Genomic DNA, 515,468 nt, shown 5'->3' on the forward strand with positions numbered 1-515,468 from the left:
CCAGATCAGTTTTATGATTTCTGATCAAAACAGCAAAAATAAAACTCGATAGAAAGTTACTATTTATTGATTTTAAATAAAAGTTATTGTTGAACATCATTTTAAATATCTCTTTCACTACAAAAGTTGTTGAAATATTAAGAATCTCTTAATAATAAAAAAATTAGATACCGATTTTGTAGCACCCTGTAGTGTTTTTAATATGGGGCCACAAGATAAAGTGAATTATTAATTATTATATTTGCGAGCGAAGCGTGGGTAAAAGCTAGTAACTGATATTTTTTGTCTAGAATTCGTTTAATTATAATTAATTTTAATAATTATACAAATTATTGATTAATTATGGACCTAAAGTTCATTGTACATATAACGAACGGGCTTGCCGTTTTTCTTTTCTGAATGGCACGTTCCGAAATGCTTTGAAATTCAGCCCAGCTTTATGAACCGAAGGCGAATTTTAACTTTTCTAATTCACAGAACAGGGTAGAATCCTTAAATTTTAATTGTTTTTCCGTAGATGAATTTTTTAGCTGAAATCAAATTTTTGGATTTTTTAAAAACCGACAGAATTATTAAAATTTGCACTTAAAAAAGGTGCCTTAATCGTTAAATGTTACTCTTTAAATCCTTGAAATATTTGCTTTTTTAAATATAGTACCTTTAAAAAGAAGGTAAAAAACCATGAAATCAGTTAAGTGTGCTAAACAGGCCCACATAGTAGTATTTATTGCGTTTGCGGTACAATTGTTCAGTTGTAAGTGACCTTGGCCAAGAATGTGCGGATTTGAATGGGAGCTAGGACGATTTTTAAGTCGCTGACGTCGAGTGGGGCCTTGGGGGGGCTGCTGCCGGGCCACCGCAATCGAACATTTTCTTCGATAGGGATATTACCCGCTAGAGTCATCTCTTGGAGTTCGTCGATGGTGAATGCAGTGAACAAATCCTAGGCGAAAAGTTGTACTTCTCGTATATCAAAAAAAGTTTAAACTTACGGAGAGATCTACTGTAACTTCTTTAGACAAATTAGCATCTTCATCTTTTTCCAATACGTGTTCCAAGCGAAGCAGAAGAATACCGTCTTTCCAAGGTTCTAACGTCAAAATTTGTACATTACCTTCCAGAGGTGTCTTCATGTTACTAAATTGCAAATTTTGGAGTCGTCCAGATACATCTTGGTCGGTGATGAATACCCACGGAAGTAGCATTTTTCTTTGAGCGATATCCCTTTCGATCGCAGCTAACGACTTCTCACCTAAAAACATCTCCAGATCATCTCAATTTTACAAATTGAGCACTTTTACCATCTCCAGAGATCGGTCCCACCACTAGATAGTGTTTTCCCCTCACCACGATCCCATGATCGTACTCGATCTCGTCCAAGCCAAAACGATCATTGTCTCTAATCGCTCTGTGAATCATCAATTCTACTTGTCCGTCTTCAATACTGGAACCACCTTGAGCTCTGTCGTTCAAAACTGCCAATTCTAACCCCGCTTCTTCATCTCTAACGACGATTTTCGAAGTGATGGGGTAGTAGTTTCCGGCAACTGGTTGTTCGTTGGTGTAGTCGTAATCTGGACGGTAATTCCTTACTCTTTTGAGCATCTCGCGTCCATTTGAATCAGTATAGAAGGTACTGTTAGTCTTCAAAGGTGTGGTGAATCTCGTTATGACTTCTTTACCTCCATCGCTACAATCATACCATCAGATCAAGTCGACAAGAAATGCCACTTACGTAATATCTAGGGGTCCGATTATCCAATCAAATTCGATGTGGGTATTGTCATTGTTGTAAATTTTGATCAATTGACGAGCCCAGCTGCTGAACTCTTGCAACACTCCAACATAAACGTCTCCTTCTATGACTGTGGTCTTTACGTTTGAGGCAACCCTTTGGGCACCTTTGTCTGGGTCAGGGGTGAAAATGTAAGCTTGGGAACTTGAAGCGCTCGTATAGAAGAGGAAATCTTGGGACACATCCATAGTCACTCCGTTCATGGTCACAGATGTCAAAAGTCCAGTCTCGTCATCTATATCGAAAGAAGTTTCCTGGTTTCCGATGGTGGTTTTAGGTTTTTGGTCGCGCGAACTAGTTTTGGTGAAAGAATAAACCTTGAAACCTTGAGGCGGTAAGTCTTGGGCGACAAATTCCAAAGTGTACTGAGACACTGGTTCTTCGACAATCTGACTGAAGTCAGTGATGGTGTCCTCGACCTGATAAAGTACTTCGTCGCCTAGGATAAAAGTTGATGCAAGAGTGATTTATAAAAATCTGTAAATGTAGTACCATTAGGATCAACGATGTTCCAGGTTTGGGCCTCCACCGGAACACTTATGGGGCTCGAAACGACCCGACTCAGTGGATTGTAGACCGCGATGGTAAACTGATCAGACTGTGATTGTGGACAATAACTGACGTTAGTCAAGAGACACGATTTAAATTGGAAACTGTCGCCAGAAGTACCACTTATTAGATTTCTGGAACGAAAAGTTCACGATACTTGTCATAAACTTGGACAAGTCTTACGAAAGAATGAGATCGACAGCATCATTAGCGCTACTTAAACTTTTGTAGAGTAAACGATGGTAATCGTGAGCCACATCCATCAGTTCAGTACCAGTAATAGCATCGTGGTGTTGCATGACTCCCATCGCCTCCTTCAAAGAGTTGAGACCAGGATTATCGTATGATTCTTGACCTACTGCTGCTAGTTGTTTGGCGACCTTAAAGAGATTTGTAGACTGATTGGAACAAACGTTTCGGTTGTACCTGTAGTAAATTGTTGCCTTCACGGATAAAACGTTTAGAGGCGGGTCGGGATGTTAAGAAACCACCCCAGTAATTTACTGGACCGTCAGAAAGTAGAAAAAAGTCGTCGGTTTTGATCTCAAGGTTGTAATCGTTGGCTGTGACGTAATCGTTGACAGCCTTGGTGTAACATGAGGGAGTCGAGTAGAAGAGCTTGATGGGTTTTCCTTGGAAGGTTTGCGGGAACAAATCGAACCCTCTACAAGTTAAAAACGAGTCGAGCGTCTTTCTAATATCTTTGGTCTTACTTGATAAGCCTGTCGGTATTGATGTACGAGTTTAGAGCCGCTTGGTATCTGAAATCGTCCCCCATGACTACTATTATGTTATTTGTAGGATATTTCGAGGCTTGCTCTTTCACAAAGTTTGCAAAATTTTCGACTCTGCTTTGGTAGTTGTAATCCGGACTTTCTTCGTCGTCGATGATTGGATCGTCGTCGCAAACAATATCGAAACAGAAACCTGGAGGGGCGCTGTAATGATTGTACAACACTGAGGTGAAGATATCTGAATTGTTTCCCAAATTGCTGCTGCCTCTCCAGATCAAATCTCCCGTTTTCTTCCCCATCCTGTTGATCTTGTCCCTGTAGTCCAACCTAGCGAAGAAAATACTGTCGAAACCTAGTTGTGCCGAAATCGAGGCTTGCTCGCGACTGTGACCGAAAGGATCGATCTGCCAGCAGACTCGCGGCCTTGAACACGCTCCCAGTGTGTCCTCCAAATATCGTAAACCTATGGTATACTGGTCTATGGTGAACTGATACAGGACAGCAGCTTCGTCGTTCATGCTCCAACCCCCATTGATAATCTCGAATTGGCCGTTGTTTACCAGATTGATGACGTCTTGTTTGATCGAGTCTTTCTGCTGCTCCCACCATTTCTTGAAGAAGGCGGTTTCGACTTGTACGAAACGTCGCTCGGGGTTGAGTTTCAGGGCAACGATGACCGAACTGATCACGTTTTGGACGTCTTGAAAGTAGTACTGGTCGACGGTTTTGAGCCAGCCGACGTCATCATGGGAGTGAGGGACGAGGTGGACGTTGAGGGCGGAAGGGTCGGCCGCAGGACAAGCCTGTCCTCATTTTTAAACAAATGACAATGGAAATGAAAAAAAACATAGAAGGTAGGTACTCACGCCGTAGCCGCAAGAGGGTGCGTCTCCATCGTAGGGCTTTGGATTGACGCCCAGAAGAAGAAAACAAAACAAAAACGCAAAAAGTGACATTGCGATTTGATTTGTTACGAATGATGCACACTTGGTGACAGTAGAGTGTTTGTAAACAATGAGATTGTAAGAATTAAAGTGTTTTGATCTAAAATTAGATTTAATCATTCTGCTTGGTAACAACAAATTTGCTGAAACAATTGAGTGTTTTAATTAAGGAGGAAACGATTTCTGCTCTTAGATATCTTTATTGGTAAACATTACAGAGTCGGTGTAATTTTAGCTAAAAATGTTCTGATCTGCATCGGTGCCAGAGTTACTTTGAGTCCATCTACATCTTTCGTACCTTCGGTACTGCTAGATCCGGGCCACGATAATCTGACGTTTTCGTCCAAAGGAATGTTTCCTCCTAGAGTAGTTTCTTGCAGCTCGGTTATGGTAAATGTAGCGAACAAGTCCTGAAATGATCGTTTCAAGTTTGGAAATGAATCAGAATTTTTCTTACCGAAAGATCGACGGTAGTTTCTTTGGACAAATTCTCATCTTCATCCTTTTCCAATACGTGTTCCAAACGAAGAAGAAGAGTATCGTCCTTCCAAGGTTCCAAGGTTAAAATTTGTACATTATCATCTAAAACCCTATTCAGATTGCTAAATTGCAAATTTTGAAGTCGTCCAGATACGTCTTGATCGGTGATGAACACCCACGGAAGTAGTACTTTTCTTTGGGCGACATCTCTCTCGATTGCAGCTAATGACTTCTCACCTGAAACCACTCCCCATAGATTAATTCCACAATTTCAAGTTTTTACCATTTCCAGCAATTGGTCCCACTACTAAGTAATGTTTTCCTCGCACCACGATCCCGTGATCGTACTCTACTTCGTTCAAGCCAAAATCATCATTTGTTCTGATTGCTCTATGAACCATCAATTCTGCTTCTCCATCTTCAACACTGGAACCTCCTTGAGATCTGTCATTCAAAACTGCCAATTCTAATCCCGCTTCCTCATCTCTGATCACGATTTTGGACGTGATGGGGTAGTAGTTCCCGGAAACTGGTTGTTCGTTGGTGTAGTCGTAATCTGGACGGTAATTCCTCACTCTCTTGAGCATCTCGCGTCCATTAGAGTCGGTATAGAATGTACTGTTAGTCTTCAAAGGCGTGGTGAATCTCGTGATCACTTCTTTACCTCCATCGCTGCAATCATACCATCAGATCAAGTCGACAAGAAATGCCACTTACGTAATATCTAGGGGTCCGATTATCCAATCAAATTCGATGTGGGTATTGTCATTGTTGTAAACTTTGATCAGTTGACGAGCCCAGCTGCTGAACTCTTGCAACACTCCAACATAAACATCTCCTTCTATGACTGTGGTTTTTACCTCTGAGGCAACTCTTTGGGCGCCTTTGTCTCCGTCAGGTGTGAAAACGTAGGCCTGGGAACCACCACCGCTCGTATAGAAAAGAAAATCTTGGGTCACATCCATGGTCACTCCGTTCATGGTCACAGACGTCAAAAGACCAGTCTCGTCGTCTATATCGAAAGAAGTGTCTTGGTTTCCAATGGTGGTTTTAGGTTTTTGGTCCCGCGAACTAGTTTTGGTGAAAGAGTAAACTTTGAAACCTTGAGGCGGTAAGTCTTGGGCTACAAATTCCAAAGTGTACTGAGACACTGGTTCTTCGACAATCTGACTGAAATCAGTGATGGTGTCCTCGACCTGATAAAGTACTTCGTCGCCTAAGATAAAAGTTGATGCAAGAGTGATTTATAAAAATCTGTAAAAGCAGTACCATTAGGATCAACGATCTTCCAGGTTTGGGCATCCACCGGAACACTTATGGGGCTAGAAACGACTCGACTCAGTGGATTGTAGACCGCAATGGTAAACTGATCAGATTTTGATTGTGGGCAATAACTGACGTTAGCCAAGAGACACGATTTGAATTGGAAACTGTCACCAGAAGTACCGCTTATTAGATTTCTGAAAGCAAAAGGTCACAATTGTTGTCGAAAATCTGGACTACTCTTACGAGAGAATTGGATCAACGGCATCATTAGCGTTACTCAAACCTGCGTAGAGTATGCGATGATAATCGTGAGTGACCTCGATAAGTTCAGTGCCAGTGATGGCGTCATGGTGCTGCAGCACTCCCATCGCTTCTTTCAAAGAGTTGATACCAGGATTATCGTATGATTCTTGACCTACTACTGCTAGTTGTTTAGCGACCTGAAACAAGTTTACAGACTGATTGGGACAGGTACGTGGGCAGTACCTGTAGGAGATTGTTGCCTTCATAGACGAAGCGTTTAGAAGCGGGTCTTGATGTAAAGTATCCCACTACAAGGCTTCCAACTCCGTCGGCGTAAGGAAAGAAGTCGTCAGTTTTAATCTCAAGCTTGTAATCGTTGGCTGTGACGTAATCGTTGACAGCTTTGGTGTAACACGAGGGAGTAGAGTAGAAGACTTTGATTGGTTTTCCTTGGAAGTTTTGCGGGAACAAATCGAATCCTCTACAAATTAAAAACGAGTCGAGCGTCTTTCTAATATCTTTGTTCTTACTTGATAAGCCTGTCAGTATTGATGTACGAGTTTAGAGCCGCTTGGTATCTGAAATCATCCCCCATGACAACTATTATGTTATTTGTGGGAAATTTCGAGGCTTGCTCTTTCACAAAGTTTGCAAAATTTTCGACTCTGCTTTGGTAGTTGTAATCTGGACTGTCTTCGTCGTCGATGATCGGATCGTCGTCGCAGACAATATCGAAACAAAAACCTGGGGGGGCGCTGTAATGATTGTACAACACTGAGGTGAAGATATCTGAACTGTTCCCCAAATTGCTGCTGCCTCTCCAGATCAAGTCTCCCGTTTTCTTCCCCATCCTGTTGATCTTGTCCCTGTAGTCCAACCTAGCGAAGAAAATACTGTCGAAACCTAGTTGTGCCGAAATCGAGGCTTGCTCGCGACTGTGTCCGAAAGGGTCGATCTGCCAGCCGACTCGCGGCCTTGAACACGCTCCCAACGTGTCCTCCAAATACCGCAAACCTAGGGTGTACTGGTCAATGGTGAACTGATACAAGACAGCAGCTTCGTCGTTCATGCTCCAAGCTCCATTGATAATCTCGAATTGGCCGTTGTTGACCAGATCGATGACGTCTTGTTTGATCGAGTCTTTCTGCTGCTCCCACCATTTCTTGAAGAAGGCGGTTTCGACTTGTACGAAACGTCGCTCGGGGTTGAGTTTGAGGGCAACGATGACCGAACTAATCACGTTTTGGACGTCTTGGAAGTAGTACTGGTCGAGGGTTTTCAGCCAGCCGACGTCATCATGGGAGTGAGGGACGATGTGGACGTTGAGGGCGGAAGGATCGGCCACGGGACAAGCCTGTTTTTGATGCAAATAACAACTGCAAACTAAGGAAACAAGTGTACTCACGTCGTAGCCGCAAGAGGGTGCGTCTGCTTCGTAGGGCTTAGTGTTGACGCCCAGAAGAAGAGAAAAACAAAACAGGAACACTAGATGTGACATTGCGATTTGTTTTGTTACGAATGGTGTCCACTTAGTTACAGCTGGGTTTTTATCAATCAATCGGAAGTTCAAGTGTTTTGATTAAATTCACTTATAGATTTATTTTTTTCCATCGATCTCGCCTTGGTAACAACAATCCGTATCAAATAAGAAAGACAACTACTTTCAGATATCTGCTTTATTTTTATAACATTTACAAAGTCGATGTAATTTTGGCCAAAAATGTTCTGATCTGCATCGGCGCCAGAGTCACTTTGAGTCCATCCAGATTTTTCCCGTCTTCGGTGTCACCAGTTCCGGGCCACGACAACCTAACGCTGTCCTCCAAAGGAATGTTTGCCCCCAGGGTAGTTTCTTCCAACTCAGTTATGGTAAATGTAGCGAACAAGTCCTGAAATCCTCGGTTCACATTTGCAAATGAATCAGAATCTTTCTTACCGAAAGATCGACGGTAGTTTCTTGGGACAAATTCTCATCTTCATCCTTTTCCATGATGTGTTCCAGACGCAGAAGAAGAGTGTTTTCGTTCCAAGGTTCTAGAGTTAAAATGTGAACATTGTCACTCAAAGGTGTCTTCAAACTGCTGAATTCACGAGTGTCAAGCTGTTGGGTTATGTCTTGATCGGTGACGAACGCCCAAGGGGCTAACAATTTCTTTTGGGCCACATCTCTTTGGATCGCCGCCAAAGATTTCTCCCCTAGAAATTACCCTTAATAAATTCAACTAATCGTTGCAGCGAATTACCATTTCCAGAGCTGGGACCCAGAATGAGATAGTGCTTGCCCCTGATAATCACTCCTTGGCCGTACTCCTGATCGTTGATGCTATCCCTGACATTTCCTTGACTCCTGTCGTTATGGGTACAAGCTCTTTGTATCTGCAAGAAACTGTTAAATGATTATCACTTAATCTGACCCAACAACCATTATTTCCACTTGACCATCCTCCAGACTGGCCCCACCCTGTGCCCGGTCGTTCAAGATGGCCAGCTCCAACCCCTGTTCCTCGTCCTTCAGCACAATTCTGGACGTGATGGGGTGGTAATTTCCTGCGATAGGTTCTTCATTTGTGTAGTCGAATGTGGGGCGATAGTTTCTAGTTCTTTTGAGCATTTCACGACCATTAGAATCCGTGTAAAAGTTTCCGTCGGTCTGCAAAGGAGTCGTGAATACCGACACCACCTCCCTTCCTATCCCATCGCTGACGTCCACGGGTCCAATAATCCAGTCGATCTCGATGTAGTTGCTGTCGTCGTTGTAGACCTTGATGATTTGTTTGGCCCAACTGTTGAACTCTTGGAGCACTCCTTGGTATATGTCTCCAGAAATTGGAGTTGTTTTGACCTTGTCTTCGGTCACTCGGTGCTTCTCGTTCTCCAAGGGGACAAAAATGTACGCTCCGGAATAACTTCCACTCCTGTAGTAGGCCAGGTCTTGCGAGACATCCATCGTTACTCCGTTCATAGTGATAGATCTCAGCAACCCAGTGTCGTCGTCTATTTCGAAACTAGTGTCTTCATTGCCAACTGTGAGGTGTGGTTGTTCTTCTGGAACTGTCTCAGCTTTGGTGAAAGCGTACACTTTGAATCCCAGAGGTGGTAAATCTTCGGCGGTGAAGAGCAAAGTGTATGGAGAGATTGGGACGTCGTTCGCGTAACTGAAGTCGATGATGGTGGGGTCGGTTTGATAGATGACTTCATTTCCTGACAAAAATTGAAAGTGGTTGGTAATAAACCACCAATCGATAATTGTGCTAACCTTGAGGATCTTCAATCATCCAAGTTTGGGAATCCACGGGTAATTCAATTGGACCCGAAACTGGTCGACTGAGTGGATTGTAGACAGTCACAGTGAACTTGTCAGACTTGCTGGGGCCACAAGAACTGATGTTTGCCAACAGGCACGTATTAAATTTGAAACTGTCGTCAGAAGTACTGCCTATCAGGGTACTACAAAAGCACAAATCAGTTTCAATTGTAAGACACTTAAAATACTTGCGATAAAATGGGATCGACTGCCTGGTTCGCCTCTTCTAAAGCTGTATCAAGCATGCGGACGTAATCCTTCATGACGTCTTCTTTCTCGGTACCGGTGATGGCGTCGTGGTGTTGGATCACCGCCACGGCCTCCTTCAAACGTGTGATTCTGCTCTCGTAGGGTTGGTTGGTGATCGCTGACAGCTGTTTGGCAATCTGAAGGAAGTTGTTGCCTTGGCGTTCAAATCTCTTCTTGGAAGGCCTCGAGGTGTAGAAACCGCTCCAGTAGCCGTAACCGTCAGTCGCGTACGGAAGAAAATCGTCAGTTTTGATGTCTAAATTGTAATCATTGGCTGTGACAAACTCGTTGACTGCTTTGGCGTAGCACGAGGGAGTCGAGTACAAGAGTTTGATGGGTTTGTCGTCGAAAGTTTTGGGGAACAGTTCGAATCCTTTGATGAGTCTGTCGATGTTGAGGAAGTTAGTGAGGGAGGCTTGGTACCGCACGTCGTCCCCCATCACGACCAGAATGTTGTTGGTGGGGTACTGAGAGGCTTGTCCGCGGACGTACTCGGCGAATTCGTCCACCTGAAATCAACGTGACGCAAATCGGGTCGTACAGTGTCTTATTAGTACTAGTAGTACCCTTCTGTCGTAGTTGTAGTCTGGACTTTCCTCATCGTCTATGATCGGCTCGTCTTGGCAAACAATATCGAAGCAGAAACCTTCGGGGAAGCTGTAGGCGCCGTAAAAGATCGAAGTAAAAATGTACGAGTCGTTCAAGTTTTGACTCCCTTTCCACAACAAATCTCCAGTTTTGTCCGCGAGTCTTTTATTTTTGTCGCGGTAGTCCATACGCATGAAGAACAGACTGTCGAAGCCCAGTTTCGCCGAGATCGAAGCTTGCTCGCGACTGTGCCCGAAAGTGTCGATCTGCCAGCCAACCCTGGGGCGTCCGCAAGGACCCAAAGTGTCCTCCAAGAACCTCAAACCCAAAGTGTACTGATCGATTGTCGATTGATAGTTGGTGTTGGCCTCGTCGTTCATGCACCAACCCCCGTTGATAATCTCCAGTTGACCGTTGTTGACCAAATCGATCACGTCTTGTCTCACGATGTCGTTCTGTCTGTCCCACCACTCCTTGAAGTAGGCGGTTTCCACTTGGACGAACCTCCTGTCGGGGTTCTGTTTCAAAGCACCAACCACCGAGCCGATCACGTTCTGGACGTCTTGGAAGTAGTACTTGTCCATTGTTTTGAGCCAGCCGAGGTCGTCGTGCGAGTGTGGTATTAGATGGACGTTGAGGGTGTCGAGGCCGGCTTCAGGACACGACTAAAAAATCAACGAGTCACGGAGGTGATTGGCTCAAGTGGTACCTACCGAATAGCCACAAGATGGTTCGTCCTTCAACGGAGTGGAGTGAGTCAGCACCACGAGGGTACTTAAGAAGAGCAAGTAAAACATTGTGGTGTTGACAAGCGCACTTGTATCAATGAGAAAATAGCTTTGGTATCCAGTTAAATAAGGTAGGTACTTATCAGTATGATCGAAATCAGACTTTTGTTTACAAATCAATTCTAAATTATTGATTGTGATATTTTTAGGCTCGTTTCCAACAGGAGGAACTGGAATAGAAGATCTTGATGGGTCTACGAATCAAAAAGACCCAAATATCTTCTAGTTTCTTTATTTGTCTTCATTGGTACGAGCTTGGTACCTAAAGTGGTACCCCACAAGTACTATTATAATATTTTGAGGCTCCCTCTCTTACATTTGCAAAATTTTCAACTCTGCTTTCATAGATATGCGAACTTTCCTTGTCAGTGGTTGACATTGAGGAAAAAAAGTACTACACATGTTCTAGCTCCAATAGAGCGTGTCGGCTTCGAAGGGCTTGGTCTTGAAGATTTAAAAAAAATAAAAACCTAACGGAAATTGCCAAAGTGACATTGCAATTTGATTTGTTGTGATGATACAGGCTTGGTAACAGTTGATTGTTTATCAACAAGCTTAATCGCAAGTTCAATTGTTTTGATTCTAAACTCGATTCAATCGAACTCAGGTTGGCAACAGAGAATTGCTGAGAGAGTCATGATTAAGATCTGACACTTCAAACAAGGAAGAAAACAATCATATGTGGCAACGCTGTTGAATATTAATTTGTTGTGGAGCACATTTTATTTTGTATTGGCTCTTTGTTCGACAGTCATTGAGGTACTTAGTAGGCGTTGGAAAAAGTAAACCGTTTAGAACAGAACAGTGTAAAGTTTGAATTTCCCGCCGTTTGCCACGAATTATATTTGTTTATGTTTAATCGGGACACAATTGAACATGTTTGTTTTTAGCAAAGGGTGGCCTTAGATACTTGCTTCGAATATAGGAATCGTTAGGTTATTCAATTTTTAGTGTAAAACATTGCAAAGAAAGAAAAAAAGAAAAATCTTTTTGGCTCTAAATTTTAGGTTAGCTGTCAACATGCTCCAATTAATCTACGCTTTAAAAAAGCACAACAATTGAGGTTTCCAACGCCTTCCCAGCCCAGGATTTGTGTTTTGCGAGTCATGACAACAAACCAATTCCAAATCACTGATTATGATATTTTTTTTATCACTTTGTTGTTGTTGATAAGGAAAAACCTTTCGCAAATTGAATTATTTTATTTCAGTGAAGATACATAAACGTTTACATTTAATTGTACGAAACGGTAGCCAAAAATGTTCTGATCTGCATCGGTTGCAGAGTGACTGTCAAATCGTCGACATCTCTCTTCTCAGCTTGGTCGTCGGTAGTACTGCTTCCGGGCCACGACAATCGGACATTCTCTTCCAAGAGCATATTCGCCCCAAGCGTGGTTTCCTTGAGTTCAGTAATACTGAACAAGGTGAACAAATCCTGAAACATTACGGATTAGAACGAATACTGCGCGCTAACTCCTCGCGTACCGAAACGTCAACTGTCACTTCTTGGGACAAGTTGTCATCTTCGCCATTTTCCAGGACGTGCTCGAGCCTAAAGAGAAGAGTGTTTTCGCTCCACGGTTCCAGAGTCAAAATCTGCACGTTATCCGGAAGGCTGTTCTTCAACCCGCTGAACTGCAAATTGTTCAAGTTGTCGACTTGCTTGGTGACGAAGGTCCAAGGACTCAACAGTTTTCTCTGGGCAACGTCTCTTTCAACTGCAGCGATAGATTTGTCTCCTGAAACTGTGACATTTAGAGATTGCAAGCGCTGAATACCAATCTGAGTACCGTTTCCGCCCTTGGGTCCCAAAACTAGGAAGTGTTTGCCTCTGACTCTGATCCCGTCGCCAAACTCTTGCTCGTTCAAGTTCTCCCCCACTCCTCTACCGTCATCGTGTTGACACGCCCTGTGCACCATCAGCTCCACCTCTCCGTCGTTGATGCTCGAGCCACCTTGCGATCTATCTGTCAAGACGGCGAACTCGACGTCGTCGTCTTCGATGACGATTTTGCTCGTGACGGGGTAGTAATTCCCGGCGATTGGTTGTTCGTCGGTGTAGTCGTAGTCGGGTCGCGAGTTCCTGGTCCTCTGCAGTACTTCTCGTCCGTTGGAGTCTGTGTAAAACTGACCGTTCGTCTCCAAAGGTGTCGAGAACTTGCTGACCACTTCTTTGCCCACGCCGTCACTGATGTCGAGGGGACCAACGATCCAATCAAATTCGATGTAGCTCTTGTCGTCGTTGTACACTTTGATGAATTGTCTGGCCCAGCTGCCAAACTCTTGCAACACCCCTTGGGACACATCTCCGCTGACTAGGGTGGTAGTGATGGGACCTCCAGCGACCCTTGAGGGATCGGTTTCAACCGGGACGAAAATATAAGCCCCAGAACTGTTTTGACTCGTGTAATATTGAAAATCTTGAGTGACTTGCAGAGTGACTCCGTTCATGGTGATCGACTCCAACAACCCTGTTTGTTCGCTGATTTCGAAACTTGTCTCCTAAAACTGTCATCAAGACCTGAAGTACAACGAGTTGATGTAACTTACTTCGTAACCGACTGAGAGATTGGGTGTCTTTTTAAGCAGAGGATTAGATTTGGGTTGCTTGTCGGCTGCCGAGAAACGATAAACCTTGAAACCTAGCGGAGGAAGGTCTTTCGCGGCGAACTGCAGGGTGGTTTGGGAAGTCCTGGCGTTTTCGACGTAGCTGAAATCTGCCAAAGACGCGTCCAGTTGGTACGGAACGTCGTTGTCATCGGGATCGCGAATTTGGTAGTTTTGTTGGTCAAAAACTGGAAGAGTTACGATCGCGGTTTGGGTACGACTCAGAGGATTGTACACTGCTACTGTAAACGTGTCGGATTCGGTCTGGGTGCAAGCGCTGACGTTCGCGAGGAGGCAAGAATCGAACTCTAAGTTGGTATCATCGCCGGTGATCAGATTGCTGCGAGACAATTGAAATCAAAGCTGGGGCGACTTGCAGCCGGGTACTTACGAGAGTACTTGTCCTGCGGCATCGGCAGCGCTTTGCATCCCGCGCGACAGGCGCAAATAATAATTGTTGGCCACGTGTTGCTTCTCAGTACCGGTGATGGCGTCGTGGTGTTGCATCACTCCGACAGCTTCCTTCAAAGTGTTGATTTGCTCGTTATCGTAGGATCCTTGAGCGTTAGCTGCTAGTTGTTTGGAAACCTGAAAGCGCGAGCTTATCAATTGTACAGAGCAGTACCGAGTAGTACTTGTAGAAGGTTGTTGCCTTGACGTTCGAAGTGTTTGGAGGTGGCTCTGGACGTGAAGTACCCAGTCCAGTAGGTGTTTGTCCCGTCAGCGTACGGGAAAAAGTCGTCTGTTTTTAACTCCAGATTGTAATTGTTGCTGTTGACGTAATCGTTGACAGCCTTGGTGTAACAAGATGGCGTCGAATAGAACACTTTGATGCGCTTGTCGTTGTAGGTTTGCTCAAACAAATCGAATCCCCTTGATTTGGGTTAGTACCAGAAAGTACTGTAACACTCACTTGATCAGCAGATCTAGGTTCATGTAAGTCGTCATGGCGGCCTCGTACCGGAAGTCGTCTCCCATCGTTACCAGGATGTTGTTGGTGGGGTAATGCTCAGCTCGGTCTCGCATCTGATCAGCAAACTCTCCGACTCTTTTTTCAAGATTGTAGTCTGGGTCTTCTTCGTCGTCGATGATCACCTCGTCGTTGCACACGATGTCGAAACAGAAGCCCCCGGGGGCGCTGTAATGCTGGTACAAGACTGAAGTGAAGATGTCCGCGTTGTTGCCCAAGTTGGCGCTTCCTCTCCACAGAAGGTCCATGGTTTTGTCGTCCATTCTCCTGTTCTTGTCTCGATAATCCAACCGGGCGAAAAACATGCTGTCGAAACCTAGTTGCGCGGAAATCGAGGCTTGCTCGCGACTGTGGCCGAACGGGTCTATCTGCCAGCCGACCTTAGGCCTGGCGCATCGTCCCAGGTTGTCTTCTATGTAGCGCAAACCAAGAGTGAACTGGTCGATGGTTGACTGGTAGTGGACGGCGGCTTCGTCGTTCATGCTCCAGGCGCCGTTGATGAACTCGAGTTGGCCGTTATTGACCAGATTCTGCACGGCTTCCTTGATGATATCGTTCTGCCGGGACCACCAAAGCTTGAAGAAAGCGGTCTCGACCTGCACAAATCTAAAAAAAGGTGTGCAAAGCGACTTCGACCAGAACCGTTTGTTACCTTCTCTCCGGGTTCTGCTTCAACGCATCGACCACGGAGCTGATCACGTTTTGGACGTCTGCAAAGTGAGAGTTTGAGACATTTGTACACATTGACTATCGAAAGTGACCTTGGAAGAAGTACTGATCAACAGTTTTGAGCCATCCGACGTCGTCGTGGGAGTGCGGGATTATGTGGATGTTGAGAGTGTCGGGACTGGCTTCTGGACACGCCTGGAATCACAACGCTTAGAAGATTTTTCCACAAGGAAAAGTAGTACCTCGTAGCCACAAATCGGATCGTCTTCGACCACAGGTTTGCCGTCAACGCTTAAGGCGATAAACACGCAAAACAAAAGCGCCGCCAAAGACATTTGCAACACCAAACTGACTACACTCTTGATATTCTTCTCAATCGGAGTCGAGGGTAACTTCATAACTGCACCTCAATCAAACAACTTATTTGATTTATAATCTTTTATTACTGAAATACCTACACTTGGTAACAGAGTTTGATTGGTATCGGACCTTATCTACTAAACAATAACTTTTTTGATAGCCTTTCAAGTGTCTGAAGGATCTAAACACACAAACAATATTATTTTTTCTTAAACTCGATTACAAAAGTTCTGATCTGCATCGGGTTCAAAGTTATCTGATAGTCGTCAAGCGCCTGGACTAGTGTCGCCCTCTTCTCGTTCTTCTTCGTTGAGAACTGCAACCTGTTGTTCTGTTCCAACCACTGGTTCGCCCCCAAAGTGGTCTCTTGCACCGTGGTAATCTCGAAGGGAGTGAACAGATCGCGCAAGTTCACCACCGCAGGCTGCGACAGAACCTCGTCCTCGCCCTTTTCGAACACGTGTTCCAGTCTCAGCAGGAAACTGACACCCTTCCAAGGCTCCAAGGTCAAGATTTGGACGTTGTTGGGTAGGGCGCGCGGCAATCCGGAGTACTGCAACAAAACCGGGTTGTGTCTTAGGCTGGTGGGATGTCCGGGGCGTGGGCGGAGTTTGGCAATGGGTGGGGTTTGGCACAGTTAACCAACGAAGATTGTCGAGGTCAGTGGGCGGGGACTCGCCACGACCAAGAGCAAAAGCAGTGCTGGCCCTGTAAACCGAGCACGGTGGCCAAGCGCCTAGCGCGCCACTTTGCATTCGGGAGGTCCCGGGTTCTAACCCCGGTGCGGCCTGATCTAGTGTGGGTTTTTTCAGAGGTTTCCCCACACCATCACATCGTGGGATGTCTAATATCACAGATAAGGCGAATGCTGGGTCAGTATCAACTTCTCAGTACCTACCACCTTCCTTCCGCACCCATCCTCACCGTACCCATCCCGAATCTTCCCGTCAGTGTGGCTGAAAAGGCTCTGGAAAGCCTCAGCAGCCCGCCCCCCTTCGGGGGGGAATGAAAAATGTATTCCTTCCTTCCTGGTCCTGTAATAACGTCACAAATCTCACCTGCGAAAGGTAACTGCTGTCGTTATAAGCAGGCGAGATGAGGACCCAAGCGTCGAGAACTTTTCTTTGGGCGATGTCCCTTTCCTGGGCGGTGGTACTGATCTCTCCAGTCTTGTTCGTGTGCGGACCTACAACCAAGAAGTGCGACCCTCTGGCGACTAAACCCTTGTCGAAAGCAATCTCGTCGAGTGCTTCGCCGACTCCGAAAGCGTCGTCGTGGAGGCAGTTTCTGTGGATCATCATTTCGAGCTGGCCGTCTTTGAGACTGCTGCCACCTTGCGCCCGGTCTGTCAAAAGTGACAGTTGAAGGTCACGGCTGTCATCCACGATTGACAGTTTTGACGTGATGGGGTAGTAATTGCCCGCGACTGGTTCTTCGAGGGTCAGATTCCACGTGGGGCGGGAGTTTCTCACACGTTTCAGCATTTCTCGGCCGTTGGAGTCTGTGTAAAACGTGGATTTGGTTGCGAAGTCTGTGGTAAATCGAGTGATCACTTCTTTGCCGTTAGCGTCCCTGAAATTTATTAAATGCATTTTTTTTTGGGGGGCAACGTTTGAACTTACTGGTTGGGGATGGGTCCCACAAGCCACTCAAACTCTATCAGATTCTCTTGGTCGTAGATTCGAATCGTTTGACTGACCCACTCGTTGAAAATTTGTTGCGCTTCTGCCACTATCGTGCCTCTGAATATCTTTACCTGTGCCTTTTCGGCAACCACGACGGCGTCCTTGTCTGGAACCGGCCGAAAGATGTACGCCCCAGAAGACCTATTCTTCGGTTCTTCATTATCCCCCACGAAACCCTCGTAATAGAGAAATTCTTGGGCGACTTTGACCGTCTGACCGTTCAAGATGACCTCTTGCAAAAGCCCCGTATTGGGGTCTAGTACGACCCCGACCCCCCCAGACTTCAATTCAGTAACATCCTCTTCCTTAAGTATCTCGTTTCCACTCTTCTTTTTTACTGAGTAAGACTTGAACCCTAGTGGCGGTAGGTCCGCGGCTTTGAAAACCAACTCTACTTTAGCTTCACTTTGTCGTCCGGGAATCTTCAACACCGGTTCCGGAATCGGGATCAACTCCACCACAAGACTCGTTCCTGCGGGATCTTGTACCTCGTACGCCTGTCCCAACACCGGCAGACGTACATATTTAGTGACAGGTCGGCTCAAAGGATTGTAAACTGTGACGACAAACTCGTCCTGATTCTCGCTGAACGAGCAAGAACTGACGTTGGTCCACCAGCAGGAATTCAAAGGAAGTTTGGGGGTTGGATTGTCTCCTGTGTTGTTCTCTCCGGTGATTATCTCGCTCAGCGCTGAGTTCACGATGAACTGACACTCGTCGATTCCTCCTTGGAGGATTCTGGCGTAGTCCTCCGCCACATGTTGCTTTTCAGTACCGGTGATGGCGTCGTGGTGTTGCATCACACCCATGGCTTCGCGTAAGGCGTTCAGATCCACCCAATCCTCTGGTCCCAAATCGTCCAAAGCGTACAGTTGCTTGCACACTTGGAGGAAGTTGTTGCTTTGACGCTCGAAACGTTTGAGAGTGGGTCTGGAGGTGAAGTAGCCGGTCCAGAAGGAGTTACCGTCGGAGGAATACGGGAAGAAGTCGTCTGTCTTTGAAACAAGGTTCGGGTTGGCATCGTGGACGGCTTTGACGTAGCAAGATGGAGTAGAGTAGATAAGATTGTATTTGGAACCGTTCTCTTGTCTCTGATTGGCGTAGCTGCAAACAGATGATTATTTTGAGTGATGGCTCTTGGTTCAAGTACTGACTAGATGAGCTTGTCCAAATTTTTGAACCAAGTGTGGGCGTCCTGATAGTGGAAGTCTTCGCCCATGGTGAGGATCACGTTGGACGTGGTGTAGACTTTAGTCATGTTATCCAAATGGGCGAAGAAGTCGTCGATCTACCACAAGAAAATAAGAAAATTATTTACGATGGAAACAAGAGTACAGTCGTACTTTTCGGTCGATGTTGTAGAGGGGACTTCTCTTGTCGTCCACCAGAGGCTCGTCGTTGCACATGATGTCGAAACAGAAGCCGCTAGGTGGCGCGTACGTGTTGTACATGGCTCCGGTGAAGATCTCTGCGTCTATGTTGTCGCTCCCTTTCCAGACCATCTCCATTGTTTTGGTCGCAAACTTGTTGACTTTGTCTTCGTAGTCGATGCGGCCCAAGAGCAGACCGTCGAAGCCCAACTGGGCGAAGATCGACGCCATTTCGCGACTGTGCCCGAACGGGTCGATCTGCCAGCCGATTTTGGGGCGGCCGCACTCGCCAAAACTGTCATTCAGTTTCCTAAAATCCCCCAGATATTGCTTGTCCTTGCAGAGATTTTGTTTTACCTCAAGCCCCACGTCATCTGGTCGACTATCGAGTGGTAGTGAGTGGTGGCTTCGTCGTTCATGGTCCACCCCCCACCTATAAACTCCAGTTGGCCGCTGTTGACGAAAGCTTTGACTTGGTGCTTGACGAAGTCCTGCTGGTGGATCCACCACTTCCAGAAGAACGCCGTTTCCACGTAGATGAACCTTCTGTTGGGGTCTTTCTTCAGTTCATCCATCACCGAGTCGAGAATGTACTGCACCCCAGCGTTCTGGATGGTGTTGTTGGCACCGTAGTAGTACTGGTCTACCGTTTTCAACCAACCGACGTCGTCATGAGTGTGCGGGACGAGATGGACGTTGACGAAACCGTCCTTGAGCGGTTGACACGACTGGAAGCTTCAAATGAGAAAAGAACTGAATCTTTGACTGGTACTCACTTGGTAGCCGCATTGCGGGGCCTCAACAGGCGCACCCGCACACAAGTTGCTGTAAATTCCGGCCAAAATTAACGCCCAGATCGTCTTCATTTTCCACATGATTTGTACCGACGACGCGTTCGTTACTACTGTGCATGTGATTGATAATTCTTGCTAATCAGCTCGGACAACATGTGTTATCGCTCCAGTGAAAATATTATTGTTATGATACTGTGACAGGAATTTATTCTTATGAGTGTAGAGTTCAAAGGACAGCAGCAACTGACCAATTGTTGTCACTTAGAGTGCAGTCGTTGTCCCAATCAGTGCCATTTGGTTCGCACGAATCGGTGTAGGTGTCATCACCGTGCGCTAGTTCTGACATTCGCCGACTCTAATAAAAGATTAATGCGATATTGATGCCCATGACTGGCAGATTTCAGAGTGTTTTTTTTTGCTCTGTGTGGGTGATAAATCAGTAATTCGAAGCTGTCGCTGTCGTGTAATTATTTGCACAAATAGGAGAATTTTTCGGTTTGAAAGTAGAAAAAAAAAAGTCAGGATAAATCGCAATTTACGAGGTCTTTATTGATCTGCGCGAAAGGAAAAACGGTTCTGTCTTTGCTTGTACATTATTAATATTTGTTTTGTTTGTTTATTCTTTATTTATAGGACTATTTCCGTCAATTGACTTGTACTACTTTCTTCCACAACTTCCAAGTAAAAAAAGAAGTGGGTATTTGAGGAAAAAAAATCCAATACTTATCTTATTCTTATTAACTTCTGTAAATATGAGTCAGTACAAATGAGTAATAATTGATCAATCATCTTTATTGGAATGTACGGTAGTGGACATAAAGATTACATTTTAGAACTTTTATTATTAATTAATCATCATCATCATCATCATTATCATGTTGATATCTGTTTACTAAGAAATCTTTCATTTTGTCGACGAATTGATTAAAGTTGTTTTTAAACTATCAACATGATCCCACGTGCTTTCCGTTGGGTTCAAATCAGGACACCGTGAGGGACACCACTATTATTACTGGTTTCTGGTCTTATCTGAATCAACTTTGTACAGTTGCGGTCACGGAATTTTAGACGTCAAATTTATGTCAATTCAAAAAATGTCAATGTAAACCACGCTTTATTGTCATTATAATTGACGTTACTATTGACATTTGAAAGTTTATTTTTGGCATGTCAGGATGATAAAAATTACAAAAGTGAGGTTAGTTGTACCTGAAGCCAGTTTTACATTTTTATGTCAGTTTCCGTTTCAGGAAAATGGTGAATTGTATTCCATAAAAACTTGCGTTGAAGATTTTCGAAATGCATTCCGTAATTTTTCGATTGAATGTCCAAAAACTCTGTAACTGTTTAGATTTTGTAAAAGGCGTTTGAAAATACCGTGAGATCGAGGAAAAAAATAATTAGAGTTGGCTGTGACCAAAAATTTCAGTTGGCAATTCGTTAACATTTCAATTATCAGATGTCAGTCTTAAAAGTTAAGTTAGTGATTTTGAGCACGTTGAAATTTTGATTTTCATAAAGGGGTGCATTATGTGTGACCTGTCGATTCTAAAAGAATCATGAGGAGCTCCAATCACACTTACGAACTAGAGTAAAGGTTCGAAATGTCTGCCTTCAGCTTCCAAACACAATGCTGCTCTCTTCGCTTCATGTTTTCAAATGACCTTCGCAAAGTCGGGACATCAATTAAATTGCAGTTATCAGTAATTACTTGCATTAATTCGGGAATTGTGCCAGGCCTGTTTTTGAACACGTTGTTTTTCAGGTATGGAAAAATTGTTAATAAATTGTTAAAATTGCGTTATTCTCTAGCTCTTCATTTGCTGTAAATCACAGATTAAAACGAACGAGAGAATCCTAAAAGTCAACATGTTTACATAACCTCTTATTTATACAGCGAGTCAATTGACAGGATCTGCACAATCAACAGTCAATGTTGCCAATCTAATTTAAAAATCATAGCCTACTTTAATTATACATTTAAATGAAAGCTCCGTATAAATATTTTTTGCATATCGTAATGAAAGTGTCACTTTTTTACACGCAAAATCGTAGTGAAAGTAGTACTTTTTTTACAGAAAAAATCGTAGTGAAAGTAGTACTTTTTTGCATCATTTTATTCCATCTCTTTGGAGATGATTGTCAAAGCATACCTTTTTTTTGTAATTTTTCATAAATCCTTTAAACCAAATTTCTCAACTTTTTTCGATATGCAAAAAAAATAGTGTGTACAACACCTTATGAAAGTATCTTTTTTCATAACTAGTTGTACAAATAACTAATTCGAAACTGGTAGTCGAAGAAAAACAACTCCATAAATTTATTATTTACAATTTATTACCATAATCATCTCCAAGTGTTTATGTTTGATAACATTTATCATTTTCCGCTTTATTTATATCTTGCTTGGCCATTACATTTTTTGCAATATTGTTTTAAAGATGTACACTTTGTTATCTTCGTTCTTTTATCAGTTATTATTCATTCAAGGTTAATCAAGGAAAGATTAAAATTTTTATGTAGGTACACAAAGATTACATTTTCAAATCGCAAAATTTTAATAACGACACCCGCGAAAATGACTCAAAGGTGTAATTTATCCAGAAAATCTCTCCCTTAACTGATAACACTTCACCAATTCTAAAATCCTTTTAGTGTTTCCTGGAAAAATCGATGTCAAATTTTGGTACGCATCTGTCCAGCTCTCACCACAGTTTTTCTATAGATGTCAAATCCGACATCTGCCGTGGCCACTTCCTCGGTCTTATAAATTTAACAATTGAAATAATATTTGCATTCATCTCTCGTAAGTCTATTTAGTTGTCAAATGACAGTTTTGTTCAAATAAGCAGGGTTAACATATTTTTGCAAAGCTAGTGTTTTTTTTCAAATTTCTTTGTGTTTATAATATCAATTTTCGATTAAACAGAATTTACATGAATTAGATCAGATAAAATCTATAGATTGCAATTATTACATAAATTTTTAAATAATTGTTTATGTTGGGACAATCAAAAAGGTTGATAAAACCTGACTAATGCAGAGGATGAATCACGTAATAATCTTTTAATTTTAATTTGTTATAAACAAAATCAGAAATGACTCATTTGACTTTTGGAATCCTGGCACTTAGACCAACACTCAGATATGGTTTATAACAGTTAAATAACTGTTGTGCAAAAGTAATTTTCTTCATTGAAAAATATCCTAAATCGATTCTTTTCAGTATCTACCTACTTACAGACAGTTCTTCAACTGTATGGGTTAGATAACTTTTATCGTCAGCACGATTAACCCTATTAAAAAATTAGTAAAAATTAAGAAACTTTAGGGTTACATGCCCTTGATATAAGACTTCAAATGTATGTAACCAATTTTCACTTATCACTTAATTCAAAGCCATAAAATTTAAAAAATCGTTTTTAGTACACGCTCATAATTCACAATTAATTCAAAGAACACATTTACGAAACTTTGAATTATTTCAATTTTAACATTAAGGGGGAAAAATGACCAAGATTTACAACTGCAGTGTCATAAATAAATATCTCATTGTTGGGAAACATCTGTTGACCACTTTTCTAGTAATTCTTAAGTCCCTAACGGGTATCATAAATAACCTACGTCAATTTCTTTTGTGGATCTGACCGCCCAATTTAATAATAAATCATAGCTAAATTTTACGCTTTAATATCAAATTCCATTTATTTCAAAAACCGGTGATGTTTTCATGATTTCAATAACACCAAAATTTTCCTGAATGTTTGAAAGGACTCTCAGTGAAAAATTATGTAAATTAATGTAGCAGTTATTGAATTAAAACAAAATCTTTACCTGTTTTACTAAAAATTTTGAAATTTTTACAGACTGTTCTAATCTAGAGTGATACACAATCATTCCTGAATTTTTTGAGAATTTTAAATTGATTAGAAGTGGATGTTTTCGCACTGACGATAAAACTTATCTCACCCGGTACAGTGCTGGATGTTTTTTTTTTGGCGTCGAAGTTGGCGTTGAAAAATCGATTGTGAATGAACCACTCGTCTTAAAAACACTGATTTTTCAAATTGCAGATTAAAAACACAAACAACGCGAAAAGTGAGGTTAGATTTAAACAGCTGATTAACCACTCGTTTTAAAAAAGACTGCATTTAAGATTTTTCAAATCTGCATATTAAAAACACGCAAAAAGTCAGGTTAGATTTAAGCAGCTGATCACCATTAGTGTCATTAATAAAGGACAATTATTAAAAATCATTTTGAAGTTTTTATTGTGTCATTAAAAAAGCTGGGAAATGGCATTATCGAGTCAAAAGTTGGGGTATACTCGATAAAGGCCAGTTCACACATATTTGTCAGTTAAATGTCAGTTGTGGTCAAAATTCCGTGTCCGGAATAGTACTATAGTTGATTTCATATAAATGTTCATCAAGTGAGCTGTGCATGTGTAAAAGCACCTTTAATTTACTTACATTACAAAAGTCACATTTATGAAGGTCATGTCCAATAAATCTTTACTTGGTAAAAATACAAAGACAAAAACAAATAAGAATTACTTTAATTTAATCAGTAAAAAGACGTAACATTGCTTTTGAAATCAGCAATGTTAAAATGGACAAAAAATGAAAAATTAGTCAAATAGGGTTCGCGCAGAGCAAACAACTTTGAAAGTCAAAGTCACTAGCTTTAGCTTTAATACCAACAGAAAATCACATTTTCATGGCTTGCTTAGATGCACATTTATATGAAATTGAGTATAGTTCACGCGAGTCGTATCATCTACGTTTAAGAAACTTTTGTCTGCTAAAGACCTTGAGGTGTTTATTGATTTATTAAAAAACTTTGCAAAACTAAGAAATTATATAATCTGTTTCAAAATCAAAAATCCACCAACACTGCATTCTACCTCGAAAATACAACCGACAACGTCGTCAACTTTTGTTTTTAGTGTGTCTGCATGTGTCAGAAAAAAGTAGGGTTATGAAAGAAAACGGTTGACAGACGTTTTGGTCTAGTTCATCGTGTTTTTTTATACTCATTTTATTATTTTACTCAAAAGGTATGATATGGTAGCTACCACCTTTTTGCACATAATAATGATTTTGTGTTAGGTAAATAAACTCAACAGTTAAATGTCAAATTTTGGCAGGAGGTTGGGCCAACCCAAAAAATGAAACTTACTCTAGGGATTTCTTTTTTTCTGCCAACATAATTCAACATGTGGTGGATTTTTGATTTTGACACAGATTATAGAATGTTTTTTCCTTTTTGATAGTTTGACAAGGGTGTTGTTAATGTTAACTAATCGATGATTTTTTAATTGGATAATAACGCTGGTGTACGAAGAGATCCTTGCGGTACGTTTAAAATATCAGTGCAAACTTGACCTACGGGTCGGTCGTTGCTTTAGATCAATCGCCAACAAATTCGGAATGGTGAAATATTAAAAGATGAGCGTAAATTTCCCACATCAATAATAGAGGAATGAGCCGAAGTCGTCCTGAAACGCCATCAATTCCTCATGAATAATGAAACCTGAACGTGAATCGCAATCGATACGCGAGCAACAGGCAAATATCGCCATCAAATCCATCGAGCCACTCCAAACAACAACACCCGCCACGTCGTTTTATCTTATCTCGAGAACCCTTCCATATCCACACCTGATAAACTGATACCACACGTAAATCAATTTGGTTACGCAAACAGTGCACACAACTTTGCGTTTGTTCGGCGAACAGGTGTTAGACGTGCATGACTCACCTCGAGATCTAGGAGCCGTCGAAAATCCTCAGTGAAATATGCCATGTCGCAGGGTAAGGACAACCTATCGGTGCCGGGGATAGGGCAGGAGTCCCGCGACCACCCCTACCGCCACAGCTTGCAGCCCAAGTCGGTCCAGGAGGCGCAGATCTTCCGGCACACCAAGTCGCAGAACTACGGCGCCAAGAAGAAGAAGGTGAAGACGCAACTGCCGCCGACGTCGATCCCGGAGGTCGACGTGACGGATGGAGATTCGGTCAAGATCACCGTCGATGCCCACAATGACAACGTCAAGCTGTCGCTGTCGGACAAGAGCGAGAAGAAGAGGCACAGCAGCAGGCTGTCGAAGAAACACAGTCAGTCCAGCAGGGAAGGAATCGACAACGCTGCCTTCGAGGTGGACAACAGCCTGCCGAGGTCCCGCGCGAACAGCGCCGCCAGCAGTGTGAGGTCGTCGTTGAGGGATCCCAGCGTGCAGAGTCTTTCGTGAGTTCCACTTTACGTAAATTTACACGAAATTTTCCTTTTCACCTGTCATTTTCAAAATTATTTCTCAACTGTTTACGTAGTAAAGTTTGTATTTTTCGATGGAGATAATTTTGGCGCTTCAACTCTCTTATCTAAAACTAATCCTTGATATTTCACATTTATTGTTGATATTTACATTTTTTTTTTTATATTTAAATGCATTAAAAAAACAATTTCCACATTTTAGTCAAATAGCTGAAAGTCGTAGTAGATTAGATAAAAGACTGAACAAAACAATACACCAGACTGAAATAAGATTAAGATCTTTATCACCTAAAGAAAAAGAAAGAAATCTCACCAAGAACAAACTGGTTTGTTGTATATTATGTCACGCTGAAAGCTGATGTATTTATTATTATCGATACTTAATTCAGAGTTTTATCTCGCATTTTATTTTCTCCATGATAAGCCATACACATACCTATTAAATCTGACAATGAAAACTCATTTTAAGTCACATCCATTTTTCTTGCATTAACAAGATAAATATTTCGAAATATTTGGGGATCAAAATGATTAATAGATGTTTTGGAGTATCGCATGTATGACGTCAGAGAAAACCCATATCAAGAGTTGCAGAAAATATCAGCAAAGTACAAAGTAAAAAGAAAAAGAAAATGAATAACATAACAAATGATGAGTATTGCGAAGGAAAATGTTTCAACAAAAAGGAACAAAAACCATTGGCGTCTTTTTGAAAGTTTGCAACCACAAGATAATGGGTACGTATTATAATGAATATGGGGCGTGACAGGAAGATACAAAAAAGACTGTACCGAAGAAGAATAAAAGAAGAGTAAAAAAATGAACTGCGGATGCAAGAGAAAGTAAAAATTAAAAGTAAAATATAAGTACAGATGCAGCTTTGGGAGGCTTCCACGGTCGGAGTCAGTGAACAACTTCTCTTGTTTTATAGCAAGTTTCTTCAGGAATTATTGATCTTTCAATGTAGGAAAAAGGATCTCGACAATTTCTCTTCTGAGGGACTGTGGGGGTTGGTGGGATTTGTGTAAAAGAAATGGAGAGGAATCAGGAAATTTTTGAGGATGAGAGAAGAGTCCTGTAGATGCTTCTGGAGAATAGGGGATGGAGCTTACCTTTGGATATTTTTTTTACACTAAACTCTAAGATTTTTGCCGGTGCGATTGGTTGCTCCATAAACCACGAATAGAAAAATTATGAAACCTAGAGAACGATGGGAAAGGAATCGGAAAGAAAGTGGGAATATTAATTGGAGGAAGAGACGAAGATGAGACAAAATTTTTGATGAATCAACGGGGATTTAGACTCTGCAGTCACAGAAGTTTCCAGTCACGTGATTAAAATAAAGAGGATAATTACGCTGTCTGAAAATTTTTATTGGGTGGGATGAGAAAAATCGTAAAATAAAAATAAGATGGAATTGGGTTAAAACGGAAGAAACGAAAAGAGGAAAGAAACACGAAAAATACTTTTACATACTTTTATTTATTTATTTATTTTTGAAACAGACTATACAGGCTTATTCATATGAGGAGCCTGACCAGGTAAAAATGCAGCCCAAAATACAATTTATAAAACTATTTCGATTCCTATTACATTATCATAATGCACATAAAACATATGTAAATAGCTTTTAACGTCAGCCTAATGAAAGTCAACTTCTGACAGAAAAATACCTCTCTCAACAAAGTATGATTTAATAACAATAACTGAACATTTCTCAAATGATATTGGGATGAGTTTTGGTATTGATAAGTGTAAAATGCAATCAATATGTCGCGGTCATTACGAACATTTAGAATATATAACTCAAGAAGGAGAAATCATTAAAAATTTAAATAAAGGAGAATTTTATAAATATTTAGGTATTAATCAATCAAATCATATTCAACACTCAATTATAAAAGAAAATTTAGAAAAGCAATTTTATTTAAGAATTAAATCTATTTTAAAATCAAAATTAAACGGTAATAATTTAATTAAAGCAGTTAATACATATGCTGTTCCATTGTTGACCTATTCTTTTGGTGTTATAAAATGGTCCAAAACTAATTTACAGAATATAAATATTCAAACTAGAGTTCTTTTTACCAAATTTAGTAAACACCATCCTAAATCTGTTATTGAAAGATTTAATTTACCACGCGAAAACGGTGGTAGGGGTTTTTCAAATCTAGAAATACTGCTAAAAAATCAAATTGCTTTACTAAAAAATTATTTCCTCAATAGAGCTCGTGATAACACCTTTTTCAATGCTTTGGTTTCAGCCGATAAAGGCTACACACCTTTAAATTTAAGTCATAATATAATTTCAGACATTGTTAAGCCAAATATACCTGACACAATAGCAAATATAAAACAGAAGTCTTTACATGGGAGATACTTTAAAGAACTGGAACAACCAGAAGTTAATATTCAGGCCTCTCATGCATGGCTTAAGAAATCAAATATTCACCCTGAGACGGAGGGTTTTATATTTGCAATACAAGATCGTGTTATAAATACAAGAAATTATAAAAAACACATATGCGGTTTACAATCGATCATTGATAAATGTAGGATTTGCGGAACTGAAGGGGAAACCATTGACCACATCATTTCTTCTTGCACCGTTTTGGCTCAAAGCGAATATAAAAAACGTCATGATATATTCGCAAAAATTATACACATGAATTTAGCAGTTAAATTCAACTTATTAAAGGATACACAACCACATTATATTTATAAACCCGAAAGTTGTTTGGAAAATGACAATTACAAATTATATTTTGATCGTACAATTTTAACTGACATTCATATTAAGCATAACAGACCAGACATTATAATTTTAAATAAATAACAAAAGCAAGCATATCTTTTAGATATAGCTGTTCCAAATTCACATAATATAACACAGACATATAACACAAAAATTAATAAATATTTAGAGCTCTCCGTTGCTATGAGAAATCTTTGGTGTTTAGAAAAAATTTCGATTTTACCACTTGTAATTTCAGCAACGGGAATAGTACCGCAATCTCTTTTAAAAAATTTAAAAATTCTGGATTTAGATAACAAATTGGTAGTTGAAATTCAAAAAGGTATATTATTATACTCATGTCACATCGTGAGGAAGTTCCTTAACATTGACACAGAACATAATACACAACAAAGTCAAAATGCGGAGGCGAGACGCCGGTAATTATGTTGATAAGCACTGCACTATTACTTGATAGTATTATCCGTAATAGTGTATGTACTCCGGCAAAATTGCCGTGCCGCCGGGTGGAGGTGGGATAGTATAAATAATTTAAACCACAAAACTATTGGGTAAGTAGGATCATGTCGGTCCTGTTATCATTCGAAAACATTGTCTCTAAATATGAACGAAAAATGCAATGACAGAAAAATACCTCTCTCAACAAAGTATGATTTAATAACAATAACTGAAAATTTCTCAAATGATATTGGGATGATATACTATTCCGGACTTTTCTAAAAAAAATGATGTAAACCAAGCATTTGTGACATTAATAAATGACAATTATTAAAAATCACTTCAAAGTTTTCCTTGTGACATCAAAAAAGCAGAAAAATGGCATTATCGAGTCAAAAGTTGGGTTATATGCAATAAAGGCCAGTTCATACATATTTGTCAGTTAAATGTCAGTTGTGGCCAAGATTCCGTGTCCGAAATAGTACCTTTCAAACTAATACAACGTGATCAAGAATGACTGAATCTGTTGATAACAATGAAAATTTGAATGATTTTGGTACCACTGTAATCTAAACACATTTCCGGTTGTCAGGTTTGACAGAGTTGACAGGCGAATTTGACGTTTAGCATCAAAGGGTCATTTTGCTAATAGCATAAACATACCCGACATAAACTATTTTTTTTTTTTTAATGTCTTGTCAAGTTAAAACATCCGGTCAGTGCCAATTATGAAACAGAATATTGTTCAATTGTTTCATTGCCAAAACAGACTCAGTCATTGTTGATCACGTTGCAGGATACCTAAAATTATGACATTATTTGATTCAAAATAAAATTAAATTGCTTTGAATGTCGTTCAAATTGTTTTATTATTGCTCAGCACGTTTCATTTATTTATTAATTCTTATTATTTTTACTTAAACATGCCCAGATAAACAAGAAACTTAATACTTAACCTCAAAATTATAATTTTCACCAAATTTTACACTAGACAGCGTTGCCGATAGTAATTATCGAGGAAAATCGACGTTGGTGGTTTTTTGATTTTTGAATGAACTATACTTATTAATTAATATAAATTAATTTATAACCTAGTCATCCATGGATTTGAATCCGTATATTTTTTGCGATTGATACGCGTAATTGTAGGATCTAAAGTTACGTCATTTTAAAGACTTTTTAAAATTGAATTGGTTTTCAGAAATTTTACAAATGTAATTTGTGAATAGATCCGAAAAAACTGTAGACTCCACCTCTAGGTAATTTTGTTGTTAATTTAAATTTTTCGTCAGAGTCTAATCCTGGGTATTCGTTGTAACCTTAACCACCATTGCATGAAATGTCAACTGTCAAAACCTAACGCGTGTTTTCACGCTGCGATTATTGGAGTGTGGAGTTCAAGTAACGACATACGATTTCGAATTCATGGATGACTCGATCACAAATTAATTTGATCGCTCGATTTCCCAAAAATCGTAACCCCACTTTCGAAGTGAAAAGATGATTTTTTTCCAGTTTTTGGTTCGACTAACTTTTTTTTTTAATTTGTTACAGGGTTGTCCGCGAGCAATACTGCTGCTGCTCGAAGTGGTCCCCTTGCGAGAGAACCCTCTGCGCCGCCGTCGGTGTCCTATCTTTCATAATATTAATTCTAGTCATAACTGTAGCGTTACTAGCTGCAAGACACAACGGTAAAGACCCAACAGAAAAAGGACTTTTTTCCGTGTTCAAATTATAGTCGAAGGGTGGCCAACAACGTACAATCAAAGTCCCCGTCCATCCTCGACCGCAAGTGCCATAAATATACAAATACACTACCAATAATTGTTAACCCATTTAACGTTTACATTACATTTTTGAAAATTGTTGCGGCGCCTATCTTTTCGTCCCCACCCCGTGCGTCTTAATGAAGTGGCAACGAGGGTGGTCCCATGATCGTCCCAAAATCCCGGAGTGCATCCAGGATAAAGAAGCAAATATAGAAGCAATCCCGAATGCGTCGTTCGCCCTCGTCCGTGCACGCTTCCCGACACTCGAAACTGCTTTTCGTCGAGTTTTGATCGTCCAGGAGGCCGTATTGATCACGTCTGGACCGCGACACAATCTCGATATTTTGTTCCCTCTCTGGTGGCGGTGCCGAGATGGGGAAAACGCCACGACCACCAAGTCTTTTTGGTCCAGACTTTTCATCTGTACATTTTCCGTCGCGCTGAACGGTCGCATCTTCGCACCTCCATCGAGCTCTAAACACGAGAGTGTCATCATTGAAAGGGTAGTGTCCTGCTGGAGAGAAATTCCGGTGTCGTCGGTGCTTTTCCCTGGGTAAATGATAATTGTTTTTCATTGGTGTATCCATTGATGTTGTTCAAATAAAACCGAGTCTGTTCTGTTTTTCTTTTCTCTTTTCTTTTTCTTTTTTTTTCCTCTTGTCGATGGCAAGGGATAGTACGGGACCGCTCCGGAGACAGGTGGCGTTGAATCTAGGCTATTTTTAGTCGCCATGTTTGTTTTGACAGTTGTAAATACAAACGTAGATAGTAAATTTTGAACAATGTCAATAACATTTTCAACAAAAGAACAATATCTTTTCCAAAACAACAACCTTCATCTTCATCTTTTTTCATTACCTCTTCTTCAAAAAGACAAAAAAAATTTGCTGTAGTAACAAAACAATCGACCTATGCAGTGTGACGTAGTAATCAATAAAATGAGAGATATAACGTATCTACCAACAGTTCTTCCTGCAAAATTTTATTTCCCTGTTACTTTGTGCTAACGTCCACAAATTTGCGTTTTGTAAATTAGAGTCGAAACAGATGTCATTTCCCGAGAAACTATGTAGACGTAGAATAAATCATTTTAGGTAATTTTTTTTCCATGCATGATTGTAGAAATAACTTTTCTGAATAATCTCAAAAAACAACTCCTCTTCTAAGTCAATGTTTTCTCCTCTGACAGTTTGGGATGTACCCTAATTGCCCCCACCTGAACCCCACTTGAACCCCGAGATGGCTCAATTTGTGACGCACATCCAACCCACCCTGGTGGAAGCTTCCCACCACCATCTGCCTCACCACCACAAAGACTCCCACATCAAGGACCACCATCTCTTCCACGTGAAAGAGCCCCATCCCCATCACCACGAAATCAACGTGAACCACCACAAAGACCATCACAAAGAAAGCCACCACAAGGAGACTCACCACAAGGAGAGTCACCACGCTAGGGAATTCCCCGTTTTGCCTCACCCCCACATGGAGCAGTCGTCGCACAACGGCCACGAGGCCCACGACGCCGACTACAAGACCAAGCGGGACTCCGGACAGTACATGGACTCCCACGGGGTCAGCCACACGTTCCAGTTGCGCTTCGTGGACTCCCAGGGGATCCACAGGGACTGTCACGGGCACGGGATCAATCGGGAGGTCGAGAAGGAGAGGCACCAGAAGCAGAGGGACCACCACGAGGACAAGTCGCCTTACAAGAGCGTGGAAGAAGGGGCCAAGCCGGTGCCGCCGCAGTTTATAGATCTGCACGGTCCTTCGGACAACAAAAATGTAAGTTTGTCGGTGTCGTGCAGAGTACAATTAAAACAAAAAGAAAGTAAAGTTGACAAAGCAATAAAAGAAAACACTCAGTCTGGCAACGGATTTGGCAAAGTTTCCTAATTTGTGTTCGCGGATAAAAAGAGTTGCTGGCGCTATCGGAGCGAAGGTGGCGCCAGCTGAGCGTCGCGACGCTCCCGATCGATACGGAGGCGCCAGTCTGGACGGTGTTAAAGCCGGCCGTCTCGCCATCAAAATGCTTCCTCTTGCGTGTCTTTTTTGCAATTACTGCGTTATTAAAAGGCCATCAAAGCAGTCTGAACATATTTAAATGCGTCGTTAGTTCGCGTCACGGATTTTGGTTTTGTTTGTCGAGGAATTACGCCGAAAGCTGCTCAGATGAATGCAAAGCAGGTCGCGAGTGGGACGAGAAGATGCCGTTTGAAATAAAAAAGACAGTCGAGGGGGAGGAAAGCGGGAGGATTGTTGTTACGAAGGAGGCGATTGATCGCCGCATGAGCCTCGTATGAACCTAGATTCTGCTGAATTGTTCCGGATAATTGAGAAATGAATTTAATTACGTGAGAATGTATAAGTGTGAATAGAACGGCGTGATTATGTAACAACTGACGTAACAATACGTTTCCTGCGTAGGCAACCAACAATACATCATCGAATATAAATAACCGAACAATCACGCACGGCCTTGAAATGCATATTTGCGTTCCTCATTATCGACATGAATATTCAACAATATTTCGAACGATCCCTGGATACAAATTTAATTTAACAATAATTCCTATGCAAATGTAGGGAGGCATTTGCGATAATCGCCGAAAAATAAATATTTCCTGAAATAATATTTCGGAGCTTTGCAAAGGTCAAACAGTCACACGACCACGCTAAAATAAAAAAATAAATTGCTCCACCCTTTCAAAAAATCAAAGTAGACACTCTCGGTCTCGTCTCGCCAATAAATTTCCCCGAAACCTAATTTCCATCGTGAAACTTTGGCCCCCGGCATCCATCTTGGGCGCCATTAAACTCCGTCGAAAGTCTAATCGGATCACCCCTTTTAAAACGCCAATCTGTCCGTCACCCCCGATATCGTAATTTTTTATCCCGGAATCGTCGGCAACAGAACTTTCACAGCCATCACCATCGATTATCCTGGGAGCGTTTCCTGCTGACCTTGAGATGGGGCGTGGCCTACGGTCCGCTCGACCAATCAATCGCGTTCAAGTTTTACAGTAGCTTGAAAACGAGCAAATAACCGGAGTCGCAATGCGGCCAAACCGTGTCGATTTTTAGGTTAGGACTAGGACTGCGGATGGGTCCTTCTTTCAGTTTGTTCTTATCCGGCGAACCACCACATCCTCGAGACACAGTCCGAGTCGGTGCTCTTGTACATGATGACCGGTGGCCCTCCACTATTCGTTAGACACGCACATCTGACGGTTGTTAGGTAAACTGGAAGAATGGAGAGATGAGACGGCCAAGATGAACCACGTCGTGGCGATGAACGACACCAACAAAAGTCCCAGTTCTGTGAGTAGCTCCTCCTGTTTAAAATTCTTTTGACGGCTGTTTGGGACGTGCTTCAGCTATTCCGGACGATTATTGCGCAATAAAAATTTAAATACTGAATCGACACTGATAATGACTCGTCCTCTCATAATAAAACGCTTTCGCAGTTTCAAATTTCCTCGAGAGAAAAGCGAAGAGTCGCGGGTCAGGCTGCCGCAACCTTTTCCTCCGACTGTCGAAGGATGACAAGGTCTATTTTAGATGATCTGAGGTCGCGACGAGTCAATATTCTAAAAATAAGAGGTGAAATTTCATTACAAGAGAAGTTGATGCATGACGCCATCCCGCGTTCCATTCCGGACATCGCGTTTACCTAAATTGCTCCAAATTGGACAAATTTCTCCGGCTTGAATGTAAATGCGTGGGGAAAAATCCAGGACCCGGACTAAAATTAGCAACGACTCTTCGGGGATAATTTAATTGGATGTGGTTAAATGTCGCGGAAAAGCGATTTCAAATCGGGGGCCTCGACTGCAAAAGAGCCACGGGGCTCTCCGTGGGAGCGGAAATGTCTAAAATAGGTGCGCCATAAAGGGTGCAAATTTATCGGTGCTAAACCAAGGGATAGGCCGTAAACCTGAATACGATTGTCCAACATTTTACTAGAGAAGCTCTAAAAGAGCATTTACGAGGTTGTAAAAAATATAAAACTGGTCGGTCGTTTCATGTTTTGGTATTTAGCAAAATATGCACAATCCAATTAAAGTTTGTAGAGTCAGCGACCAAAACATTTCGAACAACTGGTGCCAACTCATTTTTCGAAATTCCTCGACACAAAGTGTGCGGGCCAGATTTTCCAAAATTTTTTCCACCAAGCGAAAAAAATGCGTGTATGTGCGGCTGTGATGTCAGAGGATCGTATACTATGGTCGAGTTTTCGTGTCGGTGTAGAAATAGACGAACTTAAACACCGCTAAAAATATATTATATTTGAGTTTTCGCCAGTCTTCCACGCTTCGCACTTGCGTCCCAACGCGATCCCGTCACCTCTTCGGGAGTAATCGAATTAAGTGCGTAAATCCAATTAAAATTAGTGGTGGTGAGCGTGTCAGATCCCGAAACAGTGTTACACTCATTTATCCAATTAGAAAATTAAATTTCGTCAAGTGTCCCAGTGGGACAAACCGCAACCAAACCCGAAAATATCCATATTCAGGTCAAATTATTTACCGCAACTGTCAAAAGATTTCCGAAAAAATAATATTATCATGTGGGGTTATTTCCGTCGATACGTTTGATGTGTACCTGCACCTGTTTAAATTTAGTGTTAAGTGTCTAGAAGAGTACTGAAATGTCACAGTTGATGAAGAAGAGATTCCCGTCTATTACCAGCATCGACGTGGGGGTAATGTTTGCACTTTTCTTGTTTCCTTTCTCATTCTTGTTGCTATTATTGTACGCACTTACGCAACACCCGCCGATTAGTTTTATTGTATCGATTGGAAAGCAGAAGGCGCGAATTAAAAATAAACCGGGGCGATCGCTGTTGTATTTGAAAACAAACAAGAAACAGGATTATGACGCTGCGGAGGAACTGACGCGGGCATAAACGCCCAGAGAAATATCTAAAAGGCGGATTCGACGGATTTGAGGAGCTTCAAGTGAAAGTGAAGGGAGAGCTTTGCGAGCTTTACTGATTCATTTAAAAAAATATAAATAGTTGTGACCGTTCGAACAAGTTGTTTTGGGATGACATCACGATGCAAAGTAAATGCGTTTCATCAACACAAAAAAAGACTGTGACTTGATTTGTTTCATTTTCAGCAGTCCAAGACAATTTTTTTTTATTAAAATGCTGCGGCTAGGTGATTCGAAAATGCGATTTTCAAAAACATTCAAATGGAGTTTCGGGGTTTCTTGTTTCAACAGACAATTGGAAACAGTTTTCTGCTCGGTGGGTCAAAAAGATGGATTCCTGTCGAATGTAGTAGATGTGGTGCAAAATCAGGTCGATGCGGTGGTTAAGCCAAGCAATAACAGATTTGCGACGCTTTTGGCAGCTTTTACAGAAGGTCTTCCAGAATCGAGAGCTTCTGGAACAAGACCCACTGCTTTAGAACAAGTGTTACAAAAGGTCGTGGCAGAAGTTCTCTGAGCTCCAGTTGATGTATTTCCATTTCATAGACCGATAACTCCACTCGATAGCGCCGTCCACGCTCCAGACGCACCTTCTAAATTTTCTCTGGTGCAATAAACGTCACAATAAATCCGTCTCTTCGGCTCGGTCAATTTTAGACCCCAACCACCACAAATCACGTGTTCGAATCGCGATTCTTTCAATCACCAAGTCACCGCGTACGCTAAAATATATTTAGATGTGACACAGTGTTTTGGTTTTGTAAATTTCTTGGTAATCTGCCAGCCATACAAAACGTGCTGCACCGACATACCGATTTGATCCAATCAAAACTAAAATCCAATCAGTCTCGGATTAACCCCGAATCGACCCAATTCTTCAGCGGATTATCCGCACGACCCCTCTCAAGATTCCCTCTGTATCGATTCCGTCTGCACGGTTGGCGGCGCTGGGTCTCAGCTGAGCGCCTCCTGGGCCACCCCAACATATTGATCCGGGGCTCATATTTTATGAATTGTGCCACTTTTGTTGCAATTTCTTTGATGCCTCCGCAGGACTTGTCAAAAGGATCAAGAACAAAGACCAAAATGAGGGTAGCACCAAATCACTTTCCAAATATATACAGGGCGGTCAAATGAAGAGAAACAGTTGTCCAAAAGACCGGTCCGTACTTCCTACGTAAAAAGTGTCTCTGGGGGGCAATTCTTCCAAATTTACAAAAATTTCTGTCCACGATGGTTGCGTTTTGATTGGTTTTCCCAAAAATTGAATCAAGTCTTCAAACCTTTTTTTAGTAAAAAAAAATTTTTAGTTTAAAAAAAAAATTTTAGTTTAAAAATTTTTTTTTGAAAAATTAAAATAAATGAGGATCATGTCTTTTTTCTGATTTTTGGCTTTAATATCAAAGATAGTAGACTAAAAGCCATCGTGGATTCAGTTATTATTATTTTCAAAATTTGAAATCAAGAGATTGTTGCAATATGTATAATGGGTTGCGGCAAAAAAAAATTCGTGAATAGCCTTGTAATGCATATGTATATCATGTTTTTTTTTGTAATTCCACCCCGTAGCGGCGTGTCTGGTGGTGCAAACGCGAGTCTGCCCCGGAGACACACTATCAAAACTTCTTTCCGGTCGATAACGGGGTTGCTCCGTGCCATTGGTTCAGTACCCGGAGTCGGCAGTGGCGAAGAAGTGGTCACACGACGAATATGAAGCCGCTTACTTAGCAGTGAGCGAAAAAAATTCGTGGTTCTGACTTTTGCTCAACGTAACAGTTCTGTGGTAAATCTTAGAGATCTAGAGGTAGAAGAAGCCCAGAGATGGTCACCGAGAATGGCCAGGTATGCCAAATTTATTAACATATTCGAATCAAATCTGGCCGATCCGATGGCCATCAATAATTTTACGGCGTGATCATCGTCAATATCGTCGTCCATTTACGGCCGCGTAAACGGCCACAGTTGCGCTTTTATTACTAATTAAGCGTTATCATCATATGGTGTCCCATTTTTCGGTGATGTCAGCCGTCATTATCGTGTCACCCTTCCTGGCACGCGACTAGAAAAAATTAACATATCACCCTGCGATGACGTCACCGTGTTATAATCGCGGTTGTCCTAGCCATCAAAAGTTGCCCTTCTTGGCGAGGCCAGATTGGAAGCGGACGCCACTGGATGCGCCGTCGCGACGCCCGTATTGACTGATGACGTCACAAGGCGTCGCCAAAATGCCCTCTTTCGCTTCTTTTTCGCTCCACCTCATTCCGCTCGTGCCGGGTCCATAGTGACACATTTGTAGGGGTGACTTTCGTCCCGTTCCGCAAAAATAGAACGCGCTTGAAACGAATTTATTCCGTGGACCCCACGTCCCTGCGGTGATTGTGCGATTTTTTTCTGTTATGCGGAGGAGTCGGGGTGCAAGGTGTGCGCTTTTAAAAGGGAACGTGTGTCACCTGTTGAATTATAAATGAGAGTGTGGCGGATGATGGGTGGTATGGTGGCCGAAGGGATTCCCTCGATTCGGCACCTGTTCGTCCTGTAAATATGGCTTCGTGTTTGAAGTTTTTACGGATGGTGAGTCGATCAATTAGGGGGTGATGTACAGAGGCGGCGATGGAAATGTGGGGATATCATCGGGGTTATTGATTTGTTGTTGGCGAGGTGATGGTTTCTTTAATTGGTTTGTTTGGCTCAAGTTTCCTGCTTTCATGGTCGCGGCCTTACGCTCTCCCAAAGCACGTCTTTTCATTTCTCCTCGTTTGCTTTTACGATATTCTTAAATCCTAGCCCACTTTCAGCTTCAGTATTAGTTTCTCTTAAATTGTCTTTACTTCGAAACTACTTTTTCTTATTTAACTTTCCAACTTTTATTACCACGGTTTTATCGTCAGTATTTTCGTAGAAAATTACTTCGTCTAAAAAAACTCACTATCTTTTCCTCCATTTTTTCCTCCAATCTTCGTTTCCTCTGAACTCCACACAATTCAATAAAAATTTTCTTTCTTTACTACCTTTTATTTGAAATGCTTTGCGTTTGATAATAAATAATAATAATAATATCTTTGCAAACTTCTAATAGTATATATTATTTGAAGAGCTAATAATGCCCATCATAATCCATGAGAGTGAAAGTTAAAAAACGAGCCGCAGGCGAGTTTTTTAATCATCAGAGTAGATTATAGGCATATACGACGTTTTATCTACGACCTACGACTTTTTTTCATAAAACACTTAGCTTACAAAATTTTTAAGATCTGTGACTTATGATAAATCACAAGCGACTTATAATAAGTCATGGGTGTAATTTATGACTAGCATAATGTATCTATAGTTACGTAAATAATAAACGTATTATTTAATGGTCGTAGATAAATAAATTATTTTCGAATTAGCAATGGAATATCGATTTATAATCAAAATGTTAAATCAACAGAGGCTATAAATAATCAAATTCTAATTTTTGATAGTTTTTAACAAACAGAAAAATAACGAATTTAATTTTAGGTCTGATAGGAAATGTAACGAGCGTTCAAAAAAAAAAAATTGTGTGGTCAAGTGTCCTGGTGTCTAATTGTGTTTCCGTTAACATGTGGCCCAGCTCCACCCATAGATGTCAAATGTCATTTATTCACACACCAAACATGGTGGTGTGAATTATTTCATTTGCAAAAACAAGACTTTTGCTGGTTTTCTGTATCAATTAATGATTTCATTTAGATTAAAATGACGGCCAAAGTGAGGTTAGGTATCTAAAGAAAATGTCAAAGCTTGGCAACTAAAACTTTGCGTTTGTAAAAGAACGAGAAAACCGTGGCCTACTAGAGCATAATTTTTTAGAAAGGTCGATACTTTCTCGATAAATGATTATTTAACAGGAGATTTTTTTCATTATGAAGTATAACATTGATTTGGAGGTTTGAAAGACACTCTAAAATTTAGTAACATCTATTTTCGCGAAAAATGAAAGAAAATTAAAACAGTTTAAAAAATATAAAATGTCGTCTCAAAAAATAAAGTTGGTTGTTCTTCTGGCAAAAGAATAAAATTTATCACTACTGAATTTATTCCAAAATTCATCTTAACTGATTGTCAATTATCATAATTATGATTACTATTATATTTTAATTATTATTATTCTTTCCTTCTTAGATATTTAAATAAATTTTTTTCTGCTGCCACATGTTTTTGTCTTCTTTTTTCTTCCTTCGTATTGAAGTACGCCCACATCACTTTTCCATTCACCTAACACGATTTGCATTTTCGATTTTTCTTTAATGGACAGATACCAATCTAGTTCCATGTTTCGTGTTTTCCTTTTTAATTGTTTTAATTTCCGGATTTTTGTTTGTTTGACATTCTTCACCTTTCGATATATTTAATAGGTATTTCTCCAGTTTTTTTCTTTCTATACAATTTCTAACATCTACAAACCTATTATTATTATTATTATTAAATAAATATTTTTGAAAATAAAATAAATATGTTGTCACGGAAAAATACAAATATTATCCTGCGTAGCGCCCTGCAGCCGAAAAAGCCGAGAAAACCGCGTGCACCAGCTGTGTTTGCGTCGATTATTTCCGGCTGACCGCCGCGCCGCCTTATCCGCAAAACCTCGAATTTATTATTCCCGTCACAACTGTCGTTACATAAGCGCGTTTAAAATTAACATTTCCAAATCGATGCCGCCCCCCGCCGCCGCCCTCCCGTGCATCCGTACAACGGTGCACTTTCGTGTGCGTTATGTATTCACACATCCGGGGGTGCATAATGGAGCACGTGGGGCCGAAATGTTTGAATTTCGTGCGGATTTGGCGGTAATTAACCCTCGCAGGACGAAGGCGGCGGTCACGACAATACACACACGCTCTCCTTGCGGTCGATAACGATGATTACTTTCAAATATTTATCTAACGTGGTGTTTAAATAGAAGCGTGTTTATGGAGTGGCGGCGACCTATTTTGTTCCAGTTAACGAGGAGAAATTCGCCGGAGCCCATCGGGAAAAATACGTTCGAGCCGAAATGAAAATTTAATCGCGAGTTAAAAATAGGGCGACGGCGTAAATAGATGGGAGTGGCACTGGTGTCTCGGATTCGTGGTGAATCATTTTTTGGAGACGAGAAGTGCGCCAGTGGGGGCGCCAGTGGCGAAACAGAGGAGGTGCCAAAAAAAAAATACATTTCAAAAGATATCTCACAATTTCATGGATTCATTGCAAAATCAAGCGAAAAAAATCACCACAAATATTAAAATAGAAATATGTCTTTTTTTGTTCGACACTGTCAGAATTTGAGAATTTTCTCCTGTGTGAACGGATTTTGATAAATTTGACAACTTGTCAAAATGACACGTCAAACTAATTTTAAACATTTTAAGCGATTTGGAACCTTTAAGGGGCTCGTCGAACAAAAAAACGTTGTATTTAACTCGTCGAATAAACTACTATTTTATTTTTGTTAGTTGGTAGCAACTTTTTGACAAGACAATTTTGTTTCAGACTGATGGAAATACGTCTTTTCTACGCGCGGCGCGCAACGGTCAGCTTGAAAAAGTCTTAGAACACTTAGAATCAAATATCGATATCAACACCAGCAACGCAGTGAGTATGATCGAAACCATAACTTTATGCTTCCATATTTGAATAAAAAAAAACTCTAAACGATGAGTCTGACCTGCACTCTTGAAATCAACATTTTTCCTCTCCTGGAGTGTTTCCAAATAAAAAGCAAAACAGCGCAAAAAACTGTAAAATGAATGGTGAAGAATAATTATTGCATCCCGACAATATGAAATTTATTTTGAATAATTATTTCTTGGTTTCAATTGAAAAGAAAATGATGAATAGTTTTGCAAATAAAAAATTGTGGAATTCCCTATTCATTTTTGCCTAGTTTATTTACGTTACATTTTAGTGAATACTGAGCAAATTTAAATATTCCCTAACTTGGTCACGTTGGGCGCCATTATGTTACCACTGGCCCTCTGGAGCAGCCTAACTGTCTAATCCACCTTCGGGGCCGGTGACGATTTGTGGACCGCCGAAGCGACGCTGGAAAAAGCCGGTTGGGTCCCGCCTCTCGATGTACCTTGTCTGGTTTTTACGGAGCCGCAGTCTTTTTTGCAGAGAGAGAGGGGAGGAGCGAACGAAACAAAAACGTTTAGAGCGTGAACGAAAGTGAAAAAATTTGACCTATCAGAAAGTTGGGACAAAACGCGGGACGAACGGAGCTCGCTCATTGGCTGACCAATGAGCGCGCAGAGTACCTCGAACAAAACCGGGACACAGCGCTGCCCGGTATCAAATATAAGCAGTGCCTTGATAAAAATAATTAAACTAAAAACGTTCACTCAACTTATTGTCAAAAGTAACAATAAATTAAGAACAGGAAGTTATGCAGAAATCGGTTTTGCTGAATTAAAATTTTCCAATTCTCTCTATCAGAATAGTTGAACAGAATAGAGAAAAACTGAATCGAAATAGTATTTATGAGTGGTTTTCGTTCAGGTCGGTTCAATCGGTTGATGATAATAAAGCAAAATTGTGTTTTTTAGTAGACCTATACAATGTGATCAAAAAGAAAACAAATCAGAACAGACAATATATCGATTATGTAGTAGCGGAATTCTATGCAAAGAAGCATTCAATGCAGGGGCGTAGACAATTTGCTTTATAATAAATGATACCTCATGAACTTTAGACAGATGTGCATTTTATTATTATTAACTGATAATGGAGACATTTTATAAAACAAACAAGAGCCACATTTTACATTCGTCCGTCAGAATGAGCAATTTACCTGCTTTATTGCCAAACGCGACGCCACTGGCAAACAGATTTTTCGCGGAAATGTCAAAGAAACGGCAACGATTTTTTCGATTTCGGTAAAATTTACAGTTTACTGTAATTGTAAGCAAGCATTTTCCCAGAATAAGTGGTAAAATGGATTTTACCATTGAAGATAAAGCATTAATTAATTTTTACTAGATTTTTTTGAGAGGTAGGCAACCAATAAAACGACTCTGCAAGTATACATAAGCGTATGAGCCAATCTAAGACGAACTTTTCGATAAAGCAAAGGATGAGGTAGCACTCTTGATTTGTTTTCTTTTTGATCACTCGGTATGTAATTGGTGTTAAAAACGGCCAAGGCTGCACTACATAAAATGAAACTTACGAATATGAAGAAATGTATAAAAGTAATACCCAGTTAGTTTAAAAATGCACAAACAACTCCAAACCGCTCGTTCTGTTGTGTTCAGAAATGTTACAAATGCCATTCTAGGCAAACTTTATCGCTGAAACTGTTAACTCTAAAAAGAAATTCTTAATTTAATCATCATCTACAGAAATAAATAGAAAGAAATATATTCTTTATATTTACATAATTGCTATTTATTCTTGTACAAAATAATTATTTTTTCAATAAGATAAACATATTTGAAATGTTTATCCAAGAAATAAACTTTGAATTCTGACTTGTATAATTTTATCTTTTTTATATTTACATACATATTATCATAATTCTTTTAATAAAATAAATATGTATTAAACAACAGACAATGCTTTATTATTTACAAAATGAAGACCATCAGCGAAAACCTACGTGCAAATGTTTTTTAAGTGAGTCTCGAATATAATACAAAAAGTAGAATGAAAAACGTCTACAAAGCTGTGTTCGCCTTGATTAGTTCTACCTACACGCCTTTTCTTTTTTCTTAACACATTTTAAAGAAATCGTTATCCAAAGGAAAAACCTCATATTTATGTAGATATTTATTATATTATTTATTTTGTATATAATAAACTTGAACAAAAATAAATAGAGCAGCATCATCAAGTTGTTGGGGAATTTTTAATGTCCTTGAAAGTACAGTAACGGACAAAAAAATTGTCGTCACTCACTTGACGGCACTGTCATTTTATTTAATATTTCATTAATGTAAATCATACTTCTAACTTTGAGGTTAACCAATGTCTGTCAAATGACGTGGCATTTTTAAATTATTTAAAAATATTTGTCACTTATGACATATTATTGTGAAGGGTCGCAAGCATGTTTTACATAATAAAAAAAATGAAACACATTTTGGAGACAATTTTTTTGTCCGTCAGTTTACAAACTCGCATTTAAAATTTTAACGTGTTATTAAATGCCTCCCAAAGTGAGACATTTATTAAACCCTCAAATTAGCTGTTATTAGTTGTTATTAACTTTATTAACATGCTGTGCTATAGTCTAATTTTTACCCTTTTGAGGTGACGTCACGATTTCCTTCCTCGATTTCTCTTTATTGAAACGACAGAAACAGAAAAAAACAAAAAAAGGCACATTTATTTATTGATGGTCACTTTGAGGTTATTTTATGCTCCTGTCAATTTGACAATTTTTAATTTATTTCACTTATTACATTGATTACAAACATAACCTTTCGAAGCAATTGTCAACAAATTTGAAACATTATACCGGGTGACTATAAATGATTGAAGGAAAATAGTGGATTGGCAACACTGATGCAGTTGGTAGTGCAAGTCTTCTCGTGCATCATTTGTCAATCATTTCTATTTAGGTTAGGTTAAGTCACGAAGTACATTGTCGATTTAGATTTTTTTGACGTTTGTTTCAATTTTAAAAATTAAGTGTGTCATGCCAACGATGTTGCCAACTAAAGATTTCAAATGTGTTACCAACATAACAAAATAATTTTCAATCATTTATAGTCACTCGGTAGTTATTTATGATCAATTAAAATTTGTTTCTGATTCTAGCTCAAACATACGTAAAGTTACTAGATAATGACGTCATCGCAAAAGGGTAAAAATTGGACTATACTAATACCGGGAGATTTTAAAAGATTGTGACTTTTTTTCTTAAGTTGGGAACATTTTTCATAAATGATTTTGGCAAACTTGATACCTTAATCAATACATTGGCGTACGTACGTCATTTGGACATTTTATGTATTAATGAATGGCGAACTCTATAACAAACCGTCAATCCGTCAAATAAGCGAGGACGCCTATGTCTTTGTCAACTATCACATTAAAAAGCAGAATAACCAACAATATATAATATTACCAACCTATGAAAAAAAGTCACATTCATTTAAAATCACCAGGTACCTCTAATAACCTCAATTTTTATATGATGAGATTTTTCATCCTACGTCAAAAGTGTACAATGTTGCCAGCTCTATTTTGGGTGTAAATTGCGGTGTTGTGGTTCTTTGATTAAAAAACAGATAATATTAACTTTAATACAACAAATACTTTTCGTATTTAATCTGTCGTAGACACCGAAAACAAACAAAACATTTTTCAATTAATGTCTGCAAAATGTTCGAAGAGAAAGTTTACTGAATTAATTTCATTGAGTTGAAAAATGTTTCTCAAATAAATTACTTATTGTAAATCATAAAAGTCAAAATCTATAACATGCAATAAAATATGTTCATTTTATTTATACCTAAGAAAAGGTAAAGCGTGTAAATTTTGAAGCAATGAAACTAAAATGTTGTCAAAAACATCATTTGTAGTTTTAAAATAGAAATTTCTGCAGGTCCATTTTCACACCGTCTCGTTTTTCCCGCTTTCCAGAATGGCCTGAACGCCCTACATTTAGCCTCCAAAGACGGCCATGTAGAAATAGTAAAAGAGCTCCTGAAACGCGGCGCCGTAATCGACGCCGCCACCAAAAAGGGCAACACCGCCCTCCACATAGCCTCTCTAGCCGGCCAAGAGGAAGTAGTGAAGCTTCTAGTCACCCATGGCGCTTCCGTCAACGTACAAAGCCAGAACGGCTTCACCCCCTTGTACATGGCCGCCCAAGAAAACCACGACAACGTCGTCAAGTACCTCCTGGCCAGCGGGGCGAACCAGAGCCTCTCCACCGAGGACGGTTTCACCCCGCTGGCGGTGGCCATGCAACAGGGTCACGACAAGGTGGTCACCGTCTTGTTGGAGAACGACACCAGGGGCAAGGTGCGTCTTCCCGCCCTCCACATCGCCGCCAAGAAGGACGACGTGAAGGCGGCCAAGCTCCTCCTAGAGAACGAACACAATCCGGACGTCACCTCCAAATCTGGGTTCACGCCTCTGCACATCGCCTCCCACTACGGCAACCAGTCCATCGCCAATCTCCTGGTGCAGAAAGGGGCGGACGTCAACTACGCCGCCAAGCACAACATCACTCCTTTGCACGTCGCCGCCAAGTGGGGCAAGACCAACATGGTGACGGTGCTGCTGGAACAGGGGGCCAACATCGAGTCCAAGACGCGGGACGGGCTGACGCCCCTCCATTGTGCCGCCAGGAGCGGGCACGAGCAAGTCGTGGACATGCTGCTGGAGAAGGGGGCGCCCATCAGCTCCAAAACCAAAGTGAGTGACTGTCTTTTCTTTGCAGCCGCGACCAGTCAATGACGGTCTTTTGTAGAACGGTCTAGCACCACTTCACATGGCCGCTCAAGGGGATCACGTTGACGCGGCCAGGAAACTCCTCTATCACAGAGCACCTGTAGACGAAGTCACCGTCGACTACTTGACAGCTCTTCACGTGGCGGCGCATTGTGGACACGTTCGAGTCGCCAAACTCCTCTTGGATCGACAAGCCGACGCCAACGCCCGAGCCCTCAACGGCTTTACACCCTTACACATCGCCTGCAAAAAGAATAGGATCAAAGTCGTTGAGCTGCTCTTGAAACACGACGCCAGTAAGTCACAATCGCGTTTCGATCGAGCAACCGCTACTGTCACTGTTGACAGGTATCGGCGCCACCACCGAGAGCGGCTTGACACCGCTACACGTTGCCAGTTTCATGGGCTGCATGAACATCGTCATCTACTTGCTCCAGCATGAAGCCAAACCCGACGTCCCGACGGTGCGAGGAGAGACTCCTCTCCACCTAGCCGCCAGAGCCAACCAGGTGAGCCGCCCCCACCACGCTCGGTACCAGAGGTGCAACCTACTGTTTCAGACCGACATCATCAGGATTCTTCTGCGCAACGGCGCCCAAGTGGACGCACGAGCCCGCGAGCAGCAGACCCCTCTTCACATAGCGTCGCGTCTCGGAAACGTCGACATCGTGATGCTCCTGGTCCAGCACGGGGCCAAAGTCGACAACATCACCAAAGACATGTACACCGCCCTCCACATAGCCGCCAAGGAGGGCCAGGACGAAGTCGCCGCCGCGCTCATCGACAACGGCGCGTCTCTCGACGCCACCACCAAGAAGGGCTTCACGCCTCTGCACTTGGCCGCGAAGTACGGCCACCTGAAAGTGGCGAAGCTCCTCCTCCAGAAGGAGGCACCCGTGGACGCCCAAGGCAAGAACGGAGTGACCCCTCTGCACGTGGCGTCCCACTACGACCACCAAAACGTGGCGCTCTTGTTGCTGGAAAAGGGCGCTTCGCCCTACGCCACGGCGAAGAACGGCCACACGCCTCTCCACATCGCGGCCAAGAAAAACCAAATGGACATCGCCAACACGCTACTGGAGTACGGCGCCAATCCCAACGCCGAGAGCAAAGCCGGGTTCACTCCTCTGCATTTGAGCGCCCAGGAGGGTCACTGCGACATGAGCGACCTCCTCATCGAGCACAAAGCCGACCCCAATCACACGGCGAGGAACGGTTTGACTCCTCTCCATCTCTGCGCCCAAGAAGACAAAGTCCCGGTGGCGGAGATCTTGGTCAAAAACGGCGGCGAAGTCGACGCCGCCACCAAAAGCGGATACACACCCCTCCACATCGCCTGCCACTACGGCCAAATCAACATGGTCCGGTTTCTGCTGTCGCACGGTGCCAACGTCAAAGCCACCACATCCTTGGGGTACACGCCGCTGCACCAAGCCGCCCAGCAGGGCCACACCAACATCGTCAACACTCTCTTGGAAAATTCTGCGCAGCCCAACGCAGTCACCAATGTGAGTTTGCAACGCCGTGACGAGATGCGATCGTAATTGCGTTTGGCGCGGTTTCAGAGCGGACAGACTCCTCTCCACATTGCCGAAAAACTGGGTTACATCACGGTGATCGATACGCTGAAGGTTGTGACGCAAGCAACGTCGCCGACGACCACCTCTCCCATCTCCAACGAGGAGAAGTATCGAGTGGTGGCGCCGGAAGCCATGCACGAGACCTTCATGTCCGACTCGGAGGAGGAAGGTGGTGAGTGCAGAAACTTTTTACTTGATGGAAAGGAGCTGCGATGTGTGCGGTGTTTGCTATCTCATCACTTAAGCAAAGCTGGTGGAGACGACGCGATTAAAAAAATACGAATAGGCATCTCAACCAGATTTGTAGCAGATCCAAGAAAAAACAGCGAGACAGCAACAGTCGCTAGATGTAAATCTTGTAGAACTGTGTTCATCCAACTTAGCACCATTGTGACCCAAGTACCGGATGTTTCCAGAAATACAAAATTCTGAAAATACAGGATGTTTTTGAAATGCGTGTACAAATTTTAACCACGACTACTGGCTTCATGCAGAACTCGGAAAAAATATTGAAAAAATTCTGTCAAAAAATAAAATCACATTTATTTTTTGAGCTACAATTTTTTAAAATTGATTTTAGTCTTCTTCTTTGTCCCACAATCTCGTAGGCAAAATTTCGGCACATTTTAAAAATACACCCTGTATATCATATTTTATAAAATGTACGGCAATGCTAAGTAACCTCTAGGAAATATGCTTTAAAACAAGGAAATCGCATTGGTATACATTTTATAAAATATGATAGATATACAGGGTGTATTTTTAAACTATGTCGAAATTTTACCTACGAGGTTGTGGAACAACGTAGAAGACTAAAAGCAATTGTAGCTCAAAAAATAAATGTCATTTTATTTTTTGACTTAGAATGAGGCCAGTAGCTCGTGGTTAAATTTTGTACACGCATTTCAAAAACACCCTGTATAATTATTTTGGAAAAATGTTCCTTAGAAACATCTGTTACAAATTTACTCTCCTTGTCTTATGTTATGGGCATGCGCTTCGCTCTTTTGCTTATTCATTTTAGTCGGACAGACTTAGTGCATGACTTTTAGTCATCACAGTCATCATTCATTTATTCATTCATTCATTCATTCATTCATTCATGATCATACAACTGTGTCGAATAGAAACAGATTTTGTCCAATTTTTGAAAAAAAAAAAACAGTTAGATGAGTACTAGTGGCCCATAGAACTAGACAACAGCAACAACAACATCGATTTTTCTTAGGCAGAATGTCCTATTTAGTCATAAAAAAGAAATCAGAACCCCTTCGACAGCTTTGATACAAAACCGCTTTCCATTTGCTTAACACTATCATTGAGATTTAACGAATTGTTTAATCGTGAAAGCAGGGGAGAATATTTTGGACGGATTCGGTACGGCCCCGCACCAACGACACGTGTACCTCCCCTATTTCAATGGTACAACTTTGCTCACCAGTAAGTCTTGACCAATATTGTTACACACAAACACAATTCATGATTGTATTGAAAAATTGGGTTTATTTGCAAGCTGACACGCTATTGTACTAACTTTTGTTCCGTTCCATCATTTTTTTAATTACCTGACACAGAAAATTGTACCGATTGGAGTCGATTCCTCGACTGACGGAGATCTTGTTCGCAGGAGAAGATACGGTCTTGGGCGACCAGACTTACAGGTATCTGACCGCCGACGAGATGAAGAGTCTGGGTGACGATTCGTTGCCCATCGACGTCACCAGAGACGAAAGGATAGATTCCAACAAGATGGCGGCCAGCACCGAAAACATGCTGCCACCGCGTCACATAGAAGACAACATCAGTCCGGAGCATGTACAACAGAACTATGTGGAGTACATCAAGAAGTACACCCCTGACAATGTGGACATTGACAAACATCCGATCAGTATAGGGTGAGTCGACTCTCTAGCGCCTAATCGTACAATGTTTTGTCATCATAATTTGGGTTTTTGCGAAACTAACTTGTCCTTAATGTGTTTGGTTTTGCTGCAGGAAGCTTCATTGGAAGAAGTAAGTTTATTGTCTCGTGTAGTTCTCTTTGTTCTTTCACATTTTCCTTCATTTTCCCCAATCCTCCACATCTCCCGCCGATGATGGGAACAACTCAAAACTCCTCCCCCTCAAATGCACAATATTCAATGTCTCGGTGGCGTCCCAGGCTCTAAACTAAACAAGTTTGTCTGTCTTCAGCTTCTTGGTGTCTTTCTTGGTCGATGCTCGGGGCGGCGCCATGCGTGGCTGCCGCCACTCCGGCGTCCGCGTCATAGTCCCCCCCAGATGCGCCTCCAGCCCCACCAGAATAACCTGCAGATACGTCCGCCCCCAGCGAACGCCCCATCCGCCCCCGCTGATGGAGGGCGAAGCCTTGGCCAGCAGAGTCCTCGAGCTGGGTCCGGTCGGAGCCAAATTCTTAGGGTAAATCGCCCCCACCGCCACCAACCCCCGCTGACAAAATTCTTGCAGCCCCGTGATCATCGAGGTCCCGCATTTCGCCGCTCTCCGTGGCAAAGAACGCGAGATCGTGATCCTCCGCTCGGACAACGGCGAGTCGTGGAAGGAGCACACGGTGGAGGCGACCGAGGAGGTCCTGAACGAGGTCCTCCACGACAGTTTCGAGGCGGAAGGTCGGTGTCAGAGTGGGACACGATTGTCGGTGCTGACGCAGGTCTTCCACTTTCAGATTTGAACCAGCTGGAAGACGTGTCGTTGGGCAGGATAACGAGGATCGTGACTCAGGACTTCCCGCAGTATTTCGCCGTGGTCTCCAGGATAAGGCAGGAGGTGCACGCGATCGGGCCGGAAGGCGGCATGGTCTCGAGCACGGTGGTGCCCCAGGTTCAGGCGGTGTTCCCCCAGGGGGCGCTCACCAAGAAGATTAAAGTCGGACTGCAGGTAAATCTCTTCAAACCACGCAAAGGGGTGCCCAAGGAAAAGTTGCGTAAAATCACGGTCAACCACATACCGAAAAAGAAAAGATGGTCGCTGATATGGTGATTGCGAAATGTAAATAAGTAGATCTTAGAGGTTAACATTGCCAAATGATTTGTACCTACCTGCGTTAAGAGTCAACTGCGATTCAAACAAAAGAGTGTAGCAAGTTTCATATTTTTATCATTATTATTATTGAAAAAAAATGCTAGTTCGAAATTTCTATTTTTCCAATTGAAGAGTACAACTAAACGTAAGATAGAAGAGAACAATTGGTTCTACTGTTAAAATGTTTGCGGTTTCGTTCTAGTCAGCTGTTTAATTTCTAGTCATCTTACATAATACATATACGTGTTTATTTGAGGGGGTTGCGACCCCCGATCGAGCGGCCTAATATCGCGCGTTCAAATGAAATCCGGGGCTGTGCAGGCGTTGGAAAAATTAAACCGTTTAGAACAGTGTAAAGTTTGAATTTCGCGCCGTTTGACACGAATGACATTTGTTTATGAATTATGATTAATCAGGGCATAATTGAACATGTTTGTTTTGAGCAAAGGGTGCCCTTAGATATTTGCTTCGAGAATAAGAATCGTTAAGTTTTTAATGTAAAACATCGCAAAGAAAGAAATAAAGAAAACAATTGTTAGCTCTAAATTTTAGGTTAGCTGTCAACATGCTTCAATACGCTTTAAAAAAGCACAACAATTGACGGTTTCCAACGCCTTTCCAGCCCAGGATTTCATTTGAACGTGCGATACTTACGTCAACACGAAAGTTGGAACAATTGGCAATTTAAAATTTGGCGACAAAGGCTTTATTCAAGAAATACTTACGCGGAGACGAAACTCGCCGTACGTTTAGAAAACAAACAAAATTATTGCCAGTATTATTGAAGAGTTTTTAACCGTCAGAAAACTAGTTCATCACTTGTCCGTCGGCGCTGCACGGGTTTCTAATGTCAATCACCGTGGAAGTGTCATGTGTCATTTTGAATGAGCGCCAATGACGAAATGATGAACTGCTCGAGTTGGAAGTGTTTCAAGTGTCATTATGAGTAATTATGATATGAGTTATCAATTAAAGTCCGTTTTTTTTTAGAATCAATTGTCAATGTCGAAATAGAGTACCTACTTATATTAAAAAATCACTGACATTCGGTCCAGTTCTATCTGTTTCACCCTAGATTTCCCCTAGAATCTAGATCATTATTGAGGTTATGTTGCATATGTTTATGAGTTTGAGACACGTGTTTAATTTAAATTTAAATTGTCAAATGTGACAATCGGTGACAATTACAAAATAGTTTATTCGACGAGTTCTTGTGTAAATTGGGTTTGGCCCAATTGACACACGAACGAACTGAATACAACGTTTTTTTGTTCGACGAGCCCCTTAAAGGCTCCAAATCGCTTAAACTCTTTAAAATTAACTTGACGTTTTGTTTTGACGAGTTGTGACATTTATCAAAATCCGTTCACACAGAAGAAAATTCCCAAATTCTGACAGTGTCGAATTTTCTGCCAACCTGACAACACTTTGACTTTTGATTAGATTGAAATAGATTATTTGATTATAAAAAAAAACAGACTTTAGTTTTCAACCGTCTGTTGGTGATTCGATCACATAAACCAATCAGAAAAAGGAACTGTTTGCGTCTATAGTCATGGTTATGTTATTCATCGTAAAATAAATTGCAAGTGATTAGAAACTTAAGCGGTGCATGAAAATTCGGTTAAGTCAACGAAGAATTTAAACGAAAATAAATATTTGTTAGATTTGTCTGCATTTGAAGAATTGCATGGTTATCAGCCAACTGTTATAATGTGCCTTTTTCCACTGCCAAAATCACGATTATTTCGACTTCGGTCGGTCCTTTGCAAAGACGAGAATCGTCAACGAACGGGTTTCGTCTCTCGACTGAGCCAAAAACGAGTAGAAATGTTGAAATTTTGAAAAATTTCGAAAATTTCTCGACGCCCTCTCATCAAAAATTGTCAAATCGACTTCGACTCTCACCGATTACGCCGTAATCGTGTTGGGAGTTCGTTTTGCGGTGAAAGTTGTCAACTCTCGTGGTGATCCGAGACGGAGGCTTTTGAAAAAAATACCGGTCCGGTGTTGTGGTCTCGTATTTTTTGAAACGGCGCTCCGTGTAGTTGTTAATTGTTTTTGGACACGATGAAGTATGCACCTGAAGATGTATTTAATTAGAGCTAAGCAAGTGTACCAGAATTAGGGACGGGGTCATTCGTATTTGGTTGATCTATTGTGAGCTTAAAGGAAAGAGAAAATTGGTTGTGCGAATGTCCCTAACACAACTGTTGTATCGCATCCTTGCCCGCATCTCTTGTTTCGTTTTTTTGACGCATTAATTTCGTGCTTAATTCTAAGTCATGTCATGTATGTTTTTCTCATTATTAATGTCAACGTTCATCCGCTGAACAAGTTGTATACAGTGTGAGTGCCCAATAAAGTTGAGTTAAAACTAACCGAAACTAACTTTTTCATTGATTTTTGGTCACAATCAGGTGTGTTCAAAAATTTCGCTCCGTACAAAGCACGGTTCGAAACAGTACCGTTATTGGGCTCTCAGCTCAACCGCTTAAGTCACTCTTTCATTTCTCTTCATTGTTGTCTGCACTCTTTGACATTATTGTTTGTGTTGGTTATGTTTGCTGTCGAACCTTGCTTTGTCGCATCACCCTTTCCCGTTTCCCCTCGTGGAGGTAAGTGAGCTTGTGCATTTCTTACCGACGCTGCCAACCGAGTCCTACGAGATATTCGTCACGATTCTCAATCTTAGGCCCAGCCGATAGATCCAGAACTAACGGCCAAACTGCTCGGACACGGAGTCGCCGTCTCTCCGGTGGTCACCATCGAGCCCAGGAGGAGGAAGTTCCACAAGCCCATCATGCTGAGCATGCCGGCTCCGAGGGCCCACTCCCAAGGCATGATCAATCAGTATTCAGGAAACGCCCCCACTTTGCGCCTTCTCTGCTCTATAACAGGTAAAAATTTGCCTATTCTTTTTTTTTTTTGAACAACGAAATAACGAAATCGACGTGACTTTGCTGCAAAGCTGAGCTTACAAAGCTGGCTTCAAATTAATCTGTTTTGTTTTTCGTTTTGTAAATTCTCGTGAGAGCTCGGGGTCCGATCGGACCCGTCCCCTCATCAGTTCGTCGTTATTTTTGCGTTTTTTCGTTACATTCAAATCTGATGTCTTATCGTTGTGTTGTGCCCTATGTATTTTTTGTAAATTGTTTTGTCGTTAAGGGGTTGGCAAGCTTATGTTTTACGGTAGCTATGACGTAGGTAGCTGTAAGTAGACTAAAATTTTTATAGAACTAGGTCCTGTATTTGATTAGATTAGTCCTTATCGAGCATGTACAATAAATGCTTAGAAGTATAACGATCATCCTGTAACATGTCAGTATCCAGTATTTCGACAGGAAAGGAGCTCAAATTTGGAACACCGAAAGAAAACTAAGTCCGAGACGGCACAACCGCACGGGTTCTGAACCTGAGCGGTGGCAACGAAAAAATTCTTTCAAATTTTTGTCACAATCTTCCGGTTCCAAATCTGGGGGCCGCTCGACCTGTTTGTGGTTTTTGAAGTAGGTGCGGAGCGTAATTAGGTAAATTACCACCTCTCGGAGGTAACATCAGACACGATTCCCAACGATGTTGAAAAGTTTGCCAGCCTCGTAATTTTTCCAGCTGACGTCATTGTGACGTCGTCACAACCCAGTTCCCACATGATCCTAACGAGCGCCATAAGTCACGTTTGTCACAAATATACAGTGTGTATTCGTCATGATGACGTCACAGGTGTCAATCGAACAGTCAAACTAATGCGCTAATTGTTGATATTTCACGCGCGTGTCCAGGGGTGTTTCGGAAAAGATCTCTCAAAGGTAACTAACTATATTGTGGGCTGCCCCCCTTTTAGAATGTATATCTATATCTATTTTTTTACAAGTTTTTCATTTTCGTTTCTGTTTTATAAATCGAAACGTTTTTCGTTAGGAATGTGAACGAGGCGAGGGACGTGTACGATTTGGCAACGTTGCGATCGAAAAAATTTTCCTCCCGAAAATGGACCCGTTGGGAAATCGTGCTCATCCACGTCTTTAAAATTTAAGAACTTATCATTACGAATTTTTTCTTTTGCCTTTTAGTGGTTAATACTGTTTTATTTTTTCAAATTTTTATTTTGAAAAATTCACAAAAACACGAATCGCAATTCTCACCTTATATAGATTTGCTGCATTTCATTTATTTGGTTACTTTACGACCGACGATTTTTCTCTTTATTATTATGAAATTTTTCGTTTCAATGACCCTATACATTTGATGCGTCAGATCAGTCGTAGAAAAAAAAATATAAGTACATGCCATAACCTCAAAACACTGTCCGATAAGTTTTATTTGAACCGGAAGTTAGTTGCCACGCGACTGGTCTTTTCTGAAACCGTTCGTATGAATGCTTTGCTTTTTGCCGCTTCAAACCACTGCATTTGCTTCCACTTTGCCAAGACAATGGTCATATACCAACAAGTGCCTGAATGTTAAACGCTTCCTGCTATTATTATTATTATTATTGTTGTTGTATTTTGTCCTGACGATGGTCAAATAGCGCGGACGAAACGTCGGCTGATGCATGCCCCTAGTATGTCTTTGTTTATTTGCTCTTGTCATGAGAGGGGGAGACCGATTCGAACCGGTGGCGCCAAAAACTCGACGACCCATTGGGTCGGAGCTTTTGGCGCGGGGATTTCAAATGTGACCGACACTCGAAACGGGGTATAAGCTTGTCTTTGGTTTTAAGGGGGCACGACGAGGGCCCAGTGGGAGGACGTGACGGGGTCTACGCCACTGAATTTCGTCAACGACTGTGTTACCTTTACCACCACCGTTTCGGCGAGGTTCTGGCTGATGGACTGCAGGAACGTGGGGGATGCCACGAAAATGGCTACCGAACTGTATAAGTAAGGTCATTTAATTTAACCGATTCCCAAAGCCCAAAATATCATCACAAAAGTGAAAACATAACCTCACATTTTTAAAGTCTGAATTTTCACCTTTCAAGGTGCAGACTACTTTTACCGATCACGCTAAATGTTCTCAAACGTACAAAATCGATTGTGTTTTGCAAAAATATTCATAAAACGTACTGAAACTGTCACACGAAAAATTTGAGAAGTCGCAACCTTAGGTACAAGATAATGGCGTAGGTCACAAGTTCAAGTCTTTAAATTTTCATTTAGTTTAGTAAAAATTAATTAAAAACCATTTAAAATCCAGATAGGAGACGTTTTTAACAAGCTCTACTGCACAACATAACCTCACTATTTAAATTTCACATTTTCATTATCAAATCAATGGAATTTTGCAAAAATGAATGTAAAACGTGAAGAAGTTGCAACATAGTTCCAAATTGGAGTCAAAAACACAAAGTACAAATGCTGTTTCTTTTAGGGAGGCCATCCACGTCCCGTTCATGGCGAAATTCGTGGTGTTCGCGAAGCGCGTCGACCCCCTGGAGGCCCGTCTGCGCGTCTTCTGTATGACGGACGACAAAGAAGACAAGACCCTCGAACATCAGGAGCACTTCACCGAAGTGGCGAAGAGCCGCGACGTGGAGGTCCTCGAGGGCAAGCCCCAGTACATCGAGTTCGCCGGCAACCTGGTGCCGATCACCAAGAGCGGCGAACAGCTCCAGTTCTCGTTTAGGGCGTTCAGGGAGAACCGTCTCCCGTTCTCGGTGCGAGTGAAGGACCAACACGCCGAGGCCGTGAGTCGGTGCCTGTTCATGCGCGAACCCAAGCTGCCGAAGGGTGAGCCGCCCCAGCAGCCGATCTGCATACTGAACATCGTCCTGCCCGACGACATCGTCGTCGATACCATCTCCTTGACTGACACCGACTCGTTGAAGAAGCTCGAGAACTTCGACTACTACAGGCCGGATCCGCGACTGGCCGACATGAGCAACCTCCTGGGCGAGGATTGGGTGCCGCTGGCGGCGCAGCTGGGTCTCACCACGTCGGAGATCAACGTGATCAAGAGCGAGTACCCGGACAGCGTGGCCAAACAAGCGCAGTCGATGCTGAGGATGTGGCTGTCGCAGTCCGGGAACAAGGCCCAGACGAATACCCTCGAAAGTGCTCTTAGGAGGATAGGAAGGGAGGACATCATACCTCAGTGCCTAAACGTCGATTATCCGGCTCAAGCGATCAAGGAGATAGGAAAACAGAGACTGATCAAGAAGGGTCTAGAGGAGGCCCTCTACGAAAAAGATATAATCAGAGAGACGGAGGCCGTGGAGCCTTCAAACAAGGTCGAAGAGGAGAAAAAGAAGGAAAACTTCGACAAGTACTCGGCCGAAGAGAAAGTCGTCGAAGAAACATCAGAAGACGAGGATGAGGACTTTAACAGAACGGTGACGGAAAGACGACATCTGATCGAGGAACGACTTTCTGTCGATAGGACAGTTCCGGCGTCTTCGCAACGTGTCGAAATTGTCCAGGAGATCAGTTCTATCAAACGACAGAGCTTGGTGGAGAACAAAAGGGCGGAGGTCGAACAAATGGCCGCCGGTGAAGTCGTCGACGACGTAAAAACCACAGTAACATCGAAAGAGTCGACGATTTCGCCGCCGGTTGACGTTGTCAAAATGGTGGATGGAGACAGGAGGGATTCAGCGTTGCTGGAAGGTGTGACGCAACGATTCGAACAGAAGATGATCACGAAAATAGTCTCAACAGAAGGTAATGATAATAATAATAATAATTAAAATGTGGTGGTCCAACTACTATGAAAGCACTATTATCATTCGATGAGTGAAGTTAAGCAACGTCGGGTGCGGTCCGAATTTGAATGGGAGGCTACTGTCTAATTCGTATATTGTAATTGTAAACAATGAATACATTTTGACCTCCATGTTGTGTAAAAGGTGGGCTTATACAGGGTGTTAGCAAATGGTTGGGAATAAATTTCAGGGTGAATTCCTTGCGAAAAATGTGGCTTAAAACCTAAATAAAGTTTTTCGTTAAAATGAATAGATTTCTCAAAAAAAAAAAAAATGTAGTCCACTGTTGGAGAATTTCTCTAATTAGTTCATTTGCCTGCCTAAAATCGCATTAGTTTTTTTTTTTTTTTAATTCAACCACGTTTAAATTTTTTCTTTAAACCATTATTAAAAACTTTATTTAGGTTTTAAGCCACATTTTTCGTAAGGAATTCACCCTGAAATTTATTCCCAACCATTTACTAATACCCTGTATAAAATACAGGGTGATTTACGAGGAATAATGAGCCCGACGGAATAGAAAATGCAACCCACAATACATTGCAACAAAAAGCCGGACATCGAAGCGGTAAATGTCCGGGTTTTTCTCCTGATGAATTGCGGGTTGCATTTTCTATTCCGTCGGGCTCATTATTCCTCGTAAATCACCCTGTATATGATAATATAAAAAAATAGCGCTCTGAAAACAATCATTATTACTTGATAGAAATATCCGTAATGATACATAAATGCGGCCTCGATGCCGTGGTTTATAAAAATTTTTTCTGGTTATAAATCGATATTAAAATTTTTAGGAACTGGACCAAATAATTTTTTGAACAAATAAAGCCAATTTTTTCCAATACATCGATTGATATTTCATCTTTCCTTTTTGTTTTAATTTTTTTGCTCATAGACATTTTACTTCCGCCTTGACTACGATCAACGAATGTTTAATTTTTTTGTGTATTATTAAGTCGTAATTAAATAATAATTATTATTCTATTGTTAAGTATAATAAAGGAGGATTCACAAGAGGAGGCAGATCAAAGAAGAAAAGCCAGAATAAATTAAATCAGAAATCATTTTTTTAGTCTTTTTTTGTTATGTCTATGGTAGTCGTATCTAGGTCATGTACCATTTCACCGCGGTTTCCGTTTTCTTTAAACTTTAAAGTGAAAAACTGATACAAAAAGAGAGGGTGGTGGTGGTTTTTAGTTTATTGGTGATAACAGTGTTTTTAAATTCCGGGAACTGTGATTATCAAAAGAAAGGTGCCGGTGGTGTAAAAAAATGGGATGCCGGTGGGTTACTTAACCTCACATTTTTAAATTTATATTTATGTTTATATTCGATATACAATAAAATGTCCGCATTGTTTCTAATATAAAACAGACATCAATGGGTCTACTCAGCGAAAATGAGAGAAAATGCCGTTTTCCATTCTAAAATAAAACGGAAAAACAAAAATTTAGAGGGAAGCCTAGAAAATCAGGTTATTAAGCAGCGTCATTTGTTTCAATTGTTTTAAAAAATGTCGGACGTGAGGGCAAGTAACCAACATTTGTACGTAATATGCAATTTGCTTTTTATACGGGAATATCACGTGTAATATTATAATTATAAATCGGGTGTTTATTTAAATTTATCCTCAAGTAATAGTGTTCTGACTGCACCGCCACCGGTAAGAAAATTAATTTGCAATTTTCCATCCGAGAACTACTCATTATTGACAACAATTTATTTTTACAGATTTGGTTGTTTATGACTTGCTAATGATCACCCAAAATTTTCCTCGTTAGTTTTAACACAAGTCGTTAATCTTGCAGTTCTTGGATTTACGCAAACTATTTGTCGGACAGAGTTGTTAAATAATTTTAATTAAATGTCTTTTTGAATAAACTCCCTTTTAAAGGCACCTTTATTCATATTTTAAGGGACAAGGTCTGGCCGTGAAGAATCTCCATCGCAGTTCACTGTTGTCCACTCTTTAGGACTTTTTAGCTCGTGACCTCCGAAAAGACGAATTCAAAGAATTGATTTTTAAATAAAGTTTTACGAAAGTTTTTATAACAGCCTATTGCTATTTTCTAACATACTTTTTTTATTGGAAAACCTAGGCGAGAGACTCGTTTGTAGTTAATGCAGCACCAATCTACGCTGGAGCGGTAATGCCTTTTTAAAATTATTTATGTTTTTGGACCTAAATGTTACCGTTTTGTTTATTAAATTATTGGTCTCTTCTTGTATGGATTATTAAAAATAACATCCTGTTTTCATCCATTCCCATCAAATTTTGCATCTTTTCACAAAGTTACAAACACAAAAAAAAAACAACAGAAAATACCGGTTGACAGGTTCAGGTGGGAATGGTAAAATTTCCGAATCAAGTGATATCTTTCTACAGTGTGATCAACAATGACTGAGTCTGTTGGTAATGAAACAATTGAAAAATATTGGTGTTTTTTTGTCTCGTATTGACACTGACTTGATACGACATTAAAAAAAATAAGGTTATGTCGGTTATGTTTATGTTAAGTGTTACAAAAATGAACCTTTGATGGTAAATTTCAAATTTGCCTGTCCATATTGCAAAGCTGGCAACCGGAAATGCGTTTAGATTACTGTGGTACCAAAATCATTCAAATTCAGATTCAGTCATTCTTGATCACCCGGTATAAAGTAGTCACAAAGAAATACAGTTTTCGTGAAAAATATATGATTATATCCTTGGATGTCTCTTTCAAAATTTACAAAGTTTCAATGCTTTCAGATCCCAAATCTCCGAAAGTGTCGAAGACTCCACCACCCAGCCCAGCCGACTTCATTACCAGAGAACAGGCAGCCTCAATCCAAGGTAGGAACTTGCAATTTTCACACAGACACCTAGCTTGAATTTTAAAGCAGCGCTTTATAGTAGAAAGTGTGCGAGAAATATTCAATGTGGGTTTTTCGAACCTGATCAATCTACACGAATCGAACAAACCGAGCGAAGAATATTTCCTGCACAAAATGTGGCATATCAATCATGAAGAAAGTAATCGCATTACGACCCAACGAGGTCGGACAGAAAACTTATCAATGCTCCCTAATCCCGACTATCGTTGAACAGAGAAAAATCGAGAAAAGTCGCAACCAAGATTTATTCATTTTGTCATCGGACTATGATAAATGCAATTTTTTTCCGATTGAAATTAGACGCTCCAGTTGGCTAATTGAATTGTGACTGACTAGAACTAAAGTATCGATATCGCGATAGATCGATCGCCGTGACTATTTTTTGATCCTTGGATATCGTACGGTTTCTAAGCCGGTTTAAGTCATAAACCGTGTCTTTCCCTGGAATGTATCCAGTTCGTCGCGACCATTCGTGCCGTTTGTTTGTGATTTGCTAATTTCTTTTTCAGGCGGGGTGAGTACAATTTTTTCTTTTATACTATCTTTCGACGAACTAACATCACCGTCCCATTGATATGCCACATTAATATGGAGTTTGCAGTTGGTTAAACAAGTTTAGAATTTTTATGTTGGTAGCAGCAAAAAAGATTGTTATGCTTGTTTATTTTCTTATGAGATTGTAAACGATTTTTACAAGTGAATCGAAAAATGTGATTTATTGCCCCCATCCGACATCCGACTTTCCTTCGGTGCCGCACCCACCCCGTTGACGAAAACGTGACGATTTCCCAAAATCGTCACCTTTTCGTTCACACACACCAGATTAACTAACAAAAATTAATATATACATTACTGAATGTGCAACAATGCTTTGGTGCAACAAGCTTTTGCCTACTATACTAAACAGTGATTAAACAGAAATTAATTAACAAGTACAGCCTTGGACGATTAACGATTGGCCCCTTCTTCTTGACGAATATTGCAGAAAATAAATCATCTGTGTGGGCGTCAGTGTCAGTTTTGTTTCTTCGATCATGTTTGTTTTTTCTTTTACTCTATAATTTAATTTAAACGCTTTTAATATACACACACACGAGCTTCCGTGCCAAGCCTTTGTAAATAGCAGTCTCAGCTTTTTTCAGTTCAGTTTTTATTAACCTTGATTTAGCAATTATTGTAGTGAGTGTTCTTCACACTTCATGCCGCATGGCTTTTGGGTTACAAGGACCAAAAAAAAACCTCTACTAATTTGTAACAATATCTCTATGGTCGTGTCGATGTGTGAATCTTTCGAGAGTTCATTCCAAGAACAGATATTATTCAAGCATCAGTTCCTGCACTGGCACTTCTCTTTCACTGAAGACTGTTTCAGTAATATCTGTACCTGAATCATTTAGTTGTATTCGATACGAACTTTGATTTCCGTTTCTACCTTTTGTAGATAAATGTACATGCTCTTAGTTTTGTACAATACAGCTAAGTGTTACTTGTTTACCATTTCATACACACAACATCCATATTTTTTGTTGAAAAAAAGACATTAAACAATCGATCTTTTCAAAATACTCAATTTTTCGACACAACGACTGTTGTACTATCAAAAACGGAGTATTTTGAACTGAAGCGTTAAGAATCGTCCATAGACATCCTCCTTCTTCTGTCACGCAGTCCGTCCAACTTTCTCCTGTACGTTGGCTTGGTGAACCATAATGCAAACTCCATGATGATAGGGACTAAAAATGATTTTGTACATATTGTGCATGTTCACCTTTGCCACTTCTCGCAGCCGTTTCTGTTCAGTTCATGTTATTATTATTTTTTAAAATTTCGAGTCGATTCGGTGACGAGAAATGGTCAGGGTGAAGGAGATTGTGTCATTTGGGTCTTTTCGCGGCCTCGGGCTTCGTGTAGCAAAGGCTATACAAAGGTTAGTGATTTTGGTTAGTTTCGTTTCCTTTTCATTTGGGAGTTGTCCGGACCAATTAAGTACAAAGAGACTGTCGTCGGTTTTTATTTAATTTGTCCCCAGCTCCCTTTTGCTAGTTTGGGCATTTAAAACTTGTTATTATTACCATTGTTGGCATCTCTGCTTCCGGAATTATGCTGTTTATACTATCGAGAGATTCTTTTTTGATATTATGACGACCAAAGTAGAAAGCTTATGGAAATGCGGAATGCCTTAGCCGGCTTATATTATTACTCGAATTTTTAGCTGTCGTCTCCCGATCTCCTCCTCCCTCCTGCTCCCGAAACTAACACATCTTCTCCACCACTCATCTCATAATTTATTGTATGGGAGTTGAGGCAGTGCCTCTTGCCATGATTTATTTTCTGAAATAAATTACCAAAAAAATGTGACAAAATTTGTGAGAATCCTGTTGCACTTGGGACAGATTAAACACTGTTTTTCCACCGACAACCTCCTTTTATGTTATTCCTTGCGACAGCAGCATCGGCATCGCCTCAAGACGACGACGACTCGCTGGACACGGACGGCTTCCGCGAAGACCAATGCCTGTTGGAGACGCCAACTCCCGGCGAGGACACCTCGATCGAGGGCAAAGACTACTTATCCAATTATCGTGCCGGTGATATAGAACTCGAAGAAGTGACCCCATACGACGACATCCGTCAGTACCACCAACACCAAGCGCGATTGTTTTCCGGTGCGCGCAAACGTTTAGCCTCGACCGAAGACTTGGAAGTCGACGGTTCTAATCCTTCCATTGACAATAATTTGCCTTCCAACCGTGATATTGCTCGTGTAAGTTTAGAAAGTTATAGAATTATCGAATCCGATCCCGTATTGCGACCGGGCGAGTTGAAAATCCTCAAGGGATTTCACTCGCCCGAGGAGAAAGGTGCTAAAGACTCGAAGAGACCGGAAGACTGGGAACGCAAAGAGAGGAAGACTGTCGAGAGATTGCACGGAGGCGGCGGCAAGGGAAAGATCCCGCCGTCGGAGGAAGAATTTCGAATCAAATCGACCCCCGACAAGAAAATCGCGGTAGCCTATACGGAAACCGCTGACAAGTACACCAACGAGGAGTACTTGAATCATGTGAGCAGAAGCACCTCACCGTTGACACACAAGGAGATCGCTCCCACGCCAGAAACCACACCCAACCTACCCAAAACCTATCCCACTCCCACTTTGGAACTCGTGATCGGTCGAAAAGAAGTGCGAACGAAAGAGGCGTCTGCGACCGCAGAAAGTCGCCTCACGTTATACGGTACTAATGACGTTGAAATCTCGATAAAGTCGCAATCGCATATTTCAGTTACTACGAAGAGGAGAGACGAATCGGGAGTGGAGACCTCGGAAACTGTCGACGTCGGAGTCTCGAATACGACGGAGAAACGAGGAAGACCTGTCGAAAAATCCGATTATATCATACCTCCGCCTGCCCTAGAGACTGCACAGAAAAAACGCGAAGAAACTGTCAATTTTAGCGGCACTAAATTAGTCTATACATATGATAATTTGAGCGAGAAAGACGAATCCCACGCTGGCTCTCTAGCCACGGACGACAGCTTTTCGCACCACGTCACGGACACTGGAATCTCTCTGACGAGGGGTACCACGGAGACCATAACGAGTCCTGTGGCGAAGGCGCCTGACGTCTTGCACGGCCTACAAACCACAGGCTTCGTGTCGGACACGGCTGTGGATGTCGAATTGGAGGAGTTCGAATGCACTGACGCCGGTTTGAGTCCGATCCAAGCCGACGAGAGCCTTCCTCAAGAGCCTTATTTCGAGGAAGAGGTCCATTTCGTCGACGCCAATACTAGTCCCATCGAATTCCCGGAATCCGCATCCATGGCCTTGTCGCAAGTCGACACATCAGAAGCTGCCACACTAACCGATCAAATAGACACCAAAGACGCCTCCAACAGTCCGATCAAACCCGAAGAAAGTCCGCCTTCCATATCCGACAAACTTAAAGACGAAGACATATTGCAAAGTCGTCGAGGTTCCGGTGATGTCAAAGCGAAAGTAAAGTTGTTGGAACAAACGATAAAATCGCCGTCACATGTGATGAAACGGAAAAAAGAAGTTCTGGATTCGGAGGATGAGATCAGCAGTATGAAAGAGGAAGATTATCGCGGTTCGAACGAGACTTTGGCTCAAATCGACGACGACTATGACAAAACTGAAACCGTTTCAGAAGAGATCGACTACAAGACTAAACATACAGTTTCGACTCATACCAAGCAAGTCGGACGCAAAATAGCAGAGTTGCAAAAAATTTTCTCGGGATCTAGCGATTTGGACGATAGTGAGGAAGAGCAAAAACGTTCTCCTCACAAAACTGTGAAAATTAAAGAAAAACGAGAGGTCATCGTGAAAGAAGAGAAGCCTAAAATTGAAACCCCTCCGGTGGTGGACGGGGAACTTGTCCCTAATGGTCTCGATACTTCTGATAAATCGGATGAAATCGAGATAAAATCCGTGAAAGACAAACGAGCCTTGTTTGAAGAATTAATATCGAAATCTCAGGAAGGCACGCCGAAGAAAACTGTCGTACAGCAGGAACGAGTTTATACGGAAAAGGAACTGAGCGAATGCATTCTAAAAATCGAGGAACAAGTAATAGTCGAGCCCAAAATAAGTCCGAGGAGAAGATCTGTTACGAAACTTGCAGAACCTTTAGAAGAAGAAAAGCCGTCAACGGTGCCGGTTTGCGAACCTCCTTGTGAAAAAGTAATTGTAGAGCACAAAACACCGTCACCGCTCGCTCAAGAATCTGAATCGAAAATTTCGACAGTAGAACCACAAGTAGAACATGAATCTAAAATGGCTGTGGAGATGGCGAAAATTTTTAAAGAACACACTGGTATCGTTGAAAGTATAAGCGGTCAAAGTTTGGAAGTGTGCGAAGAGCCTTGCGTTAGTGTTTCTGTGTGTAAAGTTAAGCCACAAACTCAAGAAAGTGTGCAGCTTGATAGTCGCATTATCAAAGAAGCTCTAGTTTCTAACGTTAAGTTGTTGACAACTATTGCTTTGCCTCCACAAGTGTTGGAGACGGAAACGGTTAAACTGGACGAGGTTATGTCTCAAGTTGATATCACCGAGGAACTGGAAAAGGAAATTTTGCAGCAACGGATGAAGGAGGAAATGGAATTGAGTAAAAGATCTCTCCAGTTGGATACCAGGGAAAAATCTCCAATAATTAGTGAAAGACAAGTTCAGAAGCTAATGTCTGAAGTTCTAGAGGCGACTATTCAAATTCGAGCTGAAGTCAAAGAGCTAAAACCGGATTTAACACCAACGCCTGAAGGACAATTGATATCGATTGTAAGTTCCACGTCGGCCGATCATATCAGAGATCTGGAGCAAATTGACGAAGAAGTTCCGAAAGATGATGTTACGAAGGCATTGCCTATTATGACCAATAGTTTTGTTGGTGAAAACGATATCGACTACTTACATGATGAAGGAGAAGAATACTTTTCTGAAGATGGAAAGGATGAAAGTTCTGATACTCGTCACGTTGAAGTATTGTCACCAATAAAGGAAAGAAAGGTATTTGCCAAGGTTCGTACTGAGTTTCCAATCAGAGATGACATTACTGCGGACGAAGATGTTTTCACCGCTAAAAAACGAATAATTAAAGAGGCATTGATTACACAAAAATTTTTAGAAACTTCAGAATCAGCACTATTGGAAAAAATTAAATCGAAAGAAAGGAGTGAATTAAAAGAGAAATTAATAACTGAAGCGATCTTCCAGGACGGAGATGAAGAACTAACCGATGAAGAGTACTATATAGCATCTAAATTACAATTTATGTCAAAAACATCCGATAAGGATGATCTTAAACTAGAGGACAAAGTGCCTGGTTCAGCTGAACTAGATGACAAGGAAAAAATCTGTAAAAAGAAAGATGTTCAACTCGATGAAAGTTCAATTATTTCTCAAGACAAAACATTTGAAATTTCTACTGAAATCAAAACTAAAGACGATGAAAACATAGAAAAGGATAAATATTTTGCAAAGAAAATTGTCGTGAAAGAGACGGAAATCATTACCAAAGGTAAAACCACGATTTCTCACATAGGTACCAGAATCGAACCTCGGGTCAAAGATTTTGGAGCAAAAGATAAATCATTTCAAAAGGAAACGGAAGAAGATGAGTCAATAAAAGTTGAAATAGAAAAATCGACAGTAAGGAAAATTTTTGACGAGGAGAAAGACAAAGACACCACACTTAAAGACAAATCTCCGATTACAGAAATTCCAGCGGAAATAAAACTCGAAGTGGAAGAAATTGTCGCAAAAGAGAAAACACCTGTAAAAGAAGTAGAGAAGAAAAGGACACCAGAAGCGGAAATTTCCGTTAAGGAGAAAAAAGTGTCGATTCCTAAAGACAAATCGTCCACTCCCGAAATTCCAACAGAAATAAAACTCAAAGCGGAAGAAATTGTCGTGAAAGAGAAAACAGTAAAGGTAGTAGAGAAGGAAAAGACACTGGAAGCGGAAATTTCCGCTAAGGAGGAAAAAGTGCTGACTTCTAAAGACAAATCTCCCACTCCCGAAATTCCAACAGAGATAAAACTCAAAACGGAAGAAATTGTCGTGAAAGAGAAAACAGTAAAAGAAGTAGAGAAGGAAAAGACACCGGAAGCGGAAATTTCCGATAAGGAGGAAAAAGTGCCGATTCCCAAAGACAAATCGCCCACTCCCGAAATTCCAACGGAAATTAAACTCAAAACTGAAGAAATTGTCGTGAAAGAGAAAACACCTGAAAAAGAAGTAAAGGGAAAATCTCCAGAAGCGGAAATTTCCGATAAGGAGGAAAAAGCGCCGACCCCCAAAGATAAATCTCCCACTCCCGAAATTGCAACAGGAATAAAACTCAAAGCCGAAGAAATTGTCGTCAAAGAGGAAACAGTAAAGGAGGTAGAGAAGGAAAAGATACCGGTAGCGGAAATTTCCGATAAGGAGGAAAAAGTGCCGACTCCCAAAGACAAATCTCCCACTCCAGAAATTCCAACGGAAATTAAACTCAAAGCGGAAGAAATTGTCGCGAAAGAGAAAACACCTGAAAAAGAAGTAAAGGAAAAATCTCCAGAAGCGGAAATTTCCGATAAGGAGGAAAAAGCGCCGACTCCCAAAGATAAATCTCCTACTCCAGACATTCCAACGGAAATTAAACGCAAAACTGAAGAAATTGTCGTAAAAGAGAAAACAATAAAGGAAGTAGAGAAGGAAAAGACACCGGAAGCGGACATTTCCGATAAGGAGGAAAAAGTGCCGACTCCCAAAGACAAATCTCCCACTCCCGAAATTGCAACAGGAATAAAACTCAAAGCGGAAGAAATTGTCGTGAAAGAGAAAACAGTAAAGGTAGTAGTGAAGGAAAAGACACCGGAAGCGGAAATTTCCGATAAGGAGGAAAAAGTGCCGACTCCCAAAGACAAATCTCCTACTCCCAAAATTCCAACGGAAATTAAACTCAAAACTGAACAAATTGTCGTAGAAGAGAAAACAATAAAGGAAGTAGAGAAGGAAAAGACACCGGAAGCGGAAATTTCCGATAAGGAGGAAAAAGTGCCGACTCCCAAAGACAAATCGCCCACTCCCGAAATTCCAAGGGAAATTAAACTCAAAACTGAAGAAATTGTCGTAAAAGAGAAAACACCTGAAAAAGAAGTAAAGGGAAAATCTCCAGAAGCGGAAATTTCCGATAAGGAGGAAAAAGCGCCGACTCCCAAAGATAAATCTCCTACTCCAGACATTCCAACGGAAATTAAACGCAAAACTGAAGAAATTGTCGTAAAAGAGAAAACAATAAAGGAAGTAGAGAAGGAAAAGACACCGGAAGCGGACATTTCCGATAAGGAGGAAAAAGTGCCGACTCCCAAAGACAAATCTCCCACTCCCGAAATTGCAACAGGAATAAAACTCAAAGCGGAAGAAATTGTCGTGAAAGAGAAAACAGTAAAGGTAGTAGTGAAGGAAAAGACACCGGAAGCGGAAATTTCCGATAAGGAGGAAAAAGTGCCGACTCCCAAAGACAAATCTCCTACTCCCAAAATTCCAACGGAAATTAAACTCAAAACTGAACAAATTGTCGTAGAAGAGAAAACAATAAAGGAAGTAGAGAAGGAAAAGACACCGGAAGCGGAAATTTCCGATAACGAGGAAAAAGTGCCGACTCCCAAAGACAAATCTCCTACTACCGAAATTCCAACAGACGTAAAACTCAAAGCGGAAGAAATTGTCGTGAAAGAGAAAACAATAGTGGAAGCGGAAATTTCCGTTACGGGGGAAAAAATTCCGACTCCCAAAGACAAATCTCCCACTCCCGAAATTCCAACAGAAGTAAAACTCAAAGCCGAAGAAATTGTCGTGAAAGAGGAAACAGTAAAGGAGGTAGAGAAGAAAAAGACACCGGAAGCGGAAATTTCCGATAAGGAGGAAAAAGTGCCGACTCCCAAAGACAAATCTCCCACTCCCGAAATTCCAACAGAAATAAAACTCAAAGCGGAAGAAATTGTCGTGAAAGAGAAAGCAGTAAAGGAAGTAGAGAAGGAAAAGACACCGGAAGCGGAAATTTCCGATAAGGAGGAAAAAGTGCCGACTGCCAAAGACAAATCTCCTACTACCGAAATTCCAACAGACGTAAAACTCAAAGCGGAAGAAATTGTCGTGAAAGAGAAAACAGTAGTGGAAGCGGAAATTTCCGATAAGGAGGAAAAAGTGCCGACTCCCAAAGACAAACCTCCCACTCCCGAAATTCCAACAGAAATAAAACTCAAAGCGGAAGAAATTGTCGCGAAAGAGAAAACACCTGAAAAAGAAGTAAAGGAAAAATCTCCGGAAGCGGAAATTTCCGATAAGGAGGAAAAAGTGCCGACTCCCAAAGACAAATCTCCTACTCCCGAAATTCCAACGGAAATTAAACTCAAAACTGAAGAAATTGTCGTAAAAGAGAAAACAATAAAGGAAGTAGAGAAGGAAAAGACACCGGATGCGGAAATTTCCGATAAGGAGGAAAAAGTGCCGACTCCCAAAGACAAATCTCCCATTCCCGAAATTCCAACGGAAATTAAACTCAAAACTGAAGAAATTGTCCTAAAAGAGAAAACAATAAAGGAAGTAGAGAAGGAAAAGACACCGGAAGCGAAAATTTCCGATAAGGAGGAAAAAGTGCCGACTCCCAAAGACAAACCTCCCACTCCCGAAATTCCAACGGAAATTAAACTCAAAACTGATGAAATTGTCGCGAAAGAGAAAACGCCTGAAAAGGAAGTAAAGGAAAAGACACCGGAAGCGGAAATTTCCGATAAGGAGGAAAAAGTGCCGACTCCCAAAGACAAACCTCCCATTCCCGAAATTCCAACGGAAATTAAACTCAAAGCGGAAGAAATTGTCGCGAAAGAGAAAACACCTGAAAAAGAAGTAAAGGAAAAATCTCCAGAAACGGAAATTTCCGATAAGGAGGAAAAAGTGCCGACTCCCAAAGACAAATCTCCCACTCCCGAAATTCCAACAGAAATAAAACTCAAAGCGGAAGAAATTGTCGTGAAAGAGAAAACAGTAAAGGAAATAGAGAAGGAAAAGACACCGGAAGCGGAAATTTCCGATAAGGAGAAAAAAGTGCCGACCCCCAAAGACAAATCTCCCACTCCCGAAATTCCAACGGAAATTAAACACAAAACTGACGAAATTGTCGTAAAAGAGAAAACAATAAAGGAAGTAGAGAAGGAAAAGACACCGGAAGGGGAAATTTCCGATAAGGAGGAAAAAGTGCCGACTCCCAAAGACAAATCTCCTACTCCCGAAATTCCAACGGAAATTAAACACAAAACTGAAGAAATTGTCGTAAAAGAGAAAACAATAAAGGAAGTAGAGAAGGAAAAGACACCGGAAGCGGAAATTTCCGATAAGGTGGAAAAAGTGCCGACTCCCAAAGACAAATCTCCTACTCCAGAAATTCCAACGGAAATTAAACTCAAAACTGAAGAAATTGTCGTAAAAGAGAAAACAATAAAGGAAGTACAGAAGGAAAAGACACCGGAAGCGGAAATTTCCGATAAGGAGGAAAAAGTGCCGACTCCCAAAGACAAAGCTCCCATTCCCGAAATTCCAACGGAAATTAAACTCAAAGCGGAAGAAATTGTCGCGAAAGAGAAAACAATAAAGGAAGTAGAGAAGGAAAAGACACCGGAAGGGGAAATTTCCGATAAGGAGGAAAAAGTGCCGACTCCCAAAGACAAACCTCCTACTCCCGAAATTCCAACGGAAATTAAACTCAAAGCGGAAGAAATTGTCGCGAAAGAGAAAACACCTGAAAAAGAAGTAAAGGAAAAATCTCCGGAAGCGGAAATTTCCGATAAGGAGGAAAAAGTGACGACTCCCAAAGACAAATCTCCTACTCCCGAAATTCCAACGGAAATTAAACTCAAAACTGAAGAAATTGTCGTAAAAGAGAAAACAATAAAGGAAGTAGAGAAGGAAAAGACACCAGATGCGGAAATTTCCGATAAGGAGGAAAAAGTGCCGTCTCCCAAAGACAAATCTCCTACTCCCGAAATTCCAACGGAAATTAAACTCAAAACTGAAGAAATTGTCGTAAAAGAGAAAACAATAAAGGAAGTACAGAAGGAAAAGACACCGGAAGCGGAAATTTCCGATAAGGAGGAAAAAGTGCCGACTCCCAAAGACAAAGCTCCCATTCCCGAAATTCCAACGGAAATTAAACTCAAAGCGGAAGAAATTGTCGCGAAAGAGAAAACAATAAAGGAAGTAGAGAAGGAAAAGACACCGGAAGGGGAAATTTCCGATAAGGAGGAAAAAGTGCCGACTCCCAAAGACAAACCTCCTACTCCCGAAATTCCAACGGAAATTAAACTCAAAGCGGAAGAAATTGTCGCGAAAGAGAAAACACCTGAAAAAGAAGTAAAGGAAAAATCTCCGGAAGCGGAAATTTCCGATAAGGAGGAAAAAGTGACGACTCCCAAAGACAAATCTCCTACTCCCGAAATTCCAACGGAAATTAAACTCAAAACTGAAGAAATTGTCGTAAAAGAGAAAACAATAAAGGAAGTAGAGGCGGAAAAGACACCAGATGCGGAAATTTCCGATAAGGAGGAAAAAGTGCCGTCTCCCAAAGACAAATCTCCTACTCCCGAAATTCCAACGGAAATTAAACTCAAAACTGAAGAAATTGTCGTAAAAGAGAAAACAATAAAGGAAGTAGAGAAGGAAAAGACACCGGAAGCGGAAATTTCCGATAAGGAGGAAAAAGTGCCGACTCCCAAAGACAAATCTCCTACTCCCGAAATTCCAACGGAAATTAAACTCAAAACTGAAGAAATTGTCGTAAAAGAGAAAACAATAAAGGAAGTAGAGAAGGAAAAGACACCAGATGCGGAAATTTCCGATAAGGAGGAAAAAGTGCCGTCTCCCAAAGACAAATCTCCTACTCCCGAAATTCCAACGGAAATTAAACTCAAAACTGAAGAAATTGTCGTAAAAGAGAAAACAATAAAGGAAGTAGAGAAGGAAAAGACACCGGAAGCGGAAATTTCCGATAAGGAGGAAAAAGTGCCGACTCCCAAAGACAAATCTCCTACTCCCGAAATTCCAACGGAAATTAAACTCAAAACTGAAGAAATTGTCGTAAAAGAGAAAACAATAAAGGAAGTAGAGAAGGAAAAGACACCAGATGCGGAAATTTCCGATAAGGAGGAAAAAGTGCCGTCTCCCAAAGACAAATCTCCTACTCCCGAAATTCCAACAGAAATAAAACTTAAAGCGGAAGAAATTGTCGTGAAAGAGAAAACAGTAAAGGAAATCGAGAAGGAAAAGACACCGGAAGCGGAAATTTCCGATAAGGAGGAAAAATTGCCGACTCCCAAAGACAAATCTCCTACTCCCGAAATTCCAACGGAAATTAAACTCAAAACTGAAGAAATTGTCGTAAAAGAGAAAACAATAAAGGAAGTAGAGAAGGAAAAGACACCGGAAGCGGAAATTTCCGATAAGGAGGAAAAAGTGCCGACTCCCGAAGACAAACCTCCTACTCCCGAAATTCCAACGGAAATTAAACTCAAAACTGAAGAAATTGTCGTAAAAGAGAAAACAATAAAGGAAGTAGAGAAGGAAAAGACACCGGAAGCGGAAATTTCCGATAAGGAGGAAAAAGTGCCGACTCCCAAAGACAAATCTCCTACTCCCGAAATTCCAACGGAAATTAAACACAAAACTGAAGAAATTGTCGTAAAAGAGAAAACAATAAAGGAAGTAGAGAAGGAAAAGACACCAGATGCGGAAATTTCCGATAAGGAGGAAAAAGTGCCGTCTCCCCAAGACAAATCTCCTACTCCCGAAATTCCAACAGAAATAAAACTTAAAGCGGAAGAAATTGTCGTGAAAGAGAAAACAGTAAAGGAAATCGAGAAGGAAAAGACACCGGAAGCGGAAATTTCCGATAAGGAGGAAAAATTGCCGACTCCCAAAGACAAATCTCCTACTCCCGAAATTCCAACGGAAATTAAACTCAAAGCGGAAGAAATTGTCGCGAAAGAGAAAACAATAAAGGAAGTAGAGAAGGAAAAGACACCGGAAGGGGAAATTTCCGATAAGGAGGAAAAAGTGCCGACTCCCAAAGACAAACCTCCTACTCCCGAAATTCCAACGGAAATTAAACTCAAAGCGGAAGAAATTGTCGCGAAAGAGAAAACACCTGAAAAAGAAGTAACGGAAAAATCTCCGGAAGCGGAAATTTCCGATAAGGAGGAAAAAGTGCCGACTCCCAAAGACAAATCTCCCACTCCCGAAATTCCAACAGAAATAAAACTCAAAGCGGAAGAAATTGTCGTGAAAGAGAAAACAGTAAAGGAAATAGAGAAGGAAAAGACACCGGAAGCGGAAATTTCCGATAAGGAGGAAAAAGTGCCGACCCCCAAAGACAAATCTCCTACTCCCGAAATTCCAACGGAAATTAAACTCAAAACTGAAGAAATTGTCGTAAAAGAGAAAACAATAAAGGAAGTAGAGAAGGAAAAGACACCGGATGCGGAAATTTCCGATAAGGAGGAAAAAGTGCCGACTCCCAAAGACAAATCTCCCATTCCCGAAATTCCAACGGAAATTAAACTCAAAACTGAAGAAATTGTCCTAAAAGAGAAAACAATAAAGGAAGTAGAGAAGGAAAAGACACCGGAAGCGAAAATTTCCGATAAGGAGGAAAAAGTGCCGACTCCCAAAGACAAACCTCCCACTCCCGAAATTCCAACGGAAATTAAACTCAAAACTGATGAAATTGTCGCGAAAGAGAAAACGCCTGAAAAGGAAGTAAAGGAAAAGACACCGGAAGCGGAAATTTCCGATAAGGAGGAAAAAGTGCCGACTCCCAAAGACAAACCTCCCATTCCCGAAATTCCAACGGAAATTAAACTCAAAGCGGAAGAAATTGTCGCGAAAGAGAAAACACCTGAAAAAGAAGTAAAGGAAAAATCTCCAGAAACGGAAATTTCCGATAAGGAGGAAAAAGTGCCGACTCCCAAAGACAAATCTCCCACTCCCGAAATTCCAACAGAAATAAAACTCAAAGCGGAAGAAATTGTCGTGAAAGAGAAAACAGTAAAGGAAATAGAGAAGGAAAAGACACCGGAAGCGGAAATTTCCGATAAGGAGAAAAAAGTGCCGACCCCCAAAGACAAATCTCCCACTCCCGAAATTCCAACGGAAATTAAACACAAAACTGACGAAATTGTCGTAAAAGAGAAAACAATAAAGGAAGTAGAGAAGGAAAAGACACCGGAAGGGGAAATTTCCGATAAGGAGGAAAAAGTGCCGACTCCCAAAGACAAATCTCCTACTCCCGAAATTCCAACGGAAATTAAACACAAAACTGAAGAAATTGTCGTAAAAGAGAAAACAATAAAGGAAGTAGAGAAGGAAAAGACACCGGAAGCGGAAATTTCCGATAAGGTGGAAAAAGTGCCGACTCCCAAAGACAAATCTCCTACTCCAGAAATTCCAACGGAAATTAAACTCAAAACTGAAGAAATTGTCGTAAAAGAGAAAACAATAAAGGAAGTACAGAAGGAAAAGACACCGGAAGCGGAAATTTCCGATAAGGAGGAAAAAGTGCCGACTCCCAAAGACAAAGCTCCCATTCCCGAAATTCCAACGGAAATTAAACTCAAAGCGGAAGAAATTGTCGCGAAAGAGAAAACAATAAAGGAAGTAGAGAAGGAAAAGACACCGGAAGGGGAAATTTCCGATAAGGAGGAAAAAGTGCCGACTCCCAAAGACAAACCTCCTACTCCCGAAATTCCAACGGAAATTAAACTCAAAGCGGAAGAAATTGTCGCGAAAGAGAAAACACCTGAAAAAGAAGTAAAGGAAAAATCTCCGGAAGCGGAAATTTCCGATAAGGAGGAAAAAGTGACGACTCCCAAAGACAAATCTCCTACTCCCGAAATTCCAACGGAAATTAAACTCAAAACTGAAGAAATTGTCGTAAAAGAGAAAACAATAAAGGAAGTAGAGGCGGAAAAGACACCAGATGCGGAAATTTCCGATAAGGAGGAAAAAGTGCCGTCTCCCAAAGACAAATCTCCTACTCCCGAAATTCCAACGGAAATTAAACTCAAAACTGAAGAAATTGTCGTAAAAGAGAAAACAATAAAGGAAGTAGAGAAGGAAAAGACACCGGAAGCGGAAATTTCCGATAAGGAGGAAAAAGTGCCGACTCCCAAAGACAAATCTCCTACTCCCGAAATTCCAACGGAAATTAAACTCAAAACTGAAGAAATTGTCGTAAAAGAGAAAACAATAAAGGAAGTAGAGAAGGAAAAGACACCAGATGCGGAAATTTCCGATAAGGAGGAAAAAGTGCCGTCTCCCAAAGACAAATCTCCTACTCCCGAAATTCCAACGGAAATTAAACTCAAAACTGAAGAAATTGTCGTAAAAGAGAAAACAATAAAGGAAGTAGAGAAGGAAAAGACACCGGAAGCGGAAATTTCCGATAAGGAGGAAAAAGTGCCGACTCCCAAAGACAAATCTCCTACTCCCGAAATTCCAACGGAAATTAAACTCAAAACTGAAGAAATTGTCGTAAAAGAGAAAACAATAAAGGAAGTAGAGAAGGAAAAGACACCAGATGCGGAAATTTCCGATAAGGAGGAAAAAGTGCCGTCTCCCAAAGACAAATCTCCTACTCCCGAAATTCCAACAGAAATAAAACTTAAAGCGGAAGAAATTGTCGTGAAAGAGAAAACAGTAAAGGAAATCGAGAAGGAAAAGACACCGGAAGCGGAAATTTCCGATAAGGAGGAAAAATTGCCGACTCCCAAAGACAAATCTCCTACTCCCGAAATTCCAACGGAAATTAAACTCAAAACTGAAGAAATTGTCGTAAAAGAGAAAACAATAAAGGAAGTAGAGAAGGAAAAGACACCGGAAGCGGAAATTTCCGATAAGGAGGAAAAAGTGCCGACTCCCGAAGACAAACCTCCTACTCCCGAAATTCCAACGGAAATTAAACTCAAAACTGAAGAAATTGTCGTAAAAGAGAAAACAATAAAGGAAGTAGAGAAGGAAAAGACACCGGAAGCGGAAATTTCCGATAAGGAGGAAAAAGTGCCGACTCCCAAAGACAAATCTCCTACTCCCGAAATTCCAACGGAAATTAAACACAAAACTGAAGAAATTGTCGTAAAAGAGAAAACAATAAAGGAAGTAGAGAAGGAAAAGACACCAGATGCGGAAATTTCCGATAAGGAGGAAAAAGTGCCGTCTCCCCAAGACAAATCTCCTACTCCCGAAATTCCAACAGAAATAAAACTTAAAGCGGAAGAAATTGTCGTGAAAGAGAAAACAGTAAAGGAAATCGAGAAGGAAAAGACACCGGAAGCGGAAATTTCCGATAAGGAGGAAAAATTGCCGACTCCCAAAGACAAATCTCCTACTCCCGAAATTCCAACGGAAATTAAACTCAAAGCGGAAGAAATTGTCGCGAAAGAGAAAACAATAAAGGAAGTAGAGAAGGAAAAGACACCGGAAGGGGAAATTTCCGATAAGGAGGAAAAAGTGCCGACTCCCAAAGACAAACCTCCTACTCCCGAAATTCCAACGGAAATTAAACTCAAAGCGGAAGAAATTGTCGCGAAAGAGAAAACACCTGAAAAAGAAATAACGGAAAAATCTCCGGAAGCGGAAATTTCCGATAAGGAGGAAAAAGTGCCGACTCCCAAAGACAAATCTCCCACTCCCGAAATTCCAACAGAAATAAAACTCAAAGCGGAAGAAATTGTCGTGAAAGAGAAAACAGTAAAGGAAATAGAGAAGGAAAAGACACCGGAAGCGGAAATTTCCGATAAGGAGGAAAAAGTGCCGACCCCCAAAGACAAATCTCCTACTCCCGAAATTCCAACGGAAATTAAACTCAAAACTGAAGAAATTGTCGTAAAAGAGAAAACAATAAAGGAAGTGGAGAAGGAAAAGACACCGGATGCGGAAATTTCCGATAAGGAGGAAAAAGTGCCGTCTCCCAAAGACAAATCTCCTACTCCCGAAATTCCAACAGAAATAAAACTCAAAACTGAAGAAATTGTCGTAGAAGAGAAAACAATAAAGGAAGTAGAGAAGGAAAAGACACCGGAAGCGGAAATTTCCGATAAGGAGGAAAAAGTGCCTACTCCCAAAGACAAACCTCCTACTTCCGAAATTCCAACGGAAATTAAACTCAAAGCGGAAGAAATTGTCGCGAAAGAGAAAACACCTGAAAAAGAAGTAAAGGAAAAATCTCCGGAAGCGGAAATTTCCGATAAGGAGGAAAAAGTGACGACTCCCAAAGACAAATCTCCTACTCCCGAAATTCCAACGGAAATTAAACTCAAAACTGAAGAAATTGTCGTAAAAGAGAAAACAATAAAGGAAGTAGAGAAGGAAAAGACACCAGATGCGGAAATTTCCGATAAGGAGGAAAAAGTGCCGTCTCCCAAAGACAAATCTCCTACTCCCGAAATTCCAACGGAAATTAAACTCAAAACTGAAGAAATTGTCGTAAAAGAGAAAACAATAAAGGAAGTAGAGAAGGAAAAGACACCGGAAGCGGAAATTTCCGATAAGGAGGAAAAAGTGCCGACTCCCAAAGACAAATCTCCCACTCCCGAAATTCCAACAGAAATAAAACTCAAAGCGGAAGAAATTGTCGTGAAAGAGAAAACAGTAAAGGAAATACAGAGGGAAAAGACACCGGAAGCGGAAATTTCCGATAAGGAGGAAAAAGTGCCGACCCCCAAAGACAAATCTCCTACTCCCGAAATTCCAACGGAAATTAAACTCAAAACTGAAGAAATTGTCGTAAAAGAGAAAACAATAAAGGAAGTAGAGAAGGAAAAGACACCGGATGCGGAAATTTCCGATAAGGAGGAAAAAGTGCCGTCTCCCAAAGACAAATCTCCTACTCCCGAAATTCCAACAGAAATAAAACTCAAAACTGAAGAAATTGTCGTAGAAGAGAAAACAATAAAGGAAGTAGAGAAGGAAAAGACACCGGAAGCGGAAATTTCCGATAAGGAGGAAAAAGTGCCTACTCCCAAAGACAAACCTCCCACTCCCGAAATTCCAACGGAAATTAAACTCAAAACTGATGAAATTGTCGCGAAAGAGAAAACGCCTGAAAAGGAAGTAAAGGAAAAGACACCGGAAGCGGAAATTTCCGATAAGGAGGAAAAAGTGCCGACTCCCAAAGACAAATCTCCCATTCCCGAAATTCCAACGGAAATTAAACTCAAAGCGGAAGAAATTGTCGCGAAAGAGAAAACACCTGAAAAAGAAGTAAAGGAAAAATCTCCAGAAACGGAAATTTCCGATAAGGAGGAAAAAGTGCCGACTCCCAAAGACAAATCTCCCACTCCCGAAATTCCAACAGAAATAAAACTCAAAGCGGAAGAAATTGTCGTGAAAGAGAAAACAGTAAAGGAAATAGAGAAGGAAAAGACACCGGAAGCGGAAATTTCCGATAAGGAGAAAAAAGTGCCGACTCCCAAAGACAAACCTCCCACTCCCGAAATTCCAACGGAAATTAAACTCAAAGCGGAAGAAATTGTCGCGAAAGAGAAAACAATAAAGGAAGTAGAGAAGGAAAAGACACCGGATGCGGAAATTTCCGATAAGGAGGAAAAAGTGCCGTCTCCCAAAGACAAATCTCCTACTCCCGAAATTCCAACAGAAATAAAACTCAAAACTGAAGAAATTGTCGTAGAAGAGAAAACAATAAAGGAAGTAGAGAAGGAAAAGACACCGGAAGCGGAAATTTCCGATAAGGAGGAAAAAGTGCCTACTCCCAAAGACAAACCTCCCACTCCCGAAATTCCAACGGAAATTAAACTCAAAACTGATGAAATTGTCGCGAAAGAGAAAACGCCTGAAAAGGAAGTAAAGGAAAAGACACCGGAAGCGGAAATTTCCGATAAGGAGGAAAAAGTGCCGACTCCCAAAGACAAATCTCCCATTCCCGAAATTCCAACGGAAATTAAACTCAAAGCGGAAGAAATTGTCGCGAAAGAGAAAACACCTGAAAAAGAAGTAAAGGAAAAATCTCCAGAAACGGAAATTTCCGATAAGGAGGAAAAAGTGCCGACTCCCAAAGACAAATCTCCCACTCCCGAAATTCCAACAGAAATAAAACTCAAAGCGGAAGAAATTGTCGTGAAAGAGAAAACAGTAAAGGAAATAGAGAAGGAAAAGACACCGGAAGCGGAAATTTCCGATAAGGAGAAAAAAGTGCCGACCCCCAAAGACAAATCTCCCACTCCCGAAATTCCAACGGAAATTAAACACAAAACTGACGAAATTGTCGTAAAAGAGAAAACAATAAAGAAAGTAGAGAAGGAAAAGACACCGGAAGGGGAAATTTCCGATAAGGAGGAAAAAGTGCCGACTCCCAAAGACAAATCTCCTACTCCAGAAATTCCAACGGAAATTAAACTCAAAACTGAAGAAATTGTCGTAAAAGAGAAAACAATAAAGGAAGTACAGAAGGAAAAGACACCGGAAGCGGAAATTTCCGATAAGGAGGAAAAAGTGCCGACTCCCAAAGACAAACCTCCTACTCCCGAAATTCCAACGGAAATTAAACTCAAAGCGGAAGAAATTGTCGCGAAAGAGAAAACACCTGAAAAAGAAGTAAAGGAAAAATCTCCGGAAGCGGAAATTTCCGATAAGGAGGAAAAAGTGACGACTCCCAAAGACAAATCTCCTACTCCCGAAATTCCAACGGAAATTAAACTCAAAACTGAAGAAATTGTCGTAAAAGAGAAAACAATAAAGGAAGTAGAGAAGGAAAAGACACCAGATGCGGAAATTTCCGATAAGGAGGAAAAAGTGCCGTCTCCCAAAGACAAATCTCCTACTCCCGAAATTCCAACGGAAATTAAACTCAAAACTGAAGAAATTGTCGTAAAAGAGAAAACAATAAAGGAAGTACAGAAGGAAAAGACACCGGAAGCGGAAATTTCCGATAAGGAGGAAAAAGTGCCGACTCCCAAAGACAAATCTCCCACTCCCGAAATTCCAACGGAAATTAAACTCAAAGCGGAAGAAATTGTCGCGAAAGAGAAAACACCTGAAAAAGAAGTAAAGGAAAAATCTCCGGAAGCGGAAATTTCCGATAAGGAGGAAAAAGTGACGACTCCCAAAGACAAATCTCCTACTCCCGAAATTCCAACGGAAATTAAACTCAAAACTGAAGAAATTGTCGTAAAAGAGAAAACAATAAAGGAAGTAGAGAAGGAAAAGACACCAGATGCGGAAATTTCCGATAAGGAGGAAAAAGTGCCGTCTCCCAAAGACAAATCTCCTACTCCCGAAATTCCAACGGAAATTAAACTCAAAACTGAAGAAATTGTCGTAAAAGAGAAAACAATAAAGGAAGTAGAGAAGGAAAAGACACCGGAAGCGGAAATTTCCGATAAGGAGGAAAAAGTGCCGTCTCCCAAAGACAAATCTCCTACTCCCGAAATTCCAACAGAAATAAAACTTAAAGCGGAAGAAATTGTCGTGAAAGAGAAAACAGTAAAGGAAATCGAGAAGGAAAAGACACCGGAAGCGGAAATTTCCGATAAGGAGGAAAAATTGCCGACTCCCAAAGACAAATCTCCCACTCCCGAAATTCCAACGGAAATTAAACTCAAAGCGGAAGAAATTGTCGCGAAAGAGAAAACACCTGAAAAAGAAGTAAAGGAAAAATCTCCGGAAGCGGAAATTTCCGATAAGGAGGAAAAAGTGACGACTCCCAAAGACAAATCTCCTACTCCCGAAATTCCAACGGAAATTAAACTCAAAACTGAAGAAATTGTCGTAAAAGAGAAAACAATAAAGGAAGTAGAGAAGGAAAAGACACCGGAAGCGGAAATTTCCGATAAGGAGGAAAAAGTGCCGACTCCCGAAGACAAACCTCCTACTCCCGAAATTCCAACGGAAATTAAACTCAAAACTGAAGAAATTGTCGTAAAAGAGAAAACAATAAAGGAAGTAGAGAAGGAAAAGACACCGGAAGCGGAAATTTCCGATAAGGAGGAAAAAGTGCCGACTCCCAAAGACAAATCTCCTACTCCCGAAATTCCAACGGAAATTAAACACAAAACTGAAGAAATTGTCGTAAAAGAGGAAACAATAAAGGAAGTAGAGAAGGAAAAGACACCAGATGCGGAAATTTCCGATAAGGAGGAAAAAGTGCCGACTCCCAAAGACAAAGCTCCCATTCCCGAAATTCCAACGGAAATTAAACTCAAAGCGGAAGAAATTGTCGCGAAAGAGAAAACAATAAAGGAAGTAGAGAAGGAAAAGACACCGGAAGGGGAAATTTCCGATAAGGAGGAAAAAGTGCCGACTCCCAAAGACAAACCTCCTACTCCCGAAATTCCAACGGAAATTAAACTCAAAGCGGAAGAAATTGTCGCGAAAGAGAAAACACCTGAAAAAGAAGTAACGGAAAAATCTCCGGAAGCGGAAATTTCCGATAAGGAGGAAAAAGTGCCGACTCCCAAAGACAAATCTCCTACTCCCGAAATTCCAACGGAAATTAAACTCAAAACTGAAGAAATTGTCATAAAAGAGAAAACAATAAAGGAAGTACAGAAGGAAAAGACACCGGAAGCGGAAATTTCCGATAAGGAGGAAAAAGTGCCGACTCCCAAAGACAAATCTCCTACTCCCGAAATTCCAACGGAAATTAAACTCAAAACTGACGAAATTGTCGTAAAAGAGAAAACAATAAAGGAAGTAGAGAAGGAAAAGACACCGGAAGGGGAAATTTCCGATAAGGAGGAAAAAGTGCCGACTCCCAAAGACAAATCTCCCACTCCCGAAATTCCAACAGAAATAAAACTCAAAGCGGAAGAAATTGTCGTGAAAGAGAAAACAGTAAAGGAAATAGAGAAGGAAAAGACACCGGAAGCGGAAATTTCCGATAAGGAGGAAAAAGTGCCGACCCCCAAAGACAAATCTCCTACTCCCGAAATTCCAACGGAAATTAAACTCAAAACTGAAGAAATTGTCGTAAAAGAGAAAACAATAAAGGAAGTAGAGAAGGAAAAGACACCGGATGCGGAAATTTCCGATAAGGAGGAAAAAGTGCCGTCTCCCAAAGACAAATCTCCTACTCCCGAAATTCCAACAGAAATAAAACTTAAAGCGGAAGAAATTGTCGTGAAAGAGAAAACAGTAAAGGAAATCGAGAAGGAAAAGACACCGGAAGCGGAAATTTCCGATAAGGAGGAAAAATTGCCGACTCCCAAAGACAAATCTCCTACTCCCGAAATTCCAACGGAAATTAAACTCAAAACTGAAGAAATTGTCATAGAAGAGAAAACAATAAAGGAAGTACAGAAGGAAAAGACACCGGAAGCGGAAATTTCCGATAAGGAGGAAAAAGTGACGACTCCCAAAGACAAATCTCCCACTCCCGAAATTCCAACAGAAATAAAACTCAAAGCGGAAGAAATTGTCGTGAAAGAGAAAACAGTAAAGGAAATAGAGAAGGAAAAGACACCGGAAGCGGAAATTTCCGATAAGGAGGAAAAAGTGCCGACCCCCAAAGACAAATGTCCCACTCCCGAAATTCCAACGGAAATTAAACTCAAAACTGACGAAATTGTCGTAAAAGAGAAAACAATAAAGGAAGTAGAGAAGGAAAAGACACCGGAAGCGGAAATTTCCGATAAAGTGGAAAAAGTGCCGACTCCCAAAGACAAACCTCCCATTCCCGAAATTCCAACGGAAATTAAACTCAAAGCGGAAGAAATTGTCGCGAAAGAGAAAACACCTGAAAAAGAAGTAAAGGAACAATCTCCGGAAGCGGAAATTTCCGATAAGGAGGAAAAAGTGACGACTCCCAAAGACAAATCTCCTACTCCCGAAATTCCAACGGAAATTAAACTCAAAACTGAAGAAATTGTCGTAAAAGAGAAAACAATAAAGGAGGTAGAGAAGGAAAAGACACCGGAAGCGGAAATTTCCGATAAGGAGGAAAAAGTGCCGACTCCCAAAGACAAACCTCCTACTCCCGAAATTCCAACGGAAATTAAACTCAAAACTGAAGAAATTGTCGTAAAAGAGAAAACAATAAAGAAAGTACAGAAGGAAAAGACACCGGAAGGGGAAATTTCCGATAAGGAGGAAAAAGTGCCGACTCCCAAAGACAAACCTCCCATTCCCGAAATTCCAACGGAAATTAAACTCAAAGCGGAAGAAATTGTCGCGAAAGAGAAAACACCTGAAAAAGAAGTAAAGGAAAAATCTCCGGAAGCGGAAATTTCCGATAAGGAGGAAAAAGTGCCGACTCCCAAAGACAAATCTCCCACTCCCGAAATTCCAACAGAAATAAAACTCAAAGCGGAAGAAACTGTCGTGAAAGAGAAAACAGTAAAGGAAATAGAGAAGGAAAAGACACCGGAAGCGGAAATTTCCGATAAGGAGGAAAAAGTGCCGACCCCCAAAGACAAATCTCCCACTCCCGAAATTCCAACGGAAATTAAACTCAAAACTGACGAAATTGTCGTAAAAGAGAAAACAATAAAGGAAGTAGAGAAGGAAAAGACACCGGAAGCGGAAATTTCCGATAAGGAGGAAAAAGTGCCGACCCCCAAAGACAAATCTCCCACTCCCGAAATTCCAACGGAAATTAAACCCAAAACTGACGAAATTGTCGTAAAAGAGAAAACAATAAAGGAAGTAGAGAAGGAAAAGACACCGGAAGCGGAAATTTCCGATAAGGTGGAAAAAGTGCCGACTCCCAAAGACAAACCTCCCACTCCCGAAATTCCAACGGAAATTAAACTCAAAGCGGAAGAAATTGTCGTGAAAGAGAAAACAGTAAAGGAAATAGAGAAGGAAAAGACACCGGAAGCGGAAATTTCCGATAAGGAGGAAAAAGTGCCGACTCCCAAAGACAAATCTCCCACTCCCGAAATTCCAACGGAAATTAAACCCAAAACTGACGAAATTGTCGTAAAAGAGAAAACAATAAAGGAAGTAGAGAAGGAAAAGACACCGGAAGCGGAAATTTCCGATAAGGTGGAAAAAGTGCCGACTCCCAAAGACAAACCTCCCACTCCCGAAATTCCAACGGAAATTAAACTCAAAGCGGAAGAAATTGTCGCGAAAGAGCAAACAATAAAGGAAGTAGAGAAGGAAAAGACACCGGAAGGGGAAATTTCCGATAAGGAGGAAAAAGTGCCGACTCCCAAAGACAAACCTCCTACTCCCGAAATTCCAACGGAAATTAAACTCAAAGCGGAAGAAATTGTCGCGAAAGAGAAAACACCTGAAAAAGAAGTAAAGGAAAAATCTCCGGAAGCGGAAATTTCCGATAAGGAGGAAAAAGTGCCGACTCCCAAAGACAAATCTCCCACTCCCGAAATTCCAACAGAAATAAAACTCAAAGCGGAAGAAACTGTCGTGAAAGAGAAAACAGTAAAGGAAATAGAGAAGGAAAAGACACCGGAAGCGGAAATTTCCGATAAGGAGGAAAAAGTGCCGACCCCCAAAGACAAATCTCCCACTCCCGAAATTCCAACGGAAATTAAACTCAAAACTGACGAAATTGTCGTAAAAGAGAAAACAATAAAGGAAGTAGAGAAGGAAAAGACACCGGAAGGGGAAATTTCCGATAAGGAGGAAAAAGTGCCGACTCCCAAAGACAAACCTCCCACTCCCGAAATTCCAACGGAAATTAAACTCAAAGCGGAAGAAATTGTCGTGAAAGAGAAAACAGTAAAGGAAATAGAGAAGGAAAAGACACCGGAAGCGGAAATTTCCGATAAGGAGGAAAAAGTGCCGACCCCCAAAGACAAATCTCCCACTCCCGAAATTCCAACGGAAATTAAACCCAAAACTGACGAAATTGTCGTAAAAGAGAAAACAATAAAGGAAGTAGAGAAGGAAAAGACACCGGAAGCGGAAATTTCCGATAAGGTGGAAAAAGTGCCGACTCCCAAAGACAAACCTCCCACTCCCGAAATTCCAACGGAAATTAAACTCAAAGCGGAAGAAATTGTCGTGAAAGAGAAAACAGTAAAGGAAATAGAGAAGGAAAAGACACCGGAAGCGGAAATTTCCGATAAGGAGGAAAAAGTGCCGACTCCCAAAGACAAACCTCCTACTCCCGAAATTCCAACGGAAATTAAACTCAAAGCGGAAGAAATTGTCGCGAAAGAGAAAACAATAAAGGAAGTAGAGAAGGAAAAGACACCGGAAGGGGAAATTTCCGATAAGGAGGAAAAAGTGCCGACTCCCAAAGACAAACCTCCTACTCCCGAAATTCCAACGGAAATTAAACTCAAAGCGGAAGAAATTGTCGCGAAAGAGAAAACACCTGAAAAAGAAGTAAAGGAAAAATCTCCGGAAGCGGAAATTTCCGATAAGGAGGAAAAAGTGACGACTCCCAAAGACAAATCTCCTACTCCCGAAATTCCAACAGAAATAAAACTTAAAGCGGAAGAAATTGTCGTGAAAGAGAAAACAGTAAAGGAAATAGAGAAGGAAAAGACACCGGAAGCGGAAATTTCCGATAAGGAGGAAAAAGTGCCGACCCCCAAAGACAAATCTCCCACTCCCGAAATTCCAACGGAAATTAAACTGAAAACTGACGAAATTGTCGTAAAAGAGAAAACAATAAAGGAAGTAGAGAAGGAAAAGACACCGGAAGGGGAAATTTCCGATAAGGAGGAAAAAGTGCCGACTCCCAAAGACAAACCTCCCACTCCCGAAATTCCAACGGAAATTAAACTCAAAGCGGAAGAAATTGTCGTGAAAGAGAAAACAGTAAAGGAAATAGAGAAGGAAAAGACACCGGAAGCGGAAATTTCCGATAAGGAGGAAAAAGTGCCGACCCCCAAAGACAAATCTCCCACTCCCGAAATTCCAACGGAAATTAAACTCAAAACTGAAGAAATTGTCGTAAAAGAGAAAACAATAAAGAAAGTACAGAAGGAAAAGACACCGGAAGCGGAAATTTCCGATAAGGAGGAAAAAGTGCCGACTCCCAAAGACAAACCTCCCATTCCCGAAATTCCAACGGAAATTAAACTCAAAGCGGAAGAAATTGTCGCGAAAGAGAAAACAATAAAGGAAGTAGAGAAGGAAAAGACACCGGAAGGGGAAATTTCCGATAAGGAGGAAAAAGTGCCGACTCCCAAAGACAAACCTCCTACTCCCGAAATTCCAACGGAAATTAAACTCAAAGCGGAAGAAATTGTCGCGAAAGAGAAAACACCTGAAAAAGAAGTAAAGGAAAAATCTCCAGAAACGGAAATTTGCGATAAGGAGGAAAAAGTGCCGACTCCCAAAGACAAATCTCCCACTCCCGAAATTCCAACAGAAATAAAACTCAAAGCGGAAGAAATTGTCGTGAAAGAGAAAACAGTAAAGGAAATAGAGAAGGAAAAGACACCGGAAGCGGAAATTTCCGATAAGGAGGAAAAAGTGCCGACCCCCAAAGACAAATCTCCCACTCCCGAAATTCCAACGGAAATTAAACTCAAAACTGACGAAATTGTCGTAAAAGAGAAAACAATAAAGGAAGTAGAGAAGGAAAAGACACCGGAAGGGGAAATTTCCGATAAGGAGGAAAAAGTGCCGACTCCCAAAGACAAACCTCCCACTCCCGAAATTCCAACGGAAATTAAACACAAAGCGGAAGAAATTGTCGTGAAAGAGAAAACAGTAAAGGGAATAGAGAAGGAAAAGACACCGGAAGCGGAAATTTCCGATAAAGAGGAAAAAGTGCCGACCCCCAAAGACAAATCTCCCACTCCCGAAATTCCAACGGAAATTAAACCCAAAACTGACGAAATTGTCGTAAAAGAGAAAACAATAAAGGAAGTAGAGAAGGAAAAGACACCGGAAGCGGAAATTTCCGATAAGGTGGAAAAAGTGCCGACTCCCAAAGACAAATCTCCCACTCCCGAAATTCCAACGGAAATTAAACTCAAAGCGGAAGAAATTGTCGTGAAAGAGAAAACAATAAAGGAAGTAGAGAAGGAAAAGACACCGGAAGCGGAAATTTCCGATAAGGTGGAAAAAGTGCCGACCCCCAAAGACAAATCTCCCACTCCCGAAATTCCAACGGAAATTAAACCCAAAACTGACGAAATTGTCGTAAAAGAGAATACAATAAAGGAAGTAGAGAAGGAAAAGACACCGGAAGCGGAAATTTCCGATAAGGTGGAAAAAGTGCCGACTCCCAAAGACAAATCTCCTACTCCAGAAATTCCAACGGAAATTAAACTCAAAACTGAAGAAATTGTCGTAAAAGAGAAAACAATAAAGGAAGTACAGAAGGAAAAGACACCGGAAGGGGAAATTTCCAATAAGGAGGAAAAAGTGCCGACTCCCAAAGACAAACCTCCCACTCCCGAAATTCCAACGGAAATTAAACTCAAAGCGGAAGAAATTGTCGCGAAAGAGAAAACAATAAAGGAAGTAGAGAAGGAAAAGACACCGGAAGGGGAAATTTCCGATAAGGAGGAAAAAGTGCCGACTCCCAAAGACAAACCTCCTACTCCCGAAATTCCAACGGAAATTAAACTCAAAGCGGAAGAAATTGTCGCGAAAGAGAAAACAATAAAGGAAGTAGAGAAGGAAAAGACACCGGAAGGGGAAATTTCCGATAAGGAGGAAAAAGTGCCGACTCCCAAAGACAAACCTCCTACTCCCGAAATTCCAACGGAAATTAAACTCAAAGCGGAAGAAATTGTCGCGAAAGAGAAAACAATAAAGGAAGTAGAGAAGGAAAAGACACCGGAAGGGGAAATTTCCGATAAGGAGGAAAAAGTGCCGACTCCCAAAGACAAACCTCCTACTCCCGAAATTCCAACGGAAATTAAACTCAAAGCGGAAGAAATTGTCGCGAAAGAGAAAACACCTGAAAAAGAAGTAAAGGAAAAATCTCCGGAAGCGGAAATTTCCGATAAGGAGGAAAAAGTGACGACTCCCAAAGACAAATCTCCTACTCCCGAAATTCCAACGGAAATTAAACTCAAAACTGAAGCAATTGTCGTAAAAGAGAAAACAATAAAGGAAGTAGAGAAGGAAAAGACACCGGAAGCGGAAATTTCCGATAAGGAGGAAAAAGTGCCGACTCCCAAAGACAAACCTCCCATTCCCGAAATTCCAACGGAAATTAAACTCAAAGCGGAAGAAATTGTCGTGAAAGAGAAAACAGTAAAGGAAATAGAGAAGGAAAAGACACCGGAAGCGGAAATTTCCGATAAGGAGGAAAAAGTGCCGACCCCCAAGGACAAATCTCCCACTCCCGAAATTCCAACGGAAATTAAACCCAAAACTGACGAAATTGTCGTAAAAGAGAAAACAATAAAGGAAGTAGAGAAGGAAAAGACACCGGAAGCGGAAATTTCCGATAAGGTGGAAAAAGTGCCGACTCCCAAAGACAAATCTCCTACTCCAGAAATTCCAACGGAAATTAAACTCAAAACTGAAGAAATTGTCGTAAAAGAGAAAACAATAAAGGAAGTACAGAAGGAAAAGACACCGGAAGCGGAAATTTCCGATAAGGAGGAAAAAGTGCCGACCCCCAAAGACAAATCTCCCACTCCCGAAATTCCAACGGAAATTAAACTCAAAACTGAAGAAATTGTCGTAAAAGAGAAAACAATAAAGAAAGTACAGAAGGAAAAGACACCGGATGCGGAAATTTCCGATAAGGAGGAAAAAGTGCCGACTCCCAAAGACAAATCTCCTACTCCCGAAATTCCAACGGAAATTAAACTCAAAACTGAAGAAATTGTCGTAAAAGAGAAAACAATAAAGGAAGTAGAGAAGGAAAAGACACCGGATGCGGAAATTTCCGATAAGGAGGAAAAAGTGCCGACTCCCAAAGACAAATCTCCCACTCCCGAAATTCCAACGGAAATTAAACTCAAAGCGGAAGAAATTGTCGCGAAAGAGAAAACACCTGAAAAAGAAGTAAAGGAAAAATCTCCGGAAGCGGAAATTTCCGATAAGGAGGAAAAAGTGCCGACTCCCAAAGACAAATCTCCCACTCCCGAAATTCCAACGGAAATTAAACTCAAAGCGGAAGAAATTGTCGCGAAAGAGAAAACACCTGAAAAAGAAGTAAAGGAAAAATCTCCGGAAGCGGAAATTTCCGATAAGGAGGAAAAAGTGCCGACTCCCAAAGACAAATCTCCTACTCCCGAAATTCCAACGGAAATTAAACTCAAAACTGAAGAAATTGTCGTAAAAGAGAAAACAATAAAGGAAGTAGAGAAGGAAAAGACACCGGATGCGGAAATTTCCGATAAGGAGGAAAAAGTGCCGACTCCCAAAGACAAATCTCCCACTCCCGAAATTCCAACGGAAATTAAACTCAAAGCGGAAGAAATTGTCGCGAAAGAGAAAACACCTGAAAAAGAAGTAAAGGAAAAATCTCCGGAAGCGGAAATTTCCGATAAGGAGGAAAAAGTGCCGACTCCCAAAGACAAATCTCCTACTCCCGAAATTCCAACGGAAATTAAACTCAAAACTGAAGAAATTGTCGTAAAAGAGAAAACAATAAAGGAAGTAGAGAAGGAAAAGACACCGGAAGGGGAAATTTCCGATAAGGAGGAAAAAGTGCCGACTCCCAAAGACAAATCTCCCACTCCCGAAATTCCAACGGAAATTAAACTCAAAACTGAAGAAATTGTCGTAAAAGAGAAAACAATAAAGGAAGTAGAGAAGGAAAAGACACCGGAAGCGGAAATTTCCGATAAGGAGGAAAAAGTGCCGACTCCCAAAGACAAACCTCCCACTCCCGAAATTCCAACGGAAATTAAACTCAAAGCGGAAGAAATTGTCGCGAAAGAGAAAACACCTGAAAAAGAAGTAAAGGAAAAATCTCCGGAAGCGGAAATTTCCGATAAGGAGGAAAAAGTGCCGACTCCCAAAGACAAATCTCCTACTCCCGAAATTCCAACGGAAATTAAACTCAAAACTGAAGAAATTGTCGTAAAAGAGAAAACAATAAAGGAAGTAGAGAAGGAAAAGACACCGGATGCGGAAATTTCCGATAAGGAGGAAAAAGTGCCGACTCCCAAAGAAAAATCTCCCACTCCCGAAATTCCAACGGAAATTAAACTCAAAGCGGAAGAAATTGTCGCGAAAGAGAAAACACCTGAAAAAGAAGTAAAGGAAAAATCTCCGGAAGCGGAAATTTCCGATAAGGAGGAAAAAGTGCCGACTCCCAAAGACAAATCTCCCACTCCCGAAATTCCAACGGAAATTAAACTCAAAGCGGAAGAAATTGTCGCGAAAGAGAAAACACCTGAAAAAGAAGTAAAGGAAAAATCTCCGGAAGCGGAAATTTCCGATAAGGAGGAAAAAGTGCCGACTCCCAAAGACAAATCGACCACTCCCGAAATTCCAACGGAAATTAAACTCAAAACTGAAGAAATTGTCGTAAAAGAGAAAACAATAAAAGAAGTAGAGAAGGAAAAGACACCGGAAGCGGAAATTTCCGATAAGGAGGAAATAGTGCCGACTCCCAAAGACAAACCTCCCACTCCCGAAATTCCAACGGAAATTAAACTCAAAGCGGAAGAAATTGTCGCGAAAGAGAAAACACCTGAAAAAGAAGTAAAGGAAAAATCTCCGGAAGCGGAAATTTCCGATAAGGAGGAAAAAGTGCCGACTCCCAAAGACAAATCTCCCACTCCCGAAATTCCAACGGAAATTAAACTCAAAGCGGAAGAAATTGTCGCGAAAGAGAAAACACCTGAAAAAGAAGTAAAGGAAAAATCTCCGGAAGCGGAAATTTCCGATAAGGAGGAAAAAGTGCCGACTCCCAAAGACAAATCTCCTACTCCCGAAATTCCAACGGAAATTAAACTCAAAACTGAAGAAATTGTCGTAAAAGAGAAAACAATAAAGGAAGTAGAGAAGGAAAAGACACCGGAAGCGGAAATTTCCGATAAGGAGGAAAAAGTGCCGACTCCCAAAGACAAACCTCCCACTCCCGAAATTCCAACGGAAATTAAACTCAAAGCGGAAGAAATTGTCGCGAAAGAGAAAACACCTGAAAAAGAAGTAAAGGAAAAATCTCCGGAAGCGGAAATTTCCGATAAGGAGGAAAAAGTGCCGACTCCCAAAGACAAATCTCCCACTCCCGAAATTCCAACGGAAATTAAACTCAAAGCGGAAGAAATTGTCGTGAAAGAGAAAACACCCGAAAAAGAAGTAAAGGAAAAATCTCCGGAAGCGGAAATTTCCGATAAGGAGGAAAAAGTGCCGACTCCCAAAGACAAATCTCCTACTCCCGAAATTCCAACGGAAATTAAACTCAAAACTGAAGAAATTGTCGTAAAAGAGAAAACAATAAAGGAAGTAGAGAAGGAAAAGACACCGGAAGGGGAAATTTCCGATAAGGAGGAAAAAGTGCCGACTCCCAAAGACAAATCTCCCACTCCCGAAATTCCAACGGAAATTAAACTCAAAACTGAAGAAATTGTCGTAAAAGAGAAAACAATAAAGGAAGTAGAGAAGGAAAAGACACCGGATGCGGAAATTTCCGATAAGGAGGAAAAAGTGCCGACTCCCAAAGACAAACCTCCCACTCCCGAAATTCCAACGGAAATTAAACTCAAAGCGGAAGAAATTGTCGCGAAAGAGAAAACACCTGAAAAAGAAGTAAAGGAAAAATCTCCGGAAGCGGAAATTTCCGATAAGGAGGAAAAAGTGCCGACTCCCAAAGACAAATCTCCCACTCCCGAAATTCCAACGGAAATTAAACTCAAAGCGGAAGAAATTGTCGCGAAAGAGAAAACACCTGAAAAAGAAGTAAAGGAAAAATCTCCGGAAGCGGAAATTTCCGATAAGGAGGAAAAAGTGCCGACTCCCAAAGACAAATCTCCTACTCCCGAAATTCCAACGGAAATTAAACTCAAAACTGAAGAAATTGTCGTAAAAGAGAAAACAATAAAAGAAGTAGAGAAGGAAAAGACACCGGAAGCGGAAATTTCCGATAAGGAGGAAAAAGTGCCGACTCCCAAAGACAAACCTCCCACTCCCGAAATTCCAACGGAAATTAAACTCAAAGCGGAAGAAATTGTCGCGAAAGAGAAAACACCTGAAAAAGAAGTAAAGGAAAAATCTCCGGAAGCGGAAATTTCCGATAAGGAGGAAAAAGTGCCGACTCCCAAAGACAAATCTCCCACTCCCGAAATTCCAACGGAAATTAAACTCAAAGCGGAAGAAATTGTCGCGAAAGAGAAAACACCTGAAAAAGAAGTAAAGGAAAAATCTCCGGAAGCGGAAATTTCCGATAAGGAGGAAAAAGTGCCGACTCCCAAAGACAAATCTCCCACTCCCGAAATTCCAACGGAAATTAAACTCAAAGCGGAAGAAATTGTCGCGAAAGAGAAAACACCTGAAAAAGAAGTAAAGGAAAAATCTCCGGAAGCGGAAATTTCCGATAAGGAGGAAAAAGTGCCGACTCCCAAAGACAAATCTCCTACTCCCGAAATTCCAACGGAAATTAAACTCAAAACTGAAGAAATTGTCGTAAAAGAGAAAACAATAAAAGAAGTAGAGAAGGAAAAGACACCGGAAGCGGAAATTTCCGATAAGGAGGAAAAAGTGCCGACTCCCAAAGACAAACCTCCCACTCCCGAAATTCCAACGGAAATTAAACTCAAAGAGGAAGAAATTGTCGCGAAAGAGAAAACACCTGAAAAAGAAGTAAAGGAAAAATCTCCGGAAGCGGAAATTTCCGATAAGGAGGAAAAAGTGCCGACTCCCAAAGACAAATCTCCTACTCCCGAAATTCCAACGGAAATTAAACTCAAAACTGAAGAAATTGTCGTAAAAGAGAAAACAATAAAGGAAGTAGAGAAGGAAAAGACACCGGAAGGGGAAATTTCCGATAAGGAGGAAAAAGTGCCGACTCCCAAAGACAAATCTCCCACTCCCGAAATTCCAACGGAAATTAAACTCAAAGCGGAAGAAATTGTCGCGAAAGAGAAAACACCTGAAAAAGAAGTAAAGGAAAAATCTCCGGAAGCGGAAATTTCCGATAAGGAGGAAAAAGTGCCGACTCCCAAAGACAAATCTCCTACTCCCGAAATTCCAACGGAAATTAAACTCAAAACTGAAGAAATTGTCGTAAAAGAGAAAACAATAAAGGAAGTAGAGAAGGAAAAGACACCGGAAGGGGAAATTTCCGATAAGGAGGAAAAAGTGCCGACTCCCAAAGACAAATCTCCCACTCCCGAAATTCCAACGGAAATTAAACTCAAAACTGAAGAAATTGTCGTAAAAGAGAAAACAATAAAGGAAGTAGAGAAGGAAAAGACACCGGATGCGGAAATTTCCGATAAGGAGGAAAAAGTGCCGACTCCCAAAGACAAACCTCCCACTCCCGAAATTCCAACGGAAATTAAACTCAAAGCGGAAGAAATTGTCGCGAAAGAGAAAACACCTGAAAAAGAAGTAAAGGAAAAATCTCCGGAAGCGGAAATTTCCGATAAGGAGGAAAAAGTGCCGACTCCCAAAGACAAATCTCCCACTCCCGAAATTCCAACGGAAATTAAACTCAAAGCGGAAGAAATTGTCGCGAAAGAGAAAACACCTGAAAAAGAAGTAAAGGAAAAATCTCCGGAAGCGGAAATTTCCGATAAGGAGGAAAAAGTGCCGACTCCCAAAGACAAATCTCCTACTCCCGAAATTCCAACGGAAATTAAACTCAAAACTGAAGAAATTGTCGTAAAAGAGAAAACAATAAAAGAAGTAGAGAAGGAAAAGACACCGGAAGCGGAAATTTCCGATAAGGAGGAAAAAGTGCCGACTCCCAAAGACAAACCTCCCACTCCCGAAATTCCAACGGAAATTAAACTCAAAGCGGAAGAAATTGTCGCGAAAGAGAAAACACCTGAAAAAGAAGTAAAGGAAAAATCTCCGGAAGCGGAAATTTCCGATAAGGAGGAAAAAGTGCCGACTCCCAAAGACAAATCTCCCACTCCCGAAATTCCAACGGAAATTAAACTCAAAGCGGAAGAAATTGTCGCGAAAGAGAAAACACCTGAAAAAGAAGTAAAGGAAAAATCTCCGGAAGCGGAAATTTCCGATAAGGAGGAAAAAGTGCCGACTCCCAAAGACAAATCTCCCACTCCCGAAATTCCAACGGAAATTAAACTCAAAGCGGAAGAAATTGTCGCGAAAGAGAAAACACCTGAAAAAGAAGTAAAGGAAAAATCTCCGGAAGCGGAAATTTCCGATAAGGAGGAAAAAGTGCCGACTCCCAAAGACAAATCTCCTACTCCCGAAATTCCAACGGAAATTAAACTCAAAACTGAAGAAATTGTCGTAAAAGAGAAAACAATAAAAGAAGTAGAGAAGGAAAAGACACCGGAAGCGGAAATTTCCGATAAGGAGGAAAAAGTGCCGACTCCCAAAGACAAACCTCCCACTCCCGAAATTCCAACGGAAATTAAACTCAAAGAGGAAGAAATTGTCGCGAAAGAGAAAACACCTGAAAAAGAAGTAAAGGAAAAATCTCCGGAAGCGGAAATTTCCGATAAGGAGGAAAAAGTGCCGACTCCCAAAGACAAATCTCCCACTCCCGAAATTCCAACGGAAATTAAACTCAAAGCGGAAGAAATTGTCGCGAAAGAGAAAACACCTGAAAAAGAAGTAAAGGAAAAATCTCCGGAAGCGGAAATTTCCGATAAGGAGGAAAAAGTGCCGACTCCCAAAGACAAATCTCCTACTCCCGAAATTCCAACGGAAATTAAACTCAAAACTGAAGAAATTGTCGTAAAAGAGAAAACAATAAAAGAAGTAGAGAAGGAAAAGACACCGGAAGCGGAAATTTCCGATAAGGAGGAAAAAGTGCCGACTCCCAAAGACAAACCTCCCACTCCCGAAATTCCAACGGAAATTAAACTCAAAGAGGAAGAAATTGTCGCGAAAGAGAAAACACCTGAAAAAGAAGTAAAGGAAAAATCTCCGGAAGCGGAAATTTCCGATAAGGAGGAAAAAGTGCCGACTCCCAAAGACAAATCTCCTACTCCCGAAATTCCAACGGAAATTAAACTCAAAACTGAAGAAATTGTCGTAAAAGAGAAAACAATAAAGGAAGTAGAGAAGGAAAAGACACCGGAAGGGGAAATTTCCGATAAGGAGGAAAAAGTGCCGACTCCCAAAGACAAATCTCCCACTCCCGAAATTCCAACGGAAATTAAACTCAAAGCGGAAGAAATTGTCGCGAAAGAGAAAACACCTGAAAAAGAAGTAAAGGAAAAATCTCCGGAAGCGGAAATTTCCGATAAGGAGGAAAAAGTGCCGACTCCCAAAGACAAATCTCCTACTCCCGAAATTCCAACGGAAATTAAACTCAAAACTGAAGAAATTGTCGTAAAAGAGAAAACAATAAAGGAAGTAGAGAAGGAAAAGACACCGGAAGGGGAAATTTCCGATAAGGAGGAAAAAGTGCCGACTCCCAAAGACAAATCTCCCACTCCCGAAATTCCAACGGAAATTAAACTCAAAACTGAAGAAATTGTCGTAAAAGAGAAAACAATAAAGGAAGTAGAGAAGGAAAAGACACCGGATGCGGAAATTTCCGATAAGGAGGAAAAAGTGCCGACTCCCAAAGACAAACCTCCCACTCCCGAAATTCCAACGGAAATTAAACTCAAAGCGGAAGAAATTGTCGCGAAAGAGAAAACACCTGAAAAAGAAGTAAAGGAAAAATCTCCGGAAGCGGAAATTTCCGATAAGGAGGAAAAAGTGCCGACTCCCAAAGACAAATCTCCCACTCCCGAAATTCCAACGGAAATTAAACTCAAAGCGGAAGAAATTGTCGCGAAAGAGAAAACACCTGAAAAAGAAGTAAAGGAAAAATCTCCGGAAGCGGAAATTTCCGATAAGGAGGAAAAAGTGCCGACTCCCAAAGACAAATCTCCTACTCCCGAAATTCCAACGGAAATTAAACTCAAAACTGAAGAAATTGTCGTAAAAGAGAAAACAATAAAAGAAGTAGAGAAGGAAAAGACACCGGAAGCGGAAATTTCCGATAAGGAGGAAAAAGTGCCGACTCCCAAAGACAAACCTCCCACTCCCGAAATTCCAACGGAAATTAAACTCAAAGCGGAAGAAATTGTCGCGAAAGAGAAAACACCTGAAAAAGAAGTAAAGGAAAAATCTCCGGAAGCGGAAATTTCCGATAAGGAGGAAAAAGTGCCGACTCCCAAAGACAAATCTCCCACTCCCGAAATTCCAACGGAAATTAAACTCAAAGCGGAAGAAATTGTCGCGAAAGAGAAAACACCTGAAAAAGAAGTAAAGGAAAAATCTCCGGAAGCGGAAATTTCCGATAAGGAGGAAAAAGTGCCGACTCCCAAAGACAAATCTCCCACTCCCGAAATTCCAACGGAAATTAAACTCAAAGCGGAAGAAATTGTCGCGAAAGAGAAAACACCTGAAAAAGAAGTAAAGGAAAAATCTCCGGAAGCGGAAATTTCCGATAAGGAGGAAAAAGTGCCGACTCCCAAAGACAAATCTCCTACTCCCGAAATTCCAACGGAAATTAAACTCAAAACTGAAGAAATTGTCGTAAAAGAGAAAACAATAAAAGAAGTAGAGAAGGAAAAGACACCGGAAGCGGAAATTTCCGATAAGGAGGAAAAAGTGCCGACTCCCAAAGACAAACCTCCCACTCCCGAAATTCCAACGGAAATTAAACTCAAAGAGGAAGAAATTGTCGCGAAAGAGAAAACACCTGAAAAAGAAGTAAAGGAAAAATCTCCGGAAGCGGAAATTTCCGATAAGGAGGAAAAAGTGCCGACTCCCAAAGACAAATCTCCTACTCCCGAAATTCCAACGGAAATTAAACTCAAAACTGAAGAAATTGTCGTAAAAGAGAAAACAATAAAGGAAGTAGAGAAGGAAAAGACACCGGAAGGGGAAATTTCCGATAAGGAGGAAAAAGTGCCGACTCCCAAAGACAAATCTCCCACTCCCGAAATTCCAACGGAAATTAAACTCAAAACTGAAGAAATTGTCGTAAAGGAGAAAACAATAAAGGAAGTAGAGAAGGAAAAGACACCGGATGCGGAAATTTCCGATAAGGAGGAAAAAGTGCCGACTCCCAAAGACAAACCTCCCACTCCCGAAATTCCAACGGAAATTAAACTCAAAGCGGAAGAAATTGTCGCGAAAGAGAAAACACCTGAAAAAGAAGTAAAGGAAAAATCTCCGGAAGCGGAAATTTCCGATAAGGAGGAAAAAGTGCCGACTCCCAAAGACAAATCTCCTACTCCCGAAATTCCAACTGAAATTAAACTCAAAACTGAAGAAATTGTCGTAAAAGAGAAAACAATAAAGGAAGTAGAGAAGGAAAAGACACCGGAAGCGGAAATTTCCGATAAGGAGGAAAAAGTGCCGACTCCCAAAGACAAACCTCCCACTCCCGAAATTCCAACGGAAATTAAACTCAAAGCGGAAGAAATTGTCGCGAAAGAGAAAACACCTGAAAAAGAAGTAAAGGAAAAATCTCCGGAAGCGGAAATTTCCGATAAGGAGGAAAAAGTGCCGACTCCCAAAGACAAATCTCCTACTCCAGAAATTCCAACGGAAATTAAACTCAAAACTGAAGAAATTGTCGTAAAAGAGAAAACAATAAAGGAAGTAGAGAAGGAAAAGACACCGGATGCGGAAATTTCCGATAAGGAGGAAAAAGTGCCGAGTCCCAAAGACAAATCTCCCACTCCCGAAATTCCAACGGAAATTAAACTCAAAACTGAAGAAATTGTCGTAAAAGAGAAAACAATAAAGGAAGTAGATAAGGAAAAGACACCGGATGCGGAAATTTCCGATAAGGAGGAAAAAGTGCCGACTCCCAAAGACAAATCTCCTACTCCCGAAATTCCAACGGAAATTAAACTCAAAACTGAAGAAATTGTCGTAAAAGAGAAAACAATAAAGGAAGTAGAGAAGGAAAAGACACCGGATGCGGAAATTTCCGATAAGGAGGAAAAAGTGCCGACTCCCAAAGACAAATCTCCTACTCCCGAAATTCCAACGGAAATTAAACTCAAAGCGGAAGAAATTGTCGCGAAAGAGAAAACACCTGAAAAAGAGGTAAAGGAAAAATCTCCGGAAGCGGAAATTTCCGATAAGGAGGAAAAAGTGCCGACTCCCAAAGACAAATCTCGCACTCCCGAAATTCCAACGGAAATTAAACTCAAAGCGGAAGAAATTGTCGCGAAAGAGAAAACACCTGAAAAAGAAGTAAAGGAAAAATCTCCGGAAGCGGAAATTTCCGATAAGGAGGAAAAAGTGCCGACTCCCAAAGACAAATCTCCCACTCCCGAAATTCCAACGGAAATTAAACTCAAAGCGGAAGAAATTGTCGCGAAAGAGAAAACACCTGAAAAAGATGTAAAGGAAAAATCTCCGGAAGCGGAAATTTCCGATAAGGAGGAAAAAGTGCCGACTCCCAAAGACAAATCTCCTACTCCCGAAATTCCAACGGAAATTAAACTCAAAACTGAAGAAATTGTCGTAAAAGAGAAAACAATAAAGGAAGTAGAGAAGGAAAAGACACCGGAAGCGGAAATTTCCAATAAGGAGGAAAAAGTGCCGACTCCCAAAGACAAACCTCCCACTCCCGAAATTCCAACGGAAATTAAACTCAAAGCGGAAGAAATTGTCGCGAAAGAGAAAACACCTGAAAAAGAAGTAAAGGAAAAATCTCCGGAAGCGGAAATTTCCGATAAGGAGGAAAAAGTGCCGACTCCCAAAGACAAATCTCCTACTCCAAAAATTCCAACGGAAATTAAACTCAAAACTGAAGAAATTGTCGTAAAAGAGAAAACAATAAAGGAAGTAGAGAAGGAAAAGACACCGGATGCGGAAATTTCCGATAAGGAGGAAAAAGTGCCGAGTCCCAAAGACAAATCTCCCACTCCCGAAATTCCAACGGAAATTAAACTCAAAACTGAAGAAATTGTCGTAAAAGAGAAAACAATAAAGGAAGTAGAGAAGGAAAAGACACCGGATGCGGAAATTTCCGATAAGGAGGAAAAAGTGCCGACTCCCAAAGACAAATCTCCTACTCCCGAAATTCCAACGGAGATTAAACTCAAAACGGAAGAAATTGTCGCGAAAGAGAAAACACCTGAAAAAGAATTAAAGGAAAAATCTCCGGAAGCGGAAATTTCCGATAAGGAGGAAAAAGTGCCGACTCCCAAAGACAAATCTCCTACTCCCGAAATTCCAACGGAAATTAAACTCAAAACTGAAGAAATTGTCGTAAAAGAGAAAACAATAAAGGAAGTAGAGAAGGAAAAGACACCGGATGCGGAAATTTCCGATAAGGAGGAAAAAGTGCCGACTCCCAAAGACAAATCTCCTACTCCCGAAATTCCAACGGAAATTAAACTCAAAACTGAAGAAATTGTCGTAAAAGAGAAAACAATAAAGGAAGTAGAGAAGGAAAAGACACCGGAAGCGGAAATTTCCGATAAGGAGGAAAAAGTGCCGACTCCCAAAGACAAACCTCCCACTCCCGAAATTCCAACGGAAATTAAACTCAAAGCGGAAGAAATTGTCGTAAAAGAGAAAACAATAAAGGAAATAGAGAAGGAAAAGACACCGGATGCGGAAATTTCCGATAAGGAGGAAAAAGTGCCGACTCCCAAAGACAAATCTCCTACTCCCGAAATTCCAACGGAAATTAAACTCAAAGCGGAAGAAATTGTCGCGAAAGAGAAAACACCTGAAAAAGAGGTAAAGGAAAAATCTCCGGAAGCGGAAATTTCCGATAAGGAGGAAAAAGTGCCGACTCCCAAAGACAAATCTCGCACTCCCGAAATTCCAACGGAAATTAAACTCAAAGCGGAAGAAATTGTCGCGAAAGAGAAAACACCTGAAAAAGAAATAAAGGAAAAATCTCCGGAAGCGGAAATTTCCGATAAGGAGGAAAAAGTGCCGACTCCCAAAGACAAATCTCCCACTCCCGAAATTCCAACGGAAATTAAACTCAAAGCGGAAGAAATTGTCGCGAAAGAGAAAACACCTGAAAAAGATGTAAAGGAAAAATCTCCGGAAGCGGAAATTTCCGATAAGGAGGAAAAAGTGCCGACTCCCAAAGACAAATCTCCTACTCCCGAAATTCCAACGGAAATTAAACTCAAAACTGAAGAAATTGTCGTAAAAGAGAAAACAATAAAGGAAGTAGAGAAGGAAAAGACACCGGAAGCGGAAATTTCCAATAAGGAGGAAAAAGTGCCGACTCCCAAAGACAAACCTCCCACTCCCGAAATTCCAACGGAAATTAAACTCAAAGCGGAAGAAATTGTCGCGAAAGAGAAAACACCTGAAAAAGAAGTAAAGGAAAAATCTCCGGAAGCGGAAATTTCCGATAAGGAGGAAAAAGTGCCGACTCCCAAAGACAAATCTCCTACTCCAAAAATTCCAACGGAAATTAAACTCAAAACTGAAGAAATTGTCGTAAAAGAGAAAACAATAAAGGAAGTAGAGAAGGAAAAGACACCGGATGCGGAAATTTCCGATAAGGAGGAAAAAGTGCCGAGTCCCAAAGACAAATCTCCCACTCCCGAAATTCCAACGGAAATTAAACTCAAAACTGAAGAAATTGTCGTAAAAGAGAAAACAATAAAGGAAGTAGAGAAGGAAAAGACACCGGATGCGGAAATTTCCGATAAGGAGGAAAAAGTGCCGACTCCCAAAGACAAATCTCCTACTCCCGAAATTCCAACGGAAATTAAACTCAAAACTGAAGAAATTGTCGTAAAAGAGAAAACAATAAAGGAAGTAGAGAAGGAAAAGACACCGGATGCGGAAATTTCCGATAAGGAGGAAAAAGTGCCGACTCCCAAAGACAAATCTCCTACTCCCGAAATTCCAACGGAAATTAAACTCAAAACTGAAGAAATTGTCGTAAAAGAGAAAACAATAAAGGAAGTAGAGAAGGAAAAGACACCGGATGCGGAAATTTCCGATAAGGAGGAAAAAGTGCCGACTCCCAAAGACAAATCTCCCACTCCCGAAATTCCAACGGAAATTAAACTCAAAACTGAAGAAATTGTCGTAAAAGAGAAAACAATAAAGGAAGTAGAGAAGGAAAAGACACCGGATGCGGAAATTTCCGATAAGGAGGAAAAAGTGCCGACTCCCAAAGACAAATCTCCCACTCCCGAAATTCCAACGGAAATTAAACTCAAAGCGGTAGAAATTGTCGCGAAAGAGAAAACACCTGAAAAAGAAGTAAAGGAAAAATCTCCGGAAGCGGAAATTTCCGATAAGGAGGAAAAAGTGCCGACTCCCAAAGACAAATCTCCTACTCCCGAAATTCCAACGGAAATTAAACTCAAAACTGAAGAAATTGTCGTAAAAGAGAAAACAATAAAAGAAGTAGAGAAGGAAAAGACACCGGAAGCGGAAATTTCCGATAAGGAGGAAAAAGTGCCGACTCCCAAAGACAAACCTCCCACTCCCGAAATTCCAACGGAAATTAAACTCAAAGCGGAAGAAATTGTCGCGAAAGAGAAAACACCTGAAAAAGAAGTAAAGGAAAAATCTCCGGAAGCGGAAATTTCCGATAAGGAGGAAAAAGTGCCGACTCCCAAAGACAAATCTCCTACTCCCGAAATTCCAACGGAAATTAAACTCAAAACTGAAGAAATTGTCGTAAAAGAGAAAACAATAAAGGAAGTAGAGAAGGAAAAGACACCGGAAGCGGAAATTTCCGATAAGGAGGAAAAAGTGCCGACTCCCAAAGACAAATCTCCTACTCCCGAAATTCCAACGGAAATTAAACTCAAAACTGAAGAAATTGTCGTAAAAGAGAAAACAATAAAGGAAGTAGAGAAGGAAACGACACCGGATGCGGAAATTTCCGATAAGGAGGAAAAAGTGCCGAGTCCCAAAGACAAATCTCCCACTCCCGAAATTCCAACGGAAATTAAACTCAAAACTGAAGAAATTGTCGTAAAAGAGAAAACAATAAAGGAAGTAGAGAAGGAAAAGACACCGGATGCGGAAATTTCCGATAAGGAGGAAAAAGTGCCGACTCCCAAAGACAAATCCCCAACTCCCGAAATTCCAACGGAGATTAAACTCAAAACTGAAGAAATTGTCGTAAAAGAGAAAACAATAAAGGAAGTAGAGAAGGAAAAGACACCGGAAGCGGAAATTTCCGATAAGGAGGAAAAAGTGCCGACTCCCAAAGACAAACCTCCCACTCCCGAAATTCCAATGGAAATTAAACTCAAAACGGAAGAAATTGTCGCGAAAGAGAAAACACCTGAAAAAGAAGTAAAGGAAAAATCTCCGGAAGCGGAAATTTCCGATAAGGAGGAAAAAGTGCCGACTCCCAAAGACAAATCTCCTACTCCCGAAATTCCAACGGAGATTAAACTCGAAACTGAAGAAATTGTCGTAAAAGAGAAAACAATAAAGGAAGTAGAGAAGGAAAAGACACCGGAAGGGGAAATTTCCGATAAGGAGGAAAAAGTGCCGACTACCAAAGACAAATCTCCCACTCCCGAAATTCCAACGGAGATTAAACTCAAAACTGAAGAAATTGTCGTAAAAGAGAAAACAATAAAGGAAGTAGAGAAGGAAAAGACACCGGATGCGGAAATTTCCGATAAGGAGGAAAAAGTGCCGACTCCCACAGACAAATCTCCCACTCCCGAAATTCCAACGAAAATTAAACTCAAAACGGAAGAAATTGTCGCGAAAGAGAAAACACCTGAAAAAGAATTAAAGGAAAAATCTCCGGAAGCGGAAATTTCCGATAAGGAGGAAAAAGTGCCGACTCCCAAAGACAAATCTCCCACTCCCGAAATTCCAACGGAAATTAAACTCAAAGCGGAAGAAATTGTCGCGAAAGAGAAAACACCTGAAAAAGAAGTAAAGGAAAAATCTCCGGAAGCGGAAATTTCCGATAAGGAGGAAAAAGTGCCGACTCCCAAAGACAAATCTCCCACTCCCGAAATTCCAACGGAAATTAAACTCAAAGCGGAAGAAATTGTCGTAAAAGAGAAAACAATAAAGGAAGTAGCGAAGGAAAAGACACCGGAAGCGGAAATTTCCGATAAGGAGGAAAAAGTGCCGACTCCCAAAGACAAATCTCCTACTCCCGAAATTCCAACGGCAATTAAACTCAAAACTGAAGAAATTGTCGTAAAAGAGAAAACAATAAAGGAAGTAGAGAAGGAAAAGACACCGGATGCGGAAATTTCCGTTAAGGAGGAAAAAGTGCCGACTCCCAAAGACAAATCTCCCATTCCCGAAATTCCAACGGAAATTAAACTCAAAACTGAAGAAATTGTCCTAAAAGAGAAAACAATAAAGGAAGTAGAGAAGGAAAAGACACCGGAAGCGGAAATTTCCGATAAGGAGGAAAAAGTGCCGACTCCCAAAGACAAATCTCCTACTCCCGAAATTCCAACGGAAATTAAACTCAAAACTGAAGAAATTGTCGTAAAAGAGAAAACAATAAAGGAAGTAGAGAAGGAAAAGACACCGGAAGCGGAAATTTCCGATAAGGAGGAAAAAGTGCCGACTCCCAAAGACAAACCTCCCACTCCCGAAATTCCAACGGAAATTAAACTCAAAGCGGAAGAAATTGTCGCGAAAGAGAAAACACCTGAAAAAGAAGTAAAGGAAAAATCTCCGGAAGCGGAAATTTCCGATGAGGAGGAAAAAGTGCCGACTCCCAAAGACAAATCTCCTACTCCCGAAATTCCAACGGAAATTAAACTCAAAACTGAAGAAATTGTCGTAAAAGAGAAAACAATAAAGGAAGTAGAGAAGGAAAAGACACCGGATGCGGAAATTTCCGATAAGGAGGAAAAAGTGCCGACTCCCAAAGACAAATCTCCCATTCCCGAAATTCCAACGGAAATTAAACTCAAAACTGAAGAAATTGTCCTAAAAGAGAAAACAATAAAGGAAGTAGAGAAGGAAAAGACACCGGAAGCGGAAATTTCCGATAAGGAGGAAAAAGTGCCGACTCCCAAAGACAAATCTCCTACTCCCGAAATTCCAACGGAAATTAAACTCAAAACTGAAGAAATTGTAAAAGAGAAAACAATAAAGGAAGTAGAGAAGGAAAAGACACCGGAAGCGGTAATTTCCGATAAGGAGGAAAAAGTGCCGACTCCCAAAGACAAACCTCCCACTCCCGAAATTCCAACGGAAATTAAACTCAAAGCGGAAGAAATTGTCGCGAAAGAGAAAACACCTGAAAAAGAAGTAAAGGAAAAATCTCCGGAAGCGGAAATTTCCGATGAGGAGGAAAAAGTGCCGACTCCCAAAGACAAATCTCCTACTCCCGAAATTCCAACGGAAATTAAACTCAAAACTGAAGAAATTGTAAAAGAGAAAACAATAAAGGAAGTAGAGAAGGAAAAGACACCGGAAGCGGTAATTTCCGATAAGGAGGAAAAAGTGCCGACTCCCAAAGACAAACCTCCCACTCCCGAAATTCCAACGGAAATTAAACTCAAAGCGGAAGAAATTGTCGCGAAAGAGAAAACACCTGAAAAAGAAGTAAAGGAAAAATCTCCGGAAGCGGTAATTTCCGATAAGGAGGAAAAAGTGCCGACTCCCAAAGACAAACCTCCCACTCCCGAAATTCCAACGGAAATTAAACTCAAAGCGGAAGAAATTGTCGCGAAAGAGAAAACACCTGAAAAAGAAGTAAAGGAAAAATCTCCGGAAGCGGAAATTTCCGATAAGGAGGAAAAAGTGCCGACTCCCAAAGACAAATCTCCTACTCCCGAAATTCCAACGGAAATTAAACTCAAAACTGAAGAAATTGTCGTAAAAGAGAAAACAATAAAGGAAGGAGAGAAGGAAAAGACACCGGATGCGGAAATTTCCGATAAGGAGGAAAAAGTGCCGACTCCCAAAGACAAATCTCCCACTCCCGAAATTCCAACGAAAATTAAACTCAAAACTGAAGAAATTGTCTTAAAAGAGAAAACAATAAAGGAAGTAGAGAAGGAAAAGACACCGGAAGCAGAAATTTCCGATAAGGAGGAAAAAGTGCCGACTCCCAAAGACAAACCTCCCACTCCCGAAATTCCAACGGAAATTAAACTCAAAGCGGAAGAAATTGTCGCGAAAGAGGAAACACCTGAAAAAGAAGTAAAGGAAAAATCTCCGGAAGCGGTAATTTCCGATAAGGAGGAAAAAGTGCCGACTCCCAAAGACAAACCTCCCACTCCCGAAATTCCAACGGAAATTAAACTCAAAGCGGAAGAAATTGTCGCGAAAGAGAAAACACCTGAAAAAGAAGTAAAGGAAAAATCTCCGGAAGCGGAAATTTCCGATAAGGAGGAAAAAGTGCCGACTCCCAAAGACAAATCTCCCACTCCCGAAATTCCAACGGAAATTAAACTCAAAACTGAAGAAATTGTCCTAAAAGAGAAAACAATAAAGGAAGTAGAGAAGGAAAAGACACCGGAAGCGGAAATTTCCGATAAGGAGGAAAAAGTGCCGACTCCCAAAGACAAACCTCCCACTCCCGAAATTCCAACGGAAATTAAACTCAAAGCGGAAGAAATTGTCGCGAAAGAGGAAACACCTGAAAAAGAAGTAAAGGAAAAATCTCCGGAAGCGGAAATTTCCGATGAGGAGGAAAAAGTGCCGACTCCCAAAGACAAATCTCCTACTCCCGAAATTCCAACGAAAATTAAACTCAAAACTGAAGAAATTGTCTTAAAAGAGAAAACAATAAAGGAAGTAGAGAAGGAAAAGACACCGGAAGCAGAAATTTCCGATAAGGAGGAAAAAGTGCCGACTCCCAAAGACAAACCTCCCACTCCCGAAATTCCAACGGAAATTAAACTCAAAGCGGAAGAAATTGTCGCGAAAGAGGAAACACCTGAAAAAGAAGTAAAGGAAAAATCTCCGGAAGCGGAAATTTCCGATAAGGAGGAAAAAGTGCCGACTCCCAAAGACAAATCTCCCACTCCCGAAATTCCAACGGAAATTAAACTCAAAACTGAAGAAATTGTCCTAAAAGAGAAAACAATAAAGGAAGTAGAGAAGGAAAAGACACCGGAAGCGGAAATTTCCGATAAGGAGGAAAAAGTGCCGACTCCCAAAGACAAACCTCCCACTTCCGAAATTCCAACGGAAATTAAACTCAAAGCGGAAGAAATTGTCGCGAAAGAGAAAACACCTGAAAAAGAAGTAAAGGAAAAATCTCCGGAAGCGGAAATTTCCGATAAGGAGGAAAAAGTGCCGACTCCCAAAGACAAATCTCCCACTCCCGAAATCCCAACGGAAATTAAACTCAAAACTGAAAAAATTGTCGTAAAAGAGAAAACAGTAAAGGAAGTAGAGAAGGAAAAGACACCGGATGCGGAAATTTTCGATAAGGAGGAAAAAGTGCCGACTCCCAAAGACAAATCTCCCACTCCCGAAATTCCAACGGAAATTAAACTCAAAACTGAAGAAATTGTCATAAAAGAGAAAACAATAAAGGAAGTAGAGAAGGAAAAGACACCGGAAGGGGAAATTTCCGATAAGGAGGAAAAAGTGCCGACTCCTAAAGACAAACCTCCCACTCCCGAAATTCCAACGGAAATTAAACTCAAAGCGGAAGAAATTGTCGCGAAAGAGAAAACACCTGAAAAAGAAGTAAAGGAAAAATCTCCGGAAGCGGAAATTTCCGATAAGGAGGAAAAAGTGCCGACTCCCAAAGACAAATCTCCCACTCCCGAAATCCCAACGGAAATTAAACTCAAAACTGAAAAAATTGTCGTAAAAGAGAAAACAATAAAGGAAGTAGAGAAAGAAAAGACACCGGATGCGGAAATTTCCGATAAGGAGGAAAAAGTGCCGACTCCCAAAGACAAATCTCCTACTCCCGAAATTCCAACGGAGATTAAACTCAAAACTGAAGAAATTGTCGTAAAAGAGAAAACAATAAAGGAAGTAGAGAAGGAAAAGACACCGGAAGCGGAAATTTCCGATAAGGAGGAAAAAGTGCCGACTCCCAAAGACAAATCTCCTACTCCCGAAATTCCAACGGAGATTAAACTCAAAACTGAAGAAATTGTCGGAAAAGAGAAAACAATAAAGGAAGTAGAGAAGGAAAAGTCACCGGAAGGGGAAATTTCCGATAAGGAGGAAAAAGTGCCGACTCCCAAAGACAAATCTCCCACTCCCGAAATTCCAACGGAAATTAAACTCAAAGCGGAAGAAATTGTCGCGAAAGAGAAAACACCTGAAAAAGAAGTAAAGGAAAAATCTCCGGAAGCGGAAATTTCCGATGAGGAGGAAAAAGTGCCGACTCCCAAAGACAAATCTCCTACTCCCGAAATTCCAACGGAAATTAAACTCAAAACTGAAGAAATTGTCGTAAAAGAGAAAACAATAAAGGAAGTAGAGAAGGAAAAGACACCGGAAGCGGAAATTTCCGATAAGGAGGAAAAAGTGCCGACTCCCAAAGACAAATCTCCTACTCCCGAAATTCCAACGGAAATTAAACTCAAAACTGAAGAAATTGTCGTAAAAGAGAAAACAATAAAGGAAGTAGAGAAGGAAAAGACACCGGAAGCGGAAATTTCCGATAAGGAGGAAAAAGTGCGGACTCCCAAAGACAAACCTCCCACTCCCGAAATTCCAACGGAAATTAAACTCAAAGCGGAAGAAATTGTCGCGAAAGAGAAAACACCTGAAAAAGAAGTAAAGGAAACATCTCCGGAAGCGGAAATTTCCGATAAGGAGGAAAAAGTGCCGACTCCCAAAGACAAATCTCCTACTCCCGAAATTCCAACGGAAATTAAACTCAAAACTGAAGAAATTGTCGTAAAAGAGAAAACAATAAAGGAAGGAGAGAAGGAAAAGACACCGGATGCGGAAATTTCCGATAAGGAGGAAAAAGTGCCGACTCCCAAAGACAAATCTCCCACTCCCGAAATTCCAACGAAAATTAAACTCAAAACTGAAGAAATTGTCTTAAAAGAGAAAACAATAAAGGAAGTAGAGAAGGAAAAGACACCGGAAGCAGAAATTTCCGATAAGGAGGAAAAAGTGCCGACTCCCAAAGACAAACCTCCCACTCCCGAAATTCCAACGGAAATTAAACTCAAAGCGGAAGAAATTGTCGCGAAAGAGGAAACACCTGAAAAAGAAGTAAAGGAAAAATCTCCGGAAGCGGTAATTTCCGATAAGGAGGAAAAAGTGCCGACTCCCAAAGACAAACCTCCCACTCCCGAAATTCCAACGGAAATTAAACTCAAAGCGGAAGAAATTGTCGCGAAAGAGAAAACACCTGAAAAAGAAGTAAAGGAAAAATCTCCGGAAGCGGAAATTTCCGATAAGGAGGAAAAAGTGCCGACTCCCAAAGACAAATCTCCCACTCCCGAAATTCCAACGGAAATTAAACTCAAAACTGAAGAAATTGTCGTAAAAGAGAAAACAATAAAGGAAGGAGAGAAGGAAAAGACACCGGATGCGGAAATTTCCGATAAGGAGGAAAAAGTGCCGACTCCCAAAGACAAATCTCCCACTCCCGAAATTCCAACGAAAATTAAACTCAAAACTGAAGAAATTGTCTTAAAAGAGAAAACAATAAAGGAAGTAGAGAAGGAAAAGACACCGGAAGCAGAAATTTCCGATAAGGAGGAAAAAGTGCCGACTCCCAAAGACAAACCTCCCACTCCCGAAATTCCAACGGAAATTAAACTCAAAGCGGAAGAAATTGTCGCGAAAGAGGAAACACCTGAAAAAGAAGTAAAGGAAAAATCTCCGGAAGCGGTAATTTCCGATAAGGAGGAAAAAGTGCCGACTCCCAAAGACAAACCTCCCACTCCCGAAATTCCAACGGAAATTAAACTCAAAGCGGAAGAAATTGTCGCGAAAGAGAAAACACCTGAAAAAGAAGTAAAGGAAAAATCTCCGGAAGCGGAAATTTCCGATAAGGAGGAAAAAGTGCCGACTCCCAAAGACAAATCTCCCACTCCCGAAATTCAAACGGAAATTAAACTCAAAGCGGAAGAAATTGTCGCGAAAGAGGAAACACCTGAAAAAGAAGTAAAGGAAAAATCTCCGGAAGCGGAAATTTCCGATAAGGAGGAAAAAGTGCCGACTCCCAAAGACAAACCTCCCACTCCCGAAATTCCAACGGAAATTAAACTCAAAACTGAAGAAATTGTCGTAAAAGAGAAAACAATAAAGGAAGTAGAGAAGGAAAAGACACCGGATGCGGAAATTTCCGATAAGGAGGAAAAAGTGCCGACTCCCAAAGACAAATCTCCCACTCCCGAAATTCCAACGGAAATTAAACTCAAAACTGAAGAAATTGTCGTAAAAGTGAAAACAATAAAGGAAGTAGAGAAGGAAAAGACACCGGAAGGGGAAATTTCCGATAAGGAGGAAAAAGTGCCGACTCCCAAAGACAAACCTCCCACTCCCGAAATTCCAACGGAAATTAAACTCAAAGCGGAAGAAATTGTCGCGAAAGAGAAAACACCTGAAAAAGAAGTAAAGGAAAAATCTCCGGAAGCGGAAATTTCCGATAAGGAGGAAAAAGTGCCGACTCCCAAAGACAAATCTCCTACTCCCGAAATTCCAACGGAAATTAAACTCAAAACTGAAGAAATTGTCGTAAAAGAGAAAACAATAAAGGAAGTAGAGAAGGAAAAGTCACCGGAAGCGGAAATTTCCGATAAGGAGGAAAAAGTGCCGACTCCCAAAGACAAACCTCCCACTCCCGAAATTCCAACGGAAATTAAACTCAAAACTGAAGAAATTGTCGTAAGAGAGAAAACAATAAAGGAAGTAGAGAAGGAAAAGACACCGGAAGGGGAAATTTCCGATAAGGAGGAAAAAGTGCCGACTCCCAAAGACAAATCTCCCACTCCCGAAATTCCAACGGAAATTAAACTCAAAACTGAAGAAATTGTCGTAAAAGAGAAAACAATAAAGGAAGTAGAGAAGGAAAAGGCACCGGAAGCGGAAATTTCCGATAAGGAGGAAAAAGTGCCGACTCCCAAAAACAAACCTCCCACTCCCGAAATTCCAACGGAAATTAAACTCAAAGCGGAAGAAATTGTCGCGAAAGAGAAAACACCTGAAAAAGAAGTAAAGGAAAAATCTCCGGAAGCGGAAATTTCCGATGAGGAGGAAAAAGTGCCGACTCCCAAAGACAAATCTCCTACTCCCGAAATTCCAACGGAAATTAAGCTCAAAACTGAAGAAATTGTCGTAAAAGAGAAAACAATAAAGGAAGTAGAGAAGGAAAAGGCACCGGAAGCGGAAATTTCCGATAAGGAGGAAAAAGTGCCGACTCCCAAAGACAAACCTCCCACTCCCGAAATTCCAACGGAAATTAAACTCAAAGCGGAAGAAATTGTCGCGAAAGAGAAAACACCTGAAAAAGAAGTAAAGGAAAAATCTCCGGAAGCGGAAATTTCCGATAAGGAGGAAAAAGTGCCGACTCCCAAAGACAAATCTCCTACTCCCGAAATTCCAACGGAAATTAAACTCAAAACTGAAGAAATTGTCGTAAAAGAGAAAACAATAAAGGAAGTAGAGAAGGAAAAGGCACCGGAAGCGGAAATTTCCGATAAGGAGGAAAAAGTGCCGACTCCCAAAGACAAACCTCCCACTCCCGAAATTCCAACGGAAATTAAACTCAAAGCGGAAGAAATTGTCGCGAAAGAGAAAACACCTGAAAAAGAAGTAAAGGAAAAATCTCCGGAAGCGGAAATTTCCGATAAGGAGGAAAAAGTGCCGACTCCCAAAGACAAATCTCCCACTTTCGAAATTCCAACGGAGTTAAAACTCACAGCTGAAGAAATCGTCGTGACAAAGAAAACAGTAAAGGAAGTAGAGAGGGAAAAGACACCGGAAGCGGAAATTTCCGATAAGGAGGAAAAAGTGCCGACTCCCAAAGACAAACCTCCCACTCCCGAAATTCCAACGGAAATTAAACTCAAAGCGGAAGAAATTGTCGCGAAAGAGAAAACACCTGAAAAAGAAGTAAAGGAAAAATCTCCGGAAGCGGAAATTTCCGATAAGGAGGAAAAAGTGCCGACTCCCAAAGACAAATCTCCCACTTTCGAAATTCCAACGGAGTTAAAACTCACAGCTGAAGAAATCGTCGTGACAAAGAAAACAGTAAAGGAAGTAGAGAGGGAAAAGACACCGGAAGCGGAAACTTCCGATAAGGAGGATAAAGTGCCGACTCCCAAAGACAAATCTCCCACTCCCGAAATTCCAACGGAAATTAAACTCAAAACTGAAGAAATTGTCGTGAAAGAGAAAACACCTGAAAAAGAAGTAAAGGAAAAATCTCCAGAAGCGGAACTTTCCGATAAGGAGGAAAAAGTGCCGACTCCCAAAGACAAATCTCCCACTCCCGAAATTCCCACGGAAATAAAACTCAAAGCTGAAGAAATCGTCGTGACGGAGAAAACAGTAAAGGAAGTAGAGAAGGAAAAGACACCGGAAGCGGAAACTTCCGATAAGGAGGATAAAGTGCCGACTCCCAAAGACAAATCTCCCACTCCCGAAATTCCAACGGAAATAAAACTCAAAGGGGAAGAAATTGTCGTGAAAGAGAAAACAGCAAAGGAAGTAGAGAAGGAAAAGACACCGGAAGCGGAAACTTCCGATAAGGAGGAAAAAGTGCCGACTCCCAAAGACAAATCTCCTACTCCCGAAATTCCAACGGAAATTAAACTCAAAACTGAAGAAATTGTCGTAAAAGAGAAAACAATAAAGGAAGTAGAGAAGGAAAAGGCACCGGAAGCGGAAATTTCCGATAAGGAGGAAAAAGTGCCGACTCCCAAAGACAAACCTCCCACTCCCGAAATTCCAACGGAAATTAAACTCAAAGCGGAAGAAATTGTCGCGAAAGAGAAAACACCTGAAAAAGAAGTAAAGGAAAAATCTCCGGAAGCGGAAATTTCCGATAAGGAGGAAAAAGTGCCGACTCCCAAAGACAAATCTCCCACTCCCGAAATTCCAACGGAGTTAAAACTCACAGCTGAAGAAATCGTCGTGACAAAGAAAACAGTAAAGGAAGTAGAGAGGGAAAAGACACCGGAAGCGGAAACTTCCGATAAGGAGGATAAAGTGCCGACTCCCAAAGACAAATCTCCCACTCCCGAAATTCCAACGGAAATAAAACTCAAAGGGGAAGAAATTGTCGTGAAAGAGAAAACAGCAAAGGAAGTAGAGAAGGAAAAGACACCGGAAGCGAAAATTTCCGATAAGGAGGAAAAAGTGCCGACTCCCAAAGACAAATCTCCCACTCCCGAAATTCCAACGGAAATTAAACTCAAAACTGAAGAAATTGTCGTGAAAGAGAAAACACCTGAAAAAGAAGTAAAGGAAAAATCTCCAGAAGCGGAACTTTCCGATAAGGAGGAAAAAGTGCCGACTCCCAAAGACAAATCTCCCACTCCCGAAATTCCCACGGAAATAAAACTCAAAGCTGAAGAAATCGTCGTGACGGAGAAAACAGTAAAGGAAGTAGAGAAGGAAAAGACACCGGAAGCGGAAACTTCCGATAAGGAGGATAAAGTGCCGACTCCCAAAGACAAATCTCCCACTCCCGAAATTCCAACGGAAATAAAACTCAAAGGGGAAGAAATTGTCGTGAAAGAGAAAACAGCAAAGGAAGTAGAGAAGGAAAAGACACCGGAAGCGGAAACTTCCGATAAGGAGGAAAAAGTGCCGACTCCCAAAGACAAATCTCCCACTCCCGAAATTCCAACGGAAATAAAACTCAAAGCTGGAGAAATCGTCGTGACAAAGAAAACAGTAAAGGAAGTAGAGAAGGAAAAGACACCGGAAGCGGAAACTTCCGATAAGGAGGAAAAAGTGCCGACTCCCAAAGACAAATCTCCCACTCCCGAGATTCCAACGGAAATTAAACTCAAAACTGAAGAAATTGTCGTGAAAGAGAAAACACCTGAAAAAGAAGTAAAGGAAAAATCTCCAGAAGCGGAACTTTCCGATAAGGAGGAAAAAGTGCCGACTCCCAAAGACAAATCTCCCACTCCCGAAATTCCAACGGAAATAAAACTCACAGCTGAAGAAATCGTCGTGACAAAGAAAACAGTAAAGGAAGTAGAGAAGGAAAAGACACAGAAAGCGGAAACTTCCGATAACGAGGAAAAAGTGCCGACTCTCAAAGACAAATCTCCCTCTCCCGAAATTCCAACTGAAATAAAACAAAAAGCGGAAGAAATCGTCGTGGAACGGAAAACAGTAAAGGAAATAGAGAAGGAAAAGACACCGGAAGCGAAAATTTCCGATAAGGAGGAAAAAGTGCCGACTCCCAAAGACAAATCTCCCACTCCCGAAATTCCGACGGAAATTAAACTAAAAACTGAAGAAATTGTCGTGAAAGAGAAAACGCCTGAAAAAGAAGTAAAGGAAAAATGTCCAGAAGCGGAACTTTCCGATAAGGAGGAAAAAGTGCCGACTCCCAAAGACAAATCTCCCACTCCCGAAATTCCAACGGAAATTAAACTCAAAGCGGAAGAAATTGTCGCGAAAGAAAAAACACCTAAAAAAGAAATAAAGGAAAAATCTCCAGAGGCGGAAATTTCTGATAAAGAAGAAAAAGTGCCGACTCCCAAAGACAAATCTCCAACTCCCAAAGACAAATCTCCTACTCCCGAAATTCCAACGGAAGAAATTGTCGTGAAAGAGAAAACAGTAAAGGAAGTAGCGAAGGAAAAGACACCGGAAGCGGAAATTTATCATAAAGGGGAGAAAGTGCCGACTCCCAAAGACAAATCTCCCACTCCCGAAATGCCAACGGAAATTAAACTCAAAACTGAAGAAATTGTCACGAAAGAGGAAACACCTGAAAAAGGAATAAAGAAGGAAAAGACACCGGAGGCAGAAATTTCCGATAAGGAGGAAAAAGTGCCGACTCCCAAAGACAAATCTCCTACTCCCGAAATTACAACTGAAATAAAACTCAAAGCGGAAGAAATCGTCGTGAAAGAGAAAACAGTAAAGGAAGTAGAGAAGGAAAAGACACCGGAAGCAGCAATTTACGATAAAGAGGAGAAAATGCCGACTCCCAAAGACAAATCTCCCACTCCCGAAATTCCAACAGTAGAGACAGAACAAAAGCTGTCCCTTGCGGAAATTTCTGGTGAAGAGAGCAAAATACCGACTTTCAAAGACAAATCACTTAGAACAGAGGAAATTGTGGTGAAAAAGAGAATAACTGACAGTGAGGTGGCCAAGGAAAAATCTCCGGAAGCGAAAAAATCTGTGGAAGAATTCAAATTTCCCGTTTCTGGAATTTCTACGGACATGAGTATGCTCAAAGCGGTTGTAATTATGCCGAAGGAAACACCATCTGAGAGAGGAATTGATGAAGATAAATCTTTAGGAAGGGAAATTTCGCAGAAAGTTGAAACAGTATCGATTTTCAAAGATGAACATGAAAGAAAATTCCGAGAAAAACAATTTCAAATTATACAAGATAAGGATCTTACGCAAGTTCAAGAAGATGAAACTGAAAAGCTTTGTCACCGTGAATTTTTCGATAAGGATACCATTCGACACGGTAGAAAACAAATTTCAACACGAGTTGACGATGTAACATTTGATGAGAAGGACGAATTTTCAAAAATTAAAACATCACATGAATATTTGACGCGAACAATCTTAACAGAAACTAGTCAAAGAATATCTAAAAAAATTAGTAAAAGTGTTGATATTAAAACTTCCGTCGGTTCAATTCAAGCCGCCAAAGACATATCCGAATTAGATTTAAGATTGGAATCTGTTTCACCCAATCTTCTCGAGGATAAGTCACATATAGAGACAACACCTTCTTCAAGAGCTTCCATCATAGATACAGATTCCGAATCTTCAAATCTTTCCTCATTTATTGGTCTCAGGTCCGTCGTAACTCAAAAAGAAATGTCTTCTACGTCAACAATCGATTCTACCTCAATCGTAACCGAAGTTCCTATGGCACCGAAGGACTCCACTCATAAAGGTACCGATATTTCCGAAGTAGATCGTAAAGCCCTTGTACCTGATAGTAAATTAGAGGCTATTGCTGTGACTGCCACTAGTCAGCTAGATTATGATAGTACTCATTCGTCCTATTATCACAAGAAAGTCGATTTTACCCAAGAAAGTGCCGCAATAGACGACTACATCACCTCAGACGAAGTTTCTCATTTAAGTTCGGTATTACACAGCGATTCCACCAAATTGTCGGAAACGGATGCTGAGTTGATATTTTCGGAAACCGATTCATCTGTAAGAATTGACACTAGTTCATTACACGAAACTACGAGAGCAAGAAGCGACTCATACCCATCGTCCATACCGGAAATACCACTTCACGAAACAGAACCTGTTGTTGTGATGAAAGACGACATCATTGAAGTTACCTTACAAAACGGTTTCGAAGTCAGCGATGGCGACGAACAACGTAAACTAAAAACGACCAAGAGTAAACAGAAAACAAGCGAAGTTAGCAAAGTACAGAAAACCAAAAGGAAAATTACGAAAGCCAGTCCGAAATTGAGGTCTTTCAAAGCTGAAAGTGATGCCGACGTAAGTTCCGACGACGATAAATTTATTCACAAGACGAGGATCACGAAGAGTTCTACCGTTTCCTCGAAAAAGACGCAACCTTCTGGAATTCCGAAATTGATGAAGTCTACTCCAACAACGATCAGTGAAAGCACGAGGTCAACGCATCAGTATTTGAAAAGGAGGCCAAAAGAATCGGAAGCTACTCAGCAACGTACCGTTAAAAAGTACGACACACGAGTACATGGCTACATGCAGTCGACTGTATCTCGTGACATGAAAATCGATAAACCCGTCAAAGAGAAAGAAACGTTCGTACGAGGTACAAAAAGTAAAAAAGAGATGGACCGGTTCAACGAGAACTTAAAAAGTAGTCTCAAATCCAAGACTGAAACAAAAAAAACTGAGACCACACAAAAACATACATATCAACGCACCACTATTTCATCGGAAAGGAAAGTGGTGAGTTCCCGAGAAGGTACTCCGGTGAAAAGTAAACCAAAGAAGACTGAAGACTCGGTGATAAAATCTCCGAAAAAGAAGGAGCAGAAGACTGCAGTAATTGATAGCAATAAATACGCAGAAACGAAATCGGTTAAGGTTGGCCAAGTTGACGGTAAGGCGACGATCTTGCAAAAAAGCGAAGTGATATTTGTGAGAGACAGCCCCAAGCCTAGTGCGTCCCCTACCAAACTGAAACGTACCGTGATCATCGACCAGACCAAGAAGGAAAAAGAAAAGTGTTCGGATGCCGCAGAAACCGAGAAGGTCGTGCAGTTTTCTGATCGCATACGAAGCCAATCGGTGATTCCCTCGTCTTACCAGGAATTGATCTCGAAAGAAAGCAAGAGCGTGAGTCCAACTTCTTTGCCGGGAAGTCCAGTGAGAGTACGTTCGGCTAACGGTGGCACCAAAGTCATGACTTCCGAAGTGTTCACCAGAACTCAGAACTACACTGGTTCCATCGAGGTCATCTACCGACAACCGTACGAAAACCTCCGAAAACTTGCTAGCGCTTTAAAAAACGAGACGGAAGTGTCGTTGATCGACACTACCGACTCTAGCTTATCCGAATCCGTAGCCTTACCCAGTTCCCCTTCCGACCACGACGTCAGTTCGGACGCCAACGGCCGTTTCCGATCGGTCTCTCCGACATCGCCGAGGAAACGGAAATCTCTCGAATCGATTCACGAATCTGAACATCATCGCATTTCCGACATAATTCCGTGCACCGAAATTGTAGAGGAGGACATTTGCGCGATTCCTAGACAGTTGGTCATGTCGCAATACCAAGAGGTGGGACCTAGCGCCGAAGAGCGACTGTCACCCATAATCGACGTAAAAGTAGTATCACCGTCGAGGATCAAATATCAGTTTGATTATGAGGATAGAGAGGATGAGGATGATACAAGATCAGGTACCGCGACTTTTGTGTTGCCTGACACTAAAGCGATGTCATCCCACAGCATGGCTTTCCGAATAGAGACACGTAAAGAGGTATAAAACCTTTCAGTTTAGTCGCCTTTTTAGATTTCTTTCTATTATTGCTTGCGAAAATGCCCAAACTAGTAAATTTAGTGTAGTTTTAGATTTAAGATCGATCGAAAAGTCTCGCGTCAACGTGAACCAGATAAGGTAAGTGATGCGGCAATACTGACGGGATGAGTGATGTCCGTAGACGACGTTAATGATCACGAAATTTTTCTCATGCAGGAATCGCTGTTCCAAAAAGACTCTCTCGATCTCAGAGACTATCTGTTCTACGAAAAACTCACCAAATCGGACAGTTATCTCTCCGTAATATTCGAAGAGGTCGACATCGATTGAGAAATGTCGTTCACGATCCCTCAAATCGCGATAACCTCAGAATCGAACGAACGGAACTCATCGACGACCAATATCGACGATGCTTTGACGGACGTGGAAGATCTAGACGAAGGAGATTCGACCAGGATCAAATCTAATTTGAAAATAAAATTTATCGATGACGGAGCGACCACAGATCTCGAAGATCTGGAAGCTTCCGATACCGAAAACGACGCCAAAATTCAAACCGTGTCCTTGGAAGATCTCCCTCTCGATCCTTGTAATGTCGAAGAGGCGATTTTTGGAAATTTGGGCAAACTGTCGCAGAGTTTGAAGATCAAGGACGGGGATTCGTCATCTCCTGACGAAGGTCTAACAGATGCTGAAAATTTCCTCACCGACGAGGAGCCCGATTTCGGGAAAACTCCAGATGCCGACGTTAACTTCGATGATTACCATTCGGATTACGTCAACATTTCCAGCGAATTCAAACAAAACGTGATGTCTCTCGCATTTCCGGTTTTAGATGTTGACGAACTGACCGATTTTGAATCGCTTGGTTCTGACAACGAGAGAGAACGCTTGGCGACCAAAGCGAAGACTAAAAGACGCAAAACCAGAGGTTGTTACAAAAGTAGAGACACTAACGATGATCACAAGACAACTAGATGTTTGTTCAAAATGAAGAAATCTTTGTCGCACCCCGTTTGTCTCGATTCCCAGAATGGATTGGTAGGGTTCGAGTCGGACGGTGATGCTGAAGACAAGCAACTCTTGCAGTTTCCACTGTGCAAAACGGTAGCTAAGAAAGAGAGAAATGTTTTGACCGATACAGAGGAGATCGAAGAAGATTTCAAATGTAATGTTATCGGAGTTGAGGAGAAACAAAAATTTGTCGAGACCAAAGTAGACTCGACACACAACGCAACAGATGCGGAATCGGTCGAAGGGGAAATAGAAACGGAACCAGAGGTTGGGGAGATCGATCTTCCACCTCCAGTTCGTACCCTGATCGTGTTACACGAAGACAAGACACTGGTACCTACTACGGAGATTTTACCGCTGAACGAAACCACTGTGGGAGGTTTACAAATCGAGGAAGATGTTGGAGTTACCGATACTGAACTTGTCGACGACGAGGGGGAACTTTTAAATGTTGAAATTTATAAAAGAGGACCCACTCCTGAAATATGCGACTACGAAAACAGTAGCGTGGTGCATGGGGAGAACCAAATCGAGGTTCTTCAGCAAACGATTCTGGAACCTGTAACAGACACCGAAGATCTAGCTTTCGGTGACCGTTCTAAACGTAGCAAAAAACTTAAAACCAAAACATTGCAGGTGGTTTCTGCAAACGAACCACCCACGACCGATACGGAGGATTTTTATATGAGCGACAGCAACAAGTCGCCGTTAAAGAAACGAAATGTCGTCGGATTTCGAGAATGTTTTATTGATTTCTTCATGAATGACACAGATGAAGTTATCATATCTTCGAAAGGTTCTGACGGTACTTCGGTTACACAAAATCGTCTCGATGTAACAAAATCAAAGAGTGCCACAACCAGTCCAGATCTGACTGATGTTGAAGATCTGGCAACTTCGGCTGATGAGGATGTTCGTTCGAAAACAGCAACTCCTAGCGAGTTTTACAAAGATTTTGACCAACAAGGTTTGGCGAGGGTTCACATCGAAACCACCAAGAAAATCAATTTGGACTCTCCCAACGAAATAATGTACTTGAAAGGAGGTTCCTACCACCAGAACCACACCGATGTTGAGGTTATGTCCGATGATGATGAAGCGGATAAGGTCGAGGCATTTGTTGGTTCCGAGATGGCGAGAGGTAAAATACAGTCTTATAGTTTTAAAGCCAGGTTGAGGTAAATATTGCTTGTTCATTTGCTTTAAACACGATATTGCTATTTGGTGGTTGCACAGGTAAGTGTTTGCATGCTAGATTTAGTACCAGTCCATCCAGACCGATTCTGATCGTTGACTAAAACCGTTCTTCTTTTATAGACTGGGATGTCTCAAAGAAGTCAGCATCACAAGAGGAAGCACCACCATCACAGGACGCAGAGCAGCAAGGTAAGGATTTAGTTTAGTGATGAGCACAATTGTTGCACAATTGAGTGTTTGAGAAATACATTCAAAAACTCTAGGAACAGTTGTGCTAAATTTCGGTTTTTCTCAACAAGCAGGTATTCAAGAAAGAAACGCGGCTAGGGTCATTTCCATTCATTTCATTATTTGGTTACTAATATTTAATAGTTTTATTAATTTTTCTTATTTAATTTACAAGCCAAGGGATGCTTTATGTGCAATATTAAAAAAAAATATACCAGTACTTACACGCATTACTCAATCATGATTAGTAGAAATTTACAATCAACAAAAATAATCTTGCTTCTCAATATTTTTTTGGGGTAGGTGAGCTTCCACTAAATTGAGTGGCGATCTAATTTATTTTTTCGTTGGCTTCTCTCTAGGTAATTTTTTTAATTGGTGGCGGATCGCTTGTAATGCATGCGCATGGCAACTAATGCACAATCGCATCTTGACGCTTTAGTGAGCTTAAATCTGACCGTCTTAAGCTAGAACCACTGGCTTTTGGGGCGAGTTTTCTTTATTTAACATCATTCATTATCATTGAAGCAGGTAATAAGACGAAACGAGATTTTTTTGCAAAGACAATCAAGCAAATATTCTTACTTCACAGCCAGGTTAATGCAGTTTCATGTTTTCTTTTTTTGTTTGTTGAAGCGACACCCAACTATGTAACTTACGAAAGCGTCCTGTTGAGACCGGATCGTGCCTCACCTCCCACACCCCCCGCCTCCTACAAACAGATAGACGCGATGCTCGAAAAGATGCTCTCCGACGTCGAAAAGCAAGAGAAATTGTTCAGTTTAGATTTAGATTTGCTCGAACCGAACGACGATTCTTTCGTTAACACTTTAGAGTTGGTACCGGAGACCGACGCGCTGATCGAGATACCCGTGCGGAAGTCGGAAGTTTACGAGAGTTTTCGGGAAATTCAGATAGAAAACGAGGACGACGAGGAGGAGCATCTGTCGAGTTTTTTGGTTAGAAACGCGAGAGCGGCGTCGAGCGAGTCGCTGAGCGACACCGAAGAAAACGATTACGAACCCGTCGAGTACAATGCCTTAACTCACGCGTATCAACGGTTCGATTCGTACCCCGAGAGCGACATTTGGTTCGAAGGTACTTACAGGAACTTGAGCATAGTTCCTGAAGAGGACGAAGACGAAAGAACCAGTTTGCTGAGCAGCTACTCGAACTATCGCAGTCAAAGCATTTCTTCCAATCATTTTTCGTTGTACGACGCGCCGGTACTTCGCGAACAAGAGATGAGCGATTCGAGCGACTCTCAGAGTACCGACGACTCGGATGAAGAAGAGCGTTTCGATAAAGACGAGAGTATAGTCAAGGCGGAAGTCAAACTCTTGGTCAAAACGACGGATCGAGGGAAAGAAGCGATCGAGATCCGGTCGGTTCGCGAGTTTCTCGAAAATCCCTCCGACAAAGCGGCGGTACCGGAAGTTAAGAAAAAGTCGCAGTTCGGGGACAAAATCAGCAGTCTGAAGAATAAATTTAGTAGTATAGTCGATCGCAGTAGGCGCAATTTTAGTTTCAAACCCAACGAAAACGAGGCGCGAGAGGAGTTACTGAAAGAGGGGAACAAACCGTCGTTTACGTTCCAACAGTTGTTTGTAAAAACTCCAGAACCTGAGAGCGAGGGTGCTCTGCAAGAATCTAAACGTTTCGGGAGTCGTAACGAACTAGTCGCCAGTTCGTCCGAGCGTTTCCCTTTGGTTTACGATCCCGATGCTCCTCTGCGCAATGACGATGTCATTAGAGAGATCCGAACCGTGGACCTTCACGCTAACATTCCATTTTACCCGTGTTACAATCGGAGCGAGCCGAGTCAGTACGTTTTCAAAAGTCTTCCCTCTCCCCACACCAACCCCTTCACCGAGACCATCTCGAATCCGTTTAACGAGGGCGATCAGATCCCGAGAGCGTATTGCGATTGGTTGGAGGATGATGGCGGAGGTAAAGTCCGAGTGGTTGTAACACCCCCGAACTCATCCGCATGGTGTTGACAGTTTTATGTAGTTTAGGTTTTTTGCGTTTTTGACTTGACTAATCGCGCATTAACCTTGCTGCAGTAAGGATATTTGGATTTTTTTCTTTACTTAAGGTTAAATTAATGGTAGTTAGGATAGCTTGTTGGGAATTGCATGTTTGCAGGACTGTCAACCACGACCGAACGTTTAGTAGCTAGTAACGAAGAAACATTGCTAGACAAACCTTTAGGCCAGCAGCTTACTGGTTTATCTGTCATTGACGATCATTTAGTATTTGATTTGAAAACGGTATTCGATCAAACTAACGCTTTTATCCAATCTGAGTCACAACCCGAACCGTATGACGCGCTTGCGGACAAATATACGAGAAAAGAACCAGTCAATGATAAAAAAGTCGACGACAACAAGAATAACATGAACGAAAAGAAGAAAGCCAAAAAGGGTTTCTTCGGTTCGATCAAAACCTTCGTCGAAAGGTCGTTCGAATCCGATTCTGAATCGGAGAAATCCCCTAAAAAGTCGAAAAAACCTAAAAAAGAGAAAAAGAAAAAGAGCAAGGAGGAAAAACCGGCGTCCGAGCCAGGTTTACCTCCGAGGAAACCGAAACTACCGACTCCCCCATTAGCGCCAAGCGATTTGGACAGTATACCTTTTGCTGAAGTTTCGGTTAACGACTTACCCCCACCATATAAACCACCTGATGTGCCACCTAAAGAAGAACAAATCCCAGTCACCGATCTAGATATTGATGTTGAAGTTAAACCAACAGTTACATTTGAAAAAGTTGTTCAGAAAGAGAAAACAGTTGTCGAATCAAAACTGATTGTGGAGGAAAAATCTGGTCAAGCTGCAGAAATAAAGGAAAAAGATGAGGAAAAAACTATAAAACTGCCGACTGTCGAAGTAAAAGAGAAAGAAAAGGTGAAGGAGAAAGAGAAGAAAAAGACGAAACCTAGAACTGTTGTAGTACAAGAAGTTACCAAGACGATTCAACCTTTAGTGATAGAATCAGAAGAGTTTTCCATAATCGTCGATCCGACTAGGAAGGAGTCGCCCAAAAAATCTAAAGAAACCTTCACGATTAACATAGACGAGACTATAGACAAGAGAGAAAGAGAAATAATGGAGAAATCTCCAATTCTTTCGGAAGAAACAATCGTCAAGCCTTTGGCAGCTTTAGAAATGCAAACTGACGTACCTGTAAGACCACCCCGTTCCAAAGATCACATCTACGAAGACATCGAGGAACCGGCTCCAGTTCCACAAGAACTCGTCAAAGAGATCACTACCGACTTAATACAAAACGAGATCAATTTTGGCGGTTGGTCGGACGTAACTGCGACAATACCAGAAAAGGCCGAGAAGGAGGAAGAAATGCACAAAGAGATCGTCGAAAAACAAGATAAAGAAGTTTTGAAGGAAAAGGACGTTAAATCGAAAACTGACGAAGGTGAAGGCAAGAAGAAAGAAGAAAAGAAGGGTGGTTTCTTTGGCTTGTTCAAGAAAAAGGACTCCAAGAAAGACGACGAGATTGCAACCGAAGAATCTGCGGAGGTCGAAAAAGTTGAAAAGGTTCCTCCTTCCGAAGCAGTGCTTAAGGATATGGCCGAGTCTAATAAGTTTTTGTTGGATGAAGTGCAAAATTATCACGACGTTAGACCCGTAGTACCTAGTCAGGTAGACGATAGTTCTGTTGCTACTAATGTGGTTGTTGCTACAGCGGCAAAGCCGGAAGCCGAAGAAGTCACGATTCAATCAGAAGGTTTCTTCGGTTTGTTCAAGAAGTCTAAGAAAGAAGAAAAAGTTATAAGCGAAAAGAAACCAGAAGTTTCTGAGAAGAAGCCTAAAAAAGAGGAGAAGAAACTAGAAGAAAAGAAAGTTGCTGTTATACTTTCGCAAGAGGTCCTCAAAAACATGTTGGATTCTAAGCGGTTCTTAGAGGGTGAAGTTAAAAATTATCATGACGCCAAAAGTGTTGAGCCAGTGAAAATAGAGGATGGCGTGCATGTTGCCAAGGAATCTTCACCTAAGAAACGTGTAGAAGACAAACGTGAATCGTCTCCTAAGAAAACTGCAGAGGAAGGACGAGAATCTTCTCCGAAACCGGCGAGTGGATTCTTTGGTCTATTCAAGAAATCGAAAAAGGAAGACGCCGAAGGACTTGAAACTAAAGTGGTGCTTTCTGAAGAAGTTGTTAGGGAGATGAAAGAAACGGATGAATTTTTAGTTGGTGAGGTCACAAATTACCACGATGCGAAACCCGAAGAGAAGAAAATCGAAGTTGAAACCGTGAAAATAAGTGCCGAAAGTGTGGAATCGCAACCTGCGGGATTTTTTTGTTTATTTAAGAAATCAAAGAAAGAGGAAGAACCTTTACTAGAAAAACCTCAATTATCGGAAACTACTCTCGAAGATATGGGCGAGTCAGATCACTTTTTGATTGAAGATGTTGAAAATTATCCCGACGTTCGAACTGTTCAAGAAAAAATTATCGAGGAAGAAAAAAGGACAGAATCTGAGGAACAACCGTCTTCCGGTTTCTTTGGTTTATTCAAAAAGACCAAAAAGGAGGATGAAAAGATCGCACCGGAAGCTGCAACGAAAGAAGTTACTTTAGTGAAAGACACAACTGTGAGTGTCGAAGAAAAGCCAGAGAAGATTGTAGCCGTAGAAGATGAAAAAATTAAGAAAGTTGTAACGGAAGAGGTGAGGGAATCATCGCCAAAACCATCTGCAGGTTTCTTCGGTCTCTTCAAAAAATCGAAGAAAGACGAAGAAGAAACTATTCCATCTAGACCACCTCTTTCAGATTCTGTCGTTAAAGATATAACCGATACTAGTCAGTTCTTGTCGTCTGAGCTCGAAAACTACCACGATGTCAAACCGGCGAAATTTGAACCAATTGTGGAAGATAAAGTTGCAAAAGTTTCTGACAAAGCGGTGGAGTCGTCACCAAAATCATCTCGCGGACTGTTCGACATCTTTAAAAAGCCCAAGAAAGAGCAAGAAGAGGTTACGAAACCAGTTATTTCCGAAGCTGCATTAAAAGACATTAACGACGCTGCCATATTCTTGAAAGGAGAAGTTGAAAGTTACGAAGATGTTAAGCCGGCAAAATTCGAACCGATTAAAGAAGAAAAGGTCACAGCTGTAGGCGCAGAGCAAACAGTCGAGGCCTCACCAAAGTCATCTCGTGGTCTCTTCAGTGTCTTTAAAAAACCTAAGAAAGACCATGAAGACAGTATCGAAGCAAAACCAGTTATTTCTGAGAGCGTTTTAAAAGAAATAAATGACACCGAGACTTTCTTGACAGTGGAAGTACAAAATTATGACGTCGAAAAAGACGAAAAAGAAAAGGTGACGAAACTAGCTCAAGACGTTGTTGAATCGTCACCGAAATCATCTAGAGGATTGTTTGGTATTTTCAAAAAATCGAAGAAAGATGAAGTTGATGAGGTTGTTATGGAAACTACCCCGAAGACGAAAAAACGCGAAAAAGATGGAGAAGGATCGACGGAAGCAAAAATAGTCCTGTCTGAAGAAGTATTAAAAGACATTGCTGACACTGATCAATTCTTAAGTCAGGAGATAGAAAAGTATGCCGATGCTAAACACGTTAAAGAAGAAAAAGTTGTACCACAACCTGTTGAAGACCTGTCAAAAGCGAAAAGTGGTCTGTTTGACATATTCAAAAAATCTAAAGTTGAAAAAGAAGAAAGTGTGGGCGCTAAGCCACCTACACTTTCTGAAGAAGTTTTAAAGGATATGGATAATACAAAACAGTTTCTGCGAGATGAAGTCGAAAATTATCATGATGTGAAAGCGCCAGCTGGTGAAGAAGAGACAGTGACGACCAAAACAGACAGCGAAGAAGTCGAAGCAAAACCTGAAGCCAAGGGCGGATTCTTATCGCAGTTCAAAAAAATGAAAAAGAAACCGAGTATTCAAGAAAGCGAAATATCGGCGGAAGTTCAAAAGGAAATGGATGAAACGAAAAACTTTTTATCAACCGAATTGGAAAATTATGAAGATGGAAAAGTAGAAACTGCGGATAAAGATAAGAAGGAAGAAAAGGCGGTCACCTTTGATACAACTAACTCTAAGATGGTTTTAGAAGGTCACCTTCCCGAACCGGAAGTGGCTCATGTCGTTGACGTAGTCAAAAAAGATATTGCCGAAGTGATAGAAGAACCTAAAAGAACAACGAAAGAAACACTAGATGTTGTTACAAAAGAGGTTTCAGAACAAAAACCAGTCTTGGAGCAGCAGGAAGTGAAACAACCGTCTAAGAAAGATAAACAGAGCAAAGATAAAAAAGGTTTCTTCAATATTTTTGGGAAGAAATCAAAATCGCAGGAAACATCTTTTGATGAATCTCGAGGTCGTCCCGAGGAAGACGGCGAAGGATCTCCAAAGAAACAAAAAAGACGCAAGAGCAGCAGTCCGTTCAAATTTTTCGATAAAATGAAGAAAAGCGAAGACGACATTAAAGAAACGGAAGTTGAAATACCTACAAAGACGACTGTCACTAAAGAGGAAGCCGAACCGAAAGAGGATTTATTAACAGTTGAATTTGAGGAACAACCCTCAATGAATCTCAGCGAAGAAGTTTTAGGTAGCTTGGAAAAGAAAATGGAAGAACTTAAACGTAAATATTCTCCCGAATCTCAGAAAGAGATGAACGATTGCCGCGACTTTTTGTTTATCGAAGTGGACAACTATGAAGATGCTGCACCAGTAGTTGTTACTGATATTGACACTGGGTTATCTACCGACGCTGGAAAGGTAGTGAACGACATTATCGATAAAGCTGCCAAAGTAGTCGAAGATGGTCAAGATCAAGTGGAAGCCGTCAAGTCGGTGACCGTCGAGACCGCTGCAAAAGTTGACGCCGAAGTCGAAGAAGCTTCTCGAAAGGCAGCTAAGAAGACCGAAAAGAAATCTGGAGGTTTCTTTTCCAAGTTGGGCAGTTTCATTTCGGGTAGTGTCGATGACGCAAAGAGCGAACTCAAAGAAGCCAAAAAGTCTGCTGAGAAGGCGGTTGATAAAGCAAAAGAATCAACCCAAAAAACAATTGATGCAACAGAAAAGACTGTTGAGGATGGCGTGAAGAAGAGCAAAGATGAGTTGCGAGAAACGAAAACAAATGTTGAAACGGCTTCACAGAAATTGGTCGACGATACACAGAAAGGGATCAGCTCCAAGATTGAAGAAACTAAACAAAGTGCAAACGCTACGAAAGACTCTATAGTGGAAGCGACTTGTGAAAAGGTTGAAAAGCTTGAAAAAGCACAAGAAAGAGTAGTAGCAGAGACTAAAGTTAAAATTGATGAAGCGAAGGGAGGAATTATGACATTAAAAGAATCATTACTTGACGTAACCGCCAAAACCGGAAAGAAAATTGACGACATTAAGAAAGATACTACTGAGAAAACACAAGTAATAAGTGAGATAGTAGTGGAAGCAAAAGATACGACGGCAAAGAAGGTCGACGATTTTAAAGATACCACCAAAGAAGCGAAAGCTAGTGCTCAAGAGGCCGCAAAAGCAGTTGCAGTTTCAAGCGAAAAGAAAATTGACGAACTTGGCAAAGACGTTACTCAAGCGGTTAAACAAAAAGCGGATGAATTAGATAAAGCTAAACAAGACGCAGTGGAAACAGCGACAAAGAAAGTTGAAAGTGTGAAAAAAGACGTTGACATTGTAGCCGAAAAAGGTAAAGATGTCATCACGGATGCATCTGCAAAAATTGTCGATGTAACAAAGAAAAAAGTTGATCAGCTCGAGAAAACGAAAGAAGACTCAGTCGCTGAAGTGGCAAAGAAAGCTGAGGAGGTGAAAAGAGAAACACAATTAATCACCGAGAAAATTGAAGATGCAGCCACTAAAAAATTGGATGAAGCCACTGCAGCTCTTGATAAAGCAAAAACTGACGTTCACATTTCAGCAGAACAGAAAATGCAGGATCTTCAGAAGACCAAAGAGGATTTAACTTCTAAAGTTCAAAAGGGTGCTGCTGAGACGGCCGAATCTGCGAAATCACTTGCACGCAAAAAAGTTGATGATACCTCTAAAGCGGCAGAAAGCGTCAAGGATGCAGCAGCACAAAAAGTTGATGAAATTTCCAAAACAACTGCACGAAAACTAGACGATTTGACGACAAAAAAAGACGAAGTTGTTAGTGACATTTTAAAAGTAAAGGATAGTGCGCAACATGTGGTAGTTGAAAAAGTCGATGAAGGAAGAAAAACGAAAGAACGTCTTGACAGTGCGGTTGCATCAAAAGTAGATCAGATGGGCAAGTCAGTTGCACAGAAAATGGATGATTTGGCAACAGCGAAGGAAAGTGTTAAGGACGCAACAGTGCAGAAAGTTGAAGAGTTGACCAAGGCAAAGGAAGATATTAAAGCAGCAACTGCTGAGAAAGTTGATGAAGTCACCAATGCGGCTTCACAAAAAGTGGAAGATGTAAAAGACATTACCCACGACGTAGTTACGCAGAAAGCAGCTGAATTAAAAGAAGCCAAAGAAAATGTCGAAGGTACTGTGGCCACTAAGGTGGACGACACTGTCAAAACAGCTTCCAAGAAAATTGAAGAAGTTAGAGATAGTGTCCGAGATACTGCTGAGCACAAAGTGGATGACCTATCTAAAGCCGTTACACAGAAGGTTGATGATTTGGCAAAAGCCAAAGAGACTGTTCGAGATGATGCAGCACAAAAAATTGCTGATTTAGAAAAAACTAAAAAAGATATCAAAGTAGCAGTTTCATCGAAAGTAGATGATGTTAGTAAAGAAGCTTCTCGAAAGGTCGAAGATGCGAAACAAGTGAAAGATGCTGCTAAAGAAAAACTTGGAGGAAAAGTGGATGAGTTGGCGAAGGCGAAAGATTCTGTTGAAAGTGTGATTGCAGCTAAAGTAGGTGATGTCACTAAGGCAGCATCCGAAAAAACCGAGGATTTTGCTAGAACACAAAAGGATGTCCAAGAAACTGCCGCACGAAAAGTAGATGACATTTCTGAAGCAGCCACACAGAAAGTGGACGAATTGGTAAAAGTCAAGAAGGAAACTCAAGATGTAGCAGCACAAAAACTCGATGAAATAACAAAAGTGAAAAGTGAAGTACAAGATGCTGCTGCGGGCAAAATAGATGATATTACAAAAGCTGTTTCGCGTAAAGTGGAAGATCTATCAAAAAGTAAAGAGCGTGCTGACCATTTAGCTACCCAAAAAGTTGATGAGCTAAAAACAACAAAAGAAACAGCCGAAACTGCCGTTGCAGCGAAAATTAGTGGTTTTACTACAGCGGCTTCTCAGAAAATCGACGACCTTGCGAAAGCGCAAGAATCTTTCAAAACAGCCAGTGAACAGAAAGTGGACGATCTACGTTCGGCAGCGGCGAGCAAAAATGAAAAATTAACGGAAGCAAAGGAAGCTGCTGCACAGAAAGCGGATACAATTTCAAAGACGTTGGCACAAGGAGTTGAAGATGCAGCTAAAACAAAAGACACTGTAATTGGTGCTTTATTGAAGACAAAAGAAGATGTTGGCAGTTCAGCAGCAACAAAAATAGACAGTCTAACGAAAACCGTGGAAGATACTACCGCACAAAAATTGGATGATCTCACCAAAACTGAAAAGAGTACAACTGCAGGTTTTGCTGACGTGAAGGACAGTGTTACAGACACGTGTGCAAAAAAAATCGATGACGTGGCGAAAGTAAAAGAGAAGGCAATCGACGATTTAATTAAAATTGGAGAAAGTGCCAAGGAGACGTCAGCACAAATAGCGGATAAGCTATCTAAGCCAGTTGAACAGAAAGTTGATGATTTGGCAAAGACAAAACAGAGTGTCGTCGCCGATTTTGGCAAACTAAAAGAAAGTGTGACAGAGACTGCTACCAAAACCAAAAAAACCGCCGAAGAAACAATAGAAGGGAAAAAAGATGATATAGTTAAAGCAAAAGATAGTATAGTCGCCGACTATACAAAATTAGAAGAAAGTGTGGTTGATACGAAGACGCAAAAAGGGGAAGAAATTTCGAAATCGATGCCACAAAAAGTTAAAAGTGCGGTGGACGATGTTGCGAAAACGAACGGTGGTATAAAAGAAGACCTTGCTAAAACAAAAACCCAAGTGCAAGAAAAAATTGATGAAGTAGGAAAAATTGGAACTGGTTTGTTTTCGTCGCTCGGAAAAGGTGCTTCAGATAGTGCAGATGAAACGAAAAAAGAAACAGCTTCGAAAATGGCCGAACTTGATGACGATTTGGCAAAACTGACGACCTCGTTGGACCAGTTAGCGGAACCTGCGTCGAAAGAGACGGAAAAAGTGAAAGGGTACGTGACTTCTCCGACGATGGCACGTCGAGCAGAATCTCAGAGATTTTCTAAGGAAGAACGACCAACTGTTCGAGAAGTGAAGTCGACACAGCTCGACGAAGACAGTGACGAAGAACAGTATACAGTAACCGAACCGGAAGACGCGGAACATTCGAAACGTCGACCTCTTTTTCATCTAGAATCAGAAGACGATGACTCTGGCGAAGTGGGGAAACCGAAAGAGAGACGCGACAGCGTCAAATCCAATGTTTTGGAAACTCTGTCGGAGAACAAGTTGGACAGTTTGCTGAGCGATTTGGAGATACAACTGGTGCATGATTTAGAAAGGTCGGTGGCGGAGGGTAAGGAAAAAATCGAAAGTAAAGTGGCGGAAGCAGATATTGAACTGGAATCTATCAAAAAAGACTCGCAAGCCGATGTCGAACAAATCGAACAGAAATTACGTGACTTGGACAAAGCGTTAGATTCATTAGAACAAGCGTCCGATCCTAAGCTCGAGAAAAAGCTGCACAGGGTCGAACGCAAGTTCGAACGGATGGCGTCCGAAGTTATGGAGAAAGACGTCGGTGTGTCGCCAACCGAGGTCGAAGTGAGCCGCGAACACGAATTTCAAAGACTCGTCTCGCAGCTGAGCACTGAAGAGGTGTCAGACTTCCAGAAAGAGTACAGTCATTTGTGGGACGAGACCACGTTCTCAAAAAGCGACGAATGGGACTCAAAAACTCCAGACAGTCAAGTTGACGTTCAGGAACTTCCTCAAGGTAGATGTTAACTAGATGTCAGCTTAATTAAAAGTAAATACAAACAAAAGTCCTGTTCTTCCTTCTCTCTCACACAACTGTCATCACTCACGCCATTTTGTTGTAAAATCACGAAGAGAAGCATGCATTTAGCTAACTCATCCAGATCGCAACGAGTCAAAATCATTTCACAAACATATCGGGGCCTAGACTGGTGAGGTTCGATTTCATTGTTTCAATTCCCCGTAGGTGAGGTCGTTTACCTGGGACCTGTCACTTTAAACAAAGATAATTTAGTTAACAAGGCCGGCGTCGAGGTCGATGTCATACCGATCATGAGGAGTCCCTGTCATACTCCCCGACCCACCAAGAAAAACAAAAGAGCTAAATCCGCGATGGATTTCTACGAAGGAAGCAGTCCCCCTAAAGATTTCGACAGGGGCAGCCTCCCCGATCTAAAAAGAACCTCCCTGAAAGGCTCCCTAGTCAGCACCATAATCGAGCTTAACCCCGATAGATTTCTGTACGGTAGCACGGCCTCTTTGCGGAGTACCGCGTCCTCCAGTTCCGAACTATCCAGAGGCGAGATCATGAATGCCGTCCTGGACTGGCTAGACAAGTCGAAACAGCTAGCATTGCTAGTTCGGATTCGAACCTGTCCCAATTGAGCTTCAAAACAAAACCAGTCGTTCCAGCGATTCACGTTACTAAAGAAAAGGGCAAAAACCGGTCGAAACGTAAAGGAAAAGGGCGAGGTATGCGCACGGGGTATTTTTACGGTAGACCCGACAGAAGCGGGGCCCGATATGTTTGATTATTTTTGCATGGGTAGATGTGCAGGGTGGTCGCGACCAATCATCCACCCCTCTCGCTGTTTGCGAGCAGCGTTGGCTCGAACGGGTGGAAGGTAGGTTCAGGTTGCCCTACATCCAGACGGGCTTAGGACAGTGGACACGCTTCAGCACAAGCAATCTTTGGCTTCCATATGTTTATTTTCCATATTTTGTTTCTTTATTATGACTTTCATTTTTAAGTTGGGTTTTGTTCATTTCGTTCGACCGAACGAGGGCGAGACGGTAAGTGCGCGCGACCCCAGTAAAAGTCGGATACCTGCCTGTCAATGTGACCAAAGCTAAAAAAAAATAATCAACCGTACTAGTACTAACCTCTTTGTATTGCTAGTCCCCGCTAACATCTAACCGCCTCTTTTTAGAAACCACCTGCGCGCCAACACTAACCGAAGAATTAATAACAATACCCCAACCTAAACCTCGCTTTGCCAAAGAAACTCCGCTACAATTCAAAGATGGACGCCAACCCAAACTCGAAAAACAAATCTCACCGGTCAGAGACGATTTGCTCGATGACGACTCGGCGGTTCCCGAGACTTATTCCGACAAGAAAAAGTTCTGGGAGAACGTGACCAAAGAGAAACGGACGACCTTGCACGAGGTCTCCTCACCAGACAAAGATGCCGCGAAGAAGAAGGTATCGGTTCACGAAGTACCGATACCGAAACCGCGGTCCCAAGTGCAAGTCGCTCAGACAATAGAGGAGACGGTACCGGTCAGCGAAGATCAGAAACCAGACGATAAAATCATGTCGGAATATCAAGCCTCGTTTCAACCGCCGAGCGAACGCAAGTCGAAATCCCCACCTAAAGTGGAATCAGACAAAGAGAGCACCGATTCAGACTCGGACGTCCTCCACAGCGGTACCAACGAAAACGCAGGCTACATTTCGGACAGCGGAGATGTGGAACACTACATCTCCGATTCGGAGATCGAGGACCGCGTTCCTCAGATCCGCGAAAGACAGATGAGCGTTTTCGCCCCACCGGTGGCGGCTGCCCGCAAAACCATCTACGAGAGATCCGCCTCTTTGCCCACCGAGGACATGTACGAGGTCTCGGCGCGCAGCATCAAACTCCGCAAGCAGTACTACGAAGAACAGATCAAGAAAGAGATGATCGAGGAGCAGCTAACGAGCGAACTCGAGGAGGAACCCTCGCCCGAACGCAAGACCTTGATCAGCTCTCTGGTGCAGCAACTGAGCGAAGAGAAAGTGACGTGCGTGAGAGACATCGCTCGGTCCTTCGACGAGGCGACGAAGAAAGAGGTGTCTTTCGAAGATGATCGTCCCACGCACAAACCCGAAAAGACTACAACGCACACAGTTGAGGATCAGACAGCGATTTCAACACAAATCCAAGAAACGCACAAAGAAATCGATGCCGATTCTCAAACCAAACGGTCCTCGTTGGGTTCCGAGCAGAGTTCCTCGTCCGACATGGACAAGATGACGAGGGACGGCAGCACCTCCAAACCGGATTCGATGGAGGTGCACGTCGACAAGAGCGAAATCGAGGACTCGGAAAAACTAGCCGAATTAGACCAAGACGCCACAGATTTGGAAACGAAGTCGTTGGACTCGCTCAATGCGGTGGAGATGTCTCCCAAATCCTCCTACTTGGTGGACGAGGCCATTCCCGAGATCACCGTCACCCTGTCCGGGATGCAGCGAAGGATCAGCGAAGAGAGCGACGAGTACGTCCCGAAATCAAGCAAGAAACCGACCGGAAGCGACTCACCTATCCACGTTCCGGAAGAACACGTCGAAGACACGGTCTGGGAGGTTTCGGTGCAGTCACAACCGGAACGGTTCGACGAGAAGGTGACTTCTTTCGACGCCGCGACCGTCGAGAAGATCGAACGAGAAGACGATTTGAGCTTGAGCACGCGAGACGAGTCGGATCTAGGTTCGGAAATACATCAAGACCATTCGGATTCTTACGCGTCGGACAAGATCAAATCGGAGAGTCACAGCGACATCGAGAGAATCATCTTGGACAGTTTACAACAACAGAAAGTCGATCCAGTGGAAGCTAAGGCCATCGCCAGTGCCTTGATCGAGGAGATCGAAGCGGAAATTCAAAGGCGCGAATGCCTACCTCCGAGCAGCACTGTCAGCGAAGACGTGTCCGATTATTTGAAGTTTTTGGCGGAAACTAAAGGGTTGGACGAGAGAGAAGTCGAATTGGTCGAGTCAGTTCTTGCGCGACGCCAACGAGAACTGGCCAAGTTGTCGCGGGCCGACACTCAAGCCTCCAGCATAGAAATCACGGACGAAGACTTGAAATATAGCGGCACAGAACTGGACACATCTCACGTGCTCGAACAACAAATCAGCCAGTTGAAGGCCGAGAAAGTCGACGACATGAAGTCGATGGCTTTCCTGGACAAAATAGACGAAAAACATAGCGAAGAGTCACATTCGAGCAAGGATTACGAAACGTGTGAAAATGACGTGGTTAAAAAATACAAGAGCGACTTGCACACTAAAACCTACGAGAGCATCAAAGGAGAAAAATCCGAGACTAAAGATATCATTTTCGAGGAAGATGAAACGATTTCAGAGTCTGCCACTCACGAGAGTGACCAATTGGAGACTAGAATTGAGGCTTTGGCCACGGAAACGACTCAAAAGAAGAGTGAAAAGTCGGAAATAGACGAATATAGAGAGAGTAGGATAGATGTTAGTGAAGAAAAATCGAGGGAAGCTTCAACGAAAATTACAGAAATAGAAAGTGAACATGCTGCTACGAAGAAGATGGAAGACACGACGGTGCAAAGTGACGTTACTAAGTCGGTGATCAAGCATCAGATTGATCTGAAAGAGAAAACACCTACCGAAGAGACCAAGCTGAAAGGTGAGATCACTTGCGAGGACTATTTGTCGGAAGAGGAAAGTGCCAAGAAGGAAAGTGTTAGTGAAGTGAGAGAAGTCGAAGGTGTCAAGATTGAAAAAGAAGAAGCCGTCGAAGAGACGCACACTAAAACCGTACGCAAAGAACTTGTAGATAAAGAAACCGAAGAGAAGATCACGCACAAAGACGAAGATCTCACGACCAAGCAGAGCAAAATCAGCAGCACTGTCACGTCGACCGACGTACACCGCGAACTGTCCACTTCGAGCGAAGTTACAGAAAAAATAGAAACCGTCGACTTGGATTCTTCCGTCCTGCCCAGCGAGATGAGCGAAATCAAAACTGTGATCGAAAAACACGAAGAAATCAAACGGACGTCGAGCAGCGAATCGAAATCCAGCATCGAGTCTGGAAAGTCGCCGGAAGATCAGTTTTCGACTTGTTCGTCGGGACGCAAAGGCGATTCCGATTCGTCCAAAGTCGCGGATAAACCAGAAGTGTTGATGAGGAAGACCAGTTCTCTCCCGAAAGCCGACCGAAAATCGGGGATCGATTTCGAAACTTATTCGAGTTCCGGCGAGAGTCACTATCACAGTTTCGAGCTGGACAGCGGGAAGAGCAGACCGTGCTCGTCCGACGTCGAGGGACTGGTGGCGGCCGGTTCCTCCGAGTACGAGAGCGCGCTGACCTCGCAGGACTACTCGTCCAGGTCGCACGTCACGTCGACCGAGTACCACACAGCCGTGAGCAGTTTGAGTTCGAAGGAGAGCATGAAGAGTTTGGACAGCGAGAGTTCCGGTCATCTGGGAAGCGTGGAAGTGTCGGAATTGTCCGAAACTCTGGTACCTTCGGCCAGCGATTTGGAGGGAGACATTTTAGACACCGGCGATCAACTCGACGACGGTGGTTGGAACGAGGAAATCGAGGACGAACCCAGCGACAAACTGTCAAAGATGAAACGATCACACGAGATGACGTTCCAGCCCGAGCCGAAGATGCTGGCACCGGAGTCGCCACAGGCGGACGATTTGGACAAGAAGTTTACGAGCATGGACGACGGCAGCATCGTCAGCATGAGCTTGTCGAGTACTTCGGGCACCGAGCCTCGAACTGTCATCGAACTGTCGAGAGCCGACTCGGAACGGATCGAAGGGGGGAGCATGTCAGTTTCTGGCATTTCGGATCAGTTGAGCATCGAGGGTAGTTGCGACAGCCTAGTGTTTCACCCGACCACCACCCTCGCCACAACTGACATCAGCACCTGTACCGGTCACACCGACACAAACCTGCAAATCGAATCTTGCACGATCACCACGTCTATCATTACGGAGAGCGGAATCAGAAGCGTGAGCACTCAAGTCACCTCCGAGAGTCACACTCCCGAGGAGGATCGCGTCCCTAAAACCGAAGAAGTTCAAATGAACGGAACGTGTCCGCCGGAAATCAAAAAGAAATCTCACAGACGCCAAGAGAGCACCAGTTCCTTCGTACCACCGATTCTGAGCAGTTTCGATCAAAAATTCCAGTCGGAATTGACGGAGAGCGACAAATACACGGCCGAATTGAGCTTGAAGGAAGTCATTAGTGACGAAAAGAAGGACATAGACGAAAGGGAGAAAGAAGAGAGTTACGAGACCGAGGCTGATCAAGGTTTCCATCGCGACATCCGCGAGGGTAAATACCAGGAAACCGAAGACGAGATCAAAGATGACACGCCCGAATTCAGTTCAGAGACTCAAGCGAGCGTCGGTGAACTCGAACAAGAATACACTTCAGCCCTGGCGAGGGCGCAAGAAGCCAAAAGGAAGTCCGACGCGAGTCCGGACCTCCACATTCACAAAGAACCTTTAGAAAAACGCGATTCTCACGGAAAATCTAGCAGCACTTCTAGCGAGAAGTCCAGTTTTGAAGAAGCCGAAGCCGAAGCGGCTTTCAACATGGTGGCTCACGTGTCGCCCGCTCACAAAATCAAACAGATCTGTCCCATACTAGAAGACGAAGATGCGGAGAAACACGAGTTGGAAACTAGAGAGAGGGCGCAGAAGGAATACGAGAAGCGCAGGTCGCAGGCGAGGGATTTGAGTCCAGGATCCATACCGGATATCAAAGTGACTCAGCACATGACGCCTTTGGTGGACAGAAATTTCAGATACCCCGACTTGGAACTGGAGGAGGAGGAGAGACAAAAGGAGAAGGAGAAAGAAACCGAGACTCAAAAATCTACACCTCAAACGCCTTCGAGCAAAAGTTCGGAGGATACGGACCAGGGTCGAGAGTACGTTCTCGAAGATTCAGGGATTTCTATTCCTGAGGAAGCTACGACCGAGTCGAGGAGCACCGTTATTGAGCAAACGGTGAGAGAAGAAGCCGATAAGGATACGGATTCGCCCAACAGCGACTCGTTCGAGATGTTGGAGAAGCCCGATTTGATCGACGATTTCGTCGTGATCGAAGAGGTAGCGAAGGAAGCACAAGAGTTCGATTCGGAAGGCAAAAGCGTGAACATCAAACAAGAGAAAAGTACGAGACGTCCAAAGAAACACGACGACGAAGTAGAAGCGTACTTGACGAGATCGGCTCCGACGCCTTTGACCAAAATGACCGACGTGAAATTCTATCCGGACGGTTCTACCGGCGAAGACTTGGGTTTCGAGTTCGAAGACAGTCCGCCGATCAACAATGAAGCCTCGGCCAGCAGTTACGACAAGGAGTTGGAGGCGAACAAGAAGTGGATCGAGCAACAGTTTCAAGGAGACCAAGCGGCAAGAATGGCTGCGGGATACGACTACGAGATGGAATTCGAACGCGGACCTCTCGAAGACATCAAAGAAGAAGACATCAACGACTTTGACCCGGCTTCCAGCAGGATTGGAAGTTTGGGGTCGCACAAAGAATCCGGCGGAAGTCTCGGTAGCGTCAAGGACTCTTACTCGAGCACCCCCGAATACGACGTTTTAGCCGGACGAAAGTACTTCACCAGGTCCGGCGAACACGACGACATCTCCATGTCGAGCCTCCAGGAGTTCGAAAATTTGGAAAGAGCGATGTCCTTGGAGACGAAACGGTACCAGCAAGGTTCGCAAGATTCGTCGAGTAACGGAAGCTTCAAGACTCGGTACTACGCCAGCAAATCCGGTCAAGGCGACGACGTGTCCGTCAGCTCGCTGAAGGAGTTCGAAGGTTTGGAGATGGCTTGCATCGCCGCGCACACAGTCGAAGTCAAGGCGAAGGAAGAGGAGGCCATGTTGGCGCAGATCGACGAAGGGCAAGAGAGTCTCGCGTCGGAATCGGAGAGTTGCGAAACCGTCTCCAGGACTGACAAGAAAGTGATTCCCGATTCGGACGAGGAAGATTACGAGAAGAGAATGTTCGAGATCGACGAGATCATCAGACAGGCTCAAAGTAACGTCGAGAGATTCATCGACTTGAAGGAAGGAGACAAGACGGAGTCTCTAGGACGCGGAGATTCGATCGAGGAAGTATCTAAAGTGCCGGATCTCGACCTGGACGTCCCTATCGTGAGGTCCACCGTTAAGGTCCAGTGGAAGGAGGGCGAAGACGTCATGGTCACCTCCACCGATTCGATCGACGGCAAAGCGGAAGAGAAAGGCAGCCAGCACGACAGCACCGACAGTCTAGATCAGAAGACTGGCGCCGACATCATGACCGCCAGCACCGACTCTATAGAGTTCCAGGCGGGGAAATCCGTACTGATCAATTTGCTCAGCGACAGCATCGAGATCAAAGACGAGGCCTGCGGCATGGTCTCCAGCGACTCCCTCGAACTAGCGGCCAAACAAATGGACAACATGCTGGAAAGCACCGACAGTCTGGCGGATCCGACCAGCTCGACGGCAACCCACGCGACCTACCAATACGAGACCGATTCCGTCTTTTCCGGAAGCTTCACGAGCGGCGGCTCGAACACGATGGTTTCCTCCACCGACACCATCGATCCGGTCCAAGTGGACATAGCGGCGGCGGCACGCAAAGTCTGGTTCGAGGAGGATTCCGGAAGCGGTCGCCGTATCACGACTGAGTACGTCCAAGACCCGGGGAAACCGTACGTGACGGAAGTAATTGAACCCAGCGAAGACGACGCCTACTCTCACACCGTGCACAGGCGGGTGGAGCTCCCGCCGGAAGTGAGAAAGGTCACATTTTACGGAAGCGACGCCGACGAGCGTCTCAAACAGTTCATCGAGGATTTCAACGAAGGAGAACAGGTGGAGGAGGTCGAGGAAGTCGACGCCGCCGGAAACGTGCACACGAGGCGCGTGGTGCAGAGGAGGTTTATCGTGCGAGGAGAAGAGGGGCCCGAAATGGAGGAGTTCATTAAGAAATCTGTAGCTAGCAAAACTAACCAACTAACAACTTCATTTCCTAAAGAAACGACAGGTTTGTGATTACGATCATTTCTTCTGTTGGTTTATTTCCGTTTACTCTTTCAGTTTTTATGTTATTTACAAGCGTATCGCACTTTAGTTTAGGTTTACATTATGTATTTCACTTCACTTGGTGGACGTTTTTTTACTTTGTCGGGGTAAGTTGTCACTTTCTGATCGGTTTGCATGGAATTTTACATTGCATGACTTTTGTTTTGGATAACACGATGACCAACAGCATCGTCTAAAATTTTCCCCGGTACTGATCGAGCTTTTCTGTTTAGGTGAGGAGTCCAGTTTTGCAGCGACGGGAGGACCTCAGGATTCCACATCGAAAGGTAATAGTTTTTTTCCTACCGACTGAACTGTACTGTCCTTGAAATGCGTTCCCTTAACGAAACGTAGTTTAGATGACCATCCAGACTTTGATTTTTTTCTGGTTTAGCCCAAACGTCCCGACGAAGACAGCTTCGTTACGAAATCAGTGTCGATGATCAGATAGAAGTGGATCCTCGGGAACACGACTGGCGTTTTAATTTACCTGAACATGGTAGAGATGCAATTTTTTTCATTTATTTAAAATTCTCTTAATTCATTTATTATCATTTGTGTTGAACACCGTACACCATTCTGTATCCTTTGGATGTTGTTAGTTCTTCGTGGCGCATCCGTTCCTCACTTGGGTCAGTAGTGCTTTCACGAGGGGGCGCCGACAGCACAACCCCTGCACCGTTTCAAAACAGATGCGTTACGAATCCTCACATTTTGTCATACTTACGATGTACATATTTAGATGTTTTGGGCTAATGGCTACGTTTTATGTGCATATTGTGAATGTAATACTACACCTTAATAACCGAAAAGGTTCTCGTATGTGTTTTCGTCGTTGTTAATTTTTTTTTCCTAACTCGCTATTCTATTTCAGATTTCGGACACATTTTCTGACGCAGTGCACAATTTAAACATATTTTTGTAAATATTCAGCATGAGTTTAATAAGATAATGTGGACAATTCGTGAAGACTGACTGGTTTTTTCTTGCAGTTGAAGGAGAGGAATCCGCCGCTGGTGACCAGACTTCGTCCCAACAGAGGTGAGTTGGTCCGGGAAAATCTAACGTGGACTAATATCCATTCGACTTTTGCAGACCGGTCCCGGATCAGCACCAACTGTCCGAAGAGATGAAGCAGCTGCTGAAAGAACTCGAGAAAGAAAGCAAGCAATAAATGGATATTTCCCAATAATCGTCAATGTAAAAATAAATGTAACCTACACCGTATTACCATACTAAAGAAACAAAAAAACATATCTCGATGTGTGACGAATTAAAAAAACGAGAAATCGCAATATGGAGAAAAAAATGAACAAAACACGAAAAACTTTGGCTTTCGCATTATAAAATTGTTATAGATACTATTCCTATGCTTGCTCTAGAAGTGAGTGATGATTATTGAAAACAAATGTTTAGTTGTGGCTCAAGTTGTTTTATTATTTCATAAATGGTCCATGAATTATCGATACAAAAGCATCCTGCCTGGAATTTTAAACACTTGCCGGATCCCAGCGGGCTCCGGTGTTATTTTCGATGTGCAATTATTTTCTACCCTTGCCATTTTACACCGACCGGAAATATTCCAGTTACGAAGGCAGGCTCGTAATTGCAATATTTCGCAACCAAATTTAGCAATGATGTACTTATTTTAATATTCATAGCATTAATAAGCGGGTGATTTGATTTCATCTCGAGTAACAATACCTTGCAATTTGAATGCTATTTTATAATTTATTGCTGTTGTTTTCGTTTTAAATGTACACTATTTGTTAAGTATTGCAAGTTAATGTTACCGTATTTACTATGAGGCATATTTGTATAAAATGAACGAACAAGAAAGGAGAAAGCAAATTTAGATTTGGAATTTTACTCGATAGGGTTTCATTAATTAGCTTAACTGAACTCGCGGTTGTAAGTTTACACTTTTCCAATCGTTCCCCAGGAAGGGGTTAGTGGTTTTTCCCCGGCGTTCAAACGAGCGGGACGATTGGAAACTTGTCCGACCATCACTATTATAATTTATCTCAATGTGAATTAAATATATAACCTGTGTATCAGATACAAAATAATAAAGCTTTCAACAAAAAACAGGGTGTATTTGGCCGAGCCGTAACCTTTACCGCATTGCGGTGGCGGGATTTTCGAATCGAGAGCGCGGGCTTCAAATGTGACGCAGTCGTCGAATTTTTTTGCACAAATCCTCTGTAATGACAACAAATCACGATGAGCAAAAGCAACAAAAAGCGAAAACGAATGACGACGACGACGACGTGTCGTTGCATCACAGGCTGCACAGAGATTTGAAAGCGGTCGACTTGGTAGCGGAGATGAAGAAGGCCAAAAATGATGACAAGAAAGAAGAAAAGGAAGCCGATAAGAAGTCGAAGGGAAAAAACGAGTGTAGCTGACGACCTGACGTCCACGTAGATAAGTTTAGGCTTCAAAGTGTTCATTTAGGCTTTCGCGGGAAACAGTAGACTGCGGTTTCGCTCGCCTGGAACATCAAGTCGGTCGAGGGTGACAGTTGTGACAGAAAATGGCAACAGACCAAAATTCCAAGCAAACAGGATCAACTGAAGTATTCGAAGGTGCACCGCAGATTCGGAAAACGGAAAAATGCTTTAATTTGGCCGACGCTGGGAAGAAAGCCTACAGCGCACAGGCACGACCGTCGGTGAAAGTTGACCAGGCGGTGGCGAAGATTCCGTCAGAGACGCTAGTTCGAGAGACAGAGTACAACTGATCGAAGGACTAGTGACATAATTTACCATGGCAGATGTGTATCGTGTGCAAAAATACATATTTTTGACTTGTGTTGTTTCTTATTTAGACCCCTCAGAGAATAAAATCTTCGCATTCTTTTGTTTTAAATTAGACTTGACAACATTTTGACCAAGTACCGGGTGATCAAGAAGGACTGTTTAAGTTGGCAATACAATTAAGAAAATTTTTATTTATAACACTGTAACTGGATATGTTTTGTTGGTTTATTTGACAAATATCTGATATAGGTATAGCATTAACAACGACAAGCCACCAACAACCGGAAGTTACTCCTGTTATACGATTTAAAATACGATTCAGTGTTACCAACTTAAACAGTCCTTATTGATCACCCCGTATTTATAAAAACGTTTTTCAAAAAGTCACAATTGAAACTGAATCGTTATGTTGGCGCCAATGCACTGGTCACGCACTTTAATTAATTATTTACTTTCTTGACAAATAGTTGCCAGAGATCAGCTACAGTCAAGGTCTGTCGTGGCGCTTCCAAATTTTGTTTAAATTCCAAGAGAATTAAGAAGATCTTTTCTTAAGGTCAAGTTCCAAATTGTAGTCGTTTAATGATACGAAATCGTGGGCTAGTGTCCGTTAGATGACCACACGAGATCACAAGTATACGATTATATCATACCGGTAGGACTAGACTAATTGTGATCTCGTTGAAAGTAAATAGTGTTGGTAGTTCTGATCCTCATGCTACTTGATTTTAAACAAAGTCGACGCCAAGTGACACTTTAGTAAAAACTGGCTCTTAAAAGAACTGGTAGAGTGAAGGAAAAGTGGTAATTCGAGACGTATTCTAAAGAAAAAGAATATCTGAAAAAGGTGAGTAAATATAGGTTTACTTTTAAAATGCTTAAGACGGGGATATGACATTTAATGGCGTCAATCTGTACTGATGATGAAAACACATTGTACTTACGTTTCAATTGTTGTATAAAGTGAATTTAATAATTTAATAAATGTTGAAATTTGTTAAATACTCAAAATGGGTTTTCAACAGGCAAAGCAAATTGTAGGCTGTGCAAATTATGGAACTAGTAGTTGTTAACGTTTTTATTTCCAAAATAAAATGGATGCAACGGCAGGTTACCATAACCTAAAATTAATTGAAAACGTAGTGGTCATGGCTCAGGGACTAGATACTGACTTATCACCCATTCCGCCCGGGTTCGATTCCCGATATACGATTATTTATTTTTTTATTTTATTCAAAAATTAATACCTACTGACTTTTTATTTTCATTAACACATAACGATAAGCTACTGAATCAGTCGTATTGAACATTAATGAAAAAAATCAAGATTGTTGATTCAGACAATGTTGACAGGAAGAATGTAAAATGAAAATTATTTCTTCATTATAACTTTTTTGTTTTATTTGTCCCTCAAAAGCATCATTTAAAAATTTCAGACATAATGTATTCCACTTGAACGCTTCCTGAGTTGAACAAATAAAAATGTCAAGGCCGGGATTATTAAATTTCTGAATTTTAAGACAATCTTTCCAAAGTCCTCCCCCGGTTTGTCTGCAGCGGTGCGTCCTTCGACAGCAATCTTGCAAACAACGCAACCATCATGATGCTATTCTTGGGGGTCACGGACAATTCTCCCTGTAGATTCTCCTTCATGGTAGGCGTTTCGACATCAGGATTTCAATAATTTTCTTCACAACTTATTTGAGAAACCTCAACACGGTCAATGTCACTGCTGCGGTTGCCCAAAAAACGCTCCATCTTCCAGAGAGGTCCTGGAATCCAACACTACACCGCTGTATCAATTTTTATCCATTGAATAACAGGTGGTTGTTCAAAATGGTAATCCTCAACATCCCATAGCTTTGTGTCGTTGGCGTTTGAACAAGTCAAAACTGATCAGTGTTTATAAAAGATTAAAATCCATCGTGAGACACTTTATTGCTTAAAAAAAAATAAGAGGGCACAGAGGCTTTCAACAAATACAGGGTTATTCACGAGTAATAATGGGCCCGACTGAATAAAAAATGCAACCCACAATACATTTTCAAAAAGAGCCGGACATTTTAATTTTTTAATTTCAATAGCCAGCTTTTTTCGTTGCATTTTTTATTCTGTCGGCCCCATTATTATTCGTGAATAACCTTGTATGTATACTCCAATTTTTTTTTAAATCAATTGTCAAAGTGTTGTCATGTTGGTATAAGTCACTGGTTATTTGATAGTTATTAGATTGGCAACGTAAAATGTCAACTGTATGTCAGTCATTTTGACGTAAAGGCGCTTGCGCTATTGAAGGCGCAATTACATTTAAATAAAAATACAAAGTCAAATGAGTTTCCGAAAACAAGGATCTAACACAACGAGAAAAATTGGCCATGATTAGATTACGTGAAGAAATGCAGGCAGAAAAACCGACCATGCTAAATTGCAGTAAAGATGCACACATCATATTCGAGGTATTTTATTTTAATATATGGGTTCGTCACTGCGAGGAATTGATTAGAGAGGACTGGAAAAAATTGATGGGAAATCTACCAATTGAGGACATTCCTCTTCCGCAGAATCATATTCGGAAGACGATTGGGGGTTAGATTCTGAAAATGAATAGGTAAACTGCTTATATAACCCATTAAATAAATTCCCATTTGCCTGCATATGTTAAGTTGCACTTTTTAGTGTGATTATCGTCTTTATTTCTTCTCTTTTGGTATAAAATTTGGTTACACCTGAAACTTTTCTGACATTTGAAAATTACTGATATAACCTCAAACCCGATCTAGGGAGATTTTACGATAGAGGTGTCCCGAAACGAAAGGTTTTAGGGTGGTACAGCCTGGTCTTTAAGTGAATTTTGACATTGACAATTGATTTAAAAAAAAATGGACTATACATATATGATTTTTTTAGTGCAGTATTTGATGCAAAGAGTCTTTTCTTTGGATACAAGGGAGAAAAGTTTGATTCGAAGTGAGTGAGTTCCTGATTTAAAAATGCAATTCAACCGTGACACTCCTGCACGTTTGACATGAAATTTGATAGCCCTTATCTTCTTCACGTGGTATGGAAATTATTCCGGCTATTACCACCACAACTGCGGTCGGTACGAGATCTCTCAGGTCAAGTAGTAATTTGCTCACGTCTGAGAATGCCCCAACAGTAAATGTCGACTTATGCGGAAGCATCTCAGCTATCTAATGAATGGTGACCAGGATGCGTCCTCCTTCTCGAAACCTGGGTCGCTTTCCTGCTCCTTCCTCGGTTAAAAACTGCTCTCGTATTATCGATTTTCACCCGCTACTTGCGGCTTTGTCAAGGAACAGTTAATAAAGCCGTAATTAAGCGTTTCAATTGCTTCAGCTCCGCGACACTTGACACGTGTCTTTTTTATTTCTCTGTCTTGCACAATTAGGAACCGGAAAGAAATGTTCGGTGCAACGAGTTTTTTCGACCCTCTCATGAATTATTATCGAAACGGTTTTAACCGTAACTCGTGACATGCGCTTTTGATTAATATTTTAATGCATTTATTTGCCCGATAAATATTAAATGTTTGCATGAAAAATATTGTACGATGTCGTTGCTGCTTTAACATGCAAAAACGAAACGTTAATTATTTACGGAGTTAAATCATCGATCCGGATCGAAATTTGTAGTGCTCGGATTGTTTTATCAACGGGACGCGAATTGGAAGGGACATCTGACGTGGAGTATGTTCCGGTGAAATATTTACAAGATTTAAAAGTAGTGGAAGTTGGAAATTTGGTCGTTCTGCATTTGTCAACTTTAAAGTGTTGTAGTTTTATTGCGACGTCGTTCCGGGGGGAAGCTCCAGCACCCCGTGTCTATAATTCAAGTTGATTAGATTTTCGGCGGAACAATCCGCGACTTTCGGAGCCCCACCCCCGGCCCAATCGAACGTGCGAGCTTTCGCATGTCGTCCCGTCCGGGCTTTATTAACCCAATGAATTCGATAACATCCTCGGCCGTAATTTGAATTTTAATAAACGCGACCGTCGGCGGCGCGTCGTTCCGACCGCCGCCGCCGCCTGAAAACCCGGAATTAATCTGGGAGCGGGCCCGAAAAACACGAAACGAAACCACAAACGTAAGGCAAAATACGGACAAGAAAGCATTATATTTAAATGAACTATATTTCATAATGATATACACGCACCTCAAGGCAAATCAGTGCGCATGTGCCCTAATCTGTTGTCAGACACAAGAACTCCGGGTAACAAACTCCGGGTTCTGCAGTTTAGCGCGGAACACCGGAGCACCGACGACGCCCGGAGGCGGCGCGAGCGACACGCGGACTACGCGGCGGGACCGGAGCCGGCCGAAAAGTGCCATTTTTCTGTGGATGTTGTTATGTGGGTGGAAAATCGCCCTCGGAGGGTTGCAGTGAGAATGTCGGAGGGTCTCCCCTAAGGTAGTCGGTGTGGCAATTCGATTTTTTTCCTAAGGACGAAATGCGAACAGTGGCGCCACCTATAACATATTGTAATTATAGTAAGTTCGGTTGGGGTTGCCCGATTCGCCCCCGGAACCCCGCGAGCGCTGTCACTGGTGGAAATGGGGTAATTTTTAATTCTGGTCGTGTTCCCGCGAAATTCCACTTACAATGAAAGGGGATGTCGTAAACAATATTCTTTATTCTTTGCATGGGATATGAGGGCGGAAATGAGGCTGAAAAATAGTGCAAACACGTCGTAATAAATGTGGCAAGACGCGCACAAGCAAAATATTATTAATTCAACGGGACCCCTCTCCTGAATTTTCGAGGGTCAATTCCGACAATGGAACAACATTTTTTTTTTTGCGGCGAAAACTTCCGACTCGCGATCGTTAAGTATTCATTTTTGTTGGGAAAAGGGCCCCGGCCCCCGCTGCTCACCGCATAATTGAGGGCTTCCTCCGCCGCTAAGTGTACATATAATAATATAATAAAAACCGTTCGAGTTTTAAGAGCGATTCAAATGAGTTACTTGATACATTCTTGAAAAGTTTCGCTCGGCGGCTCGACTTCCTTTAACATAAATCAACTTCTTCGGCTTATTTTTACAGACCGTATTAAAAATTCAGGAAGTTGTTCCATTAAGTTTAAAGAAAACATGTTATAAATTATTTTATATTTTACGGAGGCCTTTATAAAATTCAGCCGGGCTAAAATAAAGAATGGCGAAGGAGGACGCGACCGGCTTACTAATTATTGCTGTTGGCCCTAATTCCCGGCATAAATCACGGAAAAAATGGCGGGGGCGGGGACGACGCACCAATTAAAAATTAATTGAGGTGTTCCTTCTCTCCTCTTTCGAATCGAACGAATTTGTCGGGGGGCACAGTCGGCGGAATTTTTTAACGATTCGGGAAATCTACATCGAAATGGAATTTTTCTGAAACTTAGGGCTGATGTTTATCACGGGTTTATCAAAGGACTACATCCGGTCTTACGTGTATTACTTCCGAACGACAAAAGATCAAAGATCCTTAATCTAACTTTCTTATAGATCCCGATTGAGTTACCCGAAGGCCGGATGTTTATCCCGAATCGATCGGTGGGCCGCGTTTTGTCGCTTTTTGGTTTACCCAATTTACCAAAATTTTCGACTTTACAAGACCGACCGATCGCTACTCATAAAATGAAATTATTCAGTCGGCATTATTAACTCGCAAGGTTTTTTGCGGGAGCGTCGCACACGGCCCGTTAAAAATTTACATTACCATCAACGCAAACTCGGTGAACAACATTTTTATGCGGAAAATGCAGAACCGGGCCCGGTCGGTATTCTATTTTCGAATTAATATCCAATCATCGATGTCGATGACGCTTTAATAAAGCGAAAAGTAGATCCCCCCCCCCCCCCCGCTTTTGTATCTAATTTTGTTACATGAATATTGTATTAGTTGGGCCGTGGGGATTACCGCGTGAAAAACTCTACATATTGTGGTTTCATTAATTCAATTCTCTGATGCCTGTTGTAATTGATGTTTTAATTAGTAAATATTGAAGTTGGTAAATAATCGTTCCCCGTTATTTTTTTGTATTTGTAATTGGTATTCGAGGAAAACAACAAACAAGGGATTTTGATTTTTTTGTATTCATTTTTATTCAACTTCTACTACATAAATTTAAAGTACAAAGAAATTAATTACCAACTTCCATTTATCGAATTACTATTAATTAATTGTTCCAATAAGAAAACATACTTAATTTGTGTTGTTCTTTTCATTTTTCCTTGATTAATTTATATAAAAATCAAATTGATTTTAAATTAATGTTATTACTTTTGCAATTTTATTATGGATTTATTCAGAATTTATTATTGCGCAAAATGAAATACAAGCTGCGAAAGTTTACTTTTATGTGCGAGGTGTTTTTAAATGGCCGAGGCGAAGCATGAGTGTAGCCGAGGTTATTTAAAAACTCCAAGCACGTGAAACAGCTTTCGCAGCGTGTAATTAAACTTTTTATTCTCCCATCGACATTTAATAAAAGACAATGATTCAGTGATTATAATAAAATTATTATAAGCTGGCTTATTGTTAACGAAATATCGTTGTCGTTGAATACTTGGTGATAATTTAGTTTAAAATGCATTTCATTGAAGAAGCTGGATATATTGCGTGCAGAAGTGTGTTGTCGGACAATTCCAAAAACCGGTAGGTACAATCAAGCTTATGAAAATTTCATTAAATGGTGTGCAACGAATGATGTATTTTATATTATAATTTTTACGAAAATGAGAGGAATTATTTTCATGAAGCTTTTACTCATTTTTGACACTAAATTGACAGTACAAAAATGAGATTCGCTTTTCCTCTATGACAAAACTGAAATTCACAATGTTTGCAAAATAAAATTTTGATGGAAATTAGGTTAATTAACCAATTATCATAAATATTTTGGTTGTTCACAAATCAAGCGCCAGCACATTTTTGCCATTAAAACATAGAAATAAAAGATTTCGTCACATTATTTAGTACAGTTGGTTGCAAAAAAAAACGGGAAATGAAAATTTTCCTAATGTAAATTTGGTTTTGTCCATTTGTCAATTAATTCTCTACTCGACAATTCCTATCAAATAATTTTTAAAAATGTCATTGAATTTTGACCATAATTGTAAGCTACAGTCACGGACAGAAAAAAGTAGCACTCGTGGGCCTTTGAACTGGCCCACTCATGCCAAAAAAAAGCCCAATTTACACACGAACTCGTTAAATAAACTACTATAATAGTAACCATAGAAAGAATAAACAGACTTACATTAGCGAAAAAACATTGTCCGCGACTGTATCTCTCGTAAGAAGGTTTCACACCATGAAAAAATTGTAAAAATATGTCAATTTTATTCTGACAGTTTCCGTTTTTTACAACCAACTGTAAGTGGTCATATTTTCGTTCTCTTGCCATAACGGCTTTGAATAGATTTGTAAAAAAAAACAATCATTTATTCATTTGATATAAAAACAATTTGTTTAATAGTTGCGTAAAAATATCTAATAACATTTCGAATTTTGTCTAATCAATTATTTTACTGGACATTTTACTTCAACTTCAGGAAGTGACATTTTGAAAAATGATCATGTGATCGCGAAAATTTGTGATCGTGACATCTAAATTTACGTCGTTTGAAGGAAACTTATTTTTTGACGTTCATTTAAGTTTTCCCTCAAATTCTAGGTGAGAATTTCGTGGTAACCACACAAAGCACACACCTTTGCACGAAACGAAACAACTTCCTAACCTTACTTTCTTGCATTTGTGTATCCAGGCGGTTCTTTATGCTACAATTTAATAAAATAAATGTACTCGTGGTAATTTTGTTGGAAAATTCACACATTTTTAATACTAAAACTTTATGCAATAATTATCATCTCGCTCATTTTTTTTTGTTGTTTTCTTTTTTTCATTTTTTTATCGGTGCAGTGTATCGACCTTTCTACGACCCGACTACAAATTTTCCTGATTACCCGACGGAAGACAATTATTGACAATTATTACAGATCTATTACAAATGTCATTTCTATTACAAAATGTCAGTTGGCTGTGATTTCTACGTACACGCCTTTCCTGGATTTGTTTTGACATTTGACAGTTCGCACCTGTCACCGTGCAATTTCCACAGTTTGTCATTTTTCAAATTGTAAATTGCAGTGTTGTAACGTTGACTAATTTCATTTTCGTCCATTTTGACGGAAATTATCATGAGCCATGTTAACAAGCTTGCGGGTTCTGCTATTGAACTGTGTCATTTTTCATTCATTCATTCACTCAATAACAATGAACTTGACACGTACAACAATATTTTGAATTATCACTCTGGGAGTGTGAAAAATGTCTGCACACCTTCGGGGACGAAACTGTGATTAACTGACGGAATTTAACCGCGGAGAAGACGCATTTCTTTCACTTGTGTTTTGCTTAATGTTATTTTTTGTCCGTTTTCACTTTCGCAGTTGGAGTTTTTCGCCAGGCGAGCGTTCTCCTCTTCGGTTTCGTCGGAGCTGCCGCCAACTTTCGATCCGCAGCCACCGCTCTTCGGAAGTGGCGATTTGTTCGCAAACAATCAGCACCCAATCGAGCCTTCTCACCTCATATTTGCCTCAATTTCGAGCGGTTAATACAACGGCACGACCACATCGTTAATAGTTCCGGCTCCGATGGCGCAACCATTACGTTAATCCCTTTTGCAGGATGCTCCAGTGCAGACACTCGAGCCATTATTGCAAATATCATTGCAATTTCGTTCCAGTTCCTCCATTTCGGACTTAATAAAGACCGTTATACGGTCAATTTAAAAGCGCAGCGAGGAATTAGAGGTTACGGCTTCCGGATGCACCGACGACCGTCATCACAACTATGCAAGTGCACCCGTCCGGACTACTTCAAACGGGACGCTGCTGCGGTCTCTCGCCGTAATTAAAGCAATCCCGCCTTTGTTGATTACGCTAATTTTAATTGCAGATGGATTTCAGCCGGATCCTGTTGTTCGGGCTTGTTTTTGTTGTTTGTGGTGTTCGCTTTTGGACTCTGTGGTTTGTTGATGGATCCGATTATGGAAAAGCTCGCGGCTTCGCCACTCCATAAAAGAATCGCAGTTTTTAAATGATCCAGTCGATGTTTCCAGTGACGGATCGTAAAGCTGCCACCCCACTTGGGCCAGTTTATTGTCAGCGACAGACTCCCATAATGTAATGCGGCCGTGCAAATGTGTGCGGTTTGTCCGGTGTAAAATCCAAAATGTCCAAATAAAATTCCATACCTACCATTAAATAACTCACAAGCGAATCGCTCTCACGTTGCAACAGTTCCCATTTTAATCTACATCCGGTGCTTCCCGGCCATTTCGAATTGTAATTTCAGTTTATTTCTAGTTGTTTTTTACGACTGCACAAATAAATATTACTCGGATAGGTGGCGTTGTCTCGTTTTTTTTTTAGCCTACTCGATTAAAACCGACCTCGTTAGAGACGGCAACGTTTCGGAATCGTTGGCACACGTATCTCGTTCCGTTTTTACGCCCCACGATGTAATATTTTTATGTGACGCGTAATCTTGGTCGAGGGATCATCGATTGTTCGGACCCACTTGTAAGTTCCCCGTTTTATTTTTTCGTACAGTCGGGGAAGTAAATGAACGGTCGTGACGTCACATATATATCCGGCACGTGAGCGGAATCCCTCCGGCGGCCCTCCGGATTTGTCCAGGTCCAGGTCGAAAAATGACGGAGCGCCCCGAATAAAATATTCGCGACGTCTTTCTCGAGGGGGCAGAACCGACCGGCGAAAATTCCCAAACTTGTTTATAACTCGTCTTTTGTCTCGACGAAACTGAATTAAATCCCAGCTCTCGTTCACGCTCCGAATAGAAAACGGTTTAAATCAGCTAATTAAAATGTTTTAAACACAACATCGTGTAGGCAAATACGCGACGGAAGTAAAACACGCGATAAAGACGTACATTTCGTAATAATCTAACGAGGAGCAGGAATAAAGCCCGGAGACGTACCAGAGGACTCAATTAGAGGGGCCCGAAAAATGCCGACAAATAAAAAGGGAAGAGATGTTTAAAGATCGGAAACGGAGAATTATTCGCCGGGTTGGACGGTTTGTGATCGCGTCAAGGGTGGGGGTAGTTTTCCTTCGAAAATTATTTTGGGTTGAGGGTTTAAGCGTAATTAGAAATTTTAAAGCGAACGGAGTTTCTTTGAAAAAATTAATCAAAGAGAAACTAAACGGAGAATCGATAAAAGGTGCAAGATAGTTAGGAAGTTAAAGTGGAACTCGTGTAAATTGAACTCAAAATTAATAAAAGTCAAACAATCCGTTTTCAGAGTGATCATTTCAGACTTGCAGATATCAATACTCGCAAAATACATAAAAAATAAAATAAACAAATACAAGTTATTATGTTTCAAGACTGACAAAAACCAAATAATTGTAGTAACAATAAATAACAGTAATAAGAACATTCTATCCACAATCACCTTATAAACTTATGAACCGTCTAAAGTACCACTTTATCCACTAGTAGAATAATGAAATTACTTTATTCAACTAGTGGGATAATGAAAAATACAATCTTAAATCAATCACATTTTATTCATTTATACAGGGTTATTCTAAATGATTGTAGTCGAAGTAGGCCATGCCCATGTTATTACGTTTTTGCCGCTTTCATGTGAACTGTCAGTTGTGTCGCTGTCACTGTCATTTTTTAGGTGAAAAGTGCGGTGATGAGGATTTTATTTATTTTTGTTAAATTAACGATTGAATCCAGAAATATTGAGTTGTTCTACAATCAATTTTAAAAATATTGAGTTGTTTTGCACCCAATTTAACACATCATTTTGATGATTTTTTTATGTGGAGCGGCAACCATAAATTTTACATTCAGTTTTCACGCCTACTTCGACTACAATCATTTAGAATAACCTGTATTAATAGACAAAAAATTCTTCCACGTGTGCTCTTTCAAATACTGCAGCTTTCTTCGCATCGTATCCTCTCGACTCACTCTTCAGATAGGCAGTGAGCTTACTATATTTTCCAATGTCTATGTTTTTATAAACCTTTAACCTTTATAAACCTTCAAATTTAAGAAATACGACTCATTTATTGTCAACACCATTCGTTTTTCTTTCCATTCATTAAATTCAGAAAATAGTTTTCATGATGTGCCCTGGACTTCGTAGGCAATAATTGGAGAGTTGCTTCTTCAGCTTCCTCAAGAATTATCTCAGGAACAGAATGACTTTCTTGTATTTTTCACCAAATTCACAAATTTTTACAAATGCAGTCGATAAACAATCGAAAATAAATAGCAACCATTCAACACCTCCCGATATTTTTTTAATTAATTTCAATGATTTTTGAGGTGACAGCCGCTCTCAAATCATTTTTTTGATAAAATCGGATGAAATTCCAGTGATTCTGATTCTAAACGAGTGTGATTGTGGATAAAACGTTGTATTGTTTTAGTCGCGTAGCACTTAAGAAAATTAAACGCTCGACTATCGTCTCGTTTTTAAATATTCTTGCGTGGATAAAACGCTATCTAAAACAGTTATACAATAAATAACTATTAAGGTTTCCTCGGAAAGCCAAAAAATGTGAGAAAACTTTGAATTATTTTTTCAAAAAACGAAAACCAACATTTATCCAAGCAAAAACATTTGTCTCAATTCTTTTCTTAAAAAGTTTTCGTTAGTTTCCCGATTCTTTTTCCGTCTAGAATCCAAGAGATTTGACTAACAATTCTACCGTGTTAGTTTCTTAATGGAAAACATTTCTCAAGTTTTTTTAGAATTACTGGCAGAGAACAAAGCATTGATTTGACTCATGATGTTGCCCAGTGATAGTCAGCAAAGAGAATTATTTTGTTATTACTTATATTAGGAAGATGTATCATACAGCCTGTCCCAGAACTGCCTCTCCGTAGAAAACAGGCATGTGCCGACAACAAAAGAGACTCCAAAATAACTAAAATAAATTTTCCTGTAGCTCACATAAGTTTTCAATTTCACCAATCCCAGAAGCTCGTCCTCAGATATTACTAAAAAATCGGACAGATTGCTAGACAGCAAAAATTATTACTGATATCGCAAGAAAATTGAAAATCGAAATCCCGACAACGCAAAATTTCGATCATCCTATCTTGATGGTGTTCAACTCTGATTGGTCAAGTTTAGGATGCCTTTTCTCGGTTTTCCCTTGAGATAGGATTTTTTTTTTTAATTCAGCCAACAATACCAACAATATAATCTTTATTTTTGTTACATTAAGTATAAATAATTTATGGCGTTTCGATAAGTAAAATTCAGAGGCTTTATTTGAGTTAAAACAATATACAGGGTGTCTCAAAATTCGCAAATTCCGAATTCAGAGCGTTGTAGGGGATCACTTCAGTAGTCCAAATATGGAAATAAAAAAAAATCGGGACTCCCCCCACAAAGATACATTGGTCTGAAGGTGCACTCTTTGAAGTGCGTTTTCTTCAAATACAGGCTGAAAAGTTCAGTGTTTATTGTGATTTATGGTGTAGATGATTGGGGAACATAACGTAAAACCATTTTTTGAAGAATAGCTTTACTTTGGAGTAAAAAAATCTTAAATGTTTGTAATTTTTCTTAAAAATGGAACGGCAACGTAGCTAGAATAGTATTTTATCACTGTGGATATGAAGGCTGCTATGTATTGAACAAAATTAAAGTGCTTATAACTTCTTCAGGAAGAGCGAAACATTTTTTCTAAATATTTTTCGAGCTCCATTGGGTGCTTTCCTACCACGCTCTGAATTCGGAATTCGCGAATTTTGAGACACCCTATAGAATTGAATGGTTTTTTTAACTAATAAGCACGTAATACAGATTCACTTACAGCATAATTGCCAAACTGACGAACGTTTAAAAAAATGTGGTCAGGTTATTTTCAAACGTAGGTCGTGTTTTTAGTTGATATGCTTTTGACATTTTCTTCAGGTACATAACCTCACTTTGAGATCATCATTTAATTGTACATTAAAATAAAATCCATCATGTAACACTAAAAAAGTTGAGAAACAATTTCGTCGGTCAGTTCTCGAAAGAACTGTTTTTTGCAAAATAAATAATTCATACCAAGGCTTAATAAATGATGTTTGACGTCTATGATTTGACAGCTGATGAAGCTGCGACAGACGTTAACCGGAACAAAAGCGAGTACGAGCCCACTTGACGTCACATGTTTTTGACGCTCTTTAGTAGGTAAATTATTACGAAACCCATATTGACAAGGTGAAAACAAGCTTGAAAATAGTCGTCCATTTGCCTGTTTTAATAATAATTGAAAAACATTTTCGATAATGAGCACGATCGTTTCGGGTCGACAGTTATTAATGTTTTTTGAGTCACCTTTTTTAAAAATGGGGATGTCTTTTTCTATTTTTGATGTCACAAAATAAGCTGTCGTTGAAAACGATGTTTATTATTTTTGTTAGTGGTATCGAATTTATGTTTTTAATGTTTTTGACCATCAATTTCATTCCAAACCATGACAAAACAACAAAAAGTAATAATAACGATTACATTTTTACATGATCTCATACTGAAAGAAGAAAAAGCGTACGTGACATATTGTGGGCAGCGTAATCCGGGGTGTTCGTACGGATTTGAGTTTTTAAAATGGGTTTTAGGGGTAAATCTGCGCGGACATTTGTCGGGGCCACGTTACGAGTTGTTGATCGAACGCGGTCGATCCTGCTCGAATATCTATAATTGAGCGAACATTGCGGCAAGTTATAATTACCTCGGTTCTTGTGCGGGACGGCGCATCCCTCGGCAACAAAAGTGGCACGCATGATGGCTGTTAAACCGTAATTTCGGCGGAACTATCCTGTCATCGCCATTAATTTAAATAAGGACATAAAACACAAATGCGTTCGGCTCGGGACGTTGGCGAGGAAAAAAAAGACAGAAATAAAAAAGGCGACAGCGACGCGACAAACGGCCGAAAGAGTGAGTGGTTGAGGGCCGGGGTGAGTTACAATCGTGGGGTGTTTGCACGTTTCGTTTGCGCGCTAATTTCGGGTGGCAATCTGATTTCGATTGCTTCATTCGGAGCGGTCGTTACCTGCAAGTGCTATTGTCGGGGCGGGTAATAAATGTTAATAAGGGGTGAAGCATTGTAATGGCGGGTGATTGTTGTTTACATCGAGCAGGGGTGGTTTGATGAATACGCTTAAAGGACATTCGCGGCGAACGTTTTTAATTATTATACTTTCATCCCCTCAATTACGCCCGCCATTTGTTACGAGGAAGCCGTGAAACGTATTGAAAATGGAAAAATGTCTTCCGCCGTTTTTCGAACGTTCACCGGCGCATCCACCGTTCTTGATGATTTCTTCGTCGCTCACGGCATTTCGGAATTCGAGCGGGGAGTTGTTCGTACGCAAGATGGCGTCCCCTCGGCGAGTTATTTTTGCCTTGCCCCATACGTTTCTTTTCCCTTTCGGCCGGGCCTCGCCGCTCAAATATGTAAAATATCTTGTGCGCTCGAGGGGCGCTTCGCAAATTCGCTTAATTATTCTTCGGCGGAGCATCAGTCAAGGGAAAGTTGGCGCGGCAAATTACCACTAAAAGCTCATGTTACACTGCTACTTAAATATGATATAAAGTCATATCCGCAGCTTGCTAGTTTAAGAAGCATGTTAATTAATTTTGTATAAGATTAGCGTGGCCTTGCTCGCTCCGGGAGATCCTTTAAGGAGATTTGTTCCGCCAGAAAAACGCGCTTCCTCCGTTCGGAAAGGCAAAAAATTAACGCAACATCGGAACGCGTTGCGGGATGGGGGCGGCGATTTTTTTCGCGTGCGCTGATCACGACAAATGGACTGTGGCGGTGTAAAAAATTTATGACGGGGTTGATTTGAACAAATCGTTGTTTGTTCGAACCGGCTCGATAATGGTGAAGGCTGATTATGCTGATTTGCTTGTTTGTTACCTTCGTCCATCGATCGGACAGTCGGGTGTCGATAATAGCACCTTGGGGGAAACGCTAATGAGGACCGTGCTAAGCGAGTGCGGCGACAAATCGGTTTTTAAATATACCGCCAGTTGCTGATGGACGACTGCTAATAAAATTAATGACGCCGTTCGGATTTTATCTTGATGATGGTAGTGAAACTGTTTTATTGCTTAATGAAAGTTTTGTTCGATTCAATAGCAAGCTAATGAATCTCTGTATCTCTGCAATAATAATAATCATAACTGTGATGAAAACGTATACCTACGATACGAGTATGTGGGTCTAGTACAAATCACATGATATAAAAGGAGCAATTAAATTTGTTGTTCAATTTAAGACTAATTTGCATTTCTACAGGGCTTTCATAAATGATTCATGCATCAGGTGAGCTGTGACTCCATTTATTAAAATGAGGACACGGCCTTCTTGTGACACGAATTATTTATGAAAGCCCTGTACAAATATTAGCAAAGTGAATTACTTCTGAAACAGTTTTTTCGAGTATCATTTATTAATATCGGAAATAAGGAAGGTTTTACAATTTTTTTTAAATTGCTTTTAGTCTTCTACGTTGTCCCACAACCTCGTAGGTAAAATTTCGGCACATTTTAAAAATTCACCCTGTATATCTTATTTTATAAAATGTACGCCAATGCGAAGTAACTTCTAGGAAATATGCTTTAAAACAAGGAAACCGCATTGGTGTATTTTTAAGATGTGTGGAGAGCAATTTAAAAAAAATTGTAACTCAAAAAATAAATGTCATTTTATTTTTTGACATAGAATTTTTTAAATATTTTTTCCGCGTTCTACATGAAGCCAGTAGCTCGTGGTTAAAATTTGGTCACACATTTCAATAACACCCTGTATAAACATTTCTTGCTGCAGTAACTAATGCCCTGTACAAGATAGTCCTCAAAAAACCCTTTTGCTTTCTCAACTAACTCAGAACGTCATCATTAGCACTTTGAAAAATGATCCACAATGAAAACTGCAAAGTGACAAGTGTGAGTTGTCAAATGTCAAATTTACAAATCCAGAAGAGGAGTCAAATTTATACGTACCATAAATCATAGTTAACTGCGACGCGAAAAACATTTATAATAACTCTGTATTTCCACTGAACGTGATGGGTATAGCTCAAGGTTCAAATCTAGGTTCACTACTTTTTGTGACACCAACGAGATGTAATGAAATTCTTATTCAATTGTTATTATTATTAGATTTTATTTATAATTAGTGACAAGATTGTTTTTATTACATAATATCATTTGTGCTACTGAAAGCGTATAACATCTCCGCTTCAAGGGAGATTTACTGGGTGGTACTTTTGCCGGGGAGAATTTCAAGAAGGGGTGGTGGAGGCGCCGAGTCGGGTCAAGATTCTTGGATTCCTGTCGACGTTAACAGGAAACTAATTTTCTTCATTCTTCGGATTTTTTGCGTTTCCGGCGGACCGGCCGCCAATTACGGCGTTCCCATTTCCACCCCGTGTGTTTTCCCGCGAAAGAAAAGCAAGCATCCCTCTCGTATTTATTTAAAGCGATCTCCCCCGAAACCAGTAAATGAAATCACGGGGCCCTCCGCAGGAATTTGCATCTGCACAGCACGGCATTAGCATAACAGCGTTATTTTATGTGGGCCGTGCTTCTCCGGCAGTATTTAAAAAATCACCCCCTCCTTTGTATTTAACCGAGCCGCCCCGTCATGAGCGGGCTCGTTCCGCACAACATAAAGAAAACGAAGCGGCGACCTCGGCCGCCGTGTTTGTCTTCTCAATTTTTCGCGCGCGCAATTGAAACCGAGCAAACATCATCCCCCGGACGAGGGTGCGTTCCGTTCGGAACAGGTGGGATTAGTCGAATTTTTCTAATCAAAACATAATGGAAGTGTCGGCAGGCCGTTCAATTTTTTTGCCGCCGTCCCCGAGATGAAATAAGTAAAAATAAGGCCGTCAACCCTCGGCGCGAGCTCGACTCGGGGGCTGAAATTAATAATGACAAGGCTTGTAATTACACCCTTGGGTGTCGCGCTGACGGTTGTCGTTTTCTGCCATCTTTTCGTCGGGGGGCGGGGGCGGTTCGCAGACGACGCGGATTCAGTCGGGGGATGTTTGCGCGGGATTTTTTAAACGGCCTTTAATCATCGTAATAATGGACCTTTCGGCGGGGTGTCTGCGCCGCGACGAAATTGGAAATTTTCCCACTGTTATTACATTTGCGTTCTTCGGAACACTATTAGTGCGGGTAGTCGTGCGTGGAGACCCTCAGCCGCAAGGCCCGGGGGCGGCGGACGGGCCAATCGAATCCTGCAGATTTAATTAATGGAGATGCGGAAAAAATACATTGTAATGAGGCCGGTTCTGATTGGAAAAAAGCGGATTTTCTGACGGTTCTAATTAATTTCATTAGCGGAAATGGCGGATGTACCGAGTGTTTGAAAAAACGACGACAAACCAGACGAGAGCTTTCAGTTCCATTTTTCTAATTAGTTTAATTAGATTTTTTTTCTAATGTCGAGGGGATCAAATTTATCGGTCGGGGTAAGGAAATTTTTAATGGGTGGTGTGTTTTTGAACGTTAAAAAATTTATGCCCCTGCAGCAGACAATGGAGCCGTCTGCATTAGCGACCCTCACCAATTTATCGCCTCGGTCCTGCTAAGCCTTAATCGATATTCCTGCTGCAAAACTGAATTCATTTACCCTAAACAAACATCGCAAATCTCGTAAAAATCCCGAACGTATTAACGCAGTCACAGAAATCCCCGCAATTACGAATTTTCGGCCAACTTTTCCCCGACCCGCCCGCCGACAGCGGCACATTTTTCCGTCGTTTTAATGAGACGCGAAAATTTGTTCTTGTTCCTGCAGCGCCCAATCGATAAATAATTCCGATTATTATTTTTTTTTTGCAGAGCCGGACGAATTTCAAACTGTCAACGGCGAGGAATTTCCACGAAGAATTAAATTCTCTTGATGGAATTTTTCGCGGGACGAGTCAATAGAACGCGATTAATCTCAATTAAGGGAGGAAAAAGTGACGATGTGAAAGGGGTGGCGACGGTGTAACAAGTTCGACGATGGGACTGACAGTGGTGAAGCTGTCGCTGAACCTCCTCCTGTGGGGCCTGATCCAGGGTGAGTAGGATTGTTTTGTAAGCGAATTAAATTCTGATTGGGATTAAAAGAAAACAACCCCGGCCGAGACGACTCTGTTATCTTTGGAGTTTCGGAATTTTAAGGGATGTTGAAGAAAGCGACGGCGTCTCGATTGTGAATCAATTAATAGAGCACGCGGCCAGAGATACAGAGCTTTCTGGCAAGGGTGCAGCCTCCCTCGCTACAGATTATCTCTCGTCCGTATTTTCTGCAGCTTCCGGTTATTACTCAGATTTTTTTTTGTGCCTTTCGTGTGTCTTGTTTCGTACCGACTTTAAAACGCTTATTTTATTCATTTATTCCGAAACCATAAAAACGTAGAACGAGAAGCGTAAATTAACATCACTGATGACTATAAAAATAACGGTAATTGCGCCAGATTCGGGCTAAATGGCCGATGAAATATGTTGCTCAAGGGTAACGTGACTCGTAAATCTGGATTTTTTGACAACGCTACAACTAATTTATGCCAGATTGGCCGGATTAAGGCAAATTTTACGAATGAGACGTTTAATGGAATTGTCTTGGCTGATTCGTCGAGTAAACGTCGAGACTCGCTCATTTTCGAAAATGTGTTGACACGCAGAGACGTCGTCGAAAAAGGACAAAGAAGCGGAGAACGAACGCCCTCGATGTAAATTCAAATCTGGACGTTCAGGAACCGGAAGGGGTGGTGGACAAATGCTCGTTTCGTGAATTATTTGTTGTTGCAAGTTTATTTATTTTTGGTCTGGCATATGCGAGATAAGAAAACTGTTATGTATCGACCGGTAATAAAGTTTCCCAAGTGGACAGTTCAGAGTTGTAAAACAAATACTAAACTAAATTCTGACAAAATGGAAACTCACGTCGTCCACACTTCATGCAAATTACACATTCACATGTTAATAAAAATTTAAAATTATAATTTTTTTGTACATTATTTTAATAATAAAATCCGTCGAGCTGTTTTAATTATTTTTTTTTATAATTAATCAGGTACACGACACGTTCATGCGTTGCGGCAGAAAAATCGTTTTTCGGTTATATCGTGTGCAAATTGGTGGATGCAGCTAATATTTTATTAATATTAAATTTTATTATTGCAAGTAATGAATTTATATTTTGTTCAGAACGTTTTGTTTTGTGTTCAATTTTTAACGGCGTAATAATTCCAATTCGATCTATTTTTCATTTATATTCCTTTGAAATATTTGTTACTCGATAAAATTCGTTGACGTAATAGTGAAATAAATTTAAAATGAATCGTATTAATAAAAGAGGCGCTGCAATGGGAATCGTTAAAATGTAAAGTATTACAAAGAACAGAAAGTTCAGATAAAAGAGAGGTATACTGCGCCAAAAAATTGTCGCAACACTAAATGTTTTTTTGCATTACTTAAAAATGGCAGAAGTAATTGAAGCAAAAATGATATACGTATTATAACTTATTATTATGTTAATATTACGTCAATATTATGCTAGGACGTTTACGTTTGTGTAGATATGTTTTCTCATCATGAAACTAACAATATTTTCGAAAATCAATTGTACAGGGTCATTATAAATGATTGTCCTATGACAGTAGGCGTTGGTGACGTAGTTGAATGTGCCGCAAACCTCATAACATGAGTGAGACTAGTATCGCCGATAGGTGGCGCTACCGGCGGTAGTGGAAATTTGTCTACTAGTTTGTCTAACGTTGCGAGGCTGGCGGCACATTCAAAATTTGTGTGGGTTTTCAACCCCAACTGCGATGGGACAATCATGGTACACTTCTATTAAAAAAAAAAAGCGTACACGTATTGAGAGCTAATGTAAATGGGGATAAAATTAATTAATCGTTTCCAAGAAAACGTATTACGGTATTACTGACATTTTGTATGTATGTCAAATGTGTGGAAATTGCGTTTTTTAAATTTTTAAATTGTTAGATTGTTGAGAGTTGCCTTTTTCTGTTTGCAGTAATTCAGTAATTGGTAATACTTGCCTAATAAATAAGGCAAAACATTTACCCACATTAAAATCTCTGAAAAATACATCGATAAAATCCAGCTATCAGCATGGGTTTTGTTACAGCTCTCGGACTATTTCTATGTAACAACAATTAAAGGATAGGTTTACAATATGGCAATGTAGCCAAAATTGTGTTCACTACTTGTACGCTTTTTTTTTTGAATAGAAGTGTACTTCATCAACAAAAAATGTTAGATGAAACAATTATTTCTTTCATATTTAATTAAACGGCATCGTAAAGAGCGTTCAAAAAAGTGATGATCCGACGCTTGTTTTTGTTGTCATTAACGTATGACGTAGCTTCATCGATTGTCAAATCACATATGTCAAGCGTCATTTACTCAGTGAACAAGCAACGGTGTGAATTATTTCTTTTGCACAATACAGTTCTTTTTAGGACTAAGCAACCAGAGCTTTCGTTTGATTTAAAATGATAATATAATTTACCGATTGATCAAAGTGAGGTTATGTGTCCCAAAATACCCAAAACCGATCCTTATCGTCTTAACGACAAGGCTAGTGTGAAACAGATGTGTATTAAACAGATTAACAAATTTGGTGTAAGCAAATTTCAGACAACAAACAAACTTTGTTGTGATTGGGTTCATTGAAATTGGGGGAGTCATTGATGATTGTCTTTATTCCATTCGTTACAACAAAATCAATTATCTGTAGTCATAAAACTGTGAAATCGAACAAACTTCTGCCAAAACAAATTTTTCAGTCTTTGAATTCCCAAGTTTTATGATTCAATAAAGCTATTCTTGTGTTTTTGATATTTATCAATTCCTCTTGCGTAAATTTATTTTATAAAATAATTCTACACAAACTGACAATTTTTTAAATTAATATTAGACGCAGCAGTTTAGAGTTTTCTTGATAGAAGCAAGATCTGTAAAATCCCATTTTTACACCTCATCGATTTCCTCAAATAATGAAAACATCGACAGAGTATTCCCAAATTTCCCTGCGGATCTATAACATCTTTATCTTAATAACATATTAAAAGAGGCAACTTTTTATTTGTATGCATTACTTGGGCGCTGATCGCTAAAAAACCATTAAACATACAGGGTGGTCCATCGCTTACCATTTTTGCGATTACACATTTAATAATTGTCCAAAAATTCTGAAACTCGGTAGGCACAATCTCCACTTAATATTCTATGATTGTGCATGATCAACTTTTTTCAATTAAATTTGTGTGATGGAGCTAACTTTATAGCGATTGGTCCAAATATTACGGTATAGGATTTGTATAGTCGAATGTGAAAATCTAGGGTGCTATCTTAAAATCACGAAAAATCACTAAAATAATTAAATGTTTTAATTGTTAAACACTGTTTTATTGATTGATTCATCTTTATGGAGTGACCATATTGTGTGACTATCTTTTGTTAGGCCTACAAGATTTTTGTATTGTCTTTTTAACGGAAAAATTGCACCAAATTTAGCGATTTTAGGATAGCACCCTAGATTTTCAGATTCGACTATACAGAGTGATCAACAAGAATCCAAATCAGAGCAAGCGTTGCAAATTATCGGTCACGTCGTAGCAGAATCATACGCAAATAAGCGTTCAAAGCATGGCCGTAGACAATTTGTGGTCTCAAACGCTAGTTTATAATAAATCATACCTCATGAATTTTAGACGTTGGAATTATAATTGTGCATTTTATTATTATTATAAGATAAGGGAAACAATTTATAAGATAAATAAGAGCAACATTTTACATTTGTAAGAGTAAGTAAATTATCAGCTTTATTGCCAAACGCGACGCCACTGGTACGGAGATGTTTCGTTTAAATGTCACATTTCAAAATTCAAGGTTGTTGTTGTTGACAATTTAAGTGATTTAACCTAAAAAACAAATCTTCGATTTCGGAAATATTTACAGACGTTTATTGGAATTGTAAGCAATAATTATCCCAGAATAAGTTGTAAAATGGGTTTTACCATTAAAGAGAAGGCATTTTTATTAGATTATTTTCGAAAGAGGGTGAAACAAGAAAGTGAAGACTAGCCTTACTTTGTACCCCCTTACACTGAAGAATTTCAAGCCAAATGTCTGAACCTGATGGTATTGGTTATTAACAAGTTTATCAATGTCTTAAAATTATAATGCCTAATTTTAGTGAATCATAATCCATCATTAAGAAGAAGTCAGGTCAGTCCTTAGTTCAAATTTTAGCAATGGTGCAAAATGTTCGACAAATTATCAAGGAACATCCCTCAACTTCCATAAGGCGTTTAAGACTGCAAATTAAATTGAGTTATGGCACTTATTGCAAAAATTTTGAAGGAGGCTATTAATTTGTTTCCCTTGTGTGTTGCAAGAAATAAAACCCACACATTACCTTAAAGAAATTTTCACCATAAATGAATTTTGGCAGTCCATTTCCCCTGACAGCTTCATAAGTGTTTTTGGAAATTATGAGGGGCGAGTTTGACTCTTCCTGGACCACAATGGAGAACATTTGGAGCAGTTTTTGTGAAAACTTATTTTTTGACCTTGGTATAATTTAAATGTTTTAATTAAACTGCTAGAAAAGATACGAGTAAGTTCTCAATTAACCAAAAATGTGAGAATAATAACTTTAGCACTTTTCTTACAGAAAACAACAAAACAAAGAATTCTGAAAAATAATTACTTTTAAAATTTTGTAACCAAAGATTACGTGCCTTATGAAGGAATTTTATGTAACTGTGTGTTTTTTCCTTAATCAGTAATAAATAATAATTAATAATAACTTCCTTTTAAATCCATTATTCATGAATTACAAACAATTTATAAAGGCAATTAATAATAGATTTTTGAGAGGTAGGCAACCAACAAAACGAGTGCACAGCAATTATATAAAAGTGTCTGATTAGTATACGACGTACGTTTCGATAAAATAAAAGATGAGGTAGCACTCTTGATTTGGTTTCTTGTTGATCACTCTGTACAAACCTTATATTGTTCAAAAATTTTTATTTCGTTATGTTTAAAAAATCGCAGTAGGCATATGCGACTGAGCAGGTTGTTGAGTAAACACGCAGCAGATGCAGCAAACATTCAGAAATAAAACAGCGTCAATCATTTTAATTTATGTGCAACTATTTGGAAGGTACGAATTTTCGAAGGGATCCCTGTATAAATTTGATTCATAATTTAGCATAGAATTCAAAAATAAAATCAAACTGGGTAGGTTCCGTTTAAAAAAAACATAACTTTAGTGTTTTTATAATATTGAGACACACTGTATATATACCGCAATGTACAGTAGAAGCATAGCTATCATCTAGAAAAAAGAAAAAGTTGATATCTTTAATAACAAACAAGTTATGGAGCTTTTTCCCAACTCTGGGACACTCTCTATGTGTGTTTTCATAGCCAAGCGTCAAATTTTTTCGATAATTAGAAACCACCCTGTATTTTGCCGGGGTTTTTGCTACATGTGAGAGCATTTCCTCAACCTCCGTCTTAGTTTAGAAGCAATTGAACCACCTCGTGAAGGGGTCGAGTAGTAACGAAAAAAGTGAAGCAACTCCTGAATTGCCAGTTTCAGTTTAATTTTTTAGCGCATTCACTATTTACGCAATGTTATTATTACTCGAGATACATATTTACAGTATTTCCAATCCATAAATCAGTAATTGTTTGATTAATAGCAGAAATAAATTCCGAACGTGTCTGTGAATGATTTTTATTTCCCGGCGCATCCACCATTTTAGCATTGGCCGAATCGTAACTGGAGAGATTTTGGCGGTGTTATCAATGGCAGAGTAAAATCGTTAACACACGAAGATTTGTCATGATTCGATTAGCGACACGGCTCATCGTCTCGATGTTAACATGTGGCGGATACGGTCTCTAATTTCGGTAGCTTCAGTTCAAATTCACTTTTACAACTAATTTGACTTAATCCTGAGATGTAAGTACAATTTAAATCCCAAAATACCCCCAGAGCATTGTTCGTTAAGGCGATTAAAACCTCAGTTTAATTTAATATCAAACCGCATGATCGTCGAGGGAGTCGATTCGCCATCCGAAGGATCATATTGACCACGGAAATCGAACCATCCATCGCGGTCGACGGCGACGGCGACGATAAAAATCTGTTGGTAACATGTAAATTTAGAGCGGTAACGAGCGTCTCTAATTTGTCTTGGTCCGTATGCTTTTCCCTTCGGCTTCCGTCAGAAGTGCCATCAACAAATTTCATTCATGGCCGCACTTTCCCGCTACACATTACAACCGCAAACATGCCCCGTGCCGCCTTTTTCGTACCATTATAACTAGATAAAAGCGCCAAAACATCTCCGAGTCGCGTCTATTATTGTTTTGAACCGCTTCGCGACGCCCGCGTATTTCACTTTAACTGCCTCCGACGTTAAAACTGAGCATCGTGTAATGGTGGCGCGTTAAGAAAGAAACATTACGTAAAATTCGCCGACGAATAAACAGAGGTATAACGCAAGGGAGGCGCTTAATTGTTAGGAACGGCGCTTTTCAAGACTTGGGCTGTTGGGGGCGCAATTACGCCTCGAATAGCTTAAGTTAGAATGACTTAGTCGGAAACGGGCGCAAACACAACACGTCCGTATATACATCCGGAGCCCTCTCCTCCTAATTTATCCGAAATTATTGTTATTAGTGCGAGGTGTTCGGAGGTTTAATTGTGCGTTGTTTTCCAGCCGTGGCCACCAACGGGGGCCTGAGCTGGGTGAGCGTCAACGTTCCGCAGTACAGAGTGCCGGGGGACACTGCCCTGCTGCAGTGCAATTACGATCTGGGGAACGGCAGTCTCTATTCCGTCAAGTGGTACAAGGACCACGAGGAGTTCTACAGGTTCGTGCCAAAAACGAGGCCGCAGGCCACGGCCTACAGAGTGCAAGGGGCCACCGTCGACGTAAGTAAAATATATTTTTTTTTTGTACTCATAGCCTCAAAAACGGTATTTCCCGGTTGTCCTCGGAGTGCGGGAACAACGATTTCAGGCACGCGGTGTTTTTTACTTTGCAGCAGAAACTAGGCGGAATTGCATTGTAAGATTGGTGTTTAATGACGTAGACGCTTCGTCACATTTGCAATTGTAAAATTAATTCTCTATAACACAATAAACAAGTAATTTTATTATAAAACAAATAGGAACGCAATTCAAAAAGGTAACAGTAATAACAGAGCCTTGAGTTATTCGTTACAAAAATATTGTACCTAATTTTTGCGGGAAGAAATTTGTGTACGTTTTATAAAATATGATATACAAGGGTGTATTTGTAAAATGTGCCGAAATTTTACCTACGAAGTTGTGGAACAACGTAGAAGACTAAAAGCAATTTAAAAAAAATGTAGCTCAAAAATTAAATGTCATTTTATTTTTTGACATAGAATTTTTTAAATATTTTTTCCGAGTTTTACTGTCGCGAGCAATAAATTTTGGTCGTCAATGTCATTTCAAAATTTGGTTAGATTGTCACAAATTTAAAAAATTTTCCTGCTTGATTATGCCCACGTCAACAAAGTGTCAAAAAATAGAGAAAAAAATGACAATTAATGTCATACAACATGATGTTAGGTTATGATATTTACCACTGATTTACAATAGAGCATTTTCGATTGCGTCAAAGAATGACCTTGACGACCAACATTTATTACTCGCGACTGTACATGAAGCCTAGTAGCTCGTGGTTAAAATTTTGCCGCGCACTTCAGGGACACCTGTATAATGTCGACATTTAAAAAAAGAAAATATTAAAGTCAGATTAATTAAATAAGATACAAAAAGTAACTGAAAGGAATGCAAATTAATTGTTCTCAAATTTAAATTGTTCTTTATTTCGGAGAGAATATCAAGTATTCAAAAACCAGCAAAAGAAGAACAATTTTGTCTCAGATTATAGATATATCTTTTGTTTTCTAATTTGCATTGTAAAAAAATGTAAATATTTTTATACGTCGTCTTTGCAAAAGAAAATTTAGTTCTGCAAAATCTCTGTGTTCTACGTTTTACAGAAACTTCGAGTTTTCTCGATCTGATGAACATTTATATGACTTAGATTCTAGAAAAGAAAATATTTTTGAACAAAAAAAATCAGGGTGGTTGTGGTTTATTGTCTTTTAAAAGGAAAAAATCTAACTTGTCTGAAAAAGCCTACGAAAATGTTGTTTTTCTTAAATTTCTTGTCTGCTTGGGTTGTTTGCAAGAATTGCTCGTCTGTCAGATCTGAATCACATTGAAAACCAGTAGGAGAAATGCACTGTTCATTAGGTTGCCCTGCATCTAAATGCTGATACCAAAAATTGAGCCGAGTGTACATAAACATAATATAAAAATGTGAAATTATATTTCGAAATATAATGAGTTCTTGGAAAATTTGATCTTAATGTATCATTTCTCCACATTATGCGAGATGCTAAGCAATACTGTTCTATTTTCTATTTTCCGTTTTTATAAATTTCCTGGCGCATTCACCATTTTCCAGTTCATAAATTAGTATTTTTCATGTGTTGCATTCAGAGCCGAGATTTACAATTTCTGCAAAGGTTTTCTCATAATGTAACCTATAGTTTTCACCAACGCAACGAGATCTATAAATCCCAATTCGCAACTTCATAATTAATATTGAAAACAAAGGTTTGCAGTTTCTTTGTTCTCAATAAGATCTACGAAACCGTGAAGTACAACAGTGCAAAACAAAGATTTTCCTTGGAATCTTTTGCATTTTTCAAAGAATCCTTCGATGGAAAATTCAGCGAAGGAGCTCTGTAGCGCGTCGGCCCAATTTGAATTAATCAGACTATCAATTTCGTTTGATGCAACTAATTTTAGAATACCGCAACCGACAGTGTAAAATGGAATTCCCGAATGTGACCAAAACTGTGGAGATTTAGTGATTTTGCCGTATTTTTCGACACACAAAAACCATTTTAAACTTTCAGTGTTTGTATGGACAGATAATTTCAATAACTAAAATGCAAATTTCACCCGTCGAAAAATGTATGGAATAATAAAAGCAAACAAGATAAAAACCGGACAAAAATTAAATTGATTTCGATTTGAGTTAACCGTTTGTTAAATAAACCGATTTTTTGCGGTTTTTGCGTTTTGAAATTGTATCAGTCGAGTAGAAATTCTAAAACGAATAATTATTTATCATTATTTCGCATTAATTGACGCAGAGTAAATACGGTGGATATTACGAGTATAAAATGTGTTTTGTGATTAGTATGATTACTGTTCGCGATAATCGATAGCGGTGTCTGCGGTAAAGAATTTTCCTTTATGAGAAAATAAAACTTTAATAATTTGTTGGTTTAACTCGTAAAAAAGCATTGTTAATGCCACCGTCAATATTGTGTTTTTTACGGATAATTGCTGCCGTTGTCCCAAACGATTTTTTGTTATTGACCCGCTGTTTTTACCGAATTACAACTTTTATTCGAAAATATAAATCGAATGCCTACACTTTGATAGTTCGATTACTTTAACAAACTTTACTTTATTTTCGTTACATCGAAACACTTGGATAAGTTTATTGATCAGAATAGTCATAACAAATGGAAGCAACATTTTAGAGTGCGGTTGAAAATGGACGTTCGGAGTTTTACTGTAAATTATCGTGTTGCCTTTCTGGAAGCATAATTATTGTACAAATATGTACACGAAAATGTATTTAGTTTACATTAAACTGAGTTATGATAGTGATATTCCAATTTTCCCGTTCGTTTAACCACCACCCACTTCTGAAGAATAATTGGGGAAATGTAAGCTCTCAACCGCGCAATTAACGAAATCCTACCGAATAAAATTCCAAAGCTAGATCTGATTTTTATTTACTCGTTCTATCAAAATAATGTTCTTTATGGTCGCCACATTAACCGGTCACAGTGAATTGAAACTGAAATACTGTCGATAATTGATAAAATTTGTGCTCCGAATGGAGTAATTTTTATTCGATTTGTTAAATTAACTGGCTAATGAAACGAGTACAAGTGCTAATTACGATGGTAAATTATCCCTAATTGGAATATTTCCGGTTAAGTTAAAACCTAATTTAAATTAAACGATATTTTTTAAACATGTGTATCCATTTATTTACATAATCACAGAAAATGGAATTGTTTTGAAAGTTACGTAAATTACCACCAATTTCTGCTTCGCAAGCACGCTTTTTACGTGTTTGGTGGCTGCGTTGAAATTTCTTCTCGAATATTGTTTTTGTTCCAGTGAACGTTCCGGGGCTTATGGACATACTTTTGGTAGCCCCAGAGAAAGTTTATTGCTCTCAAATCGGGTGAATGTCAGGGCCAAGAGATATTTGATTTCGGGAAACTATTGGGAAATTTATCAGATATAAAAAATTAGGTCGTGTTATTTTTGGCAAGATTAATTCCAGAATACAAACTTTAGGGTTAATTATTTATTTATAATACATAGTTATTAAAAACACAATTATTAAAAACAATTTGAGAATCTAACAAGAGTTTTAATCACTTTTGACGGGAGTAGTAGGACGTTTTTAGCGCGATAAACATTTTTGATTGGATGAAAGTAAGTGCTCTGCTTGGCTGAACACGCACGTTTGGTGTATGTGGAAATTAATCTTCGAAAATCTCCCTCAGAGCTGTTTTATGGCTGCGGTGTCGTATGGGTAGGGGCACCATCTTGCTGCTGGTACAAGTATTCAAGTTTATGGAGGACCCTCGGATTTTCGGTGTCTTTAAAATCTTGTTTTCCACAATGAATTTCCAGGAAAATAATGTCCAACCTGAAACAATTTAAAAATACATATTTAACAGTAAGAATATCAAATTTTTAAATAGCAAAATTCCGTTCATTTTTAAACTCCATGTCAAAATATTTTCAAATAACAAAATGTCTTCTACAAGAATAATAATAAGAATTTGCTATGAAAAATAAAGAAGAAAGAAATAACCCATCTGTAATGCTTAATCAGTGTTGGGACATATGTATTTGCTCACCTTGAAGTGCATACTTAAGGGATGAAATTACCCCCTGAATATTTTTGTTTTTCGCTCTACAAAAGTTTGCAAACGGAAATTTAAATATATAACATTTTCATAACAAATAATAAATAAAGAGCATCCTTGAACAACACATTACAAAATTTTCAAAAGAACAAAAGCAGATACCTATGTTTGTTTTATGTAAAAATTTACATTTATGTTGAATGTCATGTTGACACTTATACGCCATTTCCCATGTTACGGCCAAAAAGAAAAATCTTGTGTGGCCACTGTTGCTGTGTCTTTTTATACATATTTCTTTCGCAATTAAATGCATTAGGTCGTACAAAAATATTACATACACCAAGAGGCACACACATCTCGTGTAAGTAATGTCCTCGCTGCGCGCGTGCACTTAAACATGGGATAGAAAGAAGCACTTTACTCTCTTGTAATTTAATATGCTACTTTGCTATTCAAGTGTACATTTTTTGGTACAGTTTGGATCAAGTTTTGTTGATTATGGTGATGACTACCTCTAAATGTCACACTTTAGACATTGATCTGGATCAATTTTTTAACTTTCTATCTTCCTTTTTTGATATAATTTGCATATCACTTATAATACCACGAGTAGGCAAAGTTATGTCGATTATTTTTGTCTTGCTGTCACGAATGTCACCCACGCTTGAATTTGAATACGAGTGCGCAACACGAGTGATATTCTCAAGCGTGGGAGACATGAGTGAAAACACCACAAAAATAGTCTACTTAAATTTGAGGAACTATTCAGTTAACAAAATTCATAATCAATTTTCCTGATAATTAAAACTAGTCGATAATTTTCACTAGTGATGAATAATCGGGAAATTTTGTTTTGATTTGTCCAGAAATGACAAATCGTGCATTTTTATTGGAGAATTTGACGTGAGTTGAATAGTCATGAACAAAACAGTTACGTATCACGAAAGCCTTTCGCTAGTTGCCAATCTCTCGAAATCTCTCATTCATGTCTGCATTCTTACAACTTCTTAAAATCCTGTGGAACATTTTTTTTTACATCTTTAAGAATTCTTTGTGCGTTTTCGACAAATGTCCGTACTTCGTGAGTTCTTCCAGTCCTCCAGAGATTAAAATTTCATTTATCACTTGCAGTCAATTTGTACTCGTATAATTTGTCTGGTTTCTCCACAATTCAATTTTTCTATTTGTGCACTTGCGAGATAAAACGGTCTTACTGCATGAGCCGGTGTTACTTCTTAATTCCTCTTTGTATCAACTCCCGCCAATATCGCTATGGTAACCTTGATCGGCTTCGGTTTCCCAACTCTACTTTTCCGAGCGTTCATTAATGTTTTTTTCTCGGTCAACGATTACTCGAAACACCCAATTTTCTTTGCTCGTTTTTGACGAGACTTTGTGCGAATCGACAAAAATCTCGAGTTTAAAGCGGCTTCATAAATAATTCAGTTAAATAGAAACAAGCGTTGCAGACATGGTGCAATCGTTGCTGTTGTCAGTAAGTGCAAATTACGGTGGAGCGTGCGCCGCTCGTTGCACCGGTTCCGCTTTTTAATTAAAAAAATTTCATAACGCCAGCCCCCGATGAATTATCGAGCTTTCGCCGCTAATTGTTGTTTAAATATTGTTTTCATTGCTGTCCCACCGAGCGTAATATTGACAAACAGTTTAATATAAATTAATATCATTTGTCTTCGGTAATAACCGAACCTGGCGGACCACAGTATTGTTGATCAATCAAGTCCAGGCATGGATATGAATTTTTTAGCGGCGCACCGATCGGGACGAACACCAAATCCGTAAATAATTCGAATTACGTCGACCATTAAGAATTAAATCGGTCGAGGGAGGGAAAAAATCGAGGGGTTTCACGCTGCTCAGACATGGAAATGATGCGGTTGCTTGTTTTGAAACAGACGTTTTACCACCCTCCTCCCTCGAGGACCATCGAACAGTCTGAGAAGCTGTCATCGAAACTTACGTCTCAGTCTTCGGCAACGTGACAGGGAAAAAATCTTCGTCGCAGATCGATCGGGGAGTTTGCGAGTTTTAAAGGGATGAATTGTGGCTGATACAGGCCGTGCGGAAATTGTGAAACGCCAATTCGGGAGGGTTGAAATCACTTAAAAAATATTCAGTACAGATTTACCAAGATCCAAATACGGGGTACATATTTTTTACATCTTCTGGATTTGTAAATTTCACATTAGACGACTCACACTTGCGGCTTTTCAGTTTTAATTGTTAATTACACACGAACACTTTCTCATTTTATCAAGAATGAAAATGATCGACTTCCTGAAATATGCTACTTTTACATTATTGAAATATTCAACAATGATAACTGTACAGGGTGATTCAAGTTTTACCGCCCGCACGATAAACCCTATTAAAAAATTAGTAAAAATTATGAAACTTTAGAGTTACATCCCCTTGATATAAGACTTTCAATGTGTGCAATTAATTTTCCCTTGTCACTTCATTCACAGCCATAAATTAAAAAAATCGATTTTGACCAAAAAAAAATTTTTTTTTCGTACACGCTCACAATTAATTCAAAGAACACATTTATGAAATTCGCATCAAAAGAAAATTATTAGTTTTTGAATTATTCCAAATTTAACATTAAAAGCGAAAAATGACCAAGATTTACAAGATTTACTACAGTGTCATAAATAAATACCTCATTGTTGGCAAACATCTGTTGACAACTTTTCTAGTAATTCTTCAGTCCCTAAAGTGTACCACAAACAATCCACGCCAATCTCTTTTGTGGAAATGATCACCCAATTAAATAATAAATCATAGCTAAATTTTGCACTTTAATATCAAATTCCATTTATTTCAAAAACCAGTGATGATTTCATGATTTCGATGACACCAAATTTTTCGTAAATGTTTGGAAGAACTCTCAGTGAAAAATTATTTAAAATAATGTAGCGAATGTTCTACAGCGACACACAATCATTCCTGAATTGTTTGAGAATTTGAAATCGATTAGAAGTGGGTATTTTTGCTCGGGCGGTAAAACTTGAATCACCCTGTACTTGCTCAGTGTTGGGCTGCCAGATCAAATTATCTCAATGTTCTAAATCAGGAAACGTCTTTGGTAGTCCATATTAGAGATGCAATCGAGAGATCTGGTCAGGCTGTGAGTGTAAATAAAGGAAAATCAACTGAAATCTGAGGAATGTGTTGAGAATGCAGCATTTTGCAATTTACATTTTTTAAATACAACAGTAAGAAATTATACGTTACTGTCGCAGTATTGGTCAGACATTGTTAAAAATAAATGAAGAGTAATCACGTGTATGAACCGTAGCAGTAAACATTCTATCTTTGAAAACAATACATTTGTTTTTGTGTGATGTTTCTTGTTTTTGTCATTTTTCAATACAGACGAAAATGTTTGTGGGATCATTTGAATTGAATTTCTGTGTCACGATGTTTTTATTTTAAATTACATTATCTCGAAGCCCCTCGTTTTTAGGCAACCAAGTAATCTCAACAATTTACCTTTAGGACAGTACAGTTACGCTAGGTGGCAAACTTGACAGCCAACTAAGTACCACGCAAGAAACATCTATAACGACTGCCCGTGCAGTAAACTGTTCTGGTACCTGGATTTTTCTATTTTGTCTCTTCCGGAGTATTTTCTCCTCTCGCGCCCGGATCGCGTTCTCGGGCCGATTTAAGTTTCAATTTCTGAACCAATCGCACTTGAAAGTGTGAAATTCGTGCGGGTAATAATAGACACTTTGGCGTGAGAGTTGTCACGCGAAAACGGACGTGTTTTAATGGGGGGAATAGAAGAGATGGGCGTTTTGGGAATAGAGATGAGTGTTTTAGGCACACGTATACTGTCGCGGCTTTTATGCCGACGTTTCATGCGAGAAACGGCTCGTTTTTTCCGGAATTTTGCCCGAAACAGGCGTCGCCGTGACGACTCTTAAAAATTTAATTCTCGACGGGGGTTTTTTTATTGTTCTTTGACTTGTAAAAAAATTGTGGACACGGAGCGCACCCGGAACGTTTTTCACGTTTCACTTTCTGCTTTGACTCTACAGAAACGTCATTATAATAAAACGTCCTTAACGATATCTCCTTCGGTAAATATTTTTTTATTGTTTGCGACGCGTTTACCTCTCGGGGAGGTGAATTTTTGCTTAAGCGGACGGTGAGCTCGACGTTTTGCACAATTTTATTTTTTGCTTGTCTTTCGGTGGTCCCTGACAGCTAAATTGGAAGTTTGCGTTCAACTTCTAGCTGACTCTTAATAAGATTTGTTCTTGCAAAGACGACAAAATTTATTACGTTTTCTTCGCTTTTAATCAACTCGTGTAAACAATTGCAAATGATAGTGTTTTGCAGTAATTTAGTTTGCAACTTGTTTATGAGCGAATGGAGGCGCACTTGCTGTTTCAATTCAAATTTAACAGTTATTTTTGTCTTGCAGTCTTCCACACTTCGATCTCTTCGAACCGTTTTGGTATCGCTGGAGGCAACTTTTTCTAATTTATTCCCATAATAACATCAGAATAAATGAAAGAAAATGAGTTTTTTGCCTCACCATTAAAACAGATTTGCTCTAAAGTCACACTTTAGACATTGATCTGGATCAATTTTTTAACTTTCCACTTTCCCTTTTGATATAATTTCGACATAATCACTTATAATACCACGAGTAGGCAACGTTATGTCGATTATTTTTGTGGTGCTGTCACGGATGTCACCCACGCTTGAATTTAAAAATCACGAGTGCGCAGCACGAGTGGTATTCTCAAGCGTGGGAGACATGAGTGAGAACACCACAAAAAATGGTAGTGTTTTGCAGTAATTTAGTTTGCAACTTGTTTATGAGCGAATGGAGGCGCACTTGTTGTTTCAATTCAAATTTAACAGTTATTTTTGTCTTGCAGTCTTTGAGACTTCGATCTCTTCGAACCGTTTTGGTATCGCTGGAAGCAACTTTTTCTAATTTATTCCCATAATGACATCAGAATAAATGAAAGAAAATGAGTTTTTTGCCTCACCATTAAAACAGTTCTTGCTCTTTGTACAGACTGGAGAGCTTTATTTTACACTTTAGTACACTTGCACTTAATAAAGTTTTCCTTAATTTGCTACAGAAGTAAAAAAAATACAAAAAGAATTTCTGGTGGAATATTTGGCAGTTTTTCATTATCACTTGCGACACCGAATTCACTCATTTTATTTAGTTTTTTAAATTACAACACTTGCTGGGTTCCTGTGTGTAAACTTCCCACTTGGAAAAAAAGTTACTTCAAGCACATATTGCATACATAACTATCGAGTGGATTCTTTTTATAGTATTCCATGTCTTTATATATTTTCTCTGTGTCTCTTTTATTTACTGTACTTTTTCGCATTGGTATTTCGGAAGGGAGCCTCTATGCGCCCTCTGGTGGCGCCTCCGCGGGTCAAGAATCGTTGCGTTACCGTACGCACCATTTGCATTTAAAATTAATCGAGTAGCAATCTTTCTTGGCGGCAAACACAGTATTTATTCGAGAAAGTGACAGGTGACGAACAACCAGTCAAATAAGAAATTTCAAAGTAAATAATTAGTTTCCGGCTTGCGCAAGCGAAGAAGACGAAGAAAGATGTTGCATTTCGTTTAAGTTGCAAATAATCCGTCAAACGTCAACGGTGCTGGGCGACACCGACCTGTCAGCAATAACCGGGGGCCTGCCGTCCCCGTAAATGAAACATCAAAGTCGTCCACCGCCGCCGCCGCCATCGAGAAAATAAAGTTTTCGTTTTGGCGCTGCGACGCAAATCGATCGGGTTAGGTTTTCTTCACCCCGGTCACATTTTAGCGATCAGAACAAATTATCATGGAATGGCGAAAGTACAGGACTGCGCTGCAATTCTTTGTTCGTGAATGAAATTTTGATAAATTCCGACTCGGCGAAGAATAATCGGTCCTCATTCATTATTCCGAAGGCGGCTAATTTGTTTATGAACGTTGAAATTACGTGTCGGCGGCGGCGAGGCGACTAATACTTAACGGGGTAATTACACCATAGTTATACAGAGCGAGACGAAAAAAAGAAACGGGGGTCAGAAGCTCGAGGTGGTTTCCTGATCGTGCGAGGACCAGCCGAATCGCGAGTGCTCGTCAAACTATTAAATTTTGATAAAATCGATAACGCAATTAAAAATTCTCGCAAAGTAAAATGTTTGTAATCCGCCCCTTCAGCTCGCAAAGTTTCCGGTTACTGTACACGGTGGGGGTAAAAAGTTGGCCGCCCCCGCCCCCAGTCGATCCGCGACACCGTGACCTATAGCCGCGCGATATTAATGTTTTAACGAAATTTTACCGAGTCGCGGGAATTCGATATCGAAAGTAAACCACCGCCAACTATGTTTTCTGTGAGGGAGGCGCCGGCAGACACTATTCGCAGCAGGCCATTTTCCATATTAGCCCCGGTCTTTGTTTCCACGATCCATTAAGCCGGGACAATGGTTTGCATGAGTCTCGTTATTAATTATTTATCGCGAGCCTGAAGCTTATACACTTTATTTTCCTTCATCGGAACGTTCTGCTCATTTAACCCCGGTAATGATCGCGTTTTTGGCGCCATCTTCGGTTCGGGCCGATGCATTTTTCATGCGCCTCCTGTTGCACGCCACCCGAACTGCCGTTTGACAGCTGTCAAATCGATCGGCGATCGTCAGGAACCGGCGGTTTAATTTACTCATTTTTTTAATGAAACACGTTTCACGCCGGATTTAGAATTCTTTTGTTGGCACCCATTGTGGTGTTTTTTGTTCTGCATCCAGCTAATTAATCCGTTCCCGCCCACTGGAATAAGATTAATGAACGGGATAATCCCGCTTTTTCGAAAATAAAGAAGAAAACGCCGCAACAATAATCGTGAAAGAGACCGATCCGGGACGCACCTCTATACGGCATCGAGTTTTTTTTGTGCGATGATGGATGGTGCAAGATCTCGGCGACGCTGCTGCAACAGTGTTTATTTTATTTCTTTTTTCGCTTTCAGTTGTCCAAATCAGACAGCAGGAAAGTGGTCCTTCATCCTGTCGACTGGAAAACGAGCGGTCTCTACCGATGCGAGGTCTCGGCCGAGGCTCCGGCTTTTTCTTCGGCGCAGAGCGAATCCCGGATGGAAGTCATCTGTAAGTCCTAATATGCTAAGGTCGATTTTTTTCGTTGGTTTTTATAGGGGAGCGCCCCTCGAAATGGGGAGCGCTTAAAACGTACAGTGTCGTTGTGCGACGCACAAAGACGATGTCATTCCAGCCGAAACATTCATTCGGTCTTTAAGTCTGAGCGCTTGTTTGCTCTGATGCGCGCCGCAACTTCGATTTTCCCACATCGCGAGGCAAATTGGCACGTGTTTATGGCTGATTGGCCACGATCTGACATTCTTTGAGCATTCCTCGACCGGAAGCGATTCGCCACACATCCGGACGTTGATTTAAAGCATCATTATGTGTGCTTTTATTTCGGAACGAGGCAGAGTGCATTCGCCGGAGCTTTATGCTAAACGGTTCGATCGATGCCACTCACAATATGAATTTGATATGAATCGAAGTGGGGATTACAAAGCGCCTGCTTTGCCGAACGGACCTGATGAGGTCCAAATCAACGGACCCCCGACCACGCATCGATGCTATCGGAAAGAACAAACCCATTGTCGGGTGCGCCATTCAAGCCGGTTTTATTTTATTTTTAATCGTGCAGTTGCCATCACTGACAAACCCGGACTGTGGAAAATGTGAAAAATACATACATACCGGGGAATATTTGCATACTTTTTGTAAAAGTCACAATGATGCAGTACGAACATTTTTGCATATTTTGGAATTCGTCGATCAATCCTCGCAGGTCTTTCAACAGTTTAGAAAGAATTACAGTTCTTTCTAAACGCATTCTGGTAATTCACGAAGAAAAAATTCGTAGTGAAGGGATTCGCAACTCCTGTTTTAGGTAATGAGAAACGCAATAGTATCTGCACAATTTCAAGTAGGTGCAGGTCCCGTGAACAACAGGACCAAAATACGTTTGCGATTAAAAATCTACCATTAATTACTTCAATTTATGAGCGTGCGGTATATCTTATCTATCTTAGGCATTTTAGACACGTAATAACTTACTTTACGCCACGGCGTGCGGTAATAAACATTTTGCCGTTTTATCTACCGGTCGTAGATCAAATTGCGTAAGTAACTTGTGGAACGGCCTGGTTGTTCAAACTTCGCGTGCGTACGATAATGTCTATGTACAGGGTGTCTCAAAATTCGCGAATTCCGAATTCAGAGCGTTGTAGGGAATCACTTCAGTAGTCCAAATATGGGACTCCCCCCACAAAGATACATTGGTCTGAAGGTGCACTCTTTGAACTGCGTTTTCTTCAAATACAGGCTGAAAAGTTCAGTGTTTATTGTTATTTATGGTGTAGATGATTGTGTAAAATAATAACGTAAAACAATTTTTTGAAGAATAGTTTTACTTTGGAGTAAGAAAATCTTAAATTTTTGTAATTTTTCTTAAAAATGGAACGGCAACGTAGCTAGAACAGTATTTTGTCACTGTGGATATGAAGGCTGCTATGTATTGAACAAAATTAAAGTGCTTATATCTTCTTCAGGAAGACCGAATTTTTTTTTCTACGTATTTTTCGGGTTCCACTGGGTCCTTCCCTACCACGCTCTGAATTCGGAATTCGCGAATTCTGAGACACCCTGTATATTCCGTTCGTTACGTAAAAAACTATTTACTGCTTTTTTCCTCCAATTTACAGATATTTAGTGAAGTTTTTTGTATTTAATAACTGCGATTGTGAAATTACAATTTGTTTTTTTTTTGTTAACATCAGAGAGATTGTAACGCTAAATAATGCGCGTTCAGCACCAAGAAGGGAAAAAATTGTAATTAGCGTTTGTTATAACGATTAAATCTTTTTTAATTAAATAATGAAGAAGATACCACAAGCGTGATGAAAGAAGTGATGAGAACTAATTAAAAATATATAAAGAAAAATTGTGGCGTGCTTCTGAGAGTCCATAATAGTGTGAAGTGGGTCCCTAATATTAAAATCGCCATTTATCAACTCCTACATCACCTTCAATTAGTGACGTTGGAAAAAATTATTATTTAAAGTTTTCAACTTTTATTGAAAAAATTAAAATTCTTATCCGGAGATCATCCAGTTGTACCGTGAGATCTAAAAAACAAAACAGAGTTGGCTGTGACCAAATATTTTAGTTGGCAATTCGTTAAAATTTCAATTATCAGGTGTCAGACTTAAAAGTTAGGTTAGTGATTTTGAGAACGTTGAAATTTTGATTTTCATAAAGCTGTGAATTATGTGTGACCTGTCGGTTGTAAAAGAATCATGAGGAGCTCCAATCCTATTTACGAACTAGAGTAAATATTCGAAATGTCTACCTTCAGCTTCCAAACATAATGCTACTTTTTTCGCTTCATGTTTTCAAATGACCTTGGCAAAGTCGGGACAATTTTCGATCGCACGGTATTTGTCAGCTATACCACAATTTTTTTCCTGTTGCGTTGTTCGCACATCTTCTGGGTTATCTCGGCGACTTCTTGTTTGTCAGTACCAGAAAGTTTTTTCTTCGCTGCCGAGGCCAAAATCTGTTTTTGCCTTTCGTGGTTTTATTCCTGTTCCGGAAACATAATTTATCCACCTCCTCTTCCTGACACGTTTACGGTCACCGACGGGTCAGGACGACAAGCCAACAAGTGATAAAATTAATTTCGAAAGGGAGTGGAATGGAAACAAAGATTTTTGGCAGCGAAGCGGCGAGATTCGAATTCGCGACCGCAACAAATCAATACGGCCTCAATTTCTGGTCCTGTCAATAGAAATTCGGCAAGTTTTACGACTCCGCCAACCCGAAAGTTGTCACATCCCGCCACGTGACCGGCTGTCGAAGCCATAAACACCGTGTCAGACCATCCGCCCTTACTAATTTATGTTTTCATTTGCTGGTCATTAAACGCCGAAGAAAATGCCGTTTGCAACGTTTTTAGGGCGCAATTTCGCTTGTCCGTGTATTTTACGGCTCATGTGACGTCATGAACATGTTTACGACGGCCGTCCGGGGACCGTACCCGCGTTGTAATCGACGTCTTAGGAAGAATTTACTCTCCACAACCGACTCCGCCAGGATTACCATCTCTTTACGATTGTCCTCGACAAGAGAGGACGAAATCAAAACCGGGACCTTTATGAAAAATAAACCGACATCATCATAATCCGACAACAAGATAAACTTTTATGCACACCGTGTATCGTAAACAATGCAATAAACCGAATTCTGATCCAGGCATCGGGTCATAAAAGGATTATTAATACAGGTAACGCGGGCCATAATTTTCCGCTTTACTAGGTGTACACGACTCCGGCGGGAAAATTGCTTTTATTTTTTTTTTCTGGGTTGTTCCAACTGGGCCGTGATTTTTTTCGCCGACGGAAAGTTTATTTTGTAACCGAACGGCGGCGGTGTCCCCTCGGGTAAGGTGCGGTCAAAAAGAGCTCCCCCCGGAACCGGAGCGCGGAGTTGGCGGCTTCGTGTTCTTCTCTTTGCACGTGGAAATTGATCTGAACGTACGGGTTAAAGAAGCTTTTGAAGTCTTGTGCTTTGAGCTTTTTTAACTTTGGAGCTTTGTGAGCAGTAATACAAGTTGTGTTTTGGAAGTTTAAACGTGCACGTCAAGCGATTCGTTTATAACAGGGGATTATTCCACGTCAGACTCATCGTTGCAACATCAACGAGACCGGCTCCGGTTGCATCCCGGATTTGGCCGCTGGCCGGAACCGGCGATCGCGCCAGAGTCCGGATGACTTATAGGGCGGAGCAAATTGGCGGGAAAAACGGAACATCTCTCTATTTTTTGTTTTGTCTTTTCCGCTGATTTATCCGGGCGGCCTTCCGACACGGTTCCGGTGCACGCCCGGACTCGGCGTAACACGTTGCGGACAACGAGACCGCCGCAACTGCTCACACTCCACAAATTACTCCGGACGAAGCCTCCGATAAGTGATCGGACACAAAGCACGAGTGGGAGGCGGTCGCCGCCGCCGCCGCCGCCGAATAAATCCGTGCGAGATTTAGATAATTCCGTTAAGATATGAAAGGGAACCCGGTCGGAGTGATTACAAGGATTGTTAATTCCTGATCGGGGAAAAACTCCGGGAGGGGGACGCCGCCCTAGCCGATATGCCATTGATTATGTGTCAAATTGTTGGCGAGATCTCCGGAGTGGGGCTCCGGTTTAAAGTGCCGGATCAAGTACATTTTAGAAATATCGCCCGGTTTTAGGGCCATAAAAGGATCACCATACTTCAGGACTTATTGAGACTAACGTTGGGACGAGCCGCGTATTTATGTCGAAGTCTCTGCCTCCTGATCTATCAGGGTATATACAAAAATTGACCGGCCGCGTCGGAGATGCGACGCGGATTTGATTTACGACCGGAATAAAAACGATTGCAGCGCCGTAAAACTTATGGAAATATATGGGACAGACTCTTAACCCCATTTCGGATACCATAAAGAACTCGGACACTTGTCCGACTCGGAGAATTATGCACCGACGTAAGGGTATCCGCGCCGCCGGTGACCTCCGCCACCCTTTTGCAAATCTCTTTTTCGACGGGGCGGGGACGTCCCCACGTGCCAGAGCGGAAGCGCAACTGTGCCGGTTGCCCGATCGGTTCGGGTTCTGCTGAATAGGACACTAAAGCACAAAATCAAAAAAGCACGCTTTTATCAAGATGAATGCGATTTCATGGAGTCGCAAATGTTTGACTCGATTTTTTCGCTGCCGCGTCAAGAATTAATTAATTTACTGCATTTAGCGTTTCCGCTATTTGCGACGCATCGATCGTTAAAATCTACGATAACTAATTTATTCGTGATTTCATTTCCTCTAATTAAGTACACCGCCGACGCGATCCAACTTCTCCACCTTGACGATCATCGTATCGAGTACGTGTTTTAATTTTAACTGGTGACGGAATTCGTCGGGGTAAATCTATTTTTTTTTTTATAATTTTTTGCAAAGGGCCTCACGAACCGAGTTCAAATTTAAAAGTTATTTTCGTTAAACACGACGCAACAAAAATGTTACTTTTGAAAGAGCAAAAAAGTTGACTAAAGCCTTCAGTTGGCTATGTTTTTTTGCCCAAGGGGAAAAAGACCCACTTTACTCCATACAATCACGGAGTAAAGTTGCTCATTATACAGGGTGTATCTGAAACACGTGTGTTAATTTTAACCAGTGAAAGAACTTGCCAATTTATTCTCTATAACATTTTGCAAAATTCGCAAAAGATTTCCAAAATTTTTTGCCCTCCAATTTTTACCAAACGAGTCGTTTTGTGTAGTTAACTAGTCTCTATTTTTTCGTAACTGTTTTTACAAAGCTTCGTTTCTATCACAACAGCAAATTTTCGCCCTTACCTATAGGCGGGGGTATACAGGGTGTATCCGAATTCGACCGACAAACTTTCAGGCCAGATTCTACGATCAAAAATAAACATAAAACTCTTAATACATATGGGGTCAAAAACGCTTAGTTTGCGAGATAATCGACAAAAACGTAAAACAATTATGATCTGAATTCCTTGGATTTTATGGGGTTACTGTGCATTGAACAGGGGGGCGAAATTTTGACAATTTTTGTAAATTGTACTCCTCCTTTTTATTTTTGTACGTTTGATCAAAAAATTCCACCTGATCCCTTGTGTTGCTGGTAGAAATTTTTAGTCGATTATCTAAGCATTTTTGACACCATATGTATTCAGAGTTTTATGCTTATTTTTGATCATAGAATCTACCCTGAAAGTTTGTCGGTCGAATTCGGATACACCTTTGTACTCGTATACTTTGATGGCTAATTTATTCCAAATTTTAAATCAATTTGTAATGCTTTTTCGTAAAAATATTATAGAGAAAAGTTTCATAAATTGGCGAATTCTTCCACTGGTTAAAATTAACACATGTATTTCAGATACAGCCTGTATAAAGGTCATGCAAAAACATAATTATGCTACATTCACAAAAAAGTCGATTCTTAAAATGAAAGTTATCATTTAGATATCCTTGAAACAAGTAAAATGGTTTATTTATTAGAAAAACGTTAACTCTACGAGTATTTACTGTGATTTTTACAGAATTTTTTGCAATAGTAATTTATGGCACCTCTCGATTTAGGAACTCTAAAATTTTTAAGACATAAAACCTTTGTGAGGAGGACGTTGGTCGTCAACCCAACATGACCAACTTATTCGTAATACCATTTCCTGTAATCAGCTTAAACTGCACTGTCGACAGATGTGACTCAACTTCACCCTGACGACCAGCATACTCGTATATTCGTGCGGATCAATCTACGCGTCACTTTTGGCCGATCAAAGTTTTTTAAAATCTACTCTTTGCAATGCGAGGAGTGTCGTCTTGGGGGTCATTACTGCACGAGCAATTTCCTCAACATTTATTGCTCGAACAAAGACTTTAATTAATCGATACGTTTGATGTTAGATAGGCCTAATGGGATTTGGGTCGGGAATTGCCGCTGGCCATTCCGCGCATGCAACATTTGCATTTGTCGAAGAACGAGCTGTGGTGGTGGTGGGTGTAAAAAAAAATCGTTGGTGTTTTGTGTCGCTTAATAAAAATTTCAGGGATGTCAGACGATTAGGTCGGCGTCTCGTCAGACGAACGGGCAAATACGTCGTCTTTAATTTCGTCGACTGGAGCTTAATCGATAAAATGATTTCCGCCGGTGCAACTCTCCCCTAAGTACCCAGAGGTTCCTTTCTTCGTTGTATTCGGTGCACGTTTCCGTCCGGAAAAAAAGAAATACATTCTATAAAATGCGGCAATTTATTATCGAAACGCACTTCTAATAGCCATTCATGGTCGAATAACTAAATCTATATATAGTTCATTCGTCAAAAAGAAAAGGAGAAAGTTTCAATAGACTGCCACCCTCGAGTGAACACACGAAAAATTACCCCTTAGCCATCGAATAATCGATCAAATTATTTCCCTCGCCATAATGACGCCCTGCTGGCAACGCGCCGAACGCTCTCCTGAAAAATGACGAAACTGTGGCTCAGATGTTATTATGGTTGGGGGGCAAAAAACGTCACGTCTGAGGGGAGATTATGATTGAGGTCGGGGGATGAACCGCGCGACACACGCATTGATGGTTTAATAACGTTGTTTTGCTTCGTTTGTGCCGGAGGCGGTGCAACAGTTTGACGATTTTCTCCGTGTTTGTTCGGGACTCGGTGTTTTTCGTATCGGACAATGAAATAAACTCTTTTTCCGATTTTTGTGCGAGACCGTCTCGTCTCGTCACCGACGATTTCCATAAATCGGGAAAAATCCCTTCTCTCCCGGGTGGCGGTGATTATCCGCCGGCCCCGGTCGCAATCAACCCCGAAAACAATTAATCGCTTCTTTTGTGTTCCGAATGCAAGGAGGAGAGAAGAGAATGGCGCGGCGCGCACTTTCGAGACTCGTAATAAAACAGTCTGGTTTATTGTGGTCATTTGATAAGTGCGATAAGTATGACAAGCACGCAACAATTTAAAATACATCGTCGATTTTCTTTGTCTGGCACACGTGTCCGTTATACCTGAAACGAACGGTTTCGTGTGTTGATTGCGTTTTGTTTAAGGCGGCCATTATTAACCTTGGGAATGACCGATCATTCCATTTTGTGTCTCGTATCTAACAACATGCGACCATGCTAGATCTTTGCCGTGCCCGCCCAGATATATTAATTTATGGCGACAACGGGGGCAGGCGGTGGGTCGGCCGCCCGACACACAGGTCCGTCTAGAAATGGTGGATGCGCCAACCCCTGACCTCACAACAACCCCTCACATTCGACTTGATCTCTCGAGAACATAAACAATTGTGAACAAGACTAAAGACAGGTTCTCACTATCAAGTAAGCATCAGCGGTGGTACGTACGATATTGCAAAGAAGCGAATGTGGTGTGATTTGGAATGCGTACGATCCGAACTGGTGAGCGCTTACCTTAACGTTCACTCCCGGCGCATCCACCAAATTCTCACTTCAATTAAATTAACACAAATATACTTTTTGCCCCACCACCAAAAAAAAACCTGGTGTTTTTTTAATCGATAAATAGAGATTGAAAAACCGAATTTTACAGTTTGGGGAATTTGATTTCATACTTTGATACACTTCACGAAATTTTGCTTAAACTGCTACATAAATAAAGTAAATACAAAATGAATTTTATTTCGGTAAAATACTTGGCAGTGCTTCATATTCACTTTCACCTCCGTATTCGTTCATTTTATGGAACTAATTGTAAAAACACTCTGAACGTGCACACTTCAACATCGTTACCTAAATTAAGTAACGGCAGGAGGATCTGAATGCAACCTAATTCACATTCTCAAGTTCCGTTAATTATTTTATTCGTGATTATTTTATTTTAGAGATGTTGCAAAAACTTATGCATAAAAAGCACGTTTTTGATGCGCTCGCCGGGCTCGTACTCATCACTAATGAAAAAAGTACTCTTGTATGCACATGTCGCATAAATTACTTAGTTACTTAGTAAATAGTATAACCAGGATAATATGACTTACACGTGTACACATCAGAGTGCGTTGAACCCCTCTTTCGTTTACTATTCCCATAAATTGTTTATATTATTAATATTTGTTTTAGCTGATCATTTATTTATTAGTTCTCATCGTGTATCAATTAAAATGTTCTCCTTGCTATAAATAAATTTACATTTGTCATTTCTTTATCAATACAGGGTTATTCACGAGATACTTCCGATGAAAATTTCGTTATATGCAACCCAAAATACAAAAAACCCCTAGAACTTGATATCTTGTTTAATTTGAAATAAGTTAGCAATCCAAGTAGCTTGGCGAATAACATTAATCATGACACCTACTTGTTATTGAGGTTATGAGCAAAACTTAATACCGGGTGATCAAAAAGGACTGTTTAAGTTGGCAATACAATTAAGAGTATTTTGTTGTTCGGCTGTTTGCAATACTGCAACCGGATACGTCTTTTGACAGATATTTTACGTGAAATCAACAGCGACAAAATTGTAGGTTATGTATGTATAAAAATCAACAGTACAAAGAAACAACTTGAATTGTCAATGTCAGTGTGAAGTCGTCAACAACCAGAAGTTACTCAAGTTATACCATTTGAAAGTAAAAATCAATACTGCCAACTTTAAACAGTCCTTTTTGATCACGCTGTATAACTGTAAAAACTGACATGACAGGCAATAAGGGCCAGCCATCGTTGATTTAAGCATTACTTTTTATAAATTTAGAAAGCTAGAAACCTTGGAAATTGTAGTTTTGGTTGCATATAACGAAATTTCCATCGGAAGTCTCTCGTGACTTACCCTGTATTTTATCGTGTTTATTCAACTGTACTCGATGTACGTTTTCTTCTTTTGCTTCTCCATTTTGTAACGTTTTCTTGTTTTTCTTATGTTCGTTCCGTTTATTCTCTCTTCACAAAGGCTTTGCCCTCTTTTTTGATTGTGTTATTAGTTCAGTTTTTTGTTTGTTGTTTGTTAAATTGTACTCTTTTTGCATTTTCATCATTTTTTCTTTATTCTTATTCTTTAATTTATTTATTCGCTCCAAGTTTATGTCATTCTTCCATATTTCTTTTACGTCTCTGTTTTACAGATTTCCGCTTCTGTTTTCTTCTCTATCCTTCATATCATATAAACAATATCAAAGATACAGGGTGTCCCAGAGTTCCGAAAAAGCTCCATAACTTGTTTGTTATTAAATATATCAACTTTTTCATTTTTCTAGACGATAGCTACGCTTCTACTGCATATTCGAAAAATATTGCGGTATATATACAGGGTGTCCCAATATTATAAAAACACTAAAGTTATGTTTTTTTAACCCAGTTTGATTTCATTTTTGATTCTATGCTAAATTTTGAATCAAATCTACACAGGTCGTTTTTACTTATCTGCCATCGTTTTTGATCAGTGGAGCTTTTTTTACCAGAATTCCGAATCCTTGGAAAATTCGTACCTTCCAAATACATAGTTGCACATAAATTAAATAATTGACGCTGTTTGATTCCTGAATGTTTGCCGCATCTGTTAAGTGTTTACTCAATAACGTGCTTAGTCTCATATGCCTACTGCGATTTTAATATAACAAACAAAAAATGTCAAAAACTCATTTTTTTTTCAAATGGCACCCCACGTTTATTTCCAACGGTATAAGGTTTGTACAGTCGAATGTGAAAATCTAGGGTGCTATCTTAAAATCACTAAAATAATTAAATGTTAAACACGGTTTTGTTGGGTGATTCATCTTTATGGAGTGACCATATTGTATGATTATCTTTTGTTGGGCCTACCAAATTTTTGTATTGTCTTTTTAATGAAAAAATTGCACCAAATTTAGCGATTTTAGGATAGCACCCTAGATTTTCAGATTCGACTATACAAACCTTATATTGTTCAAAAGCTTGTCAAAAAAGCTTTCGACCAGTGCAATAATAAATACGGGGTGCCATTTGAAAAAAATGAGTTTTTGACATTTTTAGTTATGTTTAAAAAATCGCAGTAGGCATATGCGACTGAGCAGGTTGTTGAGTAAACCCTCAGCAGATGCGGCAAACATTCAGAAATCAAACAGCGTCAATCATTTTAATTTATTGGCAACGATTTGGAAGGTACGAATTTTCGAAGGGACCCCTGCAATTTGAAATTTTCGTAAAAAAAAGCGCCACTGATCAAAAACGATGGCAGATAAGTAAAAACGACCTGTATAAATTTGATTCATAATTTAGTGTAGAATTCAAAAATAAAATCAAACTGGGTAGGTTCCGTTTAAAAAAACCTAACTTTAGTGTTTTTGTAATATCGAAACACACTGTATATATACCGCAATATTTTCCGAATGTGCAGAAGAAGCGTAGCTACCATCTAGATCTAGAAAAAAGTAAAAGTTGATATCTTTAATAACAAACAAGTTATGGAGCTTTTTCGCAACTCTGGGACACTTGTATCTTTCACAGCTTTTTCCATTTTCGTTAAATTTTCATTCTCCTTAACTTTTTTCGTGTTCGTCATAATCAGATCGCCTTGCTACCCGATTTAAGCCCAATTGAACATGTAACGTCCTACAAATAGAAGAACTCCTCTGGCCCCGAATAAATAAATAAAGAGGTAATTAAGTGCGCCAAGTGGCATCGACTTAGTCTTCCGAGTTACAACAGTCTCGTGTGAGGAATTTTGCAACGTCAAAATTTCGATATTTACGTCTAATAAAATTACATCCGTGTCTATTTTATTGTCGTCTGGCCGGTCGCATCGTAAATAAGATCGATTTATTATCATTTTATGTGTGTTCTGTCTTCTAAATAAACTTTATTGTTATCGACTACAAGCTAGACTCCGATAAAATATGACATTAGCAGAACCGAATCACCTCGTTCTTGCTCGAAAGGCATTGTCCGACGTTGCAGACGGTCCGCGCTGATTGAGGTGTCAACATTATGTTTTTTTAATGTATGTAATTCCGATGGAGGGGAAAAAATGAAAATGGAACTGGGGGACAGGATGGCGTGTGAAAGTTTCATTTGACTTGACGATTGGTCATTAGAAGTAATGATCCGTGTTGATGCGGATTTGATGATTTTTAATTTTACCGGAAACGTCGTGCCACTTTTTGGCACTGATTTCGATGCATCGGTGGTAATTCGATTAAAACAGCACCGCGCGACCTTCACCGTTAAATCACTTTCGCCTCCGCAAGAAGCCTCCCGCTCATAAATACGGGAACACGTCTGAAAAATAAATATCGAACGTCATTTAGAATATAGAAAGAAAAATAAAACACATTCGTTCCGGCGTGAATTATTGCTAAAAACTCGGTGGAAGCCGTTCTTGGGTAATTCAGCTGAATCGCATATCAGCCATTCGGAATCGAATAATGTGTCTCTTGTATCCAGTATCCCTGTTCTGCACCCCACCGGAATACTATTTATTACATTATCAATGTGTTCCTGAGGCACGTTCTCCCTCACCTTCTCTCCGCCAAGATCTCTCCGAATTCCCAACGAGTTATGGGCCGGCCTGATGGTTATTTAATTGGTTCGGCAGCTTGCCTTATGGGAGAATTCGGTAAATTGTTATTTTCGCTTTCTCCGGCTCCGGCGGCCCTCACGGTAAATAAATATGTACAGCGTGCCTCAAAAGAAACGCCGCAGCGTACGTAATTTGCGCTGTTTCTACCGCAACAGGGGAAGCACCGCTGTCGCGTGCGTAACGTTCTAACGGGTGACTATTAAAATTTTCACTTAAGGTTGGCTATGGATCATTCTTTGTTTTCCGTTGCACCTTAGACACTTACAAGTTTGACATTTCAGTAAATATTTTTTCTCTTAATTTGGTTATGTTTCAATTGTACTGACTGACATTTGTCGTTCGTTCTTGCGTGTGTCTAAAGTAACAGAAAAAATAAAAACTCGTTCAAAGCCAACTCCAAGTGAAAATTTTAATAGTCGCCCGTTATTTCTGTTTAGGGGAAAAACGTCCGTCAAAGATTATTTTATTTCGACATACAAAAGTATTTTAAGTGAAGTTGAAAAACACAAAGAGAAAAGTAACGTCACACAGGTGACATCGAACAAGGTTTGAATAACAAAGGACAAAGGCATTTATACACTTTTTTACGATGGATCTGTAGAATATATACAGGGTGTCTCAAAATTCGCGAATTCCAAATTCAAAGCATTGTAGGGGATCACTTCAGTAGTCCAAATATGGAAATAAAAAAAAATCGGAACTCCCCCCACAAAGATACATTGGTCTGAAGGTGCACTCTTTGAAGTGTACTGAACAAAATTAAAGTGCTTATATCTTCTTCAGGAACAGCGATTTTTTTTTTCAAAGTATTTTTCGAGCTCCATTGGGTCCTTCCCTACCACACTCTGAATTCGGAATTCGGCGAATTTTGAAACACCCTGTATTTATGTGAGGGAAATGTCAAATCGTAGCAACTAAAAAGACAACGCGCGTTTGTAAAAGAGACAAATGTTTTTGAACGTTCGTTACATATTTTATGAGATCAGTACTGCATAATTAAATGTAGCAGACGGAGAAAAAAAGGGTGGAAGAAAAATATCTGGTGGATTCCAATAAAGAGTAACAGGTAGTGGTAAAAACGAAAAAAAACCATTGACCGACCTCGACAAAATAGAAAATGCTTTTGCAAATAGACGGACAAAGGACAAATTGAGTAATGAAAAGAACGGTCTAGTATATGGAATGGATCGTAAAATTTGATTAACCATAAAAATTTGCAAAAAGAAGAGCACCGCTGCAACAAAAGCACATGAATTAATTTGGAAAATATCGTAGAAGGAATTTTTCACGTGCAGCGAGTGGATTTTTCCGATTTCGCCGGTCGTCCTTTGGAAGCCATCCCCACAACGAGGCCACAAATTTAAGTCGAGCGACAAAAGTGTGCATCCCCTATCGCGGACTGATACAAGCCTCTACGAACTGCTGTCAAACACGAGGGAAAGGGGGCGGCGGTTCGGATCGGTTTCCTTTCGCTATTTCCACTCGCACGGTCTATTATGATGTTTTAATCTTGCGGCGAAAGAAATGTCGTGCCACATCCACCGCCGCAGATTTTTCCAGACTAGCGTCACGACGAGACATAATCGTCGGGGGCAGGGGGCGCTCGTTAGACCCGTCTTCTCTCTCCGTTCGTTCTGTTCGGTTCTATTGTGACGTTTCAATCCGGCAGACACCCCGCAATTTAGATTTATTAGCCACCGGCCGCTATCAAGATCTGAAGAGACACATGCGAGGCTGCCATCAATTTTGAGCCGCCGTTAAACGCCCTCATTATGATTTCTTTCCATTACACGATTTCGCGCGCGCAACACGCTGGCGAAACGCGTGTCGTGCCGACGTAAAAAACGATTTCGTTATAATAATTCACGGTTCGATCGGTTCAGCGGCGCTCGTCTCCTCCTCCTCGTCCTCGTTTTTAATAAACACTCGACGTCAGGTGAGGCACACGCGACAACGGCCTCCACGAAGCGGACCGCCGCATCGCAAAAGTACATCTGTTCGCTTATGCATGCGCATGTAAAACATGAACCGGCGGAATCAACGATATTTCCTTGATTTGTCCACTTTTTACAAGCAAATGAAACCTGCTCAGGCAATAAGGCAATAAAAATAAATCCTTTTCTTTCGTACGTACGGCGCTGCGGATATAACATTCAAATAGGGCTCTAATTTCGACCGAGTAAAAACCATTTGCATTTTAAGCAAACCCATGGAAGGACAGATAAAATCGCCCCGCCGGAAAAAAATATATATTATGTATGTACGTGTGTACGCGCCGACTGGTTATTGTTATTGCTTCGAACGTACGTCCGTCGTTGTTTATTGCGTTTTTCGCAACATATGCGGTGTGTGCATTAGCGGGTGGAGTGCACTTTTTACTATTGGGAATGGAACGGGCCCCTAATGGAAAACGAAATGGGGTTGCACGTGGAATTATTATCGGTGAGGCCGACAAAAAATCTAATGAGTCGGGTTTATTGTTAATCCGGGGGGCGATAAAAAAATTATGGCCTGGAAACGCGCGCAATGGAGGGGAAGAATGCTGATTTAATATTAAAATTATTTGAATTCCGACTGATACGGCAGCCGCGCACCTTTTACGCCGCCGCTACACGTTACGGACTTTTCATTTTATTGTTCATCAAATAGATACTTTACGCCGACCGAAAAGACAAAGTTGCACAAGCACCCTCGAAATCAATAAACAAACACGTATACATATAAGGGTTGCATCATTTATGCATTCCCGAAATGATCGAATACGCGAGGCGCACCAAATTTCGAAGAAATCTTTATTACCGGCCGCACCGTTGGTTGCCTACCTCGCACAAATAATAACACCGATCGTGATCGTTGCGCGTTCGTGTCTTCCTTAATCAAGATGTCCATTTCTCCCGGTCCACTTTTCCATTATTCAGCGTTCCTCCGCCCTGTGTAAATATTGAATAGTGGCACGGCGCCCTCGTAGGTGTATCTAAGCTTCCGTAATTACTTTATTCATTTCGGACGAGGGGGCTGCGTCGGATGCTGCGCCGGCCCGCCGCCGCCCGGGTCTCCTTCACTAATTCCCGGTCTGGTTCTTGTTGTTGCAGACTTTCCTCAAGAGGACCCGATCATTACCGGCGTCGAGCTGCAATATCAGATCGGCGACGAGATCACCCTCAACTGTACTTCAGGAAAGAGCCACCCGGCTTCCATACTTCACTGGTACATCAACGAACAACAGGTACAATATAAAAGCACTCGACTCCTGAACGGGGATAACTAAATAAACATCAATATATCAAGAAGCAACATTGTTGCCAAGAGATACCGTGCTTTTATTCCTCCTCTTCGTCGGCGAATTACCGGGGAAACGATTTCGTGGTTCGTGCGTTCCTTCGGGTTCGGGGGGGCGGAAAAATTTTTCTATCGGCTCCTGAAAAATTACGACGATCGTCGTTTGTTTGCTCGTTTGCGACGTCGCTTCGCTTTCCATTTTCGTTTCGACGCGATCATGTTTCGCGGACAACAACAGCGACGCACCGACTCCATTTGTCGGCGGTTGGTTGGTGGTGGTTTTTATATTTTTCATAAACTGATTTAACGAGAAATCGTCGTAAAATTACAAATTTCGCATTTTGTAATGGAAATGACGGGCATTAAATCTGCGCGAAATATGCCGCAGGTTATGGCTTTAATATTTTCGGTAATAAAATAATAATAAAATATCGCGGTGCCTCGAAAATCTTACACTGAAAACCGACGTCGTTCTAATTTTGCAATTTTCACAATAAAAACGACACATCTTAAACACCCACAAAGGAGGGGGGGTATTTTCTTTAGTACTTCCAGCATTTTATAATAATTACATGGAATTTTATTTACTAATTAAAAAACTGAAATAACGATTCAAATGCTAGTTCTACGTCTCTGATATCAAAAACCTAATTCTGTCTTCACACATTTTTACAAAAATGTAAATTCAAAATTTTACTGTCCATATGGTTTCTGTGATTTTGAAAATAATCAGAACCTATTTCTTCTACCTTGATTTCAAACTGAGTTGAGCGGTCGTAGATAAAATATTATTACATTATTGTCGCACTTGTGTGATTATATAAACTCGATCGGAAGCTTGGTCGTGGAAACTTTACCCGCGTACGATAATAACCCCTACATCACACTCGTTGCGTAAATAACTAGTTTTTTAGAATTTGCGTCTCTAATAGGTCTATTATTGTATTCAATTTGGAGTCGTTTATGACTATCCATTAAAGCACTCGTGGTTTAATAGATCTCTAAGAAAATTTTTAGCAATATTTCAGTGTATTATTGTCATTTACACGAAAAAACTTCCAATATTAATTTTCAAACTCTACTTTTTAACATCTGTTGCAGATGTAGTTGCGTCCGTTGCCTTGAATTATCAATTAATACAAAATTCCCTAGAATTTGAAAATTTAATTTTTTTATTTAAAAATTAAAACAAAGGTGCAAATTCTAAAAAATAACATTGGGCATTGGCGCACTCGTCTCATAGAAAACTCCCCTACGGCTCGTTTTCTACACTTGGGCCAAATCAACCCTTATGAAACTCGTTCTTTAATATACTATTTTCTACTCCTATTGGATAATGTAATCATTAACGTGTTTTTCCTTGGATAACAGGATTCATTAGCCACGGCCCGTTGAATAATAATATCAAAACTCACTGCAAATATCATAGCAACTAGTTTATGAAGTCCAATCTCAAATTTTGATGCAATGGTATTCAGTATACAAAGTAATAGTTTAAAAACGTCAGTTTCAGTTTGTCTAATAATGAAACTTCTCTATGAAGAGAGACTATGAAGTCGTATAAAAAGTATAGTATTCTACTCGCGGATAATGGCTATTACTCACTCGGATGAATTATGCCGCTCGCCTACGGCTCGTGGAAAATCATTCTCACGAGTAATAGCCGTTATTATCAGTTCATTGAATAATAAACTATTCTTCTTTATCGTAATAAAGCAGGTTAAATAAAGTGGCAGCTTATATTATTTAAGTCAACATTATTGTCCAACGTTACGAATGCATAGAATAATATTATCACAATTCAGAAGTGGTCAAACGAAGAAAAACATATTCCGAATCCCTTTTAGCTGCCAATTTGACAACTTCTTTTGTGATCTACGGGTCCACGCAAACCAACTAAAAACTGCCGCACTAATTACGCCGAATCTAATTTGAAACGAAACTTTATCGCCGGTGATTTAACGAGTTCGCGAGATAAATTCACCTCGGGCGATTTATCTCAGCAACACGATGCATTTATTATCGCGGTGCGTTTATTGCAGCGCAAAATGAAAATATTTTAATGGCGCCGTTTCGGACGCCCCCGAAGTGTCGGTTCGTTCCTAGTTTGGCCGATAAAAAAATGATACATTTCGTGGCGAGAATGATTTAGCGTCACCTGCGAAATAAATCTCGAGACTGTGTCCGAGCAATAATTTTCACGCCATTTAACGACTTTCCGTTTTAAACTGGACAAGCTGCGACGACGTAATTAAGCGAAAATGTATGTGTCGGATTTAAAAATAGCGGTTCGTACTGCACGATTCAGCGAAATTTATTTAATACGCTTCCCGCGATAAAGCACATCGACAAGGAACGCGAACGCGGCGATGGAGGCGCCGATAAGGCCGAAAATTGCGACTTATCGCTGAAATTTGTCACAAAAATATCTCGAGAGGACGTGGAAAAAAATTAACCTCTCAGGAGCTGGACGGACAAAGGCGAAAAAATCTCCAGAATCATCTTCACCTTTGGAATTTATCTCGATTCGTCACGACAAACAGAAAGATGCTAGTTGGACGTTCTACTGCGGTCGGGGTGTCCCTCAAAGATCACCGTCGGGTCCCATTCTTTTTCTTTTGTCTCCGGTCCGCTCCCGTTGACCGTCGTTCGTGTTTCAGGTGACGAGCTCGGGGGCGCTGATCCGCTACCCCGCCTACCACGACCCCAACGGTCTGATAACGACAACCCTGGGCCTGCGGTTCACGCTGAGCAGCCGTCACTTCCAAGGCGGCTCCATGAAAGTGAAGTGCATAGCGTCGGTGTCGCCGGCGCTGTGGCGCACCGACAGGGAGAGCGTCGTCCAGAATCTGCCGATCAAGGACATGCGAGAGGCTCTGCTACTCGGTGAGTGGACCACCTTCATCCAATCCCCCCGGCATGGTGTGTATTACACGGTGGTGGTTTCGGTGGCGAACTCGTCGCGACATTATTAATGCAACCGGCTTTCGGGGGTGGCGAAAAAGTCCCGTTTTGAAAGCGGAATCGCTCGATTAATGAGCGCCGCCCTCGGACGCACCAATTAGTTCTGACGATTCGATTTGGGCTCGTTCATTTTTAAACTTTCAATTTCCGTAACGCCGCGGCCACGAAATTGAAAGGGATTTTTTGGTGACGCGCGAGAAGTCGCGGAGAGCCGAAAAGTCGCGGCGAGAAATCTCGCGCAAGAAACAAAGGAGAGGACCATTTTAGACGTACTCTAACAGTTTTGCATTAATAATGTCTGGGAGTTTCGCTCGTGAATCGTTAATTCATGCACGTCCACCGATCGTCGGTCCATTAATAAACCACCGATTGTTCCAGTGAAGAGTTCAACGACTAGGACGACCAAGTCCCTCCCCCTGCTTCGCCTCGTGACAGTTCTATTTGTCATCGTTTTCGCCCTGACGTAATGTGATAAGTTTCTCAAAAAAATTTAAAAAAATGTAAGAAAAAGAGAACAGTGCCGAATTACACCTGAAGATGTCGTAAACGTCGTGCGGGAATCCCCGAAATGACGACCTAATAATAACGTGTGGTGATTAACTACCCCATAAACGAGTGCGATAAAACAAGGGTGGTGTAATAAACTCGGCCATTATAGATCCAATAAAATCTCAAATGACCCCCCCAGAAAAGTCTTCATCCGCCTCCTCAAAAATCAAAACTTAGGTTTAATTTTGAATTGTACCAATAGACTGTACCACATAGCGGATCCAGTGGCGCGCCCTTTGCCGGCGCATTTTTGTAATGTGATATTTTTTTTTATGTAACGATACACATAGTGTTATTGACGCTTTCCGCTGTTAAAACTTTTATTACGAGGATATAAATTATGTATGTGCATAAAGGGATGGATTTATGACGTTTCTTTGTCATCCCCTAATGTTACCGTTTATTGACTCTACGACATGCTTTTGCACAATGTAAATATTAACATAGGCTATATACATACATACATACAATCAATCATTCTTTGATAATTAACAACCAAAAATATATTATATTTATTTTCCATCATCCATTGTATAAAGAAACATATTTTTATCGTTCACCGACGATTAAAGAAATATTAACAATAAAAATAAAGTGTGACTTGAATGTTATTCGATTCGTTTTCTTTTCTTGTCCATCCATCCGCTCTTCTGATCTTACTATTTGACACCTCGTTTTTTATTCATTTTTAACATTTAACGACACCTCATCCACAGTAAAAACCGGCTTTTATGGATCGTTCGAGAGGGGGTTGCTCCGTTAATTTTTAATTAAATGTTGAAAGTTTTATGGTGGTTCTAAAACAGTCGGATGGACCCCTAAATTATTGATGAACCACGAAAAAAGGTAAGTTTTGTAGTTTGTTTTTCATCACAATTTATCGAATTTATTCGTTCCACGCTATTTCAATATGTACTCGTATCGTGTGGGCCTACGCAGGACAAATTAATATCTTACCGTACGAAAAGTGGCTGGTTTTTGATCTTGAAAAAATCTGGTGAATTCATTTGGAAATCGGGCAATTTTTACGATGCCTAAAAACGGGGGCGTTCAGTTAAAGAACTGGCTACAACGTTAATTTGTCCTATAAACTCGACCGGAAGCCTCGTCGTGGAAACTTTACCGGCGTACGATAATAACCCCTACATCACACTCGTTGCGTAAATAACTAGTTTTTTCTACTCCTATTGGATAATGTAATTATTAAAGTGTTTTTCATTGGATAACAGGATTCATTACCCACGGCCCTTTGAACAATAATTTCAAAATTCACTGCAAATATCATAGCAACTAGTTTATGAAGTCCAATCACAAATTTTGATGCAATGGTATCCAGTACACAAAGTAATAATTTTAAAAGGTCAGTTTCAGTTTTTCTAATAATGAAACTTAGAGAGACTATGAAGTCGTAAAAAAAGTATAGTGCTCTACTCGCGGATAATGGCTATTACTCACTCGGATGAATTACGCCACTCGCCTGAGGCTCGTGACAAAATCATTCTCACGAGCAATTTTTACGATGCGTTCAGTTAAAGAACTGGCTACAACGTTAATTTGTCCTATACAGGCCCACAGAGTAGTTTAAATTTATTCATTTATTACGGGACACGTGATGCTTAATCCAAGATTTACGACTGGGATCAAAATCCAACGAGTTTTTAATTCCCGCATCACGAAACGCATTTTTTTTTGTGCACGATAATTTTCCGTCGCAGCAGGACGGCGCGCTCCCCAACGGGACGAACGCGAATTGTACCTGTCGATCGTCGGCAGCGTAGATTTTTCCTGAATCGGCGGCGCAGCGTTAATTAATCCCCCGCCGCCACCGCCGACCGACAATTTGCCGAGATCACGATCCAATTTACGCTGGTAATACATAATATTCGCGGAAACTAATGCTTTTTTTTCCGTCGATCTCGTTTTAATCCCACTTTCGCACCGCAAAAACCGTAATCGCGTCGGATTTGGCGGTCCCGCGTAACGCGACACTCTTTTATTCGGCGCCGCCCCCGCAGAAAGCAAAGCCGCCCTTCTAATAGAGTCTCGCTCTTCATTCAGACGGAGAGCTTCCAAAGCCCCCGGCGAGTCGGCACGAAATTAGGTTAATATTTAAAAACGGGGGCCGGAAGGCCGCCGCCTCGAAATCTCGATGGAAACTTGCTCGGGTTAATTTACCTTTGTCGGGGGGCGGCAAAAACGGCGCATCCCCGAGTCGCAGCCTCTAATTCTCGACACAGGTGGTTTGTTTCTAACAACAAGAACTTCCAACATCAACACGACTCCGGGCCCGGAGCTGTTGTGCTTTGGGGCTGGAGATTGCGAATTGATTCATTTATTATGGTAACAATAACCTGCCGGAGCCCGACCGCGTCGTGCACACCCCCTCGCCGACATCTCGACTGTGCATCATGTGCGAAGTGCACAACTCCGGGGATTATCTTAATTGGGCATGAGGGATGCATGCACCAGACGGGGTGACGGTTTTTCCGTCTCGACTTGCGGGATTTGCGCGAGCGTGCGGCACATTCAGATGAAACGGGATTATTCCGTCGGCGGTGGCACCTCGTTAAAAAATTATGAAGTCGGGGGACGTAATAAAAAGACGGAAAAAAAATACACCGAGCGACGTATCCTCCGAAGGGTGCCGCCGCTTAAATTCCGCCAGGATTATCTCGCAGCGGACCATTTAGCAGTCTGCTATTTGCAGCACAAATAACAAATAACCATCTCGGCACTCTAATTCGCTCAAAACGCAATAAAATCATTCCGATGACTGCTGCACCGGAAGCGTTCTGCAATAATCTCGAGTGTCCCCGCATTGTTCCGCGTTCTTCAACCGACATCCATGCTTTTTGAAGCGCACTACATACATTTTACTCCCGGGCAGTGAATTAGTTTCTATGCGACACGGTAAAATCGTTCGCAGCACGACACGGCAAGCTAAAATCTCGGAAGTCGAGATTTTTTGCGGAGCGAGCGAAAAACAAAAGAATTTATGTACATCAAGAAACAAACATACATATTTGCAAACAGGGTTTACTACAGAATTCTTCCCAACTGTTGTTCTTCCACCTTTGTAATCTAAATCGGCCTTGACATTACTACCTCACAAATTTTGCCAGAGTGTTTACCTCTACAAGGGGACGTATTTGCAGTTTCTATTGAAAAATGCAGATTTTTGATGATTATTTAAAAACACCATTGAATTTAAATAATACTAAAACTAGCGTCATAGAAGTTTTCACTTCTGTCGTGCGGTCTTAAGCACACACTCTTTTTTTTTATTCGCTCCTACCATAGCACATTCCCGAACACGGGAACCTGCAACTATCATCATCGAACTTGCGGGGAAATGGAAGCGACGACGCCGTCAGTTAATGCTCTTAACTTGGAGACTGTTTCACCTTCACCTTGGCACAACCCCAGCCGAAACGCAACACTAAAGGTAAGTACCTGGAATTACTCACAACTTGACAACAACAAAAGACTTAGTGACTTTGGACAGTTTGCTGTTGTTACTAATCGTGACAAGTTTTACGGATCTTCGAATTAACAATTAGTCACAAATTAAGACGAATTAGTCTGAATTGGTTCGAATTTTTGCGACGGCCCCCGTTTCGGCTCCCTGTGGGCGCATCTGCTCCCTCAAACAACGTTACGACAGGACCGTACTCAGTATAATAAATGATAATTAGATCATGTCCCGACTTTGTGGCGGAAAACTTGTTTAGGTCCCCTTTTAAAAGTGACCACATTGTATATCACGGCATAATAATTATAATGGTGTTAGGGGCAGCGCAGACAATTTACGATGTGCTCTCGGCTTCACGAAATTATAAACCGCATTATTTTGCCGCCCCCGATCGATACGACGTGTCCGTTATTAACATCCGGAGGTGGGGAAAAAAATCTTCTCCACGAGACCCCCGTTTTGTCGCGATTGTGGTGTGGGGATGTGCACTGGCAACTAGATTCGGTTCGAATATTTAACGTTGAATAATTAATGAGCAAATAATATATTTTGGGGCCGCCGTGAAGAGGAAATTACAGCGACAAAATCAGTTAGATTGTATCGTTCATGAGTGCTTTTGAACTTATTCTGACAGTTATTCGGTATAAATTATGCATTCTATTATGTCGAATCAATATTTCTCTATACTTTCCCCGTCGTAACGCTTATTGTAGTAATATTAACCCTGAAACAACAAATTCATGAATAATAACCGGAGCGGACACTCGATCGGAAAGGTTAAAAGTCAGACGGGATCGATCCGGACCTGCCAAACCAACATCTTTCTACCGCCGTCTCGACTAATTTCGTCCGATCATCCTTAATTTCGACTAATTAATTATTTCAGATCCGGCGGAAAAACGAAAACGTCCAATCTTCACCGCTAATTTTACTAATTAACTCGATACTAATTAATTTACTAATTAGACTAATTAAGTACTAATTTTTAATTTGAAAACTTGACGAATCGTTCTTTTGTGGCTGATACCTTGTGGTAAAAATCTGATTAAATAGCTGGTAATTAGTACAACGACCTGGTTTAATTAGTATTTGTTGGTAGTTAGCAGGATCGATGGGATCGTGTGAACCATCGCAGGCGTCTCGTCATTTCTTTCGTCGGGCTTGACGAATTTCACACGTCGAAGGGGCTCAAGCAAAGTCTTTGTTGTGACGACGTTTCAATACGTCTACTTAAGTAGAATTTACAAGTTTATGAATATCATTAGTGGAGTCATTCCTGCGAGTTCGGCCGGGGATTCCGTTGTTCGGCATGTTTACCGTGATAATAGTAATTTAAATCCGCCTCGTTGCCAGTTTATGACTAAAACTGCTTCCTGTTTAAAATTCAATCCGCTCGCCGCTTATCTCGAGAGCAAATAATATCGGCCGAGTGGTGTAGGGCACGAGAGGTCGACGACGGTGCCGGCGAGAAATCGCACGCGCGACAAGTGTCGCCGAGATGTCTTATTAATAATTTCGTGTTGATGGGTCCACGCTTTATCTGCGCGGTGGTGCACCGTAAAAAAGATCATTAGGAAGCGGCGAAAGACGAACATAAAACCAGAAGAGAGGGCCCAGTATTTAAATTGAAAGCCACAAAACGAAATTTTTGTGACACAATTGAGCACTAAACGAGCACAAAAGAACGACATAAAAAGCTTCCGCCGAAGAGTTTAGCTAACGAAAGCGACTCCTTCCAATTTATGAAGTTTACTATTTACGGTTGCGTTTTCGCCCGCTAATTCCCACCCCCGATCGACACACGTTCGAACAGAAATAAAAAGCGCCCCATTTCCATGAGAATAAAGCAAATAAACGCATCCAACTCGGCGTTATTCGAAATTCCTCGGCCAGCACTTTTCCGCCGCCTCCGCCACCCCCGTCCCTGCGCTGGGGCTTCTTTTTCACATTTTCGACAAATTTCATTCGTTTCGTATTCCTCACGTAACCAATTTCTGTATCGTTTCTTATACCTGCGAGTGTTTGATGACGAATTCAACCGGATGAATAAATATTACCGAGGCAGATACCCGAATGTTCGGGCGAATATGCATTAAGACGGTGGCGGCGAGGGGGCGGGACGCGCCGTCGTGACGAGCGGATCAGTCGGCGATAATTGTTATTTTAAAGGGACGACGGGGGCGGATAATGGGAACGGTTTAATCTCGACAACCGAGACGCCTTGTCGCCGATAAAAATCATCCGGAGAGACGTAACGACTACACATTAATTCGGCAAATAATTTCGGTCATCTGACACTCGGGATGACATTAGTACAAGGAGGGACGGAATAAGGAGATGCGGAGAGGAACGAGAGATTCGCGGAGACGCCAAATATTGCCCTCGCGATGTCAGATGTCTTGTTGGAAAACTAAATGAGCTAGAAATACCAGGAAACTAAAATAATTGTAACAGTAGTAACAATTATTGTAATCCTTTACAGCGTGCTTCGAAACCTTGTTGATTGATTTTCTTTTCCAGTGAGTGAAAGACAGTGAGCGAAAGTGAAATGATCGAAAGAGAAACCTTCACCCACTGGTAACTATGGATACAGGACTCACTTGCTAAGGAGGTATCGAACAAAAGATATTTTCTTAAAAAAATTTCTATCGTGTGAAACAATTCCTCTTTTTATAAAATTTTCAATTATCACAGAATTATTCAGCAATATTGAACCGACAGTTTTCAACATCAACCAAGGTATCCAAACAGAGTCTTGAGGCACACTCGAATTTCCTTTTTCGCATTGTGACGACCATAACGTGTGTTTGTGTACCACAAGGTTCTATTCTATGGCCTACTCTATTCTTAGTTCTAAAGACTCATTGAAAATAGCTATTTATGCACCAAGGGCGGGCGTTACAACGATGATTACGCCCGGAGAACGATGAATCCAACTCGAGGGCTTTAGCCCGAGAGATGGATATCGTTCGATGGGCGTAATCATTCGGTGACGCCGTGGTGCATACAAGATTTTATTTTTCACTACGTGTTCTTTTAAAAAAAAAGAAAAAAAACTGGCATCTTTGCAATTATGAATTGATGAGGGCGTTATGAATTCATTACGCCCGCTTATTCTTATTACGCCCGCTTATTCTTATTACGCCCTGTATTATGCCCCGGTTGTTATGGACATGTTTACGTATTTCGTATCCTAGGAGTTATCATGCAATTATACTAAAGTGAAAAATAAATATAAATATTATGGAAAATGTAACACCCCTACTCGTATCTTTTACATTATTCTTATCTGAACATGCATTTCTTTTTATTCTTGACAGTTATCATCAATAACTTCAGTATATCGCAGCATTTAAATCTATACTGTGCCTGCAATACCAGAACGGACCCATTAGCAGCACCTAACTCAATTTGAAAGAGGCCGCATTATCGGAATGCGAGAAGCAGGTCTTTCCTATAAGGCAACTGCTCATTGTGTGGGACGAAATGTGGCCACTGTGTTACGGTGTTGTCGTCCCTGGTTCGAAGACTGAAACTTTCACCGTTTTATCTTAGTTATGGCCCGATTTTTGTACAAAGTTTCATCAAAATATGGTATTTCTGGGTATTGTGAATTTTCCTAATGTTGTTTTCGATTGGAACTTATATAAAGAAACAAAAAAATGGGTAGACTGATAACAAAAGAAATAATCATGCTCGGGACCATACTGGAGACCAACATTTAGTAAATTTCTTCTTACACATATAAAACTTGTCCTGGTTAGCTTTATGATTTCTTTCATTCCATCGTAAGAAACTAAGGCCATTTTGACGCAACTGGCAAGACTTTCGCACAATTCTCTTTTGTAATTTTTATGAAAACAACGATAAAAACTGCGTCGGCACATCATCCTGGTAAATCTTTTCTTCGTTACGAGTCGACTGTCTCGGTTAGGATCTAATGGAAGCCAGGGTGATGTTTCTCGTGGAGGAACATCTGCACTCGTCGGAGGAAATGTCTCTCTCTCGTTGTGCACGCCTATGCGGGGTGTTTACCGTTTATTCCGTGTGTAATGTACATAATGCCGAGTTGACACAGCGCGTCTTAATGGAGTTAGTGTTAAAATTATTATCGATAGTTTCGTGACATCACATCAGGCCCTAATTTTCTCATCAGGAGCACACGGTGCACACAAATAGCTCCCAGCTTACACGTTATAATCGGTGACAAAATACACAATACGTACGGCTCCACTAAATTCATGGGTAAACGAACATCTGCTCGAAATCAATTATTCAGCTCGTTCATGTGAAATCATATCACGCACGCGGTCCGCATAATTGCGGAAAAATGCTAATGAAAGCGGACAGGAAACGGCATCCATTTCGGTAATTAATCGAAGAGATTTGTCGACCGAACCGATAATAAATTTATTTCGTGGTGTTGTGTGTCGTGTCGTGTGCGTTGCCTCGGTTGCTCTCTCTGCGCGCCTCGGAATTAGGACGACTTCGATTATTTACGATGATTTGTGCGGAAAAGGGAGGCAGGTGCGAACGTTTAAGATGGCGAGACGAGGAATTGCCGGTGCATCCGACGGGTAATTAGCGTGACATGTTCAATTTCCAACACGATGATGCATCCGCAGTTCCGTTTTGATGGGGCCGTAAAAGTGGTCTCCTCACACAGAAAGCACAATAGAACAGGAACGATTAAAACAAAATGACCTTAGATAAAATTTAAAGGATTCAAAGGATAAGGCATTAAAAACATTTACACATCTAACCTGTTCTTCTAATGGTATTGTTACCAGTTATCACTAAAATTTCCAATTGTTTTTGTTTGGCTCTTTTGACACAAACATTCGTAGAATATTCAAAACTTGGAAGAATACAAAAAAATTACAACGTAAGATAAAACGAGTGTTCTCTCCCAAGGAAATTAAATATATATTTAGGCAAGATGTGCCTAAAGCACTACATTTTTTACACGTGGGAAAGTTTACGCGCACGAGCGCAGCGTAATATTTGGAACATTTTTGTTTTTGTAAAATAGAATTGTAACGAAAAAAAAATTAATAAAGAACAAACTCATTTTGTATTCTTTTTATTTCTGCAGTAAATTAAGCAAATATGGTCAAGTGCAAGTGTAGATACTATAAAGTGTAAAATAAAGTTTTTCAAACTGTCAAATAAAAAATGTTGTGTTGGTCGCGAAATCCTTTAACATCCTCGAGATTGTCCTGCCTCGGCCGAAAGCAGCCTCGGTACGTTAAAGAATGATTTCGCGGCCTCGATATACAAATAAATAACTATTGCAAGTATTTTTTACTCCTTGAAGAGAAAAAGTAAAAATGCCAGGTTGATATTTCTCGAAAATTTGTCAGAAAATAACGTCGTGAGTGATTTGTAATAACTAATAAGATTTATGAAAAAAATCGTTATTTATCCATGAATATTGTGTGTTTTTTATATTTTCGACTGGCTTCACAATAAGCTAAATCTTCTAAATCCAAATCTTCTGTATTTTTTGCCATTTCATCACATCATCCATTCTTTTAATAAACGAGATTCCATCTCGTTCATCTCTCTGGATTATTTTTTTTTTTTTTGTAATAAATCCAATTATGCCGATTTAATCGCTTCGAGAATATCTTAGAAAATTGTTTCCTTAGAATCACTACCACAATGCATTCTTCAAAATGTAGTAGATTATACCGTTTTTAAAAGGACACGTTGTGAACGGTAAGTGGGCTCAATCTGATGCTCTAATTCTGAGAACATGTAAATTAGTAAAGAATGTTTTTTAGAGAAGAAATTAGGAAGACGCAGTACATGATTGTATACCTGTCATTTACTTCCTTATCATAAAAATAATTATTATAATTTAAAATGATAAATATACCGTGAATAAATTTAACGTTCTGACACGATGGAAATTAAATTTTTGAACTCACTACCTTCAAAATGCCATTTCGCGATCGCATAGTAGTGCGCGAAATCGATGTTCGCGCGCTACTATGTGGTCGCAGGCCATTTTGAAACACTAGTGCGCGAAATCGACATTCGCGCACTAGTACAAAAGCTTTTTGGATGATTTTGAAGCACTAGGGCGCGAATGTCGATTTCCTTTTTGTCCTTTTTGACCATTCTGAAAATAATTTGACTTGATAATAATAAACTCTGGTTTACAAAAGGCAATTTCTCGAATTTGAATGATTTCGGAAAATTTCGTGAAAATAAATCGCTATTAATTCGACTGACACTTTGGCAAACGCATGGACAAGCGCCATCCTATTCACAAAGGTTATACGACAAATCAGACATCACATAATGTTCGTTTCAAAAAATATTGTACGAACTTCGATGCCAGAAGACGTATTCGGCACATTCGCGCAAATGAAGCACTCGCTCCTTCGTCGCTCGTGCCTCAAATAATGCGCTCATGTGCGAAAAATGTCTTCTCGCACTCATTTCGTAAATAACTATTAAAAAATTCGATAAACTTACCAGACAAAAAGTAAAATGAAGGTAAAAAAAGATCAGAGAAAAAGTGAGAATACTTTATACCTTGCCAAACAGCTGGAATCCTTCAGATTCAGATTCGAGTCCAGAACGACGCAAGCCAGAACTTCTGACGGTAATAATTTAGGTTTTGCGCAAGACAGTGCACACTCTCACACTGTCAGAATAACTCGGAAAGTTAGAGGGCAGACAATGCGGCGGCCAACACAAACGGGATAACAAGAATTTCAGAGAGAAGTAGAACTCCACCGACCCGAACCATCCGAAAAAATCTTTTGTTTATCTCTTCGAATAGTACGAGTTCACACATGAAGTGGCATGGCCCGTTGTGAAACAAATTTGAATCGGAAGCGAGCGAGCGTGTCCGATTTCACCTGCAAACAAGTTGATCTCCTTCATAAATGAAATGACCGTGGGGCGGAACGAATTCACCCCCGTCGACTAACGGGAACGCTTGATTGTGTGTATTTTCCGATCCATAATAGAGTTCAAAGCCGATCCTAATTAGCTGGCCACCTCGTATCGGTGCACCACCCTTTGATTTATATTCATCGAGGGTGGGCCGAATATTTTTGCACGTTTCTTTTTTGAAATGCAAATTCTCGACCCCCTTCTAACTTTTCGCCAGCTATTATATTTACGAACATATGAGTCGGACGTGCAGGAGATACGCTCGAATCCGGTCGTCCTGGCTGGGGCGGCGTCGGCGGTGGCGCTTCTTAAACAGTGCTCGGTCGATCGGGGGCCGGGACCGGCCGACAATAAAAGAATTAGACGTTCAGGAGACCGGCCGCAGAAATGGATCGGTTCGGATGAAATTTAATGGAAAAGGATGATCCTTTATGTGTGCAACAATGATAGGACCTTAGAACACGTCTCACCTATTCTTCTGCAACGATTTCCAGCGGCGCTCTTATTGAATGAGGCCGCTTTATTTATTTTATTCCCTCTCGATTCCGCCCCCGCGTCATACGTCGCGATACACACGTTCCAATATTTGACGCATCGATCGACGGCGGCGATATCGGAAGTACGTGCCGCCGCCGATTTCTAAATTTCCATCGTGTCGCACCCGCCCCCCGACGTACAACGCGAATTAGAATAACATCGACGAACGCGCAAACAATCCCCCGGATCGTAAATAAAATAAGGAAATGAAATCAAGCCGGGCTTTGTAGAATTAGGTGCGACCATGGAGAGCTTTAATATAATTTAAAAGAGCTTCTGTCTGCGCTAAAAACCGCGGCTTTTATTCAATAACTACTTCCTCGGCGGCCGGGCTTAAGCCGCTCACGCCACCGACCCGGCAAAAGCCGCCCCACACCGGTTTTTAATTATGGCGCGGCCCCCCCTTTTTTTTCCCGCCGGCGAACGTGCATTAACTAATCGAGGTGGGGGCGAGAATGACGCCGAAATGTTCGTTTAATATCGATGAGGGGGTGGAGGTATCGCGTTCGCCCGCAATTTATTATTCGCTTTTTGATACGTGGTAGCAGTGACGGCTCGTTGGGGGAAAACGTCCCTATAAACTTTTTAAAAAGGGAAAATTGTGCTCGGCGCACGTCACAACTCCCGGCTGGATCCTTCGCAATAAAGGATCATCTCGACGAGTGAATTTCGAGTGCGACGAGTTTCGCTAACCGCGATCGCATCGTCAGGATAAAATCCACGCTGCCCATTAAATTCGTTAAAAATGCAAACGAATTGTGGGGCGATTTGTCTTTGAAACTTTGAAAAAACTTGAACGCTGTCAACAAAAACAATAATTTCTCCGCTATTCGGAATTTCTGAGAGGTCGTTTTCTAAATCGATACACCAAGTTGTTCATCACAATTTCACAAGAGTGGGTTTCACGATGCTGTAACATGGCAAAGTCTTAAAGAAAATTCCGAAAATAATAATAATAATTCTCTTGTTATCAAAGGTTTTGATCTAGAAACTTTAGAACCTCATTCGGTCGGATGCACTAATAAATTCCCTATTAATTTTAGTACTATCGTATGTAAAGCCTGGTCACTGTAACCTTGCAGGCGGTCACAATAAACAAAATACATAGTACTATAAAAATACCGTGAGAAAAAAAAATTAGAGTTGGCTGTGACCAAGAATTTCAGTTGGTAATTCGTTAAAATTTCAATTATCAGTCTTAAAAGTTAGGTTAGTGGTTTTGATTTTCATAAAGGTGTGAATTATGTGTGACCTGTCGGTTGTAAAAGAATCATGAGCAGCTCCAATCGTATTTACGAACTAGATTGAATGTTCGAAATGTCTGCCTTCAGCTTCCAAACATAATGTTACTCTCTTCGCTTCATTTTCAAATGACCTTCGCAAAGTCGGGACCGGGAACATCAATTAAATTGCAGTTTTTGAACACGTTGTTTTCCACAAAATAATCAAGGCAAGTTGTTGATAAGTGCCTTGAAAATCCGGAATGACAGGTACTATTGTAATTAATGACATCTGATGACATTTGAATTAAATTTTCTTTCCAGAGCCATTTCAACCACACTGAAAGTTCGGGATGGGTACGGTGAGGATGGGTGCGGAAGGAAGGTGGTAGGTAGGTACTGAGGGGTTAACACTGACCCAGTATTGACCCTATCTGTGATGTGGGACCTGTGCTCATACCATAATGTGATGAAAAAAACCCACAGGCGGCCCTGAGATTAGAACCCGGTACCTCGCGAGTGCAAAGTGGCGCGCTAGGCGCTTGGCCACGATGCTTGGTTGACTAGTGAGACCCTTGCTTAATCGGCTCGTGCATCTACCATAATGACATGCAAGAAGTGTCATGAATTGACAAAAAGTTCAAATGTTTTTTGCCTAACATTTCTTAGACGTGTTCAGTGCTCTCGCTGTAATAATGAGTTTCAAGACATTTCTGCAAATAAATCTCGGTGTTACTTGGGACAACTTCATAATGCTCAAAGCGATAAGGAATGAATCTTGTAACAGTAGTTAGAAAGCTTAGTTGTTTGGACCTTCACAGTATTCTCAAAAATTTCAACTGGAGCATATACAGGGTGTCTCAAAATTCGCGAATTCCGAATTCAGAGCGTGGTAGGGAAGGATCCAGTGGAGCTCGAAAAATACTTAGAAAAAAAAATTCGGTCTTCTTGAAGAAGATATAAGCACTTTAATTTTGTTCAATACATAGCACCCTTCATATCCACAGTGACAAAATACTATTCTAGCTACGTTGCCGTTTCATTTTTAAGAAAAATTACAAAAATTTAAGAATTTTTTACTCCAAAGTAAAGCTATTCTTCAAATAGTGCACCTTCAGACCAATGTATCTTTGTGGGGGGCGTCCCGATTTTTTTTTATTTCCATATTTGGACTACTGAAGTGATCCCCTACAACGCTGTGAATTCGGAATTCGCGAATTTTGAGACACCTGTACATAAAATTTCTCTATAACATGATTGATTTATAATTTTGTCCGCATTTGAGGACTAATTATAATTTCCAAGACTATCTTATCCACTCCAACGTAAAAATTCTCTTAATTTTCTGGCAGAACTGTTACCAACTGAACGCTTTTATTCCACTAGTTCGGTTTCGTTCAGATTCGCTCAAATACCGACTCCTCCTTTGAACTTTACCTATAAGCCGATAAAAATCTGTCGACCAACAACTTTTTGAAAACTGATATTTTTCACGAGACAAAAGGAACACCATCAAGTTCTCGTCCCAACTTCGGCCCCTTCAACTTGTTTGCTATATGCATCACAAGATTTTAATTGGACGCTCTTCAACACTTTAAAAGGCTCCACTTTGAAGAATATTCTTAGTTCGACTGAAAGAAAAACTGGTCGATTGTTGTTACAATTACTACGTCCAGAATAAAAATTAAAAACCGGCGAAGCTTCCGTCGCCGCCCCTCGCACCGCAATCTCCATTACGACGGCCGGAGAGGAGTTTAATTATTGTGTAAATGCGGTAACAGGATGTTGATGACGTTGTTCGGTGTCGGCGAAAGAATAAATAATCCTTGCGAAATTCGGTATCGACCGTTCCCGTAATAAACTCTAATTAACGTGGCGGCGTATGCGACTTTCGAAAATCTATTATTCCCCGCTGAAATATGAATGCATATTATCTGATAACCGGTGACGCCGCCGCCTCCTCCACTTCTTAATGTTTTCATTTCGGTTTTACGATTATTAAGTGCGACCAACTGTGAGGACCGCTTGATTAAAGTTCGCCGCGCGAATTGGATCAAGTGATTTTCGATTCGCCGCCGCTGATTAAAAGAATATTCATTTAGGCGATCGCCGCCTCCTCCCACCGCGGCCGGGATACCGTGCGGCTCAGGTGGCTCCATGAACGCGTTCTTTGTCGAAATTTTTCCGAACATGTGGCGGTCGGTCGAGGGGGCGGCTAATACGTGCCGAGCGACGGTGCGAGCGCACGCAATAAGATATAAGTGACAGGTGACTGGTCGCGTGCGATCAGCTCGGGGGCGGCGAGGGCCCGGGGTGGTGTTTCAGTCATCGCGCCTCCAACACAAATACCCGTCTTATTAAAGTTTAACGGGGAGCCGCCGCCGCCGATCACAAAAATTACCAACACGAAAATTATCATCACGGCCGTCCGGGGACCGATCCGTCAGCCGCCCCCCGCCCACCGGGACTAATTTAATTTGCGGACGTGATTCGGACAAATAATCAAGCGAGTTTTCGCCGGTGTCCAGTTTTTCGAATATTAATCCCTTTGTCCTTTGTGAGATTAACTGCATCCAGATGGAGCCGTCGTCGGCGGCGGCGGTCCTAATTCGGGGGCCGGGAGCTACCAACTAATATCAAATTGCGATCACGTACTCGAATAAATTTCTTATCAATAGATAAGCAGAGAAGTTCGGAGGACTCTTAGGGCGTCCCCTGTCACGATACCGTCTTTGCAATTTCGACGGGGGACCCCCCCGAAACACAAACCTGGTCGAACAATTTGTGATAAAGAAGCGCCGAATTGGACTATTTAAGACCCATCAAATGCGAAGACTCAATCATTCTCGCTGCCGAAACGCAAATGGAAATGAATACTGAGGCGGCGTCTATTTCCGGGAAAACTGCGGCGGCGGCGAGGGGGACGGCCGCGAAGATACACCGAAGGCTGCTACATCATGTATATCGTAAGAGGGTATTATGACGAGAGGGGAGCGCACGAAATAGTTACACCGTATAAATTCCATAATGGGGAACGATGTTCTAACCGTGTTTTCGGGGTGAGTTATTGCAATCGTTTGTTTCTTAAAGATGTACACTCATTAAATTAATCGCGAGATTTGTTTTATGACTGCCGTAAAAGTTTAGTCCCTGAATAAAGTTTTCTATATTTACTCCTTAAGAACGGTTAAATTATACTGTTTATCTCCTTAGGTATTTGCTTTTGGTGCAATGAAACTAAGTAAATTGAACCAACTTTTTAACGGACGGTTCGATACGCAACGGTTGTCTCTTCAGTTGGCAACACGTAAAAATTTAATTCAAATGTCATCAGATGTCATTACAATAGTAACTGTCATTATTAATTATTGACTATTAAAATTTGCCATTACAATATCTTCACTTTAGGGCAAACAATTTTCATTGCGCAATGTTACTTCACAAATGGAGAAAGACTTGAGAACGGCGAATGGTCATATTCGACACCTCGAGTTTTTGAGGAATTTCAACAAAAGTTTCCCGACTTTCAAGGCACAACAACTTGCTTTGATTATTTCGTTTTTCAATACCTGAAAAACAAGGTGTTCAAAAACAGGCCTGGCACAATTCCCGAATTAATGCAAGTAATTACTGATACCTGCAAGTTAATTGATGTCCCGACTTTGCGAAGGTCATTTGAAAACATGAAGCGAAGAGAGTAGCATTATGTTTGGAAGCTGAAGGCAGACATTTCGAACATTTACTCTAGTTCGTAAATACGATTGGAGCTTCTCATGATTCTTTTACAACCGACAGGTCACACATAATGCACACCTTTATGAAAATCAAGATTTCAACGTTCTCAAAATCACTAACCTAACTTTTAAGACTGACATCTGATAAATGAAATCTTAACGAATTGCCAACTGAAATTTTTGGTCACAGCCAACAAATTTTTTTTTTTTCGATCTCACGGCATTTCTATCCAGTAATGATAATTCCTTTGAAGGTATTATTTGTTGTATGATCATTTCTCAACGTCCACCTTTTGCACGACATCCACGTCGGAATTTATTCATACGCATTAAGGACATGTTCTATCAAGATTTAATCAATAACTGATAATGCTTAATTCGATTAACCGGTCCCAGTCAATTGATTTTTTTAATATTGCATTGCCCTGTTCTTATTCTTGATCTGTTTACATTGTAACGATTTGAACATAACCTCATTTATCCGGGCTGATGTTTGCTCCAGTTCATGTTTGATTTTCCAGTTAACAGCGGCTTCCCAAATGACCACAACAATGTAATGTTTGCATACACATCTTGCATGTTCAAATACCGAACTACATGATACCATACTCCCCCGACCCCAGTCCAATTGACCACAGATGTGACTTCTAGTTCGCAGCTCTCGTTCAAGCAAATAAGTAACATTTTTAAAAATAGGACATGAACCATATTCTGGAAAATGGCCAAAGTGCGAGACAACAAAGAAAAAAGGATGCGAAAATGAGAAGACACATATCTTTATATGATTTAATCGTTAAAAGAGGAAGAAGACTCTCGCAAGAGTTAGTTAGTACGCTCTATATCAGAGGTTTAATATTTTCTGTCAGAAGAATTTCGTGAAAGATTGTTAGTCCAATATTCTACAGGGTGTCGCAAAATTAACGTATTCCAAGTCGGGGGTCTTGTAGGAAAAAATCTCAGGAATCTCGAAAAAATAAAATAAAAAATATAGGAGGGGTCTTGACAAATATATATGGGTTGGAAGGTTCAAACTTTTCATCATGTTTTCTTCAAATAAAAAATATACCTAAATGGTTGACATTCATTTTGAAATATGGTGAGGATGATTATGTAAAATATAAAAATATAAATGAAAAGACATTTCTTGAAAAAACAGCCTTATCTCGAAAAAATAAAAGTTTTATTTTTCCAATTTTTGTTCAAAAGGGAAGTAAAACATAGCTAGAATATTAATCAGACACTTTTGAACAAATATTGGCATCTTTGATATTTTTTTTCAAAGTGACAGCAATTTTTTTTTAAACATTTTTACTTGATCAACAGGATGTCCCCTACTAAGCCCCGAACTCGGAATACGATAATTTTAAGACACCCTGTATAAAGTAAACTCTTGAAAGTTGCTTGGACAACATGTTTTTCGTTTTTGTTACCTTTATTTGACATTTAAATTATTTTCTTCATGCTTTAGCAATAAGCAAAAAGTGGTGAAAACAAAAATAGTCAAAAGTGACAAATGGAAAAAGAATGAAGAACAAAGAAAGGAAAATTTAAGAAAGAAAGATTAAAATGAAAAAAAGATGATTCACTGGCATTCTTCTTTAGTTTCCTAATGGTAAGTATGAAACAGTTTACTGGAAAGGTTTTAAAAAAAATCTTTCCTTTTGGATTCAAAATTTTTTTCCCATTTTCGATTTTTTTCGCTTTGACAAAATTCGCCGTAATTACGTTTTTACGCGATCCATCTGGGATATTTTTTTGGGACGCGAGCCCCAGATAAAAAACGTGTAAAAATTTTCTACATTACTTTCGTTATCGCAGTTCATGTTTCAAATCTAAGTATGGCGTTGGCAGCACGCACACTCGATATATAAATGTCAAAAGCAACAAACAACTCACACGAGTTGAACATTCGACTTTTTCGTCCGGAGGTCTCGCCCTCGCCCAAGGAAGACAGAAAAACGGAATTAACACGACAGCGACGCACAGAAAACCCTTGCTCTTTCTGAATATTTCATCCGAATCTAATAGTGTTGGAGCTCTTCTCTCTCACTATTTTTTTTTTCGCTCGTTCCTCGTTAATTTATTATCAGATTCACAATTTACATCGATTTTTATTCGTTGGCCTCTTGCTTTTCCGTTTTGTGTGAAACCGAACCCGGTTACATTCATGAATATTAATAAGGCCACTACGGGGGTTAGTTTTATTCGCTGGTTAATTCTTAATGATATAAACATCCAAACAACTACGGAGGTTTACAGACACGTATCACCGTAATGTGTTTAATGTGTATTGTTATTGACACTGATGATGGATCCAGAAACGAAACTCATTATCAAATTTTCATTAAAACCGGCCTAATTGGAAATTGAACATGATGCAAATTTACATTCGGTTTGTCACGTGACGTGATATTTACCTTTCAACAGAATCAAGCTACAGTTTTGTAATTATTCATTTATCTAATTGACGTCCCTCCCGATATCGGTAGATGTGACAAATACGATCTAGTCGTCCGGAATTGCAAAACGACGAGGCGGCCGTGACCGCCACCGCCGCCCACACCAACAACAACCACTACGAATGTATAGTAAAAACGTTTTACATGTGGATTGTCAAACTCAAGGTCACTTAAAACTGTACGTTAGTGAGAAATCTGTCATCCTTACAAGCGCGCCTAGTTCCTTTACCTGGTAGTGCCAACTTCACGACAAGTCCCCAATCCACATCTATAACGTTCCGACTATACATATTATACGTATGAGAAGGGGCATGAAAAAAGATAATGTGCTCAGAAAAAAAAAGGATGGACAAATAAACAAAACAAATAAAAAAATAAATAAAAAGAAAATGATAGCTTCATCGCAATATCATTTAAATAATGTTAATCTAGGTTTTGAAATGAGTCGCTTTTCTCCTGTGTCGACGTTACAGACACGTAAGATATATAAGCAGAAGCGAATAATCGCGCTGAATACCTGATGTGCGGTTATTTTTTTATTGGTCGTCCGAAACCGCCCCCGGAAAACTCCGGAGCGCCGGGAAGCGCTTTGGTATGCACATGACACATAGGACTTTGTAAGAAAAAGCGCGGATCTTTACACCGAACTGCATATATCTTTTTGATAAAATATTCAGCAAGGAGTGCTTTATTTTACTACTTTATGACCTCCCAGGGTCGTATTCTGTGCTTCCGGTAAATACTTAAGCAAGGGGGGGAATAAACATTATTATATCATGATATGAAGAGCGCGACAGCCGGGGAGGTTCGCCTCTCCCTTAAAGATTTAAAAATATATACCTCGCCGTTTTCCCACCAGTCCCTTGTCGACATTTCTCTTTTTTCCCGCTCCTCTTCCACCCACACACGCCACCCCCCCGGATGGTCCGGACAAAATTTCGGCTATCGGGAGGAATTTATTGCGCGGCAATGAATTATCGGTGACAATTAAGGGGGCGAGGAGGGGGCTGTTGGCAGAACTGACTCCGCCGCCGAGTACACTTGCGGCGATAGCGTGGCGGCTCCAACTTAATTCACAATTACATGTTAATCGAGGTATAAATTGGCGCGATAAGTGATAACTGATAACGGGGCGCCGCCGGAGGGGTGTTTTTCCATTTGCGAGGGGCGGCACTAACCGAAAGTGACCCCCGGAATGTCGACGCAAATATTCAACTGAATTATTCATAAAAACGACGTCCGCATAAATACCGGGACACAAATACATAATTCCGATTTAATTTTTTTTCTCTTCCGATCAGTGCGCACCACAAAAAAAAAACGCAAAAAATGAAAAGTAGTGAATTGGAAACGGTGGCGACGATTTCTGAAAATGAATATTGCAATAGGGAGACGATTCTCAAAAACTAAAAGGGGAAAACCATCTATTGAAAAACAGCAACTGTTTTTTTTTTCACAAATCAAAGAAATAAGATGAAAAAGGAAGATAATAAAAAGTAACAGTGAACATTTTTTGGGGTTTTATTTTTTCTTCGTCTTTCAAAATTTACCACATTCTTGTTTTCCGCTTTTTACTTTATCTAGTTATCTACATTTCTTAATATCTATATCTTGCGTTGCAATGTTAAAAATATACTACTTATCATGGAAAATGCAACACCCAGAAATAGCATATTTTGATGAAACTTTGTACAATAATTGGGCCATAACTAAGATAAAACGGTGAAAGTTTCAGTTTCATTGGTCGTCAAACCAGGCACGACAACACCGCAACACAGTGGCCACATTTCGTCCCACACGATGAGAGATTGCCCTATAGAAAAGACCTGCCTCTTTCAAATTGAGTTAGGTGCTGCTAATGGGTCCATTTTGGTGTTGCAGGCACAGTATAGCTTTAAATGCTGCGATATACTGAAGTTATTGATCGCATTTCTTTCAAATTATCATCATTTTATATTTAGTTAACTAGATGTTACTGTACCAAGTTTCATCAAAATATATTCTCAATTTCTGGGTAATTTTTCAAATTTGTAACTCCACGTTCTCCACAAACCTCCTCGGCCCAGAGTCCACTCTACGCGATTAATTGAATTTTAATTTGAAAGGCATCCCTTTCGGAAAAAAATCGTCCACGAATCGATCCGTGCACGTATGCAAATCGCCCCAGAAATAACCCCATTTAAATATGAACGGCCGATCTGGTCTTCCGGTGGCATTTTTTCGGTGAACAAGCGTGGAAACGTAAATGCACCGGCAGTAAATGCATCGGTGATTAGCCCTGGGGCGGCTGTCACATGTCGAGACTCACCCTCGTCGTCTAAAGTGTTTACGAAATTTGCGCCAGCAAACTGGCAAACAACCGATTTCAATTATGAGAATGTTATTGTAACGTGTCCCGTTATGCAGTCGCCATTGTTACGCGTTTGCAACTATTCCGTGTGTCGAGAGGGCGGAGGCGGCCGACGTAACCGGGGGTGGTTAAGTAGAGCGTGTTCGGTGCAGTGTTTGAATAAAGTTAAGAGTCGGAGTCGGAGCTGAATTGAAAAAAGAAATGAAAAAGGGGATTGCGGGAAAAGTTTGAAAGGTGAACGGGAACGGATTGTACCACTTTTATCAGGTTCATTCCGTTAATTTCGCAACCCTTTCGGATAATGACTCGAGAAAATTCATTTCAAAAACTCCTTGTTTCAAACAATCGACAACAATCGACGCCGGGAATTGATGCCAAATGTTCGCTAGTTTGCGGTTGGAAATGTTTCAATCGACAAAACGCCAGGTAGGAATTGATACCGTGACAAATTGCCACTCTTGTCTCTATTATTAAATCAGAAAAAATTGATTAAAACTGCAAAAGCGAAAATACCTTGTTTCGGTGCGCCGCTACAAATATTCCGGGTCACGCTAGAAATTTAACTGGAAAATTTGATGCAATTTTTATTTGAAACATCTAGAGCAACGAAGAAAATGCAAGCGCTGTTTGAATTTTTCACACGACCGCAACCAGATCAGAAACCTGTGTGCTAATTTAGTTTGAAATGAAATAAAAATTAAAGCACGAAGGCAAGTTGCGAATTATAAAACAAGTAGAAAAACGAGAAATTCCACAAATATATTTTTTCATTAGAAAATCCCTCGCTGAATAAACAATCATTTCGCTCAACTAAAAAGTGTCAAAACGCAAATAATGTCGGCTTAATCCACAAGTCAGAGAATAAATTTGAGCTGGTGTAATTTTTGTTACTTTGCACCGGAAGAAAGAGAAAATCGAGACCGATTTAGAAGGTCGCAACAAAAAGTTTGATAATATAAAATGTGCTTCGAGTCGAGGAGTCGACGAGTTCTGATTTAAATTAGTAAGAGGGAAAAATAAAGCTCTTGACATTTTGTCAACAATAAAAGAAACAGGAAACAACTTCAAGTTGAAATTGATACTGGCAAAAATGTAGCCGCAATCCGCAAAATCATCTTAAACATGGATGAAAATAACTAAATTCACCATCGTGTGCGGCTTAGCAACATGTTTCAATTCCACAGGGTGCACATCGGCTATTCTTACCAGAACGACCTACGAAGAGGAGGCCGATCAGATCTAAAACTTATCTTTGTCTGAAATACGAAAAAAAAAAATGTGAAACATGAGTAAGAAGACAAACAAAAAGTAAAAGTTTCCACTTGGAAAAAAAGTTGGTTGTCATTCGGACAAAGAAAAAATGTTTATAAATACAGGGTGATTCACGAGTAATAATGAGCCTAACGAAATCTGTGATGCAGCCAACATTACAATTGCACCTGCTATGTGGATTTAATAGTATATTATTATACGACTTTAAGAAGACGCTTTATTATCAAATGAGTGTGTTTAAAGCACGACGAACGTAGCGAGAAGTGCTCTAATGGCGGGAATGTCATAATAAGTTTTTTAGAATTTGCGTCTCTAATAGGTCTATTATTGTATTCAATTTGGAGTCGTTACCTTGAATTACCAATTAATACAAAATTCCCTACAATTTTTTTATTTAAAAATTAAAACAAGGGTGCAAATTCGAAAAAATATCATAAAAAACTCGTTTTATAAGGGCATTGGCGCACTCGTCCCATAGAAAACTCCCCTACGGCTCGTTTTCTACATTTGGGACTCGTGCGCCAAATCAACCCTTATAAAACTAGTTCTATAATAGTACCGCAATCTCTTTGTAAAAATTTAAAAATTTTGGACTTAGAGAACACATTGGTGGTTGAAATTCAAAAAGGTATATTATTATACTCATGTCACATCGTAACATTGACACAGAACATAAAACACAAAAAAGTCAAAATGTGGAGGCAAGACGCCGGTAATTATGTTGATAAGCACTGCACTATTACTTGATAGTACCGAGTGACTATAAATGATTGAAAGAAAATAGTGGATTGGCAACACTGATGCAGTTGGTAGTGCAAGTCTTGTCGTGCATTATCTGTCAGTCATTTCTATTTAGGTTAGGTTAAGTCACGAAGTACATTGTCGATTTAGATTTTTTTGACGTTTGTTTCAATTTTAAAAATTACGTGTGTCATGCCAACGATGTCGCCAACTAAAGATTTCAAATGTGTTACCAACATAACAAAATAATTTTCAATCATTTATAGTCACTCGGTATTATCCGTAATAGTGTATGTACTCCGGCAAAATTGCCGTGCCGCCGGGTGGAGGTGGGATACTATTATTAAACGAGTGTAATATACTATTTTATCTACTTTGCTGTACTAATTCCTGAAATTTCCATTTGTAACGCAAAGTAGATAAAAAATATTTACGTATTTTAATTTTATACAACATGCCCGACCATTACATTTGTCAAATTTAATCTAAATCATTATGTGGACTAATTAATAAAACACAAACTAAAAAAACTATGGGGGACGTGTATTGTTGGTTGCATCACAAATCTTGTTAGGCTCATTATTACTCTTGAAAATTGAAATTACCGTTATTATGCTAAAAATATCCCGCTTTTATTTCCAACACACTGTTTAAGGCGCGTAGGTGTAGATCGATTGAAAAAGATCTAAGAGTTTTGAAATAGTAGGTGTTCACCAATGTACCTAAATTCAATGCATTTGAGCAGAAAAGATATTTTTCACGTTACTTTTGAAATCAGAAAAGGCGACACGGTGGCGGTGAAACCTTCTTCAAGCTAAAACTTTTTCCGCTCGATGTTTTGCACCAATAAAAAAAAAGATTAATGCCATTTAATTAAAAAGCTGTACTCAACAAACTACCTGACAGAATTACTATCTACTCCACTTCACTTTACTGCTTCCTTTTTAGTAATTTAGAAAAAGAAATCCTCAAAATTGAACTTGCTCAAGATCGCAGTGTCAAGGGCAGCACACTTGCCGTTAAAAAAATTGCGTTCTACAAACAGTGTAGTGTCCTCGATGATCTTGTTTTTATGAATTTTTTTGAAGAGTTCCTTGATTCCATAATTCCATTTATCAAAAAGTCTGAAGTGAAACACGACCGAAGATGTTCTATAAAGTGATCAAAAAGAAAACAAATCAGAACAGGCACAGGCGTTCCAAATTATCGGTTATGTCGTAGCGAAATTTTATGTAAATAAGCGTTCAATGCGTGGGCGTAGACAGTTTGTGGTCTCAAACGTTACTTTATAATAAATCATACCTCATGAATTTTAGACGTGGGAATTATAATTGTGGATTTTATTATTATTATCTGATAATGGAGAAAATTTATAAAATAAACAATAGCAACATTTTACATTATAATTTACCAGCACTATTGCCAAACGCGACGCCACTGGTAAGTAGATTTTTCGCCGAAATGTCAAAGAAACGTCAACGATGTGCTGTGTTAACCTAGACAACAACTTTTCGATTTCGGCAAAGTTTACAGATGTCTCCTGTAATTCTAAGCAACAATTATCCACGAATTGTGAAATGGGTTTTACCATTGAAAATAAAGCATTAATTATTATTAATTAATTAATAATAATTTTATCGAGAGATAGGCAACCAATAAAACGACTATGTGTATGATCAAGCTAAGACAGACGTTTCGATAAAAGAAAAGATGAGGTAGCATTCTTGATTTGCTTTTTTGTTGTCCACCAACAATACTGTTGATTACAGAAAATATCTAGAATCAGTTTTAACTATGTTGTGCGATTATTATTTGGTAATTTTTTCATAAATCTTGTTACAAATACTCAGAAAATCTGACAAATTTTTCATAAATGTCAACCAGGCGTTTCTACTTTTATTAACTACAAATTATACAACGACATATGTATTTGACAGTTTATTTGACTTTTTGTACTCATAGCCTCAAAATCGGTATTTCCCGGTTGCCCTAAGAGTGCGGAAACAATGATTTGATTTCCCGCACGCGGTGTTTTTTACTTTGCAGGAGAAACTAGGGGAAATTGCATTGTAAGATTGGTGTTTAATGACGTAGACAGACGGAAACGTCAATTCTCTTTAAAAAAAAATGGACGCTTCATCATATTTGCAATTGTAAAATTAATTCTCAACAACACAATAATCAATTTTATTATAAAACAAATAAGAATACAATTCAAAAAGGTAAGATTAATAACAAGGCCTTGAAAATGTTAAATTATTTGCTGTTTTTATTTTATTTTAAAATATTTTTGAGTTATTCATTACAAAAAATATTGTACCTAACTTTTGCGGGAAGAAATTTCCCATGTTCGCACTAATCCAGCACTTCCTGCGGTCGTGCCGCAAAGAAAGTGCTCACGCGGGAAATTTCACTTCCCGCATACGTTAGGCAATAGTTATTTACATTACAAATGCGTAAGGCTACATTTTACAGCGCGAGGTTTTTAAATTGAAACATGACCGCGCAGCGGGATCGTTTTAACAAAAACCGAGGGATGTAAAATGCCTACCGCATTAATAATGTATTAATCTTTTTGGCCGACAACTCGTTTTCTCAAATTTGAAATTTGTTGTAACCAATAATTTTGCAAAACCTGTCAAAGACTGACATTTGATTCATAAAATACCAGAAAGTTACCGATAACTGATATGCTTACGATTTATACCACAAGATGGCGCCATCAGAATTCACAATTTTTCAGAAGAAAACATTTAAATTATGTTCATTTTCGATAGTATAAATGGACTTTATTTATGATAAGCTAACAGTTTTTTTGGAGGTCCCTGAAAGCTTAACATTTTCGTGGTAAAATGACAGATAGTTTCATTAGTGTGTAAAAATCAAGATACCGCAGCTGTTCAAAATGTGTAAACATGTCATTTAGAGCTGAGGAGGCCAAAAATAACTATTTCATGCGACAGATGTATCTAAGGTTAAAATGCGGTAAAATTTTTAGACACTTCTTTGCCAGAACGCAAGCTTTCCAGCTTAACCTAGTTGGTCACAAATACACAGTTGCATAGCGTTCTGCAGTAATTTGTTTACGATCTTCAGGCAAAAGTGTTGCGACATAACAAGCACTGATCATTTCTGTTGAAAACGCTCGTATTTTATTTTATTATCGACTCTGTTAAATTTTTGTGTAAAGGCAACATTCGATTTTTTTTTTGTCTGGTCTGCACGACAATATCTCGTGTAGGCCACGTGACACTGTGCATTACACTGCAAAAACGTGCAACAAAACTTCACAGCAATCTGTTTCTGTGCGACTGTCAACACGATATTTCGAAACATTTCGTTCATTTATTCGAATATAAAATAACAGTGTCATAATTAATAACAATTTTGCATTTAATCTTGTAACCTGTAATTAATGCTACATTAAAACGATAAAACTCCATTTAACGCACGCGCAATTTTAATTAACAATTATTTTTTGTGTCAACATCAATCCCGTCGGATTGTCGGATCGATTTGGATTGTTGTTTTATCGACGACCACCGCCGCCGTCCGTGGTGCACCCTTTCGAATTTGCTAATTGAATCGTGGGCGCGTTCAGAAATCTCAATAATAATGGTTCGAAGAAAGAAAAGCGACAAGACGAAAGTTTTATTGGTCCGATATAGGATGAAAAATGTAAATTCGGCTATAAGCGGACAAGCCATGCGACTAAAGGAAATGAAAATGTCCTTCATTTATCAACGGAATTAAAATTAAAGATTCGAGCCGCTGAAACGCATTACATCATCGCCCGCCGAGAGGGAGAATATCAAAAAGCGCCCCTATCTTCACACGGCCGTGCCTAAATGAAAGCTTTACATACCTGATTATGAGCTTTTTTATATGCACATTTTCAACCAGAGTCGGCTTACAATTTTCATGTCTTCGTTCGTCCCGGGGCGTCGGCTTTTTTAATCAGGACCGGCCCGATAACCCGAAAGCCTCTTATCTAATTAACTTTGCCCGGACGAAATTCGGATTTTTGCCAGTCGCATCAGGTGAGGGTTCTCTCGTCCTATCCTTGCCGCCGCCCCAGAACGACACACGATAGGGGAACAAACGCTGTCAACAAGTTCGACAAAAATTCCTCACATATCGGATTCCTTCAGTTTCCACTGTTACAGGAGGGGAATTACGGCGAATGCGGCTTCCGGATCGATTACTCGAATAATTGCGAGCGGCAGAGATCTTCACCTCCTGCCGGAAGTTCGATCGAAAATTGTTAAGACGCGCCAAAATCGCACCGGGGGCAAGTTTTAATGGATGCGGCGAGTTTTTCCCCGGAAACACGTTCAATTTCATTAACACATTTTGTGCAGAACACGAAAATCAAATTTACAGATTACTTTACCAGATATCGCAAAAAAAAACAATATTTTCAATTCAACATTTGAAAGCGGAGAACTTCCGACTTTTATTCCAACGCTCGCTAATAACGGACCTAATCTCGGCCGTGATCGGACCGCCGCCCCCGCCGCCACGACACGCGTCGACAGATTCCGCCGCGAGATAACTTCTTGTCATGCAGTTCGATAATTGCCGCCCCTCCGCCGATAAAAACCGGGAAATTATGAACCGGACGCGGCCATCAATTTTTGCGATTAGTCCCGGCGACATTAGCTTTGCACGCGACTGTACGATTCCGTCTTATCGCGATTTATCTAGTCCCCATAAAAATATGCCCCGGGCCCAATAAAAACAAACAAACAACCGCCGCCCCCCGAAATGCAGTCGCGGCCACTCGGCTAAACCCCCTATTTATTTTTTATGGCTGTTAAAACGCGGATAAAGCAGGCTTTGCCTCGCTACCCCCATACGTTCGCAGTAACAGACAATTTGACGTAATAGAGATTGATCGGCACATAATGCAGACGTTTCCCCTCGAAAAAAATTTTTTTTTTCGAACAGAACGAAATAAAACGATTTATCATACTATACCTAGCCCATACAAATCAGATTAATCTCCTGATAGATTTTATTGTTGCATTTGGCGTTGCGTCGGGACGAATCGGAAATTTCGACGCTGGTATTTTTGTGTCCATTAAAAAGGGGCGTCCTAAACAGTCCAGAACAGACACAGATAGGGATTAGGGGTGGTTCGATAAAGCCCGGTCTAAACCGATTTTCATTGATTGCGATTCCGTGTTTGTTTGAGCGATTCGGTGGCGGCTTTCTTAGGGGGTAGCGTCCGCAAATTTACACCTATAAAACTAGAATAATAAATTTTGCGCTACTTAAAAAAATTAGATTGAATCTAGAAAGCGGTAAATCATGTTACTCGTGACCTCTGACTGGTAACCCCTTGAAAACAGTCCAGGTGGTCGAACGGTTCTTAAGAATTGTTTGCAAAAAGCTCAGCACGTCGACGGTACCTTTTCTGGTGGAATAACAATGTACCCACGTTAGATCCTTGAGGTACCCACACGTTCGGAAAAAACTAATTGTGCACAACCAAAGAAACGCAACTTATTTATCTGAATAAAGTGGAAGAATACCGTGGGAGTTGAGAGGTGGGTGAGGACTTTGTACCGATCGATCGATTTGCCGTCGCTAGTTAAAAATTAATTTAATTTCGGAATTTGAGTTGAGGGTGCGGTGAATGGGGTGAAATTCGAGCGACAAACGAATAAAACATCGGTCATGAAGTCGGAGACCGTGTTGCAGGTTGATATCTCGAATTCCCGGCAATACGTTTCCATCACAAAGCTCCCACATAAAGCACTTTTCTCCGACATTTGAAAGCACGGCTTTGCAATCAAATTAACACAGAAAACAACAAAAACCGAATGTATATAAAATCGAGTGGTTTTTCCCCCCGGTTCGTCGGGGGGGCGAGCGGTATTTATTACGGTAGAAGATAACATTGTCAAAGGGCGCGCGCCCCATTTTATCCACCCCAATTAGTGCGTGCCACCTGCGAATTGTCAACTAGAAAGTTGAAGTTGATGGTTAAGACCGCATCGGTGACAAGTGCTACAGAAACTTACTTGGATTGTAAAAAAAAAACATGACAATAAAAAAGAGTGTGTGCTTAAGACCGCACGACAGAAGTGGAAACTTCTATAACGCTCGTTTTTGATTTTAAGTAATATGTATTCCATAAATTATATTATTATGGATGATAGTACTTGGAGGAATAAGGAGCAAGGCATAAATAATTAATATTATTTAAATCCGATGGTGTTTTTAAATAATCATCAAAAATCTGTATTTTTCAATAGAAACTGCAAATATGTCCGCTTTTAGAGGTAAAATTTGTGAGGTATTCATGTCAAGGCCGATTTAGATCACAAAGGTGGAAGAATTCTGTAGTAAACCCTGTTTGCAAATATGTTTGTTTCTTGATGTACATAAATTCATTGTTCGGTTAACCCTATTTGTGCTATTTTGTTGTATATTTTGGCTAGTGTTCTAGTTTCATGCCTTTTGCCTTTCCAACCTCTATAAAACATTTTTCTGAACGTCATGTTTCTTGCTGTCCAATTAGTTTTTATCTGAAAATATTTGTATTAATCAATGCAATTAATTGAAAAGTCTGATTACGTTTAGTAATTCCCAGGTATTTTTCGCAGTTCTCTAACTGACAAATGACCATTTCCTGCATTCTTCATTTCTGTTGAGAATTACATGGTGATTTTGACATTGAATGATCTGTACCTGGACATAACCCCACTTTTCAACAGACGTAATCACAGCATGAGACAGACGTTTTTAGTTTCTCCCACTATAAATATTAATTTCCGTTATTAATATTGATTAATACATTGGGATTCCTGGTTTGGCAGCGATAGCGAGCAGACGTGGAAAAAGTGCAGCGATAACAAACCTAAACAACGACGAGTGAGTGAGAGGTGACAAGCAGAAGACAGCGGGCAAGAAAGAGAGGGCATGCCGAAATCGCCGAAAGCAAGGAAAGAAAGCAGCAAGAGAGAAAGAGAAGAGGGTAGGATGTCGGAAGAAGGCCTGAACTCATTCAGAAAGAGTTTCAGAACCGAAAGATCCCGAAGTACAGGCGAAGAAAGAAATCAAAGCAAAGAAATAGAGAATAAAATAGGAACAGTGCTCAGAGAGATAAAAGAGAATATGGCGGGAATAGTAGAGGAGAGCAGAGCACGAAGAAAGGAATTAGCGGCAGCGAGAGAGAAGGAGGGAGAGCAAGAAAGAGAGCACATGCTGAAATCGTCAGAAGTAAGGAAAGAAAGCAGCAAGAGAGAAAGAGAAGAGGGTAGAACGTCGAAAGAAGGCAAGAACCCACTCAGAAATAGTTCCAGAACGAGAAGATCACCAAATAGAAGCGAAGAAGAAAATCAAAGCAAGGAAATGGATAAGGAAATGAAAACAACCATGATAAGAGAGATGAGAGAGGAGATAAAAACACTAAGAAAGGAATTAGCGGCAGTGAGAGAGGAGAATGGGGAGCTAAGGAAAGAATTAACGACAGTGAGAGAGGAGATGAGAGGAAGAGAAGAAAAAGGGCAGTTGGAGAAGGCAGATTGGATGAAAAGGATGGAAATGATAGAGGAAAAGATGGAACTAAGAGAAAAGAAGGAGAGAAAGAATAATGTTATAATAACTGGAATAGGGGCAATAAGCGGAAATTTAGAGAGGGGGGTGGAAGAATGGTTAGAAAGGGAGATAGGGGTGAAAGTGAATGTAAAGAAAGCATTCAAAATAAATCAAGATAAGATGATGCTGGCAAAAATAGAAAGTTGGAAGCAGAAGAAGAACATAATGCTAAGTAAGAGTAAGCTAAAGGAAAAAAAAGGTGAGAGGATGTATATAGATGACGATTTGACAAAAGAAGAAAGGGAAACACAAAAGAAGTTAAGAGAGTTGGCCAGAGAGGAGAGAGATAGAGGAAAAAGGGTGAAAATAGGATACAGGAAAATACAGATAAACGGGGACTGGTTTAGATGGGATAAGAGACAGGAGAAACTGAAGAAAATTTGCTAGAAGAAGGAGAGAATAAGAAGACGACCCGGCGAGAAAATGTACAAGGAGAAGGTGAATAAAAAGGTTGAGGGACAAAGACACAGAAAAGTAAGAGAGAAGAGAGAGAATAAGAGAATCGAAGTACAATAAGGAGGGGAGAGAGTGTGTGTGAGAGAGGAAAATAATGGGAAGGAAGGAGAAGAGAGAGAGAAGGTGCAGGAGGTGACGCGAGGACAGTGAGAAGATCGAACACATGCGGCGAAATGAGAGAGAAAAAGAGAAGGGAATGGGGAGAAATATGGAGCGAAGACGGCAGGGAGATGGATGAAAGAATAAGGAAGAGGAGAGAAAGAATAGAGAGAATGGAGGGAGAACAATAAATTGTTATTTTTATGTTTATGTTTTGTAATCAGGAATCCGAAAGCCCGTAGGGCAAAATATAGTATATTGTTATATAAGTGAGGAAAGGGATGCATTGCTAAACGAGAATGACAATTGGATCACGAGCGATAGCGAGTTGATCTAATCATTCAAGTTTAGCAATGGACCTTTCCTCACGTATATAACATACTATTTTTTCCAACGTCAAGAGCTTTCGGTTTATCTTGCATAGGTATTATCAATTTATTATTTTATACAAATCAACATACAAGTAAAATTTGAAAATCACGTTTCCATGCTCACAGTAAACAATAAAATTTAATTAATGAATGTCAAGTCGTGTTTTTACCAAAACTTGAAAATCAATCAGAATTTACTAAACAAATAGTGATGGAAGTAGAAGATAGTGTTGTAAATTTACCAAATACAGAAATTAAAGAAGCAGCGAACTAGGTATCTTTGGAGTTATTATCTATAAAATCTCAAGCACGCTACGGAAAGGAATACAATGCGTTACTGAGATGGAGACAAGTAGTAAGAAGCGCTAGTTTGGCTTCAACGTCAAGCTCTGTACCGACACGTTATTTAGAAGAAAAAAACAGGAACATTTGGAGTTTTAATTCGTGTAAAAAATTGTACATTTAATTTCTATAATACTGATAAAAAAGTTAAGTATCTTTGTAAGTGCTAATTGTTAATAAAGAATTCTTACAAATGTATATTTGAACGTTATTTTAAAGAAAGTATGTACATACCTAAATGGGGATCAAATTTTTGTTTTACTTTCCCCACTAGTGAGGGAAGTGATTTACTTTCCTCACATGTGATGCAAACGCCTACTTTCATCTCTAAATTGAGTGATGGAAATGTCATTTTCAGACTTGACGTTGGAAAAAGCATTTATTATTACATTGAGATCATTGCTTTACCATCATTGTCAAGTTTAGACATTTTCACATCAGGTTCACACCACACTAGATGGTCAAACATCGGGAGCAAAAATTAAAAAAATTAATCCAAATATTTGCCTTCCACAATTATTGCTGTCTTTTCAACATTCAATCTTGTTTACCTTAACCTCACTTGTATTAAATACTAACACTGTCAAATATGAATTTAATGATCAGTGCGCAAGCGCTAGGGCTCGTTCGCAATCAACAATTCTCAATTCACAACAAATTTTACCATTTTATCGGTCTCCGTTATTCTGAAGTTACAGAACAGCAAATTTGTCCCCTAGATTTAAAGGCCTGATAATATCCAATCTTTTAACGTACTCGATACAGAATAACCCTTAATAAACATCAAAACTCTGTATTTTTCAATAAAAACCGCCAATACGTCCGCTTTTAGAGGTAAACAGACTAGCAAAATTTGTGAGGTTAGGTTTCAGTTTTATTTTCTTGACGATGGTTTATTATATTGAACAGAAAACAAGTTTTCACTAGTAATATCCCGAGTGCATGTCAAATTATCGACAATTTGACATGCACGGGAGGATATTTTGGCAGACTATTTCCTGAGAAAAATTTACATAAGTAAATACAAATAAACGTAATTCTTTTTAAAATATAAAATTATAGTCTATTTTTTCCTGGTAGGCGCGTGCGTGCGCATTTACAAAATCCTGCAACGAAATGCGACTTTCCTATTGGTTACTTTATTTTTCTACTTACACTAGAGAAATGTGCAATATTACAGTGTTCTGTACTGTCAATCAGGTCCAAGCTGCCATTTTTGTTTCATCGTGTCTTAGTTTTCCTTTCGTGTTTTGTGTGTATTTTGTGTTGTGTCCGTTTATTTATTAAAAAAACAGTTCTTAGTTCTTAGAGGTTAAGAAGTTTTTATATGTCAACAAGATGTCTTAATTTTGATCACCAAACGGTGTAAGTTGGATTTATGCTAACATCAAGTAACAGTTTTTTTTTTAATTCATATTTATAGCAAATTTCTTACAAGCCGAGAAAGAAATGATCGTTAAAGTATTTCGTGGGATCTCCAAGGATTTTGCCGAGTTAACCAAGACGGCTCAAATGGAAAAAACTGCAGATTATACTGGTATTGATTTCTGAGTTTTTTTTGGTTGTATCACAGCTTAATTACTTTGTGTTGAAGGTTGTGGATTTAGAACCATTCAATGATACTTGGCGGAAGAAAAGAAGTGTGGGCAATTACAGGCACCGAAGAAACCTGATAGGAAATGGATGAACATCAAAAATATCTCATTCGAAAAACAGTGCACTCATTTTTCTCTGCAAACAGAATTCCTACAATTGATGCTGTGTACAGGGAAGTGCAAAACAATGAAGAAATTCCAAACATCAGTCGTTCTAAGCTTTATAATGTTTTACATGAATTAAAATTTAAGTAAGTACATACATTGTTTTCAATTAACTGTAAACATTTAAATCTATGTTTATTTCAAATAGCACAAATAACGAAACAGAAAAAGCCTGTTAATAGAAAGAGAAGACATATCTTGGCGAAGAAGATATTTACGGGAAATAAAAAAAATACGCCAAGAAGGGAGACCTTTTATCTTGCAAGATACATGGTTATTAGAAATGATTGTTGTCGAAGCAGGCCATGTCCATGTTATGAAATTTTTGCCGCTTTCATGTGAACTGACAATTATTGTCGATGTCACTGTATTTTTTTTTAGGTGAAAAGTGCGGTGTTGATTATTTTATTTTATTTTTTTAATTAACGATTGAATCCAAAAGTATCGAGTTGTTTTGTACCCAATTTAACTCCTGTGTGTATAAAATAAAAAATGTTGTACATATAATATTTGTTATCAATTTTTCCACGAGTTGATTCATAAACTTTTTTGTTTACATTTTACAAATTATAGAAACATTAAATCATAAACATGAGTTTTAATCTGCAACCACAAATACCGATCCCCCTAGATAATATGCAACCAAAAATACTAACAATTCCTGCATCCTGCTAAAAATCTTAGCTATGTGATTCTACCTTTCGGAGATGCGCACGCACGCGCCTACCAGGAAAAAATAGACTTTAATACCAAATGATTTTTTAATTAGGACTACGAGAAAATTTGACACTAGTGCAAATTATCGATAATTGCACTAGTGCAGTGTTATCGCTGTAATTCAATCGCTATTGGCTAAAATTCAAATATTCGAGCTTTTTGATTGGCTTAAATTTTTCGAAGGAAATAGTCATAGCAATACCCTGTATTATGATAATAATTTGTCTATTTTCTTCTTCACATTTTGCTACACAAATTTTTCCAATAGATGAATTGTTGAAGCCATATAATTGAGAATTACGTATTAAATCCTACATCCATCTGTAAACTTACAATATTTGTCGTGTCTTTATAACTATATTATATACAGCTACTCCTGCAGCTCTGCACTGAGGTCAGTCAGGTCACAACACAATGAACAGTGAAAATTGAAAAGTGACAAGTGACGCACAGTTGATTGTTGTTCGCTCGCTCCGCAAAAAATCTCCACTCTCGAGATTTTAGCTTGCCGTGTCGTGCTGCGAACGATTTTCGCTAAGCTGCGAACGCTTTTACCGTATCGCATGAAACTAATTCACTGCCCGGGAATAAAAGGTATGTAGTTTTCACTTCAAAAATAGTATATGGACCTCAGGAGTGCATGATTGTTACCCTCAGTGCTCTGTAGGACACAAAAACGTTTTGGCCACGCTTTTTGATTTAAAAATGTGTCATTCACAAAGAAAACATCACATTTAATGGTATTAGCTCTTATTTGGAAAATTGTTGAAGTTTTAGTTCACACTCTAGGACCTGAAATATTATTCATTCTGAACGTATCGTGTTGTTCTCACAACAAACCAAATGTTCTCCTTTCGCATTTTTTTTTTAATTTTCGTCGAGTTTCCGAAAAACCTGATTTAATATTCTCTTTCGGATAAGCGAGCAGAGCAGTAATAGCCGCGGGAACACAAAACTAATCGGCTTGTTAAGCGAATCGGCCGTTAATCAACCCCAGGACAGGGAGAGGGTAGAGGGTGCGAGTCGGTATGAAAGCTCGTTCATTCTTACTACTTACTAATTAGTAAATTGCAGCTTCATTTACTCAAAGCTGATTCGTCGGTTTTCTTCTCTCACGACGGGTTTGTAACTTAGCAGCCTCCAAAAAAAAAAGCCGGTGAAAATTCTTCGTGAAGGGTCTCGATCTTGAGCCACCCCGCCGCCGCCAAACCGCCCATCTCCCCCAACAGATGAGTGGACATTACCGGGAATGTGCCGACATCCAAACCGGTCATGATTGTCCATTAAAGTGCATTTATCAAGCGACTAGTGGCTCTCCTATCGGCGACCATCAGCTAGATACGGCGAAAGAGCCATCGATAAAGACGCGGTAACGAGCTCAGCGCCTGGATGATTGATGAGGGATCCCGCTCGCGGTCAACCATCCAGGCCCGTATTTACACATGAATATATACATGTCCCTCGAAAAGAATTAATCGAGTCCCTTCTTCGCCAACCGGGGCGGAAGTAACGCGACGGCCGTAAATCCCCGAAAGCCGAATTCTTCGATGGCGAAGAGAAAAAAATCTGAAAACGTAATATTCATTTCCGGGAAAGACGCAACGGCATTAAATCGGACTATAAGTCAAGATCAGTCTCACCGATTGCGAATAATTCAATTTCGGAGCGCGGCGGTGGTGGCGGCGGCGGCTGCTCTCGACGGGGCCCTTTGACGCGGTGCATACGTCAAAAATTGTTTATTTTACGCAACGCCGGAACGAAACAAAGAACGGTTTCGGGGGCACAGGATCGGTGCCCGGAGGTCTCGTTTTCGGCTGTCGTGTTTGAAGTTTAATTTTATGTAACTGTTCGCTTTGATCAAGAGTTGCGATTTTATGGCCGGTTAAAAAGCGGAAAATCTTTTATTCCGCCGTATTCATCATCTCTGACGGTGGCTATTACCATTCGTCCGAAAATAATTGATGGATCGGGAAGGCTACCCTGCCCGGAACAGACCAAAAAAAATTGTATCCAGCAGAGGAGCGCCTCAGGGCACCGTCTCAGGCCCTGCTCTCTTCACATAATATGTTAACAACGTACGATTTTTAAACTGAATCACGTGACTGAAAAATCACTATCACTATCCCGGCGCATCCACCATTTATTACCAAATTAATTTCGCGCTAATACACCGTTACATAACAATTACGACGGAGACCACCACCCCCCCACCCCCGCTGCCGAATTTTTCCTGGGCAAAAATTTAATAACGCACGTTTTAAACGTGCCCCTCCGCCCCACAATCCACCTTGTCCCATTCCCGGTGACGTAATAATTAGAGGAGCCGTGACAAACTGCGTATGGTAAAATCCCGGTGTCGTAATTAACGCCTGGGGTCGCCGCCAACTTATCCCGTGTACCAGGACCGAGGATTTCCGGTGGGGAAGTGATTAATGTCCCGCGCCCGGCACCCGCACCAGAGACACTCCGGTGTCTCGATCGGCGCCCGGAGGACGAACGCACGCACGGAAGAGACGAAAAATTTGAAATCCGGAAGGTGTTCGAGGCCGGAGCTCCGCGGTGATTAGATTGGTTATGGGCGGCCGGAGTGGCCGGGAACATAATGGATTAATAATGAAATCAGACTGATATCCGTTCGGGTGATGGACGTCCGGGATGCGCCTCTCAATTGACTAATGTGTCGTGGATTATGATCAGTTATTATTGAAACTGATGTAACGAGTACGTATTACCATCCATTCCTGTTAGGGTGCATATTGGGATATATTGGACAGAGGAGACGTGCCGAAATTATAACCAATCGGCGGGGTTGACAGCCCGGAGGAAGTCGCCCCGTGCAGCTGATTTACAGCGAGGGGACGCCGCTTGCTTATTTTCTTTTGTTGTTTCTCTCCTCATCACAGACTTTCTTTGCGAAAATTACCCGAACAAACCAATAAAACACCTCTTAAATCCCACTTGGCAACCGCGACACAAACAAACCAAAACTTATCCTAAAAAGAGAAAATTTATATCTACGTATGTATCACTTGGGCGATTATAACTAAAGAACTGCAGAACGTATTCTGATGCAGTATTCACCACTAACTAGAGTGTTTCCTTTGCTCTATTTTCATTATACATATTACCTTGCAAGAGGACCGAGTAGTGAGCGAAAGCTGAAGCACCTCGGAGAATTCCTCCCTCGCATTTAAAACAGCGAACCTCTCAACTATTTGCCATACATGTCGTGAATTTTTCAGGCAAGACCGATACCTCGTAAATATTTGATCGCGTCTAGTATTTAATTACTGAATTATTAGCGAAACCGTCGAATTCCAGCATGTCCGGACAGGAGCAAAGAGAGACGAGAACAAAGGCTTGCGGTTTTACGGCCGGACGCAACATGCTACGTTTGAATTTGACCGCATTTCCACCCACACACACACACTCGCACACTGAATCGTAAAACGGAGAGGAAAAATATTTTCTTGTTGTTTTGTTGGTTGGTCCGGGCCCCGGATCGGAACGTCGACCGGATTATTTAAAACTAACAGTTTACGAACAATCCATCGTTAAATATTCGCAATTCTCGCTCAAGTTTTGCAGTTCCCAACTTTTTTAATAAAAATATTGCACTTCCGGCTCTGTGACGTTTACTAATTATTGCGAGGGTCGTGTCCAGAATTATTCCCGGTTTATTGTTGTGAACGAGTTTATCGATCGAGAGGGGGAAAATGGAGAATGTGACGAGTGACAATTGTGTGTGGACGAAAACTTCCGTTTTGGGAGAGGGAGGAGGAGCAGGACTAGGTTGTCGGTCTCCCGTTTTCAAAATCAGAATGGAAAGAATTCTCCGATTTCGCTCGATTCGGAACCTGTAATTGGAATTATTTGGGAAATTACATGACAATTAGGAAATAAATACCAACCAGTAACTGTAGTTATTTACAGTGAAAGTGAGGACGGCAAAGCTTTCGTTCACGCGAATTGCATGATGATGCAATTCAAGTGAACGAAAGCGGCCTTACTCTCGGTTCTGTATTTGGTTTTATTCGAGGTAAATGGCAAATAAAAATACATCACATTTTTGGATGGATCTGTTATCTGTTACGTCAATAAAGTGGGTGTGTGCACGTTGTGGAAATTGTGGAAATGGATGAAGAGTTATATCTTCCTGATGATGTTCTGGAAGAGGCAAGTGCCGCGAGGTACCAAATGCCTAAAAAAATTAAAATTATGTGATTAAAAAGATGTGCAAAAATTTACACAATTATGCGTGAATGAAAACCAGTGACTGAAAAACAGTGAGCGAAAAACGATGAACAAAAGTGAAGTGAACGAAAGAGAAACCTTCACCCACTGGTAACTATGGATACAGACTCACTTTCTAGGGAGGAATCGAACAAAAATGTTTTGTGGATATTGAAAAAAACAAAAATAGAAAAATGTCAATTCATAACTCTCATTACTTGATTTCACTTGAACTGAAAGTTGCAACGATAAGAAGAGAAGAAGAAGAAGATTCTTACTCTGTCGGTGATTTACACAATCTTATACGTTTACAATACGAAAACACATAAAAAAATTTAAAAAAAAACACCTTTGATTAAAAACATAAAAGAAAACGGAAATTGCTATTTACGTGTAATAAGTAGTGAAAACATTCAGTAATAACTATCCTCTGGCGAACAACACATCGATTACCGTTCACAATTGCCAACGTAACACTTTGGCTCGTTGTTATTTCATAATGGCGCAGTGCACGTGTTCTATCAGCTAGCTTGCATAAACAAGAACGCATCGCTTTCGTTACCCGAGGGCACAACGCAAAATTTATTGTTGTTTAATTAAAGTTAAAATTTAAATCTCGAGATGTTGACTAAACAACGCCATTAATTAACCTGAAATTAACAATATTAATCTCGAAGAAATTTAATATTCGTAGAGAAACTAGAGCGTTGGAATCGGAAACTCGGTCGTTAGCTGAAATTTCTTCTTCTTGCGCCGCTTTTACTATTGTTGAGGGAATTACGGAATAGTTGCTATTCTGCAGTCACTATTAATTTTTAATGGGTGAGGCACTCTGCTAAACCCGCCGCCTGTTTTGTGTGCAATTCAGGAGTTTTCTGTGTTTTTTTTTGTCCATTTCTTCATCGTCTTCCAGTCGGGTGAGGCGAACGAGGTTTAAAAATGGCGGCCATTTGTTCGGCGCGTCTTAAATTTAAATCCAGATAAATATCATTTGGGTCATGATGGCCATAACAATAAAAACCGACGAAGATCTACCGATTTATTTAATTCAATGGTTGTTATCTGGGCCATCTGCGTTGACGAGCGCAATGGGCACTATATCCTTGTTGGAACACGGCCTTATCAACATGCCTCTGTCCACCTGTCATCGTGAAAAATAGTCTTGGGGCCGTGTCGCACTAAACTAGCCAAGACGGAGCGCCGACCACGAAAAATCTTATTCCGAAAGGACGGCGAATATACACAAAATGAAAAATAGCGACAGTCGCCATCTGACAAGGATTATTTTTTATTTCGGACCGGGGCATCAATCGGGGGCGGCGCATCGCGCCGATCAATACGCGATGAAAAATTATTTCAAAATTTAAAAAAATCATTGAATTTTAGTGGTTTTGCTGAAAATAGTGAGCAAAGATGGCAATTGAATCACCAGTGAGGAAATCATATTTTCTCACTAGTGAGCAAAGTGAATGTTTTGCCAGTTTGTCGATAAAGGGCGCCAAGGGGGTAGACAGCAAGTGAAACCCGATTAACTGCAATTAACTCAAAATTCAAAAAGTGACAAAAAATTCCTGCCCGAAATTTCGATTCCGCGACTCTTTTTCATGGAAAAAATCAAATTCAACACGCATGAGCAAATGTGCATCACTTGTACGATTGGGGTCCTCGCGTTCGGCTCAGACGCCCAACTTCCGTACTCGTGATTAAATGCACTATTTTGCTCACTTGTATTGAAAATAGCTGTTATTTTTACACACACATTACGCGTCTCAAGTGTTCGTTGTTCTCGCTGCGTGCAACGAGATACTTGAACACTCGTTGCGCTCGTGCGCGAAAACTTCCCGCTTATACAAAAAGAATACAATAAATAATTAGTATTTTGTGACAATTAAACTGTGACTGATTGAGAACGTCAAAAACTGTGTTGCGGCCCAAACAAAATAAAATCCAACTTTAATATTACAGATTATTCTGTGGCGGAGAAAAATTCGCCCGCAAGCTCCCTCCCTCGGGATCATTACGTGCGGTTTTATTATTTCCCAAGACACATTAAAGTTAATTCCTCAACAAGTTCGCATAAACCATTCTCCAAGTTATCGATACCGACTCCGGCACAACTCCCACTCCTAATTATGACGGGTATACGAACTCCGGCTTGCCGGTGTTAATAACAAGATGGCCGACCGGGTTCTCCGAAAAATCGCCGCTTTTGCATAATGGGATTTTGATGAGTACGTCCCTGTGCGAGATAATCAGATGGCTCGCGTGATTTTCTAACACTCATTAGCCGAACACGGGTTCATTTGGGCTCAGACTTGTAATTTATTCTTTCGATTGCAGCTCAGACACGCGAAATTAAGCCATTTATTACCGTTTTGACGCCTTTGTTAAGGCGCCAGAGGTGCGACTCGGCAATGCTTATATCAGTCTGCGGAAATAATATCGAGGAATAAAGCATTGTTGCGAGATTTATGGGGCGGACTGGAGGTGAACAGTTCGGGGCCCCAATCCGAAGGGGTACGCTAATGAGCTAAACTTGGACTAAATGGAAATTCACTCTTTCGTATATTTCACAAAGAGAAACGAGAAACAACGAAGAACTGTTCACTCCGAGTTATTTCAAAAATTTCGTCACCACCATTTATTACTTTTGTTGAAATAATAAATGGTGGATGCGCCGGGTCACAAGAAAAACCACCAGAGCTTTGCTTCCCAATTTGACCACTTTTACAACGTAATTACATGTTATTGTACATTTATCCATGTCCACAACCCTTCAAATTGCTCTGACCCCCTCGTTCAGGGGGATTAAAACCGCCAACCGCCGTGACGGCCCGTCCGACAAATAACAACTTAATAAATAATAATCGCACATAAAACTTTCATTACCGTTAAATTTATCATCCCGCTCTGGTACAATTATTTATGGTAATTTCGTTTCGAATAATGATAAATCAATGATAATTATTATCCATTAGCGTTCATTTTTATTTCGCCTTCGTTTAGTATTTATGGGAATGATTAATGTTTGTTGTAACCCGCCGGCCGGTTTACTTATTAATTTATTTAAATAAGCCGGTTTTAAGGGGGCGAAAAAAAATCTTGTTGTCGGAATACGCCCATCCGGAAAGTGGATTTTTTTATTGCCGCCACTTTAATTACATCATAAACCTGCTTGCGCATGCAAATAATAAAATATTCAATTACGAGTTCCTTATCGCTTTTTCGTTAAAAATTGAATTATCCTCCGGTTACGAGCGGGGCAATAGGTGGTTTTAGTGGACGACTTAAAAATAATCCGATACCACGCACCTCGTCGACTAGCACGGACCACCCCCGGCTCGAATGGGGTTCAGGGTGCAGCGCTGATCATCGAGTCATTCGAGGAATAGTGGGATCTGGAGGAGGGCAACTGAGAAGAAGAGATAAAAAGATAGTAAAAGGGGGAGGTTGTAAAATGAGGAAACAAGCCGCGGAAGGAAGGCGAAAGCGAATTTAAAATGAATGAAGCGACTGTTAAAAAGAGGACAAACATTTCAGGCAAACAAAGAAAAATGTCTTCTCTAATATAATGACTGCTGAAATACCAACAGGTTCGAGCGACATTAAATGTCGATTGATTAGATTTGTGGAAAGCGGAAAACTAGAGTGGACACTTCAATAATGTAGGAGTGATTAATTTTAGTGAGCTTACAAGTGTCCCCAATTATCGACCCAAATTCCCATATAAGATTTCCTACATAAAAATAAGGAGTACTCCATTTCGAAAACAATTTAACAAATATCAGAAACCATCAAGCATAAAGTAATATTTATTGATACAACAATATTGTTTGTAAGAGCATACGTGTATAATAAGCAATTACAGTAATTTTTCGATATTATCAGTAGGTACTAATTTTTTATTTATGAAAAAAGATCAACTACTATGAACTACAATAAAAAATATTTTTTCCATGATCATTGAATTTTTGTGGTTTTTGCTCACTGGATGGCAATTGAATCACTAGTGAGGAAATGATATTTGCTCACTAGTGAGTAAAGTGAATGTTTTGAGTTTGTGGATAGAGGGCGCCAAATATGTTGTACTGAAAGTTTTTTCAATTTCGTACGGTTGCCTCGCCTTCGGCTCAGACGCCCAACTTCCGTACTCGTGATTAAATGCACTACTTTGCTCACTTGTATTGAAAATAGCTATTCTTATGGATGAAAAATGAAGCACATTTAAGAGTACAGGACCAGGGATACAAGATTCTTCAGGCTTAAGTAGCATGTAGAAATAGGGGAGGCTGGGACGCAACGGAGCTTAATTTCGTTGCATTTGGAAGGTAATGTTTTTACTGCCGTTGCGTTTTATGGACAATTTACTTTAAACTCGCTAGTTGTAGGTATTTCATTTTAAAACAATGAACTTGGACAATCGGCGAAAAGAAACGAATCAGTATTTTCTGACTTATTGAGTTTGCTCACCACAATAACACAACTCGCTACGGTTTAATATGACAGACCAACCGAATGCCAATAAGAATATAGAAATACACAATGGTAAATAGTGGTACGGGTTTGGGGTGTTTAGTTCAATCCCGTAGTTCCCCCCTGCCCGGACTTCCCCTATACAAAAAAAAAATCATTCTACGTTCATAATTTATTCTGACTATTTCATTGCCACCATTTTTATCAAATAAGATCGCTGTCAAATTTGAATTTCATCCAATGACATGCATATAATAGCGGTAATCAATGCACAAGCACAATTATCGAATCATGCAGTAATGCATTAATATCCGTCAAGTGCTTGTCATCGGTTGAAATTCACATTTGGGAGCGATCCGATTGGACAAAATTGTTTGAAAGAAAAAGATGAAAAATGTTCCAGAAAAATCTGTCACATTTTTGTGTTGTTTTGAAATTTTTAAATTGTCTCCCCGAAAAAGTCTACCGAATTATTCTCCGTACATGTCAAACTGTCTATAATTTAGAGCTGAAAATGATGTAACATTAACTGTATTTTGTTTTGTGACATTCTAATCAAATTTTGAAATGACACTGATGACCAAAATTTATGGCTCGCGACTGTACTTATTGTAAAAACGTTTTAGACGTGGATTGTCAAATTCGAAGTCGCTTAAAACTTATGATTGAACTGTACGTTAGTGAGAAATCTGTCATAAATTCCAAGCGCGTCTAGTTACTTTTCCTGGTAGTGCCAACTTAACGAAAAGTCCCCAATCCACATCTATAACGTTCCGACTATACAGGCTGTATTTGAAATATGTGTGTTAATTTTAACCAGTGAAAGAACTCGTCAACATTTTGCAAAATTCGCAAAAGTTGTCTAAGATTTTTTTCCCCCCAGTGTTTACCAAACGAGTTGTTTTATGTGATTAGAGACTAGTTGTCTCTTTTTTTTTTGTAACCACGAGAATTTTATTAATTATTTAGTTTTTTCTGTAACGATGTAATTTTTTTAACAAGACTCCGTTTCTATCACAACTCATAGGGTAGTATACATTTTGATGGCTAATTTATTCCAAATTTTAAATCATTTTGTGACGCTTTTTCGTAAAAAATTCAAATAGAAAAAACGTTTCATTTAACAAGCTCTGTTACGTGTTAAAATTAACACACGCATTTTAGATACACCCTGTATACACAAGACACTAGAATAAGTTAGTAGTTTTACAGCGTGATCAACAATGACTGAGTCTGTTGGCAATGAAACAACTGAAAAATTTTGGTGTTTTTTTGTCTCCTAATTGGCACTGACCGGATGTTTTAACTTGACACGACATTTAAAAAAATTAGGTTATGTCGGTTATGTTTATGCAATTACAATAATGAACGTTTGATGGTAAATTTCAAATTTGCCTGTCAACACTGACAACCGGAAATGTGTTTACAGTGGTACCAAAATCATTCAAATTTTCATTGTTACCAACGGATTCAGGCATTCTTGGTCACGCCGTAGTCATAGTCATATATTTCTTATGGCCCCTACAACTACGTTACTGCACTTTAGGTGCAGTCTTTGAGAAAGACACACTGTGTTATATTAGATTTTTCAAATATGTAACTCAAAAATAATATAAATCGAAGAATTGCCATATTAAAAAATATATACAGGATATTTCACGAGTGATAATGAGCCCCGCGGAATAAAAATGCAACCCACAATACATTGGAACGTAAACCTGGACACAGAGGCGATAAATATCCGGCTTTTCCTCCTGATGTATTGTGGGTTGCATTTTCTATTCCGCCGGGCTCATTATCACTCGTGAAATACCTTGTATATTTTGAAATATTTGTTGGGCAAACAAATTACTACGTAATTCCATTATTTTATTACATACTTACTACATTTCCCAAAATAACTGGAGCAAATTTTTTTTACAATTTAATGGTACGAGTACTAATACTCGTTTAACAGGCACTAAAATTTAACGGCATAATCACCTGAATGTGAAACATGCAAAATGTTTTCATTAACTAATTCTTTTTGCTAATCATCCAAATAGATTATGTCATTTATAATTTAAAAACATAATTAAATATGAATTTTTTCCGTGATAATGCATATTAAATTAATAACAAAAAAATGTTAACTGCCGCCTTTACAGGTTTTATGAAAATTACAATCGTACATATTGTGTTCGAAAGCGTCACATTTTTTGTGATAATTTTTAATTACGTCTAAGTTAAATTATGAACGGGCACAGCATTTCACCGGCCGAATTTCAAATAAAAGCGTGCAGAAAAATTTATGAATTTCGGAAGGCCGAGTCCTCTTTTTAAGTATTGTATTTCGGGGAAATTATCTGATTTGAAACACGTCGTACTCGTTAAAATTTACTTTCGTTGTTAAAAAAAACCCGCAACCATCGAGTACGAGCTTTAATTCCGAATTAACCTACATCTGGCGACCCCATCGACCGAGTCCACCCCCGGCCTCCACCATCAAAACCCACCCACCCTCGACGCGTCCGATTTTAAAACGATCGTTCGATTGTGCGAATCGCTCGATCGCGTGACTTCCCCTTCGCTTTTATCGTCCGAATCGAATAATGAAAACGCCACATAAGCAACCGCCGTCGTGACGCACTATTTATAACAATTAACATTCGGAAAAGAAAGCAAAACCCGCCGCCGCCGCCGCCGGTGTCTTTGTTATTCGACTCTCGCACCGATCGGCTTAATGAAGTCGAAGACCGACGATTTCTCGTGATGGCCGCGAGAATTTACGATGGGTGCGTCCGCCCCGACACGCAACCGCCCCTTAATTGCACCCTTCGCGGACCCACTGTTCATTTTTACACGTTGCCGCCGATTAGCCGCCTCGATCTTCAACGTTGGACGGAATTAGCCGGAGAAAAATGACAGGAATGACCGACGGTTAATTATTTAGATTGCTGCGAGCACACCTGAGGAAGAGGAAAAAAGAACGCGACGGGGGGAAGGAGTTGCGAGGAGTTTTAATGGCGCCGTAAAATGTGTACTTTTAATTATACGTGGAACAGTCGGCGGGAGGAGGCGGGGGGCCGCGATGGGGATGCTGGGGGCGGCCATTAATACTTGCCTGCCTCAATTCCAAACCATCTGTTTAGTTGTAGACGTTTGATATTTTTGAAACGGCTTCCGAGGACAGTTTATTTAAGACGTCTGCTACTTCTTGCAAAGCAGGAATTACGTTCTATTTATTTTCATCGTCGTTTGGTTACGCCAGACTTGATGGAAATGGAAAGAAGTTCCCGCGGTGAGGTTTTTCCGAATGCAACCGACCTATCCGCCGATCTTGCAACAAAATAAAATTAATAACACGCTTTCCAATTTCTCTCGAGTAATTATCGTTACTTCGCGTTTATCCATACTTTCTTTGAAACAAACGCAATTGAAACAGGTCCCTCCAACATTTTTCTATACGTTTTTCCCCTGTTTCGTTTAGAAACTGCATCGGACGTGCGCAAAAGAGATAAATTTAGAACAAAATACACAAAGGAGACGGCCAAATTATCGGGATTCGAATGTCCCAAATCCGGGCCGCCATCCGACACCGAAACGCCATTACAGAACAATAATGTCTCAACTTTCGCTGAATTGGGCATTAATGCGACGACCATTAACGGAATTTTTATAACAAACTGGCATTAAATTAAAGAGTTGCACCTTTATTGTTCCAAAGCGCTCAAATTGTACATTGGGGTGGCTCAATCGATAAATAATTCCACAAACGAAGCATTCACAATGTCTCTAAATAACTTCTGATATAATAGGTTTAGGTTGGCGTTTCCAACGAAGAGTTCAAAACTAAAAATCTGGGGCATTTGTTGCTAAAATTATCCTGCTAACCTTCAAATCATTCAACGTTTGAAAAAAGAACTATACTACAGGGTTACTATAAATGACTGTAGTCAAAGCAGGCCATGCGCATGTTATGAAATTTTTGCCGCTTTCAGTGAACTGTCAATTTTTGTCGCTGTCACTGTCATTTTTTAGGTGAAAAGAGCGGTGATGAAAATTTTATTTATTTTTTTAAATTAACACCTACTTGGACTACAATCATTTATAATAACCCTGTATGTACATTATAAATATGCATCTAGGAGGCAATAGAAGTGTGAATGCACCTTTAGCTCTCTCACCAGAAAAGTTACTAACCGTTCACAAATGACAGTAACGACATGAGCCCGAGCATTGCCATCTAGAACACAAAGCCTTAAGGCAGCAATTGTTTTTGATCCTGACGTCACAGTAATGGCTTCATCGAAAAACGAATTAAACCTCCAGAATTTAATAAAAACTGTAGAATTTTCGGTTAGCGCTGTTTTTTTAGTAGAACGATGTGTTTAGGCTTTACAATTACTGCCTCGGGAAGTAAAATGCCATTAATGACGCGAAAATTGTCATTTAGAAGTGAGGTTAAGTTATTGTTTTTGCGTAATTTTTACTTTGTGAATCATTTAAATAACACCAAATCACAATAAATGCTTCTTACATCTTAATTATGTGTAGCAAATATTTTTTGAAGTAAATTGTACTTACAACGACAATCATGAAAATGTTGATAGGTTATAAAAATAGTTCCCAGGTTTCAACGTCTTTTGCGACGATGAACAGTAAATACCCTGGTATCAACTGAAATTATTATACACACTTCCCACCAAGCTTTTGCTTATCTCACAATTTTCAATCTTCCATAAGAATGATTAAAACACCGTATTTGATACTTTCTGAAAATGTAAACAAATTTTGAGGTTTGGTCTTCCTCGTGACGTCACACGCTGTGGTGCTCTAGATGACAATGGCCCGAGCGACTCGCCCCTGCGTCTAACCTTAAAATGATACGTTTTGCTCGAAACTTGTTTATTGTTGATATTGTTGATTGAAAATACAAATTAATTAATTGTTTTAGCATATTTTCAGACTGAACAACATGGTTGGCAACCATAACAAAACATAACACTAGATGCGGGTTTTTAGCCAGGGTTGCCAAACTAAAATCAGCTTTCCATAGCCGCCTAAGCACATTTATAATGAATTAAGTAAGTATAAATAGTTTTCTTGATCAAAATTCAATTGAGAATTAACAAAAACCTCCGCGGAGATAAATGCAGATACAAATTGCTCCTAGCCTGAGGTAGAGCACTAATTGTTATTTATGCAACAAGTGGAATATAGATATTATTATCAGACATATGTGAAGTTTGCACGACGAGGCCGCCAGCCGAGTTTATGCCATCACATAAATGCGAAAATAATGTAGTAGGTATAACCGTTCAGAAAGTTTGTGAAAAGGTAATGAATTCTTTAGAACAAGACCTGCTTTCAAACATAGAACTAGCAATGCCAATCATTATTTCAGTCCCCGTTCCTGAAAAATGACGACACTCAAATATCATTTCACTCACTTTAATTTGTTCTTCACTTACTTTACCACATGGCGTGCGGTAAATCATTTATTATCGTACGTCGTGTCCTGAAACGCTACGCTCGTGACTCAAACTTCGAGCTCGAGTGGAAAAAAGATCCACTTTCCTCTCTAGTTTGACAAATAACTATGTATTTTACCACCCAACGTGTATAAAAAATTTCCTGAAGTACACAATATTTGACTAGTACGTTGGTAGATCCGCCAGAGCATAAAGCTACAAGGATTTCGTCATGAAAATTTATGGTAACAGTTTTTTGAAATTCTTGTGGAGTGCTTTTGATTAATTTTGCTGCGTGGAGAAAGGGTAATTAGGGAGTAGATATAGTAAATTAGTTTCTACAGGGTGGGACGCCACTAAGAAAAAAAAGCAATTGTAGTGTGTTGTGTCGGAACAAAGTTTTGGTTCCCGAGAGGTACTTCATCCGAAATTGTGTAGTAACGACCCTTCAATTTGTCAGATCTAGCCCCTAATGATTTTTGTTTATTCCTAATATGAAAAACAACATGTTTCTGCCATTGCAAGTAAACCAAAAACTGCAACATCATTGCCACCGTTTCAGATGATTGCGTTGTTTCAACAACCTCTTCTAGCCAGTTCCTCCGACCCTAATTAACGATTAATTGATAATCGAATGGCACAACGGAAGAACCTCGTTACTATTGTCGTCGTAATGAGGCGCTAATTGGTCAAACGCCGAAGAATGAAAATCGATTTAAAATCAAAGACTTGCACCGACATAATGAGGTCCATTTTTGTTCTCTCTGCGAACGATTGTACACACAAGAATTCTGTTTACATGGAGTGTTACGTCAGCTCATTTGTCATTTCCATTGAGGGTTGAACTTGTAAAAGCACATGTGCTTATGACAGGAGATTTTGTATAATACGTCGATGTCGTGCTGCTCAAGTTTTAAAAAATGTAAACGCATACATTACGGTTATTCTAGCTTTTGTGTATGTTTTTGTCATTTTTTCTCTTTCGAGTTATCCGACGAGATAAATCAACCGTTATTAAAAAAAAGAGGGAGAGAGTGAGAGAGGCAAAAAGAGAAGGTAATGACGAGCCAATGTCATCGGAGCAAATAAGAACCGTTATTAAAAACTAATAATCTTGGAGAATTGTGTTTTCTCGTCATTGTTTGTCGGGTCCGGGACGCGTTTTTATTGTATATATCAATATTTTGAAATAAATGTCGGATGAGATTTCTCCGGCAAACAACAATGAGAAATATTGCATTCGTCTGGAAATGAGTTTCTTTTCCGTCGAATGGAATTTCTGCAACGGAAGTTTGATTGAGTTTTTTTCGACAAGTGCAAGCTCCTCAAACAGACTCCTTGCAACTCAAAGGACTCCACAATGAGCGACATGTTAATTCAAAAAGCGATTTAACTTATATTTAAGTGGATTCCAAAAAACTCGATAGAGCGCTGAGAGACTAACACAAAGGAATAACTAAAAAGATTGACTTTTAACGGGGACAAAATTTAAAGAGAAAAAAAATTCTTCATAATTCTTTGATTTTTGATCGAATGTTCCGTGGCCCTAATTAGGGTGATTTTTGATCGGATTTTTCGTCGGGGTCCCTCAGGTGCGAGATAAATCTCGCACAATGACAGAACCCATCGAAGTCGGCTTCCCATCGCAAGCATTAAACAAATTACGAGCTCTTATCTGGCCATCAATCTGACGTAATATAATTAGAATCCTCCGGGCCATAAGAAGTCCGAAGCATCCGTAAGCTCGTCTAACCAAAGAGCCATCCCTTACCGATCACAAAAACACGTAATTCGATTGCTACGCACCACTAGATCGACCGCTCGTCCCCCGCCGGGATCCGACACCCTCCACCCTGGCACGGGGAAGAAAAAAAGAAAACGGAGAAAGCAGCAGAAATTGGCTGAACGTATGAAAGGTGATATATAATACTTGTTAGGGGCCGTATCGGAACAGAAAATAGAACAGTTCGAGTGGTGTTCGGCTTAGTCGACGTAATTTCGGTAAACGTGAGACTTTATTATTTAAATAAATCGACTATTTTACGGGAGAGTTCGCGTTTTTCTATATCGGGGTTTTGTTTAAAATTCGTATGCGATGTTTCCGGGTCGGGTGCACACCTTGGGCAAATAAAAATGTAAACTCAGGTCCAGTTCTTGTTTTATAAAGGTTACCCCGAACGGGAAATATTAATGTGGCTGAATAACAAAACGCCAAAGATTGGATCGGTATTTTTCGATTCTGGATCCGCTGAATTATAAAACGGCAGACTTGCCCGATTCCAAAAATAATTAAGGACCGTTCGACAAGTTTAGATTGGAAACTCCCGGAAGAGATTCTACAAAAAATTGTTACTAAAATAAAAAAGCCGTCGAACTAAAAATTAAGACAGAATTAAAAAAATGTATCTTCAAACGGCAGAAGTGGCTTTTTTTTTTGTAACTGGACTTGAACACTTCAACTCTAAAGGGTTGAAATGTCTCGGCTTCGTCTCGGTCTTCAATGTCTGGACTTAGCACAAAAAGACTCACTTCTACTCTTAATGATATAATCTACTATGCCTAAGAGCAGGTCTGACCTCGTTCATGAAAGGTAATTTCTTCGAAGAGTAATTTGTTGGGTACGTTTTTTAGCAAAATATGCTTCAAATGAATAACAAAGGTAGAGAAGTGAAAAAGAAAAGAAACGAAAAACAAAGAGTTGATGAAAAAGACGAGAAAAAGAATTAAACTGAAAAAGGAAGACCACTTTAGAGCAAAAATAAAACAACGTGTTCGTTACAAAATGTCATAAAAATTATTGAACATAAAAATTAACAATTAAGGATTGATTATTAGATTGGTTACTTTTTAGATTTCATTGTAATTCTTCAAATGTCTATCTGTCTGTCTTTCCTTTCGGCTGTAAAATGTATTGCCTAAAACGAAGTAATGACACAAGAGAGGAAATGACACTTTGCTCCAATAATTTTTTAGCTACCTTGTTTTTATTGTTGGAAAAAAAATGAAAATTAAAACGTCAGAGTGAGCACACTTGCCGTTCCCAAGGTTTTGTTTTATAAAATGTTATTACAGAGATTTTCGAAGAGACTGAGATGGAGTAATTGGATTTATGACAAAAAGAATGTTTTTTATTAAAAAAAAGAAAAAACGTTGCAATAAACTCAGGAAGATCTGATTTTGGCTTATTTTTCAAGCAAGGGGAAAACGTTAAATTCATATTACGCGTTACGAGGAAAGCTGACGATTAAGGAAAACACCTTGAATCAGTTTTAATAAAGTTGTACGATTAATATTAATAGATACATAAATTGGGGTGTTTTTTTCACAAACCTCATTTCATTACAAATTACGTTCAGTAATAGTTATTTACGAACCGAGTGCGAGAAGACATTTTTTACGCAAGAGCGCATTAATTGAGGCACGAGCGACGAAGGAGCGAGTAGGTACTTCATTTGCACGAATGTGCCGAATATGTCTTCTTTGTGCAGTATTTTTTGAAATGAACATTATGTCTGATTTGTCGTCTACCCTTTGTGAATAGATGGCGCTTGTCCATGCGCTTCCAAAGTGTCAATCGAATTAATAGCGATTTATTTTCACTCTTTCGAAATTTCCAACATCCAAAATGGAGAAATGGCGTTTGGTAATCCGGATTGTATTATTCTCAAGTCATATTATTTTCACAATGCTCAAAAAGATGAATGCTTTTTGGATGATTTTGAAACACTAGTGCGCGAAATCTACGTTCACAGTCGCGAAAGAAGAAAATAATTTATCTGGGATGTACTAGTATTAGAAGTAAATTTAGAAAAAGAAAGAATAACAAAAAATTAGGAATAAAATACACTAAACGAAAAATATTGACAGTTAATAGAAAAGAAAATACCTTGAATGCTAAAAATAAAGAAACTGGATATCAAAACAGACAAATTTAAATAACAAAAAAAAAGCAGAACGTGAACAAAAATATACATACAGGGTGTCCCAGAGTTGCGAAAAAGCTCCGTAACTTGTTTGTTATTAAAGATATCAACTTTTACTTTTTTCTAGATGATAGCTACGCTTATACTGCACATTCGGAAAATATTGCGGTATATATACAGTGTGTCTCAATATTATAAAAACACTAAAGTTATGTTTTTTTAAACGGAACCTACCCACTTTAATTTTATTTTTGAATTCTATACTAAATTATGAATAAAATTTATACAGGTCGTTTTTACTTATCTGCCATCGTTTTTGATCAGTGGCGCTTTTTTTACCAGAATTTCGAATTGCAGGAGTCCCTTCGAAAATTCGTACCTTCCAAATCGTTGCACATAAATTAAAATGATTGACGCTGTTTCATTTCTGAATGTTTGCCGCATCTGCTGAGTGTTTACTCAACAACCTGCTCAGTCGCATATGCCTACTGTGATTTTTTAAACATAACGAAGTAAAAATGTCAAAAACCAATTTTTTTTCAAATGGCACCCCTTATTTATTATTGCACTGGTCGAAAGCTTTTTTGACAAGCTTTTGAACAATATGAGGTTTGTATAGTCGAATCTAAAAATGTAGGGTGCTATCCTAAAATCGCTAAATTTGGTGCAATTTTTCCGTTAAAAAGACAATACAAAAATCTAGTAGGCCTAACAAAAGATAATCACACAATATGGTCACTCCATAAAGATGAATCAACCAACAAAACAATTCTGTTGTCAAGAGAGAAGTCTGAATGTCAATATCGCTGGAAAAAATGTGACATTAAAATGGAAAGAATGTATCAAAGGAGCTAGAACATAAAATACAAAATAAGTTTCAACATTTTCGAAAGCTACCACGCACATTTGTGAGATAATATAATTTTGTAAACATAAAATGATATTTTGTAGGCGTTCCCGTAAATAAAATATGGGATTATTATGAAACACAAAGAACACGGTATCATTACCATCAACTAATAACCCAAAACATTGAAAAGTAATTGTTATATAGAATGAAATCGATCGATTGACAATGCATCAGTTGAAACTACACTTCCAAATTGTAAAGTGTATGCAAATAAGTCGAACACATTAAAAACACAAAACAGTTAAATATTTTATTTGTTACTAAATTGTAAACGTCATTTATTCGAACTGTCACTTGACGTTGAAAAGTCATTTTAACTGGCTAGTAGCGTTAAATTGACAGCAGACCAGTTATGAATTTAACAAGTTAGTAGAGAAATTTGAAATTTGGAAAGGATAGTAGCGTTTTTAACATTTGAACATTTTTATTTCTTTGTTTCATACAAATTAAAATTAAATGTACAATTAGAATTTCCGCTAATGTCGAACATTCCTGAAGCGGAAGTGAATTCGCTCGTCATTGGACAATTAATTGTAGAACCTCCCGAAGTGGAAGCCACATTTGTCGAAGTGGAAGCCACATCTGTTGAGTTTCGTCCAGGAAACATTTTTTTCGCAATTTCAATTTTTTTATTGATAGAATCACCCACATAACCTTCCGCAATTCCACTACTTTTCCATCCTCCCGCACGTTTTAGTGTCAAAATATCTCCACCTGCATCCACAACCATTGTTGCTGCTGATCGGCGAAATGAGTGACCTGTGTATAATTCAGGTTCTTGTAGCCCTAAGTATGTTGCAATTTTTTTCGGTACACCGCCAATAGTGTGCTGGCCAACATTGAGGGAAATACATTTGCCATTACGGTAGGTTAAAAAGAAACGTAATTGGTCTGCTTGACGAGGACGAAGAGCTGCATATTTTCTGTACAAAACACAAGGTTGAAAACTGCAGCCCTCATCTGTGATCGTAAATCTCCTTGTTGTTAAATTCTTTGTATTCCGTAAAGTGACGATAATATATTTCTCGACATCTTCTACGTCCTTCACCGTCAACGAGAGAAGCTCGTCACACCGGCAAGCACCAAACATTCCAAAAATTGTAATCACTTTATATAACAACCAATAGTCATCAGGAGCTTCAACAAGAAATTTTTCCACTTGCTCTTTTGTTAAAACCCTTGCCTTCTTCGGCACGTAACGCTCATTCTTTCTCTTGAGAAAAGCAATTACCTTATGAAATCTACAAATGTCAAGTTAAAATATCACTTTTTTGACAACGTCTGTAATAGGAAAACAAACCTGCGAACTTCAGCATTTTCTTTAATTTCCAGGCAGCTTTTTAACATGGACCATTTCGACCACAAAGAATTGGGGCTAAATTTGTCTGATAGTTGGTGAAGATACACCAAAAGAACGTCTTCCGTTACACTAGTTACGTTATTGTTTTTCTGCCAATTTTTAAATTCTTCATATTCTCGTTCATATCTTGCTAAAGACTTCGCTGGCAGTAAACTGGAAGCCACGTTTATAGCTTCCTTTTTCATTTCTTCTGCCTCGTTCATTTGAGAAAAAATCTTGACGGAAATAAACAATTTGAACAAACGGCGCGTTGTCATAGTAATTGTACTTCTAAGGTTTCTGAGTTTTGAGCAATAATTTGGAAGAAAACAGAATTTGATCATTTTTAATTTTATTTAGTTGTTTACAATTTAGTAACAAATAAAATATTATACAAGACACGCCAGGTAACTGGTTTTACTGGCTCAAGGAGGTAACTGACTCGTCTTCGACTCGTCAGTTATATCCTCCATTCGCCAGTAAAAACCATTTTACCTGGCTTGTAATGTAAAATACTATTAACTGTTGCAAGCGAATTAACAATTGGATTATTCTAATTGACACGAAAATTTACGAGTATCAAAATAAAGTAATTTTGAAACAATCCAAACGAAGTTTGCGTCGCACTCACAAAACTGAAAACGTAGTTAGTTAGCTTTTTAGATTTTAGTGGTTCGCGGTGATTCGCACCTGCTTCGTCATACAAAACGCGAAAGCAAACGCGTGACATATACGTGCATTCCATCCCCATAAATCTCCCCCTTTTTGTGTGGCACAACTTTCGGCAAAAATTAACGCGACCGCGATCGTCGCCCCGTCGAAACCGTCACACGAGCACCTCTCCCGGTTCCTTTCTCTCCTCCACTTCCAGTCTTGAGATATATCGCGTTCATTCCTCACACCCCCGACTCGAGCGCTGTTGAAAGTTAATAAAGAAGACAGCTTGTTCGATTTCAGATTGGCATCTAAAACACGGTCTTGCAATCGAACGATCCGCCTTACATAACAATTTGTAACAATAGCATTGAATAGAGAAAACTTTGAATAGGACCCCTCTGATTAATTTATTAAATCGACGGCCCAGAACGCCCCCGATCCAATTTTAATTAATCCCCATCGCCGATCACGACAATCGAACCGGCGGAAAAAAATCGCGACAATACCCGAGTCCCAAGAAAGCGGGGGTCGCGCGTGGGGGCGAGATTTTAATTGACCGAGAAGAGAATCGACGTGTACGTGAGTCACGGTAAATTGATTCCGTTTTTAATAATTCCTTTTGTGGGGGAGTCCTCGATCAACTTTATTCGATTCTCTTTCAGTATTCAAATCCTCAGTAGGATTTCCCATCATCTAAATTCCTGGCAACAGGATTAGGCACCGATAAAATCTATATAAAAGCCCACCTTAAAGAGACGAACCGGATTTTATTGAACCGCGTAAAAGTAATTTACCGAATCAATTATTCCGGGAGTTTGTTGTTGCTCCCGATCCGGAGCTAATCATGACGGAAGGGGTGGGGCACCGCCACCAGTTATTATCCCATGTTTTTAATTCGTTTTTCGTCGCGGAAGCGTTAAAAACGGCATTCATCATGCGATCTGCATGTGTGCGGCTTAAAATTCATGGGTTCATTAAATTATATCGGCTAATTTATGTGTTGTTTGGCGGCGGGTCCGACGAGGGGATGGATCCCTCCTTGGCGGTGTCCCACACGTTTTATTTACCCCGGGATGCAACGAGAACTGATAGTTTTATGGCCACCGCAGCCATGATGCACTACAGGATGCTGCTATTAAGGCCAATTCACTTCCTGGTACTGCACAATGCGGAGACAACTTATTGTAAATTATTAACAAAACGCATAGGAGGGATGCTCTTCGAGATCCAGGTCTGCCGCGAATGCACCCCCAAATAGACAATTACCAAATTCGCCGCATACCACCTTTTGAAGAATTTATTCTCGTATTTTCTCCCACGAAAAATCATTTTTAAATAGCTTGAGATATTCTTATAATAATTAATTAGCAAAAATATTTTTTTTAAACAGACATTCCGACATAGAAAACGAACAAAGATATTTATGTATTTGCTGATAACGGGTGTTCATTTAAATTTATCATCAAAGTTGGCGTTGAAAAGTGGATTGTGAACGCACCACGGATTAGAGATCACGGATCAGCTGTTTAAATCTTACCTCACTTTTTGCGTTGTTTTTGTTTTTACTCTGTAGACTGATGAGTAGTGCGTTCACAATCGACTCTTCAACGCCAACTATGGGGATAAATTTAAATGAACACCCGATACTACTATACATAAATTATTTAGACAAATCAAAATAAAAAAAGGAAAGGAAATGGAAAAATGAGCAGGAGAAATGTAGACTTTTGAACAGTCGTTATATAAATATTTCTCAAAAGAGTAAAAAGATTTCTTTATGACGTATATTTTTACATGTTTTAGACACTTTAAAATTCACATTAAGCAAAAGATAATTTTGTAAAAAAAGATACTTGTGCAGGCAAAATAAAATGATCATGACAACATAAAAAAGAAATAATTTGCACAGTAAATACATTTTCACGTGGTCACTTGTTTTTTAATAAATAAATAAACAAATGTCGAAAATATAAGGAAACAAAAATTGGAAAGTACAACAAGAATAAATATACAGGTGTCCCTGAAATGCACGGCAAAATTTTAAACACGAGCTACTGGCTTCATGTAGAACTCGGAAAAGATATTTAAAAAATTCTGTCAAAAAATAAAATGACATTTAATTTTTTAGGCACATTTTAAAAATACACCCTTGTATATCATATTTCATAAAATGTACACCAATGCGGGTTCCTTGTTTTAAAGCATATTTCCTAGAGGTTACTTCGCATTGGCGTACATTTTATAAAATATTAATATCAAAGGAATAATTGCCAATGACTTAATCTTTAATTCACCTAGAGACTTGGCTCGTTTTAAAGCTTTGCAATGCAGAGAATCAGGATCTTGGTTACATGCAATACCTTCTCCTAATATTGGTACTCTTTTAGATAACACTTCCTTCCAAGTTTGTATTGGTTTAAGATTGGGTTGTAATCTTTGTACACCTCATATTTGCAAATGCAATGCGAAAGTTGACGAAATTGGCACCCACGGTCTAAGTTGTTTCAAAAGCAGTGGTAGATTTTCAAGACACACTGAAATTAATTCCATTATCAATCGGTCTTTAACTTCAATTCATGTGAATTCAACTTTAGAACCAAACGGACTGTCTCGGGATGACGGAAAACGCCCAGATGGGATGACTTTAGTACCGTGGATTAAAGGTCAACCTTTGGTTTGGGACGTTACTGTTGTAGATACACTTGCAGACAGTTACGTATTGAAATCATCTGAAGCCTCAGGTTTTGCCGCTGAAATGGCTTGCAAACGCAAACATAGCAAATATAGTTCAATCATTTCGTCAAACTACGTGTTTAAAGGTTTAGCATTTGAAACCTTAGGCCCTTGGTGCAAAGAAGCCATCGATTTCATTAATGTCATCGGAAACCGACTTATCGCGGAATCAGGCGATTCAAAATCAAAGAAATTCCTTTTCGAGAGGATTTCCCTTGCCATTCAACGTGGAAACGCTGCAAGCATTCGGGGCACTTTTCCAGATTCCGCAATATTATCGGAAATTTTTGTATTATAAAACAAAAATGTTTATGTAATTATGTTATAATATAATATTTTGTCGTTTTTATAAAATATGATATACAGGGTGTATTTTTAAAATGTGCCGAAATTTTACCTACGAGGTTGTGGGACAACTTAGAAGACTAAAAGCAATTAAAAAAAATTGTACCTCAAAAATTAACTGTCATTTTATTTTTTGACAGAATTTTTTTAAATATTTTTCCGAGTTCTATATGAAGCCAGTGGCTCGTGGTTAAAATTTTGCCGTGCATTTCATAAACACCTGTAGATCGAACAATTAATTTTTAAGTAGCTATTACCAAGTATTTAATTAATTGATATTGATATCAATAATAGACCTTGGTATTTAATTAATTGACATTGATTTCAATAACAAACCCATAATTACTACCCCTACATGTTTCAGTTTTAAAATCGCATTTAACAATTTATGATAACGATTTTCTTGCATGTCATTATGGCATATGCACTAGCCGATCAAACATAACGAGATATTTACAAGGTTAAACCAGCACATTAGATTTGTTGAACTGTTTGAAGTACTCATATTGATATTATCAAGTATTGCTGAATTATTATTCATGACTATCTTGTTAAAAAAATTTCATCCATTCTGATGTCTGCCAAATTTGAATTTCAGCCAATGACAAGCAAATGACATCGGTAACTTCTGCACTAATGCAACTATCTAATATCGCATTAGTGCATTAACGTTGGCTGTCAAGGGCTTGTCATTGGCTGAACTTCAAATTGGGGAGCGATCTGATAGTAGGGGAGAGAGGGGTAAAATGATCCTATCAGGTGAAATGATCCCTCTCAATGACGACAGAATGGTTAGCGCAATCTAGCGGAAATTGATTACAACATCACTTACAGATGCAGTTGCAGTCAGGGCACCCAGTATTGTTCCAAAGCTAGCACGCATAGCGTCAGCAGAGTGAAGTATTTATTTTTTGTGACATTGATATAAGGCCAACCGGCTTTTGTTACCATTGTAAGTACACTTACTGCGACGTAGTTGTAAAATTGCATTCATTTGTGATTAGAGCATTTTGTAAACTTTCGATATACTGCAATATCATCACATTTTTTCGCAAATTTAACCTAAAAAAAAATAAGTAAATGTGAGACATGCGGTGTGGGGTAAAATGATCCTGCATAGTAGGGTGTAAAATGATCCCGGGGATCATTTTACCCTCCTCAACGATTTCTAAGTAAATAAGTTTTGTTTCAGTCTACACAATGCCTCGTACGTATATACGAAAGACCACAAGGCAAAATTGGTCAGAGCGGAGCATGGAAAGTGCAATTAACGCAGTCAAGAACCAAGGAATGCCAATAAAAACCGCTAGCAGAAATTTTGGAGTTCCTGTAATGTCCTTAAAACGTCGAGTGAGGAGTAGGAATGTTATTACTAACACTCACAAAAAAATATTGGGCAGCAGAAAGACAGTCTTCTCTGCTGAACAGGAAGAAGAATTGGTAAATTACATTTTGGACATGGAAGTGAGAATGTATGGTTTAACTACCCATGATGTTCGAAGTTTAGCATATCAACTTGCTGAACGAAATGGTATTGCTAATCACCCATTTTCACTTGAAAATAAAATTGCTGGTCGAGACTGGTTATTTGGTTTCCAAAAGAGACATCCTGGATTATCACTGCGTGTCCCAGAAGCAACATCGGTTGCTCGAGCAAAAGCTTTTAATAAACCGGTTGTTTCAAAATTCTTTGATTTATTAAAAGCTGAATACCAAAAGCACAACTATCCAGCTCATAGAATATACAATGTGGACGAAACTTCATTGTCCACCGTTCCCGGACGCAATTCGAAAACTTTTGCAAAAAAAGGTCGCAAGCAAGTTGGCCGTGTTACTTCCGCAGAACGTGGACAATCATCAACTGCAGTGATATGTATGTCAGCTGGTGGCATGTTTCTTCCACCAATGATTATTTTTAGTAGAAAGAGAATGAAACCTGAATTAAAAGATGGAGCTCCTCCAGGTACCATCTTTGCATGCAATGAATCTGGCTGGATGAAAGAAGAAGTGTTTTCCTTATGGTTTGAACATTTTTTGTCTTTTGCAAAACCTTCGCCAGAAGATCCAGTTCTTCTAATTTTAGATGGGCATCTGTCCCATACAAAAAATTTAAATGTCATCGTTAAAGCAAAGGACAATTTTGTTTCTATCTTATGTTTACCTCCACACTGTACGCACAAGCTCCAGCCACTAGATGTAGGAATTATGTTTCCACTTAGTACAGCTGTAGATCATGCACTTGAAAGATGGCTAAACAACAACCCTGGCAGGACTATAACAACCTTTCAAATAAGTAAAATTTTTTGTGAGGGATATCTAAAGGCTTGCACTCCAGCCAATGCGATTAATGCATTTAAAAAAACAGGGATTGTGCCTTACAACAGTGGTATTTTTAATGATTTAGATTTTATAGCGGCTGAAACCACGGATGAAAAAGAAACAACTGAGATTGAGTTATCTGAAAATGTTGAAGCAAATGCCACTGATTTAGGTGAAGCCAGTACAAGTAACACTAGTCCAAATAAGACTGAGGATGTTGAAATTGATAAGACTCACGATACGTCGTTTACCAAAGCCGGTCCTATCACACTTAGGCCCTTACCTAAAATAAGTGGACCCCGAGCACAGAGGAAAAGGAAATCTGTAGGTACCGTATTGTTAACCAGTACGCCTTACAAAGATAATTTAACAGAAGAAAAAAAACAAAAAGCTGCTAAGGAAGAAACAAGAAAAAACAAGAAAGGAAAATGCAACCCAAAAAAATCAAAAAAAGGGCCTCCCAAAAAGCTTGCAGAAAGTAGCAGCGAAGAATCAGAACAGGAAAATGGTGCACTCTGTATTTATTGTTCTGAACCCTATGGAAATTCTATCGAAGGCGAAGGGTGGATACAATGCTCACGGTGTCGTCAATGGGCTCATGACGCTTGTGCAGGAATAGATGAAAACGCCTGGGATGACTTCATCTGCGACCTTTGTCTAACAAATTCATCTCATAATGCTAATTCATCCAAACGCCTATTAAAATTTTGAAGATTTGGTATTTTTTTAACTTTTGTTCATCCAATATAACTTTTTTGTGCATTTATTAGTGTGGGATCATTTTACCCAAACCTGTGTACAAAATGATCCTTTTGCAACTACCCAATTATTTATACATATATATAAATTCAGAAGCTTGAAGGCGCCAATAAAAATATTTTTGAGTAGCTAAATGATGGATAAAAGCGATGTATATAGTTACGCACAAATTCACTCAACACGTTAAGAAAAATCAATTTTTCTTTCTTAGAGGGATTATTTTACCCCTCTCTCCCCTACTGATTTCTTTGAAACAAAACAATGAAAAACAATCCAGAAAAATGTATTCCTATTCTCTTATTTAAAAATTTAGTTTTCTGTTAGTTTCAATTTTTTTAATTCTATATTATAGACGTATAGTCTGTCTCAATTCTAAATTTCCACCACGTGTTCAATTATGTTGGCAAAATAAAAATATTTCTAAGTTGGGGATTGTTATAACCAAAGTTGGCAATATAATTATTTTATAAACATGATTCGAAAACAACGTAATTTACTTGAGGCTAAAATGAACAATGCTCTAGTAAAATGCTTCGAAGAGATAAAAAGGTTGGCACGGTTTTTTTCCTTTATTGTTAAAATTTTCAGTTGTAACAATGAAAATTGACAGACAGAGAATGATAACCCCACAAATATCGCGCGTTCAAATGAAATCCTGGGCTGAGTAGGCGTTGGAAAAATTAAACCGCTTAGAACACTGTAAAGTTTGAACTTCCCGCCGTTTGACACGAATGACATTTGTTTATGTTTAATCAGGGTTTGTTTTTGTTTGTTTTTAGCAAAGGGTGCCCTTAGATATTTGCCTCGAGAATAGCAATCATTAAGTTGTTCTATTTTTAATGTAAAACATTGCAAAGAAAGAAAAGAAAGATTATTTGGCTCTAAATTTTAGGTTAGCTGTCAACATGCTCCAATTAATCTACGCTTTAGAAAAGCACAACAATTGACGGTTTCCAGCGCCCTCCCAATCCAGGATTTCATTTGAACGCGCGATACAACCTGACACATTTTTCACCAAACAATGTTGCCGGTTGTATTTCTAACGTAGAGTGCACTGTTGGTGGGAATTTAGAATTGAGACAGACTATAGTTGATTTATTCAAGTTAATATATTTAAACTATTCAATGAATATTGCATATTGGAATATCGCAGTATTGCATAAGCATTGTAACGAGCGAAGGATAATCGGGATGCGTCTAGGACTCGCCGGAATCCGCACCTGCGTCGCGGACGGAGCTGCTGTCATCCGGTCTATCGACTGAACTATTTTTTGCAGGTGTTTATGTCTTTCTATGAAGCCTCTACCAGTTTCGTACATCTTTACTAAATCAGAAGCTTCCACGTCCGGGGTAAAAAAATATATATACAGACGAACCTCGTGAAAATTTGAGAGGTCTGCATTGGCGGCTCGCGCCACTTTTTCGCCAACCGCCGCCAGTGAAAATTTATCGCCTAAATAATTAAACAATTTCGATCGATCATCGTCGCCATAAACAAAACCGGCAAAACCGAACCCTCCTGTTTACCAGAGGCCATAAACAGGTATTCAGCACGATTAAAAACGCCCCGTTACCCGTCAGATTATAATTATTTGTTGTACAAATACCGGTTGTCACGTAAAATAAATTAGAGCTGGGTCCGAATGCTGCTGGACATTACGATTTTTTCCCCAACCCCGAACGATGCAAAATCAATCAACACCGGACGAGATCAAAAGACAAAAAAACGCACACAGACACACACAAAAATTGTACATCATCGCTGTGTGCTAACGTCAAATTAATTCTTTTGACGGGACCCTCTGCCATCGAGCGGACAATGTGTTGCCGATTGTGGCGGCGTCGATTGTCGCTTGTTATTTACGACCCTGTGTATTCCTCTCCTCAAGTAGGCATTGCAATTATCGCGATCGGATTTTGTCATCGACACCTGATGTTGCACAAACGAGGCAATTATCGGCTCAGAGGATCACCGCGCTTTGTATTATTGTAATGTGCCGGGAGGGGTGGCTCCCGGAATCGGGGGTATCCCCTCGTTCTCCCGTGGAATAATAACGCCGTTGACTTTGATTTTATCAATCGGGAACAATGTCGGAATAATCAGGCTATCAATCACTCGAAAGTAATTTACTCTCTCTCTCAAATAAACCTGTTATGAAAGATAACAACAGGTTATCCATTGCCGGGGCTCGGATTCGTAATGGAAGAGAGTAGAATGGGTCAATTTTCTGGATTGTTTGTGTACCGGCTGACACAATCGAGTAGGCGGCGGAAATCGTTCAGGAGCTGTTAATTTTCGAACAAATGCGTCGCCGGTGTTTTGTTTCTCAAAAGGACGAACCGTGCTGAATAAATAAGCGGAGGGTGGATTCCCCCTCTGGGGATGGGAAAAAATAAAAAAAACGCAACGTCCCAATTAAAAATTCAGTATTTGTTAGTTTTTCGGCGGGGAAAGTTTTTCGGGCGATTTGCAAAATAAACACCGAAAATTCGGATCAACAATGAACCCGGATTTATGAATTATTTGAGGAGCTCCCGAAAACGCTCCTGCAGGAGGCGCCGCCTTCGGCCGTCTTGATTATAATTAAAATCAACATCACTACACCTGTTTGTTCGATTAGTTGAGCGCAAAATCTGGACGTCCTTGGGGCGCCCGCCAAAATTTTAGTTTAATTAGGTTTTAATCCTTGAAAAGGACGAAAACCGTCCCGCCCATCCGACGTTCGGATGTTTACATGTAATGTGCGAGACAATCAGTGCTCGTCATGACAACACCACTACACACACTGATGGAATTGTAATTGGCAATTCGATTCATTTGATTATACGCCATTGATTCGGATCGATTAGGACTACAATTTACTCTTCCACGTCCTTGTTGCATGCGATTGCGTTCGTTATTTTAACGACGTCTCGCCGATTGAATACCTGCACAAATTGCCTGGCCCCGATTCCGGACGAAAACAATCCGGCGATGCCGGTTCACCACCGCCGACGATTCTCCGGAAGGGGTGGGCTCCGGGGGCAAGATGGCGATCCGGGACCTCTTCGCGTTCACTCGACTCAGTCAATGAGAGAGTATACTTAATGATAATGAGAAATTCCGAAAGAGAAATTAACAACTAGGGTAGCTCGGTGGCCGCATGGCTGTCGGAGACAGTGCTCCGAGGTCGCGGTCCCGGCGCTAGTGGGTTCGAATCTCACCGAAGGTGGAGGATTTTTTCGAAGGAAGGAACCTCCGCCGGGCCATGGATGTGTGTGTATGTCTATCAGGGGCTGACGGTAGGGTGGTGGAAGGAAGAGCGACACTCTTCTGACACCACCGCGAGGTCAGCGGGGTTCGAGTCCCGTCGGGAAAAGGCGCCCATGGGTGTATAAGTGTTGTGTATGTCTGTGAATGTGAGGTGGAGTGGGCGTGGGTGACCGGGGAAAGTGCCCCGGAGCCCCGTCGCACCACCCGAAGGAAGGAGAGGATAGGCAAAAAGGAATTGGAAAGGAAAAACCGCCGTCCGAAAAGGTACCGTAAAAGCCGTATGGCAAAAAACGGGAATGGCATTTAAAAAAAAAAAAAAAAACGGCAATGAATAAAAAAGTCAACGTACAGAGTAAAGAAAAGTAATGAATGACATTTGACATCGCTTTAGTTAGAGATCTCTCGCAAAAAAAGGGAAAAAATTGGATTAATACAAATCGCAAATTGTCGAGATCCATTTCATTTTACAATTTACAAAGACAAACGAGGCAAAAAAAAAACAAAGGAAGTATAAATATAGTAAATTTAATTACAGAATTACCAAAGATCTTACGGCAATTCACGTGGGAGCTATATTGTGATTTCCCAAACAGTAATGGACCAAACAGGGATCTTTGTCGAACTTCGTTAGGAACACTTTGGGCACTTATATCTCATAAAAAAAAAATAAGAAAAATAAAGAGAAAAATCTAACAAGAAAAAATGTAATCTGGAAGTATAACATCAACTAACAACATGAAGGAGAAAAAAAAGTAAACGATCCATTATTTAAGAAAATATAGTATGTACAAACCTAAATAAACCATTTCATTCAAAGAAAACATTAAGGAATATAATTTCCATTTATAAAACAATTCCATTTGCAAGAAGTTTGGAAATTGATTTCCATTTGGAAAGTGCAACATTTCTTGGAAAATTGTTATTATTATTATTATTATTATTATTATTATTATTATTATTATTTAGTTAAGCTTGCCAACAGGTAATGACCTAATTACAGGCAAGCTATCATTAGTTAGGCAGTAAGTGGAATGAGTAGCAGCATGATACTACTCTCCCATTAGGAATCACACTTACTGCAAGCTTATATTTATATTCTTACTATATTAAGAGGCATATGTCAGGACAGACCTGAGTTCAGAGGGTCTTGTAAAGAATATGTCGATTTTATTGGAGTCAGCTTTGGTTGAACAGCTGTTAACCATCTGGTATAACGGTGACATTAGTAGAATATTTGTCCTCGCAGATCTTAGTTGAAAAACTTCACATCTTCTACAATTAAAAGCAGGAACCTTAATAAGAAGCTTTGACAAAAGGTAGGGGCATTCAACAGAAAAGCTGAGGACATCCGACAGAAATTTGATTTTAGCAAAATCCCGTCTACTCGCCAATGAATGAAGCTGAACACATTCTAAAAGGGTTTCCTGCTGAAGTCCCCTAGGTGGGTATTGACCAGTTTCATTAAATACCAAAAATTTAGCAAAATGTCTTTGAATCTTCTCCAAGGCCCAGGTGTGGTTATTGTACAGGGTCTCTATAAATGATTGTCGGGTCCAGCCAGCCATGGAAACTTGTCAAATTTTGAATGTGCCGCTTTGTTGGGCAAATAATGAATGTCACATTTTCAGGTTAGGTTGTTGGCTTTTAACCAGAGACAAGTTTCAACTGTGCGTTACTCTTGCTAACATTAATGTATTTATTATTTAATATCAACACCAACAGGGGAACAATTATTGCCCCCATCGTACCGCCACACACTGTACAGGAATTGGTATGAGAACAAATCCAAACAGATAAATATTGAGAACACCTTGTCCCTGTATACCACAATACAATACTTGATACTGCCTTTTTGTCAGCTTTAGTGCTTTCACATTTCTTGTTTTATGCTAGTGGTAAATACGACCTAGACTGAATTGTTGAATGTGGTATTGACCATGTATTGACTCCCATTTTTTCTTCCAATATAAATAACAGTGTTTTTCATAACAAATAAGTCTTACTGGTTGTTCAAAAAAATCAAATGTATTCAACAACATAATTTACAACACTAAATAACGATAACAAATAGGTATTTTTTTTATAAAATAGATTGATGATGACCCCCATTAACTTCTAAACACTTGACAATTCTTCATTTATTTTCAAAAATATTTTGCAGCATTTCTTAGTTAAAGGTACAGCAACACTGCTATCCACAGTTCCACACACCAATTTTCAAAACATGTAAAGGAGTCTCTACAAATTGGTGTGGATTCTCAGCACTCCAAATTATGAAATTGAGGTGATTTTCAAACTGAATACATTATTAAACACAACTTTGATAATCTACAGGTTGGAGTTCTTGTACAACACTAATTTTATAAAGATGCAGTTGTAGCCTATTTTTAATGATTTTGTGACCAGTGCATCGTGGTACACCAGATTGTTGAGATAAACAGGCTATGGATATCTGTAGAGTCTTTTCCACCATTTCTTTCAAATCCTCGAGTATTTCATCAGATACTGGTGGTTGTCCTAGTGATTTACCCTTGCTAATTGTTCTGATTGTTAAAAATCTGTTCACAATGTTGTTCAGATATTTTAATGGAATTCATTTTTACAAACAGATAATTCCCCATTACTAAACCTTCCATTTCGAAAGTAAAAAACAACAATGAACGTGTTCTGTTCAACAGAATAAACCATTGTAAAGAAAATAAAGCTAAAATAAAACATAAAACATTAAAGCATAACCTCACAAATTTTGCCAGTGTATTTACCTCTAAAAGCGGACGTACTTAAAATACAGATTTTTGGTGTATATTAACTGTGATTAACTGCGATAAAACGAATATAAGGAACCAAAACTCGACTGACAAGCGCAAACGAAACGTCATTCACTAATGTCAGAAGTGACCGTGAAAACGAACTAGAATTTGGCATCGGTTTCAAAAAAGCGGAACAGTAAATTTTTTTTCCAAGGCTGGCTTGACCAGACAATCATTTATAGAGACCCTGTATATTGGTGACCAAACAATACCAGCATACTCCAATTTGCATCGCACATAAGCCTTATAAAGCGATACAATTGCCTCAGCACTATGGAATAATCTCCTGTTACGAAGAACAAAACCCAGAGATTTGTAGGCAGCAGATGTCACATATTCAATATGATTGTACAGAATATGTTTAATATTCATTGGAAAAATGTCACTTTCAGTTACAACGTTGGTGATTAATTAATTGACATAGGGGTGTATTCTGTAATTTTTAGGGGCGTTAAAATTTTAGCGTCTTTTAAAATTTAAAATTTCAAGCCCTGATTGGTCATTGCTGACAACTTAATTTAACTGCTTTTAAATGGAACAATGTATAAATCAAATTCTTTTACCTCTGGATCGGTTCCGGGTAGGTTCCGGGTCGGCACCGGGTGGGCTCCAGGTGAGTTCTGGATCGGTTCCAGGTGGGTTCCGGGTGGTTTCCTAGACGGCTTCGGGTGATATCCGAGTGGACTCCGGGTGGTCTCCGTGTCGGCTCCGGGTGGATTCCGGATCGGCTCCGGGTGATTTCCGGGTCGGCTAACGATAGATAAAGACAACATTTTCAGGGTTAGATTTTTTCAAATTTTATTAATTCGATAATTTTTTATAAGGTTTCGGTTAGGTTAGCCAGATCTGAGCACCACAGTTTGGTAAATAATTTTCATCTTCCAAGAACCGTACAAGTGATTATTTCTGCCACACTGTTTTCGGTGGTCGCTCTCTATTTTGCGATCGACTTTTAATCCAGGGGTTTCGTCTCCTCCCGCCCCCAGTTCTAAATTTGTAAAACCACCCTGTCGCAACATGATCTTGCCATCAACGTCGAAAACATGCTCCACCGGATACTTTTCCATTAGGTATATGCCGCCGTGATACAAAATGGCGTCGGGACATAATCTAAGTAATCGCGAAGATTATTTTCTCAACAGTTTAAGCACCTGATATCTGAGTAAATATTGACGTTTCGAAAACTCGCAACACAAACTCCGAATAATCCCGTAAATTTAACACTTGCTCTCCGCTGGCAAATTTTCCCCTTGAATAAATATAAGAAAGCAGAAAGTAGTGCGGGCTGCGTTCTCGAGCTTAACTGTCCATTTAAAATGTAGACAACATTTCGAGCTGAGGCCGTGTTCACATCACGTCGCGCCGAAATCCCTCGTCTGCTTTCAATAAGTCTTGTAAAAGAACAAGTGCCGCGGCGGAGGGGTGGCTCGTCTGGAGGCGGCTCATCCCTTAAGACTGTTGCCGAAGTAGAACCAGGTCGACAAGCAAAAAGGGTTTTACTGTAACGTCGGGGGACTAGAAATGGAAACAAAACATCCACAACCGGAGCTAATGGACGAGGGGGTGCAAACGAATAATTAGCATAAGGGACGAACGCCGGAGCCGATCAGGATCCCACCGCAAAAAACCAACTGTTGCACTAGGTCTTCCACTACTCCACCATAAGTACACGCTCGCTCCCAATTAAAACTTTAGAAAAAGTCGCACACCCCCGAGAAACCACCCCGTCTGCACTTTTTATCGGCGGTCCGTCGATGCGACCCGTCAGCGTTTCAACGGGAACTTTTACTGTCTGTCTCCGCTTTACGACTTCATCATCCCCCGGAAAAAAAAAGATTCGAAAAGTAAAATAATTACTTAAACCGAACACATAAACAAGACCGTCGTGGTTTTAGTGTTCTCCTCCATTCTGAAAAACCGGGGGTGATTTACCTCCTCCACCCGCGGCGGCATGCTCTGTTATGAATAATAGATCCGAACAACCTGTTAGAATAAATCGTCGGGGGTGGCTGTCTCGGCCGCGGGATGCTGCCCATTTTTCTTGTCGATTCGGATTTTTCCACCCCTTAATTCGGCCCGTACGACTTAATACTATGCAAATTGCGTTTTTGACAGCCGGACTTCGTGACACCCCTTGACCCATTACGTTGTTATATTATTAAATCGCGTGATAGGGGGGTATTTATACGTTGCCAAGACACATACGACGCGTTTCTCAATTTAATGTCCTGAAAGTGGAGACTTTCGCCCACCGAAACCATAATCTCGACATGATGTTAATTACCTTATCTTAATTCTAATCCTGAATCCTAATTTCGTATTTATAGCTCCTGGTGTATTTTTTCCAGTGGCAGTTGGCAACGCCGATGTTTCGTTATTAGTGGCCGCGTGAATTATTCATCGATTTCCGGAATTAACGTATTACTTCCCCGGAGCGAGTGAAACGCACTTAAACAATTTATTTATTAATGCACTTTATAAAATAGCTTAGGACAAAACGCAACAAAAGAGTACGAGTTTGGAATTCCGGCCTGGGGGTTGGAGTTTGATAACCTGGCACCCGAATTGCGATTTTTCGAGGGTGAGATATCGATGTATGGGGGGTGATTTCGAGAAATATAATTTCAAATTTGCATATCTGAAATCTGGACTCTTTAACCACGGTAAATCGCAAATTTACATTTTAAATATTAATCTCGAATTTTTCGACTTAAATTTAAACTCTACCCTTGCGTTACTTTTTTTTTTGGCATTTCATAGAAATATATTTTATACTTTTGTGAATTTGGTTTTCAAATACGATAATAATTTATTTAAATTTGACAAAGAAACGGTCTTACTTTTCCGAGATTGTGTTTACCATTTCAAATTTTCGACGACTCCCGTATACCCTTTTATAATTATAATTTTTAATTTATTCTATTAAGGATGATAAACATCTGATAAATATATTCTTTTTAATTTACATATTCAACTTTTTGAAGGTAATTATTTTCGATTACGCTGTTTATTTATTCTATTCATCTTTTCGGTTTGAAACTGAACCGATTAAAATGCAAATTTTAATGTATTTAATAAATAATGTGTTCATTTAGACGATTCGAATTCAAAATCATCAAATTTATTTTTATTTATAGAATATACTATTTTCGCTCAAATTATTTCCCTGTAGAATTATAGAAAAATATGAAATATTTTATGTGAAAAAAATTAATGGCAACGCACCATGTCATACGAAATATTTACAAACGAATACTGCCATAAGTATTTATAATGGCGTAATTATACACCAAATAAACCTAAACGTGTGTCACTAAAATATGCCAACAGTTTACATTAAAAAATAACACATTATACAGAATTAAGAAATAAAATTTGGTTAAATATTCTGCAAGATATGCAAGAAACAATAACATTTTACAGTAAAATTCTCCATTATGTTCCAAAAAAAAAACAGAAAAGTGTTAAAATAAATTATTCGTTATCTGAATTTTTTTTTTAAATAATCTCAATCAACTACCACTTCTGGAAACCCATTTCCTTCGTTGTTGATCGGTAACAATGAGAAAAAAACTTATTATTTATATTTGGCGATTCGCCTGAATTTCGAATCCGCTCCTGTGTCGCGAACGGAAGTGGTGACTCATCAATTCATCATCTAGAGGTCATCAGAAAATGTTTCTCGAATAGGACGGGATCGAATAAAGGAACACCTGATTACATTCTTTGAGCAAAAGTGTATTCTCAAAAATATTAACGATTAAGATGGACAAAATTTCCAAAAAGGCTTTGAAAAATATTTTTGATAAGAAAAGGAACAAATTCAAATTTGTTTGTTTGGATATCTCGACTGAAAAATCCAAAGAGACAAAATTCAGTAAATATTCCAAAAAATCTCAATTTTGTTTTAAAAACAAAACAAACAAATCAATTCCTAAATCGACATACAGTCGCGGACAGAAAAAAGTAGGACAAGTCTCTTAAGAAATTTAGCTAAAATTGCGTTGAGTAAACCGGGCTTACTATAATAAATAAATATTTTAATAGTAACCATAGAAAGCGTAAACCGACTTACATTAGCGAAAAAACATTGTCCTACTTTTTTCTGTCCGTGACTGTATGTAATTATTTCACTGATCTTATTTTGAAAAATTGAAAATTTTTAATCGTTTTCCAGAAAGTTTCATACATGAGAAGTGAGAGGGTGGAAAGATATATTTTTTTCTAAATTATATCTTTTGAATTTTCAATACTCTAAAGAATATACAGGGTTATTATAAATGATTGTAGTAGAAGCAGGCCATGCCCATGTTTTGAAATTTTTGCCGCTTTCACTGTCATTTTTTAGGTAAAAAGTGCAGTGATGAACATTTTATTTATTTATTTTTTAAATTAACGATTGAATCCAAAAATATTGAGTTTTTTTGTACCAAATTTAACTCCTGTGTGTGAACGGTATGTACTCTCTTATTCACATCATTTTGTTGTTTTTTATATGGAGCGGCCGCCATAAATTTTACATTCAGTTTTTACGCCTACTTGAACTACAATCATTTATAATAACCCTGTACAATTTACAAAATTTTACCGCAAAAATTCTTTAACGTCAAAATTATTTCCAAAGTTTTATCAGGGAATTCTAAATTGATAAAAACAATTCCAAAACGTGCTTAAAAAATAGTATGATTTTTAAAACACAAAAATTCGAATTTTCTTTTCTTTCTTCTCTTCATGGTCCTCACCACTTTTTTTATAATCTGCTCTACAAGTGTCAATTTTTTTCTTTATTATGGTAATTGCTTGGTATTTCATCATTTAATTGTCCCAAAAATGTATTTGGTATAAGTCTCATTAACAAAGACCGTTATATTTCTTTCTTTTGCGTCCATCTCCTACTTCCACCTCCCTCTTTAAAACATCACGACAAAATCATAAAACAGCATTCCCCACCCTCCCTAACTAGTTTTTAAAAAACAATTTACTCTGCATTTTTGTTAGATTCTCGACTAAACAAAAAAATAAAACCTACGTCGCAACCACTCCGAGTTTAACACAGCCCACAGGAATTTCCACGGGATGCGCCTGTTCAAATCTGTTTTTATTTTTATTAAACTAAAACAAAAATTTAACACGGAGAACAAAATGTAAAATTGAGTTTGTCGCCTTGTATTTGTTGTTTTTTTCCATTTCGTGTTGAGTCCGTTGTTACCGAAAGCTCACTCCTTCCACTTTCATCGTCGACTTTTAAGCCGAGACAAATTACAGCCCTCAGCCTCCTCCCCTTCGAGCCGCGGCTTAATCAATGCAAAAACTCGGTCGCTGTAAGTGGTTATATATTTTAAATACAATTTGGCTTAAGCACTGATAGCCATCACTTTTAATTTGATATTACAATATCGTCTTAGACTCGATTCCCACACTCCTCGTTCTCCCTAATAAAACTGAAGCGGCGAAATTTCGCAGCGTCATCGCTGAAACTGCATAAAACCGACTCCGGAAAAAAAAATAGAAGAGAGACGAGGAGAGAAGAATCCGCCCCCATCAATTATCAGTCGTTAATTGTGACGGGCTGGCGGCGTTTCCTTTCGTCGGGGCGGATTTTTATTATTTCGAAAAAGTATTTTCGTGTCCGATTCATTTAACAGATTAAAAGGGAAACCTCACACGACGTCCACGCACGGTTATTGTTTATGCGCCAATAAAGCCTCTATATTAATTAGTAATATTTCGGGGGGTTGGCCGACTTATTTGTGGAAGTGAAATGTTGTGTCGGATGTAATTTTCGGAAGCTTTGCGCTGGAGGTTTGTTAATCAAACGGAAAGCTTTTTTGGTTTCGACACGTACGCACAAACGCGCCGAATTTATCATCGCTTTAATGTTACTGACAACGATCGTCCCTCTCGCGCACCCCCCGCCCATATACAAGGTGGTTGCAAAAAATTACGTCGAACAAAGAGATATCACACACGAGTTGAACAGAAAAAAATTACACACAAAGACGTAAAGCAACGGTATTCAGGGTTGTTGATATATTTTTTTTGTAGGACAAATTTATACCAAAGAGTCAAGTGACTGATGAATGCTTCTGTTTTCGTTAAAGTATGGCGTCAGCTGTCAAACCATAGATGTCAAACGTCATTTATTCAGCGAACGAGAGCAGTGCTGTAAATTATTTCTTTTACAAGAAAACTCTTCTTTTTAGAACTAATCAACTAGAGAGTATTCTTGGTCTGCTTAGCGCTACGTAATGGTTTTTCCTTTAAATTAATTATTTAATTTACGATAAAATGATGATCAAAGTGAGGTTATAAAAAGATGACCTGCGTTTGTGAACGAGAGAAAACCACGGTCTGCTCGAGCACAAACTTTTTTGAACGCTCGTTTCGATGAAAGGAGCTGACTTGTACTGACAAAAAATTACACAAAAACTCGTGTAAGACTTCTTGTGATTTACCTAATTACAATCTAGACACAAATACCGCGCGATCGAAAAAAAAAATTGAGTTGGCTGTGACCAAAAATTTCAGTTGGCAATTCATGAGATTTCAATTAACAGATGTCTGTCTTAAAAGTTAGGTTAATGATTTTGAGAACATTGAAATCTTGATTTTCATAAAGGAGTTAATTATGTGTGACCTGTCGGTTGTAATAGTATATTTCAAACCAAGGTAAGAAAGTGGTTTCTTGCAGACCGCAGGCAAAGATTATAAACCGAGTCGTAGACGAGGTTTGTAAGTGCCTAAGGTCTGCAAGGACACTTTCTTAACAAGGTTTGAATACAATTTTTTCCCTACCGGCACAACTTTGTTGAAAAAAGTCAAAAAAGATGGTTATATTCGTGATTAAAACGAAAATTTTGAGAATTGAATAGTAGGCTGTGTTATTTGTTTAATTAACTTGTCATCGCATTTGAAGATTTGAGGTTTGTTCGAAAATTTGATATAAACAGGGTAAAGTAATCTACCTACCTAGCTTATCTGTTTATTTTCCAGATTATATGATTGACCTACCAACTTACTTCATTGAATTGGCTTTCATTTATCAATAACTTATTTCACTTTTGACACTTTTGACATTTGTATTTTGGTACAGTTTTACCATAAACATTTCATGATTAACTTTCTTACCTTAGCGAGAAAGTTGAATTTTCTCACCTCAAATGAGGTATCCATAGCCTACATTTCTAACCGGTAGGGAGAAAAAGAATTTCACCTAGTGCAATGAAACAATGAGATTTAAAACTCCCGCGCCTTTATTCAACGGTGAGCACAGCACCGTTCTGTGTTCTCTGGTGAGGACCACGTGCACTCCGATTGTTTACAGAGAGGTTATGTTTTTGGGGGCTCTTTTCTATTGTCTCTTTCTGAAGTCAAAAAGACAAAAAGCTACGCCGTAAATGACTGCAATACGATCGAATTTTAGTAAATATAAAATGAAATCAACGAACAAATATTGTTTCCAGCATGAAGATTATCTTTATTACTCAAACATTGTGCTAAAAGATCGTACAGGAGGAGCTACAATCGTATTCTTACAAGAACTACAGTAAGTGTTCGAAATGTCTTCCTTCAGCTTCCAAATATAATGTTATTCTTCGCTTCATGTTTTCAAATAATTAATGACAGTTCTCTATTTCTATGGATTTTTTTTATTTTCGATCTTTGGCGGACTGTCTCGAAAAATCTTATGCGAAGGATTATGCCACAATATACTATTTTCTTTTCAGATGAAATTTATTTTAATTTCTTTTCATCCCTTCTCAACAGTTTTCAACATTTAGCTTTTCCCACCCTCTAAAATGATAAATGATCTCCATTTGCTCTCCGTACTTATTTCCACTTCTTGCATATCTTGGAATTCCTTCCCTTCTCCTTTCAAATGTTTTATGTGGACTTTTACTAATCCGGAGAATTCACAATGTAAAGTATCCGAAGTTCCTTCTCGCTTCTTTCTTGCCTCCCTTCCAAATCTTTACAATTTATATCCATTTCATTGCATTTTCCACAAAATTACTTTAGTAAGATTTTTTTCGTTCATTCCTTTCTTTCGATTTTTTCTTCTTTCACATTTTTTTTTTTCAATATTTTAGTATTGTTTTTTACTGTTTCATCAAAAATGCTGTACCTACCCCAATTCTTCTAAATCTCGAATTCATCCATTTTAGGGTCTCTAAAGAGCTCTCTTTTACATTTATGTGTCTCTTTTATCACATTACATCAAAACTTATTTTACTTCACTTTGTTACTTCCCCTAAACCCGGCCATTAACTCTGTTTCTCCATTTTCAAATATTTTATGTAGGATTTTCAACCCTGAAGATCTGAAATTTAAAGTTGTATATTTTCTGTTTCACGCTATTTTTTTCTTTTCTCTTTTTATCTTTTCCTATCCTTCATACTTCTTTATATTTCTTTTGCACCAGTCCAATACAATACATCAATATTCTTTCTTATACCTACTCCTATTTTCTAAATTTTTTCAAGAGTATATTTACGGTCTTTTGCGAATCTATTCGTTCCCAGTATTTACCTCTCATCTTCCTCCTGGCTCTTTTTCCTCATCTCATCATCCCTTCTTCATATTTTTTTTTTGTTGAAGTTCATTCAACTCGCCTCGCCCATTCACCTACCCTCCCCCTACGCACTTCCAATTCTGCTGCGCTATTACTAGTTAATCGTTAGTTAAAATTTCCGAAATTAGGTGTCAGGTGTGGGCTCCACATCGTAATGACGACTCCCGCCCACCCGACCTCCGGAAGGGTCGAATCCAGAAACCGAAAGATAAACCGACACCCACACTTCATTCATTAGGGCATGTGCGACACGTCAACTCGACAATAAACGTCAACCCGAATTTGCCGAAGAAGTCTGCATCCCTCCGGGCGAGATTTAGAATTCTCTGCTCCCCGCCTGGGTCGTCACTTTTGCCGATCGCCATCGGCGTCGATTTTTCTTTGACGACCGCGTAATTACGCCGCCAATAAATCGCGACCCGACCGCGTGAAACGCGCATTCTTGCGGTTACGGTCCTGCGCGTTCATTATGCACACACGTATCGTTCGTGTCGCGCCCCCGGATTGATTTATTTTTACAAAGGCCATTGATTTCTGACAAAAACAAATTAATCTTCTTGACAAACCAGTCAATGGGGAAAGGCACAATACCAACCCTCGATGATCAATGGAGATGGAGGCGTTTGTAATAAACTGCGACGATTTCGACGAATCGATACGGGGGTTAATTTCGGTAAGTCGCGGATCTTTCTGCACTTCCGTTCGACTCAGGCTGCTGGAATAATTAATTGTCGACGGAAAGACGCAAGGATGCGGTCGTTTCCGCGAGGTCGGACAACTTTCCGCAGGTTTATTTTAGAAATCTCACAGAACTATCAAGATTAGGGCCCCTCCACCGACGGCTAAGCTCGGTGCACCACGATGGAACCCGCTCGTCCGTGCCGAGGGATCAGATTGGCAAATTAAATCTGCGAGCTCTTGTCTTATTTTTTCTCATTCGTCCCAACAGTATGTTCTCCAAACAAAACAAAAAAGAAAACTTTTGAAAAAAATGTGAAAATGGTAGATGCACCGGGACAACTTCTAGGAACAATTTTTTTGAACTCACTAACTTCAAAATGACATTTCGCGGCCGCATAGTCGTGCGCGAAATCGATGTTCGCGCACTACTTACTATGCGGTCGCAGACCCTTTTGAAGCACTAGTGCGCGAAATCGACGTTCCCCTAGAGCGAATGCTTTTTGGATGATTTTCAAGCACTAGTGCTTCAAAATCATCAAAAAAATAAAAAGCTTCGTCTTTTGGACCATTCTGAAAATAATTTGACTCGATAATAATAAACTCTAGTTTACAAAAGGTCATTTCTCCAAGAGTGAAAACAAATCGCTATTAATTTGATTGACATTTTGGCAAGCACTTGGACAAGCGCCATCCTATTCACAAAGGATATACGACAAATCAGACATAATGTTCGTTTCAAAAAATATTGGATGCGACAAGACGTATTCGGTACATTCGCGCAAATGAAGCACTCGCTCCTTCGTCGCTCGTCCCTCAAATAATACGCTCATGTGGTCGCACTCATTTCGTAAATAACTATTTCCTGACTGCTATTATGTTCTGAACGATCACACCCGGTGACACGGCATTCAGGCCGATTACCATTACAGATACAACCATCAAGCAAGGATAAAAAAAATTACTTTGTAGGAAACTTTTTGACTATTTAAACGAAAAAGTTTCCTGTTGCTTCGCATCAGAACGCTCCGTTGCCTTGGTCGACTGCAAGAACTTCTTCGCAATGCGACTCCCACGCTTCGGCCATCCTTTCTCCAGGATCACGTCCCATTTGCCAATTTGCAATTCGCGATATGAAAAATCCCGTCTTCAAGCTTGTGTTTACGCGTTGCACCATCACCCACGCGTCTCCCTTCCATCTTTCCCACTTCCGGACGCATCGAACCGCCTTCGGATTTATTTGCATTTCTGAAGCAAATTTAATATAACCGAACGAAACTCGATATTTTAGTTTTCCGCGAGAGAAAAGTTTGTTTTGTGCCTTGGCGAGAGGCCGCAGTTATATGATTTAATTCGAATTCTACTTTGTGGGCACGAATAAAACTAATAAAATCAGATATTATGCACACACGCGCGCGCGCGCGCCCACACACACATGCGAAACGAAATTTAATACAACATTCCTAAACAAACAGCGCGAGGCTCTTAAGGTCTCTATGGAAATTACACGGGCTACTTGATGCCGTCAAAGAGACAAAAAAGCGACATTAGTTCTGCGCCGGACTGTACAGCGACCGGGCCCGGCGTACAAAAGGTGCCACGCACGGCACATCAAAGAATTAGGGGCAACAAAATGGCCCCGGGAAAAATTGCAACGGCAGTTGTTTCCCGTGGGGGGCGGCGGTGGCGGCCCGTCCGTCATTAATAACACGTGACGGCCTTAATCGATACCGATCCATAATGGATGGCCGTTTGATGTTTTCAATAGACAACGTGTGTGTCTGTCCGGGGGCCGAACCGTCGCTCCTTCCGCCGCCACCGTCATTATTGAAACTTTAAACGGGAATAAAAATGTTCCAAATCGATCCGGCGGGAGCGGTGCTAACGTTCCTCGACTCGGTGAAATTTGACGCGGAGGACGTGTGGCGGTCGGTCAGGTGGACGCGGGGCGGTGCCAACGCCAGGGACGGTAATTACCGCCGGCTTATTTTTAATTTGGCGCGGCAAAAATCAACAGAGTTTGTCAATTAATGCGGCGCTGAAACGCTTTGATACGGTTTATGCTTGACAAATTGGACGGAGGGCGCCGGCCAACACGGTCTAAATAAATAAATACGACGCTTTGCGAAAAAAAGCCAATGATCGGATAAATTCCTGGACCAATCTGGACCGACGATTTTTCAGTTCGCAGAGTCGCAAATTTTTACGAAAAAAGAACAAACAGCGACCTTCGGCTCAATTTACGCAAACGAAATTATTTTGCATAATAATCAATGAATAACGCAACAAAAAAAAATTAATTAAGTAAATCTGACTTGAATTGATAATGAAATACAAAAAAAAATTAAAAAAATTAAAACTAATTATTCACCCTGTAGGATATGCAGCCCCCAAAAATATTTTCCCTTCCACTTTGGTTGATTGCACAATAAAATTGATCGAATGAAAATGACATAACTATATTTTTCAAACTTCACGAACCATCCTTACCACGACAAAAAATGTTTTAAAAATTATTTTCCAAAAAATGTTTGCAAGTTTTTTTAATTTTTTATGCTTTAATTTTCACTGGATCGTAACTCAGCGCGACACATAAAAAGAACAGAAAACAAAAAATTGTAAGGAACTCTCCCGGCGCATCCACCATTTTCTTAACCCCTTTAGCCGCCATTTTTCCCGGATTGCTAATCAGCAAATCTTGTAACGGGGCTCGTTTACAACGACTCGATTCCCCGTTAATCATTCCCGCTTTGAAATTTGAGGTCGAAGCCCGTCGAGAACCGCCGCCCCCTGTTTCGCCGCCCCGCCTCGTCAATCCCGGTCCTGATTACGATTATTTTCGTAAATAATTCGATTGTCCGCCGAGGGGGTGCGTTACTCGACCCAATTAGTTATCAAAGACGTCTTAATATTTAAATCGGCGATCAATTACCGCAGACAATTAGGACGAGGGGGGCGCACGAGCCGCCGCCATATCTCGTCCGTCCGCGTGCCAGAAGGTCATAAACTCTCGACCGCGTGAATTACGGCGGTAATAACCGTCCGGACGGAGGATTGATTTTGTTTTAACACTCCGCCCGCAAAATACAACACCTCGAGATGGTTCCGCTAGATCCGAGATATATATTTTCTGACGGACGGACCCCGGGCCCGAGATACCATCTTTCCATTATGGGCCGGAAGTTAAGGGTTTAATGTTTCTTCTTCTTTTCGGGGCCGGAACGGCGACGGAATTATTGACAGTTCGTCAATTTACGACGGGGCGATCACGCCAACGGTTATGATACAGGGAACAGATAGACATCCTCCCGTTTTTTATCTCGGAAAACATAAATTTCACGATGCGATCGTTTGCTTACTTACCGGTTCCAGTGTCCGCCCTTCCGGGACCAGCAACACAATATTTCCTGGAGCCGAAGAGATCATAATTGCCGAGTGGAGGAGCGCTAACGAGCCGTCCGCAGATTGAGCGATGTCGGAATAATGTCTGCGAGGTTTTTCCGTCGAAACGGAATTAGTGTAATGCAGTAAAAGCTAACGTTGTAAAATAAGAAAAGCAAAGTGCCAGGATAACGGGATTTCATTCCGAAGTTTTAACTTAGGAAAACTACTTACATCGGAACGAGACACCGAAATGGGACGTAATTAACTATGGAAATAATGCGCTGAAAGAATATGAGAAGTTGCGAATTGGAACTGTATTCTAAACAGCGGTTGTCGGTCCACGGCGTGGCAAAAATCGTCCATTAGCGAGCGGGGGATGGCTTTTTACGAGGACGTTTGCATAATGCCCAAAACGAACAAAACACCGCCACCGGGAGGAAACGTCGAAATAGTTTGAATGAAAAATCTGATTAATTATCTCGCGTTCGAACGGGCTTCGCAAATCTTCCGCCGGGCGATTTGGTGAAACTTATTTCGACGCCGCCGCCAAATTCCCCTTCAAGATTTCGGAGACATTTAATTTTATGGAGTCGAAACTTCACCGCGACTTTTTATCGACTTATTGTTTAGTTTCTTAAACTTTGACCGTCGCTGCAATATTTATCGTCCGGCCACTTATCTGGACAACTCGCAGCCCGACCACTTCATGATCTGATGCCCTTCCACTCTTCCAAAAAAAAAAGAGTGTGAAAACTTCTATGACGCTCGTTATTGATTTTAAGTAATATGTATTCTATAAATTATTTTCGTATCCCACCTCCACCCGGCGGCACGGCAATTTTGCCGGAGTACATACACTATTACGGATAATACTATCAAGTAATAGTGTAGTGCTTATCAACATAATTACCGGCGTCTCGCCTCCACATTTTGACTTTTTTGTGTTTTATGTTCTGTCAATGTTAAGGAATTTCCTCACGATATGACATGAGTATAATAATATACCTTTTTGAATTTCAACCACTCTAAGTCTTATGGATGGTAGTACTTGGAGGAATAAGGAGCAAGGCATAAATAATTAACATTATTTAAATCCAATGGTGTTTTTAAATAATCATCAAAAATCTGCATTTTTCAATAGAAACTGCAAATACCTCCGCTTTTAGAGGTAAATTTGTGTGGTATTCATCTCAAGGCCGATTTAGATTACAAAGGTGAAAGAACAACTCTTTGGAAGAATTCTATAGTAAACCCTGCTTGCAAATATGTTTCTTTCTTGATGTATACAGGGTGATTCATCTTTTACCGCCGGTGGCAAAATGACCCTTAAGAATTGAGAAAAATTTATAAAATTTACAGAGTTGATTTGTCGAAAAATTTACTTTCGACCGGTATAATTTATTTCAAAAAAATTTTTTTTATTGAGCAGATATTTATAAAAAACTGTTTTTCAAAAAAAAAATATGTTCAAATTTTTGCATCAGAATGTGGCTAATGGCGTATAAAATCAATATCTGCAATCCGTTTCGAAAAATGTTTGATAGTTTTTGAATTAAATCGATTTTAATTGAAAAGTTGCTTTTATTGATGGTTGTTGGCTTTTAGTGTTGTAAATTTTCTCCAACAATGACTACCTTGTAAAACTGACCTGCTTAGACGAATTTCTTCGATTTTACAAAGGACCCCCTGCTGTGGCAGTAAAAATCCCCTAATAAATCTTATTGTTAAGATATTTGGACATTATGTCGTAAATCATGAAGCAAATACAAATGTGAATATCAAAATGCGTTTATTTCAATAATACCATACGCTAAAATTAATTTAACATGGTAAAATTGTGTGAAAATACCTGAGTGTGCATATGCTACAAAGTTGAATAAATTAAACAATTAATAATTGAGAAAATGGCAAAATTTGACCTAATTAACTTATAAATTTCATTTTTTGATATTATGTGCCTTATGGATAATAAATTAGGTCTGCAAAATATGAAAAGGAAATCATAATTTTTAAGGTCAATTTTGCCACCTGCGGTAAAAGATGAATCAGCCTGTATAAATTCATTGTTCGGTTAACCCTATTTGTGCTATTTTGTTGTATATTTTGGCTAGTGTCGTAGTTTCATGCCTTCTGCCTTTTCATCTCCTATAAAACATTTTTCTGAACTTCATGTTTCTTGCTGTCCAATTAGTTTTTATCTGAAAATATTTGTATTAATCAATGCAATTATGTAATTGAAAGGTCTGATTACGTTTAGTAATCCCCAGGTATTTTTCGCATTTCTCTAACTGACAAATGACTATTTCCTTCATTCTTCATTTCTATTGAGAATTGCATGAGGTGATTTTGAGGTTTTGACATTGAATGATCTGTACTTGAACATAACCCCACTTTTCAACAGGCGTGATCACAGCATGAGACAGACGTTTTTAGTTTCTCCCACTATAAATATTAATTTCCGTTATAAATAAATGCATTGAGGTCATTGTCCAGTTTAGACATTGTCACATCAGGTTCACACCACACTAGATGGTCAACATCGGGAGCAAAAATTAAAAAAATAAATCCAAATACTTGCCTTCCACAATTATTGCTGTCTTCTCAGCGTTCAATCTTGTTTACCTTAACCTTACTTATATTAAATACTAACACTGTCAAATATGAATTTAATGCTCAGTGCGCAAGCGCTAGGCTCGTTCGCAATCAACAATTCTCAATTCACAACAAATTTTACCATTTTATCGGTCTCCGTTATTCTGAAGTTACAGAACAGCAAATTTGTCTCCTAGATTTAAGGATGAACTGGAGTAACATTGAAAAATGGCGAAATTTGCTTAAAATTGTTACAATAGTCCTTTCATTCATTCTAAAGTACTGTGCCAAATTTAAAAAAATTTGGTCGAGGAATTTTAAAGTTATTACCTTTTAAAGTTTCGGGATATTTTACACGTGTTCTTATGAGAAATGGAGCAATGGTGGCATAAAAATAATTAAAAAAAAAACATATTTCAAAAAGGACATTTTTTCTTAAATTTTTCACACATAAAGTATCGATATCGTAGAATTTTCTAATGAATTTACAAAAAAAGTTGGTCGAGGATTTTCCTTGTAATCGCTAATTACATGTGGAAAAACACGGTTTTTGAGGTTATGTATCTGTTTTAATTTCAATAAAAGTGAACAAAATGCATATAATTGACGTCGGTATGCAACATTACACTCATATCGCACGTTTTACTGCAGTTACGTTAAGAACTTTAACAGAAATCAATGAAAATTGAAATTCAGTGAGCTTTTGTTTATTTTCACGTACAGTCTTAGTCAAAAGATTGTAAAATCACATGTAAGTAATTATCTAAATATCAAGAAAATAAACAGAAAATTTACTTGCAACTCATTACTCGTTTCCAAAAATTAAAAACTATTTTTTCAAATATTGATTTCTCGTAATAAACGTTTCATAGCATTATAAGAATTCCGCAACTTTTTGCTGAGATTGTTACTCCAGTTCATCCTTAAAGGCCTGATAATGTCCGATCTTTTAACGTACTCGATACAGAATAGCCCCTAATAAACATCAAAACTCTGTATTTTTCAATAAAAACTGCCAACACGTCCGCTTTTAGAGGTAAACAGACTGGCAAAATGTGTGAGGTTAGGTTTCGATGTTTCAGTTTTATTTTTTTGACGATGGTTTATTATATTAAACAGAACACAAGTTTTCATAGCAATACCCTGTATGTATTATGATAATTTGTCAATTTTCCTCTTCACATTTTGCTACACAAATTTTTCCAATAGATGAATTGTCGAAGCCATATAATTGAGAATTACGTATTAAATCCTACATCCATCTGTAAACTTACAATATTTGTCGTGTCTTTATAACTATATTATATACAGCTACTCCTGCAGCTCTACACTGAGGTCAATCAGGTCACAACACAACGAACACTGAAAATTGAAAAATGACAAGTGACGCACACTTGATTGTTTTTCGCTCGCTCCGCAAAAATCTCGACTCCCGAGATTTTAGCTTGCCGTGTCGTACTCTCGTACTGCGAACGATTTTCGCTAAGTTGCGAACGATTTTACCGTGTCGCATAAACGAATTCACTGCCCGGGAATAAAATGTATGTAGTGCGCCTAAAGAAGTTTTCACTACAAAAACAACAAATCAAAGTCGCAACGTTCATCCGATATTTTCGCAAACAACTTTAATTACCCGCAGCGAGATTCTACCAATTTCACGCATGCAACTCGGTGCTTTTCCGACTTGTAAATCATGCAGCTGGATATCTCAGCTTCGGAGTGCAATTTCAATCCATCTTTATTAAATACGATAATTCACCAATAAATTTGTATCCCTAGAGCACCATCATTAATCCATTGTTTTACAATTTATCATTTATATTGTTTTATTGGCTAATCTCTCGATTTATCACGAACATCCCGTTAATAACACCGTTTTAATATTTTAATTCGTCCGCTAGATCTCTCCGTTATTATTAATTCCCTATTACCAGCAGGTGAGATAGAAATAACCGGTGATATCACCACTTAACGACGTTCGATCGTTACGTTTGAATGATTCAACGCTACCATTTTCGACAGTCTCTGCGACATGTCGCCGCCACATCTCTCCTCGCCCAATTACCGAACTTCTCCCAATAGGAGAGGAACTTTCGACGAAGTGGATGAGATAAAAGTGACGCGAATCCGTCTCGGATGCAAATAAGTGTGAAACAGGAAGCGACAAAGTTACATATACGGTTTTTCTCGCCCTCGACTCTCGACATTTTTCATTCGCATCGTAAGCAGCTGATGTCGCACACACAAGAGGTGAATACTCCTCTCCGGATCCACAAGTGTTTACATTACATATCTCTGAATCATTCCATTCAACGCGACCGGCGCCATGATTAACTATTTTCCACCCCTTTTCATCCCTCTTTTTACTCCAACAAAAGTGAGTACCTACGCGTATGCGGACCCGTCCGCTAACACTCTCTTAATGGGTTGTTTTTCTTCGACACCCTCCGGTTTTTTGCAGGCGACACCCCCGACATGCCGCCCCTGAATGAAGCTCCGTAATGACCGGGCCGGTTCATCCAGATTCAAAACCGGTCTTGAACCCGTCCGGGGTTCCGGTTCACTTCGTTGAACGGTTCGGAGGGATCCCACCACAATAGAACGCGATCGGTCCGCGTACGTTCCGCTACGCCCCCTGACGGCACCTGAAAGAAACTTATTTGCATCGATTGTTCCTGCGGTTGTTTGATTAAGTGACAATGCGGCTGTAGTTATCTGGGTCGTTATTGGATTTTCAAAGTTTGCACAACTGTGCCGAGTTTTCTCGGAGGAAATCGTTGTTTTAATCATCATTTAGCCAGTTGTTGCTCGCCGCACTAATCACAGTCATGGTGCACTAACTTTGTTTACTAATTAGCCGGCCCTCCCTCCTACCCGGGGCGGCTCGGTCGGAAGCCGCCTCCACTTTAATTCGTCCCGGTCGGTGGCGGTTCAAGAAGCGAATTTTTACCTTCTTCGGGAAAAGTTTTAATTAGCGACTTTGCAACGGACGGATTCCTGCTATTCGTTAGGGTGGCTTTTGACGTGTCACGTCCGGCCGGACGTACAAAGTGGGCCGGGGGCGAAGAAGACGCCCGAGGCGGATCCGGTGACGGACCGCAGACTAAACACGGCAAACTGAGTTAGCGAAGACGTGGATCGACTCCGAACGATCGAATTCGAATTTTTGACTTTCAAATCGCAAAGAGCAACTTTTCAATCTCAACTTCTTGAGAGTCACGTGACCGACCAAATATACATAGTTACACGACCACCATAAATAAACCTTGCTCAAATTTTTTTTCTTCTTTAAAAATACACAAAAACCCGTCTGGGGACGTCGTTGCGTTTTTTCTGCGTCGGTCCAGGGCCGGCCTTTGAGCAACAGACAACAGTAAATATCCATTAGCGCTTGCCCCTGAAGAATAAATGATTTATATGGACGCCCCTGTTAGAAGATGTACTGAGGTATGCACATCGAGGGCAAAAAGCGGGAGAACACACGCCAGACAAACTGTTAAACACTTTTCATCTGTCCGAAAACGTGCACAGGGTCGTCCTTGGGGAAATTTAAATTCGCACCAGTAGGTGTTGGCAAATGTGCTCTCGGTACAGTTCTACAAACCGAATAAATGACCGCTGTCAATGTACCTTAACCTCGAGGTAACGTTGCGAGTTTTACGCTCGACCGCGTCACGCCAGGGAAAATTCGGAAAAACGACGTTTTTCCGTCGCATTTGTTTCATTGCGTTGTTGTTTTTAATAATGCGGGTGGCGGGTGTTCGACGGCGGAAATTTTAAGGACACGCGACGGCCGTTAACCAAATTTCTTTTCGACGCGATAAGTGCCGCGAGTAGAGAGTGTCATGTTACACAAACGTTAAAAAAAGATGGGGGGAGGGGGGGGGGGGTCTTCGGTTGCGGTTCACCGAGGCTTGTTAGTCGCAGGATTAACGAGGACAACCGGAACGAGAAAAAAATCGACAACACAAAAAAAAATGTCGCCTGGTCAAATAAAACTCGATTCTTAGATTGATTCGTACGGATTGCAGTCTGCCTCCTCACATTTTCGAAGATCCACAAATCAAATCAACTTTGCAATTACTTTCTTTCACAATTTCGTCGAAATATGTGCAAAATAATTCAAAGGACAATTTGCATTTTGTTTTCTCCAAAGAACTGAAACCAACATCCTCTTACGTTTCATATGAAATGAGAATATCTCTTTTCTGTCACTGCATGAAATCCTGGAGCTACGCGTTTGATCTTTTTTAATTAAAAGTCTTGCAGATTTTAGAAAATGATAACGAAGCTTCAATCTCTGTCCCGCAAAATTATTGATTTTGTAACAAGCCAAACTATGAAAATCCGAACGTGTAAAGAAATATTTCAGGAGCTGTCGGGTTAAGAAATGGCTTTTCATCATTCAATCTCGCGTAATGACACTGATAAATGACTGTTGCACGAAAAAATGTCGCAATTTAGATGCAACCGAAATCAGAGGTTGCTGCGAACGAGCCCTCCGACTTGGCGGATGCAAAATCCAAGAGAAAAAAGAACACTCTTCCATTTATCCCGGGACTTAATATTTTTTGAGGGGCGATCAATTTTAAAGAGGTGTCTCGACCGACGTCTTCAATAAAACGGTGTAAATCGGCGACAGTGTGTGAGTGTTGAGGTTTTCCGAGGGAAACACACGTCTGTCGAGGAACGGTCGAGTGGAGTGCGATCATTAACAGAAATCAATCACGCCCCGGGCCCCAGGCTACACAAGGGCCAGACGGGTTAGCAACTGGCAATCACGACCGCCCTCGCCGGGGTTATACACGTTTACCTTTTACCAGTGAATCGAGGAGAATTGCTCCATAATTGGGTAAGAAAATTGGACGATATTGATAAAATAAACACAATAAAAATACTCATCCAACAAAAGGAGGGAGAAAACGCTATTGTTAAAGAACCAATTTGGGGCCCCTCACATTTCACCGCTCTTATTATTGTTATTTGTGTAATAATGCGGCCCTGGATGGAGGGCACGTCCCCGGATGCGATCGAGCCGGAGGAATTCGCGCGTTCGATCTCCGAGAGTAAATCTCTGACGTGGCCATAAATCGCACAGATAAGATGCAGATTCTCGAGCGACAAGTGTCGACATAAATCCAACTCGACTTCGACGTCGACGCGTTATATTTGTTTCCCAGTTTGTCGTCCCCCAGCCCCTCCCATCCCTCGACATTATCACTCCTGATGGCTTCGTCCGGCACCGACGAGTGCCCATTTTTCTTGTCCGCTTAGCAAGAGTGGAGTAATCAAACCCGAACCAATCGAGTTAGAAGATTAGAGGGCAGCAACAAGACTCGCTGCCGTAACAAGTTACAAGATGGTGGACTTTACACGAAGATAAACAAGTTATCTGGACGTGGAAGTGGTTCGGAGCGTAATAGCTCCGAAATAGTCCCGGAATTAATTTACCAACAACTTACCCTGTTGCACGCCAACGGTCGCCATAACGTAATGGAAAAATATAAGAGAAAAATGTGGATGCGGTAAAGAGGCCAGTAAAATACGAAGAGGGAACAATAACGAGGACAAATCTCGGAAACCCTACACGTATTGTGGAGTCAGCAGGGGTGGAGAGGGGCCGGGGAGGATCCTGCTTCCGCAGCCGTTTCACACACGACAAATAATATTCCTTCATCCATAAGGAGTGGCAGAGGCGGACTTGACGACTTCTCGTCCTCACATTCTAATTATCAAATCCATACTATTTATTCCACAAGGGTTCAACGTGATCTTATAATGGTGGATGCGCCGGATCACAACAAAACTTCAGCAAGTCTTTGTTAAATCTCTGCGAGATGTCGCCGCCATCGGTCCCGTGTCGTGAGATTTGTAGTCACCTCATTCCTACTTGCAAAATCGCACTCTAAGAAAGAAAAATATCCTTGGTGCGAAAGGCAACGTCGCTGCACCACCACAAAACGGATGTTGGAAATCCCGCATCGTCCAAGTTTGCAAGTGCAATTTATCGCGTCGTTAATAGCCGTGTTAATTTATAAGTCCTTTGGTAAACAAACGCGGATGCAAAAGTGGCGAGACACGCCTCCCCTTAAAACTTGGCCAACGGACAAATTAGAGAAATTATTATCCACATTTGTACAATTTACACAAACGTATTTGGTCGCGACACATTATGCGATAAATTAATTTGCGACAAACCACCATCAGCCATAAACCAGCAAGTATTAATTAAGTCTCGGCGGGAACGAATCGTAATGAAATTTATTTGGGATTTTTCGGTTTCGCGTGTGTTTAGCCGACCGCCGCTAATTGAAATAAGAGAGCTGGGGACGGCCTACGACTCTGCCCCCGGAAAACGCCGCCACTATGTAGTCAATTTGGAAGGGAATCAGGATGTATGTCGCAGAAGGGAGGACAATCGGTCTTGGGCCGAACAGTTCATGGAATCATGTCCTTGTTTACGGCTAATGTCAATATTACATGATATACACGGAAATGTGGCACACAATGGACTCCTCTCGCTCTTTCCCCGACTTGGTCCTTTTCTAGCCGTGCCTTGCCAGGATCGATAGCAATTATTCCATAATTTCCAGTCACAAGCCAGGTAACTAGAGATGGATTAAAATGTGTTTGTGTGCGGGGCTTGGTCGAGTGAATTGCGGACGGATGAATTAGCAATTAATTCGCTGCTATTGAACCGACCGATTTTTCTAACAGGGTGCCCACTCGACAAACAACACGTGTACACGTGCAGTGTAAACTGGAGCGATACCAATTCACTCGCGGCCGCGACAAATATCCCCAGAAAAATCTTCACATTTGGAGTGTTCCGCCTGGACTGGAACATTTCCGCAAGTTTAACATGCGACAATAATATCGCCGAGAGAAATCGCGTATGATCGTTTATTCATGATATGCATTTATCGACGTATGCAGATGCCACTGTGAGAACTCGCAGCTGCCACTGTCGTAGTGATTATATTCTGAAATTTTAAACACAACAAATTCTACGGTAAAACAGACAAAAACACTCGACACGAAGGCAAAATGACTGCTGCATTGCAGCTTCAACTTGGGAGAAACTTTTTTTAAGCCGGCGAGAACTAGCGTCTTGCATCTGAGAGCTGGCGCCTCTCCCTCTCTTGAATTATATTTTTTATTAAGTAAAAAATCTGTAAGAGACGCCGCCCCCTCCAATCTGGCGGGTTTTAATCGCCTTCGCCGTTCCGCTGGCGATATTTAAAATTCTTTGACGGAATTACCGATGATATTAATAGGAGCGTCCTTTGCCGGATCCGAGCCGGAGCGAGATGGGGTCCTCAAAAAGTAAGTTGCCATATCTTTTGAAATAATCTCCCTTTTGAAACGGCTTCGTGGTGGATGTTATGGTGTGTACAATATCAACAATCCTTGTAAACGAATTTGTTTGTAAAATGAAATTGGCAATTTTCCTTTGAATGCATACGCTATGCGCCCGCCGCCGCCACAGCCACCGATCGCGAATCGCTTGCATAAAAGTGAATCCGAGCTAATTTCGAGGGATGTATCCGACCGCGAGAAAAAAATCGCAGAGGCGAGAAGTCTCGGTGAAATTGTCGACGTGTTTCGACAGAGATGTTTTTGTGCCAGATTACGAAACGTAATTAGCAAAATAAAAACATAACGGAGATTATTGAGACGGTGCCCGTTTGTCAAAGAGATTATGAAGACAAATCGCCGCGATGTTACTTAAAATTTTTAATGGCCCCACTGAATTATTCCCTAAAACATTAACTTTTAAATCCATCCTCTTCAACTCCTAACTTAATAAACTCCTCTTCCTCCGGTCGGACGAAAAACAAAATTAAAACAATTAGCTATCGTTTAGCCGTGGACAACCTAAACCGAGATTATTAAACTTCCCCTTATCTCTGGTAATTATCGTTTTCGCTGCGTTATCGGCCCGTTTTAAATCGTACTTTACTGCTCGTTTATTTTTCTTTATCGGTATCCACCCGCATTGTAAATAATTACCCCGAAAACAACGGCGCTCGATAAAACAACACACCCGGGGCTCGCACCCAGATTCGAATCTGCCGCCGGAAACGCGCGCTCTCATTGGTCGAAGTCTCGCCGCGATTGGTCGGTTTCGGCGCGGGATTCAAATTCGCGACGAGTCGCTCTCGAACGGAGGCTTTTAAAGATCGTCTCTCGTTAATTGAGCATGACCTGGGGCGCTCAGCGTAGCGAAACAGTGATATCCATTAGTGGGGCCCCTTGTGAGCGAATCTCGCCGGGATTTTTCATTTTTGTTGGAAATTACGCCCGAAAAGAAGGGTGTGATTGCGCTTTGGCGTGTTCGACGATCGCAAGATGAAAAGAGCGACCGTGAAAACTGAAGCACGAAGTGATAGTTTGAGGGTTGGGGTGCAGTTTTCCAATTATTGATATTGAAGAAAATGTGCCCGGCGCAGGTTACACTTCAATCTACGTGCCACGTACGTAGTTCCAGCTGATTAAACAGGAAACACTAAAATTCTACCAGACACTCATATCAGCAAAGTATCTACAACACAAAATGGGGTTTGTAAAATTCTGTATCGTGTAAGACGGTTTTCCACGAGACTGAGATTCGAGAGTTGCAAATTTGATCTCACTTGACTCTTTATCTCAAAATATTTTACTTACCTTTACCTTGGTTTTTGTCCGTGCTACTTGCGAGACTTGCAGGCACAATTCCCGGAATCGGCTGAGTCATTTCTCATCACTCAAAACTGCAACAACTCCAAATCGGTTAATACTTTATCACAAACATGATGCAATGTCGTGATAACCATCGAAGTGCAATTTAACTTCGTTTTCTTACCTTTCTTTATGTTTTTCTTGCCGGTAATGTTACACTTAAATCGACATATTTGTCACCACTACCAACATAAAAAAGTCACTAAAAAAAAAATAAATTTGTATTTAACATTAATTATGCAAAGACAAAAAGTAATTAGTTTTATCTGGAGAAAGACGTGAGGTTCTAGAGTACATTTTTTGCCTCTATGAGTTTTGTCTGTTTAGTTAAAAAAAATTAAAAACTGTTTTGCTGGTTGCTGACTCAAGTCCGCATGCAGCGTGCACTCGTGCAGTAAATAATTCTGATAATGTTCGGGAATGATTAATCATGCTGTATTGATTTGAAAAATATGAAAATGAGGATGTAAAAATTAATAATTTAATTTATAAATGAATAAAATAAAGGTAGTCATGTCGATAATGTAGATTGCTGTCACAGGTAACCTAAAAAATGTGTTAAAAATTGGTGTTATTTTGAAAAGTGCGTGACAAAAGAGAGAAAATCGAGTAAGGTGCTGGCCCACGATCGGTGGGTGATCGTATCGGGGCCTCCCAGCCCAAATTATGATTTTGGCGATGCGGTTGTCTTTTTGTCGGGGCGTCTGCGTCGCAAGTATCCGCTACAAAAACCGAATTCAATTTAACAAGGCCGAAAAACACGTTTGTCCCGGTGGCCCTAATTGCGCCAGGTAGGCCTGCGGTTTTTTCCAATTGCCACAGCATCCTCGGCGAGCGCCGTCCTGAATGCCAAACGAGCGCCGTAATGGGGACATAATGAAAAAGTGTGCGCGGTGTCGGGGCACTTATTACAACTTAGTTTATTTTCCTAATTTAATAACTGCGGTGGAATGTAAATAGGCCCCGAGCAACTAAGCTGCAAGCCCCGATATAAGAAAACGGCGGCCGCACCGCCGCCGCCGACAGGAGACAACGGCCGCTTACGATTTCATTAAGGTGTACACCTAAGGTAATGCAGTAATATAATGAGGGTCGTATATCATGTGGCGTTAACGAATATTTCAGTTATTGTATTTAAATGTTATTTATGGCGGCGGAGAGCGAGGGAGGCGTCTGCCCACGCCCGTTACAACTTTAATTAGAAGCAACGTGTTCGGCATGAAGAACGAGAGGTTCCTGGACTGTTTAAATTTTATGTTTGGGTCGCCCCGCCCGGTTTCGGCAAATGCCAAAAGATTGAGCGGATTCTGGACGAGGTGAGGACTCCCAAATAAAGGATCCTGCGAATTCGACACAGTTGCACAGCGCTTGCAAATAAGCTTGATGATCAAAACACACAACTAGGACCTGTTCTCGCCCCTCTCCCACTACAATATCTTCCATGATCACGACGAATGCCACATGTGCTTCTTTCTTGATGTCCACATGAGAATGGTAATACATTTTTCCTAACTTGATATTACACTTTATTAAGCAATGCAGTTTCTCTCAATAAAAAGAAAGGTTTTTTTTTCAGGAGGGTCATGATGGTCAAGATGATCGAAGAAGTTGAAGATCGAACCGTTGGCGGTGTCTACATTTTCGAGAGCCATTCAGAAAGGTGGGTTTTTACGTTCGGGGTCCATCTGTGAAGAATCGCGTCGAATAAGTGACATAAGGGGGCCCATAGGTGCACATTAGGTCTTCGCGAGTGTCATAAATCCCACTTCCGACCCGTTCATTTATATCAATATCTCGGCTCGGTGTTGCTCGCTTATTTATACATAGTGCATTCCTCTCGAGGGTAACCGTGTTAGTGCGTCTGACGGCTCGGCCCGGGGCTGGCTCCCCTATCACAACGAAGACTTTATAACTTGTCTCTTGTATGTCACACGAGGAAATGAGTATAAATTTGCGTTCGCTGGTGGATGCTCTCGGCGTAAATATACGCTGTCAGGGCGCGCATATTTTAACAGATACTAGACAGTTTAAAACCGGGATATGGAATTTGGGGCCCCCGACGTCGTGATTTCTTCACTGGAATCGGGAGATAAAGGGCCCCGCAGGGCGTCGCACCTACTCCCAAATACGAATATATTTTTATTAGGACGCGGGACCGTTCCGGCCTGGCCCGGCTGCGCAGCCACCAGACGGGATATCCGGCGAATTTATCGCGTTTTAATGAGACGAGGGAGATTAAGGATTCGGATTCATAATTGTGCGGATGAACAAGAGCCTGCCAGATTTGAATATCGGACGAATTAGATTATTGCGCGGAGGCCGCGCTCGAATCGGCACAAAAGTGAGGATATCGCCTTTAATAATTGTTACGGGGGGCTCCTCGAGACATTGTAAATTTGGGGAGACGTAATGGACGCTTTTGCTAATCAATAATGCGGTAATGAGGAAAGGGGTGAGAGATTGTGTTCCAGCGGGGCCTCTCGATCTACCCCGCAAAGATTCAAACCAGACTGGACAAAACCTGCAAACTTATTTTTATATTTGGAGGACAGCTTAAAAAAAAGAATTGAAATACGCTGTTAAGACCGCGCACGATTAAAATTAAACTTCGAAACTTGTTACGGTGTTTCTGCAGAGTTTTTAGATCAGTGGCAGCTGTCGATAGTGGTTGCGCTGAGGGTTGCCGCCTTACGAGAACGTAAAACATACCTTGCGCCTTTTAGAATACCAAACAAAACTAGAATTAAATCGTCTGGTCTGCATTTTTTTTGGAAGTATCCATATTTCATGAAATTAATTGAAATGTGGCGTCAGATCGTTGGCTGTCCCGTAAAACGCTTTACGAGAGCGGAGACCTCCAGATCTCGGCTGCAACATCTCGCCGACTACATATTTCATGGAGCGTGTAACTCCGGTCCCATTAAATAATTGAGGGTTGTTGTGCGGTGGAAAAGTGAGCCATTAGGGGTGCGAAGCGGGGTGTGAATCACAAGCGCGGCCAATAAAACCGATGGACAGCGTTGCCGGTAAGTAAAAATTAAAGATTCAGCAGGTCGTAAACCCGCCGCCCCCGATTGATCGGAGCCGGTCCTGGCGGCGCACGTTCCCGTAAAATCTACATGTCTAACTACTAATAATAATGTTATAAAATCGGGACGACGGGGTGAATCCCCATTACACATCCATTACGCTCTCCCAGTTGAGACGCTAATGAATGCTAATAACGGCGTATCAAGACGCCGCGACGACATTATCACATGTTGGAATGGAGGAAGGAGGGGCGAACGCACCGCCGCCGAGTTCGGGAGCGGGCGAGCCGCCCCACCGACGGACCTGTTTATGGGCGCGTTAAAAATAATACCGCTCTGAATGTTGACGATTGTTTTAATTTTGCAGGAGAGGACGAGCGAGGAATTCCGCAGGGGCGAAAGCGCATTCAGACGGGGCTAATTGGGGAATCAACGGAAAACTGAATGTCGCGATTGTCGCCGTGATAAAAATGTTCGTCGGGGAAGGACAAAATTAAAGGATCACGGCGGATGAGTGCAACCTCGTGAAAAATAAACGTGATTTCGTGGGGATACAAGATAATCGAAATAATAATATTAATCGAACGTCCCCCTACATTGACACCCGTTTTGGAATTGAAAAATGTAAAATTCAGCGGTAATCTACATTCGTTACTACACAAGCGAAAATTGTGGGATTATTTCGGCTTTCAAAACGGGAAGAGGTTTAGGGGGTAATCAGTCATCAGAAATTAATGACACTCCGATTAAAAACAACCACAAGAAGAGTTCGCAACAAAACTTTTCACTTAAACTTTCCCATCTGGAAATAAATAATTAAAGCTGTAAATATTGTGCTACACTTTCACTGATTCGCCTCAAGTTGATCGACTAAATTTGACATGAAAACGTTACAGGTTTTTATGTGTTTCGTAATTTGAAGCAACAAAAATAGATCTGCGTCTTTACGTTACAAAAGAATGATGAGCATATGAAATAATTACTTTCATTTGGTTGGCGTGAGCGATGATTGGGATTTTTAAATATTTAATGTGAAAATTATAAACAATTTTATTAGAATTGACATTTGCGTGAAATACCGAGTGACTATAAATGAAGCAAAATAGTGGATTGGCAACACTGATGCAGTTGGTAGTGCAAATCTTCTCGTGCATCATTTGTCAATCATTTCTATTTAGGTTAGGTTAAGTCACGAAGTACTATCGCGGCCAAAAAAAATAGGACAATAAGTTACTGTAGACACTTCCAAAATGAATGAGTTTGAATGAGTTTTGGACGTGTCTACAGTAACGTATTGTCCTACTTTTTTTTTGTCCGCGATAGTACATTGTTTTGTTTGTTTCAATTTTGAAAATTGCGTGTCATGCCAACGATGTTGCCAACTAAAGATTTCAATTGTGTTACCAACATAACAAAATAATTTTCAATCATTGATTGTCACTCGGTACAAGCACAAGGTGAAAAAGAAAGACTGTTTGAGTTAGAAATACAGGGTGATTTTAAATGATTGTGACTTTTTTTCTTGAGTTGGGAACATTTTTCATAAATTATTTTGGCAAACTTGATGCCTTAATCAACACATTGGCGTACGTACGTCATTTTGACATTTTATGTATCACCCGGCACAATTAAAAAACATTTTTTATTCGACTATTTGCAACACTGCAACCGTACATGTTTTGTTGGTTTATTTGACAGATATCTGACGTAACATTAATAGCGATAAAATGGCAGGTTATGAGAGTAAAAATTAACGACAAAAAGAAATTAAACTTGAAACGCAGAACAATTATCTAAAAGTTAATTAAATGAAATTCTCGAAGTGTCCCCCATTTTGCTCTAAACATAAATGACCTCCTTTTAGGCTCTCGAACAGATTCACCATTAATTTAAAATGTCAAATGTTACTTGTCAATTATGCGGCTATCAGTGTCAAGCCGTCAACAACCGGAAGTTACTCCAGTTGTACCATTTAAAAATAAAATTCAGTATTGCCAACTCAAACGGTCCTTCTTGATCACCTGTAGATGATACGACAACATGGCGTGACCGGGAGTAATCACCTGACGACGTCAAGTTGTAAGATGTTAAACGTGTTCGAAGGACAATGTGTCTTGGTCAATTTTATCTGCTTACCGACAAATGTATTGTAGTGAAAAGATAAAGATACGAGAGGGTGAATATTAAAATTATCGTCTTTGAACGCGCCGTTGCCACACTTGCACATTCGCGACAGCTGATTCATTTTAGAATATAGCCGACAACGATGGCGACGATTTAAAATATTGATAATTTTACATAAAAGTAGTGTTGTGAGGTCCGGTAATTGACTTAGTCAATGACCCATTTGACCGGTCAATAATTGTTATATGACTTGACGAATTTGACCAGTCATTCTTAAAATTTAAATTTGCCGCTTATAATGTTGAAGATTATAGGATATGATGACTGTTTGACTGATGAGATGAGGTTATGTTGATTTGTCTGATTTCATTTAATACCTGTTCACTTTGTATTGACCGTCAGTGGTGCAAATCGCACACACTTGGCATTAACTTTCATTCGAGTTGTCATAGTAACAGGTCAGTCATTTGCACCACTGACGTTCAATACAAAGTGAACAGGTTTTACGTAGCTGCTGACAATGAAGAAATCGATTATATCAATAAATAAGTAAATTATGACAATGAAACATTGTGGAAAGCTTTTTATCTATTAGGAAGAAGTGGTTTTTGTTTTTCAATCGTTTTTGTGTCTTCTTAACATGACATACCATATATTTTTATTTTCATAAAATACTTTAGGTACCTACTTTTTTAAATTCTAAACGAATGTTTAAGTATTTTAAAAGAAACTAAAAAACTGAAAATACATACAGAGAGTTGTGTTGAAAGTTTTAAAGCGTTTTAAATTAACAAAAAGTTCAAATTCAAGCAAATATGTTAAAGAAAAAACAAAGTACAACTTCAAACAATTCAAACTTAACCTCACTTACACAATTTTAGAACAATAATTTATCGATCAATAAATCTTATAAAAAATTGAATTTAGAACCATTATTTGGTATTAAAATAATCCTTGACATTGAAAGAATCATTTTGTGATGTTTAACTGGTTCCTACTTTTTGACCAATAATGACTGCTAATTGACCGATCAAGAACTGGTTAACTTTGACCAAAAATAAATGACCGGTCATTTATCCATCACTACATAAAAGTGAGCATTGTTTTGCGTTAATTTTTACAGAAATTACAATATTTAAACAACGTAATTTTTACTTTTTGAAACTTTTGTCTTGGGTTCTGTAAAAATATGAGTTTTCGGTGAATCCCCCCAATAAGTTTCTCCGTTAACCGCCTATTAAATTTATAAAAATAAGGGAACTTTTACATTCCACTACAATCGCTGTAAATCATCAACGCTTGTCAAAATAATTCTTCACACATCAACAAGTCAAGAAGATGCGAATTGTTGACTTGAGCATTGGCCAGTTCTGATTCTTCATGGCAGAGAAGCTTTCGGAAGAAATGTAGCCGGCATGAGGTATAATACCAGCAGACATTTAAAACGTGTGGAACGTCCAGTTTTCACTTGACTCCCATCAGGTACATCTTTTTACGATCCCTTCGGATGGCGTCGATTCAGAATAACTAGTGAGATGTTCCCCGCGTCTCTCTTTTGCAGATTTACCGTTCTTCACAAACTATTTTATCACAGATCTATATTCGAGTTTCCACAGCGCAAACAATCCACTTGACACGATGCTAATTAATTATTGTTTACTCGAGAATTATCAAAGCAACTGAAATGATATTTAATAACCACTCTCGTACCCTGTGTGTGCATATATTCCAATGCGAACTTTACCCCTCAAATGTCTCTATATGCGAGGCTCCGCAGGACGGCCCTCGTAACAGAATAACTTTCACAATTACCCACAACAATGCAGCATCTTGAGATACGCTTCATAATCTTTCAACTGTTTAAATATTAAGTACAGAACAAGAAGTACAAGATGTACAGAAACAGGTGTGTACATTTTACATAATTTTTCTCTTTAGAAGTACCGAGTGACTATACAGGGTGTAACAGAAATAGGTGCATTAATTTTAACTGGTAATAGAACTCGTCAAAAGGAACAACTTTTCTATCTAACATTTTGCCGAAACACGATGTTTAACTCCAAAAAAAAAATGGAGAGATTTTTCACTAAAATAGTCCTACGCCACCAAATACTGCAATGGCTAATTGAGATCAGCGCTAATATGAAAAAAACGTCCATTTTCATCCAGAAAACGTGTTTTAACGCAGAAATCGAAATTCAAACAAATCCGCCCGTATAGCAAAAAATCCACTTCGTAAGAATTTGGTTGTTTCACGTTTTTAGGTAGCTTAGTTTTGGAGATATGAACGGTTTTAGGAAAATATTTCCTACTTTTTTTAAGCCATTACGCAACGTTTTTCGCCAAAATGGCAGAGAGAAAAATTGTTCCTTTTGATGAGTTGTATTACCAGTGAAAATTAATGTACTTATTTCTGTTACACCCTGTATAAATGATTGAAAATTATTTTGTTATGTTGGTAACACATTTGAAATATTTAGTTGGCAACATCGTTGGCATGACACACGTAATTTTTGAAATTGAAACAAACGTCAAAAAAATCTAAATCGACAATGTACAATCGCGGCCATCCAAAAGTGAACGATATCTTGCGAAAATTTCCGTATTTTTCGTTAGATTAAATTAGGCTTTGTTCATTGGCGTTCGTGCAGCAGGAAGATGCAAGACTTACTGCAATGTAATTCCTTCGCCACAGCAACCAACGACCAATTTTCTTCTTGCTTTGGAATAGCCCTAGGGATCTGAATTGGAGTGAGATGTCGTGGCATTTAAAAAAAATAGTTTCAAACATTTTTTTAACGCTAGTGTCAAACTGTGACATTTTAGAACGCCTATGATTTCAAGTAAAAATCAAACTATGAAATAAAAACGTTCACTTTTGGATGGCCGCGATAGTACTTCGTGACTTAACCTAACCTAAATAAAAATGAGTGACAGATGATGCACGAGAAGACTTGCACTACCAAATGCATCAGTGTTGCCAATCCACTATTTTCCTTCAGTCATTTATAGTCACTCGGTACTTTCCCAAATACACGTTTTACATTTTCATAAGTACTGTTTTCGATGAATGACGGGAGTTTAAGGTTGGCAACACTTTTTCGAAATGATTTATCTTGATTTGATCAGTTCCTTTGCGGTTCACTTTTATTTTTCGAGTTTTTACAACAAGTCTGTCGACCAGAGCTTGCGAAATGCAGCTAGATTGAGCGCCAGAGTTTAAGAGCGCTGAACAATCCGTGTAGAATCCATCTGCTGTCCGGATAAGCATAATAGCCATTGCGCATAGAACTTCTTGTCTGTTTTTGCGGGTCGCTAAGATTCCGTTTTTTAATAAACCTGAACAATTTTTCTTCGCAGTAATAATTGCACTAGGCTTATTTACCATAACAAGAACTTCTCGATCAATAAATGTTCGTTTTGTCAATTTGAAAAACCACCCGGTCTTGAAGAGGGGGTTGATAGTAGTGAGGGTTTTGTGGAATTAAATCAAATGATAAAATTTAGAATTAAATTTGTCAATCGTTAGAACAGTATCAAGTCAATTTTAATATTTCTTTGTGATGATAAAAAATAATTAAAAAAGTTAAGTATATAAGAAGATTAGACAGACATTCCCAAATTTCGTTTGTCGGAACATTTTACTGACTACATAATCTAATTCTCGCATACTCTCGTAAAATTCAATTTGAATTCACGGTGCAAGGTGCATTAAAGTACCTCAAGAACGAAGCATGCAAAAATGTGTAGCAGAGTTGGAAATAATAATTTTATTGCCTTAGCTCAAATAGGGTGAAACGTTTTATTCCTAACATAATAATCACGTATTATACAAGGTGTTATTGAAATGCGCGGACAAATTTTAACCACGAGCTACTGGCTTCGTGTAGAACTCGGAAAATTTTTTTAAAAAATTCTGGCAAAAAATAATATGACATTTATTTTCATTGTCATTAATTTTGATGCAACATATTTTAATTTTTTTCTCGGAAATTTTGTTATCAAACGGTATAGATTTTTATGCCATTTCAATCAGAAAAAAAGCTCTAACAGAATCAATAAAAAAATTATAGGTTACAATTTGAACAATAAAAGTTGCCCATTGCCCATAAATGGGTAGATGGTATGAAAATTATATGCTCACTCAGGTTTGTAGTGTTTTAGAGCCATTTGGTTTCTTGTATAATTTTTTTCATTTGAGTGGGCTGTTTTTTTAAGACAGCTTGTATAAAATCAATTGTTAAGAATTTTTTTAAATATTTTAATCATACCTAAACTTCAAAGCGTATTTGCTCTGAGCTCACAATGAGTACGAATGCTATAAAATATTTAAGAGGTCCCTTTACTTTTCTGAGAAGGTAGAAATTTATCTCATTAATTATTACCTGGACTAGTTGGGATAATTAACCCACTTAACCCACCCTTGTTGTTCAGCTTAAGGCTTAAAGTTAACTGGAAAAAATATTCTTAGAAGAAGAAGCAACGCTCCATAAGAAATTTTAGGTATTTTACAATTGCTGTTCTTTCCAAGAATCCAAAAGAAGTGTTTTTGTCTAAGATCAACACAAAATACCCAAAGTTAAAATAATTTTTTTAGAACTAGGTATGTATGTATTTCGAAAAGCAGGTGTGGATAATCACAAATTAAAAACTAAAATGTTTTTAGGTATTTATTTATCCAACTACATATAAAGTTTATAAAGTAAATTACTGGTCGATTAAATAATTAAAGTAAATGTCCGTTCTCTTCCTTCCTGTCACTCTAACGTTGGAAAATTGGCATTTCCCACAACTACCCATCCAAATTTCGTCTCTTGCAAGATCGGATGACAAGGAAACACTTTGAACCTTCGATTACCCAACACTTCCCAGAACAACTCCCCACCTATCAACAAATCGACAGGCCGCGAGATGTAAAACTCCGGATCCGCCAGTTCCAAATCTTGCGGGATCATCACCGAAGAGACATCCAAAGTTTGCGCAGGAATATTTTTGGTAGCTTGAGGTAGCACCATACACGTCATATAAACACCAAAGTCCCCATTCTTCGACATTATTTTAACATCAGCCGCCCCCCGGATACGACTTATGTGCACCTGATTTGCTCCCTCCAAATTCACGTCCACTTCTCGCGTTCTAATCCCAATCATGTCGACAAAATTTTGCGAAATGCAGCTGCACTGAGCCCCGGAATCCAAGACCGCCCTACATGGGGCGTAAACTCCTTTTTCCACCTCGATCAGGACAACGGCGGTGGCAAACAGGACGCTCTGGTAGTTTCCTGAAGTGTAAAGGCTGACGGGTCTGCGTGGGTCGGTGGAGTTTCGTCTTTTCAAAAAATCCAAACAATTGCCCATCGCAGAGCTTTCTGCAACAAATTTCAATTAGACAATTTGAAAGTCAAAAACTGAGACAATTTGGGAGAAAGAGTCTTACCTTGATGCTTTAGCAATAATCACACAACACTACACTTTTTCTTGATGTTGAGATGAGGTTTTAAAATTATTGGATTCTTTGAGAGGAATTCTGGTGAAAATGATTGGACTGCACAAAAATTCAAGGACGTAGTTGTCACCACAAGACTAACTTGAGGAATAAATGTTTCGAAAATTTTGCAAAACTAGTCGTTTTTGAGGGTGGGGGGTGGTTCGGGTGATTGGTTTAACCGAAGACATTTTTTGAGTGGGAGTAGATCTAATCTCGATCATTCTCTTTGGTTTTGAATTTTGTCCCGTTTCAAAACGAATTAAAAATCATATTTTAAAAATTTCAATTCCAAAATGTCAACGCACATAATACAGGGTACTAAATAATGAATGTGCATTTAGATTGGGTACAATATCTAGCAAAGCAACTAAAATCATTGTTATTTAGAATTACTTTTTGAACAATTTTCTCTTCAACTTTAATTTTTTTTAATTCAGTCTGTCATCTGGAACTTTGCTCGTTTCAGCAAGGCCAGGAGATTCGTCATTTTGTAATGGTTTCGATCAAGTGCTAGAAAAAAGTCGACTTCAAATTATGTTTTTTGCATATCGTAATGAAAGTGGCACTTTTTACACGCAAAATCGTAGTGAAAGTAGCACTTTTTTACACGAAAAATCGTAGTGAAAGTGGTACTTTTTTTTGCATCATTTTATTCCATCTCCTTGGAGATGATTGTCAAAGCATACCTATTTTTTTCTTTTTTTTGTAATTCTTCATAAATCCTTTTAGACCAAATTTCTCAACTTTTTCCGATATGCAAAAAAATAGTGTGTACAACACGGTATGAAAGTCTCTTTTTTTCACTTACGCCCTCGTTAATCAATCTGCGAATTCGTGAAAAAAAGTATGACTGTCATAACTAGTTGTACAAATAACTATTTCACATTGTTCAATTCAGCAAGTGATTAATTTCTCAAAATCAGAGACTCGCATTTTAAATGTTTCCGATACTAATGTCACTTTTTCCTCACTCTTAGTTTATAACTTTTATCGTAATAAAAATCTTAAATGTTACTTACAAAAATCTAAGTTTCTTGAATTTTTTATGACAGTGAAATCTGTAAAAAAACACTTTCACAAAATCATAATAGTCACTCAACTATCCAGAAGAAAAGGTCCCAGGTAAATGTTTCTTCCAAGATTAATTTCCTGGCTACCCTGTTGCGAAGCAGACCCAGGTGTTTGTGTATTTACCATAATTAGCAATTACCTGGAAGTAAATAAGCAAATTTCTAGGAATTTTCATGATCTCTCAAGTTGCTCCCGACAATTATTGTAAACAAGTATATTTGCAATAAATGAAATTTTCTAATACATCTTATTTTTTATTTTTTCTCAAATTTAAAATTTGTCAGTTTTAAATATGACACAAAAGTATGGCGTACTACTGAAAAAATAGTAAGTATAAATAAAGCTAAAATAGTAGGTATAAAAAAATAAATCTGTGGAAGAATGACAATGATCTGCAAAGATTCACTCTTAAAAAATTGAGTTAACCCGTCCCAGGATTTAAAAAAATCAACAATTTCGATTTTATCAAATTACTTCTACATTGACACTCGCACTGTACAGTCGCGAGCCATTAATTTTGACCGTCAATGTCATTTCAAAATTTGGTTAGATTGTCACAAATTTAAAAAAAGTCCCTGCCTGATTATGCCCATGTCAACGAAGTGTAGAAAAAAGGGAAAAAATGGCATGATGATATTTACAACTGTTTTACAATGGAGCTTTTTCGATTGCGTCAAAGAATGACATGGACGACTAAAATTTATTGCTCACGACTGTACATATTGGGTGATTCAAAATTATTGTAGATATGTATGGCAACTATGTACAAAAATGTATGTGGCAACTCTGGATAGAGTTGACATTTCTTTGACACTCCATAGTCGCGCGATTTTTAAAATTGTCAAATCAACGTGCAATGGTATAAAAAGAATCAAATGCACGCTTATGAAATGTCATACAAATGTCAACTCTACCCCACCGACACCGTTGCCACATAAATTTTCGTACATAGTTGCCATACTTATCCATGATCATTTCGAATCACCCAATATAATAGACATGCACTGTCAACTTTTACCAGAGAGGATTTATTTATTTAATTTTTACATATATTTTATTTAGGTATTGTAAAATATGTAGAAACAAAATTAAAATTGTTCCAAATTTCTACTTCTTGAAGTACTGTATTAAATAAAAAGTCTTTTTGCCATTTTAGGTTGAAAAATTACCACCTTGAAAGGGTTCCAAGAATTCTGAAATTCTTCCCACGGAAAACAGTAATTATGTACTTCACTAAAAAAAAATATTGGAAGGTGTTATTTATGTTCAAATTAGTTCTCTACCTGCTCTTTCTCAACTATACCTGTACAGGTAAATTAAAAATGAATGCCGAACGAAGCTCAAGATAGCCATGGCTGTTATGTATCTTTTCGGTCTGTGCTTAGCCATTCTGCATTCAAGAGTTGTGACGTTAAAAGTTGAGGGTACAATAAACCCTCTTATTAAACTAGTATAATACACTTGTACTTAACCAAATTTTACTTAATTTGCTACAAAACAAGACACAAAATGAATTTCTGGTAAAATGGCTGGCCTCATTATTATTTTCACTGCCATTTCATAGAAACAATTATAAATATGCATACTTCAACATGGTGACAAATTTTCAGCTGGTTACCTATGTTGGTAGTGGCACTAGAAAATTAATTCTATCCGACTCATATTTTCAAATTATATTAATTATTTTATATTACAGATATAGTGGTGTGGGTTCGCTACGCTTGTGTGTGTAAGCTTCCCTCTTGTAAAAAATAATGCATGTTGCATGGTAAACTATAATTTCTCTGTTCTTAAAAGTTTACTCTTTTTTGTTGTTGTTCCATCTATTTCATCAATATTTCTCAAGGTGGCTATTCAATTTTTGTCGATTGTTTCAATGTTATCTTCTTCATTCTGTCATTTTTTGATGTGTTGTCACAGGATTATCTGTTGCATAAACAACAAATTGGAGAAGATTCGAAGACAACTTGTTTGTCACAACGCTAACTACGTTGTTATAACTTATCCGAGAGATAAGAAACAAAATCGATTTTTTTTTTTTTAGTTTCTAAATGTCCAAGTGGATGGTCTGCATAAAAAAGTCGTAGCTACAACACTAATTGGCTATTTGTGAAATTGTTTAATAAATCATTTATTATATTTTTGTAATGAAATATCGTCTCACATTATGGAGACATTTTTAGAAAATTAATTATCCAGAATATACTATTCCCTAAAATTGTTTTTGCTAAAACAATCTTTTTTGTTTTTTTTTAAACTCAATTACTTTTCGATCATACAAACAACATGTGGTCTATTTGCTCTGACAGATTCATCTCTGGATCCATTTAATTCCGAAAATAATTAAGATATATCAGATGTTCACTTAAATGTGTCCTTAAAGTTGCCGTTAAAAAGTTTATTGTGAACACACCACGGATCAGCTGTTTAAATCTAACCTCATTTTTTGCGTTGTTTGTGTTTTTCCTATGCAGACTGACGAGTGGTGCGTTCACAATCGACTCTTCAACGCCATTTTTGAAGATAAATTTAAATGAACACCCGATAAAATAATCAGAAGAAGTTTGGCAACAACATAACTGAATCTCTGGACACAATTTTTTTCCATTTTAACTAGAACTGTCAAAAATGTGACTTTTTCGTATAATTCGTTGTGTTTAAATTCAAACCGTTAAACTTTTACAATTTGTAAGTCATAAAGCGCATTCGATTTAGATGCGGAAATAAACATATCGTTCAGAATTGATTAATAAAACACTACGACTTTGATGGCCGTCATGACTAAAGGTGACTTTACGTCCGGAGTCGTAAACAGAACAGCTTATTAACGACCCTATCTTTCAAACAACTATTTACAACACAACTTTTTATAGTAAGGATTTATTCAAAACCTAATAAGCTACAATACGGGTCTAGATATTTTTTATATTCGCCACACTTTGTAGAGCTAACGTAACTATAGTTAGCGCGGCGAACCAGCGGAGTAGTCACGAGGTGTTCACGTGATAGTTCGTACCGACGTCATGCCTCGCCAAATTTGAGTTTTGTGCGGGAAATTTAAGCCTTGCTACTTTATGAATGGATGGAAATTTCGGCTGCGTACATTGCGCTGCACAATACTTCTTAACCAATAGGAAACTATCCCCTGAAAATCACGTGACGATTACGCCAGTTTGTGTTGCCGCGCCGACTATAGTGTAGTTTTAGAAAATATTGCAAACTCTTATGTATTTGTTGTTTTAGTTCCCGAAACAGTCCACACAAATTATAATTCGTCCCATCACGTCTCGTTTGGCACTTTAGTAAAATTTAAGCCTCTCGGGAACCGAGTCACCCCAGCAATTTGTCAATAAAATATAAATGCTTCTTAAACAAAAAAGAGAAAAAAAAACGTAATAAAACGCTCATTTCCTCCGCCGTTTCTATAATTCGGCGCGAATTAAATTTTCCTACCCTTTTTTTTTATGAAAGACGAGCGGCCGCGCGTTTCCGATAATAAAACAAGATTTAGCCCTCTTTAAAATTCCTCCCCGTCTTTAAAAATAACCCCTGCGGCAATTATCAGACGTTTTAATAAAGCCGGCGCCTCCGTCGAATTTACTCGTTTCGTTTAAAAAAAATATATCCCCATCGCAGTAATTAGGGCGTTGTTATTCTTGGCCCGGACCCGGAGCGGTGTTGATTTAACCTCCGGAGGAACGAAACAAATAGTTAAACAGCCACATTCGGAATAAAAGATGACAGACAATACCCTTCACCCTCAATATCTATAAACTGAAGACAAATATTTACTCGCCACATTTTACCACTTCCCTTGTTTACCTTTGTCTCTTCCGTAACAAACCCACTTTGTAAACGATAGTCTGTTCCTCAGTCATCCGGAGAGATTACCAACGGTGCACGGAAACACCGACAGCGGCGTCCGTCCCGCCGCCCCCAAATATACATCAGCCCGGATAACATATTTCATGTTTCGTAATCATATATATAAAAGGGAAGAAGTGTATAGGAATTTATTGTTTACCTTCCAACCCGAGTGCAGATCAATTTCGCCCGAGCACCTCTTATCAGTTTATTGTTATTTTTACGAAGGTTTACTCAATTTTCTCTGTTTGTGCAACTGGTAATGTAATTTGGAAAATGCGATATTTTATACTTTTACCCTAGTTGGGCCTTCATTGCGCCGCGAGGCTTTAACGACACTCTCAAGACACATTTTTTAATAATCTACAATTTTTCCACCGTACTAACGAAAATTCTACTCTTACTAATTTTCTCCCGCCAAACTTTTTGCATCCAAAAGAAAATTACAAACAAGTTATGAAATGTTATCTTAAAACCGGTTACGCAAGAACACAACAAACTTCTAGTTCACTCAAATTAATATTTTGCGGTGGTTTGGAAGCGGAGAATGTTCAAAAGTGCGCCGCGAAATATTCCAATTTCGGGTGACCAGTATTTTTATATACAGCTCAGCTAAGACTTACGAGCCTAATATCTCGGTTATTTGCCAACGGATTTTTATGAAATTTAAAATGCAGATATTTTAGACCGTGAAGGTTCAGTTAGTAATAATAAAATTACCTCAAGTTAAAAAATTTAATTTTAACACATGTTTCCTTTATCGAAAATTATGCGCGATTATTATTAGATTGTTAAACATTAAAAAATAGGGGTCTGCACAAACAATTAAGTAAATCACTTGTCTGATTCAACGAAAAGATTAGATTTTGTCGTTAAAAATTTAATGTAAAATTTGAAGGTATTTGAGCAGTTACCTTTTGAAACAATTGATGGTTAATTGCCAAGCAACATTTTGTACACCCTTTAAAGTCTGTCAAAATTGGGCGCGCTTTATTAGAAACGTCAAATTGTGAAAATTTATTGAAAATACTCTAAAAATAGACTACAGCGGCAGAAATTTCAATATTGTTGAAAAAGGAAAAAAAATTGCCTATGGAGAGTGTCGTAAGAACTTCAATGACACAATAACACTATCCAAATGTAGGCTTTACAAAATGTAAGGTTAAGAGAGTCGTCAATTTATTTGAAGACACAGGAAGCGTACGTGGACTAAATCACCTTGCTAAAATATCCCGATCGTGATTTAGTCCTTTATGGAAGAATGAACGCATCCAGTATAATAAATTACGTCCAAATGTTGTCTTTAACTTTGTAAGTGTTTGTAAGGTTAGCAAGATAAACGTCAAATATGTCACCTGCGCTTCTGCGAAAAGGGATGACCAAAATTCTGCAAAATTGCGCGTTTGATTCATACGCGTCTACGTTTTTGCATTTGCAGCCACGTTCAACACGGTTTTTTGCTTTTTTCTTGCAAACCAGACGTCTTTCAAGGACAAGTTTTTCCCTACAGCATTTTTTATTGACGATCAATTTTTTATGTAAATCTTAATTGATTCAACATTTTAAAACGGCATGTAAAAATTACGTTTTTAAGACTTGGATGATTGCATTAATGGGATTTTAGTCTTCGCTGTGTAAAATATCTGCATTTTAAATTTCAGAAAAATCCGCTGGTAAATAACTGAGTTATTAGACTCGAAAGTCTTAGCTGAGACACCCTGTATATTTTTTTACCACAAAATTAATGCAAATGATGCTGTCACAGATTGTCTGTTGTCAAGATTTTGTTGTTGTTAATGTTGTGGTGAATTGGTTCGCTCTGCGTTGTTTTTTGAGCCGTGAAACGTATCCTGTGACGGAACGAAATGGAGGGAAATTTTAACAAGATCGCGGTAATATTTAAGTAGTCCGGGATGCACCCTCTTTGCATATTTGAAATGACACCGTTAAAGAGGGTCTCCTGTCTGAACATCCACAGTTAAAACGATGAAATATGATGCCGGAGCGTCGCTCCCGGACAGCTCTAAGTACACCCGCCATGTAAAAATAATGTAAAATGTATACTTTATAAATGGCGAAGCATTTTAACGGATCAGACAATATTCCCTTACACACCCTGCGAGAGATATTCCAGAAATGAATGGCATCATAGCGGGTGATGCATGACTGGAGATCTAAAAACTCGCTGGAGCTCGCACACTTCCCAACACAAAGTTTGTGTTTCTTATCGACCGAGTTTACATTCGGACTTACCTTTCCGGTATTTGTTTTGTTTGCTTGTCTGTGTGTGTGTGTTTCACTGTTTGCTCGCCCAACAGTTGGTTGCGGTCCCCTCGCCCTTATTTTTTTCCGGCCCTATTCTTCTTCTGCTTCTTCGCTGGGGTCGTCGTTTGCTTTTAAAGTTAAAAAGGAGGCCTCCGTTATTCCGAGCGTGAACTCCTCCAAGTCGGCTCCGTGTATGAATTAGCCGGAGTTGACTTAAGACAAATTAAATGCGACATTGTTCGCAGTTTGTTGGAGGATGTGAGCGGGACCGGGGCGGGACGATTACGTACGCAGAGGCGCACAAAGAGGAACTCCAAATCGATAACGACATCATCAACAACAAGAAATCATCAAACTAGCAATACCAACAATCATTGTAATAGAAACCTATTTTGTTTTATTTATTCAAGAGAAAACTTCTTTCACCGTCACGCGTCACGTCACACGCTCCGAGGTGAAAGGCTCATTCGAGTAAGTTCACGGGAGCCGAGTTTGGCCGAGCGAGCGAGAAACAGTCAGCTGTGCGTCACTTGCAAATTTTTATTGTGTTTTACTGTTACAAAGGAGAACAGTGTAAAGTTTGAATTTCCCGCCGTTTGACACGAATGACATTTGTTTATGTTTAATCGCGACACAATTGAACATGTTTGTTTTCAGCAAAGGGTGCCTTTAGGTATTTGCTTCGAGAATAGGAATCGTTACGTTATTCTATTTTTAATGTAAAACATTGCAAAGAAAGAAAAAAAGAAAGTCATTTTTTCTCTAAATTTTAGGTTAGCTTTCAACATACTCCAATTAATCTACGCTTTAAAAAAGCACAACAATTGAGGGTTTCCAACGCCTCCTCAGCCCAGGATTTGATTTGAACGCGCGATAGTAATAATACTCGATGACATTTGATTGGCAAGACCTTGCAAGACGCACTAAAATGTCTCATTTTGTTTATTAAATTGTTATCTTTGTTAAATTAACGTGTCGAATCCACCCCCGTAAAGCCCCCGTCGACCGCTTTTTGCGCCTCCGCCAAATCTGATTCGAGTTGAAACCTAATTTCGGACGAGTTCAGCGGGTCCACGTTCTGGAACTTGCAAGATCTGCCTGCACCGACTAACAATAAAGAGAGTCGGTTTAACGGGGGCGGCGTGCAAATGCAGCACTAAGCAAAAACCTTTATTGGGGTTGTTTCGCAGCGGAAGACGTACACAAGTTGCATCCAGCGACGATAACGAGAAAGCCAGATAAGAGACGGCGTAACGGTTCGATGCGCTCCGATTGCGGTTCTTCCCCTAAATAAAAAGATAATTAAGCGGATCGGTCACGTGGGGACAATTAACACCCCCTGCAGTGTGTTTTTCGTCGCGGCGGGTGGTGATTTGCACACGCCGAAAGAAAAACTCTCGCGGCCAGTCGTGTTGCCAATCGATCACGAGTGGGGTGGGTGGGGATGAGCGTGCGTCCCTACTCGATCTGGACAACAATACACCCAGTATTCGGTGGTTTATATCACTTGGAAGTTTAATTTGGATTTTGTGATGGTCCATAACGCATCCCCTTTTAGCGGGACGTGTCTTGGACTAATTTCGGGGAATTAAATTTGCTCCCACTGCTCTTCCCAAATCTTATGTGAAGTTTAACGCAATTATGCGAGACGTCGAGGGGCGGCGATCTGTTTTGCGATATCCAGACAATCGCGGGGTGTCCAATTGGGGTAACAATGTATCGCTAATGACGCAACAATGTTATCGTCTGGAACAGAGGAAGTCCCAGGATTAGGAGGCCTCTATAGTCGCGGATTAGAGCGTCTAGCCGGATCAACGCCTGATTAGTGAAATTAATTACAGGTAGTGCAACGTTATTATCCGTTGTAATATTCCGTATGTTGGCTCTATATTGTGTTTTGCTATCACTTCCTCCCGATATACTAAGTCGAATGCACTATCGGCTCACTGACAAGATGCGATGCACCGGGAATCGCACGTCCACCCTCGACATGCATCAACGGTCTCGAGTGCACCTAATAATAAATTTATCGCTGCAAAGTTTGCTCTCAGCTAATTTGCTTTGATTCACTGTTTGCCAGAACCTTTTTAAACAATAATTAATTAGTAAATTATCTGCTACGAGTATTATTTTGTTGATCACTTAAAATTAATTACCAGAGGTGCAAACAGAATTGAGTAAACAAGTACAAATGAGGGTTTTTGTGTTCATTATGCAAAAAAACATATCGGTCGATAAGATAATTAAATAATTGTTGTTTGTGTTTCGCAACTAAAAGCCGCTTTTCATTCATTTCCATTTCGAGATTTGTTTGTGATTCGTATTTTAGTATTGTAATTAGTTTTTTACATAAGCTGCTTTCGAAGTTTTTAATGTATGTCGGGTGTTCATTTAAATTTATTCTCAAAGTGGGCGTTGAAGAGTCGATGTGAACGCACCACAGATAACGTAACGTGGACATTATTATCATATCTAAATTTTACACACCGAGGCTGTTGGCCTAGATTGTCTAATCACCTAAGTAATAATTAATAAGTGTACAACACACGTGCTAAAGAATCTCATTACCTCTCTGAAACGCGTGGTATAAATAGAATATATCGCACGGTCCTAAATACGAGTAAAGCCAGCGTTCAAGTTTTTTGTAAGAGAGACAACTTTCAAAAATGTATCTACTGAAAATATGGTGGATGCGCCAGGATAAATGGAAATACATTTTTTTTTTTTAATCTTTGTGAAACACTTTTCAGTCTCTCAAGCACCTTGAATATTAATTGATCCATGATAACTAAGATGAGAAAATCTTCTTAGAGTATTTAACTGTAAATTTTTAATGAGCTGTCGGACTCATTTATGTTACGAGAAAAGAAGGTTAATCTTGAAGCACACTATTTGACGAAGATAATTCATAATTTATTATCCTTGGCGTAGAAGCAAAATACTAGGAAAATTCACACAATTATATTTACCAAAGTACTCACTTTAGGCACCAATTCATTCTTTACAGAGAAGCTTTCATACTTCTAGACAAAGAATCTTGCTATATCCGTTATTCACCTTCACGTTACTGCATTACCGCCCAGAAAATAAATGTCACGAACGTGTCTTTTTAATTTGGAAGCTAACAGAATCACTGGGGACTAGATCTGGCACGTAAGAGAGTACCAGTATTTTTAATCAGCGACTTTATGCCAGAGGGTTATCTTAGAGCAACAACAAACCTTTGTACTTTCTTCAGTTCTTCTTTTATCTCAAGAAGCACAACATTGAAAAAAACATAAGTTGTTTTCAAATGTTACTAATTTTGGAGACTGCAGAAACTGTAAATTTGTCGAATAAATAATTTACGTTTCGGTGTAGAGTAATAATTAAATAAGTAGTATTAACTCGCCTGAAAGCTATTTTTACTTAATCTCTCTAGCAAAAAAAAAACTCTTTAATAAAGCCCCCCACGTTGAATTTTTTAGCTAAGGGCATACATTTATGATAAGAGCTCTTAATACATCGATTACTTTAACGGTTTTAGGAGGAAGGAGATTTTAAAAGCTTTTTTATTTCTTTCTTTCCTTTGGCTGCACTTTTCGACGAAATCTTGATCAAAGCGGTCAGCAATTCTTTATCACAATTCTCACGAGGATTATTTCTACCAAAAGAAAAATTCTGAACTATTCACCGGTATAGTTCATCCACAACAATCAAATACCAACACCATTTAAATATTAATAATGTCAATATGCTTTGTACTTGTTCCGTTAATATTAAAATTTAATAAACATTCTTTTGTTGAAACACGTAACCCATCTTAATTTTTTCTCTGGAAATACAGCAGCGGAACAATCTTTGACACAACAATAGTCTCGAGAATTTTATTTGTCCATTCAGAGCTATGAAATTTTTATAAGGGGCAATTGGTTCCTATACTGTGTTCGCTTGAGCGATGTAATAATCACGTGCGCAATATGTATTCAGTGTGAACAGCTCCGCCTCGCACACAGTAACATACGGTGCTCCGAAATTCCCAATAAAATGTTAGCACAATCAAGTAAACAAATGACAACGCTCTCTATTTTTATTGCTTTGTCTCTGTTTGGTCTCGTCCAATAGCGTGCAAGCAGGCGAGAATCACGTGTATTCATATAGCCTATCTCAATTCCAAATATCCACCACCTGTTGAATTATGTTGGCAAAATAAAAATGTTTCTAAACTGGGGATTGTTATAACCAAAGTCAACAATATGATTATTTTATAAACATGATTCGAAAATAACGTAATTTACTTGACGCTAAAATGAAAAATGTTCTAGTAAAATGTTTCGAAGAGATAAAATGGTTGCACGTTCTTTTCCTTTGTTCTAAAATCTTGAGTTGTAAAAACGGAAATTGACCGACACAGAGAATGATAACAGTGTTGCCGGTTGTATTTCTAACGTTGAATGCAGTGTTGGTGGAAATTTAGAATTGAGACAGACTATAGTATACAGGTTAAGTGAACGAGGTATAGCGAATGCAACTCTAGACTGGAATGTAAGAAACACTCCGAGCGATTTCTTTTTTTGAAATGCTAGTAAGAAAAATTTGTGGAGCAATTCCTTGGCAGTTATTTGTATCGGCAGCAGTTTCATTCTTTATTTGCGAGGCGGAGTGTAACGGAGCCATTAATTTCGTTTGCGAGTGTACAAGCGGAAGCGAGACGGTCCCAGTGACCCCATAACTGTTCGTCGCCGTTGCAAAAACTTACGTCTTTCCAATAGGAGATAATAGTTTGTAGAAGGCGCTAAAGATAGTGGAGCGTATCCGGAAATAAAGTGTAATTCTTGTATAGCCTCGCTACGTCCGTTAACGGTCCATTTGTTAGCTTAACTACGGATGCTCTATTTAAATTCTATTGTTGGCGATACCATTCCGACAAACGCGCCTCATTCTTCTCGAATTAGGAGCGGAACGAGAAAAAAAAATTAAATTAAATCGATACCGCAGAGACATCCGGTAAATATTTCCGCCGAACACAATAATTGGAAAAGCTCCGGCTGTTGCTGCCGTCATAATAGCTTTGAAAAGCGATCGGATTGAATCTTCGATTCTTTTAATCTTGATAGTGGACTTGCACAAACGACGTCCGTATCGCGTGTGTGTGTGTCGATTTTTAATCGGGTTTAAATGTATAATCCAATTAGGGGACGACTCTAATCCGGGGTATGAATCGTTAATTTTCGTATAAAGAAGGCAAATAACTACGAAATTCCGATAATTGCATGATGAAGGTTTCCCCGGAGCGGTAGTAAATCATGGGCTGCAGATGGTGTCGCAAATGCGACGAAGCGGACTGCTTGTACTTGTCAGATTGTCACAAGCAGATGGGCCTCGGTTATGGATAACTGCATCAGGCCAGGTTCGCTAAATTAACAAGCTAAACCACGTGAGACAGCAATTTTCCCGACGCTGCAGGGAAAATAAGAAAACTGAAATTTGCCCAGTCGACTGAATAAATTTCTCTGGGAATCTTTAACTGAAGTATTGTATGTTAATCGGCCCAATTTAAAATTCTTCAACGGATAAAAGTGCAATTTATTTTTATCCCAGCGCATACACCATTTCTGCATTCTGTTTCAATCGAAATTTCGAGATTATGCGTTCGGTTTATGTTATTCCGTTTGAATATTTTTGAAACAGGGATGGTGCAATATTTTTGCGAAAAATAAAAGCACATGTGGAATATCCCAGTGAAGGATTAAGAAGAAATTGTAGCTTTATAAAAATAAATATTTGTACTCGTGTAAATACCTGGTATTATTTCGGTATCGAATTTTACTCGGGTTACGCAGAAAAAAAACTGCTAAAAAGAATTTAACAACCGAGGCCTACACAAATATCGTGTAATAATTAATTATGCTTCATAAAGTTACAAATGTCCTGGGAATGAAGTAGCGAGTAGAATCTCTTTAATCTTTTAATCTCTTTCCCAGACAATTCTTTCGACTTGTTAAGTATTATTAAATTTACTGTAATCCTTCTCTCATGTTTTAATACAGCTCTAGTTTTCTCTTTTTTTTTTATTTAATTGGCCCACTTTTTTATAATAATTGTTTTATAATTGTCACATTTTTCGGTTGCATGCATCGTTACACCATTTTAAAAGGTTCTCTTTTTTTTTTCTCTTATTAGTAATAAGTAAGTGGGATAAAAAGAACGAAGTAGAGAGTAGAAATTAATTTGAGATACTAAGTAATTTTCTCTAGTGCAGTATATTAGAGAAAAATAAAAGTGAGTAAAGTGAAGTAAGGAAATCACATAAAACTTTTTGGAATCAGAAATCTTGATAAATGAGGAAATAAACACAAAAGACTGTAATGAAGGTAAAACCATAAAAACTAGATAAATAAAATGAACGTTGACAAAATTAAAAATACGTCTTAAAAATGAAACAAGAAATGAACTGACAATATTATTTTTCTTTAATCTCTTCTGACGTATTTTTTCACTTTTGTAATTTTTTTTCTGTTTAAAAAAACTGAAACAATTTCATTGGCATTTATTTTACAAAGGAACTTTAACAATTTATTTAATTACATAACATTTTTGATTTACAATCCAAAAATTTCCGATAATAATGCGGAATCTGGAAAAGTGCCTCGAATGCTTGCGGCGTTTCCACGTTGAATGCCAAGGGAAATCCTCTCAAAAAGGAATTTCTTTGATTTTGATTCGCCTGATTCCGCGATAAGTCGGTTTCCGATGAAATGTTTTGATTTTTTCTTCCACTCCACTCTTCTTTTGTGTTACAATCATGATAAACTTATCCGTTTTATTTCTAAATCCGTGTAATTATTTTTCTTTATTTTTGAATCTGGCATTTTTTATCGTTTGTACTTTTTTTTTGCTCTTTTTGTATCAGTCTACATCTTTGGAAAATCTCTCCAGTGACAAGTTTGCAAAAGCAATGACTAAAAATAATTATGAAATGCTGACTGGCAAAAAGAGTGATGTTTCGAGACAAAAATATGTAATAAACGAAATAGATAAATTACAAGAGATAACTTAAAAGTTGCTTGAAAATTCAGAACAAGAATAAATGGACGTTTTTGTTGTTTGGTTTTTTCTACAGTAATTTTTTTCTACCATAAATTATGTAAATAAGTTTTGTTGGCAAGCTGATAACAAATATTTAAAAAAAATTGTTAATATGTATTAATAAATTTATTTGTTTGAAAAAAGTAGATATAAAATAAATTTGTAGTTTTTTCAATGATGTCTTTTGCTTTGTAGTTCGTGCGGTCTCCTAAAAGATTTAAGATAAACCTCTGCCAAAAAGTCCTCGCCTATTTTCAAGCCTCGGCTACGCCTCGGCCAGAAAACCCAAACGCGGAGAGAAAAATGCACTTTTTGGGCTTGATACACAAATAACTACTTTGAAAACGTTACCAGAAAAAGCTTACGGTTAGATATCGCAATAAATCTTCTAAAAACTGTTTGTATCGTTTTTCTGTTTTTTATTGCTCCTTTTTATTCAGATTTACTTCAAATCTCAATTCCAGAAATAAATTACTCCATTTTTTCTCCACTTTTCTTAATTCTGAATGATAATACTTTTTTTTTCTGTAGCAAAAAATGACAATCCAAACGCGACAAGAAATGTTAGTACAGTTGATTGCAAAACAAACCGGGAACTATCAGAATAAAATTGTCACATTTTTACAATTTTTTCATAGTGTGAAACCTTCTTACGAGAGAATTAACGTCAAAATGACATTTTTAAAAATTATTTGACAGGTATTGTCAAGTAAACAATTAATTGACAAATGGACAAAACCAAATTTACATTAGGAAAATTTTCATTTCCCGTTTTTTTTTTGCAACCAACTGTACTGTCAGCAACAAGGAAATTTAACGTTATTCTTCTATTCGAAACGATGTCAAGAAGGTGGAGAGAATGGGTCCGGAAGCAGGTCTTTGCGAATTATTTTTGTTACATGCTTGTTGCAAATTTGTGGCGTCATTTTTTTTTAATAGACTCGAGACACCTGTACGTGTATAAAAAATACCTAGGCATGTAGGGTGGTTTTTGGCAAAAATAAAATAATTATTGGTGTGGGTGGCGAGCTTGTCGTTTCCGAGAAGTAGCGATTCATCAACGGGGCGAACAAAAGAAACGGCATAAAGCAAAAGCCGGAGGGCATACATAAAAAAGGGATACGTCAAAGTTGATTTGATTTATAGAAGAAGTTTGCGTATAAGTGGAATTATTGACAGTTTACAAGGGTAACTGTCAATTAAGGCCTAATTGAGATTGAAAGTTATTTCTGCGGATTCCCTTGACCGGTTCCGGTGTACTCCGGAGTCGGTTAATTTTTGCGCGGAGAGCTGTTCGGTTCGGCATTTTAAAGTGAAATTATCGTTTAAGAATTGCGGCCCATTTCCAATCATAATGATCCCTAAGGTCTCAAAGGGAAATCCGCGGAATCGGATATGTTGCGCGCTTCTTTGATGTTTAAATATTGATGACCGAGCTCTCGAGATCCCTTTGTCGGAATGAATGGGACCGTGCATATTATGTGTTTAAATCGATGGTACGATTTTTATTGTAATTCCCGGATACGGCAACGCCAAAGAGACGGGATCTCTCTTCGCCGAAGAATTTAATATGAACCGGACGCATCTGGATGTTTTGTTAACGTTAAATAAAGTATCGCCAGGACCGGTGGTATTGTTAACAGATTTAATTAAAATTTTTGCACGGGGCGCGTTCGCCGAATTCCGCTAATTAAGTACGATTTTCGGTCCGGGGGCCTTCCGGACTTCTTTTCATTTGGCGTTTTTCGCTTTCCGGTGAACAATGGGGCGGCGACATTGTTTGCAACAATTTCGGCCGCGAAATAATCTAATTAAAATTAACGAGGGCCCCAAATCTGGATTTTTTCGGGCGAAGAATTTTCGGGGCGGCAGTGGCAACGCCGCCCCGGATTATCCGAACAAGCGTAATTAATGGCCGGCGGCGGAACCGCGCATAATTGATGGCGTCGGAGCCACCCGCCGCCCTCTCAAGCATTTTTGCCGCCGCCCCACATCACAATAAAATCGGAGATGGATTACTCTTTATTTTAAACAAAAAGAATAAATCATCGCGCTCCTCTGTTGCTCTCCTGAAATATAAACAGTTTTCCATAGAGTGAAAAGTAGCTCATCCCAGAAGGGTGATACATTCTTTATTCTGTTCGAGATTTATAGTTAAAAGTTTTCGAGGGGGCCCTAATGCCGCACCTGCTCCGACCCCACCAATCACCGCCGATTACGCTCCCCAGGTGACGGCGGAAGAGGCGGCAGCGACTCCTCGTTACCGTCCACCTTTTGATCTGCGACACTCGAGATTGATTTTTCCAACGTAATCATTTTTTAACGAATCGATAATCTTTCATGTTCGACGCAATCAGTTCCGAAATTAATAACGGAAATGAGACCGAATTCCCGCAGGTATACGCCAAAAAAAAATTACGTCGCAGGATCAAAGCCGTCAGGGAGGCGGCGGATACGGTGATGGCCATAAAAGTCGGATCAAACAAGTGGCCAATATGGGTGTAGAGCGCTCGAGTCGCTGCTGACCGCACTTCTTGAATCCTGATGCAGCTACACGTGCTGCTAATGCACCTTTGATACCGGCAAGGATTCACCAGAGTCCTTGAAAAGGACTACAAAAATTATTGCAAAAATGGCGGATGCGCCGGGACAATTTACTAAACTTTTGTGGACATTTTTATATTCTCTTAATTAAAAATGGTGGATGCGCCGGAATAGTGCTTTAGCATCCAGGAAGTGTACTGATCCTTTGTTCGGACAGGGTGTACAGGAGCGGCCCTGCGGCCGGCCTTTGCGGTCCTCGCCGCCCCCGTCAATTATAAATCGGGGGATGTATCATCGGGTCCGGCGCGTCCCAATAAATACGTAATCTTGACCGCATCTGTTGGCGGCGTGATTGTTCGCCGACGTTCCGGCGGGACCATTTGATCCGGTCTCCGGAATAAAGCGAATCAATTATTTAAGACGCGGACCGGTGGGTGTGGGGCGTCTTCGCGCCCCGATTTAATTCCTTTCATCGTCCTGTTTATCCTTAGCCGGCTAATAAGCGTCCAAATTTCCAAGTCACGCTCGTCGGGTCGGGGAATGCGACGGAGATTCGCAAAATGCGTACAAATTATTGGAGAGAGGTGGTCCCTCGGCGACGTCACCGTCTTGCGTTTCCTAATCCGGTCACTTTCTGCTCTGATAGAAAACGTCATTTCAATTTCGACCGAGAGTCGGAGAGATTAGGGAGGCCGAAATGCTTTCGCAAGTCGGGGAAATCGCAAGACGGCAAAAAATGTCCTGGTATTGAATAAAAATTGTCGTCGTGGTTGTTGGGGGGGTCTCTTACCTTCGGAGACTTTGTTCTCACCCACGTGGAGCTGCCTCCACATGGTGAGGCACACGACGACGCCATTAGCACTAATTGCCGTGATTTTCCGCCCAAAACAACCAATTCAATTGATCATTCGAAAATCTTCAAAGGACATTCTCCACAAATGTCTCCCCTCCACACATGCACACGAAATTAATTAAACGTATTTATGCGATAATTTAAACCAGAAATTGGCTCCACTAGCTTCCGACATTTGCACGAACGACTTAAGGGAAATTAGGAGTGCTCACCTTTATTAATTTAGTAAATCGTGCCGATTCTGAAAGCTGTATCGATCAATGAGGGCCCTCGCGTGAGCAATTTTTTCAATTTTCCAATCCGCCACGAGAAGGTTAATAGAATTGACCCGCGCCATCCGCCATTCTTAAAATAGTTCGTCTTTAAACAAATGTTATTTGATTTTCGTCATGGAGGTTTGTTGGCTTTCACGACGCAAAGTCGGTGCAGTGAAGCAATGGCGAACGGCACGTGTAAAATTGAGACACGTTTAACCAAGCACATCGAACATTTTTACATTTCTTTGCATTTTTGAAAACACAAGAAATCGACAAGTTTTTCTACCACCATATTTGCAACAGCTTATTTCAAAGCTTATTCAAGTAGTGTAGCACTTAAATGTTCATTAAATTATCAATTGGGAGTTAACCCTTGCTCCACGCTTTCTATTTTTACATATTCAGAGTGTCTATAAATGAATGTGGGATCCTAGTAGGCGTTGAAAAGTTTGCCGACTATTTCACCAGAAATCCAATAATATCAGTATAATCTACAATATACAACCCTCAGAACAAATTGGTTTTACTGGTTGCTTAGCTTGACAAAGTTGGTGCTTTACAAAGTACGTACTTATTGTACACTTAAGAAGAAGTTCCATAACGTCGGTGAGTTAAAAACTAACAATGAAAATTTAAAAAATAGCTCCATTTTACTCTAAACATCTCACTCTCACATTCGTATTTTCAAAAAATTTGTAACATCTGCTTATTCATAAATGGATCTGTTTTTTCCTGGAGGATTTGTGCATTTCGTAGGTATCATATCGCTCTACAAACAATGCTCTAAAGATCAAAATAAATATTTTCACTTATAACTTCCCGTCGCCAAACGTTGTTGTGGAAATAAAAACGAGCCGCAGAAGTGCATGCATGGAACAAAATTCCACTTTTTGAAGAAATTTTGCAAGTTTTCTTGGATGTAAAATGCAGGCGTGCAATTTTCAATTATCAGTAGTTTGACGTGCACACGGGTAATTTGGCAGACTATTTCCTGAAAAAACATTAAATCCATTAAACTAAATTTATGAATACGAAAATGCATTATTAAATAAATAAATTCATTATTCACTGCAAAATCGCATTTCGATAATAAACATATTATTGAAAATATGGAACACACTAGAGCATTAAAATTAATTTGTTCGGTTTGTTGTTTCGCACCCACCACTATTTTTACAATTTATATAAAAATGCAGTCCTCCTTTTAGCATTGAAGGATTTCATTCATTCCTGGCGCATCTACCATTTTCCCTAGTTCTGAAAATAGATTGTTGCAACTTTTTTGTCAAGTTGGACACTACAAATTCAAACTAACTCGTCCAAAGACACAAAGGTTGGATCACTTAGTTCAAATTTTCCTAAGCATTCAACAGAAACAAACAAAAAATTATTTCCCCGTCGGTCATATAGGGAAAAATTTTAATCTTGTTCCTTTTTGTGCAACATTTACTTAATTATACATGTTTTTTTATTGACGCCGCAAATGCAAACATGCAATTTTTCTCTCTACTGCTCGTGACAAACTCAAAAGAGTATTTACACCGATAAAATCTATAATACAAAGAGTCATTTAATTTTATAACGGCCTACAAAATGAAGATTGCATAAAATGCCATAATAAGTAGAGACTTTCTTGTACGCGTTTAAAATATACCTCCGTTTTAACTTAAATTACACTGCATTTACATCATTTTTCCGAACTCTGAGACATATTTTTAAGTAGTTATTTGTGTACCAAGGCCAAAAAGGGCATCTGTTTCGTCCGAGACTGAGTTTTCTGGCCGAGGCGCAGCCGAGGCTTGACAACAGGCGAGGACAAAAGGCACTTTTTGGTAGAGCACTACTATTTGCAATGCAATTACTTATTTACACAATTTATGGTGACAGGACAATTATTGCAATTATCATCTGCGATCTCAGGCGGCGCATTAGATATTTTTTCATCACTTTCGCTGTTGCTATCGGTTATGTATATGAACGTTCATTTTCTTGTAGCAAATAAGCACCACAAATAAACGATACAACACTCTTTCGGGAAAATAAAATACTGTGTTAAATTTAACTGTCAAATATTCATTTATTTTCAGTCGATTCACTCGGTTTTGTCGGTTTCGTTGTTAACTTACTAAACATACCTACAGATGGCGCCACGGTCAGTGTCCGAAAAAGTGCGTCCGAAAAAGAATAATTTTTCGTCCGCTTGTGAGTACACGTATACTTGCCGTTTTCATTAAGGGTGACTAAATACAATCTTTATTGAATGTTTTTATTACTTTACTTTACAAAAATTATTTCAAATTTTCTTAAACTAATTGTGACAAAAAGATACCAAATAAATTCCAACCAGATGTTAAAGAAGCAAACATTAAGCAATTAAAAATGAGTTATAATTTCAGATCTCACCATCTTTTTACAAAAGTTTTTTGAAGCTTTATTTTTTCCTAAACAAATATTCCCTTTGGCGAGCTCCCCACTCTACAATCCCGAACCCGAAATCTGATTCTATTTTAAATCTAGAGTGTGTTTGACATAAAGACCCCAACAGTCGGATTATAATCCAGTTTGAGCTTATCTTGAATTTAAAGAATTACATCATTCTCATGATATCTGTCACAGCTGTTCTCTGTTTTATTTCCAAATCGAAAGAGAACTTGTTCGCACATTCTTCAACGATACACCCAGTGAATTCTTTTTTCCTCGAAACAATCCAGTGTGACTGGTCATCCATCAACTGCACCCAGAAATCGGTATACCTTTTTCGACACGTGTCAGTTCAAAAGAGATATTCGTTTTAAAAAGCTTTTTCTCGCAGGAATGTACTTTAAGCTTTACTTGTTTCCTGCCATCAACTCAAAACTTCTTTGATGATGTGGCAACAGGTTGCCTCTGATCATCATCAATAACGTCCTTATCAGCGGTTTTTTCTTGTTTATCGGTGATAACATCTCTGGCATCTCCGATCGTTATCGTGCTTTGAAGTTTGTTTCTTTGTTGAAACACCTGTTTACCATTTGTAGACAAATTTCAAAACACTTTAGTTAAAAAAATATTTGTGGGAACAACAATTCGATTTACTTGTGCTAAAAGAAAACACTATTTTGATTATTTGTTGTTCTTCCTTGGTGTGTAAAAATTTTGGACTTCAAAAATCCATCAAGTTTCTCTTGGACGAAACTTTTTGAACAATGTTGTTAATTACGACCGCGCATCGCCTCATTCCTTGTCGCATCGGAGATAAATCATCGAAACCGTGGCGCGAACATCCCCGAACATATTGCACCCCGAAATAATTCATCGGCCGGGCATTAAAACCGCCCCCGGGGCCTCGCGGTTCGTCCCTCGAACACGCTGTCAGAGTGTAGCGGCGGCCAGGTTGAACGTGCGGCGGCAAAGACATTCCGCCGACGTCAGCGAATGTGCCAAGTGAGTGTGGTCTTGCGGCTTCACATGTTGACTAAGGCGGGGGCTTGATATATGATGGACGTTTTGCGGTGGTTGCCACAACGTTCCGATCCAACCCCAAGCTCATTCGCACACCAAACCGCACACGTATATTTACGGAATTCGTGCATGTTCGAAACGGTTCTGGACTAATCATCCCCCGAGAGCTGTCATTTAGGGGAGTAATTGCTGCGCCAACGCTGACGGGAGGTGCTGTGGTGTATCAGAAGAAAGAAGAAACGCGGCGCGAGTGGCAAATTGCGCCGGCGGGCTCTTGTAAATTGCTCCGATGGTCACAGTGGTAAAAAGTGCATGAATGGAATAAATGCAGTTGAGGGCAAGAAACAACGCAAGAAAATAGACAGAAATTGTTTTGTGTTGCTTGATTCTTCTTTTTGGTTCTTAGGTGGTGGGTTAGGCACGTCTCAAGGTCTCACATCCCCCACCTAATTATTTTCGGGCGCGAATAACATTATTGGAAGTGGTTCGAATCCCATTAGTACGAATTTTTCCCGTTCCGAACGTTATTTACATAGATGAATAATTTAAAAGCATTCGAATTCGCTCGGTCCGGACGAGGTGCGGCACAAAGACAAAAAAAAAAGAAACAAAAGAGGGGTCGACCATTCCTCTCTCTCGCCTCGCACCCTGTACACAGTAAGATAAAACAGAGTACTTAAAGCTGAATTTACTATCGGAGTTCATTAAATCGGAAGACAAGAGAAAAGATGAGAAGTGAACTATAAGATATTTCCATTTGCTCCGGGCGATATGAAGGGTGTATAAATATTCAACGGGGCGCTCGTTAGATATCAAGTGGCCTATGGAAATGACAGACGGCCTTCCGTCGAATATTCGCTTTCTTTCTGGAGATGGCGCTGCGGCGGTTCTTCCGAGGCGACTAGATAATTCGTTTTTTTTTTCCGACGGGCGGTCCGTCCCTGTTCTGTCGAATAAATTTTTTATTCCCTCGTAAAACGGTGAAATATTTACGGCGCCGCTCCTGCTTTCGAATAAAATTTTATTCAAAACGTATATTAAATGTTTACGTGATATGGCCTAATGTTTAAGTAAATAAATATTTGTAGGGGGCGCGACAACTCGCCGAATAATTCCCCGAATTTTACGGTTTGTTCTTGGGGAGTTTTATCGAAAGCTCGCAAAATATGTTTACAGCCGGAGCACGACTTAATTCCGTTATATCCTTTGAGTCTTGAAAGTTGTTTATAAGTTGATGCGCCACCCCTTCCGGACAGCGGGCGCATAAAAGGCAGATTTATTAATTGGACGGAGACGCACGACAAACGTCACCTTTTGTCCGCGGACCGCGTCTCCAGATAAATTTTAATTAAGTGTGAACAAAGGCTCGCCGATTTAGAAAGCAAATTAGGAGGGTGTAATTCAAGACGGAGCGAACTTCCAAGAGGCACTCACAGGTAGACTTTAATCTAGGAGGGCCCTCAAAGACAAGTGATTACGGGACGGGACTCAGACCGAGGCGGAATATCCGTTTCTGCTGTTTTTATTTAACTGGAGGAGGCTGGCGCTACTTCGACCAGAAGCACCACCAGAACTCCAAAAGAGAATTTTTTTGATCCGCAGACCTTTTTAGACCGGCGCCTCCACCATTTTAAACCGCCCGACCCGGCGCTTCCACCATTTTTTCAAAATCTTCCAAATCTAAAATTTCCGCATGGCAATTGTACAGCATTATTATAAACGTTTCTCTCATCGTAAGCAATATTAGCATTAGCATAACTATACTGTACTGAAGGTAAATTCATTTGTTTAGTTGGTTGCCTGAAAACAAGGGGTCTAAGATAATGCAATTTAAAATTAAACAAATTTCGCTGTTCGGTTAGTTTTATTGAATAATAAAGGCCCAGACAAAGCATAAAAACAAATGTATTATGAACTTTTTTGCTCCCGGAAAAATTTTAAACCGGCACCTCCACCATTTTAAACCACCCGACCTGGAGCATCCACCATTTTTTCAAAATCTCCCAAATCTAAAGCTTTACTTCCGAATGTCAATCGTATAACTGTACTGTACTGAAGGTAAATTTATTTGTTTACTTGGTTGCCTAAAAACTAGGGGTTCTAAGATAATGCGATTTAAAATTAAACAAATTTCGCTGTTCGGTTAATTTTATTGCTATGAGAGGGAGACATGGAGTTCGCTGCTGCGTTCCAAGGATTTGATGACCCTTCTTGACTTATTTTCACGGTGTTGTGATTTGTGGCTCGGGAATGCGCCATGGTATCTCTGTGGTAGTTTATCATATTTGTCGGGGAGTCAGTTTGTTCGGGTCGTCTCTCTCCGTGATCTTTATTTTGGAAACTGGAGCCCGCCCTAATTCCCGCCAGTGATTAATCCAATCTATTAAAGAGCAACGATCGCTTCATTTCCTCCTTTTTTCCGTTATGTCTCTCGGATCGGCGATCGGAAACCGTCCAGCAAAAGGTTTTCGTGTCACCTAAATTGCCAATAGCGAAGACCACCGGCTTAATCGGCCGTCTAATGGGCCCCGCCACTGAAAAGCAAACCGACTAAAATGTTATCTTTGACGATTATGATGTCGTTGTCGTCGAAACTGGGATATCTGCGTGTGTGGGCGATAACCCGGATCGACTCACCTTTTTATTTAATTTGAAACGCTTTCAGAAAAAGCCCGAGACAAAAGGCCGCCGCACGTGTGGGCCAAATTGCCGTCGACGTTTAAAAGTTTGATGGCGGCGTTTCACTTGGACAAGTTTTATCTTAAAATTTTCCGCCCGATCCGAGCTCAATAAATTCCGAGATTTGTCGGTGCATCCGGTCCTCTAACCAATAGGAAGACGATTGTGTCGGGGGCAGAGTTATGGCCCCCGCGAAAAATAGACTGTCGGAATGGGGTTTTTTTTCCAAGGCTGCGGTGTTTATTAGCGAGGGAATTTATTCCGCGCTCTCTTGCCGTTTTGTTGGTTTATTTATTTATTTGGGCGGGCTGAGAGAGCTCACCGAGCCGGTTTATCCCGGGGCAAATAATTAATTACACGAATTGTTTATATAGTTAGCGGGCATTAGTTTGAAATTTACCTTGTGCACCGGCAAAGACGGGTCCGGGCGAAAATCAACCGGATCGGCTCGACTGCAAAGCCAAACGAAACTCCGGCCAAGAGGCCGGAATTAACGAATGCGTGCACGGAACATCACTAAATTAAAGATTACAGAGCCAAATTGTGTTATTTTCCGTTAGCTCTAATTGCAGATGAAACGCACGATGAAATTAACAATTTGCCGGAGAGGGAGAATCATAACGCAGATTGCACACAACTAACCGGATTAGTCTGCTCTATTAAATGAAAAACACCGAAAAGTGAAAAAAGCTCTCTTGCTATTGCCAGTTTGGAACGCAGCTCGGCTCATTTAAAACTTATCTAACGAAAACGGATGTTTCTTTCAGTCTGTGCACTTTTTGAAGACGACCTTTAATAAAATAATAGTCTACCAAGCGCATTTTGTACTTTAAAGTTTTCTAATATATCACGGTGAAGATTTCAAAAATTGTTACTCTCCAATGTCGAAAACAAAACGTGAGTTTATTATATTAACGTATCGTAACAAGGAAGATTTGTACGTATGTATGATTCTTTTACAACCGACAGGTCACACATAATGCACACCTTTATGAAAATCAAGATTTCAACGTTCTCAAAATCACTAACCTAAATATCCTGTGATTGAAAAAAACCTTAATCAAAGCATGCCATGAAAGACAAAGATAGAACCGGCGTGGAAGAGGCATCGGAAAAGTGATGTAAGGTTTCCTTGCAAGTTATGGATAGCAAGGGCAAGATTTGATAATATCTGATCCCAGCAAGATGGCTGTCGTGCTCACAACACCATTTTAGTTCAAAATCGGTGGCGAAAGCATCTTGTCGCCAGCTAACTCTCCAGATTTAGCTCCAAGTGATTTGTTTTTGTTGTAAAAATTGAAAATTCCCCTAAAAATCCTACACGTTGTGTTGTCCCAGTAGCGTGCCGCAAACCCAGCATAAGGAGACGTATTATTATGTTTCCAGAAGCGGTGTCGTCTCGCCACTTCGACCTTGGCTCCTGCGTCTGATACGGAACACTTGATTAAAGTTGAGTCCTCCAGGAAACCGCACAATACAGGCGAACCTAGGGAAAAGCCGAGCTGCGGTTTGTTCAAGACATATCAGCGTTTCATGTCCCGAAAAAGAGCAAAACGCTAATTCCCGCCCCAATTTTGCATCAATTACGCAAACATCGACGAGTCGGGACAGCTCAAGGGTCACCCCTTCTTTTCCCGCTCGATTCGGTCCAGATTGGCCACCACCTGCGTACACGACCCGGTCCCGTAAATCATGATTATTTCGAAATTTGAGAGCGGCGAGTCGATGAAACGCACTTTGAAAAATCCGGTGTCCGCTTCTCCCATTTTTCCCAATCGTCCCTATTATTCTCCGTAATCCGACAGCCGGCCGCCCGCCCCCGAAAATAAGTCTTCCCTTTCCCAATATCCCCGATCGACGTTTTTACAGATTTCGTCACTTCATAAATGTCACTTGTCATTCGGTCCGGGTACGTGCTCCGCCGCCCGCCAGAGCGATGGCCCTTTTCACACATCTGCCCGCCGCCCTTCCGCCGCACATCCGATTCATACGTCACACCGTACCGGGCCCATTTTGTTCCGGGATATTGAAATCATCGAGTATTGTTCTCTGCCACGAACTCGCTCTTCTGAACACCTGTTCCGTTTTCTGCGAACAATTTCTGGACAGAGAAAGCATTAGGGAGGCTGTAATGGGAAGCAATCCGTTCGGCCATTGTTGGGCACGATCAAGGGGGCCGGGGGCGTCCACCAGCATTTTTGAATTTTTCGAGATAATTGTCGGAAACAAGCGGGGGTTGTCGTGCGGCGAAAATTATTACGGCGGAAAAAACACGACGGAGCGTTTGATTCCGGAGCCGTAATCACAAATAAAATCCATCTGAGCGAAAGCACAACTTCTGCTCGTCTCCTTTCCCGCGTGCGATGCACTCGGGTTTTATTTTTCGAGTTATTAAATGTCAACAAATAATACGGCCTGTTTATGCGAGCGAGCTTCGCGAATCAATATTATGACAAAACGTGGAAAAATCTGCCATGCAGAGGAATCCGCCGACCGAATTCGATTAATTAAAAACGGCGTCTAAGCAAAGCCGATGCGTAATAAAACTTTAATGGTGACAGAAGGCAACATTAGCGTCTTGATGAAGATGCGAACTAATCCTTTCATCTTGAGATACAGTCGAAATTCACCAACGGAATAATAAAGGAGGCGAGCAAGGGTTTGAATTACATCGTAATAAATAGGGCAAGGTGTATGCAGATGGCTGCGAATCTATCGATTTAATTGCCGCCGTAAAGCAGCAGCAGGATCGCGGCAGGATTCTTGCAGGACCGACAAATGAAGCTCGATTAATTAATAGTAATGGCAATACAAACAGCGAAGTGATATGTTGTCGCAGGGTGTTTGCCGAGCTCTCCGAAGGGGTAGCCACCCCAGCCGGCACGAACTCGCCTCGGCCATTTCCTTTTCTGTTTACCTCGTCAATTAGGAGCGCGCTGCAGGATCTACTTAAGCTCGACGGGGTTTAATTTCAACGAGAGGAGAGATTTTTCAACGATTCGATTGTGCATGTGTGTTTTTTTATCTGTTTGCGGAAGTCTTCGGGGGTCGGCGCCGCACTAAAAAATAATTATCGCTGTTTGAGCAAGAAATATAATTCCACGAGTCCCCGAGATACCATCACGGGCTTTGTTCGGCTTTATTAACAACATAAAGACGAACTCCGGAAAAAATGTGTTATTAAAGAAAAGAAAACGTATTTCGTCGACCATCATCAATTTCGCCGAGGTGCTCCCGGAACGTCTTGCCGAAGTAATTAAATTAGGAGGCGGGATCGCGCCGCTAGCAATTAAACAATGATGGAAATACACAAAGAGACACGCGGAGGATTAAGAAAAAAAGTTGCGGGGACGGCGGTTGAAAGAGAGAAAAATTCATTATTCGTGTTTCTCTGGGCAAAAAAAAGAGTTTTTTATTTGGTGAAAGAGAGCGACCATGAATAAGCATGTGGGATCATCGTTTGTTGATTTATAACAACGTTTAATTGTTTTTATTTTCGTTGGCCGTTGCCTTTAATTTTACTTTAAATGTCTTCAACAGGTGCTTGTTATTTATTCCGCCATCTAGCATTTTCTCTTTATCTCTGTTGCATTTAAAGAAATCTTAAAAATGGTGAATACGCTGGGGAATTGTTTTTCTTTTAGTATAGTAAAAACATTTCTCTTTTTCTAAACTTTATTTGTACTGGATTTGTACATTTTTTACGCTAAAATAAAACTACTTCCTCAGGTTCCTTTCCAACGCCACAATAGTATCGGGCCTTCAAATAAATATATATTTAGAGTAGGCGTAGGCGACATTCTAATTCTGTTAACAGTGTAAAGTATTTTTTGTAGGTAACCAATTATTCTCCAGAGTTACACAGGTTACGTAGTAAGCTTTTTCCCAATTTCATATTGTCATATTCCGTGGAGGGGGAATAGGGAGAATGCCCTACAAAAATTGAAAATATTTTCTAACCTAATTTTATTTCGTTAAAATGTCAGACGTTTCTTGTGTCATTTTCAACGCTGGAAAAATGTTGCAAACAATTGAATTTCCATGGGTTGCTCTAAATATAAATTTATTTGAAGGCCCGTTATACAACGTGATCAAGAATGACTGAATCTGTTGGTAACAATGAAAATTTGTATGATTTTGGTACCACTGTACTCTAAACGCATTTCCGGTTGTCAACTTTGACAGAGTTGACAGGTGAATTTGACGTTTACCATCGCAGGGTAATTTTTGTAATAACATAAACATACCCGACATAACCTAATTTTTTTTAATGTCGTGTCAAGTTAAAACATCCGGTCAGTGCCAATTACGAAACAGAAAAACACCAATATTTTTCAATTGTTTCATTGCCAACAGACTCAGTCATTGTTGATCACGCTGTATTATGTTATGAGGAGCAAAAATGGAATTTTATGTGCTGCGGCCAAAACAAATAAAACCATTTTTGCTCCGAATGACATATACTGCTTTTTTTTCAAATCTTCATAACAAATTATTATTTAAGAAATCTTAAGACACCAGGTAGGAGATTGGGTAGACTGATCAATTAATATAGCTCGTTTTGCAAAGCGCTACTATGACTATGACTAGTATAAACAACGCTGTGAACAAAATCCGAAATAATTATCCGTCTGTCAACCCGTTTTAATTTGAATAGATTTTGTAAGTACGTTTTGCAATAATGTACAAGTTTCTTGATTAAACCTTATTTATACACTTCAGCTTTCATATCTCACATTCAGACACGAATTTGTTACAATTTGAGGTAGGAATTTCAAACGATTTAGCTAGTTTACTTCACAGCTGCTCATCAGCGGAGATAATAACTTCACGGACGCTCCTCAGCGGAGATAATAACTTCACGGACGCTGGTCAGCTCGTTAAATGCCATGACAATGAAGTACACTTTAGCATTATCAATGCAGCAGCATAATATCATGATTTACGGGCGTTTGAAGAAAAAAATATTTATTAATATTATACCTTATTTGTCTTTTACATCAACTATGTATTTCATTTTTGACATTTTACGTCGTCGTGGAAGTTACAGAAAATATTCTTCTTTTTTTTTATTCTTATTATTATTAAATTGTTTTTCTTTCTGTCCTCTTTTACACCACTCTTCTTCAATTTTTTCTTCTCTAATCCTTTATTTTCTAAACGAAATTGTCATACATTTTTTTAGTTAATTCCTGTTGTTCTCCAATGTTATATTTATTTTCTCTATTTCATGCCTCCTTGACATTTTTTTTTTAAATAATATTGTTTGCCGTTTTGTTATACTCATAGTATTAAATTCGTTCATAATACAGGGTGATTTTGAAAGTTGTGCAGATATTTTAATCACGGGCTACTGGCTTCATGTAGAACTCGGAAAAAATGTTTAAAAAATTCTATGTCAAAAAATAAAATGACATTTTTTGAGATACAATTTTTTTTAATTGCTTTTAGTCTTCTACGTTGTCAAACAACCTCGTAGGGAAAATTTCGGCACATTTTAAAAATACACCCTGTATATCATATTTTAAAAAACGTACACCAATGCGGTTTCCTTGTTTTAAATCATATTTCCTATAGGTTACTTCGCCGTTGTTTTTCCCGAAATTCTCGGTCTTTTACAATGTTGTTTTCTTGATTTTTTTTATCATTGTATTAGTAATAAATTTTGAATCACCCATCACAACATAACAGTTTGGTGTATTTTCTCCCTCTATACAGGGTGAGTCTGAAATAAGTTTGGAAAAAAAATGTGGAGTATCTTTCACGCAAATTAATTCTGCGCAAATGACTTTTGGAGATGAAATCAAAAGAATGGAAATTACCCTATATTCTCGTATTTTCAACGCCTATGAATAGGGAAAATTTGTCCGAATTTGTTCACATAATGAGCAACCATTGTTGCATCAAATCCACAATAAAATTGTATCTAGGTGCAAGCATAATGCTTTGTAAATGTTTCTATGGAAATGATCGAAAGAAATAATGTCACGTTCGTGACTGACGGGCACCTTTTACCTTTGAATTATTATTGTTGCTAAACTACCAAGATAATCAGGTAATCACCTTTAACTCAGCAGCGTACTAGCGATTTTGACCAAATTTTCAATCATTTGTATCTCGAAAACGAAAAAACTTTCATAAGAAAAATTTTTTGTCCATGACTTCTTCTCATTATCACCAATTACCGAATTTTTCTTCCAAACTTATTTCAGAATCACCCTGTATATATTTTTTTAATTGTGTTTTACCATAGTAATTATTTCTCTTGTTCATCTTTACCTCCATCAAAATAATTGATTTATAATTTTTCCTAATTCCATTATCCCCAATTTCCGGTCATTCACATTTGGTTTTATTCTTTATTAGTTTTAGTTATTGTGATCATTACAATAAGTCCTTTTTTTCTATCTTTTCGTCATTCTCTCTTTCCTTCTCCGACATTTCAAACTCTAATTAATGTTTGTTTTCACCATTTTATTTTTAGATTCTTAATGTGCTCTAATACAATACATTTCCGTTTTCATTTTTCCATCGTCACATTTAATTCCACTCTCCTCAAGTGTATCACGTTCTTTATCTATTCTGTTTATTGTATTCGTGGGTTGAATTTATTTTTGATTTAATTCTTGATACTTTATTTTTCCTCCCACATTTATATTTCAAAATATTTTATCTTTGTTTAGTTATGTTTCTTCCAACATCTAACTTTTACAGATTCTTCTTTAACGGTTGACGTTTCTTTCTTTATTGTCTTACGATTGGACAAACACAAAAAAATGTACGTGCTGTAAAAATGGTGGATGCGCCGGGATGTAAAAATCTATAAATTTTTTTGCTACGATGAGATTATGGATGTTCCCGTTGGATTTCCGTTAGGTAATCTCCCTCCGACGAGGACACGTGTATTACCGTCGTTTATTTAGTCGCATATTGCACAGGCCTCATAAAAGCAACGTCGAGAGCAGTGGAGTGGCTGTCTCCTCGAAGCCACGCAGACATACTTTTCTGGTGAAATTCAGAGGAAAATTGCAACTGTCGGTCCATCGTCCTTTTGTGCTAACAAAGAATATCGCAGGTATAGCCTGTCAGGTGTAGCTGTTTCGAGTTGATTAGGCAGGATCGAGTTCAGCCTGCTCGTTCCGTTTCCTGACTGGTCCCGTTCAAAAATGACGTCCATAAAACACCGGATCGAATTACGGGGAACGACTGCCGGAATCGAATTTACCCGTCTCCGGGTCGTTTGCAAATCATCGTGAAAAAATTTCATTTCGCCGATTAAAACTGACGAAAAGTGCCGTTAACGTCGCCGTAAATCTGGCGAACGTGCCGCGAACTTGCGAAATTTTTGCGCGATTGTTGTCCTTATTAGTGTCAGTGATTCATGACGGGGATGTTATCGCGTTCGGTTTGACAGGCGTTCGGTTTGTGTGCTCGGAATGAATGAAAATGTGATTAGTCAATAAAATCTGATTTATGTGATTGCTGGGCGGACGGCTCATAAAGCCCTATCCACTCGTTAATAGTAATCACAATCGAATAAATAAAATCGACGAAAAACTTGCACCTTCTTCGTCCAACGAAAAAATTAAAACTCCGATTCTAGGTGTTTAAATTCGTTCAGAAATATGGATGGAAGTTGTGTTTCAAGATAAAATATTTTAAACCAAACGAGATTTGAATTTCTGTTGAGGTTTTACAAAACTTCTCCACAAGCTACGACAATGATGTTTCCATCTACTCGGCTCAAATCGAGTTGTGGACTTTCATTTCAAACCCAAAATTAAATATTAATGAAAATTGAAAAGGTTTAAAAGTATCAGGAGCTCATTATAAGTTTTGCAAGTGCGAATGGTACCGCCCCATGATGATTTATTAGTGAAACACCAACTCGGAGTAATATTATAATTGCTTTCAAAGCAAAGGAATAACTGATTCTTGTTTGGGATATTTTTTAAACAAGTTTTTCCATGATCATTGAATTTCAGAAACAGTGAGCAAAGATGGCAATTGAATCACTAGTGAGGAAAAAATATTTTCTCACTAGTGAGTAAAGTGAATGTTTTGCGAGTTTGTCGATAGAGGGCGCCAAATATGTTGTACTGGAAGTTTTTTTAATCTGTTTTTAAAATACTTTCTGAATATTAATAACTAAAGCGCTTGTCTTATTTTTGGGGTAAATTTCTGGAAAAATTCATGCTAAATTCATTATGTGTTGGTATCACTGATTAAACTAAAATCAGTAAACGAATCACAAACACACAACGCCTAACAACATAACCTCTTTTGTTTGGAATTTTGTTGATCCACGTTTTGTTGTGAAAAACTGTTTTCGTGAGTTCCTTGTTGGGCTAATTTTGTAGAAGTTATTGTTTCAGCGATTGTAACAGTTATGAAAATTAGTGATGCAAATAGATAATAATACGTATGTGCAGTTTACGTTAATATAACCTCATTTTTTACTCTTGTCATGTTTTTGTCAAACGAACACGACGAACGTTGTTCGAGATTCGTGCGCTGTCACTTTTCAGGTATTCGGCCTGTTTTGCATCACTCCGCTACCGCCTCGTGCTTCAAACTTCGGCCTTATACCTGAAAAGTGTTCTGACAGCGCACTTATGTCGAAAATAACTGTATTATATTATTAATTATTTTAATAAATAGTTCAGTCAAACTGCAATTTTTCTTAGGAAATCGCGAAGATGCTGCACAACGTTTACAAAGATTCGTGCATTGAGAAGTATCCTTTGAGGTTAAGATTGATGTTCTTGTCAAAGTGACTTAATTTTGACTTAAATGACAACAAAAAAAGTCTACTACGATTTATTTTTGACCCATTTTTCCATAAAATTCAGTGGCTCCCAAACTTTTTTTGAAAAACTTTGAGCCCCTTTTTCTCGAAAAATATCAACATTTTTATAAAGCATCGAACATTATTGGAAATTGCTTGGCATTACAAATTTCTTTATAGTAACTACACACTGCGAATTTTTGTCAGTAAGTTGACACCGACGAATCTGTCATGCGAAATTGGAATATTTCGCAGCATACCTTTGAAGATCTCTCAGGTTCAAATTATAATAGCCACAATACGACCGTCCCAGACTTTTTTGTAGGAAATTTTATGCTTTACAAAAAAAGTTCTCTACGATTTTGCTCCATCAGCCGCAGTTTTCGATACGGAGGCGAATTAATCTCCGAAAACGTAATTTTCAAAACTATAAGAGTTCCTATAAAGCGTGCAAACAATTTCCTTAGTATTTCTTCCGGTACAAATTTATAATGTCGTCTAATGAACCGATTTGTACCACTTGTATTTTTTTTACTCTCAAGATCAAAGCAAGCGGTGCCATCCTAAATTAACTGAACTAAAAGTATTAGTCTTAACCCAATAAAAAAATCCAAGATTTATTTATATATTTTGTAAACAAGACCCATTTAAATAGCTTGCCTCAAATTTGACTCTCCTCTCCACTAAGTAAAATAGATATTTGATAACGCTTTTCAGCTACAGCTGACTTGTGCTCAAGGATCAGACAGTCTATTTACTTCCTCATAATCTGGTTTCAGGAAAAATAAATTGCTAGACTGCACCCTTTACATTACTCTTTCCTTCAGTAAAACTGCAAGACTTGCCTCGAAACAGTCAAACACAAACTCACTTGTTACAATTTTATCTAACAGTTTTATGTTTCCCTTTTTCCTTGATTCATCTTTTTAAATGATTCTAGTAAGACGAAATCACGTGGTATTCCCCGAACACCTCTCATTTCTCACTGTCGCACTTATCTACACCTGGATCTGCAAACAGCATAATGAACGCCGCATGCAACTGCAGCCCATCCGGTGCACCTCCTTGATTTGAATCGCACATTTCGCCAGAATTTCCATCAATTTTCGTACAGCGACCGCAGAAAATGGACGCATAAATTAATTTCGTCATACACCGGATTTCACTAAAACCGAGAAATTCAACTATCATCGATTCGAAACGAGATTAAAATGAATCAGGAAAATTAATTGGAAGTCCGACACGCGGCCCGGCTCGCCAGCTCGGAATAGAGCCATCGAACGACCCTCAAAGCTAACATTACCTGTTTGATTTTCCCGGCGAACGCCCCATTAGATGGACGATTAAACCTGTGTGTTTCACATTATTGTTAGTTTAGCAGTCGCATGTGGACGTGTGCGTTTGCACTTCGTTTCGGCTGCTGCTAAACCAGAATCCACAAAAGAAAAGAAACAACAAAGAAATGTATTGCTGGTTGCGGCGATTCAAACCAGACTATCAAAAGGTGTACCTAATATTCGAAATTTCGTGCAAAGCAAAAATGTTTCTTCGATCTTTTATCAATTTGGAAAAGATTTCGTATACAACGTGTCCCAAAATTAATTATGTGCATGAATTTTAATTTTTTTGAACAGGTCAGTAGCAACAGATTTTTTTAGGCACCCTCAATGAAAACGGTAATTTTACGTACTCACAAGCGGACGAAAAGTAACTCTTTTTCGGACACACTTTTTGGGACGCCATCTATTGGTCTGTTTAGTAAGTTAGCAACGAAACCGACAAAACCGATAATTGTTCTGTCACCAGAAATTTTATTGCAAATAGTAAATTTCTAGTTTTGTTGGCAAGCTGATAAATACTATTTAAAAAAGATTAATATGTATGTATTAATAAATGTATCTATTTTAAAAAGGTAGATACAAGATAAATTTAATATTTCCAATGATGTCTCTTGCTTTGTAGTTCGTGCGGTCGCTTAAAAAATATAATGTGCCAAAAAGTGCTTTTGTCCTCGCCTGTGTCAAGCCTCGGCTGCGCCTCGGCCAGAAAACTCAGACTCGGACGAAAAAGATGCACTTTTTGGCACGTTTCTTTGTGTTTTTGTAGCCCAACATTTTTTCTAATGAATCTTTTGTTTGTTTGCTTGTTTTAAAAGCATCTAATGATTTCCGGACCGTACCGGATTGTTGATAGATCTTGAAAGTTGACAGATTAGGAGCGAAAGTTGAAACAATCGCAAAATCGTGAACCGCCCCCGCGTCGCGTCGAATTTCCCGGCCAATTTCCCGGCCCGCGAGTCGTCCCATCGATCCCCGCCAACTTTCCCAAAGAAATTCCAAATTGAAAAACGCAAACGAGATTTATGTGACGGCATTAAAGATAACGAGATTATTTCGAATCTTTACAGATGCGCCAGACGTCTCCGTCAACGTCGCGCCGAAACAATAATCCCGCCAATTTTCACCCCTAATCGCCGCCACTCCAAAAGTAAATAGATGCGACCGCCACATTACAAAGTGTAACAAATTTAGCGGAACTCACATTCGAGAGGACTTTTCATAAACGCAAATTTTATGACATGGCGATAAATTGAGGCTCGACTCGGAAAAAGCGACTTTGAAAGTTGGCTTGTTCTACGCTCGCACCGTTTAACGACGTCGACTTTTTGCCCGGTTCCGGGGCGGCGAGTTGCGTAAGGCCGACGGCGGCGGCGCCACCGCCAATTAAGCTCGCGATCGGTGCGAGCCGCCGGCGTGCACCGCATCCCGCCCCAAATGGGACAACTGAAAAAATTCGACTGTTTTTCAGTTTGAGCTTTCGACTTGTTCGAGCTTTCGCTTCTCGGGGGTTTTACGCAAGGGCGCGCCCAGTGAAGCGCCGATACCTATCTTTTGCAGATCTAAAAACGCGAAGGGAGATTCTTTGAATAGAGAAAAAGATAAGTTTGAATAAGAGAGAGGCGGAGAAAGAGACGAAACTGCCGGTTAGGCAAAAGCCAGTCGTCTTCGCTGGTCACATTTTCCTTATCCGACCGAGTGCAAAAACGCGCGCGCTACTCTGCAGGGGTTTAAATAATGCGAATGAAGCCTCTTTGTCTCGTCCTTATTTAATTTGAAAAATAACAACAATAACGGCGCTATCGAGTTTTCCCTTTGAGGCGCATCGCCAGATCTAATAAAAATTTCCCGCTTTGTCTTCACTATTTTATTAATTTGATTCAAATGAACGGGGGAGTTTTTTGCCCTTTTGACAACATCGTCCTCCGTCTCGGCCTCAAATCCCGAAATAATTAAGGACCAAAATGATCACGAAGATTGCGACGAAAGCACAACGACGAGATCGCCTCTAACTAATTATCTCCAACGAAATAAACTACGAAAATGTGAAATACCAGCAGTAACAAGTGTCGCAAGTGCTTTTCCATTACATTTTATTTTTCTCGTCGTGATAAATTGATTAATTAATGTGCATAAAAGCTCGTCTAAACGCTGTATACTCCATGAATGAGAAGCCAGGAAGTAATTTGTTTCATTTTTTATTTTGAAATAAAACCTAAGAGGATCTGTTAAGAATTTAATAAATTACGTTTTGAAGAATTCAATCTTCTTTACTTATTTGCCCAAGGTAAAGCTACCGTAATTGCAAAAGACTAAATGATTTCTTGTGTCTGATGTGCAGGTCAAGTTTCAACTGTCGTGAAGCCATTTTGAATTTTTGTAAAGAATTGTGATAGTTACGAATTTTTTTTTAATGAAAAAGTAAAATCAGAGGACACTAATCAATTTAACAAAACATCTTGGCATTTTGACTATTATTTTTTATAAAAACGGGTACCTCCCACGCCTGTGTCGCGAACGGAGATGACGTCGAATCTCAAGGCTAATATCATAAGTCACGAAGGGGGAACAAATTATTAACAAAAAAATTTGTTGTTGACTCGCCAAACTCTCGGTCAAAATACGTTACAATATTTTATCTTTTTTCATAGCCTGCCAGGCAGTAAAAAATATTCCAGACAATGTCTACATTGTTTTTTCAGTCAGACCAAGAGAAAAGTTTATGATTGGGCATTCACTTCGAAGAAACATTGTAATGTTAGTAATCAACGATCCTCCACTTTGCCTCTTCAGGCTAAAGTTTCTTTTGTTTTGTTCGCTATCGACAGCACTTCGTCTAGAAACGTTATTTTTTAAATTGTTTTTCAAAGGCACTTAAATAGAGAATATTTTGCATCTCACTATAGCTTTGCGGTATGTAAACAAAACTGACATTTTCATAAAAATTTATTACAGCCACTGGGAGGTATAAATTTAAATCTGAAAAATATCTCTGGATATTTATCATTATCTTTTAGAGTGTTATTTACACATGTCTGTTTCCTGCAGACGTTATGCGTTATTACACCTGGATCATAACCATCCGGATCCGAGATTAGTTATTTTCGCAGTACACAAAGTAATAATCTTTCTGGTTTATTTTTATCAGTATGTACGTGAAATCGCGCTAAATTTGTAAAAGTTTCATTTTATTTCATTTAAAAATTCGAGCGTAAATAGTGAACATTTGGCACTAAAAAAATATCTAAGCCGATCATTTAAAAATAAGCCTCCAATCATAAAATACAAAATACTGTCAATAATTTTGTAAATAAAGGGAGGTGATCCATCGGAGTATCAAGTGGCCCAAAAAAATTAATGCTGTGGAGTAGGCTTATAGAAACATGGTGGAAATAATACTTTGGATATTTATAAATCTCTCAGTTTTATTATTCGTAATGCTAGGGAATTCGGAGATATCATTACTGTCAAAGTTTTAAATGATGCTTTTTGCAAGATCTCACGTGGAGCATGCGTTTGTAGTTTGGAAATAGAAATTATCTAATAGATTTAACTAACAAAATCTAGGGTAGCTCGGTAGCCGCATGGCTGTCGGAGACAGTGCTCCGAGGTCGCGGTCCCGGCGCTAGTGAGTTCGAATCTCACCGAAGGGGGAGGATTTTTTCCAAGGAAGGAACCTCCGCCGGGCCATGGATGTTTGTGTATGTCTTTCATGGGCTGACGGTAGGGTGGTGGAAGGAAGAACGACACTCTTCCGACACCACCGCGAGGTCAGCAGGGTTCAAATCCCAGGCCGGATGTGCTGTATTTCGTGTTGTGTTGTCCAGAAAGGAAAAAGGAGAAGAGAGGGGAAAGTACCCCGAAGCCCCGCCGCACATAAAAGGAAAAAAAGAGAGGAAAAAACAAGCCGACCAGTACGGTGAAAAGGGAAAGGCTATAAAAAAATAAAAAATCTAGAGCTTTCGTCAATCACGAGATATGGTTTTGAAAAGCGAACACAACCGAAGCTCGAAAACGTTTTTTCTCTTTTTTGGACATCCGTAGACAAAAGGACAGTTGAAAATGTAGAGGGGGAGAAAATGTTGAGTGAAATTTTTTTCATATTCATTTCATATTGTTACACATTCCTACAAGACGAAAGCTCAACAACTGATAGTTTCAATTCCCTCGGTGTATAAATATGCGTCTGCGAGGAGTGGGGCCCGGCCCCTCCCTGTGGGCGTAGCCGTCGCCTCCGGCGGGGCGCCAGCCCTTTCCCTACTCGCTCCGATTTCAATTTTTCGCCGGTCCGTTTTTAATTGTCGCCCCGATCGTCGAGTTAGCAAGACTAAATTATCAGCGGACCCATCTCTTCGTTCCGGCCCAATTATGCGGCATTATCCTCGGGATGTGTACCTGGGATCGGGCGCGCCGCGTCCACTTGTAAATGGAAAGCCGAGATCGGGTCTCCTGGGCCCCGAAGGATTTATGGCTTGTGGCCGTGTTGACCTGCAGACCGGTGACGTCATCACCGCGGGGGATTGCGCATAACGAGCTGCCGTCTGCCGTCGCCGTGATTTCAGGTGCAATGCGACGACACACGTAAATTCCATCACAAACCAATCTGAGTGGCCGCCGCCCCCGCTCTTCACACGCGGAATAATGCCGCCCGGACGACAGAAATACGAGTCTCGAGCACGTTCCGCTCGGGATGCACTCAAGAACCTTAAATCATGGGGGAGGGATGGGTCAATGATTTTTGCTATGTTACTGTTGCATAATCTGTTAAGTGCGTCGGGAATTTGTAGTCCATTAGATGCAATTTCGCAATCAATAACCTATCGCTTTTGTGGCACGTCAGCAGGAGTCGAGAGCGTTTCCTGCTGGGAGGTTACAATAACGCCGCTCCATTTTTGCCTTTACGGCGTCGATGCAGCTTCCTGCACACTTACCCCCGAACTGGGGAAGTGTGTCGTATAGTGGAGAGGCGCTATTATGCCATATGCTCGGCGAATGGAGGATCCCTCGCCGAAATAAAAACACAAAGACCAGATTTATCACCCCTCGTGACGAAGTGTCTGTGTAAAAATTCCTGCGGCGAGTGGCGGTTATTAGCGGCGGGAATGAGACCGCTCCTTTGAAATAGACGATTTCATAAGGATGTTGCGTTGCGGGAACGAGTTGGTAACGATCATCTCGGCTATATTGATAGGTATCTCTCAGTATGCGTTCTGTATCGCAGCTTCAATATGTATGCAGATACATGCGTGTGACTGGCTTACCAAGCGGCGAACGGCTTGCTTCGAATCAGACGCGGTTTTCATTCCGGCTGTCGTTTTGTTCGAAACAATTTCGAAATTGCCGAATTAGACCGGCGCCACCAGATTCTTAGCGATTTTCCAGGTGGAAACGAGAATTTCGGCCCGGACCGGATGCCACAAAAGCTAAACGTCACCAAGGAGGGATGCAATCGGTTGTGCCGCACCGGAGCAACTCTGGATGCCGGAAATTATTTATTAATATCACCACTGGATGCTCCAGATTCACCTGTCAAGTGTCGACGGAAGTGAAGGGGTAGGCAACCAAACATGCAAATGCAAAATTAAAAGAAGAATGTGATTGATTTTAAGTAATATGTATTCTATAAATTATATTATTATGGATGATAGTACCTGGAGGAATAAGGAGCAAGACATAAATAATTAATATTATTTAAGTCCAATGGTGTTTTTAAATAATCATCAAAAATCTGCATTTTTCAATAGAAACTGCAAATACGTCCGCTTTTAGAGGTAAACACTCTGGCAAAATTTGTGAGGTATTCATGTCAAGGCCGATTTAGATTACAAAGGTGGAAGAACAACTCTTTGGAAGAATTCTGTAGTAAACCCTGTTTGCAAATATGTTTGTTTCTTGATGTATGTCAATTCATTGTTTGGTTAACCCTATTTGTGCTATTTTGTTGTATATTTTGGCTAGTGTTGTAGTTTCATGCCTTCTGCCTTTTCATTCCCTATAAAACATTTTTTTGAACTTCATGTTTCTTGCTGTCCAATTAGTTTTTATCTGAAAATATTTGTATTAATCAATGCAATTAATTGAAAGGTCTGATTACGTTTAGTAATCCCCAGGTATTTTTCGCATTTCTCTAACTGACAAACGACCATTTCCTTCATTCTTCATTTCTATTGAGAACTGCATGAGGTGATTTTGAGGTTATGACATTGAATGATCTGTACCTGGACATAACCTCACTTTTCAACAGACGTGATCACAACATGAGACAGACGTTTTTAGTTTCTCCCAATATAAATATTAATTTCCGTTATTAATATTGATAAATACATTCAGATCATTGCTTTATCATCATTGTCAAGTTTAGACATTTTCACATCAGGTTCACACCACACTAGATGGTCAACATCGACAGCAAAAATTAAAAAAATTAATCCAAATACTTGCCTTCCACAATTATTGCTGTTTTCTCAGCATTCAATCATGTTTACCTTAACCTCACTTATATTAAATACTAACCCTGTCAAATATGAATTTAATGCTCAGTGCGCAAGCGCTAGAGCTCGTTCGCAATCAACAATTCTCAATTCACAGCAGATTTTACCATTTTATCGGTCTCCGTTATTCTGAAGTTACAAAACAGCAAATTTGTCTCCTAGATTTAAAAGCCTGATAATATCCGATCTTTTAACGTACTCGATACAAAATAGCCCCTAATAAACATCAAAACTCTGTATTTTTCAATAGAAACTGCCAATACGTCCACTTTTAGAGGTAAACAGACTGGCAAAATTTGTGAGGTTAAGTTTCGATGGTTCAGTTTTATTTTCTTGACGGTGGTTTATTATATTGAACAGAACACAAGTTTTCATAATTGAATGTAAAATTTGAAGGTATTTGAGCAGTTAGAGATATTTTCATATTTGATGGCGGAAACAAAAGACTGAGAAATGTCACAAATTTGTATTGTCAGTGTCAAATTTCTCAAAGACGTTCGTGATTTCGACAGAAATGCAGCAAATTGGCAATAAGAAAGTTATTCATCGTCGAACTAGAGACAAAATTTGTAATACGTTTGATTATACATATGAGAATAACTTTTCCTTTTAAACCACTGACAAAAATTGGTTTCCTTAGAATTTATTTTTTCAATTAATTTAAATTTACATAGACATTCCTTTTTACGGCGTTTATGAGAAATTTGACACTGACAATACATTTTTGTGACATTTCTCAGTCTGCTATGCTGGTTTTTTAAATTTGAACTTCTAATCTTAACGATAACTAAAACACGGTTTCTTACGTGAATTACCAACTTAATATACAATGTAATAATAATCCCGACGGAATTGAAAATGCAACCCACAATACAAAGCTGGACCCGGACGCGGTGAAATTCAGTTTTACCTTCTCAATGTATTGTGGGTTGCATTTTGATTCCGTCGGGCTCATTTTTACTCGTGAACCACCTTGTATATTAGTCGTTAAAGTGATTTCCAAATATACGATAGCCACTGTAGGTGTTTTTGAAAATTTTGTGCACGGTATGGTCAGTTTGATTCTGAAAATCAGGCCTCGACGAAGTCATCAGTTCTGCGTTCCGGGTCCGGTTTTTGCCTTGCCGCCTCTATTAGTCCGGCTGACTGTCGTTGTGCGTTCAAAACCCGGAAAACAGCCATAAATCGTTTCCCCCCGCGTGCATTCGGCCCTCCCAAAGATCGGAAAGTTGCAGTCCCCACTTGCGGTTAGCGAGCGCGACCGGAAACACAAGAGACCTTCCGGCTGGAAATTTACTGGCCGACGTAATTCATTTCCAATATATTTACAGTGTTGAGTCGGATAATTTTTCCAGGCCTGGTTGCGTGTACTATCCGCTCGAGACCGCCCCGCCATACATCATCATGATTGGCCGCTCTTCCCTCAGGACTTGTCAATCTGCGTTTGGCAGATCGACGTGTTCGAAGGTGCGCCGCTCAAATATATTTATTTTTTGTCGTAGCGGCCGCCTCCGCCGCAAGTGTAAACACAGAACACGTAGTACCTGTGCGGCGGATTGAATCGGTCGGTAATTGAAGCGCCAGATACGTTCTTTATTCGGGTATCGACCGGGGGCGGCTCGCAGCTATTCCTTTGAGGTGGCTGATTGTTATTTAATTTGTTTTGTCGCGACATTTGCATAACGCAATTTCGCAAATTGACGACGAGATGCTCCCGAAAAGCGACACTCTTATTCCGGAGAAAAACTATCTTAATTCGCAATTATGGAAATCGGGGGATGATGGCGAATTTTAAATTGCCCCGAGAGTGACGGGGATTTATGCGAATCAACAAGGGGCGGATTAGCGGGACACGATTTTATCGCCGAGTAGGTGATGGGACACTGCCGTCCCGCCACGCTCAGTTAACTCCTCCCACTCTACCCATCACGTTACCACTAGCTCATTACTTTTTTAACTGGTTGCAGCTGAGATGGCAACGCAGCCTGGGGATCGACGTTACATCTATTCTTTCCTTTTCTTCTGCAGTGTTTATTTAGAGAGTCACTAATTTTACAACGCACTTTTCTCAATTGATGCTAGGGATAGGACCGTGCATTTCAAGCCTTCGATTTGACATAATTGAGTCTCCAAGACCCACTTTTCAGATTCTCTCTACCTCAAAAAGTAACTGGGATACTGATATGAATAGTGAAAGAATTTCCCAGCGCCTCCGCCATTTTTGAGAATCATAGAGAAGCTATTTTTGCAACCAGTATTGTAGACACAGTTTTCACACTTGTTGAATCCGAAACAGTTACCCACATATCGTTATTTTTAGTGACACAATTTTCCCAAGCTGTATGAATGCAATTTTCTCGAAGGCGTTGAAATCAGAGTCTTGCTGTTGCTTCTAATTAATACTACTTTGCATCCAATATAGGCGGGTTTTTGCGTCCAATTCATCATAATTGAATCTACAAGAAACAGTTTTCATAGTTCATCTAGCTCAAACAACCAGGAAGATATCGATATTTTACTTAAAAAAAATTGGGCGCTTCCACCATTTTTTTAAACCATAGACAAGAAAATTTCTCAACCGCTGTTAGAGATAGAATTATGCGGTTTGCTGCGTTCGATTGGTCTTAATTAAATCTACAAAACACGGTTCTTAGATTTGACCTAGTTCAAATATATAGTTAGAGTGGTATAGTTGTTTTAGTATAAATTGTTCCCGGCGCCTCCACCATTTTTACTAACAATACAACTAAAATTTTCTCAACTGGTCGTAGAGATAGAACCACGTAGTCTCTTATATTCGATTAGTATTAATTTAGTCTACAAAACACAGTTTGTAAATTTGAAATAGCTCACACAATAAGGAAAATATTGTTGTTTTTACTGAAACATGTTCCCGGCGCCTCCACCATATTTCCAAACCATATAAATGCATTTTTCTCGGCGAATGTTAAAGATAGAACCATACGATTTACTGCATACGAATCGTCATAGTTAAATCTAGAAAACTCAGTTTTTATATTTGATTTAGCACAAGCAGGCAAGGAGATATCGTTATTTTTAGTAAAAAATGTTCCCGGCGCCTCCACCATTTGTGCAAACTAGATAAATGCAATTTTCTCGACGGATGTAGAAGATGCGGTTTTCTGCACTCGATTCGTCATTATGAAATCTACAAGAGACAGTTTGATAGTTTATCTGGTTCAAAGAACCAGGGAGATATCGATATTTTAGCAAAAAATATTTGGGCGTTTCCACCAGTTTCGTAAACCATTTAAATGGAAATTTCTCAACCGCTGTTAGAGATAGAATTATGCGGTTTGCTGCATTCGATTGGTCATAACTAAATCTACAAAACACGGTTCTTAGATTTGATTTGGTTCAAATAGCTAGGATAGTATCGTTGTTTCAGTAGAAACTCTTCCCGGCGCCTCCACCATTTTTACCAGCCATACAATTAAAATTTTCTCAACTGGTCGTAGAGATAGAACCACGCAGTTTTTTACATTCGATTAGTCTTAATTAAGTCCACAAAACGCAGTTGTTAAATTTGAAATAGCTCAAACAAGAGGGAAAATATTGGCATTTTAGTGAAATAATGTCCCAGAGCTACCACTATTTATGCAAGCTTTATGAATGAAATTTTCTCAAATGGTGTTGAACGCAGAGACATGCAGGTTTTTGCATCCAATTCGTCATAATTGAATCCACAAGAAACAGTTTTCATAGTTCATCTAGCTTAAACAGCCAGGGAGATATTGATATTTTCTTAAAAAATATTTGGGCGCTTCCACCATTTTTGTAAACTATAGACATGAAAATTTTTCAACAGCTGTTAGAGATAGAATTATGCGGTTTGCTGCATTCGCTTGCTCATAATTAAATCTACAGAGCACGGTTTTAGATTTGATCTAGTTCAAATAGCTAGGATGACATCGTTGTTTCAATGAAAAGTGTTCCCGGCGCCTCCACCATTTTTGCTGGCCATACAATTAAAATTTTCTCAACTAGGCGTAGAGATAGAACCACGGAGTCTTTTACATTCGATTGGTATTTATTAAATCTAGAAGAGACTGTTCTTAAATTTGAAATAGCTCAAACAGTAAGGGAGATATCGAATTTTTAATGAAAAAGTATCCTGGCGCGTCCACTTTTTTTGCAATCCATATAAATGAAATTTTCCCAACAGTTATTGAAGACACAGCCATGTAGTTGCTTGCGTTCGATTCGTCATAACGAACTCTACAAAACGCGATTTTTAAATTTGATCCAGTTCTCCAAATGTAGATCCCATTTTTATTTTAAGGAAAAAATATTAGAATGCCACTACCACTCCTGTAAGTCAAATAAATTAAAATTTCTGAATCGGTGTTTGAGAGATAGTCATGCGATTTTTGCATTCAATTGGACAAAAATAAATTTACAAAACACCGGTCTCAGATTTGATCTAGTTCACACAATAAAGGAAATATTGTTGTTTTCACTGAAAAGTCTTCCCGGCGCGTCCACCATATTTGCAAACCATATAAATGCATTTTTCTCGGCGAATGTTAAAGATAGAATCATACGATTTACTGCATACGAATCGTCATAGTTAAATCTAGAAAACTCAGTTTTTATATTTGATTTAGCTCAAGCAGTCAGGGAGATATCGTTATTTTTAGTGAAAAATGTTCCCGGCGCCTCCACCATTTACGCAAACTAGATAAATGCAATTTTCTCGACGAATGTGGAAGATAGAGCCATGCGGTTTTCCGCACTCGATTCGTCATAATGAAATCTACAAGAGACAGTTTTTATAGTTCATCTGCTGCAAGGAATCAGGGAGATATCGATATTTTAGCAAAAAATATTTGGGCGTTTCCACCATTTTGATAAACCATATAAATGAAAATTTCTCAACCGCTGTTGGAAATAGAATAACGCGGTTTGCTGCATTCGATTGGTCATAGTTAAATCTATAAAACACGGTTCTTAGATATAATCCAGTTCAAACAGCTAGCATGGTATCGTTGTTTTAGTCGAAACTGTTCCAGGCTCCTCCACCATTTTTGCTGGCCATACAACTAAAATTTTCTCAACTAGTCGTAGAGATAAAATCATACAGTCTTTTACATTCGATTAGTATTAATTAAGTCTATAAAACGCAGTTGTTAAATTTGAAATAGCACAAACAGTAGGGAAAATATTGGCATTTTAGTGAAATAATGTCCCAGAGCTACCACTATTTATGCAAGCTATATGAATGAAATTTTCTGAAAGGGTGTTGAAGGCACAGACATGCGGGTTCTTGCGTCCGATTCGTCATAATTGAATCCACAAGAAACAGTTTTCATAGTTCATCTAGCTCAAACAACCAGGAAGATATCGATATTTTAGTTAAAAAAAAATTGGGCGCTTCCACCATTTTTGTAAACCATAGACATGAAAGTTTCTCAACCGCTGTTAGAGATAGAATTATGCGGTTTGCTGCATTCGATTGGTCATAACTAAATCTACAAAGCACGGTTTTTAGATTTGATCTAGTTCAAATAGCTAGGATGGTATCGTTGTTTCAGTGAAAAGTGTTCCCGGCGCCTCCACCATTTTTACTAACCATACAACTAAAATGTTCTCAACTAGTCGTAGAGATAGAACCACGCAGTCTTTTACATTCGGTTGGTATTCATTAAATCTAGAAGACACAGTTCTTAAATTTGAAATAGCTCAAACAGTAAGGGAGATATTGAATTTTTAATGAAAAAGTATCCTGGGGCGTCCACTCTTTTTGCAATCTATATCAATGAAATTTTCCCAACAGCTATTGAAGACACAGCCATGTAGTTGCTTATGTTCGATTCGTCATAACGAACTCTACAAAACGCGATTTTTAAATTTGATCCAGTTCTCCAAATGTAGATCTCATTTTTATTTTAAGGAAAAAATATTAAAATTCCACCACCACTCCTGTAAGTCATATAAATTAAAATTTCTGAATCGGTGTTAGGGAAATGGTCATCCGATTTTTTGCATTCGATTCGACAAAAATAAATTTACAAAACACCGGTCTCAGATTTGATCTAGTTCACACAATAAAGTAAATATTGTTGTTTTTACTGAAACATGTTCCCGGCGCCTCCACCATATTTGCAAGCCATATAAATGCAATTTTCTCGACGAATGTTAAAGATAGAACCATACGATTTACAGCATACGAATCGTCATAATTAAATCTACAAAACCCAGTTTTTATATTTGATTTAGCTCAAGCAGTCAGGAAGATATCGTTATTTTTAGTGAGAAATGTTCTCGGCGCCTCCACCATTTGTGCAAACTAGATAAATGCAATTTTCTCGACGAATGTGGAAGATAGAGCCATGCGGTTTTCCGCACTCGATTCGTCATAATGAAATCTACAAGAGACAGTTTTCATAGTTCATCTGGTGCAAATAATCAGGGAGATATCGATATTTTAGCAAAAAATATTCGGGCGTTTCCACCATTTTGATAAACCATATATAGTCCATTTTTTTATTATAGTCCGATGAGCTTAGTCCGAATCAAGAAGTCGACATGACCTGCGTCTGTTTTCGACATTTGACAGCAGTGCATGGTTCTACCAATATTTGAAAATTTATTTAGGCAACATGAGACAGATATTGTGTTCTTTCGTGCTTTCTTGGTATTTCTGCAAATTCATTCCTCCGTTTTAATTTTATCTTTCAAAAAACCGCTCCCTTCAGAATGCTTTTGATAACTATTTACATATGAACTAATAGGTCAGATATATTAAAAATTGTTGAAAACAGCACTAAACAACCACGTTTAGACTGTCTTTCTTTCTTCCTAGATTTTGTTTCGGCAACGCCATGAACACAAAACAACCTCTATGAATTAGTTTACCCCCTTACCTGTAAACTTCCAGTCTTGCAAGTTTCCACGCAATTCCAATATTGTTTTTGCAATTTACAAATTCTGTAAAAGGATCTGTCCACATGCTTTTCGTTGGCATCATACGGAGGACATTTCAAGCAAAATTAAACAAAATTATCCCAAATAACGTGGTTAAAACGTAACCTAAAAATTTGACGTCGCTAGTGGAATAAACGTACAATTCGCGTCTTGCTCTAATCGCACATGCTAAAGCGAGATGCATAGTGGGACACGCTTAATACAATACGTACAAGAATTCAATAGTTTGTTTACATTATGTTGAAAAGAGATAGCAATATGACAGTTGTTCTGATTTTTAATTGATACATCGGACTATAATTAAAAAATGGACTATAAATGAAAATTTCTCAACCACTGTTGGAAATAGAATAACGCGGTTTGCTGCATTCGATTGGTCATAGTTAAATCTACAAAACACGGTTTTTAGATTTGATCTAGTTCAAATAGCTAGGATGGTATCGTTGTTTTAGTGGAAACTGTTCCCGGCGCCTCCACCATTTTTGCTGGCCATAAATTAAAATTTTCTCAACTGGTCGTAGAGATAGAAATACGGAGTCTTTTGGATTGGTATTCATTAAATCTAGAAGACACAGTTTCTAAAATTGAAATAGCTCAAACAGTAAGAGATATATCGAATTTTTAATGAAAAAGAATCCTGGCGCGTCCACTCTTTTTGCAATCCATATAAATGAAATTTCCCGACAGCTATTGAAGACACAGCCATGTAGTTGCTTGCGTTCGATTCGTCATAACGAACACTACAAAACGCGATTTTTAAATTTGATCCAGTTCTCCAAATGTAGATTCCATTTTTGGACAAAAATAAATTTACAAAACACCGGTCTCAGATTTGATCTAGTTCACACAATAAAAGAAATATTGTTGTTTTTACTGAAACATGTTCCCGGCGCCTCCACCATATTTGCAAACCATATAAATGCATTTTTCTCAACAAATGTTAAAGATAGAACCACACAATTTACTGCATACGAATCGTCATAATTAAACCTACAAAACTGAATTTTTATATTTGATTTAGCTCAAGCAGTGAGGGAGATATCGTTATTTTTAGTGAAAAATGTTCCCGGCGCCTCCACCATTTGTGCAAACTAGATAAATGCAATTTTCTCGACGAATGTGGAAGATAGAGCCATGCGGTTTTCTGCACTCGATTCGTCGTAATGAAATCTACAAAACGCAGGTCTTAGATTTGATTTAGCTCCAACGGTTAGCGAGATATCGTTGGTTTTATTTTAAACTTCTGGCCGTTCGGGCTGATTATTATTTATTTATGAGTAGTTGGCGAGGCCCAGTCGCCCCACCACTTACCGTAGCCCCACCACACTATTGGCAGTTCACTAGTTTTTGAACTGTTTGCAGTGAAGGTGGAAAGGTATCGTGGGGACCGCCGTCGGATTTACTCTTTCTTTTCTCGTGGAGTGTTTGTCGAGAGCTCGCTTGTTCGGAGATCCATCCGAAATCGTGTATCATTTGCAAAGTCGTCGTCTTCGTCGTCCTTCAACAAGTACAAACTTGAATGGCCGCCGCCTATAGATCTTTTCAGTGTTTGCGTCGCCTTTCACGACGATATTTTCTAAGAATTAGCGAAATGAAATGAAATGTCACTTGAAAAGGCCCCGCTATTAATTAATATCATCCTCGTCCGTGAGAAAGCCTTTTGCCTCGTTCCAGATGTTGTTTTTAGCGTCGTCGTAATTTTCTATAAAAGATTTCCTCTCTGTCATCATGTTAATGCCGTTCAGGAGGGACGTCCACCGTCTTTTGATAAATAATGAAGCGACCTCTCTAATGGAGGGCCCACAATGGCCCAGAATAAACACGAATTAATTTTTGAACGGCGAGAGCGGACCCTGCCCGAATTGGAATCGTCCTTTTCACCACAAGAATAGACGCTGATGAATAAGAAAATTTAAACGGCGCAACTTCTCGCCCCGGTTTATTTACATATAGCGGGTCTTTTGTGCAGAACGCCTCAATCGAAAACTAGACACCGAAGACAATGGAATGCACCGGCTTTCCACCCGGGAACTGTCTAATAATTCAATTGTTATCAAAGAAACTATTCTATTAAGCATAAACAAACCGAATGAGCGACGGCTCGAAGATAAGCCAGGTGAGATGTAATCACGGCGCCCCCTGTCGTGCCTTTGTCTGCAACTTTACAAATTACCCAACTGAAGGGTAACTCCGCTCGACACGCTACACTACAACACCAATCAAACTGAGTAATCCCAGAGTGGACGGCCGACGAGAGATGGGGCGGAGGGATCACCACCCACTTACAACCACGGAACTGGCTTGTTTAAATTTAAAACGGGACGCTCTGCAAGAACACACTCAAGGCCTGATAAATAATTTCTTTGTTACGGAGGCCTTCCCAACAGCGGGAACTTTACTCTTACACCTAGTTTAGTGATCACTACGACAACTACAACATGTCATGGTTGGACCTGACAGATCTAGAAGGGAAAACTTCTATTGCTACGCTGCCTTCTGATCAATATACCAAGTACGTCGTGCTGTTTCCACTGACCACTTTTGAACAAGGAGCGTCCTGTCATTACTTAATCCTTCTTTCTCGTTTTAGAAGAAAGATTAGAAGAAGAAGAAGGTGAGGGTCGAGATCATTATGAAGAAGGTGGTGGTGTTAAAGTCGACACCACTGAAGCGAGTTAGCAAGAACAAATAGAGACACAACATTCGGGAGAAGAATCCTGCAGGCAATTTTTTGGACGAAGATAGATTCATGCGGTTTTCGCTGTTCGATTTGCTAATGCTAAGTGTATAAATACAGGTTTCAGTTTTTGGGCTGATTCCAATAATAGGAGAGATATCGGTGTTTTAGTGAACAAAAATTCCGGCACCTCCACCATTTTTTCACCATTTAAGTGAAAATTCCTCAACCAGTGATGGAAATAGAATCTTGCAGTTTCTAACGTTCGATTCGTCACGGTTAAATCTACAAGACGCGATTTTCAGATTTCGTGTAGCTCAAACAGTAAGTAAGATACCGATATTTATATTGTAGAAAAATTCCCGGCGCCTCCACCATTTTTGCAAGTCATATAAATAACACTTTCTCCAACAATGTTAGAGATATAACCATACGATTTTTTACATTCGATTCGCCATAATGAAATCTACACAACACAATTTTAAAATTTTATGCAGCTCGAACTGTAAAAGAGATATCATGACCTTTGGTGACTCTACTGTTTTTGTAAAATCTCAGCCGATATTAGAGATAGCTTCATGCGGTTTCTTATACCGGATATCTCATAAATAAGTCCACAAGACACAGTTTTTGGATTTGATGTAACTCCAACAGTCAGAGAGGTATCGCTGTTTTTATTGAGATTTTTTTTTGTCAACTTCTCCATTGTTGCAAGACAAACAAATGCAATTCTCAATCGTTGTTACAAATAGAGCCATGCAGTTTTTTGCGATCGATTCACCATGATTTAATATACGAACACTTGTTTCCAGGTTTCTCTAGCTCAAATAGTAACGGAGATATCGCTCATTTAGTTAAAAAAATATCCCGGCGCCTCCATCATTTTTACAAAATATATCAATGACAATTTTTCTGCCTGTGTTAGAAATATGGCCACGCGATTTTTGATATTTAGTTCGTCACAGTTAAATGTAGAAAACACGGTACTGAGATTTTATTTACCTCGAACCGTAACGAAGATATCGATATTTTAGGGAAAGCCTTCCGGCGCCTCCACCATTTTTGCAAGTTATATAAATGACACTTTCTCAGACAATGTTGGAGATATAACCATACAATTTTTTACATTCGATTCGCCATCATGAAATCTACACAACACGGTTTTTATATTTTATGTAGCTCGAACAGTACGGGAGAAATCATAACTTTATGTAACTCTACTGTTTTTGAAAGATGTTCTCGATCGATATTAGAGATAGGGCCATCTGGTTTCTTATACTGGATACCTCATAACTAAGTCCACAAATCGCAGTTTTTCGACTTGATTTAAGTGCAACAGTCAGAGACGTATCGCTGTTTTTATTGAGAGATTTTTTGTCAACTCCTCACTTTTTACAAGACAAATAAATGCAATTTTCATTCGTTGTTAGAAATAGAGCCATGCGGCTTTTTGCGATCCGTTCAGCATAATTTAACATAAGGGAATTAATAGTCAGGTTTCTCTAGCTCAAATAGTAACAGAGATATTGCTCATTTAGTGAAAAAAAAATCCCGGCGCCTCCACCATTTCTACAAAATATATTTATAACAATTTCTCCGCCTGTGTTAAAAATATGGCCATACGATTTTCGATATTCAGTTCGTCACAATTAAATGTAAAAAACACGGTACTGAGATTTTATTTACCTCGAACCGGAACGAAGATATCGATATTTTAGGGAGAACCTTCCGGCGCCTCCACCATTTTTCCAAGTCATATAAATAACGCTTTCTCAAACAATGTTAGAGATATAACCATACAGTTTTTTTACATTCGATTCGCCATCATGAAATCTACGCAACACAGTTTTTATATTTTATGTAGCTCGAACAGTACGGGAGATATCATGACTTTAGGTAACTCTACTGTTTTTGTAAGATGTTCTCAGTTGATTTTAGAGAGAGAGTCATGCGGTTTCTAATACTGGATATCTCATAACTAAGTCCACAAAACACAGTGTTTAGACTTGATTTAGGTGCAACAATCAGCGACGTATCGCTGTTTTTATTGAGAAATTTTTTTGTCAACTCCTCCATTTTTGCAAGACAAATAAATGTAATTCTCAATCGTCGTTAGAAATAGAGCCATTCGGCTTTTTGCGATCGGTTCACCATGATTTAACATACGAGAATTAACAGTCAGGTTTCTCTAGCTCAAATAGTAACAGAGATATCGCTCACTTAGTGAAAAAAAATTCCCGGCGCCTCCACCATTTTTACAAAATATATTTATGACAATTTCTCCGCCGGTGTTAGAAATATGACCATGCGATTTTTGATATTCAGTTCGTCACAATTAAATGTAGAAAACAAAGTACTGAGATTTTATTTACCTCGAACCGGAACGAAGATATCGATATTTTAGTGAAGAGCCTTCCGGCGCCTCCACCATTTTTCCAAGTCATAGAAATAACGCTTTCTCAGACAATTTAAGAGATATAACCATACGGTTTTTTACATTCGATTCGCCATAATGAATTCTAGACAACACAATTTTCAAATTTTATACAGCTCGAACAGTAAAGGAGATATCATGACCTTTGATGACTCTATTGTTTTCAGAAGACGTTGTCAGCCAATATTAGAGATAGAATCATGCGGTTTCTTATATTGGATATCTCATGACTAAGTCCATAAGACACAGTTTTTAGAGTTGATTTAACTCCAACAATCAGAGAGGTATCTCTGTTTTTATTGCGAATTTTTTTTGTCAACTCCTCCAATTTTGCAAGCCAAACAAATGCAATTCTCAATCGTTGTTACAAATAGAGCCATGCGGTTTTTTGCAATCGATTCACCATGATTTAATATACGAACAGTTGTTTTCAGATTTCTCTAGCTCAAATAGTAACGGAGATATCGATCATTTAGTGAAAAAAATATCCCGGCACCTCCACCATTTTTGCAAAATATATTAATGACAATTTCTCCGTCTGTGTTACAAATATGGCCATGCGATTTTTGATATTCAGTTTGTCACAATTAAATCTACAAAAAGAGACACTTAGATTTCATTTAGCTCAAACAATAACTAAGATATCGGCATTTGAGCGAAAAACTTTCCGGCGCCTCCACCACTTTTACAAGCAAATATAATTTCACAATTTGTGTGAAAGATAGAACCGTGCGGTTTATACAGGGTGTCTCAGCTAAGACTTTGCACCCTAACATTTGTGAAATTTAAAATGCAGATATTTTAGACGGTGAAGAATAAAATCCCATTAATGCAATCACCCAAGTCTTAAAAACGTAATTTTTACATGTCTTTTTAAAATGTTGAATCAATTAAGATTTACAAAAAAAATGATCGTCAATAAAAAATGCTGTAGGGAAAAATTCGGCCTTGAAATACGTCTGGTTTGCAAGAAAAAAAGCAAAAAACTGTGTTAAACGCGGCTGCAAATGCAAAAAAGTAGACGCGTATGAAACAAACGCGCAATTTTGCAGAATTTTGGTCATCACTTTTCGCAGAAGCGCAGGTGACATATTTGACGTTTATCTTGCTAACCTTACAAACACTTACAAAGTTAAAGACAACATTTGGACGTAATTTATTATGCTGGATGCTTTAATTCTTCCATAAAGGGCTAAAACACGATCGGGATATTTTAGCAAGGTAATTTAGTTCACGTACGCTTCCTGTGTCTTCAAATAAATTGACTACTCTCTTAACCTTACATTTTGTAAAGCCTACATTTGGATAGTGTTCCATGAGAAAACGAACTGTGTCATGGAAGTTCTTACGACACTTTCCATAGGCAATTTTTTTTCCTTTTTCAACAATATTTAGTCTATTTTTAGAGTATTTTCGATAAATGTTCACAATTTGACGTTTCTAATAAAGCGCGCCCAATTTTGACAGACTTTAAAGAGTGTACAAAATGTTGCTTGGCAATTAATCATCAATTGTTTCAAAAGGTAACTGCTCAAATACCTTCAAATTTTACATTAAATTTTTAACGACAAAATGTAATCTTTTCGTTGAATCAGACAAGTGATTTACTTAATTATTTGTATAGACACTATTTTTTAATGTTTAACTATCTAATAATAATCGCGCATAATTTTCGATAAAGGAAACATATGTTAAAATTACATTTTTTAACTTGAGGTAATTTTATTATTACTAATTGAACCTTCACGGTCTAAAATATCTGCATTTTAAATTTCATAAAAATCCGTTGGCAAATAACCGAGATATTAGGCTCGAAAGTCTTAGCTGAGACACCCTGTATATCTGAGAAAATAGTTACATAATTAAAGTAACGCTTGTGACTTGCAATTTGTTTTCTTTGTGAAATAAAATTTGCCAAAGTGGAATCCTGGTGGTGTTAATCAGAGAAACACGAATGAGGATCAACACGTGCATTTCGAACGTTAGCTAAACTGCAGCGACCGCATCTGTCATGTGGGATTTTGCATCGGACTGTTGAAGTGCCAGTTGCATCACACAGGTGGTGCGTTTTATCCTGGCGTACACTTTCTAGCCGGTCCTGAATCGATCCGGCCTCGATATTAATTGATATTCAATGCGAGCGGAGGAGTGTATTTCCCCGCAGAATCCTCTTCCATTGTACAAAATGAGCAGAGTTAAGCTCTCGAAGGGCGATAGGAGTCAGAATTGAAAAATGCGTAAGTTTTATGGTCGCTCGCCGTCGACTAGTCAGGCCGATCGACAACGTCACTCCATATTGACGGGCTAATTTCAGTCGATTTAATTAAGTCCCCCATTCAATTTACAAATTACCGGGTTAGAGTAATAAATCCCGTATCACGTCGGCAATTAATTATTGAAGTCGGCGAATCAATGTCATTAGAAAGCCGTTGGTGCGCAAGAGTGCGTCCATCAATCAGGCCGCGTTGTCCCTTTCATAATTGAAGCCGTAACCAGACAGCGGCGGTATTTTTGATGAATCGGGCCGGGATTCCTCACGAGCGCTCCGCCGCCTCCCGCAAACAAAACTCCGACTTGTTTGTTCCGGTCCGGGAGCACAACACATGTCACCGGGACCGCATCCGCGGATAAATCACACTCGTTCAAATTACGTCCATGATGGGGTGGAACGCGCGTCGCCGCCTACAATGTGTAATTACCATGTCAAATATTAGCTCATTAGTGCAACACGTGGCGCACGGCAAAAGGCGAACTTTTAAAAAAACATCACGGCTGGACGGAGAGGAGGTAATTGCAGCTTGTCGACGGTAATTGCAAATGGAAGTGAGAAAGCTACGGTTGTGCATATTGTGACGGGATTTTACAAATTTTAAATGGAGCAAAAGGGTACTTGTTGACGTGGCGTTTTACTCGGTTCGTATTTACAAAAGAGTTACGACTCTACGACTAATTGGATTTGCAGAGCTTGGCATTTTCCTGTGAAAAAATCTCAAGGTTTTGGGATTATGTTTTTTTTTTTCAAAATGTGATAAATCAGATCAACAAAAACAGAGACAAGAACTTATTTTTCCAATTCACTACATTCATATTTCGTCGCCTTCTATAAATTAAAGAATTCTGCAATCAATCATCTTATACAGTATACAGTAAATGGTTGGGAATAAATTTCAGGGTAAATTCCTTATGAAAAATGTGGCGTAAAACCTAAATAAAGTTTTTCGTTAAAATGAGTAGTTTTCTCAAAAAAATAAAAAAATAAAAATAAAAGTATTCTGGCATAGGTATCCGTATTTTTTTGAAATACTGCGAAATAATAATGGTTTAAAGAAAAAATGTAAACGTGGAACGTTGAATTTAAAAAAAATAATTCAAAACTAATGCGATTTTAGGCAGACAAATCAACTAATTAGAGAAATTCTCCAACAGTGGACTACATTTTTTTTTTTGAGAAAACTACTTATTTTAACGAAAAACTTTATTTAGGTTTTAAGTCACATTTTTCGTAAGGAATTCACCCTGAAATTTATTCCCAACCATTTACTAACACCCTGTATATATTTTTTTTTATTTGAAATTTTCTCTGGTAACCTTACGTTAATAAAAACAACAAGACACAAAGTCTTACATCCAGATTTATATTTTGTCACAATATTCTTTACAGAAAATCTAAAAAAAAATCGAATTAAGTCATTGACAAAGCATTTAGAATTATTGAAGCTTTCTTTATTTTTGTGTTACAATGTACGAATTTTTGAGACAACAAATTTCCTCAAAGCAACAAAATTTGCATTAGTAACAATTGGCACATTGCTGATAATATTTTGTTTTCTTTTCTTTCTTTTTTTTTATATACAGAGTGTCCCAGAACTGGCGTACATCCCGTTAACTGCAAATGTAAATATTTATTCTGAAATGGATTCTGCAAGAAAAATTGTTTAAATCCATTTTGTTTTTAAAAAAATTTGTAAAAAAAATCCCGGCGCCTCCTCAATTTTTGCAAATTATTTCAGTGAAATTTTTCTCACTCAGTGCGATATTTCACATACGATTCGTCATAATTAAACCTACAAAACGTAGTTTTCAGATTATATTTGATGAAACCTGCAAGGCGGATATCGTTATTTTTGCTTACAAAATATTTCTGAGCCTCCACCAGTTTTGCACAGAAATAACTGCACTTTTCTTAACTAATGCTGCAAATAGTTTGATGTGTTTTGCTTCAATTTACTATTGGCAGATCTATAATACGCAGTCCTTAAATTTGATGTAACTCAAATGGTAACAAGGATTTCATTATTTTTATTAAAAGACATTACTCCGCATGCAATGCAATGCAGTTTTCTCAAACCGTGTAAGAGATTTACAGCTATGCGGTTTCTTGTATTTTACTAGTCATAATTAAATCTACAAAATGCACTTCTCACATTTGATTTAGTTCAAACAAAACGGGAAATGCTGTCATTTTTGTGAAGAAAGCTCAGTGCATCTCCACCACTTTTGGAAGCTTTTCAAATCCAAGTCTCTCAACCGGTATCAGAGACATGGTTATGCGGTTATTGCATTCAATTTTGCCACAATTAAATCTATAAAACATAGTTTTATCTCAGACGGTTACAGAGATATCGTCATTTTTTGCAATTTATTTTGGGACCTATATGAATATATTTTCTCCAACATCGATTATGAAAATGATACTTTCATCACTCAATTTAGTGAGGAAAATAGGCGTTTGCATCACTAGTGAGGAAAATGGAGAAAGTAAACTCACTAGTGAAGAAGATTTATTTAACAATCTACTAATTACTTATTAATATAAAAATTTAAAACACTGTTATTTGCATTAATTGAAACTCCAGATCCGGAAAATTCAAAAAATAGGGGAGTAAAATAATTACAAAGAAATTTAAAATTGATACTCATTTTCATAAGCAATGTTGGAAAAAATAGTATACACAATTCGTGATCAAAGTGCGATTTTTAACTCGCAATATTATGCTCACTCGCAGGCGCTGGAGAGTATATCATGTATTGCTCGTTGAAAAATCAGGCACTTTCATCACTTATAATGTAATATACAATTTCTAGACAAGTGTTGAAAATAAACTCATAGGATTATTTGCACTTGATTTGTCATTTGAAATGCAATGATTAGATTTCATCTAGCTAGAACAGTCACAGCGATGTCTTTTTTTAAATGAAAACCTATTTCGACGCCTTCAGCACAATTGCAATATTACCTGCACATGCAATTTTCTTAGCTAGTATGATAGGTATCGATTTATTTATATCTAATATTTTGCATTATATTTCTCAAAAATAAACCTATAAAAGACACTGTTTAGATTACAAATAGCTAAGATGGTCATTAAGATATCGTATATTTGATTTTAATAAATATCCTGGCGCCTCCACCATTTTTGCAAGCCATATAAAAGCACTTTTCTCTACTAGATCCTTAGATAGAACCACGTGATTTTTTGCATTTAATTCATTATAATTAAATCTACAAACACACTTCTCCCATTTGATTAAGCTCAAACATCAAGGGAGATATCGTCGTCCGGTATTACAGCTAGAGCCATGCGATGTGCTGCATTCAATTCCTCACAATTAAATCCAGAAAACAAAGGTTTTAGATTTAATCTAGTTAAAACCATACGAATGATATTCATAATTGTTCTACAGTTTGCTCAATCGGTGTGAACGGTGGAACCATAAAGTTTTGTGCATTCGATTACTCATAATTAAATCTACCAGATGCAGTTTTCAGATTTCATCTAGCTCAAACAGAGACAGAGATGTTGTTCTTTTTAGTAAAAAAATATTTTGTTCCATACCGCCCTAGGAAGTGAGTCTGTATCTATAGTTGCCAGCGGGTGAAGGTTTCTTTTTTGTTCACTTCACTTTCGTTCATCGTTTTTCGCTCACTGTCTTTCACTCACTGGTTTTCATTATTTTTTTCTGATAACGTAATTTTGATTTTTTAGGTAACATTTGGTAACTCGCGGCATTTGTTTATTTTGTACTTTATTTTTTTCCATAGCAAAAATATGATTTATTTTTATTTACAATTTTGAATACAAAGTTGCAGACTCACTTTCTCGGAGGTATCGAACAAAACCAAATACAGCACTCGAGAGTAAGGCCGCTTTCGTTCACTTGAGTTGCATTCACGCAATTCGCGTGAACGAAAGCTTTGCCTCCCTCACTCTTGCTGTAAATAACTATTGACGTATCTATCATTACCGCAATCGTTACTATAGACACTTTTCATAAGTATTATATTATAGATGAGGTGATGCAACTTTTCGCATTCGACTTACCACAATTAGCTCTTCAAAAAACTCTTTTTAGGAGTAAAATTAGTAAATTTTTTCATCTATTTCGCTATAACAATCGGTGATTTCCTCCACTGAGCACAACTTTCAAAACGACTGTAATTTCATTTAAGAGATGCCTTAGATATTAGCTTAAAAATGTAAACGGCTTTATGGAAGTTTAAAACTCTCATTATGATACGGAATTTCTAAATGAGGAAATGCAGCTTAATTATTCATAAAATGAACTGAATAATCACCTAATTGGTTTACTAATTAGGATGCTATTATATGAATTATGTCAAAATATATAAAAGATCACCCCGATTCCTTCAAAAAATTCCGAAAAATGTTACTGATAAAAAGCAAAAAGTTAAAAACATCAAATGGACCAGATTTAGATATTTTCGATCAGATGCTGCTCTTATTTGTATTTGTATCAACACTGTAAATCCATTTATCGCAAATGATGCTGCATTGTGGATGTTGGATTTATTTTCTAAACGTTTTCATTTACATAGAGTTATAGGCAATCACGTTTTAGTTTCGATTTAATACGAATTCGTTATTAGATATGAGCAGAATCAACCAACACCCGACATTACTAATTTCATAACGTAAAACCCATAACAGTGAATTTGAGCAAACACCCAAGCAAATCCCCACTATTTTGTTTGTAGTGAGTTTTATTGCCCCATTTTCACATTTTCCAGTTGTTTGAGGCGTCAGTTTCGGTCCCCTATTAATTGTCGCCGGATTTACGTCCGACCATTTTCCTAAGGAAATTCGATATGGAGGCGAGATATTTGATAAAGAAAACCGATGTAATATATCTTCCGTGAGCGCGGAATGTGGAACCATTTAAAAACTTTTATGATTGTTAGAGTTTCAAGTGTTTGAGACGTGCTTTTTCAAGTTTAGTTGGGGAAAGTTTTATAAGTTGTTAGTATAACTTTTATACGAAATGCTAGATTATGTTTATATTCCTTTCTGTTAAAAATTGTTTCTCTTTTACAACACCTCGAATATGCACTGTTCGTCCCTCGAGACCCAACTTCTTCGGTCTAATTGCCGGACGTGGAGAACTCGATGACCTCGTGAAAGCGGTTCCGCCGGAATCCGGACAATTTAAAAGTTCTCCTCGTTCGACTTTTCCGCCCCGTCGAAATTATTTCAATACGAGTTTTGATTTTGCGTGCGCTTATCGCGAACCGGGCGCGGGTTGTTAACATTCTATTAATAAGCGATAATCGGTAATTTAACTTTTCCTTCGATGCGACGTTCTTTTCCAGAGTACAAAACGTTTTCGAGTAATTTAACCGCGATTCGAGATAAAGGAGTTGCTTAAACCTCCGGCAATTCCAATAATTTCACTTCAACTTTACATCGATGCTCCAAGGATAATTCTTCAGTAAGTACCGGGAAGCTCTGCAGGAGCGGCGCGGATAATGCGCGGCTTTGAGCGGTTTTTGGAAAGGGGAAGGATGCGAAAACGTCGCACAGGATAAACGACCTTGCACAAAGGTCGTTTCAAGAACTGTATTTATTAAGAACAAAACATGGTTTTTAAATTTTATTAAGAGGTAAAAGTGAAGATTTCCCGGCGCATCCACCATTTTGACAAGCAACAAAAATACAATTTTTCTCCATTAACGTAAAAGACAGAGCGATACGATTTTTTTACACTCGATTCGTCATAATCAAATCTACAAAGCAGATCTTTCAAATTTAATTTCCCTTAAACACTGAACGAGATATTGTCATTGTTGTGACAAAAATTTCCCGGCACCTCCACCATTTTAGTAAATTATTCAAATGTATATTTCTCAACTACTATTAAAGATTAAGCCATGCTCGTTCTTGGAATCGATTCGTCATAATTATATCTACAAAATGCTGGGTTCAGATTTAATTTACGTCGAAATATATATTTTTTTTATTTCTTGATACTTTCACCATTTTTCCTAAACGCAATGTTCTCAATCGGTGTTAAAGTTAGAGCCATACGGCTTCTGGCATGCGATCATAATTGAATTTACAAAACGCAGCTTTCAGATTTGTTCTGTGCCAAACGATTCAAGAGATACCGTTATTTGTATTGAAAATATTTCCCGAAGTCTCCACCAATTTCGGAAGCAATATAAACCCAATTTTTTTAACATATGGTACAGATGGAGCCACGCGGTTTTTTGAAATCGATGCATCATAATTAAATCTACGAATCACAGTTTTTGTATTCGATCTAGTCAAAATCGTGGGACATCGTCATATTTATTGAATCAATAAAACCCTCATTTGGCAATGTATTTGTTTCAGTCGATTTTAGAGATAGAGCCATCCGGGTTTTTGTATCCGATTCGACGTAATTAAGTCTACAAAACAATGTTCTCGGATTTGATTTAGCTGAAACCGTAACGACGGTATTACTATTTTTGTTCAAAAAAAAATTCTGGGGCTTCCACCATTTCTGCGAGTCATTTGTAGTTATTTACATAAAAGTCAGGAAAATCTCACATTACTGAAGAGGAGCTAAATTGAAAAACGAGGCACTTTGTGCCGAGTATTTTAAAGCTCCGAGTCAAGTAAGAGATTTTACTGACGTGTTTTGTATTAAATTTTTCCGGAAATCGTAAAAAAGACGAAATTTACAAATTTTGGAAAAGTTTTTTACAAATTCCACAAAAATCAAGTTTGTCAATTTTGTTGGCAACTATAGTTACAAAGTAAACAACATCGAAAAAATTTATTTTGCGTCTTGTAAAGTCTTTACAGTACTAGCCCGGAAAATTCAATTTTCCGGCGCGTAAATAATTAATAATTTCCGGAAAAATTATTTTTTCAACGTGTGTTAGAGTCTTGCGGTTTATTACACTTAATTCGTCAAATATCAAATGTGCAAGACACCCTTTTCAGATTTGACTTCTCTCAAACGGTAAAAGAGATATCGTCATTTTTATGACAAAAAATTCCTGGTACTTCCACCATTTTTACATACAATGTAAATAGTTTTTCAAGCGTGGTAAAATTAAATTTCCAAAGCAAAGTGAGTGAAAGACAGTGAGCGAAAGTAAAGTGAACGAAAGAGAAAGAGAGTCATGTGGTTTTCCCTGCTTGATTCACCATAACTAAATCTACAAAACGCAGTTTTTAGGTTTGATCTTGTCAAAAGTACAAGCATAATATTTATTAAATAAACAACGCAATATTTTTTGTACGACACATCGATGTCATTTTCTCAACCGGTGTTACAGATAAATCCATGCGGTATTTTACACTCCGTTCGTCATAATTAAATCTACAAAGCACTGTTTTCAGATTATATTTGGTCCAAACCATAAGGGAGAGATCGTTATTTTACTGAAAAAATATTCCAAAGCTATCTATTTTTTGTTCGTATGATGTTAGAAGATAGACACTCAGACTCTTTCGCATTCGATTCCCCACAATTCAGACTGTAAAACACAGTTTTTAAATTTGATCTGGCACAAACGGAAATATAAATGTCCTTATTTTTATTGGTAGAATATCCTCACGCTCCAACCATATTTGTAACTTTAGCTACACCTGCAAATTCCTTGACTAATAATGAAGGTAGAGGCAAACACTATACTGCACTCGATTCCTCATAATTAAATCTGTACAATGCAATTTTTATATTTGACAATTGTAGAACCATAACGGATTTATGGAAATTTACTTGTCATATTTTCCCGGCGCCTCCACCATTTTTGCACATCTATATAATACTGATTTCTCAATTAGTTTTCTAAATAGAATTATACAGTCTGCTGCACTCGATTCACCACAATTAAATCTATACGAGACAGTTTTTAGATTTGACCTAACCCACACGGTTATAAAGATATCGATATTAATTCCGTGAAATCGAAAAAAAAATTGAGTTGGCTGTGACCAAAAATTTCAGTTGGCAATTCGTTAAGATTTCAACTATCAGATGTCACTCTTAAAAGTTAGGTTAGTGATTTTGAGAACGTTGAAATCTTGATTTTCATAAAGGTGTGAATTATGTGTGACCGACAGGTTGTAAAAGAATTTGCTCAGCTAACTGCAATGAAACAATGAGATTTAAAACTCCCGCGCTCCAACGATCACTATTCAGAAAGGTTGTGTTGTGGGGCTCTTATTGTCAAGGGGTTTAATTTCATCCACAACAGACACACGACAGTGAAAAAAGTGCAAATCTTTTTTAAGAATAAGCTGAACTGTACCAAATGATAGGTTAGTTTCTTTTTCTGCGCAGAACACTACCTGTTTCCTTTCTATGGAAGTTGTTGCTAAGTGCCTGGAAAGTCCGGAAATTTTGTTGAAATTGCTTAAAAACTCGAAGTGTCGAATATGACCATTCCACAATGAAATTTTTTTGCTCTAAACAACATATTGTAACAGCAACTTTCAACTTGTTGAAAGTATAATTGTTGATAATAATTATTATTAACAATTTTACTTGGCTTTTAATCCCGTTTTGGGAACTTCTCTTCAGCTGGGTTGCGTTTATTTACAACTAGTCAAAGAAGTTGTCTGTCAGCCGTCCAAAAATTCTAATTACGCCAGTGCCTAAAGGGGCATTCTACTAATCCCCAATTAATTAACAACAGCGGTAGCACCTCGGCCCGCACCTTGTTAGACTGGTCCCGCTCCCGTGACCTCCTCCAAACTATCATAATTCCCAATCCTTGCCGTTAACGAGGGTATCCAAATTGTTCCGACATCTCGCCCCAGCCCGCCGCCGCCCCCGATTTTTCCCCGCGCGATTAACCGCCACTTGTCGCAACGAATTCATAGAACTGCACCCTCGTTCCTCTTATTATTTAACAATAATGAAATCTCTAAAACGTAGGATTCATTACATTTAGCATTTAATAACTGTAACCCCGAACGACGACGAGGGTCTCCGGCAACGTCGAAGAGATGAAGTGTCTTCCGGGTAATTCGGCCCGAGCGTCGGCCCACCGCTCTCGTCTCTCTCTCGGGCGGCGGCGACGCCCGCCGCCGACGCTCGGCTCCTCTCCTGCGGGACGCAAAATAATGCGGGATAATTGCACAAGTAGGCCGGTAAACGGGGCCCAAATAAAAATAAAACCACTTACCGGTGTACAATACGCACCCCCGCCCCACGAGAATTCCCCCAAGCTTGCCGCAGAGGAGCGGATACGTCAAGTTGAAATAAAAATGAGACTTTCTTTTATTAATATTGCAGCAGTTGCTGCCGTTTGACTCCTTCGGATGTTAATAATTTAGGGCGCTTTATCTCCGGGTTTCTTGGGGGTGGACGCGGGGCGATCGCGGATCGATTAATTATTCAGGAATTTTTAATTAATACGGATGTCGGGGCGAAAAACGCCACTTTTCACTATCATAAGGGAGGAATGCGGAATTAAACACGTTTCAAGTTATTAAACAGTCGGGACTTGGGGATGATTAAAACACTGTTTTACCGGACTGTCATGTCGGATTCCGCGTGACAAGTTTTTAAATGAAAAAGAGATGCAGTTTGTGACGAGCGGTGCAATGACACGCCGGATTAGGGGAGGATAAAGGGACGAAATCCCACGAGAAAAACACAAAGTCAAATTGTCAAATAGTCGATGCATAGATTTAGGCCTGAATGGTGGAGGCGCCGGGACAAAAACTCTCACAAAATGAATTAATTAAAAATTGTAAATAAAACAGAAACAACAAAAAATTGTATTAGTCGAGAGCAAATACTGTGATAATTTAAAATGTTTGCATTAACATTTTGTGACGGGCCGGCTAATCGACTTCATTAAATAAAACATCAATTTCGCGATTCTGGAGCATTAAAATTCTCATTTGAAAACTTTATCAAATTTATTAATCAAATTAGCCGAGAGACTTAATTGAAGATCGATCAAGTTGTAACGGTGAGAAAGTTGAGCATAGTTGGAGCTGAAATTTATACAAATTAAAAACTAAATCGAAAACTCGGTTTATGAAAATCGTCATTTACCTGACGCAACTCTGAACAGCTTTGTTTAATCGTTTTTCTTTGAAGAGGAAAACAGTGGAGGACTAAGAAGTTTCGATGCGATTACGTCGGCAAAATATACGTTTTTAATTGGCTTAGTTAAATTCGTCGCGGATTTTTTAACAAATATAGAAATGGCCTTGTTCCAAATGTCATTTAATAGTACATATATTATTTGATGATATAATCATTCCTATCATAATCCACGAGAGTGAAAGTTAAAAAACGAGCCGCGGGCGAGTGTTTTAATCACCAGAGTGGATTATAGGCATTATTCGCGAGTTAATTCGACGTTTTATCTACGACTTAGCTTAGAAAATTTTTAAGATCTGTGACTTATGATAAATCACAAGTGACTTATAATAAGTCACGGGTGTAATTTATGACTAGCATAATGTATCTATAGTTAGGTAAATAATAAACGTATTATTTAATGGTCGTAGATAAAAAATATTTGCGACATCGAGGCTATCGGTAAAACATCTGAAACATCATTCTAGGAAGAGTTTTTCTGTGCTGCGCTGCGATTGGTCAGTAAGTGACAAAAAACAAATAACTAATGAGTAATGAAAGGAAGACTTTTTCAAAGTATGTCCTTATTTCAATTTGAAACAAACTAAAATGCCACAAGGGTGTTCAGTGTTGTCTGAAGAAGACAATTGAGCAATAAATATTTAATAAACCAGTTTACTCTACATTGAGTAATATGTATTTAATATTGATGGGAATATACATAATGTATCAGAAAAGACGCTGAGATACTACTTAGGTAGATAAGATAAACCGGTTTCATCCCAAAGTACTGTGTATTTTCTTATGGCGGTTCGTTTTGCAATTCAAGGTCATGCGAGTGATTGTATGTCTGGTTGCGCACCTCCCCCGTTGTTACTCGGCTTCAATTAAAAAAATTACACTCATTTTCATCTGTACAAACTCACACTGATGTTTTGCAAACAAGATATTCCAAAATAAAAATAAAATAAAATGCTCTCCTTGCTACAATATTATATTTGATTTTGATTGCTTTCCTGTGAATTATTTAAATTGCCCTGGAGCAACAAAGAAATATTTAAAGCGGTGAGAAAATTTAAATAATATTACACTGGTTGATGTAAGACAAGTGTTGAAATATTTTTTCACGCAAAAAAAAACATCTTTTGTTCTTTTTTCGTTGTTTTGCTACAAGAAAGCGACGAATAAAATCGTGCTAGAGCGCAAACAATACACTGATTGTAAAATGGGCTTAAAAATTCTTGAAAAGATCTGTGTTCAACAGTTTCTTAGATGACGAAGGTAAAAGTTAATTAGCTGATATAAATTTGCAAAAAAAATCTATGTAAAAGTAGTGTAATGCAACTTATTTATCAATTTCTCTCATAGTCGTAGAAAAAGTATAGTATTCTACTCGCGGACAATGGTTATTACTCGCTCGGATTAATTACGCCACTCGCCTGCGGCTCGTGACACAATCCTCGCAAGTAATCATCCGCTCATTGCAAAATATACTACGTTTTATTCCACCGACGTGACGAATAGAGAACAAAATTTATTGCCCAAAATAATTTAAACCAAAAAATCCTAATTTTGACCTTTATTACACTGTTTGCTTACACAAGTTTTTATCAACTTTTTTCATTATTACCAACACATAACTTTACACTCTCTCTCCTTTTTTTTCGTCTGACGAGGTACACTAAAAACACGAATAAATTTTGTTAATGACTCGCAAACAATTTTAAAAAACTTACTGACCCATTAAGGCAACGACGAGAACCAGAAGAACCACAAGTATTATGAGCAGGACGTACATCATACTGTCGAGAACTGAAAAATCACGTTTAAATAATGTTTTACAAAAATACAAAATCTACCTAGTGTAAGTGTTAGTCACGTTCGTGGAACATTGTTTGGTATTTTGTTCAGTCATGGCATTTTTAGTTCATTTCCTTATCAGTGGAAATAATGAGCAGTGCGCATGTAAGGCAATGGTGGAAAAGTGATAATTCCAATTAAAATACCTCACGGCGTGGTAAACCCAACAAAAATATCCTTCAGACAATAATAGTAACTTTGTAAGTTTAGTGGTTTTCCTGTCGTTAGCAACAATCAGATTCTTCTCTTCATTCTTGCTGAACCTGGTCCGACTTTTACAAAACTCTTTGTTTTATTTCTGGTATCGACTTCCGCCGATAAGAATCCTGTCACCCCCCGTTTTGAATTTATTTTTGTTTCACATTGTTGCACGCCAATGCACTTGTTCCTTTGTTTTCCGTGATCCCTGAACAATCACTGGGCGACAACTCCCACATCCACGTGTCACTAATTATTGACAATTCAGTGATTCGAGTGCGAGCCACGTGCCGATTTTAATATTGCACTAACGTTCCGAATTTGTTGTGACAGTCGTGACGTTGAAGCTCTCCCTACATCCCTCATTATCCTTCGTCGTGGTGGATAGGCATTAGCTGAATTTTACATCGAAGGATCTCAAATGAGTACTAAAATCATGCCCGGAGACGTTCGCTTGACGGCTTTTATGTAAAATGAGTAAGATCTTTGACTAATATATGGAGGAATTTGCTGCGAATGGGACCGCGCTACCTTTATGTCTTGCAATTAGTTATGTGTGGTGAATCGGAATGGCGGCCAAGGAGGAGCTGAGGAAATTTGCAACTTATTAGCGACAAAAAGCTACGAGTGGGTTTTGCACGGCGGATTCGGGGGAAACAGAAATTTTCTCTCGTTTGCCTAAGATTGCTAATTTATAACGAGTTCTGCAAATAATTATTCTGCTTGATAATAATTATTCCAAATCTCATTTTGATTTTTTCTCCGCCTCTTCAATCCTTTAAAAGCAATTACTGTCGTCGTGAATTGTGATTAACTGTACATTTGTTGACGCAATTATTTTTTGAAGTGAAAACTTCTTTAGGCGCACCGCACGGGCAGTGAATTAGTGTTTTGCGACACGCTAAAATCGTCACGCTCGACCATGCGACACGCTCAAATCGTCGTCAGGTTCGGGCCGGAGAACAACGAAAACGACACTTTACTGACTATGATGTCATATGACTCCCTCAACGGTCATTTATACAGGGTGTTATCGAAAGTTGTACAGATATTTTAACCACGAGCTACTGGCTTAATGTAGAACTCGGAAAAAATATCTAAAAAATTCTGTCAAAAAATAAAATGAGATTTATTTTTTGAGCTACAATTTTTTTAAATTGATTTTAGTTTTCTATGTTGTCCTACAACCCCGTAGATAAAATTTTGACACATTTTAAAAATACACCCTGTATATCATGTTTTATAAAATGTACGCCAATGCGAAGTATCCTATAGCAAATATGCTTTAAAACAAGGAAACCGCATTGGTTGGTGTACGTTAAATATGATATACAGGGTGCATTTTTAAAATGTGCCGAAATTTTACCTACGAGGTTGTTTGACAACGTAGAAAACTAAAATCAATTAAAAAAAATTGTTGCTCAAAAAAAATGTCATTTTATTTTTTGACATAGAATGAAAATTTGGTCATTTGTACAACAGGGTCTTTTTTTACTTTTTTTATCTTCAGTATTTAAGTTTGTGGTATTATTTGTTATGTACTAAATCATAAATAAATAAAATGAACTATTTGATTCTTGTTTTTTTGAGCCTTTCACCCGGAGCGCGTGACGTGACGCGTGACGCGTTCTACAAAAATGTATGTACGTCTGTGGTGAATGCAACAAGACGCTGCTTCGCCCCAGCGTGCGATAATGTTTGCAGGTGTGAAACATTTTCCGCGTTAATATCGACCACTCCGGCAGAACTATCAGTGTTGTAATTAGCTTCCGTCGTTCGTTTCATTATGCATCAGGTATTTGCGTCAGTTCGGTAATGTAACTGTTCGGATGTTGATCGAAAGTTGTAAACTCGCAAGGCAACAGTTCTAATTATGTACAAGAAGTGGAGGAAACAGCCAACAGGCACCCCTTTGGCAAATAATTTTCCGGCGTCGCATTTTTCGCACTCGCTTTCCGCCGGTTTATCGCCTGATGATTAGCAAGCGTTTATGTAGGCAACAATAGTTGCCGGGGTGAAAAACCGTCCGCCCCTAAATTATTCAGAGACTTTGCTCGTGCAAGCGCACAAATATGTCCCTCTCGAGCGTAATCGCGCGAGATTTTTGCCTAATTCCGGCCCCGGCCCCGAATTATCCGCAATTAGGGCAAGGCCTCGGTGGATGCGGGGCATAATCGCAAAGTTAGATGATGTAATGCATTATATTGTGCCCCGATGACTGCCCATTAGGGAATAACAACTTAACAAAAGTTAGCATTAACCCGTGCCCTCGACGTCGAGCGTCTTGCCCTTTTAGGCCACGCACGATGTTTAGTGTATTACGGGGGTGTTGTTTTCTTAGGGGCTGCGCACCGATGTTTGCCGTCGCCATCGCTTAACACATTATCGTTATTACTCTGATGAGATTGCAGTTTATAGTTAGGTGATGAATGCTGAAACTTTCGGGCTTTCATTACCATTATTAAAATTTACCAGAGTCCAATTTAGCCGAGCACCATCCGACGTGTAATCATAACAGTATTTCTGAATTTGGAAATCTACCGGCGGCGATATCTCAGCCTGAGAAGGGTCTGGGGGACCACTACGCGACCCGGAAGCTTCCGAGCCCCCTTTCAGATTTTACACGTCGACCCTAACATAACATCGTCTGCGATCTTGACACATTTGTCACGTTAGCCAGCTCGCATTCCCTTCTTCAACGCATCCCTACAATTTAAATGTTGATGATAATCAACTGCGCAAAGCGCTAACAGCGGCAACGAATGACAGATATTTACAACACCCGAAAAACGTTAGTCCACGCCACGCCACAGGGGCACCCAGGAGACTTCTTAACAAAGTTTTCGGTAAGTACTTCGCCCAGATCTTTGTCTTTTTTCAATTCCTTATCACTTTTTTTACTCTTCTTAATCTTGTCATCGATAACATCTTTGCATTTCCTTCTAGTTGAAGAAAATGCAAGTTTGTTCTCATCCATTCTCCATTTTTACCAACAAATAACAGAAGTAACACTGTCTACCACAGAACACCTTAGATAAGAACTGATTTCCCTATGTTAAAGGTTGGCAACGGAAAATACAGCGCTCCTGGTAGTCCAGTGGCAAACTAAATGACCGCGGGAAAAATTTGAACGCAACCGTCTTTATAGTGCTCCCTTTTTCAGATATGTTTTTTTTAGTTGACAAGATATTAAAGTGAAAAAAGTAAATTTGGTTTTAAAATAACCAAATATACTTTTTCACTTTAAAATCTTAACAATTTTAATAGTAGGAAAATAAAATTAAACACAAATATATTTATTAGTTATATATTGAACGAAAAACCGACACAAATAAGAAAAAAATGTAACAAGATAAAACTCTAAAAATTCAAGAAAACAGATAAACAACAAATTAACATTCACTTGAAAAAAGTAAAAAACAAATCAGAGTACTATTTACATTTCAGTCTTGATATCCGTCGGATACTGTGGAATACTTCTACTCGCGAATTTACGCTTGTTTGTCAAAACTTCACTTTCACCTGTTCCACAATAATTATGGTCTTGAAGATGAAAACTGGAAATGCTGTCCATTATTTCACCATCTTGAGAATGTGAGGAAGGTTTTTGATCCAAACCTTTGCAAACCGCGGTCAATGTTGTAGACTGATGACATCAACAATTACAAAATCTTCATTTGCAGAATGGTCGTAAGGTTTTGGTACAGAACCGGTGTTTAAACGATCCTTTCTTTCATTCACAAAACTATTGCCTCAAAATGATGCTCACAAAATTTCCATGCACCAGTTGTTGGATTCTGGATATTTACAAGAATACTTCTTTCGGCTAACAACTCCCACGACTGAAAAACTTTAGTTTACACAGTTTACATATCAAGTATGGCACTAATCCGCACTAACCTAAACGAAAACTTTCGGGAAATTTGCCAAGCATCCTTGGCATAACCCAAAACGAAACACACAAGATGGATGCTAGTTCGCAAACCCGCAAAGGCGCAAGCTCACAAGAGTCACTAAATGACAAGAATGACATTTGTCTGCGCGGTCTATTCAAAATTCCCCCCTTTGCTTCACGCCCCGCCGGTGGCACCCACACTTTTTCCGCTGCCATTTTGCCAATGCCAGTTTCACCCCCCGATACTGTTTACTGTCAAAAATAGTTCTCATCTTATTTTATATCGCACGTGCAAATGAAATCCTGGGCTGGGAAGGCACTGGAAACCGTCAATTGTTGTGCTTTTTTAAAGCGTAGATTAATAATTGGAGCATGTTGACAGCTAACCTAAAATTTAGAGCCAAACAAATCTTTCCTTTTTTCTTTCTTTGCAATGTTTTACATTAAAAATAGAATAAATTAACGATTTCTACTCTCGAAGCAAGTATCTAAGAGCACCCTTTGCTGAAAACAAACATGTCCAGTTATGTCCCGATTAAACATAAACAAATCTTATTCGTGTCAAACGGCGGGAATTTCAAACTTTACACTGTTATAAACAGTTTAATTTTTCCAACGCCTTCTCAGTCAGTTCTCTGTCATTTTTGACTACTTACGTTTCCCTCTAGCACTATGTTTGTTTCTTTTTACTTTGCTTTGCCTCGATTGTACATACTACTCTTTTTGACCCTGTAATAACTACCATTACCAAACAACATTGTGATATTTTCCTTCTAAATAGATAACCCGATGGACAATTAAGAGATCTCGTTTTGTCTTTCCTTCACCCTTGACCAACTTGCAGTTGCATTGACAAAATGAAGTTTCCCAAATTTCATTGTCCACCGTTTCTATATTCTCATTCTTTTGAATTCCTTCACAGAGGACATACTAGTCTTACCATGAACAGAGCAACTGAACAAGAGCAAACTTACTCCATAGGTGTTTAACTGCTCCGATAACTTCTCCATCAAAGTACCAATATCTCGAATGATACAACAAATTACTAGAACTCCTTGTCTTAACTCTCCTTTTTCTTATTTTCTTAAATAAATGACTCGGAGTACTCAGATCAAATAATCTATTCAAAAACAAAATAAGACTTTGCAACATAAGTTTCTGTCCTATATTTCCGATTAACTAGTTTCTCCTAGTTTTTCCTTAACACCTCTTTGAGCTCCTACGAAGTTTTCAAAACCGTTTCCTCCGCATCTTCCTTCAATTCTATCTTCTTGATCTCTTCCTGATAGGCCATCCATGATCTCGGAAGCTTTCAAAATCTTCTCCCCCACATCTTCCTTTAATCCCATTCTCTTGATCTCTTCCGGTGTAGGACATCCAAATCTCCCAAATCTCCCACAAACTCTTCCAGAGCTTGACGATCTCTTCACCGACTGCTACTCACAAGCCCTTCACTCCTTCTTCTCTACAATCGATGTCTTCCTGCTGATCTTTACACTCCATCTCGTCTTCTCTGGTCCTGCTCTTCTTCACGATGTCGTCTAAACGTACTAAACGCATACTTCCGGAGGTTCTGGTGTCTTCTTCTTGGGCAGCCTTCGTTCATCTCGCCCTCTTTGCACCAACACTTCTGCGGAAGAGTCCTCCTCTTGATTAATTTTCGTCGTCTCGAAAACCTATTCCTTCTCCCATATCTTCTCAATTTCTTCCTTTTCGAACCTTCCTTCTTGACGTACCAAAGCCTTACCTTCTTTGAGAGGGACGTCACGATGCACCGACACACTCTGAATCGTCATCTTGTCTTCTCTGGTCCTGTAGTACATCCTGATCTTCTTCACTGTGTCGTCTAAACGTACTAAACCCATACTTCCGGAGTTTCTAGAATCTTCTTCTTGGGCAGCCTTTGTTCATCTCGCACTCTTTACACCGACACTCTTACAGAAGAATCCTCCTCTTGATTACTTTTATTGTTTCGAGGACCAATTCCTTCTCCCAAATCTTCTCAATTTCTTCCTCTTCGAACCTTTCCGCGAGACTCACCAAAGCCTTACCTTCCTTGAGAAGGACGTCACGATGCACCGACACGCTCCGAACAGTCATCTCGTCTTCTGTGGTCCTGTAGTACATCCTCCTCTTCTACAGTGTCGTCTAAACGTACTAAACGCATACTTCCGGAGGTTCTGGAATCTTCTCTTGCAGCGACACTCCTACGACCGGACAGTCTTCCTCCTGATTAATATTCGTTGTCTTGAAGACCAATTCTTACTCAGAAATCTTCTTAATTTCTTCCTCTTCAAACCATATCCCGAGACGCACCAAAGCCTTACCTTGCTTGAGAGGGACGTCACGATGGACCGACACAATCTCAACAGTCATCTCGTCTTCTCTGGTCCTGTAGTACATCCTGCTCTTCTTCACTGTGTCCTTCCGGAAGTTCTGGAATCTTCTTCTTGGGCAGCCTTCGTTCATCCCTCCCTCTTTGCACCGACACTCTTTCGGAAGAGTCCTCTTGGTTAATTTTCATTGACTCGAAAACCTATTTCTTCTCCCAAATCTTCTCAATTTCTTCCTTTTCGAACCTTTCCCCGAGACCCACCAAAGCCTTACCTTCCTTGAGAGGGACGTCACGATGCACCGACACACTCTGAACAGTCATCTCGTCTTCTCTGGTCCTGTAGTACATCCTGCTCTTCTTCACTGTGTCCTTCCGGAGGTTCTGAAATCTTCTTCTTGGGCAGCCTTCGTTCATCCTTCCCTATTTGCACAAACACTCTTACGGAAGAGTCCTCCTCTTGATTAATTTTCATTGTCTCGAGAATCCGTTCCTTCCCCCAAATCTTCTCAATTTCTTCCTCTTCGAACCTTTCCCCGAGACGCACCAAAGCCTCACCGACACACTCAGAACAGTCGACCAAAGTTAGTCTTCCTAGATTTGCATTTTTCACTCTTCTTGCAGCTGTCACAGTTTCAATTAATATAATAATAGTCAACAACTGGAATTCTTCCCATCTCGACTCTCCCTGTCGCCACTGGAATTGATTTTGCTCTCTTGATGCAATTCCTGTTCTCATTCGGCATTGTTTAACTTAATTTTTAAAATGCCGCGAGAGCTGCAAATCTGCTTTTCCTCTTCCTGCGAATTAGATTAAATTAAACAATAGTCTATTAGAGCCGCAGGAATGCGCCCCTGTCAAGCTGCCACCTTCCGGCGGAAAAAGTAGAAAGCGTAAATTTTTCCCTTAATATGTTTTGAGTTGGCATGTGACGGGACGGCAACGTTGTGTTAGGAGCACCCTATTCACGCTCACGCCACCGAATTAACTTCAGCTGTCTACCAGGCCATGTTTACCCCCAGCCAATAAGTCTGCGGTTTCCTTTTTCACCTAATCGCGGGATTATTTTACGTGTGGTCGGACCACTCGATTCTTTCCGCCCGGAGATGCCCTTATTGCTTCGAACGGACGTGACTTTTAAACAAAAAATCCACCCCCGGCAACTCAAATTTAATGACAAGCAGCGCCACACATTGTCCGGAGTCCGCTGGAAAATTCATTATCGCTGTTTCGGGTCATGCTTAATGCAGCCGGGTGGAACATTGAACAACTGGAGTGCACACAACACCCCTGAATTATTGGATACCAATTAAAACCTGAGCCCTGACGCGAAAAATCGTGCACGTTTAAAAGAAAACAACGAGTCTTCGGTGGGTGTCAAAAAGTATCTCGCAGCGTCGAGAAAGAGCAAGTTGCGTCTCGTTTCTGGTCGGCGTCTGCGGCTTTTTGTTGCTGAAACAATTATGATAACGGTGGAATTCAGGTCTGTCTGAAGTTCGTATTTTGCTAGAGTCTGCACCGTACATTATCACCCTCTCGCTGCGAAAATCAGCCAATTACCTCACTTAACTCACTTCTCCGTCTCTTGGTGTTTGTCTTTGAAAGTTCTCCTCCGATTTGTCTTTTTGGCGTCCAAATTTAAATAAACGACACCCGCTCTCAGGAAGCCATACCTCAATCGTCCTTTTGCCGGTCTCGAACTTGTTAAACTCGCACACAGGATAATACGTGCACGCGTAATCCTGTTTCGCAAATTTCAACTTTGTTCGGGACACGTGGAGTACTCGAGCGAAACTTGATGCACTGAGACAAATTCGTCTGCAAACTTTGTATTAAAAAGCGTCTCGTTACACTCATATACATAAGTCTCCCCCGGAATCGATCCCGGAATTAGCATATTTCTGTAGCCGAAGAAATGCCTATATATGTATACGCCGTCACTGCTGAATTATTTATGATTAGGGCTCCGTTCCGGTCGCAAACTGCCGATACACAATTTTATTCGACGAAATTAGGCGAAGCGACTCGTTTCGGCCCTCTTTTATCGTCACCATTTCGAATTTCCCGCCAGAAACCAATCCGGTCATCGTTGCGATGCATTGTTGGTTGTCTAACCTTCAAATTTCACAAAACGTCAAGGAATGTTTGTTGCTTTTTGCAACGAGAATCGAAATTGAACCGATGAAAATTCTCTTCATTTCCGTCCCATTTAGAGCGAGTTAAGCCATCCCGACGAATTATTTTCGCCTCTTTGTATTTTTCGAGAGCGCTCCGTGGGCGGCTCCTATTTCGATTCCGACTTTGCGTAGCTCTCGAATAAAAATTCCTTCGATAAAATAAAACATTTTAATCTGTTTGTATACAAGAAGCGCCAAGTTTCCTGCAGAACGTAAAGTAATTCGTTCGGTGCTGTGGCCCTTGAAAACTTCCGGGATTGATAAATTGAATTTTAAATCCTTTGAGGTTATGTTCTTGTAAATAAAATAACAACAAATAAGTCCGATATTGGTTCGGAATCTGATTGTGTGTTGAATTAGTTCTGGAGGGGTCGATGCCGGAGATAAATATTGTTTGAATTGTTTCCACGGTTCGTACACTTGCTTCCATTAAAAAGTAAAACGGGACAGGTTCGGTGCAAAGGGAGAAACTCCAATAGATATTTTACAGTGGAAAAACTGTCACATAAAAGATTCATTGCTCCGGTAACTTCTCTACAAATGCACCGGAATCTCAAATGTTGCAAAAAAAGGACAACTTGGCCGTAAGTCGAGGATAAATAACACAATGGACGACCAAGGAGCTCGTCTTGCATCGATCTGTCATTTCGGTAATTTCTTTCGAAATAAATCAACCCCCTAGCTCAAATCATATATTCAGAACAAAAATAAGACTAGATAACACAAATCGATGTACTGGTCGACCCCCGCACCGACCACCCTACTTCCGGCACTCGTCTTTGGCAGATCCAGCTGTGATCACCTTGGGCAATTCCTTCTCGTTCTTCCTCAGCATCTCTTTGGGATCGTAGAGACAAAGTCCCGCTTTGGAAGCCGCCTTCTCCGCATCTTCCTTCAACCTCATCCTCTTGAACTCTTCGGGACTGGGACATCCAGGTCTCGCTTTGAAATAGTTGACGATCCTCTCCCACAAGCTGAGCTTCTTCTGGGGCTGGACGACTTCTTCGTCGACGACTTCGCACAGTCCCTTCTCCTCTTCTTCCTTGCAGTCGACGTCTTCCTGCTGGTCCGTGCACTCCCTCTCGTCCTTTCTCGTCCTGAAGTACATCCTGCTCTTCTTCGCGGTGTCGTCGATAACGTCGTCGGTGGGATAGGGCGTTATGAAATGTTCCTTTTCTGGAATTATGGGGTTCTTGGGCTGGAGGTGGCTGTCGTTGACGGGGCACTCGCACGGGGGGGTCGTGTGGTCCTTCAGTTTGTCTTTGGTGCGTTCAGAGTATTCGTACAGGGTGCTGCAAGTAGAGATGAAGCGGTTCATGGTGTTGAAAACTAAAGAAACGTCACTCGAGCCTTCTCTGATCATTCCCGACTTGGTACCGCCGAGCGTGTTGCTCTTGTAGATGACGAAGGTGACGCAGTCGACCGGCGCCGACTTGGTGCGTTTCACCGTTTTCAAACCGACCTCCGTGCTGTCGCATTTGCTCACTTCTAAGGGTTTCTGGGTCAGAATGAGCGGCGCCGAAGGCTTGATGTCGATTATGATGTTGTAAGACTTCTCGTCGAGCTGCGTCGTGGGCAAAGTGGCCAAATCGTACTTCAGCTTGAACAGATCGTACTCTCTGCTCATGCAAGTGCTGTAATGCCTCCTAGATGTGGTACTGTACGATCTCTTGTTTGTCTTGACCGGCTCGCACTCAGCACTCTTCACTTCTACTCGTTTCCAGTACAACCAATCGTCTTCGTCGGCTCTAGGAATGTCCTCGCAGTCGTTAAGCTTGGGACAAATCCTCGGTGGTTCGCAAATGTGTACTTTCTTCAGTCTGCGCAAGGGTTTCACATCTTCCGGTGGTTCCGCCTCGATGCAAGGACAATCTGCGATTTCCAGCTTTGGCAGTTTCTTCACTTTCACCTTGAGGTTCTCGTCGGCCCTCGGTGGACACTCTTTCTCCTTGACGGGACATATCCTCTTGAACGTGACCGGTTTCTTTTTGAGTTTCTTCAAAGGAGGTGTGTCTATGGGGGGTTCCGGTTCGACGCAAGGACAAGAACCTGGAGGCATGACCGGCAACATTTTCCTCTTAACTTTCAGGTTCTCGTCCGATCTTGGAATGATGCACTCCAACAGATTTTTGCAAACTTTCGGCGGTTCCACCACCGGTTTGGGGACCAGCTTCTTCAAAGGAGGAACATCCACCAGCTCGACCGGGATGCAAGGACACTCCTTGGGCTCGATCACGGGCAGCTGCTTCGGTTTGACGACCATGCCGTCATCGGCGCGTGTTCCGCAGGTTTCCTTGACGCACACCTTCACCTTCTCCTTGGGTACATTCCTCGGCTTCAACCTGAAACACAACTAGTACCAAGCAACGAGCAACACTTCGACACGAACCTTTTCAGCTGAAAGAACACGTCTGGGATGTCCTCTTCGATGCAAGGACAGTTTTGTGGCACAAAAACCGGAAGCTTCCTTTGCTTCACTTTCAAGTCCTTATCTGCTCGGACCGCGTCCGCGCACAGCACCGTCTCGCAACTCGGCCTCGGCTTCTCCACGTACTTGATCTTCTTCAGTCTGCGGAGCGGCGGCACGTCTTCCGGGGGCGGCTGCTCCACGCACGCGCAGTCCGACTTGATGATCGGTAAGACCTTCTTCTTCACCTGAAGCCCGTGGTCGGCCCTTATCGTCTCGTCGCACTTAGCTGCCACCTTACAAATCCTCTCCGGTTCCTTCACCGCTTTCGGCTTGAGTCTGTTGAGCGGCACGTCCCTCAACGGCTCCTCTTCCACGCAAGGACAATTGTTGATCTCGAGCTTCGGCAACACCTTCTTGTCGACCTTGAGGTTGTCGTCGGCGCGCGGGGGACAACACTCCTTGCCCACGCACTCGATGCACACCTTCGGCGGCTCCGGAATCTTCTTCTTGGGCAGCCTGCGAATCACGAAATCGGTCATCTCGCGCTCCTCGCACGGACACTCGTGCGCCTGGATCACCGGAAGAGTCTTCCTCTTGATTTTGTAATTGGCGTCGGCTCGCGGCGTGGTGCACACCAGTTCCTGCGCGCAAATCTTCTCCGCTTCCTTCTCCTCGAACCGTTTCTTGAGACGCACCAAAGGCTTGCCCTCCTTCAGGGGGATGTCTTCGATGCAGGGACAATCAGGCGGAGACAATTTGGGCAACCTGCCGAAATGAATCTTCTTAGGTTTGCATCTCTTCACTCGGCGACACTCTTCCTGCAGCTGTCCCAATTTCACGGTCACGTAGTCGTCGCAAATGACCTTCGAAGATTTGTTGTTGTGTTGCAGCGTGGTCGAAGTGTTGTAGCTTCGATCGCCGCCCAACAAGTCGTGACTCGACTCAGTTTTCAGAAAGCACTCGCTGCTCCTTCTCTTCGATGCCGACTCGCTGATGTTCTGGTAGAACTGATCCATCCCTCCCAGATTCTTCTCTTCGAGCACGCTCTCCACCAGGGCCTTGTCTTTCTTCTTCTTCTTCAGCAGCGCTGTACTCGACCGTCTGGAGAAGCTCGAGCTCAGAGACAATTTGGGTCCTTTGGCCTCGACCCCCGCCTTGGTCGACGCTTTCTTCGTCTTGTTGCAACTCGTACTGTAGTTCATCTTGTTCACGTCGACGCTTTTCGACGAGCTCTTCTCGTGCAACGCCACCTTCTTCGTGTCCTCGTATCCCGGGTACTCTTTCTCCGACTGGTAACTGCTGTACTCCTTGTACTGGCTGTCGTCGAATTTCTTCTTCTTCCTGTCCATCTGGCTGGCAGCCGTGGTGGTCATAGTCGGGTAGACAATCTTGCCGCCCTTCTTGAACGACGCAGGGCAGTACAAGTTGTCGTTGGAACCGTACGGCTTCAGATTCCCTGGTTGGAGATGGACGAACAGGTGCTTCTGCTTGTTCTGCTCCATCTTCTTCATGTATTCCAACACGTCGTAGTAGTTCCCATCGTTGCGCGACCCGTCGGCCAACTCGTAGATAGGGTTGCCCTCCTCGTTCTTCTCCTCAGCCGCGTACTTGTCCTTGAACTCTTTCGCGGGGTCCCTCACCGTCAAATCCGTCGCCGCGGGGAAGTTGTTCCGGCGGCTGGGTCTCGCTTCTTCTTCCACTTCGTACTGCACTTCTTCTTCTTCATCTTTGTAGCGACTTTCTATCGGGGGGACAAGCTCACTTTACTCCCGCACCACCAAGACAATACACTTTACCTCTCAAATTCTCCAAAGACTTCGAGATCTTCCTGACTTGGAACAAGCTGTGGTTTCTTTTGTTTCGCGGCTGCTTCTGCGGGGGCTGCGAGCAAGACCGGTGCTGCTTCTTGCAACTCTTTTCGTTTGATGCGGACGTAACAGTAGATGAGTATGCCGAGTTGAATGTGTAGGAACACTGCAAGAGAAAAAAAACTATTTTGACATTTGCAAAACGTCAAAATTTTTCCCTAAGAGGAGTTTTTTAAATTTCGCCCCCCGGGGGCGGTCCCTCTCGCCGCATTTTGTTCCTGACCGCGCTTACCGTCTTGGTGAAGAATTTGAAAACCGAGCGTGCTGCCATTCTACGATAATTTCACAAAATTTTCTAACACTTCGAAAAACGATTTTTTTAGTTAAACAAAAGGTGATCGTATGAACAAGCATCGGGTGACTTAATCCGTTTTTATTCGGGAATTGGCCGCCCTCCCACCCCTTAATCTCCGTTTCGCGTTAACGCGAAATAATTAACCACACGCGAAACAATATTTACGAAATTGTCCATCGATTTGGAGCGTCGCCCATCAATTCCCAACACCACTCGGATCGTCTCTTGCGCTCGTTTCGCCCTCTTAAGCACGAAACTTTCCTGATAAATATGTGTTTTCGTAACGGAACCGCGATAAACATCGCATTTATTGTCGTTAAAAAATAAACAATGAGGAGAAGAGTGGGCCTCGCATATTGCGGAAGCGATCCCACCGGCTCGGGGGATTTGGCTCATGACGTAAGCCGATTAAAGGGGGTGGATAGTCAATGGTTGCGAAGTGGCGGACAGGCGGCGAGTCTGCCCGGCGGCCGGGGGCGGCGCACGGAATTAAGAGCCGTGCGGACAAGACGATCGGTTTTGACACAAAGTAAGTACCTTTCAGGAAAAGAAATCCGCAAAATAAATAACCCAGTCCGGTGAGTAATCCACAAACCTGAAACGCTCACAATTCAGACGTTTCATATTTTTCTGTACACCCTGTACACAAAACAACCAAATCCTCCAAATCTTTGACCGATACCACAAAATAAATATCAATTTTCAATCAAGCAAACAAACAACAAAATGGTGTCAACAATTTAGACAATTTATCTGCTTCGATTCGACCAACTAGTTCCTGCGATAAGGATAATAAATTAATTCATTAGTTTAACAATAATTTGATTAGTGTTTGTCTTCTCCGGCCACCCCGCACCATCTAGCGGGAGCCTCGGCGAGCGAGGGCGGCGCTCTGTAATTCGCCGCCGCCACCACCTTTGACCCGGATCCTGCACTAAACACCCCTTACAGGTGCCGTCACGCGAAACAAATATTTGGACAGATCGCTTTTCCCACATCATCGTACGCGCGAGATTTGTTTGCACGTCTTTACGGAATTATTTATAACAATTACAACAATAAGAACATTCACAAACAATGTGATTAGGTGATAAGACCAGATATTTTTACTAGTGTTACATTTTATATTTGTTCTTGTGCTCGATGGCTTGGTCTTTCTCGACGTAGAAAATGGGGAAAGTCGGCGGCAACGGTGAGTCCAGATTTTGTAAATCGTTTTGTTTGACGTTCCTTCAGGGTCTAGGGAGTGTTGCACGGCGAGAGATGTGCTCTGGTACCTGGTCTTCTTCGGCTTCGCTGTCAACTACATGTTGAGGACCAACTTGAACATCGCCATTGTATCAATGGTGAAAGCCAGGCCTGGCAACAACCTCACACTCACTAGCGAGTGTCTGGTCCCGCAGAACGACTCCTATTTGCAAAGAACTGCTCCGGATGGACTCAACTCCACGGACAAAGTATTCCAGGGTAACGCCTCGAGGGTCGCCTTCCCCTGGAACGAGAAGGAACAGTCGCGCGTCTTGGGCGCCTTCTTCTGGCTCCACTGGGTCACCCAAGTCCCTGGGGGGATCCTGGGGTCCAAGTACGGCGCCAAACTGGTCTTCGGCTTGGCTAATTTCACTGCGGTCTTGTGCTGCTTCTTCATTCCGATGGCGGCGTTCGTGGGGCACGAGTATCTTATCGGATTGAGAATCTTGCAAGGGATCCTGGCCGTAAGTTGTTTTTAAACAAAGAGTGTTTTTAACCGCCACAAGCAACAAGGATTACGTTGGAGGATTTTATTCTGGTCGGTAAACAAGGTCGGGTAATGAAATCCAGACAAAGGGAGGGTCGGCGAGCACAAAAGTTTAATTTTGACATTGTTAATGTTCGTGATTCCGGACTAATAGAATTCCGGGTGAAAACAGGTGGACGGCGATGAGAGCTTTTCAGCTGGGATAGAATTAGTTGTGGAGGTGAAATGGAGAAAAAGTGTTTTTTCAGAGGAATTTTCGAGCAGACAAAATTCCCGATTGGATTTAAATAACAAATTAACTTCCCCTGCAAACATTTTCAACAAATTTTTTCGTGAAATATTTCAGCGATTCTGCACGTAATTTCAGACCACTTCAAAGCCTCAATTAACTCCTGCTGTGCTTTATCCGGATTTAATCCCCGCAAACTCTGTCACAACTGAACGAATACGTTTTTGGTTTTTGGTATTTTTTCTTGTTTTACTGAAATCCTAGTCTAGGAGCAATGCCGGGCGTCTATAGGCCGCGCTCCGCGCCGAGCCCCGCCATTGGTGCGTCTCCGTCACGTGACCTGTCAAACATGTTGCAGGGTTTCGCTTGGCCCGCGATGCACAACATGACCGCCAGGTGGATCCCCCCCAACGAAAGGAGCAAGTTCGTCACGGCCTACTTGGGTAATTAGCAATCTGGTCAACTGTCCAATCATTGATTGATCGCTCCAATTAGGCAGTTCAGTCGGTGCAGCTTTAACGTACCCCGTGTGCGGCTTCATCATCCACCGCTGGGGGTGGGAATGGGTGTTCTACGTGTCGGGGGTGGCAGGATCGGTATGGTTTATGGCGTGGTGGTTTCTGGTGTTCGATAGTCCGGCCAAGCACCCTCGCATCTCGCCGGAAGAAAGGGAATATATTTTGGACAGTCTGGGGCAGAGCTACACAAAAGAGAAAGTAAAAAATTTTGCGAAAAGGTTGTTGTATGTGTATATTTGGGATGATTGATTAGGCACCGGTTCCTTGGAAGAGCATAATGTTGTCGGTGCCGGTCTGGATGAATATCTTGGCGCAGTGGGGCGGGATTTGGGGGTTCTTCACGCTGATGACTCATGCCCCCAGTTATTTCAAGTTTATCCACGGGTGGAGCATTCAAGCGGTGAGTTTTTTTTTTAATTTATGATTCCTGTCGAGAGATTTTGTTCTAAATCTGGTTGTCGAATGACGATTTTGCATGTTTTTTACCAATAAAATCAATTCTGTGAAGACTCAAGGTCTACCTCAAATCGATATTTTAATTTAAGAAAAAAAAAAATGTTTACTGGAGAATTGAAAATCGATAAATGGAGATAACGTCCCTGTTAGTACCTAGTATTAAATGACAATTATTTTGTACATGACTGTATCCTCCAGGGAAATAGTAAAGATGTTCCTGATAACACAAATTGAAAAAGTTTGTATGTTAAAAAAAAAATTCAAATAAAATAATAGAATTTTCAAGGAAAGTTAAATAGATTCGTTTTATAAATAAAAATAAGTAATTCTTCCATCCCTTGTGTTCAAAAAATAATCTGACTCTTTGAAATTTAATTTTATAACGAAAATGTTTCACGTTTTATTTTTGCTATTATTAATTTATTTAAACCTTTTGACCATTACTTACCTTGAATGTTTTGCCCAATTAGATTAGGAGTTGCTCAAGGTCGAATACCTAAGTCTTATCCAATATCTCTATATTTTTTGCTCTATATTGACTACTACAGGGTTATTTATTATAAATGAATGTCCCATCGCAGTTGGCGTTGGTGGCAAGCCTCATAACATGAGTCAGACTAATATCGCCGATAGGTGTGCGATACTGTCTCATGTTGCGAGGCTGCATCCAAAATTTATGTGGTTTTCAATTGATTCTTAACCAAATTGATTAACATTAATTATAAATAAATAAATATTAATTATAATTAATTGTCTTAACCATACTTATGGTGACAAAACTGACAGATCTAGTTACTTTTTGTGTAAACAACTAACCGGGTGAGCAACAATAACTGTTTCAGTTGGCAATAAAAAAATGTACATCAAATTGGCAAGACTATTAATTGTATAGTTACGGCCACGGAATTTCACAATTATTTTACTGTCATTTCGAAAAAACTTGTGTAGCCTAAGCTTTATTGTCATTATGACTGATATTCAAAATTTTTGTGACAAAAATTCTGTCACGCCTACTAAAAATCAAAATGCCACCATTAACGTTTTTGACATCCATGTCAAAAATTAGTTAGAAATATATAAAACCTGTTTTATAGCTAATGTCAGTTGAATGACAACGACTAGCCGTGACTGTACCTATTTCCGTTTGTTTTATTGACATTATTGACAGCTGGCATACATTTCAAATTTAAACGTCTTGGTTTTTGTAATCTCTTATTAATAAAATGGTTTTCTCGTTGGAACATGACATAAAAGTCACCAAAAATCACCAGAATTTTATTGCCAACTCAAACAGGCCTCACCTGCAATTACGTGATTTAAAAACGAACGCCAGATGTGACATTTCGGAAACTGTCACTCAACTGTCAAATGTCAAGTGGAACGATAAGAAAGTTAAACAAAATGTTGTTTTTTGAAAAAATTGATACAGTAAGTAAAGTTAAACAAATGGAGCATACGAATGGCATTAAGTGCTAAGGTTCTTCGAATTAAAATTTCATTTTCAAATGTGGCATTAACATATCGGTCACAAAAATGGCGCATGCAGATATTATAAAGTCTTTTGACCTTAATGTAGTTACACACGCTTTACTCCACACTTGAACCTTTTGTAACTTCTGCAAAGAAAAAAAAATGTCTTAGTGTTTTAAATAAAATCAATAATCAGCGATTTTACGACGTTTTACCGATGACATCCGTGCTGTCAGTGTTATTTTTAATGTTGGTAATATTCAGAGTATAAGCAAATCCTAGTTAAAAAAATGTCAAACATGAAATTGAGGTTATGGTAAAAGACAATTTATATTTCGTGAAACATCAACAACAAACAAGAACTCGATCTTCAACATGGTCTAAACCTGGTTAAACTAGGTCATCCTCGGAATCCGAATCAGACTACATATTTTCTTTAATTTGTCGGAAATGCGGCGTCAAGGTAAATTGCCAAATTAGGAAATTGAAAATTACTAAATTGAAAGAGCAAGTGATGCCAACATACTGTCATACTGACAGTATGGATGTCATTGAAAATGACTATAGATAGAAAAGGAGTTATAGACTACGTCCACTGATAGAATGCCGTTTTTTAAATATCCTTAGATAACAAAATCCCCAAACCACAACATTAAAATACCGGGTGATTTTAAATTATTGTGAGTTTTTTTCTTAAGTTGGGAACATTTTTCATAAATTATTTTGCCAAACTTGATACCTTAATCAACACATTGGCGTACGTGCTACATATTCGGGACATGGAATCTTGGCCACAACTGACATTTAACTGACAAATATGTGTGAACTGGCCTTTATTGAATATAACCCAACTTTTGACTCGATAATTCCATTTACTTGCTTTTTTGATGTCACAAGAAAAACTTCAAAGTGATTTTATTAATGACACTAATGATTGGTTTACATCATTTTTTTTAGAAATGTCAAAAAAATGTTGGCCAGGATTCCGTGTCCGGAATAGTAAGTCATTTTGACATTTTATGTATCAATAAATTGTGTCAAATACGCGAGGACGCCTATGTTTATGTCAACTATCACATTAAAAAGCAGAATAACCAACAATACCTAATATTACCAACCTATGAAAAAAAGTCACATTCATTTAAAATCACCCGGTATTAACAAAGTATCATAGATTGTGTTGGTAATATCTTGAAAGATTCGCGCCACTGATTCTCATTGGTTGTTATGAAACCCACGCGAAAAATAAATTATAATGACATTTCAAATTTGAAACTGTCAGTGCTGTCAAGTAGTTTAAGCATTTAGAATTGCGGTTTTTCATTTTTAGAGCTTTGTTTTGCATTTCTCTGGTTTTAAAAGTTATTAGTTTTAATCGTGTTGCTGTTTTGATCTGTTCCGTTGCCATTTTTTGTGGATTTTTTTGAATTTGTGAACACTTTAAGTGACATTACAAACATCCAAAATGATACAGAAGTAATTTTTGTTCATGCATTAAATATTAAATAATCTCTTTTTTGTGTTTAGCCATTTCCGAAAAATGCTGGATATTTTAATGTCAGTACCCAGCTTTTTTCGGAAATTCGAAAATGTATTGTGGGTTGCATTTTTAATTCCATCGGGCACATTATCACTCGTGAAATACGCTGTATTAATAAAACCTAATATATTACTCCTACTATACTGCAGTTTTCTTTCGTCTTTCCAAAGTGCAAACATGCAGAATAATAATAAAACATCACGTGTAAACCTACTCATTCCATTTTTTTTTTAATTTCGCGCTGGATCTGGACAAAGTTTAATAATTTGAATTTGGCAATTTACCGCGTCATTGTAAATTGCCAAATTAGGAAATTCAAAATTACTAAATTGAAACAGGAAGTGATGCCAACATACTGTCATACTGACAGCACGGATGTCATTGAAAACAACTATAGATAGAAAAGGAGTTACACTTTATTGGTCAAGGTCTTATACCATTTCAACTCATTTGTTCCATTTGCATCAAATAAAAAAATACAGAACTGAAAAATATGTATTAATCATTTTACGGCAACCTACTCACAAATTTTTAATTTTGTTTATCTTTAATTGATAAATAATAAATTTGTTTAATAAATGTTTAATAACTTGAAGCTGACTTGCAAAACTTGCCCATAAATATTTGTTAAAATTTAAGTTTTTACATTTCAGAATTAAGAAACATCATCGAACATTCATGAATTAATTTTCGCTCATTCCATAATAATTTTGTTGCTGTTAACACTTCTTCCGTCGTACACAAAACTCCATTCGATCGCATTTCTCGAACCACCCCTTGTACAAAGTTAATTAGAGCCATGTTTTCATTACGCGTACGCACTAGTTACCATTAATTTAAATAAATTACACTGGAAGGCAATGCACGGGCACGGAACTCCAGAAAAACCTCTTTAAATCCACTCAAGTGTTGTCTGTAATTCGCCATTCCCTTTGATTATTATTTCGAAAAGCCAGCCGCCTTTTGCACAAACTCATAACCCCATCATTCAGTCATCCGCACAATTTTTAATGAAAAAATCAAATTTTCGCTGCGAACACTCCACCCCGATGAAAAACATCGAACACCATCACCGCAGCCATTGTCACCCTTTCTCTTGACCCAAATTGCTTTCAGACGGGACTGCTCTCCGGCTTGGGCCACGTCCTCCGCACCACCTGGTCCTACATGTCGGGCTTGCTGGGCGACCACCTCCTCAGGACGAACAGGATGAGCAGGACGAACGTGCGGAAGCTGGCCACGGCGGGATGTGAGTTATCCCTCGTAAAATTCAACAGTAAATCTTCGTGTCGGGTTCGCTTTATGTCGGCAGTAAAACGGATGTCGTCATTATCGCGGATTAACATTTCCAAATCTTGTATTACAAAGTGTTTCTTTTCAAATGGGCCGCAATAAAATTCCGGTGTAGTTTTTAGTGGCGGCGGCTTTTACACTCCGCTTCTCTCCGTTCTTGTGTTTATCTGCGATTTGGTTTGATGATTCCGGCGGTGTGAGCTGGCGCGGATGCACACCGCTAAATGGATGTGCTCGGGTGGTTGCCTAAGCGAGGCGAAGACGTGGCACCCTCTGGACACGGATTAATGTTTGATTTTGTTGTTTATCGGGTTGAAATGTTTTGCCCGGAAGGGCCACGGAGTGAAATTTGTTGCCTGAATAATGTTGTTAATCGAAGCGCACCGAGAAAAAACTCTTGACTTTTTATTATCTTGTTTGATGATTATGTTATTATGACACTCGTGAGAAAGCATGCCAGATAAAATAGCGTTGGAGACAAAACATAAAAAATAGTTCGGTACACTGATTCCTATCAAAATAAATACATTTCAAAGTACATCAGATAACACAGATTTGGAAATAGAAATGTGTGACGAAAAATAATCACAAAGCAAAGAGGAATCGCTCTGATGTCGTGTCCTTTTGAAATGTGAACCTGCTCCAGTTGGGACGTGATGAAAAAAAAGTACAGTTGAAATGATAACGCTCTGTGAATTTTATTATTATTTTGGTGGTTCAGAGAAGCTTCTAAAAACATTTTATTGTTTTCAACTGTCATAAATTCTCATTTTTCTCCTTTGTAAACTGTCTCCTAACTGCTCTAAAGCAAAAAATAGCAGATAACCAACCGTTGCCCTAGACAACACATTCAAAGTGACATTTCTTGAAAAATTTGTCAAAACTGTCAAAAGCAAATACAAAATCATTTTTAAAAGATTTGGATGCTTGGGGGACGTCGTTTCAAACAATAAAATTTTGTATCCAACTTGTTTCTGCGTAAATTGGGCTTTTCTAATTGCCCTCGAGGCCTTAAAACCCTCGCTACGCTCGTGTTTTAATCTTGTCCCTCGGGCAATTAGAAAAGCCCTCGAGGCCTTAAAACCCTCGCTACGCTCGTGTTTTAATCTTGTCCCTCGGGCAATTAGAAAAGCCCAATTTACACAGAACTCGTTGCATAAATAACTATTTTACAAAACAAAAATTAAACCTAAAGAAAGGCTAAGAATGAGATTCCAGACGGAAAGTTTTCAGTCAAGAGGATAAATATCGCATAATTTCAAGCAGTTTGTCGATTAGTTTATCTATTTGAATTTTTTATTAAATTTAGAATATCATCGTAGGTATTTATAGCATCGCATTGATTATGAAGAATACTAATATTGTTAATGACATTGATAAAAAGTGAATGGATTTAATAGTGCAATATCATGAAGGATACAAAAGATGACTGGAAAATACAAAAAAGTACTTAATAATGTAAATTAAAAAAATTAAAAAATTATACAGGGTGTAACAAAAATAAGTGCATTAATTTTAACTGGTAACAGTACTCATGAATTACAACAACTTTTCTAAATATTTTTTTTTCGAAAACAAATTCTGAAGGGTTTTAAAAATTAACTCAAATTTACTAAAACTTCGCTAACCAGCCTATCAAATGATTTTAATCTAAATAGCTACATTTAATAAAGAAATAAAACAAGGTGGCAACAAAAAACAAACGAAAGTGAGACCTTTTTATTCATCAAATGCAATACGAAGGGAATAAAAACATTCAGTTTTTGCTGTTTAAGAAAATGTTCAAATTTATAAAATTCCAAGAAATTTTATTTAGAAAAGTTGTTGTAATTGATGAGTACTATTACCAGTTAAAATAAATGCACTTATTTTTGTTACACCCTGTATGTTGGTGGAAATTTACTTGTGTGTAATAACTTGCGGGAGGCGAACTCACTACCCCGCGATAGACTCAGCACCGAAACAAAGTGCAGAACACAATCAGGAATGTCTTGTTTCCGATAAACTTTGATTGAGGAAAATCTGTTCATTAGTTTTTGAATTAAGTCGATTTAAACAGACAAAAATTCTAAAAACTGCTGAAATATCCTCTGTATCGCTTAAGTAACACAAAAAGTCGAAAATTTGTTTAAATGCCGAAACAATAGACACTTCGATTTTATTTATGTGAAGATAAAAAAATTGACTTTCTAGAGATAAGAATTTCGTAACTAGACATATGAAACTTTTCTAAGAAAACTATTTGGACACTTGAGCTTTAAGTTAGCTAATCAAGATTTATTGACCAATTTTATTTGGTAGATTTAATATTTGTCAAAATATTTTTTTCTCAAGTTTTGTTACAACACTTTTCTTTACTTTTAAGAACAAATAGTAAATTTTAGTTTATGATAAGACTTGCAACACAAACAAGAGACAATGTTTACGAAAGAATAATTCCAGTCGAAATAAATTTTGCGCCAGTTTTTTTCTGACAATAAATAGTAGATTATATCATTAAGAATAGAAGTGAGTCTGTTTGTGCTAAGCCCAGAAACTGAGAACCGAGACGAAGTTGAACGGCCATCTTGCTATTTTTGATTTTGACATCTGTCATCCATGCACACGGGCGACTCGTGTACACCGCAGTGACACCGGTTAAATACAGGGTGTTATTTTGTACAGATATTTTAACCACGAGCTACTGGCTTCATGTAGAACACGGAAAAAATATCGAAAAAATTCTATGTCAAAAAATAAAATGACATTTATTTTTTGAGGTACAATTTTTTAAAATTAATTTTAGTCTTCTACGTTGTCAAACAACCTCGTAGGGTCGTAGGTAAAATTTCGGCACATTTTAAAAATACACCCTGTATATCATATTTTATAAAACGTACAGTGTACGTCGTACACCTATGCGGTTTCCTTGTTTTAAAGCATATTTCCTATAGGTTACTTCACATTGGCGTACATTTTATAAAACATGATATACAGGGTGTATTTTTAACATGTGCCGAAATTTTACCTGCGAAGTTGTTTGTCAATGTAGAAGACTAAAAGCAATTAAAGAAAATTGTAGCTCAAAAAATAAATGTCATTTTATTTTTTGACAGAATTTTTTAGATATTTTTTCCGAGTTCTAAATACATGAAACCAGTAGCTCGTGGTTAAAATATCTGTACAACTTTCAATAACACCCAGTATTGGGTAACATCTTCGTTATTTCGCTTTTTGGGTTTTTTTAATAGGGATAATTTAATTGTTAAATATTTCGTGTAATTGTTGATAAATAAATCGTGAGAAATGCTTCAAATGACCTTACATTCGGCCTGTGGACATTTCAACTCCTAGGACTTGAAGTGTTCAAAAAAAGCCACTTCAACTGTTTCTGTAGAGATACACAAAGGCGCGATATTCGGCGATGAACACGACGTAAAATCAAAGTTATTAAACGAAATTTAGTCTGAGAAATACCGCCTTTTAGAAAAAGTAGAAAGAAATAATAACAGCAATAAAATAAATCTCTGAAGTGCGAAAATATGTTCTACACACGTTCACAAAAAGCAAACCATAAACGAACAATCTTGTCAACAAAAGACACATTTATCACTAAACTACACCAACTTAGAGCCACGCCATCAAAAGAGCAATCAAGCCCCAATAAATCCCTCCAAGTTCTCTGTCTTAGTAACACGTACATCTGCACCAATTCATTTCTGTTTTCCCCAAATTACAAACACAAATAATCCCCAGACAATGCAACTGAATGCACTGGCCCCATATTTCAAAGCACCCAACCCGCCGCAAGATCCTCCACTCTATCAAAATTATCGATTCGTGCTGGTGGCCACGCATTCCGTTCGGTCTTTGTGCCAACATTTCATACGTCTGGAACATGTACCCCACAAGTATAACAGTTTGTTGTAACACAATATCCCAACTGACAAACTCTCGAGAAGCCTCAGGCCGACACTTCAACTTTGAACTGTTCAAAGCGACACAAAGCGTAATTCGAACAAGTTGGAAAAAGCTGCACCAATAATAATGATTGTTGACGTTTTGGACGGGTTGCAGGTACCATAGGACAGGGGGTGTGCATGCTGGCGCTGGCCTACTCGGGGTGCGACTACACCTGGGCGGTGGTGTGGCTGAGCGCCGCCGTCGCCATGAACGGATCAGTGTCCACGGGACCTCTCGCCTCCATGGTGGACATCAGCCCCAACTACGCCAGTAAGTAAGAAATAAATTTGTGACGTTGTTAAAGAAATGTCAAGGGGACTGTTGAGCTGTAATCGTTTGTTGCGCCAAACCAGATCTCTGAGAGAGCGGAAATCGTAATAATATTCATCGAACTAGGTCTTTTGTGAATCCTGCGGCGATTGTCGGCGTGGGATTGGTAAGCCCCAGAGGAAAGGCTTGAAAAGGACTGACTTCTTTGCCTGTCTCTCTGGTTATTCGTGTATTCACTCTAAACTTTGTATCTGATGCTCGCAATTTATATAAAACTGCTGACATCCAGACGAATAAGAAGTTTTCTCTTTTTTCAGGCGTTATCCTGGGCATCGTCAACTCTATAGTGGCTTTGGTCGGTTTCCTCACCCCCGCAGTAGTGGGACAACTCACCTACCAAAACGTAACCGCAATTCCAACACTCTCTCGACACATATTTACGATTAAATCTGCAGCAAACGGTGCAACAATGGCAGAAAGTCTTCTGGATATCGACCGCCATGTTGGTCAGCACCGGCGTCCTCTTCGTCGCCTTCGCAAAATCAGAACTCCAGCCTTGGAACACTCCCGACGCCCTCACCAACGGTTCCGAATTGATCTCGATGAAGAAAAACAACGACAAAGACGAAGACAAGAAAGACACACCCATAAAACAATAAAAACCACGCCTTGTCCAACCACGATTGGTCAAAATACTGTTCAGTCTCCCGTCCTCATCGAAATAAACTCAATCGTTCGTATGCCGACTCCTCCTCGTCTTGTTATTGGTCCCTGTTTTTGTTTAGTACCCCGTCCGTTATCAAAACAAGTCGGCTTTGATGGTTGAACCGAGCGGAATTAATTAGTGCGAAGATTAAACGAAACAGGTTCGTCTGTTTCGTACGGAAATCTGAACTGGGAAAATTATTTTGAGAGCGCTTAATAACAGACATGTTGACATTCCGGGCGAATAATCTATTCGAATTTCAATTGTGCTGAGGTTGCTTTGACAGCTCAAATCTCCATAATGCGCGACTAAAATTCTCCGGACGTAGTCGAGAGGGTTGCGGTTTTGAAAAAGACGACGGACTTGAAGGGAGAGTTGTTTGTTTAAGAGGGGGTCGTAATTTAATGAAACAAAAGTCGGTCTGGTGTAAATTCCCCGCGCTATATTAATTTATATTTCTGGAAGGGAAGTTTGGGGTGAAATCCCTCAAGAGCCGCAATAATCGACCTGACTCGACTTATCCAAAGCAGGCATCGACATGTTCCTGCTATTTCCTTTATCTTTGACCTTTTTATTGTCGTGTGATAAAAGAAAAGGAGAGGAATCGAGTACTTCGGTCCCCATTTCCTCTCGTTCCAGGTCAGGGGTTTTGTGAACCGACACTTAAAATCCATCGACTACACCCCTGTTCACACGTTATTAGTATTTGATTATTATGAACGGTCGCTGCGTCAGCTTAATTGGATCAGGTGTTCAGACATTAATTTTTTCTGATGCTTTTTGCATCGAGATCAAAGCCAAAGAAATACATGGCAAACAAACAACAAAGAACAACGAATATTCAAAATACAAAAATACGCTTTTTGTGCGGATTTAAAAAATTCTTGAAGGCTGTCGGATTTGTTGCAAGATGCTCGAGTATCGATTGAGCAAAAGCACACCAGTTTGACATATCTTCTCTCTAAAAAATATCAAGGCATTATTAAAGCTCTCGGCTCAATGTTTCGTTATTTTTTCCACGTGAAAAATCGCCTGGAAGTCTTTTAGGTGCTTTCGAAGTTTACAATGAAAAGTTAATCTCATAAATTTTTGTTATGAAGATTTGACTGTTTCATGTCGTTACAAGTATGGAAGGAGGTGCAGGAATTAGATGATTGGCCAATTACGAGAGAGTCGCTTTTAATTGGCAAAGTTGTGAAATATTTGTCCAATTAGCAACAATAAAATTGATATTAGCTTCCCGGGAGATATGAGGAGATGATGAAAATTACGTCAAGAGCTTGGATAACAGATCGAATAGGAGCAAGGAGGGACTTTGAGTTTTCCTTATGTTTTTTCAAGTTATTCTAGAAAAATGAATAGTCCAATCGCTAGGTACTTTTGTTTTAATTTGTGGGGCAGATAAACAAAGAAAAAATTGAAAATTATTTGTGTTACGTACGCCATATAAAAGATATTTTAACGGTTTTTAGAATTTTTGTATGTCTGTTTGAATCCATTTAATTTAAAAAATAATAAATCGATTTTCTTCAAATATAATTTGTTAAAAAGGGAGAATTCGTGATTGTGTTTTGCACTTTGTTTCATCACGATATGACGTCAGGGAGCTGAGGACTAACGGTAAATCTACATCGAGTACATCGTAATGTAATGAGCTCGCCTCGCCAACCTCAAAAGTTCCTTATTAATTTAATTTTTATTATAATGTCTTCAAAGAAGCTCTATGAAGACTTGAAGATGTGTTATGATTTTTTTTATGTACAGTGTGTTATTGAAAGTTGTACAGATATTTTAACCACGAGCTACTGGCCAAAAAATTCAATGTCAAAAAATAAAATGACCTTTATTTTTTGAGCTACGATTTTTTTTAATTGCTTTTAGTTTTTTACGTTGTTCTACAACCTCGTAGGTAAAATTTCGGCACATTTTAAAAATACACCCTGTATATCGTGTTTTATAAAATGTACGCCAATGCGAAATAACCAATAGGAAATATGCTTTAAAACAAGGAAACCGCATTGGTGTACGTTTTATAAAATATGATATACAGGGTGTATTTTTAAAATGTGCCGAAATTTTACCTACGCGGTTGTAGAACAACGTAAAAAACTAAAAGCAATTTAAAAAAATTGTAGCTCAAAAAATAAATGTCATTTTATTTTTTGAGCTACAATTTTTTTAAATTGCTTTTAAATGTCATTTTATTTTTTGACATAGAATTTTTTAGATATTTTTTCAGAGTTCTACATGAAGCCAGTAGCTCGTGGTTATAAATATCTGTACAACTTTCAATAACACCCTGTATCATTTCTCCCCCACTCGCCTCCCTAAACTAATAACACCTGTTCCACTTTTTTTTGACATAGAAAACCAGTTGAAATTAATTTCTAGGCAAGTGTCTGGAGTCTCCCGATTGGAAAAGCTTCGAACCCCCTGGAAATAAATCAAGACCCGCCCCTTGTAATCCCACTTCAGTGTAAAACATCAACATTATCGAGACGCACCCCTTGCAGGAATAATTGCCGCGATTGAAGCAAAATCTAATTAGCAAACGACTTCCCCGACCGCTCCGCCTAATATAAATATTTCGCGAAAACTCCATTTCCTCCCCCAAATCCCCACGTTTATTACCTCTCCGTAACATATTTTTTTCGTTGGATTTGTTCCGGTGCGTTTCGTATTCAGCGTCCGTCTTGATGCTGCAAGGCCCCCAGGCAAATAGCGTTTTAAAGCAAATTAAATAACGTTTCATTTTTGTACAAATAGCTCCAAGAAACGGGGTGAATGCAAATAGAGCGCGAGCCGGAGCGTGTGTGGACACCTTTATCAGATGTGGAAAGGGTGCAAACTGGTAATTAATTTTTTCCGCTGTGCTGGAAATTTGCCGACGAGTTGTTATAATTAATTATTTTTGCGGGGGCATAAAATAAATCTTGTTAATAGGAAGGTTCATTAACGCGTGCAGATTTTTGCGCAGTGATTTTGGAGAGGTGCCCCGCGAGGCGGAACAACTTGCTCGCGTACACGTTTGCCAACCTAATTTGGATAAAAATTGAAACGCCCCAAGCCGGTCCTTATCTTGTTTTAAACAATAAGAATTCAAAGTGGAATTGGTGGATCAGAATGTCGGCGAAAATTCAATCATAAATAAGGCGACAACAGACGCCGCCGCCGCCGCCCCGGGTGAAATACATTTTTCAATTTGGGGAATTTTCCGATTCGCACTATTCGTAAGAGCGCTTTGCGAGAGGGTCAAATCCGGGAGTCGATAATTATTGTTTCCAGCCATCAAACGTTCCTCTATGAACTCCAGAAATGTCAATATGGACTGTGCGTCGAGGGCCATTGTGCTATTTATAGCCCCTCCGGGGGATTATTTTTTGGCGAGACGAGTAGGTATTACCGAAAAATGGAAATCGGTGCCGGTGGGATTCCGTCAGACGTGCCGGGATCGAACCGATCTAATCTACTTCTTTTTTTGCACAACACAAGTGATCGGTGGTACTGGATCTTTTAACCAAATAAAAAAAATAGACAGACGGTAGGTTTTTTTATTGCGGTTGTTATTTACGTTTGTGGCGCTGGCTGCATACAAATTTGCCCTTTTCGAGCGAATTACCTTTGGACAAGATTGAGTTTGTTCGAGTTTGTTCAATTGAAAATTGATCGTTGCCTATTAAATTACTTTTAAAGCCTTGATCGGTACAGTCTTGTTGGGAAATTTAGTGGATATTGCAACGTTTCGCCGTTTCTTCTCGTTTTCTCTTCGAATGATATTTTTGCTTTTGTGGAGCTTGCTCCGAACAAAACTCATAAATAGGCACCCTTAATCAAAACGGTAATTTTACGTACTCACAAGCGGACGAAAAGTAACTCTTTTTCGGACGCTGACTGTGGCACCATCTGTTGGTCTGTTTAGTACGTCAGCAACGAAACCGACAACGCCGATAATTGTCCTATCACCATAAATTATGTAAATAGTAAATTTGTAGTTGGCAAGCTGGAAGCTGATAACAAATACCATAAAATAATAAATTTATCTACATATGTATTTGGAAAAGGTACGTACAAAGTAAATTTGTAATTTTTCCACTGATATCTTTTACTTTGTAGTTCGTGCGGTCGTCTAAAAAATTTAACGGGCACGTTTGCCAAAAAGTGCCTTTTGTCCTCGCCCGTTTTCAAACCTCGGCTACGCCTCGGCCAGAAAACTCAGACTCGGGGGAAAAAGCTGCAGTTTTTGGCCTGGATACACAAATAACTACTTGGTGGATTTCTGATTTATGTTTTCGTTTGGAGGAAATTTTACTTGACTGCAAATTGATTAATAAAAAGCAATGAGTAAAAGAAATTGGTAAATTTGGAAGCATAACTTTAAACTAAATTTTGGGTTCAATTTAGTCCCTGGGGAACATCCCAAGGTACAACTTGGTGGGTGGGGCGATATTTTGTTGGTGTCAGCTGGGTCCGCCTTAATTTGACGATGGCTTTTGTGCTCTACGTCGAAGTCCCGAGTGCAATTTTATTTATTAATAGGAGATTCATTTGAGAGGTTTGCGATCTGATAATGTAAAACTGTATTGTTTAATTAGGTACTTTTATTTCTAAAAATATTTTATCTGTTTTTGATACAGTTTTCGGAGAATCACAGATAGAAGTCCAACGGAGCTAAATCAGCTAGACAAGGCGAACTTCGCAGAAAATCGAAATTCAGTTTTTTCCATGACGTCATGTGTTGGAGTAATAAAAATTCGTAGTTTTCTTCTACCCATTTTTATCTTAAAAAATAATTCGTCAAATTTGCAGTTGCTTCCTTTTCTTTATTTCAAATAAATTACATAAAAAATTTAAAAAACCATAATGTTCTCCACAACGTATAGTAAAAACGTTTTAGATGTGGATTGTCAAACTCAAGGTCGCTTAAAACTTATGATTGAACTGTACGTTAATGAGAAATCTGCGATAAATTCCAAATACCTTATAAGCGCGCCTAGTTACTTTTCCTGGTAGTGCCAACTTAATAACAAGTTCCACATCTACCGTGCGATGGAAAATAAAAAAAAAAACGAGATGGCCATGATTAATACACTTCAGTTAGCAATTCGTAAAAATTTAATTCAAATGTCATTAGATGTCATTAATTACAATAGTAACTGTCATTCCAGACTTTCAAGGCACTTACCAACAACTTGCCTTGATTATTTTGTTTTTCCATACCTGAAAAATTGCGAAGGCAATTTGAAAACATGAGACGAAGAGAGTAGCATTATGTTTGGAAGCTGAAGGCAGACATTTCGAACATTTAGTCTAGTTCGTAAATACGATTGGAGCTCCTCATGATTCTTTTACAACCAACAAGTCACACATAATTCACGCCTTTATGAAAATCAAGATTTCAACGTTCTCAAAATCACAAACCTAACTTTTACGACTGACATCTGATAATTGAAATTTTAACGAATTGCCAACTGAAATTTTTGGTCACAGCCAACTCTAACTTTTTTTTTTCGATCTCACGGTATAACGTTCCAGCTATAGTTATGGACTAATGAACAGGGAATAAAATGTATCTTTTTACACCCAAGGAAAAAAGTTACACTGTTCTAAAGGTATGCACATAATTTTTTCTGCCACTTTTTGTTTGTTAGAAGAAAAAAAAAACATAAAATAGAAAGCAGACTGGAAAAATAAGTAAGCACAGTTGCTACGTTTTATAAAGAGTTTATTTCATCCTCGCTGGTTTTGTCTGGTTTTTTAAATTGAAGAACCTGAAGCAACATAATTGGATTTGTTACCAAAGAATCTAGCGAGACGCATGAAGTGGGATATGATATACAGAGTGTCCCCAAAAAAAAAGACGAATCCATAGCTCCCTTATTTATGGGAGGATTTTAATTATCTATACACCAAATTAAATGGTTGTTAATAGGCTACAAAATGGCCTAATAAATTCAAGTATAGCCCTATGGGCTTCAAGGGTAAACTGTCAAAATATTTTTTTTCAAATGGGATTACATACCTTTTATTAGTAATTCTGATAGAGATTTTAATTCTGAAAACAACAATGTATCACAAGTATAACTTCACATTAAAAAAAATAACACCAACTTTTGAAACAAATGACGAGCATCAAGCGAAAAGCTATCAAAATGCACTGCGTTACAGTGTAATAACCAAATTAAGGTAGCCGGAAAAACAAATGATAAATAATAACATGTGGGATTGCGCAGATATGCCGCCAATGTTTAGCGCAAAATGGAACATAGACGATAGTAGCGTTTTTTTACATTTTTTTTGTGTGAATTTTTGGTATTTAAGTGTATATTTGTGATACATTGTTGTTTTCAGAATATAAATCTCTATCAGAATTAGTACAAAAAAATATGTATTCCCATTTACAAAAAATTTTTTTGACAGTTTACCCTTGAAGCCCATAGGGCTATACTTGAATTTATTAGGCCATTTTGTAGCCTATTAACAACCATTTAATTTGGTGTACAGATAATTAAAATCTTCCGATAAATAACGGAGTTATGGACTCGTCTTCTTTTTTGGGGACACCTGTATATTCATAAAATTGAAAATGGAAAAAAATGTCAAAAAAATACTGAAAATGTTATCGTTGGCGATTAAGGAAAATATTTGGATCAGCTTTATTAGTAGCTATTAATAAATAAATTGCAATTTTAATTCTGAAGGAACGTTCAATTCGACAACTTTTACAGAATTGTCAAAATACAGTTCTTGCAGGAAGGATTCAAAATAAAGTCGCAAAATTCTTATGCCCTATTGCAGAATTACGAAATTTAGTCAAACTTATTAAGTCCTGTTACTGTTCACGATCCTCCGAAATAAAACTTATTACGACTCGACGCAAAACTTTACGTTTTCCTATTGTACAACATGGAGTGAAACAATGAAAGTTTTAATTCTGGAATTATTATCGTAGCTTTATTGAAAGAAGTTTAATATGAAATTTTGCTATTAAACTTTCCGTGTTTCGCTCTGTTAACAGAGAATAAACGTGATAAATTCTGCAACAACATAGAACTGTCACATACTTTATTATTATTTATTTTGTTCAACGGAAAATTTCTTCAAATTTTTCTCAGATAGTCTTGTTAAATTTACACCATAAGCAGTGAACGTCACACATAAATAAGGAGATTTTCCAAATTTATTAGTTCGTTCGGATCAATTCGTGTTTCTCGCAATTTGTCGTAAAATATGTTTAATGTCCAGAAAAATAAAGCCCAAAAAGTAAATAACAATACAAATGTAGTTTTTGTTACTGCAGCAAAATTAAATTTTCATAAATAAGTTTATTAAAAATTAATTTATCAATTTATTGTTGCACTATCGCAGTGTTCTTTTTCCTAATTAAAACTGGGACAATAGAAAATCGAAAACAGTTGAAACCGTTTTCATAAAGGTAAAATAATTACTTTCGTCGATTATAAATAAATTTCAAAAAAAAAATTATGGTAATTAATTACAATATGTAACTGGATGAAAGTTGCCATTGAAGAGTCGATTGTGAACGCACCACAGATTACAGATCAGCGGTTTAAATCTAACCTCACTTTTTGCGTTGTTTGTGTTTTTACTCTGCAGACTGACGAGTGGTGCGTTCACAACCGACTCTTCAATGCCAACTTTGAGAAAATATTTAAATGAACACCCGATACATTGTGTGTATCTTCCCGAACGTTACATGAATTAATTTTTAATTATTATCTTATAATTAATTATTATCTTCAGTGTTATCCCACATGTCAGAATCTGATTAGGAAACCACTAATATTTGGGCAAACTGAAGTAACTTGCTCTCATAGCGAAGAAACATTTAACTATGCAAATTAAACAAAACAATAACACTACACCCTTATTTATTTTCAAAATTTAAAGAGTTGTGTTAATGTATTCGTAAAGGCTGGGCTACGAAAATTCGTTTAAAAAATTGTGTTCTTTAACCCGAACGACCGAATAAGTTACACTGCATTGGTATAAAAAAAATCGGGGCACCGCATCAAGGCCGGATTAATATGAACTGATTTTTTTGTTTCATAGAACAGGAAGCAATTATAATATCACTAAAAATTAGCATTTAACCTTCATACTGAAAAAGCTACAAAAACAACTTCGGAACTAATCTCAAGAGTAGCGTCCAAAAATCGATTCACTAATTAATAAAACTCCAACGGAAACTTTTTGATAGACGAGTTTGCCTTGTCTATTTATCTTCAAGTAACCGGAGCATTTCAGAAAAAGTTTTAATTCTAATTTTAATTTAATTGATTTCCGAACCATCACAAATTAATAAAATTGAAATCAGCTCCAGTCAAAAAATTCCAAGAACGGTTTTTTTTTGTGATCCGCTTGAAGATAAAATAATATATAGGTATCATTCAGAGTAGACAGTCTTCTTGTGCTTCGCCCAGTTGCCGACCTCGTCTCGGGCCTCAATCTCTGGACTTAACACAAAAAGACTCACTTCTACTATTCTGTGATGTAGTAACTTTCCCTGAACCCGACACCTTTCCGTAAAGTAAAATATTCTTTACAATGTCTCCGTGATTTGAAAAAGTGCTCGTATATCAGGTTAAAGGGGAAGCAAGGGGAGGTGCAGGAATAGTTTGAAACCACCGTACCTTGATCCCTGATATACAATACTGATTGCATGAGGTAAACACGGCGGCGGTTCCATAATGGTGTGAAGTTGCAACATACACTGGTCTGGAATTGGCCTAATTTACAAAGTTGATGCTATAATGGATGAAATCAAATGCAACTGCATGTTCTGACGAAGTTCTATCGATTATTTGAAGGACACACAAAACCCCAACACATCCATTAAAAGATCATTTCAAAAAAATACTAACAAACTATCGGAATGGTCCTCTCGCAGCCCCGATTTAAACGTCACAGAAGATATGTGGACAATATGAGATGATTTCCACAATTCTCTTAAAGAACCCAATGTCTGGTAAATTCCATGGTAAAAAAAAATGGGGCACAGTACCTACTGAAAAATTTATTCTTTGACCCAGAAATAATGAATTCGTTATAATTATTATGTCACATTTTGAGGTTACCTCATATTACATTCCTTTCAACTAATTGTGTACAATAATTTGTATCAAAAATATTTTCTAGAAAGTCTTAAATTCAAAATTAAATTCATTTTTCTCCAAGGACACACTGTTATTTTTAAATACATTTTAAACAATTAAAAAGGGGCACGGCATCAAGGCCGGATTTATTACTCATGCCATTACGGATATTTTAATCAATTAATGATAATGCCTTTGAAAGCACTATTTTTTAATTTTTTATTTAATTATTTGTAAGTACTAACCACACAATTTTGCAAGTTTTATGTGATAATTAATCACCCGGTGTATAATATACACATACATATGTACTATTTTTTGCACGACCTAATGTATTTATTATTTGATGGTAAAATAAAAAAGGACACCCTAGATTTTTCTTCACAGAATATGCTTTTAATTTTCTCGCTGAGCTCGTGCGTGTGAATTTCCCACTTCTTAAATATAAGAAGTGCTTTACACACTTGTTGCATTAATAACTATTTTCATTTTATAAATTCAAATGTTAATTGTTTTTTTTTTATCCTGGGGCACCCTCTGCGGCATCCCCGCCGCGCACATCGCTCCGGAGCCGTCCGCCTCGTCTCCGGCGGTAATTGGATGCAAAAAATAACCCCCGGACCACTTGGCCGCTTTTAGCAGGTTAATCAGCCGCCCCCGCCGACCTCTCAACCCCATCCCGTCCTCCCGAATTAGCCCCGCGAATCGAAAAATTTCGGCAGGATTTCTGGTGGCGTGGCGCACGAGCGCACCGTCACATCTTCGTCGCGACGCCACTTTTATCATCCAGTACTACGCGTACGCGTCCCGACGCCGCTCGCTCGCTGCCGCCACACGCGTCCGTGCGCCGCCGACTTCTCGAACTTTTCCCTCCGTCCCAGAGCGAAAAGTTGCACAAAGGTAGGTGGGATTTGATGTTTCGCTGTTCGAAAAATGTGGAAGCGGACGTGTGGGGACGGCGGGTACGATGGGGGCGGCGAGAATTTTTCGAAAAAGTTCTATCGAACGATTCGGTATTGATGAAGCAAGTGAGTGGTGAGCGAAGTCGTGTTGGTAGTTTGGCTGGGCGAATCTCGTTCACCTCATCGTAATTAAAACGCGCTAATGGGAAAACTACCAACTACTTGCACCGCTCATTAATTTTGTCTTTGATGTTTTTGCTTGTTTTATCCATATTTTTGCTGCACTAAACGTGATATAATGGTTGCGCTACAGGTGTCCTCTAACTGTGGCTCCAGCTTAAAGTTTCCAAAAATGGAACAACAAAATTTTTGCCTGAACGATATGAGTGGAGTTTTTATTTTTTAAATGCCTATAAAAACTATCAAAGGAAAGAACAGAGAATTTTAGCTTTAGTCAACAAACTGGAAAAATTGCGTCGTGTCAACTTTTTCTGCAATTTTTTTTTTTTTAGTTCATTGACATCTTTTTCCAAAAATATTACCATTTCTGGAAAATAAGGAACAATTTAAATTATAACATTTTCAGAGGGAGGAACAAATAAAAAGAATTGGCATCGCTGAAATGGAAAATTGTTTCCTAAAATCCAAAATATTTCGGCAAATAATTTAGTTATTGTGTATTTGAGAAAACGGCAATTTTTTCAGCAAATAACTCTAAGAAGTTGAATAAAATATACAATTCAAGATAATTCTTTTCAAACTCGAGAACTTTCAAAACTATTTTTACATCAGAAGAGCTATTATATGATCTAGGGTTCTAAATACGGAACAGCCTGTAGTACCTACATAGCATCTTTAATATCCCATAAAGGAACATAGTAGTTAATTATGCTAATTAGTTCATTACTAATAAATACAACATTGATAACCAATCGATCGTTCTGTAGTATTAACCCAATTTAGGTTAATTAAATTTATGTACCGGGTGATTCACTATCACATAAGATTTGTGAAACTGTATGGTTAGTACCGGGGGATTTTAAATGATTGTGACTTTTTTTCTTAAGTTGGGAACATTTTTCATAAATTATTTTGGCAAACTTGATACCTTAATCAACACATTGGCGTACGTACGTCATTTTGACATTTTATGTATTAATAAATTGTGTCAAATAGGCGAGGACGCCTATGTTTATGTCAACTATCGCATTAAAAAGCAGAATAACCAACAATAATATTACCAACCTATGAAAAATTCATTTAAAATCACCCATCTAGTAGGTACGTCGTATCTTTTTTAATATAATACTAATAAAGAATCATAATAGAGAAAATACAACCTATCGGGTTGGCAACTTTGTATGTCAAAAAGTTTAACATTTGTTGTTTCATAAAAAACTGCAAATGTGCAAAATAAAGCATTTGGTCAGCCGAAAAGTCTAATACAAATGTCATACGGTAGTATTTTTCAGCGCTCCAACTAATCAAGCACTCGGCTTCGCATCGTGCCTGAAACCTAGTTTTCGCGCTATAAAATACCCCTATCATACTGTAATGTAACTATTTTTTATTCAGAATTTAGAATCAGGAGGAAAAAGGAAAATCGATTTTAAAGTCGTCAAAATGAATTGGTTTGTTATCATATCGGTTATCTTAAATTTTACTCCTACTACATACTATGATATTTAAAAAGAAAAGAGAGAAGATAATATTAATGATTGAAATTTTAAATCAATTCATTTTACCTAAATTTGTAAATAACACGACAAGTTTTAGAAAATTACACAGTATCATATATAGTGGAGCTTTAACAATTATCAGATTAAATGGTTCAAAAGAAATTGACCAGACAAATAATATAAAAGCTAAAGAATTACCAAAATGGGAACGAAGACTAAATAAACGCATTAACAATATCAGACGAGACTTAGGTAGAATAACTCAATATTTAAAAGGTATAAATTCTAATCATCTAAATAACTGTATTAAATCGATTTTAAATAAAAACAGAATACATTGTTTAAAATATAACGAATATAATGAAACACTAATAGAAATTAAAGACACTTTATTACAAAAATTGAATATTTATTCTAAACGATTAAAAAGATATAAAAATAATAAACAACGGAAATTTGAAAATAAACTATTTAGAAATAATGAGAAGTTGTTTTACAAAAATTTAGCAGATAATAAAACTCAAAATAATAATGGTCTACCAAATATAAATGAAATTAAAGAATTCTGGTCAAACATATGGTCAAATGATTCCTATTTTAGAAAATGAGATACCAGATAGTAATAATCCACATCATATTCAAATTAGCCTTGAAATTTTAGTTAAAAATATTAATAGTTCACATAATTGGAAATCCCCTGGAGGTGACCAAATTCATAACTTTTGGTTAAAAAAATTTACTTGTATTCATAAATGCTTACTTGATTACTTTAACGGATTTATTAGGGAACCTAACACATTTCCAGAGTTTTTGGCCCATGGTATAACATATCTGAAACCAAAAGATTCCGATACTAAAAATCCATCAAAATATAGGCCAATCACATGTCTGCCTACAATTTATAAAATTATGACATCTTGCATTAAAGTAATAATTTACGACCATTGTCAAAAATTAAATATACTTAATGAAGAACAAAAAGGTTGTGTTAAGGAGTGTTTTGGTTGTAAAGAACAACTTATAATAGATACGGTAATAATGGAACAAGCTAGAAAAAATAATAGAAATATTTATACCGCATTCATAGACTACAAAAAAGCCTATGATTCAGTACCATATTCATGGTTAATTAAAATTCTTAAAATTTATAAAATTAATTTGGATTTGATTAACTTTTTATCCCATGTTATGACATTTTGGAAAACTACTTTAAATTTATCAATAAACAATACTAAATTAAAATCCGAGCCTATTCAAATTAAACGGGGAATTTATCAAGGAGATTCTTTAAGTCCTTTATGGTTTTGTCTAGCCATCAATCCTTTGAAAAATCTATTAAATAGCACTGGATATGGTTTCAATATTAGAGTTAATAATACCACACTATCCAAATTAAATCACCTTCTTTATATGGATGACATAAAACTTTATGCATCTAAAAAGAATCACATTTTATCTTTACTAACAATAACTGAAAATTTCTCAAATGATATTGGCATGAGTTTTGGTATTGATAAGTGTAAAACGCAATCAATATGTCGTGGTCATTACGAAAATTTAGAATATATAACTAAAGAAGGAGAAATCATTAAAAATTTAAATAAAGGAGAATTTTATAAATATTTAGGTATTAATCAATCAAATCATATTCAACATTCAATTATAAAAGAAAATTTAGAAAAACAATTTTATTTAAGAATTAAATCTATTTTAAAATCAAAATTAAACGGTAATAATTTAATTAAAGCAGTTAATACATATGCTGTTCCATTGTTGACCTATTCTTTTGGTGTTATAAAATGGTCCAAAACTAATTTACAGAATATAAATATTCAAACTAGAGTTCTCTTTACAAACTTTTGTAAACATCACCCCAAATCTGCTATTGAAAGATTTAATTTACCACGCGAAAATGGTGGTAGGGGTTTTTCAAATCTAGAAATTCTACAACACAATCAAATTGCTTCACTAAAAAATTATTTTCTCAATAGAGCTCGTGATAACACTTTTTTTAATGCTTTGGTTTCAGCGGATAAAGGTTACACACCTTTAAATTTAAGTGATAATGTAATTTCAGATATTGTTGAGCCAAATATACCTGACACTATAGCAAATATAAAACAAAAGTCTTTACATGGGAGATATTTTAAAGAACTAGAACAACCAGAAATTAATATTCAAGCTTCTCATGCATGGCTTAAAAAATCAAATATTCATCCTGAAACTGAGGGTTTTATATTTGCAATACAAGATCGTGTTATAAATACAAGAAATTATAAAAAACACATATGCGGTTTACAATCGATCATTGATAAATGTAGGATTTGCGGAACTGAAGGGGAAACTATTGAACACATCATTTCTTGTTGCACCGTTTTGGCTCAAAGCGAATATAAAAAACGTCATGATATATTCGCAAAAATTATACACATGAATTTAGCAGTTAAATTCAATTTATTAAAGGATACACAACCACATTACATTTATAAACCAGAAAGTTGTTTAGAAAATGACAATTACAAATTATATTTTGATCGCACAGTTTTAACTGACATTCACATTCAGCATAACAGACCAGACATTATTATTTTAAATAAACAACAAAAGCAAGCATATCTTTTAGATATAGCTGTTCCAAATTCACACAATATAACACAAACATATAATACAAAAATTAATAAATATTTAGAACTATCCGTTGCTATGAGAAATCTTTGGTGTTTAGAAAAAATTTCGATTTTACCATTTATAATTTCAGCAACAGGAATAGTACCGCAATCTCTTTTTAAAAATTAAAAAATTTTGGACTTAGAGAACACATTGGTGGTTGAAATTCAAAAAGGTATATTATTATACTCATGTCACATCGTGAGGAAATTCCTTAACATTGACACAGAACATAAAACACAAAAAAGTCAAAATGTGGAGGCGAGACGCCGGTAATTATGTTGATAAGCACTGCACTATTACTTGATAGTATTATCCGTAATAGTGTATGTACTCCGGCAAAATTGCCGTGCCGCCGGGTGGAGGTGGGATACGAAAATAATATTGTTAATAATTAAATGAAGAATAATGTATACAGCTAAATAAATAATAAATTAAAAAAAATGTGTTTTCAAATTAATTATCATTAATTGATTTAAATATCCGTAATGACAAGTAAATCCGGCCTTGATGCCGTGCCCGTTTTTTTATTGTTTAACAATGCATTTAAAAATAACAGTGTGCAGCTAGAGAAAAATAAATTCAATTTTGAATTTCTGGAAAATATTCTTGATACAAATTATTGTACACAATTAGTTGAAAGGAATGTAATGCCAGGTGGACGATTTAATACCATTATATCAAGTGAATAACTCGCTTCAATAACAAAAAGAAAAAACATTTTATTTTATTGCAATAAGTAAATTGGGGATTTACAAACAAACTATCATTACAACGAATTCAACATTTCTGGGTCAAGGAATTAATTTTTCAATAGGTACTGCGCCACATTTTTTTTACCATGGAATTTACCAAACGTTAGCATCCTCAAATCATGTCATACTGTCCAAATATTTTCGATGACGTTTAAATCGGGGCTGCGGAGGAGCACTCCGATAGTAGAACAGAATTTTTTTGAAGTTATCTTTTAATTGATGTTGCGATATGTGTTGGGGTCCTGTGTGACCTTGAAATAATCGACAGAATTTCGTCAGAACATCCTGTTGCATTTGATTTCATCCATTATAGGATCAACTTTGTAAATTAGGCTAATTCCACACCAGTGTGTGTCGCAACTTCACACCATTATGGAACCGCCCCCATGTTTACCCCTGCAATCAGTATTGTACCTATATCAGGGATCAAGGTAAAGTGGTTTCAAACTATTCCTGCGCCTCCCCCTTAACATCAAATATGAGCAATTTTTCAAATCACGGAAACATTGAAAAACTGTTTTGCTTTTCGAGGAGATGTCGAGTTCAGAAAAGTTACTAAATCACAGAAAAAAAATCTACTCCTATTAGATAATACTGTGATTATTTGTTTTTCATTCATTGCCCACAACTCGTTGAATAATAATTTCAAAACTCACTGCAAATATAGAAAGTAATAAATAAAAGTATATTATTCTATTCGCGGATAACGGCTATTACTCGCTCGGATGAATTACGCCACTCGCCTGCGGCTCGTGACACAAAATCATCCTCACGAGTAATAGCCATCATTATCCGCTCATTGAATTAATACAATTATTCATCTCAGTAATTCCGTCTCATCATTATACACTGGATGCACTCGTAATGGAATAGTTCCAGACCATTTAAAAAAATCGTGGTCTCTTCCACTTCACTTGTTACGATTTCATTTTAAGAAAACGTCTTCTTTTCAAATATCATTTGAATTTCGGTGATAATCTGAACACTCTAGACTGTGAAGTTTCTTCGTATTTTTTACAAAGATTATGTAATAGTCTCTGACCCCTGTTCCTACTCTCTTAAAACTTGCAACGTAATATTGTAGAGTAGCATAATAAGGACATTGATCCTTAAGTGTATTCACCATATCTGCATAAATTTGTTTGCCAGACAGGACTCAATTAAGTTAACATTTTTCATGCTTTCTGTGTAAATTTATAAGCAACTCGTTAAATTTTTACTAGAAAAGTTGGTGTAATTATTTGTCAAATATACTCGTTTCCTTTTGCTCATAAGAAAAGTTCCTGACCAAATATCAATACCTCTTCGTATGTGGACATGATTTTCTTTTCACAAAACATTTAAGTATCTTTTTTACAAGTTGAAATTATCTGAAATTTAAATCTATCGATTTCTTTTTGCACATTTCCATACGTCGTTTATCCCAACAAATATGTAAACCTGAATTAACAATTAACCTTTTTCTAATTCAGTTACGAAAAGTAACCATTGTGATATGTCATTTTAGTTGTCAAACGTGCTTCATTTAATAACTAGTCAAAAAAGTGACATTATATTATCACTAGTGTTAAAAAGTGACATTATATTATCACTAGTGTTAAAAAGTGACATTATATTATAACTAGTGGTAAAAAGTGACATTAGTATTATTATCCCGGAAAATTATTGAAATAGCAGATTTAAACAGGATTTTAATTAGAATGTGTGTTTTTCGTAACTAAATTAGAAAAATTTTTGTATGAAACACGTAGCAAAATGGCTATTTTTTTGCAACACTTTAATGTTGGACCACTCGTTGACACTCGTGGTCCAATTGTCATGTCTAGTGCAAAAAAGACGCTCATTTTGCAACTCGTTGCATAAATAGCTATTTTGCTTCTCTATCCGTCATTTTAACATTTTCCTATGAATTCTCAAGAAAAATCCTACAGAAAAATTTACATTTACACCCTTACAAATATTTCTTGGTTCAACAACTCCACATTTTTTCTACGAATCCAATTTTTCCGTTGGTACAACAATTTACTAAATTATGACATGCAAGACATTATATTTTTTATCGTGATGAGGCTTGGTTTCACCTTTCTGATTTCGTTAGTTCTCAAATTTATATAGCTTGGCCAGCATAAATAGTCCCCACAATGCCATTCAATTCTATTAAAATTGGTGTTTCCTTTGCAAGGTTTCGAAGCCGTATTATTTTTATTAATTATATTATGTTTTTTAATGAAGCTATTAGCGCACAAAGATACCAAAAACTCCTCTTTGACACACTTATAAAAAAAAACTGGATGATGTGGAATTAACAAACGGTTATTTCCAACAAGATCCGGCTACTACTCACACGACATCTAGAAGAGTTTTTCCGAGATCGCCTGATCAGCGTAAGATTGTGGCCAAGCCTATCACCTGACTTGACCCCTCTTGATTTCTGTTCTTCCCCAGTTTAAGAAACATAGTGTTTATAATTCCGATCGACTATTTTCAAGAATTGCAATGAAGCAAATGTGACACCGGAAATTCTATTGTTTTTAAAAATTTAAATAGAATGGTTTACTGTTATTTACAGCAAGGTGGACATGAATGAAAATGAATGAATGAAATAATGAATGAATGCTTGAAATAGTGAATCAATTGCTAAGACAAATATTTTCTGCAAAAAAAATGAATCGGCCGTTTTTGCAAGTTACCATTAACGAAAATATGAATGAATAAACAAAATGACCGAATGAATGAATGAATGAACGAATGGATGAATGGTTTACTGAAAAACCAATCGTTTTTTTTTTGCAGAAATTACCGTGAATGAATGAATGAATGCAGACAACAAATTGAATTTATGACACCGCACTCTTGACCAGATTTTTATTTAGACACCTGACAAGTGCAAAATTGCACATATTTTCAAAATAGTTGATCCGCCATTATTGTCATTTTTTTTTCTAAAACCTTTAAATTTGAATTTTGAATTTATGCAAATTCCAGAAATTGAGGTGTAATCCTGCAATTTGAATTGAAAAGCTAATTTTTTCATTTTCGTACCAGTTTACCCAAAAATCGTGGTGCTGTCAGCGAAGAACAAGGTGAAAGATTTCTTCGAGTTATCGAAGAAATAGAAATAAGCTAACGAGGCCGCTAAAACGTAAATATGATTAGAGATCACTGTTGAAATCTAAAAATGAACGTGGGTGCAACAGCGGAAAAGTTTCAAGAAAAGAGGAAATTGCATCAAAAAGGCAACGATAAAATGTTTACACAACACTCACTCGTAATTGATACAAATATTACAGATAGCTATTGAAATATTTTCCTTTTTGTTGTTTCCAGTCTTTGCGAAATACAACAAAAAAAAAAACTACCTAGACATTCTGATATAAATTATTTATACCCCTGTTCACAAAGTTAAATTTTGTCGGCTCGCGTTACCCACCTCAAGCGCTATTATTTCCGAGTGCTTTGAAACATTTTCTTTATTTCACTCAAAGTTAATTCCCCAATGAATCACGAATTTAATTTCAACAATTTAATTTGAAATTATTCACTTCACTTGCGAATAAAAACAATTTCCTTTTTTTGGGTTGTTGATGCCAATGACCCTTCCCAAACCAGATGCTTTCTATTATTTAAACACCACACTTTTCCTCATTGGAATATTTTATTATTAACAATAAATAAGAGAAACTTAAACATTCGGTTTACTACATTTTTACGATAATTACGAATGAAGTGCTAACGTTTCCGCCATAAACATTCCGTTATTTATAAAATACGACGAAATTCGGCCATTTCAAAGTAGCCCCCATTAAAAAAATAACAACGAAAATTGCAGTGCAATAAAATAAATAAATATCGAAGACACGGAGCGCCTCGTCAACACCAGTTTCAAACAAGTGTAAAGCTTTCTGCAAGTGCAGAGAAAATAAAACGCAGATGACCCTCGATTTTTCCAGAATAATAAATAAATGAGATAATTTTTTCGAACACTCGACAAAAATATTATTGTGTTTTGATTGAAAACTCACAAATACAGTGCACTTCACTTGCGTAAACATTCTCCCGTTGAGTTTTTTTCCACTTTTTGGTTTATTTTTAGCGGCGGCGGCGCTCGCGTGCCGATTCTTCGTCCTAATTGGGCGACAACGGCGTGCCGCCAATTTTTCGCGCCCGGGACCCTCGGGGGCGGCCGACACGCCATTGTCTGAAATTCTGCAGCGAAGACGACGTAAAATGCACAGAGTGGGCAAAGTTGGGTGGTGGCGGAATGGGGGATCCTGTGGTGGTGTAAAAGTTGTACAAACACTCGGTATAAATGGGATTTGCTCGTGTGTGTAACCGACGTCGAAAACAAGTGGGCAACGTTCAATTGGTTCTAATCGGGGCTTGATAATGGACGTTGAGGAAGTGTGACGCGGGGACTTTGGCGGCTTCGCTTTTCAATTAATTTGAATGGGTCGTTAAATCGCCTTAAAATGTGCGCTGACTGGCCTCGGATGTGTATTTTGCGCCATTGTTGGTAGTTTTCTGCCGTAACGAACGCTTTGTCCTGTTTTGTCGTACCTATTTATTCACGTCACGAATTTCCAGTCGCCAATTTTTACGGCGGCTTCTTTTTGTTCTTTCATTTGTCCTTTATGTTTTCATGTCTCGATAACGGTATTACTTTTTTGCGCAGCTAGCATTGTCTTTTCATCATTTATTTTTTCTTTTTATCTTATTGCAATATGTATTCAACTCACTTCTTTATGCGCACCACGACATTATTCCGGGGCAGGGAATTAGTTTCACCGTCACGCGTCACGTCACACGCTCCGAGGTGAAAGGCTCATCAAGTTCATTCATTTTGATAAATTTTATACTTCTTAATCACAATATTTCTGGAATATTGTGAGAACAAACTTGTGTTACTTGCTCTTCACAATTAAATTTTCCTTTTGTTAAATATTTCTCTATTATTTTCTTTTTTACTTCTTAGTTATTTACAGACCACCTCCATTAAATTTTTCACTGCATATTTTTTTTTCTTTTCTTTTATTCATATCTAGTGCTTTTCGTTTTTTTGCATTCTAACGCTCAGTTTATCTCTTTTACATTCTTTTATACGTGTTTATTTTTTCTAATTCTTAAACTTCTGGATAGTGAGATTTCCGTATTTGTTTTGTCCACACATATTCTTTCTTGTTTCTATTTACATTTGTTGTTAACTTTCTTTTTAACCTCCAACACACAATTTTTTTAATATTCCAATCAAGTATTTTGAATTTTATTATGTATTTTGTTATTTCTTACCTACTCCGTCTCGAAAGCATTTTCTTTAATTTCTTACTTCTGATAAGCTTTTATCAATTCTTTAATCGTTTTTTCTACATCAACTACAGGGTGTAATCAAAATAGGCCGAAATATTTTAAGCCAAGACATTTGAAGACAATTTACAATTTAAAATAGGGACAAAATAGAAAAAATATTGTATTACACTCGTTTTATAAGCCATTTTGTCGCACTTGTTTGTTTTATAGCACTCCTCGCTGCGCTCGTCGTGCTCTAAAAACGCGTGCGACAAAATGGTGTCTTATAAAACTCGTATTATCCTCCGGAACTGCATTGACGCATGTGAAAGAAGTGGTGGGCAGCATGTTGCGCATCTCCTTAATTGATTCACTTAATTTTTATGTTCTGTTCATTATTAAAACATCTTTAGCGTTGCTATTTCAGTTATGTAGCACTCACGTTGTTTTGGCATGAAGGGAGGCCATGGAAAATTGACATTTAACTTTATTTATTAATTTTATTTTTTGTTTCATTTCTTTTTTTTCAATTCTTACTCCTTTTGAATATTTCCTTTTTTTTATATCGGTTTCATGTCATGTTTTCACCACCTCTGTTTCCCACTTTCCCCATTTTTCTTTTCAACCGTTTCCTTGTCTTCCTCCTCGTTTAATTTTTACATCTTTACCACGTTAAAATTACAATCACATCTTCCTACTTTTCCGCCTTGTTTCCCGACTTGCTCCTCTTCCCCGAGCACAATTTCCAAACTACCGACTTAATCGAGTTTAAGACCTAGAAACCGTGACAACTTACCGTACTTGTCTAACGAACGTTTCGCCTCATCTCGAACCTCCTCAGCGTTCATCCAAGTTTCTTATTAAACACACAGCGATGTTATTGTTTCCAGTTCGATAATGGTGCAAACGCAGTGCGGAACGAACCCGGCGCCTCCGCCATCCCAATTGCCGCCTCCTCGGCACACTTACCTCGTTTACGCACTGCTCGCCTATTATTCGATAAATTTTAGCGAAAATCTCAACCCGCCCCTAATTACAGACCAGACCGAGACAAACAAACACGAGATCATATGAATAATTCAGCGTGCCACGGAATGCAGCCACCCCCGAATGAATAATTGAACAAAACGCCTCGGTTTTAATAATAATTAGCAACGTCTAATTTCTAGTTGGAAACTAAGTAGGTAGACCGATCCCTTCTACCTGTTAAATTTAATTAGGCGCCAAATAATTCAGTTAGGTACTAGCTTAATTGCACGCTCTAGCCTAGACTAATTATTTCGGCGAGGTGGATTTTTCAATCGAAAATCGAAGCGGGGGTTGGGGGCGGCGAAACCGCCGGCGGTGACTCAAATCATCGCGCTGATTAGCGTCGGGGCGGCGATTTCGTCGACGAAAACGTTTTGACGTTTGACGTTTCACGTTGTTGGTACAAAGTTTGAAGCCAGAGTGCGCTAGTGTCGAGTGTTTGTGTTGGCGATTAGTTACCAAGAGGCGCGTTTACACAGTGGCCCAAACAAATGCTCTCGCAATGCTGAAAGGCACTTTTCACAATTCAAATAAACTAACACAACCTCCCGAACGGGAATCAATTTTCAAATTAATTTTAAGAGTAGAGAAAAATATGGGGTGGTCCAAAAACGTAATTTTTAATATTTCAACAATTTTTACATATTGTTTAAACTATTTTTTTATGTTCCGTCACACCCTCAAGTGACTTCTTAAAGTGTGATGAATAATAGTAATAGTAGTAATGATAAGGCAGTGGCGGCGGCCATGCAGGAATAAATTACTTGCAGTGTTGCCGAAAAATCTGAAATTCAAATCATCCAACTTTAAAATTACCAATCGGTGGTTTGGTATTCACGAAGTTCCGTCCAAAACTTCATTAATTACTCAGTTTCCATCAATGGGGTGCGGATTACCGTTTGCATTACGAAATTAAAACATAATTTCTGCTCGGTTTGGCAAAAAACACCCCGAAACTTTTAACAACCCCTTAATGAAGAACGTGACCGAACGCCTCCGACCGCACGACCGACTCAACCGGGGATTCCCCCGAACCGGCGACACTTATCGATCCGGACTATATTAAAGGCAATAAACGCGAAATCGTCCTTTCTAAATGTGACAAAAACCATAAGTTTTTACGGCGCTCAAATCGGGGATTTATGGGGTTGGCGCTAATTTTACTGGGGCTGCTGAGGGAGATTATCGCCTGTTAATAAACAACGTCCGTTAACATTAGACTTTACGCGCGGCGGGGGCGGCCAATGGCGGCGGAAAAATCTCATCCTTTTAAAAGTTTCGCCTTCTTCCATTCGTTCCAAGTTTCAAGGGCAACGGTCTCGTCTGCAAAGCGCGTCCGAAAAGTGAAAGTAATGGTACTATAGAATGTCCTGCAAGGCATTACCGACAGGATGGTGCGCCCCTCACGCCGCAACTCCATCAGACAGCTTGATTTGTCGCAAATTAAACGTGGCTGAGCAATGGTTGAGTAATTAAGCGCACCTTTCAGGACGCACCGATTGGGATAACTCGGGATGAAGGACCTCGACGCAACATTGATCAAGTAATCGAAAGCGTGCCTTGGCGAACAAATGAGCCCGTAAAAATTGAGAGGGAGACGTTCGTTGTTATTCTGGCCGTTGCGGCTTAATTCTTTTACACATTCCGGGATGCAGCACCTGTTTTAAAATTTATAATCGGATAATAAGAGTTTGAGAGCAAAGTTTTACAAATTTTTTCCAAATTAATTTTGAAGTTTCGGGAAATTGGAAAGACATGAGGGTGGTTGATTCTGTGAGGTCAAACCCGTGCAAGAGTGGTGGCTCTGGGCATCGTGATAAATCAGGTAAAATATTCAGTCGAGAAATGTTTTCCTACTAATGAAGTGCATTGAGTGGAATTTGTTTTGAAACCAATGAAATGCGAATAATTTGCGTTTGGTGCATCCGAAGGTTGCTGTAGCGGAAACTGCACTCTGTTGTCTTCTGTTTCTTTTGCTGTTGAATTATATTTATATTTGCTGGTGTTGATATTTTTTCTTTTATGTTTGTTCCTCAATCTATTCGTTCTGCTGCACTAACAAAAACAATTCATAAAATTAATACTCAACAAGACAAACATAAAACCCTAGGTAGATATTTTTTCATACTGTGTTGGTAACTATAAATTATGACATTTATTTGATTCAAAATAAAATTCAATTGCTTTGAATTCCGTTCATATTGTTTTATTAGCAGCACGCTTCATTTATTTATTTATTGATTCTTATTATTTTTACTTAAACATGCCCAGAAAAACAAGACATTTAATAAACACTTAACCTCAAAATTACAATTCTCACCAAATTTTACACTCAACAGCGTTGCCGATAGTAATTATCAAGGAAAATGCGACGTTGGTGTTTTTTTTTAATGGACTTTACACGGAAAGACAAGAAATGATTAAGAACAAGAAGAAAATTAAGACTGTCATAAAAACGAAACATGAGAAGTGAAAGACAAAAGTATAGCAGAATTAGCCAATTTCCAAAACGAGATAATATTCTGTTTGTTTCTTATTCTTTTAATGTTTTATAACAATATTTTATTTATTTTTTTATCTCTTTTGCATCTTTTACACTTTGTTAACCTCAAAAATGATCGTAAAAGAAATTGTACCTGCCTGAGCTACCTGAAGTGGCCGAGAGCACTCCCAATTCAATAATAATCATAATCTGCGCCCTAAGAACGTTTTGAATCCTTACCTTCAGATGGCGAAGACGTGTGGCGTCTTGTTGATTATAAAGCACCACGGAGGACGGAAATCCTCAACTACAAATAATAATACAGACGCAAGACACTCGTACTGTCACTGAATGTGTATTAATAACTGTAAAATATAAGCCATAATAAATTTTCAAAATAAACTGTAGAGGTTATGTTTGTTTGACACTGCAGCGTTAGTGTTTAATGTTACCAACCTTTCAATATAAAATGTTCCGTATCGATAATAAAAATAAAAATGTATTATATGACGCAATTTTTACAGAAAACTACGGAAGCATAAACAATTTATTATCATTTAGCCAGATGCAATTTTTAACACTTCTGACATTATTAAATGTTTATTTTTTGTAATTTCGCAAGAGTCGCTAAGTGGTGTGGTTCAAATCTTTGCTAAATTAGAGAAGTGCTCAGGAAGACTTTGTGTCACCTCAGAGTTTGCCACCAGTAACAAAAAATGCTCAAGACACCTGTACTGTCATTTAGAATGTGTAATATCTACGAAATACAAATTATTACGATTTTTTAAAATTAATTGTTGAGGTTATGTTGCTCCGAATTTGACAGTGCAGCTCAAGGTTACCAATTTTTAAGTATGAATGTTCCACATTAAAAATCAGAAATATTAAAAATTAAAATGGGATCCTTAAAAATTTATTATACTGCATAACTTCTATAAAAAACTACCAATGCCCAAACAGTTTATTACACTTTTAACACTTCTGACATTATTAAATGTTTCATATCTGCAATTTTGCAAAAGTCGGTTGGGTCTTGTAGTGCAGAACTTTGCTACATGACGTGATAAAAGTATTTAACAAAACTTGTCAGCCCAGAGGTTGTTGAAATGCTCAAGACACGAGTGTGAATGTGTATAATAACTGTACCTAAAATGTAAATTAAGTTGTTTCAAGTTTGACAGTACAGTGTCAAAGTGTCAATGTTTTTTGTACCAACTTTTCAAAGTAAAATATTTGTGATTGTGCAAGAGGTGTTATGTCTTGCAGTGCAGATCCTTGCCACATGACATTCGCGCCTCAAATCCAACAGACCTCGCCTATTTTTAGCCGAATGTGTGCAACTGTCAACAAAACTGTCTGAACGGTGGTTTTCACTATTAATTAATAAATATTTAGACTAGCCGACCCGGTCCGAATCGAATTTACAACCAACATGTGACCGAATTTATGACATCGAAAAACCCCACGCTCCTTTTCTTCTACCCAAAACTTTCGTTTCGCAAGAATTAAACTTTTGCGCCTCGTCGTCACCCGACAAACTTTCCAAACTGAAAATTATAATAAAATGGAAAGGAGATGTCCCTTCCCAATCCTTTCTTCCTGCCGGGGGAGTGTGCGACCTTGATTAGACATTTACGACGGGAGACTGCGACGGAAAACAATGAAATTCGGCGGTCTGGGGGTGAATAACAAATTGTTATGATTTTTTTGTCGTTTGGGGGTGGCGGCGAACGCTTAGCTTCTCAGGACGCGACGTAATTAATTACAGCCGCCAGCCAATTAATTAAATGTGTCACCTGTCTTGTTTTACAAGAATTTTGTTATATCGCATTTAATTAGTCACGAAGACTCCGAGCTTGATGTGCATGGCAATAAAAATGTCACAAGAGAAAATATATTTATCATTAAAATAATTCTTTCGCGCAAAAATAAGGGAAGGTGAAAAAATGGAACAAGGAAAAGGAAAGCTCGTGGGAAATAGAAAATATACGCGAAGAGAGACAGAAAAGAATTCAAGACAAAAAAATGCAAAAATATTTATTAAATGGAGAATTCAAAAGAAAATTGAAAGGAAATACAAACAATGAAGAGAAGGTATAAGGCAGAAGAGGAATGTTGGGAAAAAAGAAAATAGAGAGAAAAAAAGAACAGAATAGAAGCTAGAGACTAAAGAAGATAATAATTTTCGAAAATGGAAAGGAAATAAAAGATTGGAAAAATAAAAAGGAATTTAAAAAAATGTCAAAAAAAAGAGAAAACAAAAAGTGGGAAAACCTGAAAGATAAAATTTTATGAAAAATGATTAGATTAGACTTTAAAACAAAGATCTGATCTGCAGTGTGTAAAAAATGCATCAATGCACTGATTGAGAATTATCTACTAATTTATATTCAGTGTAAAGGTAAGTGATAGGGTAGATAACAAAGAAAAAACGAAACTGAATAAATAAAGCCGAAAATTATTGAAAAGTGGAATCATATTAACAGACAGAAAAAATAAAAAACCCTAGGTAGATATTTTTTCATACTATGTTGGTAACTATAAATTATGACATTTATTTGATTCAAACTAAAATTCAATTGCTTTGAATTTCGTTTAGATTGTTTTATTAGCAGCACGTTTCATTTATTTATTGATTCTTATTATTTTCACTTAAACATGCCCAGAAAAACAAGACACTTAATAAACATTTAACCTCAAAATTACAGTTCTCACCAAATTTTACACTAAACAGCGTTGCCGATAGTAATTATCGAGGAAAATGCGACGTTGGTGGTTTTTTGATTTTTGAATCGACATATTTAAATTAAAGAGCAAGAAATCAAATTTTTTGAGAATTGAGAAAAATCAATGAAAGTTTAAACAGTAAAAAGAAAAAAATACATCGATCTTTCGATAAAAAAGTGAAAAATTGGCAATTTAAGAATAAAAAAAAGAAATGTTGTCCCGAAAGGATTAAATAGGTGTTTAATTGAAGTTTCACAAAACAACAGTGGTAAACAGAGAAAATCAAAAAGAGAAGAAGATGAAAACGAAACACTATTGACAGATGATAAAAAGCGATGAGTTAAGTGAGATAAAGCACAGATTAAGAAATACACTGGGCGAGATGTAAATAAAAAATGGAAAAAAAGGTTTTGTTTGAAAAGAAAATTAATTAGAGGAACAAAATGGAAACGAAATTCGAAAATGAAAATCGAAACGGTTGTTTGAAAACTCTTTCACTTCCTCCAACTAGTTGGCTCGGTTTTGATGAGATTATGAATAGGGATCGCCTTCGCAAAAGTTAGTTTCCGTGAGACCTACAATTAATATTTTCTGTAGCGTTTCCGCCATTCCGAATAAAATTTATTCATTCAAGACATCCCGAACTTAATTCTGAAATTACACAAACTCCTTCCGCTCCATTCGTAAAATTCCTTTTTTCCCAAGTGGCACGTTTCATTAATCATATTTGCAAATTTTTCGTTCCATGTCGAATCGATACTGCGGCCGAAACACATCCACCGCCGCCGCCGCAACTGCATCTTTCTTCCCCGACGTCGACTTGTAAACACTCCGTGTTCATTACGTCCCTCGCTCTGTTTGTCCATCAAATAACGCGAAAATAGCGAAACCAATCCACTATCGGCTCCGTACAAGAAACTTTCATTTTTCACCCCGGAGCCGCCGGAGGCGACTCCGTCGATCAGATCTGCCACAACTCGACCATCGATTATTGCTTTCTCCTGTTCGCCGTCGCATATCGCATTTCCAAAAATAATTACAACTGTCACAAGCGGGTGTTAATCCCGAAGTGGGTTAATGACTGGTTGCGCAATTAGGGGTTGATGACATTATCTTCGTCCCAATAAAAACCCCCCAAATCGATACGTTTGCCATCACCGCGTCTTAATTAAACCGGGGAAAAATTCAAATCGATGATGATGGTCAGGGGTGGAATCGGAGAGGGTGGAGAAGGCCCTCTTTTTGTCGCCGCCGCTCGCAGCTACAAAGAGATTCGACGTGTGTTAAGTCGCTGTTTGTATTTCCACCGGGTGGGCTTCACGCTCGTCCTGCTCCAGGAGCAGGATGGACGCTCGATCTGGCAATTTTACCGAAGACGAAACTTGAAAATTTAATTAAAAGGACTTCTTGTCGTTTCTGGTAGTGTTAAAAAGTACTTGAAAACTTGAAACGAATTTAAAATAGTGACATTTCATGGCAAGAGATCTGCGAAGGATTGCAAGTGCTGTTTCAAGTTTTGCACTGTCGGAATAAGTGTTTGCCTTGCAGAACTTACTACTATTGTTCAAACGCAATTAAAGCGGAACTGAAGCAAATATAATTATAAAATATTTTGTTGCACAGACTCCGAGTCTCACTACTTCTTGTTTGATTAGAGATGATCGTCAAACAGGCCTCGAGTGTGAAGTATTTTTGATCAGAAACTCTTAAAAAGTGCAATTGGCGTTAAGTTGTGGTCAAAGAATGGGGATTATTGTCTGCAATAATTATTTTGAAGTCGATTAAAGGCGAAGATTGTTGCAAAAATCAGAGCCAACAGAAACATCTCAGATGCTCAGATCGTGCTGTAATCGCTGACAGACAAAAATAGCAAAACCAAAATAAACAACTTCAAAAATAGCATAATTATTAAAAGGAAAATCTCAAATAAGGAAATGAAAAGTAAATTTGAAGAGGTAAATTGTTTACTTTTAACTTAAGGTAAGAATGCTTGGCTTTTGAAATGGATTTGTACTAAAAAAAATCGATCCACTGAAATTTCTTCAAATATTTATGTGTTTATGGTAAAAACTGGGTCTATTAATTTTTAGGTGGTGCAATTGTTATAAAAACAAGGTAAAGAATAAGGAATCAAGGAACAAAAAAGGATGCGAAATTAATAATAAATAATTATTATTATGTAAAAGAGAAATTATGGATTTTGTTGTTTATGTTTTACGTATGGAGCACAAAATTAATGACGATAAATTAGAAGGACGAGGAGATAAAAGGACAAAATGAGGGACAGAGTTGAAAATGGAAGAAGAAAAAGCTTACAAAGAATCATATCTCAAAATATGAAAGAGGAAACGAGAGGAAAACGCTTTAGTAAAAACATTTTAAAAATTAAATTTTCTCTCTCGGGTGAAATAGAAATGTCTCGCATCAGCTTTATCGTTGTATTTCAAGAACTCACCAAGGAGTTATTCTTGCTTAGTTTTCTTGTAGTGCAACATTAAAAAGAGTCTAACTCATCTCAGTAATGAGATAGAGATTTTTAAACAAAGTGAGAATAGAGAAAGTTCTCAGACTCCGAAATTAACCGCGGTAACGTGCCTAGACTTCACTGTATGAACTCTTAAAATAAATTATAATTGCAAAAAGTGAGACAAATACAGAGCGCCCAGAAATGTGGTAGCAAGTTTTTCAATTGGTCCCGCAAGATGACACCACAGACCATCAACAGAATTAAGACTTTCAAAACCCGTATAAAACATGGGAGACACTGACAACACTAGCGCTGCTCTAGCGTTAGGCCAAACTAAATTACCGAATTTACTCGTTAATCCGATCGGGAATTTCCGTTTAAAAAGAAGGTTGATTTGAATATTAATTAATAATGTCATCAGTAATTTTGAATTTTCTAATTTCTGTCAAGGTTTAGTCAATAAATTTTATAAATTGTTCTACAAAATAAATTACTCCAAACCAGTATCTTGAGATAATTTTTCGTTATCTTTTTATTTGGTAAGTTATCTTTTTCTTTTTGAAAAAGTACGAAATAAGTATGGTTTTTCAGATCGCAATTTTTATTTTATTTATTTGGATATGGAAAAAATTAAACATAAATGCTTTGTAAACAACAAGATCGGCGATAAAAAATAAACATTTTAAATATCCAAAATTAGAAGAACAAAGGAAACGATGGATAGAAGCTTTAGGTAAATGTTGCACCACCCTTCAAAACAGACAATGCCTTTATTTGCGAGAAATATTTTAGCACCAATTTCTTTACTCAAAAAACAAAACTCCATAAATACGCCCTGCCGTCGATTTTTCTTCGTGAAGACAAACAAATTTCAATAAACAATGTTAGACCAGCTGAACAAATTGAAAATTCTACGATTACTGAAAATCCCACTGTAGAGAATCTAATCCTTCCTGTTATGCCCAAGGCCCAAAATAGACACCCAACAAAATCTTCTAGTGTGTTGCAAGTACTTGAATGCAAGAAAGTTAGTAGTCGTACTTCAAAAGGTAGAACCATTTATTATATGGACCGATATCAGCGAAAAACAATTTCAAAATTAAAAAATCTTTTGCACGATTTTAAAATTATCTCCAGAAATTTTAGAAGTTAACGCAAAATCAAATTATTGAACTAGATCTACCCTTCAATTCAGTTTCACTCGCCTTAAACTAGCCCACTCATGCCCAAAAAATCCCAATTTACACACAAACTTGTTTAATGAACTACTAATTTGTTGTATATGTTAGAATTTGTATTAAAATGTTTAAAACTTATTTAGTCGTTTCTATTTTTTTTAAATAAGTGTCAATTTAAATCAAATTGAAAAAAAAATAGGCAACTGGGTATACAGAAAGTCAGATATGCAACTTGTTATACATTAGTTTGGCCTAACGCTCGGGCAGCGCCACTTGAGCGCGTCCCCGAAAATGTAATCCCACTTGACAGTCTTACTATAGTTTAATTGTCTGTGGATGACACTTTTTTACAGAGACCTTTTTTATGCATGGCAACGCCGCTATCTAAATTGAGATAAATAAATGTCAAGAATTGTCAAACGTAAAACATTCAAATTTAAATTTTATTGAAAATGTTCAAATTGACCACCGTTATGCTCAATGCATAACTGAACCCTTCGAGCAACATCTCGACAAATTTTAGTGCACAAATCGGAGGTAAAAATTGTTCGGAAAACCTCCTTAACATATTCTTTTGAAAAAATTCAAAAATTGAATGTTGCAAGATTGAACAAATTTGGCTTTTCGAAAGTGCCATCTTGTGTAAAAGTTGCTACCACATTTCTGGGCGCACTGTATACAGTATGTCGCACTTAAAATCAAGACAATCTGATATTTTCGATATCTGTAGGAATAGAGATTTGAATGTTTACACAGTCGTAGAAGTATCTACAGTCTTTTCAAGTACCTATTTCAACCATAAGTTGTAAACCCAGGAAATTGTGATCTCACTAATGAGATAGAGATTTTTTAGGCTAATTGAGACAACAAAAATAATCACGGTAACTCATCTCACAAGTGTCTAAACTTCAGATTAACTCTTAAAAATTGTTGAAAATAAAAAGTGAGTTAAATATCCTGATTCTGTCATCACAGTAGTTTTTTTGAATGAAGGATGCAAAAAAAATTATAGAATAAGCTATCTCTAGTTCAGTTTCTCTATTAGAGGTTAGAGGACTTAAATATCGGGTGTTCATTTAAATTTAAAGTAGGCGTTGAAGAGTCGATTGTGAACGTACCATGGATTGCAGATCATGGATCAGCTGTTTAAATTTAACCTCACTTTTTGCGTTGTTTATGTTTTTACTCTACAGACCGGTGAGTGGTGCGTTCACAATCGACTCTTCAAGGCCAACTTTGAGGACACATTTAAATGAAGACCCGATATATCTCTTTGCGAACAACAATTTTTAAACTGGCACCACCAACTGAACCGTGATAGTCATGATTTGTTTCGATCACACGGTATATTAAAATACAGAAAGGACTGCATTAAGCCATCAAAATCATCTTAATTCATATCAAGAATGGAATAAAATACGATACGATACGAAATAAGTTTAATTAAAAATTAAATAACATTTTTGTAAAGTTTTGACATTTAAATTGTCTTATTAATGTAAAGTCCATTCAAAAATCAAAAAACCACCACCTGTTGCTTTAGGTTGGTAAAATTTAACAAACCCTAGGTAGTAATTTTTTCATACTATGTTGGTAACTATAAATTATGACATTTATTTGATTCAAAGTAAAATTCAATCCCTTGAATCTCCTTCAAGTTGTTTTGTTATTGATCAGCACGTTTCATTTATTTGTTAATATTATTTTTACAGCTGGTTGCAAAAAAAACGGGAACTGTCAGAATAAAATTGACACATTTTTGCAATTTTTCCATAGTGTGAAACCTTCTTACGGGAGATAGGTTAGATTTAACGTCAAAATTCAATCACATTTTTAAAAATCACTTGATAGGTATTGTCAAGTAGACAATTAATTGACAAATCGACAAAACCAAATTTACATTAGGAAAATTTTCATTTCCCGATTTTTTTGAAACCAGCTGTACTTAAACAAGTTCACACGAACTCCCGTTAAATTTGAGTAATTTGACACTTAACCTCTAAATTACAATTCTTACCAAATTTTACACTAGACAGCGTTGGCGATAACAATTACTTAGGAAAATGCTACGTTGGTGGTTTTTTGATTTTTGAATGGGTTTTAAATGTCACTCATCTCATGAATGAGGTAGAGATACTTCTTGCACCATTCTATGATTATTTCTCTTTTTGTTAGAATCTTTGTCACAAATCTCAGACAAAATATAAAAACTTCACCACTTGTTATTCTTCTTTTCAAATTTATGAACAGTTTTCAAAAAGTTTGATAAATCATCGAGCACTTTCTTAAGAATTAAATATCTCTAACTCGTCTCACAAATGAGAGAGATTTTTTTTATTACCAGAAAACTTATTGAAAACTTTCAAATTTCAGTCCAGTTGAAAACGGACAAATCCTTACGCCTGCGTTTTTCTTTTTCGAAAATTTGTCGAGTTTCATCTCAAAGAAAAGATAAAGCTCGAGCTGTCACGTGCTTCGCACCCTCGTGACTTAGTAGGAACAAAGCGTTGACACAAAAGAGATACATTTATTTTTCTAAAGCCGCACAAAATGTAAAACGTCACAAAGCCCGTCTGATACACACACACATTAGGTCCGTTTCTCCGGTGAAAGCTCCTTAAAAATAACACTCATAAATTCGTACATCTCCCCCATCTCTCCCCCCTTTTTCACTCCATTCCTCTTCTCAATTTCACGCTTGCCATTCGCTAATTGCGCGACTTTCCCGACCCGTACCTGTCCGCATTTTCCTTTCAATTATCCGCAAATCTGCGACTTTCCTCTTTCGGAAAGTCCCTCCCTTCACATTATTAATTTTGCCGAAATTAAAACGCGTCCATCCGCATTCCGCCCCAAATTGGAAAACATCCTCGGATCGATCCCGCTTATGACATTTTGATGCACCCGTTTCCCGCCTCGTAAATTTCGGACATCATCCGAAGTCGTTTGTAGGACAATAAATGCGTTTACGGGACATTCGTCCCCGGTAATTGTTTACGTTGGGACAATAAGGTCGACGGGTTTATTAATTAAGTCGTCGCCCCGCGCGGGGACGCTCATCTGCATGGACGACGCCGGGGTGCGGGCGCCCCCCGCGGCCGCCGCTTCCTCCACGACGCGTCGGGGGCGGCTTTATTGTCTTATTTACTGCAGAATTCGAATATAATTGAAATGCCAATATTATTTTATGAGGGCAGTTAGGGAATATTAGCGGCGAAAGTGGGCCCTGAATTCCTGCGTGATGGCCGACTTCGGCGAAGTCGTTCTTCCTCGTTCCTGGGGCGTCGAGGGCAGTGCCCCCCTTAATGCACGCTATTAATTACCACCTCCATTATTTACCCATTCGATACCATAAATATTTGCCCCAATCATAACCCCCAATCAATGCGACTCCATGTTCTGCATCCAAGATAATTGAAATAGCGGCGACCCTTACGTCAGCGGTGACCGCAACTTCCATTTTCTGATGTTTGCCGGCGGTCAGGGCAACCAGTGGCGCACCAGAAAAATCGACCCTTCATTATGGTTATCGTTATTATTATTACATGACAACATGGCAAAATGGCAAAATGAACGTGTAGTGAAGTAATATACCTAGTGCTTTTTTCGTGTAGTGAAGTAATATACCTAGTGCTTTTTTTTAACAATTGTCAATGTCAGTGCTGTACCACCCTAAAACCTTTCGTTTAGGAACATCTGTATCGTAAAATCTCCCTAGATCAGGTTTGAGGTTATCTCAATAATTTTCAAAAATCTGAAAGTTTCAGGTGTAAGCAAATTTTGTATCAAAAGACAAGAAATAAAGACAAAATGGCTGACATACAATTGACATTTAACTTTGCCAACCCAATAACCATCAAATAACTAGTGACTCATACCAACATGACAACCCTTTGACAATTGTTTTAAAGAAAAAATTAACTTTAGTCTATTAAAAAATTTTCAAATGTTTAGGATGAGTAGTGCACCTCAAAATAACAATTTGAATTTTTATTATGTCATACAGTAAAATTCAGTGCATTAAAAAGAATCTGTGGTAATAGATCACTAAAGATAAAACTTGTAATAGGTAATAAATGGAGAAACTCACTGCGACTCACCTACATTAAACCCAAAATAAAAAAAATATGAATTGAAAATTATTATCAATTGTCGGAATCGGAATCTTTGGGGCATGTTCTATGGTCGACAACGTAAAAGTCTGACAACGTCGCGTCCAGATCCCAGACCTGCGAAAACGCGAAAATCTTTCCTTTTCTTCTCCTGTTCGGTTCACTTGCGATATTCTTCCACTTCGCCATTTATTGTTTAGCAAATCTTCGATTATGCCGAAATTGTGCATTTTTAGATTTGAACTGAAGCACTTTTTACGATTTGACGGCGTCAAAAACTGTCACTCGCGGACGTGCGGTGTCGCCATATCTATTTCACGTAAACATCAACTCTAGTCAAATTGTTTATAAATAATTTTGAACATTGAGTAATTTAAATATTTAAAAAATCGCATCATGAGTCATGCTACAATGTAACTAAATATAGACCACTATTTTATATTTGTTTATGTAATATTTTCTGTAACGTAAAGAAATAGTCGTATTTTGATTACCGCGGTACTATGGGAATTATCTTGAATGTGAAAAAATGGAAAATTGGAGAATAAAAGAAGAAAAAAGGATGAATGGTAATTAATACGTATGTACTAATATTTAAAGAATTAACAAGTATTAAATCTTCATTATTTATGTTTTACATACACAACAAGAACAAAAAACAAAATTAATTACAAGAAATTTGAGGAATAAGAGAAAAAAATGAAGACAGCGCTAAGAAAGGAGATACATCTGCAGACTCTGTACATTTCTTATCGCCCCCGCGCCCTTAGCGCCGCCGCTGCCGCCACACACGATTTACCAATTAACAACAATTATCCATCCGCCATGTTTGTTCCCGTAATGGCGGTTCTGGAGACAAAGCCGTCTAATTTGGCGATTTGTCGTGTTTGAATTGCGCCACTCGACCCATTAATTACTCGGAGGGATCCCGATCGACTCCCTCGGGACTCCATCCACGGTAACTACCGCTGACGATCACGTGTTCCACCGCTCCGTGCCAAAAATAGCCCACTCGAGCGCTTTATCGCCAACAATGCTCCACACTCTCCGGATTCATCCGGAGCCGCCGTCGTCCACGCCACTGACCCCTGAACCTGGCCCGCGGGCCTCGCCTGATTGACGCCGGCCCTGTCCACCGATAAGCGTGATTTATCTCCGGATTATCCGACGATTAAGGGGCGGGCGGGAAACCAGGCGGCGGCGGACCCACGATCTGTTGTCGCGATCCGCGGCCGCTAGATCGAGATAAATCGAAGAAAAATTCCAGATTTGACGAGTACAAGTACATTGTACTTGAAAAGATTTTTCTTATCGCAGATAAACAGAAGATATCGCCGCACTATTGGTAATAATAGTGGTGATCGGCAAGCCGACAAGTGGTGCGTCGGTGTGGAAGACTGGATCGAGAGGTATGTTTACACGGGCCCGCCGCCGCCCCCAGGTGTGTTGTCTTTTTTATTATATTAATTCCGCAACATATTAGCCACGACATGACCGCCAATTAGTTAATTGTTTATTTTCTATATAATAAGAGACTTGTTGATCCAGTAATCGCAATAATCAAGGTCATGTTTGCCGAGTAATTATTTTTAATAGGGCTTCTAGGGAGCGAGCCTTAATTTAATTTCCTCGAAAGTGTAACGACTTTAGAGCAAAACTCCATCACGGTAATTATCAGCCGTCAGACTAATTAATGTCGCATTATTTCGCCCAGACTTGAAGACGTTTCGTTCCCAATTGGCACCGCTCGAATTGAAAGACGGCCGTTTCCGCCCTCAATTTTTTCGACCCAACAATGATGTCAAGGACCCACTCAATTACCCAATTAGAATCAATTAGCGCCCATCGATTCTATGCAACCAATTATACACCTCTCGCACAACCTGTTGTTCCCCATAATCCGATTTGGCACGGGGTGTCTCCAGATCGCCCCCCACAAAGACACCGCTCCAACGTTATCTCCAAACGGGAGGAGAAAAATTATACGAGCGGACCGAACGAAATAATCTCGACGAACACCACTCACACAGTGATTTATCAGATAAACTCGCGGTTCAAGCTAATTCCATTTGTTTGCGTTGTGAATGGATGATAAGTTCATTAATCAGAATCGGGGCTTTTGTACCAGAGGACGGAGCAAACAAGGTGTCAATTGGTGGCTTTTTGGCGGCGTGTTTGCGGTGCTCTCCACACCCCCAAACGCTTTTTAGCTTCTTCGGTGAGTACACATGCGGGAGAAAAATTAACAATTTTCTCTTTTCAACTATCGCAACAGCTTTGTTCCCAACAAACAACCCTGAGCTGTTTCTTTAACGGACTCCCTAACGTAACAAAGAGAATGTAACGCTAATTATTAACGAGAAATGTGTTGCGTTGTGTTCGTTGTTTCTTTCATCAAGTTTTTTGCTGTGATTTGAAATTCGTGGGGAGAAATAATTTTCCGCCGCTCCTGGCATGGAAAAATCCAGCTTGAATTGCAAAAAACAAAAACACACACAATTTCCCGTCTGATAAAAGGGCAATATTTCACAACAAAAAAAAATCGTAGCAGATTTGTTGAGAGATCGTAAATAAACAAATATTTATGGACTGGATAAAAATAAGCAAATATCTGTAAAATCGCAGTAAAACGTTTTAGGAGGAATTTTTATTGGGTGCGACGAGTAAAAACCCAACAAACATATTTTCCTAATTCTAAACGGAGCGATGAAATCAACTGCGGTTTCCAGAAGATAGTCGAAGTGTTAGAAAGAATCGCATTTGTGGTGATCTTTGGCAAACCTTGAACCGTGGCTGCGTCGACAGCGACTCCGAGGTAAATACGGCCGTCAAGACGTCTTGCAAGTTGGCAAGTTCGACGATTTGTGTATGAATAATAAAGCAGAAGTGCGTCGAGAACACATTTGAATTTATATTAGTTTTTAGACGGAATAAACCCAAACACATAAAACTGTTTCGAGTATTCCCACAATGATTCCTTTAATAAAAAAACTTAAACACTTCACAACGATAACAAACACGAGTCCGTCTCCCGCATTCTCTCATCCGAATTACATAATTCGCCTCCGTTTCAGCTGTCGACGGGGTGTCCTGTGAGTATCCTGCGACCAAGTTTCCCATCAAGTGCGGCTACTTAAGTGAAAAGCGCTCGGGACTTTGGAATTATGAAGTTGGAGGAGCTTTCGTCCCGGATCCCCGACTGATGAGGACCTGAACGGTATTTTTAGGCTCGTTATTCGAGGATTTCGCTGAGATGACCAATAAGTACGTCAAGAATGTCCTTCAGGAGCAGGACAACGCGCTCGAGGCCGCGAGGAGGGACTGCATCGAGAGCTACGGCAGCAGGGTCCTCGAGGACGCGGTCCTGCCCGTCTACAACGAGATCGCCCAAAGTGAGTCGTTCCATTTTGAATTTCGCGCCAAAGTCTGACACTTGCCGACGGGGTTCATAAAATTGTTCATTTTCTTTTTTATTTGAAAACAATTATTACAAACCAGTAATAAAGTGGATCTGTTATAAATCTTTCTCTCGGTAATACTTCCGCATCTCTGCTTCCGCCGAAATTCACAAAGAAAGAAAACGGCGACTGCTCAATTGCAGAAAAAACACGCTCACAACATTTACGTTAAAAATATTTACAACAAATACGATTGTTTGTTTATCTATCTATCTATCTATCGTTTTGTTCGATACCAGTTGAATATTATTACTATTTCTTAATCATTCGATGCGTTAAATGACGTTCGCCCTTCGAATATTCTGCAAATGATCGTCCACTTTTTTGAATGAAATGTCCAAATTCTACATTTGAAATTCGAACACTGAACGACGTGTGAGAATATTTTTTCCCAGAAAGAAAGATTTTTTCCCTATTCGGCTGTCGTATTTTGCCGTGACGTCACACACGGGACTGTCCCTTTTTTACAAAGATGTTTCGTTTGAAGGTTTCTTGTGCCCGGCCCACTGGGACAAAATCCTTTGTTGGCCCGACACGCCTTCCGGAGTCCTGGCGAGCCAAGCTTGCCCCTCTTACTTCGCCGGCTTCATTTCGGTAACCACAAAATAAATTAAACGGCCCCGAATTACATTAATCATTCTCCAGTCAGAAAATGCGAGCCGACAGTGCACGCAGAACGGGGTGTGGTTCCAGTCGAACCACACTTCCTGGACCAACTACACCACCTGCTTCAAGGAGAACATCGTAACGGTGTACGTCGATTTGAACAAGACGAACATCTCTGGAGTGTTGCAAGTAAGGAGAGAGCTCTCGCGCGCACCTTTTACGTCTTTCGGTTGCAGCAATACGCGCCGGTGGTCGAAGTCTTGACCAAAACTGGCTACGTGGTGTCCTTCGTCACCCTGATCGTAGCCTTCAGCATTATGCTCTTCATCAGGTGAGTATTGTCCGCTCCAGTGTTGTCAAACTTGACGGTTTCCTTTGAAGGAAGCTGCACTGCGCCAGGAACATCTTGCATATGCATCTGTTCGCGTCGTTTATCCTGCGCGCCTTCACCTTCTTCATCTACAAAACCAGTTTCGTCTACGGGTTGGGTCTTCCGTCGGACCTCCAGACCCAGAACGGGTCTCTATACTTCAACATCAACTCGGAAACGAACAACTGGACGTGCAAGTTCATCATCAGCCTGTGGGAGTACTGCATCACGGCCAACTACTCCTGGATCTTGATGGAAGGACTGTACTTGCACAATTTGATCTTCAGGGCTCTGTTCGCCGACTCCAGCAACAGCATCAAGTGGTACGTGATCATGGGATGGGGGTTCCCGCTCGTGATCATCGGGTTCTGGATCACCGCCAAGCTCATGGTGGAGGACAGCCTCTGCTGGACCACCAACGAGAACGACGAGGTCTTCTTGATCATCCTGATCCCGACCATGATCTCCGTGCTGATCAACTTGTTGCTGTTCGTGCGCATCTCGCTGGTGCTGTACAGCAAGCTGCGCTCGCCCATCAACGAAGACTCGCGGCGGTACCAGAAGTGGGTCAAGTCGACGTTGGTGCTGGTGCCGCTCTTCGGCGTCCACTACGCCCTCTTCCTCACGCTCTACTACTGGATCAAGACGGACAAGATCGTCGAGGTGGTGTGGCTGTTCGGCGACCTGCTCTTCGGCAGCTTCCAGGGCTTCTTCGTCGCCATCCTCTACTGCTTCCTCAACGGCGAGGTCAAGTCCGAGATCCAGCCCCACCTCTACTACTTCCTCACCTTCCTCGCCACCAACAAATACTCAAAGTGTCTGTTCCCTTGCCGGAAGAAGTTCTTGAGGTTTCTAGACGCCGAGTGCGGTGCCATTACCTGGACTTATTCTTTTTTAGATCAGTTGTGGGCAGGTCATCGGTCTGCACGACTATGTCTTGTAGCTCGCTCTACACCAACGGCGTCCTCCACAGGAACAGCAAGTGTCGACTCGACTCCCTCCCCAAGACCCGCCCGACAGCTGACAAGGCCAAAGAGCACGTCTGCACGTCGAGGAGGAACTCCAAGTCGCACCGGCACTCGCAACCCTTCAATTTTGCACCACCGGTGAGTCGCACCACAACCCCAAGGGCACTAACACCTCGATTCACTTGCAGACTGCCGAGACGACGCTCTGCGTCGAGCAGAACTGCGCCAAGAGCCGCTCCGAGTCGGAGATCAACGAAGAGAGTCTCCGGATGGTCCAGAATGATTTTTAACTTCTTTTTTGTGATATGTCGATGTCTTCAGGTGTTTGGTGTGCACCGTCGATGTTTACCGGACGCTCGCTCGAGTGTAATTTCGAAAATATTTATGTAAGACTGTTAACAGAATTTTAAATGTGATGTTTCAAGGCCACGTACGGATGTACAACTTTTGAATAAAATCTTCCAATGTTCGCGGGCTCTCAATAAGACCGCTCCACACCCTTGCGCAATTCCAAAAAAAAAAGAATGTGTGCTTAAGATCGCACGACAGAAGTGAAAACTTCAATGATACTCGTTACTGATTTTAAGTAATATCTCTGGTAATATGTAGATATGTATTCTATAAATTACATCTATGGATGATAGTACTTGGAGGAATAAGGAGCAAGGCTTAAGTAATTAATATTATTTAATTTTAAATCCAATGGTGTTTTTAAATAACCATCAAAAAATCTGCATTTTTCAATAGAAACTGCAAATATACGTCCGCTTTTAGAGGTAGACCAAAGAGTATAAGAAGGTAGACTCTGGCAAAATTTGTGAGGTTAGGTTTGGATGTTTAAGTTTTATTTTCTTGACGATGATATTGAACACAACACAAGTTTTCATAGCAATATCAATACCCTGTATTATGATAATTTGTCCATTTTCTTCTTCACATTTTACTACACAAATTTTTCTAATAGATGAATTGTTGAAGCCATATAATTGAGAATTACGTATTAAATTCTACATTCATCTGTAAACTTACAATATTTATCGTGTCTTTATCGTTTATATTATATAAAAGTACACAGGGTATTTCAGGGGTGATAATGAGCCTGACGGAATAATAAATTTAACCCATAATACATTTTTTAAAAAAGCCGGACATTTTAATGACAGTAGCCAGCTTTTTTCGGAAATATAGTGTGGGTTGCATTTTAAATTACGTCAGGCTCATTATCACTCGTGAAATTTCCTGTATATCTATACAGTTACTCCTGCAGCTCTGCACTGAGGTCAGTCGGGTCACAGTTGATTGTTTTTCGCTCGCTCCGCTAAAAAACTCGACTCCCTTGATTTTAGCTTGCCGTCTCGTGCTGCGAACGATTTTCGCTTGTGCTGCGAACGATTTTACCGTGTCGCATGAAACTAATTCACCGCCCGGGAATAAAATGTATGTGGCGCGCCTAAAGAAGTTTTCACTTTAAAAAACACACGAAAACAATCACAAATGTGTATTTAGTAAAGAAATAAAAAACTAAAAGTAAACAGAAAAAATTAAAAAGCAGTGTCCATCAAGGCCTCGACTACGTTGTCCGTTTTCAAACAGGCGTCAATGTGGTCCTTCATCGCGCTCTCTTCGACCAACTCCATGCAGAAAGGACAATTAAATTGAGTACTATCCTTGTCGCTACTTTCTACACATTCAGAAGTCTTCCCCTCACCATCTTCTACTTCGAAAATACCACTCATACTCATACAGTCATCTAAATGCGAGTTCAAGTCCTTCTTGAGTATCTTCTTGCCGCAAGCCAGACACGAAACTTCTTCTTCGGAAGCTTCCGGTTCCTCCCAGTGGTCATACATCTTCAGAAGACACTTTTCGACGTGACCATCGAAACTAGAAGAGCCGATCTTTGCGTCACACATGGGACAATCTCGCATTTCTTCTGTCAAATCTACAATTTCTGGTTCTACTGTTTCTGAATCTTTCTTCAAACAGTCGTCTAGATGACGATTGAGGTCTGCCATCAGAACTCTTTGGTTGCAGACGGGACACTCGCAGTAATCATCAGAAGACGTAGATTCAGAAATTCTAGCAAGTTTGCTCTTTGGACCGGTTTCTTCTACATCTGTTGGTCTTTTGTTAGTATTGCTAAATCTATTGGCCCAGTGATTCCTGACGGCCAAGAAGTCATCACTACAACTAGTGCTAGTTCTATCGATTTCAGTCTTTTTACTGGAAGCGTTAGCATTGAAAATCGTGGGTTTGTAACAACTATCGCTAGTACTAGTACTACTAGTATTCTTAGTAACTACTATAGTACTAGTTGAGTTGTATTTGCCTTTAACCTTATTCACCAGATCTTTGAAGCCTTTGACGTTACTAGAGCCGGCAGAATCTTTGACAGCCGGCATAAAATCCCTAATATCTTTACTCTTCCCTTTGCTTGTACTCTTCACTTCCGCCTTCTTCTGTTTCGTCTTCTTCTCCGGCTCTTTCACCTAATTCGCAAAGACACAATAAAACAAAATCTACTTTTGTGTGGAAGTGTTACTTTAATAAACGTGCCGCCGCAAGTGAGCGAATGCTCTGCCCACCATCTATCGTTGGGGCCTGGAGCCCTGTTGCTTGCCCTCCTCACCATACCAAAGTAGGGCTTCCGGTGTTGACACGGACCGTTGCAGCGCCACCAGTGTTGCTGGTACAGTCGAACTTCGTCATGGAAGTTGTGATAGACAGTTATGTTGGTTCCTGAAAGTTACAAACTAACTCTCGCCCCACAATGTAGAGTCCCAATACCCGGGGGCTGGATTTTGTGCGGAAAACGTCAAAGTGAGACTCACCTGCCTCCTTGTTGATGCGGACCATGTGTTTATGAAACTCGGGCCCGTGCCCGTCCCGGTCCCTGTTATTATGAGTCACGAATAAAAACGCGTGGATCATTTCGTGGAGAAGAGTCTCCACCAGGTCTTTCCTGGGCCTCAGTTTGAGCAAAGGCTCGCTCAGGGTGATACTACACATGCCCCCTCTGCCGTTGTACGAGCAAACACCCGCACAACTGGTCATTCGTTTGCTCCAAGACACGCACACTGCCAACAATTTATTCCAAAAGAAGCGCTCGTTGAAGGCCAGAAAAAGACCGTGAATGTCGGGAGTGGGGTCGACGAGTTCCCAGGAAGGATCGGTGAGGCATTTGGACGAATTGAGGCCCTGTTTTGGCGGTTTGTACACCAGACTAGGTGAAGGCTTTTCGATGGCTGCTTCTTGCTCGAATTCTTCTTGAAGGAGCCGCGCCAGCTCGCGATCCGATTGTTGAGTGTTTTTCGTCGACTTGTACTCCTGCTCGAAGCGGTGCTGCAGCAGCAGGGCCATTTGGTAATCGATCTCTGCCATCCTAACCTCAAACTTTCAAATCACTCGAAACTCAACTTGACACCGTTCACGATAAAACTTGCGATTAGAATCGGTTTTATCCTTGTTTTATTTGATCGCTCCACGAGTTTGATCGTCAATTTGTGCGTTTCTTTCAGATTCTAACCTCCTTTCGGCTCTCTACACCGTTTTATACTTCAGTGCGCCCAACTGTCAATAGAGTGACATGATGCGTGTTTTGTGTTAGATTTCGTCGAAAAAATTAACGAAAAAAACTGATTCGTTGGACGTGATCGCACCAATTCATTCCAATCATGTCAGAATATAACTTCGACAACGTTTTGGTAGCGCTACAGAACGTACAAGACAACTCAACATTCCTGAAGGTTCTCATTGACATAAGAAAAGGTGTAGATGCGGAGTGTCCCCAAAACAAAGCCAACATTACAAAACTACGCGACAGGGGGCTGCGACGGATCATTTCATCACTGGAGACCCCCAAAAAGACTATCATCAACGTGGCTTTGAGCATTTTGGGCAACTGTTGTCTCGACGCTAACTGCGCTAGAGATGTGGTAAGTCAAGTGACGTCACAAGCGGGACACTTGTTAAGTCAGCTTTACAGGTGAGTCAGTTCGGGGTGCTGCCCCAGCTGAAGCAGATCTTGAAGCGGTTCCCGAAAGAGGACAGCATAAACGGGCGGGTTTTTAGAGTTGTTGGTAATTTGTGCCAACACAGGGACCAATGGGCGACCGTCATTATGGACAGGAAGCCCCACATCGTCATCCATATAGTCAAGTTTTTGCGGTATACGGTCGACACCAAGGGGGTGAAAGTATCCGAGGCGACCGTCAACATGGGGCTGAGGTCGCTGAGGGAGCTGTTAAACCGCGACACCCTGAAAGCGCTAGTCAAGACTTACGGGGTGCTCAAGACTGTGGGGATGCTCCTGATCAAATACGGCGGCATCTGGCAGGAGACCAAGCGGGGTGAAAATATTCTCACCAACATTATTAAATTGCTGCAAGAGTATTCGCGCTACAGATATTACCCCTCGATTATTGAGGTGAGTAGAGTTGACTTAAGTTGATTGGACTTGACAGTGTTTTTTTGTCAGATGAGGAACACAGAAATGGGCGATTCCATCGTGTACCTCAGCAAGATCTTGCTGGTGGCGCCTCGCGAAATCATCAAAATCGTGATGAACTTCCTGAAGATCAGTCAGTTGAAGTCGGACCTGCCCGTTCCAGAAATCTTCGACGGCTTGATCAGCGTGTTACGAGACGACGCCATCATTCAAGGTAGCAAATCCACTCTAGCTGCGAGACGTGTCTATTGATTTCTTTCAGAATTCAACAACACCTGCATAGAATGCATCAAGTGTCTCTGCCACCTGCTGGAGCATCCAGGAAACAGAAACAACGACAGCTGCGGCGACAGCATCCCCCTACTAGTACAAGTGCTCAACGGCCTCACCTTGCAAAGCAACAACAAAGTAGTCCATTCGCGAACAAAAGCAACAAAACACCGATCGGATCCTTTTGTTTTTCCAGATCGAGTGCTGCATCTTGATCGTGTCGACGCTGAACAAATGCAAGTATCACGACGGCATGATCTCCGATCAGATCAAGTGCGACATCATCAACGTCCTGAACGAGAAGCTGAAACTGATAGTCGGAGGTGTGGAGATCACGCACACCTCGCACGCCAACGACAAGAAACAAAAGAAGAACTTCGTGTCGAAGTTCAAGAACAGCAAGCGGAGTCGTGTCTCGATCGACGACGACGTAAGTTGGGTGCGGGTGTAGGACAAGGTTTTGATTTTGTTCGTTTTGAAGAACGAAGATCAGAGGGTTTCGACGTCGAGCAGCGACGAAGAAATCGACACTTTGTACTTCAGCGTGAGGTACGACTACAGCCCCACGTCGAGCAACGAATCGGAGATGGCCATGTCGTGGACTTCGGGGCTGTCGCCCGAGTCCAGCCCCCGGTCGTACGTTTACGGTAATTCATCACCGTCCGGCTCAGACGGCTGCGAAAAACCAGTCGATTCGAGGATTGGTTCGCACAGCTCTAATTGTCAAAATAAAAGTAGGTCAGGTGTCTGTCAAAATCCCCCATTTCTTTGACCACGGGAATAAACACTTGTTCTGTCAAAATTAGTTAGCAGCAGCTAAGTCGAGTTGGATGTTTTGTTTGTTTGATGTTACACCCGTACGAATCAATCCACGACTTGACTTTTGTTTTTCGTGGTTGACTGGCCCCTCAATTTTTGTCGATCCCGTAGTACAACAAAAACGTGCTATTCAAACATGTTTTGGGCAGGGATTTCAGAATCGGACTCTGACGACTACTCCCCGGTGTGCAGCGAGGTCGACCCGACCGACTTTCCCTTGCCTTCGACGGCCGAAGACGAAGAATCCCTCAATCCGGACCTGGACAAAAACTCTGACGTTCCCAGCGAAGCCGAGCTTCCAGGTACTGCCGCCCCAACTTTACAAAACCGTTGTGAAACCCCGGTTTTTCAGGTTTCGACACCACTTCCAGCACCACCAAACAGGGCGTGGTGAAGTTGGTGATGGAGATCGTTGACCTCCTCAAGACCTACGTCAAGCTCAAACCACCCCTGCCCCAGCTGGGAACCCCCGAGTTGCTCTTGAGACTCGTCAAGTGTTCGGATTTCTTCGACTGGCCCCACTCTTCCGCGATTTTCGACATCATGGACGTCATCTACAAGATCCTAGAGTAAGAGACGAACGGCACTGTCCGAGCTTGTGATCAGGTGATGTTGTAGATCGCACGACTATTTGGTGCCGCTGATGCAGACCGACTTCCTCCCGGCCATCTACTACGTGTCCAAGCTGCCCCAAGCCAGCTGGTGCCAGAAGTGCCGCCAGTTCTTGTGCATCGGCAGTTCGATTCTGAAGAAGATGGCGAAAGTGGCGGAGTCGGGAATGGGGAAGGGCAACATAGCGCACAAATTGTTGCGCGGGGACAACGCCATGAAAGAGCAGATGGCGCTGGCGATACCTTACGTAGTGAGGTGGGTGCGGACCGCGGACAGAACAGCGACGTACACGACTAATCGTGTTTTTCAGGAACAAAGCGATTTTGTTGAAGTTGATGCTGAACTGCGGCGCCCTCGAGGTGCTGCTCAAGCTCCTCCAAGAGAAGTCGCCCCTCCAGAACAAGAGCATCAAGAGTTTGTGCGTCCTCTCCAGGAAGTTCGTCCCCAATCCCAAGAAGCTGAGCACCAGTTTGAAGAAGAGCTTGGCCAAATCGAGTCACAGTGACACCACGACTGTCACGTTTAAGCTCGACGACGGCAGGTCTTTGAGCGCGGAGCGGGAGGCGTTGGGCAAGAGTTCGGAGTATTTCGCGCGGTTGTTGAACGGCGATTTCAAAGAATCCACTCAGGAAGTGATCGCTTTGTCCAACGTGAACAGTCAGTCTTTGGAGTTTCTCCTGCGGCTGATCAAGTGCGAAGTCGACACCACCCTGCCCGTCTACATAGACGTCGAATTGGACACTTTCCTGGACGTGGTGAGCCTCTGCGACAGGTTCCTCATGGAGGACTATCGCGTCTTCTTGACCGACTGCATCGAGAAACACCGAATGAATTCCTTCACGATTCCGTCGATTTACAACTGGTCGCTCCAGTCTCGGACTAACTTGTTGAGGTTGGAGTGCATAGTTTACGCTTTAGGTGCCAACATTGCCGACTCGGACAGGGTGGAAATGTTCAAGGGTCTGTTCGATTTAGGCTTCACCGAGGAGTTGCTGGAGGATATTAAGAAGCTTCTGGTGAAGCACATGACTCTGGGACGGATCGTGTGAGTCCAAACAAATATCGCTGTGATTTAGTTTGTTTTGTAGTTTTTTTTTTCTATTTTTCTTAAGTTGGTATTAAACTTAATTGTCAAGTGTCAATGTACAGATTTGAATTGTAAGGCCCGTATTCACCAACGCCAGTTAAAGTTAACTGTAGGTTAAAATGTTTCGTTACCTTAGTTACCTATTGTTACAACAATGTTTTCGTATATTTTAAATTACAGTTAACTTTAACTGGCGTTGGTGAATATGGGCCTAAAACTCGTAAAGTGGGTCCACGAAGGAGGACGGATACTGTGATAAAGATATCATATTTAGTAGAGTTGCAGTAGTAGAGAGTTCTAGATCAGGAGCTTTAAAAGTTACTTGTATTTGATTTTTTAATAACTTAGCACGATGTACAATATATACAGACACCAGAACACAACTTACAAAAATATATCGAACGCTAATCAATCAGATAAGTGGGTTTTGTTATAAAAATAAATATGTAACAAAAAAACAAGATGTTATCGCTTTTATCAATAAATTAAAAGGAAATGGCCTACTGCCAGATAAGAATAATTTAGATCACAAATTGGCTAATTCTTGCACTAGGGTGGTTGCTGCCTCACTTCTTTTTCAATATATGTTCATTGACCATCGTATAAATTAAACCTACTGTGAGAGACGCGACCGCCGCACCTTGGGCCCCGACACGCAGATGCATCAGGTAAACGCTGGGACTCATCTTCCCCCTATGTTTGAACATGTACACCCCATAACCCACCGCCAGAGAACACACGCCGATGGCTGCAAAACGAAACGTCAATAAACTGTCGTCGCGGCGGCGAGGCTAGTACCCAGGCGACGTCAAACCTGTCGTGTGGCGTACGCTTCGTCTATTTTTGGCTTACCTATGGGGAAAAACGGTGTCTCTTTGGACTTTCGCGCTAGCCTGTCAGACTGAGACTCCTCTTCGAAGCGGAACACTTTGCCGTCGCTCATCGTGGCTGAAACAGAAAAATCCGCGGTAAATTCGACCGCCAAGTGCGGAACAAGTCACGGAAAATTCCACCGCGAACGGTGGCATTTCCATTTTGCGTAAGAATTACATCATTCTGCGATTGAGGTTATGTGACGATTGCTACAAAATGATGGAAGAAATAAAAAGAAAAGGTGCCAACACTCACTTAACGACATGTTAACGGAATCTAAACGAACTGAAAGAACAGAAAAATCGCCAAAAATTACCAAAGGTCTGCACTACGCTAGCGCTGCACTTTGACTGGTGATTCCAAGGGCGTGCAAGGTTTTTTCACGAGAGAATCGCGTGACGTCATTCATTATCTGCCGTCTCGTGGTCCGTGACAAAGTGCATGCGATAATTCCATGAAAGCGTCACACTTTCCATCATTTCGGGGTTAAAGAGGTCTCCAGAATCCAACGAGACGTTTTCGAATTTAGGGCGAGATTTGGGGATTTTGGGTTGATCCGGTTTGGGGAGTTTTGTTTTTCTCGGTTTCCACCGGGGAGAAAATGTCACGGAAAAATTTGCCAAAAAAAAGGAAATTGAGGTCAAGGGGGATCGTGGTGTATGGCTGAAGTCACGTCGGTTTGTCTGAGTGAACGGTTTATCGATTGCAGTATTTTGATAAGCAAATAATTAAATTTTCTGGCAATGCAGCGGCGGAGAGCAGGGGATGGCAACGGGAGCAAAACGAGCGGCTCTCGGCCATTAAGGGCCGGTTGCACCAACGTGAGTTAAATTTAACTATAGATTAAAATATTCGAAAACATTGTTATAACAATAGGTAACTAAAGTAACGAAACATTTTAACCTACAGTTAACTTTAACTGGCGTTGGTGCAACCGGCCCTTAAAGATTTATATCTAGATTTTCAGAAATGTTTATGATGATTAAGATATTCTAAGTGATTGGGTAATCCGAACTAATAATCTAGATAATTTTTAATCACCAAATAATTAATCTTTTTTGTCCATCTGTATTGCAAAAGGAAGTATATTTTGTTCGAAAAGTGATCTAGTTAATTCACTTGAACGAGTTTAAAGTCTCGAATGAATAATTTAAACTTGACAGTCAATGTGATTGCTTTAATTGAACCAATTCAGCTACTTTACCCTGTCTCGTAAATCTTTAAATAGCTCAAAACCGCCTCGTTTCATTTCGAATAAAAACGAAAATTATCTTGCTGACGCACGTCTCACAAAACTATTCGTTCTCAAGCTGTAAAAGGTAAAACATTCGACTGGAGAGTGGAGGAAAACCAAAGGATATTTTCTCAGCAAAAAATCTTATGGACAAGTTTTTGTTATGATTTTTTATTTAATTGTTTTTCTAAAATCTCAACTTCGTGTAGAGATATTATAACACGTTATGTAAATACCCACAATTTCCCCATGAAGCAACCTTCACAAGGTACTTTATTATTATTACACATTCCAAGCTTGCACCCGCTCGCAGTCTTTCATTTTCATATAATGCGCTTGTTTAAACAACTTCCTGTTTCCGAAATTCCTGGCTTGCCACATCATAAAATCACCTGCAAATCACACTTTTACGAAAAAATGAAAAACGCAAACCAACCCCTCCTACGTTTATTAATTTCTTCGAGACAAGATTCTTTCAGCTTTACGAAAAACTCCTCTTCAATGGTTTTCTCAATCTGACGGAAAAAGTCGGACGAGCTCCAACTCACTTCCGGTTGTATAAAATACTCTATATCATGTTTGGCTGTCCGTTTCAAAACCCGGTAATCCCTGCAAGATAAGATAACTTAAAATGAGTCACCAATCTGGGAAATCCGAGCTTACCCGGTCCGGTGAAGACTGTAAGGAGGGTCACGAGAGATGCCCAAGTACGCTAGCGCCACTATCGCCAAGATGACAATAAAAACTGGCACGTAGTGTTTATTGTTGGCGTCCTAGAACAACAAAATTAGTCCAAATTGGATGTGGTAGTGTCGAGTTTACTTGAGGTTTTGGGGTGTTGTTGACATTTTCGCTTTGGAAAGGTTTTTCACGGGGAACACTTGGCTCTGGACGAGGAACATGTGGCTCTGAAGGCTTATTTGCGAGAGTGAAATTGTAGTTCAGACGTTTTAGGGGGTCACCCAATACTTCGACAGCTTTGTCTGCAAGTGCACTCAATGTAAACGATCCAATTCACTTTCCCTCACTAGGTTTGCACTCACTCACGCGTTGAGTCACCAACTTTGCCTCCGGATGGTGATTCTTGTCAGGATGGATCAAACGAAGTATCTTTTTGGACGCCGCCTTGATCTCGTTAACGTTGGCAGTCTTGGAAACATTCAGTACTTCATAGTGGTTTTGACACCGCTTAATTCTGACAATTTGAGCCTTTTGTTCTTCAGTGAGACTCATCTTTTTTACGCTACACAAACTCTCAACAAATCACTAGTTCGATGATGTCGAAAAAATTATATCAAACGACTCTCTTATCACTGCTAAGAGAGTCGAATGATAATTGTATCATTCAGTAATATTTTACTGATAATGTAGACCCATTGCAATTGTTGCCACTACACAAGCGACAAAATCCCGGACGGAGTGTAGACAAATGTAAAAGCTCAAAATTGCATTTTATTTTTCTGATTGTGCCTGCCAATAGCAGTAGCTTCGTGGGACAAACTATCCGCCATCAAAACATTATTACAATAAATAGGAGTATTAACAAAAGTATTGCTACAACAATAAGAGTAGTAAGAAGGCCCCTTCAGAACACTTTGTTTCTTTAAGCATTTTGTCTTGTTTTTAAGGTAGGTATATTTTAAAATTAACATTATTCAAAGATTTTACCCTGTTTTGAATTTTGTACTAGTAGGCCCCTTCAGCACACACCATTTTTTTTTATCAAATCAACGTTTTTCAAAGTACTGTTACATTTTAAAAAAATGCAAGTTTTCTCCATGGTTTGATCATCGCACGCACGACGTTTTCCGCCAAAAATAATAATAACCCGAATTGAGAGGGGCGAAACTATAAAAGACAGGAGAGAGTGCGGGGAAGGGCTTTCCTTTTAGTCTTTGGTCTTTTGTCAGGGAGGTCAGATCGGTGCGGGACTGTGAAAGGGGCTGAAACGGCGAGAAAAGGGTGTGGAGACGTCGAGGGTCCGAAGAGGGTGAGGCTGGAAGAAAAGTCCAGGAAGTCCAAACCCAGACGCCGAGGAGCGGATTTGCGGATCCCCGACGGAAGGTTCGCGAAGAACCAAACGCCGGAGTGCGGAGTCAAATTCCACGCCCGGATTTCGTCGTCCACCGTGGGCCCGAGGAAGTTCCCGAGGAACGTCCAGGTCTCCAGAGACGTCGACCGCCCCGTGACGATCAAGGCCAGGGTGATAGAAAAAAATTTTAGTTTTCGCGAAGCCAGCGCGTCGTTTCAGGCAGAACGTTTTTTTTTGTTCGGGTTGAGTTATCGGTCTGCTGGTGACCTCGCCTGCGAACGGCCGGTCAGGCTGATAACAGTTTTTTTGGTAAGAGTTCTTGTTTATTTTATTTTTTTGGGAAACGAGGTGAGGCCCGAGGGAACGGTCCCGGCGATCGTGGGCGGCGTAGAAGAATAGCGTCGAGGACGATATCGGGCTTCACTTTTGGCTCTCCCCCTTTTTTTTTATTTAGTTTTTGAATTCAATTTACTTTTTGAGTTTTCCTTTTTTTTCCGTCGCGGCGAGGGCACAACCCTTCATATTTTTTCATAATTATTGAGTGTGTGAGAATAATAGTTTATTTGACGAGTTTGTGTGTAAATTGGTCCTTTTTTGGCACGCGTGAGCCATTTTAAAACGCGAGTGAAACGAGGCCCAATTTACACACGAACGAGTTGAATACAACTTTTTTTTTGTTCGACGAGCCCCTTAAAGGCTCCAAATCGCTTAAAACCTGTAAAATTAGCTTGACGTTTCGTTTTGACAAGTTGTGACATTTATCAAAATCCGTTCACACAGGAGAAAATTCTCAAATTCTGACAGCGTCGAACAAAAAATAAACTTTCATGCCCACATATATGAAACTTCATAAACATGTTCAATTATTTATTATTACAATAAGCAAAGCAAAGCAGCTTTAAAGCTGTTTTAAAGTGCTCTTTGTCACCAAATGAATCAAACCGCCTTCATCAAACCCGAGTTCGATCTGGACTCCATCGGATATTTGTAGTCTTACTGTTTTATCATCCAGGTCTTCAAGGTTCTGTCTTGTGAGGTGAAATCCTTCTCGAAAAGCGGACGGTGTAATTGAAATTCTTTTCTCCTTGGCTTCAACTCTGACACGAGTCGGGGCCCTATTCACAGTCATGTTCACATATCCAACAAAAGCCATTCTTTTGCGTTGATATTTCAAACTTACGAGTAACTGAAATCGTCTCAAGTCTTCAATGATATCATTTTTTACTCCAAAGCGTTTATCGGTTACCCGTTTTTCTCCCATTTTTATCTGTATATTTTGGAAACGTTGCAGATTGCTACTATCCGTTTTTTAAACTCCCGCACTGTCAAAGTGTTTGCAAGTTGCCGCACTGCCGTTCTGAGATTAGTAATTTTTACTTTAACGTTGGTGCCAACATTTAAAATTTCAAATTTGAGGTTAAGATTAATAAATTCGCTTCCTTTCATTCAAAGTATTACTTACACGAAATGGCTGAACAACAAGAAGATATGTAACGTAAAAGAATACTGTTAACGGCTAGAGAGAAGCAGGGTGTTGTTAATTATTGTTTGAAAAGACGAGAATTAACTCCATTAACATAACCCAACTTTTCTTGTTGACGTTTTTATAACTAGATTTTGTGTACAGGCAACTGAAAACGTATGTCACCATAGGTACAATCCAAAAAAAAAAATAAAAAAAATTACACTGACAGTGCGGGAGTTTAATAAACGGATATATCGGGCCTTCAAATAAGTATATATTTAGAGTAGGCGTAGGCGACATTCTAATTCTGTTAACAGTTGTAAAGTAATTTTTGGAGGTAACCAATTATTCTCCGGAGTTACACAGGTTACATAGTAAGCTTTTTCATATTGTCATATTCCGTGGAGGGGGAATAGGGAGAATGCACTACAAAAGTTAAAAATATTTTCTAACCTGATTTTATTTCGTTAAAATGTCAGACGTTTCTTGTGTCATTTTCTACGCTGGAAAAATGTTGCAAACAATTGAATTTCCATAGGTTGCTCTAAATATAAATTTATTTGAAGGCCCGTTATATGTTTACGCGTACGAAATTTATAGTTATACTCCATTCTTTATCTTGGTGAGTGGTCGATGCGATCAAGCAAGCCATGGGTAGCTTTGTAAGTTTTACTTTTTCCACCAAATATGTGTGTGGTGTAAATCAAATATTAACTGTCATCGGTGTCATTCAGATTCAGAGTCTTCGTCAAGCATTTATGTCCAAATCTCGCGATCTTATGTCGCGAAATGAAAATATATAAGCCGTACACATCGATTCTTAAATTTAACCGTTCCCGGTATGAAAATTATCGGCGCGTCCGTCGTCGGTCAATCGTCAATCCGACCGAACATTCAACATTATTCCCGTCCCGTGCCGGGCAATATTGCAAAGATGTTTGGGTTTGAAAAATTAACCGGATTCTTAAACCATAAACCGGACCTAATTTCACCGGAGAGTGTGTGTGGTCGGTCTAGAACATTTTGAAATTCCCAAGTAAGTTATGAAAATTTTAGAAAACGATGCGATGTAAAGATGACACGTTTGAGGTTATGTCCCGATGCGTGTGAATCATGAGCAATTCAACCTGGAAAATAATAAATAGAAAGACTTTGCGGCGTCTCTGTAAGTACATTATTGTAATATTTGAATATTTTTTAACAACTACCAACGCACTTTTCCATGGGAACTTTCAAAAATCCCTAAATTCAACTTGACGGCTGAAAATTTTCCTAAGACCACTCACCAAGATAAAGAATGGATTATACATATTATAACTATCACAGCTGGTTCGATGAATTTTACATATTGTACCTATTACTTACCTCAAACTGATGAATAATGAATCCTAGAGGAAACACAGAGGGACACGACAAATATTGTAAGTTTACAGATTAATGTAGGATTTAATACGTAATTCTCAATTGTGTGGCTTCAACAATTCATCTATTGGAAAAATTTGTGTAGCAAAATGTGAAGAGGAAAATGGACAAACTATCATAATACAGAGTATTGGTATTGCTATGAGAATTTGTGTTGTGTTCAATATTATCGTCAAGAAAATAAAACTTAAACATCCAAACCTAACCTCACAAATTTTGCCAGAGTGTAAAAGCGGACGTATTTGCAGTTTTTATTGAAAAATACAGATTTTTGATGTTTATTTAAAATAAGCATTGGATTTAAATAATATTAATTATTTATGTTTTGCTCCTGATTCCTCCAAGTATATACCATTCACGATGTTTTGGCATAAGGGGAGGCTATGGTTTCATTTTTTAACGTTGGATACATGTTTGATTTCTGTCATCTCTGCTGTCACTAAAGTGCCTGACATGCGGACCTATCAAAATGAACGTAACATGTTGCCGAATTTACCGTAATCATAATTAAGCGACTTTAAGACGTATTGATAGTGTTTGTATTAGACTGCAGAACATATTTTCAGTAAGTTACAATGAAGTCAAGTTTTTTTTTGTGTATAAATTGAATCGTAGGTGAGTACAAGAAAAAAATGTAACACGGATAGTGAAGGAAGAAACAACGACCCAAATGAAATGGCACAGGGGTTTTGTAAGACCTATTATAACTTCGCGATATAGTTGTGAATTTATGGCTTCAGTCTATTTTGAAATGTACTCCTGAAATTTGCCAATATTTTTGTAGATATTGTGAAGAACTTATTTCGGAAGATTGGGCAAAATTAATGTGAAATCTTTCATTTGAAAACGTTTTTCCTTTAAAAATTTTATTAGGAGAATCTGACTCGGAATTTGATTGGGATTTTGAAGCAGGTAATGATGATTCAGAATTTTCTAATGAAATTATGGAAGTTGAAGTTCTTTTGTGTCATAGACGATGGGTGTGTAAATATTTTGCAGAAAGATTCGAATAAAGTAAGGCTTAATAAGTAGGTACAAGATTTTATACAATCTAGTTCTAGGAATGTTTTGGTTAAAATGAAAAATTCATTGACCTGACCTGACCTGACCTAACTGGTTGGTTAAGACACTGTATAGCTGGGTTATCTAAGTGGTGCATAAATTAACAGGAGCCACTTCGTCTTTCGGTCCCGGTCCCTACTATTCTGTAGTTTGTTCAAGTCAGTTTCCTGTTTTGTTAAATTGGATTAAAAATGTGTGAGTATTGTTATATTGCAAACTAGTAAAACTGACAACAATGCACTAGACAATGACGCAGTTTATAACCTCAAACTTAGAAAAACATAACCTAATTCAACAGACAGCTTTACTGCCAACTTAAATGCACTTTTTCCATGGCCTCCCCTTATGCCAAAACATCGTGAATGGCATATACCTACTATCATCCATAATGATATATTTTTTATAGAATAGATACGTATTACTTAAAATCAGTAACGAGCATCATAGATAGAAGTTTTCACTTCTGTCGTGCGGTCTTAAGCACACACTCTTTTTTATAGTGATTTTTTATTTTATTCAATAATCGTAAAAACTTCATATAATAAATATTAAATAAACAGCCATAGACCGGATGCAGAGCAACCTTGACAAGATCCTTCCGTCTCATTTACGCGTCCCAAGCTCGCACCCGCTCGCAGTCTCTCATTTTCATAAAATGCGCTTCTTTAAACAACATCCTATCTCCGAAATTCCTGGCTTGCCACATCATCCAATCACCTGCAAATCACACTTTTACGGAAAAATGAAAAACGCAAACCGACCCCGCCTACGATTATTCATTTGTTCGAGGCAAGAATCTTTCAGTTTTAGGAAAAACTCCTCTTCTATGGATTTCTCGATTTGGCGGAAAACGGCTGAAGAACGTCGAGTCACTTCCGGTTTTAGAAAATACTCTATACCGTGTTTGGCTGTTCGTTTCAAAACTTGATGAACCCTGCAAGATAAGATATGTTAAAATGAGTCACCGATCTGGGAAATCGACCTTACTCGGTCCGGTGAAGACTGTACAGAGGGTCACGAGAGGTGCCCAAGTACACTAGCGCCACTATCGCCAAGACGACGATCAAAAGTGACACGTACACGTAGTGGTTATTCTTGGCTTCCTGGAACAACAAAATTAGTCTAAATTGGATGTGCTAGTGTTGGAGTTAGTTTACTTGGGGTCTTGGAGCGTCGAAGAACCACTCTCTCTCGAATGGTGGTGCTTCAGGGGGGACATCAGGTTCTTCCGTTTCACTTTCTGTAGTTTCATCTTGTAGCGGTTCACGATCTAGAGTGATATTGTAGATCAAACGTTGGAATTTATCCGCCAATACTTCAACAGCTCTGTCTGCAAGCACACTTATTGTGAACGATACAGCTTACGTGGGCTCTCCAGCTTTGCACTTACTCACACGTTGAGTCACCTCATTTGCCTCCGGATGGTTGTTCCTGTCAGGATGGATCAAACGAAGTATTCTTCTGGACGCCGCTTTGATTTCTTCACCGTCGGCGGTTCTGGGAACGTCGAGTACTTCATAGTGATTTTGACACCGCTGAATTCTGACAATTTCGGCTTCCTGCTTGTCGGCGAGACTCATCTTCCTTACTCTCTCAATAAATGACAACTGGGTTTCTCCAAATAAAATAACATCAAACGAGTATCTTATCAGTTAGCGCTATCGCACTGTTGTATACAGGATGTCGCAAAATTAACGTATTCCAGTAAATTAAAAACTATACATATTATAATTCAGAATAAGTGGCATCGCGGTAGGCGTTGGAAATTCAAATTTACGTTGGCAGCAAGACCCTTGCTAATAATACCCTAGTTTCGTGGTAACCTTCGCTTTTAATTTGGCTTTGATATTATCATTGGAATCGTTTTGTGTTTATTTTCTTGTTATAGTATTTGGAATTTCCTTGTTTCATTTATGAAAAGTGTATTATTTGTCTGGGGGGTTATCTCTGCTGTGGGTGAAAACCATGTTAAAATTATGTAACGCATAACCTCAGAATAAAGTAATGACGGTTTCACATGTTTACTAAATTTTTTGACATAACATACAGCTCACTTTAGAGAATCAACGCCTACCGCGATGCCACTTATTCTGAATTATACTATATATTTTTTTTACTCTCAAAATAAGCGAGAAAAGACATTGCGAAATTGACCAATCAGACGAGAATACCATCGAGGACTTAATTGGTCGCTACGCAATCGAATATTATCGAACCGCGCGAAACTTTTTATAATCAAATGGTCCACTGCTTTTTTTGACAGATGTTTGTGTCATCTTGACAATTTAAACATTTTAATTTGTCATGTAGGTGCATAATTAAAAAAATGTTACATAGTAAAACCACAGTATAATAACCAGTAGCGACAGAAAGCTTAATTTGCGAACGTGACCCTTATTGACTTTTACTACCCAAACCGTCATTTCTCAAACAGCGGTGGACGTGAATAGGCAACTCCTTATACATACAAATTCAGGCACATTTCGGAAAACAGAAAGTTTTAGTGGAATTTACATTTATTAATCAAAGAATTCATAGTGATTCAGGGCTACCACCACAAATTTCAAACGAATTCAAACATTTTCAAGGACTTTACTACCCAAACCGTCATTTAGTCGTGTTCATAACGACCCAATGCTTTTCTTATGGACCTGTCATTTCGTGTCGCTACTGGTTATACTGTGGTAAAACTAACAAGTGCAAGTTACATATTAATCAAAAAATTAAATTTTACGACAAGAACCACGAGGAGGTCTAGAGCATTCTTGCCAGGAAAGGAAATAGGAAAATAGGATATAGGAAAAGGTCAGGTTCGGGGGTAGAAAAAAAAATTCTAAAAATTAGAAAACAAAATAAATTCTAAAAATTGGAATAACAAATTATAAAACTCTGAAAACAAAAATAAACTTCTCAAAATTAAAATAAAACCCTTAAATCTAATTTAAAAAAAAAAACAATAAATAAACTGAAAACATAAAACAAACTACAAAAACAACTAAATAATTTTCTGAATAAAAACCTATTCATATTTGTATATTAAATCAATTTTACGCGATTTTGTCGTTGCAAAATCATCATGAATTTTTGTATAGAAATTTTCGTCTTTAATTAATTCTTTAACCAACCCTCGTTCAATTGCTAAAACCGACAAATTATTTAAACGGGATTGGGACATTGTATTTCTACTGTTTTAATGCCGAAAAACTTCTTTCTACCGATGCTGATGTTGGCGGAAGAGATACAATTAAACAAAACAATTTATACAGGGTTATTCACGAGAGGGGTACTTCTGAATTTTTATTTTGGCGCAACTAGCAATACCAATGGCAGTAACTACTAAATCAAATGTGTTATTTCTTTTAAATTAGAAATCAAAGTAAGTTGGATAGATTTGTGAGAAATGTCAGATTGGCAGATAAGTAACCTGTATTTAATCAAAATTCAACAAATAAATTAACAAATTAAGTTAATGCAAAAGGTGTGCGAAGTGTCTACCATCGGCTTCTAAACATCCGCAGCGGCGACAGAATTCTTTCCACACTCTCCATAAATGAGGAGCATGTCAGTCTTTTCGTCGTTATTGTAAAAACACATTTTTCGAATTGACAAAAATTTTTTGCTTTAACGTCAAAGAGACAGAACTAAGATCCATTGTGGATTCAGTTATAATTATTTTCAAAATTTGAAATGAAGATATTGTTGCAATGTGTATAATGGGTTGCGGTAAAAAGAAATTCAGAAATATCCCTCTCGTGAATAACCCTGTATATTTCCGGAACATCGGTAATGATATCATTTTTATAAATGAATTCATTTCTCTAACTGTCGGTGAATTACTAAAAATTAATTTATCCGAATACAGAACTTGCAACTCCCTTTTTAATCTTTCATTATTAAAGAATCCTCGATAATTATTAATTAAAGAATTAAATTGTTTTTCGGAAAAATTACGACTGAACACATCAAACTTATTACTGTCAGTTAATTCCAAAAAATTAAGGGATGAAATGTCTTTAAACCGTATTTCAATTTGATTTATAAGTAAATCTAAAATTTCGAAAAATAATAGTTTCTTAGAGAAGTTATCTGTTAAAGACATCCTGCATTTTTTTAATTTCCAAATAAAAATTATTAAAATAGTTATCATTTCGAAAATTTTTTTAGAGTTGCTACAAGTGAAATTATCCTTTCATTGCAGTACGTTATATCGGATAACCTATTTTGGATTATGGAAAAAACGGTTTCTGTATGAGTCAAAATTAAACGAAAAGTATAAACACGAAATCAAAGTCGGTCAACAATTTTTTAAAACCGATAGATTCCCGTATCGAAATGTCATCCCATTGGTCTAAATTTTCAATTATGTGATCAAAAACTTCAATTAAATTTGTTCTGTTATCGAATAATGTATTGACAACGCGAGATTTAAAGTTCCATCTGGTCTCGGAGTTACTTGGTAATCTTTTTTTACAAATTGAATCCAAGAAGTTAGTACGTTTAGTAGATTTTGTAAAAAATGCAGAAAATCCCGAAACGTTTGAGAAAAAAATTCTACATTCTCTAATTCGTTTACACGAATCTTGCAATACTAAATTTAATTTATGGGCGTAACAATGTGTAAAAAGTGCTTGAGGAGCGACTGATTTAATTTTGTTTTGTAAACCCCCGCTGCCCCATCATATGTTTGTCCGTCTAATTTTGTTTCAATATTAAAATGACGAAAATTTTGTTGCAGCAGAGTGAAAATATCATTTGCAGTTCGACCATCGCTTACGTTAAAAAATCCGAGAAACCTTTCCAAAACTTTACCGTTGCTAACAAAACGAAAAATAACAGACATCTGTGAAAAACATGTGATATCTGTATTAGGCATTCACGATCTTTTTGGGACCGAGTTGGCTATGTCCATCTAGTGATTTTGTTGGCAGTACCTCGGTGATAATTATATTCCCTAAAGTAAATTGACACTTTTTGTGTTAGGTTAGGTGGTTGTCAGTTTAAGGTTATATTTTCTGAATAGGTACATTGTTGCCAGATTTCTTAAATTTAGTATATCCTTTTTAAATTGGAAATAGCATCGTTTAAAAGAAATTTTTTGTTGTAACAAAATTATTTTGGCAATTTTGACTTTTCCTTTGACGAAAATGAAAATTATCTTTACATACTTAATAAATCAATCACTTTCTTACGAATATTAAAATAAGAAATCTGGCAATATTGTAGCAAGAAAATGTCGAACAGACACTGACAGAAAAAAAAGTTGCATTCGTTTCATCACTGAATCAGTTAGTCCAACTTGAAAAGAAAAAATCATAGCCAACTCGGTCCCAAAAAGATCGTGAATGCCTAATAGTCTCGTCTATTTGCCACGAAAAACAATTACCTACCTTTTGAAACAATAGACCTTTACAAATAAGGATCTTCTTTGTCGCACAGTGACGACAAAGAAAATCCTTATTTGTGTAAAGGTCTATTGATGAAAAGTTGCCAAGCAACATTTTGTACACCCCTTAAAATCTGTCAAAAGTGGGCGCGCTTTATTTGAAAAGTCAAATTGTGTAAATTTATTGAAAGTACTCTAAAAATAGTCTACAATGGCAGAAATTTCAATATTGTTGAAAAATGAAACAATTTTTGCCTATGGAGAGTGTCGTACTGTCGTAAGGCTAAGAATGACACTGTTCGTTTTCTCGAGAAACAGTACCTTTGTAAAATATCCGCCATCCGGATCGTGTTTTAGTGCTTTATGTAAGAATTAAAGCATCCAGTATAATAAATTACGTCCAAATGTTGTCTTTAACTTTGTAAGTGTTTATAAAGTTAGAAAGATAAGTCAGCGCAAAGGGGTGACCAAAATTCGGCAATAGTGTATACGTGTCTACGTTTTTGCATCTTTAACAAAGTTTTTTCTTTTTTCTTGCAAACCCGATGTTTTTCAAGGACGAGTTTCTTCTTACAGCATTTTTATTGACAATCAATTTTTTGATATAAATTTCAAGTGATTCAACATTTTAAAAAGGCATGTAAAAATTACGTTTTGTAGATTTAGGTTATTGCATTAATGGGATTTTATTCTTCATCGTCTAAAATATGTGCATTTTAAATTTCACAAAAATCCGTTGGCAAATAACCGCGATATTAGATTCGAAAGTCTTAACTGAAACACCTATGCTGTATAGTAGGTACTCACTTTGCTTGTAGCTCGTAAAATGGTATTGCATTATTATGAGCGATTAACGAGCACAATGATTGGGTTTGAAAAGGTTGAAAAGCAATGGGGGCAATTTGCTGTAAAATGCAAATATACCTACTAAATGTACAAGAGTGGTATTCGAAAGAATATTAGCCCAAAAACAAAGTCATGGAAAGTTATACATACTCTTTATTTACAAAAATTACAATTATTTACAGAATTTGTACTAATGGCATCTGGCATTATATGTACAGTCCCGAGCAATAAATTTTGGTCGTCAAAGTCATTCTTTGACGCAATCGAAAATGCTCCATTGTAAAACAGTCGTAAATATCATAACCTATCATAATGTTGTATGACATTAATTGTCATTTTTTCTCATTTTTTGACACTTTGTTGACATGGGCATAATCAGGCAGGGATTTTTTTTTAATTTGTGACGATCTAACCAAATTTTGAAATGACATTGACGACCAAAATTTATTGCTGGCGACAGTACAGGTACACGCAAATAACAAAGTTGACTACTTTCTAAAAAAAAAAAATAATGATTGGGTTACTTATTTTTTTTTAGAAATGTCAAAAAAATGTTGGCCAGGATTCCGTGTCCGGAATAGTACAATATTTTTTGTAACGAATAACCCAAGTATTTAAAAATAAAATTAAAAAAGTAAATAATTTAACATTAGTAGGTAACTTTTTCACTATTGGGTTGGTAATGTTGGTATGACTTTCCGCGCCGATTACTAGATTATTAAAATTTAAAGCATTGGTGGTGGCGGTTTATTCTGGATCCATAATTTTTTCTGTCATAACGCCCATTTTGTTTAAAGGAAATTGACGTTTCCGTCTTACGTCATTTAATAAAAACCTTATAAAACAATTTGCTCTAGTTTCTGTTGCAAAGTAAAAAGCACCGACGTGCAGGAAAAACGTCTTCCTACACCCGGGAAATACCAATTTTCAGGCTGAGTACAAAAAAATATTTCCTGCCAGGATTTATAAGCCCCGTACCCTAAACCGCAACTTACTCCTAAAGTACCATAAAATTTTACGAGCTACAAGGAAAACGAGTTTACTATACTCTACACCTTGTTCGGCTGTCCGTTTCAGAATTTGATGACCCCTGCAAGATAAGATAACTTGAAATTTGTTACCAATCTGGGAGATTTGACCTTACCCGGACCGGTGAAGATTGTAATAAGGGTTACAAGTGATACGCAAATACACTATTGCCACTATCGCCGAGGTGACGATCAAAATTAGCACGTAGTAGTTATTATCGTCTTCCTAAAACAACAAAATTAGACCAAATTAGATCTCTTAGTGTCGAGTTTACGGGGGGTTCTGAAATGTCTAATAACCACTCTCTTTCGAATGGTTCTTCATGGAACGATTCTCTTTCGAATGGTTCTTCATTGGACCACTCTGTTTCGGATAGTTCTTCATCGAACCAATCTCTTTCGAATAGTTCTTCATCGAACCACTCTTCTTCGAATGGTTCTTCATCGAACCACTCTCTTTCGAATGGTTCTTCATCGAACCACATTCTTTCGAATGGTCCTTCATCGAACCACATTCTTTCGAATGATTCTTCAAGGGGTACATCAGGTTCTGAATCCTCACTTTCTTCCGTTTTCCTTTCTGTAGTTCCACTCTTTTCCGTTTCACTGTCTGTAGTTCCATTTTCTTCCGTTTCACTTCCGGTAGTTCCATTTTGTACCGTTTCACCATCTAATCGTGCTCGTGCACTAATATCGTAAATCAAACGTTGGAATTCGTCCGTCAGTACTTCAACAGCTTTGTCTGCAAGCACACTTGACGTGAACGGTACAGTTTATGGGGCCTCTCCAGCTTTGCACTTACTCACACGTTGAGTCACCTCATTTGCCGCCGGATGGTTGTTCTTGTCAGGATGGATCAAACGAAGTATTCTTCTGGACGTCGCTTTGATTTCTTCATCGTCGGCGGTATTGGGAACGTTGAGTACCTCATAGTGGTTTTGACACCGCTGAATTCTGGCAATCTCGGCGAGACTAATCGCCTTTACGTTATCAGCAAATGACTAGTTTCTCTAGACAAAATAATATGAAACGACCATCTTATCAGTGAGCACTATCGCGCTGATAGTGGAGATCTGTTGCCACTACACAAACGACAAAGTCCCGGAAGGAGTGCAGAAAAAATGTAAAAGCGTAAAATTGCACTTTATTTTTCCGATCGTGCGTCCCAACAACAGCTGCCGCTTGAGACAAATCGTCCACCATCTAAACCTTATTACAATAAATATAAATACTAGATTCCATAAGAGGGATGTATAATAAAACAACAACAAAACTATTGCTACAACAAACAACAAAATCATTCAATCATCTATCCGTAGTTCTTCAGCGTCTGCAGTTTATCGCACGCCGGCATCTTGATATTTTGGGCGGTCTGGAACAGTTCTCTGTCCCCGAAGTTCCTCGCCTTCCAGATCATCGAATCACCTGAAACCCACTCTGCACAAAAATCCTTTTCTTTCAAATCTCCCCCTTACGATAGTTTTTCTCCCGGTAGCAGGCGTGTCGCAGATTCGAGATGTACTCCTCCTCGACCGACATCTCCAGCCGCCGGACGGACCCCTGGAACTCGGTGGCGAAGTTCTCCTTCACGTAGTACGGCACCCTGAGATTGGCTGTGCTCCTGCCTATCGGGTATTTCCTGGAAAACGAGTTTGACACGTCGGCGAGACTCCACAGCCGTCCACTTACGGATTCGCCTGGAGGCTGTACGGGGGGTCGGACACGAAGAAACTGGACGCCATCGACAGGACTATGGCCAGGATGATGGGGAGGAGCTGCACGAAAGCGGAGTAGTTGTTTTGCTGGAACGGAAGAGTCAGATCGAGACTTGTACGATTTGGGGGCTCACTTCTCTGTGGTGGTGGGTGTGGTGGGTCTCTTGCGAACCGGTGTTTTGTCTCTGCCAGCGGCCCCCGCGTCTCACATACACGTTGGCGCCGTTGAAGCCGCCGCCGAAGAACATGTTGAAGAACTCGTCGGTGGTGTCGGCGTCGAACTCTCGATAGTTGTTGGTGTAAGACCGCGCTGACAGTCTCTCGTCTTCTGGTCCGAACTGGTCGTAGTGCTTGCGCTTCTCGACGTCGGTCAGCACGGCCACGGCGTTACCTTGGTTCAAAATTCAAATTACAATGTTTTAACGCTCTTCTGTAGGTCTGCGTCACTCACCTATGGCCTTGAAAGCCTCCGCCGCCCCCGGGCACTTGTTCTTGTCAGGGTGAAACTGCAGCGCCAGCTTCTTGTAAGCTTTCTTGATCTCCGAGTCGGTCGCGTCCTTGCTGACCCCCAGTATTTCATAGTAGTCCTTGCATTTGTTGATCTTCTTGACGGCCTCCAACTGCTCGGGGGTGTACTCGGGGGCCTTCTTCGGCTCCTCCACTTTGGGGGCAGCGTTCCGCCGCCGCGGTTGTTCCGTCTCGACTTTCTTTTCCGCCATCAGTTGGATTTGAACGAGGAGATCTGGACAAGTGTGAAAGGACACGTCAGTTGTCCTGACTGGGATTTGACATACCTTGGGCTTTCTGTGAAGGATACAGACGCTCGGCTTTGTGGAGAAACTTCTCGGCTTTTTCGCGATTGCGTTCTTTGATGTAATTTTCGGCGAGTTTGATGCACCGATCCGCCTCATCTTTATTACCTTCCATCACAAAACACCTATTTTATAAACTGGACGACGCGAAAAGCCTCACAAATCAATCGAGTGGTTCGCTCTGACGAATTAATAAGAAACAGCTGATTTCATTTTGACGTTTGTCAATTAAAATGACATTTACAACAGACACAGCCAAACTAGAACGATTCCCGACCCAACAAAAAGTATTTTTCTTCAAAAGAATTTATCCAAGCGTCGTACAACTACAACAATGATGACATCATGTCACTTTCACCGCCAAATTTTTTTGGACAGCCTATAAAACACCATAAATAACGCTCGCAATTTATCACCGTTATCTTTATTTCTGTGGTGCGGTTGTCGCGTTTTCCCGTCCGCGGCGGCAGCGTCGTCTTTTTCCAATATGGCGCGCGGTGCAGTGACGTGTTTGATTATTTTTGTTGTAATTTGTGGTTTTCTGAATGTAAAAGGACAAAAGGACATTATTTTGTTGAACGAGGACAACTGGACGGACATGCTGAAGAACGAGTGGATGGTAGAATTGTAAGAATTTGTTTTTATTACTCAAAACAAACAAGCGCCGTCATGTCAGATGATCTCGACCGAAACCGACTCAAAAGTCGTGGAAAACGCGCCTCCCACGCTGACCGCATGGTCATTTCGATAAAATGCACCCCGGAAAACCAATTTCCGGTATCGATTCGTCCAATTTATATCGATGTCGGGCGGGCGTCGACGCCGGTTTTTTCAATGTAATTGGTCAATTATCGCCCAGTTTTTGCTGTGGGCAGCGCGATTGGTCACGCTCGGTGTGTGGAAACGCGGAAAACCGGTAGGAAATGCGGGTTTTGGTGGAAAATTGGGGGCGAAGTGACGTTGCTGGAGGAAAACTCGTGTCGGTGACGTCACGATGTTGACAAAACGTCATAATGCAGTGGCGTTCGTGGCCCAAAAACCGGCATATTTTAACGAAAAAGCTACTCACTAGCGAAGCTCGTTACGCACAATTTAGATATTTTCACGAGTGAGTGATTTTTGATTGAGTCTCGAATAGCGTTAAATTAGCACCAGTAATTGTGTCAATTGGGTGCTGCATCATAAGTGCTAATTTTTCCGAGTTCTGCAAGTTAGGGGGATCCAAGATGTGGACACGGACCGATTGCAGTGTTAAATAAACAGTCGAAGTACAGGAAATACGCGACTGTTACCCATATCTTGAAATAGTAGAGTACGTGCAAATCGAGAAGTACACGGGCGGTCCCATGATTAACATGATAAGCAAGTAGGCCAGACACCACGTGGTGTGTACTTTTCATTTTGAGCTCCACTTTTATTCCACTGTCGGGTCCAACGTACCGATCGAAAGGTTTTTTAAATTTAAGAAGAATTCTATTCTAAAGGATAACGGGTCAGAACAGGTTAGGTTTTCAGTTTCTTCCGTCATTTGAACATGATGAAGAAACTGGATGTGAACATTATTCAAGTCGATGGAAAGCTCGTGGGGTGAAAGCGAAATCCTGACGAACTTTCCAATCGTTGACAATATGTTTAGTAGGTGGAAGTGCTTCAAGAAGTAGAGAAATGTTTTGTATTATTTATTAATGATAGATGGAATCTCTTCGGTTGTGAACACTTTCTTTTGATGAATCACCACATAAGACACGAGATTCGGCAAATAATGGTTTTATCGTTTTTCAAAAAGATCCGAGAAAGATTTGGACATTTTTGGATTCCACATTGAGTAATGAGAGCAATTCGCAGCTCATCCTCATGGTGAATGAGGACTATTGTGGTCCTTTGACCACTACTTGGCTCTGGGAAAAAGGACTTTTTGAGCGTTAAATCATTTCCGTCGAAACCAGATATTTACCAAACGATTTTTGTAGGAAATTGCAATCAAACAAGAAGTTAAATTTCATTCTGTCAAACACAGCAATAAATCGTTGAGATTGATCGATACCTCACTTCGTAATCACAATAAAATGTTTCCATTTAATTTTTGTAATCGGAATGTTCTTGGGCAAATACGCACAAGAATGGACCCAGATAACAGAAAACAAACAAGTAAATCCTGGAATATGTTTATTTATTCAAGCTGGTACAATTTCTTTCCATTTCAAAATATGCATATTCGAAATAGCTGGTGGATTAGTTGGAAGCTCTGCTGCGACACCGTAAAAATATTTGTGTTGACAACATTGTGAAACTGTACACTTTTAATCCGACCATTTCATTAAACGTTTCGCTTTAATCTCCTTTGCAAGACGTTGCAACTGTAAATATTATTGTACGTCTTCATTTTTTAAATTTCAAGCATTTTTCAGGAACTCCGTCATACCGAGAATTATTTTTTATTTGAATTTCTTCGTAGTCTCTGACGTTAACGGTTTTTTTTTCTGCGCCTCTGTATTCTGCAAGTCACTTGCAAATAACCACCAAATGTGCATTTTAAATTATAGCCACTTTGGCAAACAGGCTACCAAAATACGAGAATTGTTACGCCTAATATTAGCTTTTCCTGTTTTCGACCCTGCGTCAGCTGAAAACAGTGAGAATTTGAAAAATGTATTTTTAGGAATTCTAATTGGAAATTTGAATAATCAAATAAACAAAATAAATTTATAACGAGACGTCATAAATAGTTTCGTTAAAAGCTTGCGCTCGCTAACCGCGTTTCAATCACTTTTTTAGTATCTTATAAAATAAAAAAAAAAGTGAGACCTTGATGAGTAACGCTCTAGAGCCCCAAAAAACATCAGGGGTCACTATTATTACTTGTGAACAAAATAGAATCATACCGTCGTCGTTATTTTAAAAAGTAGAGGTCGCACTAATTTTAGAAAAGTAAATAAAAAAAATATCCGGGGACTTGATAAAGAGTAGATAAAAAGTGTTTGGTAGTGGATTGGAAAAAATTATCGGGAGGGAAAATAATTGCATATGAAAATGAGAAGAAGCGATTGTTGTGTTTAAAAATATGTATTTTTTTCATTGAAAAATAAATAGTTACGCGCCGTGGTGCCCCGCCTGCAAGGGCCTCCAAGACACTTGGAAGCAATTTGCGTCGTGGGGCGTCGACATGGGCATCAAAGTGGGCCAAGTCGACGTGACGTCATCGCCCGGCCTCAGCGGCAGATTCATGGTCACGGCGCTGCCCACCATATTTCAGTAAGTCCCACCCGAAAACTCCACCTTCGCCGTACTCACCGGCCGATTCGCAGCGTCCTCAACGGCGAGTTTCGACAATACAAGGGTTCCAGAGACAAGGAATCCTTCATGTCCTTCGTGGTGGAGAAGAAGTGGCAGCAAGTCGAACCGGTGCCTTATTGGAAATCGCCCAACTCCATACAGATGTCGATCGTTTCCACCTTCTTCAAGTTGTCCCAAACTCTGAGGGTCAGTGGGAGGGTAGTTGTTTGTAACATTCTCGCTGACTGACGGTCTGTTTGAAGCTGATCCACACGAAGCTGATGGACGACTTCGGACTTCCGACGTGGGGGTCGTACTTGATCTTCGCCGTGGCCACCATCATCATGGGAGCGTTGCTGGGGTTGGTCCTGGTGTGCCTGATCGACCTGATCTACCCGCCCAAGCAGCCGGTGGTGGCGACCAAAGAGAAGAAGAAGGCGAAGGAATCGGATGACGAACTGGTGAGTCTGGAGGGAAGACGGAAAAGATGTGTAACGGGGGTTTCAGGGGGATGAGGACATCAAGGACGACCTCCTGGACCTGGAAGGATCCGAACAAGAGAAGAACAAGAGCAACCCCAGCAGTCCCAACGCCAAGAAACGCAAACCGAGGAGGGCGGACTAACAGAACGCAGCTGAACCATGAGACTTATTCCAGAGACAGTTGGGGTGAACTAACAATAAATGGAAACGGATAAACAATTCCATGAAGATATTTAAATTTTTCTATTATTATTAATATTATTGTAGATTTTTTCAATAAACTTGTGATGTTATTTTTTACGGGATCGTGTTTGACGTCAGGTCTGTCAAAATTTTGACATATATGTTTTGAGAGATAGTAGGCGCGTGTCGAGATCTGTCAAAATTTCGCGTAGTTTGTCAACACTCGGCGAGATGAAGCGAATGCTTAAGTACCCCTCCCACCTCCTGTTGTGCGAAATGTCTGTATTTTCCTTGCAGGAAGAAGGGCTTCGTGATCGACAAGATCACGGAGGACTCGTTTTACGAGAACTTGCTCCTGGGCCTCACCTCGGTCCTCAAGAGTTGCCAGTTCGTCACGCAAACCAAGCTGGAGCGTTACCCTCCGGCCACCGTCGAAGAAGTCGCCTTCTGGGAGTACACCAACGGCCTCCTCTTACCGGAAGACTTGCGCAACTTCTTCCTCTCCACCAACGGCTTCTCTTTCACCTACAAATTCCAATACGACAAAGCGGAAACGGAAGAAGTCAACCACGTGGTCGCGGGCATCGAGATCAACCCCTTGTCCAAGCTCGAGAGGATCACCACCACCGACACCATGTACCTGACGGAGAGCGGCATCAAGATTCTAGCCCCCTACAGCAAAATCCACGTCCTGGCTAACCTGGAGGACAACTGTGTTGTTTTGGCGCAGTTCAACCCGTCGAAACCGCCCAACATCTGGTTGTACTACAAGATGAAGAACTTCTACTTGATGTGCGAGGACTTCACGACGTACTTCCGCATGGCGCTGGCCCACCTGGGGGTCCCCGGCTGGCAGCTGTCCATCCTCAAGGCCAACCTGCCGGAGTGGAGCTCGGAGGTCATCCAGATAACGGCGCCCGGGATTTTCGAGAACCGGTCGCCTCTCGACAGCAACGGCCACCTGAACGTCCTGTCGGAGCACATCTTCAGGATCAAGGAGGACTCGTGCACCGTCACCTCGACGAGCTTGTGCGAGAGCGAGAGGGTGGCAGGAGTGGGGAGCGTGTGCGGCAGGCGCAAACCGTGCAAGAACAAACCGAAGAAGTGAGCAGTTCATGTTTACGATTTTTGTAACAAAACTAATACAATGGATAACAATGGAATCGGGTTAACTAGTGGAGATTCCGCAAGAGCGCAAACAAGTGTATTACAAAATTGAGCAAAACTTTGACTAATCTTAGACCCCATCTGCGCCGCCAGCGGAATCGGGGGCACATCTTCGAGGAGGGCATCCAGGAACAGCTTCATTCGTCGTCGTCGTCGTAGAGGAACCGGCGCCGCTTGGGCGAGAAGATTTCCTCGCTGGAGTCGTCGTCGTCCCTGCAACACTCACTCTTGTACTTTTTACCAGCCCACCGCAAACTGTCCCTACCTCCGACGGGTGACGTCGACTCCACTCTTCCTGTGAATCTTCAAGATGGTACCGATCTCTTTGTCCTGGCGTTTCTTTTTCTTCTCGTGGGCAAATTTCTTCACGTAGGTCACTCTCTTCTTCACCGGAATCTCGTCGCTTTCGTCTTCGTCAGTGTCTTCGTCGGTTTCATCAGTGACGTCGTCTTCGGGAGAGCACTTGTTGCCTCTGATGCAACTCTCGCTGACGTCGTCTTCGTCAGTGTAGTCATCTTCGTCGCTCTCTTGCCACTTCTTGGCGCGAACCTTCCTGGTGGTCACCTTGTCCTCGTCGTCGTTGTACCTTCGACCCTTTCGTCCTTCGCCTCTGACGGGCTTGCGGTCTTCCTCGCTGTCGCTCGCGTCGCCTCTGTTCTTCCTGTTGGCCCGTTTGGCGAACTTGAGGTCCTCCTCGTCGTCGCTGTGGCGCCCTCTGTTCTTGGCCCTTCTGTCGTCCCTGTCGAGGTCGCGCTTCGAGTACCTGTCTCTGGTGTCGCGCCTGTCGCGTTCGTCGTACTCGCTCAGCTTGTACTTCCTGTCGGCCTCGACCGAGGGGACGGCCGCCAGGCAAACCAGCAGAAGAGCGAAACAGAGGAGGAGCCTGGAAGACGGCGGCAAGTTCGAATTTGGGCGGGAATTTCAAAGTACTCACCTCATTTTGGTCGTTCGAAGCACTCCAAGTGGCTCGACTGGCGCTCCTCGTTGGTCTTAAATAGAAAAAAGTGTTTGCTTTGATAAAGCGGTCCGATTAAGCTCTTTTAATCCGGGGCTCGTTGTTTGACTCGCAACAAAGAAAACAAATATTGTCGGAGTTTAGGTCGAGGCGGCGTTCAACGATCGCATCTCTAATAAAACCACCCACAAGATCGAATGTTAGTATCATTGATAGGTGAACGTCTCAATTCGCAACTCAAAATAAACTGAAAATTATTAGATAATTTTCGGTTTAGTCTTCCGTCCTCATTTAGCGGCGCGGTTGGAACGAGACGGCGGCAAAGACGTAGTGGTAGTATTTTTAAAACCTGGCAGAGGATCTTCGACTGCTTACGTAGCCGATAAATAAATTTCTATAAATAAGGCCGCTGCGGAGAGGGACTCAGTGCGATTTTCAGTATTATATGGTGTAGTGCGTGTAAGTTTCCATCTTGCCGTAAGTAAATAGGATGTTTGCTTGCGGTTTTACTAAACCACGTGTCGGCTCCCGATCTAATCCTCCTAGTTTCGCAACTCACACCGCTTGCATAACGCCCTTCGTAATCAGAGCCGAATCGACAATCGCGCCAAACAAACAAACACAAGACAAAACAATTATTTTCGGTGGACACACCGACGTCATCAAAAGCCTTGACAGACTCAAAATTAGGCTTTGATATAAGCTGCGACCGTCGCCATTCTTCGCATGATGGATTTCTTGGAAACCACTCAAAACTAGACTCATCTCCGGATAATAACTCCATAGAATCCGTCTAGACGCTCTTGTTTTGACGACAACGTCCTCGTTGTCAGTTTTGTGATTTTTGCGGAAGATCTGCGTCCTCACAGTTATTTTTGGCAAAGAAGTATCTGCTAATTGGGTTCGTTGCCTTCTCCATGTGCTAATGAAAAGGCGGAAGTTGCACCAGCCTGGACCAACGCACATTTCAATCATCGACCGATCGATCTCTAAAAATAGAAAAGTAACATTTTGACTTAACTCATTCTAAATTGAAGAGATTGTGCTTGTGGACAAACGCGGGGATTTGTGGTTTGGTAGTGGCGCCACCTGCTGGTACACCACGAATTCTTGACATTTACATCTGCTAAGTCAGTGGCTTAAACCTAATAAGGTCAATGTCATTTACTTAAAAGACATTAGACAAAATTCTAAAACAAATGACGCCTCTGATAACCAAATCAACATTAATTTGTGTAGAATCTGACTGCAGGCATACTCTCTGGAACAAAACACATGTTGCGACGTTGCAACATTGATCCATTGACTCGAGTTATGACTCCGACTTATTTTCCAAGAATTTTCTAGTTCAAATTTTAACGTGCGGGTGTTAATTAAACTAGTCTATTTCTGTTGATATCTAGTTTTTTTGTATATTGATTCTTTGCCTTGTTATTTATTGCGGTCTTGCACCATATTAGATATTACCTAGCATATTAGATCTTCCTTGGTGTCAACCTTATTGAAAACTTCCGTTTCCAACAGATGTAACGATAACGCAACAGATTTTTTCAAACAAAAAAACTATTTCTGAGCGTTTCACCTCTACGGTGTGACGTATTGTCCTCGAAAAACCTTCACGACGTCGTCACAGTGTGCGCTTTTGTTTTCTCTTGCTGAAAATCAAACAATTCACCCTCTGTTGTCAACATTTTGCCAACATCAAATTGTGCTAATCGAGGCAAAAATACAAGCGATGGTTTGTTTCCTGTCTGGCTTTTGTTTATTTTGTGCATTTAACATTTCGACAGCTTTGGAGTGGGTGGTGTGACGTTTTTCCAAAATGGTGTAAACTCTTTGTTGTCCTGTACTGTATAACTGGTTGCCTACTTAACACATTGACGCCACGCAAATTTTTCCTCTTCGTAAACGTCAACAATTCTTCTGCTTTTGGCAAAACTTTTGTTGACACGGTTCGCATTCTGCGCATTCCCCAAAATTAGTCCTTTGGCCGTAAATTAAAACATACACATTGTCCGTTGCCATTTTGAGGTTATATTTAAAAATGCGCTGTGTAATTGTTCAATCGAGCACGTGAAAGTCTTGGCATCGCCTTCGGTCGAATTTCCTCGGAATCCTAAAAATAACGTTTGATAATAACACGTAGAGTCTCTTGGAATACGTTTTGATATCGTTAAGAGTCACGCAGATCGCTCGTTTTTTGTGTAGATGTTGTGAGTTGTCGTTTAAAAATAAAACCAACTCACACCCCCTCCTCATCACGAATTTTTCTTGTCGACAGAGACGTTTTAGTTTAAGTTCGGTGACAATGGGCAACACGCGCAGTGCAACAGAAAACGAACAACCTGACATTTGGTGGGACAACAAACCCATGAACTCCCCCGAGAAAGAAGCCGCAGCGGCTTCACCCAGCGAGAGCAAGACCGCCCGGCAGAGGCGCATGAAAGAAGAACTCGACCAGTTCAAGCTGGACCTGGCGCGGAAGCACGAGAAGCGCAGAGAGTTCATCCGGGAGAAGCGAAGAGAGATGGAGGAGTTGCGAGAAGAAGTGAAACGTCTGAAGCAAGAAAACGACGAATTGAAAGCGAACAGGGGACTTACTTGTGCGACGAACGACTTGGAAGACATCAGACGGAAGAATCTCGAGTTGAAGGTGACGATCACGAAGTTGCAGAGCGACCTGCAAGACCTCAACTCCGAAGTTGTCAGTTTCGAGAAGGAGAGGGAGGATTACAAAGCGCACGTGGTCGCCCTCAAAGATGTGGTCAGCGTGTCCAAACAGATGCTGATGATGAGAGAAGCGCAGTTGACGGAGTTGCGCGAGAAGGTGAAAGAGATCGAAGCGTCTCTGGCCGAGAGAGAACTGACTGCTTTGTCGCAAGACTTGAGGGCGGAGTACGAGAAGCAGCTGCAAAACATCCGGAATTTGAGGGCGGTCTACGAGGAGCGACAGAGAGTTGCTGCGAAAGAGAAGGAAGGAATGAGGAACGTGTTGGATGAGGTCAAGAAGGAGTTGCAAGAAGAGAGAGACAAGAATAGGTGAGTTGGGTGCGGTGTTTTGTCTCCGGTCGTCACAAGTATTTGTAGGGAGCTTGGAGAGACCATAGAACGGTTGGAAGAGGAGAATTCCAGTAAATACGACGAAATTAAGAATCTAGAGTCGAATTTGGGATTGACCAAAGCCGAGTGTCGCCAGTACCAAGCGGAATTGTCTGTCATAAATCAGGTGAGTTTTGTGGGGTTCGTGTGCGTCTCAAGTTTTGTTTGCAGCTCTTTTCACAGATCCTTCTCGGTTTCAACAACAACCAAGAGATCGATATCGAAAAGTTGATCAAATTGTTAGAAGAGAACCACCATCTCCTTCAAGATATCGCCATCAACGAAGACTCCAACCAGGTTTCGGCTTTGCCGAAAGTCCTGTTGGACCTCGTGAGCGAAGTCAACGATTCCAAGGACACGAACGAAGAAGAAGAAGAAGTAGAAGAAGCGCCACGGGCAAATGCAGAATCTCAGATTTCCCACCAGCTGAACAGCGCCTCGGAGATCGTCGAGAACTTGCCTAAAGTGTGGAAAGTGTTGATCGAACTGTTGAGCCACCAGAGCGCCCCCGTCAGCACCGAGGACCCGAAGAACCCCTGCTACAAAGTGGTGGAGACCCCCAAAGGGCCGCACCTCGTCCTCAGCGTCAGCCAGACCTTCATCCGCCTCAAGGTGAGTCGAGCCTCCCCCGCGACACTCTGTTCATGCGAAACCTTCTCAGGACCTCATCTTGGAGAAGAAGTCGTTGGAGCGGGAAACTTGTCGCTTGAAGCAACTCAACAACCACCTCGAGGGCCGCATGCAGGAGCAGGAGAAGCGCCTGGAGCTAGTCTCCACCGAGCTGTCCGAGACCTGGCACGTGGTCGGCAAACTCCAGAAGAAACACCAACTCCTCCACACCCAGGAGAAGATCCTGCGCTACGAACTGGCCCAGAAGCGCAAACTCCTCACCGAACTCAAGGTCGAACTGGAGTACAGTCGCGAGAAGTGGCAGGAGGCGCGCGAGAAGAACTCCAACACGGAGAAACAGTGGGAACAGTTGCGCATCGAGTTCGCCTCGAGGAAGAGCGGCGGCGGTGATGATTCGAACAACAGCGTCGAGAGCGGCTACAGCGACGACAAGGAGGAGTGCTCGAGCGAGGACGAGCCGGGCTACGAGACCGACGTCTCCGAGACCAACCAGAAGCAAGACCTCGAAGAGAAGAGCGTGGACGAGGTGCTGTCGGCGCGCGAAGAGAGGCTGATGCGGCTCGAGAGCCAGTGCTCCAGTTTAGTGCAACAAGTGACGAACACTACCACCCGGAGCGAGGCTATCGTGAACAAACTGGACGCCCTGCACGAGATTTACGGGGAGGAGCCGCGGCGCGACGACCCGTCCGGATTGGGCAGCTCGACCGACGGCGGGCGGAGTCCCGAGTGACGACGCCCCAAATTCTCGCATCGTACAAATCTCCAAGTATTATCGTATCGTTGTTGTATTATTTTTGCATATTGTTTTTATATGGCAACTCAATATTTTCTGTATAAGTGAATCATTAAATTATTTTGAAAGAATCACAAGGCCCACGCTTTGACGTAGTCGACCTCGAGGCGGCTCGCGTTGCTCCAAGTCGCGCCCCATTGCGCCGCCGCCTGATAGAACTTTTTCTGCGACTTGGGGTCGTTGTTCGTCCAGGGCTTGGTGGCGTCGCTGCGGTCCTCGAAGCAGTGCCCCCCGACGCCCACCCCCAACACCAGATACATCTAAAACGACAAGTTATCCATTATCTCCCTCCGACGAGCGTGTCCAGCTCACCTCTTTGTCGAAGGGCGCGAACGACGTCCCCCCGCGCCACCTCTCGACGTTCACCAGGTCCAGGTTGTAGGCCTCGCTAACGAAACCGCCCTCCGGGGGGTAGATATTGCCGTACACCTGGTCGTCGACCATCATGGTGATCTGATCCGGCTTCCAGATCACGATGAACTTGTGGAAGTCGTCGCTCCAGGAACCGGAGTTCTTCACGATGTTCTTCACAGCGTAGTTGCGCGCCGCCGGACTGCTCCCCAAAATGCACCCCCCTCGCAAGTCCCTGCAGAGATCCTCGTTCCCGCCCGAAAACGCAATCCTGATCTGACCGGACGCGTACCCAGGGCCGTACTCTTCGTTCACCGGATTCAGGTAGAGCTCCGGATAGATCCAGTCGCCTTTGGGCAACTTAGCCCGGATTTCCACCTTGCCGTACTTGAAGGACCATTTACCCTTCGTGCTGATCTGTGCCGACGTCACCGGCGGGAGGATTAAGAAAGCACCGGGGGTCTGGACGCATTCGATGGACCCGGGAACTCCTGTGCACCTGTCACAACTCCATAAAATGAAACGCGACTCGTCGTCCACCACTTACGCAGGCGCCAGGTTCACTTTCTCCCTGCGGCTCACGAACCCCTCGCCGAACACCGCGTCCGAAGGGACGGGCCGAATCGTCAGGCGGTGGTGTTTCACTTGCAGATTCGGTGGACCGGCCCTGTAGAAGACGAACTCGTAGTCCTGCAAAATTCGAATTATTACAATATTCGCAGAAAAATTCTTCTCGTACCGGTTTGTCCGCAAATTTCACTTCCGGTCTCCAAATGTTTGTCTCGAACGTGGTGAAATCCTCGTGGAAGATTTGCTCCCCCGCGCACACCCTCTCGTTGACCTTTGTCGTCACGCTGGCCTTGCAACCGCTCTCAAGAGTCGTGTGTTCTTGCGGTGGAGCCTTGGTGACGGTCGGAGGAGTAACAGAGGGCGCCGCTCCATCTTTGTCCAACAGCTGCTTCACCACGAACTTCTGGTCGTCGTTGGGGTAGCCCAGTTTGTTTTTGCCGTCGAAGTAGTCCACGTAGGTCCAGTAGTACAAAATGTCGCCCTCTTTCAGTCGGGCGTTAGCGTCGTAAAACGTCCATCGGCCATTTTTGGCTTTGGGGATGTCTCTGGAAAATGTACCACCCTCCCTCCCGTTCATTTCCTCGTTGATCTTGCCATGGAAGGCGAACAACTTGATTCCTTCTTGGTCTAGAGCGGCAAAATAAAACGACCGTAGTGAAGAAAACATCTTTCTACCTAATAATAAGCTGTGCGTTTGTTGCATCAGAAGCATAAATAAGAGAAAAAAGTGGTTATCGTAAAAAAGAGATAAAAAAATGTATACTCCTGCCTACCGGGTATCGATACGCGCAGACCTCGAGGTCGAAACACTTCGACCAAAGCATCTGGCACCTCAAATTGACCGAAAGTAGATCTCACTAAACAAAATATAAACACCACCAACACTTTCATCGTTGCTAATTGCAAACGCTAAATGCGACGCTGTTTATCGATACCACTTCTGTAAACATTTGACTGAATTCATCGCCGATCCAAGGCCTTTGGAAATTCCATAATTGCCAAGAAGAACTTGCTTCTTCAACAGGAGGGGATTCACGAAGATTCGAACAAATTTTCGTCGTAACGATTTATAAAATTCTCAATAACAATTTGTAGTAATCAGAGGACTATTACGCAGTTCATATTGATAGCGACGGTGCCGCAAGTGGTGAAGCTGTGTTAACACTTGGGCCCGACTTCGCTGGAGCCGGTCCTGTCGCGCTGCGACCGTCACGTCAGAGCGATTTTCATAACGTGCACGATCCATAATGACATGTTATTGTATCATTGTCTTTTCTTGCTTGATCAGTGTCTAAACTCCACGAATCAGACTGCTGACGCGTGTTTACAAAGATATTCCATCATTTCGTCGGGCCGGTCGACGACAGTCTCGACTTTTCGTTCTTATTTTGAAAGTTTGACGTATTTCGAACATAACCTCAAAGAAATATGATATGTCAAAGCGTCCGATAAATTGTTATACTGCATGTCATGAATCTCCCCCTTTCGGACAGTTTATTAGGCCGACAGAGGAGTCGACAATGGACACCTTTGGTAACCCAACAGGTAACCATCTCGATAATTTGCAAACGCGATAACCTGTCGGTCCGTTTCAAGTACCGTCTCCGACACGTCTACCAGATTTTCGGCCTGAATTTCCCTCACCTACCGAAAAAGGGCGCTTACTACTTCACCCTGCACCTGACCACGATGAGCGCCCCTTTCTACACCAGCGAGAAACTCGACAGCGCGAACCCAAAGTGGTCGGAGCTGGACAGACGCAATTTGTCGAATCTGTCGACAACAGGTGCCCCCCTGGACTAATTTCGAATTCCCCTTTTCACGCACTTTTTGTAGCTGTGGTGTTGCGAGTGTGGCGACACTCGTGTGACGCCGCCGATGCCATCGTCTCCACTTGGGGCGTGAACTTGTCGGGACTGGTCTACTTGGGGAACAAAATCGCCGAGATCCAACCGGCCTTTTTCACCCCGAACACTGTGATATTTAATATAAGGGGCGGGTTTTTCACCAGCAGGCAGGTGGTCACCGAGGAGAGCGGCAAGTCGCCGCCGTTCGTCGACAATCTCAACGTGAAGGCGGTCGACGGGTGCAAGCAGGTGTTCAGGAGGACGGCGGTTCGGGCGCCGAAAGCGGAAGTCAGGAGCAGTTACAACATCAACAAGTTGCGCAAGCTGCACTCGTTACAAGTTACTATTAGAAATAAGAGGTTAGATGTGCAAGTCGTTAGGGAAAAGATTGAGGTTAAGTGCGGGCTGAACAATTCGGACGAAGCGAATTCACCGGAAAGTCCGCGCGCTTCTAGTCCGTCGAATGTTAGATACGCCCCCCAGTTACTTACCATGAAGTCGGTCAACAAGATGTTGGAGGTAAGACATAACCTCATTTTCATTTCCAACGTTCGCACCGGCGGCACTTACCAGAAACGTGTTTAAAACGCACCGTGCGTGTGGCACGTGATGTTTGTTCTTGTAAATAAAACGTTGTGTGGATGTAAATCAGGAAATGATGTAAAAATGTTTGTGAGAAAAGTGACAGTTGTCACGTGACGTACGCGTTGCGCCACGCACCGTTGATAATTTGAAAATCTTTTTCCAGCAAAAACCGACGAAAATGCAAAGAAAAGAAATGGAAAAAATGCGAAACGAAATCGAGATCGAGCAGTTCAAAAGTAAGTTGTTGTCGCAAGAACGGGATAAAAAGTCCGCCCTGATCAGACGTTTCAAGAACAAATTAAAAGACCTGGCGGAGGATAACGAGAGGAAGAGTGAGTAGATCTCGAGAGTGTTGACCATCATGATACGTTTCCCGTTGACAGACTTGGAACTCATGGACAGCTACTACAGGCTGAGCCGAGAAACCGACAAGTTGAAGGAATTGAAAAAGAACATGGTGCCGACCCACGACCTGTTGATGACGCTGTATTCGCAACTGTACCATCGGAGGAGGCAGCTGTTGCAGCAGTTGCTCTTCATCTACCCCATCCAGCAGATGACCGAGAAGAAGTACACCATCCAGGGAATCTACGTCCCGAATTCGGACATTTTATCAGGTTGGTGGCACTGCACTTTTGACATTTGACAGGTGACAAGTAGCGGTAATTTCAGATTGTTCGGACACGGGGATTTCCGTCGCGTTGGGCTACATCACCCACGTCCTGTTGATGTGCTCCACCTTCCTGCAAGTGCCCTTAAGATACTCGATGACGCATTACGGATCGAGGTCGTACATCACCGATCACGTGTCGCCCAACTTGCCCGAAAGAGAACGAGAGTGAGTTTGATGACATAATTGACATCTGTCACTTGTTCCGTCATGATGAAACTCTTCCAGCTTCCCTCTGTTCACCAAAGGCAAAGAGAAAATCCAGTTCACCTACGCCGTCTACTTACTGAACAAGAACATCGCCCAGTTGCGGTGGTTGTTCTTCATGCACACCCCCGACCTGAAAGCGACGTTGCCGAACCTGCTGACCTTCCTGGAAGGCCGAGACTGCAAGGAGACGCTCCCCTTGGTGACGTGCAGTTTAGGCCTGAGACCGGAGGCGGAGAGCGTCCGCGTCGAGGAGACCGTGAAACTGAGCGAAGAGCGCTACCAAGAGCTGCCCAAGAAGTACAAGATGTACAGGAGCAGCGAGTGCGGGCCCGGCTTGAGCGAGATCCTGGCCATCCCCGAAGCCTTCATGAACAAACAGATCACCTCCGATTCGTTCAAGAGTTTCGCAGCCTCGAAACAGTCAGGTTGGTATTGTTGATTTTAGCGTAGTGTCAGTACTGAAGGTGTTGCGTTTCAGCGGACCAAAGCAGCGCTTCGATCGTCATAAAGGAAGGAGTGGTCGACGAAGACAACAAAAATTGTGATAACGGCGAGGAAGTGATCGAGCAAGGGACGGATCTGCTCGATCCCTCCGTCGACCTGGCGGAAATGGAGGCGGACCGGACGGGAGGTCGGGAGGAGAAGCAAGAAGCGGCATCGGAGGAGAGCGTGCCGAAACTGGACGACGGCCAGTCGGAGCTGCTGGAGAAGTGGATGAAGAACGGCACTTCGTCGGAGTGTTGCAGCAACGACGGGAGCCTGGTGCAGACTTGCGAAAAGTTCGCCGAGATTTCCGTCAGTGCAGTACAAACTCTCGACAGTCCTCTGATGGCGAGGACGGACGCGCTTTTGAACACGAAGTCGTTCAACTTGGTCAAGCCAAAACCGAATTTGTGATTGTTTTATCGAAATATTTAATATTTTATTTTTTACAACCCGGTGTATTTAACACTCTTGTTTTTCCTTTTGTAGATTACATATGTTGATTTCAACTGGATTCATATAATGAATATTTATTCCATTTTACTGGATCTTTTATTTAACCAGTACTGTTCACTTAATCGAACTTGTGTACGAGGTTGTGGTACCGCTGGGCGAGGTGTCCCAGCATGGTGGCGTTGTTGGCGTGTTGTTTCCGCAGCAAGAAGATTTCGGTGACTTCATCGAAGTCGGCGTGGGTGTACTGGGTCCCGGTGGCGGCCTGGATTATGTCCAAGAACTGCGTACCGAATTCCAGAGTCGGTTCGATAATGGTACCTTCTCCGTAGTCGTTCCACGTGCAGATCTGTATGACGTCAGTGTTAGCCAAAGCCAAATCGAAGGTGGCTTGGAAGGTGTCGGTTCCGAATTCGATGGTGAATCCAGGACCGGGCCAACCTCCTTGTTCGTAAAAAGAGTTGAAACCGGGATAAGCCACGCCTACTTTAATCGGTACCTCTTGGAAATTGTACCTAAAACGATCGATCACCAAGAGCATTACAAAAACTCGCCCTCACCAGTTGTTCAATCCGTCCAAGTAGTTGGAATAGACCCAGGCGTACTCTCCTTTCACGAAACTCCCACCTTGTTGGTTCTGGTTCCACAAGGTCAAAAACGTCGGTTTGGGGTCGAGAGGACTGAAGATTTGGTCCCAGTTGTCGTCATAAAGCGCTTGGGGCCCAAAATCGAGCAAGAGCGGAGCCCCGTCGAGCTGAACGTAGTTCCCTTTGCTGAAGTAGTTGCTTTGGACGTACTGCATGTCGGCGGTGCCTTGCGCGATCTTGTCGCCGACCCCCGCAAGGTTCAGATTGTTGTCTTCGTAGACGACGGCGAACTGGAGACCGGCTCGGCTGGTACCGTCGATGATGGCCTCGGCGTTTTCCTTGTTCTTGGGATAGTCGAAAGCTTCGGTGGTGCCGGGCCAGTCGATGAACGCCCCCTTGATTCCGGCAGTCTTCATCGCTCCCAGCTGCCAGTCGACGACGTCGGGGTCGCCGGAAGCGTACGCACCGATCTCGGGGTGGTAGAAAGAGGCGATGTCTTGCTTACCGTCGACGACGTTGTCGGGGTTGCGGTTCGCCATGGTCCAGTGGATCCCCCACTGGCCGCTGTTGCTCTCTTTCGTCTCGAACCAGGGCATCATGTGGACGTAGACGTCGGCGCCGTGGGCCGAAAAGGCCCAGAAGAATAACGAAAGAACTGCTACTTTCATTTTTGCGAGTTGTTTATTGTGGTGAGCCAGAGTGGGTCCTTATATAGGACATCAAAAGGACCCCAAGAGTGATTACGATAGCTGAGACACTCGAGTTTTTGTTATCTGTCAAAAGTTATTTTTGTTTTGATTTGTTCCATCTGGTTTTGATTGATGTGGAGTACCCTTTGCCCAAAACTACTAAACAAGCGGACATGAGTCAGTAACAACTTCGATTAAATCAAGTAAATGATGAAACAACACTTTTTTACTTTTTTACAACTTGTAAGAAGTTATTTCCAGGTTTTTATCTTTTCAACAATTAATAAAAATGTCGAGTACTTTGTGTGATTTTTACAATTACATTTCTTTTATGAAAACCGGATGATGGGCATGTTTGCAAATTTTGTCCAAGTCAAGTGTCATTTGACTTTTACCAAATAGATCACTGAAGACTGAAACGCTCAAGAAGAAGAATTTTCGAAAAACCAGTTTTGGTACTTGTTTTCTAAATTGAAAGGAAGATTGTCAAACATTTTGTGGTTCTTTCTGAGTCACTCCAATAAAATAACAGTAATTGGGTTCTTGTGCAAAAAATGTAATTGTTTTTTACAATTATACAGTCTATTTTTTAAATCAGTTTCCCCATATAAAATTGAGGTTATGAATGTCTAACGTAATTGAAATGTCTAACGTGATTTTCTTACTCAATTCAAGTTTGTCACCGAATCAGGGCCATTTTTCCACTCTCTATGAGGGGCTGCCCACTAGCCTTTTTCGCGAAAGCATCTTTTCAAATTTTGTGCGTTAATTTTTCAACGCAAACTGTTATGCGCAATGACAGCACCGATGACCTTGAACGGCTCGACGCTGCCAACGTACATTGTGAAATGCACTATTTTCTACGTTCAATTTCTCATACCAACTTGACAACACTTTGACAGTTGATTAAAAAAAAAATATAGTCGGCACGTTATACAGCGTGATCAACAATGGCTGAGTCTGTTGGCAATGAAACAATTGAAAAATATTGGTGTTTTTCTGTTTCGTAATTGGCACTGACCGGATGTTTTAACTTGACACGACATTTAAAAAAAATTTGGTTATGTCGGGTATGTTTATGCTATTACAAAAATGACCCTTTGATGGTAAACGTCAAATGCTCCTGTCAACTCTGTCAAAGCTGACAACCTGAAATGCGTTTAGATTACAGTGGTACCAAAATCATTCAAATTTTCATTGCTACCAACAGACTCAGTCATTCTTGATCACGTTGTAGATGTGGATTGGGGACTTGTGGTTAGGTTGGCACTACCAGGAAAAGTAACTAGGCGCGCTCATAAGATTTATTTGGAATTTATGACAGATTTCTCACTAAAGTACAGTTTTAAGTTTTAAGCGACCTTGAGATTGACAATCCACATCTAAAACGTTTTTACTATACAAAATGGATAAAGTGAAAACTCAAGTGTTTCCTTGATGATGATATGAAACGATGACTATATAAATCAGTCGCCGCCACCTCGCCGCATCGAACTCGACCACGAACCACCAAGATGAAAGCAACTCTGCTCACCCTGTTAGTCCTCCAGTGCGGCGTGGCCATCCGCGGGGCCCAAATCTTCGCGCACATGATGCCCTGGTTCGAGACCAAGGACAGCAACAACGGCCAGTGGGGGATCCACTGGACCATGGCGAACCGCAACCCCGACAACGTCGTCGACGGTAAGCAAGACATCGCCTCTTTCTACCACCCCGAGATCGGCGCTTACGCATCCGGAGACCCCACCGTGATCGACTGGCAACTGGGAGTGATGAAGACGTCCGGTATCGCCGGAATATTCCTCGACTGGCCCGGAACCACCGAGTACGCCGACTACCCCAAGAACAAGCAGAACTGCGAGGCCATCATCGACGGTACCAGCCGAGCCGGTCTCCAGTTCGCCATCGTCTACGAAGACAACAATCTGAACCTTGCTGGGGTTCCCGACAAGATCGCACAAGGCACGGCCGACATGCAGTACCTCCAGAGCAACTACTTCAACAAAGGGAATTACGTTCAACTCGACGGGGCTCCGCTCTTGCTCGATTTTGGACCCCAAGCTCTGACCGATGGAGGTCAGTGGGACCAGATTTTCTCCCCCTTGGACCCCAAACCCACTTTCTTGACGCTCTGGTACCAACATCAACAAGGGGGTCAGTTCAACAAAGGGGAGTTCGCTTGGATCTACCAGGATTTCATGGATGGACTGCAAAACTGGTAATACACTCGGTACCAGCCGACAAATCTTGTACGGCGGTGGTACTGTTTCAGGTACGCTAATGTGGACCTCCCGACCAAGATAGGTGTGGCCTACCCCGGTTTCAACAGTTTCTACGAGCAAGGAGGTTGGCCCGGACCCGGATTCACCATCGAATTTGGAACCAACACCTTCCAACAGACGATCGATTTGGCCGTCGCTAACACTGATGTTGTCCAGGTGGCGACCTGGAACGACTACGGGGAAGGTACCATCATCGAACCGACCGAAGAGTACGGTAACCAGTTCGTCGACATCGTGAGGTCCAAATCGGGGACCAAATACACGAAAGAGGACACCGAAGAGGTCACCAACATCTTCTTCTTGAGAAAACAACATGCCAACAATGCCACCATGTTGGACCATCTCCACCAGAGATATCACACCCTCATGCACAAGTTTGATTAAATTCGTGATTGGACTTTGCAATCACAATATTATGAAATGTAAAGTGCTTAGAAAATAAACACTACCAACTGATAACTGGGTCGTTATATCTTTAGAACCTGTCGAAGCAATTAGGAAATCTTGATAAGATTTGAGTTTTTAATTTCCTAATAAAAACAATTTTGTTATCAAACAGATCCTACTGAAAATAGATCAACAAGTTTACGGGATTAGCATCTCAAGTGAAATAGTTATTTTCATATGAGTAGCGCTGTCAGATCACTTTTCAGGCATGAGGCCGAAATTTGAGGCACGAGGCGTCAGCCGAGTGCTGCAAAACAGGCCGAATACCTGAAAAGTGACAGCGCACGAATATTGAATAACATTTTTCGTGTTCGCGGTGAAATGGAACAAATAATCACTGACATTATTGAGCCCAGTGTACAAAGTGTCGGTGAGTGCCAAATGGTTAACGGGGGACAATTTCAACATTTGTATTAAATTTTATTGTTAAACTTAGATGTTTGTTTGTTTTTGTTTTAGGTTAATTAAAACTTTTACATTAAAAATGAAATTAAATTTTTGAAGTATAATTTGTCATTAAAAAAAATTGTCGTGTAAGTTACCAATTTTTTCCGTTCATCGGTTAGGTAGTAGGTCTATCAGAAAGAGAAGAAAAAAGTGGGGGTTGTTGTCATTTAAAAAAAAATGGTGACGTCATTGCGCAAAAACCAATGACGCTGTTTAAACAAATTACGCGTCACAGGGTGACATTTTTTAAAATAAAATTGCCGTGTCCGAGCGATTTTCTTAAAAACATCACATAACGCTATTATGATAATTTTGTTCCAAACTTTGTTCACGCTGTATATCTATTTAAAGAAAAGATCTGATACCTGCTTAACAAATTCTAGATTCTATCTACAATTGTTATTATGATAACGAAACGAGCTAACGTGCACGTTTCTGTCGTTAAAATTGAGAAATTCTGAATATTTAAACAATAAAACAATAAAAAATTCCAGTGTTTTCCTATTATCTGAAGTATCACTTCAAGTTCAGAACTGGTTCTTTTTGTACGTTCTGTCTTTGAAAATACTACTATGTGGGCCTGTTCAGGACAGTAAGTAGTTATAGTATTTTACAGTCCGTTAGGATAGCCTTTACGGCCGAGCCACAGATTTTGTGACACGAGCTCGCAGAGCGAGTCGAATAATATCGGCGAGGCAGTAAAGGCCCTAACGGACTTGTATTGTACAAGTTTTTGTAATATCTCTACGATTCATTCACAATTATCAGCGAGACCTCGAGGGTATGAGTAAATTATTTAAATAATTTTTAAATGCAAGCGATATTGTTACAATCAAGAATGTTTAGAAAATAATACAAAAGTTTGTGATAAGAGTTTTAAAATCCTTAAATTGTAATAAAATACTCAAAAGAGGTGATAAAATGGCTGAAGAAGGTAAAAAAATAATTGAAGGATGTAAAATGATTGAAGAAGAATATAAAAAGTTTGATACATAATTCATTACTTGAAAATCTGACTCTGACTGCAAATGATTAAAGAAGGAAATGAAATAATTAAAACAGGTAAAAAAGATCTCAAAAGAGGTGATAAAATGGTTGAAGAAGGTAAAAAAATTATTGAAGGACATAAAATGGCTGAAGAAGAATATAAAAAGATTTATAATGTATTACAGTTATCTACTACTTATTCAAAACTTGGAAGCTAAACATACAGGGTGTCTTAAAATTATCGTATTCCGACTTCGGCGCTAGTAGGGGACATTCTGTTGACCAAGTAAAAATGTTTAAAAAAAGTTGCTGTCACTTTGAAAAAAATATCAAAGTTGCCAATATTTGTTCAAAAGTACCTGATTAATATTCTAGCTATGTTGTACTTCCTTTTTGAACAAAAATTGGAAAAATAAAACTTATTTTTTCGAGATAAAGCTGGTTTTTCAAGAAATGTCTTTTCATTTATATTTTATTATTTTACATAATCATCCTCACCATATTTCAAAATGAATCTCAACCATTTATATTTTTTTATTTGAAGAAAATGTGATGAAAAGTTTGAACCTTCAGACCCATATATCTTTGTAAAGACCCCTTCTATATTTTTTATTTTATTTTTTTTGAGATTTTTGAGATTTTTCCTTACAAGACCCCGACTTGGAATACGTTAATTTTGCGACACCCTGTATAGTTCAAAATCACTATGACCAAGCAAATAATTAAAAAAGGAGATAAAATGATTAAACAAGGTAACAAAATGATAGAAGAGGGCAGTAAAGAACATAAATGTGGTTGGGAAAAATGTAGAAATTGTCATAAACAAAAATAAAACATAATGATAAGGAATAGAAAGCTAAAGGATGTGAAATGGCTGTACTGTAATATATCCTGATAGAAAAATTGAAGATAATAACTTTTGGATTTATCAATGCAGTGAATAGAAAAACTGTAATAAAAAACCACTGAATGATACGAATCCATTTGAATATGTTGAGTGTGGTTCTAAAAAACATCAACTAAATGCACTTATGCAGAATAGTTATTTGTATATCAAGGATGCGAAATCGTTCTTTGACGGACCGAGAGAAAAATTGTCGCCGAGGCCGTTTAATTATTAAAATGAACACGTAAAAAATATTTATTCTTTAGACTATGCAGGAAACAGGAATTCATGTTTCGAATTTAGTTAAGTATAATGGGGTCCATTCTGTATTTTTTTAACAGCCTGTTTAAATTTAAGAACCTGTTAAAGTATTAAATATGTTTCTCTGACTGGTCATTGTCATGATTACGAATTTTTAGAGGCTGTTAAAATTAACATGTAAATTACAGAATAGACCCCAGTATCTCATGATTTTTAACGGTAATGTTAATTCTAACATTAATTTTAAAGAACTCACTAAATAAGATAATATCAACGTTTCTTGTTCGTTCTTGTCGCCGCTTTATCGCTCATCGTAGCTCCAACATAAACGTACCCTTGGGCAAGAAGCAATCTCGCCAAGCATGAATACATGGGAAATATGCAGAAATGACAAAGAAAACTCAACTTTTGATTTTTTTTATTGATGTTTAAATTGAATTAATTTTGTGTAGATATGTCTAATTTTATTCGGAACTTGATTATTTTTATTATTTTCATGATGCAATCGTATTGTAAAAAATGTACGCAAAATTAAATAAACTAATTGTACAACAGGATTGTTGACAGGATGTCGCTCTAAAATATGATAATTTAAATCATTAAATAAATGTTTAAAACCTAATAATTTAACAATATTAACAATGTTCCCGGAAGTGTTATATTTTTGACCTCTGAAAACCCATTCAGCAAATTTTTATAACACTGCTAACGGTTCAAGAAAGCCGCCTTTATTTTTTGTATTTTTTTTTATTGGTAAGCTATTTTGCTCATTTAAAACACGCCTGAGCGTATATAAATCGAACTTTTAAAAACGCGCGTTTTTAAAGTTTCCATGGCATCATCAACAATCCGAGAGGACCGGAGAAACGTGAAGTCTAAATATTAACTTATTAATGATTGATCTGACAAGAGTACCTTGTAACGTCAAATAAAATACTACTAACAAACGTTTCAAAAGCTTTAATCAAATATTCAACAATCTTAATCTTTTAAATGAATGTGAATAATATACAGTGTGAAAAAACTTTTTTTGTGCTTAACAGGCTTAAAAATGATAATAGGGGTTGCTTTTTGTGGGTGTCAAACGGCGAAGGTGACGATATACTCAGAGGATGAAATAGGGGTGAAGCGGCAAAGGTGAGGGTATTTCCAACTCGAAAAAACTGTCTTTTTTTCTTAACAGGGTTGAAAATGGTAGTAGGGGTTGGTTTTTGTAAAATTAAAGTAGACAGTAATTTTCTTCTTTTTTTGAAGATCAAGTGTACAAAATTTCATCATGATCGGAGTAAAACTGTAGATTTGCATACAAAATATACAAACAAACAGACATTCAGTTTTATATATATAGATTAATTATTCCTCCAGTGCTGCCCATATTGAATAATATTTAAACAATTTTATTTCAATTAATTGTAAGTTACGCATTTGTGAAACGAAATATCGCTGCCCTTTTTTTGTCTTTCTTGGCACCCAAACACGGAACAAGAAACAACCATGATGGTTATTGTGCATTAATAGATCAAATAAACTAATAACAACACTTTAAAATCTTCGATGTTCTCCGGAAACCACCTGTTAGCCAGGTCGAGATGCGTTTAACGTGCTTTATGCCTGCTTGTCGGACCTCTCAAACAGATATCGCGATCTCTCACTCATGCCTCCCTCCATACTCCATAGCTCGATGATAATAAATAACCGACAAATATTAGTTGCAAAATTGATTTGTCATTTCCTTCTTGCCGATGTGAGGATACAAATTAGCGCTGTCACCTTGGCAAGATAATTATCTTAAATTCGTTTTTTCCCGGTCAGATAAACTATTAAGTACCGGTAATAAGTGAAAAGTGATTTTTTTCCCTATCGGTTAGAAATGTAGGCTGTGGATACCTCATTTGAGGTGAGAAAATTCAACTTTCTCGCTAAGGTAAGAAAGTTAATCATGAAATGTTTATGGTAAAACTGTACCAAAATACAAATGTCAAAAGTGTCAAAAGTGAAATAAGTTATTGATAAACGAAAGCCAATTCAATAAAGCAAGTTGGTAAAGTCCATTCATTTTGTATTAAAGTTTTCAAGGTCAAATAATTTAAATTTTGGCTCTGTAATTATGTTTTGTAAATAGTGACATGCATCTAACCAACATAATGTGATTTAGCAATGCTCAATTCAACGTTTACGGTGTTTACCGGCATATCATTATTTACAAAACATAATTAGAGCCAAAAAATAAAATTATTTGACCTTGAAAAGTTCAATACAAAATGAATGGACTTTAGATCAATCATATAATCTGGGAAATAAACAGATAAGCTAGGTAGGTACTACAACTTCTCTTTATATCAAATTTTCGAACAAACGTCAAATCTTCAAATGCGATGACAAGTTAATTAAACAAATAACTCAGCCTACTATTCAATTCTCAAAATTTTCGTTTTAATCAGGAATATAACCATCTTTTTTAACTTTTTTCAACGAAGTTGTGCCGGTAGGGAAAAAAATAGTATTCAAACCTTGTTAAGAAAGTGCCCTTGCAGACCTTAGGCACTTACAAACCTCGCCTACGGCTCGGTTTATAATCTTTGCCTGCGGTCTGCAAGAAAGCACTTTCTTACCTTGGTTTGAAATATACTATTTCATTTGAGAACTAATCCCTTTAGTTTGAAGTAAAGGTTTTAGAAGATAAGAGTCCTCAAAAAGCAGCAAGGATGTGATTCAAGATGTCCTATGATAGCCCGTTATGGCGTAGAATAAAATCTTCTTTTTAAAAACAAAATGCGATCGACGTTGAGCACTTGAACTCGCTGCTCAAGCTTTATCAGACATTTTGACGAAATGAATTGGTCCAATCACAATCGCAAATCGTGCTATAAATTGCAACAAAGCCGATGTTTGTCTCCATCGAAATGAAAGTCCTACTTGTTGCCATTTTCCTTGCGGGATGCGTCCTCCTGGTCGGGGGATACCCAAACCCCGAAGTCTTCGTCCACATGATGCCCTGGTTCGAGACCAAAGAGACCAACAACGGTACATGGGGCCAACACTGGACCATGGTCAACGACAACCCCGACAACGTCACCGACGGCAAGCAAGACATCGCTTCGTTCTACCATCCAGAAATTGGTGCGTACGCTTCTGGCGACCCTGACGTCATCGACTGGCAGCTGGGGGTGATGAAAGCGGCCGGAATCTCCGGAGTTTTCATCGACTGGCCCGGTACCACCGAGGCGTACGACTACCCCAAAAACAAGGAGAACTGCGAGGCCATCATCGAAGGTACCGAGAGAAACGGACTCAAGTTCGCTATCGTCTACGAAGACAACAATCTGGATCTGGCGGCGGTACCAGACAAGATTGGACAAGCCCAAGCTGACATGGAGTACTTGCAAACGAACTACTTCACCAAGGATAATTATGTCTTCGTTGACGACACTCCTCTCCTGATGGATTTCGGGCCGCAGGTGTTGAAGAGGGAGCAATGGGATGAAGTTTTCGAGCCGCTAGACCCGAAACCGTCGTTTTTGACCTTGTGGAACCAACACCAAGAAGGTGGGCAGTATTGTAACGGAGAATTTGCATGGGTTTGGGTAGATTTTATCGACGGATTGGACCGTTGGTCAGTATTACAATAATTAGATACAAGTAGCTCTACCTTGATGATTTGTATCTCAGGTACGTGACTCAAAGGGTACCCATCAAGGTTGGTACCGCCTATCCAGGGTTTCAACCATTCTACACAAACGGGGGTTGGCCAGGACCTGGATATTTCATCGATTATGGCGTTGAGACGTTCCAACAAACTTGGAATCTAGCACTGGAGTACACAGAAATGATACAGATTTGTACGTGGAACGATTATGGAGAGGGAACCATAATTGAGCCGACCTTGGAGTATGGTACTGCATTTGTGGATATAATACAAGAAGCTACGAAAAGTCCGTACACTCATCAGGATTTCGAAGAGCTAACGAAGATCTTCCATTTAAGAAAACAACATGCAAACAATGTTAGAATGCTTGAGGTACTCACAGAAAAACACAATGCCATTGTACACAGATATGATTAAGTTTACAACGATAGAAACAATAAAGTAACAAAAACACCTCTAGTTTATTACTCATCCATAATTAATAAGAGTCGAATTGTAAAAAATGAATTGATTAAAAAGTGGACCATAGCTTGGGAGTACCTAATGCTACAATCCTTGAGGAACTGAAACAGCAGTACCATGCACAAAATCAGAAAATAGAGTTGTTATTGTGTTTATTAGCGACCATGACTTGCCATTTTCATAACCTATTAAATGTGGTACTTTTATTTCTAATTTTAGATACTAAAAAATTTGTGACTTCTTGAAATTATCTCTAGTACATCAGCGCAAGATAATTCATTATTAATAGAAAGTTTATTTGTACTTCGCAATAATACGACATGTTTATATAAATACAAAATCCTTGAGCGTCTTCTCAAAACGTTTCTGGCCATGAAGACGCTCCCGCTCTCCTCGATCCTCCTTTTGTATGCCCTCCCCACCCACGGGGTGGAAGTTTTCGTGCACATGATGCCCTGGTTCGAGACCAAAGAGACCAACAACGGTACTTGGGGCCAACACTGGACCATGGCCAACCGCAACCCCGACAACATCGTCGACGGAGTCCCCGAGATCGCCTCTTTCTACCACCCCGAGATCGGCCCGTACGCCTCCAGCGACCCCGACGTCATCGACTGGCAGATGGGAATCATGAAAGCTGCGGGAATCAGCGGTATCTTCCTCGACTGGCCCGGTACCACCGACGCCTTCGACTATCCCAAGAACAAGGAAAACGCCGAGGCTATCATCGAAGGTACCAAGCGAAACGGGCTCAAATTCGCCGTCGTCTACGAGGACAACAATCTGAACCTCGCGTCCGTTCCCGATAAGATCGCGCAAGGGGTCGCCGATATGGAGTACCTCAAGAGCAACTATTTCGCCGAAGACAACTACTACCGAGTGAAGGACGCGCCGCTTTTGCTTGATTTCGGACCACAAGCGTTGCACGACAACGAGTGGGACCAAGTGTTGGAACCTTTGGAACCTGGTACTACTTTCGTGAGTTTGTGGAATCAAGGACAGCAAGCGGGGAATTTTGTTGAAGGGGAGTTTGCTTGGGTCTGGGCGGACTACGTAGACTCGTTGATTGTTTGGTACGTTTTCATCACAACAAAAAACACATAGATGGGTACTCAATATATTTTGTCTAAAAAAGGTACGCCAACAGAAATGTATCGGTCAAGATCGGAGTGACCTACCCTGGGTTCCACGCGTTTTACGGCGAAGGCGGTTGGCCTGGACCCATGTTCTACATTGAATATGGGGTGGAAACCTTCACCAGGACCTGGGAGATGGCTCTAAATAACACCGAAATCATACAGATCTGTACTTGGAACGACTATGGTGAAGGTACCGTCATCGAACCTACCCTAGAATACGGTACTCAGTTTGTGGACATCATACAACAATCTACTGGGAGTCAATACACTCCTGAAGACTTCGAAGAGTTAACCAATATCTACTTTATGAAAAAGAAACACGTTGACAATCCTTCCATGCTTGACCGACTTAGACGACAACATCACGCTATCGTACGCCGATTTGACTAAATGCAGTTCTCATGTTAGCACATTTTGCATACTTTCGTTTCAAAGAGAAAAAATAAAAAATCCAAAATTTCGAAAATGCGTTGTTATCATGTAGGTTACCCCAAAAAAAAACCTATATCAAAAAGGTTAAAAATAAATTATCTTTAGTCGAACACACAAATTTTCGGAGCACTGTCAAGTTTCAAAACAGTACTGTCACCACTTGGTATTATCTCCCTTCCTTTATAAAGGCAAAATTTTCCTGAATGCTGAATCAGGTTGTGGTTAAATTTGTTATCTGTTCATTATCTGCCTTTCTGCTTGGGTGAAAAATGTTGATCGTTTATCGGCATCAAGGTACTTCTTGAAATTTGACTATCACCTCTTCACTGGTGCAAAACATCCACTATCTTCAAGTCGTTTTTCGAGGACGTGATTTAGATCACAAAGTTCCTATATAAACACTTCAGATCCAAAATCTCGTCAGAATACAATTCCAAAATGAAGGTGGTACCGATTTTGATTGTTCTCTTCTACTGGTTTCTTTGCACCAGTAGCTTAGAAGTCTACGTCCACATGATGCCCTGGTTCGAGACCAAAGACACCAACAACGGTACTTGGGGCCAACACTGGACCATGGCCAACGACAATCCCGACAACATCATCGACGGCAAACAAGACATCGCTTCTTTCTACCACCCCAAAATCGGTCCTTACGCTTCTGGCGACCCCGACGTCATCGACTGGCAGCTGGGGGTGATGAAAGCGGCCGGAATCTCCGGAGTTTTCATCGATTGGCCAGGTACCACCGAGGCGTACGACTACCCAAAGAACAAGGAAAACTGCGAGGCCATCATCGAAGGTACCGAGAGAGCCGGTCTCAAATTCGCCATCGTCTACGAAGACAACAACCTGAGACTGGCCTCGGTGCCGGATGTGACCGGTCAAGCGGTAGCCGACATGGAGTACGTCCAAAACAATTACTTCACCAAGGACAATTACGTTATGGTCAACGGTGCTCCCCTTCTGATGGATTTCGGACCCCAAGTGGTACTGTGGGAGCAATGGGATGACGTTCTTGCACCGCTGGACCCCAAACCGACGTTTTTGACGTTGTGGAACCAGCACCAGCAAGGTGGTACCTACTGTCAAGGTGAATTCGCCTGGGTGTGGGTGGATTTCATGCAAGGACTGGAGCGATGGTGGGTACGAATTATTTTTCGATTAGGTACTACACATGGTACTCGTCTAGGTACACTACGCAAGATGTTCCGGTCAAGATCGGAGTTGCCTATCCAGGTTTTCAACCGTTTTACACCAACGGGGGATGGCCCGGTCCGGGGTACTTCATCGACTATGGTCCCGAAACCTTCCAACAAACCTGGGATATGGCCTTGCAATATACTGACATCATACAGATTTGCACTTGGAACGACTACGGAGAAGGTACCATTATTGAACCTACAGAGGAGTACGACACCACCTTCGTAGACATCATAGCCCAAGCTACTGGAAGCAAATACACCCACGACGACATCGAGGAAATAACAGATCTTTATTTCTTGAGAAAACAACATGCCCACAATGGTACCATGCTCGAACAACTCCGACGGCAGTACCAAGCTATTACGCATAAATACGAATAAATAATGCACTCGCATTTGTGTATTATTTATTTTACTCGTTACCTAATTTACAAAAGTTAATTCCACTAAATTCGCTGTTGTTTCATAACAACAAATTAAACGATTTCATAAAATATTTTTGAATAAAATATAATAACTTGACGCAAAGAATAAACCAAGACGTCTTTGGGTTATGGTACAGTAAGCAGAAGCAGATTTAGTAGGCCATGCACAAGCATGATGCTGGCGCCACCTTGTGATCTGTTTGAAACTAGTAAAACAGGATTCTGTAATAATTGTTTTGTTTGACATTTAACCGAATTTGATTATTTAATGACTTAACCTCAAAAACATATCAAGAAATCACCGAAAAACACTGTTTATGGGTTTCTTAACAACACTCTTGTCCGGAAAATGTCAACAGCTCGTCCCTACGTATCGTGCATTAAAATCGGGGGCACTCCGATAATTCCGCCGCTGGTAAGTTTTTCCCTTTGTAATTAACTTTTTTCACACCTGTGCGCGCAGATAACCACAAAAACTCGCGAAGAATGTCTCCGATACAAAGTAAAAGCGATCGAATTGGAAAAGAAGAAAGAAAGGGACCGCCTGTTCAAGAAATACGTGGATGACCTTGAAAAACTCAAAAGTCAAACCAAAGACCTTTCCGGCCACACGACGCTGGAGAACCAACTGACATTCACCGAAGAAAATTCCTCTAGTCACGTGCCTTACGACACATACAAAAAATTACAAAATTTAACGAGCGAAACAATCGACGTTAGCGAGTACCGAGAGGAGGGGGTCAAGTTGATCCAGAAAATGTGCGAGCCAGATCAGAGAAGTACGCCGCCAAAACTGATCAGAAGCAATTCGTACACTTTGGACAGCCCCAGCCCCATTCTGCTGGCGCATCTGGAAAAAGAAGCGCAGAAGTGCGTGGAGATGGACGACAGCGAGTCCCGGAGCTCCAGTCCCGTGACCATCATCGACAGCGAAGTGGAGCCCCCGATGCAAGTCATCGATACCGACGTTTCGGTGCAGCGAGTCACAGTTTCGACTCCCATCAAAGCCTCACCTGTGGAGCCCCAACTGTTGGACATTCTCGACAGACTCCCTGAAAGCCACGCTAAGAACATAATCGAGATCTTGTCGAAGCAACAAGAGGAGCACAAAGCTCTGGCGGATCGATTTGCCGACGACGACACACCAATGAGCGTGTCGATATCGAGCCAGTCGTTGTACTACTCGATGGTGTCGCCGGACACGCCGCGGGAGACTCCCCCGGAGCTCAACGTGGTCAACTTGAGGAACGTCAAGAACAGGAAGATGGACAGGGGGCGAGCCGCGAGCGTGATCGGCGCCGCCGCGAAGGGATACCTAGTCAGGCGACTGATCCGCACCGAAAAGGTGCAGAGCTTGATCGAGACGATCAAAGATGCTCTCTTGTGCGCGATACAGCTGCACGGGGCCGAGGTGATCGAGGAGGCCGACGTGGAGCTCCACCGAAGACTGATCCAACAAGTATCTGCCGCTTGTCACGCATTCCACGACATTTTTTTCTCTCTCTCGACAAAGGAACAGATGGGGCTCATAGCGCTGGACAGACAGAGACGGATCGAGAAGGCCAACAGGCCCCTCTCGGCCGCCAGCTCAACTCTGTCGATCTCTCGACGGAGCAGCGCCAAGATGATCAGATGATCGAACCAAGTGGCTTATCAAAGACGAGCAATGATATATCTATTTTTATTATTATATAACAATAGCGAATATGACTAAATAAAGTAGTATTTTATGATTATTTACACGAATGTTTGCTATTTATAACAGATGATAGTACGGTCACACTAACATAATCACCACATACCGGATCATTAATTACAATTATACATTAATAACTTTGTTGAAGGCACGTAACTTATACTTTTTCATGTAGTTTTTATTGGCTCCTAAAAAATCATTTATCACTTCATGCAAGGAATGGTCATTACTATTGACGTAAGCTGAGTCTATTTTTACGATCTAATCATGTATAAAAGCGCTTCCCACACTTTGAGACAGAGAGGTGTTCCTAATAAGCGAATGGTTTGAGAGAACGATATAAAAATGTACACATAAGATTGCTTAAACTTGTACGAATTGTTTAAATAAATAATTTTTCTGACATCGATAAGAATCCATGGTAAATTGATAAAAATCACTTTCTAGTCTCAGTCATGTATCACTACTGTACCGTCGTAATGTGAAAAACGGGGCCTATCCTGAGGAACACCCTCCGAAGAATCGACCTGAGCTCCGCTTTCAAATCGAAGCAAACAATCTCGCACAGCAAGGGATAATATCTCGACACGTGAACGCCGAACTGAAATATCACAAAGTTACACGCAGTCAAATTATAAAAATACTGCCGTTAAATTGTCCCATTTAAATTTCGCGCCATATCATTTTAAATCGACCAATCGCGACAGGTGGGCGTGTCTTAGAATATCAAAATTGCTCACTTTTCTTCGATTTTCTTATTGAAAAAGCAACTTTCGCAACGCAACAAATAACTTGATTGTTTCAAAAACACAAAGCGAGCATATACTTGTGATGATTTCTAGAAACTGTGAAATATTTGGCCAAACAAAATAAGTGAATTACCTTAGACTCGGGAGCGTAATTCTCATTTCGAAAAAGAGTTCCAAACACAAAAAACGATTACACGAACATTCAAAACGTAAATTAAGAACCCGGTGCAATTTTTTTTGAAAAATATTTAAAATTCATCGCACTGCACATGCTCCCTCCGCCATCTTTGTTACCAACTGTTGCGTACAAAATTTTGTTTAATACGACGGTACTCAAAGAAGACACCAAACAGATATTTGGGGCTCACCACACCACAAGCCGACTGGCTTTAAACGGCAATTTAATTTATCAAAATTTCAATAACTTCGTCGATTATTATAAATTACTAGAGTTGTGTTACCAACCTCACCTTTGTAAAATCACTGCTGATCAAAAGTCAAGTATTTTTTTCGAAATCGGACAATTTAACAACGACTAGTGACGATCGTGTCAGTTTCACCACTCACCCTGTCGTCTGGCATTTTAAGAAGTCTCGTCAAGACCAACAGCAACAACATGGTCCACTCTTCTCTGTGCGCCTCGCTCTGCAACTTCAAGAAGTAATCGAGGGCCTCCTGACACACCCCAATCAGTTTGGTCTCGATCAGCGACCAGTGCTGCCTCCTGCTGTCGTCGCAGTACATCTTGAACAGAATCCTCAACGAACACGCCAGACTGTGAGTCTCTTGCTTCAAGAGATTCGGCTTAGTCGACCCTTTGTATCCCGCTTTCCACAACAAATTTCTCTGCTCGTGGTCCAGATTGAACGCTTTAGCGAACCTGCAACACCGATTCGACAATCCAAACCGAGACGTGAAGTCCTCACTCTCACCTGTGCGACTGAAGCAGACAATCCGTCAATTGGAGGAGATGCGGCGAGTTCAACACGCGGTACATCCCCTGTTCCTCCCTCTGGAACTCGTGGAGGCCGCCGTTTCCTGTCATGTCCGCCGCCGCCAGCGCCAGAGTCTCGGCGTCCTCCTTCCTCGACGTCGCCGGATAGAAGACGATGTTGTCGATGGTCTGGATCAGCTCCAGCTGGACGGCGCTCTTGATAGCGAGCTTCTCGAAGAGAGCGGCGTCGGAGCTGGTGCCGTAGGTGGGCGACTTCTTCAGGATGCCCTTTACGTCGCCGTTTTGTTCGATCACGGCTGTCGTCTTCATCCAGTCGGGCTTCCAGGTGAGGAGCGCGGTGGGGACGGTCGAGTCGAAGATGTCGAGCATGCAGCGGCAAGTCCTGTCCCAAGTCGCCTGCGAAACAACCCCAGGATTAGACCGTCGACTAGAGGGCGCCACAGGCGCATCGAACAAATGAACTGAATCGTCGTTACCTCATCGAACTTGTGTCCGTTCGAGTTGACCAAATTCTCGAGACAGTTGGTCCCCGACCTGGCCAACTGCTCGTTGTCCTGCTGGACGCACCAGTGCAACTGCGAGTACAACTCCCCCAGCATGAGCGGCCCCAGCACCTCGAAGTACTGCGTGAAAACGTCGACGATCGCGTAGAGGGCGTGGTTGCAGGTGGTGGTCATCCACTCGGCCTTCTCCGTGTGCTGCTCGGGCAACTTCATGTTGTCGAAGATCCTGAACAGGATCTTGAAGAGGTCCTTCCACCAGTGGCTCGCGAACGTGTCCCCGTAGGTCTTGATGATCTCGAAGAGTACGGTCAAGGCGCGGGTCCGCACGTCCAACTTGCACCGGTTCACCACGCACGACAGGGAGAAGAGCAGGGGGAACCAGCCTCGCACCCAGATGCGGTCGTCCTCGGCGACGGTGACGTCGTTCTCCATGTCGGCGTGCTCGGCGAAGAGGTGGGCCGAGCAGCTGACGCTGTTCGCGCAGGAGCGCACCAAGCGGATCGCCTCCATGGAGGTGTCCAGGAAGCGGGCGTTGCACGCGAACTCGGAGAGGCACTTGACGGCGTCCTGGAACGAGTCGATCATCGCGGAGAACTGCTTGTCGTAGAGCTCGGTGATGATCTTGCCGGTGGTCTGGAAGGCGAGTTCGACGATGGCTTCTTCTTGGTCGCTGGCGGCCAAGTGGAACACCGAGAAGATGTTCTTCCAGCCGGACCTGATGTTGCTCGCTTGGGAATTCACCATCTGGGCCACGCATCTCACCACCATGTCTCGAATTGTCGGCGACACGTTCTTCTTCATGATGTGCTCGAACGGCCTCAAGAAGTCCTTCTGGAAGCGGAAGTTGGGGAACTCGCCCTTCTCGATGAACTTCATCGACAGCTGCCTCAGACTGTCGACGGCGAAGAAGCAGATGTCCTTGTTGGTGTTGCACCCGACCGTGTTGAAGTGCTCCCCCAACACCTGCCAGATCCTGGACCACTGCAGCCGGATCCTGCCCATGTTGTAGTAGGAGATCTCGACGATCTTCTGGAGGGAGTACATGCGGGGGTGTCCCGCGTGCGCCAGCTCCTCCAGAGACACTTGACACAACGCCTTGACGAAATCCACGATGGCGTCGCCGTCGAGGCGCGTCGACCCGGTGAAGATATGATCCACGGCGACTTCGACGCTGTGCGAGTTGCTCTGGTGGTCTTTGGAGGTCGCGTCGGGTGGTTTGTGCGCAGAGGGGAACTCCGGGAGGCCCCCGGTGCCCTTGAGCTGCGCCAGCTCCAGCTGCGATATGCACTTCAATATGTCCAACCAGCTGGTACCCAGGTAGTTGCCGTCGGTGTGGGCGACCTTGATCAGCGTCTTGATGGTATCGATGTTCTTTGCTTTCATCTCCGTGGTGGACGAGTTGGTGGTCAGATGCGTGAACCTGGGGGCAGCGATTAAAGAAAATTTCTACGGAGACGATCTCACCTGGCCAGAGCTTGGACGAAAGCGTCCCTCTCCAGAGTCATGTGGAAGATGCAGGCGACTCTGATGGCGCACTCGATCCCGTTCAGACAGAGCGTGACGACCTCCGGGTCGTCGCAGTCCTGGAGCCCCACGCTGAACGCCGCCAAGAACGACGTCCACGCGGTCTTGAACATCGGCCGGACGTGGTCCAGGTGTTTGGCCGTGGTGAACGGCGCCTGCACGTGAGACACCGACTCCATCAGATTCTTCGCGGCCGTGGAGATGGCCTCCATCTCCATGTTGAACAAGATCTTCCTGCGCTTCTCGCTGTTGATCTGCTGCTTGCCCGGCTTGTTCACCGTGTTCTTCATCTTGATCTCGTGACCGGCGATCTCGTCGTATATCTGCGACAGATACTCTTCGGGGACGTCCTTGCTGTCCGTGTTTCCGCGGTTGATCTTGATGTACTCCTCCTTGGTCATCTTGTTCTTCACCTGGGGCGAGTGCAAGTCCGTCGTCAGCATTATAATCGAGAAGCCCAAGACGTACGCGGTGTCGGCGCTGGCGAAGAGCCCGTTGTTGGGGTTGCACTCGCAATACCGACTGGCGAACTTCTCCATCAGTCTGTCGATCTTCTGCGCCTCGCCCGGCAACCTGAACCCGTCGAGGAAGTGGCGCAAGGCCGCGACGAAGTCCATGTTGACGAAGTCCATCTGGTCGACGTAGGTGTACATCACTTCTTTGCAGAACTCGTCGTTGTCGCCGAGGAAGTCCCCGATGAAAGTCTTGTCCAGTCTGTCTTCGTTGTGTAGGAACTTTGCGACTGCCGTGTGGTCGGTGCCGAGGAGAACGTGCTCTTGCAGGAAGGCCACTCCTTTGCGCGGCTTCCTGTTGAACATGTCGATGCCGGTCTCCCAGACTTCCTTCTGCTGCTTGAGTACTTCCAGCTGCTCGGGGGAGTCGAGGATCTCTTTGTTGCCGCTGGAGCAGTCGCTCGAGTGCAGACTGGTGGTGGAGCCCCCGTGCGACTTCAACGAGGCGTTGTCGCTCCCGTTGGTCTGCTCCCCCACCGTCGACTGGGAGTTGGGGTTGACGTACAAGTCTTTGCTCCACTCCACCATGCACTTCAAGATGGAGACGAGGCACTGGAAGCCGAGCATCCTCATGGCTCGCTCTGCAAAAAAACACAACGTCCAACCACCCCGGACTGCAACAAACAACATCTCTACCTTGATTGGGCGAGGCCCCCAGCTCCACCGAGTGCCGCCCCTGCGCCACCTTCAGCAGGTCGTTGACTAGACGTTCGAATAGATTTGCCGCCGCCAGATCGCAGTCGTAGTTGACGTAGATATCGACGACGCTCTGGGCGTCGTCGCAGATCTTCGTCAGCGTCTGTATCACCATCCACTTCTGCTCGAACGACGAGTTGGTCGTCTCCAAGATGTTGAGGAAGATCTCCTTGAAGAAGACCTCGATTTGCATCTTGAGATGCATCTTGAAGTTGGAGAGCAGCACCAAGAAGATGGCCAAGGACAGCTTGAAGACCTTGGGTATGGAGCTGACGCCGTTCTTGGAGAGGGCGACGCACAGGTACTGTTTGATGGCCGTTATGAACATTTCGTTGGATCGGAACACGGGTCCGGCGCGCTCCAGGATGTAGAAGAGGAGCTTGAGGGAGAGGATCTTGGAGCGGACCTCGTGGGACTTGGGGTCGGGGGTTCCCTCGGGCAGCGGCTTCATAGAGAGCTTGCAGAGGGCGCGGAACACCAGGAAGGCGTCTTTTTGCAGCACGTGCGTGAATTTAGCCGTCACGGCGGAGTCGTTCTCGCTGTGGGTGTCGACGCTCTCCTGCGACGGAACCCTAAACAAACCGGTCTCACCTTTCGCGCTAAGACCTCGACGCCAGGCTCACCTAGGTATGGACGAAGAGCTGCCGCTCATCTGCTGCGAAATCTGCTTGGCCTCCACCTCTGCGAGGACGTCACCGATCAGACTGTCCAATATCTCGCCGATGACTTCCGCGCTGGAAGGATCCACTTCGTCCTTCACCTCCACGCTGTCGTCCATCTTCAAGGATTTCACCGACTTGGAGTCGATACCGTTCATCTGAATCTCCGACTGAACCTCAGCCTCCAAAGCCTGGTTCTCCATTCGAGTGAAGATGGCGTTCAACATCTGCGTCAGTGTCCCAGTCGCGGTCTTCTGATTGATGAGATTTTTGCTAGCCAAGAAGATGTTGTAGCAGGTCCGCACTGCCAACAGGACGGTCCCCTCGTGGACTTCCACGTGTTGACTCGTCACCACCGTCAGTAGGGCCTTGATGATCTGAAGCTGCACTCCTGCCAACATCACCATACGCGTCGTAAAAAAAAAATTAAAAAAAAGCTTAAATCACCTTCGTCGGTTTGGGGCCCGGTGAAGCACGCACATATCGTCTCCACAATCCTGTCTATGAGCAGCTTTCCCGGCGTGGTGGAGTCGGGAACGTTAGCCGTCAGGTGACCATATGCTATCAGTTTTTGGAGGCAGTCGAGCGCCGTCACCACGATCCTGACCGACTTGCTCTGGCAAGCCAGCTCAAACGGAAGAAAATATTTTTCCGTGGTGACAGCGTTGACTTCTCCACTTTTGGGCATGGGCAAGGCATCCGACACTTTTTCTCCATCGGGCGCCTCGTCCTTCACCTCCGTCCGTAAGTCCTCTTCAAAGGCGTTAAATGAGTCTCACGCGGACAATAATCAAAATACTCACCCAACGCGGCCTCGCATGCTCGCTTCAGCTGTGAATGATACGATCTCTTGATTTCCTTGTCGTTGAGAATCTTTTCCAGTGCACGCAGAATGAACATTTCTTTGGTTTTGGAGTTTGATTGCATCATTAATTTGTCGTGGCGAAATCAGTTAAATCCCTTTAAGTTATGCACAGGAATCATGACTTGTGACGTGTAGGAAAATCGGATATTGAACGATTCCGCTTAAGCATTTGCACTCTTGATGGGTTTACCGTGGCAGATGTGGGGAATTTCGTCTCGCCGGATAAACATCGATTTATAACGCCGTAAAGTTTTGTGGACTTTTTTTTATTAAAATGGTTTTCTAAACACTACCCAAATGTTTATCCCCTTTAACTTGACATGTCACCGACCTGTCAAGTCGTTTTGACAGATGACAGCAGAATGTTATGCAACCAATCGTGCCAATATAACCACACCACTCACCCATTTCAATTCTCGAAAGTGTGTTTTAAGACGTTCACCCGAGAAAAAGAAATCATAAAATATTTCCTTTGAATATTCATGAACACCGGTGTATCTAGCACTAGAGTTCTAGCACAACACAAAAAAAATCGAATTCATATTAGTTGATCCGAGTAACCAGTAGGTGGAAATTCCGCATAAGTAGTTCTTTAAAAATGCCTCTCGATGGAATTGTGCTCAACTTGTCGGTATTGTTGTATTTAAACGAAAAATTGTTAAAAAATCTGAGCTGAGAATGACGAAAGACACTAATAATGATAAAAAAGTTCTACGATTGGTAGTCCTGTACTGCGTTGTTGTGAAATGTATTCCCAGTTGCCTATCCAACTTTTTCCAAAAATTTTTATTAAACAATTCATCGAATAAATTCTAGTTATCCTAATAACACAGCTTAAAGTTAAATTTTTTCATCAAATTACTCTCTTTTAATCCACCCTACAGTTTCCAACTCTTACCCATCAGTAAGAATCAGCAACAATTGTGGCCAGGAAGGTCAAAATCTTCGTCGAACTTTTTTCTTCCCATCCTTATTTTTGTTTATGTTAATTCTCTCGTTCAACTCTCTTAAACAGTCTCTCCAGTGATGAACTGTAACAAGTATTATGTAGTACAAAAAGTATTTTTGTATATACTTTTTTTTATTCAAAACTTCTTACAAGTACCTACACAAAACTATCTGATTAAAATAATAGATTAAAACAATCTGTTTAGATGCTTGGATACCGCTATCTCTTAAGTGGCAGTCTCTCAAAAAGAGTCACCGATATACTCGTATATTTCTATCACATCTATGAAAATTTCCAGACTCATTGAATAACAATTACGAGATTAGTTTCAAGACGTAAAAGTCCAGTTTTCGTCAAAATGTCGCCGCTCTTAGTTACAGTTTTTATTGCTTCTTTGGCATTCTCGCTACAAGACAACCCATACAAATTCGAACCGGAGTCGCACCACATTGTCGTCAACGAGGGTGAAGACTACGAAGTCGCTTTTAACCAGTTTGACAATCAGACAGCTTTTGGTCACTGTTATTACGCATCGAGTCTCTACAATGGAGATTATCCCATCTTTGCAGGCCATAATTCAAAGAAATCACTACAAAGTGACACTTCCAAAGGATTGTCTCCATTCGAGGCAATGTGCGGATTTATTTTATACACCGTGGACGAAAAAAGCCCGTTAAAATGGACCATCACTGCTTTCGACAACTACACCGAAACGAACTTCACCGAAGAAGTGACAGTCGAGTTTTACTGTAAGTAGTAGTGGTCGTAAGTAATTTTTTCTCTGCAGCGGTGACACTTTTCAGATAACATGCCACTCTACCTCGACAAAATTACGGTGCTCCCGACAGCCAGTTTCGTCAATTTTTTCAACGCCGGAGATGTCAATTTGACCAAGTGTAGTGTTAGCTTCGACAACGCTACTGTCGACCTCGACTTGAACTCGATCAAAGTGTACGACGAAGTAAGATCACTCGAGAGTCGAGATGTGTTTCCAGTTGACGACGCTTTGCTTTTAGGATAACGCTTTCAAGTCGAGACTCAGCAGCGTAGGCGGAGGAAGGTGCGGTTACAAAATCTGGAATCTGGAACAGGACGACACCAGAGACTTGACTCTTTTCGCAACGGACGAACAAAAGAGAGTTTATCGAAACATTTCCCACTTAGTTGTTACTAAAGGTACGATTCTTTGGCACCTTGACGCTTTTGATGAATGAATTTTGTAGTAAAGGAGCTGAAGAATCGCACGTTGGAAACGTACCTGGGGGAGAGCGCTACTGTGATCTGCGGCAAAGAATCAGACACCAGTGCCGATCAAGACCAGAAATTTTGCGATCTGTACGACCCGAAAGGTGTCTTGGTGTCCCACGGCCACATGTGCTACTACGACCTGGACATCGTCACCAAGGACGATTTTGGAACTTGGAGGTGTTTCGTGGGATTCGACTTCATCATGGATGCTCTAGAGTTTACGACGGAACTCGTCGAGAAGGGTCCGTTTACAACTGCACAATCTTCTCCTATTAACTAATTTGTCTAGGGCGCCCCAAAATCGACACTTTCGTCGAAGACATCTCCGAGTATTTGGTAGTCGGTTGTAAATTGGTAGATTTTGACACGATGTCTCTCATGTACTGCAAATTCACCAGACCTGACGGGAAAATGTTCAAAGTCACCTCCGGAGCGGCCTCGCAGTATTACAACTCCTTCACCAGCGACCTGGGCAACGGTAAATGTTCAATCGAGGTAAGAAACTCTCCTAGTCTTGGGAAAAAACTCACGTTTGTTGACAGATATTGAAACCGATCAGAGAAGAAGACAAAGGGACTTGGAAGTGTGAAGCTGCTTTTAATGGAAACGACGTGACGGGGGCTTTTATCGACGTGGAGAAAAAGACAAGTACTTGTGTTTTAAGACTTGAAACAACAAATTTCATTCGATTCTTCCAGCTGCTCAGTATAACAAATACGTAAAGAAAAACGTCCGAATGAACCATTCTCTCATAATAGATTGTCCCGTCCCTTATTCCTCGGACTATTGTTACATCACAGGCCCAGACGGGACTCAGCACAAGCCCGACAGCAGCCTCCAAATTAACAGCGGACTCTGCTTTTTAAGTATCAGCGAAGCCTCAGCTAGCGACAACGGGACTTGGATTTGCTCGATTGCCCAAAAGAACGGTCTTCCCGACGATACAATTACAATCGATGTAGACGTATCAGTCATTTTTGAAAACTTTTCAAAAAGGTTGCTTTACAGGTGTCCATCGTCGAGCTCAAAGTGTTATACGGCGACGTGGAAGCCCGCGAAGGTGACCAAGTGGAGCTGATTTGCAACACTAACGGCATCCCAATCGAGTATTGCAGATTTGTCGCTCCAACAGGACTCTCTTACTCTCTCCGAAAAGAAAACACAACAACATCCAACAATAAGTAACTTCTATTTGTTGAAATCGATTGTTTACATTAATATGATTTATTCAAGAATTACATATAGCGGTCGCGGGTTGGAGTACGGCGACTGTGCAATGCAAATTAACAAAGTGGAGTCTTCAGACTCTGGCATATGGATTTGTCACATCAGCTCTGGAACTTCCAGTTATGAGAACAAAGTTGATCTGTCTAAAAACATCAATTTGACGATACCATCTTCGACTCTAAGTGTAGCTGGATCTGTTGGCATAGCAGTTGGAGTTTTGGCGGTTGTTGTCGCAACAGGAGGGTTTGCTTTTTACAGGTATTCAGACAGGACGAGATGCGGTAGGAGGCTAAATCAAGGTTCAGTACAGTACGAGGCCAGGACGAGTAATGAAAGTAATCGAAGTGGAGAGTCTGTGGTGTTGTCGGTGCCCCAAAACACTTACAATACTGCATGAATGCAAGTTTTTGAGACAGCTTCAAGGAGATGCAACCCACAATACACGTACTTGTAATTTAAGAATTTAATGTCCAGGGTGTAAATTTGTTGATTTAAGAATGAACATAAATAATAAGCACTTAAGTGAAGCTGTTTTATTGGTAATAAACGGTTAAAGGCTCAACCTAACCTATAAAAGTGTACATAACCTCAAAACTCGAATCATCTTGGGGGTACAGTTCTAGTGCAGAATGACCGACAAGTTGTACACCAACCCTCCCGGTTACAGCAACGTGAACAACGTGTACAACAGGGCCCCCTGCGCGAAGCAGCCCCCAGACCCTAACCAACAATTCTACGCGTACAACATGCCAACAAACAACTACAACCAGTTGGAAGCCTTCAATGTGCTCTCGCCGCAGAACTGCCACAAGAACCAGAACGTCTGCATGTACCCAGACACGCTGAACTGGGACAATCGGATGTGCGAAGACGCCCTAAAGATCCCCGACAAAATCGAGATGATCGAGATCACGAGCAAGGACCTGAGCCCCGCCAGCTACTGCAGCAACTTGGACCTGCTGATGCCCGACTTTTACAAGACTTTGGGTAAGGATTTGAACTATTTCAACAACGGCCAATACAATTACAACTGCAACCAAAAAATTGAGTACCCCTCGTGCGCCCAGAGCAATCAAGGGCCCCAGACGGAAAAGACGGTCAAGTATTGCAGCATACAGAACATGCAAAAGTCCCAAGACTACGACTATCACGGGTATAATAGTTCCTATCCGGAGCAGGGGTACAAGAGTGTGGCCCCAGCGGGGCAAGAGTTTTATAATTTCTATGATAACAGTAAGATTTTGGAGCCGTTGCACAATCAGTATTTTGATCTGCCGGCGGATTCGTTCCAGCCGATTGATCAACAAACTGAAGGGTCCAATGACGAAAGCGATATCATTGTGGAGGAGTCTGACGAGGAGATTGTGGATTGTGCAGAGTACGACAGCAAGAAATTCCCGTCGGAGGCTAACAAGTGTGTCATTTGTAACGTGTCGTACACGCCTTTGGGGACTCAGTTTTATTTTTTGACTCTGAAAAGTCCGCTGACCATGTCTTCGCAAAAACCAGTTTTCACGAAGATTGTCAGTATAGTGGGGAAGATCTGCAACGAGACTAACTACCTGTGTAGCGAGTGTTTGGGGCTCATCAACACGATAGATCATCTGCAGTTGAAATTGGACAATTTCAACGCGGAGTTGTTGATGAAGTTTAAGAGGACTTGTCGGGACAATAACGTCGTCTGTGATAATGATAGGTCTCGGCGAAAGAGATTTCGGCCGAGACAAGAGAGGAAGTTGAAATGCAAGTTGTGCAAGAAGGTGTTGTCTTTGAGACAGGTGTGCCAGAGCCACTTGCAGAGGCACAAGTTCAAGGGGTTCTTGTGCGAACTGTGCGGAAAGATCTCGCCGACCAAGCGCCGCTTCAGGTTGCACTACCGGAAGCACAGACGGAAAGCGCCCAAAATCGACTCTTTCGCCTGTTCGAATTGCCCCAAAACGTTCCGAACCAGGTCGAATCTCGTGGAACACGAGAACTACTGCCTGGGCCTGCTCCCCCACAACTGCAAATTCTGCGATAAGAAATTCCCCTCGACCACCAAACTGAAGAATCACGTCAAGCTGAAACACGACAAGAAGTTTGTGGCGATTTGCTCGATTTGCAACATCGGCTTTGTCAAGTTGTCAGACTACAAGTCGCATAAGATTAGCCACAGCACCGACAAAAAGTACGCCTGCGCAAAGTGCGACAAGTCTTACAAGACTCTGAGCAACTTGAACTTCCACATGAAGGTCCACAACAGTAAGCTACCCTTCATTTGCCCCGTCTGTGATAGAGGATTCATGCGGAAGGAGTACCTCGAGGCTCACGTCAACAACCACAACGGGGTGAAGAATTTCGCGTGCAGCGTGTGCCACAAGAAATTCGTCTCGCAGAAGAATCTCGACTCGCATTTGAAGTACCACGACGGGACTGCCAAAACCAAGACTTGCAACGTTTGCGGTAAAGTGATGACGACGGGGTTCGAGGAACACTTGAGGATTCACAATGACTTGAGGGAGTTCGAGTGCGATCAGTGCGATAACAGGTTCAACACCAAAGGGACGTTGGCCAAGCACAAAAAACGCAAACATGTCAATGATTGAAATAAATTACAAGCTAAAATATTTTATTGGTAACAACTACAAAAAACTAGGGCCATGTTGGAGGCTCGTCTTCTTTCAAGACGCGCCCGTAGAGCGCGCTCTTGTCCCTGAACAGCGTCAAACGTTCAGTCTCCTTCCTGTCCAAGTAAGCCCCAAAAGCGAAGCCCAAAATTGGCAACGAGATGTAGTGAATTCCTTTAGGAAAAAAGTACCTCAGCTTCATTTTGTTGCTTCCGCGCCTTGTACTTCTGGGTGTGAGAGTAATCGGCGTAGATTGAAGTCGCTACCAAAGCAGGGAGTATCGTTACTATGCAATACCTGCTAAGCAAACTGCCAAAACTAATGGCCATCTGAAATTACGTCACAGTTAGGTTATGTCATGCGATGCGCAAATTATTGATTTAATGTTGTGTGGGCGGCTTGTACGTACCAAAAGTGGGCCAAAATTGTGTTTAAACGGTAATACAACTCTGTAATTTCATAAATATTCCAATAATTTTTGGTGTAGATGTCAAATCGGTCGATCAGGGGTGCCAACTTGTCCGCACCGAGGTTATGTCATCGATTGATTTTAATTACAGATGTGGTGGTTGCTCGCGATATGTTAAATTAAAGTCTCGGATGTAAATAGAGTGTGAATTGTAAATTGGTTGTGAGATTTGTGCGAATCTGTTTGAAATCTTTGAAATGCAAGTTGGGGAGGGTCAGGTGCGCCAACCGTTATCTGTTGTGAACTGTCAAAAACTTGTGAGGTTAGAATAGGTGAAAATTGAAATGTTATTTTGTGGGATTAATGAATGAATACGGGTCGCATTTGTTGCCTCCGGCGAAGGAGAGCACCCGGGCGGCGTGCAAAAAGTGCGGCTACGCCGGCCACCTCACTTATCAATGTCGCAATTTCATCAAAGTGGACCCCAACAAAGAAATCGTCCTGGACGTGAGCAGCACGAGCAGCGAGACAGACCAGGAGTACCTGACTCCCCTCACCGAGCTCCGCGAGAAGGAGCTGCGGGACAAGTTGAAAAAAAAGCACAAAAAGAAGAAGAAGAAGGCGAAGAAGAAGCGGAAGCACTCGTCGGAAAGCGATAGCGAGAGCGGTACGGAGAGCGAGGGTGAGAAGAGGAGGAAGAAGCACAAGAAGAAGTCCAAGAGCAAAGCGAAGAAAAAAGCTCGGCGTGCGTCTGAATCGTCCGATTCGGACTCTGCATGATTGGTTGCCTATGGTGTAAATATATTTTTGTAACTTGTAAGACTGGTGTTATTCCTCCTCGCTCTTTTAAGCGGCGGACATAAATCTGTAAAATAATCGACCAGTTCTGGCCGATTAAAATTCCTTTCCTTACGGACAAGCAAAAATTACCGTGTGAATTACACATAGTTGGTTGCAATAAGTTGTGTTTATAATATCGATTGCACAACAGTGCAGTCATTCTGTTACCATTAAGTAACCAGTAATTGTATTTGCATAACGCGAGTACCGTTTCTGGACCAATTATTATTTATCGAGCGTTCTGACATTTGCAAAGGCGCGCCGAACGCCTTGACAATTTTTCTCAAACGCCTCGAATTCGGGATCACAATCATCACTACGGGGCAAGTGGCCTACAAATTATAAATTGTGAAATTCGAATTTTTCTAGTTAGGCGAGCACCTGCTGCGAGGGGCGAGTTGACGAAAAAACCCGATAATTAAGGCAATCACGAGACCCTCCAGTCGTCCATCAATCAAACAAATTGTAAATCATTTTTCACCGCCGATGATATCGCGCCGGCCACTTTTTTCTCGTTACAGATTTATTAGAAGGTTTGCGCAATGATTTTCCACGAATGGGACGTTGCCGCACCTCACGCCTCAACCACAGGAAGAAAAACTTTCTCTCGGAATCATCACCTCGACTTTTAATTAGGTATTTCGTTTGTGGGTCGAGCGCAGTTAGTTCACCCCTGATGCAGCTATTTCCGGGACTGCATCGATTTTGACACCTTTCACGAGAAAGGTGAGTTAATGAGGTGCAAATTCGCCTCCAACTCTTACTCGCTCCTCCCCGGTGGTCGATTCGTTCGAGGCGGACATCGATGATCGATGCGACAATTATGCAAGTTCGTTTGGATTTCTGTTATTGAGACTTATCGGTGCACTTTCACCGTTCAGTACTAGATCGGCCTGTACGACTTGACAATATTGCGTCTCGCAGACTCGTTCTCTATCTTTTGTGCGGTTTTTTCGCTCCGGTTTTGCCGCAAACGGGCCTCGCCCATGTAGGAAGTCCAGCCGAGAGCTCTTTCGGCACGGCGTGATGGGCAGAAACCCCAGCTCTCAAAGCTCGGTGTTTCACCGACGACGCAACAAGTCACGATCTCCTTCCTGCAATTGATTTGGGGCAAATGCAACACCAAGAAAAAGACAACACATTTCGGTTTCTACGAATCTCAGATCCCATCGCCTCTATTCAAATGTCCCGTTGGCGTCCACCGATTCCGCCAGTCTCCACCGCAAACCGGCAACCATTTCGCAAGAGCCAGTTTATGCGAAACCGAAGCAATCCATCTGACACGCGAACAGAACAAACATAAAACTGATAAAAAAAACTCCACTCGCAAGCCGACCGCTTATATTATTAAAACGATATTTCGAAACCCGTACAAGTTTTCAAAGTCCATTACTGAAAAGAATGTGGTATGTGATTAAACAACCAGTGGAAGTGCATTTGAACTTTGCGAAACTTGTCCCCCGGGCTACTTCCATCTCTTTTGAGTGGGACGCTGGGGTTTGCTGTCCACCGCTAATTAGCGTTGCGTATGACCATTAGAGCGGCCGTTGCGAATCGCGGGGCTCCTTCCACGGCCTCGTCCGTTCAAATAACTCGGAATTAGCGGGTTGTCTCGGTAAATGGTTCGCATTGTCTTCGGCTGTTGCAAATCAACGAGTTGCTGTTTGGAAACGAACGGATTACGGCGTTTCAGCCTTTTACTTTTTGTCAGTCGCATAACTGGCGCATTCCGCAAAAGGAATTTGGCCGTGTGGTGTGATAAAGGCAGTTGTGAGGACATTCGGGCCGCGGAGGAAAAATTCGACCATATGGTTGCGAGCTTACACATAGGGTTCGGATAACGGATAATATCTCCGAGTTAGACAATTAAAAGAAGTAATGGATGGTTTGATGGTTACATTGTTAAATCCATTCATCTTCTAAGGTAGTACCTACAGGAGAATTATTTGCAAATATTGAGCACCAGTCTTCTAAAATCGCCGACAAAAATCCATCTGGCTTTCAGCTCTTCCAAGGAGTTGAGCCAAAACGTTGGACTTGGATTACAGAACATCAATCTTTAGATATAATTTGAAAATTTCAAAGCGGAATATTCAACAACAAGAGAGTCTTTTAACGTCGACTTCACCTAAACTCCATTCGCGTTTTGAAATTCTAGTTCCAAACCTGACATAGTGAAAAACACTAAATGCGCCATGTTAATTGTTTCGAGTTGTTCAGTATAGTATTGGTAGCCCTGCGGAAGAATTCAATCTTACGCCCACGTTAGACACTGGGTGGATTGACAGCTGTTTATCGCAAAGGATTTTCGGCACGAGTGTTTTTAATTATTGTAAATTGTTTTTTAAATTATTGATTGTTCTGAGATGAATAATATGATACATTTTTACGCGCCGTGTTACTTTTTATCGCGTAGCGTGCGCGTAGGTAAGTGTCTCCATGGCTGTCAAAAATCGTAAAATTTGTGGTTAAATGGAGTTTATTTATCTAGATTTCGGCTTTTCCAAAGAGTTGCGCAATTATGTTGGACTTGTTTTAAAGAACATTTATTCAGACACGTTGTGTGAAATTTTTAAAAGGAAATATTGCATGACGAGAGAGTTATCTGTAAAAGTATTTGGAAAAACTCAACCGCCAGAATCTAACATCGTTATCACTTATCAGTTATGTGTCTGGATTTCTGTTTTTAAAAGGAGTAGTGCTGCACTGTTGGACTTGTTTTAACGAGCATTTATTTAGGTACCAAGTGTGAAATTTTTAAAGAGAAATGTTCAATAACGAGAGAGTTATCTGCAAATATATCTTGGAAGACCTGACCACAAGTACCCCAACATTGCCGTAATAAATCTATCAGGCTTTATTAGGCTTGTTTTAAAGAGTATTTGCCCAGATTTATAGTACAAAATCTTTAGAAAGAAATACTCATTAACAAGAGAGTTATTAAAAAAGATATTATAGGTTACTTTTCCAAAACCCCTACCTATTATAAAACTCCCTGAATCTTAGTTTGCCCAAAAAGCTGCATCTGGATGTTAGTGATGTAGTTTGAAAGAGCATCTACTCTGATGTATAGAGAGATTTGTAAGAAAAATATTTGACCTTGAGAGCAGTTATTTGCAAATCTGCAAATTTGAGAGGTTTAATCAAATATCTTCCAAAATCTCATTTATTTATTATTTATATTCGTTGTAAAGAATATTTTCTCTCGTGTTTAGTGTGAAAATACCAAAAAAACCAGAAAAAACAATTTGGAAGTAGGTACATACAGGGTGTATTAAAAATGGCGCAAAATATTTACATCACATGATTCTATGATGAAATAGAAGCAAAAAACTCTAGTACCATTTTACTGCTAACCCTCCGTGCATGGAGATATTAACAATCAAACTTGGAAATTTGTTTCGATTGTAAAAGAATTTTTTTCCAACCAATTTGTCTCGACTCAGTAAACCAACTTTCAAAATTAAAAAAAATGAAAACAATTTTAAAATGTTATGACTTGTTATCACGAGCAAAGATTATTATTTTAGCTGAAGAAATTAAATTGCAAATTGTTAAGTAATAAAAGCAGTAAAACTACGATAATTAAATTTCTGCCTTAAATAATTGTTTCATTTCGCAAATCACAGTTGCGCACATGTCAAAAAACATTGTCGAAGAAACCAGCCATATCGAAGAATTTTGAAAATCATAGAAATTAATAATTCAACAAAATCGAAGGTTTCCACGTTCCATACGAAAAAAGCAACATAATACAGAGTGTTGCAATGAACGTTTTACAATTTTTTCAAAAATTCATAACGATTAATTCTTTTTTTGACTCCGTGAGGCCCCATCTGCCACCCTTGACAGTGACAATCCCAAAAAGCAATTTTTCTCGTTGGGCGACAATTTTTGCATCACCACCCAGTCCAAGTACGCAATCGTCAGCCTTCCAAGTTGTCCGAGCATTGCGTGTTACAACACACACATGTACACATATCTTAAAAATAAAAGTCCAATAAATTTTACATGTAATATTCGACATGTTACACTTTTAAAATGCAAGGATTCAATAACCTTAATTCGCATACTTTGCGCCGAGTAAAAGTATTTTTTTTCGCTTTATTTTTTTCATTCTTCCTCGACCGTTACAATTTTGCAACACAGCAGACACATTTTTTCCTCATTCGCATTCCACACGATTAATTATCCGTACGAGTGTTGTCCGATTTAAGGTTGTTCCTCGCTCCATTTGTGAGCGTCAAACGGCTGCAATTATCCTTAATTAGGACGTGCCGCATGGCCGGACAGTCCTTTGGACAATCACCCGTGCGGACATTCTTAATTGAGATCGTTTCTTCGCTAATTGATGAGCGGGCGGGGCCGCAGGAGCTGGAGCGTCACCTCAAGGTGCTGCCGAAGAACCTGAAAAGAATCTACCGGGACCACCGCCGAAGGCGCTCCGGCCAGCTCCACTTTTCGCACGTGGGCTCTGCGAGAAAAATGTCACCGTTTCGGGGCCCCGGAGTAATTCTCGCTGTTATACTTACTCCTTCGTGAGGTGAATAACACCGGGTTACGCAAACGTGAATGACATTTTAATAAAACGCAAAATTATATGAATACCAACCGGTAACATGCAACTTTGTCCTGGTTTGTGAAACCGAATCTGTCATTATCTCGGTGTTGCACATGTGCAAGTGCAGCTCTAGATTTACGCCTGTAATTAGACACTTGCGTGTGCGGCAAGAGGAAGGAAGAAATCGAGAGGTTCTGGAAGGTCGCAGCAAATCGGAGCTCTAACGTATGAAGATTTATGAAGATCGTATTTATGTGATCGCAGATCGAGCTAGAGAAGTTTGCAAGTTGAAGCTTCTAAAATTGAAAGAAGATGAAGAAGGTGTGGTAAATGCGCTAGCAGAAAGGGTTTATGATCCCAGCATCCAGGTAGACTGCCCTAAGAGACGTTCTGAGAGCACTTTCCTTCGACCATGCCGCATAGACTTTTGTGGTTCCTTCTGGAACATAATACATTTTGTTCAGTCATTAAAGAAGATCAATCTGGTGTCTAGAGTGATTCTAGAGAATCTACAGATTTTCTTCCAATATCTTCGTTCCAATCGGTTTGAAGATTGTTTTTGTGTGAAGGTTTTTTTGTATGAAATTAGTGTACAAGGTGACTTTCAAACTTGTCCTGTACCTTAATTTGAGTAGAAAAGAAAATGGGTTTTAACATTGAAGATAAAGCGTTAATTATTATTAATTAGAAGAATAATTAAAACTTTACTGTAGACTACTTTTTTCTTCGACTATACATATAAACAAAAACATCAATACGATAAGAAACTAACACTATGATCACTTACCAATTCATGAAAATACGCCAACATAACACTTTTATTTTCAGTTGAACCTTATTTAGATCTGCCTATTGTTTGATTGTCTCGTTTGATTTCAGATACCTGCCTTTTGATTTTTCCGGTATTAAGCTATTTGAAGCTTGTTCTGCTTCATTTAAGACATCTTCCGGTAAAACACAATCATTCAAACACATTTTGCGAAATTGCTACTTTTATAAACAACCAAATGTAACTATGACATCTGTGACAACTATGACTATGACATATCATGCAAACGCGATTTCCAACTCGAAAAAACTTTTTTTGTGCTTAACAGGCTTAAAAATGATAATAGGGGTTGCTTTTTGTGGGTGTCATGCGGCGAAGGTAATGATATATTCAGAGGATGAAATAGGGGTGAAGCGGCGAAGGTGAGGGTATTTCCAACTCGAAAAAACTGTCTTTTTTTCTTAACAGGGTTGAAAATGGTAGTAGGGGTTGGTTTTTGTAAAATTAAAGTAGACAGTAATTTTCTTCTTGTTTTGAAGATCAAGTGTACAAAATTTCATCAAGATCGGAGTAAAACTGTAGATTTGCATACAAAATATACAAACAAACAGACATTCAGTTTTATATATATAGATTAATTAATTAATAATAGCTTTTTCGAGCGGTAGGCAACCAGTAAAACAACTGGTATAGCAAGTATACATATGTGTACGATCAAGCTAAGACAGACGTTTCCATAAAACAAAAAATGAGTTACTTTTGATTTGTTTTCTTGTTGATCACTCTGCTTCGTTTAATTTATTTTAACAAATATTTCTTGTTACGATTATCATTATTATTATTATGTCATGACCTGGTGAGAGTTTCACTTGTTTTTTTTTTTCTAAAACAGGCTGGTATTAAACCCGGTCGTGGAGACCTCGCTCTTATCACGCCAATCCTCTAAACCCGTTGTAACCAGAGCCGAAGTAATTAACTTTTATAATGATAAATTATTGATTTAGAAGCATACAATTCAATATTCCCGATCGTTATCGTCGAATCTAATTAAATTACGATCGGTTATCGCCATATACGAGTCCGTCCAAAATCAGATCTATTCGCCCACTTGGAAATTGGTTGGGCGGCCCCTAATTTAAATTGGGAAATTTAATTATAAGTTGCCGTCGCCGACATTAGCCAGTTTAATAACGTGCCCCGACAATAGCTCCACTTTAATTGTTTATCGCTCCAATTCTCCTTTCTCAGCTATCGCCCGGATCGTTACAATTTTTCGACAAACCCGCCAATTAAGGAGGTGTATAATGAAAGTTGCGCAAGCGATTTATCGCAGCTTATCCCGCGACAAATCTCCGACTCTCTTGTCTAATTAGCGTCGGAGCTTTTCGTCCCCGACTGACAGTAACGGATGAATTTTTGGCGCTGCGGTCGGCAACAACTCCGGGAAACCGGAAAATCTCGCTCCGGTCGACTTCGAAATCGAATAAATGAAAGGAACGTATCGGTTGTGATTTTTTCGCTTCTAGATCGTTGCCGCGGCAATTACCTAAGCGTGTTGCAAGTCGGTTTTATCTGATAGAGGTTGGCATCATGACTTTTGGATTTTTTGCGGAGGTGATGGAGAGGTTGGTAGCGCCGAGCGTGTTTCCTGCTTTTTGGAATTATTGCTCGAGAGAGGTCGTTCTCTTTTTGCACCACCCAATTATTTATGGCATTGTCTGGGAGCGTTATTAATTTTTCGCAACTAGTTTGGAAAATATCAAGTTAATTAAGCGTCGAAGAATTGGGTCGATACAATTAATTACTTAATATAATTCGACGATTTATGGGCGGTTTTAGATAAAAGGACTAACACAATCTGCGGGAATGCGTTTTGGGGCAATTAAATTTCTCGCCAAAGCGGTGTCCTTCCAAGGCGTTACGTAATCTGGTTCAGTTTTTTAATAATAATGAAGAAATAAATCAAACCAATTTTCAGTTTGAGAAAGAAGAACGAAAACGAAGACGTTAGTTAACGCCACGCCACAAAAAAAAAAAGAAAAGAAAGAAGGTGTGAAACATCAAATGAAGAGAAAGGAACGCGAAGAAATTGTTTCTGCACAAGAAGATTTTGAAGGAAAGATGTAGAATGTGAGGATGGTACCATCTGCAGGATCAGCGAAAAATGAACAAGTAAATGTTTGTATCGGGGGCAAATGGCAAATTGGCAAATAAATAGAAACTCGCCGACACTGAAAGGCACCGGACAAGTCGTTTGGTAGTACTGACAGTCCGTGGTCGCCATCCATCAAGCGTCACTGAAAAACGGTACCAACCACCTCGCCCATTCGATCCGCTTACTTTCAGCCGCATTTTGCCCATTTCCCTTCAATGGTAGTGCACCCATACACCAGACAATGACTTAGTGTTATTGTCAACACATGCGTTTCACATCGGTACGAAAGCAACCGGTGTAATTCGATTACGCAACAAAATTACACACCGAACGTACTTGCCTACTCATTTAGAACGAAAGTTGTACCGAGTGATAAACGACAAACTGTTGCATAGCTCGCGGTGCTAATGTTAATTAGAAATTAATCGCGGTACGAATCGTACCGATTCTAGAGCGTCCTCTAGAGCGGATTCTGATCATTCTTCCACCTGGAACAGAACGAAGAGGTAATGCGAAGAACCTGTCACGATGGAATATTTATCGGTTCGGAACGCTCTTTATATAATGTTAACGATGAGGCAGCGTCGACAAAAAATATATATTATGGTTGTCGGTTTTGTAATTTGCGTATGTTAGTTATTTAGTTAGAATTGGTAACGTGTTGGGCAACGATAAATCGTCGAGGTGCCAACATCGGCACCTGAAATATGAATGGATAATTGGACAGCTTTGTGGTTTAATAAATTTTCTCCAAAAATAATCGTTTCTAGATTTCTTTGGGAGTGGTGAAAGGAGCTCGTCCATAAAGGTGTTGTCTTTCAATTAAATGGCTGATAGTCTCGTTAGTTTAAATTGGCACACATATGGCGCTAGCGTTTCGCAAGTGCGATAAAAATTAACGAACAACAGACGTCCACAAATGAAAAAGCAAAAATTCCAAATATTCGACGATAAATTGTGACCTGGTTGGAGCGAGTGTTGCGACTTGTGCGGGAATAAATCAAAGAAATCACGAGATAATTATGCATATTGCGACCGTGCACGCTACGATTAAGAGGAGGAAAGAGTTTCAATTTGACACATTACTTTGATTTATTCTTTTGACATCTAATTTTAATCGAACCAAAGGTGTAATGTGGAATTTTAAATAGTCATAATCATAATGGTCCTGTCAAATTGACATTTTGTTTTGTTTGTATCCATTCTAACCGAAGGAATAATCAGGAAATTGTTTCTTTTCTCTCAGATGTATTCTGTTTCTGAGTCTGATGCCGCTAAGTCATAAAACGACCGAAGCCCTGACAGATTCCAGTGCGCCCAAAACATTTCATGAATAATTATTATAAGCAGTCTACCCTACTGGTATTAAAATGTTACAATTCAACTTTTTGGATTTCCTGCTCTAAAGTACAATCCTTTAGGTACCTGAAATCTTCCAAACATCATATTTTCTCACTCTTACGCCCACACAGCTTTCAGAACGAGGATGGCCAATTTGTTAACGTGAGCCGAGCGCAAATATCTTCCCGACAAAAGAAATTTGCATGTGCATGTGTTAAGCGGTTTTACGACTTACCGGCATCGAACTCAGAAACGGAGTATAGTTGGGTCTTTTTTGTACGCAACTGACAAACATATTGACTTTTAAATTTATTCTAAGTATGACATTGCTTGATTACAGAAGAATTTCAGCAAATTTCAATTTTCAAGCTAAAGAAATTGAAAAACTGTTCTATAACTGCATTTTTCATTTTCTATTCTTTTGCGTTCTTAATTTATTCCATTGTCTAGCACCTCCCGTCAAAATTCAATTTTATTTGCTTTGCATCTTTTTGTTTTGCAAAGAACAAAAGGGAAAATGCCAACTCAAATAAAAATTTTTTGGACTTGTTTCTTAAGTAACGGCCTGATCTCTTTCTAAATCTGTAAAGATTTTGGATTTACACCTTTACGCAAGAAGACACTTCGTTAATGAACAAGAAAAATGTCGGCGTGGGCACTATGGTGCCTGTGTGGCGCGACGTAAACTAATGTCTTCCGGACGTCGACGGTGTAAATAGTATACAATATATTTTTTTGACGTGCCATTTCTCAAATACTAACGAAGCTACGTCAAATAATTTCTCATATTCATAAACAAGACTTAATGATATTTTGACCATGAACTCAAACATTTGGACTCTCAAAATTATTCTATCCCGTAGTTTAATTACAAGAAGCCTAACACTACGATCGAGATTTGATTGAGATTTCCAAAGCTAGATTCCTAGACAGGTACGATGGTAAATCGCCTGAAAGCTACTTGATGGAAGTATAATTTTGTGTTCCATAAAAGAAAAATAAGGAACGGTTTGTTATCCCTGTATGTTATTTTTTAGAATGCAAAAAGGAGGTAAAAATAGTAAAAATACCAACTATGTTTAGAAGAAGAACTTTGAAAGTTTCTCCATATGAATCATTTTCAAAATACAAAAAAGTAATACCTGTCGTGACAGTCTCTTACAACAGATTTCAGTTTTTGTACTTTTTGTACAGTATTAAATTTGCAATTTTAATTTTCAAAGAGCAAATGATAAAATATAAAAATATATAGTTGAAGCCATCAAATCTAAACGAGAAGATTCAATTTCGAGTTTATTTTTCAGGAAAATTTCGTAAACCGCACCGATTCTGAATGCGAAACAAGTATTTTACGTCGACAGATGTCAATAAAAAATCCGAATTGATATTTCTACAACGACTTCTATCCTTCATCGATTTTATTAATAAGATTTTGCAACCAGTCCGTGAAATTTCTGTGATTTTTTAACAACTCACCGAAAAGGAAAAGTCCACCGAAATCGTTTCTTACGTTAATGTCCTCGTTCTCGCGGTTTTGTTAAAATATCACAATAATCTGGTTCGATTCATCGACATAAATTTTTTTCTAAATTCGCATTTTCATTTATTCCACATAGAGCACCATCACCCGTAGATTGTTAATCGCCAATTTTTAATTCGCAAAAAATTTGATTTTGCACTTTTCGCCCCACCGTTCAATAAAAATTCCGTCCTGTAATTAGTTTTGCATGAAACCGACAAATAAATTATTGTTATTATCATTCTTATCGTGTTATTAATTTCACAACCGACACTTGCGAGAGCGACTTTGCAGTCTAGATTCCGTCTGGTAATTATCCTGTAATGAATATCCTTAATGATAATCGCTCGCTGATTTTCCAACTCCGGCGTCGAGTCGTCCTTGCGGCCGGCCTCGTTTCGCCTCATTATCCTTGCCGAAAAAATCAATTCCTGAGCTCCACCATCCTCAACAACGCAAACAGTCGAGATCACGTTCTCGCGATCGATTTCTGCACGATCCGTTGGGCAACGAGACTTCCTTTCGATTTCGGAACTGGCTCCGATTTTTTCCCGCCGATTGCTTTCTACCGGACAATTTTTCTAATTGCGTCTTGGAATTATTGTTCTTATCAGATTTCATCTAGCTTGTTTACGACACTTTTACAATCTAGAAGAAATCGAGGAATACTCGCCATCCCACGCTCGCCTCGCACGATCCTAATAAATTGGCGACGTTATTGGTTCCGTGTGTTTGTCAATTTTTGACGGATGAATGTGTCGAAGAATCGATTTGTATTCGGGAGGGTCGATGACAAAGTGACACTGATAGCGACACCGGAGTGGGCAGGACGACTCTCCGTTCATGATCATGTTCATGTTTGTTTGTTGTGGTTTCGCCTCGATCATGTTGGGTAAGTGCGATTTGTAACCGATGAAAGTCCGTTGGCGGACGGAAATCTGCAGGAATTCGCTAATAAGACCGCGGCTCGCAGGTGGTTGCACGTCTGAACAGACTCGGATGTCAAAGTTTCTTTTTTTTTCTTTTATATTAAAACAAAAATAAAAAATATGATTCGAAAAGCTAGGATGTAACATTTATTTTGTAACGCTAGCAACTCCTAAACTAAGCATCGCTTGTTGATAAATGTGTTTTTGACGTGACTTCATTTGTATTTTATTAGTATTGGGCACGTCAAAAATACATTGACTACTGTGAACATCCGAAAAATGTTAGTTAATGCCACGCCACAGGGGCACCATAGTGCCCACACCAATATTTTTGTTTTTCATAAATGAAGAACACGGTCAAGACAATTGTTGCATTTTCTTTTTATTATCGCATTTTACAGTTGCATTGCTAATATCTTCTTGTCAGTTAAAATGTACAGTCAAAATATTATTTGTTGTTCACCTTTGCAGATTTAAGAAGAGTTCAGTCCGCTGCCTGAACAACAATTTCAGACAAGATCTTGATAAAAACGTATGATATTCTCGATTTTTATCAGGTTTGAGTAATTTACAAAACGGAATAAACTAAAGAAAAGAAGAACCAAACGTTACAGCACCTCCACGACGTTAGTTAACGCCGCGCCACACGGACACCATGGTATCATCCATACTAATTTTGTTTATTTTTTTTTTTCAGTAAAGACAAACTTATGATTATTTAAAACCTTAAAGAAATAGAAAATGAAAAACACTTTAACAGAACGATTTTTAAAATTTTCCCTAGGTCGTAGCCGTAATCCAATTTGGACGAGCAAAAACCAGTGGGTCTTTTATTTATTTATTTTTTTTGTGGAAACCTTGCCAGACTAACGACCTCTAATTGAATTGTAGACCACCCTGATGTAACATCATTAGTAAAAAATTAAGTGAAACCATCGACAGGTCCAGATCGAAACATCTCTTTAAAACCGCACCTAGTCCCCTCTAGGTCTAATCATGATTTCTTATCCGCACACACACGTTCAAATAACAGCGCGGCTCGTTCCCAAACACGAAAATGATGACATCTCGCCGAGAAAAAAATCACGCCCATAAATAACCACGGCCACGAGAATGATTTACTCGCATGGCCGAAAGCGATCGAAAATTCGATCGGTGGAATTGTTCCCGAAGGACGATTAGTAATTTTATTGGTCTATTACGGTGTCTCTCTCTGAATCGATCTTATTTATTGGGTGATTAATTATCGGATTACAGGAGAAGTCTTCTATGAGGAGAGTCGATAAGTTATCATTCGATCGAAGGTATGACGAGCAATTAAACGGTTTACATGGAATTACGATTTCGGACGAGGTGAAAGCTTTTTACTCGTTCAAATGTGATGTACTAATTGAAAATTCAGTTTCCTCACCAGTTTAGCTGAGTCGAAAAAATCTCGAAAATTCGACCTTCGATCAAAATCGATTCGATTCCCTCCAAAACTTTCTGAGCGGGTATTTGACACCTAAACTCCAACTAGGACTGCAGGTTTCTCTTCCTGAACGCCATTTTTATCCAGCACAATGGAATTCAGGAGTGTTTCGCTACGAGACTGCATTTACCATTGTTCCGTGAAGAATTTCCAACAGAATTGCACATGCGATTTTGCTCCGGAAAAATCACGATTGCACACCTTTTCTGTGGTGTTTCCGGAACACGGCTTAATTTATGCAAATGCGAATTACATATTGATATTCACGAAGATCGACGATTTATCATGGATTTGTTGTGTCTTGAACACCTGTCGTGGTGCCGATCTGACATTTTTTTTTTCCTTCGGCTAATTAAGTCGCGGGGTCGTCCTGGAAACGGACGTGTTGTAACGAAGAACTTTTCAAAAACTGTTTGTTGTAGGTTGAATAATGTATCAAGCTGTAAAAAGTTTGTTGCAAATTAATTAACCGAATGATAAATTTCCTTCGGGAAGAAAGTTGTTGCGAAAAAATCGGCAATTATATAAATTTATACACGTTATATTAATTTTTCTGTCGCGAAGATTTAATCTCGATCGAGAGGTGCTTACGCAAACTTCCGAGGTCCTGCTGCCGTAATTGTTCTAGGTCAACATTTTTTCCTTTACATTTAAGAATGTATCTATGGTCAAAAACAGAAAACAAAAATTCTTAAACAACGTTAGCATCTTTCCAAGGTCTCTCTGATTCCCATCACTGCTTTCCATGTACTTCCCATTTCATAATTATGTATCTTTTACAAAACTCTTTTCCTCCCCCATCCTGCATCTTCATATATCTGTACCTCCCCGCTCTTTCTGCATCCTGGATCTTCCTATATCTCTTCCAGATCTCCCCGTATGTGCTCTGGATCTTCCTGAATCTCTCTTCCTATCTTTCGCAAGCATCTGCGTATCTTTCATCCAGGATCTACCTACAATCTTCTTTCCGGGCTTTCTTGTGTTTCCCCTTGATCTCTTTGTATCTTCCATGAATCTCTCTGTATCTTTTATCCCGGATATTACTGTATCTCTCCTAGTATCTTTCGTAATTGTGGATCTCTGATTATCCTGCATGTCTTCCCCATCTCCTTATATTTTACTCGAATCTCTCTGTATTTTCCTGTATCTCGCCTGGTTCTCCCTGTATGTTCCCATGAGGGAGATCCTGTATCTCCTCAAGATTTTCCAGATCTGCCTGAATCTTCCCCAGTATCTTTTCCAGATCTCTTTTTCTTTATCTGTTTCGGACCTCTTTGTGTCCTTTATGCATCTATTTCAACCTCTTGTTCCGGGCTTAATTATTTGTCACATTATTTGTCTTCTATGCTTTTTAGAGCGTCATTCTCAAGTAGGTTACTTCCATAATATGAAAAATTGGAAAATTTTGGCCAAAACTTGAGTTTTGAAATGTTATATTTTTCAGTAATATTTCGTACATTTCTATTTTTCCGAAAATTTTTACAAAGCAAAAAACCGACGGAATTTAACCAGCGAAAGCATTTTTATGACTATGTCGTGTTGTTCAGCCATTCATTATTTTTTTATTAACGATTTATTTAAATTGGTTCAAGTTTTTTTCTAACCTCTCTGTATTATTTAACCGTCATTTTTAGTTTCCTCCTCTACCAAATTCATTTCGCCTTCACTGCTACCTCCCAAAGGACCATTTACGGACATTTCAATGATCCCTCCCTTCACAAAATCCATAATTGCACCTTTCAATCGTGCCACTTTGAATAATTCTCTTGTCCGGCGCATTGCCAATGCTCCCCTGGAGCAATCATTAACGTCGCCAGAAGATAATCCGAGCAGTAAAAAAATCATTACCCAATCATTACAATCGCACCACTGCTAGGTATAATTTCACATATCAGATAAGAATTTTTCAAAAGCTAACGAGCCACCACTTTCTCTTCTGTTGGTGATTTTTCATCGACAGTCCCAAATCGCCACAATTCATTCGCAGAATTTTCGAGAAACGACTGACGCGTGCAGAACGGGGAGAATGCATTTGTGCAATTCTTCGACAAATACACCAGATCTGCATGGTCGACTGGTTCAATTGATTTATCTGCAGATATCCAAATTTGAGAGCAAAACGGCCTCGGCCCTTTCCACTCATTTTGTTGCCCGATCCATGACTACTTCCTAGTCTCGCATATCTCACCATAATCACTCAACAACAATTAACAAAGAATGCTCTTTCACTCGCTTTTTGGAAAGTCCGTTAATGCAAAAAATCCAAATTAATGAAGTTTAATTATATCACGGGACGCAAGATTTTAGTCAACTCTGGCGGAAATTACGCTCGCCACTAATTACCTTTCTAGATTTAGCACAATGCACTTTTTCTAAATGCAAATTATCGGAATTAGGTGTTAAACGTG

The 515,468-nt window shown here is 40.0% G+C and overlaps 37 protein-coding genes and 8 long non-coding RNA genes across 66 annotated transcripts; 26 read left to right on the forward strand and 19 right to left on the reverse strand.

Moving 5' to 3' along the window:
• Positions 1 to 278: 278 nt before the first annotated feature.
• Positions 279 to 4,088, reverse strand: LOC138127340 (lysosomal alpha-mannosidase-like). The gene is made up of 9 exons (XM_069043375.1): positions 3,945 to 4,088; positions 3,058 to 3,881; positions 2,771 to 3,008; positions 2,528 to 2,724; positions 2,288 to 2,478; positions 1,736 to 2,234; positions 1,302 to 1,690; positions 993 to 1,252; positions 279 to 943 (listed from the first exon to the last, which is right to left on the reverse strand). Exons 1-9 carry the CDS (start codon positions 4,032 to 4,034, stop codon positions 749 to 751), a joined length of 2,883 nt encoding a protein of 960 aa, XP_068899476.1. The 5' UTR covers positions 4,035 to 4,088; the 3' UTR covers positions 279 to 748.
• Positions 4,089 to 4,202: 114 nt separating this feature from the next.
• On the reverse strand, positions 4,203 to 7,556 carry LOC138127331 (lysosomal alpha-mannosidase-like). The gene is made up of 9 exons (XM_069043362.1): positions 7,417 to 7,556; positions 6,542 to 7,365; positions 6,255 to 6,492; positions 6,012 to 6,208; positions 5,772 to 5,962; positions 5,220 to 5,718; positions 4,786 to 5,174; positions 4,480 to 4,739; positions 4,203 to 4,432 (listed from the first exon to the last, which is right to left on the reverse strand). Exons 1-9 carry the CDS (start codon positions 7,507 to 7,509, stop codon positions 4,235 to 4,237), a joined length of 2,889 nt encoding a protein of 962 aa, XP_068899463.1. The 5' UTR covers positions 7,510 to 7,556; the 3' UTR covers positions 4,203 to 4,234.
• A 113-nt stretch (positions 7,557 to 7,669) lies between these two features.
• On the reverse strand, positions 7,670 to 11,013 carry LOC138132147 (lysosomal alpha-mannosidase-like). Its single transcript, XM_069049547.1, has 8 exons — positions 10,866 to 11,013; positions 10,131 to 10,817; positions 9,508 to 10,073; positions 9,268 to 9,458; positions 8,434 to 9,212; positions 8,255 to 8,387; positions 7,948 to 8,207; positions 7,670 to 7,900 (listed from the first exon to the last, which is right to left on the reverse strand). The coding sequence occupies exons 1-8, from the start codon at positions 10,947 to 10,949 to the stop codon at positions 7,703 to 7,705; spliced, it is 2,898 nt and encodes a 965-aa protein (XP_068905648.1). The 5' UTR covers positions 10,950 to 11,013; the 3' UTR covers positions 7,670 to 7,702.
• Positions 11,014 to 12,122: 1,109 nt separating this feature from the next.
• On the reverse strand, positions 12,123 to 15,609 carry LOC138130091 (lysosomal alpha-mannosidase-like). Of its 2 annotated transcripts, none has more exons than XM_069046464.1 (10): positions 15,431 to 15,609; positions 15,281 to 15,383; positions 15,172 to 15,229; positions 14,463 to 15,125; positions 14,185 to 14,422; positions 13,941 to 14,137; positions 13,493 to 13,889; positions 12,733 to 13,444; positions 12,428 to 12,681; positions 12,123 to 12,377 (listed from the first exon to the last, which is right to left on the reverse strand). In XM_069046464.1, the coding sequence occupies exons 1-10, from the start codon at positions 15,584 to 15,586 to the stop codon at positions 12,174 to 12,176; spliced, it is 2,982 nt and encodes a 993-aa protein (XP_068902565.1). In that variant the 5' UTR covers positions 15,587 to 15,609; the 3' UTR covers positions 12,123 to 12,173. The 2 variants fall into 2 exon arrangements, with proteins under 2 accessions (XP_068902565.1, XP_068902556.1); XM_069046455.1 differs by having other exon boundaries at positions 12,428 to 12,687.
• LOC138130102 (lysosomal alpha-mannosidase-like) lies at positions 15,609 to 19,627 on the reverse strand. Its single transcript, XM_069046476.1, has 7 exons — positions 19,380 to 19,627; positions 18,961 to 19,331; positions 18,577 to 18,913; positions 18,388 to 18,521; positions 17,171 to 18,337; positions 16,607 to 17,120; positions 15,609 to 16,101 (listed from the first exon to the last, which is right to left on the reverse strand). The coding sequence occupies exons 1-7, from the start codon at positions 19,476 to 19,478 to the stop codon at positions 15,748 to 15,750; spliced, it is 2,976 nt and encodes a 991-aa protein (XP_068902577.1). The 5' UTR covers positions 19,479 to 19,627; the 3' UTR covers positions 15,609 to 15,747.
• A 5,435-nt stretch (positions 19,628 to 25,062) lies between these two features.
• Positions 25,063 to 30,734, forward strand: LOC138130122 (uncharacterized). The gene is made up of 2 exons (XM_069046507.1): positions 25,063 to 25,646; positions 30,421 to 30,734. The coding sequence occupies exons 1-2, from the start codon at positions 25,204 to 25,206 to the stop codon at positions 30,602 to 30,604; spliced, it is 627 nt and encodes a 208-aa protein (XP_068902608.1). The 5' UTR covers positions 25,063 to 25,203; the 3' UTR covers positions 30,605 to 30,734.
• Positions 30,735 to 30,882: 148 nt separating this feature from the next.
• Positions 30,883 to 52,989, forward strand: LOC138130110 (ankyrin-3-like). Of its 2 annotated transcripts, XM_069046488.1 has the most exons (13): positions 30,883 to 31,188; positions 31,825 to 32,423; positions 41,076 to 41,177; positions 45,174 to 45,953; positions 46,009 to 46,285; positions 46,338 to 46,498; positions 46,550 to 47,497; positions 47,555 to 47,741; positions 49,197 to 49,464; positions 49,565 to 49,582; positions 49,763 to 49,987; positions 50,036 to 50,196; positions 50,253 to 52,989. In XM_069046488.1, the coding sequence occupies exons 2-13, from the start codon at positions 31,875 to 31,877 to the stop codon at positions 50,564 to 50,566; spliced, it is 3,990 nt and encodes a 1,329-aa protein (XP_068902589.1). In that variant the 5' UTR covers positions 30,883 to 31,188; positions 31,825 to 31,874; the 3' UTR covers positions 50,567 to 52,989. The 2 variants fall into 2 exon arrangements, with proteins under 2 accessions (XP_068902589.1, XP_068902599.1); XM_069046498.1 differs by lacking the exons at positions 30,883 to 31,188; positions 31,825 to 32,423 and adding an exon at positions 37,251 to 37,418.
• On the forward strand, positions 52,679 to 114,286 carry LOC138140619 (ankyrin-2-like). The gene is made up of 9 exons (XM_069061672.1): positions 52,679 to 52,699; positions 53,304 to 53,508; positions 55,332 to 55,491; positions 55,982 to 57,270; positions 62,636 to 65,317; positions 67,865 to 68,859; positions 110,836 to 111,129; positions 112,486 to 114,015; positions 114,074 to 114,286. The coding sequence occupies exons 1-9, from the start codon at positions 52,679 to 52,681 to the stop codon at positions 114,284 to 114,286; spliced, it is 7,389 nt and encodes a 2,462-aa protein (XP_068917773.1).
• Positions 114,287 to 114,660: 374 nt separating this feature from the next.
• On the forward strand, positions 114,661 to 117,063 carry LOC138140676 (uncharacterized). Its single transcript, XM_069061675.1, has 3 exons — positions 114,661 to 116,653; positions 116,867 to 116,871; positions 116,950 to 117,063. The coding sequence occupies exons 1-3, from the start codon at positions 114,661 to 114,663 to the stop codon at positions 117,061 to 117,063; spliced, it is 2,112 nt and encodes a 703-aa protein (XP_068917776.1).
• A 3-nt stretch (positions 117,064 to 117,066) lies between these two features.
• On the forward strand, positions 117,067 to 139,555 carry LOC138140698 (microtubule-associated protein futsch-like). The gene is made up of 10 exons (XM_069061688.1): positions 117,067 to 118,888; positions 119,065 to 119,133; positions 119,809 to 121,122; positions 121,321 to 130,260; positions 130,489 to 130,880; positions 131,125 to 131,146; positions 131,453 to 138,343; positions 138,615 to 138,668; positions 139,374 to 139,422; positions 139,477 to 139,555. Exons 1-10 carry the CDS (start codon positions 117,067 to 117,069, stop codon positions 139,553 to 139,555), a joined length of 19,632 nt encoding a protein of 6,543 aa, XP_068917789.1.
• Positions 139,556 to 141,824: 2,269 nt separating this feature from the next.
• Positions 141,825 to 196,850, forward strand: LOC138130990 (cell adhesion molecule 2-like). 4 transcript variants are annotated; one of them, XM_069047736.1, is made up of 7 exons: positions 141,825 to 141,990; positions 159,062 to 159,284; positions 165,982 to 166,196; positions 177,304 to 177,439; positions 192,540 to 192,673; positions 195,387 to 195,648; positions 196,069 to 196,850. In XM_069047736.1, exons 2-7 carry the CDS (start codon positions 159,227 to 159,229, stop codon positions 196,155 to 196,157), a joined length of 894 nt encoding a protein of 297 aa, XP_068903837.1. In that variant the 5' UTR covers positions 141,825 to 141,990; positions 159,062 to 159,226; the 3' UTR covers positions 196,158 to 196,850. The 4 variants fall into 4 exon arrangements, with proteins under 4 accessions (XP_068903837.1, XP_068903860.1, XP_068903846.1 ...); XM_069047759.1 differs by having other exon boundaries at positions 141,826 to 141,990; positions 195,387 to 195,612; XM_069047745.1 differs by lacking the exon at positions 141,825 to 141,990 and adding an exon at positions 145,402 to 145,572.
• LOC138122141 (uncharacterized) lies at positions 162,797 to 164,051 on the forward strand. The gene is made up of 2 exons (XR_011156360.1): positions 162,797 to 163,381; positions 163,437 to 164,051. It is a non-coding gene; the product is annotated as an uncharacterized lncRNA (long non-coding RNA).
• On the reverse strand, positions 169,693 to 287,904 carry LOC138131015 (uncharacterized). Of its 2 annotated transcripts, XR_011159696.1 has the most exons (4): positions 287,568 to 287,904; positions 287,390 to 287,475; positions 264,060 to 264,246; positions 169,693 to 170,055 (listed from the first exon to the last, which is right to left on the reverse strand). It is a non-coding gene; the product is annotated as an uncharacterized lncRNA (long non-coding RNA). The 2 variants fall into 2 exon arrangements; XR_011159695.1 differs by lacking the exon at positions 264,060 to 264,246.
• Positions 228,856 to 230,162, forward strand: LOC138134211 (uncharacterized). The gene is made up of 4 exons (XR_011160673.1): positions 228,856 to 229,177; positions 229,236 to 229,349; positions 229,407 to 229,658; positions 229,721 to 230,162. It is a non-coding gene; the product is annotated as an uncharacterized lncRNA (long non-coding RNA).
• On the forward strand, positions 255,086 to 257,440 carry LOC138131722 (uncharacterized). The gene is made up of 2 exons (XR_011159882.1): positions 255,086 to 255,307; positions 255,548 to 257,440. It is a non-coding gene; the product is annotated as an uncharacterized lncRNA (long non-coding RNA).
• Positions 287,905 to 287,964: 60 nt separating the features above from the next.
• LOC138131022 (uncharacterized) lies at positions 287,965 to 291,512 on the forward strand. Its single transcript, XR_011159697.1, has 4 exons — positions 287,965 to 288,512; positions 288,569 to 288,937; positions 289,020 to 289,103; positions 290,840 to 291,512. It is a non-coding gene; the product is annotated as an uncharacterized lncRNA (long non-coding RNA).
• Positions 291,513 to 364,700: 73,188 nt separating this feature from the next.
• On the reverse strand, positions 364,701 to 365,139 carry LOC138122434 (uncharacterized). The gene is made up of 3 exons (XR_011156501.1): positions 364,996 to 365,139; positions 364,877 to 364,948; positions 364,701 to 364,817 (listed from the first exon to the last, which is right to left on the reverse strand). It is a non-coding gene; the product is annotated as an uncharacterized lncRNA (long non-coding RNA).
• A 3,348-nt stretch (positions 365,140 to 368,487) lies between these two features.
• Positions 368,488 to 369,324, reverse strand: LOC138141553 (uncharacterized). Its single transcript, XR_011163185.1, has 2 exons — positions 369,095 to 369,324; positions 368,488 to 369,044 (listed from the first exon to the last, which is right to left on the reverse strand). It is a non-coding gene; the product is annotated as an uncharacterized lncRNA (long non-coding RNA).
• Positions 369,325 to 374,278: 4,954 nt separating this feature from the next.
• Positions 374,279 to 378,244, reverse strand: LOC138125672 (titin-like). 2 transcript variants are annotated; one of them, XM_069041119.1, is made up of 5 exons: positions 378,110 to 378,244; positions 377,806 to 377,983; positions 375,989 to 377,750; positions 374,950 to 375,941; positions 374,684 to 374,891 (listed from the first exon to the last, which is right to left on the reverse strand). In XM_069041119.1, the coding sequence occupies exons 1-5, from the start codon at positions 378,146 to 378,148 to the stop codon at positions 374,851 to 374,853; spliced, it is 3,012 nt and encodes a 1,003-aa protein (XP_068897220.1). In that variant the 5' UTR covers positions 378,149 to 378,244; the 3' UTR covers positions 374,684 to 374,850. The 2 variants fall into 2 exon arrangements, with proteins under 2 accessions (XP_068897213.1, XP_068897220.1); XM_069041112.1 differs by having other exon boundaries at positions 374,279 to 375,941.
• Positions 378,245 to 379,197: 953 nt separating this feature from the next.
• NaPi-T (Na[+]-dependent inorganic phosphate cotransporter) lies at positions 379,198 to 390,371 on the forward strand. Its single transcript, XM_069041132.1, has 9 exons — positions 379,198 to 379,364; positions 379,409 to 379,884; positions 380,495 to 380,579; positions 380,632 to 380,852; positions 380,908 to 381,054; positions 385,237 to 385,369; positions 389,470 to 389,625; positions 389,943 to 390,028; positions 390,081 to 390,371. The coding sequence occupies exons 1-9, from the start codon at positions 379,343 to 379,345 to the stop codon at positions 390,282 to 390,284; spliced, it is 1,530 nt and encodes a 509-aa protein (XP_068897233.1). The 5' UTR covers positions 379,198 to 379,342; the 3' UTR covers positions 390,285 to 390,371.
• Positions 390,372 to 400,264: 9,893 nt separating this feature from the next.
• On the forward strand, positions 400,265 to 430,596 carry LOC138129718 (secretin receptor-like). Of its 7 annotated transcripts, XM_069046043.1 has the most exons (8): positions 426,042 to 426,166; positions 427,800 to 428,117; positions 428,671 to 428,777; positions 428,829 to 428,978; positions 429,026 to 429,120; positions 429,171 to 430,007; positions 430,058 to 430,265; positions 430,316 to 430,596. In XM_069046043.1, the coding sequence occupies exons 2-8, from the start codon at positions 427,979 to 427,981 to the stop codon at positions 430,415 to 430,417; spliced, it is 1,638 nt and encodes a 545-aa protein (XP_068902144.1). In that variant the 5' UTR covers positions 426,042 to 426,166; positions 427,800 to 427,978; the 3' UTR covers positions 430,418 to 430,596. The 7 variants fall into 7 exon arrangements, with proteins under 7 accessions (XP_068902126.1, XP_068902108.1, XP_068902144.1 ...); XM_069046025.1 differs by lacking the exon at positions 426,042 to 426,166 and adding an exon at positions 400,265 to 400,344 and having other exon boundaries at positions 429,171 to 430,265; XM_069046007.1 differs by having other exon boundaries at positions 426,010 to 426,134; positions 429,171 to 430,265.
• A 1,014-nt stretch (positions 430,597 to 431,610) lies between these two features.
• On the reverse strand, positions 431,611 to 433,508 carry mh (maternal haploid). The gene is made up of 3 exons (XM_069046116.1): positions 432,959 to 433,508; positions 432,670 to 432,866; positions 431,611 to 432,616 (listed from the first exon to the last, which is right to left on the reverse strand). The coding sequence occupies exons 1-3, from the start codon at positions 433,506 to 433,508 to the stop codon at positions 431,669 to 431,671; spliced, it is 1,695 nt and encodes a 564-aa protein (XP_068902217.1). The 3' UTR covers positions 431,611 to 431,668.
• Positions 433,509 to 433,801: 293 nt separating this feature from the next.
• Positions 433,802 to 437,421, forward strand: Rnb (R and B). Of its 2 annotated transcripts, none has more exons than XM_069046065.1 (10): positions 433,802 to 434,062; positions 434,113 to 434,553; positions 434,605 to 434,788; positions 434,837 to 434,982; positions 435,041 to 435,274; positions 435,326 to 435,578; positions 435,813 to 435,965; positions 436,016 to 436,232; positions 436,282 to 436,530; positions 436,586 to 437,421. In XM_069046065.1, exons 1-10 carry the CDS (start codon positions 433,802 to 433,804, stop codon positions 437,322 to 437,324), a joined length of 2,877 nt encoding a protein of 958 aa, XP_068902166.1. In that variant the 3' UTR covers positions 437,325 to 437,421. The 2 variants fall into 2 exon arrangements, with proteins under 2 accessions (XP_068902166.1, XP_068902175.1); XM_069046074.1 differs by having other exon boundaries at positions 435,326 to 435,491.
• Positions 437,422 to 437,684: 263 nt separating this feature from the next.
• LOC138129931 (HIG1 domain family member 1A, mitochondrial-like) lies at positions 437,685 to 438,701 on the reverse strand. 2 transcript variants are annotated; one of them, XM_069046281.1, is made up of 3 exons: positions 438,552 to 438,701; positions 438,215 to 438,310; positions 437,685 to 438,110 (listed from the first exon to the last, which is right to left on the reverse strand). In XM_069046281.1, the coding sequence occupies exons 2-3, from the start codon at positions 438,303 to 438,305 to the stop codon at positions 437,929 to 437,931; spliced, it is 273 nt and encodes a 90-aa protein (XP_068902382.1). In that variant the 5' UTR covers positions 438,306 to 438,310; positions 438,552 to 438,701; the 3' UTR covers positions 437,685 to 437,928. The 2 variants fall into 2 exon arrangements, with proteins under 2 accessions (XP_068902382.1, XP_068902374.1); XM_069046273.1 differs by having other exon boundaries at positions 438,491 to 438,650.
• A 923-nt stretch (positions 438,702 to 439,624) lies between these two features.
• On the reverse strand, positions 439,625 to 440,808 carry LOC138129916 (dnaJ homolog subfamily C member 18-like). 2 transcript variants are annotated; one of them, XM_069046251.1, is made up of 5 exons: positions 440,513 to 440,808; positions 440,292 to 440,452; positions 440,133 to 440,242; positions 439,915 to 440,078; positions 439,625 to 439,873 (listed from the first exon to the last, which is right to left on the reverse strand). In XM_069046251.1, the coding sequence occupies exons 1-5, from the start codon at positions 440,700 to 440,702 to the stop codon at positions 439,869 to 439,871; spliced, it is 630 nt and encodes a 209-aa protein (XP_068902352.1). In that variant the 5' UTR covers positions 440,703 to 440,808; the 3' UTR covers positions 439,625 to 439,868. The 2 variants fall into 2 exon arrangements, with proteins under 2 accessions (XP_068902352.1, XP_068902345.1); XM_069046244.1 differs by having other exon boundaries at positions 439,625 to 439,861; positions 440,513 to 440,802.
• Positions 440,809 to 442,852: 2,044 nt separating this feature from the next.
• Positions 442,853 to 444,711, forward strand: LOC138129948 (uncharacterized). The gene is made up of 2 exons (XR_011159443.1): positions 442,853 to 443,973; positions 444,023 to 444,711. It is a non-coding gene; the product is annotated as an uncharacterized lncRNA (long non-coding RNA).
• Positions 444,712 to 445,940: 1,229 nt separating this feature from the next.
• LOC138129899 (dnaJ homolog subfamily B member 14-like) lies at positions 445,941 to 447,172 on the reverse strand. Of its 2 annotated transcripts, none has more exons than XM_069046226.1 (5): positions 446,841 to 447,166; positions 446,608 to 446,780; positions 446,438 to 446,553; positions 446,221 to 446,384; positions 445,941 to 446,167 (listed from the first exon to the last, which is right to left on the reverse strand). In XM_069046226.1, the coding sequence occupies exons 1-5, from the start codon at positions 447,028 to 447,030 to the stop codon at positions 446,058 to 446,060; spliced, it is 753 nt and encodes a 250-aa protein (XP_068902327.1). In that variant the 5' UTR covers positions 447,031 to 447,166; the 3' UTR covers positions 445,941 to 446,057. The 2 variants fall into 2 exon arrangements, with proteins under 2 accessions (XP_068902327.1, XP_068902335.1); XM_069046234.1 differs by having other exon boundaries at positions 446,053 to 446,179; positions 446,841 to 447,172.
• Positions 447,173 to 453,831: 6,659 nt separating this feature from the next.
• On the reverse strand, positions 453,832 to 455,557 carry LOC138129873 (dnaJ homolog subfamily B member 14-like). Its single transcript, XM_069046190.1, has 6 exons — positions 455,217 to 455,557; positions 454,874 to 455,164; positions 454,557 to 454,813; positions 454,397 to 454,509; positions 454,183 to 454,346; positions 453,832 to 454,132 (listed from the first exon to the last, which is right to left on the reverse strand). Exons 1-6 carry the CDS (start codon positions 455,347 to 455,349, stop codon positions 454,017 to 454,019), a joined length of 1,074 nt encoding a protein of 357 aa, XP_068902291.1. The 5' UTR covers positions 455,350 to 455,557; the 3' UTR covers positions 453,832 to 454,016.
• A 142-nt stretch (positions 455,558 to 455,699) lies between these two features.
• On the forward strand, positions 455,700 to 459,289 carry LOC138129892 (thioredoxin-related transmembrane protein 1-like). Its single transcript, XM_069046213.1, has 5 exons — positions 455,700 to 455,861; positions 458,325 to 458,486; positions 458,540 to 458,714; positions 458,771 to 458,968; positions 459,015 to 459,289. The coding sequence occupies exons 1-5, from the start codon at positions 455,722 to 455,724 to the stop codon at positions 459,129 to 459,131; spliced, it is 792 nt and encodes a 263-aa protein (XP_068902314.1). The 5' UTR covers positions 455,700 to 455,721; the 3' UTR covers positions 459,132 to 459,289.
• Positions 459,282 to 460,903, forward strand: LOC138129884 (tubulin polyglutamylase complex subunit 2-like). The gene is made up of 2 exons (XM_069046200.1): positions 459,282 to 459,420; positions 459,470 to 460,903. Exons 1-2 carry the CDS (start codon positions 459,404 to 459,406, stop codon positions 460,278 to 460,280), a joined length of 828 nt encoding a protein of 275 aa, XP_068902301.1. The 5' UTR covers positions 459,282 to 459,403; the 3' UTR covers positions 460,281 to 460,903.
• Positions 460,275 to 461,426, reverse strand: LOC138129925 (transcriptional regulator ATRX homolog). Its single transcript, XM_069046260.1, has 3 exons — positions 461,274 to 461,426; positions 460,605 to 461,222; positions 460,275 to 460,552 (listed from the first exon to the last, which is right to left on the reverse strand). The coding sequence occupies exons 1-3, from the start codon at positions 461,276 to 461,278 to the stop codon at positions 460,477 to 460,479; spliced, it is 699 nt and encodes a 232-aa protein (XP_068902361.1). The 5' UTR covers positions 461,279 to 461,426; the 3' UTR covers positions 460,275 to 460,476.
• A 194-nt stretch (positions 461,427 to 461,620) lies between these two features.
• Positions 461,621 to 465,887, forward strand: LOC138129790 (probable DNA double-strand break repair Rad50 ATPase). 3 transcript variants are annotated; one of them, XM_069046104.1, is made up of 5 exons: positions 461,621 to 461,753; positions 463,576 to 464,333; positions 464,382 to 464,520; positions 464,565 to 465,005; positions 465,055 to 465,887. In XM_069046104.1, the coding sequence occupies exons 2-5, from the start codon at positions 463,603 to 463,605 to the stop codon at positions 465,751 to 465,753; spliced, it is 2,010 nt and encodes a 669-aa protein (XP_068902205.1). In that variant the 5' UTR covers positions 461,621 to 461,753; positions 463,576 to 463,602; the 3' UTR covers positions 465,754 to 465,887. The 3 variants fall into 3 exon arrangements, with proteins under 3 accessions (XP_068902205.1, XP_068902201.1, XP_068902195.1); XM_069046100.1 differs by having other exon boundaries at positions 461,628 to 461,771; XM_069046094.1 differs by lacking the exon at positions 461,621 to 461,753 and adding an exon at positions 462,877 to 463,032.
• LOC138129821 (beta-1,3-glucan-binding protein) lies at positions 465,791 to 467,814 on the reverse strand. 2 transcript variants are annotated; one of them, XM_069046124.1, is made up of 5 exons: positions 467,511 to 467,814; positions 466,907 to 467,364; positions 466,715 to 466,857; positions 466,129 to 466,666; positions 465,791 to 466,076 (listed from the first exon to the last, which is right to left on the reverse strand). In XM_069046124.1, the coding sequence occupies exons 1-5, from the start codon at positions 467,626 to 467,628 to the stop codon at positions 465,888 to 465,890; spliced, it is 1,446 nt and encodes a 481-aa protein (XP_068902225.1). In that variant the 5' UTR covers positions 467,629 to 467,814; the 3' UTR covers positions 465,791 to 465,887. The 2 variants fall into 2 exon arrangements, with proteins under 2 accessions (XP_068902225.1, XP_068902229.1); XM_069046128.1 differs by having other exon boundaries at positions 466,907 to 467,423; positions 467,511 to 467,651.
• A 169-nt stretch (positions 467,815 to 467,983) lies between these two features.
• On the forward strand, positions 467,984 to 471,075 carry Uvrag (UV-resistance associated gene). Its single transcript, XM_069046087.1, has 8 exons — positions 467,984 to 468,282; positions 468,334 to 468,523; positions 468,574 to 469,103; positions 469,333 to 469,501; positions 469,553 to 469,786; positions 469,842 to 470,007; positions 470,068 to 470,474; positions 470,528 to 471,075. Exons 1-8 carry the CDS (start codon positions 468,208 to 468,210, stop codon positions 470,944 to 470,946), a joined length of 2,190 nt encoding a protein of 729 aa, XP_068902188.1. The 5' UTR covers positions 467,984 to 468,207; the 3' UTR covers positions 470,947 to 471,075.
• LOC138129860 (uncharacterized) lies at positions 471,047 to 473,037 on the reverse strand. Of its 2 annotated transcripts, XM_069046180.1 has the most exons (3): positions 472,927 to 473,037; positions 471,546 to 472,345; positions 471,047 to 471,500 (listed from the first exon to the last, which is right to left on the reverse strand). In XM_069046180.1, exons 2-3 carry the CDS (start codon positions 472,238 to 472,240, stop codon positions 471,107 to 471,109), a joined length of 1,089 nt encoding a protein of 362 aa, XP_068902281.1. In that variant the 5' UTR covers positions 472,241 to 472,345; positions 472,927 to 473,037; the 3' UTR covers positions 471,047 to 471,106. The 2 variants fall into 2 exon arrangements, with proteins under 2 accessions (XP_068902281.1, XP_068902273.1); XM_069046172.1 differs by lacking the exon at positions 472,927 to 473,037 and having other exon boundaries at positions 471,546 to 472,409.
• Positions 473,038 to 473,697: 660 nt separating this feature from the next.
• LOC138129842 (uncharacterized) lies at positions 473,698 to 475,002 on the forward strand. The gene is made up of 2 exons (XM_069046153.1): positions 473,698 to 474,479; positions 474,534 to 475,002. The coding sequence occupies exons 1-2, from the start codon at positions 473,776 to 473,778 to the stop codon at positions 474,925 to 474,927; spliced, it is 1,098 nt and encodes a 365-aa protein (XP_068902254.1). The 5' UTR covers positions 473,698 to 473,775; the 3' UTR covers positions 474,928 to 475,002.
• A 4,325-nt stretch (positions 475,003 to 479,327) lies between these two features.
• Positions 479,328 to 481,670, forward strand: LOC138131029 (uncharacterized). The gene is made up of 2 exons (XM_069047788.1): positions 479,328 to 481,184; positions 481,241 to 481,670. Exons 1-2 carry the CDS (start codon positions 480,457 to 480,459, stop codon positions 481,632 to 481,634), a joined length of 1,122 nt encoding a protein of 373 aa, XP_068903889.1. The 5' UTR covers positions 479,328 to 480,456; the 3' UTR covers positions 481,635 to 481,670.
• Positions 481,671 to 482,023: 353 nt separating this feature from the next.
• LOC138131039 (glycoprotein endo-alpha-1,2-mannosidase-like protein) lies at positions 482,024 to 483,284 on the forward strand. Its single transcript, XM_069047798.1, has 2 exons — positions 482,024 to 482,752; positions 482,815 to 483,284. The coding sequence occupies exons 1-2, from the start codon at positions 482,052 to 482,054 to the stop codon at positions 483,206 to 483,208; spliced, it is 1,095 nt and encodes a 364-aa protein (XP_068903899.1). The 5' UTR covers positions 482,024 to 482,051; the 3' UTR covers positions 483,209 to 483,284.
• A 388-nt stretch (positions 483,285 to 483,672) lies between these two features.
• LOC138129851 (glycoprotein endo-alpha-1,2-mannosidase-like protein) lies at positions 483,673 to 484,847 on the forward strand. Its single transcript, XM_069046164.1, has 2 exons — positions 483,673 to 484,389; positions 484,440 to 484,847. Exons 1-2 carry the CDS (start codon positions 483,689 to 483,691, stop codon positions 484,831 to 484,833), a joined length of 1,095 nt encoding a protein of 364 aa, XP_068902265.1. The 5' UTR covers positions 483,673 to 483,688; the 3' UTR covers positions 484,834 to 484,847.
• Positions 484,848 to 485,100: 253 nt separating this feature from the next.
• On the forward strand, positions 485,101 to 486,617 carry Cp110 (Centriolar coiled coil protein 110kDa). The gene is made up of 2 exons (XM_069046141.1): positions 485,101 to 485,292; positions 485,341 to 486,617. Exons 1-2 carry the CDS (start codon positions 485,227 to 485,229, stop codon positions 486,511 to 486,513), a joined length of 1,239 nt encoding a protein of 412 aa, XP_068902242.1. The 5' UTR covers positions 485,101 to 485,226; the 3' UTR covers positions 486,514 to 486,617.
• Sec71 (ADP ribosylation factor guanine nucleotide exchange factor Sec71) lies at positions 486,543 to 493,395 on the reverse strand. Its single transcript, XM_069046059.1, has 9 exons — positions 492,975 to 493,395; positions 492,619 to 492,924; positions 492,136 to 492,562; positions 491,453 to 492,084; positions 490,245 to 491,397; positions 488,754 to 490,200; positions 488,255 to 488,673; positions 487,890 to 488,202; positions 486,543 to 487,174 (listed from the first exon to the last, which is right to left on the reverse strand). Exons 1-9 carry the CDS (start codon positions 493,099 to 493,101, stop codon positions 487,037 to 487,039), a joined length of 4,962 nt encoding a protein of 1,653 aa, XP_068902160.1. The 5' UTR covers positions 493,102 to 493,395; the 3' UTR covers positions 486,543 to 487,036.
• An 830-nt stretch (positions 493,396 to 494,225) lies between these two features.
• LOC138128615 (uncharacterized) lies at positions 494,226 to 496,982 on the forward strand. Its single transcript, XM_069044816.1, has 9 exons — positions 494,226 to 494,734; positions 494,789 to 494,946; positions 495,002 to 495,161; positions 495,209 to 495,475; positions 495,523 to 495,728; positions 495,776 to 495,881; positions 495,932 to 496,191; positions 496,242 to 496,414; positions 496,467 to 496,982. The coding sequence occupies exons 1-9, from the start codon at positions 494,344 to 494,346 to the stop codon at positions 496,855 to 496,857; spliced, it is 2,112 nt and encodes a 703-aa protein (XP_068900917.1). The 5' UTR covers positions 494,226 to 494,343; the 3' UTR covers positions 496,858 to 496,982.
• On the forward strand, positions 496,965 to 499,066 carry LOC138128623 (zinc finger protein 675-like). Its single transcript, XM_069044826.1, has one exon. The coding sequence runs from the start codon at positions 497,090 to 497,092 to the stop codon at positions 499,043 to 499,045; it is 1,956 nt and encodes a 651-aa protein (XP_068900927.1). The 5' UTR covers positions 496,965 to 497,089; the 3' UTR covers positions 499,046 to 499,066.
• On the reverse strand, positions 499,052 to 499,616 carry ND-MNLL (NADH dehydrogenase (ubiquinone) MNLL subunit). The gene is made up of 2 exons (XM_069044850.1): positions 499,476 to 499,616; positions 499,052 to 499,395 (listed from the first exon to the last, which is right to left on the reverse strand). The coding sequence occupies exon 2, from the start codon at positions 499,266 to 499,268 to the stop codon at positions 499,092 to 499,094; it is 177 nt and encodes a 58-aa protein (XP_068900951.1). The 5' UTR covers positions 499,269 to 499,395; positions 499,476 to 499,616; the 3' UTR covers positions 499,052 to 499,091.
• A 222-nt stretch (positions 499,617 to 499,838) lies between these two features.
• Positions 499,839 to 500,295, forward strand: LOC138128631 (protein SREK1IP1-like). Its single transcript, XM_069044839.1, has one exon. The coding sequence runs from the start codon at positions 499,839 to 499,841 to the stop codon at positions 500,253 to 500,255; it is 417 nt and encodes a 138-aa protein (XP_068900940.1). The 3' UTR covers positions 500,256 to 500,295.
• Positions 500,296 to 515,468: the final 15,173 nt, after the last annotated feature.

Source organism: Tenebrio molitor, chromosome 1, assembly GCF_963966145.1.
Source record: "Tenebrio molitor chromosome 1, icTenMoli1.1, whole genome shotgun sequence".
NCBI lineage: Eukaryota > Metazoa > Arthropoda > Insecta > Coleoptera > Tenebrionidae > Tenebrio > Tenebrio molitor.

Bases quoted from the DNA above. Each gene is read 5' to 3' on its own strand.
- LOC138127340 (XM_069043375.1), bottom strand. From the start codon at position 4,034: ATGTCACTTTTTGCGTTTTTGTTTTGTTTTCTTCTTCTGGGCGTCAAT. The intron at 2,479-2,527 runs GTAAGACTTGTC...TTTTCGTTCCAG, and splicing joins GCTGTCGATCTCATTCTTTC to AAATCTAATAAGTGGTACTT. The intron at 2,235-2,287 runs GTACTACATTTA...CTTTTATCCTAG, and splicing joins GAACATCGTTGATCCTAATG to GCGACGAAGTACTTTATCAG.
- LOC138127331 (XM_069043362.1), bottom strand. From the start codon at position 7,509: ATGTCACATCTAGTGTTCCTGTTTTGTTTTTCTCTTCTTCTGGGCGTC. The intron at 6,209-6,254 runs GTACTGCCCACG...AACTTGTTTCAG, and splicing joins AAGGCAACAATCTCCTACAG to GTCGCTAAACAACTAGCAGT. The intron at 4,740-4,785 runs GTAAAAACTTGA...GAGTGGTTTCAG, and splicing joins GGGACCAATTGCTGGAAATG to GTGAGAAGTCATTAGCTGCA.
- LOC138132147 (XM_069049547.1), bottom strand. From the start codon at position 10,949: ATGTTTTACTTGCTCTTCTTAAGTACCCTCGTGGTGCTGACTCACTCC. The intron at 10,074-10,130 runs GTACTACTAGTA...CGTTGATTTCAG, and splicing joins ACTACAACTACGACAGAAGG to GTGGACGAATTCGCCGAGTA. The intron at 7,901-7,947 runs GTAAGAAAGATT...CGAGGATTTCAG, and splicing joins AAACTACCGTCGATCTTTCG to GACTTGTTCGCTACATTTAC.
- LOC138130091 (XM_069046455.1), bottom strand. From the start codon at position 15,586: ATGAAGTTACCCTCGACTCCGATTGAGAAGAATATCAAGAGTGTAGTC. The intron at 15,230-15,280 runs GTCACTTTCGAT...CTCACTTTGCAG, and splicing joins TGATCAGTACTTCTTCCAAG to ACGTCCAAAACGTGATCAGC. The intron at 15,126-15,171 runs GTAACAAACGGT...ACCTTTTTTTAG, and splicing joins AAGCAGAACCCGGAGAGAAG to ATTTGTGCAGGTCGAGACCG.
- LOC138130102 (XM_069046476.1), bottom strand. From the start codon at position 19,478: ATGTGGAAAATGAAGACGATCTGGGCGTTAATTTTGGCCGGAATTTAC. The intron at 19,332-19,379 runs GTGAGTACCAGT...TGAAGCTTCCAG, and splicing joins CCCCGCAATGCGGCTACCAA to TCGTGTCAACCGCTCAAGGA. The intron at 18,338-18,387 runs GTCAGTACTTGA...ATCTGTTTGCAG, and splicing joins AATTTGGACAAGCTCATCTA to CTACGCCAATCAGAGACAAG.
- LOC138130122 (XM_069046507.1), top strand. From the start codon at position 25,204: ATGTCGCAGGGTAAGGACAACCTATCGGTGCCGGGGATAGGGCAGGAG. The intron at 25,647-30,420 runs GTGAGTTCCACT...AATTTGTTACAG, and splicing joins CCCAGCGTGCAGAGTCTTTC to GGTTGTCCGCGAGCAATACT.
- LOC138130110 (XM_069046488.1), top strand. From the start codon at position 31,875: ATGGCTCAATTTGTGACGCACATCCAACCCACCCTGGTGGAAGCTTCC. The intron at 45,954-46,008 runs GTGAGTGACTGT...GGTCTTTTGTAG, and splicing joins CCATCAGCTCCAAAACCAAA to AACGGTCTAGCACCACTTCA. The intron at 49,988-50,035 runs GTAAATCGCCCC...AAATTCTTGCAG, and splicing joins GTCGGAGCCAAATTCTTAGG to CCCCGTGATCATCGAGGTCC.
- LOC138140619 (XM_069061672.1), top strand. From the start codon at position 52,679: ATGAAGTATGCACCTGAAGAT. The intron at 52,700-53,303 runs GTATTTAATTAG...TCTCAATCTTAG, and splicing joins TGAAGTATGCACCTGAAGAT to GCCCAGCCGATAGATCCAGA. The intron at 114,016-114,073 runs GTAATTATGCCG...ATAAATCTTTAG, and splicing joins TGAGTATGCTCAAAGCGGTT to GAAGGGAAATTTCGCAGAAA.
- LOC138140676 (XM_069061675.1), top strand. From the start codon at position 114,661: ATGGCACCGAAGGACTCCACTCATAAAGGTACCGATATTTCCGAAGTA.
- LOC138140698 (XM_069061688.1), top strand. From the start codon at position 117,067: ATGTCGTTCACGATCCCTCAAATCGCGATAACCTCAGAATCGAACGAA. The intron at 131,147-131,452 runs GTAGGTTCAGGT...GCCTCTTTTTAG, and splicing joins TTGGCTCGAACGGGTGGAAG to AAACCACCTGCGCGCCAACA. The intron at 139,423-139,476 runs GTGAGTTGGTCC...CGACTTTTGCAG, and splicing joins CAGACTTCGTCCCAACAGAG to ACCGGTCCCGGATCAGCACC.
- LOC138130990 (XM_069047736.1), top strand. From the start codon at position 159,227: ATGGGACTGACAGTGGTGAAGCTGTCGCTGAACCTCCTCCTGTGGGGC. The intron at 159,285-165,981 runs GTGAGTAGGATT...GTTGTTTTCCAG, and splicing joins CCTGTGGGGCCTGATCCAGG to CCGTGGCCACCAACGGGGGC. The intron at 177,440-192,539 runs GTAAGTCCTAAT...TTGTTGTTGCAG, and splicing joins ATCCCGGATGGAAGTCATCT to ACTTTCCTCAAGAGGACCCG.
- LOC138125672 (XM_069041112.1), bottom strand. From the start codon at position 378,148: ATGGCAGCACGCTCGGTTTTCAAATTCTTCACCAAGACG. The intron at 377,751-377,805 runs GTAAAGTGTATT...TCCCCCCGATAG, and splicing joins GTCTTTGGAGAATTTGAGAG to AAAGTCGCTACAAAGATGAA. The intron at 375,942-375,988 runs GTTCGTGTCGAA...GTTGTGTTTCAG, and splicing joins GTGTTCTTTCAGCTGAAAAG to GTTGAAGCCGAGGAATGTAC.
- NaPi-T (XM_069041132.1), top strand. From the start codon at position 379,343: ATGGGGAAAGTCGGCGGCAACG. The intron at 379,365-379,408 runs GTGAGTCCAGAT...ACGTTCCTTCAG, and splicing joins GGGGAAAGTCGGCGGCAACG to GGTCTAGGGAGTGTTGCACG. The intron at 380,580-380,631 runs GTAATTAGCAAT...CGCTCCAATTAG, and splicing joins GTTCGTCACGGCCTACTTGG to GCAGTTCAGTCGGTGCAGCT.
- LOC138129718 (XM_069046025.1), top strand. From the start codon at position 427,979: ATGACCAATAAGTACGTCAAGAATGTCCTTCAGGAGCAGGACAACGCG. The intron at 428,778-428,828 runs GTAACCACAAAA...ATCATTCTCCAG, and splicing joins ACTTCGCCGGCTTCATTTCG to TCAGAAAATGCGAGCCGACA. The intron at 428,979-429,025 runs GTAAGGAGAGAG...TTTCGGTTGCAG, and splicing joins ACATCTCTGGAGTGTTGCAA to CAATACGCGCCGGTGGTCGA.
- mh (XM_069046116.1), bottom strand. From the start codon at position 433,508: ATGGCAGAGATCGATTACCAAATGGCCCTGCTGCTGCAGCACCGCTTC. The intron at 432,867-432,958 runs GTGAGTCTCACT...TGTAACTTTCAG, and splicing joins CCGCATCAACAAGGAGGCAG to GAACCAACATAACTGTCTAT. The intron at 432,617-432,669 runs GTAACACTTCCA...TTTGCGAATTAG, and splicing joins GCGGCGGCACGTTTATTAAA to GTGAAAGAGCCGGAGAAGAA.
- Rnb (XM_069046065.1), top strand. From the start codon at position 433,802: ATGTCAGAATATAACTTCGACAACGTTTTGGTAGCGCTACAGAACGTA. The intron at 434,063-434,112 runs GTAAGTCAAGTG...TCAGCTTTACAG, and splicing joins CTAACTGCGCTAGAGATGTG to GTGAGTCAGTTCGGGGTGCT. The intron at 435,966-436,015 runs GTACTGCCGCCC...CCGGTTTTTCAG, and splicing joins CAGCGAAGCCGAGCTTCCAG to GTTTCGACACCACTTCCAGC.
- LOC138129931 (XM_069046273.1), bottom strand. The intron at 438,111-438,214 runs GTAAGCCAAAAA...TTCGTTTTGCAG, and splicing joins GACACCGTTTTTCCCCATAG to CCATCGGCGTGTGTTCTCTG.
- LOC138129916 (XM_069046244.1), bottom strand. From the start codon at position 440,702: ATGAGTCTCACTGAAGAACAAAAGGCTCAAATTGTCAGAATTAAGCGG. The intron at 440,453-440,512 runs GTGAGTGCAAAC...GTGCACTTGCAG, and splicing joins GTTGGTGACTCAACGCGTGA to ACAAAGCTGTCGAAGTATTG. The intron at 439,862-439,914 runs GTAGGAGGGGTT...TGTGATTTGCAG, and splicing joins TCTCGAAGAAATTAATAAAC to GTGATTTTATGATGTGGCAA.
- LOC138129899 (XM_069046226.1), bottom strand. From the start codon at position 447,030: ATGAGTCTCGCCGACAAGCAGGAAGCCGAAATTGTCAGAATTCAGCGG. The intron at 446,781-446,840 runs GTAAGTGCAAAG...GTGTGCTTGCAG, and splicing joins TGAGGTGACTCAACGTGTGA to ACAGAGCTGTTGAAGTATTG. The intron at 446,168-446,220 runs GTAGGCGGGGTC...TGTGATTTGCAG, and splicing joins CCTCGAACAAATGAATAATC to GTGATTGGATGATGTGGCAA.
- LOC138129873 (XM_069046190.1), bottom strand. From the start codon at position 455,349: ATGGAAGGTAATAAAGATGAGGCGGATCGGTGCATCAAACTCGCCGAA. The intron at 454,814-454,873 runs GTGAGTGACGCA...TTTTGAACCAAG, and splicing joins GGAGGCTTTCAAGGCCATAG to GTAACGCCGTGGCCGTGCTG. The intron at 454,347-454,396 runs GTAAGTGGACGG...CTCGTTTTCCAG, and splicing joins TACAGCCTCCAGGCGAATCC to GAAATACCCGATAGGCAGGA.
- LOC138129892 (XM_069046213.1), top strand. From the start codon at position 455,722: ATGGCGCGCGGTGCAGTGACGTGTTTGATTATTTTTGTTGTAATTTGT. The intron at 455,862-458,324 runs GTAAGAATTTGT...AAAAATAAATAG, and splicing joins AACGAGTGGATGGTAGAATT to TTACGCGCCGTGGTGCCCCG. The intron at 458,487-458,539 runs GTAAGTCCCACC...GCCGATTCGCAG, and splicing joins GCGCTGCCCACCATATTTCA to CGTCCTCAACGGCGAGTTTC.
- LOC138129925 (XM_069046260.1), bottom strand. The intron at 460,553-460,604 runs GTAGGGACAGTT...TGAGTGTTGCAG, and splicing joins GTCGACGTCACCCGTCGGAG to GGACGACGACGACTCCAGCG.
- LOC138129790 (XM_069046094.1), top strand. The intron at 464,334-464,381 runs GTGAGTTGGGTG...AAGTATTTGTAG, and splicing joins GAAGAGAGAGACAAGAATAG to GGAGCTTGGAGAGACCATAG. The intron at 464,521-464,564 runs GTGAGTTTTGTG...TTTTGTTTGCAG, and splicing joins AATTGTCTGTCATAAATCAG to CTCTTTTCACAGATCCTTCT.
- LOC138129821 (XM_069046124.1), bottom strand. From the start codon at position 467,628: ATGAAAGTGTTGGTGGTGTTTATATTTTGTTTAGTGAGATCTACTTTC. The intron at 467,365-467,510 runs GTAGGCAGGAGT...TTGCCGCTCTAG, and splicing joins TCTGCGCGTATCGATACCCG to ACCAAGAAGGAATCAAGTTG. The intron at 466,077-466,128 runs GTGAGCTGGACA...TTGTCGTTTTAG, and splicing joins TCGCGCCCTTCGACAAAGAG to ATGTATCTGGTGTTGGGGGT.
- Uvrag (XM_069046087.1), top strand. From the start codon at position 468,208: ATGAATCTCCCCCTTTCGGACAGTTTATTAGGCCGACAGAGGAGTCGA. The intron at 469,104-469,332 runs GTAAGACATAAC...ATCTTTTTCCAG, and splicing joins CGGTCAACAAGATGTTGGAG to CAAAAACCGACGAAAATGCA. The intron at 469,787-469,841 runs GTTGGTGGCACT...CGGTAATTTCAG, and splicing joins GAATTCGGACATTTTATCAG to ATTGTTCGGACACGGGGATT.
- LOC138129860 (XM_069046180.1), bottom strand. From the start codon at position 472,240: ATGAAAGTAGCAGTTCTTTCGTTATTCTTCTGGGCCTTTTCGGCCCAC. The intron at 471,501-471,545 runs GTGAGGGCGAGT...CGATCGTTTTAG, and splicing joins TTGGACGGATTGAACAACTG to GTACAATTTCCAAGAGGTAC.
- LOC138129842 (XM_069046153.1), top strand. From the start codon at position 473,776: ATGAAAGCAACTCTGCTCACCCTGTTAGTCCTCCAGTGCGGCGTGGCC. The intron at 474,480-474,533 runs GTAATACACTCG...GTACTGTTTCAG, and splicing joins ATGGATGGACTGCAAAACTG to GTACGCTAATGTGGACCTCC.
- LOC138131029 (XM_069047788.1), top strand. From the start codon at position 480,457: ATGTTTGTCTCCATCGAAATGAAAGTCCTACTTGTTGCCATTTTCCTT. The intron at 481,185-481,240 runs GTCAGTATTACA...TTTGTATCTCAG, and splicing joins ATCGACGGATTGGACCGTTG to GTACGTGACTCAAAGGGTAC.
- LOC138131039 (XM_069047798.1), top strand. From the start codon at position 482,052: ATGAAGACGCTCCCGCTCTCCTCGATCCTCCTTTTGTATGCCCTCCCC. The intron at 482,753-482,814 runs GTACGTTTTCAT...TGTCTAAAAAAG, and splicing joins GTAGACTCGTTGATTGTTTG to GTACGCCAACAGAAATGTAT.
- LOC138129851 (XM_069046164.1), top strand. From the start codon at position 483,689: ATGAAGGTGGTACCGATTTTGATTGTTCTCTTCTACTGGTTTCTTTGC. The intron at 484,390-484,439 runs GTGGGTACGAAT...GTACTCGTCTAG, and splicing joins ATGCAAGGACTGGAGCGATG to GTACACTACGCAAGATGTTC.
- Cp110 (XM_069046141.1), top strand. From the start codon at position 485,227: ATGTCAACAGCTCGTCCCTACGTATCGTGCATTAAAATCGGGGGCACT. The intron at 485,293-485,340 runs GTAAGTTTTTCC...CTGTGCGCGCAG, and splicing joins CTCCGATAATTCCGCCGCTG to ATAACCACAAAAACTCGCGA.
- Sec71 (XM_069046059.1), bottom strand. From the start codon at position 493,101: ATGATGCAATCAAACTCCAAAACCAAAGAAATGTTCATTCTGCGTGCA. The intron at 492,563-492,618 runs GTGATTTAAGCT...TGATGTTGGCAG, and splicing joins CGGGCCCCAAACCGACGAAG to GAGTGCAGCTTCAGATCATC. The intron at 488,203-488,254 runs GTGAGAGTGAGG...TCGGTGTTGCAG, and splicing joins TGTCTGCTTCAGTCGCACAG to GTTCGCTAAAGCGTTCAATC.
- LOC138128615 (XM_069044816.1), top strand. From the start codon at position 494,344: ATGTCGCCGCTCTTAGTTACAGTTTTTATTGCTTCTTTGGCATTCTCG. The intron at 494,947-495,001 runs GTAAGATCACTC...CTTTGCTTTTAG, and splicing joins CGATCAAAGTGTACGACGAA to GATAACGCTTTCAAGTCGAG. The intron at 496,192-496,241 runs GTAGACGTATCA...GTTGCTTTACAG, and splicing joins ACGATACAATTACAATCGAT to GTGTCCATCGTCGAGCTCAA.
- LOC138128623 (XM_069044826.1), top strand. From the start codon at position 497,090: ATGACCGACAAGTTGTACACCAACCCTCCCGGTTACAGCAACGTGAAC.
- ND-MNLL (XM_069044850.1), bottom strand. From the start codon at position 499,268: ATGAAGCTGAGGTACTTTTTTCCTAAAGGAATTCACTACATCTCGTTG.
- LOC138128631 (XM_069044839.1), top strand. From the start codon at position 499,839: ATGAATGAATACGGGTCGCATTTGTTGCCTCCGGCGAAGGAGAGCACC.